At 47.9% G+C, this 492,723-nt stretch overlaps 4 protein-coding genes and 1 pseudogene across 26 annotated transcripts; 3 read left to right on the top strand and 2 right to left on the bottom strand.

Annotated features, from left to right (window-relative positions):
• Positions 1-32,322: 32,322 nt before the first annotated feature.
• KIAA1671 (KIAA1671 ortholog) lies at positions 32,323-209,949 on the bottom strand. Of its 16 annotated transcripts, none has more exons than XM_066370616.1 (14): positions 209,869-209,948; positions 160,123-160,278; positions 159,068-159,238; positions 156,745-158,355; positions 154,895-154,982; positions 149,475-152,285; positions 143,290-143,427; positions 49,261-49,379; positions 47,229-47,484; positions 45,701-45,875; positions 43,843-43,967; positions 41,959-42,092; positions 38,763-38,845; positions 32,323-37,501 (listed from the first exon to the last, which is right to left on the bottom strand). In XM_066370616.1, exons 4-13 carry the CDS (start codon positions 158,301-158,303, stop codon positions 38,767-38,769), a joined length of 5,484 nt encoding a protein of 1,827 aa, XP_066226713.1. In that variant the 5' UTR covers positions 158,304-158,355; positions 159,068-159,238; positions 160,123-160,278; positions 209,869-209,948; the 3' UTR covers positions 32,323-37,501; positions 38,763-38,766. The 16 variants fall into 16 exon arrangements, with proteins under 16 accessions (XP_066226713.1, XP_066226716.1, XP_066226715.1 ...); XM_066370619.1 differs by lacking the exon at positions 209,869-209,948 and adding an exon at positions 209,492-209,741; XM_066370618.1 differs by lacking the exon at positions 209,869-209,948 and adding an exon at positions 206,955-207,078 and having other exon boundaries at positions 159,068-159,153.
• Positions 209,950-215,224: 5,275 nt separating this feature from the next.
• Positions 215,225-227,408, top strand: LHFPL7 (LHFPL tetraspan subfamily member 7). Of its 3 annotated transcripts, none has more exons than XM_066365967.1 (4): positions 215,225-215,387; positions 223,175-223,424; positions 224,119-224,257; positions 226,430-227,408. In XM_066365967.1, the coding sequence occupies exons 2-4, from the start codon at positions 223,221-223,223 to the stop codon at positions 226,690-226,692; spliced, it is 606 nt and encodes a 201-aa protein (XP_066222064.1). In that variant the 5' UTR covers positions 215,225-215,387; positions 223,175-223,220; the 3' UTR covers positions 226,693-227,408. The 3 variants fall into 3 exon arrangements, with proteins under 3 accessions (XP_066222064.1, XP_066222065.1, XP_066222066.1); XM_066365968.1 differs by having other exon boundaries at positions 223,178-223,424; XM_066365969.1 differs by having other exon boundaries at positions 223,207-223,424.
• Positions 227,409-227,627: 219 nt separating this feature from the next.
• Positions 227,628-298,395, bottom strand: SGSM1 (small G protein signaling modulator 1). 6 transcript variants are annotated; one of them, XM_066370639.1, is made up of 26 exons: positions 298,270-298,395; positions 298,118-298,161; positions 276,624-276,699; positions 273,766-273,928; positions 271,262-271,414; positions 270,431-270,498; positions 270,020-270,165; positions 269,776-269,901; positions 268,149-268,273; positions 266,416-266,483; positions 265,108-265,271; positions 264,818-264,950; positions 263,921-264,085; positions 261,921-262,059; positions 258,975-259,039; positions 256,996-257,141; positions 252,745-252,873; positions 249,522-249,704; positions 248,212-248,280; positions 245,597-246,187; positions 242,546-242,670; positions 239,977-240,059; positions 236,299-236,408; positions 234,013-234,109; positions 232,876-233,043; positions 227,628-229,753 (listed from the first exon to the last, which is right to left on the bottom strand). In XM_066370639.1, exons 1-26 carry the CDS (start codon positions 298,286-298,288, stop codon positions 229,665-229,667), a joined length of 3,444 nt encoding a protein of 1,147 aa, XP_066226736.1. In that variant the 5' UTR covers positions 298,289-298,395; the 3' UTR covers positions 227,628-229,664. The 6 variants fall into 6 exon arrangements, with proteins under 6 accessions (XP_066226736.1, XP_066226735.1, XP_066226737.1 ...); XM_066370638.1 differs by having other exon boundaries at positions 269,776-269,907; XM_066370640.1 differs by having other exon boundaries at positions 263,921-264,043; positions 269,776-269,907; positions 270,011-270,165.
• Positions 253,663-253,814, top strand: LOC136396288 (U2 spliceosomal RNA; annotated as a pseudogene).
• On the top strand, positions 298,287-333,715 carry PIWIL3 (piwi like RNA-mediated gene silencing 3). The gene is given in 20 exon segments (XM_066363761.1): positions 298,287-298,518; positions 305,597-305,725; positions 307,293-307,384; positions 311,130-311,258; positions 313,387-313,550; positions 316,976-317,087; positions 320,789-320,918; positions 321,875-321,992; positions 322,579-322,693; positions 323,326-323,467; positions 323,470-323,512; positions 324,617-324,689; positions 326,300-326,500; positions 327,422-327,529; positions 329,792-329,861; positions 330,271-330,424; positions 331,560-331,605; positions 331,607-331,686; positions 333,296-333,444; positions 333,600-333,715. Coding segments are annotated over 20 exon segments (2,403 nt in total).
• The last annotated feature ends 159,008 nt before the right edge of the window (positions 333,716-492,723 follow it).

A 492,723-nucleotide genomic window follows, 5' to 3' on the forward strand; every position in this document is an offset into this window, starting at 1 on the left:
AAGTCAGTCCTTGGGTGATGTAATGCTGGAAGTGCCTCTTGGACAGTGTTTGAACAGTTTGCTCAGTGACCTATAAAACCTGCAAGTACTTAGGGAAAGGGTGTTACATTTCTACACTTTGCAGTTAAAGTTTAAGTCCTAGTGACCACTGCTTCTAGCTGGAATTACCAGCAGGTTCCAGCCTATAATAGGCATGGGGCATTGAGATAAGAGGAACAAAGGAGATACTAAACATTAAATAAAGCAATAAAATCAGACTGTCAATACCCACAGTAGAGATCTTTGAGGGATAAATAAAACTTAAATATTCAAGCAAGGCATAGTAGATGGCCCTTGTGTTTACAAGAAATGAGATTAACTTATCTGCTACTTGGAAGAAATACCTTAGGCTCATGAACGATGTCCTTGGGCCTTCAGTGGCAATTCCCAGCACACTGGGCAAGGTCAGGTCACAGGTAGCTGGAGCAGGGCTAGAAAAGACTGAACCCTCCCTCCATGGAGCAAGGGGGCAGCTTACCGTCTCGTGTCCCTCTTTCCACAGCACAGGTGTGTCACCGGTGGGGCCGGGAAGCCTGGCAGGCTTCAGTTCAATGACCTTTCTTTCCACTCTGGAGCAGGGCCTTGATGAAATGCTATGAAACCCCTTAGGGCACTGGAGCCAAAAGCTGGTATTTCCTGACTTCTTTTGGGCCTTATTTGCATTTTCTGTTACTTCCTTGGTCATTATAGACCTTAAAAGCCATGCTCAGAAGATCTTACTGAGGGGCTTGACTAAGAGCAAAATTGGGAATTCAGTGTTTAAAGAAGCCTATTAGACTGAGGAAAGAAAAGATTTGATCTGTTGTGGTAGGTGGTTGGAGACTGTGGAGGGTCTGAGTTTGAGCTAGGGTGAGACTTCAGGTGGTGGGGGTTAAAGTAATGCCTAGATAGACTAGGGACTGAGAATAAAGTTGAGCCTTAGCAGAGAAGACACGATATCACTTCTTAGCGAGGAAGTTAAGAAGGGTGGTGGTGAGTCTCCTTGAGGCAGGCAGGAAGGGGCTGCAGAGGAGAGTAGGTCATCTACATATTGTAAGAGAGTACTAGTTTTGAGATTGCCTGCTACTAAATCCTGAGCTAGTGCCTGCTGAAAACAGGTGTGGGCTGTTTTTGATCCCTTGGGGTAAGACAGTCCATGTAAGTGCTGGGCTGCATTAGTGTCTGGGTAAAGGCAAACAGAAAGTAAGAGAGGAATGGTAAAGAAGGCATTCTTGAGGTCTAGGACCATGAAGTGAGTGGTGTTTGAGGGAATGTGTGACAGTAACTTGTAGAGATTAGGGACAACTGGATGGAGAGAAGTTACTGCCTTATTGATTAGGTATAAGGCTTGTACGAGGTGATAAGCTCCTGAAGGTTTTCGAACAGGAAAGATGAGGGTATTGCAGGGAGACTCCATGGGGATGAGTAAACCTGGTTTATGGGGTGGGTAATTACTGGTTTAAGGCCTTAGAAACAGACACAGTTACACATTAAACAAAGACTTCACATATTATGAATAAAGGAATTTAAATGAGCGCACTTTACTTGTTTCAGTTCACTAGAAATATTTTCTGACAAACAATGAGACAAGACAGATTACTTACTCAGCTTAATATACAATTCTGTTTTTTAAGTTTTTTGAGATGGCAGGGAGTTGCCAGCAAAGAGGGGAGGAAGAGAGAAAGCAGACGGATGGACAGTGTGAGCAGCTGGATGGAAAAAAAGAGGGTCAGAATCTGCAGGAGGAGAGGAGAAGGAGGTTAAAGTATTGGTGTGGCGCCACATGGTCAGAGGAGTCAAAAGGATTTAGAGCTCTGAGGAGAGAGGAGAGGGTGAGGAGGAAAGAGGCACAGTCACAGTTTGTAAGGAAGGAGGAGGGGTTGGAGAGGAGACAGACAGAACTGCAGTTTGTAAGGAGGGAAGAGAGGTCAGAGATGAGACAGGCACCACAGCCAGAGCCACAGCTTCTGAGGAGGGGGAAGGGGACGAAGAACACAGTGGAGAAGGGAGAGGCCCCTGGCCAGCAGGGGAGGAGAAAGAGAGACTGGTGAATGAGAAAACAGGATTTAGTGAAGGGAAGAGGCTTTCTGGAGGGAAGAGACTCCAGCAAAAAGATTTGCTGAGAGACTAGAGAGAGGTCCTGAGAGAGGGGTGCCCCGGGGGTCAGGCAGGAGAAGGAGAGAGTTTGGGAGTCTGCGGAGAAGGAAAGATTAGGAGCAGAGGTTTTAGGTGAGGTTTCTTTGGCCAAAACCGGCCTGCGTGTAGAACAGAAAGTACAGAAATTAAGGACAGGAGAGAAAAGAGAAGAAAGCCTGCACGTAAGGAATTTCTGATGCCCTCCCCGTCCGGTGGCAGAAATTGTCAAGATGTCTTAGGATATTATAATCGAATGTCCTGTTTTCAGGCCAATGGGAGTCATTGTCTAGTCTGTACTGAGGCCATGCCGTGTTAGAGAAGAAGATTAATTTCTTTGGTTTAAGGTCTGAGAGACCGAATTTGGCGAGGATTTTTATGAGACATCCTAGAGGGGTCTGGTCGGAAGGCTTAGACTCTGAAGAGCCCATAGTGGAGACAGGTGAGCAAGAGGGGGCGTCCCCGCCTTTTGTCACTGTCCCAAGAGGAGAGAATCTCCGTGTGGGGGAGTCGTCCCTGATAGAGGTCGTCACCACCTGTCAGGGAGCTCCAAGGACGAGAAGTCCGAGAGAGTGGAGAGGTTTGGCTAGGCGCCTAGTCTTCCGTGCAGTCCACTGAGACTGAGTCAAAACCCCTCAAAACGTGAGGCGTGTCAGAGAAAACCGTCCGACCAGAAAGGGGTGTTTTTAGAGAAATTTAGAGGCCAACCGGGGAAGGAGAAGGGAGAAACTCCTTACCTTCTGGTCCAGCAGGGGTTCAGGACAGGGTTAGACTGCCGGCCAATCAACCCACAATGACACATCCAAACAGAATCAGGGAGTAAGCCCGGGACGAGCTGCCGCTGCCCATTGCTTCCCTGGTTGTAAGTTTGAACGGCAAAGAGGGATCGTCCAGGCAATTAGTACCCTGTCCCCGGTTTCGGCACCAAATGTTGAAATCCATGGGAGTCCGAAAGACCAGAGTAACAGGCTTTATTGAAAGGAAGAAAGGAACCCTGCCGGGCACTTCTCCTGGGGGAGAAGAGCGCCGGTTACAGACTAGGGGCGAGTTATGTAGTGTTTGAGAGAGCCTGAGGGGATACTGAGGCAAAAGTCCTGGTATGTCCGGAATGCTCCTCCTTGGGGCCGGTTGTCAGCTTTTTGGAATTCCTTTGTCTCAGGGGCGATAGTCCAGTAAGGGTGAGGTCTGACAGATAAGCGGAACAGCAAGAGGGCAGTTTGGAATTCACGTATCTATCACTCCTAAATATTAAAACTTACAAGGTAACATAATAGCGAAAAATGACATTTTACATATCAACACAGTAGCGATAAATGTCATTTTACATATCAAAAGACATTCCCAAATATTCTAGTGTCTACCCCTCATTCCTGTCTCCACAGCGAAATGGTTAGTTTAGGATAAGGAGAGAGGCCAAATGAAAATACCCTTGGAAACCTAAACCGCACTTGTTTAGTTTACAAGTTTTTATACATATAAAGGATTTCAAGAGGGATGATTATTAGAAAGCATATTAAATGTTACAGAATACAGGTTTTTTAAGCAAGGGGGAGTGGTCTTGTAATCCCTTTGTCTCTAGAAGTACATACATCAATCACAGGATTTCAGGATGGGAAGGAGTTTACATGTCAGAGTATAAGCATTTGTAAATCGCCCATTAAGGAGAAAGAAAGGGGAGAGGAAAGGGCTACTCAAATCTCTCTTCCCCTCCCAAATTCCTGGCTGTTTACCTTCTTCCTCACAGGTGTGGGGAAGGGAGGGGGTCCAAGTCTCCTTCCTCCTTCCATTCAAAACCTAGTACAAAAACCTCTCCATTTAAAATATAATAGCCCTTCCTAAGCAGAAATGAGATCGGCCATCTTGAACTTTTGGTGTAAATCACACAAAAGTATATAAAAATCATATTTACAAAATCTCTCTGAACACTTGGTGTAAAAGCCAGTAGCCACAGCCACCATCACAGCCACCTGGCCAGGGCAGGTTCACATTAGATTCAGACAGACAATAATGAAACAATGGAGCCAAGAACTGGTGGGTCATCAGCTTTAATCCTAGCTTGCACCCGGTGGGCAAGAAATACACACAGTGGGAAAACACTTGCCTTTCCACTCAGGGCTCCCAAAGCCACAGACTTATCCGAGTATTCCTAGAATCAAAGGTTTCTAACCTCACCAGTCTCATTCACCTCTGTTCCCTATCTCCTTCTCTCTGCACAAACTCTGCACAAACTGGCTTCTCCTTCAGCACTCCGCCATCTTGGCTGCCTCTCATCACCTCTCTAATGCTAATCTCAGGAACCGGGAGAGCAAGCTCCTGGACTGCCCCACTTTATAGTATAGAAATCAAAACCTTTAATCCAATATATAAACAAGGAAGTCTCTCATACAAAATCACTTATCTGAGGCATAATGGGATTGCTCATGAGAGTGCATCACCCGACATCATGCAATCAGTCAAGGGTGTGGGGAAAAGCTTAGTCTTAAAACCAAGCCTTAGGCTATAACCACCCTGCCTGCTTATAGCCTATCCCCCCACACCCAATGCAAACTATAAGCAAGCAAACATATGTCATATTTAAAAACTTATTTGACCAACATTTGGCCTAACTCATAAAATGCCTTTTAAGCCTCTTAGTAAAAGGGGGTTTCTTATCTCAGTATATAGTGTGTCCTTGTAGCCAGGAAGCTCCCACATTCTTCTCCCTCCATTCTCACAGAAAGGAGGGGGCAAGAAGCCTGACTTTTCCTCTTTAAAATGGCAATACTAACTTTTATAGTTCTTTGGCACCTTATCACAGAACAATCTGATACCCTGTTGGGCAGATAAAATATATTATGCTCACTTTGTTAAAGATGGCGCTGCCCACATGAAAGCCCGTTGCCCAGGTGATACTAATGTGTGTTGGGGGCGGGCTGTGGGCAGGCTGGGTCATTGTAGCCTGGGGCTTGGTTTTAAGACTAAGCTTTTCCCCACAACTTTGACTGATTGCATGATCTGGATGGTGCACTCCATTGAGGAATCCAGTTATGCCTCAGATAAGTGACTTTGTATTAGAGACTTCCCTATTTTGTATATTGGATTAAAGGTTTTGATTTCTACACTATAAAATGGGGGCAGAACAGGAGCTTGCTCTCTTAGTTCCTGAGATTAGCATTAGAGAGCAGAGAAAGGCCACGTGGAGGAGGCCAGGAGAAGCAGCCAAGATGGTGGAGTGCTGAGTGAGAAGCCAGTTTGTGCAGAGTTTGTGTGGGGAGAAGGAAGGAGATGGGGAACAGAGGTGACTAAGTCTGGTGAGCTAGAAACCTTTGATTCTAGGAAACTCGGATAAGTCAGTAGCTTTGTGAGCACTGAATGAGTGGGTTTTGGAGCCCAGTGTGTGTTTTTACTTGCCCTCCGGGTGCAAGCTAGGATTAAAGATGATGGCCCACCAACTTTTGGTTCTGCTGTTTCTTTACCGACTGTCTGAATCCAATGCGAACCTGCATGGGCCAGGCGGCTGTGATAGTGGCTGTGGATACTGGCTTTACATACCCCCACCCAGTTCTCAGGCTCCATCATTCAGGGCAAAGCTGCCCTAATTCTCCTGGGAGCTCAGCCCGAGGATGAGGCTGAGTCCCACTGCTGCCTATACTACAGTGGTGATTGGCACAGTGGGAGACCCAGAAGGGGAACCAGGACATTAACCTTAGCTTGACAGAGTATGGATATGATTAAGGTCCTGAGACATTGTTATCATGTAACCAGACACATGAGCTCTAAGGGCAGCCACATTGTTGATCATACATGAGGAGAGGTGAAGGGAAGGATCTGGATTGATTTCATCCCTGTCTGAGTCCTAAATTTATGAACAACCTTAGAAGAACTGGTCCACAAAAAGCAGAATTTAGCTATTTTATTTTGCTGCAGGAAAGCATCCCAATGGAGAATTGACACTCAGATAACTGTAAGAGGAAAAAAAAATTTATTAAAGCCTGTGGAGCACGTGGGGCCTGTGGCTCCCAAGACACGTGCTCCCCTAAATTAGATTCCTTACATCTTATATGCCCTTCACAGAACACAGGTGCACATACATGGGTCTCGTGATTCCTTTGTCTAGAGGTCCATACATCAATCACAAGATTTCAGGACGGGAGGGGCTCAACATGATGTCAGAGGATGAGCATTTGTAAGTCTCCCATTAAGGAGAAAGAAAGGGGAGAGGAAAGGGCTACTCAAATCTCCCTTAACCCCTCCTGCATTCCTTCTGTTTACCTTCTTCCTCACAGGTGCGGGGAAGGGAGGGATCTGAGTCTCCTTCCTCCTTCCTCTCAAAACCTTCCAGTAGGGAAGATGGCGCTGGAGTAGGTGGACGTACCAACATCTACCTCCCAGAACCAAAGTGGATTACAAACTAATTTTAAGAACTATCATCTGGAAAAACCAACATTGGACTAAACTAAGAGGACTCTTCAACCAAGGAACACTGAAGAAGCCACACCGACACTGGTAGGAAAAGCAGAAATGTGGAGAGGGCTGCCCAGCTCCCCGGAGCGACACGGCAGCAGGGAGGGACTCGCGTGGCAGGAAGTGAGTTTTGCAGAGAGGGGAAAGGGTCCTGAGACCCAGGAACAAAGCCCCAGCCTGCAGCCCCAGAGCCTAGAAGAGGCATAAGGACAGTATTTAGCTGGAAACAAGTCAGGATACTGTTTGTGAGAAAGAGTCTGATTTCTCAGACCCAGGATCCTTCTTAAAGGGACCGTGCAGAACATCTCTCTCACAACCACTCACCCGGGGCTCCTGGGGACGGGGGGAGAGAGGAGAGGACCAGAGTAACAGGAAGAGAGTGTAATCTAGGAGGCACGGGGAGAAACATTTTGGGAGACAGCCACCTTAACCCCCGGGATGAGTCACTCCCCAAAGCTGAAGTGAATATTTCCCCCGGAAACAGCAATACCAGCAAAGGGAAGCAGGAGAGCAGCCAATCAAACTCACTGCAGCACTCAGAGCAGAGTCGCATAGAAGGAGGGAGCTTTTGGGTCTACAGTAGTGAGTCTTAGGGTCCGAGCTGCAACACCCCCACCCACACGGCTGAGGGCATGCCGGAGGGTGGGTGGCAGCAGGAGACAAAAGCGCAGTTCTGCTGGCAGGGGCGGAAGCCAGCTGGCCATTACTGGGCTCAGGTGTGAGCTCAATCTTGCCCGGCTGGGGAGAAGGGGGCGTGCAAAAGCAGTCAAGCTCAGCTGCCGGCAGCCTGTAATCCAGCCTGCGAGAGAAGGGCGGGAACCCCGGAAAGGGTGGAGACCAGCCCCTGAGCAAGGGCAGAGGAGCACAGCCTTGCCCCACCCATGCAACCCAGGCTTGCGGTCTGACTTGGTAGCCGGCTCCTCCCGCGGGGGTGGAGCCAAAAGCCCAGAAGAGGCAGAGTTCCACTACTGAGCTGAGCTTGGGCACGCAGTCCTGCCCCGTGGTAGAGCCAAGGCTAGCAGCTGTTCCTCGAGTGGGCTCCTCCTGCAAGGGCAGGGCGAAAGCCTGGAAACAGGCAGAGACCCACAGCTGAGCAAAGGTGCTTGCCAGTGCCCTCAGGATCAAGCATAAAGTCACACACGGGGGTGGAGCAAAGGTCAAGGCCACTAATGCTTGTGCACCCAAGCGCATGATCACAGCCACTCCCGTGAAGAGAAAACGTGGAGGCAGAGAAATACAACACAAATAAACCAAGAGAAATCCCCAGAAAAGGACCTAGGTGAATCAGATATAACCAAATTACCAGATGCAGAGTTTAAAATAATGATTGTTAGGATGCTCAAAGATATTAGAACAACCATAGATGGCCATTACGAAAACCTAAATAAAGAGATAACAAATATAAAAAAGGACATTGAAATAATAAAAAAGAATCAGTCAGAAATGACAAATACAATATCTGTAATAAAGAATACAATGGAAGGAATTAAAAGCAGGATGGATGAAGCAGAGAATCGAATCAGCGAGTTAGAGGACACAATAAATAAAGGCATGGAAGAAGAGCAGAAAAAAGAAAAGAGACTCAAAAAGTCTGAGGAAACTCTAAGAGAGCTCTGTGACAACATGAAGAGAAATAACATCCGCATCATAGGGGTTCCTGAAGAAGAGGAGTAAGAACAAGGGATAGAGACTTTGTTCAAACATATCATAGCTGAATACTTCCCCCAATTTAGGCAGGAAAACATTTCACATGTTCAGGAAGCACAGAGAACTCCATTAAGGAGAAACCCAAAGAAACCAACACCAAGACACATCATAATTAAAATACCAAAGCTAAATGATAAAGAGAAAATATTAAAAGCTGCTAGAGAAAAAAAGACTATCACCTACAAAGGAGCCCCCATAAGGATGACTTCCGACTTCTCAACAGAAACACTTGAGGCCAGAAGGGAATGGCAAGAAATATTCAAAGTAATGCAGAACAAGAACCTACAACCAAGACTACTTTATCCAGCAAGGCTATCATTTAAAATTGAAGGAGAAATAAAAAGCTTTACAGACAAAAAAAAAAACTCAAGGAATTCACTGCAACCAAACCAAGGCTGCAAGAAATGCTAAGGGACCTGTTGTAAACAGATCAAAGGAAAAAAAGAATATAGCAAAAGAGGAATACAGTTTTAAAGAAAAAAAATGGCAATAAAAAATTACATATCAGTAATAACCTTAAATGTTAATGGATTAAATGATCCGATCAAGAGACATAGGGTAGCTGCGTGGATAAGAAAACAGGACCCATACATATGCTGTCTACAAGAGACACACCTTAAATCAAAAGATGCACACAGACTGAAGATAAAAGGATGGAAAAAAATATTTCATGCAAATGGAAATGAAAAAAAAGCTGGGGTAGCAATATTTATATCAGACAAAATGGACTTTAAAACAAAGACCATAGTTAGAGATAAAGAAGGTCACTACATAATGATAAAGGGAGCAATCCAAAAGGAAGATATAACCATTATAAATATCTATGCACCTAATATAGGGGCACCTAAATATATAAAGCAGACTTTGATGGACTTAAAGGGCAAGATCAACAGCAATACTATAATAGTAGGGGATTTCAATACCCCATTAACATCATTAGATAGATCCTCAAGAAAGAAAATTAACAAAGAAACAGCAGACTTAAAGGACATATTAGATCAACTCGATTTAATAGATATCTTCAGAACCTTTCACCCTAAAACAGCAGAATATACATTCTTTTCAAGTGCTCATGGTACATTCTCTAGAATAGACCACATGTTAGGGCACAAAAGCGGTCTCAACAAATTTAAGAAGATTGAAATCATATCGAGCACTTTCTCTGATCACAATGGCATTAAACTAGAAATCAACCACAATAGAAAAATTGAAAAACATTCAAACACTTGGAAACTAAATAGCATGTTATTAAATAATGAATGGGTTAACATTGAGATCAAAGAAGAAATTAAAAAATTCCTAGAAACAAACGATAATGAGCATACATCAACTCAAAATTTATGGGACACAGCAAAAGCAGTCCTGAGAGGAAAGTTTATATCATTACAGGCATACCTCAAGAAGCTAGAAAAAGCTCAAATAAACAACTTAACCCTGCATCTAAAAGAACTAGAAAAAGAACAGCAAGTAAAGCCCAGAGCTAGTAGAAGGAAGGAAATAATAAAGATCAGAGAAGAAATAAATGACATAGAGGCTAAAGAAACAATATAGAGGATCAGTGAAACTAGGAGCTGGTTCTTTGAAAAGGTAAACAAGATCAATGAACCTTTAACGAGACTCACCAAGAAAAAAAGAAAGAGGACTCAAATAAATAAAATTAGAAACGAGAGTGGAGAAATAACAACTGACACAACAGAAATACAAAATACTGTAAGAAAATACTATGAAGAACTGTACGCCAAAAAACTAGACAACCTAGATGAAATGGACAAATTCCTTGAATCATATAATCTTCCAAAAATCAATCTGGAAGAATCAGAAAACCTAAACAGACCAATTACAACAAATGAGATTGAAACAGCTATCAAAAAACTCCCAAAAAAGAAAAGTCCTGGGCCTGATGGCTTCACAAGTGAATTCTATCCTTCTCAAGCTATTTCAAAAAATTCAAGAGGAAGGAAGACTTCCAAACTCCTTTCATGAGGCGAGCATAATTCTGATTCCAAAACCAGGCAAAGACAACACAAAAAAAGAAAATTATAGACCAATATCCCTGATGAACTTAGATGCAAAAATCCTCAACAAAATACTAGCAAACCAGATCCAGCAATATATGAAAAAATCATACACCATGATCAAGTGGGATTTATTCTTGGTAGGCAAGGCTGGTACAATATTCGCAAATCAATCAATGTGATTCATCACATAAACAAAAGAAAGGAGAAAAACCACATGATAATTTCAATAGATGCAGAAAAAGCATTTGATAAAATCCAGCACCCATTCATGATCAAAACTCTCAGCAAAGTGGGAATACAGGAACATACCTCAACATGATAAAGGCCATCTATGACAAACCCACAGCCAACATCATACTCAATGGGCAAAAATTAAAAGCAATCCCCTTAAGATCAGGAACAAGGCAGGGGTGCCCCCTTTCACCACTCTTATTCAACATAGTTCTGGAAGTCCTAGCCACAGCAATCAGACAAGAAAAAGAAATAAAAGGCATGTGAATTGGAAAAGAAGAAGTAAAACCATCATTATTTGCAGATGATATGATATTGTATATAGAAAACCCTAAAGTCTCAGTCAAAAAACTACTGGACCTGATAAATGAATTCGGCAAGGTGGCAGGATATAAAATCAATACTCAGAAATCAGAGGCATTTTTATATACTAATAATGAACTGTCAGAAAGAGAAATCAAGGAATCAATCCCCTTTAGCATTGCAACCAAAAAAATAAAGTACCTAGGAATAAATCTAACCAAGGAGATTAAAGACTTGTACTCGGAAAATTATAAAACATTGATAAAAGAAATCAGGGAAGATACGAATAAGTGGAGGCATATACCGTGCTCATGGTTAGGAAGAATAAACATCATTAAAATGTCTATATTACTCAAAGCAATTTATAAATTCAATGCAATACCGATTAAAATACCAATGACTTACTTCAAAGATATAGAACACATATTCCAAAAATTTATATGGAACCAAAAGAGAACACGAATAGCCTCAGCAATCTTAAAAAGGAAGAATAAAGTGGGAGGTATCACACTTCCGGATATCAAGTTATATTATAAGGCCATTGTACTCAAAACAGCATGGTACTGGCATAAGAACAGGCACATAGATCAATGGAACAGAACAGAGAACCCAGAAATAAACCCACAGCTCTATGGACAACTGATATTTGACAAAGGAGGTAAGGGCATACAATGGAGTAAAGACAGCCTCTTCAACAAATGGTGTTGGGAAAATTGGACAACTACCTGCAAAAAAATGAAACTAGACCACCAACTTACACCACTCACAAAAATAAACTCAAAATGGATAAAAGACTTAAATGTAAGCCGTGAAACCATAAGCATCTTAGAAGAAAACATAGGCAGTAAGCTCTCTGACATCTCTCACAGCAATATATTTGCTGATTTGTCTCCACAGGCAAGTGAAATAAAAGACAGGAGAAACAAATGGGACTTTATCAAACTAAAAAGCTTCTGCACAGCTAAAGACAATAAGAACAGAATAAAAAGACAAACTACACAATGGGAGAATATATTTGACATTGCGTCTGATAAGGGGTTAATAACCAAAATTTATAAAGAACTTGTAAAAATACCAGGAAGACAAACAATCCAATCCAAAAATGGGCAAAAGAAATGAATAGACACTTCTCCAAAGAGGACACACAGATGGCCAATAGGCATATGAAAAAATGTTCAACATTACTAATGATTAGAGAAATGCAAATTAAAACCACAATGAGATATCACCTCACACCAGTCAGAATGGTGCTCATCAATAAAACAACACAGAATAAGTGCTGGCGAGGATGTGGAGAAAAGGGAACCCTCCTGCACTGCTGGTGGGAATGCAGACTGGTGCAGCCACTGTGGAAAACAGTATGGAGATTCCTCAAGAAATTAAAAATCGAACTGCCTTTTGACCCAGCTATACCACTGATAGGAATATACCCCAAGAACACCATAGCACTGTTTGAAAAGAAGAAATGCACCCCCATGTTTATGGCAGCATTGTTCACAATAGCAAAGATCTGAAAACAGGCCAAGTGTCCATCAGAGGACGAGTGGATTAAAAAGCTTTGGTATATATATACTATGGAATACTACTCAGCCATAAGAAATGATGACATAGGATCTTTTACAACAACATGGATGGGCCTTGATAACATTATACTGAGCAAAAGAAGTAAATCAGAAAAAACTAAGAACTATATGATTCCATACATAGGTGGGACATAAAGATGAGACTCAGAGACATGGACAACAGTGTTGGGGTTACAGGGTGGGGAGAGGAGAGGGAGGGGGTTGGGGGAGGGGAGGGGCACAAAGATCATGGCTTTTCAGCATTTGCCATATTCCCCCTTTAATCTATAGACAGACAGCAAATATTTACTTATGGTGTTTCCACTATAAAGACTGCTGTCTTAGGGACAAATGCTGATGAACTATTTCAGCAGTTCCTCCTTCTTCAAAGACTTATATGTCAACATAGAGCTCCATGTTTCATAGGACATACTCAAGCTCACTCCATGCTCCCTGGAGCTTTAGCACAAGGGAATGCCCTTTTTTTTCTCTCTCTCTTTTTTTTTTCTTTTTTTTTTTTTTGGTGTTGTATTTTTTCTTTTATTTATTTATTTATTTATTTATTGTATTTTTCTGAAGATGAAAATGGGGAGGCAGTCAGACAGACTCCTGCATGCACCTGACCGGATCCGCCTGGCATGCCTACGGGGGGGGGGGGATGCTCTGCCCATCTGGGGTGTTGCTCTGTTGCAACCAGAGCCATTCTAGCGCCTGAGGCAGAGGCCATGGGGCCATCTTTAGTGCCCGGGGTGGCTTTGCTCTGGTGGAGCCTTGGCTGCAGGAGGGGAAGAGAGAGACAGAGAGGAAGGAGAGGGGGAGGGGTGGAGAAGTAAATGGGCGCTTCTTCTGTGTGCTCTGACTGGGAATCAAACCCGGGAATCCTGCACACCAGGCCAATGCTCTACCACTGAGCCAACTGGCCAGGGCCTAGGAATGCCCTTGTTGATCAAGCTACCCAAAAGAAAATTATATGGAGCAACCATGACAGACCGAGCAAGTCAGTCTCATACTATTCATCACCAGAACGCTGCAGCCTGGTGTAAACAGTTTCAACTTTCCCGGGAAGCTGCACGGCCAATTGGGAAATCCTGTCCAAGGGGTCCTATACTGCCCCTTCATTTGGAGTTAACCCTCAAGGACCCCTACCAGGACAACTTTGGCAGATGGATGTTACTCATATACCTTCATTTGGCAAACAGTCGTATGTCCACATTACAGTAGATACATATTCTGGATATATAGTAACCTCTGTCAGAACAGGAGAGGCTGCTAAGCATGTTATAGCTCATTGTCTGTATGCATTGTTCTATTATTGGATTTCCTAAACTGGCTAAACTGAAAATGCTCCTGCATATGGAGCAAAAGCATTTACTGTATTTTGTCATACTTACAATCTTTAAAGTTAAGGTATTATTAAAGTGTACTCAGCAAACATTTTAAGGTCAATTAAAAAAAATTTAAAAGAGGGTAGTCATATCCTGGAACTCCTATGGGTCTACCATATCATGCTTTTTACTTTAAAAAAAATTTACATTTCTTTTGAATGCTGATGAACAGGAGATACCAAATCTTTTTTGCCTGCAAACTACTACCTTCTTTATTAGATCCAGCTAATAACACTGTTTTGTCTTTTTCCAAATAGCTCCAGATATATGGAAAAGATTTATATAGGCGGATGGGGATCCTCAAACCCCTCAGCGAGATCTTCTGAGCATGGCTTTTAAAATACCTAGAGGCAGAAAAAGCCCAATAGAGATCAGAGGAACTACCAGCTTTTAGGATACACCCTTAAAGACTCCAACGCCCCAAAGGGGTCTCTTGGATGCCATCTGGGTCCTGCTTCAATAGTGGAAAGGAAGGTCATTGAGCTAAAGCCTGCCATGCTTACATGCCTCTGCTGTGAGGAAACAGGGACACTGGAAGGTAGGCTTCCCCCTCGCTCCTCTAAGGGAGGGTTCAGTCTCTTCTAGCCCTGTTCCAGCCACCTATGACCTAACCTTGCCCAGAATGCTGAGGTTTGCCACTGAAGGCTGAAGGTGCCCAGGGTATTTCTTCCAAGAAGCAGGTAAACTGATCTCATTTGCACAAGGGCCACTTAACTATGTTTTGCCTGAATAGTCAGGTTTTTTATTCTTCCCTCAAAGATCTCTGTTGTGGGTGTTGATAGTCCTATTTTCTGCTGCTTTGCTTAATATATAGTGTTTCCTTTATCCCTCCTACCTCAATGCCCCACGCATATTTCAGGCGGGGACCTACTCCTAATTTAGAGCTCTCTTTCCCCCTTTTGCCAACTTCTATTATGAATCTACCTTTGCCACACAGCTTAGTGTATCCCAAGGTTCTCTTCCACACCACAGTCGCAGAGCTCCAGGAAAGAGCAACCTGGTCTCATCTCTCCAGGCAGAGGAGAACAGAAGCTCCATATCCACGCATGCTGCAAATGGCTTTTCCAGTCTACCTGAATCATTACTAGCTAGAAGCAGCAGTCATTGGGACTTGGATATGAGCTGCAAAGTATAGAATGGTGACAACAATTTCAGTGCCATGAGGACTTTTCCTGGATGTGGACTTTTCTGGACTCCTGCTCCCTGTGACAGCTCCTAACAGACTGAACTGTGGTTGGGTTGCATTTTTCAGGGAGTTGGCATGGTGATGGGGCCAACTTGGACTTGGTGAACATGTTAAGGACACTACTCTTTTATGGATTCTTGCTGTATTGGCCAAAAGTTTGCTTAAAGGCTTTTAATCACTGTAAAAAAAAATAGAAGACTGGATAAAGAAGATGGGGCACATATACACCATGGTATACTATTCAGCTAGAAGAAATGATGACATCGATCACTTACAGCAGAATGGTGGAATCTTGATAACAGTATGCGGAGTGAAATAAGTGAATCAGAAAAAAACAAGAACTGCAGGATTCCATACATTGGTGGGACATAAAAAATGAGACTAAGAGACATGGACAGGAGTGGGGTGGTTACGGGGGGTGGGGGGAGGGAAGGAGGGAGAGGGGGAGGGGGAGGGGGAGGGGTACAAAGAAAACTGGATAGAGGGTGATGGAGGACGATCTCTCTTTGGGTGATGGGTATGCAACAGAACTAAATGACAAGATAACCTGGAAATGTTTTCTTTGAATATATGTACCCTCTGGCATGCAGAAGTCTCAGGTTCGATTCCCGGCCAGGGCACACAGGAGAGGTGCCCATCTGCTTCTCCACCCCTCCCCCTCTCCTTCCTCTCTGTCTCTCTCTTCCCCTCCTGCAGCGAGGTTCCATTGGAGCAAAGATGGCCCGGCACTGGGGATGGCTCCTTGGCCTCTGCCCCAGGCGCTAGAGTGGCTCTGGTCGCAACAGAGCGACACCCCGGAGGGGCAGAGCATCGCCCTCTGGTGGGCAGAGCATCGCCCCCTGGTGGGCGTGCTGGGTGGATCCCTGTCGGGCGCATGCGGGAGTCTGTCTGACTGTCACTCCCCGTTTCCAGCTTCAGGAAAAAAAAAAAAAGAATATATGTACCCTGATTTATTGATGTCACCCCATTATAATAAAAATTTATTTATTAAAAAAAAAAAAACCTTCCAGTAGGAAAACCTCTCCATTTACAATATAATAACCCTTCCTAAGCAGGAATGGGATCAGCCAACTTGAGCTGATGTAAATCACACACAAGTGTAAAAGTCATATTTATAAAATCTCTCTGAATGCTTAACCTACATCATAAAATGCCTTTTAAGCCTCTTAGTAAAAGGGGGGTTTCTTATCTCAATTTTACTGAAGGAACAGTATTTGCTAGATCAGAACTAAAGCTTACACTCAAATACATTTTCTCCAGATAAAAGTATCTCCAAACTTCTTTTCCAGCTATGAGCAAAGGAGAAAACCCTTTTGTATGTTACTGAAGTTGATTTTTTTTTTTTTTACAGGGACAGAAAGAGAGTCAGATAGAGGGATAGATAAGGACAGACAGACAGGAATGGAGAGAGATGAGAAGTATCAATCATCAGTTTTTTGTTGCGACACCGTAGTTGTTCATTGATTGCTTTCTCATATGTGCCTTGACTGCGGGCCTTCAGCAGACTGAGTAACCCCCCGCTCGAGCCAGTGACCTTGGGTCCATGCTAGTGAGTTTTGCTCAAGCCAGATGAGCCCATACTCAAGCTGGCTATCCTGGGGTCTCAAACCTGGGTCCTTCCGCATCCCAGTCCGATGCTCTATCCACTGCGCCACTGCCTGGTCAGGCTACTAAAGTTGATTTATTAGGTTCTATTTAACATAAGGCATTATTTAATAAATACTGTATTTTTCACTCCATAAGACGCACCTGACCATAATATACACCTAAGGTTTAAGGAGGAAAATAAGAAAAAAAAATTCTGAACCAAGCTGTGTTAAAATATTTAATAAAATACCATATTTTTTGCTGCATAAGACACATGGGCATTTTCCCCTGCACTTTTAGGGGTTAAAGTGTGTCTTATGGAGCAAAAAATACAATATATTACGTATATTTAAAATACATTAAAAATTATAAATATGAAAGGATTATTTGTCCCTAATGATTTTGATTAATTTGTGTCCTCCATGACCCCAAAGACAGAATGCTAACAGTATAACCCTCGGTACCAAAGAATGTGACCGTATTTGAAAACAAAGTTGTTGCAGATGTAATTAGTTAAGATGAGGCCATACTGGACTAGGCTGGACTCTTAATCCATATGACTGGCATCCTTATAACAAGACAGACATGTGAAGAAAGGAGAGCATCATGGGAAGATGGAGGCAGAGAATAGGGTCCTGCAGCTGCCAGCCAAGTAATGCTAAAAATTGCCCTCAACCTACCACTAGTCATGGAGAAGCAAGGGAGGTTCCCTTTCAGGTTTCACAGTGGCCCTGCCCAATGGATTTTAGACTGTTAATCTCCAAAACTATGAGACAATAAATCATTACTGTTTAAGCCACTAGTTTGTTGGACTTCTAGGGAGGTGACAGGGAAATGCAATTTTCAGTGAAAAGCCTTGAGTACATTATTCTTGACATGTAATGCACAAAATAATGAAACAAAGAGTTAATTTGCTAGATATGTTGGTTGGAATGTTGTTATGTACCCGTACCTCAATTCCATGGGTCTATGTAGAGACATCAAGTCCAGATGAATTTTAAGGATTTTTATTAAAGGAGGAGATTTATTAAATATGCCAGCCACATATGACTAACATGGGCCATTCCCAGACCCAAATCGTGTGTGTCTGGCACAGCCCTTGAGGCTGCTAAGCCTAATCCGGAGGGACCCGAAACATTGAAGACATGAACAAGGTCCGTCGATTACACATCAAAGCTTTACTGTCTAGCTTGGCCAAGCAGCGGCAACTCTGACAGAAGTCTGCGGGAGAGCACGCCGGCCCTTTGTTCTACTTAGTTTTTATAGTTTTGTAAGTGGGAAGTACAGAAGCAAAAATTGTAATTAGGAACCCCTTACCACTATTGGTTATAGTCATATGTCCTTTAACATGATAGGACCATGTTCAATTTGCAAGCCATACATCATTTTGGAGAAAACAAAATTTACAAGTCAACACAATGGTAGAAAGATGTCTCTTTACATATTAAAAGGCATTCCTGCCTGACCTGTGGTGGCGCAGTGGATAAAGCATCGACCTGGAAATGCTGAGGTCGCCGGTTCAAAACCCAGGGCTTGCCTGGTCAAGGCACATATGGGAGTTGATGCTTCCTGCTCCTCCCTCCCCTTCTCTCTCTCTCACTCTCTCTCCTCTCTAAAAATTAATAATAAAAAAGGAAGAAAAGGCATTCCTATATTATCTAGTGTTTATTTGCCATCTCTCTGTCCAGAATCACACGTGTTAACCACACGCATTTGCATAGGAGAGGTAGTTTCTGTGGGGACAAATGCCCGCAAATGGCTCATTGCTATAAGAAAAGGTTTATTTTGGCTTTTCTCTCCCTGCACCTGGCTAGCCATTCACCCCTTTCCCCACAGGCGTGGTGGAATGTCTGGGAATCCATGTTTTCCTCCCCTTTGCATTTACAATACAATGCCAAGGGCCATCCTGGTTATGCCAATCACACAGTACAGAGACTATTTCTCACAATTTCTCTGCACACCTTAACCCAAAATAATAAAATGTTCTTCAAGCCTCCCAAACTATTAATATTAAGTCTGTAGCTTTTAGTACTTTACAACACCTGCGGGTGAGGTGGTGCAATGGCTCCTCAGAGGCAGGTTATATACCTTTGTTCACACACACACACACACACACACACACACACACACACATTGGTGGGAAAAGGAGGAGGGGGATGAGACACAATTCCTTAGCAAGCTTATGACGTTTGTCTATAGGATTCATAAAAACATTTCTATATATCAAAACTTATAAGGTAGCACAATAGCAAAAATGTTGTTCCACATATTAAAAGATATTCCTAAATTCTCTAGTGTTCATTTGCCATTGTGTAGAGAGATATATATACATTAATTATACGTCTTCAGGAGGGGAGGGTGGTTTCCATGGCACTAGGGGATGAATGCCTGCAAATGGCTCATCAAATAAGAAAAGGTTTTTTCAATCTCTCCCTTCCTGCACCTGGCTAGCTATTTACCTGCTTCCTAACTGGTGTGGGGGGAAGGACGGGAATCTAAATCTCCTTCCCCTCTTCATTCACAATACAATGCTATCGGCCATCCTGACTTGGTGCAAATCACACAAGCATAAAAGAAGCCATATCTACAAAATCTCTCTGCAGGCCTGCCCAATTTAATAAAATGCTCTTTAAGCTTCCTAGTAGAAGGGAGCATCCTACACAGTACATTTCTGCAAGCCAGGAAACTTTCTTTCTTTAAAATATTAATATTAATTTTGTAGCTTTTTGGTACCTTACTACAGGAAGAAGAATAGATTAAGACAGAAACAGTACAAAAATTAAAAAAAAAACACACACACACACACACAAAACACCTACCGCCTTCATGCATGTGTTAAACCATTGACTCATCACACCAGTGAGTCTACTATCCACTTGGGATTCGCCAGTCTGTGACACTTTTTGGATTACCTTCAAAAATTATAATAATTATATCACAAATTTTAATCCCATAAAAGAATAACAACACCCTGTTTCTAGAAGCGCATGTTCTACAATTGGGAAAACTGCTGAGACCCACTTTCAGGTGAGAAGAAAGACACGTGGGTTGATGCATCAGAGACAAACAAGGGTTCTGCTCACTCTGAACAAGGCAGCGCTCCTGCATTAGAGCCGGCCAGCCTGTTAGTGACCTACCGTCATGAGAAAGACGGAATAAGGAAAACGTCCTGTGAGATAATCTGCAAGCATTAATATTGTTATAATGTGGACCTCTAGGGTTCTGGAGCAGTAGGTAAGTATAAACCATTCAAAACTTCTGGAATGTTCCTGGTAGCACATTTAGGCTTCCTACTAGAAGGGAGCATCCCACAGTAGGGGGAGTCACCTTCCTAGAAGAAGGGAGTCACCTCCCACAGTAATTGCACCTTCAGACCTGCAACTGGGGAGAGGGAAAAGGAAAGGTCTTCAGGAGTGTGTCCCTCTGCCAGTGGAAGAGACCAAGCTTCTGACTATGGGATGGTTCACAGATCATTTGTCGGGATAGACACAACATTCGCAGGGTTTAAGGGGCAGCTAAGTTGGAGAACCGAAGGAGAACCTAAAATCCTGACACTTCACAAAGCATGAGTGGGCGCTGTGTGAACTGGACTTAAGGAGGGAGGAGCTGGCCGTGCATCTCAGCCTCCACGTTCCCTACTTCCAGCACCAGGTTCCCTGTGCAGAATCTCAGGCCCAGAGTCACCTCCCACAGTAACTGCACATTCAGACCTGAGACCAGGGAGAGAGAAACGGAAAGGTCTGCAGGAGTGCGTCCCTCTGCCAGTGCGGACACAGGGGCCCTTGGCAGACCCCGGAAGAGGAAGAGCAGTCGGGGTCCTCCAGGGCCTGGGGGCCACTCACACTTAGTCACTGACATGGAACAGCTGAATAGCTATGACCTGGCCCCCTTGCTGCGTGCCCCTCAGAAGGGAGCTCATTTGCATGGCAGCCCCTCCCCAGTGATAGGAGCTATAAGGAGAGCTGTGCTGGGGACCCTGTGGGGTTGCTGAGAGCACAGGACTGAGGAGTCTGCACCATGGCCTGGGCTCCCCTCCTGCTCACACTGCTGGCTCACTGCACAGGTCTGGGGACTCTCTGGGCTGGGGTTGAGGCAGGAGGTGAGAGAGGTCACACTGCATCCCTTTGGACATTCGCCTCTCCTGACCTTTGGTCTCTCACCTGTTTTCAGGAGCCACTTCCCAGGCTGTGGTGACTCAGGAAGCTTCACTGTCCACAACCCCTGGGGGGACAGTCACACTCACCTGTGGATCCAGTGCTGGGACCGTCACCACTAGTAACTATGCTGACTGGGTCCAACAGAAGCCCTACCAGGTTCCCCGGTGTCTAATAGGTGACAACAGCAATCTGGCCCCAAGAGTTCCTGCCCGATTTTCTAGCTCTGTGCTTGTGGGCAAAGCCACACTCACTATCACGGGGGCCCAGCCCGAGGATGAGGCTGAGTGTTACTGTGCTCTGGATTTCAGTGGCCATTTCCACAGTGACAGATGCAGGTGGGGAAGTGAGACCAAAACCCCTGTTGACTCAGTACATCCTCACTCCCAATGCCCCCCAACAGTCTCTTGTTCACAGAGGCTGTGTCTGACTGGTGTGGACTCAGGGGACCTGTTTGCCACAGTCTCAGAGGACATGGTCAAGTCCATTGGTTTCATCTTCAAAATGTTTTGTTTTTCATCCACTATTTTATGATAAAAAATATGTTCCTAAGAATGAATACAAATACTGATACACACACACACACACACACACACACACGTAATAACTGGTCAATTGATGATATATATCAATTATGACAAAATAAAAAGTATACAAACACCCAGACACAAACACACACAAGTACACTCATTATAGTCAAGGCCTGATTCAGGCCAACTGTCATTTCCACGTGATTTTCCTCCTTTTTTTTACCCAAAATTTCACTAAATTGCTGTGAAAATATTTAAAATTATAAAATACCAACATAAAGAATATTAGGAGAATGATCGTGATATCTTCTATCCAATTATTTTCAACAGTCAAAGCACACCAACGATACCTCACTCTCTATGACCTCAGCAGAGTGGAAATTCTGAAATCTTCATGTCTACCAGGCACGGGTCCATGAGTTTTCAGCCACTTTTCTCCCACATTATCCCTAAAAGCCTTAGACTTGAGTGTCCAAAGAAGAGAGTGACAATGATAACTCAAACAGGGTCCTGGTCAAGAGCCTGAATGATGAGCTACTGTACCTGGGCCACTGCCATAGCCAGTCTATTCTGTGATTGTGCCTCACACAACATGAGGTGGACGCAGTCAAGTGGTACCAGGTCTGCCTCTCAAGACTGAGTTCTGTCCCGGTTGTTGGGAGGGCTCCAGTTGTCAGCGATCCAGGGGCTACCTCGGCTACGAAGTGTCCTCAAACAAGGATGTCCATCCCAGGCCAGTGTGATCTCAAAACATATCCACCTGGAACTTCAGAATGTGATCTCACTTAGAAATAGGTTATTTGCAGATAAACTGGTTAAAATGAGTAAGTTGGTTGTAAGGCAGATAAAATATATTATGCTCACTTTGTTAAAGATGGCGCTGCCCACATGGAAGCCTGTTGCCCAGGTGATATTATGTGTGTTGGGGGCGGGCTGTGGGCAGACAGGATCCTCATAGCCTGGGGCTTGGTTTTAGGACTAAGCCTTTCCCACCCTTTTTGATGTGGGGTGGTACAATCCCATCATGCTTCAGATAAGTGACTTTGTATTAGAGACTTCCCTATTTTGTGTATTGGATTGAAGGTTTTGATTTCTGCACTATAAAGTGGGGCAGGCCAGGACCTTGTTCTCTCGGTTCCTGAGATTAGCATTAGAGAGCAGAGCAGAGAAAGGCCATGTGGAGGAGGCCAGGAGAAGCAGCCAAGATGGCAGAGTGTTGAGTGAGAAGCCAGTTTGTGCAGAGTTTGTGCAGGGAGAAGGAAGGAGATGGGGAACAGAGGTGAATAAGTCTGGTGAGCTAAAAACTTTTGATTCTAGGAAACTCGGATAAGTCAGTAGCTTTGTGAGCACTGAATGTGAGTGGGTTTTGGAGCCCAGTGTGTGTTTTTACTTGCCCGCCGGGTGCAAGCTAGGATTAAAGATGGTGGCCCATCAGTTTTTGGCTCTGTTGTTTCTTTACCTACTGTCCGAATCCAATGCGAACCTGCATGGGCCATGCAGCTGTGAAGATTGCCCTGGCCACTGGCTTTACATTGGTTCAAGGTTGCCATATATCAGTAATGAGCTCAACGGAAGGGCAAAAGCAAATTCAACAATCAGGTTATCTTTTAATATCTGGTAACAGAGTAGTTAGTATTTCATTTAGCTGTCTGGAGGTCATCAGTGATTTGGAAAAATTAATGGTTTAACCCCAAAACCACAGAGGGAACCTACTCATTCCACTGCCCTGTTTAGTGACATCAGCAACATCCAACTGCAAAACCAGAGCCCTTCCAGAAAGGATGGGTGGTGTGAAGAGCTGAGGGATGTGCGTTCTGATACCAGCAGGGGGTGCTGGTGGACTGTGCCTGAGAGCTCAGAAGTCTGAACCAGGCCCTCTAGAGCAGGGGTCCCCAAACTTTTTACACAGGGGGCCAGTTCACTGTCCCTGTGTGGATGCATCCTGTGCTCCTCTCACTGACCACCAATGAAAGAGGTGCCCCTTCCAGAAGTGCAGCGGGGGCCTGATAAATGGCCTCAGGGGGCTGCAAGCGGCCCATGGGCTGTAGTTTGGGGACCCCTGCTCTAGAAAAACACTCTACTGGCTCTTGAACGCTTGGGAAGGCATTGTCTTCACTGAAATGTAACATTTTGGCCCCTGGTCCCCAAAAAGCCACATGAGCGTTCAGCTCTGACACACATCCTTATCCCTTCTCATTGTCCAGGCCTGATTTATAGAAAACGATAGATGGACAATGACACAACAAAAATAAATCTCCTAGCCTGACCAGGCGGTGGTGCAGGGGATAGAATGTCAGACTGGGATGCAGAGGACCCAGGTTTGAGACCCAGGGGTTGCCAGCTTGAGCATGGGCTCATCTGGTTTGAGCAAAGCTCACCAGCTTGGACTCAAGGTCGCTGGCTTGAGCAAGGGGTTACTCGGTCTGCTGAAGGCCCGCGGTCAAGGCACATATGAGAAAGCAATTAATGAACAACTAAGGTGTCGCAAAGAAAAACTAATGATTGATGCTTCTCATCTCTCTCCGTTCCTGTCTGTCTGTCCCTATCTATCCCTCTCTCTGACTCTCTCTGTCCCTGTGAAAAAAAAAAAAAAAAAATCTCCTAGAATGAACTTGACCTACCGCACTCCCTGAGCATAGGATCGGCGACACCCGGGCAGGGAGTGTCTCAATGCCAACAGCTGTGCCTCAGCAAGTAGATCTCTGGGGCCCTCACCATGGCCCGGATTCCTCTCCTCACCTCCTCAGTCCCTGAACAGGGAGTTTCCTTTGGGGAAGTGTGAAAGGATGGGGGCAGGGGGAGTACTGGCACTGCTTTTTGCTCCTAAAGGGTCATTGTGCATAATTTCTGCCACCTTCTAAGTCTCTACCAGTCAGATGCTGCTGGCTCTGCAATCCACAGTGTCTAAGTTGCTGTTTTAAGCTGTGGGAAATTGATATATGAATATAGAGAGTATGTAGCCTAAGCTCATTGTCTTACTCTAGTAAATAATGGAACCCAACCCACTGGAAATAGGATCAGTTTTATAAATTACAAGCCAATCTTGCCCTGGCCAGCTGGCTCAGTTGGTTAGAGCACGGGACGAAAGAGCAGAGGTTGCTGGTTCGATCCTGGTCTGGACACTTATAGGAACAGATTGATATTCCAGTTTCTCTCTCTCTCCCCTTTATATATAATATAAAAATAAAAATTACAAACCAATCTCATTTATGATCTGATATTTGCACAACATAAGAGGAAGAAGAATTAATGTCATATTAAGAGAAATTTCCCTCTGCCCCAGGGATTGGACTGAGGCGGGATGTGTGCGCGGTCGCTGAGTGATGGCTGACCTGGAACCCGGGGGGGGGGGGGGGGGGGGGGGGGGGGAGCAGAGGTGAGGGGGCGTGGTCAGCCGCACAGCAAGGTCTCTCAGAGGAAGCTCCTGCCTGAGCAGGCCCTGACTCTCTGCACCCACAGGGGGCGCTGCTCTGTCTTTTTCCTGCATGTGAGGGGTTCTTGGGACCCAGGTGCTTCTCCCATATCCATCCCATCAAACCCTCTACTCAACACTGGCTCCTAACCCCCACCCAGAGCTGCCCCAGGGGAAGGATGATGGAACCTGTGCTGTTGGGGAATGTCTGAGACAGTTTGGATCACATGGCAAACACCAGACTTCCTTGATGCTAATTAGTACTTGCAAGAGTGTTAGTAACAAAATTTGTAATGAATGTATTCACCCCTTTTCTGTCATCATCTAAGGTGTGATTTCTTACTAGTTCCTCATTTCTCATTTATCTCAACACTAGCATTTCAGCCTCCACATCCCTTACGTCCAGCACCAGGTTCCCTGTGCAGACTCTCAGGCCCACAGTCACCTCCCACAGTAACTGCACCTTCAGACCCGAGACCAGGGAGGGAGAAACTGAAAGGTCTGCAGGAGTGCGGCCCTCCACCAGTGTGGACACAGGGGCCCTGGGCAGACCCCAGAGGAGGAGCAGCCGGGGTCCTCCAGGGCCTGGGGGCCACTGACACTTGGTCACTGGCATGGAACAGCTGAGTATCTGTGACCAAGACACACTGTTGAGTGTCCCTGGGAGGGGAGCTCATTTGCATGGCAGCCCCTCCCCCACAGTGATAGGAGCTATAAGGAGAGCTGTGCTGGGGACCCTGTGGGGTTGCTGAGAGCACAGGACTGAGGAGTCTGCACCATGGCCTGGGCTCCCCTCCTGCTCACACTGCTGGCTCACTGCACAGGTCTGGGGACTCTCTGGGCTGGGGTTGAGGCAGGAGGTGAGAGAGGTCACACTGCATCCCTTTGGACATTCGCCTCTCCTGACCTTTGGTCTCTCACCTGTTTTCAGGAGCCACTTCCCAGGCTGTGGTGACTCAGGAAGCTTCACTGTCCACAACCCCTGGGGGGACAGTCACACTCACCTGTGGATCTAGTGCTGGGGCCATCACCAGTAGTGACTATACTGACTGGGTCCAACAGAAGACCCCAGGTGCCCTGGGGTCTAATAGGTGATACCAACAACCGGGTACCAGGGGTTCTGGCCCGATTCTCCGGCTCCCTGCTTGGAAACAAGGCCGCCCTCACCATCACAGGGGTCCAGCCCGAGGACGAGGCTGAGTACTACTGTGCTCTGTGGTTCAGCAACCATTTCCACAGTGACAGATGCAGGTGGGGAAGTGAGACAAAAACCCCTGTTGGCTCAGTGCACCCTCACTCCTAATGTCCCCCCGTCTCCTGTTCACGGAGGCTGTGTGGAACTGGTGTGGACTCAGGGGGCTTCTTTTTCACGGTTCCAGAGGACATGGTCAAGTCTATTGTTCTCATCTTCAAAATATTTTATTATCCTTTTTATAAAAGATTTTATTTATTCATTTTTTAGAGATAGAGGAGAAAGAGAGAGAGAGAGAGAGAAGGAGGAGAAGAGAGCATCAACTCCCATATGTGCCTTGACCAGGCAAGCCCAGGGTTTCAAATTGGCAACCTCAGCCTTCCAGGTCGACGCTCTTATCCACTGTGCCACCACAGGTCAGAAAAATGTTTTATTTTTCATCCACTATTTATTGATAACAGTGTGTTCATAAAAGCTAATATAGTATATACATTATATATGTGTGTGTATATATATATATGTATATCAGTTGCCCTGTTATTGTCAGTAGTGACAATAAAAAGTTATACACACATGCACACACAAACACACAGGCACACTCACTATATTCAAGTTCAGATTCATGCCAGCAGCACTTAATTACCAGGAGAAAGTTTTGATATTGCACAGTTATGATTCTATGGGTAATAATAAAATACTAGCAAAATACATAAGGTAAAACCTAGAGACAACGTCACAAAAACCAAAAAAATTAAATCTGTCTCACTGGCTTATAGAAAATACTAAAATAAAATAAAATAAAAACAATCCAAAAAATAGTATTAACTTCAAAATACAATATTACAATAATATATGGAAATGTAAGATAGTTTATACTCTAGGGAACGCAACTTCTGTCCCTACATCTCAATCAGATTTACTGAAACTGAGGTTCCCATGTGTTGGACACCAAAAAAAAAAAAAAAAAAAAGCGGAAAAGAAATCAGATCAGAAAGGCAGAACTGCACTGGCCCTCTGCCCTCAGAGCAGGTGTCCTCCAGAGACTCCCCTGACTCCGCAGTGTTTCCTGCAGGGGAGGGGGAGGCAGGGAGCGTGGCCATTGGGTGGAGGGGAGTGGAACTGCATTGACACAGGGCAGGAGTCTGCAGGAAGCTGTGCTAGAGAGATGTGTCATTTCTCTCCAAATCAGGGGTGTTTCACATGATTTATCTTTATTTCTCCCCCCCCCCCAACAAATTCTTTATAAAGATCTGCAAGGTAATGTTTCAAATTATAAAATAACAACATATCAAAAAAATTTTGGACAGGAGAATAAGTGTGAAACGGAGATATCAAAACACTTTGAGGCCTGACCTGTGGTGGCGCAGTGGACAAAGTGTCGACCAGGAACGCTGAAGTTGCCGATTCAAAACCCTGAGTTTGCCCAGTGAAGGCACATACAGGAGTTGATGCTTCCTGCTCCTCCCCCTTTGTGTCTCCTCTCTCTCTCTCCTCTCTCAAATGAATAAATAAGATCTTAAAATAAAAACCACTTTGAATCACTGAAGAGATAAACATTTCACTCATTGCAAATTAACACAACAGAATGGAAATTCTGAAAACTTTTGCCGAGGATGAGTTATGAGCCAGTTTTTACCTATTGCATCCCAGAAAACACAGGGTTCAGGTTCCAAGGGGTTGTGTGCAAATCATAAAGGAACCAGGTGTCCTAGTCAAGAGTTTTAATAAGGAGCAATTAGACTGTCAAGTCCCATGCATCAGTGAAGTATTTCATTGATTGTGTCCCACTCATGTCTTGATGAACACAGATATGGGCTTCCCAGATCTCACTTGAAAGGAGCAATTTTTGCCCTGGCCGTGCAGCTCAGTGGGTTAGAGTGTTGTCCCGATACATCAAGGTTGCAGGTCCCATTCCCTGTCAAGGCTCATACAAGAATAAACCAACAAATTCATAAATAAGTGGAACTACAAATCAGTGTCTCTTCTTGCTCTCTTTCTTCCTCTCTCTCTCTCTTTTCCTTCTCTCAATATCAACAACAACAACAAAAAATACTGTCCACCTAAATTTCCACTTTGAGAAACTAGAGAAAGAAGAGCATAGCAAATCTAAAGTAATCAGAAAAAAGAAACACTGCATATAGCATTCAATGAAAACAAAAACAGAAAATACAAAGACAGTAGAGAAAAATCAATAAAATTAAAACTCATTTTTCAGAAAGATGAATAAACTGTTGGCCAGGCTGGTAAGAAAAATAGAGGGAAGGCATAAATAACACTGGGGAACAAAGTTTTTGTTGCATTCACAAATACACTTGTTCTTACCTAAATCGAGTGTGCTGATCTCAAATCTGACATTAGTTTTCTCGGTAAGCTACAGTTTTTTTGCAATTCAAGATTTTAGGTTTTCATCTTATTGTAAAATTTTCAACATTTAGTTTAGCATAATGAAGTAGATGTCTTCTTGGGCATCATCTTTGTGAAAATATAATAATTTATATATATAATGCAGTGAATACACTAATACATTAAAAGATATGACTGCATCAGAATTTGTCTACAATTTCGGAATAGAACATATTAAAACACTTATTTTAATCATAAAATTTGCGCAAATCTTATTTAAATTCTATTCAGGCAAAAATTTGCGTTTGTAGCTCTTGTGTTTGTGTACTTGTTGAGGACAATCTCGTTTGATGCTCCAGCAGTAGTCTGCTCATCACTAATAGCTCCAAGATTCTCAGGAAACTTATCAAGGTGACTGTTCAGGAAGTGAAGCTTAACGCTTATGTTACATCCAATGTCGCAGAAAGCCAACAGCATCCTTTGAACCAGAAGTTCATAGTTTTCTGCTTTTTTTGTTGCCAAGGAAGTTCTTTGTAACTGCCACAAAAGACTGCCATGCTGCTTTCTCATTCTTATTCATCTTCCTGCAAATTCTTTGTCACATGAGGGTTTGAATTTGAGATCCATCGAATACACCTGCTTTTATCTTCTCAAAAGACAAGGAAGAGCCTGACCAGGCGGGGGCTCAGTGGATAGAGCATCGGACCGGGATGCAGAAGACCCAGGTTCGAGACCCCAAGGTCACCAGCTTGAGCATGGGTTCATCTGGTTTGAGCAAAAAAAGCTTACCAGCTTGAACCCAAGGTCTCTGGCTTGAGCAAGGGGTTATTTGGTCTGCTGAAGGCCCACGGTCAAGGCACATATGAGAAAGCAATCAATGAACAACTAAGGTGTTGCAACGAAAAACTAATGATTGATGCTTCTCATCTCTCTTCGTTCCTGTCTGTCTGTCCCTATCTATCCTTCTCTCTGACTCTCTCTCTGTCTCTGTAAAAAGAACCCAAAAAAACAAAAAACAAAGACGAGGAAGAAAAAGCAGAAATAATATGTTGAAAGCATTCACTTTCTCTATTCAAAGCCTGAACAAACTGCTTCATTAAGTCAAGATTGATGTGAAGTGGGGGAAAAATGATCCTGTCTCGATTAACTACGGGTTCATTCCAATATTTTGAATTTCTACTTCCAGAGCTTCATGCTTCAGCAACTCCTTTAGTGTCCAGTGTTTCTCCCATGCTCAGCTGTCCCACAAACACAGAAAGCAAGGACACTTCGTGAAACCTGTTGTCCTAGCAGAAATTTACCATTTTAAGATCCACACAAATGATCCAGTTATGCACCTCATACTTCAGTAAGTCGAGGACAATTTTTATGTCATTATAATCTTCTCGCAGATGAGTTGAATAACCAATTGGAACCGCTGCATAAACATTACCGCTGTGTAGGAGAACACATTTCAGACTCCGTTTAGAGCTGTCAAGAAATAGCTGCCATTCGGTTGGACTGTAAGTGGTAACACCTAGCTGGCTGAGAAGACTACTGATATCATGACAGTAAACAAAGTGTTTGTCTTCGGAAAAAAAGTCCACAAAAATTTGTTCAAGCTTTCTGAAATGGGATACTTTTGCTGACTGGTGAAGTACATTCTTTTCTTGAAGCTCGGAGGCTAATAACTCAGCTGCTTTCTTTGATAGGCCCAAATCTCTTACCTTAGTAATTTGGTTTGGCTAAACTGCTGAGGGGTTAATGACTGCTTGGCATCAGAAGAAGACCCTTCAGATTCTACAACCATTTCCTCATGCATCTTATCAAAATACACTTGATCACCATGTTCACTTTCTTCGTCCTTAGAAGAAATAAAACCATTGAAAACTGGAACTGGGAGTGTCTCAGATTTTGGGATAGGTCGTATAGCTGAAGGAATATTAGGATATGCGATCATATGCTGTTTTTTCTTGCCGATGCCCTTTTTATGGATCAGACAGAAATAACAGTCACTGCTGTGGTCCTTAGGTTCACGCCAAACCATGGGAATACCAAAAGGCATTCCTTTGCATTTTCCTTTTGTTCAGTCACGAAGCATTTCCTCACAATTATGACACACAATATGAGGAGCCCAATTCTTGTCTTGATTGCCAAGGGGAACTTGAAAATAGGCAATATATGCACGTGTCACAAATGATGAAATATTGCCCCTTTGATGCTGAAGTGTGTAACAGCCACATACATAACAGAAGGTGTCAGGACTATTCTTACATTTACGCCTACTCGAAGAAACCATGATTCAATCTTAAAACAAAATAAGAGGGTGTTTTAATCAGATAATAATTTTTAACATTTAAAAACAACTACAATTATGTAAAAGTGATGTTTGTAAAACATTAATTGCCTTGTGGTTATGTTCAATCCAAGAGTCGTTGCCCTTTAACTCCAATTTAAAAACCAACGCATGCCATTAACTGCATCAAGAAGAAATTAAAATTGCATAAAAACTAGAGCATGCACCAAAAAACAGATTTCAGATTTGGAATCAGGGATGCAGATATATATAGAAACAGTTCTAAAACCTTATGCAACAGAAAATAAAAAAAAAAAGTTCCCTAGTGTAATCAACATACATGAAAGAGGTGGCATCATTACTCATCCCTCATATATTAAATGGGAAATAAGGAAATACTATATACAATCCTATGACCATAAATTGGATAATGAAGATGGAATGTATTAATCATTGAAAGGTCTAAGTATAAAAACAAAAAGAGAACCTGACTGGGATTTTGATTGAGATCTCACCGAACAAACAGATAATGGATGATATCTTATCAATACCGAGTCCTCAAATCCGTTAACACTGAACCTCCCGCCCATTCGTGTCTTTGACCAGTATTTTGTACACTGAAGTACAAGGTTTTTATACATATTTTTAGATTTATGTCTAAGTAATTCATGTCAGTGATATTAAAAATGGCATTTATTTACTTCAAAATTTGTTTCTTACCATTATATAGGCTTTGTAGTGATTGACAAAATAACAGCTGGCTTTTATATATTTACTTCGCACACTGTAAATGCACTAAACACACCAGTTATCGAAATCTTTTCCTCCAGATTGTTGGGATTTTGTTAGTTTGTCTGGAGTCTATATCCACTTCCAATTCAGGTACATTTTATTTCTTTTTAGTGCTTCAGTGCATTAGCCAAATTGCCCACACAATATTGAATAAGTGAGATGAGAGAAGACATCATTTATCTTACTCTCCATCTCAGGGTAGAACATGTATCTGTATTAACCAGGTAGTGTTCCCTAAAGGAAACTATCAAAAGGAATCCTTGCCCTATTCCAGGGGTCCCCAAACTGCGGCCCCCTGAGGTCATTTGTCCGGCCCCACCGCACTTCCAGAAGGGGCACCTCTTTCACTGGTCATCAGTGAGAGGAGCACTGACCTGGAGTATTGTATGTATGCAAAGCACGGCGTCGCTCACGTACAGTACTACTTCCGTTTTGTATTTTTACTTTAAAATAAGATATGTGCAGTGTGCATAGGGATTTGTTCATAGTTTTTTAATAGTCCGACCCTCCAACAGTCTGAGGGACAGTGAACTGACCCCCTGTGTAAAAAGTTTGGGGACCCCTGCCCTATTCTATTTTTCATTACCTGAAGCTTGGAATTTAAAATATCTACCTTCAGATTAAAATTAGTCAAAGGCAGAGAGGCACACGGGCAGGGTTCAGAAGAATTTCAAGTAGGATTTTCCCATTGTCTTCTCCCAGGGGAGTAACTCACAGACAATGCTAACTGCCCTGGCACCAACGTGTCACACTCTGCATGGATTACTGCCACCCAGGAAAGTTCACCCAGCTCAGTGTCCAAGGTCCAAGGTTACTGGAGGCAGGGGGGAGGGGTGGTTGAGGGTAGAGTCCATGTAGACTTTACTGGGCATTCATACGGCTGACTTTAGTCTCCACCAAATTGCCAATAAAATATTTAATTCTCAGTCTTTGGTCATTTTGTTTTTGAAAATTCTCTAAAGTAAATTATTAAAACACAAATTATTAAAATAATTATGACTTAAAACAGCCTGTGTTCAATGCAAAGCTCAAAATAAATAATTTTAATAGAGTCAGTTGGTCATGAAATAGTTCTTTTAATCATTCAAAACACTCAAATAAGAAACAAAGCCCAGGCCCTGGTCAGGCAGCTCAGTTGGTTAGAGCATCATCTTGATGTGCTGAGGTTTCAACTTCATCCTCTGTCAGGGCACATACAAGACACAAGCATTGGTGGCATGAATAACTGTAACAACACAACAAAGCTTCTCTCTCTCTGTCTCTTTCTCTATCTTTTTCTAGCCATCTCTATCTCTTGCTCATTTTCCCTCCCTCTAAAAATCAGTAAAAAATAACTAAGCCTGTGTAACATTAAAACTGACACAGGGGTGGGATTTCGCCAACAATTAGAAAATAAATACAAACAGAAATGATCAGGAAGAGACAGGCTATGAATGTGGAACACCCTGGGAAATACATGAGGGCTTGTGGATTCTAAGGCAATTGCAAGAATGCCAGCAGGCAGGGGGCTTAACTTTCCTACACATGGGACCCGGGTTCCTTCTCTGTCACAGCTCAACCATCTGCCGAAGGGACCGAGAAGAAAGGCTAGGAAAATATATAGTATGTGCATATATATTTCCACTGCCCCCCATCTTACAAAGCATTTTTCAGGCTCAGAATCATGTGGGAAGTGCATGACTTCTAGAATATTGGTATGGTTTAGGAAACAGCACAGTACAAAATATCTTCCATAACACAATATATTACTTTTGTGAGCCTCCTATTTACAGAATCTATAAGGCTATGTGGAATGAGATCATTAAAAAGCTCAAATTCTTCTTGAGACAAGATGCAATACTTTTGAGTGGGCGTGATGCCACTAGAGATTGTCAGAAAAGTGCTCATCCGATTTGTGGAAGATGTTACGGCACCAGCCATGAGGGTAGCTATTGAAGGAGATTCCAAGGGTGTGGGGGACAGGGGAGGCGAAGCTCAGAGGTTACCTTGCCAGGAACCCCAGGCTGACTTTCCAGAACTTGGCTTTCTGCCCTGCTTCCTGCAGGGACCAACCCAGGCAAAAGAAAGACATCTCTGGAGGGGCGGCGGGAGCAAAGGCAGCCGCAGACTGGCTAACACCATGCACACTCGTTCCTCCCGTCTTTCCACGTGGCTCTCCTCCTCCTGAGCGCAGCTTTCCCAGAACCCCAACTGGGAGACTCCTAGCAGCTTCTCGGCACACACCTCGGACACACCCTTCCCCAAGAGGACAGAGCCCAGCGAGGGTCCCTGTCCAACTGTCCAGTGGGTCCTGCCTGCTTCAGTGGCTTCCTTTACCTAATTACTGTTCCTCCAACCCCATGGCATCCCAATGACCTGGGACTCTTGCTTTATCCTGAACACGTGGTGGAGGAGGAAAGGCACAATCAGAAGGGACTTCAATTGGGTGGGGGGTGGTGGTGGTGGTGGTATGTCCCACTGGAGAGAGCTTTCCTCCCACCTCATGCCTACCCTCTGGCTCACCCTGAAATGCTAGTTTCATACGAAGGCAACAGTCATCTAGCTTCCCATATTCAGGGACAGGGCTTTGTGGGAGGGGCCACAGGGACTGAGGGGGAGACACAGAAACTGGTGAGGGAGAGGCAGGCTTGAGAGCCCGGTCCTTGGGTGGAGGCTGTCTTCCCTGTGAGCCCGAGTCACCTTTAATGTGACCTGACCTCACACCTGGGGATCTTCAGCTTCACGACGCCGCCCAGCTCCTGGGGCGCGCTGGGGCGCAGTGATGGGAAGTGTGAAAGCATAAATGGACACGGCACTGCCGGCACCAGCTGGGGACCGCTGAGGTCGCCTTTAGGAAGCCACAGCAAAGGTTGTTCTAACTCCCTTGCACAACCTCTAAGGTTTAGGATCTGAGGCTTATGCCTATTTCCATTCTCACTCCTTAGCAATACTTAGAGTTGGCCTTGCTTCCCAGGACGCACAAAAGAAAACACATTTGTCTCAAAGTGTATGACTTGGCTTGTCGCCCCTGGAAAACATCCCCATTGGACTGTATGTCCCCCGAGTCCTAGACAAGCAGTGTCAGCTCAGCGTGACTCAGAATTCCCAATGCCCTGAACACTGCGAGGCTTCTCCTATGCCAGTTTCCCTGGGGCTCTGGGTAATCCTCTGCAAATCGGACCTCTGAGGCCCTACCTGGGAATTTCACAGGTCAGGGGCCTCTGTTTCCTCAGGCAAGAGACCAGGAAGGAGGGGACCTATTGGAGGGGAAAAAGATACAGACTTAACAAAAGAGATCTGTCAAAATGCTGATGTGCAAAGGGTGTGTGAGTATGGGGGGGGGGGGGTAGAAACAGGACGTGGGAGGGAGGCGGGGGAGAGATGGGAAGGATTATACACCCATCGCAGTGGGCTTTCTGTAAGACTCATTTCAGGAGAACCAAAGGCCCGGAGCAGGAAGGTTGGAGGAGGAGGGAGAGACGTGACTGCGTCCAGATGATTAAGGCTATTAAGTTTGTTTACAAGGAGACACGTTTCCAAAGATGACGCCATGCTACCTGGAGAAATGAGCATTCGAACCCTTGCTGTGCCCCAGAGAGCTCACCCAATCCAGAAAGAGGAGCAGCACACAGCCCACTGGCCCTGCTCCCCGCAAAAGCTCCGAGCACCGGTCCCTTCTGACCTCCCCGCGCTGACCTCAGCGGGATCCAGGGGTCGAGGGAGGCCCGCATTAAGAGGGTTGCTCCTGAGCCACGTGATTGTCTGCTCTGTGCTGGAGGGACTAGAGCTGGGCAGGATGTGTAGGGTTTGCTCTCGTCAGTTCAAAGGCGTGGACTTTGCATGCCTTAATCACCACAGAATTAACTGGATTTTTATTTCCAATCATGGTGTGTATGTGTGTGTGTGTGTGGGGGGGTAAAGATCTACAGATCAATCTCATGTTCAAGTGTTTTTCTTTCCTGTCGGGTGTCCTCGGGCTGAAACACGACTAATTCAGAATTGAGGGCTGTGCGTGGTGAGTGCCGACACACTCACTGCACAGGGCAGGTCATTTCTGCGGCCCAAGATGGTACCCAGGGGCCCTCCCACTTTCAGAAAGACAAAGAGAGAAGCAGTCAAGAAAGGAAGTTAGGGTCAGAACACCCCGGTGTCCTAAAGGGGACCTAATGCCCTGGAAAGCCACTACACCAACACGACTGGGCCTTTAAAAAAAAGAAAAGAGAAACAACAGATGTCAACTGAAGCAGCTCCTGGACGAATTAAATCCCCAAATGGCCAGAGAACTGGTCACTCACTCACTCGAGGAATTAAGAAAGCACAACTATGATTACGCTGGGCCAAACCTCCAGACACAGGTGCAGGAGGCTGGGTGGGTGACAGGTTCCAACAACCAACCGCCCATCAGTAAGCCTCCAAAGCTCGCGACAGGAAGCGGAGCGCGGCCCCGGTCCCTGTCCACGGTGCTGAAGCGCGCCGCCCTCTGGGGTCTAGGCATTTGGCTCCACCTGGAGAAACACACGGCTCTCCGCACCCATCCCCCACCCCCAGGACAGGAGAGCGGTGTTCAGGGGAGACGAGAGGTCTGTTTTGACACCATTTTTGCAAATAATGGACTTATGAAGAAAGATTTCCAAACCCTTTGGGAAGCTGCAGGGGGGTGGGGCATGCGTTTGCCCCCCACTTTCATCTAGCCAGTGCATGCACCCATTAGGAAACGGAGCCTCAGGGACCCTCAACAACCCCAGGCTGCGCCATGAACTGTCCACGCATCTTCCTTACCCACCAGCACCTCCTAGGTAAGGTTGGCACAAAGTTTATGGCAACTCCAGGCATGACCTGTGGCCAGCCGGGTATTTCTGGGATGTTCGCTGGGGCCCTGGGCTTCATGGGTGAAGTAGGCTGGTGTTGAGGATTTCCACAGAGAAGGAGAGAGAGGCGAGAGCAAGGAAAAAAGAGGTGCTATCAACCTTCCGCTTCATCACCTAGCGTCCAGCACTTCTGTCCGGAGTCCCTGGCCCGGGGGGGGGGGGCTCCCCACCAGAGAAGGGCTTTCAGCAAGACCCTCCTTCCTTTGTTTGGACTGAAAAAGAGCACTTGGTCAGGTGGAGCTCAGGAGGAGAATGGGTCGAAGGAAGAGGTAAGAAGAAACGAAAGAAGCCCTCCGTGACGCGTCTGTTCTGAGGCCGCCCTGGGCCGGCTTGTCCGTGCTGCAGCTCGGGTGATGTTCAAACACAACTCCACAGACGAGGCTTCTCCGGGCAGGTCTGCTGTCGGAGCGGGAAAGGCACTGCCGTTGGGGCTGCAGTTCACGGACCCTTGAGGCCAAGGGGCAAAGGCCACTCACTCCACAGAAACCCGAGTTCAGAATGAAAAGAAACTGGGGAAATATACATAATGCAAGGGTGACAACCGTAACTTTTTAAAAGCTTGGGTAGGGATAAGATAACCTGAGATGATCAGATACTTCGAACAAAGCAGTCACACCTCGTTCCTCCCGTTCCTCAACGTAGAAACATATATACATGTCAAATTTCAAGGGAAGTTGGCTGAATTATTGCTTTATCACCTTCTAAAGCAAACAAAAATAACACACAATAAAAAAAAAGGTCAACTATGCACACAGCCCCACTGGAAGGATAAACAGAAGAACGGGGATGTTTCAAAATCAGAACTGCTGACCCTCCAAGAGGGAGATGGAACTGCCCAAAAAAGCAACCGAACCCCCAGCCCCGCGGCACTGCCTGGGACCCAGAGCAGGAAACACAGTTTCTTCCTCCTCGGAAACGTCTTCTTGAAAAAGACCTGCCCTGGAGTGGGGGGGAAGAGGTGCTTTCACAATTCAGGCTTTTTCCAGAATCTAGAGAGACGGTCCAGCTTGACATGTGTTTCCAGGGCTGCTGCTTATGTGAGCAGAAATACACATTTTTACGTTAAAAAAAAAACACCACCACAAAACCCCAAAACCTCCAGTATGGACATTTCTGGGCAGCCTGGCTTCTCTCCCAGCCGGAAGTGCTGTCCGGGGAGGCCTGCAAGTGCTTGAGGGGGGGCCTTTCCACCCGATCCTATCCGATCCGATCCAGGGAGGGCCTGTGGAGGGGCGGGGGGTGCTGGGCAGCGTTCTGCTCCCCCGCCGCACGGAAGGGCCCAGGCAGGTGACCATTGTGCAGGGAGGAACAGCAGCGGTGTGGCCTTGTCTTGGGGGTTCTGACAGTTAAGGCTTCTGTTCGTTAGACGTGGCGTGTCCCCATCTGGAGAGGAAGGGAGAGTCCCGTCAGTAGGGGTAACTGGTGGCCTAATTTCTCTCTAACATCAAGCCTTCTGACCTTTCCTGGTATTCCCTCCAGACAGCCACCCTGCGAGCCACAGGCTGGGAAAGACGACGTGATTTTGTTGTTGTTTGCCTTTTTATGGGGTGGGATGAGGCAAGTGGTGGGCGGCCTGGCACAGTGGAATGAATGTGAAATTTAGAGTCAAGTCGGGGGTTCCAGCCTCAGAGTCCTCCAAATGGATTAGAGGAGGCGTAACTGAGATATTCCATGTCCAGCACTGAACACAAAATAAACATAGGCCTCCTTATCCAAAACCCGTGAGCACATATTTACTGCGGCATTTAGAATTCTCTTTGGAGTTTATGATATACAAACACACACATGTATATGCATACGTAAATACATACAAATATATAATGCAACGCCCCCACAATCAAGCACATAATATGACTGCAGTGGAATGGATGGATGTTTACGTAAAGTGGGGAAAACAGAGTCAAGTCACATTCAATCCACGCAGGTCGGTTTTGTCACCGAGTTGAGCGATGAAAATTCTTCGTCATCAAGAGTGTTGTGGACTTGAGGTTTGCGGACAAGGGGCGGGTCTCCCCTGCTACTCACAGCAGAGCTGACTTGTACCAGGCACAGACTGGGTGCTCCCGTCCCGTCCCGAGGAATTACAGGGAGCCCTGGAGGTGCCTTCTCAGTGAGCGCTTGGGACTGCTCGGCCACATAGGTGCTGTTACCCCAGTTTTACAGATGGGAAGACTGAAGTCCAAGAGGTTCAGTTGTTTGGGATCTACACCAGGGTATATCTAATTGTTCAGGACCTTTTTTTAAAAATTAATTTTCAATTCTACGGGTATTATTATATCAGTGTAGAGATTGGGAACCTTCCACATTCAGCCGACCTTTGATGTCCCGTCCTCTCATTTCATAACATGGGCCTGAGACACAGTGAGAGGGCCGGCCAGAGCCCCGGCTGCCTGACTCCCGGCCCCTGCCACCCCCACCCCCGCCACCCCGGGAGGTCCGGCTGCGTGTCCATCCCTAGGCGGAAGCGTCACTGCCACACTCGTTACAGGGACCAGGGCCCCCAGGCCCACGCTTCCCTTCTCTCTGCTGGGGTACGCCATGCCAGATCTCTGAACCCTGCCTTCCCGCCCAGTTCCCTACCACCCAGTTCCCTACCACTGAAATTGCAGGCTCTGCCCAGGGCTCCCCACGGAGCCCCCCATACCTCATCAGGCTTGATTCTCATACAGGCTCTGCCTCTTCTTTGATTTCAGCTCCTTTAGCCACTGGGGTGAGGGCTCTTCTGATCTGAAACCACGAAGCCAGTGTGCGTCAAGTGCGAGCAGGACCAGGGAAACCTAGCGGGCAGGGCTGTGAGGCACCCAGCTCTCTGTCAGCCGTGTCAAGGTGGGTGCTGAGCGGGGCACTCACAGTTCGCAAACATGTCCGTGCTGACATGATCGACAAGCCAGAAACAGCAATTAGCCCAAGCACCCAACAATGGAAATATCAAATCAATCATGGCACACCCATTCTGTGAAATAATCTGCAGTTATCTATCAAGTCATGCTTAGATAAAATTCCTTCCATCCATCCATTCATTTTTCACCCAAATATCCATTCATCCTCCCATTTCTCTACCCATGTAAATGCCTGTGCCCTTGGCATGGTACCCAGACACGTGGGCAAACACTACTTTACATATTTCTTAGAAGTTATTTTTTTGGATGAGAATAGCATTTAAATCAGTAGACTTCAGAGTCAAGCAGATTACCCTCCACCTTATCCAATCAGCTGTAGGCCTTAACAGAAATAGACTGACCTCTCCCGAAAAAGAGGGGATTCTGCAACAGACTGACTTTGGATTTGAACTGCAATGTCAGATCTTCCCTGAGTCTCCAGCCTGCAGGCCTGCTCTGCACGTTTTGAACTTGTCAGCCTCCAAAATCGTGAAGGACAATTCTGTAATATAAATCTCCCCCTGAACTCCCCTCTCTATCCCCAAACCCCTTTGTGTGTGTGTGTGTGTGTGTATATATATCCTAAAGGTTCTGATTCTCTGGAGAACCCTAACTAATGCAAACCCTTAAGACTCAGTATATAATAATACACTGAATAACAGCAATGATTGTTTGGGGGAGGTGATATTTGTTCCGCTCTTTTTTAAATGGAAGAAAGCACATGCGTATAAGTATTCAGCCGCACATGCACGGCTCAGGGGACTTCCTCACTGTGACTACACTGAGCAACCACCATCTAAAGGGAAACATTTCTGAGCACTTTACTTTTTTACTTACTTCTTTGTGGACTTTTCTGTGTTCTCAGAATTGCTTGCAATAAGAACTCACCATTTTCACAAAAACAATAGCCATCATTCTTAAACTTTTGTTTAAGGAAAAATGACACTTGTGAAGACTTTAATGGCCATGGGAAAATGAGCACATGAAACATGTAACCGGAAAAGCAGCTACATACAAGTTATAGCCTCAACTGCATTAGGGAAAAAAAAAGAAAGGAGAGACACCCACACATTGATAATGGTGGTCTATGGGGGTCAGATCATGATTTTATTTTCTGCCTTATATTCCTTTTATATTTTCTAAAATTTCTACAGTGAGCATATATTCTTTTCATAATTAAACACATAGACCTGACTTATGCTGACAGAGAAAGCTCCAGATCCTATGGTCCTGGAGGGCTCAGGGCAGCTGCTTACCTGACAGAGGTGCAGTGGGGGTCTCCAAGGAAGGAGAAGCCCCTGGGCAGAGAGGGGTCGGGGCAAGTGGGGGTCTCCAAGGAAGGAGAAGCCCCTGGGCAGAGAGGGGTTGGGGCAGCCCAAGTAGGCCTTGCCTGATGGCGGAGGCAGAAGACCTAGACAAGAGGTACCTCTGAGACTCTGGTCTGGGGGCTCCTCCAGCTGCGATGCTGACCCTGGGGCCAGGCCTGCAATTCTGGGTCCCTAGAGCAGGGCGGGCACTATCTCAGCCATGGCCTTGTCCCTCTCAACCTTGTCCTCCTGTTTCCCACAGCCCACTCTGTGCTTTGATAATATGCACTCCTTGCAGCTCCCGGCAATGTCAGACCTTCGGACCTTTGCACATGCTGTGACTTCAGCCTGGGACCCCCTCACGCTGCTGCCTCTGTGTACATCATGACTCAGCTCAGAATTCTCCTCTTAGAAACCTTTTCCACACCTTACTTCGGTGAGTCTAGGTTACAAGTCCTTCCTCAATGACAGGGGTCAAATAAAGAAACAGGCTGCATTTTTGGTGGGTCACAGGGTGTCTGTTACAACCAGTCAGCTCTGCAGTTGTGTCAGGAAAGCAGCCGCAGACAACCCATACATGAGTGGGTGCAGCTGTGTGCCAATAAAACTTTATTAAAAAAAAAAAAGACAATGGGCTGAATTTGGCTTGTGGGTTGTAGTTTGACAACCTCTACCCTATCACAGCACTTACTACATGTACATAGTTTCTTTTCTGGTTACATATTTCATATAACCATTTCCCCATGGCCATTAAACAATCTCTGTAAGCATAGTTTTTCTTAGAAAAAGTTTAAAGATGATGACTTTATTGTTTTTGTGAAAACAGTGTTCTCATTGCACTTATTATATGAAAATGTCAGCATCAAGAAGAAAACCTCACTTTTACGTGTTAGAGGACTCATAAGAACTCCACTGTCCTCTATTGAACATGTCTGCAAGCCAGTGTGAGGGCTTTACTTCGTCGTCATGACCACCCCAGAACATTAGGATGATCAGTCAACCCATTTTACAGTTGAGGAAAGTGAGGCCCAGAAAGGAGAGTGACTTATCCTAAGCGATGCAGCTCCTGAGCAGCGCAGCTGGGATGAGGCTCCGGCTGTATGCCTTAGACCCCCAGCTGCTGCAGTGCCCCGGCCGGCCGGGGAGCCCCGGGGCCAGGTGCTGGGCCAGGCTCACGTCTGCGTGCAGCAGGTCTCGCCCAGGAATGGGACAGCAGCTCCATGCAGGGCGGCTGAATAAGTTAAGTTTGCTTTGCTCAAAACGACTGTGCCCTTTGGTCTGTTTTTCTGGGTCTCCCCTATTCTGCTGAGAAAAAGGCATATCCCTGGAGGGTAAATGCCTCAGTTTCCCCATCCATCTAAAGAGGGCTGCTCTAGATCAGTAGTTTTGCCACAAGGGAGCCCTGGATGTCCGTGCAGGACGTGTACGGAGGAGGGGAGTGAGGCCAGCTGGCCTGACTCCTGGACCCTTCCCCACCTGTTTTTCAGATAGCCGAGAATTCACGTGAACAAAGTTCTGCTGGAGTAATGGAGTAAAAACAAACCAACAGTTGAAATTCTACTTCCATTCTGCTCTAAAACCCAATGGGCAAGGCGCCCCAGATGTGCACCCTGACTCTGGGAGCGGAGGGCCCCTCACCCCCGAGATCCCTCACCTCTCGTCCTTCTCAACGCCGGTGGGCAGCACACGACTGCCCAGCTGGAAGGGGGACTTGGGAGTCTTGGGCTGGGGGGCCCAGCCGGGGGTCTCGCTGGGGCTCTCCACCTCTGGCCTCTTGTGCAGCTGAGCCTGGGGAGAGGAGAGCGCCGAATCTGTAACCACTGTGGTCTGAGAAAAGGTCCCAACCCATAGCACTGTCACTGCAGGGTGACAGCAGGGACCTCACAAGTGGAACATGCAGGAATGGGGGAGACGCTGCCTGACCCGGGAGGGTACGAAAGATCCGAGGGCAGGTCTGCTGTCCAAGTGGCCAGCCTTGACCTCTGCGCTGCTGGGAACAGAATGACTTAGAATGGTGTGCTCAGAATTCCCTCAGGAGACCGGGTATGTGTGATGCTGGCAGGTGGCCTTTGTCTCCGACTCAGAGGTGGGACGGCCATCACCGTCGTCCCCCTGACAGCTCTGTGCTCCAAGCCAGCATTTGGATTCTCTCAGGGGCAAGTAATATGACGGAGGTTTCCCCAGTCTACAGGGAGAAGCCTGAAGGTCAAAGGTTGAGCAGTTTGCCTAAAGTCCCCTAGTTCTCAAGAACTGGGACTGCTCCCAAGCCCACCCAACTCCAACTTCAGCCAGAAGGAGCCCGGCAGCTCCTCTGACTGTTAACAAGTGCGGAGCGCGGCCCGCTGCCCAGAGCGACCAGAGCAGACATGGCTGCCACCAGGCCCGTGGAGCTGATCAGTATTGACGGCGAGGGCCTCACCGTCACAGAGTGCAGTGGGCCCACGCTCGGGACCCCTCCTGTAAGCAGGGCCTTTCGCTGCCTCCTACGTTTGGCTGCCTTATAAGATGTCATTTGTTCTGATGCTTAAAAAATAAATAAAGCCAGAACAGCCCAGCCAACTATAGTGGGTGCAAGATGTCCCCATTTTAAGGCCTGTAAAATCAATGACAGAGACAAGGGTCCATACCTGCTGTGTGATGAATTTCTGGTCTTGTCAGAAATGACATGAAATCAAAACTCTCGTCCACTAAAAAAGGGGGCAAACCCATGGCCTCCGAGGAGGCTTTGTGGCCTGCAGGGGGTACTGAGATGAGAAATCCCACAAACACCCCGCCTTCCTAGCCTTCATTTCTTCCTCAGTGAAATGGGAGGCAAGAGCTACCTTCTGCCACATTGCTGGGGCCCAGAGAGAGCTTGCACGTGCATGGTGCCTGGCCCAGAACAGGGAGCAAGAGGGTCCCTCTCTCTCCCCCTAAGTAAGAACCGCAGCTCCCAGGGCTGGGAGAGACCTGTGCTGGGCCACAGGAGTGGGGGGAGGTGGCCCTGCCCTGCCCTGCCCTGGGGGTTCCACAATCCAGTCTGGATTCCCGATTCACGAGAGCACAGTGTGTTCCAGGGCAGGCCCCCGTGTCCTCCAGTACGGTCGCAGTCATCCCTGCGGCAGCATCCCTGGCAGACCGGACTCCCCGAGGACAAGGCCTGCGTGTGCTCACTCCTGGTTCCCTGACGTCCAGCCCGGGGCCTGGTGCTTAAGGTGCATCACCAGCCGCTTTACAGATGAGTATGTGGAGGCTGAGCCAGGAGGCCAACTGAGCAGCAGGTGTGGGGGATGAGGAGACACAGGCTCGCTGGTGGAATCCGTGAACGTGAGTTCACAGCCCTGCTGCCCTGGGTGTGGTAGTGCACTGCGGTCATGTGCGGCACTGGCAGTGGGGAAGCGGGGCGAGAGGTACCGGGGACAACCTACTTTTTTTTAACAGTCTCTTGTGAGTTCAACTATTTCAAAAATGAGAGAAAGAGGGAGGGAAAGCAAGAATCATGGGGCCTATTCTTTTCGCCACCAGGGTGGAGAGCAGCTCTGGACCAGAGGTGTGGCACCTTTAGCATGGCTGGATCAACGCCTGGAAACACGGGCATCCTCTGGGGGTGGCTGACAGGGGTCCTCTCGGTCCTGGGTGGCTTCTCCTCCTCATCCGACTCTTCTCTCCTGGGGGATTTCTCTTCTGTTGCAAAGAAAAGGGCACTGATGTCATTGGCAACTCCTATTTATTGAGGCCTGTGTCTCAGGTCCTTGGCATACAGACCCTCGTGCAATCCTCACAACAGCCCTGACAGAAGGTATTGCTGGACCATCATAGAGATGAGGACAAATTCAGGTTCTGGCTTTCCCGATCTTTCATCTTCATAACTCTTGCTGAAAGATACTGACAATAAGGCAGGACGGGTTTTCTCCTGGGACTGGGCACAGACAGCCCAGGCTCCTGGCTCATTACAAGTCAGGGGAAGAGAAGGAACAGTTTGGTAGAGGCAGGAAAGGAGACAGAAGTGCTGGCAGCCGACGACCCGGGGGTCCCGCTCTCAGAAGAGAGTGGGGAGGGATCCCTGTGTCCTGTGGAAGGGATGCCCAGAGCTGGCCAGGAAGTCACCTGCCTTCGCCCCAAGCCCCCGTTTCTGGGCCATGTCCCCATTGTCATGCTCCCACCTCACAGGTGAGACTTCTGGGAGATGACTGCTTGTCCCCACTCTTCCAGGAGTGAGGGTGAGGAGGTGTGGACACAGGCTGGGGCACAGTAAGGAGCGGGGGCAGAAAGGGTGCTGAGGCGTGTTCATAAAGTGTACCCTCAGGCCTTCCCCAGTGCCTGGCCGGCTCCCTAGGGCTGCTGGGAACCAGGAGGCTGCTGCCATATTCTGCAGGGTCAGGGGTAAATTAGATGCTTTTGGGGGTAATTGTGTGTTTTTGCCACCATTTTGGTCTTTACTTGCTCCATGAAATTTGGCTCAGAAAACCAAGAAAGTGTGCAGAGAAAAGTCTTACTCAAAGCATTTAAACATTTCCTTGAATAACAGACATGAGAAGGGAGAGGAAGAGATAATTCTCCAAGCATTTAAGGAATCCCCTTACTCAGCACCGAGCCTAGTCTGACATCCTATTGTTGGCCACGAGCAAATCCCAAGTGAACAAAAGTCCCTCTGGTAGTTTTTGGGAGACTGAAGGCTGCTATGTGTAGAGTGGGAAGGTCACCTGCTATGGTTTCCATTACAAGAAAAGATTTTGCTTCTTAAAACTCTTCCATGGCTCTCCACTTACAGATACAGTTTAACTCCATGGCAAGGAATCATGACTTTCCACAGCTAGCCCCGGCCTACTTTCCCAGAACAATTCCTGCTGCTCTTGGCTTGAACCGCCTTGAGAGGCCCTGCCATAGACACAGAAGGATCTTCCCACACCTCTGGCCCTTTGATCCTGTTAATCTTCTGTCTGAAATACCTTTCCCTGGCTAATTCCTTCCCTGCCCTTTAAAATTCAGCTCAGGATTCAATACAAAATGCAGCCAAAGAAATCCTCAGAGGAAAATGTGTAGCCTTAAGTGATTTATTAGAAACCAAACAAGATTGATAATAAACTTATTTTTCAACTTGAGAATTTACAAAAAAAATTAGAAAACAAACTTGAAGAGGGTATAGGGTGAATTTAATAAGAACAAAAGCAGAAACTGTGAAATCCTATTCAGTTGTGGCTCTGTCCCTTGCAACCTGCAGAATTCCAATTAATATTATCATCCCTCAAAAATATTTTTTTAGTTTTTAACTGGCTGTGTAGAATAAGAAATCACTGTTTCCTGTGTAATTATGTTCTAATATCATACAACCTTCGAATCAGAAAGTTCTTTCCAGTGTTTAACCTCCATCCTTGCTGCTGTTCAATGTGGTGTCTGAGGAGGCGAAGGGGGGGTACCTGTTGAGTCCTTGAACATCCACGTGCTGTCGGCCTCCTCCTCCAGGGGAGACCTGCTCTCGGACTCGCTGACTCGGCTGCGCCGGAGGGAGTGGGAGATGGGAGCCCGGCGGCGGCTTCTCTTGCTGAGCTGCACCCGGGTCTTGAGGGCACTTGAGTCAAGGACTGAGGTTTGCTTTGGGAACGGCAGGGAGGAAGTGGAAAAAAGCAAAGAACCATTCACCGAGGACACCGAGAGAGGTGTGCATAGCTTTGTTGACTCAGGAGATCATATTTACAGGGCACACGGGCCAGCATTTCTGCATTTTAAATAGTTACCTAACACCTGAAGCTGAAATTTCTCCATGAAACATAAATCAAATGACACCTGAGTGCCCTGGCACTGAGCCTGGCACACAGTGGGCACACAATGGAAATGCCTTTCTCCTCTTGGGGACATCATACGAGCATATAAGCTAGCAGTGCTCAGTATATAGCAGGAGCTCAATAAATGTTTGTTGAATGAATAACTAAAAACACCACCTGATTAAATCCTTCTAATCCATACCATGTCCATTTTTATACAGTGGGGTGCCCTAATGGAGATTGAACTTGTGCCTTTCCCCATCTCTGTCCCTTTCCAGAGGTGCCAGTGAGATACCCCGACTATCCTTAAGAAGGGGAGACCTCCGTGAGGACCTAGAGGAGGTCACCCTCCCAAAACAGCGGTGCTCTTTCTTTGGGGGCAATCTGGACAGCTGTCCCTAAGAGTGTGGGCATGAGGCTCTACTGCTAGGAGAGTGGGTCCCTTTTAGACTCTGCACCATTTAGACGTTGCATCCTCCGGATGGTGGAAGGGCAGCCCTATTGTCAGAGACAGAATAATGAGACGTCTGTGTCTCAAGGACTGACAAGGGAAATCTGCGTGACTCCTGCAGTGGGGACTCCTCAAGTGGGAGATGAAGAAGACAGGAGCTGGTCTGGAAGGAGCTGGAACAGAAGGCAGCGGGACCCAGGCAGCTGGCATCCTGGAGGGAGCCTCTGCGTTCAACCTGGGAAAACTGACTTCTGAGGGCTGTGTCCGGGGACCCACACAAGGGCTGCCCATGCCTGAGGGGCTCCTTCTCCTAGAACCACGACTGTCCATTTAGAGAGAGAGCTGGATGCACTGGCACTAGGCATGCCTCCCACTAAAGCAAGACCTTAGTGAGAACACCCAGCAGGGGTGAGTCAGACTTCCTGCTCGGGCGTAGGCTAGGATCAGTTTTAATTTGGACACATGTAATTGTATTTGAGGGTGGAGAGCTCATTACACTGGTTACAAGTGGAGAAGGAAACTGACACTCAGGGATGTGAAGGCATTTGCCCAAGACACACAGCTAGTATATGGCAGATCTAGGCCACATGCAGACACTGGTCCCATCTCAGACTGCACCTCTGTACCCACCAGAGGGTACCTGGCACATAGATTCTACCCCTGAAAGGGGCACTTCATCAGGAGATGCTAGAAATAACCGCTTCCAACACATGCTTCCGGTTACCAACTTACATCGATGAAGGAGAAGTCGTCTGCTTTCTTTGCAGAGCAGGTGTCTGGTGGGGGCAGCCCCTCCGTGCCATCCGTGGATTCTAGGTCAGTGCTGGAGCGGTCCACGCTGGTGCTCTGCTGGTCCCTGGAGCAGTCCTGCTGGTCCCCGGCCGAGGTGGCCTCCGTCTGGGAGGACAGCGAGGACAAGCGGCTGCTGGAGGGCTGTTTCCGTGCCGACGCGGCACTGCTGTCCGGGGACGGGGACTCAGGGGCCAAGCTGAGAAAGGAAGGAAGACACAGTTGTGCAGCTTGTTGCAGAGAACCGAACATCAAGGCAGGGGGGCAGGCAGAAAGTAGGCCAGGCTGCCGGCTGTGCTCTATACCCCAGGACAGTGGTCAGCAAACTGTGGCTCGCGAGCTACATGTGGCTCTTCAGCCCCTTGAGTGAGGCTCTTGGCCAGTTTAGGGGTACCCTAATTAAGTTAATAACAATGTACCTACCTAAATTTTTTAAGTTTAAAAAATTTGGCTCTCAAAATAGATTTCAAATCATTGTTCTGTTGATATTTGGCTCTGTTGACTCATGAGTTTGCCGACCACTGCCCCAGGAAATAAGAGACAGACCATCCCGGTGGGAGCCCGTTTTGGGCTCACAGCCAGGTGCTGTTCACGGTGCCTCTAGAACACCTGGGCAGGTCTGGAACTGGAGGATTAACCTTGCTAAAGATGAAACTGAGGCACAGAGATGTGTGGTAGCTTGCCCGGAGGGGCAGAACCGACTCTGGAATCAATCCATGCCCTTGACCCTCTAGCTACTCTGGAATCACATAAAATAGAGGACTTATAAATAAAATTGTTAAATTAAAAAGGCTCTCCCTGCCCATAAAAAAAAGATACCAAAGTCAAGAGCACGGGAAAGCCTTCCCCTGAGGAAGTGTGTGTTGGCACGCGCAGACACCACCTCCCCGACAGGAGGGTCTATCCTGGAAGAGGCCCCCCAGCTCCGCCCTCACGCTGAACCTTCCACCCAGGTGTACTGGCACTTTACTTCGGGGGCACAGCCATGCTTCTTGTCAGCCCTGGGATGACTTCATTACTTGAAATAGGCAGGATTGTGAAGTGGGATTGAGCCAAATCCACAAAAAAGAAGGAGAAATGCTATCGAGAAGGCAGCAGATGGCGCTGCTCCCTAGGGCTGGAAGCACAGAGGCTGCTGGGACCGTGTGGGAGAGGGCACTGCAGTGCCTCTGGGAGACAGGAGGGGGCACCCACCTTCCCGGGAGATCCCAGGTCCCTGTAAGGGCTGGGGGATTGGAAACCCTGAAGAGAACAGGCCAGGTCCCACAGCCAGCTAGGGAGGAGCTGGGGTTCAGACCTGCCTGCCTCCTGCATCCAGGCCCCACTCCCTAACCGTCAGGCTTCTGCCATAGTCATAATATTCCCTCCTAGCCAGGGAGAGCCCTACAAACTGTTAACAGCGATGTTAAACGCAGATATAGCTTATAAACCAATATGCATAATATGTTACTATATTTGGAATCACACACAGATATATTGAAAAAAGGTCTAAAAAGACAAAAAACATTAATGAAGGTTATATCTGTGTGCTGAGATTACTGGTTTTCATTTTCTTTATAACATTTTTTTTTTATTGTGGTAAAATACACATAACATAAAATTCACCCTTAGTGAGACAGAGTACCCTTACAGTGTTGTGCAACCATCAGCACTATGTACTTCTAGAACATCTCGTCACCCCAAAAAGGAATCCTGGTACCTGTTTAGCTGTCATTCCCAAATTGCGCCTCCCCAAGTCTCTGGCAACCACTAAGCTCCTTTCCATCTCTAAGGATCTGCCTATTCTGGATAGTTCATATATCATTTATTTTAAAAATAGTTTCTAAATTTCTTCTTTACAGCAAGAATGGTTTACTCTTACAATTACAGGCAAAACAAGTTCCAGTGATCTAGGACACTGACCTCGGCCCAGAAGCCCCGCCCCTCAGCCAGGAGCCCCGCCCACACATCCCGGAGCCCAGCACGCCTTGCCTACCTCTCCCCACTCTGATGCTGGTCAGTCCATGTCCCATACTGGCTGTCGGCTTCCTGTACAAGGGTGTCAGTGTCCTTGGCTTCTGGGGGCCGCCTGGAGAAACACTGTTTCAGCTGATCCTACAAGAGCAAGCCAGACAAGAGGTTCCCATCAGGGAAAAATGCTCAGAACCTGGTCCCAGCTGACACAAATCGCATCGGCATTACCCCCAGCTCAACCCGCCCCAGCTCCCTACTACGCTCAGGGCTGGGTCCAGATGTCTCAGCTGGGCGCTAGCGTGACGAACCTTATGGGTTTGCCCAAAACATCGCAGGATGCAGGACTGTTGGTGCTAAAATAAAGCCTAGCAAACTGGAATGAAGGGGTCATGCTTGCCAACATGAAGGGACGTGCTAGGCGCCCCCTGACCCTCCTCAGTGCCCATCTCCACCTTGCACTGCGGCCAGGCCGAACTTTTCTCCACCTTCAATGCTCCCAGAACTTGCCAACCTGGTGAGGACATGCCCCACATGCACCCCACACTGGGTTCCCACGGGTGCTATGCTCCCTATATAGGTCACCCAGCAGGGTATCCATGGAGCATTTAACCTGTGCTTGGTATCCACCAGCTGTTTACATATCATCTAGCTGGACGACAGTCGCCACACTGCTTATTACAATCCCCATTTTACAGATGAGAACATTGAGGCTTAGGAGATGAAGTGACACAGCCAAATTCAAATAGCCAGTAGGTGATGAAGCAGAATTCAAACACACTATGTACTTCTAGAACATCTCATCACCCCAAAAAGGAATCCTGGTACCTGTTTAGCTGTCATTCCCAAATCGCGCCTCCCCAAGTCCCGGGCAGGGGACTTGGACTCGCAAGTCCAAACTGGTAACCAGTGAGCCCCGCATGGCCTGGATCCCTTGGTTCTGTCACTACCTACACTCAGTTACTGGTCTCTGCCCTCAGCCTGGGCCCTTGGAGCAAGTGCTGGTTACCACAGAACTGGCTGCAGGGCCCAGCCCTGTGCCTGGCAAACGGCAGGGAGCCCACTGATCTCCATTAAATGAACTGCTGGCTTCTCAAATTGTTCACTTGGGAGGAGATGGAACACTCAAGGCGAAACCAAACTGCAACCCCTTGGGACGCCATTGCACAGTAACAATTCAAATGGCCTTGGCTTCTGAGCTTCGAAGGATGCTCCCAGGGACCATCTTTTGAAGACTTGAGGCCAGCAGATGAGGAATACGGAGGGAGATGGGGGTGAGGGAATGGCAGCAAACTTGCTCCCAATTCCAGAAAGACCAGCAGGCAGTACATCATGTCTACATTCCATTGGAGGTCCAGAGGCATATTCTGTGTATTCAGAATAGTCATCTCTTACTCAGAAACCTTTGGATGGCTCCCTGCTGTCCTCCTACTGAAATCGAACACCCCTTGTAATTGAGCCCAAAATTTCCTGTCCAGTCCCAACTCCCACCCCTGCTCCAAACAAACCCTCCAGCCCACTCTCTTGACCTACTCACCATATCACACCCTAACGTCACACATTCCTGGCCTCTGGCTTTACCTGTGCTGTTCCTTCTTGCTATCCACTCTCCCCACCCAAAACCACTCCAACCCACAGCTATCTCTTCTCATCCCGAACTCTTCCTGCCTGCCCTAGACTCATCTCTGTGCCAGGAAAAGTTTGACATGTAAGTTATTAACTCAACCGATATTTACTGAGCACCTACTATGTGCCAGGCACTAAGGATCTGGGGATGGGATCACAACACAAACTGAGTCTCAGAGATTCTGTAACCCAGCTGATGCACCTTTCCAGGTTGGGGCACTACACCATCTTTGTTCCTCTGCTTGGCACCCAGTAGGCACTTAGTGAGGGTGGCATGACTCTCTTCACAGCAGTGTATCTTTCCCCCAGAAGTGGGGAGCATGCCTCTTCCAGCTTCTGTGGAACCATCCATAACAGAGCAAGCAAACGTGGTCCAGCAGAACAAGCGTGCACCTGGGGCAAAGCTCCGCGGTGTGACCATCACCTCCCTTTCTGACCCACAGAGAAGTTATAAGGATTCAGTAAGAAAACAGTGGTCACCTCAAGGGCACATAGGACCTGATCCAATAAACACCCCTCGCCTTCCCATTCTCTTCCTGTCACCTTTTAGGAACACTGTGTCCCCAATGATGCTTGAGGGGATGCTGCAGACGAGATATATGCAAGGATGGGAATTCAGAACAACCCCATCAGCCACTTCTTGTAAATGGCCACACTCGCAGACCCTAATAACAGCCACTGTCCAAGCAACCCTAATGTCACTGCCTATAGAAACCCTTTCCTGTTCTAGTTGTCAGAATAATATATGTTTGTTGTAAAACATTGAAAACTATAGAAAAACACAGGAATGCCATTTCAAAATAACCCATCACGCAGAGGCAATACTCTGGCCAATCCTGTCCGGAATTTCCCGCGGGTCAGTTTACCTACACCATCACCTTTCATGGCTGAAGAATATTCCACTGGATGCGTGGACGCAACACCGTTTGCTTAACAACCCCCAAGTGTCCTGGGCATTTAGGTGACTGATATTTGCCACTGTTATAATCAACAATATGACAAATATCCTTGAGGTTAAAGCGACACGTCTCTGCGATCATTCCTGCAGGAGAAATCCTTAGGCTTAGAATTGCCAGGTCAAGGGGAGCCTATTTTTAAGGCTTTGGCTCCTGATGAGTGAACCAGCATAGGACCCGTCTGCCCAATCTCCACGCCCGGGGGCAGCATGTGGGGTGGCACACTTTAGAGATGAAGTCAGTCCCACTTGGGGAAACTAGGATGTTTTTGTTTCAAAAGGTCACCTGACATTCTCAGAAGCCTAGCACCCTTGAAGAATTCTCCCTGGGACCCAGGAATGGAAGTGGTCATCTGAGTGGGCTCCCAGCTGCTTACTGTTTTCAAAGATATGACAGAATCAGCCTAACTTAGTCCCTAACATGGGTCAGATTCAGAAACCAGAGGCTGGAGCCTCAGGGGTTGCTTCTGGTAGAACTGACATCATTGTCTTGAGCACTTTGCTGACAATTACACATTAGATGCTGGGCCTGTGCCCTGTGTGTGCTAAACTCATCTGAAGGCAAGAAGGATTACCATTTGCTTCCTGACCTCCTTTGGATGGTCCTAGGGACAGCTGGGCCAATGGGGTCCAGGAAAAATACATGGTCTCCCATCCATTGGCTCTGTGGGACCTCCCACGGAGGGAGCTGGCGTCCCAGGAGTAAGGATGGAGTCCTCTCCCTCTACTGCCTATCGCTAGACTCAGGGTTGCAGGGAGCATCCCTGGCTCCTCTGTCACTCTCACGCACATGTCCTATCAGTCCCCAAACTCTCCTTCCAGAACAACCCATCCAGCCTCAGCTAGCTCCGTGGTCTCCCTGCTTCCCTCATCTCTGGCCCCCTCCCGTATGTTTTCTGCACATTACACTTCCTAAAACCAAAACCTGAGCCTGCAGGGTCCCTCGGGGTAAAGCTCCAAACACCTTAAAGATGGTTTGTGGGACCATCACTAGTGGGGTTTTTCAATGCCCCTTCCCCAGGGTCCCCTGCCCCTCCTCCACCCCTAGTCCCTCCTAGACCCTCCCACTAGCTGCTCCCAGCCTTTTCTCCCCTGATAGTCCTCATTCCAATCCCCTCTTACCTCCAGACCTGCTGAGCAGCCCCACCTCCTGGCTGTGGTTCAGTCTTCCTCCAGGAAGCCTTCCCTGAACTCTCCCTCAACTAAGGCTGGCTCAACCCCTCTCTCATTCTTGCCCTGTCCAGTAGGCCTCAAGTCTATATCTGTGCTGTCTAATATGGTGGCTGCTAGCTATTTAAGTTTAATATAAATTAATTAAAATAAATTAATTTTAAAACTAACAATTAAGGCTCTTAGTGGCAGGCAGTAGTTTCATTTCAAAGGCCCTACAGCCACATGTGGCTGCCATATTGAACAGCATATATACAGAACATTTTCATAGTGGCAGAAAGTTCTAGTGGACAGATCTGCTGTAGAACTTCCCACAATGTAATAATTACAATTGACCTGTTTCTTTTTCATCTCCCCTGGGGTGCGCACTGCCTCTGGGGCCATAATGCCTGCATTTGAATGAACCCAGGCTCTATCACAGCCGCTGTGTGACCTTGAGAAAGTTACTTAACTTCTCTGTGCCTCCAGACAAACCAGATGTGAAGTATTTGGTGGAATGCCATCTATCACGACTCTTTCCCATAGACTGCCCCTCCTTCAATTTGAAGGAATTCAGAGGTTAGGATTATTTTATAAATGAGGCTTAAGAGAGCAAGCTGTGTATCAGTACTTTCTCCAGTCTGTATCCCGGTAACCTGTGTGGACTGCAAATTATTCATGTCTCTGGCGGACCGTGGCAGAACTTCAAGTCAGCTTCGCTCCCGGGGCTACAACGCCTTGAGAGCAACTACACACACACAGAGGCAAAAACTCTTCTAAAGATTTCCTAAAAGTCAGACTTTTTTACTAGCTTTAAGTCAGTATGTTCTTCCAACTCAGTTTTGTCTCATAAGCTATAAAAATCCTCCCTGCCGGCAAGTGAATAGCTACAAGGGAGTTTGTAATTACACAATGAACTAAAGAGCCATAGCAGGAACCCACGTGTCCAAGTTAGTCAGTCTCCCATTTTGGCCGAGCGCTGGACTTTTTGACATGTACTTCTGATGGCTACCAACCATCCCCAACCTATATTTCAGTTGTCACTGTCAAGTGAGGACCATTAAATCGTACCATTTCTATCTAAAAGGACCCCGGAGTCTTCTCTTTTCAGATGAGAATCTGAGGCACAGTGACAGGAAGTGCTGTGCGGCTCTTACATCTCAGGTGAGTGAGAGGCCAGTGCTGGTGGGGGGCTGGGACCCAGGTTTCTGGGCTCCTCTCCCACCCCTGCTCCCAGACTCCCAACATGCACCTGCCCCCACCTTACCCAGGAAGCTTCAGGAGGCCCTGATGAGGAAATGCATATGAAAATGTTCTGAAAAGCCTCCAGTACTTGGCAGGTTTAAAAACCACTGTGCTGGGACCAGTTCACCAAGCCCCGAGTCACGGGTGCGGGGAAACCCTGGGTCCTTGTCTTACGGGCAGACACGCCTGCCTTAGCTCAGGACCTCGAATGGACAGTTTTGTAACTCTCCCAGCCCAGGAGTCCAGGCTAAGAGACACTTTTAAGGGCTGTGTTGCAACAAGCTATAACACGTCCTAAAATTTAAAACGTGCATACCCTCAACTCAGCAATTTTAGTTCCAGAAATTTATCTCAAGAAAAAATCATTAGACATGCTTGCCAAGGTCTACAAACATGGCCGCTCCCTGCAGGATTGGTTCTCATTGCAAAATCCTGGAAATGACCTAAATGTCCAACGAGGTGGGAAGTGGTGAGAGCAACGTGATACGTATATCCACACAATGGGATAAGTATGGTCCATGGAATGACCTTCAGAAAGAAAGGACACGTACCGTCCCAGATATCTGCCTTATACTAGCAAACAACAACAAAAAAACCCCAACAATACCAAAACAGCATGTGTGTTATGATACCAATTTGTAAAAATAACCACTTATACGTCCATGAGTGAAAGCAAAGGAAAACCTCTGGAAGGTTCCACAACAAACCGTTACAGGGCCCTGTCTGTGGTGAGGTAACAGTCTGTCTTCTGATTATTGATGCTGGGTTTATTTAGTATCCACACTTGTAATTTTATATCTCAATGCAATCTGATGATAAAATTAAACAGAATTCATTAAGTCACACCTCTGATGCTATCGTATTGTGCACATCATGAATGCAGAACAAACCAGAAAGGGTTCTTTATTTGCTAAACGGTATTAAAGTCCGGCAAGCATTTTCTATAAAGGACCCAACTGTGAATATTTGGGGCTTTGTGAGCCATCTTGTCTCTGTCCCAACTACACCAATCTGCCCTTGTTACCAAGAGAAAGCAGCACAAAACAGTATGGCGGTGTGCATGGCTGTGTTCTAATAAAACTTTATTTACAAGCAAGTAGCTGGCTGAATGCGGCCACGGGGGTTTGCAGATCCTTGACCTACGGCCTTGAGGCTGGTTCAGTGACTGCTGTATCCCAACACATCGAACAATGCCTGGCTAACAGTAATTGTTGAATAATATTGGTTGGAAGAATATGTTTCTGAAAATAACACTTTTGCAGTGAGTAGGTGTGAGCTTCTTAACCAGAAAAGAGAACGCAGTTAGAGAGGAGGCAGGGAAAGGAGAGACTATTACGCCTGCATGTATTTTGGGGTGTTTGACACATGGGCCTAAGAAAGAACCCTGAGTCAGGGCAGTGCCTGGTGGCCCACAGCTGACAGGGCAATACTAAGCAATTCAAGATGTGTGTCCCATCCCCCCTCTGCAACTCTACACCCCCAGCTGTGGTGATGGGGCCCGGGCTGGCGTGGTGACACTTGCTCTGTCTCAGTGCCCCTGAGGGCCTCTGACCTTCCTGTCCTGTGTCCTGGTCAGACCTGCACGAAGACTGAGCAGTAACAGCAAAGATAGAAGACCAACACTGAGGGCCGATGATGTGCTATTCACTTTGCCTTTGAATGTTCTCGACAACCCTCTGTGGAGGAATGGTCATGGAACCCATCTTACAGGGGAGGAGACTGAGGCCCTGGGAGGCAACCTGATATGCCCAGGTCCCATAGTTAGGAAGTGGGGGAGCTGGGATTTGAACCTGGTTTGCCTAATGTCCAGGCCTGAGCTTCCCCAAAGCCATGGCATTCTCTTGGCTTTGGTTTGATATGGATCCTCAATGACCATTTTACAGAAAGAAAAACAGAGGGCCAGGGAGGAGAACAGGTGTCTGGCTAGGCCTAGAATTCAGGTGTCCTGACTCCTTGGCCTGTGCAATGGTCCATCCCTAGGCACATCCACTGATGGGGTCTCAGACCTAGAAAGGGGAAAAGGCGAAGGCTGCAGGCCAAGGGTGGGCTGAGCCCCCCAGCTTCTTACATCCTCCCTGTACCCCCTAACCCAGGCTCTTGTCTTCAGATAAGATACTGCAACCTGCAGAGCCCCAGGTCCACACCCACCCTCCTCGCCACCTCGTCTGTTTGCTCTGCCTAGGATGCCCCCCTGCCTGGCTAAGGGCCACATCCTTCAGAGCCGAGAGCAAGCATTAGCCCCTCTGAGAGGCTTCCCTACCCCGAGTCTAGGTCAGAGTCCTGCAGAGCCCTGACCTCAGGTGGTGGTTCTAAGTCACGTGTATGATTCACTGGGTGCCGGGTCCCACCCAGTACACAACACGTCCAAGGGGGGGAAAGCTGAGCTCTGTCACCATTGGAGTCTCAGTGCTCAGTTACAGTGCCTGATGCTTAGTAAGTGCTTAGTAAATAGGAAAGAAGGAAAGGGGAGGGAAGGAGGGAGGGGATAAAAAGAAAAAGAGGATTGGAGGCAGTCAGGCCAGCGGCAATGGACATGGGTGGGGAATGGCGCTTGGTAGAGCCCTGAGAACCCTCTCCCAAAGCTGCCAGCAAACACTCGTGTAGCATCCCTTCCCATGAACTCGGGTCCCAGCTAGTCAGGGTCGGGGCAGTTGATGGACTTCTGGGCAGCCCAAAATGCCACCTCAGGCTATCATAGCACAAGGCAGGCCATGCCCTCTGCCCTGCACAATGGCAGGGGCAAGGGGGAGGTGTTTCCCAGGGAAAGTCAGCGGGACGGCAGTCGCTGAACCCTTTCAACAGGATCTAAGAACAACAGCGCAGGTATGACCAGGTGTGGCTAAGGTGTGGCCAGGTGTAGTCAAGCATGGCCAAGTGTGGCTGACTGTGACTGTGTGTGTTGGCTTGGAGAGGGGCATTGCTCAGGATCTATCTAGGCTGGTCACCTGGCTGGAGTGGCTGCTCATGGACTCAGAACACGCCATGGCCATCACTCAGTGGGGCAGGACGGTCTTGGGGTCATCCCTGAGGTTGCTGGCAAACTGGGGGTGGAGGAAGGAGGGTAGAGAGGCGAAGGAGAGACAGAGACAAACAGAGGCAGAGAGAAGCGGCGAGAACAAAGACAGCGAGACAGGAACCGAGAGAACACGACCACGACTGGGAAACACAGAGACGGCACCAGCACCGAGGAGACGCGCAGGTCAGTGACGCGTGTCTGGGTCCCAGAACCAGGGGGCGGGACAGACCCACCTGGACCACGGTGCTGGGGCTCCACCCACAGGAACACATCTGGACTCCACCCCCTGACCCACTGCGGTAAATCCAGCTCTGCTTTTTGTTAACTGTGACCGAACCCTGCTAACCTTCGATTTTCCCATCTGTAAAATGGGAGGAGAAGGACACACAGGAGTGGTGGGAGAATTCTGTAAAATGTCTGGTGAGAGCTGCACATGCAAGGTGCGTGGTACATACCCAACAGATGCCAGCGACCTGAGGATGATGATGTCTACAGTTTAGTCCCCAAAACACCTGGTTTTAACAAACACTCTAACAATGGGCTAACAGGCCCGAAAGAGGCCTAAGAGTTGCACCATTCAGCTGAGTACAAAAGGGCTGCCTAAACCAGATGCCCAAGTATCTCCCTCGACCTGGATATTAGTCAGCTGCTTCCTCCAAGGGGCACCCAGGGGAAGGTCACGTCACAAAATGAACAGGACCCCAGCTCTGCCCCGCAGACTTGTCACTGTCCAGGGCTGGGCCATTCGCTGGCGTACACAGACTGTGAAGTGACGGCTCTGGCAGTGAGTGACACACTGTCTCCGTGGGACAAGTGCGTCACCCAAAGTGAAAGGGACACACGTTTGCAGCTGGTCTTCAGGAGGTACGTATGGTTTCGGCAGGGAGTGCCCGACAAGGCTCCAGGGCAAGGGCCTCCTTGCTGCCCCGATGGCCTCAGAGGCTATAAACAGAAATGACAGCTGCGCTGGGGGCCCGGGCTCCCCTCAGCCTCAGAGGCGGAGTCCCCCAGACTCCGGAAGGCCAGCGGGCAGCTTGGGCCTGTGCTCTGGGTGTCAGAGTTGAGCGGGGAGGTGACAAGAATAGTAATAACCTTGGACACTTAAGGAGCACTGACTGTGCCTGGAACCACATCAAATTCCTTACGTGGACAATCTAGTTTAATTCTCATAGTAGACACTATTAATAACCCATTTCACAGATGTGGTAGCTGAGGCTTGGAGAAATTAAATAGAACAACAGCAGCAGACACTTACATGGCGCTTACTGTGTGCCAAGTTGCCGCATCTAGTCCTCCCAACAAGTAGCAGCTACTGTTATTACCCCCACTTTCCAGAGAGGAAGACTGAGGCACAGAGAGGTGAAGCGACTTGCCAAGGATCTCATGAGGGAAAGAGCCTGAATCAAACCTAGGCGCCAGGCTCTGAGTCTCTGGTCTGTTATCTATCCCGCCCACTCTACCAACGCCTGTTAGCAATCTCACCCAGGAAATGCCCCTCTGGGAGACTCCTCGGTACAGTCTGTTAGCCACTGTCTGCTTGTGTCCCTAAAACATGGCTCAGGCATCAACCTCTCCAGGAAGCCTCTCCTGACTGCCTTCCTCTGCAGCTGAACCAGGCATCTCCTTGGGGCCCCACAGAGGCCCTGTGCTCTGCCCAGCACAGAACTTACTGTGCTGGGCTGGGCTTGCTGCTTGTTTGACTGTCTCCTTCAGACTGTGAGCTCCCTGAGGTCAGGCACTGGGGTCTGTTCACCCTCAAACCCCAGCACCAAGTTAAGAGACAGCCACAGTGGGTAGGGAGCAACTGATCATGAATGAAAGAATGAATGAGTTAAATGAATGATCAAACCCATATATGATCCCCTCTCTCATGTCTTTGAATAAAACTGCTGTTTATTCAAACTCTCTTGATATATCACAGGACTGTCTCTCTACATGCCTTTAATTTTTGTTACTTTTAAAATAAACTTTCTTTCCTAAAACACCATCCATGTTCAGCATGCCGACAAACAATGAAAGTGGACTGGCTACTGTGATTTTTTTTCTTTATGGTGTAAAATAGGAAAGATTGGTTCAGGAGAGAAGGACAATTCCCTAAATAATCAACAACCTTCGTGCAGGGGAAGCGAAGGGGTGTAGAATATTCCAGAAGTACTGAGGTCCTTCTGCATGAAAACAGACAAGTTCAATGTCCCTTTTAAGTCTGAAGTCCTGTTAATACATAAGGTCTACAGTTCTGAGGTGAGGATAAGCCAAGGGAAAAGAGAAGTGGGGGTTTAAAAACAATGTATTTAACCTAAATGACAGGACTGCCATAACACAGAACACTATTCATTTATTAAGAAGAACTGTTCAGAGGAATGGCCTCCCAGACACACCGTCAAGTGTCCAAAGAAAGACAAGGAACGACAGGTGACGTGTGCCACTGTCCGTCTGTGAGGAAGCAAAACCCACATCAGTATGCGGTAATGGACACCCACAAGACGCAGGGAAGCCGTGCGGACACTTGTTTCTGGGAGGGGAGCTGAGCGAGGGCGGAAGGGGACAGAGGCAGACACGTACTATTCTGCATAACTATGTAAGTCCTTTGTCTCTCCGCTTCTCTTCATGGGATCTGCCCCCACCCAGCCCAACTCAGCTCTTCTTAAAGAGACTCTTAAAACAGTCGAAGCCAAATTTGGCTTCCTCTTTGAAACATCACACGTCAAAACATCTCCCCTGTTTATTTCAGGCAAGGGCTCAACTTGTCAGGAGACAGAATTACAGCCTTGAACGCGTTAAGTGGGAACCCGGTGGGAAGGCAGGGAGCTGGGTGTGTCCCTGCACTGCCCGGGGATCCCAACACCTCCAGCAGCGGGCCCTGGCAGGACACGGCTGCCATCGTCACCATGGTCTGTGGCAGCGGCACCTCCAGTGTCACAACATCGCCCCACAGCTCTGCTGCTGGGGATTCATCCAGCCGAGATAGGCACACAAACAGAGACACGGGCATGCAAATCGACACACAAAAATATACAAACACACACATACACACACAGAGATTCACACCCTCAGGGGTGCTCACAGCAGCGCCGTTTTTGGTAACGGCACCTTTCCGTGAGGGCATCTGATGCAGGACCCCTGATTTATCCTTCCAGGGAATATGTGCTGCTGCCGTCACAAACAATGAAGGAGCATTCTAAGTGCTGATGTGGAAAGACGTCAAAGCCATTATAGATAAGTTCACAAAAAGCAAAGGGCAGAAAACGCTGCCTTAAACTACCCTCTCAGCCACCCTGGGCCCCGAGTAATAGAGGTTTCCAATCCCGGGTACCCAAGGTGCCCCTGAGCCTCGGAGGGGGAGGGAAGAAGCAGAGAGCATGATGAGGAGTAGGTGACAGGTGGCTCGGTGGAGGGCCTGTGACATGGCCCAGGCCTTGAAAAGTGGGTCAGACTGGGACAGGTGTGGGAGAGCAGGGAAGGCAGTGCAGTGAGGGTGGAGGCTGGGGAAAGGTGAGGCGGGGAAGTGACACACTGCCTTTATGCGACATCGCTCTGTGTGGACCGGAGAGCCTGTCCCACCTCCCCTGCGGAGCAGCCCGCAGGGGGGACGCACAACCGCCTGACAGGTCAGGGGCTGCAGCGCAGAGCTGGGGCCTCCAGGTTGCCCTGCCAGCCGAGAGGAGAGCTCAGGGCACCTAGTGTGAACGGGGTGCCTCTCCCCTTGGAGTGGGGGCCGCGCAGAGACAGGAGCTGAGCCCTCGAAGGGCATGGCGGTCCCCCTGTTAAGGAACACCCAACCCCGGCAAAGGAGCAAAACCAGTTGGGCTGACATTCCATCACCTGGGACAATGCCAAGGGCTCCGTTTCCTTCTGGTGCTCAGCCCAGATTGTGGCTTTGTTCGAAGACCCTGCCCAGGGCCCAAGGCGCCGCCCGTTGTAACTCACAACCCAGCCCCTGGTAAGCCAGAGGCCCTGGAAAATGTCTGCACGGATGCAATCTTTTTGGCCCAAGCTGAGGCGGACCTGTCTCCTACAGTATTTCTGCCTGCTCATCACAAGGCCTGGGTCCCACGTTGGTGAGAGTGCTTGGAAGCCTCAGTGAGCTCCGGGTGCAGGGCCCAGGCCCCAGCACCACTCGGAGCCAGCTAGCTTATCAACTGGCTGCAAAGACTGGCGCACGGGCAGAGCCCAGAGACCTGTTCAGGCAGAATCGGTGCCTTGGTAAAGCCCACAAACAAAACACAAAACAAAACAATGGGCCCGTTTGGAAGGAGCTGGGGCCCGTGCAGGCTTTCGGGCAGGCTGCAGAAGTCTGGGCATCCTTGGGGGCAGAATTCACTCGGCAGGACTTGGAAGTCAGACCTAGTGATTGTGACAGGCTCCCAAAGGCTGCCAAAATGTGCAGTGACATGCCCTGCTGCTGTAGGACCCCTTTCTCAATTTAAGGGCAATATCCAGGCACTGGGACCTTGAGGAACATGGCACCGGGCATTTTGGTTTATCTTGGGGGAGCGTGCACCATGGCCAAGTACCCAGCAGCACACTTTACTGTGTCAGCCCCAAAGGGTCCCCCCACTAACCTGTGAAGGGGGTTCTAGTGTCACAGCTCTGCTGGTCCTGCTCCCAAACCCAGGGGCAAGATGCACTGCAAACTTGGGACTTCTCAGATTTTAGAAAGGCAACATTGCATGTTGGGAGACACCCTCAGTGTGGTCTAGAGCAGGCTTCCCACACTTGGCACTACAGCACGTGGTGGGGACTGTCCTGGGCACTCCTGGGCAGCATTCCTGTCTGTACCCACTAATGCCAACACCAATACCCCCCCAAGTCCTGACAACCAACAATGTCTCTATACGCAATTGTCCCCTGAAAGGCAAAGTCACCTGTGCTTGAGAACTGCTGGTCTAGGTCATACATTCTTGATAGGAATGATACTGTCCCCCAGGGAGTGAAAACTGGCTCTTGGGAGGGAGAGGCGTGTGAAAAAAAATCTTATTTTTTAATATAGTACATATACAGATATACAATATAGTCATATTAAAATTTCATGAGAAGGCAATAAAAAATGTTTAAAAAGGCCCTTTAGGGGACAATAATGAAAATTAAAACCACAAGTGTATAAATACTGGTACAGGGCAACACCCCATAGGCAAATGTGTTAATATTTCTGTAGCAACATGTGTGAATAGTCACACCATGTAGGATAAATAAGTACTATTAATTAGTTCACATCAGCAAAATTGGAACGGGGCAGCTTTGCCTCAAAAGACAGCTCTGTGGATTTTGGAATGTTGGATAAGGGATTGCAAAATGGTGTTCCATTTTATACAGGAGGAAACGGAGGCTCAGAGGAATTATGCAACTTGCTCGTGTGTGTGTGTGTGTGTGTGTGTGTGTGTGTGTGTGCATGCATGTGTGTGCATGTGCGCACGTGCCCGCTCACCCCGAGCTCTGACTGACAACAGAGGGAAGGATTTAAACACACACACAAGGCCGCCAAGGCAACATAAACGACTCTGGCAATGAACTTGAACTCTCTTAGCAACAAGCACTGCCTTAAAACTGCATTGGCTCTTTGTCTCTGTCCCAGTTACTCTACTTCTAAAAGCTATCCCGACTATGCAGGTGTGTGAAAACGAATGTCAAATGATCTTTACTGCAGCATTATCCTTGCAATTTTTTTAAAATTTTTTTTATTTTTTATTTTTTTTAGCAAGAGAGAGAGACACACACAGGAAGGGAGAGAGATGAGAAGTATCAGCTTGTAGTTACATCTCTTTAGTGGTTTATTGATTGCTTCTCATATGTATCTTGAGCAGGGGGCTCAAGCCGAGCCAGCGATCCCTTGCTCAAGCCAGCAGCCATGGGGTCATGTTGATGATCCCACGCTCAAGCCAGTGACCCTGTGCTCAAGCTGGTGAGTCCACACTCAAACTAGTGACCTCAGGGTTTTGAACCTGGGACTTCAGCATCCCAGGTCAATGCTCTATCCACTGTGCTACCACTGGTCAGGCTAAAGTATTTATTTATTCATTGATTTTAGAGAGAGAGAGAAGAAGGAAGGGACAGAGAGAAGAGAGAGAGAGAGAGAGAGAGAGAGAGTAAAGCATCAATTTGTTGTTCCACTTATTTACACACTCATTGGTTGATTCTTTTATGTGCCCTAACTAGGGATCAAACCTGCAACCATGGCGTATCGGGATAATGCTCTAACCAACTGAGCTACCCGGCCAGGGCCTGTAGCATTTTTTTAAGGTAAAAATTTGACTGAAAACAACCTAAGTGTTCAAAATTCATTGGGGTATGACTATATAAAGTAGGATTAACCTGAGAAATGGAATACGGTGTAGCCATTAAAAATAAGGCTGCGGGTCCATTTCACTGACGGGAATTTAGTCATAGTAGAGAAAAATGAAAGAAAACTGGGTACAAAAGAGTTTAGGTAGTATAATTCTATTTTATTTATCTATTTCCACATACGCAAAAACACGTGTGTGTGTGCGTGTGTGCATGTGTATTGCATATATATATAGCATTATATTGTGTATAATGTATATTAAAATTATATGCAAAAATGCATATATTATATATGTGTATATATTTGTTATATATATTTTGGCACATGTATGCAAAATAAGGGATATAGACATGTTACAAGGACTATCTTTAGGGGGTGGGACAGAATACTTATTTTATCCCTACTCAGCTATGATCTTATTTCTCTACAATGAGCATGTTTGGTTTTTGTAGTTTTTTTTAAAAGAGAAAAGGACCCAGAACACGCCCAACCAGGCAAGCACTGCAGCTGTGTGGCCTGGGTGGGTAGCAGCTCCCTTTCCTGGTCCCCGGGATTGGTTCCCACCGGGTGGTGAGCTGCCTCAGGGCTGCACTGCTCCCCAGGCCTGTTGTTATGTGACACCAAGAGGCCAGGAGGCTCCAGTCCAGGAGAGGAGGCCTCAGGGCAGGGGCAGGGGCAGGGGGAGCAGCCCAGTGTGGAGCAGGCCGTGCTTCCCTGAGACGGTCCACCCCCAGCCCTGCTGGGCCTGCCCTGGACTCCCAGCCACCTCCTCCACTCCGCACAGAGAAGGGGCCGGGGCTCAGACAGCCCTCAGGGGCCCCCGGCCATGCTTCTTCAACACAGTGTGACTCAGGTGAGTCCGTTTCTCAGATGAGTTGTGTGTGAGTTGGTTCTCGGAGCCTTGGTTTCCCCCTCTGTAAAATGGGGATCAACACTGGGGCTACATCACTGGGTCAGGACAACACTGAGGGGTCCAGGGATTCTGCTGCCAGGCAGGAGCAGCCAGACTCTTGGGATAACTGGTATTACTCCCCATAGGGTCCCTTCCTCTACAAGGCCGATGGATCGGGGCGCTGACCGGGGCACAGCAAAGGGATGGACAAGCACGTGCACCTGAGGAAAACGTGAGAGGCTAAAACCGGCAGGACTCAGCGGGTGAGGGACACCACCAGGATGAGCCCTGACCTCCGGTTTCAGCAGCAGGGCAGCAGCTGCCACCACCACCTCTGACAGCGAATGTGGGAAGGGTCCCCGAGGGCCTGGTCTCAGACAGAGGTGAGGATGAAGGCTTCCAGGGGGAGGCAAGATGCTAAGGAAGGCAGGGCAGGGGCGGGGCAGGACGGGGAACTCAGGGAAGAAGAACGACAGGGTTTTTAGGTGGAGATGATAATCAGCACCCCACAACATCAACGTACAACTTGCCGCCTTCCTTGATGCCTCTCTGCACCTCCAGGGAATTCCTACGGGAGAGAAGAAGCGGATGGTTTGGTGCCTCCCTTTTAGGGGCTGGGATGTTAGCAGCAGGCCACACATGTCACAGGAAAAGAGATGTCAGGTTGTCAGGCACCTTGGGGTCAGACAGTCCCCAGCTCCAATCCGGGCTCCCTGTCACGTAGAAGCTGTGTGGCCTTGACTAAGTCACTCTACCTCTCTGAGCCTCAGTGATAGCAGAGGCCCCTCCAACATGCAGCGCTGATGCCAGCACTGCGTGGGCTAGTGAACTATGTAAAGTGCTGAGCGCCGTGCCTGGCATACAGTGGGTACTCGAGGAATGAGTGCAATCGTCATGACGCTCAGGGGGCACAGTCACCTCCCTGTGGCTCCGAAACCATCAGGAGACACAAGAGTCAAAGAAGCAGCATGAGAGTAGGAGTTTTTAGAAATTAGGTGTTTTCCAGATTCTGAGTATAGATCACTGCAGCGCCGCCACCCTAGTCAACGCTCCCTTAGTGGATCGGGCAGGTTTGTAGGAATTGTAGGAATGCTTGCAGCAGTGACCGACTACCCTCGGCTTCCGGAAAAGAGCACCTTAGCTACACACGCTGTTCTCTGGAGGGTGAACAAGAGCAGCTGCGGGAGTGAGATGTAACTGAGAGACACAGGGCAGGACAAGCATCCTGGGTGGGACAGAAACCTCAGCTGAGCCCCCCCCCCCCCACCATCGCAAGCCTCTGCAAGGCTCCAGGGGGCCAGAGCCCAGGCGAGCGGCGGGCTCCTGGGCTGACCCCTCTCCCAGGGCCTGCGCCGACTGGACCGAGTCCAAGCTCGTTGGCCAGGCCCTCGCAGCCCTCAGGGCGCTTCTCAGCTGGCTGCTCCTCTTGCTCCGGTGACATTGGACTGCATGTGGTTCTATGACAAGCAAGGCCGCTGCCCGCTGCTGCCACCTTCTCCCTGGACGGCCGGTCTCTGCCTGGTCTGCTGGCGCACTCCTACTCTATCTTCAAGACCCAGGTCTCCACAGCACTGGGGAGGATGCAGGTCTCACTCATAACTCTCCTAAAGTTCTGACCATCCCTAGCCCATGACTGAGTGCCTCCGAGGGCTGAGACCATACTGGGTTTGCTTCCTCCCCTCTTCCCATAGCCAGACCCAAGGCTCAGCACAATACAGGTGACCAGCGAATGTTTGAGAAAGGAGGAAGGAAAGAAGGCAGAGAAGAAGGGTGGGCAAGAAGGAGGAAGGGAAGGAGACATGGAAGAAAGGGAGGAAGAAAAGGAGGAAGAAAAGGAGGCAGAGGGAGGAAGGGAAGACCAAGCCACAGACTGAGGATAATATAAAGGTACCCAAGTACTAAATTACTAAGGTACCAAGTTCCAATGTCCTCTTCTGTAGAAACAGGGACAAGAGAACCCACCTCTGCAGTCTGTTACAAATTATTTGCAGTAAGTACAAAGGCTCAGCACACAGGAAGCCCCTGCTCCTTTCAGTCATTCATTCATTTAAGCATCTGTCATGACCCACAGGTTGAGAACCGCTGATCTACTATGTGCAGACACTGGGAAGTCCTTGCCCTGGAGGAGCTGACGTTCTAGTGGGGGAGAGACAAAACTCAGAACAGCGTTGACTGCAAGCCACGCTGCAAGGGGATCCACGCCACGGAGAAAAAGAAAGCGAGGCAGGGGCTGAGCGGTTCAGGGCGTGGGCTGAGGGCTCCAATTTTAAACAGGGTCAGGGTCAGGGGGAGTCTTTCTTCTGAGACACTTGAGTGAAGATCTGAAGGAGGTGAGGGTGATACCCGTGCAGATACCTGGGAAGAGGGCATCCCGGGAGGAGGGACAGGCCAGGGCAGAGGACTGGAGGCGGGTGATTGCTATAAATTCTGCCATTACTACAGACGCATTTTTGGCATCTGGCGTGCCAATTTAGCAGTCTAGGCTGAAGCAAACCCCACCCTCCCTGTCCCATTAAATCATATTCTAAGTCTAGCATTCCCTCTGCTCTCTCTTAAACCTCGAACTTTCCAAATAAAAACATGAGTTAAGAACACAAAGCGTGAGGTGCTTACTTCTTCCCCGCGGATGAAGGGGCGAGAGGCCAGAGCCAAGGCCTGCCCTGCGCGCCCAGTCCCTTGGTTCCCAAACAGTCCCCGTTGCATTTGGCTCTCTCTTGTTTGTAAACACTGACTGGGCACCAGCTGTCTCCATGCAGGACCCTTCCTTCGCCGGGTGCATTCACAGATCTCATCTCCAGGTATGAGAACTAAGTATGAGTGAGGTCTTCCAATATTCTGCTCCCACTGGGGGAGGGGAGCACCGTGGCCACATTCTCCAGATGGGGAACGGGGTTCAAGAGGAAGTGGCCTGCCCAGGGGTACACACCCAGGTACCAGGTGTGAAACCCAGGCAGCCCAGACTCACCTCTGCTTCCTACGTTACCTTCCTCGCTTCCACTTACTCTAAACAGGGTTAGAACCGACATAAGCTGGGCCCTGGGAACTGCTCTTGTCCCCAGATGTTTTCAATATAAAAAACCATTTCAGCAATCTGTTGGCGAGGCCTCGCGGCAAGGCTGGGAAAAGGAAGTGGTTCTTTAGTGCGGACAAGGGATTTGTTTGAGCAACACATCTTGGAATGGCTCTGTGATGTGGAAACCCAAGTGACTCTGAGGTCACACAGACCTGGGTGGGCTGGAGTCCTGGCTCTGCCCCACGCTAGCTGTGGGACCTCAGGCAGCTCGCTTCCCCTCTCTGAGCCCATGCCTGGTTGCAGCTACCAGAACTCTTATCATTATTGTTTATACTATTAGTAGACTCTATTAAACACTGTTGAGATGATCCTACCCACAAAGGACCTCCACCCAATGGAAAGTGGACTTCCTGCAGAAGTAACCTTCTCGGTGTCACGAGGTTTTTTAACATATGGTTTGTACAGAGAAGTGCCCTCTTGCGAACAGCACTTGCAAAAGACGGCTCCACTCTCCAGCCCCGAGTTGAGAACATCAGAGCTCATTTTAGGGACATGGAATCTGAGGCCTGGAGAGGGGGAGGACTAGGCAGGTGACTCGGCTAGCAGCGGCAGTCCTCACAGGGGACTCTGGAGGCTGCTTCTCGTGCCTCCCCCTCTGGAGGAAGCACAGGTCCCTCCCATCCCAACGGGTCCTAGGCCATTGCCTCGGCATGTATCAGCAGAGACTCAAGTCACACTGTGGCCTTGGAGAAACCACGGTCTCTGTCACTACCCAAGGGGCAGGTCGCTGTGGGACTCTCATCTTTCTAAGCCACTCCTGCAGCCTGCAGAGGATGGGAACGAGAGCGGAAGCGCACTGCCGCTGGGGCCAGGGCTGCCTCCACCCCCCACACCCTCGGGCTTTTCAGGACTGTAATGCCCCTAGTCCAGTGGGTGTTCCCATCCGTCCTGGGGAAAGAACCAGAGGCATTCCTTAATTCTTCCTCCAGCTCCCTGGCGTATAGCATGTTGGTTTCTAGCAATAATCTGGGAACCCGCACTGGGCCTCAGGCTTTAGGGGGGCCCTGTGGCTGTCAGGTGGCTCTGGGGACCATCGGAATCCCCTCACTGTCCTAAAGGGAAGGGAGTCCCAGAGGACCTGGACCCAGAGCTCACACCAAGGGGGAGTAAAAGCAGGTCAATCAAGCACTGGGAGAGTGAAAGGGCATTTTCTCGAGTTCAGAGGTCACAGAACCCCCCACCCCTGCCCCAATGATGGCCACACCATTGCTCCTTTTTACCACTTCTGCAAATAAATATCACAGGTACTAATATTAGCTGCATGGGGACCCTGGTACAGTCACAGTTAACTAACAGAGAAAGAGGCTTGCACGGACTTCCCAGGGAAAGAAGGAGGTTCAGAGTGTGAATGCAGGTGTAGACGGGCCTGGATTCCAAGCCCCCCCCCCCCCCCGCCTGGTTGTGGGGCCCTGGGCAAGTCCCTTGGTCTCACTGGGCCTCTGTTTCCTCATCTGTAGAATGGGAATAGTAATCATACTCACTTCCCTTGGCTGCTGTGAAGACCATGCAAATACTTGTTTTAGGTCTGGCAAGTTTGGTTCTCCTCATATGGGAGGCCATGTGACTCTGATAAATGTCCCAGGCCAAAGTCCATGCTCTGTTTTGTCAAACCCTAGAACTGCTTATCCAGTGGCCTGGGACAGGGAGGGGTGGAATTTATTGAACTTGTCCTATGAACAGTCAGGGGCCAGGAATCAATATAATGTGTCCAAGGGAGGATACAAACCCTTTCAAAGGAGCATCAGGGGTGCTGAATGTGTGCAATCCACTAGGGTCTGAGTAACATGTAGTGAGTGAACAGTGTTAAGTGGGAGACAAAGCAGGGAAGGCCACCTGGAGGAGGAGGAGGCATGGGAACTGGACTTTGGAGGATGGGAACATGGCCAAGAAGTAAAGCTGAGGGTGACGGAAGCAAAGGCATTCCATGGAGAAGAATCATTCAGCAAAATGGTAAATGTAGGAAAACTTGGGGCATTTAAAAAGCATGAGTTGGGTTTCTTACATGCCAGGCAGACACTTTCACAATGAATCCCCTCAGAAACCCTATGAAGTAGGTACCATTATCATCATTCTCATTTTACAGGTGAGGAAATGGAGGTTCAGAGAAGTTAATTCACTTCGCCAAGGTCACACAGTATGTAAGTGGCAGAACCAGGATAAACTTGGTCCAGCCTAACCCCAAACCGAAGTTTCTAGACCACCAGGTTATCCTATTTTCTCGAGGCGGGGCAGTGGGAGGAAGCACTTGTATCTGGCTCAGCTGAGGTGCACAGAAAATGGGGCTGACAGCTGTCAGAGGTGTGAGAGGTAGCTAAGGCCCGGCCCATCCCTGCGCTGGGGGGGGGGGGGGTGTCACACCTGTGAGGTGAGAGGCCAACATCCCACTCGCCTCAACCCAAAACTCCATTTCAAAGCCAGACCCACAGGCCAAGATGGCAGCTGGCGCCAGGTTCAGTGGGGAGAGAGCCGAAAATTCATGGGGAAATCACGAGCTCCCTGTGGTGAAAGAACCAGTTTTGCGACTCTTTTGTGGTCTCTAAAATCTTGCTGATGGCGTGAGAAGACTCTGGGAAGGGATCGGATTCTGCAACTTGTGGACAGGGCTGTGCACGAGGCTGATTCTTTTTCCTTCTCGAGTAACTGGATATCGGCGCCATCTCAGTGGGTAAAACATTCTGACAAATTAGAATATCTACCTCTCTGGGTTTCCCGTTGCTAGGCAACCACAGAGGCTGCTGCTATAGAGCGCATCCCACCCGCTGTCCTCCGGGACTGGAGTGGGGAATTACGGGGTACTGCAGATGTTAAGGGTCTGCCCACAGAAAAGCTTGATAGGGACTGGGTGGCTCATTAATTCTTAATCTTGAACAAATAACCACTTTTGTGGTGTTTCATAGATGGTGAGGTGCTTCCATGTGATTCACCCCATTGTGTTTTCCTTTCATTCGTTCCTATGAAGCAAGGACTATGGTTATCCCCACTTAAAGCTATGGGGACTGAGGCTTGGAGGGAGAGAGAGAGAAGGGGGCTTGCCCAGAGTCTCAGAGCCAGTACCTACTAGAGCCAGGGTCAGACTCACAGCTACTGAACTCTAGACTGCGGAAGATGCCTAACAGCCCCATGAACTCATGGTGTAAGTTGAAACCCCTGGAACTCCACTTCAGGAAGTTGCAAAATAAAAATTCACTTTGACAAACCATCTTTTTCAATAAAATAAATATGGGGAGATACGTGGGCCCCTGATCGGCTGTACCGGAGCATGGTGGGGAGGGAGTGGGGAGTTAAAAAAGGGATAGGCCAACCTCAAAGTCCTGGCAGTCAGGATCTGTTTCCTGATTAAAGAACTTACACATTTTCCTTATAAACGGTAAAGACATATCTAGACATTAAGATATATATATTAACAATAAAACATTGTAAGAAAATAAAAACCACCCACAATCCCACCATTGAAGAGAATCACTGTTACAATCAGGTAAATTAAATTTCACTCCCTGTTAGATTTCTGATCAGTATTTATAAAGCTGGGATGACTTTGGCAGCAATTTGCTGGTACAATGATTTGGTTAATATCTGATTCTCCCATGAAAGCTGAGGAGCTCCATGTCTCATCTGTTTTATAGTCTCATGAGGGAAGGGGGCTCAGAGAGGGGAGGGTCTTAAAGATGGTCACACAGCAAGTCCCAGGAAAAGCATGAGAGAGTTCTGTTTTTGCAACTCCCCCTCACATGGTTGACCAATGTCCTGGCCAGGAGCTGCAGTGATGGTTAATTACAACAATGACTCTTTACAGAATGCTTACTTTGAAGCAGGCATGATTTCTCATAACGATGACCTACCTGCTCAAGAGCCTCCCATGGCCGCCCATCAAATACAGAATAAATCCCAAAGACTTCAACATGTCCTACCAGACCCTCACTCACTTCCCTCCACTCCCGGCCCCTCTAGCATTGAACCACCCATCTTGGCTCACTGCCTATGTCAGACAGACCCCAAGATGTCATCCCAAAATTCCCGCCTTGTGTGACCTCCTCCCTTGAATGTGGCCAGGACCTGTGACTTGCTTCTGACCAACAGAGTATGGCAACAGTAATGGGATGTCACTCCCATAGTTACAGAACATTATATAAGACTCCGTCTTGCTAGCCAACTCGCTCTAGAGAATCTCCCTGCTAGCTTGATAAAGTCAGGGGCCATGCTGAGAAAGCCCACATGGCAAGGAACTGTGGGTAGCCTGCAGTGGACAGCCAAGGGCCTCAGTCCTTAGCCTGCAAGAAACTGAATTCTGCCAAATGGAATGGAGCTGGAAGTGGACTGTTCCCCAGTCATGCTACCAGATGAGAATGCAGCCCAATGGACAGACACCCCTGACTGCAGCCATAGGCACGGATTCCTGATCTATAAAGACCATGAGATAATAAACTGGTATTGCTTAAAGCCACTGGGTTAGTGGTGGTTTGTAACGTCGCAGTAGTCACTAATACAGTGCCCTCAGTCCACTTCTCAGTCGCCACAGCTTCCTGTCCCTCGCTGCCCCCACCCACAGAGGCCTGTGTACGCTTCCCAGAGCAAGCCCAGCACGGCACACTCCCACCTTAGGCCGTCCAGGTGCTGCTCCCAGTTCTGGAAGGCTCCTCCCCCAGACAGCTGCATGGCTCTGTCCTTCGTTCAGGTCTCTGCTGGTACTACACACGAGCCCCTCCTGGAGGAGGGCTCCCTGGCACCTGTTTGAAGTGCACACGTGCCTCCATGCCTCGCTAACCCCCACTTCACTTTATTTTTCAGCATCTACAACCACCTGATACTAGATACTTTTTGTTGCTCTTGTTTATTGTCTCCCTTCCCCACCATCACTGGAAAGTGGTTTGCAGGAGGGCAGGGACCATGGCTGACTTGTATTCAAACAGACCCCAGCACACAGCAGGCCCACAAAAAGCATTGGCTGAATAGAAGAATGGTCTCAGTGAGTCCATATAACAACTTTGACAACTGGACAGTTGTTAATGTCACTTTTTTAAGGAGAAGAGGAAATGAAGGCTCAGAGAGGCAATATGATTTACTCAAGGTCACACAGCAAGGAGATGGCAGAGTCAGGAACCAAGGCCTATTCTGTCAGACCCTAATCTGTACACCATACAGCCTCTCCTCCCATCTCCTAGGGCCTCCCCTGTAACCAGGGAGGCCTGCTTCTCATCACACTCCTCGTCTTGGGGGCAATGCTGGAGGCCAGAGCCCACCTAGCCTCCAGCTTCCCACGGCCCTCCAATGTGAGTCCTACCACGGGAGCCGGCCCCCACTTCTTACTATGTAATTGCCTCTCTGAGCATCCTAGGCAATAAGCTTTTGTTCCATAAATGTTTTCAGAGCAGCGTACCCAGAATTTCCAACCAAGAAGAAATGAGCACAAATGCTCAGGAGACCCCTTAAGATGATACCTAGACCCCTTATCAATTGTCTTTCTACTGTGTCTCTGGCAGGGGCTCATGGGGGAGGGGGCGGGGGCTGGTTGAGGCTGCTCTCTGTTTAAGCACTGAAGGTGGGCATTCCTTTCCTCGGAGGGGAGAACAGGCGGGGCTGGGATTCCCAAGCCCCACAGGCAGGACATCTCCCGAGCTCTCTGGGACCCTCCTGGGAAGCCTGTAACCACAGGCCGTCCTCTGATTCCAGCAGATGGGCACCTGGCTCACAGCAGCTGCTTGATAAATGGCTGCCCACCTGCTGTAACCCAGACCCAGGGTCGGCTCGGCAGCATGTCAGTGGGCTGGAGAGACACAGGCCTGCATTTCTTTAAAGAACTTTGAATTCCTTTGAAGAACTATGATGTTTGAAGGCTTCTTTTTACCACTGCAGGTTGGTAGTCCACCTCGCGAATGAAATAACAGATAAATATATAAATGGAAACGTAAGGGTCAGAAGTTGTGTTGTACTTGACAATGGGTATATACTTGATTTGGGGCTCCCTGATAAATCTCAAAAACCAAGACCAGAGTTCCTCCAAACGGTGGCTCCTGCTATAGGGAAGGGAAGAATGGACCTGTGCAAACTTATTTCTACAAATGAATCTAAAAAGCTCATGCTGAGACTATAGCAGGCCAACTGTGTTATAAGGCGTATATATTATATTTATTGCCCCTTCCTGTAGAAGGATTATACACCCCTCTTAAGCTCAGCTATAGTCATGTGACTTGCCCAGCCAATGAAATGTGAGTAGAAGTGACATCATTTATTTCCAGGCAGAAACTTTAAGAGCCAGTGTATGGCTGCCCATGTTCACTTTCCCTCAGCCACGAGATTGGCCGTGTCCCAGGCAAGCTGCTCCATCAACCTCAGCTCCAGACTGACAACGACATGAACCATAGATATAGCCAGTGCCAGTGGACAGGTACAACCCTCAAGAAAGAAACCTATTTTTCTGTTTTAACCACTGAAGTTTTGGGGTTGTTACTGCAGCATAACCAAGCCTTCCCTGACAGATACAAAGGCAAGCAATTTCTGAGACAAGTACAAAAAAATGAGCCACCATGTATTGAAGATCTACTGCAGGACAGCCATTCGCCTGACGTATTTAAGAGCAGGAACGTTTGAGGCAGACAGGCTCAAATCTCTGCTTTTTGGCTGTGTGACCCTTAGGCATCAGTGGCTTAATTTCTCTGGGTCTCAGCCTCCCACTGTAAACTTGCTGGAAACCTTCCCAGCTACGTGTAGGTCCTGGCATGAGGACAGACTATCCCAGGAAGGAATGAGTAACTCTTTTTCTTTTCTGCTTTGAAAGAAAATCACTTGATGACAACATGATGGCTAGTGACTGTCACTAAGCAGAAGGAGAAAAAGACTTCCGGTGACTTTGAGAAGTCTCGAAGTCTACACTCATATTGTTTTCCCCAGCACATGTCCAATTCACCTATTAATCAGTAGTAAGCTTTGAAAATCAGGCAGATAGACAGTGTGGCCCCAAAAGAAACTGAAGAGATTTATCTAAAATGCTTATTACCTGCTTTTGTTAACCTCAATTACTGGCTATCGCTACATTCTCCCAGATTGAACACAACCAAAGTGACTGACCATTCCAAGATCCCATAACACTTTCCTAAAGCCCCTGGCCTTTACGGACAGATCACATGGGCCTGGTAACGTGAGAATGAGGACTCTGGGTGTGAGAGCTGGCGGCTGCTGTTACAATGGCTGCTGACATCCATGCCCTCCTGTCCCCAGATCTTAAAAAATATAGTAATAATTTCATGTTGGAAACACAAAGCTTCACTCTTTAGAAAACAGCAAAATGTAGAAAGTCAGTAACAACACCCATTGCTTGCCCATGGCAAACATCAATATTCAATTACAGAATGAGCTCAGAAAACCCCAGGCAGCTACTGCCAGTCACTTAGAGTTAGCAGGTGGCTGGAGACCTATTTGGTACCCTGCTGTTGGCTCACCAGCTCGTTATCTTTTATCAGAACCCTGGGATTATAGAGCTGAGAGGTATCTGAGAGGTCATTCTTTCTCTGCCTCGCATCTAGAGCATCCAGCCACTGCTTGCTTTCCACTCATGACAGGAGACTCCCCACATCACATACCCTGATGTCTGCAGTGGCCCTATAACCCCAAATATCTACAGCCTCAAAAATGTACCTCACTGATGGAACCTGTCTATTCCGCTGCTAGGGAAAACCTTCTCATTTGTTGTTAAGGAAAAATTCCATTTTTGGTCTAAGTTTGCCTTGGAGACACACGGAACAGAAGCGCTTCATCCAGTCCCCCAGGGACACTCCATTTGAGGTCTGTAGGTCCGCCCTGAGCTTCATCTTCTCCAGGACAGTCAGCCATCTTTTGCTCTAATCGTAATACTCATGAGATGGCGACATGTGAAGGAGGCTCAGAAACCAGGGAGACGGACCCTCATGGTACTGATGGGATAGTGAAGGCAAGAGCAGGGCCAGGATTTTCTCTGGTCCCACAGCGGGGTCCTGCCAGGACCAAGACTAAGTTTCCGGCCCCTGACTCTGGGTCTTGGGCTGTTTCTATGATACTAAACTCCAGAGTCACACCATCCTTCTCATATGTGGGCACAGGACGAGAGACACCACAGTCTGGCTCAGTGTGAAAAAAAAATCGGTTCAGAATCATCTAGACCTGGGTCCGAATTCTGATGTTTACTGGCTGTGTGGTTGGGGTAAACCCCTTGATGTCTCTGAGGCTTGGTTTGTTCATCCAAAAAGCAGGAATCACAATGCTGATGGTGTGTGTGTGTGAGCGTGTGTGTGTGAGCGTGTGTGTGTGTGTGTGTGTGTGTGTGTGAGAGAGAGAGAGAGAGAGAGAGAGAAGAGGGCGAATATAAAAAAAGAGAATGAAATGGGAGATATATGTAACAGGCTCCTACCATCTGGCTCATAAAGCCCAGAGTAGCTACATAAGGAGTATCAGCTCCCTCCCTTCTTCCTCCTCTAAATAGGGTCAGGGAAGCCTCAAACTCAGAGCTCCAGTTAGCCGTAGTCTATAGCTCTGGGCTGGCATTATGGTTATGCTCACAAGCTCAAGTCCAAAGCTCAATGTCCAATTCCAATTCTGAAGCCTTCCAGGCATGTGACCTTGAACAGGTCATTTCACCTCCCAGAGCCTCAGTTCCCAAAACTGTAAAGGGGGATAATAACACCTACATCACAAAGAGGTTTGTAAGGATTAAAATCATCAAAGCATGAGAAGCACTTGGAACAGCCTGGCACATAGCAAGCGCTCAATAAATGTCACCTACCATAACTGTCGTACAGCTACTGTGTAGCGCTCCCCAGGGACCTGTAAGATGCAGGCAGCACCCAAAGGACAGCTGAGAAGGAAATACTCTCATCCTCCACTTCTGGAGCTGACACCACCAGACAGCCAGCACCTGAGGGGCAGAATCACCTTCCTTTGGTGACTGCCATTTTAATGACATCTAAAGGTCGTATTTCCCCACCTAAGAGGTGTTAATTAGTCACACTGTCTGACTCTGTCTGACTTAGATTCTTGAGACTTCAAGAGTGGGAAGGAACTTGCAGAAGCGTGAATGCAGACAGAGAACCGAATGGCCACTGCTAAGAGAGGCAGCACACAGAATCCGTGCAGTGACATTTGAATGAACAGCTCAGAGGGCCCGGGACCCCCCAAGTCTGTGTCACTGCAGAGGAAACCGTGGGGGCTGGGGGGGGGTGGTCCCAAACAAACATCTAATTATAATGTTATGCCAACCCTTCGGCAAGGCAGTGAACCTCGCGGGGACTCGGCTGCCACACCTATAAAATGGAATGTATATAATGATTATGATCATCACTAACGTTTATAGTGTTTGCTATGAGACATTTTGCTAATGCTCCACCTGCATCAGCTCTTTTAATCTTTAAGTCTGTGAATGTATATATAATTATTATCCCCAACTTACCTAAGAAGAAACCGAGATTCAGAGACGTGAGGCATGTGCCCCAGTATACAGAGCAGGCGCGTGCCAGGATATGGGATTTGAACTTGGGCCTGTCTGACACTGAGCCTTGTAACCACTGCAAGGCCGTGTCCAGCAAAGCTGCAAAGCACTGGCCTGGCTCGGCCGCCTCCCCTCTCTGAGGTCAGCAACCAAGGAGATCTTGGCTTTACTGTTTGCCTGGGGGCCCCGACCTGGTTACTGTGCGGATGACAGAACTGACGACCAAACATCTACTTAGGTCTGCCTGCTTCAGGGACACTTCTATTTCCAGGGTCTCCCAGGGATGAGTTCATATCAACAAATTGGTAAAGAATGCTAAAAACAAAATGCTAGCACTTTTCAAAAACAATTTAGAAAGTCTTATGTAGTCACAGGGCTGTGAAGGGAGTGGGGGAGGTTTTCAGGTTCACATACACACACACACACACACACACACACACACACACACACACACACACACTACCAGGAGGGCAGGGGGTGGTGGGGAGATGGGGCCCCACCCTCCACACAGTTCCTGAACTGCATGCCAGCCAAGCCTCTGGTAAACACAGGAATCCAGCTGCCAAGCCCTCTGGGGCATTCATTAATTAAACTCTATGGATTTGCTCTGTTCCCGGAAACCTCCACTCATTTCAATAATAACTGGAAGCCAACCAGGCTCAGGCTGTAAAAACAGCATGCAAGCTGCTCAGCCAAGGTGGACAACAGCAAAAAAGCCAGGGGTGGGTGGAGGCTTGGATTCCAGGCCTGCTCCAAAGGGGCTGCACGACCTTGGCCATGTCTCTTCTTTCTCTGAGTCTCAGTCCTTTTCTCTGAACAAAGAGGAGGGGGCGCCTAGACCAGATGGGGAGCCCTTCTTCTGGATCTCGGGGCCCTGGTGGGCCTGTCCCCTCAATGCCTGGATGGGATGATTTATATATCTATACACATACCTTCCTCTCCGCCCAATAAAAATAGAGGAAAGAATAAACTATTGTTGACGTTATAAAGAAGGCTTGGAGAACTGAGGCTTTTCATGGAAGCCAATATATCTAATTCTAAAGGGGAAAAAAATGACTGGGCCCAATTAGAAGTGTATGATGCATGATACCAATTCTGTAGTAAAAGAGTGCGACTGAATTCCTCCATTTGGAGGCACACACCCCAGCCCCAGATTTAGCATTTCTGAAAGCACATTCCCTGCGGTGAGGCGACCCGTTCAGGTCAGCCAGCGAATCTATAGCACCTCTCAGGATTGAGATGTCAGACAACCTGGAGGCCAATCTCTGGAGGTTCCTCCTAGACTTAGAGTATATTTGCATAATAAAAAGCTCTGAAACGTCCTGCATTAAAAACATTGTTTAACCAAGTGATTTTTCAATGCACTGTCTCTGGCATTCTTTATTCATGGAACACCTATCCACATGTCAAGTGTAGCAAAAAGGAATCCTGGGAAACTCCCAGACCAGAACAGTGAGGGGGTGGAGGGACACCAGTAACCTTGATCCTCACTGGAGATAGGGTGGGGCTGGCTCACTGGACAAAAGTCTTAAGGTCCCCACCCCGCTGTGGTGTCCAGGGAACACATCTGTAAAATGTCCACTTGACTCATCAGCTCACTCACATCCCTCCAGTCCCTCTCAGCAGCCTCTTGGAACATCCCACAAACAAGGAGGCCGAGGGTCTGAGAGGCATAGGAAGCTGCCCCCTCTTGAGATTCGGTCCTGGGTCTGTCCCACTCTGAACCTGTATACTTTCTGCTGTGTTGCCTGACCCAGTAGTGTTCAGCCCTGGTGGCACCTTGGAATCATCTGGGGACCTTTGAAAACTCCAGTGAAAACGCTGGTTTCCTGGACAGCAGCCCAGACCAATTATGTCAGTCTCTTGAGAGGTGCGGCCTGGGCACCTGCATTGTGGGCGAAGCCCCGTTCCCGATCAATGGTTCGTGAACTGAAAGGCAGAGAGCTCTGCCAGCGCAAAGGCTTTGGAAATGACCCAAATGCCGCTTACGGATTCTATGCGTCTCGTTAAATCACATTGATTTAAAGCAAATGGGGACCCAAGAGGTAGCAAGTGTGTCACTTTTTAATAAAACTTGACTTACATTGATTCTGGGAATAATGAAAAAATAATAACAATAATTAGTAACCCTCTCTCACACAAGGATGGTAACGGCCACCACCACCACAGTCACAGGTGGCCACGGGCATTTCTGAGGGCGTCTCCTTGGTCATCCTCGGAGCAACCCTAGGAGGTGATGCCCCTCACCCCTTTCTGGAGAGGAAGAACCCCAGGCACAGAGGGGCACAGCCACCCAGCAGGGAGGTGGCAGAGGTGGGAACTGAACCTGAAACCAGGCTGCCCCACATCCTGAGGGGCCTCTATGAGAAAAGGAACAGTGTCTCCGTCACCCTGTCCTCAGAGGGCAGAGAGGAGACCCGTCTTCACGAACCCTGAGGCCCTCCCCAGCACGCCCCACATAACAAACAAAACAAAATGAGACAAGGCGACAGGCGGGCAGGCAGCCAGGGCTGAAGGCGGCCCCCAGAGCTAAACGGTTTCCCGGGATGACATCAGCCTGAGCCAGTGCCAACGGCCCCTTCACCCGACCAGCCCCAAGGCCCAGTGGCTTGGAGGGTGACTGCATCACTGCCTCCCCAGAGGGAAAGCTGAACCGAAGACCTTTGCAGGCCCCCTGAGAGGCTGCAGGGACCTGCTCAGGCCCAGGAATCGGGCACCACCTGTGGGCTGACAAGGTACCATGTGCACACCGGGTACCCTGGGCATCCAAGATCCCCAGATGGGTATCACATGGGCTGGGCTGCAGGCGGACCCCCTGGACACACTCTCCAGATTTGGACAACACTGGGCTGGGACCATGGAAAATACTAGAACAGCCCCTGTCACTGTGTTGCGATGTCGCTGGCAGGGTACCCGCCCAGTTTGAACAGCCTCATCTCTGATGGAGGGCAGTGGATGGCATCCCAGCACCTGTTTCCCACATTCCTTCTCCTTTGTTAGCTTTAGAAAACTCTTTTAAGTAAAATCACAAGAGTCCAATATATTATAAAGGTCAAGGAATGACCCTGGTTTGGGGTGTGGTGGGGCTGGGGCCCTGGAACCCACCTCTCCCTCCTGGTCCCCGGCCCCATGAAAACCACAGCAGGGTGAAGCTGCCCCACCCCCCAGGCTGCAGGTGGAGACTCTACGTGGCACATCCCTTCCCAGGGAGGAACACATCTGGAGAGCAGCAGTGAGGGGGCTCTCGGCCCGAGGGATGGGGTCCCTGAGCTGCGGCTGCCAGGGAGGGCGTGCGGGACTGGGAAACCGGTCCAGACGTGGGTCATCTCCCGGTCTCCCCCGCCCCAACAGAGTGCTTACTCTTTAGCCATGCACCTTTATGGAATCTTTTCAATGTGTTTCAGTTTTTATAGTATCAGCTCTCTCTCTCTCTCTCTCTCTCTCTCTCTCTCTCTCTCTCGCCTATTTCACACATTTATATCATAGCTAATTGTTATGTAACGATAATTGCAAGCACCAACTGGCCTAAAGAGTTCTGGGATCAAACACAGTGGATCTCATTTGCTCATTCACTCACCCATTCATTCATTTAAGAAGTGTTTACTAAGTGCCAGGTAAGGAGGACTTACTGAAAGGAGGCTGAAGGAATTTTCTGGGGTAATGAGAATGTTCTAGATCAGCGGTTTGTCACCACCGGTCCGCCGGAAATTTCATGCCAGTGCCCAGAAGAGAGTTAACCATCCTGATGGTGTACAAAGTTGACAGACTGAATGATTACAGACTCAGCTTGGTGATGAGGATAAAGGAACACCAGGTATGTGAATGCACCCAGACCCGTGCCTGGCACACAGTAGACCCTTAACCCAAGTCAGCTGAATGAATGAGCAGAGGATGGAATCCCAATCACCTAAGGAGAAGCTTCGGGAACCTCCCTCTGGCGACACCTCGTATTAGTTCAGAAAGGATTCCAGATGAGTCGGGGAAGGCTGCCTGACTCCAACCCCACACAGCCACATACACAAACACCTGTGAGCCCAGCATGGCTGTGAGGATCGTGGGGTCCAGAAAGATGGCTGATGGGGGGCACCCACAGGAAACCGAAGTGGCCTGGAGAGTGGAAACAAAGCTGGATTTCTGTTGGTCAGGACAAGGAGTGACCATCAAGCTCGCGATACTTGACCACAATAGGTCATGAGTCTCCTGTGGTCCTCAGAGAGCAAAGCCACGGCCCCACGGGGACATTTGGCTGTTGAACAGAGAACTCCGTGTTTATAAGTAAGAGCCTCTCCGAACCAAGTTCCCAGCAAGAAAGCACAGCACCACTGAGCCCTAGCCACCAACCTAACAAACATGGCTGGCGGCCACCTAGGGGCTTAGAGTCCGCTCATGCTACCATCTATTCATTCATTCATTCATTCATTCATTCATTCATTCATCATTGACTGAGTGTCACGAATGTGTGAGGTGTAGGGCTGGACTCTGCAGACATGTAAGTGCAAATACTTCTCAGTACTGCTTTGTGTTCTAGCAAGAATTGCTAGAAAGAATTTGGAAGAAGGTGCAGAGACACCTTGATGAGCAGAACAGGATTATTAATTCGTGCCGCCATCATCTGCTCATTCATTTACTCATTCAAGCGCACAATGTTCGTAAGAGCAAATCTGCAGCGAGCCATCCGTAAGGTCATACTGTCCATGGAGACTGGGACCATCTCAGCCTTGTTCCCGGTGCCTGGCACACAGACGGTACTCAGTGAAAGTGCGCTGATTCAGGGACTTGCTTTCAGGAATTGTTTCTCAAAGGGCTGTGCCCATAGGATAATCTCCACCTGGGGCTCACGTGGGGCTCTTGATCCACAGCAGATTCGGAGGCCCACCACAGACCCCTAAGACTTCCCCAATCTGGGATTCTACTCACCGAACCAGTATACAAGGTGCCCACCGAAGTGGGAATTCCATCTTCACAATTTAAGTCCCCTTTTGTACCCAAGGACACGACAGCTTCAACGCAGTTAGGATGTCTTGGCCAAGGTCCCAGACACAGCACATAGCAGTGCCAGGATTCAAACCCAGGACACCCTGCCCGCCCCAGACTCTACAACTCCTGCTGTTTCCTCCGCCCCCCACCTCAGCAGTCAGGAAACACCACAGCAGCACGCACGCTTGCCCACAATTCAGCTCAGAAACCTTGGAAGGATTACACTTCCCACCCATGCCACTGAACTGTTGAAAACCCTCAGGGCTCCACATTATAGGAGAAGATTAGCAAACTCATTAAGCGAGCCCTGACAGCTTCCATGCTTTTTTTATCCGTCCCCTAAAAGGGCTCTATGCATGTGAAAAGAGAAACCCACCTCAGGTAGGCTATGGAAAATCTCCGACTGCTTTGCCCTCATCATGTGTCAGAATGCCTCTTCCTGACTGCCCTCTCGCCTCCTCCCTAATTAGCCGCAGCTGTTCATGATCCCGATATGCTTTCAAAGCAAGTAAGCATTCGGGGGGCAGGAGGGAACATCCTGCAAGGAGGGTGGGGAAGCCCAGGGGAGGGAAGCACGGAGGCAGGAAGCCACTGGCTCTGTCGCTGTAGGCCAGGCCCACTTGACAACTGACATCACGCAGGTGAGGGCACGGATGGTCCTTCTGGTGACAAAACAGCAGTTTTAAGTAGAGGCTTAACTTTCTTAAGACTCCAATGGAGCCTGCGTCGCTTTCCGGCATTCGTGGCAGAAGGCTTGGCTGTGCAAAGGTGGCGGGGAGGGGTTGTTGTCCCTGTCCCTCCACAAGTGACGACAGCTACTGAGCACTCACCACGCGCCAGGTGCTCTGCGGAGTGTCTTGCTCAGTGGTAGTCAACCTGGTCCCTACCGCCCACTAGTGGGCATTACAGCTTTCATGGTGGGCGGTAGTGAAGCAACCAAAGTATAAATAAAAAAGATAGATTTAACTATAGTAAGTTGTTTTATGAAGATTTATTCTGCCAAACTTAGCGAAAATCTGACATAAAGTACTTGGTAAGTAATTATTATTATATGATTTAATTTGCTGTAACTCTGCTTTATAAATTTTATAAAGTAAAGTTACTTTCATACTTTATAAATCACCATGACTGTGGAACCGGTGGGCAGTTAGAAAATTTTACTACTAACAGAGATTCAAAAGTGGGCGGTAGGTATAAAAAGGTTGACTACCCCTGGTCTTGCTCATTACCACGTGAGATTCACATCACCATCAGCTAAGTCTGATTCCCTCTTTACAGATGGGGAAACTGAGGCTTAACGTCTCACTGAAAGTCACACAGCTGGTAGACAGAGAGGAGAGGGATTTGAACTCAGGCTGATTCCACTGGGAAGGCCATAAGAGGTCACACCGAAGGAGCCGCCATCTACAGACGGGGAAACTGAGGCCCACTGCCAGGGCTATAGAGAAGAGGTTGGCTCAAGGGTGCACAGCTGGGATCATTTTTCTGAAAACTTCCCAAAGGCGGGAGAACTTTTTATCATTATTTTTAATGCCTCACACAGCTGATTGCAGAGTTTTGCAAATAGTAGGAGCTCAATAAATGTCTGCAGCTCAATTCTGAAGGATACGAAAGTTAAGAATCTCATGGCCTCTGAATGCCCCAACTGTGAATTTAGAAACGTGAGCTCTGGCCCTGGGTCTGTGTGACTTTGTGCAGGTCTCGCTCCCTCTCTGGGCCTTGGCTGCCCCAGACGTAACATGAAAGGCCCCCGTGGACAGGAGCTGATCCAGACGTGCTGCCAATCAAGGCCCTGGAGCAGCTTCCGGAAGAGGTACTCCACGCCAACATCCTGCCCCTCACGACCTGTTTACACTTGCTTCCAGGGCTCATGTAACAACTTTCATGGGTAATGGAGCTCTGTTTACCCATCAACCACCAGGGCCGCTACCTTCATACCCAGCACCAGAGGTTCCAGAATCTTCCATGCACTTTCTGCCAAGATGACTGCAGAGGAGGGAGAGGCAGCTCAACACCCCTTCCATCCCTCACCCTAACCCAGAACCAAGGCAAGGACCAAGAACAAAAGAACAGACTGCTAGCTACTCACTGAGGAATTACAGATGCTAAATTATAGGTACGCCTCGGGAAAGGGCCATTTCTAGAAATAAAGTTGGTGAGTGACAGGAAGGAGGGCTGTGGGCTTCATTTCTGGCTTTGGCAGAAAGCAAATATTTGGATGCAAAACCTGAGGACACAGAACTGGGAATTCAACAGACTGGGAGTATGCCCCACCCCTCCCGCCAGCAGGTCCTAACTAGAATGACAATAAAGCACCACCCATGTGCCGCCCCTGACAGGCAGCTCATAGCTCAGGAGACATTATTTGCATCACGTTGTAGTTGGAAAAAAAAAAAAAAAGCTCGATCAGAGTGGAAAGACTTGCCTAAAATTACAGCAGGAGCCGACAGTTATTTAGCTATCTGCGAGGGTATTCCAAATCCCCATTCAGTACTACTGTTTTGACTTCGCTCCGAGTCTGTTGGCTGAGGCCATATGGTTACCCAGGGCCTGGCCGGACCGCAGCTCACACCATCCACATCAGTGGTTCTCAGCTAAGGGTGATTTCAGCCCCAGAAACGTGGCAAAGCCTGGACACAAACTGCTCAGCATCCTATAGTGCACAGGACGGTCTCCACAGCAACAACAAACCTGACGATGTTGCTGTGTGGGAAACCCCCACCTACACACCAGGGAGCCTCTCAGGAAAAGCACCCCTTGTCCCTCAGTCTGTTGCCCCGATTGGAAGGGACAAGAAATTAGGCATCAGCTGGTCTGGCCTGGAGTCCAGGTTGTGAAGGAGGTGACTTTGAGCACATCATGCCTTTAATCATTTGTAAAACAGGAATAACAAAACTAATACTTATACCTCAGAGGGTTCCTGCAGGGATGGAATAAGATGATGTACTTTGCTCAGGGATGGGCATGTGGTAAGTGCTCAAGACGTGTTACTCTTCAAGCCTCAATTTCCCCACCTGTGAAATGGGACAACAGCCTCTGCCTTGGTGCAGCCTTCAAGTGTATTCCCCTCTGACACTGTCACACAAAAGCCTTGTTTTCCCAGATGTTCGTGCTAGAAGATGCAAACAGCCCAGAGAGGAAGAGGCTGTAAGAGAACTAGGAGGAAAGCGGACTTTTCGTGAGTGAGAAACAAACACTGTGGCCTGACCTGTGGTGGCGCAGTGGATAAAGTGTCGACCTGGAACTCTGAGGTCGCCGGTTCAAAACCTTGCACTTGTCTGGTCAGAGCACATGTGGGAGTTGATGCTTCATGCTCCTTCCCCCTTCTCTCTCTCTCTCTCTCTCTCTCACTCTCTCTCTCTCCTCTCTAAAATGAATAAATAAAAATAAAAAAGATATAGATGATGATCATTAAAAAAAAAAAAAAAGAAACAAATGCTGTGGTGGGTGGGCAGCGGGGGAAATGGGCAAAGTGGTGAAAAGGTGCGAACTTCCAGTCACAAAACAGTTGAGTCCTGGGATGTCATGTGCAGGATGGGGACTATAGTTAGCCACACTGTAATTATATTTGGAAGTCATTAGGAGAGTAGGTCCTGAAAGGTCCCAGCACAAGAAAAAAGATGTGTGTAACTACGTGAGGTGATGGACATTAACTAGACTTACTGTGGTGGTTATTTCCCAACTTATACGTAAGTTAAATCATTATACTGTACACTTGAAACTAGTACAATGTTGGATGTAGATGACATCTCAATAAAACCGGAGGGGGGGATCCAATATCTCAAAAAATACAGATTGGAAAGAAAAAAACCCCAAGTATTTTGTGTTAGGCAGCTGAGAGTGGGCAGTTCGCTACTGAAACATAACATCCTCTCACCTGACTAACCTCTCAAGGTATGGGGAGACTGACAGCAGCTACTGTTTATTCTGAACTTTCGAGGCTCCAGACACTATGCTAAGTACCCCACAGGGAAACTGAGGCTCACAGAAGTCAAATCACTTGTCCAAGGTCTCACAGCTAGTTAGTGGCAAAGCTGGGATTCAAACACAGATGTGTCTTAAAGGGAAAGCCAAGCTTGTAACTGGACTGACCTAATTCTACCTGCGTGCCTTTTATTTTGACACAATCAATAAAGGACAGCCAGGGAGACCAAATCTGTTCAAAAAACAATAGTACAAACTGTTGGCCAACTTTGCAGTTTTTAACTCTTGGTTATAACTTAGGTCTGAGGATCCTCCTGTTAATAGAGTGGGGACAATCCAAGAGGGCTCCTCTGACCTAGAAATTGACATGGGGGAAGTCACTCTTCAGAGGCCATGCTCTGCACTCCACGCAGAGTTCATTGCTATTTATGGCTCAGCCCTCACGATGAATGTTTGATGAACTGAATGGGGTGATGCACACTTAGGATCCAAGAAATGGATTCCATCTCATGCCAGGAGGTTCATGCCAACTCCTAAAAGGGTGAGTTGCTCAAAGGCCCCCAGGACCCTGACCCCAGGCTGGCCCCTGGGTAACAGCAAGAACCCCTGAGACGAGAAAAGCACCCACTGGGACCACCAAGGGTAACCCCATTGCAGACCTTGGGCAGGTCACCTGAGTTCTTCCCACCTCAATTTGCTCATCTGTGAGATGAGGGGTTAAGTAATACTGCTGGCCATCTTCAGACTGTTGTGGTAGGTGAAAATGAGAAGGAATTGTATCATTCATCTGTTGCTACATAACAAATAGCCCCCAAACTCAGTGGCCCAAAACAACATACGTTATCTCTCCTAGCTTCTGTAAGTCAGGGATCCAGTAGGGGCTTAGCTGAGTGGTTCAGGCTCCCTCACATGGTTGCTGGCAGGTTTCACTTCCTGGCTGGCAGCTGGCCAGACACTTCAGTTCCGTGCCATGTGGGCCTCTCTACAGGGCTGGCCGAGTGTCCTCAAGACATGGCAGCTGGCTTCCCCCACTGTAAATGCTCCAGAAAGGGGGAAAGAATGGCCAGGAGGGAAATTGGGGAGGGAAATTGGGGTGTCTCTGTAACGTGAGCTCAGAAGTGACACCATCACTTCTGCTGTATTCTACTGGCCACACAGACCAGCCTGGTACAGAGGGAGACTTCATAATGGTGTGAATATCAAAAGGTGAGAATCCCTGGGGGCCAACCTGGAGGCTGCCTACCCATGTCTGACTGTGTCTCATCGACTATTAAGCACTAGACAAATAGTGATGACGATGATGACGATGATGATGATGATGATATAAACCATTTATTGAGACCCTACTGTACGCCAAGCACTGTAGAGTACAGGTAGTCCCGTGTGCACTACCTCAGCATACCCGCTGCCACAGCCATGGGGTAGTGGAATATTACTGGCCCCACTGCCCAGAAGAAGAAATGGAGGCATAAAGAGACCTCAAAGTCACGTAGCAGGTGAGAGACAGAACCACGACTCCAACCCAGCCTACAGTCCTTGGACTCCACCGCTTGCTTTCTTAAACAACAGCGGAGTGCTGGAGCTCACCGGGCCTGGCTCTCCAGGGGCGATGACGAAGTTTTCAGAACTCAGTTTGTGAGCCACTTGTTATAAGCCATTACTAAGATTTAAATTATATACATATACTTATAATAAAACAAATCGTATTAAAAGCAAAGGGAAAACATACCCACACTGTATTACTTACTAATTACTACATTTTACTACTCTCTACAGCCTTGAGGTCATCTACGTATACTGAATCTGTATAGTGCAAATACTATATAGTAATGTCAGACTATGCATCTTTTCCCAGCTCTATGTGCTAATTAGTAACTTAAAACTGGCCCTAGTGGGCCCCAGCTGGGTGGCTGAGGTGGTTAGAACATCATCCCAATATGCCAAGGTTACATGTTCAATTCCCAGTCAGGGCACATATAAGAATCAACCAATGAATGCATAAATAAGTGGAAGAAATGGATCTGTTTCTTTCTCTTTCTCTCTCTCTCTAAAATCTTTTTTTTTAATGGCCCTGGTGGGAGTATTTACACCATAGGAATAGGTAAATGCTAAAAATCAGGGCTTCCTCCCAAAAACCCAGTTGTTAAGCATTTACTAGCAGACCACTATAATTAACCCAGTATACCATTTTGTCTAATAAGGAATGATCTTAATGACTCATGGCTAAAGAGCTCATTCTTCATGATATCCAAAAATATAACATTCCCTATGATACTGATCAATCCAGATTTCCTTCCTGAAGTTTCTGACTTCCTGGTGAGGAAGCAAAAGGCATTTGTCTGAACAAAACATCTGAGATTGAAAAACACTGAAAGAGGGAGAGAAAGTGAGAGCAACAGAGGGGCCTTTGGGCCTCGAGGGCGGAAAGGAGCCTCAGAGCCCTCTCAGAAACCCAGACCAAGAAGTGCGCCCTGGCCGCCCCTGCAGGCACCCCTGGAAGCCCCAAATGGACCAACCCAAACACCCAGCCAGAGGGGTTAATAAATTATGGAGCACAAACACAACATGCTATACAGACAATAAAAATGGTCTCTACCAAAGACCTATAAAATGTACATTTTTTTTTTGAAAGGTTGGAAAAAGACAGAAGGTTGGCAATTTTGTTTGAAAGAGGAAGGAAAAAAAGACAGGAAGAAAATGCTTTGAAGGCCAAGGACGGTGTCCATGGATGTCAGAATAATGGGAGGAGTTTGTTTTTGTTCAGTTTTTCTATTCTTTCCAAATATGAAATGAGCACACCCCCTTTTCTCAGTCGGAGGGAGGGGAGCAGGGACGGCATTACTTGACGCAAGCAGGGCCCGTGGAGCAGCTGGGCCCTTGTCCTGCCCTGCGTGTCACTCCAGGTCTCTCCCAGAGGCACCAAGTCTGGGCCCAGCCTTTGGCCCCGCTGGACTCATGAAGGGGCCATTGTTCTCTGGGTGACATCATTTTGCTTGGAGGGTGAAAAGGAGACCTGAAATTGGGTGCGGCCAGCCCAGGAGAAAGCACCCATTCCGCCTACCTATCCACACCGTGGCAGAGGGGGCTGCCACTTCACACTGGCCTATGGGGCTGCAGTTCAGTCCAACGCTCCAGTTCCACACTCAGCTGGAGGCCAGTGCAATGGCTGACAGCATTGGGCACAGACAACAAGAGACGGAGGAAGGGGTCATGGCAGCTGAACCCCACTCCCCTGAAGCCCAGGTCTCCAGGAGAAATGTGACAACCTGTGCCTAGCACACACAAGGTGCTCAGTAAGTAGGAGCTGCAGTTGTTAATACCACTCTTGGTATCACTCCCTTGCTTAAAACTGTATAGTAGTAAAATCTAACATCCTTACCAGAGCCCCCAGGCCCCAGGCAGCCATGACCCTGCCCACCTCCCCAAACTCTCTTCTTCCCTCTCCCACTTAGTCACTTTGCTGTAGCCACTCTGCCCTCCCTGCTATTCCTCAAACGTGCCAGGCAAAGTCTGCCTCAGGACCTTTGCACATGCTTTCCCTACCACCAGGATGGTCTTCCAACATTCTCAAGGTTCATTCCCTCACTTGCTTCAGGTGTTGTAGCTCCCACCATACCCCAGGCCGTGTGACATTTTTCTTCAGAGCACTAACAATTATCTGAGACTATCTTGTTCATTCATTTAACTGACTTATTTGTTTACTACGTGTCCCTGCTCTGTGAGTCCTGTGAGGGCAGAGACCTTGCCCATCTCATCCTCCACCTAGCACAAAAGAGGCACTCGATACAAAAATAGTCCTAAGGAATAAATAAACAGTTCTTATTACCATTATATTTCAGATGTTTCCATCTGGCACCCTATGAGTGAAGAACCCCAGATCACCCTGGGCTGGAATATTGGTGTCAACTCTTAGAAGGTGTGTAGCAGCGCCAAGGCACGGATCTTCTCTGGGCCTCGGTTCATCCATACAGGGAGACAGTGGGCTCAAGAATAAAGGAGAGTGAGTGTCAGGAAGGCAGATACAACGAGAGCTCTTAGATGTGCTGAACACTATTCCAAGCACTAGAGATACCTCAGTGAGCTAAGCCGACCAAATGACTGGCCTCGCAAGTCTTCCGTGCTAGTGGAGGAGACAGAGAATAAACGAGTGATGTGAAGTCCGTGTAGACTGGGATGGGGGCCCGGAAGAGATTAACCTGGGTAAGGTGGAGAGAAAGCTGGCAGGGATCCGTCTCCGCCTGGGCTCTCAGGCAGCCGCTCTGGACAGGTGAGGAGAAAGAGAAGAGCCTCCCAGGCAGAGGGAACTGAGGGCAAAGGCCACTGATCTGTAATGAGCGTGCATTGATTGATGAAGAGCAAGAGGTCAGAGTGGCAGGAACAGAGTGAGCACGGAGGGCAGCAGGAAGAGCTGAGGTCAAGAGGGAGGCTGGGTCAGATCCCTCAGGGCCCTGCAGGCCCCGGTAAGAAGATGGGGCTAAGTCTGGGGTGAGTCAGGGGATGACCTGACTCCTTGGGTCGCTGAGCGGAGAATGGACTGGAGGGGAGGGAGGACGAGTGGAAGCAGTGAGGAAGGTGGGATAGATTGAATAATGGCTCCCCAAAAGGTATGTCCACCTCCTAACCCCTGGCACCTATAAATGTATCTTAACTTGGGAATAAAGTCTTTGCAGATGTGATTAAGTTAAGGGTCTCAAGATGAGATCATGCTGGATTATTTGTTGGGCCCTACATCCACTGACAAGTGTCCTTATGAGAGACAGAGGAGAAGCCTTGTGAAGATGAAGGCCGAGATTGGACGGATGCTGTCACAAGCCAAGGGAGGCATGGCGCCATCGGAAGCCAAAGAGGCCGGGAAGGATCCTGAAGGTAGCATTGCCCGACAACACCTTGATTTTGGACTTCTGGCCTCCAAGACCTTGAGAGATAAATTTCTGTTGTTTCCAGCCCCCAAGTTTGTGGCAATTTATTACAGCGGACTTAAGAAATCAGTGTAGAGGAGGTACTAACTAAAAATGGGGCTTCTGAAGACGGGAGTCACAAACATCCCTCTACTTTCAAAATCCCTCCCACTTGCTAAAATAAAGAGGGGGCTGTATATATCTGGGGGGGGGGGAGGGGAAGACGCAGAGCCCTGCTGAATATTTTAGGCATCCGTTTCACTCTATAATTGACGCAGAACCAAACACTCCCACTCAGCCTTTGGTGGAGGGCTGACTGCTCAGCATGGGTGTTGATGCTTAGACTGTGAACCTCCAGTGCAGGGTGGGTTGTGGGCCCAGTGAAGCCGATACATGCTGCCGTACTGGGGTCCCAGCCTCACCAAGCTCAGATGTGCGCCCCCAGGCCTGTGACTTCAACTCTCTGTGCTTCAGATTTCTCATCCACAAAATATGGGACTATCTAGACCCCATTTCCCTCAGGGGCAGCCGTGCAGATGGATGAGACCAGCTCCCGGCAAGTGGGAGGTACTTGATGTGTCGGACCCTGTCCTTTTTCTCCCAACTCAGGTCAGCAGGAAGCAGACTCTGGCTACCATGATAACCCCCCTACCCAAATTATATACAACAGTGGCTTTCAACTAGGGCAGGCAGGAGGCTCTTTTGCCCCAGGAGATACTTGGCAATGTCTGGAGACATTGTTGGCGGTCACTTGGGGGTGCTAATGGCATCTAGTGGGACGGGGCCAAGGCTAACCCTACAATCCATGATGGGACAGCACCGCCACCCTCAAAGAATGATCTGACCCAAGATACCAATAGTGCTGAAGTTGAGAAACTCTGACATATGGCAATAGTTTAATGTTATAAACAAATCCTTGATGTTTTATTTTTATATTTGTATTTATATTACATATTTGTATGCTGACATGTTTTATGATCTGCCCCTTAAAAGGCAGCTCTACAAAGGCAGGGGCTGTGCCTGTCTTGGGCACAGCCATTTCCCCAGCGCCAGCGCCCTGGTAGGTGCTCAAGAAATCCCACTGGGCTGACAAGGTGAGTGAATGAGTAGATACACAAGTAATATACGCCTCCTGCTTGGTGCAGAGTCTGGGACACAGTAAATACCCATGAAAGTTCAGCCAGGTGCTTACCCTCTTTCCTAAGGCACAGACCAGTGACCGCCCAGGCAGGTGGGACTCATCCAGAGCCTGCACCCCATCCCCCAACCTCGAAAGTGATGTGAAATGCGCACTTGTTAAGCACTTCCTGTATGTCAGGTGTTTAACAGTTGCCCAGGCTGTGCTGGTTCTCACTTATTCCAACCCATCCCACTACCCACCAGACAAGTCCCCGAAGAACCCTCATTTTACAGGATGAGGACACTGAAAAATCCTGAAACGGGTGATTTAACTTGCCCAGGGGTCACTTAGCCAGCACATGGTGGAGGGGAGACTTAAGTCCACGTCTGTACATTTCCAAAGCCCTCTTTGTAGAGAACAACCCTGGACCCTGGAAACCACTTCCCACTTTTATTCCAGCCTCAGCCCTCTGTGGCCTTGCTATTGTTTGTGGGTTCTGGAACGTTCTGTCTGGCTTCTACGTGGAGTCCACCTAGTCTGCTTGGCTTCACACAACGTGCCTCTTCCTGCCTTTGTGGCTCAGAGACAATGCGTTTGATTTCCTTCACTCCCCCTTGCCTTTCTTGGAGGCGGAGGCAGGCCATTAGCAAATTACTTCGAGCCTGGCTCTGGAAAACATTTCAGGGCACGCCTCTGAGGGCTCCATTCCGCCTGCCATGGATTCTTCTGCCCTGCTCTGAGTAAACACCAGCCTCGGGCAGGACTTGGAACCAAACGGATTACTTAGATAAATCATGTGAGTCCAAGTCGTAAAAACTGAAATCCTGCCCCCCCTTTATGACCAGCTACAGCTATTGCTGCTGACCCTAAACTCACTTTTAAGTAATTGTCTGTGGCTTTAACAATCGCTTCCCATAAAGAAAATATTTAAGTGAAATCTGCAGGTAAAAGAGATGTGTGTGGGTCTTCCAGTCCACTGGGTATCTTTGAAAACAATGGTTTGGGAGAAAAGGTTCAGTTGTCACAGTCGCTGACTCTTAAGGCAGATGGACCACATGGCACCATGCGCCACTGCCCCCAAATAAGAATAGTAGCAAATGTAAATGCACAATGATGATAATCCCCATTCCACAGATGAGGAAACTGAGGCATGGAGAGGGGAGGAGTCCACCTGAGGTCTCACAGATAGGGGGTGGCAAACTTGGTCCCTCTGCAGCCATCCCTACTCTGCCCTTGTCCTGCTGAGTCAGCATCCTGTGCTACCCAACAGAGAAGGCACTTACATGTGCACTATGTGCTCATCACCACGACAGGTACTCGTTCAACCTCACAACGACCCTGAGTTCTCCCCCATTTGAAAGAGGAGGAAACTGAGGTTTGAGAATGGGTCAAGTTCCCTCAGCAAGGACAGGGAAGAGGTTGATTCAAGCTCTCAACCCAGTGCCAGCTGGTGCCCACCAGTCAGTAGATGCCATATGCTAAGTAGCCAGCAACCCAAAGCCCAGGTTTATTTTGCATTTACATATTTAGTAGTCACTTCATTGGAAGCACTGTAAGAACAGTGACTAGAGGAGGCAGCGGCCTGCACAACCCAACTTCATTCATTAACAGAGCAGTACCCACACGTTACATCAGGCAATAAGGCCCAGGGGTTGTGGGTCACACAATGCCCAGGGTCACACAGCTCCCAGGGTGGGAGAGCTGAATGTTACAAACTCCCACACCATTAACCACATTGCCAGAAAGGGACCAAGAGTGAAAGGGAGAGGAGGAGAGACACGCACATAGAGACAGGCAGGACGAGAGAGACAGACCAAGACAGAAAGAACGAACAAGAGGCCCACTCAGGTTGGGTTGGGGGTTTTGTCTCATAAATGCAGGCCCCACTGATTTGTCCAGGGCCAAAAAGCAGCACAGACCTACAAGAGAAGATGTCATATTCATGAGACACCTGTTTGCACCTTACTTCTCTAGTTGCTGTGTGGCCTCAAAAAAGTCACTGCACCTCTCTGGGCCAGCCAAGGGAAAGCTGGGTCAGTTCCTGCACCTTGAGGACGGGTGTGAATGCTTGTGATCTCAATTGTACAGATGATCGGCTTGAAACCTGGTGCATTCCAGGGCTCCATCCCTTATTTATGCATTTGTGGGGTCCTGTAATGACCATGGAGCCTCACTCCAAGGCTGGGCCCAGGGAAGGAGGCCAGTTTAGCCCTTTACCTGGCCTTAGCCTCCTGTGAACTGGAAAATACACTCAGGTGTAAAAATGCCAGGCTCCCTCTGAGTCCAGTCCTGGTCACTGATGTATGCTGCCCTGAAGTTTTCAGGAAGTCCTGGAGAAATTCTATGCCATGAGCTTGGCTAGAGAGAGCCCTGAGGTGGGCGTTGGAGCCTGGGATTCTAGCCCTAGCTTTGCCACTCACTTGCTGTGCTACCAGGCAGGTGCCTTTCCCTCTCTGGGCCCACCTCTCCAAATCATCAAGAAAGTCCTTGAAATTGATTATGCACCATCCCCTAGCATGATGCAGGCCAAGTTTTTAAAGTTTTTTTTTTTTAATTGATTTGAGAGAGAGAGAGAAACTTTGATTTGTTGTTCCACTTATTTATGCATTTGTGGGTTGATTCTTGTATGTGTCCTGACAGAGGATCAAACCAACAACCTTGGTATAGCAGGATGACACTCTAACCAACTGAGCTACCAGACCAGGGCTGGCCAAGGTTTTAATCATTAGCTGTCATTCCAACCTGTCTCCCAAACCCCATCAAGCTTTCCTGAGTGAGATATGGTGCAGCCCTGGGATCCAGGGTGAGCCCCAGTCCTGGCCCACCCTCACCAAGCCCCAGGTTCATGGGCCAGTGGGCAAACCCACCCACAACCTGAGGTCCCCTTAGGTAATCAGAGAGCAACCATGAGACTTTGCTCACTGACAACAAAAGCCACAACTCAACATGCACACGACATGGACAGTCAGTCATCCTGGGAGGCTGAGAGGAGACGAAGCAGGTGTCAACTAATCTTCCCTAAAAATAGCGGAGGACAAGCGTTTGTGTCAGGGGCTGGAGTGTCGGTGTTATGGATAAATCAATTGGCAAAGTTGGTCTGACTCCTGGGCTGGTCCGTCAGTACGGACGTGGGATCCAGTATCAATTTCCCGACCACTTCTGGACAGAGGAACTCCAGCGTCAGGGGAATCACCACCGCATGCCTCTTCCCCAGACACGGGGAACAGGAAACGGTGGGGCTTGATGGACAATTACCCTGGAAGAGGCAACTTCCCTGGTTGGATCTATGGGACCCCCCCCCCCTCCCCACAGGGGGAGCGTGCGAGGGGAGGAGTTTTGGCTGCTGTTTTAATTAAAAAAAAAAAAAAAAAGAACACAAACATAATAAGCTTACAAAATCTGGTGGCTCCGAATCCGGGTGCCTTTTTCTTAGGGAAGAAAACCTCTGCTGGCTGCGAGCGGAAAAGCGGCGGAGGGATTCCCGACTCCGGGAAGCCAGGTGTCGGAAGGATGAGGTGCGCTTGAAGGGGGTCCGGCTGGTGGGCTCCCCGCTGGCCCGCTCATGGTTCACCGTGGTGGTCACTAAGTTGAGGGCATCCTGAAAGGACCTCCTCACGGTGCCCATCCACTGGGTCATGTGGGTTTGGGCCACGGTGAGTTTATCTCCCAGGTAATCCATGGGGCCGGGAAGTGAGGGGGAGAAAAGCAATCAAAATGCCACGGTCCTCTCCCCTCTCTTCCTACTTGCCGCTCCTGGAAGTTCGGAGCGTGCTTGGAGAGCAAAAAAAAAGGCAGCAGCCCTCTTCAGCTAAACCGAGAGTGAATTAACATCGCCAAGCCAGCAGCCGGCTGCATCCGTGGATCTCACGCAGAATTAGGAGAGAGTTCAGGGTCAGGCTGAGAGTCCACCCACCGGCAGTGGAAAGTCAACACGCTGGGAGGTCCAATATCCAGTCCCTGGCGATCACCCCACTGAATCCACTGTGACCAGGAGCTTGAAGGAACCAGCAGCACGGGCTCCAGGGTGTGTCAGTCCCTTGAGGTGGGGGGAGGAAGAGGCGGTGGCCCTGGGCACCCTCGTTCTCACTTTCCCCCAGGTAGGCGGCCCCTCCCAGGCGCACACTGGAAGGACCCCATGGGCAGGCTGCCGCCCATTGCTGCCCCCTGACCAGCTGCCCACGGCTGGGCCCCGCTCACCTGACCCATGCAGGTTTTCTGTCCGCTGGCCAGAGATTTCAAACCTGTCGGCCGGCAGGCAGCTAGCTCATTTCCAGAGGCAGCCAAAAGGGCCCCCGGGTCATCTGGCTGAGCAGCCCGGGATGACATCAGTCCCTGTCTTAGCGAGGGGCTTCGCTGCCCAGGAATGCAGGAGGGGCCTCAGGAAAGCAGACGCCCAGGGAGTTGACGTCCGCCCCCATTTTTTTTTCCCCCAAGTCTCAACTCGCTCACCGTCCCACGGGGTTGATGATGACTTCACGTGCCAGGCTGCCTACCCACCCTGTGCCCTCGCGGCGGGCGCAGGGGGAGACGCAGCTGCACGCGGTGCACGCGGGAGCATATGTGCACGTACGGCAGAGATCTGGCAGCCCTGGGAGGTTGGAACAGTTGAGAAACTGCCTCTAGGGTGGCAGGCCAGCTTCCCCGGACCTCTGGCCGCTGTCAGTCTGTCTCCCTCTGGCGGTCTGTTTCTCTATCAGGCTCTCTCCTCCTTCTCCCTGTGTCTCAGTTTTCACTTCTCTCTCTCTCTCTCTCTCTCTCTCTCTCTCTTTTCCAGCAATCTCTCCCTGCCTCCCTGGAAGGAAACACCCAACCAGGTGAAACAGCCCTGGAGGTCCCCCAAGGAACTGGCTGGGCTGTATTTCAGTACAGGCAGGGTTGCCATAGCAACGCTGGGGCACAGCATCTGCCCCATCCTGGGCGGGTGGGCAGGCTCTCAGCACAGGGAGCAATGGGAATGATTCATGGTTTGCACTGGGTCACATGAGCTCCTGGGTTTTTAACCCTTATGGAGCCAGAGTAGTTGGAATGTGGGGGGGGGGGGGGAGGGGTTGGGGGGAGGCAAGACAGCAGCATGTGAGACCAGAGAGGGGTGGTCAGAAAGGGTCAGTCCCAGAGGGGAAGCACACTTGTTGCTTTCTTCTGATAGTCCCATGATACAGATGAGGAAATGCAGACTCAGAGACATAGATTCACTTGCCCAAGGTCACACAGCAAGGGTACCACCAGGGCATGGACACAGGCTGTTCCCTCCCCACCATTTTCCAGGTCCAAGAGGGCACCTGGACCAGAACTGGAGCTCGGTAAATATTTTCTGCTTCAACATCGAGTCCGACACTGAAGCCTTGATCAGTCTGACTGCATCCTGAGTGTTTTCTCCCACCTGCGTCACCTTGGTTCTGAACAAATGTTTGCTCCCTAGACACTGATCAAAGGGCCACCCTTGAGAGAGATTTTCACGAAGGCATCAGATGACATAGGCCCCTTTCTTCTCTAGCCTCCTAGTCCTATGGCTGTTCATTCAGTTTTCCATTCTTCCATTCATTCACTTAAACACTCAGAGAATGCCAACTCTGTACCAGTACGAGACTAAAACTGGTCCCTGCTCTTGAGGGCTCACAGTCCGGCAGGACGCTACAGCGGTGGCTAGTATTTACTGGAGCATGAGTCCTGATGCCATTCCAAGTGCTCCCAGAAATTAATTCATGAATTCTCGAATGAACCCATTTGACAGAGGAAGAGACTGAGGCCCATACAGTTGAAGTCATCTGCCAAGGTCACACCAAGTGGTAGGCAGCCTCTTTGCCCCCTGTTCATTACACCCTGGGGTGTTCCCCTGCTACCACAGGGTGAGTCTGTGTGCCCAAAAGACGAAGGCAGAAGTGACAGTGTGTAATTTCCATAGCTACGTCATAAAAGACACCATAGCCTCCATTTTGCTCTCTGAGATCACACTGGCAGCAGCCCATGTTGCAAGGATGCAGAACAGTCCTATGGACAGACCTCCATGGAGAGAACCAGAGGCCCCCCCTATCAGACAGTGTGGATGTGCCAGCCATGTCCACTTTGGAAATGGATCCTGCATCCCAGGTCAAACCCTCAGATGACAGCTGCCCTAGAAGACACCTTGACTCCAACCTCATGAGAGACCCTGAGCCAAAGCCACCCAGCCAAGCTGTTTCCAAATTCCTGACCCATAGAAATCACAGGAGATGCAAACGCCCAGAGGCAGGACAATGGCCCATGGGGAAACGAAGTGCTTAGAGCAGAATGGGGGACCAAGCGGCCCTCACGGCAGCCAGGGGGTCTTGTACGTTAGGGAGCATCACCCATCACGCAGATAAGGAAACATGCAACGGGCCCCACCCAACACCTATATAGCCTCCAGGGTCCCAGGCCTCCTGGACTCTCAGGTTTGTTCATTTTCCTCACCTGAGTGTACACAGCCAGCCCCTGGCAGCAGGCAGGCCACTTCAGTGCCCTGCTCCCTCACCCCGTAGGACAGGAACTTCCAGGTAGAAGCCAACATGAGAAAGAGTTGACTGAGGTCCTCCCACACTCAGAAATAACTAAAGACCTGGAAAGAAGCAAAGCTTTTGAACAGATCATCTGGACACAGAGGTAGGTAATCTACTGGGAACCTTCAGAAGGAAGGTTAAACTAAATCAAAGCAGTAAGTAAAATACCTTCAAAATGATAATATCCAGTGTTGGTCAGGCTGTGGTGAGAGAGACACATATGTCCACAGCAGATGGAAAGACAAATCAGAATATTTCCTGAAGGGAATTTAACACCCCAGATAAAAAGTCTTTAAAATAAAGATCTGCTAGTTAATGACATCAGGCTGAAGTGTACTGATGATGTCTGTAACTTACTTTGAAATGCAGAAAAAAATGACCAGCTGGCTAGATTTTTACAAAGCAAATATAGCAAATTTCAGCAATTACAGAATCTAGCCAGTGGGTATATGTGTGTACTCTGTACAATATTTCTGTAGTTTGAAATTTTTCATAATAAAAGGCTGGGAGTGGGAGGATGTATCTGCCTTTTGACTCTGAAGTTTATGATCTAATTCCACACCCCGTAATCTGCCTTTGGAAATGAGAATGATCTATACAAACATTTTGCTGCAAGAATATTTATTGTATGCATATATGTATATATGTTTGTGGAAAATTAGTCAGAACCTAATTGTCTGAGACTTGCTCAGCACAGCAATGAGCCATAATGACATCAGAGGCAAAGGGAGAAAAGATGAGTAATACTGATCCTGTCTTTATGTTATAATGTCTATAGTTTGTTCATCATGGATTTTTGCATTAACTTTGATTTTTTTAAATACTGCATTACAGTATTATTTACCTGGATTATGGACCTCTTTTTTTTTTTATGCCCCTTTATATTTGCATCCTTGGTGAATACCTCAATCACCTCATTTTAGTCCCAGACCTGGATTTTCTAAATCAACACAGTCTCATGATTCAGGGATTGGAGATATCTGCTTCTAGCTCTTCTTAGCTGTGTGACCCTGAGTAAGTTACTTAACCACTCTGATTTTCAAAGATGAAATCATCCAACTCATCACTGTCATTGATGCTGTCAGCAGCACTACTGTCTGCTAGGCATTGTTATTACATCAACATCACATCATCTGCTCCTCTCAACAATGAAATAAAGTTTGTACTATGATTATTACCCCCATTTTATAGATGGAAAACCTGAGGCAAAGGGAAGTTCAGTGACGAGTCCAAGGCACACAGCTATTAAGTGGTGGAGTTTGCCACTCCCAGCTTCATACCTTTAACAAGGCAGAGGATGTCCTGGTCCTTCCCAAATCATTCTGGATGGAAGGCAAGTGTGGGGAGAAGCAGAGGAGACCAGGTGGCGGGCAGGCTCACACAGCTCCGCCTCCTTCCACACGACGGGAGACGGGTGCAGAAGGGAGCTGAAAAGCCAGATTGCTTGCTTGCCCCCTCCTGCCTCCCTCTAGGTACAATGTGCTCTGAGAGCGTGACTATAAAAAGCGCCACTCTGAAAACTGGGGCAGTGCAAGCACTTTCCCCTCCAGAGGACTTTTTCTGCAAACTCTTCTGTTCTCTCCAGGAAACTCCAGGGATGTTGCTGGGCACCAAAAAGGAAAGAAAGCCATCTCCTTACATAATCAATCCAAAAAATTCTGGAGGAGCTGATGAGATCCAGGAAACAAATGGGAATTGGAGTCACAATGGGAGGCGGGGCCCAGAGAGCACCATTTCCAGACAAGCGTGTGCAGTTATAAAAATCAGAACATTGGTCACTCATTCATTCAACAAACATTTCCTGTGCATTACTGTATGAGCTCTGTGCTGGCCCTGAGGGGATCAATAGTCCCTGAACTGCTCAGAGTGGCTCTCTGATCCTCAACCATTAAGTTGGAAAGGTATCCCAATGGACCACCTCAAACCTGAGGCTACCATTTTCTCTAAGAAATCTGAAACAAACACACATACTCTATAGAGAATTCCTGGTCAAATGGAAGAAAGAGCCAGAAAAGAACAAACAATTGCAATACATGTGCCAAGGGCTATGATCGACAAGTGAATAACATGCTATGGGAACATAAGAGGGAGAGTTCAAACCCAAACAAGAAAGTGGGAAAAGAAGGAAAAAAGAGAAAAGAGAAGATGATCATTTATTGAGGATCTGCGACTGGAAAAGGAGTATCTGAGTGGGGTTTTGATAGATGATTAGGAGTACTCCAAGAAAGTTAAACAAGAACAGCATGTTCAAAGGCCAGGGGGCATAGTCATATTCAGTCTTGACCCCAGCTTTTGCACATGCTGTATCCCTGCCTAAAGTTGCCTTCATCTATTTTCTATCTTTACTAAACCACCTCCCACCCCAAGACTACATTCAGCAACTTTTCTAAATCTTTCCCATGAATTCTCACTTATATGACCCTCTTTACATCCTGCTTCCTCAAATATTCAAAATTCTAGGAGTGTGTATCCTGGACCTAGAAATATACTAATATTACTTTGTGAGGAAGATGGTGTGATAAAAATAATAACAACTATTAACTGAGGATTTACTATGTGCCAGGAACTGGTTGCCCACATGTCTCACCTCATTTAACCCTCTCAACAATCCTATGGGGAAGTCCTATGTTAATTATCCCAATTGCACAGGAGAGAAGTGAGGTTTAAGAAGCTGACAGGACTTGCTCAAGGTCACTGAGCTGGCAAGGGGGGCTCTGGGACTTGAACCCAGGCCTATTTGATTCCAAAGCCTTCCACCTTCCAGGGCAGAAGTCTGGCTCTACCAGCACCTCTAAGACCCCTTAGAATGGCCAATTCTGCCCACACCCATGCATGAGAGAAATGACTTTTCTACACGCTCCTCTGGGTGTCCCAGACCTCCTGGGGTAGGAAATGCCTGAAGAAGAGTTGTTTGGCTGTAAATCACATTTCCTTCCTTGCCAGCTGGCCTGAAGATCATTTCCTGGGACCATGTGTGGGAAGGGCCAACTTGGGGACCCAGCTTACACTGTTTTCTCTCCCCCTGGGATGGAGCATCACTTTTGGAGGGCCAGCTGATGGCTCAGGGTCAGCCTTTAGAGCCTGAGTCATGGTTTTCTTATTGTGAAGAGGAGAGATGAGAAAGCCCACCTACTTCAGAAGCTTGTGGTAAAGAAAAAACTAAGATCATTCTTGCCTAACATGTAGTAAACACTCCAGTGGCAGACACGAGGGATGACAGTTACTCTGCTCTAATTCCTACCATCTCACTGTTCAAATCCTAGGATCCTAGATGGTCAGAACTGAAATGGCCACCAGAGACTTGGCCGACCTTCCATTTCACTGAAGAAACAGGCCCATGTGGATGACCAGCTCAGGGCCCTCAGTAAATCTGTGGCAAGTGCCCTCTGATTTTCCACAGGTGACACTCATGATCTGGACTTTGCAGCATCTCTGGCCTCATGTCCCACCTATTCCCCTAGTTTCTCTCCACCCCAGCCACAGGGGACAAATGGCCATTCTGGGATGCACCATGGTGCCTCTTGTTCAGCCCTTTGCACAGGTTGTTCCCTCTGGCTAGGACATCATTCCACCCTTCCTCACCTAGTCGTTAATCTATTGTCCTCCATAGCTCAGCTTAGGTACCTCCTTCTCCAAGAAGCCTGCCATGATTCTTCACGCCCATGGCAGGTTGCCTCTGGGCCCCCACCCTGCCATGGCGCCCCCACTATGTCATCAGCACACTGGGCTGAGACATGGCTCACCCATCAGTCTTCCCATGGGGCTCTGAGCCCACGGGCGGCAGGAACAGGCCCTGTTGACCCTTGCTGTCAGCATGCAGCGTGCACAGCACTCGCCATGCCTACTGGGTAAAATGAAGGAACCACTGAGGCTTGAACCTGAGTCATACAACTCCCAACATTCCTCTCCCTAGGCTAGTTTCCAAGGCAACAGGGAAAAGAATTCTGAGGGGAAAAAATACCCTAAAAAAAGAAAAAGAAAAAAAAGAAGTGACTTGATCTTACATGTCAATCCCAGATTATTTATAAACCAACTCAAGACTATTTCCTTGTGTTTGTCACATTTTTATTCAAATAGTTATCTGAATGGTCTAAGATGCCCTTAATTAACCTTGGGAGGGGAGAAAAAAATCATTTGGAAAGGAAATCTTTCTAGAAACAGCCAGGAACTCATCTTCCTTCTTCATCAGGCTCTACCCTGAGTTCAAGTGTAGAGTGACATTTTCCACGCTGGGGAGACAGGCCCCTCCTGGCGCGGCGAGGCCAGTCTGTAATTACAGCCCCTCTTCCAAGAGCGGGCGCCTAAGGGAGCTGGGTGCCTGGGCCTCCCATAGAATGGAACCAGCTGGGCTGAGGGCACCTGATTCATCTGAGCAGGCTAGCCACCGGCTTTGGGGACACTGGACCCCAGCACACTGCTACACTCTCCTGGCACACCCAGGGAAGGAGAGGGGGACCCACTGAGATCTCTGTATGGTCCCCTTGATTGGGGTTGGTCAACGTGTTTCTTTCCATCACAGCGGCTGAATTTCCACGTTTGGATCATCGAGCAAAAGAGCAACACGTTCTTGGGGAGCAACAATTAGAACTGGGATGGGGGGTATGTGACGTCCCCTAAGAAACTTGTTTCTGAGCAGTGAACTAGCTATTCTTGGCTAAACTGCCTAAGCAGCACCCCAAGATTTTAAGGATCTCCGTGAGGATCACAGAAGATTGGAAGAATGAGTAGAAGGCCTTTCTTTCCTTGGTCCCTCCCTTCCTCCCTTCTGACTGCAACAAGCATCTAACTGAGCACTTACTATGTGCCAGGCGCTATGCCAGACACTGGAGAGACAATGAATAAGAGATCCAATCTCTGGCCCCCAGAGGATTTTATTTGGGCTTTGCAATAAATATAATAACAAACTGAAGTAGTTCTCACTTGCCGAGGGCCTCTTGTGTGCCCTGCCACCTCCTGGACCTGTATGACCCAAGAAGGTGTAACCATGATAGTTAAAGACCAGGAAATGGAAGCTCCAATGATGAAGCCACTAGCCCACGTCACACAGCTGCTACGCCCAGAGTCATGACTTGAACCTATATTTTTTGCTTCTTGGATTTTTAAAATAACTTTAAAAAATGTAAAACTCATTCTTAGCTCACAGGCCATAGGTAATGAACGTTGCACCGTATTCCTCTTACCACCAGGTGAATTAGGTGAAGTAATGAACAACTCATCGTCTGACATCTTTTGTTACTTTCAGCATCTTCACTGGTAAAACAACAGCAGTGTTTCAAGTGTTGGTGAAGATGTGGAGCAACTGGAACCCTCAGGGGATGAGACACAAAGTGGTACAGCCACTCTGGAAAACAGTTTGGCAGTTTAACTGATTGTATACCGATCCTATGTCCCAGCCATTTCACGCCTAGGTATTTACGCGGGAGAAACAAAAGCATGTGTCCACACAGACGACTGCACAGACATAAATGTTCACAGCAACTTTATTTCTAAGAGCCCCAAACTGGAGTCAACCTAACGTCTACTAAAAGATGAATGGCTGCACACACTGGTACATCCATGCAATGGAATAGTCCTCAGCCACAAAAAGGAACAAGCTATTAACATACACCGTACCACAGAGATGCATCTCAAAATAATTATGCGGAGTGGAAGAAACCAGACCAAGGAGAGCACAGAACGTACAATTCCACTTACATGGAAGTCCAGAAAACGCCAAGGAATCCAGTGCCAGACAGATCAGTGGTCACTTGAGGCAGGGATGGAGGGGGGACGGACTCCAGAGGGGCACAAGGAAACTTTTGGGGGTGAGGGTTATGGCCATTATTTTAACTGTGGTGATAGTTCCGGGGGAATATCCATATGTCAAACCCATCAAATTGTATACTTTAAATATGTACGATTTATTGTATATCATTTATATCTCAATAGAACTTATTTAAAATAACAGGGAGGCTTTTACACTAAGCAGAACTCTGAGGGTAAGGGGCATGAGGTGGGTACGCCTTGGTCAAATGGGACCAGCAGGAAAGCAGCAGGGAGGGGCAGGCGGGAGCCTGGGCAGCCAGAGGCCCCACCAGACCTCAGGTGTCCTGGCCGGACGCTAAAGCTGGCTCTGCGGCTCTATGTGCAGCTGAGGACAAATGTAACGGAGCTCCTGAAATGTCCTGACCTTGGTGAATGGGGCGCCGGAGGCAGCCCTTGCACATGGCTCATGGGCAAGCAGCATTCTAATGGCACTCCAGTGTCCAGGACCCAGGTAGGCTGTGCTGACCGCCCACAAGTTCCTTCTGAACTTCCCAGGTGCCGGAATTGGCGTGTGGGGTGCCAGGTTCACCAGGCACTCTACAGCTGGTCTCTTCTCATCTGATGAGACCCAGGGCACGCACCAGAATTCTCCGGAAGCTTCAGACTTTTTTTCACCCCTCCCAGAAAGAACAGGAAGAACTCCCAGCTTAGATCTACCATCTGCGACAGGCAGGGAACAGCTCTGGCTCTGCAGCTTCGAACCCTCCCCCTCTGTCTGATCCCAGGGACAGTCTGACTGCCAGCAGGCCCGGCAGAAACCTGGCCTTCCTCCCTCAGGTGCTGCCTCTTTAAAGACTTCTTTCCTGGCCAGAGAACGACAGGCCTGGGGCAGGGACAGGAAGTCGAGGGCTAACCAGAGGTGTAGGTCCAGCGAAATCATCACGGACCAGGGAAGACACAGACCACAAACAGGAAACAGACCTCCGTAAATGCTGCTGAACCGGGGAGTGGGTCTAGCAGAGGCCCAGGCATGGAGTTGGCTGGTGCTTGGTCAGGGTCTGCGCTCCACCAGTAACCTAAGACGTGGCTTAGGGCAGGTCCAGGCACTGCTGGCCTCTGTCCTCCCAGCCCAGGGGATGCCACTGACAATCAGTAAGAGCCCTCAGGTCAGTAAACTCATTCACGCCACAAAACCATCCCCAGGATCTGTAAGCTCCCAGCATGGGCAGAATCACCCGCCTGTGTTTCAACAGTAAACATTTCTGGTCCCACTGAACCAACTCCACCCTGGTCCCACTGGGGCAACACCCAACGTCCTCTTCATCCGTTCCGACAGAACCACTCCTCTCTCAAGGTCTGAGCTGACAGTTTGCATTCCCCCCAAAAGGGACCGAGGTTATACAAAGAGGAAGCTGCCACCACGTTCCCATGTACACGCCCACGTGGGGTCCTGGGGTGACCCAGTATGAAAACTAATCAGGATGGGGGTGGGGGCGAAGCGGGGTCAATGAGGTGCTGCAGGCCAGCGTCTGGCTGGGAAGCAGAAAGGAGTGGGGATGGCGAGGGTGTGCGGGGGAGGTGACAGTGTCAGGAAGGATCCCCGGGCCCCTCCCTTCTTACCCAGACAAGTCATTACCAAGCTAGGGGAGGAAACGGCCTTTCCTTTCCCTTCCCCTTGCCAAGTGTTCCGATTTTAAATGGACTTAATGAGATCCGTCGGAGGAAGGACTTGCCGAAGTGACTGAAAACGGTATGTGGTAATGAGATGCCAGCAAGTGTCACTTAATGGGAACCAAGTGAGCAGATACAGGTCAGCGAAGGGGTGGCCATCACTCACGACGCACCTGCTATGGGCCGAGCACAGGGCTAGACACACCGCGGGTGCCGCTCTATCTTCTACGTCACCGACGTTCCACCAGCAACCCCCCACACTGGGGTCCTGTCTCCTCTTGGAAGATGAGAAATCTGTGCCCCAGATCTGCATCCTCCACTCTCTTCTCTTCCAGCAAACAGCACTACCACCCGCCCCAATGTCCTGGCCAGAAGCCTAGAACCTGCCTTAATTCCTCTTCTCCCCTCACATCCCTCTCCCCCACACTCAGAACTACAGCCTGAACCAGATCCCTTCTTCCCCCATTTTAAAAAAGGTTAGTCTAATTCTGAGAGAAGGAACCAAACCATAACTACAATAAATACTCTCGTAAGCAAACAACAGTTCTGTTTGTGATGGAAGGGACCGGGACATTAACCCTCACTGGTTGACCTCGTCTCCACCTCAGCACTGGAATCAACCTCCCATCACCTCTGGCTTCCCCCCTTTACCTCCCACCCCTTAAGTCCCCTTCTCCCCAGTGCCCAACACAAAAGCCTGGATGAGCTTTACCATCCTCCATCCATCATGTTAGCCTCTATCAAAAGTGCTTCCTCAGTTCTCTGCCTTAACCAGAATAAACCCTAAATGTGTTGCCCTGGCGCTCAAGGCCCCTACCTTCTCCCCACCCCCCTCCTTGCTCATTACCGGGCCAGCCATATTAGCTTTAAGTTCCCCAAGCTGGTTCCCACCTCAGGGCCTTTGCACATGCTGTTCCTACTGCCGGAAACACTGTTCCCCTAGATCCTCACACGGTAGGCTCCTTTTTTCAGATCTCTGCTCAAATGCCACATCTCTCAGAGGCCTTTCAAGCCACACCCCCTCCCAGTCTCCCTCTGAAACACCATTCTGACTTATCGTCCTCACGCGTTTATCAGTGTTTATTGTCTGTATCTATTATCAGTCTCTCCCACCAGAACACACGCTCTGTGCGGGCAGCGATTTCTTATTCCACACTGATACTCAGTGTTAGACCAGTGTCTGGCACAGAGAGGGGACTCAATAAATACTCGTTGAGTGGAGAAACAAAGGAATAAGTGAACAAACCAAAAAAAAAACAAAACCCACACAGTTGCAATATCTCAAACTCTATAGGGCTTGGTCAGCTCATCTCTGAAATGGAGATGGCAAACTCAACACCCACAGGATGGTGATGAAGAGGAACCCCCTAAAGGAGGTGGGTCTAGGAGACACTGAACAAATATCTGCAACTTAAAGCACTTCAGACAGCAGAGAGCAGAAGGAATCTCTTCTCATCCCCCCCCCCCCACTGCCTGAAATGCACTGAGAAGCCAAAATCCTGTAACTGAGCCACGGCAGGCGAAGGTGTAGTGACCATATGTGAGAACACGATTCACTGTATTACCCGGTAGCCATGGCAACGGAAATTTTCAAGTACAGTTCCGTCTTGCTTTAACTTTTGATGCAGAAATCTCTAAAAACATATTCAGATTTCCTTCTCTGGTGATATTCTACAGAATAGATACCTTCATTTAATTCCGGGGGGGGGGGGGGGGACACCGCAAAATGTCAGATTCCTATGAAATAAACTGGTTTGCAAAAAGAGATGTTTCATTTTTAGAAATATATCAAATTCTAAGTAAAAAAAAAAATCATTATAGCAAATACTATTATAAGCAAGGAAAGGTTTTATTTGTAATGAAAGGAACCATTACTTGAACCTTCACTAGTTCGCTTAGTCATTCAACAAACATTCGTTGAATGCCTACTGTGTGCCAAGCCCTCTGCTGCACTATAAGGATACAGCAGTGGATGAGACAGATGAAGATTCCTGCCTTCATGGAGTTTGTGGTCCAATGGGATAAACACACAGTAGAAAGGCATTCCCAACAAGAACTAGCAGAGAGCAACATGGTAGAGGAGAAAGGACTGACCTATAGGATCACGTAGAATAGATCCATCGTTCATTGGCTCTTTGACCTTGAACAAAAGTCACTGCACCTCTCTGAGCCTACGGTAAAATGGTGTAACAATACTGTTTGATGAAGGTGCTATGTGAAGCCAGTGAGATAACACAAACCATGCCTTCCATGTACAGCGAGCTCTCAGTGACTATGGAGGGGGAGGAAGCCAGCTGCTGGCTGTCGCTCCCCAAGGGGCCCCGGAAGAGCTCTCTGAGTGTGAGATTTTTCCAGGGGAAGCCCGTGTTCTAAGGACTGAGGGAGTTAAGGGGACATTTGAGATTTTGACTTTTAAAACAAATGTGGGGGAAAGATGGCAGAAAGAGAAAACAGGGTGTAGCTAAACCATTAGCTAACGAGCCTCACAGCTACCTGGGAATGCAATTGGGGCTTGAGTCCCCGGAACACTTCAGGCTGGCAGTCAGGCTGAACTGGCCAAAAACTGAGAGCAGAGGCATGCTAAGCGAGACTGTCACTGGGGGCTCCTCACCAAACTAGCCATGTGTGAGGTGAGGCCAGGGCCTTAGAGACTGAAGAGAAAAATATCATGATTTCCTGATGGAGACAACGCTGGAGATGAGGGCTCCCGGAGCCTGCCCACCACGTTGCAAACCCCGAGGCCTGAGGGCAGGAGGAAGCACTGGCCAGACCCTTCTTAAGGACTGACCTGCACGCCCTGGACTCTCAGAGCTGGCGTAAAACCCTGGCAGATGCTGTAGTACCTGAGCATCAGGCTGGAGCCCAGGCATGAGGGCCCAGACCATGTTTGTGTTTGAGCACAGGCCTCCCTGTTCTCAGTTTCAGGCTCCTGTATCTATCCATGCAGTTCTTTATGCCTGAACAGCTGCCCATCCCCTCTCTCCCACCCCTGCCACCTCAGTCCACCTGGAAAACCCTAATCAACCTTCAAATGACCCGGCAAGTCTATACATGGCAAGGCATTTCTCCTACAGATGCAATAAGCAATGCTTCAGACAGCAAAACGCCTGCACGAAGATGTTCACTGCAGCGCTGTTTACAGCAGTGTGCAAAACTGGAAATGACCTGTGTGCCCATCTAGAGGGGACTGCTTCAGTGAAGTTCAGTGCAAGGTAAAATATAAAGCCATCAGGAAGAATGAGATAGGCCCCTTGTGCTGATAAGGAAAGATGTCATTATTATAAGAAAAAGGAAAATCAGGCCATAGAACACTATGTATAACGAGGTCAGATCTGTGTTAAGAATCTGTGTGTATCTGTGGGAGGATACACACACAAGCACAGACAGTCTCATGTGTGCGGAGAGTATGTCTGAAAGGAGAGCATGAAACTGTTGTCCGCCCCGGGGGAGGGCACTGCAGGTCGGAGGTGGCGGGAGCTTTATTTTTCTCTGGAATACTTGCGCACTGTTGGAAATGTTTGCCATGACTGTTGTGACTTTTTATCTTTCTTCCCCCTCTTTCCTTTTTATGGAGTTTATTGGGATGACAGTGGCTAACAAAATTATTCAGGTTTCAGGTGCACAATTCTACAACACATCACCTGTATACTGTATTGTGTTCACCACGCCAAGTCAGGTCTCTTTCCATCACCATTAACCCCCCTGTGCCCTCCCTCCATTTCTCCCACCCCCCACTTTATCAATTAAACAAAATAAATTACTATTTTTAAAGTTGAGACGTCACCTGGGTTACATTTCCTCCCCTAAAAACGGACCTAACTCCCCTCCCTTCAGGGTGCAGAGACATTCCAGGTGCTGTACCATCACATGTGTACCCATTTCTGTGGGTGTTGTCTCCTGGGGAAGCTAGGAATGTGGGGGCCCCACCTCTACATCCACTCTGAGAATGTGGCACCTCGTGGGCACTCAGTAACCACTAGGGAAAAAATGACACCATTACACCCAAATATCTATTTCTGCCTCCTTAAGAGCTTTCCATTTTCACCAAGTTACTATCTACTGTTCTGTGCCGGACAGCTTACGCCCAGCTTCCCACTGAACGAATCGACTCTGGCTGAGCATAGTAGATGCTATTGGTGCCCTGCCCAGGTCCCCTGTCCTGGCTGGGGCACCCATCCTCCAGGTTCTGGGGTGCTGGTTGCTACAGACCCTTGTCTCCAACAACAGATTGTGGCCAGTGGAGGTAAGGCTGCCCAGCTGCTCCAGGGTGGGCTTGATTTAGTGGCTTACCCTCCGAACTTGCCCAGGATCAGTCTGACTCGTGTCCTCTATCACTGAGCCACGTGCACATGAATTCCTATCTCAGGCTCTGCGTCTAGGGGACCCAGACAGAGACACTGCCTGTCTAATCACCTGGGACATACAGCTCTGTAAAACAGTGACTGAGAACCTCCTAAACTCACACCTCTGAGAGTGGGCAGCCCCAGCAGAGGTAGACACGTAGCCAAGATTGGGAAACAGGATCCCAGGAGAAAAAAACAACAACAACAAAGTTTATTACACTCATTTTACAGGTGAGAGAAACTGAGGCTCAACATAAAGTCACCGAGGGAGATTTGAACCCTAGTCTCTCCAACCCCACAGCCTTGACTTCTTGCCTGCCCAGCTCATAGGGGTTGACAGGCCTGGCCAGCATCAGCACGAGGTGGTTCGGGGAGCTGGCTCTGAATAGAGCATTCACCCAGGCTTTGCTTGCAGGCTGCTTAGCCGGTTCTAAAATAGAACTGCTAACACGGCCAGGAAGAGGGGCCCTGGGGGGTACCGTTTCCCGGCCAGACAGTGCTGTGGCTCAGCATGGCGCCTTGGCCCCCACTCCAGGCCAGCCCAGCACGATAAAAGTATGGGCAGCAGCTCTGGCAGGTCTTTGGGGGTTTCCTGTCCACCTGTGCAGACGAACAACAGGAAAAGTCTGCAGTGGGGCTGGTAGGCAGGGGGCAAATCAAGACGGGCGAGGTCCTCCCAGCCTGGCTTCCCTCCTCAATCCCTTCTCTGGCAGCGCGAGAAGTGTGTGCTAAGCACCTGCTGTATGCCTGGCCCTGTAAGCAGGACCTGAGTAAAGAAAAGAATGAGATACAGGCCCTATCTTTCAAAAGTTTCATTCATTCATTCATGTATTCAGTTCAATATACATTTACTGAGCACCTACTGAATGCCAAGCCCTGGTCTAGAAAATGCAGACACAAATAAGACATGCCCCTACCCTCAAACAATGTCACCTTTCATTCACCTGTTCATTTAATTTAACATTTAATGAGCACCCAACGCGTGCCAGACTTTATGCCAGGAACTGGAGGACAGAGGTGAACAGGGCCTGGTCCTTGATGGTAAGAAGCATCAGTACTCATTCATTCTTTCTGTCTCCTTTCACTCAGGTCTGTCTGCAACCACTGAGCAGTGCTGGGCCCCTGGACCCCTGCTAAGCACTGCGGACACAGACGTGGAGGGAGGCGCACCCGGTGAAGGGCTGCCTCTGGGGGCTCCTTCATCCATTCAGCCTCAGAGTCACCGACAGAACGAAGGGTGTCGGGCACTGTGTTCTGTGACAAGGATACAAACATATGGCTCAGTGGCCGCTCTCTGTCTCACTCGTCCATTCATTCAGTACAATAAACGCTGACTGAGCGCTGTCAACAGTGAGTATGTCAAGGACACGGACGTGCAGAAGCGAGACTCTCTGTCCTTGAACAGCCAGCCTCCATCACTCATGGGTGCAGTTCATCAAACATATCACAGGCCCCTGTTGTACATCAGCCCCCGGGGGAACCAGGTGAATGAACCCCAGACCTGGCCCTGGAGGAACAGAACGACCAGCACACCCCGGGATGGGGGCTGAGTGATGGCGTGGTCCCTCTGTCAGGGCCATGAGCCATGAGGCCTCACCGAGGGTTCCTCCAAAGCCCGGAGCGGGGCCGGCGGCTGGGAAATCTGCAGCGTGCCCCTCTAGAGGACTGCCGGGTTAACGGCACGGGAGGGACACCTGGCGCACGGGGAGAGAGAGGCTGCTCACAACACACACCAACGGGAGGAACTGTGAGTGAGGAGATGAATCAGACATCTAAGTGAGAAAGAACTCAAGGAATATTCTAAGTTTAGAGGAGGAAAGGGGGGAAAAATCAGCCTACAACTTCCGACTGTGGCATGTTCAACACCAAACTGCCAGCAGCCCTGTGGCTTTTGCTAGGTTCTTCGAGTCTTTAAGTCCAAAATGCTGGTAAAAAAAACAACCCATCATCAGCCTTGACAGGCTGGCTCAGTGGTAGAGCATCGGCCCAGCGTGTGGAAGTCCCGGTTTGATTCCCGGACAGGGCACACAGGAGAAGCGCCCATTTGCTTCTCCACCATTCCCCCTTCCCTCTCTCTCTATCTCTCTCTTCTCCTCCCACAACCAGGGCTCCAAAGGAGCAAAGATGGCTCCTGTGCTGAGGATGGCTCCAAGGCCTCCGCCTCAGGTGCTAGAACAGCTTTGGTTACAATGGAGCAACAGCCCAGATGGGCAGAGCATCGCCCCCTGGTGGGCGGGCCAGGTGGATCCCGGTAGGGTGCATGTGGGAGTCTGCTTCCCCGCTTCTCACTTTGGAAAAAATACAAAAACAAAACAAAATCCATCCTCTCATGGGGCTGTGAGGAGAACTGCATGGGCTCATCCACCTGAGACCCTTGGCACAGGGTCTGGCACATACTAGGTGCTCAGTAAATGTTACCTAGCATCATTTTCTTTTACTTTAGCTGTGGTGGTTTTCAAATATGGCTGCATATTCTTTGACCCTCCTCCCACTGAGAGGTGAGGCCCACACCCTTTGAATCTGGGTGGGGGGGCTGATGGATGCTTCGATCAACAAAGGACAGCAGAGGTGACACTATGTGGTCTCCAAGGCTGCGTCCACCATAAAGAGAGACGCAGCACCTGCATCTCAGCCACAACACTCACCCTGGGGGCACTGAGCTGCCATGACGTGGGGAAGCCCAGGCGACAGCAGCTGCCACATCGAGGTGCTATGTCAACAGTCCCAGAGAAGCCGGCCTCCGAGTCATCACAGGTACCAGATAGCTGAGTAAAAAAGCCTCTGTATGATTCCAGCCCCCCTGTTGTTCAGAGCTCCCAGCTGATACCCCAAATGTCATAGAGCAGTGTCCCTATAGAGCACTGCCCGCTCCCCTGAACCCCTGAATATTATGAGCATAAAAAACCAGTTGGTTTACACCTGTATGTTTTGGAGTGGTTCCTTGTGACAGTGACGCCTGTTGCCCTGAGCCCTGGGCCTGTACTCCCTGCACCACCGGGGAGGAACTGCCTAACTGGAAAACAGGGGACAACTGTGTAAACTGGAACGTCTGCGCACACGGCAGTCCCCGGCATCACCATCAGGACACACCTCCCTCTGCAGCCTGTAACCGAGGCTGCCCCTCCCCAGTCAGCCTGGGAGACTTCCGGCCACTGGGGCTGACCTGGACTCACGTGGCAGGTCGCCCCTTTGTTCCCAAGATGGGACTTAGGTCATCCCTCCGGAGGAATGAGCTGGAGGACAAAGGCTGCTTTCACTGGGCTGCTCCAGGCAAACACGGGCTGGCAGTCTGGTCCAGGGCAGAGCCGGCAGCCCCCGGCACGCCCCCCCCCCCCCCGGGAAGCTGGCCAGCAGGCACGGTGGGGCCCAGACAAGCTCGGGCAGAGAGGGGTCTGGTAAGGGCCTCCCCTCCCCCACTCCAGGTCTTTCCCAATCATACCTAAAACAAGGACAGGGCAGTCCTGAGAGACCAAGGGGAAATATTTTGCAAATTCAATTGAACATGAAAGGTTTTAAAAAAAAGGCATCCCCAGGATTAAAGTCAAATGATCAACATAAGTTAATACAGTGTGGGCTCCCAGGGGAGACAGCATGGGCGCAAACCCCAGCTCCACCACTGACCAGCTGCATGATCTTCTGTCAGTGACTCAACCACTCTCTGAGCCTCAGTTTCGTCATCTGTGAAGTGGGGATGGCCACAGCATCTCTTTCCAGGGACTGCTGTGAGGATAAAAGGAAGTAAAAAAAAAGTGCTCTGCCTCGTGCCTGGCCGCTATGGGCTGAGCTGTGTCTCCACAAAATGTCTATGTTGAAGTCCTATTCCCAGGCCTCAGAATGACACTATATGGAGAGAGGCCTTTGAAAGAGATGATTAAGATAAAATGAGGCCATTAGGGTGGGCCCTTATCCAACTGCCTGGTATCCTCACGAGAACGGGAAATCTGGACACGGAGAGACACCGGGGGGCGTGCACACTGAGGCAAGGCCATGTGAGGACACGGGCAGGAGGCAGCCCTCTGCCAGCCGAGGGGAGCAGCCTCGGGAGAAAGCAAACCTGCCGACGCCTTGATCTTGGCCTTCAACCTTCCAGGGCTGTGAGAAAATTATTTTCTATTGTTTAAGACACCCTATCTGTGTTATTTTGCTGTGGTAGTCCTAGCAAATACATATATCCACAAGCACATAGGGACAGGGAAATAATGATCTCCTAGCCCTAGCTAGGTTGTGGGTTCGATCCCTGGTCAGGGCACATACTGGAACAGATCGATGTTCCTGTCTCTCTCTTCCTCTCTCTCTAAAATCAATCAATAAAACTAACAAAAAACAGATCTCCTATTACTATATTATTCATTACATTTACAACTATGAAATTAACATTGGGTTAACATGAATATGCTTGTATTTTATTAGTATAATACAAAATATCAATATACACCTGCTAATTGTTCCTCTTTACCTAAGAATTTCTACATAAGACATCAGGTATTCTTAAAAAGAGAGGGTTTTAAAAAAAATACTGTAAAATTTATTTTTCAAATCCAGTGGACATGGTAAAGAGTTTTCTTAAAACAATTTAGATCAAATTCCTTGACAACCTTCTCATCCATGCACTGCTTCACACTTACTGAGGAAATATTTACATTGTGTCTTGGGCTGCAAACCAAGGCCCCTCAGTTCCGCCTCTCCGAGAACTGCAGGGCCTCCACAGTGCTGGTCCTGCCACCTGTCCGCCTGGCCCCTCTCCCCGCCCCCCCTCCCCCAGTCTTCCCCAGGCTCTGAGACCCGGCTCAGGGCTCAGCGCACAGCAGCCACTCAATATCCACGCACAGCAAGCCAACCTTAAGACAAGCCAACCGGTGCATTTCAAAAATGCAGATGCCCCGAGAGGGGCAGTGCCCGGCCAGGGTCGCGCGGCCAGGCCCAGCCGCCAGCGTCCTGGTTTCCCGTCCAGTGATGCTCTCCTGCTAGCCCGGGCGGCCTCCCTGCTCATCCGTTCTGCCTCAAACAGGAAAACCACATGCTCATTCGGCTCGAAACACCTGAACCCAAGTCCCTATCCGGTTCTGGAAAATCCCTGTGTCCACCCAGTCACAAAAGTAGGTGACAGAATGGGCATTGGCCTGAATCATACTTTTCATTCCTCCACAGCGAATGGCCTGAAGCCGGACTTGCTACCAAGAAAAAAAAAAAAGACAGACAAAAAGGAGAAGAAAACGGCGCAGCGTCTCTCCCACCCAAGAGCGAACATCCTGGGACTTAGTGGAACTTAGCAAAACTCCCTCCCCGAACTGCACACTCGATCATGCCCCACTCCTGATGTTGGGATTTCCAGCTGAGATGACCGAAGGCCAGGAGCTGAACTGCGTCATCCCATGACTAATCTCGGTGCCGACACGGCTTTCATGTCCCCTCAGCCTTCACTGGCCTCAGAGCTCAGGTGGCGGGACGCCCGAGCGACAGAGAGACCCGGCGCCCCAGCATCAAAAGCTCTGCGCCGTACACCCAGTTCCGCACAGCTCAGTGCTCCCATCTGTGGAACAGGGACCATCAGAGCGTCCACCTCGAGGGGGAGCCTCGAGCCTGCTTTAAAAAGGCAGCGCCTCTCTCTCTCCCCCCAAGTCAATAAAAATTAAAATTAAAAGGCAGCCTCTGATCAAGGCCATTTGTTGGAGCAGACGCGCCCTCTAGCGTCTGCATCTGGAATTCACTCTGCCGGTCAGGTAGCCGGCCAATGCCTCGTACCAAGCTAATCAACATCCTTGGGAAGAAATGTAAAAAGATAACAACAGCTCTCATTTACTTGGCGCCTGCTATGTGCCTTGTAATCTCCCTATCATTCTCTACAATGAGATGCTGACATAATCTCCATTTGAAATAAACGGGGACTTGTCATCCCTGGAGGAGAAAACTGAGGCCCATATAGGAAGCTACCTGCTCAAGGTCACACAGGGAAGGCTGGATTTAAGCCCATGTCTGTCTGACCAAAAAAAAAAAAAGTCTGTTTTCTACTGGAGTCTCAGAATTGGAAGAATGTGCACAGTAAAAATCCTTAAGGAGAATGTAGTCCAGGATCATGGTACCAACAGAGAAAGGGAGGCACAGAGAGGACAAGCGACCGCCTCAGGGTCACAGAGCAGCACAGCCCAGACTCCTGGCTCCCAGAGTGTGTTCCCTACACGGACACCCCTCTAGAGTGTCTACCCTGCATTTATCGTTCCTTCCTGCCGTCACAGGATTGGCATGTCCCTCCTAACTGCTCTAGGCCTGGAATGTCTGAGCCACAGCCACGGCTCCTTGGGGACAGCAAGGGTGCCAGCCTGAAAGGCCTCCCTCCAAGAGGAGGGTCCATTTCAGCCCGTCAGCACGAAGCTCTCCCCGGTACGGGAGGGCCGCTGGCCCACTGAGGACCAGGGCACGCGTGGCCTTTCAAGCATGGGGGGCCATCAGCATCACAGGGCACTCTGCCCGTGTATGTCAAGGATCCAGCGGACTCACAGGGGCAGTGGCCCTGCCAGGAGGGGCCGTGACAGGTGGGAAAAGAGTGGGACATTGTCACAGTGAAGGACATGCCCAGGGGAGCTGGCCTTGCTCCAGCTGAATTCTCATAAACCCTCCTGTGGAAGTTAGCAGGGCCTGCCCATGCTTAAAAGGCTCTGGGTGCCTCTTCCTGGGGGCTCAGAATGCCGGGAGATACCCACCTAAAGGGGTAAATAATCTCATGATACGGGCTGAGTATTTTAATCCTCAGGAAGGTCCTCTGAAATTCCTGCCCAAGCATCTAAACAACCTTAGATACGGGCAAGGCAGGAATTACCTTCCCATTATACAGATGGGAAAAGATAAGGAACGTATTTATACGGAATGTCTGTTTGGATACTCCAAACTCAAGAAACTGAATCCTGATCTGCCCCAAGACCCCCTCCCCCCACAGGCTCCCTAACAGAGTCAGTGTCAGGCCTGTCCTTCCCAGTGTCAGGCCCAGGACCCTCCGTGTCCTCGTGACTCTCCTCTTCCTCTCCCACCCCACATCAATCCATCAGGAAATCCTGTGGATCAACCTTCAAAATAGATCCAGAATCCACTCACTTCGCGCCACCTCCTCCACCACTCGTGGTCTGAGCCATCATCATTTCCCACCTGGACAACCTTAGTGGCTCCTCACCGAGCTCCCTGAATCTGTCTTTGTCCTGCTTTAGTCTGTTCCCTGCCCCTTCTGAGCACAAAGTAAAATCCTGTGAGAGGCGTCAAGGCCCTGTGAGGCCTTGCTGGCAGCCCCCACCCCCACCCCTCACTCACTCTGCTGCAGCCACCCTGGCCTCCTTCCAGTTCCACAGAAGTGCCCACGCACACTCAGACCTCAGGGCCTTTGCACTGGCTTTCACCTCTTCCCCTATCTCCCCCTGGCCTTCTCCCTCCCCTCTTCTAAAGTCTCTGTTCAAAAACTCAGAATAGGGCCTGGCCTGTGAATCAAATTGAGGGTTTTTTCCATGTCTGCACTGGCATCAGCTGCTAAGGCTTATTCAGGGCCTGCTGTGTGCCAGCTTTGTTGGCACTGCCTCACGGATTCCTCCGGATGTCCCACAGTGGAGATGCTACCTTTACTCCCATCCTACGGATAGGAGACTGACCTGAGTGGTTAGGAGGTTTGCTCTAGGCCCCATGCTCCATGGGTAAGTGGCTCGGTGGGATTAGAAGCCAGGGAGCCTGACGCCAGGACTCCATCCTCCACTCTGCAACCACATCTGAAAAGGCCCCCACAACTCAAGTCAGATGCAAACGTCTCATGACACAAGCTGTCCAGTGGCCCAAACCTCAGGCCCAACCAAACAGCACAACAGCCAGCTCTTCTATTGTAACCACACACGCTGTGAAGCCAGACCAGACCCCAGCACAAACCAAAGGCGCCAGGTCTGAGATGCAGGAGCTAGGGACAAAAACGAGCACAAGAGCAATGTGTCACGCTCACGCTCACGCTCACGGCCATTTTAATCCCCACAACACCTTTGACAGGGTGGGTGGTTTGGGTGATCCACTGGCCCATGTCTGTGGAGCACCTACTCTGTGCTAGGTCCTTTGGCACAGGGTGGGAACATGGCAATGAACAGGACAACCTTCCTGCCTGGGGGAAGCTGTGTCCTGTAACCAAGCACTTGAGCTTCGGTGCCAGACTTCCCAAGTTCAAATCCCAGCTCCGCCCCTTGCAGACTGTTTAATGTCAGGTGGGCACACACCCTCTTGGAGTTTCGGTTTTCTTGTCTGTAAAATGATACTAGTGCCCACCTCTCAGGATAGGTGAGGACCAAGCACGATGCCACGCATAGAGTTGCTTGGGGGGAAAGGCCCATATGTGCTGTTGTCTCAAGACTATTAGATTATTATCCCTGGAGGTGACGACAGCCTGGGTCAGGGAACAGAGCTAAGTAAACAAGTAGCAAAAAAGCCTGCGGGACAGAATAGCCAATGTGACCATATTTAGACATTTGGACCTTTTTCCATCAAAACAAAATCTGGCTGTGGAGTCGAGCATGGGGAGACAGAGCTTACCAACCACAGTGGAGAACGTGATTTTCCCATCATCCGGCAGAGGAGCCACCGAACCAGACCCTGGCAAGGAGGCATCTGAAAGGGGGCCGGCAGGGGACCCACGACTGACAGCACCGGAGACAGTCCTTGGTCTCGGTCTCTGGGGCACAGAGCATTGTCCTGAAGCAGCTGTCAGATGCGACACTCGGCAGACTCCTTAGCTGCGGGTGACACGGGGTGGAGAGAGGTGGCCAGCCCCGAGTTAGGCTCCCAGGTCACCACCTGGAAAGTCTGGAGTGGGGTGTCTCTACCATTATATTCCTACACACACACACACACACACACACACACACACACACACACACAAACACACACACACACACACACAAAGAGTATGTAGGTTCCGGCCCTGTGTCAGGTGCTCATGCCCCTGATCTAAACTGATCCTCAGCCCAGACCTGCAAGGTGGGGCTGACCACCCCTACTTACAGACGGGATACTGAGGTCAGAGCGGTGATGTGCCCTGCATTTGATGAAGCTGGGATTCTAAGCCAGGGCTCTCTCCCTCCAGAGTCCAGCTCGGCCCCGGGGCAGTGTCCTTCTCTAACCCTCCGTCTGGCAAAGCCTGCCTCCACCCTGTGGGCCTCGGTTTCCCCATCTGAGAAACCAGAAGATCAGATTCAATGAAGCAGTTAAAATGACACAGAGGGAGACCCGTGCTCAAATACAGGCTCTGACGCTTCCTGGCTGGGGGACCTTAGGTGAGCTGCTTAACCTCTCTGGTTTCCTAAATGCAAAATCGCGACGATTGTGAGTTCCATCCACTGGGTTCTCGTGAGGATATGAGGAGACGCCCATGAAAGGCGCCGAGCACGGGCTCAGGACGGTGGATGCTCAGAGGAGTGGTGGTGGTGATGGTGGCCGTCATTATTGTTGCTACTACTGCTGTTGTAATTGACAACCGCACGCAACCAGCTTGATGCCAGGGTCCCAACAAGGCCACCGGCCTTGGGACCGGCTGGCTGGGTTATCTCGCAACGACGGAGATTAAGTGACTCAAAACCACCGTGGCAGCGGTGGCCACCAGCTACAATTACTAATGATTTGAAAAAGAAACTTAATCTTCTTCCCCCACTTCCCAGCTGATGCCAGGCCAGTGACAGGGCCCGACAGCGGGGGTGGGTGGCTTCTCTCCTCAGAGCAGAGCTGCAGCTGCACAGTGGACTCGAGCCGCCCACAGGAAGCCGCTGACATCCCACCAACAAATGACAGCTTTGCAGAAACCTTCCGCAGCCCACGCCTGGCCACCTCTGAGAAGTGGACTTGGGAACCGACGTTGACAGGTGACAGGCCTGAGGCTGAGCAGAGCCATCACCAAGCTGTGCGTACAGTGCCCGCCTGAGAGCAGCCCCCACATGCCTGACCACCAGAGACAGCTCACACGTCAAGGCTGACGACGAGTGAGACTAGAGAGCGTCCACTGAACATTGTGCTTACAAAGCGTTTTTTAGTGACGTGGGCTAACGACCCTGTTATCTGTGGGCACGCATGGAGACGTGTGTACCCAGCACCATCCGTTCACACGTGCCGCGGCTGAGACTCAGAGAGGCTCAAGAGAACGCGGGATCCCAGAACAGCAGAAGGACATTGGTGGAAATCTGGTGGCATCTGAGTCAAACAGCGTTTCTCAGCCTTGGTGCTATTGACATTTCGGGCCAGGTCATTCTTTGTGGCGGTGTTGGTCGGGGGTGGCGCTGTCCCGTGCTCTCTGGGATATTTAGCGTCATCCTTAGCCTCTATCTACTAGATGCCAGTAGCATCCCCCCAGCCCAGCTATAACAATCAAATAATGTCACCAGATATTGCCAGATGTCCCCTGCAGGTGGCCCCTGGGTGAGAGCCCCCGGAATGAAGTCTGGAGCTTAGTTAACGCTATGGCCCCAATGGTAATAACTCGGTTACAACAAGATGCTAACAGAAAGGGAAGATGGGTGAAGGGTACACTGGAACTTCCTCTCCTATCTTTGTAACTGTTCTATAAATCTAAAGAATCCCAAAATAACGTCTTATTCCAACAATTAACATAGTGGGGGGCACTGTTTTAGACAGAGGTGTCAGGGAAGACCTGTGAAGAGGTGACACTGAGCAGAAAACCCGAGAGCCGTGAGGAAGGACCAGGACTGGATGAAGGACAGGTGAGTGCATGTCCCCCACCATGCGAAGCAACAGCCAGGGCGGGGAGAGCCACCCACCTCCCACCCTGGACGTGTGCGATAGTCCGTGCTTAGTTAGCTGGTCTCTCTCGATCTGACGGTGGCTTCCCGGGAAGAGGGTGAGCTCACATTTGCTGGGGAGCAACATCCGGGTTTCCCAGGAAGGGTCCCAACCAGAGAAGGAGGAAGGCAGCGCGCCCCCACTTTGCAGATAATGAAGCCGAGGCCGGGGGAGGTGAAGCGGCCTGCCCACGGCCACCTAGTATTGTTGCAATCTGAAGCCCGTGGATTGTCCACATTCCCAAGGTTCCTCGGGAGCTCAACAAGCAAAGAATTCCAGTTGAACATTCCAGACACTGGGCCATCTTCAGTGACATGGAGGGATGGGGAAATCGCAGACGCGTTGCAAAACCGGTGGCGAGCCCGTGTGCTCCTCCACATGCTGGGGCCTCGCCACCCACAGCGGCCAGGCGGCCGAGTGGAAATCTCTCCTGGCTTCACACCCGGGAAAGACCTTCTAAACTGCCTCACCCCATCTCTTCATAGTTCAGATGGGGAAACAGAGGCTCAGAGAAGCAAAGATGCGTCCGAGGCCGCATAGAGTTGGGCAAAGCCTGGTGAGAGGGGCTGTGTCTCTTTCCACCCCAAGGCTGCCCCTGTGAGGTGGAGAGCTTCCTCCAGCCTCCCACCTCCCACCGGCCAGGCTGAGTGCGTGCTGGTTCCTGGGACCCGTCGCAAGCATGCTGATTGGTCTTGCTCTTTCTCACACCGACCCAAGCCCTCTGCACATGCTGTTCCCTCTGCCCAACATACGCTTCCCCTGCCCTTCCTCAGCCTCACCTGCAGCTCCTATGTACCTTCCAGTGCTCAGCTGCCTAGGGAGGCTTTCCTGGAAGCCCACCCCAGATGAAACCATGAAACTGCTCTGTGCATGACACTATCCTAACACACACATGGTCTTTGTTCCAATGCCTTGTGCAGGGTCCATGTCAACACCAGACTGTCAGTCCCACAGGTCAGGGTCATGTCTGTCTTGCTCACCCCTGAGCTGAGTTATGAGTATCTGACCCCAGCTGTGAACTGCTGCTGCTGTGTGTTGAATGACTATATGATGGTGGTCATCTGTTGATGTGCCCAGTGCCCATACTGAGCCCCCCGATCCTGGGGATGGCAGACTGCAGCCCAGTCATCTCTGCAGCTCCGGATCTGACACCAAGTCTGACGTATATATTGTTTCCAACACCACCAAGCAGTTCCGCGACACCTGCAGGGTGTCCTACAATTTCACTCGACTTTGACACTAATCAATCTGAGGTCAGTGTCAGATCCCACAGGTGAAGGGTTCCGTCCTACGAGACTGCCCCCACCCTCAAGCACACACTTCAGATACCAGTGGCAACTCCAGGTTGTCACCTGCATTTCTGACCGACTGGTTGTAAATCAGAGGTTCCCGTGACCTCTCCCTCCTCAGGTTCAACTAATTTGCTAGAGTGGCTCACAGAACTCGGAAAAATGTGTTCCTTACTAGATGACCAGTTTATAACAATAAAAGGACAGGACTCAGGAACAGCCAGATGGAAGGGCGGCACAGGACAAGGGGTGTGGGAAGGGGCAGACCTTCCACACTCTGAGTGCGAGCCTTTCCCTGAATCTCTGTGTTCACCAACCCAGGAGGTCCCTGAACCCCATCCTTTTAGGATTCTAAGGAGGCTTCATCATATAGGCATGGTTGATTAAATCACAGGCAATTCGTAACTGCTTCAACCTCCAGCCCCTCACCCCCTCCCAGGATGTCAGGGGTGGGACTGAAAGTTCCCACTTTCTAATCATGAGGTTGGTTTCCCTGGCAACCAGGTCCCCTCCTTAGAAGCTCCCCTCCTTAACTCAGGTATGGTGAAAAGGGGTTTGTTATGTCTATCAAGACCTCTCTATTGCTCTGATCACTTAGGAAATGCCAAGGGTTTTAGTGGCTCTCTGGGTGTTCAGGCACAAACAGGTCTGTGCCTAAAAGGGGTCAAAGACCAAACATATATATATGACTTATGATAAATCACCATATCACACCCTCCCTAACACCGACCCCAGAGCCTGACACATAGCTGGACAATGGCGAGGTCATGAGGTCCCCATAGGTGGCAGAATGTAAAAACACAGATGATTGTGGGCGACTTCTCTTCTTTCTCATGCTCTTTGGGATCTCCCAAGTTTTCTACCATGTTCATGGGTTGTTCTTGTAATACAAACTCAGTCCATCTATGTCACCTCCCAGGTATACTATCTGACTCCAGCTCAGAACTGTCAGTAACCCACAGGTATGGACCAGGAGGGGCTCCCGTTTTTCAGCTGCTCCAGGGATTTCGGGAGTGGCTGAAGGGCCCTCTTGCCTAAAACTGTATTTTTAGGACCTCCGGAAAATGCCCTGGATGGGAAGGCATCTGAAGTATTTGCAAACATTCAGCAGGAGGAAAAATAATATTTTCCAGGTCTTTCCCTTTTGGGTGTTCTCAACCCAGTGGCAAATGTTCTAGAAAACTCTGAGACCCACTTTCGACAATTCCCAGTTAAGCCCCTCTGATCACGGAGCTCTGAGGAACGTCATCAAAACCACCATCACCCGCTGCCCACCCTGGAGTTCCACAGCTGAGGAAACAAAGGCCCAGAGAGGGGAAGCAACTTGCCCAGGGACACACAGCAGGTCAGTCTCAGAGTCAAAACAAGATTTGAAAAGCTCTTTGTACAAAAAAGCACTTCGGCACGGGTTCCCTGCCTTGGGCGTTTCGCCAGCAAAAGTTTCAGGGTTTTTTCCTGTTCCACGGAGGAGAGGACGCAAGGTAACACCCGGGTTCCCGCTTCTTACTTCTGCTAGGTCAGTTCATTGAAAGAAAAACAAAATCCATTCTTTTCATCTCATAAGAGACAGGGCATTTCCACAAGCACACAAAAGCCAGGGGGATATAATTTCCAGAATAAAGAATAGCCCTTTAAATCAAAGAAATGTCGCTCTCCGGAAAACTCACGAAAGCTGCCCTTGTTTTTCTTGTTTTGTTTTCTGAGGCCACTTGTGACCGAACGCTCTTGGATCACGGATCCCCGCGACAGCCAGGCCTCCTTGCTCTTCCACAAGCCCCCGTTGTCCCTTCCCCCAACGCCACTCCTCCTTGAAACCACCATTTCTTAAAAGAAAATAGAGACCGCGCTGGAGAGGCAGAGCCAGAAAGCAAACCTGGCGCGGGGCGCGGGGTGCGGGGAGAGGGAGAAGCCGCCGCGGCCTCGCCAGCCACACTCACCCAGAGATAGCGCAGGAACTTCAGTAAGCCGGGGCAGTAATAGTACTCCATCGCGGGCCCTGGGCTTATGCGGGCAGCGCTGAGCGCGCTCCCAGTTTTCCTCGGGAGGGGGCGGCTCTTCCCGCCGGGCTGGTCACGCAGGAATTAAGTTCGAGGCGGCATGAATCATTCAGAGGCTGCTGGCAGCCAGGGGAGCAGCCAGACGCCCTGCGTCCTGCTAGTGGCCAAGGCGGCCTCTGGGGCAGGGAGGCCACTGCTCAGGTCCCGTGAGCCCCGCCTGGAGCATCCCTGGTGGCCAGTCCGGCTGGGCAGGTCCAGGGTCGGCTCCTCCTAACGCCGGTAGAGCCCTCTGGACCTTCTTCAGCCCTCCTTCCTGGAGGTGCTCAGGGTTATGGCGGGGTTTTCAGCTGTGTGGCAGGAAGAGCAAGGTGTGTGTGTGTGTGTGTGTGTGTGTGTGTGTGTGTGCGCACTTTATTGCAAGGGTGTGTTTGTGCTTGTGTGTGTGTGTGCTAGTGGATGTGTGCAAGTCCGGGATGAGTGAATGAGTACCAGCGCGAGTGGCTCCTCCCCCAAACACGGAGCAGAGGGCCCCAACTCCTTACAGAAAGGAAATCAATGGGCTCAGGATCTTCCTGGTTCACACAGTCCCGTCTGCCTTCAGTCAGGCTCCTTCTGAGCTGCTGAGCAGCCCTGAAGGAGGACCTGCTTGTACCCATTACACAGAGTGAGAAACCCAGACCCAGAGAGGGCTGGGTTGGTGAGTTAGAAACTCACCAAGGCTGCAATGCAGGCCTCCCAACCATAAGTCCCAGGTTCTACCCACTCCTGTGGGAAAGGTGGGGGTGCTGAGGGAGAGACCGCTCTCAGCATCACCATCTGCCAGGGGCACGGTGTAGGGGAGGGGAGATCATTTCCAGGGATTATGAATGCAAATTACAGCACTGAGGCCACCCATGGCGGCCCTTCCTGCACATTTCCTTCTAAGAGCATGATTTTGCCCAGTCAGTCCATTCCAGGGCCTCAGTTACACCTTCTGTACAATGGGATGGCATACCCCTGTGCTGCAAGGTTTTGTGGACTGGATGAGGTAGAACCACACATCTAGTTTAGCCCCCACAGTGTCCACTGGGAGGCACTGTCAAGCTCACCAGCCAGACGATGTAGGAGCTCCGAGGGGCAGAGGGGTGTGTGGCTGCTAAGTGGTGGGGCAGCCCCAGAGCCCTGCCAGGAGCCCGTCTGAGGAGGAGGAAGGAGGGTGCAGGCACTTGGTAGAGGTGCAGCTCCCGCCCCACAGGCCCCTGGGTCCATCTGGGCCTCACGCTCTGGTCCCCCCAGCCCAGCACCCTGAGCAGCTGACAGGAAACCCACTGGAACGGCAGGGAGAGAGCTGAGCTCAGTGGCTAAGGAAACCGCAGGGGGACTTCAAAGCTCTTCAAAAGCAGCCTGTGGCTTCCCCGAGTCTCAGCGCCCACATCCGGCAGGCAATGGGGCTCAGGCAGTCCTGGCCGGTTGACAGTGCAGCGGAAACACCAGCCCCCCCCCCCGGCTGACAGTGCAGCAGAAACACCAGCCCCCCCCCCCCGGCTGACAGTGCAGTGGGAACACCAGCCCCCCCCCCGGCTGACAGTGCAGCAGAAACACCAGCCCCCCCCCCGGCTGACAGTGCAGCGGGAACACCAGCCCCCCCCCCGGCTGACAGTGCAGCAGAAACACCAGCCCCCCCCCCGGCTGACAGTGCAGCAGAAACACCAGCCCCCCCCCCCCGGCTGACAGTGCAGCGGGAACACCAGCCCCCCCCCCTCTGGTTGACAGTGCAGCGGGAACACCAGCCCCCCCCGGCTGACAGTGCAGCGGGAACACCAGCCCCCCCTCCTCTGGCTGACAGTGCAGTGGGAACACCAGGCCCCCCTCTGGCTGACAGTGCAGCGGGAACACCAGCCCCCCCCCTCTGGCTGACAGTGCAGCGGGAAGACCAGGGCCCCCTCTGGCTGACAGTGCAGCGGGAACACCAGCGCCCCTCTGGCTGACAGTGCAGCGGGAACACCAGCCCCCCTCTGGCTGACAGTGTAGCGGGAACACCAGCCCCCCTCTGGCTGACAGTGCAGCGGGAACACCAGCCCCCCTCTGGCTGACAGTGTAGCGGGAACACCAGCCCCCTTCTGGCTGACAGTGCTGTGGGAACACCAGCCCCCCTCTGGCTGACAGTGTAGCGGGAACACCAGCCCCCCTCTGGCTGACAGTGCAGCGGGAACACCAGCCCCCCTCTGGCTGACAGTGCAGCAGGAACACCAGCCCCCCTCTGGCTGACAGTGCAGCGGGAACACCAGGCCCCCCCCAGCTGACAGTGCAGTGGGAACACCAGGCCCCCCCCAGCTGACAGTGCAGTGGGAACACCAGCCCCCCCAGCTGACAGTGCAGTGGGAACACCAGGCCCCCCCAGCTGACAGTGCAGTGGGAACACCAGCCCCCCCAGCTGACAGTGCAGTGAGAACACCAGGCCCCCCCAGCTGACAGTGCAGTGGGAACACCAGGCCCCCCCCAGCTGACAGTGCAGTGGGAACACCAGCCCCCCCAGCTGACAGTGCAGTGGGAACACCAGGCCCCCCCAGCTGACAGTGCAGTGGGAACACCAGCCCCCCCAGCTGACAGTGCAGTGAGAACACCAGGCCCCCCCAGCTGACAGTGCAGTGGGAACACCAGGCCCCCTTTGCTGGCTGGCTGACCAGCTGACAGTGCAGTCAGCGGGCAGTCCTGGGTGGTACCCAGAGGGCTGAGTCTTGCCCTGAAAACACAACCAAAGGGCTGGGCCCGCTCCTTGGCTATGTAGCTGGAGTGTGTGTGGAGGCGGGGGGCTGGTGGTGGTTGTTGACTAAATACCAGTAAAGTCTAGGAGGTGGGCCCTGCTCCCCGAGGGGCTAATGGAACAGGGACAAAAAGTGGCCCTTGTTGGCTGACACACTGAATAACTGCCCACCGCCACACTGAGCAAGGGGGCTGCTGGGGACCAACTTTTCAGTTCCAACTCTTCCCAGAGGTCTGAGGAGGAGAAGGACTGAGAGAAGAGTGGGCTGGAGGGGGCAGAGACAGGGGACAGGCGGGGAGGGCAGCACGGCCCGAGAGAAACCCATCTGGTGAAAAGCCGAGACGGAGAGACCCAGGCAGGAAAACGGACGAACTCAAAGGAAGGAGGAGGAAGCAGGAGACAGATTGCCCAGGAAGCAGTCGGGGACAGAGAACAGAGCACAGCTGGGAGGGAGCTGGAGAGCAGGAAACAGTGGGTTGGGGTTGGGGAGGGGGTGCAGAGGAGACAGAGCCAACCCGGGGTGAGGCGGAGGGGAGGGCAGGCATCAAACCTCAAACCCCACTCTCCCATGCCCCCCCCCCCAGCGGAGGCCTCACGCCACTCCCCCCACCCGAGGCTGGGAGCGACCCCGACCTATTCTGGAGTCTCACTCTGGCCAGCCCAGCCCACCCTGCCCCAGGGGGCCCTCTCCACCTGGCCAGGGGAAACACCTATGTGCATCAGTGACAAAGGCACCCCTACACACGCTGGAAACCTTCCTTGTGTCCCACCACAAACCTCGCCCACCATTCACCGCCTGAGCCTACACCAGTCCAGCCCTGACCCTGTGAGCCGCACACCCAGCCTCAGGGCTTGTGCTCATGCCATTCCTCGAAATAGCTATTCCTCAGAAAGGCATTCTCCCCAGGTCCTGTAAAGATCACCTTCCTTGAGAAAAGGTCTTTGCAGATGTAACTAAGTTAAGGATCTTGAAATGAGGTCATCCAGGATTCGCTGCTGTGGGCCCTAAGTCCAGGAAGTTTCCTCCTGAGAGAGGAAAGGTACCACTCCAACCCAAAGAATGCCTCGGGCAGGGGCTGGAGCTGCTGGGACAAGCCTACCAGCCAAAGAACACGTGGGGCCACCAGGAGCTGGAAGAGGCAGAAAGGGTCCCCCCTAGCATCTGTGGAGGAAGCACAGCCCTTGGTGACTGACACCTAGATGTCAGACTTCTGGCCTCTAGAACTGGGAGACAATAAATATCTATTGTTCTAAGCTGTCAAACCTGCTGTTAACTTGCTATGGCCCCCAGCCACAGGATCCCACGGCACCTCTGCTGGGGAAGCGCTCTGCCTCTGTGATTCCTCCTTCAACCTCTCCTCACAGCTCAGCTCCCCACGGGCCACCCCTGGTCAGCCTGGTTCCCACCTGCCAGCACAACACCTGGCCAGCCGCAGCAGCTCCTCGGACAATTCTTATTAATGTCATTCATTCATTTCCAAAGAGACTGCATGCTCAAACAATCATTTAAATCTAGGTAGTGCTTAGCTTTGGGCTGAAACTCCCATCCGAAAAAAGATGGGAGGTTGTTAAAACTGGCATCAAAATTCACACACACACACACACACGCGCACACACACACGCACACGCACACACACACACACACACACACACACAGCCCAGAAACTGCACTTGCCCCAGGAGTGACCTTGTTCAGGTGTTAGTTTCCGGGGGAGGAGAGGGAAGGTAGGTGCACTGTTTTCTTTATTAACGAGTTGCCAACATCTCGGCATCAGAGGACCTGCGTGCAGCAGTGCAGATTCCTGGCTTCTCTAGAAGGTGGGCAGGACAGCCCTGCCCTGGGTCCGCATTCCTGTGGGGACAGGGCAGGAAGGGCACGTTGCTGCCTGGGGCTGGACGCACGGCATTCCTCCCACTCCCCACGGCCCTGGCCCACAGCACATGCTGCCCTCACAGGCATCTGATTGATGACCCTCCAGGAACGCAGGCAGTCCGCTCATCATGCATATGGACGGCACCAGGAGCTGGACAGAGAGGGCGCCCACACGGCCCCCACCCAGGAATGCTGAAGGGGTCTGCTCAACCCCTCGTGCCTACTGTCCATCACGGCGTACCGTGCCTCTTGGCTCGGCCTTCAGTGCCCTTTGCCATATGGCCTCCATGCACGGGCCCAGCCATACTCAGTCCTCAGCCATAGGTGGATCCCAGCTTCCCAGCCTTGGCTCAAGCAGGACCCTCGGCCGAGAATGTCCTCTCCGTCTGGAAACTCAACCACCTTCCAGGCCCAGCACAAACAGAAAGCCCTCTGTGCAAGCGTGAGTCACTGAGCCCTTCTTCGGGTGTACCAGGGTGCTTGGTGTGATGAGAGCCTGTCTCCCTCACAGGGCTGGGAGCTCCCCACGAACAAGGCTTGGGTCACATTGTAGGTCCCAGGGCCAGGCACATGGCCCCGCGCTTAGTAGATGCTCTGTGACCACCTCCTGAAAGGCAGGGAGTTCCCAGCTCTGCCGGCAGCCATCCTGCTGACCAGGAAACCACATGTGAATCTGGGCATCCAGAACACAGAGGGCAGACCTACTGTGTGCATGGCACAGTGTCAGCCACCAAAAGGGGCTCACAGAAGCCGTTCACATGCCCCTTTCCTCTAGCAGTTGACAGTCCCCTAAAGATTCAGAGCACAGACAGAGAAGAAGGCTGTCCAGGTGGGAAACAGGCCCCCAGAGAGGATGGCATGACTCGCAGAGGCAGCCCGGGGCACTAGTGAGGATGTGGGTGCCGGAGACAGACTGCCTGCGGGCAAATCCTTATCCCTGCACTAGCTAGCTGTGTGATATTAGGCTGGTTGTTTGACCTTTCTGTGCCCCAGTTCCCTCAAGAAAATTAGGGCTGATGACAAGGCCTGCCCCACAGGGTCACTGGGAGGGGACATGAGGTAATATGTTAAGTGGTCCAAGCCCGAATCTTGGTAAACACTCAAAACATCTTAGCCAAGATTTCTGGTTGTCATTTCCATTCAGCCATGCTGGCCGGTAGGGTATCAAGGAGGGGCCCAGGCTGGGGTCAGCCCATTGGACGGGGGTTATCTACCCCAAACATGCACTTCTGAGCTCTTCCCAGGAGGTCAGAGCCAACCAACAGGGCGTGATCAACTGCAGCACGTATGAAATCACTTAAAACATACAACTGAAACAAAAAAAGAGGCAAAATATTTTCATCCCCTCTTGCCCAGCCTGATTGGTTCCCTCAATCACGACCATGGGGAGGGGCACACAGGGAGGCCAAGGCAGGTAAGTGACCCAAGGACAAGAGGGAGCCAGCCCGACATAAAGGACCCAGCACTGACCCACTATCTTTTGCTCAGGGAAGATGTCAGACATGAACACCACGTGCTGTGTGACTCCAGCGACAGGAAACATGCAGAAAGGACAAGATGGAGACAGACAAAGAGTAGATTGAGGTTGATGGGGACGGGGGACAGGGGAGTGGGGAATTGCGGGGACAGGCGTGGGGAATGGGGGGACGGGGGTGGGAAATGGTGGGGACAAGGGGGCGGGGAATGGCGGGGACAGGGGGGCAGGGAATGGCGGGGACAGGAGAGCGGGGAATGGGGAGACAGGAGGGCAGGGATGGCGGGGACAGGGGGGTGGGGAATGGGGGGATGGGGGTGGGAAATGGTGGGGACAGGGGAGTGGGGAATGGGGGGATGGGGTGGGAAATGGTGGGGACAGGGGGGTGGGGAATGGCGGGGACAGGGGAGCGGGGAATGGCGGGGGCAGGTGGGTGGGGAATGGGGGGACAGGTGGGTGGGGAATGGTGGGGACAGGAGGGCGGGGAATGGCGGGGACAGGGGAGCGGGGAATGGCGGGGACAGGGGGGCGGGGAATGGCGGGGACAGGGGGGTGGGGAATGGGGAGACAGGGGGGTGGGGAATGGCGGGGACAGGGGGGCGGGGAATGGCGGGGACAGGGGGGCGGGGATGGCGGGGACAGGAGGGCGGGGATGGCGGGGACAGGGGGGTGGGGAATGGGGAGATGGGGGTGGGAAATGGTGGGGACAGGGGGGTGGGGAATGGGGGGATGGGGTGGGGAATGGCAGGGACAGGGGGGCGGGGAATGGCGGGGACAGGAGGGCGGGGAATGGCGGGGACAGGGGTGGGGAATGGGGGGACGGGGGTGGGGAATGGGGGGACGGGGGTGGGAAATGGTGGGGACAGGGGGGTGGGGAATGGGGGGACAGGGGGTGGGGAATGGGGGGACGGGGTGGGGAATGGGGGGACAGGGGGGTGGGGAATGGGGGGACGGGGGTGGGGAATGGGGGGACAGGGGGGTGGGGAATGGGGGGACGGGGGTGGGGAATGGGGGGACAGGGGGGTGGGGAATGGGGGGATGGGGTGGGAAATGGTGGGGGCAGGGGGGTGGGGAATGGGGGGACGGGGTGGGGAATGGGGGGACGGGGGTGGGAAATGGTGGGGACAGGGGGGCGGGGAATGGCGGGGACAGGGGTGGGGAATGGGGGGACAGGGGGGTGGGGAATGGGGGGACGGGGATGGGAAATAGTGGGGACAGGGGGGTGGGGAATGGGGGGATGGGGGTGGGGAATGTGGGGACAGGGGGTGGGGAATGGGGGGACGGGGGTGGGGAATGGCGGGAACAGGGGGTGTGTGGAATGGTGGCTAGTGGAGGCAGGGTTTCTTTCTGGGGTGATGGAAAGTTTCTGGAATTAGACAGAGATAATAGTTGTGCAACTTTGTAAAAGTTATTAAATTGCACACTTAAAAAGAGTGAATTCTATAGTATTTAAATTATATTTCTATAAGCTTTGGAGAGGAGGAGAAGAAACAGGGAGAGAGGAAGGAGAAGGGGCAGAGGGAAAGGTGGGATACGAGTGAAGATAAAAGGGGGAGGATGGCCAGGGCCGTGCAGGCTGCAGAAAAATGCCCCCACCTCAGCCCAGCAGCCCTGATGTCTGGCTTTTAAAATGAAAACTGACAAGAAACCTGATGGTTAACAGAGTTGAGTGGTATGTGTGCCTAAATCAGTGGCATGCATTAAAAAAAATAGCTAAAGGGTCATGAAAATCTTGGCTTTTTCAGGTTTAGAGTGAAGATCCTAGTGCAGGAGTTAAAAACAAGTAATAAAATGTAATGTTGAAAACTAGATCACATCCATCCTGCCCCCTGGTGGTCACTTTTGAACACTGCACAAGAAAACTGGTACTGTCTTCAATTTGGAAGGATGAGGCTGGGAGGATGGGGTGGGGGGAGAGAAGGACTGTAGCTAGACCACCCCCTGGAGGATGCTTGGGTCATTTCTGATGTCATCGGAATATTGAGGCTTCCAGGAGTACTGCCTGTGGCACTGCCCACTGTATGAGCCTAGGCCAGTCCTTCACTTCCCCAAGCCTCAGTTTCACCATAAGTTGTAGCAAGGATTCATGTGTGACATAAGACTGCCAATACCCTGTGTGTCAGTTGAAGGCAGCTGGGTGTGGTCAAGTTTAAATATATATACATATATATTTTTTTCTCCAACATATAAAACTGGTAAGATTTCACATTAACATCAAGATAATCAATTTTGCTTGAAACACTGGATGGTCCAACCACTCTGGGCAGGGACACGATGGAATGCACCGTGCTCCCTCCTTCCTCTCTGTTTGGCACAAAACCCCCAACCCTGCCTGGCCCAGCTTCTGCATTGTAGCTCCCGACACAGAATCTCAAGGGAAATCACCTGCAAATCTGGATTCAGAAGCCCTGAGGTGACCCAGGTGCATCTGTCCACGGCCGGGCATCTGGGAATCACCAGATCAGGAATGTCTCAGTCGGATGGAGTATGACTTGGTCCTTGGAACTCTGGCCCCCAACCCAGACTGATCTGCCCTCCCCATCGACTAATTTCTCCATTTTCCTCCAAAACATCCTCACTTCAGTAAAGAGGGGCCACCCTGAGAACATGAGGGTCCCCTCCTAGGAGCTGTGCAAGGACAACAGATCACTATTGCAACATAGCTATCAAGCTTGCCGCCCAGCTCAGGCTGAGCCTTCTGCCCCGGGGGGCCCTTCCTGCCTCCCTCTAACTCTCCTCCTCAACCTTTAAGACCCAGCTCCGATTGTCCCTCAGACCTTTCTGGCTGACCCACAACCAAGTCAGGGGAGACGAATCACTCTAGTGGCTGCTGACTCAGCCATTCACTCTCACTCACTCACTCACTCACTCATTCATTCAACAAACACTGACTGAGCATCAACTCTGTACTGACAACACAGAAGCTATAAAGGCAGTCAAGCAGACTGCTTGTGATAATGGTGTGCTGGGAGAGAAGAGTGGGGTCAGGGCTCCTTCTTTAGAGATGGCACCAGGAAGAACCCCCTGAGGGGTGTCATCTGAGCTGAGAGATGATTTGAAAAGAGGGAAGTGGAGAGGGAGGGAAGTGAGGAGAGAATCTGGAGGAGCACAAGCAGCATGTGCCAAGGCCCTGGGGTAAAAACGCACCTGACATGTTAGGCGAATATTTTGAAGGTCAGTGTGGCTTGAGTGGAGTAAGCATCAGACGTACGCTAGGAGAGGAGGTCCCTGGGTGGCCAGGGGTCAGTCCAGACACAGCCTTTTAGGTCCTTGTGTAGACACTGGATTGGATCCCGAGTTCAAACTGAATGTTATTCTCCAGGAACAGATGTGAGTCTGACTTCTCTCTAGTGCACAGTAGATGCTCAGCAAAGGTTTCTGTAATGAATGATAAAGCCTGCCTAGAACCTTCACTATTAACTCCTGCTCGGCAATTTACAGCTTCCCAGTGTCCTTCTCACCCAGTCACAGCAGCCTGTGAAGGGCACAGAGCAGGCTTCTCTAACCCATTCCGCAGACGAGGAAAGTGAGGCTCAGGGATGTGTCCAAAGCCACAGAACAGAGAGTGAAAGGGATTAGAATCTGGGTCCACTGAGCTTATCCCTGGTTCTTGGGTGTGTGCGAGTGTGCACATGTACAAAATGTACTGTACGGACCGACTGCAGTAACCTTGCCAGGGTGTGGGGGCCCTCTGGTGTGTTTCAATCAGTTGTGACAAGTGAAGCAAGTAACTGTGACTACTAGCAGTTAAAAGTGTGCCTATATGTTAATGATTTAGTGATTGAGTTTGTACAAAACAGAGAGACAGTCAAGGTTATCCCAGTTCTAGAATCATTCTCACACAACAGCATTTCCACATACTTTCCCAAGGAGGAAAAACAGAGAACTACATCACTGTCACCCCTCCGAGCCTCGGCTTCCTCACCTGTGAAACGGCAGCAATGTGTGGTGGGACTGCATGGGTTAACATGTGGAAAATGTTACTTTGTTCCAGAATCTCCTCCCAGTTGCCAGGGGACCACAGCGTCCACAATCCCACAGAGGTCCACTAGGGGGCGCGCGTGCCCGCCCCCTCCCTGTACCGATGCTTTGCAAGGGGAGCCTGTGTTCCCCCGTCATTCTCGGGGGACATCCGCAGCCTTGGTTCCCAGGGAGCTGGGACCCAGGATTTCCAGCGGCACAAATGAAACAAAATCTAGGGGTCAGGATGCCATCCTTCTCTCAAATCCTTCTCAAGGTATGAGTCCATGGGCCAGAATACAATCCCGGTGTTCCTGTTTCTTAGCTGTGCATCCTTAGGTCAGTCACTTCCCCTCTCTGAGCCTCGGGTAGTGAGGTCACTTAGGAGAGCCCTTGTGCATTACTGGTGAGAACAGAAAATGGTGAAGCCACTGTGGAAAAAGTTTGACAGTTCCTCAAAAAGTTAAACATAGAATACCATATGTTTTAGAACAATCCCACTCCCTGGTCTATACTCAAGATAACTGACAGCAGAGATTCAAACAGGTACTTGTATACCACTGTTCCTACTAGCATGACGCACAACTCCAGTGTCCACCAACAGAGGAACGGAGAAAAGTGTGGTCTCTACGTGCAATGGAGCACTGTCCAGCCTTAAAAAAGAATTAAGCACAGACACCAGCGACAAGGTGGATGAACTTGAAGATATAATGTTAAATTAAGTAAGCCAGACACAAAAGGACGAATAACGTACAATTCCACTTAAAGTATCCAGAATAGGCAAATTCATAAAGACAGAAAATAGAAGTTACCAGGGGCTTGTGAAAAGGGGAACAGGGAGTTGGTGTTTAATAGTAAGTAGTTTCTGTTTGGGATGATGAGAAAGTTCTGGAAACAGAGAGTGGTTGGGGCTGCAAGACATGAATGTACATGATGAATATTTTTTAAAACATAATGAAGAGTCTTCTTAAAATGGTAAATTTTATGTTATGTATATATAACTTCAATGATTTTTTAAATGATACTGCCCAATTACCGCAACAGCCTCCCAACTGGTCTGTGCTTCCAGCTTCTTCTCTTCAACCCCTCTCTACAATGACCACTAGAGGGTGCCGCGAGCCACACCTGATGGAGCCGCACCTCGGGTCATAACTTTTCCTGGCTCCTAGGCACCTCTGGCAGGCTAACACTAAAGCCTCTTATTATGACCACAACGGTCCTTCTCATGCTTCTCTACCTTCTCCTGCCTGATCCCCATCACTCCCCAGGCCACCCCCTTGCAGCTCCTGGAAAATCCACGTCCTGCCCTTTGTGCTTTACCCAAAACCAGCTTCTTTCCAGTGGCCAGCAATGCATGGTGTAATCTGATCCCTGCCAACTCTCTCATTCCTCATTCTCTCCGCTCCAGCCCCAGTGACATCATCATCATCATTATAATCATTATTACTCATACTACTAAATACAGCAAGCCCTAGGACATTTGCACTTGTTCCCTCTGCCTGATGCTCTCCCTCTGATTCTTCTACATGGCTAGACCCTCCTCCTCCAGTTTCCAGCTCAAATGTCACCTCCTCAGAGGAGCCCTCCCTGACCCCTAATATGAAATAGCCCCCTACCCTCTTCCTCAGTCGCTCAGTTCCCAACACCCTATTTGCTTTCTTCATAACCCTTGCTGAAAGTCCCTCGCTTTTGAGCCTGGCTCCTTGTTTAATGTCTGTCTCCCCACCCCAGAGTAGGAGCTCCAGGAGGGGAGGAATTGTACATACACTGCTGCCCTTACAGGGTCGAGAAGAGCATATGACACATAGTAGGTGCTTAGTAAATATCTGCTTAATAAATGCATGGGTAAATAAGTGAACGAATGACTACTGTTTATCATCCCAGATTATATAATGACTTGTTTATCATCTATGAATGTGAGCAATTTGAGGACAGAAATGAAGTTATTCATCTTTACAGCCTTAAGAGTTTTATATGTATTGATAACTGGGTAGAAGATGGATGGATGGATGGATGGATGGATGGATGGATGGATGGATGGATGGATGGATAGCTGGGTAACTGGACGAATACAAAATTCCCTCAATACAAAAATCACAGGCACAACTGGCCATTTGCATTTTAAGACCTAGAAAGCAAAAGCTTTCTAGTCGACTATTTTTTATTTTCTTACTGGGGTGATGGTTAATTGGATTCATATAAGTTTCAAGTATATCTTTATATGACACATGATCTGTATACTGTATTGTGTGCCCACCGCCCTGGTCCAGCTGGTTTTAACCCAGAAAAGGAGCTTTAATCAGCTGAGATGTAAGTTACTCAGTCTCCTTCAGCCCTTTCCACCCAGCAGGGAGAGACAAGAAGCAATTAACAAACAGAAACAGCCACTCCTAGGAGGATTCCTAAACTTCCTAAGAGCCCAGCACCCTGTCCAGTTTCTCACCACTCCGTTCCACACTCATGCCCCTAAAACCAAGGGCCGTCCTAACTCGCCCAGGTAGAGAGGGTGGCCCTGGCCCCTGGGCCAGCTTCCACCCAGCCTGTCTCTTCCCCGTCAGCTTTCCCTCCCTTCTCTGAGCCTTGCTCCCCAGCAGACTGGGGCCTTGGAGGGTAAAAACTGTCTTCTCATGCTAGCAGCCCAGTGCCCAGCACACATCTCCTGCCACAGCGGTCAGACACCGGGCAGATGGTCTCTCTTGTCCCAGATCTCAGTGGAGGGGCCGAGGTGTCCTTGCCAGGAACCCAACAATTCCCATTTTCTTTCTGACTGTGTAATAAACAATCCTGCTTGGGAAACAACCAATGGCCATTTCCAACTCGGCCAACTTCCATCACAGAGCAGGGAAGATTTGAACATGGACTTCCCCGGACTCTCCTCCTGCAAGGAGTGGCCGTTTGACACAGGTCTAGCCCGTGAAGTGTAAGGGAAAGCCTCCGGGGAATGTCTGCACTTTCTCGATCAAAAGGGCAGGCTCAACTGACATGGCCCATCTGGATTCCCACTTCTTCCTGCCTGAAAGTAGACCGAAGCCCTGGAAACGTGGCAGCCACCTTGGCACCATGAGGTGCAAAGCCCGAGAAAGGGCCCAAAGGCCTCTCAGAGATGCTGAGCTGAGCCAGCAACCTGCCACCTCCGGACGACTCGCCAAGTGAGGCAAAGGGACCCTTTGGATTAAGCCAGCAAGCGGCATTCCTGACATACATTCAATTCAACATAGCTTGAACACGGGTCTAACATCACATGTGGGAACGCCACACGGCACAGGGGAAGTGAAGTCCACATCCTAGACAAATCAGAGACCATAAAATCTTCATCCACAACTTGTCTTTTAAGTACAATCTTTGATGACTTCTTTGAGTCCATACGCAATCTTTCATTTTGGTTTCTTTCCGTCCCATTTGAACGCCGAGGCAACCATCTGGATTTCAAAGAGAATTCTCTAACCAGGACCAACAATGTGTCCACTGGGGGCGATCTCAAGAGTCCCCTCTTGCCTGACCTGTGGTGGCGCAGTGGATCAAACGTCGACCTGGAACGCTGAGGTCACCAGTTCAAAACCCTGGGCTTGCCTGGTCAAGGCACATATGGGAGTTGATGCTTCCAGCTCCTCCCCCATCCCCTCTTCTCTCTCTCTCTCTTTCTCTCTCTCTTCTCTAAAATGAATAAATAAAAATAAAAAATTTTAAAAAAGAGTCCCCTCTTGTCTCAGGTTGATTGCATTCACAAGAATTACTAGTCTGATCATTAGACTCCAAATGCTTTCAAACTTTCAAAGGCTGCCCTGGCAGATCCTTGCCCAAAGTTGGCACCATGACAAAAGACAGAGCTGCTGGGAGGCGGTGCCACCCCTAGAAACAAGGACCGCGGCTTCATCAACAAGAGATGTGGGAAGTCTGAGCTTGGCATTAAAATACACACCAGGAAGGATGCCTCGAAGTACAGTGTGAAAGAGACTCCGGGCTATCTCCTGGACTCTGGAGCACATTCCTCGTATAAGCAGCGCAGCTCCATGCTCCGGAACCTTTCTTTGCCCAGGGTGTTCCTTTCACCAGGAAGACCATTTCTTCCCAGACCGTACCCATCTGGCAAACATCTGTTCATCCTTCAAAGCCTACCAGTGTCCCTCCTCTGTGAGACGCCTCCACCCAGAAACACCCTCCCCTCCTCTGGGGAGGCTTCGAACCTCGAATGAATTAAACGAAGGCAGGCAGGTAGTAAGCACATGGCATGGCATGCGGTAAGGGCTCGGTGAACAGCAGTCGTCAGAACCCACTACAATTATTTATCTGCCATCTCATTTATCTGCGTCTTGTTCATAGCTTAGCCCAGTGGCCCTGCAGAGAACTATCTGTCAGAAGAAAGATTGAAACCCCAAACACTCCACCTCAGCCAAAGAGGTCTGTTCACTGTCCCCCAATCATACCTCTCATCACTCCCGCCCACACCTTTCCTATGCAGCCCCCTTCCTGAGTGCCCCTCCCCCTTCGGCCTCACTAGCCCCGCCCAGGCCGTCCCCAGGCCGCCCTGGACTGTGAGCCCCGGGGACAGAGGGGAGGCCCTCCAGACCCTCACTCAGGGCCTGGCACACAGTAGGCCCAGGCCGCCCTGGACTGTGAGCCCCGGGGACAGAGGGGAGGCCCTCCAGACCCTCACTCAGGGCCTGGCACACAGTAGGCCCAGGCCGCCCTGGACTGTGAGCCCCGGGGACAGAGGGGAGGCTCTCCAGACCCTCACGCAGGGCCTGGCACACAGTAGGCCCAGGCCGCCCTGGACTGTGAGCCCCGGGGACAGAGGGGAGGCCCTCCAGACCCTCACGCAGGGCCTGGCACACAGTAGGCCCCGGGGAATAAGCTCATTAATAAACGAGCCAGCAAATGCCAACTGAGGGGTTCGGGAATCTAGGAGAATATTCTTGAGGCTCCCAGAAACCCAACTGCCCACCCCTCCTCGGAACCCCCACAGCTGGTAAATCTGTGCCTTCACAGCCACCAGAAGGGCCCCTGGGGCAAACTGTGACCTAACCGAGTCACCGTGTTTTATGGTCCCTCTGTGTAAGTGCAGACCAAAGGCTCACTTTATGGGGGAAAGGGTGCGCCCACCCATGGATGGCGGTAGGGAGGAGGCTCAGCATGGGGCTCAAATTGGCCACGTGAAACCAAGGACCTAACACGGGAGGGGGGATATCAGGGGTAAAGGGAGGTGAAAGTCTAGTCCCAGCTCTGCCCCCTGATACTATAGGACCCGGGACAAGAGGCCCCACTCTTACAGAGCCTCAGTTTCCTCAACTCGACAAAACTTCTAAAACTGGGGATGATTTCCTGTCCCATCAGTAGCTTTTCAACAGAACACACACAAAAAAACACTGACAGCAAGTAATAATTATCAATACAATAGCAGGTGATAATTACCAGGCAAGGGGCTGTTCAGCTCCATCCTCCCACCTACAAAGTAGAGAAGTGAGAAGTGGGAGGAGGTGCAGCACGTGGTTAGGAGTACAGCCTCTACCCTGGGAAAGGTACTTCATGGCTCGGAGCCTCAGCTTTCCCATCTGTAAACTGGGAATAATACTAATACTAATACCTACACCACACATAAACAGTGTAAGTATTAGGCATTATGGTTACTATGACTCCCCTTTGTGCAGAGAAGGAAAAGAGAGGCCCTGAGTGGTAAACTCGCTCCTTCGCCTCTACAAAGTGACCAGGACAGACCACAGTACCTCTCACTCAGGGTCTGATGGGTCTGCGGGTCAGCTGGGTGGGTGTGGCTATGCGAACAAGCCCTGGTGGGTCCCAGGCAGCCCGCAGAGGGCAGCCATGGCAGAACAGCTGGCGGCCAACCCCGGGCTGGATAAATAGCACATTGTCAGCCACGGGGCCCAGGGTGTCTTGTTGCTCGTGGGCTAATGCCACCAAGAGCTGCAGACTCGTTGGTACCGGGCCAGAAGCACAGCCTCCAAGGCAGAGAGGATCCAAGTCCAAGGCTGGAAGTGCAACAGGCCCAGTTTCCATTCCAGCTCCCCACCCGCTAACTGGGTGGCCTGGGGCAAGCTGCTTAACCTCTCTAAAGCCTCAGTTCCCTCCTCTGCAAAATTGGATTTCTGTTCCCTAACATGGGGGCGGACTGGGGACTGACAAGGTCTGAGACACGGGCTCCAAAAGTGGGGATGAACCTGACCCCGAGTCGGGAACCCTCACACGGAACAGTTCAGCAAACAGCATGGGAGAACGAGCAGACCTGGATCGGCGAACCCCTCAAACGCCTCACAAAGGACGAAATGCAGGTCCCACCAACGCCCAGAGGAGTGGGGGCAACCAGCAGGGCCAAGGGCTCAGGCCCAGTCCCCACCTGGAGGATCACCCTGCACACGTCAGGCCCAGACTCAGGGCCTTAGTCTCCCCATTTATAGTGAGAGAGTTGAGCTAGGTGAGAAAAAGGGAGACGAGAGGAGAGGAGGAGGAAGCAGAGTAAGGGAAAGGGAAGTAGAAGAGAAGGAGAGAATAAGGAAAAAAGGAAGGAGATTGAGAGAAAGAAAGAAAAATGACCACTGACCACTCTGAGTGCTGAGTAATCTCATGCACTGCTCATAAAGATACTCTTGAAACCAGATAGGACCCTCCTCATTTTAGACGAGAAGAACCAAGATTCAAGGAGGCCCATCTAGTCACTTGCCCAAGGTCACAGGGTGGCAGAAACGAACTGTAAATCTACTGCCCTCAGCCTCCAGAGCCCAATGCTAAGGTCCAGGAGTCAGGCTTTGAAGCTAATAGGAAGTCAGCCAAACGTCACCACCTCCTGGTGGCCACTCCCCAGAACTGCAGGCGTGAGTCCTGAAAGCAGGGAAATGAGGCCTTCCACCCCAGCCCGGTGTGGTTCAGGCCCCACCGGTCCACCTCTGGAGGAGAGGAGAGGAAAGCAAGCAGGCAGCAATGGGGCAGGGGCCTCGGCCGGCCGCCTGAAGGAGGAGCCAAGGCAAGCCGCACGAGGACTCCGAGGACAAAGGCTCCTCAATGACAGCGAGTGGGAGAGGAGGAGCCGGGCGAGCAGGGAGCAGAGACTATAAAAGGACCTGTTTTAAATGCTTTCCTCTCTGTCACCTTTGTCTTCACACACACACACACAAAAGTTCAAGTACAATCAGATAAGCTGAGTCAGTGCCACCTGAGCATGAATGGAGGAAAGGGTAAGAAAGCAATCAGGGGAAGGGAGTGTTTAATGGAAAAAAAAAAAGAGACAAGTTTCAAATGTGTGCACGTCTGTGGTTGAGAGCTGAACGCTTAGGGAAACTTCCAGGGGCTGCTCAGCAGACGTCTCCCAGAGTCGGAGTACCTCTGGCTCCGACTCCATAGCCCCAGTCAGGCTGGTGTTTTGTTTTGTTTTTGTTTTTGTTTTTTAGATTTTATTCATCTTTAGAGAGAGAGAGAGAGAGAGAGAGAGAGAGAAAGAGAGAGAAGGGGGAAGGAGCAAGAAGCATCAACTGCCATATGTGCCTTGACCAGGCAATCTTGAGGTTTTAAACCGGCGACCTCAGCATTCCAGGTTGACACTTGATGAAGTGTCACCACAGGACAGGACAGGCTGTTTTTTTGTTTTTGTTTTTTAATTTACTGATTTGAGAGAGAGAGAGAGAGAGAGAGAGAGAGAGAGAGAGAAGGAGAGAGACATCAATTTGTTGTTTCATATATTTATGCAATGATTGGTTGATTCTTGTGTGTGCCCTGATCGGGAATCGAACCTGTGACCTTGGCGCATGGGGATGACGCTCTAACCAACTAAGCCACCCAGCCAGGGCAGTCAGGCTTCTTAACTCTGTTGTGGCCATAATCCCCTTCCACCCCATCATACAGAGGAGGAAACCAGGGTCCAGAAAAGTGAAGTTTCTGGCCCAAGGACATGAAGCTGGAAGGAATGCACTCAGGACTGATGGGCCGGAGGGTCCCGTCTCAGAGACAGGAGACGAGGCGCAGGTATCAGCAGGAACTGTGCAAGTGAAAAGGACCTGTGAGCAGAGCTAGTGTCGCCTGTTAGAGAAACGCCTATCTCGGCGCCCCCCCCCCCCCCCCCCCGCGGCCCAAGGCCCCGAAGGGACATCCTGAGCAAGTGTGGAACTCAGCTAATCTTCAAGGCTCACGGAACCAAAGGCCAAGAAGAGAAAAGGCAGCAAAGAAAATCACTGACAATCGCAAGCAGGGGACATGGGGCTCTGGAGGAGGGCGCTTCCCTGGGGTCCTGCTGCACCCCTTACCCCTTCCTTTCACAGTGAGGAAACAGGCTGACCGAGGGGGCGTGCTGGCCGAGGAGACTCAACAACAACAGCAGCAGCAGCAATAACAATAACAGTAACAAAACACTTATTAAACTGCTGGCTGTGAACTCAGGACTAGGCTAAACACTCCCCACATTATCCAGCCTATCTGACCCCCCCCCCACATCAGCCCTGTGAAGTAGAGACTATCCCCATTTTACAAATGAGGAAACTGAGGCCAGAGGCCCATCTGCACACAGAGCCAGGATTTGAACTCAGGTGATCTGGCTCGGGAACAAGCCTGGCGCGGCCTCCCACGGTGACCACAACTACCAGTGACTGTCCTACGTGCTGGGCCCTACACACAACCTTACCCCGTCCTTCCAACGGCGCAAAAGATTAAAGAATCGTGATCCCATTTTCCAGGCTGATAAATTAAGTAAATTACTCAAACAGGCTAAGAGGAGATAGATGGTGGTGGGATTCGAACTCAGGACCTTGGGACCCTGGCACATGTTCTCTTCAGGCTCCATGCCAGGTGGCTGGGGTTACCGCTCTGCCTTGGGCCGGAAACCTGAGAGGAAGGAAGGCTTTCTCTGCAGAGCCAGCGAACGCCCTCCGCACCAAACCGCCGCCAAGCCCGTCGGGCCACAGCAGCTGCCCAGGGAGGCGCCTGCCATCCTCGGCCCCTCAGGCCCCCGGGCCAGCCTTGACTGTCCACAGGGACACACTCCCCGCGGTGCGCGGCGACCACCGCCCCTGCGATTCCACTCCGGCCACGCCGGCATCACTCACCACAAAGGCCCCGCTGCTCCTCTTGTCCTTGCAGCAGCTGTGGCTCCTCCGGGGGCCCAGGGCCACAGGGGACCCCGGCTGGAGTGGCGGCTCACTGTCCTGGAGGGCGTCCCCCCTCCCCAGGTCTCGCGATGACACCTGAGACACAGAACACAAGGACAGGACTTTACTGGCGCTCTGCCATACACAGGAAGAGTATGTCACATCATAAAGAGTCCATTCTGTACCTAAAAGGACCAAAGTAGACAATTAAGGCTCCAGAACTGTCCCGGTGAACTCCCATCCCACAGCCTCAGTGATGACCCTGCAGGGTCAGCAAGCTCTGGGTTCCGCGCGGCCTCAGCCAATTAATAACTATGTGAACTCAGGTGAGGGCCTGAACCGCTCTGATCCTTGACCACGTGGGAAAAGACCGGTAACAACAGCACTCAGCTTCTAGGTTCAGGGGAGAACCCAGCCCCAGCAGGGAACAGCACACAGACAGCGGATGACACAGTGCAGCCACCAGAGGGCGGACGTGCACGGGTCCTGAGCACCTGGATCGCCTCGCACTAGTCTCCCCCACAGGCCTGTCAAGTGAGGAGCCCCCCATCAGTGTTATCCAGTCTTAGTACTGCCACCGATAACTTCTGGCAACCTCATTTTAGACACCTTCCCATGCATCCAAACACATATGCCCACGTGCACAGATGTAGAAATGGCACATAAATAGCACCGCACAGTACACCCTCGTCTGATTCCTGTCACTTTTTTCCCCCACTCAGTTATATATAGGAGATGCATTCATAGGCCAATAAATACAAGACTCCAGAATTCAGATTTCACATGTCTCACGCTCCCCACACGGAGGGAAGGCACCAGGGAAGAGGAAGGCCGGATTCCCCCTCCCTCGTCTCAGTCTCTTTCTCTGACGCCTATGAGGCCCTCTGACTGCTACAACACCCCCCTGGGGAGCAATCGTGTCCCCCACCAAGGTTTTCACTAAATCTCATGAGGCACAGACAATTCCAGATTCTGCCTCTCTTCGTTGGGACTCCAGATGTGCAGACCCTACTGCTCATTGAGCATCTCCACTCACTGCCCACGGTCATCTCAGACTCCACGTGTCCAAAAACAGGCCTCTCAATTCCTCTCTGCCAAAATTGTCCCTCTCCCCCCCTTGCCCATCACCCAGCCGGGCAGGCCAAAACCCGCAGGTGGCCTTCTGTCTGTCTCCGTCTGTCCACCCTATCGGCTAAGACTCTGCCTTCAAAACAGGCTCCAATCTCACATCGTGCACCAAAATCAACTCAAAATAGACCAAAGACCTAAATATCAGAGCTAAAACTAGGAAGCTCTTTGGAAGAAAATATAGGCATAAACCTTCCTGACTTGGGATTAGGCAAAGGTTTCTCAGATACGACACCAAAAACACAAGTCACAAAATAGAAGCAAATTGAACTTCCTTAAAATGAAAGACTTTTATGCCTCAAAGGGTGCCAATGAAAAGAGCCCCAGCCAGGTGCTTAGTGGGATTAGAGCATCATCCTGATACGCCAAGGTTGCAGGCTGATTCCTGGTCAGGGCACACACAGGAGTCAACCAATGAATGTATAAATAAATGGAACAACAAAGTGTATCTCTCTTTCTCTCTCTCTCTCCCCCTTCCTTTCTCCCTCTTAAAAAAAAAAATGAAGACTAGTATTTATAGAATGCTAGTTTAAAAAAAATAGAAACAAGAAAGAATGAGAATGAGCCTTCTCCCTGTGGGCTCAATCTGTAAATTTACCAAGATGCATTTACAAAAAGAAAGGCAAGTGGCAGATCTGTGGGTTCAGCAGAAATGCTCAACCCAAGAATCCCCTGGGGAGCTTTTAAAACTGACAAAGGCGGACCCCACCCCAGAGATCCCGATTGATCGGACTGGCCTGGGGTGAGGCCCCGCATGGCTTTCTTTTAGGGTTCCCGGGTCACTTCCACAGGCGACCGGAGTTGTAACCGCTGGTACAGAATGCTCTTTCTATGAAAAAAGGAGGCAAAACCAAGCATATGCATTCATCGTGGCTTGTATTTTCAGAAACGCTAAAGGAATTTGGACAAAAAAAAAAAAAAAAAAAAAAAAAGAGAATATAAATGATTACTGGATGGGGAGGGACGGGAAGATGAAGAACGAGAGGTAGGGGGAATTTTTACTCCCTGCCTTTCAATATTTTTAGAGCCACGGGAAAGTATTCTCTCTTTCAAAACAACGATAAGTGATTTAATTACATGAAACACATAACCGGGCCCGGGACAAAGTTTCGATAAATGTTTGTTAAGCGAAAACAAAAACAAAACAACTACAATAATAAACAGAAAACAGAGAGAAAGGGAAGGCGGGAATGAGGGAGGGATCACTTTAATGTCAATCACGCCCCACGCAGGGGACATGAGCAGAACTGGCTGTGAATCAAGACATCCTCACCCAAGGAAGCGGAGATGTGCAATGAAATGCTCACTGACATCCTGCCTCTAACCTAAAACTCAAACCAACAAAAGCCCAAATAAAAAATGCTGGGGCCCAACCACACAATAAAGTACTGTTAAGTAAAAAAAAAAAAAGCAAGATTTCCTGAAGAAGGCTGCCCCGTTTCATGAAACAGTATGACTTCACTGCCCCTGTCTGAGTCTGGGTGTCCGGGCGACCAGGCCAGGGTTCTGGGCCTCAGAGAGGCCCGCATCTGATGCTGCTGACCGTCTGTGGTGGGCGCCCTACACACTGGAGGCTGCTGGGCAGCGTCCCTGCTCTCCAGACACTACGGCCAGGGGCAAACTCTTCCCCACTTGTCACAATAAAAAACATCTCAAACTTTGCCAAACAGGCCCTGCGGGCAAACTGTACAAGACTGAAAACCAGTAATGGGCTTGGAGGGGTGTGCCCCAGTTCATGCACCGGACTCCTCCTGTTAGGGGAGATTTTCTTTCTAAACCATATGTTTCCATAACATTTTAGCCCTGGCTGGACAGCTCGGTCTAGTGGTCGGCAAACTCATTAGTCAACAGAGCCAAATAGCAACAGTACGACGATTGAAATTTCTTTTGAGAGCCAAATTTTTTAAACTTAAACTATATAGGTAGGTACATTGTTATTAACTTAATTAGCGACCTCCTAAGCTGGCCAAAGAGCTGCATGTGGCTCATGAGCCACGGTTTGCCGACTACTGGTAGAGTATCATCCAGATATGCCAAGGTTGCAGGTTCGATCCCTAATCAGGGCACTTACAGGAACAGAACTATGTTCTTGTCTTTTTTTCTCTCTCTCTCTCAAATCAATAAATAAATTTTTTAAAATAATTATACCATTTAAAAATAAATTTTACACAAGCGTTCACTACCTTTTTTGCAATAAGGAATGTATAATTATAGGTATAATACACGCTTACATACATATATACACATATATACCTATACATATATGACTGGTAAGCAACTGTGTAGTGCAGGTGAGTCCCAAAGGATATCAAACACTGCAGCTGCCTCTTGGGGAGGGAAATGGAAAGGATTCCGGGGGACACTTTTTTATGCACTCTTGTAAGGTTTGAATTCTCAACACCCAACATTGTGCACTTTGATATTGCTCTTACAGATGAAGAACGAAACCTCTCTGGGCAGGAGAGACAGAAACGGGGAGCCGTCCCACGGCCGCCCGAGCTTAGTGAGGGAACGGATCCCCTGACAACAGCGCTCTGGGCGCACACCCCAGGCGGGCGTCCAAGGCCAGGCTGGGCCCCTCCACCACACCAGCCAGGGCTCCCCCGCGGCCAGCAGGCCCCCGAGGAGGCGCTGGCAAGCAGCTCAAGTGTCACATTTCCATGGTCCCTTCCCTCTCCCAGCGTTCCCACAATGACAGCCTGGAGGTGGGGACAGGTGACTCCCTTCTCAAGAAGCTCACGGACAGAAGCCAGGGGAAGGCCCAGAGCTCGTGCCCACTGGGTGCCCAGCACATGCTAGGTGTGTTATCTCCATTCAGCCTAGGAGCGTTGCTTTGAGGCAGGGATCTCTGTTAACTCCGGTGGGGAAACTGAGGCTCAGGGAGGCCAAGTCACTGCTTTATACAAGGCTAGTGAGTGGCAGAGTACATACGCATACACATGTCTGAATGTAGTAACTGGAAAGGATGTGAGTTCAAAGCCAGACTCCACCACCTACCCACCACAACCTTGAGTGAACCTTCATTTCATGATCTCTACTGATACAATTCTATTACTTCATTTCCACAACATCCCTTTCTAGGCTGGACCCCTACTCTTTCTTTACAGATGAGGAGACTGAGGCTCAGGCCCTGAGGGAAAGGGTTTACCTTTAGACACTTGGTCTGTAAGTAGCAGAGAAGGGATTCAGGCCCTGGTCTGCTGATCCCACATCACATGGGCAGGTGGGTGGGTGGGTTGTGGGGCACTACATCAGTTCCCACACTGCCCAGAGCATGCCATGTGTTTTCCCACCTGCCAATCTTTGCACACACTGTGCTCCTGCCAAGAACACCCCCACCTCCCTTAACCAGCCTATCCACATCCCTATCTAGCCCGCGGGGGTGGGCTCAAGCCAGCACCTCCTCTGGGACGCCTTTCTGGGCCTCTTCTCCAGTGCCTTACTCTGCACCATATAATTTCCTGGCTGTGGATCACTGGGTCCCTTCCACACACCCGGATCAAAAGCTTCTAGAGGACAGGCTTCGTGCCTTAGATTTCTTCATCATCTTCAGGGTTCCTCCCTCCTTTACCACCAAACGGCCTACTTGAAAGCTTGTATATTGGGCCAGGCCTGCGTTCAAATACTAGCTTTGCCATGTGGTGCTGTGTGACCTGGGACAAGTTACTTAACCTCTCTGAATCTCAGTTAATTTTTTTCCCTCATCTATACAAGACGACCATACTCACAGCAGATGTGTGGGTGCCCTGCCCAACACTCAAGTATACCCCAATGGCCATGGTGTAGGGCAGGGGTCCCCAAACTACGGCCCGCGGGCCACATGCGGCCCCCTGAGGCCATTTATCCGGCCCCCACCGCACTTCCGGAAGGGGCACCTCTTTCATTGGTGGTCAGTGAGAGGAGCATAGTTCCCACTGAAATACTGGTCAGTTTGTTGATTTAAATTTACTTGTTCTTTATTTTAAATGTTATATTTGTTCCCATTTTGTTTTTTTATTTTAAAATAAGATATGTGCAGTGTGCATAGGGATTTGTTCATAGTTTTTTTTATAGTCCGGCCCTCCAATGGTCTGAGGGACAGTGAACTGGCCCCCTGTGTAAAAAGTTTGGGGACCCCTGGTGTAGGGGTTTTTCCTTCCACCACGGAGCACGGCACCAGGCAAGATGGAAGAGTCTGAAGGTTAACAGCCCCCAGAAACAGCCTCAGGCAAAGACAGAAGCGAACTGGAAAATCAACACTCCAGGCTCCTTGCCCCCTGGACAGGATAGCTCAGAAGTGACCTATGCTCCTCCCCCGAGGTCTCCAGTGAGAATGAGTGTCAGCTTCCCAGAGCGGTACCTTTACCATCTGCATTCCCTTCCCCGCTTCACTATTCCACCAGCCCCTCCAGGAATCACCTCCTGAACCAGCTACTCCCAAAGGTCTCCTTCAGTGGAAACCCAAACCACAGAAGAGGGGCTGTCATGAGGCTCACGTGAGATGCCTCCTTCACGTGTTCAACAACTATGTCTTGAATGTTCACAAAATGTCAAGCAGGATGCTGAATACTGGGACATAACGATGACCTTGATACAACACACTGGAACACAGCAGGTGCTCAATAAACGATATCTATTATCACCATTATTCTAGGCCAGAAGTTTTTGGGTTTTTGTTTTTTTGTTTTTTGGACTGAACAGCATTTTTAAATAAGTGGTCCTCATTTCACAATGGGGAAATTACATATAAAAACCTGTTGTTTTATGTTTTGAGTTCTCTTGATAAATCGTATCTGCCATCTCAGGACCATCATTCTCACTTGTCAAGAACCAACAGGAACTGAGTGGCAATGACCCCTTCAGAGTAGGCACAAACTCGTCATTTGCCACAATCCCCACCACTCCCTATAGTCTCACACCTAGCCTGACTCTACCCATTTATATACTCATGTGGCCCACATAAGTCCTGAGTTTGATATGTCTGGCCTACATGTTTAACCAACGTTTGACAACATGGAATCAGCCTTCATACTCACCTTTTGACTGTCTTGAGTCCCCGAGTCCCGCCGACAGGGCCCAATTTTGGTTTCCTTGGCCTCCGAACTCTCCCCAGAAAGGCTGGGCCTCCCTTTGAGCTGCTCTCGCCTCCTCTCTCGAGCTTCCTGCATGATGGACAGGCCCTCCCGGATTTTGGCAGGTGGGCCCTTCTCCGAATAGGCTCTTTTAACATCCAGTGGTGACCTTCCATAGTATTGCGGGTGGTCACCCCACTGGGACACATGGCCCTCATCTCCCCTTCCAACGGATCTCCTCGGGGTTCCTCTCTTCTGGTCACTTGGGGAGGATTTGGGCAACACACTGGCCCCGCTGCCCAGACCCTCCGAGATGGCTGGGTAATTCTGACACTTTGCACTGTGATGTTTACTAGCAAAAGCCTTCACTTCCTCACCAGCAATTCCTGAGTTCTTCCCGGAGCCCCCAGGGCCCGAAGAGGCCTCCGGGTGTTTTTCAGCAGGAGCTGAGTGCGGCAGAGCCCAGAGAGGAGAGCTCAGCTTGGTGTTCAGAGCGGCCCCCAGGGTCTTGTCTGGCTGTTTGCTAGAACCAGGACTAGAACTGCGGTTCATTTCAGCAGAACTGGCCTGTTTGCAGGGACCCTCGGCCCCAGGCCCTCCCCTCAGGCTCCTCCTCCTGTGCTCCAGCCCGCCCGGCTGCCCTGGCCTGTCCTGCGGCCAGCCGCTGGGCTCGGCGGGCGGGCCCTCCACCTGCTCCTGGGCCTCCTGCTTCTTGTACTCGGCCATCAGGGCGTCAATGTCAAGAACGCTGGATCTGTAGCCATCTTTGACTTTACCTGGGGACGTCTCACCGACCACCTCACTCTTCCTTCTGACCAGGAGGTCGCCGGCTTTCGGGCGACTTCTGAAAGCCGGGGTCATTTGGGGGGCACTACTGGGGGACGTCTTGTTCCCCCTGTCCCTCCAATCATTCTGAGAACCAGTGCTGTCTCTTGGTCGCCAAGGACTACCTCCGGTGTCGACATCGGTGACTCGTTCAGTAGAAAGATCCAGAATCCTGTCCCCAAGAGGTGACGATCCTTCTGTTGGCTTCAATGGTTTTGAGAAGCTTGCACTGTCACGCCCTCTACCCTGAACTCGGTTTTTACTGCCCACGGTCTCCAGTGGCTCTTCAGGGTTGAAAGAAACCAAGGTAGAAGTTAAAGGATGAGATGGAGGCGAAGCTATTTTTCTAGAATGTTCTGTCAAGTTTTGGGGCCCTGACTTAACAACACTCTTTGCTTTTTGAGTATCAGGTATCTGATATGTCACAGCATAAAATGTTGCCTTGGGTTCCACAGACGACCCCTGCTTCACTGCTGGAAGACCCGGGTCCCGTGGAACACCTGGGCCCCCCTCCTGGGCCTCCACCCTATTATGGGATGGTTGAGGTTTCCTTAAGGCACCTGCGGTGGGGCTCAGATCATCTACCCGTCTCTGCTCCACCTTTGAAGAGTGTTTAGGGGCCAGGAAGCTGAACTCATCAAACTTCACATCGTGGGGCAAAGTCCGCCGCCTCCATCTCTCGAATCTCTGGTCGGTGGGGCTTACCCTCCGCACGACCAGAACCTGGGCCGGCCTCGGTTCACCCTCGCCGGCAGCCACAGTGAAGGGCCCCTTCTGGACGAGCCCATCAGGACGTGGCTGTGCTCGGAAGTCGGAGGGCTCGTCCTTAGGCCTGGACGGAGGGTCCAGAGGGCAGCCCCGGAGAGAACCCTTGTCTCCTGCTGAAACACAGCCTCCTGGCTTGCTTCCGGCACCTTCAGGCCCCAGGTGCTGGGCCTCCCTGAGCGTGACATGGACAGACCTCACACCGGCGGCCTCAATGCCACAGGGCCTGGCCGAGCGCTCACTGGTGACCTCAGGACTCACTTCTGAGCCTTGCTCATCACTGACCACCACAGTGGCTTTGTGCCAGTTTCCGGTCACCCCACCTTTCCACTTGGGAGACAGGCAATTGCCCCCAAATGTGTCCTTTGGCTCTCGGGAGTCAGGGTTGGGTCCACTCACCTCCTGCGTTCCTCGAGCTTCCCAAATCAAACTGGCCCTTTGGACGGACCCCACCTGACTGTCCAGCTTGCACTCGGGGTCAGCAGGGGTGACCTCAGGGGACAACTGCCTCCCCTTCAGTGAGAGCCGGGACCTGCCACTTCGGAGCGTGACAGCTTTTTCCTCGGGCGCTGTGGGGACAGCCTCACTGTGCACCCGCTCCCCCACTGCGTGCAGGATGTCATACTTGGGTTCGACCTTCTGTGACCTGGGAGAGTTTTCCGAGCTCTTAAGGAAGGGGTTATTACTGCGTTTTTCACCCAGAGAGTACTTTTCTGGGAGAGGAGTGTGATAATGTTTGGAGTCACCATTCAGGAGGGGAGTCCGTCCCGGTTTCTCTGTGTCGGGGTTTTCAAGCCACCTGGAGTTCTCTTTCTTGAGAATCATCTTTTCTGGAGGGTCCTTCTCGAGCCACGAGACTCTCTCGGGCCTGGCTCGGGGCTCGGAGCCATGGGTCACAGCCCCGGGGGGTGTGGCTGAGGGACAGCGTCCTGACTGGTCAGCCACAGTGTGTCTCTCCACGTGGTGCTCGAACACGGTGGCCCTCACAGTCTGGAAGCTTCCATCGTCTTCTGGAGTGCTGCTGGAAGAGCTCGGGGCCCCCACCACGCTCACACTGACACTGCTGTTGGGGGCTTGGGTAGAGCTGTCCTTCCGCTGTGCCGGCCGCGACTTCTCCCGGAGTGCCCCAGCCTTCCAGGGGCTTCTAGGAGCAGATGTTCCATCCACGCCAGGCCCCTCCTTTTGCTGAAAAAAATAAAAAAGAAGAAATAATCCGACTTCAGTTAAAGAATTTAAAGTGAAAAGGAAGAGGCGAGGACATGGCAATGGCTGCTTTTAAAATCACAACAGTGAGATGGCATGACAGTTTAAAGACGGAACCCATCCCATGCGGGTGAAGACGTGGGGAAACGGGCTGTCTCGGGTATTGCTGGAGAGAATGTAAGGGGCTACGACTTTTGGACAATTTGGTATATCTTGTCATGATTTTTAAATCCTCATTTCCTTTAACCTGACCAATTTCCTCCCAGGATTCCTTCTTCGCTCATGAGCACAAATCCACGTGAGCAAGAAAGCTCAGACGGCACTGCTTGTGAAAGTGAAGGACAAACTATATAAGTACCCGTCTGAAGGGCAGTGGCTAGGTAAAATCTGATAGATCCAAACAACAGAATACCACACAGGCACCTGGATCCACAGGTGGGGGGTGACCTAATTCATGATATCTGAGAACACACAAAACGCTGTGTTGATGGGAGAAAAGCAGGCTGCAGAGCAGTATCTTCATTATATAAGACCATTTCTTAAAAAGTGTATACACATGTAGATAAACAGTATAGAAAAGATACAAATCGAACTCTGAGTAGGAGGAAAGAGGGTGAAAAAAATAATCTTTTAATCTGACACACTTTGGCCTGACCAGGTGGTGGTGCAGTGGATAGAGCATTGGACTGGGATGAGGAGGACCCAAGTTCAAGACCCTGAGGTCTCCTGCTTGAGCGCGGGCTCATCTGGTTTGAGCAAAGCTCACCAGCTTGGACCCAAGGTCACTGGCTCGAGCAAGGGGTTACTCGGTTTGCTGAAGGCCCCCGGTCAAAGCACATATGAGAAAGCAATCAATGAACAACTAAGGCGTTGCAACGAAAAACTAATATTGATGCTTCTCATCTCTCTCCATTCCTATCTGTCCCTATCTATCCCTCTCTCTGACTCTCTCTCTCTGTCTCTGTAAAAATAAATTTTAAAAAAAATTAATCTGACACACTTTGGTTCTGTTTGATTTTTATAATATGCATGACTTACTTAGTAATTTTTAAATCTTTTTTTTTCTGTTAGAAGTAAGTCTACTTCAACAAGTTAAACAAAGAATTAACCATAGGACATGCCCATTCCATTCCTGGGTACATACCTCAAAGAATTAAAAAGAGGCATTCAGACAAAAACTTGTACACTAATGTGTACAGCACATCAGTGCTGTCAAAAGGTGGAAACAACTCAAACATCCATCACCAGATGAATGGATAAACAAAACTGGGTCTATGCATGCCAGGGAATATTACTCAGCCATTAAAAGGAATGAAGCCCTGATATTAATCACAGCATGGATGGGCCTTGAAAACATTATGCAAAGTGAAAGAAGCCAGACACAAAAAAGCTGTTTGCTGTCTGATTCCATTTTTCTGGACTCTCTGGAACGGACAAGTTTATAGAGACAGAACGTAGGTTTGTGGTTGCCAGGGGCCGGAGGTACAGGGTGGGAAGAGACTGGGTGGATAAGAAGTCTCCATCTGAGGTGATGAAAAATTCTGGAACACCACCCAGCCATGAAAAGGAATGAATTATCAAGACATGCTACCATGTGATGGGTCTCAAAACAATTATTCTCAGCGAAAGAAGGAAGACCAGAAACAGAGCACTGCTTCCATTTATAGAAAAATCTAGAAAATGCATACTAATCTATTGTAACAGCAGATCAGTGGTGGCTCAGGAGAAGATGGGAGGAGTTACAAAGAGGAAACATGCACATGCTGGAGATGTTCATTATCTTTTTTATTTCCTTGAGAGACAGAGAGAGGAAAGAGATATCAATTTGTTGTTCTGCTTATTTATGCATTTATTGTTTGATTTTTCTATGTGCCCTGACTGGGGATCAAACCGCAACCTTGGTGTATCCAGACAATGCTAGAACCAACTGAGCGACCCGGCCAGGGCTGTGCTCATTATCTTGATTGTGATGACAGCTTCACAAGTGTGCCCATTGATGCCAGACTCAACAACTGGCATATTCCACATGTGTACCGTTTACTCTATGTCAACCATCCCTCTCAATAAAGCTGTTTTTTAAAAATTACAACTCTGCGGAAATCATCAACCACAAACCAGTTACACCCAGGAGTTATTTTATGAGCTTTTTCTTAGGAAATGAACTAAATACAGATAGTTTTTGAGCAATTTGATTGCTGGTGATTTCCTTCCTGCTGCTGCTCAGTGAAAGTCAGGGTTGGGACCGAAGCAGGGACCATAATTAGAGAAACGGAGGGGGTTTCTATGAACATTTCCCAACCTTCATTAATGTCTTAATAAAGCAGACACTCTTACCGAGGAAGGCCCAGGTTCCTTTTCCTCTCTGCACAGAAGAAATAAAGACCTGGTGACTGCATGTGTAAAAAACATTTAACACCAAGGAACAGGGACTCACACCCACCATGCTGTAAGGGACTTCAAAAGTCCCAGCATTAAAGGAATATCTGTGTTATTGTTTGTGAGAGGCTTCTGCTTCCTTCCAGGGTCTTGTAGATCATAAAAACCCTTCCAGTAAGAGTATCTACCCACTGCCAAACACCACGGCCCCTTACCTTTTCTCTCGGTTCCTTAGCAAGCTCGTCACTCGGCTCCGGGCACCTCTCATACTTGATTTCATTGCTTGAAGCCGAACATGAAAACCTGGTACAGAGATCCAAGTTACCTGGAAGGGCCAGCCGCTGGGACGCCCTCCATCCCACGCCCCGCCCTGTAACTAGCTCCGGGACCCAGGGATGAAATCAGCATTGAGATCACCAAAGCAACAATGCCTGACTTGCTTTGAGAAAAGACATTTCCTTTCTGGTCGCCAAACCAACAGAGCAGGGCCTGGTGGGTACAGCCTACCTTAAGCACAGCATCATCGGGGTAGCAGGAGCCCCAGGCTTGGGTGAGGAGACCCGGGTGCTAGTGCCAGCTTTACCAACTTCCCAGTGTGGGAGCCTGGGTCAGGCTTGTGACCTCACCTGAGCCTCTGTCTCTTCATCTATAAAACGGGGATAATTAACACCTCCCCATCGCCTTTTGTAGGGCGGATAAGAGGCTACCAATGTGGTAATAGCTACATGAAGGCGTTCAGGGAAGAGGGTGCCCCAGGAGGGATAATTAATGGTTGTTGTTAGCAACCTACAGACACAACAGCAGCCCCATCGCAGACCGGTCACGGGACTCGGGGCCAGGGGCTGTCACAGAACGTGTGGGGGCACGTGCCTGTCTCTGTCTCTCCGGGTGGCTTTGGCCAAGTCACTGTCCCTCTCCGGGCCTGTTTCCCCACTTGTGAAGGGGAGGAGAGAGAAAGGAGAGTTCTGAGATAGAATTTTTCCATCTCTGAAAAGTTCCCTGGAGTGGATGCCTGAAGATTAAGTTCAGGGCTGGGGGCCGAGGAGAGAGCAATCAAACCTCTTAAACTTGACCCACACTTGGAGCCTCAGTTTACCCATCTGTCTGAGGGGAATAATCAAAGGCACTGCAGGGAGAGGAGGCATGTGAGGGCCCTTGACATGGGAGCCCCTTTCACTGTTATCTGAACTCTGGGGTTCTCAGGACTCCACATGAGAGCCACCTGGGAAGCTTTTAAAAAACTAACTGAATCAGAACCTCGGGAGGTAGGACCCAGACATGAGTATTTTTTTCCAGGTGATTCTAAATGCTGAGAGCCACTGGTCTAATTCTGGCCCAGCTGGCTGCCCTAGTTCCCAGGCTGGGAGGGCAGTCTGCCCAGTGGTCCTGCCCCTGGAAGCTCCATCCCCGGCAAAGTATGTCAGTGGCATGCATGTCATTACTGAGCCTGTGGACACGCCCAGTGGTATCTCTCTGTTGTAACTAAGAAGCCACATGTGGAAAAACAAAGGAACAAGAGATGTCAGCTTAGAAAAATCAGTATTAACCAACAGGATTAATAACATCATTAAGAGCTACAGTGCATTGGAGGGCTTTGCATGGGCAGAGCATTACATCTCTGAGTCTGTAATCCTTTAAGAAAGGCATCATGAGATGGAAGAAATCGAGGCCCAAGAAGGGAGACACTTGTCCAGGTTACCATGAGTATGACTTTGCAGGTCACTCATGGAGGTTTCTGCCACATGGCAAGTGTCCACAGACTTTAGGAAAGGAAAGCTTAGCTGTAGAGACAGGCTCCCAACTTCCTCATGGTATCTCACTTTTCCTACCCCAATCTGTGAAATGGGCACAGTATCTCCCATGTGCGAAGATGAGAAGGGACAAGAAAACCGAGCTCCTGGCCCCACTGCTGGCACACATCTCATCTGAGAAATGGAGGCTAACGCCACTCCCTCTGAGGCTGCGGGTAAAGCCAGAGAGGAAGTGTCCAGCACGGAGCCTGGCACCCTGTGGCCCCTCACCCCGGGCGGGGACAGAGTGAACCCTGCGGGACGTTCCCACTTACAGTTTGGTCAAATCCGCCGACAGTGGCCGTGCCTGGAAGGCTCTCCTCCTGACCTCCGGCTTGACCTCGGAGCCCTCAGTGGGCCAGCCTTTGATCCGCTGCTGGACGCTCACCCCTCCTTTTTCGAGCTCTGGAGCAGCTGATGGGGACTCCGGGGTGGCCGGTGGGGGCTCAGACCCCACTGCCAAGGCCACGGCGCTCTCTTCCCCAAACAGGCTGAGGCGCTTCTGGACGCCGCCTCTGGGGGCCCACTGCCCCCTCGTCCGTATCTCCCCATCAGACGCTCTGCTCTTGCCCTCGGCAGCATCTGGGCCTTTTCCTGGCCTGGGCGAAGGGGACCCGGGAGCCGTCTCTGGCTCCCCGTCCAGCTTGGTCTTCCCTTCCCCAAGCCTCTGGTCATCGCTGGAGGTGACCCTGGCCGGGCCCGCCGCAGTTCTGAGGCTGACCGGCTCTACCCGCTTAGAAAGCACCTTCTCCTTCCGTTCTCGGATCTTCTTGGCCACCTCCAGGAAGTCTGAGTCCGGGTCACGGAGGGGACCCTCCGCGTTGGCCAGACACTCCTCGTCCACCTTGGGCTCCGGGCTGGGCCTCTCGGGTCCCCGGCGCTGGGCCGCGGGGCCTGCTGCCGCCTCGTTGGCCGCCTTCTTCAGCAAGGCCTCCCTGTTCTCGAACCGGGCCGTGAGGTCCATGGACAGAGGCCTGGGCCTTCTCCACGTCTTCTCAGGAGGGGCGGGGGGCACTTTCACCCCCGCAGCCCCTCCGCCTGGGCCCGGCTTCTGAGGCTGAATGGATTCCATGAAAATGGCTGATACGGGCCTTCTCAAGCGAGCAGGCCGGGGCTCCACAGCGGGGCCGCCCGTGTCGTCCACGCTGCTGGCTTTCGAGAGAGGCTCACTTGGGCCTGTCTCCTCCTGGGTGGCAGATGGCACTGTGTCCTGTGACAGGGAGGCCGGACGGGGAAGGGTCCCCCCAGGTTTCCGGGCGGGCAGGGCGGGCTTGGCGGCCACCTCGGGCCGCGAGCCGGCAGGGAGCTCCTGAGACACACTCGCCCTGGCCTCCTGAGCCCCTCCGCCGACCCCTTTCCCCAGGGCAGGGCCGGCTTTCGTGGTTTCAAAGAGGATCACGGCGGCGGGGCTGGGCCGCGCACACCCGGCCTTGGTGAACAGGGACGAGCTTCTCCGCAGGCCCTCCCCGCCCCCCGCCTCCTGCCCCACCAGGCTGGGCATCCCGTCGGCCGGACCCTGTGCCACCACGTCCTGGCGTGACCCAGAGGCGGGAGGAGGCCCGGTCGGGCCAGGCTGCACGGATGCCACGGGGGATTTCGTGTCCGGGGCTTTCTCCCTGAAGAAGGGCTTGGGGGCGAGTCTGGGCAGCGGGAACAAGCGTGAGGGGCTCCGGAGGGGACTTTTTCCTTCCCGGAGCCGCGCTGGGGGCGCCCCAGAGGGGCTGCCGGCCTGGCGGAAGTAGGTCCGCTTCAGGGTCTCCTCCTTGGCGATCTCACCGAGGCCCGGCACTCCTGTCAGGGAAGCTATGGAGCCGACCTCGACCCGCGTCGCCATGGTTATGGCTGTAGATCCATGGGGATTCAAAACATCCAAAATGGAATAGCTGCTGCTTAAAAAAAAAAAAAAAAAGTAAATTTAAAAGTCAGCCAGTGTCTTGGTCGAAGCAAACCAGAGCACGGAGTTCTGGACAAAAGCTCCCCACTGGCTAAGCCGGGCAAGCCAGGGTCAGTGTCTCCACCTCTCTGGACTCTGGGCAAGGGGAGGGGACTAAATGGCCGTTTCTGAAGTTCCCTCAAGATCAAAGGGTGAGGAAAAGGCGCCAACGTTCTCTAGGACTTTCCAACTCGGCTGATCTCAAGGCCAGCTCTGAGGGTAAAAAGTGATTATCTCTGCTGTGCAGATAAGGAAAGCGGCTCAGAGAGGCCAAGTGACTGGCCTAAAGTCACTCAGAAAGCAAGAAGCAGTCAGAACGCGAACCAGGTCAGACTGCACGCTCCCAGCGTGAGCCCCTGTGACAGCATCCTCGAGTTCCCTCGCTCCTGCCCTGTCCCCCTATTTCATTTCAGTGCCGCCCACCAGGCATCAGGCATCCCAGCAGATCCTCCTTACGACCCTGTGCTGAGTTCCAAGCACAGAGAGGGTAAGTGACCAACACCAACTCACAGTTACCCAAAGCAAGAGTCCCTGAGGTCACCGAGTTGGTAAATGGGCCACGAAACCCATGCCTCAGCCCCCAACCCCACCAGACTGGCCCTTACCTCCCCCTCCCCTCCCCTTCCAGATGCCTTAGAAAAAAGCCATTTCAGTTTTTCACTCACCTACAGTTGTTATTAGCCTTTGGGTTCTTTTCTGTTGAACACCTGTTTTATGCCGGCTGCCTTCATCGTCTCAGTAAGACTAACGGCTAATGGTGAGGGGATACCATGAATGAGGCCTCACAGTAAGCCAAGTGCTTCCTGTGTTTTATGAATCATCTCATCCTCACAACCCTATGAGGTGGGTACAATTGATCACCAGACCTCATTCGCAGCTCAGACACAGCCCCTTGTTCGTCCGGCTATGAACGACCAGCTATCCCAGGGCAGGAGACTTCCTCTCTCATTAATCCTCCAACAACCCCAAGAGGCAAGTATATATATTATCGGTATCTCCATTACGGAGATAAAGGGAAAGGGACCAGAGAGGTGGTCTGATTTGCCTACATCACACAGCTGAAGCTTGACCTCAAATCCTCAACACATTTCAGCACTGCCTCTTTTTTAAAACTGAGTTTTATTCCTTTCTGGTCTTAAAAAGTGCCAGACAGGTGGCTGTTCTTGATTCCTGCCCGCTCTTACCCCACCTTCACACCAGTGTTCCTTTTCCCCAGACACAGCCCCAGGGTACCCCCATCTACACGGACAAACAGTTGGAGGCATTTTAGTTCAACGCAAGCCTCCCGCTTCCCCTCCTGGGGCCCTGCACTGCCGCCTCCGGCTCTGACTCACTCAGCAGCCTGCAGGAAAGAGAAGCAGACAGATTTTGATATTTTCTCTTCCTTACACGCTCAGTGGTGCTAACAGATTTCCTTCTCCCCAGCCGGAGAACACTGTCTAGACACGTTAGAAGCAGGAGAGAGAGGTAGATATGGAGAACCGGGGACTCTGAGAAAGGGAGAATTCTACCTACAGTGACACCAGGTCCTGCCCCAAATCAGGACAGCTCTTCACCTTTAGGGCCAGCCCCCCATGACCTCTGGAAACCCTGCTCCAGGATGCAAACATAGCCCGGACATGAGACACAGGGGAATAATAGGACTCAAAGGACAGAATAAAAATTCCCTGACAGAAGCCACAGGTGTCCTCCACCTCTTGGGTGCTCCAGCCCCACTTACCAGAGCTGGCAGGCTCTGGCTGGGGACGTGTGACTGCAACAGAAAGCCAGCGGGGTCACATCTCATCTCATCGCGAACGGGGCTGTCCCCACACTCCCATGGCAGAAGCCAGCGGGGGAGGGAAGGCTTGTCCCTGCAGGCTGGCTTTCAGCAGGTCTGGGGAGACACAGGGCAGCAGCCTCAGTTCCAGGGTTCCGGTGGTATGTGCACAGACGGTGCAGAAGCTTTGGCGCTCCAGCCGCGTCCGCTGGCGTCTCCTCCAACCTGTCAGACTCATGCTCCTTTCGGCTTTTCAATATTGCAGCCTCATGGATACATGTGCATAAAGAGTGTGGAGTCCAGAGTAGGTGTTCAACCAAAATCCCCCACCCAGTTCCCCTGATATGTGTTTATTCAGCGCCTACTATGTGCACAGAGGCCAATAAGAAATATCCCTGCATTTGGGAAACCCAAAGTCTGTGTGAGAAACACACATATACGAATGCTTATAAAGGGATAGGTACATGGGAGCAGGGGACCAAGAGGATGAACTGCTAGAATCAGGAGCGGTGGTCCCGGAAGACTCCCTTGGCTTAGAGGAGGTGACTCACGAACATTCAAAGTGCTGGCTGATTTGGAAGCTGTTTCTTCTGGTTCTTCTGTTCAGTAGTGTTTGTATACTGAATCTTTTGGAGGTTCTCAAATGCTTCCTCAGGGCCTTTGCACATGCTGTGCCTGCTCCTGAGAGACCCCATTTGCTCAAACACAGGCCTACCCCTGAGATCACAGCTCAGGCATCCCTGTCTCTATCCAATCTAGTACAGTCTCCCTCATACATGTCCACAGAGCCCCACACATACTCGACAGGCCTCATCATGACTACACAGTCATGCTGAATAGAGCATGATACTCCACCTCAGTCTTTCCCGTTCCATGTCAAGTCCCCAGAGGGCACCCTGAGTCCCTAGTAGTCAGTACAGTGGTCTGCCATATAATGGCATCAACTACATAATTACAGTACTGAGTCAATAGATAAATGAACAAAGAAATACTCTTCTGGCCCTGCTCCCTACTCTTCTAAAATCTTTGTACAGATGTCACGTTTCATGACACTAAACACTCTAGGACAGTGTTATTCAACCACCGGTCCACGGACCAGTCTGCCAGAAATTTCGTGCTGGTCCACGAAAGAGTTAACCTCCCTGATGCTGTATGAAGATGACAAACTCAGCGATCTCAGTCGAATTTGCTTATGCTCGGGTGATTTCTGCCTTCGCTATCCCTGAAATAATTCTCCTATTTTCATGGGTCCCAAGTAGCCAAAGGTTGAAAACCACTGCTCTAGGACATATAATGAGTTTCTCTGGGGCTGGCAGTCTATGGAGGCCACAGGTCAACCGCTGCGGATGACAGAACTCGAGCTGTGCAGAGTCTGGCTGGACACCTGGCCTCACCAGGAGAGCCCACCAGTTTCCCTGGACCACAGGGAGGAGAACCGCTGTCTAGGACCGGCCACTGCCCGACACCTGCTGTGACCATATTAACCCCACACTGTCACACCAGTCCATCTCCCCAAATGCGGAATGAATGCTTCTCTGTATGGCTTTTCCTGGGAGGGGGAGTCACCCAGAGTGACCACTGCTGACCTAGGTACAAATGTCACCCCACTTGGAGACCGCTGAGCCATCTCAGTAGCCATACTGCAGAGAAGGAAAAAGGGAAGGACAAGAGAAAGACCCTCTCGGTCTGCACCCCTCTTAACCAGAGCAGCATCTCTGTTATCTGTAATCTGCTTAACATTTCTGGGCTTCCTCTCAAGTTTCCATTTAAAATTCCTGGCAAATGCCTCATATATAAAAATATGGTTGCATGGACAAATCCATGAATTAATTAATGCATCAATTAACAAAGGGAGAAAAAAAGTTTTTAAACCACCATAGTGAATGGTTAAATAACAAATTTTGAAGTCTTCCCCAAACCCAGAAAACCCCAGGGTTCTCAGGTTTTCATGTAACCCGTTATAAAATACAAAGAAACTTACTGAAATATATGCTTTAAAATCCTACTTTAAATGCATCCCATATGTTCTGCTTTATTTAAGAGATGGTGGTCTCTTCCGAAACATTTCGGAAGCCCCCTCACACAGTGGCTAAGGTGCTCTGCCTGCCTGGACTAGCCTCGCTTGTTTTTGGAATTATTCGTGCTATGGCCAAAGCCAGGGAAACAAGAGCTCCCCAAAGAAATGTGGGATGCCTAGTGTGAACCAGTTCTGTTTTATTTTTTTATTTTATTAATTAATTTATTTATGTTTGTATTTTTCTGAAGCTAGAAACGGGGAGAGACAGTCAGACAGACTCCCACATGCGCCCGACCAGGATCCACCAGGCACGCCCTTCAGGAGGCGACGCTCTGCTGTGACCAGAGCCACTCTAGCGCCTGGGGCAGAGGCCAAGGAGCCATCCCCAGCGCCCGGGCCATCTTTGCTCCAATGGAGCCTCGGCTGTGGGAGGGGAAGAGAGAGACAGAGAGGAAGGAGAGGGGGAGGGGTGGAGAAGCAGATGGGCACTTCTCCTGTGTGCCCTGGCCAGGAATCGAACCTGGGACTTCTGCACACCAGGCCGACACTCTACCACTGAGCCAACCGGCCAGGGCCTGAACCAGTTCTGTTTTAATCATCATGGAGGTCGCCCTGGGGGACAGGCGGGGAACAAAGCTGACCCAGGGTGTCAGGAGGAGGCATTAGACCAGGAGACAGAGGCTGTCAGCCACACCCTCAAGCACCTCAAGCAGAGAGGGTTGGTAATGGGCATGTCTCTGCTCTCGCTAAACCTGCCAAGTCCACAGGATTGATTCTCCTGAATTGATTTGCAAAATTTAAAATTCCATTTCCTGCAATTTGATGCAGAGAAAACCATTTCTTTCCTGGGAATTGAGTCACCAAGTCCAATAGCTGCTGAAATTAGACAGGCATCATTCAAAGAGCATTCATTCGTCCATCCCGCTGACCTTCCTTCCTCAAACCAGGCTCTGGGCTCGGTGCTGGGGCTGAGGGGGCAGCCACGGAGCTCACAGTCTCCTGGGAAATCCGAGTAAACCACACAGGGAGAAGGCCAGAGGAGCGCTTCCTTTCAAAACCAAACAGTTTGGCAGCTTTTTGCTCAGATTCAGAGTCGTTGATTCATTCTAACAGCTGTTGCCAACTCTTCATAATTTACACCCTTAAATCCGATCTGGGAGCTCACCAGTCATTCACTCAGCCATCATCTCTGTCTGGGCGCCCTTTCCCGGGAATGCCACCATCTGGTGAGGGGTGAGAGCCAGTCCTGACACCTTCCAGCGTCTTCCGGAATGTGACATGGGCTTCCCAAGTCTGCAAACCTAAGTGATGCACTGTGCAAAGGGCCACGTGCATGCCCGTGTCCTCCCAGGAGAGCTGGGTGGCAGGAAATGTGTGGTTCATCCACCCGCGGGCCCCAGATAGAAAGGGCTCAATGTCTTGTCACTGAAATACAGGCAATCTCTCTTCTGAATCCCCATGGCTGCATCCGTAGCTCATTCATTTATTCATTCATTCCAATACGCAATTATTTAAATTAACAAGCAGCAACTATGTACCAGAGTCTGGGCCAGGTGCTGGGGACAAGACATCCAGAAAGCCCTGATCCTAGGAGGCTGACACTCAAGAAGAGAGCAACAGACAACGGACATAAATAAGCAAGATATACAGAATGTTAGATAAATGACAATAAAGGAAAGAGTAGCCAGGGAAAACTTCAACAGGAAGGGACACTTAAAGCTGGTCTCCTCACCGGCATTCCTGTCTCTGCTGGGGCCTCCTCCCATCTATTCTCCGGGCAGCAGCCAGGGTGATTGACATGCAAGCACCATCGTGTTACTCCCCTGAGCAGAGCCCATGCAGTCTCCCCACTGACCTCGGGATAAAGATCAAACTCTTCGCCTGAGGACCAGCAGGATCTTGCTCCTCTTCATCTCACCAGCTTCAGTCTAATGAGCGACACCTCCCCATCTGTCTGTCTCTCTCTCACAAGCACTCACATACTTACTTCAGCATAATGAACCCCAGACAAGTCAAAAGACGCACTGTGCTTTTCTTCACCTTCAAGCCTTTACACCACCATTTCCTCCTACCTGGCCAATCACCCCTCAACTCAAAGCTCCAAGCTGCCACCTCCTCCAGGAAGCCCTCCCTGATGACCCAGCATGAGGTTAGGTGCTCTGGTATCTAACTCCCAGTGCTGGTACTTCTCCCTCACCCAGCAGTAATCACACACATGGTAAATGTATCTGTTTTCTCCACTAGACAGGAAGCTCCTGGCTAGGAGAGACGTGGGTCCAGTCCACAGCAATATTCCTAAGGTCTGACCACCATACTATACATAGTCAGTGTGCAAAAAACCACTTCAAGGGAGAGCATCCCTGAGAGAAGAAAATAAAAATATTCAATGCAGGCGTGGGTGTGGGGAAATTGAGATGCTCATCTGCTCCCAGGGCCAATGTAAGTTATAAAAGCAATTTGGCATATATTTGCTTTCAGCTAACATTTTTTTTGAAACTCCATCAAGAGTCAGGCACCATACCAGCGACTCTGTGCACTTTTTGCCTGCTCTATTGCATGCTCTCAACAACCTTGCACTTTTCAAATGATTACTGTTCTACAAATGAGGAAAACGCAGTTCAGAAAATGAACAAGTTCCCACGTTAGTGAAATGCACAGCTAGGGTCCAACGCTTCCGACTACAAACCAGTTCCGTCCCTCCGTGTCCCCCACCCCAACAAACATACATTTGTTTTTGACTCAGTAATTCCACTTCTAAAAACACATCCCATGGAAGGAATTCAAAGGAAGAGAAAGCCATCCACACAGGTGCCCACTGCAGTGGGATCTATCCAGGCGCATCAATAACGCAGCCTGGATTTAGGGTGATAACCCTTACCTGCAAAAGCTGGGACTCCTGAAATGTCACAGAAGTTGCAATGTAGCAGGCAGACAGACCTCCAGTCCCCAGTCTGCCCAGAACGCCACAGGTGACACAAAATCCCGTCACACCGTGCATCCTGAGTTTGTGATCAGAAAAGACGGTTGCCATGGGTATAAAAGCAAAAACCTAGAAATAATTCTCACCTACACAAAAGGTGACAGTATCTCAATGATGTGTATAGTGGTCTTATTCTGCAGGTATTTTTAAAAAATATTTCTTTTTTAATTGATTTGAGAGAAAGAGAAAGGATGGTTGAGAGAGAAAGAAAAATCTCCATTTGTTGTTCTACCCGTTCACGCATTCATTGGTTGATTTATCCAGTGACCCCGGGCTCTAGCCTGCAACCTTGGGTTTCAAAGGACTTCGGCACTCAACGCTCTATCCACTGCACCACCACCAGCCCGGCCACTGGTTGATTCTTGTACGTGTTCTCACTGGGGATTGAACCCACAACCTTGGCATATCCAGACAATGCTCTAACCAACTGAGCTACCCAGCCAGGGCTATTCTGCAGCTTTTCAAGGTGAGGGTTGGGAGGTCTGGGCAGTCAAGGGGAAAGCTCTTATGAAAATCCTGTTGGGGGAGGTCAACAGACAGGATATCTTTTGTACTCAAGGCTATGACAACAGCAGAGGTTGTTTATGGTTGAGGTCAGGAAGAGAAAAGGGACAGATGGGGGGAAAAAAGTGTCAGGGAACTGAGATGGAATTGTTGGTACACTTTTAAATTCCTTTTTACTTTATTTCCATGAGTGCTGTTCTTGCAGATAGATTTCTTTTTTCAGTCTCCCCATCCGAGCTTCTCCAGCTCTCTCCTGCCCATTTTCAGAACTTTCAAAAGCCAAGAATAAAAATAACTATTATTTATTAAGCATGGTATCAAGTGCTTTACAAGAATGACCTCATTTTGCCCCCTTGACAATCAAAGCGGGTCCTCTCATGACCCCGCCTTCCAGGTGAGGCCATCAAACTGGAGGAAGGAAGTGACCTGCCCATGACCAGGTGCGGCTGGAGTCGTGTATGCTGATGTCCCCCCCCTCCCCACTCACCCCGTCAGAGTCAGATTTCTTCCAAACTTCACACGGGCTTAACTGCAACAACTGCTTTTTATGATGTTCAAATGTAAGATACTTCACACACTTGCTCCAGGCCTCAGTTTCCCTACTGGTAACAAGGGATCACTGAATTCATTCCCTATGAGTTTAAAGATTCTGCAATTCTGAGCTGGCTTCAACCCCAGACTCACCAGGTCCGTATTACCCTCTTCTCTCTGCAGTGAGTTCATCCGCTCCCAGGGAGCAGTGAGCTCATCCCCACGAAGCCCAGCTTTCTGGATTCCGAGATACGTGCTCGAAAACCTTCTGGTCCCCCTCCCCACTCCCCAGATTCCTTCTGAACAACAGGTGCTCAATACAGGATTATGGAGGAACTACCTAAAATTCTTACTCCCCTGTCGACAAAAGTAGTGAGAGTTGTTTCTGACTGAGTGTGCCCGATTTCTGCAAGACTCCTCAGAGCCTTTCATGTACTAATTTGTGTTTTAGACACCGCAAAGCATCCTCCAAACTGCTTCACTCCTATCCCCCTTGTCCAGGTGCAACTGCCCATCTGGAGGAAGAATGTTACAGCTTATCTTTACGCCTCTACTTAAACATCCGCCTTTTCAGTTTTCCTGGGCCTGTCCCTTCCTGCTATTTGTGCTATTTCTGAACTGGCTGCAGCACTCACTGAAACCATTCATCAAGCAGCATTTGTTTGTTTGTCTTTACCTAGATCAGGGACAGGCAGACTGTGGTCTACAGGCCACATCTGGCTCACTGCCTGTTTTTATAAATAAAGTTTTATTGGAACACAGCCCATTTCTTTACATACACAATCTATGGCTTCTTCCAAGGTATTAAGACAGAGCGGATTAGCTGCCTCAGAAGCTATTTAGCCCAGAAAGCCTAAAACATTTACTATCTGGACTGTTGAAGAGTTTGGGGACACCTGCTCTAGACTGTGGAAGGCTTAGTCCCCTGCGGTGCTAGACTCAGCCGAGGATGTGGCATTACCCTCTTTATTTATTTATTTATATTGATTTTAGAAAAAGGAAGGGAGAGAGAGAATAAAACAATGATTTGTTGTTCCACTTATTTAAGTATTCCTTGGCTAATTCTTGCAGGTGCCCTGACCAGGGATTGAACCCACAACCTTGGCATATTGGGACAATGCTCTAAACAACTGAGCTACATGCCCAGGGCCACATTCCCCTCTTTAAAACATCCAAAGCTCTTATACTATTCTGGCTCCACTAGATCTCTCCAGGCACTCCACACGATAACTACAGAAAATTTACAAAATGCAGATGAGCAAAAATGTTTCTCACAATCCAAACCCTGGCATTCTGAGGTACATCAATGGGTACCTCTCCAATGTAAACGGGAACTTTTCTGTCAAAAGAAAAAGTAAATCAAACCATGACTGCTATTCAAGAACTTGCTTTTTTGTTAATTTCAAATTATGTCACGAACATCTCTCACATCCATAGCGGCACAACCTAGCCCAGTGGTCGGCAAACTCATTAGTCAACAGAGCCAAATATCAACAGTACAATGATTGAAATTTCTTTTGAGAGCCAAATTTTTTAAACTTAAACTATATAGGTAGGTACATTGTTGTTAACTTAATTAGAGTGGAGTACCCTTTGTGGAAGAGCCACACTCAAGGGGCCAAAGAGCCGCATGTGGCTCGGTTTGCCAACCACTGACCTATACTGCCGGTACTAACGCTTCTGTAGTATTCTGCTACACAGAGAGCTCATTATTAGAAAATCCAACCCCCACTGCTGGTTCATTAGGTTGACTCCAATCACTGACCACTAAAACCTGCAATGAACACCCACATGCAATTACTTTGCCGGGAGAAATTTTGCCTAGAAGTGGGCTGACTGGTTCAAAGGGTATACATCTTTTTTTTTTTTTTAAGAGCTTTTGCTAGATGCAGCAGGGACCATCACACCTCAGGGAAATACATCCCTGCTGACTTCAAAGCTTCAGAGGTCAGAGTTTGCAACCTCTCCCCTGGACAGACCCAATAAAGATGTCTAATGAGCCATAAACCAGGGCCCCTGGCCGGGCCTGCCCTCACTGGTTGTAGTTTACAGCACAATCATCACAAACTTGACTGTTAGGTTTGCAAAGGCCATTAGAACAGCTCGCAGAGGAGACTCGAGCCCAGAGGCCATGTCCGGCCTGGCCTTGGACACGAGGGGGCAGGAAGGAAGACTCGGCCCAAGAACTTATGTTCCCAGCAGAGGAAATTCAACTTCAAGGCTCCATTCAACACAACACACGGGAAAATGCTGGACTCAGAAAAATGGGAGCACAACATGTTCCCTCTTTAGGGAGGTTGAGGAGTGCATACTGCATTTCAGGGAAAAAAATTTCACTCCCTCCAAGTACAAGTAGATTTCTGAGGGAATTTCCTTATTTTGGCCCAAGAGCTGAAAAAAGCCCAGCCCCTGGGAAAGTCTCTCTGGCTCTAAAATAAATGGCTCCTACCCATCCACTGCTTTTGGACAAGGTCAAGAACTTTGCCAAAATTAAGTAACCTGGTCTACACTGCAGACCCTGCCTACAGTCCCAGATTCTTGAAAGGGTCCCATGACTTGAGTGTCTTTTTCATTTCTTCCTTCTCCATGGAGACCCCTTTACCCATAGCACAATTTTTATTTGCCCAAATCAAACCCCTCCTTTTAGAGCACTTTTAAGGGACACTTCTTCCAGGAAGCCTATCCTGATTTCCTAGCCATGGTGACTTCCAACCTCCCTTGGCAATTTACCTGATTATAATACCCTGTATCAGAGATAAGCCTGAAGTTCTCCCTCTTGCAAGATTTACAGCCCTCCTCCCTTGCCAACCCAGGGCATAGATGCCTGCATTCAGGGTTCCCCTTCCTAGAACCTATTTAACGCCTGGCGCATGGAAGGCGGAATAGGAGAGTACTGGGTTCACTGGAGGCCGGGAGGCAGCCCCTGTGAGACACAAGATGGTTTAGGTAACGCTTAGGAGGCTTTGATATTCAGGCACAGCATGAAGCTTCTGTGAATGACACTCTGTGAAAGCTGTTTCTTTTCTGACTCTCATGGGAGCCTTCTCTGCTTGGTCCCACTTGAACACCTACACCTCCATTACCTGCTAATCTCCCAATTTAATAATGAGCAAACAATCCCAAGCTCAGGCCATCAGCTATAGCCGTAGATTTTTTTTTTTTTTAAATATTTTATTTATTGATTTTTTTAGAGAGAGAGGAGTGAGAGAGAGAGAGAGAGAAGGGGGAGGAGCAGGAAGCATCAACTCCCATATGTGCCCTGACCAGGCAAGCCCAAGGCTTCGAACCGGCAACCTCAGTGTTCCAGGTCAACGCTTTATCGCACTGCGCCACCACAGGTCAGGCCTACAGCCGTAGATTTTAAAGCATAATTTTATTTTCATTGCGTGCAATTTTGCTGTTATTTCTTTTATTTAAGACAAGTGACACTTGACTTGCTATTTACAATAGAGATTTTCGTAAGGTTATTTAAATTTTTTATTTAACTTTTGAAAAAGTGAAAAGTTTAAAAATAAAATAATGGTGCAAGGGTTATGGAAATCAGCAGCAAAGTGGAGTAAAATGCTGCAGATGCAGTCTCTCGGGCAGCTTCCCTCCTGAAAGCTGACAAGCCTTCCTAGCCTCTGTTGCAGCTAGGAGGGACCATGTGATCCAGTTCTGACAAGAGACAGAAAGAGAAACGGCTAGAAGACTTCTAAGGAGGCTTTTGCTAGCTGATAAAACAGGCCGATGCAGCTTGTAGTGCTCCCTCTTGTTCTTCCTACCTGGAACAAAGATGTGATGCCTGGAGCCAAGGTAACCATCTTGGGACCATGAGGTAACAAGGGCTACTTTAAGGGTAGTGGCATGGAAAAGATATTAATGACATAGCTGAGCCACTGCACTAACTTTGAACCACTCTCCTCTGGATTTCTTTTTTTTTTTTTTTTTTTTTTTTTGCTTTTCTCCAAAGCTGGAAACAGAGAGAGACAGTCAGACAGACTCCCGCAAGCACCCTACCGGGATCCACCCGGCACGCCCACCAGGGGCGATGCTCTGCCCACCAGGGGGCGATGCTCTGCCCCTCCGGGGCATCGCTCTTCCGCGACCAGAGCCACTCTAGCGCCTGGGGCAGAGGCCAAGGAGCCATCCCCGGCGCCTGGGCCATCCCTGCTCCAATGGAGCCTCGGCTGCGGAAGGGGAAGAGAGAGACAGAGAGGAAGGAGGGGGTGGGGGTGGAGAAGCAAATGGGCACTTCTCCTGTGTGCCCTGGCCGGGAATCGAACCTGGGTCCCCCCCCATGCCAGGCCGACGCTCTACCGCTGAGCTAACCGGCCAGGGCCTCTCCTCTGGATTTTTGATGTTGTTATGTAAAAATAATAATAATAATGATGTACTATTTAAGCCATTGTTAGGTAGTTTTCTGTTACATGAAGGCAAAAGCATTCCCCTATAAAACACAGGGAGTTTGGTACAAATTGGTTAAATGGACAAATGTCTTCTAAGTAAACATAGTGAACATAGTGCCTTTGACAAGCCACTTCACCTCTGAAAGCTCGTTTTCTTCATGGATAAATTAAGTTCAATGTGACCTACCTCAAAGGACTCAAAGGATTAAAGGAGATGGTGCATATAAAACACCTATCAGTGGACTCGGCACATAGATGGTTTCTGCAAATGTGAGATAAATGAAAGAGTGAAGAAACAAAAAGAATACGAAGCCTAATGGAGGGAATAATTATGAGTTGGTCCAATGTTTTTTTGAGGGGTGGAGACAGGACCCAAATTCTTTAAGACTTAAAAGAAAAGCTCTCTGATCAAAGAACTCAGGATGCTGATTCAGGGAAGTCCACACATCCCCACTCTCAAACTGTACCCATTTCACAGCTGGGGAAAGGGGAAGGAAGGGCGGCTGCCTAAGTGGATACTGTTTGCAAGGCTGCCCAAGCTGCAATACCAGCCTCTCACCTACACAAGCCTTGATGAGAATCGGGGGGGAGGGGGGTGTAAGTGCCAAAGAGTGCAAACACCAAAGAACACCGCCCAACCAGGGTGCAAGAAAACCTGGAGGATGATCAGGACTGAACCCCTGTCCCAGACATGTAAACAGTCTCGGGTCCATCCCTGGCCGCTGCACAACACCCGCCCCAGCCATTGCTGCCATGGCAACGGACCTGCAGTGATAGTTGACATGTCCTCTCCTGGTTTTCCCAGGAGGATAACTGTGCCTCCCACGTCCTGCAGGCAACCTGTTCCTCCTGGATCAGCTCCTACCACCCTGTAAGCCTGTTAGGGCCTGGCACTGCCAGCCTCGGAGTTCGACAGACAGGCCCTGCTCCTCGCACATAGCCAGGGCCTTGGCTGAAGGTATATACCCAGCCTCACTACCAGAAAGAGACAGACCCCAGTGAGCTGTCCCAAGCTTATTCAATTACTTTGTCCTCCAACCTATTAAGTGCTGGGACCTGGAAACATCTGATATTAATAATTACCATCACCAAATCACTAATTGGGCACAGATTTTGTGCCAAATAGCACATTAAATGGATTTTCCATTTAATCCTCTCTCTGAGGTGGGTCGTAAGATTAGACCTACTTGATGGATGCAATAAGGTCTGGGGAGGTTTAGCAATTTGCTCAAGGGATGGAGCCAGGACTTGAACTCGGTCAGCCACACTCTCCATCCCACCCAATTAATCCAAGCAGGACCACCGCTGTTATTAGCTGCTACCCATGGGCGGGGCGCTGTGCCGACGGCTATACACTTAATTAAATAAAATCAATTTACTTTAATTCATTGAAGGGATCCATTCAATGAATGACCTTCTAGGGTTGATAATATTATCATCCCATTTTAGAGGTAGGTAAACTGAGGCTTCAAAAAGCAAAGATATTTGCCGAGGTCAATCGCTTAGTAAGTTAGAAGACCTGGGATTCCGCTCAAGCTGTCTCCGGAGTGTGGGGGCTTTGCCATTTTGTTGGTCACTCCCACCACCGGGCACAGGGCCAGCTGGGTTCAGGGCAGGTTTGCAGATAAGTTTTGAGGCAGAACCTGCTCTGGAGAAGCAGACAGAGCCACAGATGGTGACTACTGCAAAGAAGTAACACTGAGATCACCAGGAGGAAGAGCTTATGGCAGACGGAATAACGCTCCTCACAGATGCCCAGGTCCTAACCCCCAAAACCTGTGACTCTGTTACCTGATCGGCAAAAGGTCTTAACAGATGTGATTGAGTGAAAGCTCTTAACATGGGGAGATTATCCTGGATTATCCTCGTGGGCCCAGTGTCACCACAGGGTCCTGATAAGAGCAAGGCAAGAGAGTCAGAGAGAAAACAAGACGAAGGCTTCAGAGACCAGCGCGACGTGGGGCCACAGCCGTGGGACGCAGCAGCCTCTAGAACTGGAAAGGCCTGGAAACGAGCTCTCCCCTAGAGCCTGCAGGAGGAACGCACCCCTGACAGCCCACATTAGACTTCTGAGCTCCAGAACTGTACGGGAATAAACTTGTATTGTTGAACCACTAAATAGGAAACTCACACAGAGGTCAACCTGGCTGGGGAGAGAGAAAGGGGAGGGCTTCCTGGAGGCAGCAGCATAGAGCTGAATGGTTGCCTGAATAACTCCAAAGTTTAGGCCTCCATGAAGTTCTCTGGGATTGTCGCCCCAGGACCACCAAGAGCCTTCATCACCCATTCTCCCATTCCTACTTGTTAGGCCTTCCACAGCCTCAAATTCTGAAAGATACACACGGGCACTGTGCGGTCCAGGTAGCTACAAAAACTTTAACGTCAACTTAAAATGAAATAAAATTGCCCTGGCCGGTTGGCTCAGCGGTAGAGCGTCGGCCTAGTGTGCGGAGGACCCGGGTTCGATTCCCAGCCAGGGCACACAGGAGAAGCGCCCATTTGCTTCTCCACCCCTCCGCCGTGCTTTCCTCTCTGTCTCTCTCTTCCCCTCCTGCAGCCAAGGCTCCATTGGAGCAAAGATGGCCCGGGCGCTGGGGATGGCTCTGTGGCCTCTGCCTCAGGCGCTAGAGTGGCTCTGGTCGCAACATGGCGATGCCCAGGATGGGCAGAGCATCGCCCCCTGGTGGGCAGAGCGTTGCCCCTGGTGGGCGTGCCGGCTGGATCCCGGTTGGGCGCATGCGGGAGTCTGTCTGACTGTCTCTCCCTGTTTCCAGCTTCAGAAAAATGAAAGAAAAAAAAAATGAAATAAAATTTTAAATTCAGGCCCTCAGTCCCACGAGCTCCATTTTAAGGGGTCCATCCATAGCCTCATGAGGTGAGGTAATTACTAGACAGCGCAGAAAGTCCCACTGGACAGCACTGTGCAATCCTGACAGTCAGATGTGTAAACTGAAGCTCAGAGAGACAGAGTCACACGGGTGGGGAGGGGCGGGTGGCACTCAGTACCCGGATCTGCCAACCTCATTCTCAACTTTACCAACACAGTAAGGCATCGGCCACTGGGCTGGTTACCCCCACCCCCAGCCCAACCTGATTTGACTGAAACCACAAATTATTCACCCATTGTAAGGAGTCATGACCTATGGCATCACTGAGAACAGTTTATTCTGACCTTTTTGTCTCTCTGCCTTAAACACAGGTGGGTAGAGGAGAGGCTCTGCTTAATGAAGGGTTCTGCTTAACGGAGGCTCCAGGAAAAGCCGCTCATTCAGGGCACAGCGAGTCTATGGTTCAGACTGAGCAGTGCCACGTGCCCGAGGGGTCAACCCTTGCCCCCGTGGCCCCCAAGTCCATCAGCATCATCAACTGGAATACAGGGCCTGAATACTACAATACATACGAGAGGGCACTATGGTTCAAGTTCATGTGGAATTCTCTCGGGATTCGCTGAGAGCTATGATGAGCTATAATGAGTACAATCAATCTTTTACACTTTTAGCTAAAGGCAGTTACAAAGAGTTTCAGGGGGAAAATACAGTTAAAAATAAGTTTTGGCCCTGGCCGGTTGGCTCAGCGGTAGAGCATCAACCTAGCATGTGGAAGTCCCGGGTTCGATTACTGGTCAGAGCACACAGGAGATGCGCCCATCTGCTTCTCCACCCCTCCCCCTCTCCTTCCTCTCTGTCTCTCTCTTCCCCTCCCACAGCCAAGGCTCCATTGGAGCAAAGATGGCCCAGGCACTGGGGATGGCTCCTTGGCCTCCACCTCAGGTGCTAGAATGGCTCCAATTGCAATGGGGCAACGCCCCAGATGGGCAGAGCATCACCCCCTGGTGGGCATGCCAGGTAGATCCCAGTCGGGTGCATGCAGGAGTCTGTCTGCCTGCCTCCATTTCTAACTTTGGAAAAAATACAAAAAATAAAAAATAATAAGTTTTAAATTCATTCCCTGGGGGGTGGGGAAATGGGTGGGTGGGGAACAGAGACAGGAGGGAGATTTCCCACTGTCCACACTTCAGTAATTTTCCATCCTGAATCTTGTGAATGCGTTACCTAGCCAAATAGATAAGACAGACTTAAAATTTAAAACGTTTAGGTGCAATGTGGACTGTTAAGATCCCAATTCTCATTTTATACAGCTGCACACGGATGGGCATATAAATATGAATGCACGCATACTTCGAGAAAATGTATCAGGAGAATATATGGGAAATATTCAGAGAGGTTAACTCTTAAGAAGGGGAAGATGAGACTATAGATGATTTTAATCTTTTTGCTTAGTTATAATTTTTAATTTTTTACAATGATAATAATAATACAGTAGTTTCTATTTATTGAATGTGCAGCCGGTTTTGTGTGCAATACTTCACAATCAATGAAACTCATTTCTCCCAGCAACCTCTGAGGCAGGGAGCATTTTACTCCCATTCTACAGAGGAGGAAACTGAGGCTCAGAGACACTAAGATCACGAAGCCCACCCTCTCAGTTCCTCTGCTGTGCTGTCTTCTGATAACATGAATGTGTTTGTAATAAAGAAAAATTTTAGGCCCTGGTCAGGTGACTCAGTGGATAAAGCATCATCCTGGCACACGGTGGTCGTGGGTTTGATCTCTGGTCAGGGCACATTCGAGAAGCAATCAGTGAGTGCACAACTAAATGGAACAACTAAGTGGAACAAGGAGTTGATGCCTCTCTCTCTCTCTCAATGGGAAACAAATTTTTAAATGCTAAGTGAAAACACAAAAAGAAACAGACTGAATTTCTGAATAGTACACAAACATCAAAGAGCCCAGGCTTTCTGGAGGAGGGTGCTGCAGACACCCTGGTGCTCGGCCCTCTGCACTCACCCCAAATGCAGAGGCTGCTTCCTGAGGGCACCCTGGTTCACTGGTGGGGGTTGGGGTGGGGCTCCTGCCCTGGGAGGGAGCACGCTCAGCCAGCAGGCAGCTCAGGCCAGAGAGCCCGTGGGTCAGTGCCCCAAGGGCAGCTCTCGCCCAAAGACAGACTGAGGGGACCTGGTGTATCAGTGCCCCAGCTGCCCCGTCTCTGGGGGAATCTCTGAGGTGAGTGACCCACACTGTCCCGATAGCACACACCATTAGCTCCTGGCCTTCCGTGTCCCCCTGCGCACTTACCCAGCAGTGTTTCCTGGGGCCACCTCCCCAAAGAACCACTATGCTCCCATCCACTCCTCAAGGCGCGGTGCTGGGGAGCCTGACCGGAAGCACCTCTGGGTGCTCAGCATCGCTGCCTCTGCCGGTGGTTACCAATGGTAACCAGGAGCAGTCCTCCTCCCTCAGGTCACGGGGACAGCCAAATTACCAAGCACTTCCTAGCTGCTGGGGAAAAAACTGCAAGTGGTTTTTCTTCCTGTATCACTGAACTACAGCCCCTCCGTGACAAATGCTGACCAGAAATGAGCCGATCCTGCCTGGACTTTAGGGCAGGATGCTGGGAAGGGGCCGACCCCAGGAGCATGTATGTCAGAGAGAAGGATGCTTCCAGACTCAGAGGCAGGGCACAAGCTGGTCAGAATCACACCGAGGACATGGGGTCCCTGAGTCATGATGCAATTTTTAATATATAACATATATACACATTACTACACACATTCCATGTATTTATAGGTATTATTATTTTATATATGTACATGTATTGTATATCTTATATAACTAACATAGCATAGTGCTTACTATTATATATTTATTTATAATATGTACTTATAGCCTGACCTGTGGTGGCGCAGTGGATAAAGCATCAACCTGGAAATGCTGAGGTCGCCGGTTTGAAACCCTGGGCTTGCCTGGTCAAGGCACATATGGGAGTTGATGCTTCCAGCTTCTCTCCTCTCTCTCCCTCTCTCTCTCTCTCTGTCTCTCCCTCTCCTCTCTAAAATGAATAAATAAAAAATAAACTATACTTATTTATATGAAATAAAGATTGCTTTTGCCCAAGGGTTCTGTAAATACAGGTTCTCCCAGCTATAGGAATCCTGAGTTAGCTGCCAACAGGTCCACACAGCAGGCATCATCTGAAAACGAGCAGCCACTCCTGCCTGCCCAGCTCTGGAGAAAGGCCAGACCGGCCTGGCTAGTCGGTCCAGCCCGGGGCTCACGGGTTAGCACTGTTTAAAATAGAAAGTTCGCTAAAGGGTGCTAAGAGATCATGACTGCATCCAGTCCTACTCCATCTGCCTCTCACATCTGCCTCCATCTGCTACCCCCCAACAGCTCTTTGTCCGCTCCCTGGACCAACCCCCCCCTCCTGCTCTGTCCAGACCACTCCCTCTCTTGCCAAGAGGACCCCATCTCTCCGCCTCCTTCCTGGCACCTCCCCCGCACCGGAGTGGGCATGACCTTTCCGAAAGGCCAACCGGAACATCTCATCCCCTCCACAAAACCCTTTCAGCAGGTAAAACAATGAAGCTTCCAGAAGAAAATATCAGGTAAATGAATCTTAAATAAAATTAAGCAACACTTCCGTTCATCAGCAGACACCATGAAGGGAATGAAAAGGCAAGACCTGGGCTGGGAAAAAATATTACAAATAAATTATATCATATGCAGTCTAGATGGATATTATATATTTATGAATATAATTTATCCCATTCGGTCAATAAGCACGTGAAAAGATGCTTAATTTCACTGGTCACTAGGAAAGCACAAATTAAAGTTACAGTGAGAAACGACCCCATATCGGCCATATGGCCAAAACTACAGAGACCGACATTAGCGAGCGCTGGCAGGGGTGTGGAAAGGAAACTGGTTTTGAATCAGCACAAACATTCTGGAACACTGTTTGGCAGAACCTTCTAACGCGGACCTACACCTAAGCCGTGACCCAGCAATTCCACTCCTGAGTATTCAGCCGACAGAAATGAGTACTCGGGTCCACAAATACATGCACACGAGTGCTCATCACAGCTTCCTGTGTAACAGCCAGGACCTGGGAGCGCCTGACTGTCCATCACAGTAAACTGGGTAAATTGTGGCATAAGCACACGATGGAATGTAAGACAGCAATGGAAAAAATCAAACTACTCACACACACACACACACACACACACACACACACACACACACACACACACGGCTAAGTATCACAGATATCCTGGTGAGCAAAGCAAGGAGGGCCCAAAAGACTATGTATGTACTATAACATTTCACTTACAGGAAGTTCAGGAAATGGGCAAAACTACTCTATGGTAGACTAGGTCAACTGGGGGATTTTTAAAATTTTTATTTTTATTGATTTTTAAGGAGGGAAGGAGAGAGAAAGAGAGAGAAACATCAACTTGTTGTTCTGTTTATTTAGGTACTCACTGGTTAATTCCCGTATGCGCCCTGACCAGGGATTGAACTCACAACCTTGGTGACTCGGGACAACACTTGAACCAACTGAGCTAACCAGACAGAGCACTCTGGAGATTACTGAGTAACAGAGGTACAAGGAAGCTTCCTGGGGGACTAGAATGTTCTATGTCTTAATATGGGTGACGGTTACATGCTGTGTACACATGTAAACACGAATAAAGCTTACACTTAAGATCTGTATACTTTATTATGTGTATGTTATGTCCAAGAACACAAAACCTAAAATTTCCAGTGGCCTGCGGGTGCTTATGAAACAAAGCCACACCCCTCACCATAGCCCTGTGTAATCTGCTCCTACCAACCTCCAGGACTTCTTGCCAAATCCTCCACTCCCCCCACCTCCCAGTTCTGCTCTTCCTAGAGATCAGTTTGCTTTAACCTGGAGGGAGTCAGGATCGGTACAAATTCCACTCTTGATGGAAAAAAAGACCAGCAGGAAACTGCCAGTCACCTTCTCTTTTTCCTGAGTGATGTCAGTACCCACTCCTGGTAATGTAGCAACAGTGCCCTGATTAGATGCCTCTTCTTCCAGGAAGTCTTCCCAGACTGCCCATCCCCATCCCAGGTAGATTATGGTTCCCACAACTCTCAGCTTCTTTGTGACACTGACCTCACTGTTTTAAGCCTGTTTACTTCTCTGCCTCGTGCCATAAGGGCTGAGACCCCCTCTGTCCTGTTCCCTGCCTTACTGACAAGAGCCTAGCAAGGTGCTTGGCACACAGCAGGTATACAATAAACATTCACTAAAACCAGTGAATGTTTGAATGAGAAAATGAGTCATTTGATGGAGGATAAGAATGAGATGGGGCCAGTAGTGATTCTATGCAACCCCCCTGATATACAGAAGGTGAAATTTGGATCCAGAGAGGGCAAATGACTTGCCTAAGGTCACACAGTCAGGCATAAATGCAGCGTAGCACCTCCTGGACACACTGTTGGACACCCACCACCACCAGATCCCCTTTCCTGGTGCTGTACCCTTCCCCCAGCTGCTGTGAGGTTTGTCTGCTAACAGTTCACAGGTACACCCTCTTCCAGGACAACTGTCTTCCAACAGGCTGGCCCAACACCCCCATCCCTCTCTATCAACCCCCACAAACTAGGGCATCCGTCGCCCATGAGGCCACAGGTGGGACCTGCTCTGTGGTTCCAGAGAAACTAAACTCTGTGGAGAGGTGTCACCTCTCCTGTCCCCTCCTGCTTTCCTCCCCCCACTCCTGAGCATGTGCTCCAGTCAGTCACCTCTCCTGAATGCCCACCTCAAGCTCTGCTGGGGGACCCCACCTAAGACAGAGCCCGAGGCGCCCAACAACCCGCCTGGACATGGAGTGGGGGTGGGGGATGCCCCGCCTCTGGAAATAAGTCTAAAATAAAGGACAATGTCCACCTCCTGAAACCGATACAAACTAATACTAAATATAAACGGTAACTGAAAAATAAATTTAAAAAAATAAAGTAACTTAGTGAACACACACAAAAAGATAATTTCTACTAAAAAATAAATGACAATGACAGAGATGAACTCAGGACGTGCCAGGAGCCCAGCCCTGCAGGGAGGCGATGTCCGGGCGGTGTGTGCCGTGCTGGGGGAGAGTCTACCTTTCATTTCTAACAGATGCAGAAGGACCCCATCCAAACATCCTTGCTTTACAGCCATCAGCATCAAAGCTCTAAAAGGTCCCTCTGAGTCCAGAGAGAGGGCCCTGCATGAAGACATCCTGCCCAGTCACCAGCTCTCAGAAACACCACCTGAGCAGATAGGGGTCACTACCCCAGGAGTCACTGTGAGCCCCTCCCCTGAAGGCAATGTACCCAGCCAGGGTACAGAAACCACGACACAATCTCCGAAAATTTGATAAACACCACCTGCTCTCAGTTCTCCCAGACCCTAATTTTGTGCAGCATAATCACCAGTTATTAAGAGCTCAGAGGACACAGTGTTTAGGGACAGCATTCAGGACTGGCGGCCAGGAGCCCCTGGTCCCTTGCCCTGTCTGTGTCCATGTGTATGACCGTGCAGAGAGCATGGACTTCCAGCTCTCAACCAGCTGGGCGTCCAACCCCATCTACACCTCCACCAGCTGTGTGACCTTAGGCAAGTCACACCATGTCTCTGAGCCTTGGCTTCTTCATCTGTAAGCGTCTATAGTCACATACTTCTGCAAGGATTAAAGATTACATATGTGAAGTGCTTAGCACAATGCCTGTGGTCACCACATGCATCGATTACTGTCCTCCTTGACAGTATTATTATTAATCACTTAAAGAGACAAGGATGAGGTGGGAGCCTGTGAAATTAGATGCGGGTCAGCTTCTGCACATGTGCAGGAAAAAGGAATAAAACAGGAGGAGGGACAGGCTACACCTGGCATCCCAAAGAACACAAGGAACTCAAGAGGCCTGAAAAGTGTTAACAGCAGGCCCTCAGTGTATACAGCAGGCCCTCAGTGTGCAGCAGGCCCTCAGTGTATACAGCAGGCCCTCAGTGTGCAGCAGGCCCTCAGTGTATACAGCAGGCCCTCAGTGTGCAGCAGGCCCTCAGTGTGTGCAGCAGGCCCTCAGTGTATACAGCAGGCCCTCAGTGTGCAGCAGGCCCTCAGTGTATACAGCAGGCCCTCAGTGTATACAGCAGGCCCTCAGTGTGCAGCAGGCCCTCAGTGTGTGCAGCAGGCCCTCAGTGTATACAGCAGGCCTTCAGTGTGCAGCAGCTCCGCCCGTTATAAACTTCCTCCCTAGAAAGTGAACCCAACAGAACAACCTCTTTGGGCTCAGAGATCCTTTTATGTCCAATGTGGCAATTTTGTGCAAACAACCCCAGATCTTGAGCAAAAGCAGGAACAGGTCACCAGTCCCTGGTCAGAGCCTCTGAGCTGTTTCACCTGAGCCACAGTCGCCCTCTGCCTGCGGGAGGCAGCAAAGCTCATCACCTGTCACCACCAGGGGAAGAGGCTGCCCAGTCCCAGGTGCCGACGGAGCCCCACCCAAACCCTCCTGGCACAGGTGGACACCTTTCTCCTGCTGGTGGGACAATTTAGAGGCGTGTTCTACAGTTCCCCCAAGGTTCCCAGGCACTTCCCCTCCCAGAAGCGTCCGGGGTAACCTGCTCATCAGCACACCCTACTAGTATACCACCACCCAAATAAGCTGATCACCTTAGCACCCTTGGGCTTCTGGGGAGCCCAACCTAGGACTCTCCTTTTTCCTAGACTCACTGACTCATAAGAGATGGGCTTGCTCAAAACACCTGCTCTCCCCCCTAGGGTGTCATGACACAAGGATGAGACATGCCCCGTGTGAAATGAGTCCACAACACACTGACAACCAGGTCCGTGTGAGGTTGCAACGTTTGTGCTGGCTGAATTTTAAGTTGCTCTCCTACCAAGTTATTCAAAAGATTATTGACCCACTATGTGACAGCCGCCGTGTTTAGTGATGGGGAGATACTAGCCTCAAAAGTCAGGATCCCCCATGTTTTCAGAATTTAGTATTGGGGAGTGGAAAAGATAGAGAATGGACAAGGCAACATGCCAGGAAATGTGACAAGGCAAGTGAAAGGAACTGGTCTGTGATGTGAATCACAGTTGGGCCCCATGGATTGGGTGGTCAAGGAAGGCTTCCTGAAGGAGGTGACATTTCAGCTGCATGACCTAAAGAATGGGAAGGACCCAGCCAAGTGAAGACCATGAGGCCTAATTTAAAAAGAGCTCAGGGGGCTGATGGAATGGAAATTTCTGCTAGCCCAGCTGGAGTGGAGTGCAGGAAAGTGGCGTGGGCTGAGTGTGGAGAGCGGGCATTGAGCAGATCTCAGAGAGCCCTGAGGCCACTTATGAAAGTGCATCTGGGGCTCTCCCAGAATCACCTACCTCTCCCTGTCTCCCTTGCATTCTGATCTGCTTTTCTGAGTGGGAGAGGGTGGAGTTACCACCCGCCTGCCAGGAGCCTCACTGAGTCCCCAAGTCCCAGGGGAGGGCGTCTCACATGTCAGCATCCTCCATCCAGAGCATCCAGGTGAGAATCGCTGGCTCCAAGGCAGGTAGAAGGAGAGACAGAGGGAGTCACTTTGAGATCAGTGCCTGGCCAATGGGCGCTGAGTCGGAAGAGAGCTTTGGGTAGCAGTTCCTCACACTCACATGCAAATTTATCTCCTGTCTTTATGAGCTTAGGCAAGTTTCTGAACTTCCTTAGCCTCTGTTTTCTCACCTGTCAAGTGGGTTAACAATCCCTTCTACTTCTAAAAGCAGCCGAGGGATTTTTCTAAGAGCATATGGTACATGTAAAAGCAGTTGGCACTGTTTATTAATTGATTCCATTTTGACTGGTCTCCTGCTATGCACCAGGCACTGTCTGGGAGCCAGGACACAGCTGAGAATAAGACAGGGCCGGCACCGGGACAGCAGGGGACACACAATGCTTACACAAGTCAGCAGTCACAAGCACAAGACTCGACGAGCACACAGTCGGTGTGCTCCCTCAGTTTGAGACCCTGCCCCCCACTAAAGCCCAGAGCCTACAGCTACAACGTCAACCCTGCAGATTAAGACTTATCTCCCGGCAGAGACCCAAGCACGACACCAGTAAGGAACCCAGCTCTTCAGGGCCGACTCAGCTCTGATAGGAACCAAGTCTTGGCCCCTACCCTCACCCCCACCAGCAAGGTCCCTAAACCTGAGAGACAGCCTCTCGGGGGAGATTAGCTGCAGGCGTGGTCATTTATGCCAAGGGCGGTGGTGTTCGCCAGCCCAGGCATGAATCACGTCCTGTCCGCTCTGCAGAGGAGAGGGAGGGGTCCACTAGACCCACGTCCCAAAACGCTGAGGTGATGTGGCCATGCCAAGAAGGGGACAGGCGATGATGGGAGCGGACGAGAGTAGACAGGGCAAACCCAGGTGGTGACCCCGCTACACCGGCGGAAATAACCCCAAACACAAAGCTTCCAACTCATGTCACCGGCTCTAAAATAAACCCCGGGCAGAGATCTTCTCCGTGATTCTTCACAATCACCCTGTCACTACGGGTGTTGTTGTTTCCCCATTTGAGAAAGGAGGAAACTGAGGCTTAAGGAGATCAATCAACCGCCTCGTCCAAGGTCACACACCTTGTCAAATTCCAGAGGCCAACAGGCTGAACCACTCTGCGGGGACTGGCAGGAATGAAGAGAGGGGATGATCCTGAAACTACAAAGAGGTGGGTCCCCAGAGCAGACCTGAGTGACCGGTGTTGCCTGGCCAGTCCTGCTGCAAGGCCACATGGTGGAGCGAACAAGCGGAGGCCTGTGGCCCCGGCTGGTGCCTTCAGCTGTGCGTCCTGAGCCTCAGTTTCTCCAGCTGGGCAGCAGCCTGGATGCCTGGTCTTTCCTCCTCATCAGTGATTAGGCCTTCAAGGCCAGGGACCTCAGGGCCCCATGACTCCACCCTCAAGGAAGGGCAGGGCCAGGCCACAGGCTGGCACCTGCTGTGTCGTGCCTGTTGACAGCCAGAGGTGGCCTGCTCACACCGGGGCCGGGTTGGGGATAGAATATTCTACGGCCCAAACCCAATACCATTAATCCAGGGCTATTAGGTGCATACGTATGTGTGCGTGGTTTTACACACATATGCTCGGGTGACTGAGTGGGTACAAGATGTGTTTATCTGGAGGTACTGGTTGTGGGCGTGGGGTGCCTGGGGACAAGCACAGGTACGATGGTGACCGGTGTAAACATTCACTGGGCAGCACTGCCTGGGAAGGGTGGGAGCGGCGCACAGGTGGCTGCGGGTCTCCACCCACCTGGGGATCAGGTTGCTTTAACCTGGAGGGAGTCGGGACCTGTATGAATTCCCCCCTCAGACGGGAAAGAGACCTGCTGGGAACTGCCAGTCACCTTCTCTTTTTCCTGAGTGATGTCAGTACCCACGTGTGCTAATGCAGCAACAGTGCCCTGATTAGATGTCTTCCTCCAGGAAGTCCTCCCAGACTCCCCACCTCCACCTCATCAGGCAGGCAGGTGGTTGGGAATGGGGGGAGGGAGAGAGGTGGCCATGTAACCGTGAGGCACAGGGACTGGGTGGGAGGACATGGGGCAGTGTGGGGGCTTGTCAGCAGGTGTGCAGCTGTGGGTCTGAGTGGATGCTGTGTGCACAGAGGCATGCGTGCGTGCGTATGTGTGTGTTAGAGCAGGACTGTAGTTAAGAGCTCGGACTCTGCAACTATCCTGGCTGAGTTTATGTCCTGCCTCAGCTACTTAAAATCTGGGTGATCCTCTCCAAGCCTCAGTTTTCTCATCCATAAAATAGGGATACTAATAGCTTCTCTTGGGGCTGGCTGTGAGGATTAAATTCGTGAATGCATGGAAAGAACTGGCACAATGCCTGGCACATAGTAACTGCTCAATAAAGAGAAGCTCTCATTAGTATCATGGTGACAAAGATCTCTGTGGGTCACCATGGTAACTGCCATCATTATGTGGGTCCATATGTGTGCCATATGTCAGCGGAGAAACTGGATGTGATGTCGTGTCTCTGTGGGGATCATCTATCTGTGTCTCTGCCTTATGTTTTGGGGGACAAAATAAAAATTTATTTCCCACCCCATCATAAAATGTATTCACTCCCCATTCAACTAGTTAGAACACAGAGGAAACCATGGCCCCACATTCACAACACAAGAATGAACATCTAGGAGGCATGAAACTTTTTTTTTTTCTTTTTCTGAAGCTGAAAACGGGGAGAGACAGTCAGACAGACTCCCGCATGCGCCCGACTGGGATCCACCCGGCACGCCCACCAGGGGGCGACGCTCTGCCCACCAGGGGGCGATGCTCTGCCGTGACCAGAGCCACTCTAGCGCCTGGGGCAGAGGCCAAGGAGCCATCCCCAGCGCCTGGGCCATCTTTGCTCCAATGGAGCCTTGGCTGCGGGAGGGGAAGAGAGAGACAGAGAGGAAGGAGGGGGGGGTGGAGAAGCAAATGGGCACTTCTCCTATGTGCCTTGGGCAGGAATCAAACCTGGGTCCCCCGCACGCCAGGCCGACGCTCTACCGCTGAGCCAACCGGCCAGGGCCTAGGAGGCATGAAACTTAACAGTCTCCTGACACCCTCTAGACACCCTAAAATGGACCCTAGGTTACAGCAACGAATGGTAGTTAGGTGACACCCCTGTCCTCAGAGAGCTCACAGTCTAGACTAAGAGGAGATGGAACAGAATTCAAACCCAAGAAAGGTTTCAAAACAAACTGTGATGAGAGTAAAGGGGGCACTTCAAGAAAGTTCAAGAGAGAGAAGCAATAGAACAGCCTGTGCAAAGGTCCTGAGGCAGGAGGCCCTTGTGGGAAGTAAATGTGCACAGCTTCCCAGGGGCAGAGGACACAAGGGCCACAGGGCTGGAGCAGTGGGCCCAAAAACGCGGAACAGTGTAAATGCCCAATGACCGGGATTGAGCAAACAGGCCACAGCATTCTACTCTTGGGCAATTTTAGCACTTGCCCCAAATGAGTTTACAAACACCTCTAATGAGAGAAACTATTAATGGTATGATGTTAAGTGAAGAAAGGAAACTTCAGAGCTGCATACATCTGGGGTTTTGCTCCCCCCCCCCAAATAAAGAAAATACAATCAGCATAATCCATCTACGTGAAAAACAAATGCCTCCCCCAAATACAGAACTCCCCCTGCCAACATTTCAGAATTTCAAGTGCTTATCCAGTGGGACCGGGCTCCTGGATGCCATTTCTCCTTCCTGCTGTCAGACACTTATAATACTTGATTAAGACTTTTGTTTTAAAGTTTAAGAAAGAGTAAGAGGAGCTCCCTGTCATCCTGTCCAGATCACCACACCCTAATGAGCCTACCGGAGCTGTATTTTTAAGACTGGCCCTTTTTTTTTTTTTTTTTAATTCGAATCTCAAATAAACAAAAGCCCGTTTGGCAGAGGTCCCGGGTGGGGGGATGTTCACCCCACACACCCTCCGGGTACCAACACTGCAGCTAAGACAACAGTGAGTGTTTTCTCAGGGGGCCATGGGGAGGGGGCTCTGGAGCTCTTGCTAAGCCCGGGAACTCGTCCCAAATAATTTCCTCTCCACCCAGGGACCCTCCCTTTCCTGTGGCTCAGGGTCAGACCTCCTTCCACACTCTTGCTTTGAGCCAGCGTGTCCCCCCAGAGCCCTGACCAGCCCTGAATTCCTGGGGCCTGGAAGCCCAGAATCTTCCATCTTAAAGACCACGCGGCCCAAACTTCCCAGTCACACCAGTGAGAAGACTGAGCCCCGAGAGGGGATGTGAGTTGCCCAGGGACATCCAGGAAGTGTGTGGACCTTGCCCCCACTTGAACATGGACCTCCTCACCAGACCATTCACTTGACAAATATGTATTAATTAAGCATCTACTTGGTGCCAGGCACTGCTCTGGCACCAGCATTGGGGACACAGCCACAAAGCCAACTGACGGGGTCTCTGCTCTGCAAGGTAGAGGTCTCAGTCAACGAAAGGAGGAAACCATTTCTGAGCCAACCAGGTTCATGAAGGCAACAAAGCACGGTGCGTGCTTAGGAAGAGTTGGAACTGGGCAAAGCGGAGTATGCCCTCAGGAGGCGACATCGGAGCTGAGAACCAAATGAAGAGAAGGAGCCTGCCGTGCAGACAGCCAGGGAAAGAGTGTTCCAGAATGGAAGTCACTAGAGAGCTTTAGCAAAGCTGGGACCCATCTGGAAGCTCGCTCCAGGCACCCAGTGGAGATTGAACTATGGAGGGCAAGAGCAGAGGCCAGGCATGACCAGTGGTGGCACCGTGGATAGTGTCGACCCAGGGTCTTTCTTAGTTTGAAATCCGAGGCCACGGGCCTCGATCCCAGGGTCACCGGCTGGATTTCAGGGTCACCGGCTTGATCTTGGGGTCGCCAGTTCGATTCCCAGTCAAGGCATGCATGAGAAGCAATCAATGCACAAGTAAGTGGAACAACAGTTGATGCTTCTCCGGAGAGGCTCGAACTCAAGCCACTTGCACATGGCCTCCCAGCACGCATCCCTGAGCCGAAGACACCTGTCACTTGCCCATCTGCCCCTCCAGGACTGTGAGCACTCAGGGCAGGAGTCCCACTTGACTGCCTCATATCACCAGGTACTGCCCCAGCACCCACTACATGCCAAGTCCTGCAGATACAGACATGAACAAGTTGTGGTCCCCACCCAGACCCAGGAGGAATTAAAGCATGAAGCCCTAAAGCACTCAGACGGGGATCCACCTGGGGCTGCAAGAGCCCAGAGGAAGGAGGCCCGGAGGCTACAGGAGAGACATCAGAGCTAGGTCTAGCAGAAGGCACAAGATCCCAGTGCAACGCACAGTCAGAGCCCCATCCGCCACCCTTCACAGGCCCATAGTTTCCGAAACACCCCAGGTCTACGCCCTGCTCAGAGGCCCCCGTGGGGGTGAGCCCATTGCCCACAGAGGCAGCCTGGTTATGAACACCCAGCAATGGCCTCCTTCCCTCCCCTGGCCCGCTGTCCCACTCCCGGGGCAGTCTTTCCCGGACTGCCTCCCACACAAACTACTTGCACTTAAAACATGGCCTCTGGGTCTGCTGGGGAGCCCACACCCAAGCAGGTGACACCTTCCATGTAGAAACTACAAGGTGAGGAGAGGCCTGTGACACAAGAGCAAGGTATCAACCTGATCATCCACATCATTTACTGCCACCGCCCACATCATGTGTCACGTGCTGCCTCAAACATCTCCGTGCTATCTTGTTCTCCTATCAATGGAGGAAGGTGGGCTATTGTCATCCTTTTTTTTTTACAGATGGGGAAACTGAGGCTCAAAGAGGGGAAGTCATCATAAAAATCTAAAATGACTTGTGTTTTCATGTCTGAGATCTCATCGCCCCTCTCTATCTATGTCACTCATTAGGTTTCAGCCACACAAACTTTTCTATTCCTTGTACTTGCCCCCACAGCAATTTCCTACCTCAGGACCTTTGCTCATGCTGTTCTACTACCCAGGAAGAGGGGCCACCACCGCTTCTGCCTTTAGATCTCTGCTTAAGTGTCATTTCTTCAAAGAGGCTTTCTCTGCATACCAGACACGAGCACCTCATCTCAATGCCCTGCTGTCTTTATATTCCCTGCATGACCCTTTTCACAGACTGACATTATCTTCTTTATCGTTTCTTATTTTATTATCTGTCTGGGACACAGGCTGACAAACTGTGGGCCATGGGCCACATCTGGCCCACCGCCTATTTTTATAATGCCTGTGATCTAAGGACAGCTTTTGCATTTTTAAAAAAAATCATTGGGGAGAGGGTTGAAAGAATATTTCACAACACATGAAAATCAAACTTCAGGCCTATGAATAAAATTTGATGGGAGAACAGCTACACCCACTTGGTTACCTATTGTCTCTGGCTGCTTGTGCAGTAAAAGGAGGTCAGCAGTTGTGATGGGCATCATATGGTCAGAAAATCCAAAAATATTTAATACCAGGACCTTAATGGCTGACCCTACCCTAGGGCACCAGACCTTGTCTGTCACTTCCATAGGTGAATTCTGCCAAGGCAGGTGCTCAGCCAACAAAGGGGGTAGATAATCAACATAATGACACATTTCCCATAGAGGGCTGAGCAATACCTGGGCTTGCAATGTATGAGTGAGTGAGTGAGTGAGTGAGTGAATTATCTAGACCTCAAAGGGAAGCCACACGTATCATCCCTTAGGATCCCTCCAGGGTCCTCCACAGAGTAAGGGTCTGACATGCGTCTCAACAACAGCACCAGCCTAGCCTTGGCATTCATTCTGCGAGCCCAGAACTCCAAAGAGAGGACGTGATTCATTCCACAGGGGCTTTCTTTCACAGGAGCGGAAGGAAGCCAGCCCTCAGATCCAGAACCAAATTTAACTCCTCTCCTCCACACAGCTCCCAACACACACACACACACACACACACACACACACACACACACACACACACACACACACACGCATGCACGCGCGCGCAACATCTCACCACCATGCTGGGTGAGTGCAGCCCAGCAGCCAGGGCAGGGGAGGCCATTGGCAGTTAACTGGTTCAGCTTTTTCCTGAAGGAGCACTCACGATGCTCTCAAAACACAGAAAATCCTTAGTGGGAAAGGCGGCATTTCAGACACATTCCTTCCTCTCCCTCTCTCATCCCTTTCTCTCTCCCTCCCCCTCTTAGCACTGAGACAAAGAGGGAACTAACCAAATAAGAGACTGAGCAGGAAACAGGAACCTTGCACTAGGCTGGGAATTTCAGAACCAGGCAAATAAACCGGTCCCTTAGGGGGATATTCGCATCCTTAACACCTGGGAGACAGCACCTAATTTATGTTCTACTTCCCAGTGGCGGGAGGAAATTGTTATGTTCGCTTTGGTACTGTTCCATCTGAATTGACAGGTATTTTTCTTTTCCAGGATTGAAGTTCTTTTCCATGTGGATCTACCTCCCCCAAAGTCAAAGAAACATGGGCTCAAAGGTTCTAGAGCATTCGTAATTATCCTGCCATTTCCTCTTGGTCTCAGCCTAAGATTTTATCACAACCCCCCAAAATGCTCTTGGGGGGAGAAGTCAGTCTCTTGGCCTTTTTCCCCTCCGGAGCTCTGTTCTGGTGGGCAGGATCACAGCAGCTCACAGAGATATGGCCGTGAACTCCACACTCACCAGGCCGCAGCCACAGCGACCCTTCCCTTGGCAGGGCAGAAAACACAGCACAGGCAGGTGTCAAATCAATGCTCCCTGTTCAGCTACATTTGAAGATGGACCTTAAAGGTCCAAGGATCTTCACAAGACAGAAGACACTGGCAAGGGCCCTGGTGCTCTTCATCCTAGCTGTGTGATCCTAGGAACACTGCTTAACCTCTCTGGGCCCCCATTTCCTCAGGGGATGCTAGCACTGCCCTGCCTACCTGCCTGAGCTCTGCAGATCAAAACACCCCAGTGAAGAAAATGTGCTTGGGCGTAAACCTTAAATCGTGTGCACTGTTGGTCACTGTCATGCCCCTTCCCAGTCTACAGTCAGAATGACCTTTTTCCAATAAGGACTCCGGTCATATCATGGCCCTGCTTCAAGCCCCCAGAGGTGCTTAGAACAAAATCCATCACCTTTTCATGGCTCTGTGCTCCAGCCCCCACCCCCATTCTCTCTTCCCTCAGTCCTCATTACGCACCTTGCTGGGTCCCGTCACATTAGCCTCTGCTGCACTCCCACCAGAAAGCCTTCGCACGTGCTGCTCCCTCTGCCTGGAACGACCCTCCCTGCCCCATCCCCCACCACACACACACACACACACACACACACATCCTTTAGGTCTCAGCTTTAATGGCCCTCAGTGTGGCGGTTTGCATAACATCCCGCTAAAAGTCATGTCCACCTGGACTACTGGAATATGACCTAATTTGGTCTATGCAGATATAATCAATTAGGTCTTGGAGAGGTCATACAGGATTAGAGTAGGCCCTAATCCAATGACTGGCATCCTTATAAATCTAGGAGGAGATGCAGATACGTGTAAGATTCATGCCAAGAAACACCAAGGATTGCCAGAAGCTACCAAGAGCAGGCAGAGAGAAAGGAAGGGTTCTCCCCTCCAGCCTTCAAGGGAGTGTGTGGCCCTGCCGAAGCTTCGAGTTTGGACTTCCAGCCTCCTGACTGTGAGAGAATAAGTTTCTGTTGTTCTGAGCCGTCCAGAATCGGGTTGCTCACTCTAGTCCAATAAGAAAAGTCCAAGCCCACCTGTCTGCTGCAGTGCATCCTCTAGGGTTTTTTTTCTTTTTATTAATTTTTTGTGTTTACATAGATTCTAGTGTTGCCTCGAATGCATCCTCCCTCCCCTGTATTCCCCTCAACATCTCCCTTGCCCCCCTCCCCCCTTCCCTTCAGGTTTATCCCATCCTATCATCCCCTTTCCCTCTGTTCTCTTTTCCTCTGGTCCCTTTGATCCCTCCTCTGTCTCAATTCCGTTCCTCAGTTCACATTGTTCCTTGGATTCCTCAAATGAGTGAGGTCATATGATATTTTTCTTTCTCTGGCTTATTTCACTTAACATAATAGTTTCCATGTCCATCCATGTTGTCGCAAAAGGTAAGATTTCCTTCTTTTTTCATGGCCCCATAGTATTCCATTGTATATATGTACCACAGCTTTTAAATCCACTCGTCCACTGACGGATACTTGGGCTGCTTCCAGATCTTCGCTATTGTGAACAATGCTGCCATAAACATGGGAGTGCATTTCTCCTTTTGAAACAGTGCTATTCCTCTAGGCTTTCTTACAAGCCTCTGGCCCCTCTTCCCTCATAGAAATGTCCACAGCCTCTCCAGTCACAAGCTCCCAGAGTGAAGGGGTCTCCTGCCATGGGCTCCCTGAAGCACCCAGCTCAGAGCCTGGCTCACGGCAGGCATCCAGTAGAATCTTCCAAGTGAATTAATTTGACAGATGCACCAAGGGAAGCTCAGAGACGTTGCCAGACTCGTTGAAAGGCACACACCAGCAAAAGGAGCAGGTACCGGCCACCACTCTGCTTCCGCACAGGTGATCTGGCCAGCCGGGATGCTGATGCCCACCCTGCAGGCATTCGGCTTCTGCAGGTAAGCCTCCTTCTTCCTCCTGACTCCCAGCTGCCAGGCCCGTGCCCTCTGGGCTCTGTGCCCGACCAAGAGCCTGACCTTGGCAGGGACCCGTCACAGCTCAATGAACCCATAGATAAAGCCTCTTCACTCCGCTGAGGCTCCGGAGCCGCTGCAGGGCAACGGGTGCCCTGGACTTGGGTTACCCCACACCCGCAGGGCCGTTCCAGCCCTGGCCATGCAGAGAGTGGGCCTAGCCCACTGTGACGCCCCTCCCACCCCCAGCCCCGGCTCCTCCCTCACACGCCCTCATTGCCTAACTCTGCACTTATGAAGGCACACGGTCCAAGGGCTGGACCTTAAATAGCACTGACTCATGGAAGACAAGCAGTTCCAGGCAAGAGAAAGTCTCCACTGGGTGCGAGTCTGTCCTTAATGAGCCTGTCCTTAACACTTCGGCTATGCTTGCTAATCACCCCTTCTTAACATAATGAGGGCAAGGCCCCCCGCAAGACTCAGGCTCAAAACCCATAGGGAACCGCAGCATTTATTTAGTCAAAACCTGATGACAGTTTGGTGCCTTGGTTTGTATTTTTCAAGCAAATTTCTACTGTGGCCAGAGATGCTGGGTTTCTCTTTTTTCATTTCATAGTATCGATATATAGATTTGTATTAAAATATTAGGTGAATAGGCCTGGCAAAAATCAGAAATGGGATGTGTGAATGACAAAGCTTGGGGAACCCCAGCATTCATTTATTCATTCTCTCCACTACTCACTCATTCACTCACTAGCTAAGAGGCAGACAGACACCAGGTCCCGCAAGTAGCTCTGTGATCAGTTCCTTGGCTTCAGCCAGAATTGAGTAGTATGTTCTACGGCCAGGCCTCCTGGTCCAGGCGCTCCTCAAAATCACCTGGGGAGATTTTTTCTTTTTCTTTTTCTTTTTTATTCACTTATTTATTTATTTTTTTTTGCATTCCTCTGAAGCTGGAAACAGGGAGGCAGTCAGACAGACTCCCGTATGCGCCCGACCGGGATCCACCCGGCATGCCCACCAGGGGGTGATGCTCTGCCCATCTGGGGCGTTGCTCTGTTGCAACCAGGGCCATTCTAGCACCTGGGGCAGAGGCCATGGAGACATCCTCAGCGCCTGGGCCAACTTTGCTCCAATGGAGCCCTGGCTGTGGGAGGGGAAGAGAGAGACAGAGAGGAAGGAGAGGGGGAGGGGTGGAGAAGCAGATGGGCGCTTTTCCTGTGTGCCCTGGCTGGGAATTGAACCCGGGACTCCTGCACGCCAGGCCGACGCTCTACCACTGAGCAAACCGGCCAGGGCCGATATTTTTTTTCTTTAATACTGATGCTCAACCCCACCCCAGACCCAGTGGGTCTGAGCCTCCAGACAGTGGTCCTAGCACCTGTGTTTTCTTAAAGCTCCCAGGGCCGGCAGGGGGCAGGGTTCTTCTAAGCAGCCACCGCTTCCCTAGCGAGTGAAGCCGGTGTCCTGAGAGCATCCTGGAAGAATCAGATCCAGGCCTAAGTGTTTTCCCAAAAAGGACACATGCCGGGGCGTGCCTGGGTTGGGGAGAAGTGGTTCTTTAGCATTTGTTCAGCATCCAACCCAGGCCAGCCCTCTGCGGGGCCCAGGGATACGTCCTGAGAAAGTTCACAGCCGGGTGGGTGGGGGAGGCCGAAATAGGTCCAGAAAACACATCGTGATGCACCAGATGTTCCAGTAGGAACCGAGCCCAACAAATACAGACCCTAAAGCTCTCCTATAAAAATTAGGCACCAGCCACACCTAATGGATGGCTGGGATCAAAGGACAGAAACTAACCAGGGCTGGTGGCCCTGAGGAGAAACGGGGCCCTTGTGCACTGCTCGTGGGAGTGTAAAACGGTGCAGCTGCTGTGGAAAAAGGTCTGGTGGCTCCCCAAGTAATTACAAATAGCACGGTATCATCCAGCAATTCTAGGGTAATTACCCAGAAGAACTGAAATCAGAGATATTTGTACACCCATGCTCACAGCGGCAATATTCACAATAGCTAAAACGTGAAACAACCCATGTCCCCTACAGACAAACAGATAAACAAAATGTGCTATCTCCGCACTATGGAATACTATTCAGCCTTGAAAAGCAGGAAAATTCTGCCCTGGCCGGCTAACACAGTTGTTTAGAGTGTTGTCCCAATACATTGTACCAAGGTTGTGGGTTCAGTCCCCGGTCAGGACACCTACAAGAATCAACCAAGGAATGCATAAATAGGTGGAATAACAAATCGCTTTTTTTTCTTTCTCACTCTCTAAAATCAATTAATAAATTCTGAAAAAGAAGTTTAAAGCAAGAAAATTCTGACACATGCTACAACACGGATAATATTATGCGAAGTGAAATAAGCCAGTCACAAAAAGATAAATACTGTATGATTGCACTTATAAAAGCTAAATAAAGCAGTCAAATTCATAGAGAAGGGAAGTAGAAGGGAGGTTTCCAGGGACTGGGGCAGGGAGAATGGGGAGTCAGCATTTAATGTGGACAGAAGTTTCAGTTTTGCCAGATGAAGAAAATGTCTGGAGACGAATGGTGGTGATGGTAGCCCAACAATGTGAATGTACTCAATGCCACTTTCACACTTAAAAACAGTTAAGATGATCAGTATGTATTACGTATATTTCACCACAATTTAAAAATAAATAATTTAAAAGAAATAGGGCTTGGACCCAACTGCCTGGGTTCAAATTCCAATTCTACCATGCGTTAGCCATGTGGCCTTAGGCAAGTGAATTGTCAATCTGTACTTCAGTTTCCTCACCTGCAAAATGGATATAAAAATAGCAATAACCTGTCACACAAGGCCACTGGGAGGATGAAAGGAGTTAAAAGGAGGAAGTAACGTGCTTGTTCAGTGGAGGGCCTAGTTCACATGCCTGTTCCATATTTAACATCCATGTTACTGTGGTGGTGGTTGTTACCTATCTGCTTGGCTCTAGCCCCTCCGCCAAAACATGGCCATTTACTGAGCACCTACTCCATGCCCAATCCTAAATAGTCCTTTGAAATGGGCATCACTATCACACCTATTTTGCAGATGAGGAAACTGAAGTAAGAGGTGACGTGATTTGTCCAGGGGTAAGACTGGGACTGGGGTCTGTCTCTTTGTGGAGCCCTGGTCATCCTCACTGGGCTGAGACTTCACTTCTGCCAGCCCCACCTATGCAGTGTCCCCATAAGGCTTTGTCCACCTAGGGAGGGGAAGGCCGAGGTGGCATTTGTCCTGCAAAACTCAGCAGACTCAAGTGCCACCAGAGGCAGGTGGCCCAGGGGCCGAGCCCGGGGTGGGCTCCAGCATGCGGAATGAGCAGAAAAAGGGATCAAACCTGTTCCTCCACCCACCAGGGTGCTGGGTGCTGGGGCGTCTTCCTGTCATGGCCTGCCCTGCGGGCTCTGTGTCACCTGTGGGAGTGCCCAACCTGGAGGGTGGCCAGAGGGTATTCAAGCTCCACCCATACAGCTCGGGGGCTCCTGCACACCTCTCTCCTGAGCCAGTTCCCATGTGCAGGGGGCATGCAGCAAGAACAGGTCCCTCCAGCAGGGGTGTGGAGGGAAGGGGCAGGAGAAGGGGGCGGGGAGCGTGTCAGGTGGGATGGTGGAATCCTGACATCTTGCCGTGTCTCAGGCTCAGCTCCTGGCTGGCTGTTTCACTTGAACAAAACACTCCTCCTTGCCAAGCCTTTTGTTCCCTCTCCTGGAAAGGAAAGCTTCCAAAAGAAAGGCTCAAAAATCCAGACAGCCTTGTTAGGGCTCGGATCCAATGCCCGCCCCTGGGGATTCTGCCCCCACCCTCCACAGACAGGGAACTGCTGAATGCGAAGCCATCCTCTCCCCAGGGGCACGCACCCAGCTGCCGCAGCACCAAGAGCCAGAGTGGCTGGCTCGGGAAAGGGAGGACCAGGTTGCCAGGGACTCAGAGACCGGGGATTAGTGACCTTGCTCAGGCCCCAGCCAGCTGCCTCACCAATGCTGGCCACGCCCCACAGGGCAGGTGGTGCAGCAAGCCCACTCTGACTCCTGGGGAATGTGGATGCTGCAGTGAAACCATCCCTTCTGCTGAACAATAAGCCAGAGCTCCCAACCTCTGCAGTGAGTCAGCAGTGTTATTGCCAAGTGCCAAAGGACACCGGAGGCCAGATGAACTGAGCAGGGATTTGAGATCCCAGCTCTGCCCATGCTGGCTGCATTTCCTGACTCACTGCCCTCTCAGAGGCTCAGTTTTCTCATCTGGAAACAGGGATCAATGCTGCCTACTTGGTGGGGGGTCACCCGGAGATTGCACCGGATAGAAGTATAACCTTCCAGCATTGCTGGCCTACAAAGACGGCACTTTCCTATGTTTCAACCCAACAGGTGGGTGGGCGTGGCAGCTAGCGCGAGGGTAGTACATGCTGGTCAGAACTGGATGCAACAGCAAAAATCACTGCCCAGGAGAGGCAGTGGGGGCAGAACTGAGGAGGGACTGAAATCTCTCCTCTGTTCTAGCAGAAAAATGTGTTTCTCATTCACAGGACAAAATATAAAACATCTTGTTGCACACACACCCAAATATAACCACCACACAACAAAACAGTTCACTTGTGGGTGGTCCGTTAAGTTTACAAAGAGGTTAGCAGTGCACCAGAGCACAGGGTGTGGATGCATCATGGTGATACACTGATAAAAAAAACACAGGGCAGGGCAACAGATGGTTTGCAGTTGTTCATATGGAAAATAATATAATAATGAATAATTAATAAAACAAAAATAAATTGTTTTGCACACTCATAACTATAAACCTACTTTTGCCCACCCTATACGTTGTGTGTTAAGAGATGTATACGTGTGTTAGAGCATACAGAACTGGCCCATTGAACATCTTGTAAGATGTTTTTTAAGTTTTAAAAAATGAGCCAAATGCCGTCTATCTCTATAATGGAATATTAGTCAGCCGTGAAAAGGAATGAAGTCCTGATCCACATTATGACGGAGGTGAACCTTGAAAACATTATGCAAAGTAGAATAAGTCAGTCACAAAAGACCACCTATTGTATAATTTCACTTATTTAAATGCCCAGGAAAGTCCACAGAGAAAGTCGATCAGCATTTACCAAGGACTGGCATAATCAGAGGAAATGGAGAATAACTGCTAATGAGTACAGAATTATCTGTGGTCATAAAAATATTCTAAAATTGATTATGGTAAAGGCTGTGGAACTGTGAATATGTTAAAAACCCACACATAGGCCTTTTATGTAACACATTTTTATTGTACACTTCTGAAAGTGTACAAACTTCTTAGTGAAGTGTAACTGACATATAATATGCTAGTTTCAGGTGTACAACGTAATGATTCAGTATTTGTAAGCATTGCGAAATGATCACCACAATAAGTCCAATTAACGTTAGTCACCAACCATAGTTCCAAAAAATTGTTTTTTCTCGCAGTGAGAACTTTTAAGACACACTCTTGTTCTGGCTGGGTTTCTCAGTTGGTTAGAGTGTTGTCCTGATACGCCAAGGTTGCAGGTTCAACACCCAGCCAGGGTACATACAAGAATCAACAAATGAATGCACAAAAAAGTGGAATAGTAAATCAGTGTTTCTCTCTCTCTCTCTCTCTCTCTCTCTCTCTCTCTAAAACCAAGAAATAAAATTTTTAAAAAAACAATTCACTGCCTGACCTGTGGTGGTGCAGTGGATAAAGCATCAACCTGAAACACTGAGGTCACTGGTTCAAAACCCTGGGCCTGCCCGGTTAAGGCACATATGGGAGTTGATGCTTCCTGTTCCTCCCTCCTTTCTCTCTCTCTCTTCTCGAAAATGAATAAATAAAAAATTAAAAAAAAAAAACCAATTCACTGTCTTAGTATTTCTCTTAAATTTAAAGCTTAGCATGGTCTTCAGTTTCAGATAGAAGGGAAACCCAGTGGCCAGCTGAGATGTGGGCCTGCCCAGCTGCCTACCTGACCCCCACCACCTCACACCAGACACTCTGGAAGCAGAAATCCCCCAGGACCCCCTCCCTTTGGAAGCAGTATCAAAGAAGTCCCTCTAGCAACAGAGGCAAGTGAACAGTCAGAGAGGCACCCAGGCCACAGCCCACGCCAGCAGCACACGGGAAGCCCAGTCACCTCCGCAACTCTCTGCCAACAAGCCAAACTCTTTCCTCCATGATCCGCTCCCTAAAATACAGTCTCCGGGTGCCAACTCTGTACCTCCTCCCACAACGTCAGCCAGACTGATCATCCTCGAATTTGGGAGAGATATCTGGGATGTACCATGTTGTGGGTGCACCATTCAATCTGCAAGACCCCAGAGGTACCCCTAAGAGTTAGCAGCCGTCCTTTAGAACAAGACCGGCTTGTGAGTGCACAGAGTGCTTGGTATGGGCCAAACTACCTGACCAACCCTGGTCTGGGCAGCCCCCACCTCTGAAATAGAAGTGAGCACCTCTGGCCCTGGGCAGGTAGCTCAGCTGGTTGAAGCATAGTCCTGACGTACCAGGTTGCGGGTTCAGTGCGCGGTCAGAGCACACACAAGAATCAACCAATGTACGCATCAATTCTCTCTCTCTCTCAAATCAATCAATTAATCAATCATTCAATAAAAGCAAGCACCTCTGAAGATGGTCCAGGGTCCCCAAGCCTAATGTCCAACTCCACCAGTTGTAAATTACAGCACTCCCAGAAAGGGGTCATAGCTCAGAACAAAAGATACACATCGTATAAAACTCTTAAGCATCTGCTATGTGCCGGGCACCTCTCTGAGCACTTCACAGATATTAACTCATTCAACCCTCACAGCCACCCCATGTTACAGAGGAGAACTGAGGCTCAGAGAGGGGATGTGACCTGCCCAACGCCACACAGCTAGGTAGTTACAGAGTCAGGATCTAAATCCAAGCCACCTTAGAATAAAGCCCACCTTCCAAACCCCCAGAGGCAGTGCTGACATCTCTCAATCATATGCATGCTGTGACTGACAGGTCTAAAAACCATATTCCAAAACATTAACATAGGTTATCTTTCAATACTGGACCCGAAGAGTTTCACCTCCTTTTTGTTTACTCATATTTCTAAATGCTCGACGAGAAAAACGTATTATCACGTGACTGTACTGTAATAAGGACAAAAAGAGAACAGAATTATTAATCAGGAAAATGAAACGAGCCACCACGTGCCAGGCGAGGAGGTGACTGACAGTAGACTAAAGCAGAAAGGCCCACTCAGTGTACGAGACCCTCACTGTCTCCAGAGAGGTGCGTGCGCAGAGTGGGTGGGCACATCGCCACGCCCTTCACCCCAACATTCACCCAGGCGACCCTGCTGAGAGCTCCTGGCCAGGCTGACAGGCAGGCATCGGCACCCCCACTGCACAGGTGTGGACACCATGGCAGACGGGAAACCCTTGCCGGGGCTGGAGAGGAAACAGAGGCAGGATGCGACCCCAGGGCTGCTGCTCCGCTTCACACGCAGGCGGTGACTTCAGTGACGGGCAGCTGCTGCGGTCCACAGAAGAGCCACCTTCCCGGGTGTGGCTCAGGCCTCAGGACAGGAAGTGGGAGACACCCAGGGAGCCCTTGAGGACACCCAGCTGACCCCAACTGAAGCCAGGGAAGATGGCTCACACTTGCTCTGCAGGGTCAGCCAGCATGCTGGGCATTCCAGAAATTCCTCCGAAGCTTTTTGCTGCCTCCAAATCACCCCTCCCTTTTAAAGAACTAAAAGAAAGGAAGGCGAGGGGCTGTGATCGGGCATCTGGAGACAGGCCACTCTTGGAAGCATTACCACTTCCTTTCTGGAGTCCCGTCCCGACAGTCAGCAGGTCCAGCTCACCCCCTCCCACCCCAGGAAGACAGTGGACTGCTGGTGGCCAAGGCTTCCCAGCCTCAGCCAAGTCCTGAGTGTGGCAAGGGAAGCAGGTTTGCTTCTAGGCTGACAGAGGCGGGACCAGGAGAACATGGTCCCCCCAGCACCCCCTCATCACAGCCCTGGGCCCGCTGCTCTGTAACCCATCTCTCTCTCTGTGAGGGCAGGAGCTCTGTCCCAGGCAACTCTGACACCCAGGGCCTGGCTCAGGCCCTGCTACACAGCAGATGCTTAATAAGTAACAAAAATGAAAACGATCAACCCAGGAGAGTGGGCCCACTGCACTGGGAGTTCTGAGGGGAAACAGTATTTCAGGGCGAGCTGGGGAGAAGGGAACTGACTGCGTTGTTATTTCGGGGAAGTCTCGGTTTGCAGGAGGCAGACCTGAGTTCAAATCCAGCCTCTGCCACTTCTTAGCTCCAGCTGAGTGACATGAGGAGGGCTCCCTGTCTCTGAACCTCAGTTTGCTTGTCTGTAAAGGGGGGGGTTAGTAATACAAACTGTCTGAGTGATTCTGAGGATTGACAAGATGTCTATACCATCCTCCCTAGCAAAGGACTTGGCACACAGTAAGCCCTTGGAGAACAGTGGTTTCTAGGCCCTACCTTTTAAAGGGCTGACTTAGAATCTTCCCGAAAGGGGCAGTAAGAATAACCGGCTCTAGGATCTACTCATCCAGTTCTTCCTCCCCCTGTGAACAGGGCCCAGAGAGGGCCAGGGGCTTACCCAAGGACACACAGCAGAGAAGCCAGTACTAGCACCCAGGAGTGGGGACCTCCGTCCAGAACCAGTCTAATACTCTCTACGTTATCTCCTGTGGCCTAGGACCCTTCACGTGCCAAGCATAGTCGCTGGCATGCAGGTATCAGTTCTGGAATCAAAGACAAGAGGTTTCCAGTGCTAGGGCCTAACTTGAAAGGGAGAGACAAACTTGGCCCTCTTCCTAGGTCAAAGGACTCTGGGAGTTCCCCAATCAAGTCACTCCCTGGCCCAGCCCAGGGCACCGGGCAGGGCTCAGGGCTCAGGCAGGGCTCGGCCAAGGCCCAGCTTCATGCCTGGCAGGCGGGGCTGTGGAAGCTCAGAGTGACCCTGTTGTACCCAAAGCGCCTGCTGGGAGCCCCCCCACACACACACACACCCCGAGTTTCCTTCCCCCTGCAGGGCCTCAATGCACCAAGGGTAAACAGGACAGTCCCCAGAAAGAGCTTTCGTCACTGAGGAAGCCAAACAAAAAAGAAAAGAAATATCAATAGAGTCAGCTGGGAGCTGCAGCAGAGGCCTGGAGCCTTTGAAAATACAGCTGCAACTTCAGGAGGCAGGACTCGTCCAGGGACTCCGGGGCTCCCTGCCTGCCGCTAGCTGGTAAGTCGGCAATGCCTGTCACCTCTCGGGGCCTCAGTTTCCTCATCTGTAAAGTGGAAACAACACTAGCATCTTTCTTTATCAGATGAAGAGAGGATTTGATAAAACAAACCCATGGACGTGTCACAGGAACTAAAATACAAGTCTATCAATGCAAATTACTAAGTTTTTTATGACTGCCACTACTTCTGCTAGTGCTGAATACAAGATTTATACTGTGATTTGTAAAGCAATTCCTTGGTAAACACTAAGTTGATCTTTTCACATGCAGTTAACTCACCAAACCCCACAATGATCCCACAAGGAAAAAATCCTAGTATCTTCTTTTTCCAGATGAGGACTGAGGCTCAGAGAGGCAAAGTCACTTGCCCACAGTCACACAGCAACGATGTGGTGGAGATGGGATGGAACACTGGATAGTCCAGCTCTGTCCTGCTTCACTGCCAGGGAGAGAAAGTCAGGACACAGAGGCTGCAGGGGGGCTGCACGGACCCACATCCCCCTTCCTGGTAGTGGCCCAGGGCATGCAACTCCCCCTCTGAGCCTCAGTTTTCTCATCTGTAAAATGGGGATGTGAGAATCCCCATTTTATAAAACAATGATGAGCAGAGTACCTAGGACAGATGAATACTCTTCACTTTATTATTTTTATTCTACTGTGAAGGACATTTACTGTCTCAGCAGACGGATGGAAGGCTGCCTCAGTCATCTCCTGAAGGCACAGGGGCCAGGGCAGGAGCCACCAGCTACACAGAGGAATGCCACACCTGTAACCACTTCAACTCTCAACCTTCTGGGGCCCAGTTTCCTTCAGAAACCCACCCCTGACATCCAGCAGAGTCCCGTCTTCCCCATAACCAGCACAGGGTCTGCCACATAATTAATACAGGATAAACTGCTGTCGAATGAATGAGGGAGGGACTTTTAACCCTGCACCTAGGTCAGACGGCCTCTAGCACATCCTCATAATCATGGGCTCCCTGAAGCCTGCTGGATGCTTCTACCTTGGAACAGTGTGACAGTTCCCTAAAGGCAGAGCATCCAGGACTCCCGCCCCCCAGTGGCTCCAGGATCAGAGGCAACATCCCTGGGCCTTCACAGACTAATAATAGTACTAGTAATACCACAGGCATAGCTAACACACCCATTCATGAGCAGCACTATGTATTAACTCATTTAATGTGCATCGATCTCATGAGGCAGGCACTGTGATTACTCTCACTTGACAGAAGGAGAAACTAAGGCACAGCTGGATGTGCCCAGCTATCCCAGCCCAAGGTCACACAGCTGGAAAGTAGTGGAACTGGGATTTGAACCTAAGCAGTCTGGATCCAGATTCTCTGTAATAAGGGTTCTTGGGAATATCTAATTCTGCCACCAATTCTGCAGAATTCCTCATTCCACCCCAATCAGGACACACAGAGCTCCCTGATCACAGGCACCATTTATTTATTGTCTAGCGCAGGGTTAGTCAACCTTTTTATATCTACTGCCCTACTTTTGTATCTCTGTTAGTAGTAAAATTTTCTAACCGCCCACTGGTTCCACAGTAATGGTGATTTATAAAGTAGGGAAGTAACTTTACTTTATAAAATTTATAAAGCAGAGTTACAGTAAGTTAAAGCATATAATAATAATTACTTACCAAGTACTTTATGTCGGATTTTCGCTAAGTTTGGCAGAATAAATCTTTATAAAACAACTTACTATAGTTAAATCTATCTTTTTATTTATACTTTGGTTACTCCGCTACCGCCCACCATGAAAGCTGGAACGTCCACTAGTGGGTGGTAGGGACCAGGTTGACTACCTCTGGTCTAGCACATGCCAAGTGTTTCACAGTCCTTTTTGCTAACGGTCACAAGAACCCTGTGTCCATTTTACAAAGAGGCAAACTAACTGAGGCTGAGAGAGGTTATGACACTGGTTGAAGGTCACATGACTCATAGGGGCGGAGGTGGGATTTGAACCCAAGTCTGTCTCTTCCACAGCCTGCCTTTGGCCTCCCCATGTTCTCCCACTGCTACTGGCTACAGGTACCACAGCCTGAGGAATTGGAAACCATGCCCAGGCAAAAATCACCAACACAATCATCTCTCGCCTTCCCGTCTCACGACATGGGCACAAAGCACCTCTTTATCCAATAACAGCAGCTCTGCCAGAGAGGAGGCATTGTTCCCATTTTCCAGATGAGGGAACTGAGGCTAAGAGAGATGAACCAACTATTCCAGGCCATAATCTCAAACCAGGTCTTCCTACTCTGAGCCATGCTCTGATCTGCCGCACACCAATCATGAGTCACGATTCTCACCACCACCTCCAGATGGACCCTCCACCCCTGCATGGACCCACCCTGCCCCATCAGAAACATGATGTGGCGGGTTGTATTAGCTGCTCAGAAAATACATGCTCACTCCCTCTCTGCCTCTTTGGCATTGGGCTGGGTTATGTGACTTGCTTTGGCAGATAAAATGATGTCAGAAACGGCCCCTTTCCAGTTCCATGTGGAGGCAGGCGTTCAGTGGCACTGTGGGTTCCCACTGGGCTCCTAAGCATCGATGTCCACCACAGAAGGGCATGCCCTAGCCGGCTGCTGCCTGTCAGCCTGGCTATCAAGGTGAAGATAAACGGGCAGGCATGAACCCAACCCAGAACCTGGAGTCCCGCCTGCCGGCCAAGCCCAGCCACAATCAGCACAGCCATCTGCAGACCCACACCCACTGAATCAATGGTTGCTATTAAAGGCCACTGCAAATTGGGAGATGTTTGTTATACACTATTACCATGGAAAAACACGACTCATACAAGGACCACGTATTTCCAGAAGGGAGTATCGTGGACTTGTATATACATGGGCAAGTATCTTCCAAGGCACAGATCCCAGCAGGTTGGATTAAAAACCAAGGGCCACAAAATGGACTGCCTGGGGGAACTATCACCTTCCCTGCTTCCACGCCAGAGGCTATATCCCATGGCCACTGATAAGACACAGCCATCCACTGTTCTCTCTCTGAAATGTACAGTCTCCCTCCCTCCCTCTCCCTTTCTCTAAGCCTTGGTCAGAGTGTGAAAGGTACAACCACTCTGGAGGGAAACTGGGCAGGCTAAATCAACATTCTGAACAGGCTTTACCCCAACCTGGGATAGAGTTCCCCATCCTGAAATCTGTTCTCCCATCAACCTCAATAAGTGTGCAAAAACACAGACAGGGACGTTTCTTGCAGTACTGTGTCATAGCAAGAAAAGCAACTCAGTGGCAGCCAACAGCGGATCTGCTCAATAACTAGTAGCACCTTCATGCTTGGAATATTGTTCAGCTTTTTAAAAGAGTGGGGTAAGTCAACACATTCTGAAATGGGAAAGTGTCCAAATCTATTTTTAACTTACATGCCAAATTCATTGTTTTTTATTTGATTTGAGAGAGAGACACAAAGAGAGAGAGAGAGATCTGTTGTTCCACTTATTTATGCACTCATTGGTTGCTTCGTGTAAGTACCCTGACCGGGGATCAAACCCACAACCTTGGTGTATCAGAACAGTGCTCCAACCAACTGATCTACCTAGCCGGGGCTGAAATTTATTGTTTTATGATTGTTGTTTAAAAGACTATGTCTACTTTTTTTCCCCATGACTATTTACTGAGGAAACAGCAGTGAAGACAGATAGAGTCTCTGCCTTCTTGGAGTATAGAGTCTAGAGGGGAAGGAGGCAACACCATCACCACCACGAGGACCAAGGATAACAGCGCACACGCACTGAGCACTGCCCATGTACCCCGCCCATCTCATGTACTCCTCACAGCAACCCTCAGAGGCAGGATCCCGAATTACTCCCATTTACTGACAAGGAGACTGGGGCTCAGAAAGGTTAAGTCACCTGCACAAAGTCACACAGCCAATAAGTGGTGCATCCAAGATCCAATTTCTTCTGTCTGGCTCCCGAGTGGACGCAAAAAATAATTTCGATAATTAGCAGAGTGTGACAAGGGCTGGGGTGGGGAACTTGTTTTTCACTTAATACAACATCATTTGGCCATCTTTGAAGTGTTTGGCATGTTATGTGTTAATTTCACAGTGTGCATGTGTTATCACTTCCAACTCATGCAAACATCCAAAATTCACACTCTGGGGACATTTTACAAGTCATTTTCATAATACTAGATAGATAGATGATAGATAAGATATAGACAGATCGATCTTGTGTCTATGTATCACATCTGACTCAGTCATGTAAACACCCAAAGATCATACTTTGGAAATGTACTTCATATTCTTAATAACCATAGAATATTTCAAAGGTCATTTAACTGAGCAATTAACAGAGACAGCCTGATAATGACTTCCCAGAGGTCTGGTGTAATCATCTGCGTACTGTCTCACCTTGCCTCCCCCTCCCTTCTTCCCATCCAACTGACCAGGGTCCTGAGGAGTGCATTCCTGAGGACAGGGGCTCTGTGCAATTGCCCAGGTAAGATCAACCCAGCATTGATGACCCTGATGGAGAAAGAGTATGTGCGTGTGTCTGTCGCTTGGTGCCCCGTCTGTTAGCTTCCTTCTGCGTGGCAGGAGTTCGAGCAGTGGCAGTGGGCAGGCGGACCCCTGGTTGCCTCAGTTTCACAAGCTGCAAAATCAAGGGTCCCAAAACCGAGGCATCACCTGCGTTTGTTGTGAAGAATTTTAAAAAGAACCAAGGACAATAAATAAGTAAAATTTTAAAAAGAGTTAGACCAGGTCCTGGCCAGTTAACTGAGTTGAGAGCACCGTCCCGAGATACCACGGTTGTGGGTTTGATCCCTGGTCAGAGTACATATGGGAAGGGACCAATGGATACATAAATAAGTGAAAGCAATCAATGAATGCTTCTCTTTCTCTTTCTCTCTCTCTCTCTCCTCTTTTCTCTGTGTCTCTAAAATCAATCAATTAAAATAAAAATATATAAATAAATAAAGAGCTCCGGCCAGAGCCTGGCATGCGCAAAGCGTTTGATGAAAAGCGGCTTTGCGCTGCGTTACATGTGTCACCTACACGCTCTCCGATCTGCCCATTCTACAGAAGAAACTGAGGCTCCTAGATGGAAGCGCCTTGTCTGGGGTCACACTCCTATAATCTGGATGAATGAGTGTGGGAAGGTCTGTGACTTCCTGGACAAGGATCCTGCTGCCCTCCTCTCTATCCCAAACCAGCTAACGCCTTCCTGGCTGGGTATTTTGGGAAGGGCAGGATGTGTAAAGAAAATTTTCGATGCCAATGGTCTAACTTCTATTCATTCAATGCACCCTGCATTCCGGGTATACCAGTTATCACGTAATTTTCCTTTCTGCCTGGAGTGTTCACTCTCCCTTCCTTGCCCACCTTAAAGACTCAGCTGAAGTGATACTCCCCTTGAGTCACCTCCAACACACACACACACACACACACACACACACACACACACACACACACACACACACCATCTGCCTGAAATACATTCTGATGACAATCTATAATAATAATCACACCCACCACTTGGTGAGTACAGATCGGAGCGGACACTGTGCCTGGCATTTCCATGTACTGGCTCACTAAACTCAGAGAACAAGCCTTTGAGGGAAGGGGATAACCTATCATGAGCCCATTTTACAGATGAGCAAGCTGAGTCTCAAACCAAGTCCCATGCCCAAGACCACAGCCAGGAAGGGGCAAGGCCAGAGTTTGGCCCCAAATCTCCTTGGCTGGCTCCCCCCTGTCCAGCCCTGCTGTCTTCTGGAAGCCTCCCTGGGTTTATCCCTGCTGCTCCTAGACACAACCTCATTGCCTTTTGTGGCTTCTCTACTCAACCTCACTGACTCCAGATATTCACAAGTTGCAAATTGGGAGTGCAAACCCTTCTTAGTCACTGCTGGCTGGCAGAGACCTCCCACATCACTGAGCCCTGAATCTGTGAACTGGAGTGAGCCTCACCCCCTTACACAAGACTCAGGTGAGGGTTAAAATGTGAGGTCCCTGAGGACCTGGCTATGACCATCCCAGGGGAGGTTTGCTGAAGGAATAAAATACTGACACTCACAATAATTAAGCCATCTCCCCTGGGGAGTTTCTTTCTCCAGATAAAAGGCAACGCCTCCAAGAGCTGTTCAACTGAGTAGCTCTCTAAACTTAACAGGGACCCAGGTCTCCATCTGAGTCCAGCCCACCACCCCTCACCTGGATTTTTCTAGCAGTCTCCGTACTGGCCTCTCGGCTTCCTTGCAAACTATGTCCCATTCAGGCTCCCACAAGACCAGGGCAAGTTTCCCCAAACACAAATCTGACCCCAGCCTCCTCCTGCGGAGAAACTTCAACAATACCCATCCCATTGCCCTGGAACAAAGTCCAAACCCCTGCAAATGGCTGACCTGGCCCCCAGGCAGCACCGCCTGCCAACACCCCATGCTCCCTCCTACCACCAGGCTGTTCTGTTTCTCTTCCCTGACCTTAACTTCTTTCCACTGCTAGCTCTCCAAGAAACCAACCCCCCTGACCTCTTCCCTTCCGGTGCCAGAAGGCATAAGCCCCTCCTCCTATTATCACAACTCTCTTCTAGACAACTGGCTCTTTTCACAAAGGTTTCACCCCTCCCTGAAGGATGGGACTGTCTGTATCTTGAAATAGTTGTTGGATGTATGTATGTATGCATGCAATAATGAATGAATGAATGAATGAACGACCGAACGAACAAATGAACACTTAAAATATTGCTCAGGGGCTCTTTTTCTGAGTTGGCCAGAGATGTATTCAGGTGATGCCGACAGGGGAGAGATGCTCAGGGCAGCCAGAGGGCTGCTCCGCTCTCCAGCCAAGGTCAGCCCTGAGTAAAAGTCAGCTCCCAGGACCTCCAAGGGGAATGAGGCCCCTTCAGCCTCAGAATCTGGGGTGAGGGTTGTACCCCAACATCAAGAGCCAGCACAGCTGCCTCGCCGGACTGTAGGGCAAGCTGATTGCTCTATAGCTAGCATGTGAGGCCAGGAGGTCAAAGGCTATACTGCCCTGGGCCATAGTACCATTTTTATACTGCCTGCCACATAGTAGGTGCCACACACACACACACACACACACACACACACACACGTGTGCGCACTTACACGGGGTAACTAAATGAGCCAGCTCACGTGCCCAGATGAAACATGTTCCCAGACAGTGTACAGAAACCCAGTACTTCTCTCAGGTAATTGCACCCTTGTCAAGCATGTAAATCCTTTAACAAGGATTCCCCCTAAAACCACCAAGCCTAGGGCTAGTGTCTGCACGGCTCCCTGGGGAACTGTCCCAGGGCTGAGATGCCCCTGTCGGGGTGAATGCATGTTTGTCCAGGGGCCTCCATAGATTAGCAAGGGAAAAGCTGGGGCCAGGGAGAAGCCTTGTCCAAATGTCCTGGTTACTCATTAGCTAAACCCCAGAGCTTTGTCTGTAAGGCAGGGGGCGGTCAGAGGAGCAATTAACCCCTTGGAAGAAAGAACAAGTTAAACATCTCTCTAACCTACAGTTTTAAAAGGCAGCAAGTTGGGTTCCTAGAGCCCTCCTTCAGATACTGACTACAGAACTGCGATTTTCAACCACCGTGTTGCAAAAAAAATTTAAAACATGCAATACATGCCTGACTATTTAGTCAGGGGTATTGACCTCTTTTCCCCTAGACTGAAATTTTTAAAATGGCAACAGCCAGCACAATAGTTACCCGGTGTGAATGGATCAAAAGTATACACTTTTTTGGTCAGATCAGCAAAATATATTATTTTTTGGTGAGCCGCAGAATTTTGGTCATTAGTTTACGTGCGCTGTGAGATGGAAAAGGTTGAAAATCGCGGCTGTAGAGGAAGCCCAGGGGATGGGCTGTGGGAAAGGAGGGGCCACAAATGAGGGGCCCCTACAATTTGCAGAGCCCCTACCTGCTTCATACCTATCGTACCTACCAACCTTGCCGCCAAAGAAGAGGGAGAGTTGTGATCCTCACCCTTACCCCATTTTGCCAAGAGGGGAGACCTGGCTCAGAGAAGTTAAGTGTTTTGCCCAAGGTCACAAAGAAGCTGCAAAAAAAAAAAAAAAAGAAGCTTTTTCTTTGTGCAACAGGTACAGCCCTTTTCTTTCCAAAAGGTAATGGCTGCTCCCGGCTAGAGAAAGTTCAGTCCTGCGGCAGGAAGCCCTGGCCACCTGGGTGGCTCGCGGAGGTCACACGCTCTGCTACGGGACACAGAGCAGGGTTTTAGGGCGCGGCGACCCGGCTCCGAGGCTAGTCCGTGTCAGGAGGGTGTGGAAGGGTCAGGCTTGGGTGGGGGTCAATGCGCCGCTTCCCTTCCCACGCGCCCCGCCTGTAGCCCCTGGCGGCGCCACCAGCGGGGTGGGGACAACCAAGCCCGCCTGGGAGTCGGGGAGACTGAGCTCTAAAACCAACGGGGTGCGTCTGCCCTGGGAAGGCGTATGGAGCGGAGCGCAGGCCAGGCGCGGAGGGCGCGTCCGGGGCCCGGCGTTCCGGGGCCCGGCGCGCAGTTCTCTCCACCGCGCCCGCTGCCCGCAGAATCCCTTCGCCTCGGGCTCCGCTTCGCTTGGCACCCAGCTCCCCAGTGTCCACCTCTGGGGCCTCCAACTCGCACCGACTTCTAGATCCTAGCAGCTCCAGGTTGGGTACCCCGGATCTCCAGCGATTCCCCCAGCTTCCCACCCCCGATTTCCTCCTGGAAATCGTGGATGGATGAAAGGGATACTACCTTCCAGTCTCCAATCACCGTCCACCGTCACCCCCAGGCTGGAACCGAGTGGGACCCCAGGCCGCCGGCACCCGATCCCCTCCTTGGATCTTCAGCCGGGTGGCGGGGAGTTTTCCAGAGATATCCATTCCCAAATCCCGGGAGACATCCCCCGGCTCCCAAATCGGGATTTCCCCCCTCCCCGCAGACCCGGAGCCTGGAGAGATCCACTGGGTCCCCGCCTTTTCCCCGGCCAACTTTGCCAACTTTTCTCCCGGGGCCTCGGCCGAGCAGAAACTTAGTGGCCACCGCCGGCCACCGCCTCCCCAGCCTCCTCGAGGGCCGGGGACAGGGGGCATATGGCCGGCCCCCACCCCCGCGGCCACCGCGCAACCTACCCTGGAGCCGCCGTCACAGCCGGCCCGCGCCGCGCCGCCACCTGCCCGCAGCCCGCAGCACCTGCCCTCGCCTCGGCAGCCCCGCGCAGCCTAGCCTGCTGGGGGCGGGGCCTCCAACGGGGACGCGCCCCCGTCGCCGTGGGAACCGCGGTTGGCGGCGCCTGCGCGGAGGGCCTCGGGGCGGGGCGTGACTGGTCGGACCCTGCTCACCCGGGGCGCAGGGTCCAGAGAACCGGCCCTCGGATCAGAGGCCGCGAGTCTTCTCCGTATGCTCCTTCCGGAAAACTCTCCAGGCCCAAGAGCCTTGAACTTGCCGTGCCCGACTTGGAATATTGTTCAGTGTCCCCCCCGCGTTCCCCGAGCAACCCGCATACCCCGGCCCGGGTCCCCTGAAACAGGTCCGCCGCCGGGTCTGCGCCCCCAGAAAGCTAGTGCAGCCAGGGACCTCCAGAGGCGCTGGGTAAAGGCTCACCCATTGAACCACTGGGGCTGCGGGCGCCGGCTGGGGAGCGAGCGAGCAAGTGGGGTCTGCGCGGTGCGCTGGCGTCCCCTCGCGGCGAGCAGGGGGACTGCACGCAGAGCCGGGGGCTGAGGGGTGAGGCGTGTAGACTTTTGGCTTGTTGAGAGAATGCGAGGAAGTCCCTCTTGAACGGAAAATGCCTGTTTTGCTATCCTTTACTCATTTCATTCCGGAGATCTTTATGTTTGGGGACACAGCATGGTCACTGCCTGATCGTGGCTGTGGTGGAGTTTATAGACATTGTAAACAATAACGGCACAGATAAATTTAATTGCATTTGTGACATGTTCCTAGAGAAACATACTGGAGCATGAAAAAATTAAGGACCGAAAGTCATATGTGCATTTATTATAAATCAGACCTCAATGAAGTTGCGGGGGGGGGGGGAGAGATACACACCATATCCATAGTTTCATTTAATCTGCACAGCAATCCTTTTGAAGTTACAATCACCATGGCCCTGGCCAGGTAGCTCAGTTGGTTAGAACGTTGTCCTGATAGGCCAAGGTTACGGGTTCCATCCCCAGTCAGGACACATATAAAGACTCAACCAATGAATTCACAACTAAGTGGAACAACAGGCTGATGTTTGTCTCTCTCCCTTTCTCTTGCCCTTCCTCTCTAAAATCAATAATTTTTTTAATTATGAAGTTACAATCACCCTTTCAACAAGGAGCAGCCTGAGTCTCCCTAACAGACTGGCTGGAAACAGTGAGCTTGTGGATCATGATGTCTTATGTCAGGATATTGTCCTGTATCATCTGGATGTCCTGAGCACAGTGATCAATAGGACCCAACTCAGTGGCTTTTAAATACGACTTCCACTCCCAGAGAGAAGTCTTTATGGCAGGAGACAGAGAATGGCTGGGTTGAAAGTTAGAATCCCTCAACACCCCCACCCTTTAAGCCGGGCTCTCACACGACCTGAGTACTTGTTCAAGCAAAGGCAAGTCATTGTTTATTGTCTGCTGCCCTCTCTAGAGCTCCTGAATTCCCAGTGCCCCGCACAGAGCTTGACACATAGTAAATGCTCACTAATACTGACCTCAGAAAATATCAGGTTAAACACATGCATGAACAACAGCTGGTAGAGTACCATCTGCTACCTCTCCTTTCTAAACTTATGGGAACTTCCAGTCTTTCCTGGGCAAATATCTTTTGACCAGAATGTGTGGGCTGAGTGTTCTGTTTAACTGCATGTTCCATGTCTCTCAGCTCCTCATCCAAGTTAGTCTTTCACCTCGGCATCTCCTCTCTATCCCAGAATTTAAGCATAGGGGAGAAGGCAGCCTCTCTCCTGTCATGCCCTGCAGAAACCACAAACCCAGAAGTGTCCCCAGCCCTGACCAGCCCCTTCCCCGCAACCTTACTCCCCAAAAGATGCCCAGGCCATGTCAACTCTTCCACCCCTTTCAAGCTTTGAGGGATGCCAAACTACAACTCCCAGAGTCCTCCTGGCCACAGAAGAGATAGAGCTTCCTGGCTCATTCCCATCTTAGCTGATTGCTGCATTCCCATGTCCTCCCTCCCAGGTGTGAGGCTGCCAGCCAACACACACCCAGAGATTATACACTGACCAAAGAGGTGTCAGATTGTACGTTGTTGGAGAGCCAACACCCGCCCTTATTCCCAGCTCTGGCTTTATTCTTCCTAAAGATACAGGACAATGCCAACAGGGACTTTCCCAGAATCCCTTCTCTGCCATCTTTTACCCCCTCCTCCAGGAAGTCTGTTCTGACTTGGCTGCCTGTCCTCAGACTCTCTGGCAGCTCTGTCCAATAGCACTCTGTGCAATAATGGAGAGGTTTCATATCTGCACTCTGCATTAACCACAGAGGACAGCGTGCAATGCGGCCAATGCAACTGAGGAACTGAATTTTAAATTTCATTTCATTTTAATTAATTTAAATCTAAATAGCCCTATGTGGCTATGTTTACCATACAGAACAGTGCAGCTCTAGAACCCACACACTCCTTGGAAAGACCATATTCCTATATTTTGGTCAGTACATATCCATTTTGTTTCTCCCATCATTTACCTGCCTCTTGATAATGAGAGCCAGTAAAATTTTGGAAAAATTTTCCCTCAACACCGGACCTTTGCCCATGCCAGGCCCTGTGTCTGGAGCACTTCGCCCTCCACCTGCCCATCACCTGTCACAACCACATATCCTTCAGGACTTAGCTTTAATATCAGCTCCTCTGAGAAGCCATCCCTCCCATCGCTGACCACCATGCGCAGCCTCTGAATCTTCCAAAGCACAGACAACATTGTCATATAATTGCCCAATCACTTCTCTGTCTCCCTTTCTAGACTGTGAGCAACTTGGGAGTAGAGACTAGCACAGACCTGAAACCATTGACATTCAATAAATATTCATGGAATTCAACATTGAATAAATGTTTTCTTTTTCTTTTTTTTTTCTTTTTCTTTTTCTTTCTTTTTTTTTTTTTTGTCAGAGAGAGGGACAGACAGGCAGGAAGGGAGAGAGATGAGAAGCATCCATTTTTTGTTGCAGCACCTTAGTTGTTCATTAATTGCTTTCTCATATGTGCCTTGACCGGGGGCTACAGCAGACCAAGTGACCCCTTGCTCAAGCCAGCGACTTTGGGTCCAAGCTGGTGAGCCTTGCTCAAACCAAATAAGCCCACGTTCAAGCTGGCAACCTCGGGGTTTTGAACCTGGGTACTCTGCATCCCAGTCCGATGTTTCATCCACTGCACCACCGCCAGGTCAGGCTGACTAAATGTTTTCTCATAATACAACCCAGCGCCTGGTTCACAGGAATGATACTAATGAAAGCTGTCATTTATTGAGCCTAGTACCCTGCCTGTGATGTCTCATTAAATGCCACAACAATCCTGTTAATAGATGCTCTATTATTACCTCCCTTTTACAGATGAGGGATCTGAACTCAAAGAGGTTAAGTAAAATGCTCAGAGTCACACAGCTAGTATCTTTGTCTGGCTTCCCCCAGAAAACAGAGCCTGAGGTAAAACTTCTATGCTGATGCTTTTCTGGGGATGTAATTGGGTCCAACAAAAATGAAGGAAAAGGGACCACAAGGCAGGGAAGGAGGAAAAGCAAATACAAGATATGCCTTACTGAGTTGGACACATCTCAATGATATCCGGGAATCCTGTCACTCCGGGGGTCTCTGCAGAAGCCACAAGAAACACTGCAGGGATGAAGGGCAAGAACTTCATCTGCTAGCACTTCCCGTTCCCTAAGGGATATTCATCACAGTTGGGCCCAACTGCTCCTTGCTTCTGGGTTGTGTGACCGGAGCCTGGGGGCAGCCACAAGGTAGGCAGTTTCTTCACCGGAGTCTGCAAGTGGAGGCACCAGAGGTCCTCCCCTTCCTCACCCAGAGTCCCGTCAGGGCGGCCTGGACGACAGCTGGGGCTGTTGGGAGGCTGAGCCACAACACAGGCCGTGTCACCGCCGGCTGAGCTGGCCACGCGGCTGCCGCAGCCGACCCGGTCGGCTGCAGTGGGAGGCACGCGGGGGCTGCCTAGCACCCTGTGCAGCTCGGGTGTCCGGGAAGGATACACGTGCGAAGGTGCACCAGTCAAGCCTGATACAGCTAGTAAACATCAGAACTGGGATTCAGATCCGGTTCGGACTTAACTCTAAAGCCCCTGAACAAATACTGACTGAAGGGGGAAATGTATAAATGAATGACTGAACCAAGAAGGGAAACCCTGGCGTGTCCTCATTTTAGAGGTGAGAAACGAAGACCCAGAGAGGCACAGATGCCCTCGCCAAGGTCACACTGATTAGCTGGCAGCACTGGGACTTGAGCCTCCGACTCAGGCTTCTCTGGCCCCTCCTGATCCTGACAGCACCAACTGGTATGTGCTCACTGGTCACATCAGCGTTTATAGCTATAGTGGCACCTCTCATTCTCACCTGCCCAGCACCCATCCTCTGCTAACAGTACCTCAGTCCCCCCACCTTCACTCTATATAGTTCCAGGGAAGTGAATCTCCTGACACCCCTACCCTGTCACTCAATCTCCAGCCCTCAACCCCCAAACCTAGTGTGGAGGACCTCAGTCTGGCCAATCAGAACATCCCATTTCCCTGGCCACAATGATTGGCTCATGGGTGGACATGTGATCTAATTTTATCCAGTGAGAATTTATCACAATATTTCTGCAACTATGTGCAGAGGAGGGGTTTTCTTTCTCCCCTTCTGGGATTGCTAAGCCTCAGAAGTTCAGCCTGGAGCCACCAGAAGCCAACACTGTGGTAGAGGATGTGCCTGAGAATGCCACAAACCCAGAAGAAAACAGCTGAGAGAGAGAGAGAGGTCCTGAAGACATCACTTGTGCACCTGTGCCTAATGGGGTACCATGAAATTTTCAGTTATGTAACCCAACACATTTCTCATGTCACTTGAGCCAGTTGGAGTTGCACTTCCATCATGGATAGCAAAAGACAAGATGAGCACCCACTCTGTGCCAAGTCTTACGCTGGAGGCTGGGATAAAGATTTGGTTCAGATCCAGTGCCCATAACTTTCTGGTCATTCACAGCCTGCAGGGACAATCCTCGGGACCCGGGGAAATATGTAACTCTGTTCCTAGGAGGAGAATTACCAATGCAGGAAGGTAGAGAGCACAGCGACAAGGAGGTCAACACCTGGGGTTTAACTGTAGAGCGTAATCCCTATTCACGCCTTCTCCTACCCAGGAAACACTGCACCCTCACCCCACTGGGACCTGGGGACGGCTTCTCCCTCTTTGCCCAGCCCGCCCAGCAGCCCAGAGTGCAGGACTGTTGACTTAAGGAACTTGGAAGAAAAATACACACACACACACACACACACACACACACAGCTTATCACCCACATGGGCTTTGTTCACCAACCTGGGTGTTTCCTCAAAGGGAAGGAGACATCTTACAAGGTCACAGACTTATGTCTAACGCCGGAGCCTGAGCAGAAGAGGCTGCAACCTGAAGTCGGGTGAATCCGGAAGGAAGAGTGTTCTGAGGTGAGGAGGGGAGAGGGAGGAAAGTAGTAACCAGGGGCCATAATGGGCTTCAGGGGTCCATGAACCCCTGCAATTACAACACTCTTGTGTGTCTGTGTATGCGCACGCGTGTGCCCCTGCATAGGGAAGTGCATCTATAGTTTTAAATCGTATTTTCAAAGAAAGCCATCACCTCCAAAGGTGAAGTCCCATTCGGGGCAAGACACAGCCATCCTTTTGTAGATGGGTGTCTTCATCTGTTCAGGCTGCTCTTCACAAAGTACCACAGTCAGGGCGGCTTAGAAACAGCAGAAATTTATTTCTCATAGTTCTGGAGACCGGGCAGTAAGTCCAAGATCAGATGTAGGCAGATTTGGTGTCTGGAGAGAGTCCGCATCCTGGTATGTAACAGCTGTCGTCTTGCTGTGTCCTCACTTGGAGGAAGGGGCAGAGAGCTCTCTGAGGTCTTCTTTATAAGGTACTGATCCCATTAATAAGGGCTCCACTCTCAGGACCTCATCACCTCCCAAAGATCCCACCTCCTAACACCATTACCTTGCCCATCTTCAGAGCTCAGCCTGGACATCACCTGGCACCCCCTCCCCCCCACCCCAGCTGGATCAGGTGCCCAACTCTGCACTCGCCCCAAACATTGCCCTGGGCTTGCTCTTGGTGAAGAGCTGGGCCTTTACACACCTGTTTATCAATGGGTTGATGAAATGCACAGGCGAAGTTCACTTAGGCTACATCACACTCAGATACCAGCCCCTCTCCTAGCACCTGCTGCCCCCACAGCATCCCCATCTCAGTAATGGCAGCTCTCCTGTCTCAGGTGCTAAGGTCAAAAGCCCCGGAGGCATCATTGCCTCCTCATGGTCTCTCACACCCAAGCCCACTCCTTCAGCAATTCCAGTGGCTTGGCCTGTGACCTTCAGCAAAGACCCAGAACCCATCTACTCCTGCCCCCATGCTCCCTCTCTGCCCCTCCATCCCATCCAGCACTGTCACCTGCTTCTCCCTTGCCTTCACCTTCCTTCATCCAACAGCAAGAGTGATCTTCTTAAATCACAGGACAGGTCATGCCATACCCTGTCTCACTCAGACCATCCGCAGACTCACCATCTCACTCAGAAGTCGAAAGCCAAAGATCTTCGTTGCCTACCAAGCATCACAGCCTACAAAGTCCACCGTTCATCCCCTTCCTTATTCCTCTCAGTTACCTGGGCCTTTGCTTCTTCAAACACACCAAGCACACACTCACCGTAGGGCCTTTGCACCTGCTCCTCCCTCTGCCTGGAATATTCCTTCCCCATATACCCACAAGGCTGCCTCCCTCAGCTCTTGCTCAAAATTCACCTTCTTTAAGGCTTTCCACAACCATCCCCCAATCACTCCTCATCCCCAACCCCCGTTTCATATTCCTCTGGCACTTACTAACATCCAGCATCTTATTTATTGACTTCTTTTCTTATTGTCTTCCTCACAGAAGTGTAAGCTCCATGAGGACAGTAATTTTCTCTTTTCTTCTCAATGCTAAATCCCAGCACCTAGAACAGTTCCTGGAATGTAGTAGATACTCAATAAACATTTGTTGAATGGATGGATGGATGGATGGTTGAATGAATGAATGAATGGACGGATGGATGGTTGGATGGATGGATGGATGGATGGATGGATGGATGGATGGACTGTATTTGTTCTGTTGGTCTTTCTTGCCCACAAAACCCTAAGCTCCTTGAGGGGAGAGACTTATTATGTTCTGTTCACACTGTATCCGTCAGGGTCAGATATAAGAGCTGGGCACATATAAGTTGAATAAATAATGACCCCCTTCAGTTGACCAGTGAGGACATGGAAGCCAGGATGAGAAAGGGACTTGGCTGTGGGGACATGCCACGGCACTAGCAGCCATCTGGGAACTCCCAAGTACCAGTTCTCCTGCTCTGGCTGACAATAGCTCCCCGCAGCTGTCCATGCTCCCTGGCAGCAGCAGTGGGAGGGGTGACCCCCTGCGCAGCCCCAGGAAACCACTGGGATACTTGACTTTTAACCTAACCTTAATACTCCGGGGCTTAGGGCCCAGAGTCGGGAGCCCGATTTCCTGAGTTTAAGACCCTGGTCCACCACTCACTTTGGCAGGTGTATAATTATCCTTCCTTTTCTCATCTGTAAAATGGGAACAATGATAACAGGACTTCCCATCCAGCAGCCACGAGGCTTACAGGAAACAAGTTACTCCAAGTCTTTAGCAGAGGGTTGGGTGAGTATTCGCATATTGCTGACCGCCATTAATAGTTAATGCTGAGCTGCAGGAGAAATCATTCAGTCCCTTGCAAGCTTTTCTTAGCTGGATTCCAGCTAATTGGAGCCTGGCCGGATGTGGTTTTGGGTTATAATGCCTCATTTAGCTTTCTGGGCACCTAGACAGTCAGCGTGATTTTCCCAGGTGACATTGAGCACATTATCTGGAGAACAAAACTCCTTTCAAGGTCAGAAACGCCCGGAGAGCCACTGGGGCGGCCAGAGAGAGGCTAAATCACGGGCCTCGGTCGGCACTGGGCTCCCCAGCTTCCTGGCTGGAATTACACCCCTTGGGTTCCTGCCAAGCCCCGGAGAGGCTGATTTTGGTGGAGGAAGGACAAAAATCCATCTTCTCTCATTCAAAGGGCTACATCTCACTTGCTGGATAGCTGCCATGAGGTTATTCTAATCCTGGGAATGAAAAGTCTATGCAACGTCACCCCGACCTACCTGTGAGACTTATCTCTCCCTCCCCCAACACCACACATGCGGTTTCATCCCCTTTGACCTTCACAACAACCCCCACCGGCACTCTCCACAGAGGTGAGGTGGTGTGCCCAAGGTCACAGCCTGGGAAGGGAGGATACGGTCGGCCTCTTTCTACAACATCACCCTGCTCAGTGATTGAACCCAACGCCGCCTGCCCCTTGGGATTTCTAATCTGCTTTCACAGACAGAGAAACTGAGGCCCGGAGGACTGGGGTAACTTGCCCTGGTCACGCAGCTGGGAAATGGCAGAGTGACTGGCCGGCCACCAAGCCCAGGATTCCTTCCATGTTTAAAGCACTGGCCAGGCTAGTGTCCCAAAGTGAAACCAAGGTTGAGAAGGGCTGGCCCTGGGACGTCTGCGTCGGTGCCCTTGGCTTGGCTGGCAGCTCAGCTGCTTCTGACCTTGGGTGCCCTTGGGTAGGTGCCCTCTGGGCTTGCTTCTGGTCATCAATGACAGCATGGCCTTCCTGCCTCCTCTATTATTGTGTAGCTAAGACATTAAATTGACTCACTTTTTCTTTAAAAAATGATTTGTTTTAACTTACTGATTGATTTTAGAGAGAGATGAGGAGGAGGGAGAGAAAAAAACACTGATTTCCTGTTTCCCTAAATTCTGCATTCATTGGCTAACTCTTGTATGTGTCCTGACCAGGGATCAAACCGGCAACCTTGGCGTATGAGAACGACACCCTAATCAACTGAGCTACTGGGCCAGGGTGGCTTGCTTTCTCATTAAAATAAATTTTAATTGTAAACGAACAACCAGAATCACACCAAAAAATAAAACACAACCACCATAACAAACACAAGGAAAATCCAGCTGCACCCCAGGCTCTCACTTGGCTCTGGCGCCCGTTCAAGGCTCCCTGTCCTTTTAAGGGAGAGAAGGGCAATGGCCGGAGAGGTGTTGACCTATCTGCTTCAACAGACTTTGTCTTTGACGTGTAGAGAGGGACTGAAGGATAATTGAGAACTAAATAATTCTGGCATTTTATGATTGACATTTAAGGCTGGGTCCAGGTGCCCCCTGAGGGTCTCCCCCAAGGACCACCTGAGTCACCATGGCATCCACATTCTACATCCGGAACACTCAAGAGCTGTTATTCTGTGGAGGCCCTTGCAGGGCTAGGTTATGTCATACACTCTTTGTTGCTGTGTGTTGGAAGGGGCTCGGTGTGTGAGTGTGGAAGGAAGGGTGTTGTGCCCACCCCTCTGGGGAGGGCTTGAGGGGGCCCTGAGGGGGTAGTCATGGGTGTTTGTCAGTTAGTGGTTGCGGTGGGGTCTCGCCTTCCCTTTGGAGGAGCCCCACTCCACAGCCCCACTTCCGCCTGTCCTCACGGCTCATTCTCAGTCCTCCATCCATCGCTGGGGTGCTTCCCTTCCTTCTCTACCTTCTGCGGCACTCCCCGTCTTTCTAGGAGCAAGCCACAGGGATAGAAACTTGGGGAAGAGGAGATGATGGCATATGGCTAGGGGAGGAAGGAGTGTTTCTTTCTATAAACCTGGGGGGCAAGAGTATTGGCTTCTCTTTCATGTTTCCCCCTGATTTATCAGGGGGCTTTGGGCAAGTCACATAACTTCTCTGGGTCTCCATTTGATTTTCCTCTGTTAATCCCAATTAGTATGAGGAAGCAAAATAATAGGTATGTATAACTGTACTGCAAAGAATCACCATCACCATCATGACCACCACCATCACCATCATCACTACCATCACCATCATCACCATCACCACCACAATCATGACCATCACCACCACCATCACCACCACAATCATGACCATCACCACCACAATCATGACCACCACCATCATCACCATCATCACCACCACCACCACCACCATGACCACCACAATCATCACCATCCATCATTACCACCTCCATTACCACCACGACTACAATCACGACCACCACGATCATCATCACCATCCATCACCACCACCATCACTACCACCACCACCACCACCACCATCATGACCACCACGATCATCATCACCATCCATCATCACCACCACCACTACCATCATGACCACCACAATCATCACCATCCATCATTACCACCACCATTACCACCATGATTATAATCACGACCACCACAATAATCATCATCATCCATCATCACCACCACCATCACCACCACCACCATCATGACTACCACGATCATCATCATCCATCATCACCACCACCATCACCACCACCACCACCATCATGACCACCACGATCATCATCACCATCCATCACCACCATCACCACCACCACCACCATCATGACCACCACGATCATCATCACCATCCATCACCACCACCACCACCATCATGACCACCACGATCATCATCACCATCCATCATCACCACCACCATCACTACCACCACCATCATGACCACCACAATCATCATCACCATCCATCATCACCACCACCATCACTACCACCACCACCACCACAATCATGACCACCACCATCATCACCATCATCACCATCACCACCACCACCACCATCATGACCACCATGATCATCATCACCATCCATCACCACCACCACCATCACTACCACCACCATCATGACCACCACGATCATCATCACCGTCCATCATCATCACCATCCATCATCACCACCACCATCACTACCACCACCACCACCACAATCATGACCACCACCACCATCACCATCATCACCATCACCACCACCACCATCATGACCACCATGATCATCATCACCATCCATCATCACCACCACCACCACCACCACAATCATGACCACCACCATCATCACCATCACCACCATCACCACCACCACCACAATCATGACCATCACCATCACCACCACCACTATCGCCACCATCACCACCACCACCGTTACTGTCATTTATTGAGGACCTACTGTGTGCACAGCACTTCACAAAGCACCTTCTACATCTTCTCTCAATCCTTTCAACAACCAGGCCAAATACACAGTCTTGCCTTGGATGACAGCTAAGAGCTAGGGAGAGAAAAAGAGGGGAGACTGGAGACTAAGGCCCAGTGAAACTGAGGAAGGAGGTGGGAGAGTAGAACGGCTACGAGCATGGGTATAACTGTGGACAGAACTGGGTTCAAGTACTGGTGTCTTACATCTGAGCTGTAAGACTCTGGGCAAGTCCCATTGCTTCTCCAAGATCATCTAGAACAGTGCCCGTCCCACAGCAGGTGGATGGTGCATGGTAATGATTAGGGTCATCACCTCGGGACTCTCAAGAGGGACTGCCACTGAGTCAGCAGGCCTGGGTAGGGATTCCTACCCAGCCTGCCCCTTCTGTGTCCTTGGGTCGAGTCAACCACACCTCTCTGAGCCTCAGTGTCCTCCTTCATAAAAAAGGACACAGCACCCACCCTTGTGGGTGGCTGGGTAGCCCGGCAGACACACAGGCCAAGAGTGGGCTCTCTGGCCACCAACAAAGATGAGCTCACTCTAATCCTCTGGGCTTGTGGCCGAGGAGTCATTAAGCAAATGAGTTGTGTGTGATGTATGTTAATTACCTGGCATATGATGGTGTGTGGACCGCGGTGGCTGTTATTAATGGAAACCTCCACTCCCTCAACCACACTGGCTTCCTGGGTCAGTCTAGGTCAATCTGATGGCCGCTCTGGACCTCAACTTTCCCATCAGAAAAGTGGGAAGAGGTCGAGACTGAGAGTCTAGGTTTGAGCATGGGGGTCCACAGGAACCTTCGGCACTGAGGGAAAGCATGTGGCATGGTGTGGCCACCCCAGAAAGGGACTTGGATTCCTCACTCAGCAGACAGAGACATGCCATCTGAGATAGCAAGGACTCTCCAAAGTGTACCCCCCAAGGAAGTTCTTGCATAAGTCCTTCCACATGGATACTCCTGGCAGAGCTGCTTGGTAGAGGGAACAGAAGCCCCGAGTTGCAGTGGTCAATTGTGGAGGGTACCATGGAATGCCACGCGGCAGCTATTAGTGGCGGTGTGGCAGATGTGGTCAGGGTCATGGTCATTATGCCTCCCTGACCATGTCACTGCACATCAGGGACTTACACCCGCGAGCACTGCGCTTTGCTGCCTGTGGATTTTTTATTCCTGTTAAATTAAAGCCTATTTGCCCCACACATTGCTGTGGCCCACTGTGGGGGACAGCCCTCAACAGTGGTCAGCAGCCGTTGGTATGTAAAGACCGCAGCTCCCTCAGCTCTTGGGAAGGATAACTCCGAGGTGCTGGTTGTACTCCAGCTCTTAAAGCTCTAGGTACCCCAGTGACAGCCGGCTTCATAACACACTCTTACCTGGCTGCCTTCTCCTTCCTTCTCCCTTCCTCCTCCTCCCAAGTAAACTATGTGCACCCAAACCCTGTCTCAGCATCTCTCTCTGGGGAACTCAAATCAAGACAAAAGGAACAGGTGTGCACACAGCCACATGGGTCGACCCTAAACAACATTACACTTAGTGCTCAAAGTAGTACAAGGCAGAACGCAATGTAGGAAATAATCTCATTCACTTCAATGAAAAAATGCTGGCATAAATGATTAATGTCAATTTTGCAAAAATACCTCCAAACACAAAGATATACACATTAAATAACTAAGATAGTCACTGACTGGCAGGAGTTCATAGGCAGGGTGGTTGCTAGAAACACATCTCTGTGTGACTTAGAAAAGGAGCCCCCTCTGGGTAGAAGCAGCCCCTCTGGACAGTGCAAGGCTTGGCGGGCAGAGAGAATTAATGAATACATGAATGAACAAATGAATGAACTTCAGATGGAACTGAGAGGGGCCTTGCATGGAGCACTGGTGATGATGTGCAATGCAGGGCGGGATAATTCAAAGGTCTAAGCACTAACGTTTATTCCGAGATTTGGAGGTTCTACTTCCAGAACTTGTTAGGGCAAACCCCTTCTCCACACCAGTTGTTAGCATCTCCCATTGCACCGAGGCCGGAGGGGGCTGATGACCAGGGGTATGAACACAGGACGGATCCCCAGTTTAGGGAGGAAGCGCCTTTGAAGCTGCTATTTCTCTCCTTGCCCCAGCAGTCTCCAGCTCATTGTTCACCGACCCCCAGGCCATTGACACTTCATGATGGTGGGCAGCACGTGGGCAGCTCTGGGACTCTCCCTGACCTGTATCTCGGCCTTCAGCCTTATCTCCCCTGCCTGGTTCCAGACCCCCAGCTTCTCCTTTGGCGTTCTCACCTACTGCCCCTGGCCTCAGGGTGACAGCTGGAACCAGAGCTGCGGGACCTTCAGGTCCCTAGATGATATTCCTGACTTTGCCTGGAAGGTGAGTCCTCAGTTCATCAATTCACTGGACCATGCGAGCAAATGGAGGCACGTTCTGCACCACCACCCCACCCCCAACCCGAGCCTCCAATTCTGCAGGTGTGGGGTGGGGTCTGACTGTCTGCATTTTAGCAAACACCCGGGATGAGTCTAAAAGCAGCTGTCAACCCGTAGAGCACCTTTGTACAAATTAGGTGCGCCTTCTTCAGGACGCTATACTGCCATCTGCTGGAGAATTACTAAAATCAACATGCAAATCTAGGGTGGTCCCCGTGCGTCTCAGAGTTGTGCAGTGTACAATGTGCACACACCTACCTGGCCACCCCCTAAATCTGCCAGATTGGAAAACTGCAGCTAAGGTGTTGGGGTCTCTGTTACAATGGGGACGATTACACAGCCTTCCAAACTGATCATTATTAAGGTGCCTCCCTTGTGATCGCACCATTTTTCAGGTAGTCCGTATAGGTAGGGTATGGCGGTTGTAGATCTAAATCCTGGCTCTACTACTTAACTAGCCACGGGCCCTGAGGGAAATGACTCTACCTCCTTGGACCTCAGTTTGTTTCCATGTAAAACGGGGACAAGAATAGCACAGAACTCATGGGGTTTCCAGGACTCAGGAGCTGGTCAGTAAGCGAGGGAATGTCCTCCTGTTCCCACCCCAGTCAACACCTTCTCTCCTCTCTCCCTGGCAGGTCTCCGCTGTGCTTCTCCTTGGAGGCTGGCTCCTGTTGGCCTTTAATGCCATTCTCCTCCTGGCCTGGGCCCTGGCCCCCACAGCGCTGTGCCCGAGGAAGGGCAGTGGCCAAACAGTAGGGGCAGAGGTGGCTGCAGGTAACTCTCTTGTTCCACAAGGAGCACTCCAGACATGCTTGTGGAATGAATGGATGATGAATGAAAGAAAAAACGTGGGGGCAGAGTGGGTCAGGCCTCCTGGGTCAAATCTCAGAGATAAACCCTAGGACCGTAGACTATTCCTGGCTCTTCAGCAAGCCAGAAACGGGGGAAGGAATGATACCCTTACCACCACCCTTTCCGGCTCTTCGCTAAACCCAGTCCTAGGAGTCTGTTCCCCTTTACCTCTCTCATCTGTCCACTTCGCGTCATCCCTACCTGGACCAGCACACAGTGTCGGGCAGGCCGCCCGCCGAGGGCGAGGCTGACATCTAGCCTGTGCTCCCCTCACTAAGCTGTGGAGCTGCAGGGCTGCACCTGCCCTGAAGGGTTGCTTTTCTCTAATTCACACCTAGTCTTCTGATGATTTAGCCCAGGCCTTGATGGCAATCATCACCCAATTCATTCTCCATCTCTCACCTGGATGAGAACCACCACCACCTCACAGGCTTCCTACGGCCACCTTAGCCCCCTGGGGTCTGTTTGCCACACACTAGCCAAATGGGTCCAGTTAAAACTGAAATCAGCTCCTACCACCCAAACAGGTTTAACCACCCTCCGCTGACTTCCTGTCACACTCAGTATAATCCAAACTCCCTATGTTGGCCTGTGGGGCTCCACCTACCCACACCACCATGTCCTCCATTCTCTCAGCAACCTCGTCTCTTACCCTCTGCCCGGCTCCACGTGCTCCCCCACCCTGGTTTGCTTTCGGCGTTCACATACACCAAGCCCGTTCCCTCTGCCTGGAGTTCTGTTCTCAGGTCTCCTGTCTCTCAATTCCCCACTTCATTAAGGGCTCTGCTCGAGTACCACTGCCTCAGTGAGGTCCTCCATGGCCTCGAGGTGAGGGAGCTCCCCTCCCCTTACATCCTCCTTCTTCTGATCCTTTTTATTTTACACAGCACTCACTACCTGAAATCTGTTCCCTGCTTATTGTCCATCTCTCTCCACTAGACCATCAGCTTCATTAGGTCCTGATGTCACCAACACTTACCACAGTGCTTTGCACATAATAGATGCTCACTAAATATCTGCTGTTGACTCAATGGATGGAGGTACAATCCCTGTCCTTCCCTGTCCTAAGCTTGCACAATGGCTAGAGTGGGGACGGGGTACACGAGGCATTTACAACTCCATGGACATTTGGCACAATAGGGATAGGCACAGGATGCAAGGGAAAATTCCAGGAGGGTGGAGGATGTTAAGGGAGGCTTTCCAGAGGCACCACTGAGCTGAATCTAGAAGGACAAATGCGAGTTAGCCAAATGTAGACAGGCATTTCAGATAACGTGAACATTAGGGGCAAAGGCTAGAGATGAGAGCAAAGTGCGTGCAGGGAACAGCAACAGACCTGGGTGGCTGGAGTGCAGGAACGGGGGCTGAGGGTTCATCTGGTTCTCCTGCACGGGGGGTGGCTAAGGCGAGCAGGTGTCTGGTCCATTCCTTAGTACCATCAGTGCCCACCACAGCACCGCGAACAGCTTTAATGGATGAATGGGTGGGTGGGTGAGTGTGTGGCTGTACTGAGAGGTGGACGAGGGATATATTAGTGAAGGGATGAATAAGGAAAATGGGTAGACTGGAAAATAGTTGGATAAATGGAAGGTGGCGATGGGGGGATGAGGGGATGGAGGGGTGGAGGGATGGACGGGAGGAAAGAAGGAAGGATGGGTGGGGGGACAGGTGGCTAAGTGAGCAGATTTACGTCTAGATGGATGGAATGGCTAAGCAGAAGATGGATGGAGACAATGAGTGGATTAGAATATAGTTAAATGGAGGGATGAGTAGACGGATAAATGGGTGCAAGGGTAGTTGAGTGATGGGTGGATAAAAGGAAAGATGAGTCATTATGATATTAACCTTGCTTAGTTACAGTTATCAGACTTATTGTGATCACATGTAAGGTAGATACATGTCAAATCACCTTGTTGTACACCTGAAACGAATATAACATTGAATGCCAACTACACTTTAATAGAGAAAAAATTTAAGACTCGAGCTGGGAAGTGAATAAATGGATGGATGGAGGGATGAGTGAGCGAGCGAGTCCAGGATGGAAGGCCAGCCCAGAGCCCTGACCGGCACACTGGTTTTCCTTTCCGTCTCCAGCCGCCACCACCGCTGTGGGCCTGCTGGTCTTCCCTGTCTGCCTGGCCTCCCCATTCGCCAGGGAAGTCTGCGGAGCCTCCTCCGTGTACCGCAGTGGACAGTGCCAGCTGGGTTGGGGCTATGTGACTGCCATCCTCAACGCAGTCCTGGCCGGCCTCCTGCCCATGATCAGGTGGCCCCGCATGACCAAAGTGCAGGGCAAGACCGTCTTCTTCTCCAGTGACACTGACAAAATCATTCTTATGCCAGAAATGAGCAAATAAAGTTTTCCCAGGAGGAACAAAAACAGCTCCTGTTATAGCTATATGAAATCATCACATACCCAGGTTCAAATGCCACCTCTGCTGGTTCATTGTGACCTCAGGCAAGCCACTTCCCCTCTATGGACCTCAGTGTATTCTTCTGTAAAATGGGAGGGGGGGGTGAAATATTGCCTACCTTACCTGGTTGTTAAGACGGGAACACAGGAAAACTGAGGTCACAACCAGGATCATCCCCATCTGGGGACCCCTCCTGTGCATGGACCTTGGGGACATGGTACACTCTGCAAAATGGCCTCCGTGATTTCCCTACCTGTACACATACCCTTTTTCAATATCACTTTTTCAGTCTCCCATCAAGTAGTGGAGTCTATTTCCTCATCTTCTGAATCAGAGCTTAACCGGGTGACTTACTCTGACCAAGAGAACATGGTAGAAACAATTACGCCAATTCCAAGTCTATGTCTCAGGAGGTTTCCATGATGGAAGTGGCCATGCTGGCCCTGTAAACAAGACTGAGCCAGCCTGCTGGAGGACAAGAGACCCCTGGCCATCTCCCCGCTGCCTGGCCAACAGCCAGCCAAGTCTCAGAGGCCAAGTTGCCCAGCTGGCTATCAGCGGTCACCAACACATGAAGAAGTCCCGCCGAGACCAGAAGAACCTCCAGCTGAACCCAGCCTATATTGTTGACCCACAGAATCACAAGCTAAATAAACACCTATTTTAAGCCACTAGATTTTGGGTGGTTAGTTATGCGTCATCATCCTTGTTCCTTGAACGTTCTGGGGAAAGAGCAGGCAGCTGTTGTGAGATTCTGTCCCCACATGGGTGTATCACGGCAGTGGGACTGGAAGGACAGTCTTCAGAGAAAAAACATTTCTTTCTTTGAAATTAAAAAAATTCTCCCAAACGTCAGGAAAAAAATAACCCAAACCAGATTCACACATTTCTCTGTTTATATATATTTTCTCTATGTATAGACACAACTCTTCAGTAAACAGTTACAAGATGTGCTGGTAACACTGAGAAAAGGCGGGCACTCCCCAGACAGAACGGCTCCCACACACTCGACACCAGGACAAGGACGCACACAGCACGCGGAGACCCGGACACGCAGGAGACCCGGACACACACAGCGGGCGGAATAAATAGGAGTCACTCCATACCACAACCATGATGTCTCTCGGAACACCGCGAGAGAAGGCAGAGAAGAGTCTTGTGCTGTACTGTGTGACTAGGCTGTCAACATGGATAAGAATCAGAAGGTCTAGGGCCTGGGTCTCATGAACATGTCCCCTGTGATGAGCAGCTCTGCGGTAATCACACTTCTCTCTGGGGGGACCCTCTGCATGTTTTGTCCCATCTGGGGAGGTTGGGGGTCCAGGGTGAGAAGGTGTATGGTCTTCAGAAGCAAGGGCCATTGGGGCCTCGGCTGTCCTGCCCAAGGGACCCCCTGGGGGAAGGTGGGGATTCAGATCAGCTGAAGGGCTGTGACTGAAGGAAAAGCCCTCAGGAGCACACAGGGTGGGGACCTATCTGGTCCCAGTGCGCTCAGGGCACCCCCTCTGCAAATGCTTCAAGGTACTTTATGCAGTTCCTCCCGTCTCCAAAATCCTACCTGCCAACCTTGGGAAGAGCAGTCCTCCCTCATTTCTCCCAATCCCGCTGCCTTCTTGGAACAGAGCTGGCAGGACTGCTTTCCCGAAGGACAGGTGGGCAGGTGAACTACTAACTCAGGCCCTGCTTGTGGACTGGCAACCCTTTGTGAGAAGACGGCGGGGACCGCTGCCAGGCCTCGCTGCCGTGGAAAACACGCACATCTACCCTGGCTGACCTCCGTCTGCCTCTTCCTCCTGTCCTGAGTAAACAAGGGCACTTGGGGAAAAGCTGACCTCCCTGACCACGTGGCTTCACAGACACACTCTGAGCTCCTGGAGCACCAGACCCAACGTGTGGAAGGACAGGCGAGGTCTTTCCTGGGGGAGAGGGAGGGGATGAGGATTCTGCCCAGCCCAGAAGGCTCTGGGCTGGATTCAGAAGAGCCTCAGACTGACTCAGGCCCACAGACACTTCTCAGATTCTATGACCTGAAGGAAGATACCTCTCTTGGAAAGAAGAAATCTCTCCTGAAGTCCAGTGGAGGAGAACAATGAGAGAATACACCAAATGGAACCCCACACCTCAAGGGGAGGTGTGTAGGACTCCTGTGTGCCTTTTCTAAGTGGGAGGAGGCCTCAGGACACGGGGGACTAGGCAGAAAGAGAATGGGTGGGGAGATAGATCGGTAGGCCCTCCTTTGAGCCAGTGGGTCTCAAATGGGGACGTTTGGCAATATCTGGGGACGTTTGGCAATATCTGGGGACATTCTGGGTTGTCACACTGGGGTGGGGAGGTGGGTGCTATGGCATCTCGCAGGTAGAGGCCAAGGATGCTGCTCAACATCCTACACTGTACAGGACTCCCCCCTCCAAAAAAGAATGACCCAGCCCAAATGTCAACAGTGCCAAGGTACAGAAACCCTGCTCCAAGCCAATCTTCCAGGCATGTCTGGCACAGCTTCAAAGGCCCCTTTCAGAGTAGGGGAAGCCCCACACATCTCTCCTACAGCGACTTGCAAAAGAATTCCATCCCCAAGTCTCATGTGACAACACCGTTTGGAAGAATGGGGGAGAGAAGAGAGAGGAGACCACTCTCACTCTGGGGACCTCAAACATCCTCCATCCACTAACCGTTCCCGCAAAAGGGAAATCCCAGACATGGGCAATCTTTGGTCAAACAGGAAAACGTAAGGCTGAACTCAAGGGGCAACCCCTTGCCCCCACCTGCCTGGCGGCCAAAGTCGGGGCAGTTTCTCTCTGCACAGAAGTCCATGCTCAGGAACAGACACCAGGACCCTGCTCCCGGGTGGCCGGGAGGAGAGGTGGACAGGACAGGCAGGTGGCGGCTCGAATGACGCTGCCTGGGTCAGGAGGCCCTCACTTGTTCTCAATCAGAGTCTGCACCTTGTACACGAGGTCCCGGGCCAGCTTCAGGACCTGCTTGGTGTTGTGTCGCTCGGCCATTTCTGAAAGAGAAGAAAGCAACATCTCATAAGCCTCCTTCTGCATCCATCCTCGGGACACACTTCCAGCACCTGGAGGGGTCTCTGGGTGTCCCATCATTGTCATCTGGCATCCTCCCCAGAGGGGCTCTGGAAGCAGAGACCTTGGGGAAGGCCAACACCTCTGAACCTCAGTTTCCTTATCTGTAAAATGGGATTATAACAGTACCTACTTCACAAGGTTACAGTGAGTTAAATGAGATGATGTTGGTTCAGTGCATGCTTTTAAAACTGTTAGGTCTTCCCATTCCCTTCCTATATTACTGGGGACTTATTAATAAAGTCAATGCCAGGCACACACTAGATGCTCAGATGTACGAAAGGGAGGAAGCAACCGAAGGGGATGGGAGAATAGAAAACAAAAATGATTTTATCAAAAGCCACACAAAAGTACCAAATCTTTAAGGCCAAATAATAATCCTAAGCTTAGATATCTATCATAATTAAGTCATTTAGTGGAGGAAAAACACAGTAAGACCATAGTTCCCAAACTGGGTGACGAGGTACTCCACAGTGCCACTGTGAATTCAAAAAATTTTGAGGGGAACAGTGATAACTCCACATCTGTTGACACTAGTGTGGGTGAGTCCACAAACTAGATTATGTTCCTACCAATGACCTTCTAGCTCCGCACAGATCTAGGTTTTCAGCAAGTGGCTGCAATGATAAAGAGCTAGTATGGCCTGGCTGGGTGCCTCAGGGAGAGCATGTTGTCCTGGAGTGCCAAGGTCACGGGTGTGAGCCCGGTCAGGGCACATATGAGAAGCAACCAATGAGGGCACGACTAAAATGGAATGACTCGATGCTTCTCTCTTTCTTCCTCCCTTCCCCTTCCTCGCTCTCTTTTAAGTCAATGGAAAAACTGAAGAAAAAAAAAAAAAGATGGTACCATGTAATAATCACTGTGGCACAGGAAATGAGGGGGGTGGTGTCCAACCTAATTCCAAGGTTCTAGAAGCTGTGCAAAGCCCACCAGGTGCACAGATCCCATTAGTAACTGTACTTAAGAATGAATGAAAAACGTTATTTTCTTTTGAGTTATATGTATTATCTTTTGAAATGGCTAAGTTGTTTGAGTGTAAATACCTATTAAATGGTTTGGACCTAACTCCTTGCTAAGTGGAACTTTTGGCCTGAGGTGCCGTGAACTGAAATAGTTGGAGAACTTCTACACTAAGATAGAAGTTGCTTTGGATTCTCGATCACACCCCCAAACTGAAGACAGCTCAGATGCCCAACAACAGGGGATGGTTCAATAAGTTTTAGACTGCCACTTGAGGTACAGTCTGCAGTCTTAAAAAGAAGACAGTTTTAAAACTATTAAGTGGGAGCCCTGGCCAGTTGGCTCAGTGGTAGAGCGTCGGCCTGGCACACAGGAGTCCCGGGTTCGATTCCCGGCCAGGGCACACAGGAGAAGTGCCCATCTGCTTCTCCACCCCTCCCCCTCTCCTTCCTCTCTGTCTCTCTCCTCCCCTCCTGCAGCCAAGACTCCATTGGAGCAAGGTTGGCCCGGGCACTGAGGATGGCTCTGTGGCCTCTGCCTCAGGCGCTAGAATGGCTCTGGTTGCAACAGAGCAATGCCCCAGATGGGCAGAGCATTGCCCCCTGGTGGGCATGCCAGGTGGATCCCAGTTGGGCGCATGTAGGAGTCTGTCTGACTGCCTCTCCGTTTCCAACTTCAGAAAAATACAACCCCCCCCCCCAAAAAAAAAACCTATTAAGTGGGAAAAAAACTAAACACTACTGTATTCTGTGATGGTAATAACATAAAAATATACACGACAAGCCCTGGACGGTTGGCTCAGCGGTAGAGCGTCAGCCCGGTGTGTGGAAGTCCCAGGTTCGATTACCAGTCAGGGCACACAGGAGAAGCGCCCATCTGCTTCTCTACCCCTCCCCCTCTCCATCCTCTCTGTCTCTCTCTTCCCCTCCCGCAGCCAAGGCTCCATTGGAGCAAAGTTGGCCCAGGCGCTGAGGATGGTTCTATGGCCTCTGCCTCAGATGCTAGAATAGCTCCTGCTGCAATGGAGCAACGCCCCAGATGGGCAGAGCATCGCCCCCTGGTGGGCATGCCAGTGGATCCTGTTCAGGTGCATACGGGAGTCTGACTGCCTCCCCGCTTATAACTTCGGAAAAATAGAAAAACAAACAAACAAAAATATATATATGACTATGGAAAAGTTTGAATGAAAAAAAACTTTAATGAACCCACTAAATGCAATGTGGTTTTCTGGGTTGGATCCTGGAACAGAAAAAGAACATGGAATATAAACTAGGTAAACTCAAAGTCTGTAGTTTAGTGACTAGGAATGCATCAATGTTGGTTTCTTAGTTGTGACCAGTATACCAGGACCAGCTAACATTAGCATTAGAGGCAGCTGGGTGAAGGGGCGCACAGATGGCTTTGTCCTTCTTTTGCTTTTCCCAAAACCTTTTTTAGTTGGAAAAAAAACATTATAAGTAGTAATAACAGCTTCCAGCTATGGGGCCCCTCAGATGGGTGCGGTATCACGTGATGGGCTTTATTCAAGTCTCATTTAATTCTCCTGACATCTCTGTGATCGAGGTCTTAGCACCACGTTTGTCCCCCAGATCTGAAGCTGAGACCTGAAGGCACCCGCCCAAGGTCCCCAGCTCCTGAGCAGCAGGGCAGGGATCGGAATCCACATCTGGTCTATTTCCAAGGCTGGGCCCTTGTCACACCACTTCGACTGCCCCCCTTTGCTGGCTTTTCCTGTACACATCAACCCCCTGAAGCGGGCAGCTACCCCATTTCACAGCGAAAGCTGGTGTGTAGACAGAGGGGAAGCGACCTGTCCCTGGGTGCAGCTGGTTAGTAGCAGGGCCAGGGCTGGCCCCGAGCTTGATTTCAGCACCTATGCTCCTTCTGCCAGAGCCCTCAGAAAACACAGCCTCAGCATGACAAGATGGCAACTCATTATTTGGGAAGAGACACAAGTGGGCAGTACCTGTCCCATCTTCACTCTGTGTCAATCTCAATAAATCTCTATCCCTCCCAAGGCCCCAGGAAGGGGCCCTCTAGAAGCCCATGCCCCTCAGATGTGAGACTCTGCTCAGATGGGTACCATTAAAGAATTTGATGATGTCTGTGAAGTCCATGTTGTTCTCCAAGATGATGTCACGGTAGACCTCCACCAGAGCCAGCGCGATGAATAGGACATAGTGGGCGGACGAGACGTGTTTGGCTGCCCAGATGGTCTCCCAGACTGAGAAGACATCATCATAGACGAGTTCTGCCGAGACCAACGTGCACACACACACAGGGAGAGAGTCAACCACAGAGCTCACGGTGCTGCCCGCGCTCTGGGAAGATCCCATTCCAGCAGTGCTCTGAGCTGCAGTCCTGCTGCAGTGGACAGAGCCCAGGCCAGGAGCTAGAAGACCTGGACTCTGATATTTGACCATCACAAGCCTCAGTTTCCCCATCTAGAATAGGCTAAGTAAATAATATGAGTTGTATGTTTCCAGCTCTGATATTCTGCAAGTGGAGCAACTGAGCATGTGCAGGTTTGATTGACACTGACCTGTCCCCTCTATCTCCTTTCACACCCATGGGTGTAGCTCCTCTTCCCCCAGAAGGTTGGCTGTTGTCTCTGGGTCTAGTGAAGAGATAGACTAGAGCAATAGTTAAGAGCCAGGTTTTCTATGTCCAGTAAGCTCAGTCTGAATCCCAGCTCTACCACTTACCAGCAAGGTGACCCTGGGCTGGCTACTCTCCCTCCTCATCTCTAAGTGGGGCGAGGCTGACAGTAGTGAACGACCAATAGGATAACACACAGAAATGGCTCAGCATGGTGCCCTCATTTACTGGACCCCTCCGTATCTGCTAGACACAACAGCGATGTACGGTGTGGTCCAGCATTTCTAAGTCCCACGTAAAACATGCTCCACAGGCTTCAGAGTTCTTGGTTTCTGATACGCAGCTACCAGAATGGAAGGGAACTGGCCGTAAGGGGTAGACAGAGGGAGGGTGAGATCCTGGCTATAGTCCTCCTAGTCTGAATTAAAATTTTCTCAGCCTCAGTTCCTCATCTGTACGATGGGGACTGTGATGATACCTACTGCGATGCCACCGCGAGATAAAGCAGGTGAACTGATAATCAGAACTCAGTACATGGGTGCTACTCTCCTTCACTGGCCTTGAGCTGTGGTCTCTTTCCCGAGGTCCTGCTACAAACTGGGAACGGGGCTGAAGTCCATACCTCGCTTGAAATCCAGCAGGAACCAGCGGTAGCAGAAGTAGAAGTGAGTGTAGTCCCCATTCTGATGCATCAGCTCGAAGAGCTCGGAGTCCAGGATCTGCCAGAGGAAAGAAAGGTGGGCCCAGAGGGGACAGCTGAGTGAGTGAGGGTCCATCCGCATCTGACAGCCCGTAACAACCGGACAGCCCGTAACAACCAGATGGAGTTCAAGAACAAGCAAAGGATTTGAAGTGTAAATCAGCCTAACTCAACTGAACCCAGCCGTTTCTCCAAAACGAATAAGCGAAGGGTCCATAAGCTCATGAGAAATACTCAGTATCGTGAGCCAGCAGGAAAACGCAAATCAAAACCATAATGAGATGCCACTGCACAGCCACCAGGATGGCTGTAATAAAAATGACAGACAGCAAAGTGTTGGTGAGGATGTAGAGAAACTGGAACCCTCGTGTGTTGCTGGGAGGAATGGAACATGGTGTGGCTGCAGTTCCACTCCGATACATCCCCAAGAGAAATGAAAACATAATTCCACATAAAAACATGTACAAGAATGTACGTTATTCATAATAACCCCAAAGTGGAAACAACCCAAATTTCCATCAATAGATGATTGGATAAACAAAATATGCTATGTCCACTCAATGGAATATTACTCAGCCATGAAAACAAATAATGTACTGACATATACAGTGTGTCCGTAAAGTCATGGTGCACTTTTGACTGGTCACAGGAAAGCAACCAAAGACGACAAAAATGTGAAATCTGCACCAAATAAAAGGAAAACTCTCCTAGTTTCATACCTATTCAGTGCAGTTTGATATGGGCTCACGCACAGATTTTTTAGGGCTCCTTAGGTAGCTATCCCGTATAGCCTCTAAAGACTCATCACTGACTGATGGCCTACCAGAACGGGGTTTCTCCACCAAACTGCCGGTTTCCTTCAACGGCTTATCCCACCAAGTAATGTTATCCTATGTGGTGGCGCTTCATTATAAATGCGCCGATATTCACGTTGCACTTTGGTCACGGATTCAAATTTAGCGAGCCACAGAACACACTGAACTTTCCTCTGTACCGTCCACATCTTGACTGGCATGGCCGTGGGCTGCTCCGCTGTATACACGGTGTTACGTCATCATCTGCGTATGCGCACATGCTGCCACATCATCCTACAGAAACTGGGAGGGTTTTCCTTTTATTTGGTGCAGATTTCACATTTCTATCATCTTTTGTTGCTTTCCTGTGACCAGTCAAAAGTGCACCATGACTTTACAGACACACTGTATTACAGTGTGGATAAACTGTGAAAATATGCTGAGTGAAAGAACCCAGACACAAAAGCAGCATAGTGTACAATTGCATTTATATGAAATGTCTAGGAAGACAAATCTATATAGACAGGAAGGAGACTACTGGTTTCCAGGAGACCTCCTTTCAGGGGTGGAGGGAGGAACTGATGTTACTGAGTACAGAGTTTCTTTTGGGAGAATGAAAATATTCTAAAATTAAATAGTGACAGTGGTTTCACAACTATGAATATTCTAAAAACCACTGAATTGTACATTTTGAAAGGGTACATTTTATGGTATATGGATTACATCTCAGTAACGCTGTGTGTATGTGTGCGCACGTGCACACATGCGCTCACACAAAATACACCCAAACATTATTTTGAGGGAAAGAACCAATACAATCAAACATCCTTTTAAGGGCCAGGGCCACATCTTCATTGTGTGGTCACAGTGCCTGAATCAGTGGTAGTCAACCTGGTCCCTACCGCCCACTAGTGGGCGTTCCAGCTTTCATGGTGGGCAGTAGCGGAGCAACCAAAGTATAAATAAAAAGATAGATTTAACTATAGTAAGTTGTTTTATAAAGATTTATTCTGCCAAACTTAGCAAAAATCCGACATAAAGTACTTGGTAAGTAATTATTATTATATGCTTTAACTTGCTGTAACTGCTTTATAAATTTTATAAAGTAAAGTTATTTCCCTACTTTATAAATCACCATTACTGTGGAACCAGTGGGCGGTTAGAAAATTTTACTACTAACAGAGATACAAAGTGGGCGGTGGGTATAAAAAGGTTGACTACCCTGGCCTGGACTGAGCAAATGCTCAGCGAGAATGAATCTGGTAGAACTGATTCGAGTGGTAAGGTTGAACTGAGTCAGTCAGGTAGGACTGAGTTAGTGAGTTGAGTTAAACTAGGTGATGCTATTAAGTTGACCCAGGTCCACCGGGTTGAGTTGCAATAGGTTGTATTATTGAGCAGGACTGAATCATACCTGGATTAGTGACCTCATGTTGGCAAAGTGTGTGTCCATGGCGCCTCCGTGGGGGAAGTTCTGGTTCATCCTCTTCATGAGCTCCGTGAAGCAGCTGAAGGCAAGGGCCTCTGGGGAAAAAGCACAGGAGGAACCATCAACTCCGCATGCGCCACTCCCCAAGGAACTGGAGGTCCCAAAGGGACGGCCTACGGCTCTGAGCTGGGTCCCAGGTCCACAAATGAGGAACACAGACAATGCAGTGCAAGTGTACTCCAGTTCAAGGAACACACAGACAATGCAGTGCAAGTGTACTCCAGTTCAAGGAACACACAGACAATGCAGTGCAAGTGTACTCCAGTCCAAGGAACACACAGACAATGCAGTGCAAGTGCACTCCAGTTCAAGGAACACACAGACAATGCAGTGCAAGTGTACTCCAGTTCAAGGAACACACAGACAATGCAGTGCAAGTGCACTCCAGTTCAAGGAACACACAGACAATGCAGTGCAAGTGTACTCCAGTTCAAGGAACACACAGACAATGCAGTGCAAGTGTACTCCAGTTCAAGGAACACATAGACAATGCAGTGCAAGTGTACTCCAGTTCAAGGAACACATAGACAATGCAGTGCAAGTGTACTCCAGTTCAAGGCATGCTCTCCAGTCTTTTTTTTTTTTTTTTTTTTTTTTTGAGAAAAGTCTTTCTCAACCACAAGTCTATTTTTTGTCTCTATAGGCTTACCTACTCTGGGCATTTCATATAAACGGAATCATACCAGTCACGGTCTTCTGTGACTGGCTTCTTTCACTCAGCACAGTGTTTTCAAGGTTCACTCAAATGCAGCACACGTCAACTCATTTTCTTCCCCAAACAATACTCCTCCACGGGCCTACAGCACATCTCGTTTGCACGCATTATCCGTGGATGACCATTTGGGCTGCTTCTCCTTTTTGGCAATGATGAATAACGCTGCTGTGCACTTTCACATCCAAGTGTCTGTATGAATGAACATGTTTCTGGGGAATACCTGTGAATGGAGTTGCTAGGTCTCAGGGTGACTTGCTGTTTAACAATTGTGAGGAACTGCCCAACTTTTTCACAGTGGCTGAACCACTTACAGTCCCACTAGAAATGTGTGAGGGCTCCAATTTCTCCATATCCTCTCTAGCACTTGTTTTTCTTGTCTTTACTCTAGCCCAGGGGTAGTCAACCTTTTTATACCTACCGCCCACTTTTGTATCTCTGTTAGTAATAAAATTTTCTAACTGCCCACCGGTTTCACAGTAATGATGATTTATAAAGTAGGGAAGTAACTTTACTTTATAAAATTTATAAAGCAGAGTTACAGCAAGTTAAAGCATATAATAATTATTTACCAAGTACTTTATGTCATATTTTCACTAAGTTTGGCAGAATAAATCTTTATAAAACAACTTACTATAGTTAAATCTATCTTTTTATTTATACTTTGGTTGCTCCACTACTGCCCACCATGAAAGCTACAACGCCCATTAGTGGGCAGTAAGAACCAGGTTGACTACCACTGGTCTAGCCATTCACTGGGTGTGAAGTGGATCTCCTAGTGGTTTTGCTTTGCATTTATCCCATGACAAGATTTCGAGCATCTTTTCATATGCTTATTGTTCACTTGTACATTTCTACTCTAGAGAAATGTCTATTTAAATCCTTTGCCTATTTTAATTTCATTATCATTTTATTGTTGAGTTATAAGAATTCTTTATGTATCTTGGATGTAAGCCCCTTATTATATATGTGATTTGCAAATATTTTCTTCCATTTTGGGGAGTTCTCTCTACTTCCTGATGGTGTCCTTTGAAGCATAGAAGTTTTTAATTTTGATGAAGTTCAATTTATTGATTTCTTTGTTGCTTTATGCTTTTGGTGACATATCTTAGAAACTCCTATCTAACTGAGGGTCACAAAGATTTGCTCCTATGTTTTCTAATAGCTATATAGTTTTAGCTCTTATATTTAGGTTTATGGTCTATTTTGAGTTAGTATTTTTATACATAGTGTGGGATAGGAGTCCAACTTCAATCTTGTACATATGGATATCCCATTCTTTCAGCATCATACATTGAAAAGACAATCATTTCCTCAGAGTTGAAATGTCTTGGCAGGCTGTCAGAATCAATTGACCGTAAATGTGAGGGCTGATTTCTGGACTCTCAATTGATCTTCCATTGATCCACGTCTATCCCTATCGAAGTACCACACTGTCTTGATTACTGTAACATTGTAGTAAGTTTTGAAGCTGCAAAATGTGTACCCTCTAATCTGTTCTTTTTCAAAACTGATTTTATATTTTTGGTACCCTGAGATTTCCTATGAATTTTAGGGTCAGCTTGTCAATTTTTGCAAAAAAAAAAAAAAAAAAAAGGCAGCTGGGATTCTGGACAGACATTGCGCAGACTCTAGATCACCTTGGAGAGGATGCTCATCTTAACAATGGCAGATCTTCTGATCCACGAAGACAAGATCTTTCCATTTGTTTAGAGCTTTAATTTCTTTCAATAATGTTCTGTAGGTTCTGTAGTTTCGGTGTATAAATCTTCTGCTTCTTAAGTTATTCACATGTATTTTCTTCTATTAGATGCTATTGCAAATGGAATTGCTTTTCTAATTTTATTTTTGAATTGTTCAAGACATACAATTGACTTCTGTCCATTGATCTCGTATCCCACAACCCTCCTAAACTTGTTTATTAGTTCTAATGTACCGTATTTTTATGATTCTTTAGGATTTTCTATATGCGAGATTGGGTCATCTGCAAATAGATGGTTTACTTTTTAATTTCTTTTTCTTCCCTAATTGCCCTGGCCAGAACCTTTAGAGAAAAAAGTGGACATTCTTGTCTTATTCCTGATCTTAGGGGAAAAGTATTCAGTTTTTCATGGAGCATGAACTAGCTGTAGGTTTGTCATAGGTGCTTTCTATCATGTTAAAGAAGTTTCCTTCTATTCCTGATTTGTTGAGAGTTTCTGAAATGGGTGTTGAATTATGCCAAATGCTATTTCTTTGTCAACTGAGATAATTATGTGGCTTCTGTTCTTTATTCTATTAATGTGATGAATTACACTGATCGGTTTTCATAGACTGAGCCAGCCTTGCATTCCTGAAAATAAATCCCAATCGTTGTGGTATATAAAGCTTTTTATATGTTGCTGGATTCTGTTTGCTATTATTTTGTTGAGGACTTTTGCCTTTATATTCATAAAGGATATGGGTCTGTAGTTCTCTTTTCTTATGATGTCTTTGTCTGATATTGGTATCAGGGCACCAATGGGTCCTCAAATAAGAACTGGCTTCATAGAATGAGTTGGGAAGTGTTCCCTTCTATTTTATTTTTTGGAAGAGTTTGTGAAGAATTGTTATTAATTCTTCTTTAAGTGTTCAGTAGAAACGCCCAAGGAAGCCACCTGGGCCTGGGTCTGTCTTTGTTCTCATTCATGTCTGTATAATCAGCGGCTAGCAAAGGCCTAGCTGGGGGTTGGACACTCAACATTAAGTATGGGCCATCAAGGAATAAGAGGACCTTTATTTCACTAGTACCTTGTTGTGTTCATCAGACAGGTGTTCTGAGCACCTGCACTGACACAAAGTGAAGTTCACAGCCCTCCTCTGCAGTAGGAAGGAAACTGCACCCAGCCCCTGGGTGGGGAGAACACACTCACCGTCATCCAGAATGACCAGCAGGGGAGCCAGGAGGTCACACATACCCTGGACATAGCCGACTTCAATGTGCTGCCAGATGTAGCTATGAGAGAGACACAGGGGCTCAGTGCAGACACCCACAACCTGCTTCTCCAACCCCCTCTCTTCCTTTGCCTCCTCTGGTTCGGTCCCCCATCCCTCACCTGGACCACACCCCCAACCTCCTGCCTGCGTCCCCATCCCCGGTCACTCTCTCTTCAAACATCACATGCTCAGCCACCAGGACGACTTTCCTAAAGTCCAGCTCAAGATCACTGCATGCTCAAAGACCTTCACAGACTTCCAAAGTGAGACAGGACAATGTCCAAATTCCTTAACTGAGAGTCCAAGGCATTTATAGTCTCTCCCCAATCCATCTTCACAGTCTCAGCCATCACTTCCCAATTCTTCCTGCTCTCTAGCTGCAGCCGTATTTACCTTTGTACAAATCACCCTTGGGCTTTTGTGCTAGTAGTTCCTTTGGTCTGGAATTCCCATCTGCCCCTTAATAAGTATAGCTACTATTTACTGAGCATTTACTGTTTACTCAGCCTACTAAATATGTATTGTATAATTTAATTTTCAAAATAATCTCCAGGCCCTGGCCAGTTGGCTCAGCAGTAGAGTTGGCCTGGTGTGTGGAAGTCCTGGGTTCGATTCCCGGTCAGGGCACACAGGAGAAGTACCCATCTGCTTCTCCACCCCTCCTTCTCTCCTTCCTCTCTGTCTCTCTCTTCCCCTCCCGCAGCCAAGGCTCCATTGGAGCAAAGTTGGCCGGGCGCTGAGGATGGCTCTATGGCCTCTGCCTCAGGCGCTAGAATAGCTCCTGCTGCAATGGAGCAACGCCCCAAAGGGGCTGAGCATCTCCCCCTGGTGGACATGCCGGGTGCATCCCGGTTGGGCCATGCGGGAGTCTGTCTGATTGCCTCCCTGCTTCTAACTTTGGAAAAATAAAAAATAAAAATGAAAAATCATACAAAAAAAAGGATTATTATCCCATTTCATAAATAAAGATAGGCTCAGAGAGATAAGTGACATGCACAAAGTCATATACCCAATAATAAATGACAGAGGCAGGATTTGAACCTAGGTGACCTCACCCCAGGGTATGTGGGTATAGGCCAGATGTTTTCTTCAGCTTCTCGTCATGTTGCCAAACTCCATCTTGAATGTCACCTCTATGAGGCCTTCCATGATTTTCCCCAATGCCATAACCAAGCAAAAATCAGCCTATCCTTCCTTCTGCCCCAGCACTTTTCATTTTAATGTTACATTACTATGTTACATTAAAGCTAATTATATTTGTGTCTCCTAAATTTTGAGAGGCAGTGATGCTTGGGAGACTGTAACACAGAAGAGTTAAGGGGTGGCGCTTATTAATGAGAATGAGTTAAAGCAGAGGTTAGTAAACCTTTCTGAGAGGTCCAGAGAACAATTATTTTCAGCTTTGTAGGCTGTATCTTCTCTGGCTCAACTATTCAACTCTGCAGAAGCAATCAGAGATGACATACAAACAAATGGGCATGGCTGGGCTCTGACAACACTTTGTTTATCAAAGCAAGTGATGGGCTGGAACGGGCCATGCGATATAGCAATGGTTAGAGCAGCACGGACAGAAGTCCAGGACATACTATTGAGTGTAAAAGCAAGTTGTAAAAAAGTTGGTAGTATAATCCCATGAAGGTAAACATTTTTAAGAACTTTAAAACATGTATGCTATATTATATATCATATAATGCACTATATATTATATGTATAAATATGTTCTATATACAGATTTTGAGGAATAGTCCCTACTACGTTAGCAGTAGTTACTTCTCTGGGTGAGTGGTATTGACTGGATAAAGAAGGAGGTTCTATTTATAACTATGAACTTCTGATTTCCTTGGCTGATCTAGGTTTTTAATAAGCATGGGCGCCTGACCTGTGGTGGTGCAGTGGATAAAGCGTCAACCTGGAAATGCTGAGGTCGCCGGTTCAAAACCCTGGGCTTGCCTGGTCAAGGCACATGTGGGAGTTGATGCTTCCAGCTCCTCCCCCCACTCTGTCTCTCTCTCTCCTCTCTAAAAATGAATAAACTTAAAAAAAAAAAACTTAAAATAAGCATGGGTTACTTCCATATTTGTAGAAATAAAAGTGATCTTTTCTAATGAAAAGCAATAAGTAACCCAGACCTTGGCTTAATGAAATGAAGTGGAGATTCTAGAGCCTGAGAGATGTGGGCTCTAGAGAGAGCCCACCGGGGAACCCCCGAGCCTCTGTTTCCTCACTATGAAGGGGTTAATACTCATCTCGCAGGCTTGTCGAGGACTAAGTGAGATGGTGCTAGTAAAGGGCTCAGGAGAGAGCCTGGTATACAGTGAGTGCTCAGTAAATGTCCTCCTGTCTTATCATTATGACTGCTGTAGCTAGCTGTCCGAGTGGCTGGAGTAAGACCCCAGGCAGGCCTGGTGCCCGCTGCAGAGGCTGCAGTCTGGCTGGCCTCTGCACCCTGCACCCTGCTATCCCCACCCCAGCCCCCCAGGGCCCGCCCCACCCCGCGGCCGCCACCTGCACATAACGTTGCGCAGCTTCTCCAGGTTGCCAGGCGTGAAGTAGCAGTAGTTGCGGTCACAGCGCTGCACGTCCTTCTCGATGCGGTGCAGGTTCACCGTGTACAGGTCCAGCAGCTCTGGCTGTGGCCGCAGGAGGGGAGGAGAGAACGATTACTCCCCGCTCCTCACAGAGGCTAGTGATTGCAGAGAGCCGTCTCCCCCGCCTGTCCCTCCTGTCCTCACTGAGAACATCGCTCCCTGCACCGGTCAGGTGTTTGGTTTTCGTTGTTGTTGCCGTTTTCTAAGAAAACCTCTTCGACCCTGGCCGGTTGGCTCAGTGGTAGAGCGTCGGCCTGGTGTGCAGAGGTCCCGGGTTCGATTCCCGGCCAGGGCACACAGGAGAAGCACCCATCTGCTTCTTCACCCCTCCCCCTCTCCTTCCTCTCTGTCTCTCTCTTCCCCTCCCGCAGCCAAGGCTCCACTGGAGCAAAGATGGCCCGGGCGCTGGGGATGGCTCGTTGGCCTCTGCCTCAGGCGCTAGAATGGCTCTGGTCGCGGCAGAGTGGCGCCCCGGATGGGCAGAGCATCGCTCCCTGGTGGGCATGCTGGGTGGATCCCGGTTGGGCGCATGAGGGAGTCTGTCTGACTGCCTCCCCATTTCCAGCTTCGGAAAAATACAAAAAAAAGAAAAGAAAAAAAAAAGAAAACCTCTTTCACTTTGTAGGATGAATAATATTCATTTTAATTTCTTTGCTAAAACAAAATCCTAGGAGGTACACAGATATATTATCCCCATTTTATAGACGAAGAAACTAAGAGAGAGTTAGCTAGAACTATGTCCCTCTCTGCTGAAACTGGATAAGAGTGGAATTTTAAATAAACAGGAATACTCCTGCAGAGAATGGTTGTAAAAAAATTGTGAGATAATTAAATGTATGTACAAAGCCACAGAGCCGGGTAGCATGGACATAGCGTCATTGAGAAATGCACGTAGTAGGCACGCAATGATGGATACAGATGATGTATAATAGAATTGTATCCTTGAGACCTATATAATTTTATTAACCAATGTCAACCAATAAATCTAATTAAAAAATAAAACATTTTTAAGAAGGAGAATGAAGGAACTGAACATTAGTCCAAGTCTGGAAATATGCGGGACTTAATGCCTTGACCCAACAATCCTGACAAAATGGCTCAATGATGTGGGAAGAAAAAGAACATTTAAAGGCCAAAAATTAACCCAAAAAGGAAAGAAAATACCAAAAGCTGGCTTTCGCCTTGAGGGAAGAAGCTGCCAAAATGGCAAATTCAAGCTTGGATTTAATGGTGGTGTGGTTCCCACCCCCGAAAGCAAGGAACCTGAGACTTCTCTGCATCAGGGCAGGAGCCCAGAGGGCCACACCCCAGGAAGGGACAACCAGAGAAACTAGCATCCTGCGGTCTCAAGGACAATCGCCCATCTTGAACACAGGGGCCAAATTAAGTGCAAAAGATCCTTCCATGGATAATTAACAATCTCAAATCGGGTTTCCCACTTGCGCAGGTTGATAACCCAAACCCCCACTGCCTAGGCCAGGGGTCCCCCAAACTTTTTACACAGGGGGCCAGTTCACTGTCCCTCAGACCGCTGGAGGGCCGCCACATACAGTACTCCTCTCACTGACCACCAATGAAAGACTGAATTGGAGTTGAAGTGACCCCAGGTTGGCTATACCCCTGGGCATTAGGAAGGAGCTAAAGAAACCCCACTCGTGAGGAATCTACCTTCCACCTAGGCCTCAAATACTAACAGATAAAGTTCCAAGAATGGTTCAGAAGAGACTTAGGAAACTGCAAAGGATCTGTGTGCATGTGTGTGTGTGTGTGTGTGGGGGGGGACTGAATTAATTATATATATGTAGCAAATTAAGACAAAGAAGGCAGAGACTAGAAAATAAAAACGTGTAAGAAAATCATAGGCCCTGGCAGATTAGCTCAGTCAGTTAGAGCATCATTCCAAAACACCAAGGTTATAGGTTTGATCCCTGGTCAGGGCACATACGGGAAGCAACCAGTGAGTGCATAACTGAGTGGAACAACACATGGATGATCCTCTCTGTCTCTCTGTATCTAAAATCAACCAATTAAAAAAAAAATCACAATTTTTTGCAAGGAACAATAATACAGCTGACTAAGTGGTACGTACATTATATTATTATAATAAACTACTGATCAATCACTAATATATGATGTAACATGACATAGTATTTAACTACTATGTTGGATGGTTGGGGTGGAAAAAGTTTCACTTATGTGGCGAGGAAAAGTGGATGGGAAAGGAAGAGGACTAAATCCTCCTCTTCTATAGCTGGAGTCAACAGATGATATCTAAAACTAGAAAAAAAAAGATCAAGAAGTAGTAATATGAGCATGTTATTTACAGACACGGGGTAAACACCAAATAATCTGGGCAGAATAAGTCACTACCGCTGCATCTGGGGAGGACTCTGGGGCAGGTGGGACAGACAACTTCTGGTGTTTGTGTCCAGCCCTGAGTGGTTTAGACTCTTTCAACTACAGGCATGTATACCTCTGATAGAAATAACAAGCTCTTTAAAGAAAAATGGGCACACAGTGCCCAGAAAACCCTCCTTGCAGGTGACCTCCTCTAGCTTGGTTTTTGTTTCAAACAAAGTGAACTCGAATATTTAAAAGATATTGGACCTGAGTGTAAGTCAATATGCTCATTGTCGAGGCTACTTGACCGAGTGCTCACTGTGCACTAGGCACAGCGGACCTGACTCAGTAATTCTGAAAACTCAGGAAAGTAGGTAGGGAAACTGAGGCTCAGGAAGATAAAGTGACTTGTCTAAGCTGGTCACTTTGAACCCAGGATTGTTTGACTGCAAAGCCTGTGTTTTCTAACTATTATATCATCATCTCCCCCAGATGGGTTTCCAGAGTGAACCTCTGTGATGGGGGAAATGCAAAGAACCAGAGGGCATCTGGACACTGAGGTTTGGGGTCCACTCCCTCCCCACCGCAGCTGAAGAACACCGAGTGGAGGAGAAGTTCAGACACTTACGGAGTAGGTGACACCGCTGGATGACACGGGGGACGCCTCATTGTTGGCAGAAGTGCTCACGGCCAGAGAAGCCAAGGCCGGGAAGAGACTCTCCATCTCCGGCTCCTCTGACAGGTTGTCCTCACTGTCCCCCTGGCTCCGCTTCTCCACCTCGCTGGCCCCCCAGCCCTCCAGCGGGGCGCCCTCCTTCTCAGGCAGAGCCACGTCCATGCTGCCGGGGATGGACATGAACTCGTCCATGCTCTCATTGGCGAGGAGGTCACTCTCCAGGCTGTCCTGCACGGCCAGCTCCTGGCGGGGAGCCTCGTCCCGGGAAGTGGTGGCCTCGCTGCTCTGCCCGTCGTCCACGCTGCTGTCTCCGGGTCGCAGCGCCAGGCAGGCGTTCCGCTGGGCGTCCATGACACTGTCTTCCGTACTCAGGCTGGGCTCCGAGTGCTCCGAGAGGCCGGAGGAGAAATTGTGGGAGGAAGGATGGCCGGAGTCCGGGGAACAGGTGCCATTCACCAGGTTCCCGTTGGGGATCTTGGGCTGTTTCTCATCCAGCCTGCCTTCTGCCTCCACCTGCTCCACTTCGTCCACAGACTCAAACACCTGAGGACAAGATGCAGAGAGACAGATGGACTGGATGAACACTGGTGCTGCTTCCACCAGTGACCTAAATATGCAGCAAGAGACTGGTTATAGGACATAAACACAGCAGAATACCATATAGTCAGTAAAAAGAGTGAAGCAGAACAAGGTGTAATACAGGCTCCCATTTGTAAGAAATGAAAAAGTGACTGTAGCCTGACCAGGCGGTGGTGCAGTGGATAGAGCGTTGGACTGGGACACAAAGGACCTAGGCTCAAAACTCTGTCACCAGCTTGAGCGCAGAGTCGCTGGCTTGAGTTTGGGATTGTAGACATGAGCCCATGGTCACTGACTTCAGCCCAAAGTTGCTGGCTTGAGCCCAAGGTCACGGGCTTGAACAAGGGGTCACTTGCTCTGCTGTAGCCCTCCAGTCAAGGCACATATGAGAAAGCGATCAGTGAGCAACTAAGGAGCCGCAACGAAAAATTGATGCTTCTCATCTCTCTCCCTTCCTGTCTGTCCCTATCAGTTCCTCTCTCTGACTCTGTCTCTCTGCAAAAAAAAAGAAGTGACCTATATGCATGAAAATGCACAGAACAATCCAGAAAGAAACAAGGAAACTTCAGTTGGCTCTGAAGAAGGATTACTAAGGAATTTAAATGGGAGGAGAATACCTTTCATCATACAAACTAATGTGCACCTAATTTTTTTTATTAATTTTAATTTATTGTTTACATAGATTCTAGTATCCCACCAAATACATCCCCCTCCCCCCTGTTCCCTTCAACACCCCCATTGCCACCCTCACCCCATGTGCACATAATTTAAGTAAAATATTAGTTAACAACATAAGGAACAGGATAAACAAAACATATGATATCCATGTAGTTGGCTATTCAAAAGTAGTTAGATGCACAGATGACCCTTGAACAATGGGGTGGAGAAATCGACCACTACCCACACGAACATCTTCATAGAACCTGTGACTCCCCAAAAACCAAACTACTAAGAAATCGCTGTTGACCTGAAGCCTTACCGCTAACATAAACATTAACATTTTTTGTCATATGAATTATATACTGTATTCTCACAATAAAGTAAGCTAGAGAAAAGAAAATGTTCTTTAAATAATAATAATAAAAAATATTTACAGTACTGTACATATTTATTGAAAAAGTCCATGTATGAGTGGAGCTGCACAAGTCAAACTCATGTTGTTCGAAGGTCAACTATACATAAAAGACTATGGAAAAATCTGCAGAATACAACTCAAAGATTTACTTGTGGAGTTCTTTTTGTTTTAATTTATTTTAGAGAGAGAGGGGAAGGGGAAAAGAGAGAGAGGAAGGGGAAAAGAGGGATAGAAGCATTCATTTGTTGTTCCACTCAGTTGTGCATTCATTGGTTGCTTCCTGTATGTGTCCTGACCAGGGATCGAACCCACAAACTTGCTGTTTCAGGACAACGTTGTAACCAACCGAGCGAGCCAGCCAGAGCCCTTCCATTGTTTTTGAAAACAGATGCAAGTACATGCACATATTAATATTTTTTCTTTTTACACAAGAAGTGGCATAGCATGTGTACTTTTTGTATTTGGTTTTTTTATTTAATATTGAATAACACACTTCTTTTAGTTGAATAAAATGGAAAGTTGTTGAACAATAAATACATGTAATGATCTTTCTGTAGCAATGTCAAGACTACCAAACATTGCCATAAATTGCCTACCTACTGCTTACATGCTTCTGCGCGTGTAGTCTCACGGAGGCCTGGGGGGCACAGCAAACTGACAGCAGGGTTATTTCCAGGGAGGGCAAGTGGGGATTGAGGATGGTCAAGGCCAAACTTAGCTTTTTCTGTAATCAATCTTTTTTTAACAGGGAGAACAGATCCAGATGTTACTTGCATAATTAAAAACTCAATCTTCAATGCTAGTAGAAAAGCTAAAACAAATAACCCCTAAGTGACCCATAGATGATGGACATCCATTAGTGCGGGAGGGAGGGAGGGCACTGGCAGGGAGGGGTGGGCCCCGGGAAGGTCACCTGTGTGCTGCTGCTGGAGTCGCTCTGCAGGCGGATGTTCTGGCGGCCAGAACTGCAGCTCTGGGAGGACTGAGGGAGAGAGAGGCAGGAGGAGCCCGGGTGAGGCTGTGCCATCCTGGCCCAGGGCACCTGCACTGAGCTCAGGAGGGCTGCTGGGCTGGGAGTCAGGGAGCCTAGTTTTATCTCTATTCCTGACTTGAGTGAGTCCGCTCTCAAGGCCTCAGGTTTCTAGCTGTAAATTAAAAATCGGGGCTGGGGGGGGGGGTCTTACTCCCTGTTCCCTGTAGCCTCTGCAGAGGCCACCCAGCCTCTGGGCCTCCACCTCCCACCCCTGGAACCAGAAAACCCCACCTTTAACTGCTCTGGACTTGATACTTCTGGCCAACATTTTAGTTTGATGCAGAGTAACTGATTGTATGAACGGCCGGAGCTTTCACTCCCTTCTCTATATACCTGCTTTGTCCTGTAACTTCTAGCCCCTGACTACTCCGATGCTAGGCTTGGCCACATGACCTGCTTTGGCCAATCAGATGCTAGCAAAGTTGCCAAGGCAAAGGTTTAACAAGAGCTTGTGTATGTCTCTCTCTATGTTCTGCATTCACTATAACATACCCAGGTGAGTGGACTGGAGGATGAGACACAGAACAAAGCTGACTCACCCCAGACGCATGGCAAAGCCCCGTGAAGGTCAACAAAATTTTCAGTTGACCTTCAGAGTTCAGAACTACCCTGCTGACACACAAAAAAATGTGTTTTGTTGGAAATCCTGGACCTTTGGAGGCTGTTTGTTATACAGTCCTAGTGTGGCAACGGATGGCTGATACACCACTAGTGAACAGAATTAACTTTGTTCTTAGCTCCAGCTTTGAACCACTTAACTAGAGATTCCGTTGAGAACAGGTGTGTCTGACTTGGTCACTGAAGTGTTCCTGACATTCCCGACAGTACTTGGCACATGGGAGGCACTCCATAGCATTTGTTGAATAAATGAAAGTCTAGTACTCTAGGTGCTTTATATACACTAGCTCATTTAAGCTGCACACAACCTCCCCTATAAATGATTATTCCCATTTCACAGATGAGGAAACTGAGGCCCAGAAGTATGGGTGCTTGCCCGAGGCCCCAGAGCTAAGAAATGGTGGCAATGGACTTCAAACTCAGACTCCAAAGTCACCTTCTGCCCCCAAACCAGGGGTGCGGCTCTGTCCCAATGCCCCAGACACCCAGCCCTCACCATTCCCATCACAGCCTGACGGAGCAGATCCTGGACTTCACACCCACCCCGCTCCCGGCACAGACCCACCCATCACCTCGTTGCTGATGGTGGAGTCCCGGTGCATCATCCGGTGCAGGTGACCGTCCAGGCTGGCCCCTGATGAGCATTTGGCCAGGGCAGCTGCGTGGGACTCCCGCTCCCTCTGCCGCACGATTGCTTCACAGCCCAGCCATTCGGACATGGTTTGTGCATAGCAGGCGTGGATATGCTCATCCACCTGCAAGGGCAGATGCAAAGTCACTGGAAGTGCTGGGACCCCTGGGGAGAGCCAGGAAAACCGGGGGGGGGGGGTTCTGACCTGGGATCCTGAGATCTGGAAACACCCATTTAACAGTCATGGTGTAATATTCAACCAACATTAACTGAGTACCTACTATGTGCCAGATACTGGCTAGGCACTGGGGGTATACAACATTGAGCAAGGACCAACTTCCTTCCTCCTTCCCTCCCTCCCTCCCTCCCTCCCTTCCCCCTTCCCCTCCCCTCCCTTCCCCCCTCCCCTTCCTTCCTTCCTTCCTTGTTCCCTCTCTCCCTTCCTCCTTCTTTCCTTCCTTCCTTCCTTCCTTCCTTGTTCCCTCCCTCCCTCCCTCCCTCCTTCTTTCCTTCCTTCCTTCCTTCCTTCCTTCCTTCCTTCCTTCCTTCCTTCCTTCCTTCCTTCCTTCCTTCCTTCCTTCCTCGTTCCCTTTCTCCCTCCCTCCTTCTTTCCTCCCTCCCTCCCTCCCTCCCTCCCTCCCTTCCTTCTCTCCCTCCCTCCCTTCCTTACCTCCTTCCTGCCTCCCTCCCTCCCTCTCTTCCTTCCTCCCTCCTTCTTCATTCATTTTTTCATTTATGGACATATTGAAGTATCTGTTGAGCCCCTACTCTGTGAAAGGCAGTACTAAGCCTTGGGGATACTGAAGTGAGAAAATAAATTCTTTCCTTCTTTATAACCTTCCTTGTCTCTGTCCTCATTCACTCATTCATTCACTTGATCTCTAGCCACATGTGGGGCAGACAAGTTGATGAAAGGACGTGAAGGGGCAGAAAATTCTTTAGCTATTCAGGGCTTCCAGTAAAAGAGGCAAAAACTGGTGAAAATTCCAGTCAGACGTGTGACCTAGCTAGTGGTATGGTGCTGATGTTACTGCCCTGGTTGATAACAACAGCTCCAGTTTCCACTGGGGAAAGCCGGGTGGTGGGCACATGGGACCTCTGTATTATTTTTGTAGTGTCTTGTGAACTTACAATTATTTCAAAATAGTAAGTATAAAAGTATTAATTGCATGTTTCTTTTTACTTTTAAAAATGTAACTACTAAAACATTTAAAATTACAGTGTAGTATTAGCTGAAGATTACTAATTATAGTGCAGTATACATCAATGGAACAGAGCAGAGAATCCAGAAATAGACCCACACTCATCTGCCCCAGTGATTTTTGACAAAAATGCAAAAGCAGTTCGATGGAAGGATAGCCTTTCTAACAAATGGTGCTGGAGCAACTGGACATCCACAGGCAAAACATAAACCTCGACCTAAATAAAACATTGTGTACAAAAACGAACTCAAAATGAGTCATAGAAGTACAGGGGAAAAAAGTGAAATCATAAAATTTTTAGAGAAAAACATAGAAGAAGCTGTTCAGGATCTAGGGCAGGCAAAAAAATTTTCTTAGACTTGACACCAAATACACAATCCATCGAGGAAAATAAACCCCAATAAATTGAAGCGTATAAAAAATTTAAAATTTATTCTATAAAAGACCCTGTTAAGAATATGAAAAGCCAAGATACAGACTAGGAGAAAACATTTGCAAACCACAAATCTGACAAAGAATTAGTATCTAGAGTATATACAGAACTCTCAAAGTCAACAGTAAAAAACCAAACAATTCAATTAGAAAATAGGAGATATTAGCTGACATTTTGCCAAAGATACAGAGATGGCAAGTACGCATGTGCAAAGACAGTCAATGTCACCAGCCATTTGGGAAATGCAAATTGAAACCATAATGAAACACTACATATTTCCACACCTGTCTGAGTGGCTAACATAAAAGACAGTGACGGCACCAAACCCTGGTGAGGACGCAGGTGCGGGCCACTCACACATTGCTGGGGGGAATATAAAATGGTACAGCCACCGCAAAAGTTTGGCAGTTTCTTATAAAACTAACCACATGACCCAGCAACTGCACACTTGAGCATTTATCCCAGAGAAGTAATAATCTATGCTCAATACACAAATATTCATTGCTGCTTTATCTCTAACAGCCAGAAAACTGGGAACAACCCACCTACCCACCAGCAGGGGAGAGGGAAACGCACTGCGTGGCACCCACACCAGGGAACCTCAGCCGTAAAAAGTAATCAGCTATCGATACACACAACTTACACGGATCACCAGATAATTATGCCAAGTGAAAAAAGTCAACCCCAAATGTATGTATAATGTATGATTCCACTGATAGAACACTCTTGACGTGACAAAATTATAGAAATGGAGAATGTATTAGTGGTTTCCCGGGCTTTTTGACAGGAGTGAGTGGGAGGCACGAGGACCCTTATAGCACCAGAAATGTGCAGTCTGTTGACTGAGGTGGTGACATACAAACCTACATGTGCCATAAGATTGTAAAGAACTAAATACACGCGCGCGCGCACACACACACGCACACACATATGTGTAAATTGGGAAGTCTAAATAAGATTGGCATATTCATCAACATCAATACCCTGGTTTGTGATTCTGTACTATATAGTTTTGCAAGATGTTACCACTGGGGGAAGTTAGATAAAGGGTACCTGACACCTCTTTACATTATTGTTTACAACTGCAGGTAGATCTACAATTACCTCAAAATACTTTTATTTATTTTTTTATTTATTCATTTTAGAGTGGAGAGGGAGAGAGAGAGAGAGAGAGAGAGGAGAGACAGAGAGAGAGAAGTGGGGGAGGAGCTGGAAGCATCAACTCCCATATGTGCCTTGACCAGGCAAGCCCAGGGTTTCGAACCGGTGACCTCAGCATTTCCAGGTCAACGCTTTATCCACTGCGCCACCACAGGTCAGGCTAATTACCTCAAAATAAAAGGTTTATTTTGAACAATGACACCTCTGGCGCGTGCTGTATGTCCACTGGACAGCGCTACCCCGGAGCCTGCTGGCTCCACCCATTTCCCTGCCCCACCTGGGTGCCAGTGGAAGCAGAGCTCCTCAGCCCCACTGTGCCTGCCTCCTTCTGTCGCCAAAGACCCCACTGCCCACCAGGGTTGACCAACCTCCTTCCTTTCCGTTTCTGTCATCCCGAACTGGTAGTGGCCCAGGAGGAAGGGCCACACGGCCCTGCGGATCTCGGGCTGGATGCCTCCATAGTAGATGAGGCGCAGCAGCTCCTGCTCCGGGTAACTCTGTGGTGGGGTGGGGAGAGCAGAGGGTTTGGTCAACAGAAAACCAGGGCAGACTCTGTGACCTAGCAGTCCTGCTTTCAGACCAAGCCCGTGGAGACCATGGCATGACTGAGCAAAGCCATATGCTCCCAACATCCACCACAGTGTAGTATGAAAGAGCAAGGCCCTGGGAACCCCCCAACTGCCCACCAATGGGAACAGTGCACCCTGCATGGGAAGACCAGGGAGAGAGAGTAAAACGAGCGAGTGGTGCATCTGTGAGAACCCACACAAAAAGATGGTCAATAAGGAGTTACGTAGAGAAAAACAAGATGTAGTTCATGTCTAATGTGAACCTACTTTTGTTTAAAAAAAATAAAAAAGGACAGTATATATGAACTTACATTTCCACTTAATTTTCAGTTAATTTTGTATACTGTGCTTATTTGGGAATATTATCTTGGAGTTTTTAATCTCAACTAAACTCTAATACTGCAAATGAATCCACAATGAACACCTGCAACTAGTTCTGCGTTCAATAATCATTTTGGGGCACACGAGAGTGACTTTAATGATGGTTTGCTCAATTGCGGATATTTTTCTGTTGTTTTTTTTTTTATTTATTTTCAGGCAAAGGCTTCGGAGTTATAGTTAGTTTAGTTGGGGGGCCAGCAGGTCCTATTTGTACGTGTGTGTGTGTGTGTGTGTGTGTGTGTGTTGTGTATAAAGTGCAAATGATGCCTGAAGGCTAAGCTGAAGGGCACTGGGATCCTGTTTCCTCTCACCTCTTTATGTCACATTCCAAAATTAATCACTTCTTGGCCTTTTGGCTAAGATCAAGTGTAGTACATTCCAAAGTTAAAAGCATATTTGATATCATAATGCTAGTCTTAGATGTATCCAACCACAAGGGGAAAAACCAGCCACTCTTTTGCCCCTGTTGGGAATTCTGGTTCATATTATATAGACGGCCTCATCACAAAGCTGTTTAAAAATTAGAGAACTAATTTGTGGCTGAGGCTGTGAACTCTTTTATCAAAAATCTATGTCCTTTTTTTCTGGAGTCCATAGCTGGACTCCATTTCCCAGGCTCCTTCGCAGGTGTGGCCATGTGATTGGTTCTGACCAATGGGATGTGAAAGGCAGTGATGTAGGCCATTTCCAGATGATGGCTTTGAAGAAGGTGTATTCCCCTCACACTCTCCATTTCCCCTCTGTTGCCTGGAGGCAGATGACCATGAACCCCTGGAGGTGTGAGGCCACAAGACTGACTCTCTGGAGGGCAGAGAAATGCCCACTCAGCAGGAATGCTCACCCAGGACTATTAAGTATACAAGAAACATACCCAGTAGTGTCAACCAACGAAAATAGCAGGGACTATTCACTCTTGCAGTTCAGTTACCCTAATACAACAATGCAACCAAGGACAGTGAAAACATGGCCAAACAGGCTGTGAAAGGGTTGCAAAAACATTAGATGAAAAATACACATTTTTGACTAATTTGTTGTTTCAACCAATTTGTCCTCAGACTCTAAAGTTGGGAAGATCATCAGAAGCATTTGTGGAACTTTCAAAAATATAAATTCTTGGGCTCCACGCCCAGAGATGCTAAATCAGTAAAGCTGGAGTGGGGCCCAGAAGTCTATAAATCTTTTAAACTCGAGAAAGATGCACTGCCATAGACTGCCGGGGTATGAACACCACGGCCTTTGGAGAAAGTCAGGTGGCATAACCACTTACATTTTAAATGCACTTCAATTGTATTTCTAGGAATCTACTCTTGAAATAAAAGCACTAGTACGGAAAGGAATGTGCTTATAATGATGTCAGTTACAGCATTGGCTAAAATATTTTTTTTAGAAAAAGAGAGAAGCCAGATGTCTATCATCAGGGGAAGACTTAACTATGGTCCACCCATATATGAGGTGCTACAGTTCTAACATTTAATAAATCTCACTTAGAGTTTTCAAAGTACATCCTTAATATAAAAGCAAGTTGGTTACTTAAAATACAAACACAGTATCACCTCGTCTTTAAAAAATAAGAGTTACAGGTGTACCCATGTTGATGTATAAGTACAGAATATGTACAGTAGGGTCTACACCAAACTAATCCTCTTCAGTTAAGTCATGGGATCAGAACAAGGGGAGTATAGCAGAGAGATGATATTTTTTAAAACGTGTATTGTAAAAGACTCTCTTCTTCAGATTCAAACCTGGTTAGCCAGGCTTCTCTGGGCACTTTTTTTGACCAGGCTTTGCCCTTGGGCTCTGTCCTCCACTTGCCTAGCCCAGTTGTAGCAAGAATCCTGTTGTCAGTTTACTGAGAATCTCCACGTTGATATCTGATCAAGTTCCTCATCCCCCACCCTTGACATAAAAATTTTGGGGCTATCTTTAGCAAGAATCCCCTACCCGTGATGTCTCCTGTTAGTGATTTTCCATCACTGGCCCCCTCACTACGCTCACTCAAATCAACAGCTGTCTTTCCTGTATTTGGAACTGAGCTAAGTTCTATTCTGATGGCTCTGTCTCCTTTTGCAATAGTACTAAATAAAAACTGTCTGTACAGCCAAAAAGTAAAAAAGTATAAAAATTTAAAATAATTTGTATTCTATATATAAAATTTGCATTCTTCATTCTCTGAATTGTTACAGTAAATATGCATTCCTGTAACTTAGAGAAACAATTGGCGAAAATGTAAAACCACCACTCTGCTTGCCCAGAACTGGGAACCAGTTTGTTTTTCTCAATGAGTCCCCTGGAGATCCCAGATTAACAGACAGAACAGCACGTTCCCCCAACATGGGGCACTGAGCTTGAGCCAGGTGCTCACCAGGCTGGCCTCCCCGGGGCCGACTACAAAGCCAGCCAGCTGACGGGGCCACCAGGTTCATCCAGTGTGGAGGAAACGGGTTATCTCCTCCAGACGCTGCTCTTGGCAGCAGTAAAACTAGTGTTTCTCAGAGTGGATTCCACCTTCCACAAGCCATGGGAGGTACTTTCCCAGCAAAGGTTTCTGAGGCCACACACATCTGAGGGAGTGTTCCTATGCCCTCCCGCACCCCCCAATTTCCTGAGAGTGACAAACATATCAGCATAGTTGGGGTTCTAAGGATTCCTGCAGGACACAGAAGGATGTTTAATCCTGTTTCCCTAAATATATGACTGAATTTTTTTCAAACATAAACCTTTTCCTTTCAGGGACATGTGTATTGTAATAAAAAAATCTCAGAGGCCCTGGCAGGTTGGCTCAGCGGTAGAGCGTCGGCCTGGCGTGCAGGGGACCAGGGTTCGATTCCCGGCCAGGGCACATAGGAGAAGCGCCCATTTGCTTCTCCACCCCCCCCTTCCTCTCTGTCTCTCTCTTCCCCTCCCGCAGCCAAGGCTCCATTGGAGCAAAGATGGCCCGGGCGCTGGGGATGGCTCCTTGGCCTCTGCCCCAGGCACTAGAGTGGCTCTGGTCGCAACGAAGCGACGCCCCGGAGGGGCAGAGCATCGCCCCCTGGTGGGCAGAGCGTCGCCCCTGGTGGGCGTGCCGGGTGGATCCCGGTCGGGCGCATGCGGGAGTCTGTCTGACTGTCTCTCCCCGTTTCCAGCTTCAGAAAAATACAAAAAAAAAAAAGAAAAAGAAAAAAAAAATCTCAGAAATCGATCTCCATGTGCATATCCAAACGGCAGACTCTCAGGCCCTGCACAGAGGGAGGAGAAAGAGCTTCGACAGTGGCGGGGTTTTCTGGGTTCCGCTGTTTCCATCTAACTTAGCCACTCTCATCATTCTCGGTAGATTCAACGGGATTATAAATTCCTTCTCCCCGGGACTCACAGCACCTCTTCAGGACTGAGCATACAGCTGGTGCTGCATAAATGCTTAGTGACTGATTGACTTTATTCCTTCCAGGAGAGCATCTGTATTTTCCGTCCTCCTTGATCCTGACCCCTGGACAGAAGCAGGCCATGGGTCTTGGAACTCTCAAGAAGAGGAAGGGGCCTTCAATTTGGGTATGCAGAACACAAAGATTCCACAAAAACTCTTGTGTGTCCCCACAAGCAGATGAGCCTATTCCTTAGATGACAGGACGCCCCCCCCCCCCACCCCTGTGGTTTCTGTCCCACCGTAGGCCGAGCCAGGCCAAGCCTTACTGTGCTGTCCTGAAGGTACTGCTCCCAGATCCTGGCCGTCAGTCCGTGTCCAGCATCACAGGGTAAGTCTGGAGACACAATCATGTGATTGACCAGGGCTGACAGGTGAGTCCGCACAGTGGACAGGTGTCTGCAGTAGGCAAGCCCTGCCGGGGGACAGAGGGAAAGGGTCATTATTCACCATCCGATCCTTCTTGCCTTGTCTCATGGAGTCTCCCAAGTGCTGTTCAAAATCTTAGTGAATCCTTAAGACCCAACAAGTTCTCATTCTCCCACTGCCAAGTAAGGAAGTTTAGGCTCAGAGGGCTGAACTCACTGGCTGGCTTGACTGCTTAATAGCTCTGTGACCCTGGGGAGGTCCTATCACCTTTCTCAACCTTGGCCAAGGGGACAACACCTCCTCTGCTGGAATGCAAGGTATTTAATTTACAGGCTGGAGGTAGGGAAGGGGTGGGCAGGATGGGGCTAGTGACTGAGGGCTCCCTGTGCCTCTGGCTGCCTCTGGCCCACACGCAGAGAGACACTGGGAGAGGTGGAGCAGGATAAAGAAGGTCCTGGCTAGTCATAACAGAGAAGATGCTGTGGGCACCAGTTTGCTTCCAAAGATAGCCCTGCACTCTTAAAAGAATGACTGCCAACCTGCCAACCTCCAGCCAGTCTGTCCTAATTCTGGCCTGTGTTTGGTTTGACTGTGCACCTTTCTTCAGGCTCTCCCCCACCATCTCAGCCTTAACTCCCAGAGAGGACCCTGGGCCTTCCAGAGCCAGCACCAGCAATGGGGGTGACCATGACGACAATGATGATATAACGGCTGACACTTATACAGCACATACTATGTGCCATGGAGCTTACATAACTTAACTCATTTAATTCTCACTACAGCAGGTACCCTTATCATCCCCACCTTATGGATGGAGAAACTGAGATACAGGCTGGTTTCATCCACCACTTGCCCCAGTCACACTGCTAGGAAGTGCAGACTTGGGATATGAACCAGAACCTGGGCCCTCAACCACCATCAGGGATGAGCTACATCATGTGATGACATCCGTCAAGACCCCCTCTCCGTCCCACCCCTTCCTCCAGGAAGCTCTTCCCTTTGGGTTCCATAAATACTCACTCAATGCCTGCTCCATGCCAGGCCCGGCATTAGGCACTGGGGACGGGACGTAACAGGCAAAAGCCTTGACGTTGGAGAGCTCATGCTCTCCCTGCCTCTCCAGTCACTCAGGGATGTGACCTGCACTGACATCTCTCAGGCCCATGCAGGATATATTAACCCTGTTCTAGAATACTGAAAACACATACATTTTCTCTCCCCCATCTAGGCTGAGAGGCTGGGGAACTAAAACCTGCCAAGAACCAATATAGCAGCATGGGAAACACAGAGCCTTTGCAGTCAGGCAGGCCGGGTTGAAGCCCCAGCTCTGTTGCTTAGCTGTGTGACCTTGGGCGAGTCACTCTGCCTCTTTGTGCCTTAGTTTCCTCATCTGTTAAAACAAAATAATCAGAGTACTTATATTATGAATTTAATTTTTAAGTTCTTGGGAAGGGATCAGGTCACCTTTCTCGCCTGCTTCTGCCCTCAGGAGGAGGGAAGTGACAGTCACCGAGCTCTATGACGTGCAATGCCAGGTGCTAGGGGCTTATACACGCTTCTCACTCAAATCTTGTAAACGAACACTCTATGGTGGGCACTGGGATTAACGGTGATTAAACCAAGCTCTGCCACCAAGGAACCTCACTGTTCACTGCCCTCTCATAGGGCCGAAGGGTGATATTTATCCCCAAGCTGTGGATGAGGAAATTGAGGCTCAGAGAAGTTAATGTAATTTCACCAAAACTAGCAGACATCTAGGAAGAAATAGAGAGGCACAGTCCCAGGTCCAGAGCCAGGCTCCTCCCGACACTGCTGCATGCAGCAGGCACTCCAGGAACGCGCCCTGGAGACCACAATGGCAAATGAGGCCCATACGCACATCCATAGAAGGCCCTGGAAAGGATCTGGTACTTCATATTGTCACAGAGAAGCTTCAGCGGAGCCCTGCAGGCAGAGGAAGAGGGAGACAGTCAGAACAGGTCCACACGCAGCCCAGGTCGCCTGGCGAGGAGCACAGCTCGTTACCTCTAGGAGCAGATTGAGACGAACCGACCAAGGAGACTGTGAGGGTATTCTTTTACCCATGAAGCATCATTCCCCATCTGCTACTGGCTTGGGAAGCACTCCCCAAACCTGTCCCTGTAGTTTGGGTGGGGTCGATTCTTCCCAGTACATGACTCAGGTTAGTAGTCATGTGACCCAACCTGGGCCAATAAGAACCACCCCTGGGACTTTTGTTGGAATAACTGGGAAACAATCTTTTTCCCTGATTGAGTTCCAAACGCCAATGGAATATGGGGCAGTGGTAGCTGGGATCCATTTTTGCTACTACACAGGAGGGCCTGCCCGAGAATAAAACCATCAGAGTGACAAACAGAGGCAAGAGCTAAAGAAGCAGAGAGATTCCTGTTTTGAGTATCTGGATCCAGCCATACCTGAAGCCACTGTACCTGTGGACTTTCCATTACTGTCAGTAGATTTTCCTTTTTACTTGAACCAGTTTGAAGTGGGTTTCTGACACTTTTAGAAAGAGTTATGGCTTCTGAAGTGACCCAGCTGAGGTCCTAGCCAGTTAGCACAGTTGGTTAGAGCATCGTCTTGAAACACCAAGGTAGTGGGTTTGATCCCTGCTCAGGGCACATACGGGAAGTCACCAGTAGATAAATGCACAACTAAGTTGAACAACAAATGAATGCTTCCCCTGCCCCCTTCTCTGTTTCTCTAAAATCAGTTAATTAAAAAATTAATAAATAAAAAAGAAAGTGACCCAGCTGAACCAAATTGAGCCAAATTGGGATTCACAGTCTGGCTGACTGCAAAGTAGGTGATGCCCCAGAGATTCTGCTTGCATGGGAATTCCGGGGGGAGAGAGGAACAAGACCCCAGCACTGTTGTAATAAAACAACAAAAAGGACTGCTAAAGGGAGTGTCATAGGTCTTAACAAAGAACAGAACAGAGCAATATCTGCATGTTTATCCTCAAGATATCTAGGGGCACCTAGCAAAACCCAGGGAGACTAGCGAGAAGGCATGGCTAAAGTCCTCCAGTTAGACATGGAGGCATTAAACTTTAAAGCCACTTGCTTTGTACCCTCAGATTGGTGAGGATCAGGCTTGCTCAGAATACATGACAGCTGTCCCACAGTGTACTTGACTATCTGTGAGGTGGTGAGCTCCCTGTCACTAGAGGTGTGTAAGTGTATTAGATACAATGAGAAGGTAAGTTAGAACTGCATTTTTCAGTGGTCCATGGACCACCAGCCCACAATCACTTGCAATTCCTCTCCCATGTGGCTCCCTAGGCCCCACACAGACCTACTCAATTGCAGTCCAGGAACCAACAGCCTCGGCTACCTCCCCCAAGGAAGTCTGCTGCACATTGACATGTGAGACTCAGGTATATCTGTGCTTCTCAGACTTAAAGGTACACACATGACCTTGGGATCCTGTTAAATGCAGATTCTGCTTCACCAGGTCTGGGATGAGGGACTGAGAATCTGTTCCAGTGATAATGTTTCCATAGACCACACACTTGAAAGTCGGGGCATAGAAACTTACAAATTTCGAATCCAGGCCCTGGCCAGTTGGCTCAGTGGTAGAGCATCAGCCTGGCATGGGGATGTCCTGGGTTCAATTCCCAGTCAGAGCGCACAGGAAAAGTGCCCAATAGCTTATCCACCCCTCCCCCTCTCACCCCCCCTCTCTATCTCTTTTCCTCCTGCAGCCATGGCTCAATTGGAGCAAGTTGGCTCCAGGTGCTGAGGATGTTTCCCTGGCCTCTGACTCAGGTGCTAAGAAATGGCTCTGGTTGCAATGGAGCAAGGGCCCCAAATGGGCAGAACATTGCTCCCTCATGGATTTGCCAGGTGGATCCCAGTCGGGGTGCATGCAGGAGTCTGTCTCTGCCTCCTCTCCTCTCACTAAAAAAAAAAAAAAAAAAAAAAAATGAATCTAGCCCCCACCCTTGATGCTCTGACAGCTGAAGACTGACCACCCACTGGGACAAAGGCCCAGCAAGAAAAAAAAAGAATTCCATTCTCCCAGGCAAGGCCAGGCCAGGAGGCAGGGTCAGTGGGAAATAAGACATTCTCATGAGTGGGCTGAGTAGTTCCAGAGAGACGAAAGCTCTATGCGCAAGGAAAGAGCTGACTGGGGATTATTTAACTTTGTACAAAAATAGTGTGTTATTTACTGAACACTGACCATGTGCCAGGTACAGGTTGGCCACTTTAAGCTATTACTTGATTTGTTATTCCAGTAGCTATAAGAAGGAAGCATTAGTATTCTCATCTGGCGGAGGAGCAGACTGAGGCATGTATGGTGGTTATTAAGTAATATTTCTGGATTTTGCTTCTAGGAGCACGGGAGGACTGCACTTCCTGGCCCCTCGTGGGTAGGGACAATGAGGCATGAGTGGAAATGACAGTTGCTTCCCTTGGGCTGGAGCATTTAATCACTGGCTCAGGTCCCTCCAAGCTATCTTTCCCTCAGTCACTGTGATTGGCAATATTCTATCAGTGGGGCCCTTTAACGTGGAGAAAGCAAGGTCTCCAGCTGACCCCTAACAGACACACGGCATGCATGACAAATAAACCTTTGTTTTAATAGCCACTGAGACTTTAGGACTGTTACTGCAACATACCTTGTTTATACTGACTGATACATGTTAGGAAGCTCCAACAGCTAGGACTTCACCAGGATGGGATCTAACCTACACTTGGATGGTTCCATAGCCTCTGAAGTCCAGGCAGGGCAAGCAATGGGCATCTCCGAATCTTCGGCAAAGCCTTCCATTCCCTCCAACCACAGCTCAAGCCCCTCCTACCTCTCGTGGTTACAGCCATTGGTTGAGCCACCGTCAGCCGAGCCGCTCTGTGAACAGGATGAGCAAGAGGATTTGCGGGGACTGGGTTGCCACAGGGGCGGCAGGCTGCTCACAGAGACATCCATCAGGTCCTGGGGGACTGTGGGGGGTAGAAGGGGCAGAGGAAGAACACTGGTTGAGCCATAGAAACCTCAACCAAAAGCAAGCAGCTCATTCCTAGGCCAGCACAGAGATAGGAAAAGCCCCTGAATGTTACAGTAGAAAATGGCAACCTCAATCATTTGACCCAAGTCCTTGAGCCCACCCTATCCGATGAAAGCCACCACCAAGATTTGGAACCCCCAGCAAATAGGCAGAGCTATTGACAGTGAAGAGAGAAGTGAACAAAGAGAGACAGACCAGAGCCAAGAAAAGAGGCCCAATCCCAGAGCAGGAGGCCAAGCCTCAGCATGTTGTCACTCAGCTGTCCTCAGAGGAGGCTGACACAAAGGAAAGGGAGCCTGTTGGGGCCTCTGGGGAAAGCTGATGGTCTCCAGTGCCCAGAGAGACTCTGGGTGAGAGCGTCTCTGGTTGTGAGACAGAGGGAGCCTGCCTCCTCTGGCAAGTCGGGGCACACAAGGGCAAGAACCCAGGGGAGCCCCCTCTGACGAGGGCGCCTGCGCTGTCCACGGTCCTGAGCCACAGTCGCTCTCCCACCAGCGTCTCCAACAGGTTGGCGACCCCCAGAATCATGTGGGGGGATTGTTAAAAAGCATAAACCTGTATCCACTCCCTGACCTACCAAATGAAAACCTTCTGGTGATACAGCCCTTGAGTCTATTTCAAAAACGATTTTGACACAGCAGCCACGTTTGGGAACAAGAAGGCACAACTGATCTAACTCTGGACACTGGTGACTCCTGATCACCCGCTCCCGGGACCAGCACCTACAGCTTCCCTTACTGCTTTCTCTCCCAGCTCCAGGGAAACCACCACAGAACCCACTGCGGCACCTGTAAGCTGCAGAACACACACACACACAGGTGACATTCACGTCACAATTTCTATAGTCAATGTCCTGGCCTCCTGGCAGTTCAAGACAGGTGCAAAAAAAATTATTTTCTCTAGGGCAGTGCTCAGTAAATATTTCCTGTAAAGGGCCAGACAGAAATTACCTTTGGATTTGTGAGTCATTTGGTTGCTATGGTAACCACTAGACTCTGCTGTCCTAGTGCAAATGTAGCCATAACAAAATGTAAAAAAATGAGCATGGGTGTGTCCTAATAAAACTTTATTTATGGGCACGGAAATATAAGTTTTATATCATTTTCACTTGTCACAAAATATTCTGCTTTTGATTTTTTTTGTTATTAAAAAATGTAAAAATCATTTTCAGCTCATGGGCTATAGAGAATGAGGCTGGATTTGGCCTGCAGGCCACAGTTGACAAGCCCTGCTCTGGGAAACTACGAAGGGTGCATGTCTGCCCCAGGTGCCATGTGCCCTCAAGGATGATGGGTAATACCTGGCCTCTTCCCACGTGCTGCAAGGGGAGGGGTGTTGTGGACTCGCCCCACTTGTCATCAGAGCTCAGTGGCTGACAAAGCCAGCTCCTACCCAATGATAAAGTAGAAAACCGCTTCAGAATGAGATTTTGAGGGTCACCAAGAGCGGCCTGTTACACTACTCCTCCCCAAGCAGACTCATCAATGACCTGAAAAACTCATCAAGGAAAACCAGCGGCTCCTGTAAAATGTTCTAGAAAAATGGCCGTAGTTCGTCATCAATCTCAGGGAAGCGTCGATGAACTGTGCCCAGCCCCTCCCACCCTGCAGACATCACCAATGGATGCCTTCACTACTGAACCCACAACACTGCAAGCTGCATCCTGCAGGGTTCAGCCTGGACAGTATAAGGGCATCAATCTTTTGCCTCCATCTCCACTGGGATCAAGACTCAAATGACAACATGGCAGAGGTGGCTGGCACCCAGCCCCAGGTGGGGGGGGATTCAGACATTACTGGGGGGCTGCTGCTTCAAGCCTGGCGTGGGGAGGGTGGCATCCAATCTGGTCTGCGCCCACTGACTGCCCCTGGCCACCACCAGCATGGACCGGCCTGCAGGAACCACCATCCAGGCAGGGCCTACGGAGACGGGGGACGTGCTGCCCGAGGGGTCGACAAGAACTTGAGACACAAAACAAAAAGCACCAGTGAAATGGAAAGTCTGAGGTGGGCCAACACTGAAACGGCCAGAAGAAGCAATTCCTCGGACCTGAGCCTTTCCCCCGCCTCCCGCCTCCCCCACAGCCCCACGTATTGTGTGTGATTAGAAGAAGGAAGGAAGAATGCTGGTACGTATAAAGTGCCTCCTATGTGCTGGGGGCCACACTAGGCAGAGGCGGGCCTCATCAGCCTTAACGGCCCTGTAGGAATGCATTTCTTTTCCCATTTTGCAAAAGAGAAAACTGAGGCTCAGAATGATGACATAACTCAGTCACCCAGGGTCCCTTGGGCCGTAACTGGCATAGCTGGTCTATTCTATTGAAGTCCCCCTCTCTTTCTACTAACAAGAGCTACCACTTACTGAGCACAAGTACTACCATGATCTCCTTTTTACAGATGATGAAGCTGAGGCACAGAGGGTTAAAGTGACGTGCCCAAGTTCAACCAGGATTCCAGAGCCCATATCACTGCCACTACCACATGCCACCTACTGGCCAGTGGCAGCATTATTAGCTAAGCAGAGAGTGGTTATTTGGAGGGGGGGGACTAATGCCACCAAGATATGAACTTCTGATTCCAGGCCCCCCTGCAGGCCCCAGAATCCAGGCCTCTTATCCTCTACTTCCAAACAACTAGGTCATTTTCAGGATCAGTAACAGATGGCTGCCCAACCCCAGGAACAGGGCAGCTCACCGAACTCGGACTGCAGGCTGGGGTAGATGATCCTGAACACATAATCCGTGGCTTCGTCCTCCTCCTTGTCTGAAGACGTGGATTCGGCGGAACCCTGAGGGCTTCGCTTGCGCAGTTTAGGAAATACTTTGCCCTGAAAGAACACATCCCAGTGCACAGTCCCTGGGACATATCTGTCCCCAACTGCATGACATGAGAGCCTGGAATGGGTATGAATGAGCCCATAAAGCCCTGTAAGGGCCCAGGGGAGACCCCCACCCCCAGGCTCCCTGAGCCCCAGGACCGCTCACCTTCCCCCGCTGAGACCACAGTGGCGGGTCCAGCTGCCCATGAGGGAGCAGCCCGTTCTCCAGGCACGACAGGAACTGCAGGAGGTGCCCTCCCTTGGGGAAGTGGAAGGGTGGCCTCTGTATCCCGTCCTGGCTGACCAGCACCACTGTCCCGCCGCTGTCCACTGCCACCGTGACCCGGCCACAGAAGACCCAGCAGGAAGTCACTATGAGGCATGGTGACGGGGCCCTCCCAGCCAACACATCCCCCCGGGCATGCCGAGCCAGACACGTGGACCTGCTCTGAGCCTCTGGAAGAGGCCTGGACAGAAAGTCAGGGCCAGTTTTACCTCCTTAGTCCCTGTCACCCACCCACCACTGTCACTGACTGGGAACAGTAGGTCATGGTCACAAAGAGTGTGCTTAGCCTCCCTTCAGCCTCCCACCACAGGAAAAGGATGTCCCCCAAAGCCCCAAGTCCCTCAAACACCCTCTACAAATCTACTAGATCTGTTTTTATATGGAGGCATTGAGACCCACCCCTCCTCAGTGCAGTCATTAACTGTCGCTATCATGTATTGAGCACTTGCTGTATATAAGCATATCACCTTAAAGACACCATCTTATTGTAGTATTCAAAATATAAGACAAGCCTATTATTGCCTAGTTTACAAATGTTAAAACTGAAGAAGGCTCAGAGAGGTTACGTAACCTTCCCAGGGTCACGCAGCTAGTAAGCGGCAGGGCCTGAATTTGAACCCACATCTATCTTATTAAATAAACTTAAATGTTTGGTGCCTTCACAGGCCACAGATTGAGCCCTTGTTTTCCAAAGTAGGATGACTCTCTGCTTATTAAGAATATATCTACTTTGAGCTTTAAAAGAGAAGTCTAGTTATTAACCCAAGGTCTGCAGAGCACTGACTTAGCAGTGACTAGGATCTGGGTTCGAGTCCAGGCTCTGCAGCTTGCAGGTTGTGTGTCTGTGCGATGCTGCTTCCTCACCGAGGACCTGGGAATGACAGAGCCCCTATCACTGGGTAGTTGTGATGGTTAAACAGGCACGTAAATACTGAGAACCATGCCCGGCACATCATAAACACTCATATCAGCAACTCACACCATGAGTTTGATGCTGAGCCCTTAACATACATCACTTGATCCTCACAGTAACCTCATGGTAGATGCTGGTATAATCTCCACTGAGGGGAAATGAGGCTCAGAGGGGTGAAATCACTTGTCTGAGGTTGCACAGTCCATAAGAGGGAGGGGGCAGGCAGGTATCCAGATGGAATACCCCAGCCCTGTGCTCCCCACCCTGGTCCCTACCTTGCTGGTGGCAGTGTAGGTAGACAATCTCCTCCAGGCGGATGGTCATGGCGTAGTCCCAGTAGACACTGGAAGGGGAGAGAAGTTAGACCTGCAGGATGTCTACCCACCTCATCATGGGGAAGGGCTCAGGAGGCCAAAAGACTACACCATGGGTTCCTCCATCCTTCTCACCAGGACCCACCTGTCCCCAACATCTACATCCAGTCTGCAGCCTCTTTTTCCCCTTCTTTGGTCCCAATTTTCTAAGGATCCCTTCCTTCCTTGCACCAAGTCTATGTGGCCAAAGCTGACCTCACCCATCCTCCACTCCAGAACTCTAGGAATGGCCATCTGACTGAGGCCTAACCAATCAGCATATGCCACTGTTTCAGACACAGTGATTGGTTCAGGGATTCCCAATGATGCAAGCAGAACCAATGAGATTCAATTATTGGACTTATGTTAGAACTACTGGAAAAGAGATGCTCCTTTCTACTAGGAGAGTAGTGGTAAGGATGCTAGAAGTCTAGAAATGTGTATGTGTGTGTGGGGGTCATGACAAGAAAGAGCCTGCCTGAGAATGGAGTCAACCACCAGGGAAGCAGAGCCAAGAGGTGGAAAGTATTCAGGTCTTCCTCATTAGAGTCCCTGGATCCAGCCATGCCTAAAGCCACCATTCCAGGATTTTTCAGTTCATGTGCACAAATGCTTAAGACAGCTTGAGTGTGGGTTTTCTGTTGCTGGTATCTGAGCTTTGATTAATTCTGACCCTAACTTCAGGCCACCCTATGTTCACAGGCAGGCGTTAGAAAAGCCACTTAACAGCTTGGACGTCACAGGTCCCAGCAGTGTGACTTGAAGGCTTCTAAGAGCCTCTGCTTCCTCCTCTGAAAATGGGGATGACATTAATACCCACTGCACAGTGTGGCTGTGAGGCTGAAATGGAAGCACATATTTGAAAGGCTCAACACAGCTCTGGCACCTTAAAAAAGCACTGTTAATGCTCTCTGTGATTTACTTAAGGTGTGCCATTTTCAGCTCAAAGCTTACTGCTGTCCTGAGATAAATTGCTTTTCCCCTCAGAACACAATGAGACATGGGCCACAGGAACCTGGGCTTGGTGGCAGCCACAGGAATGTATGACTTGGGTCTCCTTCACGAGACCTTGCTGTGGGGAGCAGAGCTGACCAACGGCTTCAGAGGCCACCCCTCTGGATGTGTCACCATGTTTGTGCCAGGGCCACGCTTCCTCTCAGCCACGACAGCAAGCAGGGGTGCCAGCGTCAGCCCACGGTCAACTTTCACCTGGGACTCCCAACTGTCTGGCCAAACATTCTCAGAACGGCTCTGTGTCTGAGATGCTTCCTGTCCACCCTTCCCTCCTTTCCCCTCCCCCTGGCAGGGCCAGGCTGGTACTGTGGTCTGACCTCCTCCTGCTCATCACTTTCTTCCTGCATGTTGAATCCTGGCTTGGTGTCTGCTTCTCGGAAGACCCAAAAGGTATTTCTGTGTAGTGTTTCGCCCGGGGCTCTAATTCTTACACTCCAAACTTATTCTGGTCCGTTTCCGGAGCCTCCTAAGACCTATAGTTACCCAGGAGGGTACTGCCGCAGGCAGGCCGGGCCAAGGGGCCGTAACAGCCAGGTGGAACAGCAGGCAGGGTCCGGGGGCGGGGGGGAGCAACCTGGCACCTACCTCTTCTCATAGTCCAGGCAGGGTCCGGGGGCGGGGGGGAGCAACCTGGCACCTACCTCTTCTCATAGTCCAGGTCTCCCACGGAACCGTTCATCAACTGGTTGGGCGTCCACTTCAAGGTCATGATGTCAGCCGTCTGGTGCAGGGACAGGTACCCCGGGACAGCCTCCATGTCATCCCTCTGCAGAGACAGAAGAACTCAGGCCTGGTCGTAGTGCCAAAGTCAACAGTGAACTCGGTCCAATCGACTCAAAGACACATAACCAAAACCAAGAGGTTGGGTTATTCCCCCCAAGGTCACGGCCATTTGGAAGACTCGGAACTTCCTTCTAAGTGGCCATGCTAAGCAAAGCCATTTACAGCCAACCATCCAGGATGGGTTTTATAGATCCAGCTTGAGAGGTGCCCACCCCCAACACTTTCACACCCATGCTTCCCCTCTGAGGTTGAGGGGCCCTATTGCAGGGATGGGGTTGGGGGGGTTCTTTAGAACCAGGAAGGAGTTTGGCCCCTCTCAACATCACTCTATCCAAAGCAGAAGACATTAAAGGAAAAGAAAATGGCAGCTGAGCTCTATGTCCCATCCCCTGGACATTACTGAGAAGCCTCTCCCCAAATATCCCCTCATTAAATTAATATCCCCATATGCCCTGCCCAGCAGCCTGACCCTCTGTCTTCCCAATCTGCCTAGAGCTTCTCACCTCTCTATTTATCCCAAGTGAGGGTGCTGGGGAGGGCTGCCTGCAAGCCTCGCCTATAGAAGTGACAGCTCCTCCACCAAATTCACCTCAACATTCGGAGACCGACAACATTTACTGACATCTGCTATGGATTTATCGAGCATGGCTCAGGGCCACACCCACTATCTCAGTCTAACCACCAGGGAGCGCTGCTGCCGCCTTTCATCCATTGTAGAATGAACATCTGTGCTTCACATGTTAATGTATCTGAAATGAGGATGTATCTTATAATCAGTAGCATCTCATCACTGGGATGTCATTGTCATTGCTTTGATCTCATGCAAACTTGGTCACAGCTATTTATATTGTGACTTCCATTAAGTTTTTTTAAAAATTGATTGATTTTAAAGAGTGAGAGAGAAGGAAGAGAAAGAGAGAAGTGTTCAATTTGTTGTTCCACTTAATTGTGCATTCATTGGTAGCCTACCGTATGTGCCCTGACAGGGGGTCGAAGCCACAACTGACACATAGGAAGTGCTTAATAAATAGTAACTATGAAGATGTTTATCTTGACATCCTAAACATCTAACACTTTGCAGTTTCCATATAAATGTTTGCTGAATGAGTAATTAGAGAGAATGAATGGAGAGATGGCTGGGTGAACAGGTAGATGGACAGATGGACTGACTGGATGGATGGATGGATGAATACAGGCAGATGGATGAAGGAGTGATGGGAAACGCAGGGATAGAGGGATGGTGGACACAAAGACTGGAAGACAAGTGATTGGCTGCAGATATTGATGGATGGATGGATGAATGGATTCCACAGAAGGAATCATTGGCATGTGGATGAATGAATGGATTGAGGAAACCCTGGCAAATGAATGCACAGATGGGTGAGTAGGTGGATGGATGAATGAATGAGTGAGCAACTCGGAGCCAAAGGGAACTTCTCTATAACATGGAACCAGTGGAAATGTGGGCCCAGGATGAGCTCTCACCGGCTGAACGAGAACGTTGTTCTTGCCATACAGCAGGGTGGCCCGGGAGTTCTGGTGCAAGGACTCCACATAGTCGCGGGCGGAGAGGGATGGGCGGTCATCCATGCTGCCACTCGAATGCCTCTTCTGAATCTGACAATGTGAGGGGAGGTAGAGGATGAGGCCTAGACTCCATGCCAACCCCACACCAAGTCAGGAACTTAGCCTAACTGCTGCACAGGGTCCAGGCGCCCACCCCACTCACGCAGAGTGCTGGGCGCTTGGTGGGCGAGTCCTGCCGCAGGTGTGAGCTGTGGATGCGGTGCCTCTGGACGAGCTCGTCGGCGGAGGGGTCGGTCCAGAAGTGATCTGCTGTCTTCATCTTGGTGTACTCCAGCGCACAGGGCCCCACTGTAGAGCAGACGGCAGCTGGCCATGCTCGGGCCCGGAAAGTCCGCCCTTCCATCTACCACCAGATGCGCCACCCATTCACTGTCCCTCCCCTCCGGTCAGCCAAAATGCCCCAGGGTCCTGCTAAGGAGAGGCCAGCACAAGACCCTAGGAACAGGTAAGTTTTGATGAGGAAGACTGGAGGGAGGTGAGAGAGGCCCTTAGGAGGTGCCCTGTGAGCCAAGACCAGAAAGTCAGATGAAACTCAGAGCACTTGACCACTTACCCAACAAGGATGCAAGGATGGGGCCATCCACAGGGTCCATCAGGAGTGCTTCCTTTTCATAGTATTTACTAGCAAGAAGAAAGGAATGCAGGTTTGGATGGTGACCAGCAGAGGGCGCACAATCCAACAGCCTGGTCATTAACAGCAGACAGACTAGGTTTAATCCTCCACTTGTCACGTGGTTACCCTCGTAAACCTCAGCTGCCCCATCATTAAAATGAGGATAATATCTTAGGGTTGCTGGAAGGGTTTTGAGGGAGACAACAGGCGTAACGCGCTTAGTTTAGCATGGTGCTGGGCATGTAACCGCTTAATATGTGGCTGTAATAAAATTAGGAATTTTATCACATTAGGAATGAGGCAACAGGAATGATAATTAGCAGGCAGTTGAGGCCTGGTTGATTCAATCTGCTTCTACTGCAACTTCCATTTCAGACAGGAAGCCATTTAGAGGCACACATGATATCTACCCTTCTAATATTATTGAGGCAATAAAATGTTGTTGTCCCAAAAGCCTGTATTAACTAACAGGCCTTCCTGTCTAGACAACTAATGTGGACAATGCTGGTCTGACACACTCAAAAACGCCCCTGGCTTCTGACTCTTCAATGCAGAGAACCTGCATTGCTATTAAACACTTGAATGTTCCCAAGGTTCTAAGCTAGGTTAGTTCAGATTCACATATCCAGACAACCTGTATTTAATAACTTTAAAATCAAGTGTGTGTATTAAAGGGGAAAAAGAAACTGGCTTTGTGCAAGGGGTGCAATCCCTAAGACCGCCAGCAGATGAAGGCAGAGTGCACCCAGGTGTCTGGTCTTTCCAGCTCACCTGCTGTTTTCCACAAGGTAATGCACAATTTTGTCCAAGACCTTCTCAAACAAGGCCGTGCGGATCCACAGGTGTTTGATGGCGAGAGGGGACAGGTTGGGCAGCTTTGGAAGCTTCCGCACATTCTCCTGGAGGCCCTGGATCTGGTTTCGCCTTCGGGACCAGTAAAGAAGGAGAAGAGATATTCACAGAAAGGAAAATCCAACAGAACTAAAATGCAAATGGGAAAATGTTTGACCTCTGTACAAATAAACCATACTGCTGCTGGAAAATAAGTAGAGTTAAAAAAATAATGCCCAGTGAGTGTGAAGATGTGGTAACAGATAATTTCATACACTGTTGGTGGGTAAGCCAGAATCTCATACTGATACTTCTCTCTCTCTTCTGGAAAGGAGTGCTGGCCAAGAAGAGTCTTAGATCGTAGATCCTTCAGTGGCCCCTGATTGCCCATGAGAAGCAAGTTCAACCTGACAGGCGGGTGTTCCATGACCTTTCTCCTGTTCACCTCTCCATCATCCCCTTAGCACCCTCCTTTCTGACCCCATGATCTAGCCCAGGGGTCAGGAATCTTTTTGGCTGAGAAAGCCATGAACGCCACATATTTTAAAATGTAATTCCATGACAGCCATACAACGACCCATGTACATTACGCATTATCCAATAAAAATTTGGTGTTGTCCTGGAGGACAGCTGTGATTGGCTCCAGCCACCCACAACCATGAACATGAGCGGTAGGAAATGAATGGATTGTAATACATGAGAATGTTTTATATTTTTAACATTTTCTTTTTTATTAAAGATCTGTCTGCGAGCTAGATGCAGTCATCAAAAGAGCCACATCTGGCTCGCAAGCCATAGGTTCCCGACCTCTGATCTAGCCAGAAAGAGATACCTGCACATCCCCAAGGCCACCAGCCTCACCTGAGGTCTTTCCATGAGCTGCTGGTTCTCCTTGCTTTTGCTCCCTGCCCCATTCCCAGGTTAACCTCTTCTCACTCTGTAGGTCTCTTGTGAGGACAACCCCTCCTGCAGGAAGTCCTCTTAGACCAGCCAGATCTGGGGGAGGCCTCCTCTGTGCCCACCTCAGACTCTGAAGCATAACTTCCTGCTCACTTTTCTGTCTTCCCCTCCATACTGTGACCTTAAGGGCATGGACTAAGTGATTCAATTATTATTTTTAATTTACTACTTCCTAAGTGTCTACCACGGGGCGAGAATGGTTTCTCTTAAACTGTATCTCCAAGGCCTAACACAGTGCCTGGCCTATAGGAGGGGCTCAGAATATAAGCTCACAAACCAGCAACTGCATGAATGAATACCTCTCCTGTACCACCTGGCACGGGCATCTCTAATTCCCCCATTAACAAGTCTCTCCAAATATTGTAGAAGGCCCATAAAAATCCATCCCTTTAAAAAGTTATCAGCAACACCTGGGAATTTAGCAGATGGACTGGAAGGCACCTGAAGACCAGGAAGCTGGGGATGCAGATACCAAATGGGGGCTGGCAATGCCAAATCCAAAGGTCTGCCCATCACGCAGTTCTGGCTGGCAGCCCTGGGCAGGCAGGGCCTGAAGGGCAAGGGAAGGGCCATTTCTCATCCAGTGAAGTGGAGTGATCACCCATGGCAAAGACACTAAACACATGGCATGCATGTCTCTCTCCCTTTCCTTGCCCATAACAGACATGGCTAATCAATCCATGCATTCTTTCCCGAGAAGTCCAATCACTATTTAATATCTTTCATAACATGGTCCTCCTGGTGGCCACTAGCATCAACTGCTTGGGCTCCAGTCTGGGGCCTGGCTGTGTAGTTAGAACTCTAGAAGTGACTATGGGGGGAGGCATTTATATACAAACACTTAAGCCATGAGCCTCCCTCCATCATATACAATCTGCCACCGATTTGAGTGAAGTCACCTCTCCGCCTTTAGTGGTTGCCTCAATGTGAGTTTTAACCACAGGCCCATGTGAACAGAGACCACACTGGTTCCATTAAACTTTGGTGTTGCTGCATTTAGAACAGGGCTTGGCTCACAGGAAGCACTTAATTCATTCAACACTCATTTCTTGGGCATTTACCAGGTGCTAGGTTCTCCCAGACGCTGGGGACATAATGGGAAATAAAACACATATAGTCACCTGTCCTCATGGAGTTCAGTCAAAAAAAGGAGACCAACAAAAAACTAGTAAACAGTAAACAGATAAATGGATAATTACAGATGGTGATAACAATTGGGAAGAAAATAAACATAAGGGTTGGAATTTATACTTAGCTAGGGGAAGGCCTGAATGAGGAGCAGGAACCGCCATGGAAGATGAGGGATGTGAACCGGGTGGTTCACAGCATGAGCAAAGGCCCTGGGGTGGAAAACAGTCTGGCAGATCTGAAGAACAGCAAGGCGAGCAGAGAGGGCACTGGAAGGCATGTGCTCTCACGGAGCCCCAGCTGGAGCGCACACTGTCTGGGGGACCACCCCAGCCTGTGCTGTACACTCCACTCACGCAGTCTCGATCAGCTGCTCCAGGTCCTGGACCTTGCGGCTCAGCTCCTCCGCTGGCGGGAAGCTCTTGCCCACCTTCATGAAGAGAGCCGCGATCTTGTTGCTGCGCAGGAAGCCGGCCGCCCGCCGACGCAGCCCGTGCAGGACGCAGGCCTCCACAGCCGCTGCAGGGACACGGTGGTTAGCAGGCTCCACTCTGCTGGTGCTCCCCAGCACCCAGCGAGGCTAGAGTTTCAGACACACAGGCATCTTGGAGAGCTGGGGTCCCCAGAATCAGATTTGTGACAGCATCACAGGGTGAAGCATGTATGTCTCTCCACCTTCCACCCCCAAAAACAGGAGAAAGAGAGCTCAGTGGCTAACCCACACTCACAGCCTAAGGTCAGACCACCTCTCTTCACTTCCTCTCCCAGCCTCTACCCAGCTGTGTGACTTGGACCATGACTTCCCCTCCCTGAGCCCGTTTCCTCATCTGTAAAATGGGGACAGAATGAACATTAACCTCACAAGGGTGCAAGTAGGATGGGGTGGAAAAGAAAGCATTCGCACAGCTGCGAACATGGTGAGTGCTTTACGACTGTGATCTACTCCTCCTGTTAATGGGGTAGGGGAGCAGGACCACAGGACTGTTGAGCTTTAGCTGCGTTAAAGAGTCCTGTCATCACCATCACTACTGGTTCCAGGAACAGCTGACGTTATCAATCTCCTACGAGCTCCATCCCACCAGGGAAAACCATCCCCACTTTTCAAATATGAAAGCTGACGCTCAAGAGGTAAACCGAATTGCCCAGAGAACACAGCAAACAAGTGATGGAACCAAAATTCAAACCAAGGTCTGCATCCAAGGTGTGCTCACAACACTAGCGCCTCCATAAAGGATTCAGTCGTCATCCTCCGATACCTATGCTTCCTCTGCAGGCCCTGCCCAGCTCTGGGTGCAGCCTTGGCTCTGCCACTAGCTTGCTGTGTGACTTCAGGCAAATCAGCTTCCCTCTCTGGGCCTCGAAATTCCTTTCTGAAAACAGGCCCTGTGCAGGCCATTCTGAAAGCTTCCATTTTATTGCTGGTAACTGCAAGAGCTCACGACTAAGTATCTTCTTATCTTCTGTCTTACACAGCAGACTGGGAGCTCACTCTGGTATGTAATAGGAGCATCATCAATGTTTATGGAAAAAATGAGGACATAATAAGAGTTACTCCTTACTGGGCACCTGTGAGGCGTCAGACTGGTGTTAAGGTTTACCTTACCTGACCCTTGTGACAAAACCAAGGAGATAAGTGTTCTACTTATTGTCATCTGACAGAAGGGTAAGCCAGCATTCCTGGGCAAGTGCCCAGCCAAGGTAATGTTACGAGCAAGAAGGAATACTGAAAAGTTCTCATTTAATCGCTTGTCCTGGTTTTTTGTTAGCAATGACTTCGTTCTGAATGAATGCCCGATCTTACCATGGCCTTAAAGTATTCTAGGTGAGGATCTCTACAATATCTTCATTTTTGCTAACTTATACAGTTCTTTCCATTTGTTTCTGTTACAGTAAATTAATCATCTATCCAGGCTTGTAGACATTGACTGCTGATGGCTCACAGGAACAATGGATAAAACACACCTCAGGTAGGTCCTATAGGCTCCGTTTAGTGCCACTGAATCTCTCACCCAGAAGCTTTGATCAGAACTAGCACTTTCTTCTATTCGTGCAAGTCTTTAACTGACAGGTATGTTAACAAGTCCTGAAATGGAGATGCATACTATTTCAATGACAAATAGAAATATCTAGGAGAAAAAAAGTTGAGTATTATCTCCTCGTATTTATATTTATGTGTGTGTGTGTATATATATATATAAAGCACACCATCATTATGTATTTGTATAAATGTGTGTGTGTATACACACACACACACACACCTATATAGACACATACACCTATATATACACACCTATATATCTCACTTTAACAAAAAAGGATCTTGGCAAGTCCACCCAACAAACAGGTGGCGGTAGTGGGATTTGAACCCAGGTCGGCCTGGCTGCAAAGGGGCTGAAGTGACAACAGTGGGCTCCAGGTCAAGCTGTGTGCTCAGCATGTCACAGGCCAATGGGTGGTGTTTCTAGCCATCTGAACAAAAGCTGATGGGCATTTCCATGGGGCCAAGGTTATGAGATGGAAATTATAGCATGTCCTTCATTATGAGACACTCCAAACATGAAATAAGTAGCTTTTGGGGGAGAAAAGAAGAACCACACCCACTTATATGTCCACAATGATTATGAGCTGAATCCTGACCTCAGGGACACACAAAACACACATCTCTCTAGCCATCAGGCATGCACAGTAAGAACCTGATGGTGCGGGTATTTCTGGAACCCTGTGAGCATAGCTGATTCAAGGAGAGAAGTCTGACTCACACTCTGAGCCCCGCTCCCGACTCCTTTGCTGAGCCAGCTGGACATGGTCCCTCCGGATGTGTCGACGGCTCTTAATTCCCTATTTTTCTTTAAGTCCTCATCCAACCTCTTCTTTTACTTGGCAACAGACACAGGCAGAGTGAGGAAAGGACATGAAGTCCATTGCTCGTCCGCAAGACCTCGGTGGCTTGGGGCAGGGGCAGTGTAAACTGAGCTCGCTGGAGGGGCAGCCAGGCCTCCAATGTTAGCCATGTCCACCTTTTCTTGGGGCACAGAGGTCTCTAGGCTTTCTGTATCTCCCAATCCCCTAATGAAGTGCCCTTGGAATATGAAAATAACTTCAAAGTTACAAAGCAAAAAAAGTGATGGGAGAATCCTTGCTCAAACATGCCACTTCCCCGAGGCAGCCCACCAAGAAAGAAGTCACTTTTCAAGGCCACGGGCCATGGACTCACCACAGAAGGAGATGATGTGGCTACTGTCTTCATGGACAAACTTCCGTGTGACGGCCTCCTCCATGATCTGCTTCACCTGGAAGGCAGAGGCAGCTGGAGGGAGAGCCCCTCGCGACCTGGGGGCACACATCCTCCGGAGGCCTTCTCAGAGGTACGGGACATTTTGATAACTGCCTTCCTTCGGCACCCTATTCACCATGTCTTCTGTCGTCCCAAGGCCTACGGCCTGGGACAGCGCCACACTTCACGTTTTACGGCATTAGTGAGGGAGGAAGTTATAACACGTGCTACAACATGATAAACCTTGCTCTCTCAGGTCAGGAATTCCATGCATTCACTCCCTGCCCTATTCTCAGGACCTACAAGAGTGCCTGGCACGTAGTAGGCCCTCAGTAAGTATCTGGGATCAACGTATTCCTCCTATGATGAGGTTTAAATGAGGCAATACAGGTGAAGCGCTCAGTGTGTGCTCAATAAATAGTAGCATTTTAATGATGATGCAGCCCCTTCTGCCTACCCGGGAACAAGTCACGTCTGCTCCGTGCACCCCACTTCCCTGCCCATCAAACATGTTTATGCAGGTAAAACCAGTTAAAAAGAAACAACAAAATTCACCTTGACAGGAAGGGGCGTGGGGAGCCCTGATTTCTAGCTGTCACCTGGTGAGAAGTACGGGCGACAACCTGAAGGTGGCGGCAGTCTTTCTGGACTGAGCCCTTAACCTGTGGGATCTGACGCTGTCTTCAGGTGGACAGTGTCAGAACTGAGTTAAATGGAGAACAGCCAGCTGGTGCAGGGGGGACAGCTTGGTGTGTGGGAGGCAATCCACACAAGTGATGTCAGAAGTATCATGTGACAACAGTGTGAGAATAAAGCGGGGACACACAGGAAGAGTGTTCTTCCAACTCAATGACCCTGTGACGAGATTGTTCAGCACTAGCAAGCTGGTCTACCTCGCAGCTCCCACAAAAAGAACTGCCCCTCTTTCATCCTCGGTCACAGAGCGGGGCAGCTTCTGGGGCGAGTGCTAATGTGGCTGACCAGCCCACGCAGGTCAGCTCCTCCCAGTGGCCAGCCCTCTGTCAAGCGGGCTGTGGCCCTCCAGCCAACGTCCTCCTGTTCCGCGGAGGCAGCCATCTGCCTGTCTCCCTCCAGAGTGCCCATGTCTTCCCTGTGGTGAGTGCAGAGATCACCAGGCCCCATCTGTTCCCTCTACAAGAGGAAGCTGGGAGCTTCCTCAGGATGCATGAAATGTCCCTCAGCCTTTTCCCCACTGATGCTGTTAGGCAGCCAGCACTGAGAACACAGCAAGCCCTGTGTAACCCTCACAACGTGGCTTCCAGGCAGGCACTGTCACCCACTTTACAGACACAGAACTGTGAGCTTCAGTGCTGTCCCTTCCTACCTGCCCAAGGTCATCAGCAAGTCCAAGGTCACCCTGCTGCAGTTTATAACGAGGCCAGTCTAATTCCAAGGGGAGCCTCTTCCCACCACACTGCCCAGAAACAGGTCAAGCGCTCTGAGGCTCCTGGCCTCAGTGACAGAGAAGCAACAGTCCCTCTCCAAGAGGGCTTTCTGGCCTGGGGCTGGGAAGGGAGGAGTTTGGAGTGCAGGGGCCACAGGACTCAGGGATGGGGAGGGCTTCCCCCGGTGCTGGTCCCCAGGACATGTCCTAATAACCCTCCTGCATGCTGACCTCTGTTTCAGGGTTGGCCGACTGCCCAGCCGCAGCAAGCATGTGCGGGCAGCAGGCAACGAGGACAAGTTGTAAATGGTGCAGGTGCCAGTGACTTTAGCTGGACAGGACGCAAGAGGCCCCTGTAGCCGGCACTGAGACACTGAGCGCGGGTCCTGAGAGCTGCACGGGTACAGTCAGACAGCGTGCCCTGGAGGGGGTTCTGGCGCTGTGACCACAGGGCAGGCCAAGCCGAGAGCTGCAGGGACAGTGCGAGGTGCGGAGCCTAGCAGCTCCTGCACCAGCTGGGCAGGCTCGAATAAAAATGTTCAGGTCTGACCCAGAGCTCCTGAATCAAACTCAGGTGTTTGTCAAGCCTTCCAGTCGTAAACACACTCAAACTGCAGCAGAGGATTTGACGGGAAGGAAAAGGAGCGGGAGAGTGGGGAACAGGGCCAGGGAGGATCTAAATCAGGCATCCTCACACTACCAACCTGAGGGTTGCATGCAGCCCCCTGAGGCCATTTATCTGGCCCCCGCCGCACTTCCGGAAGGGGCACCTCTTTCATTGGTGGTCAGTGAGAGGAGCACTGTATGTAGCGGCCCTCCAACGGTCTGAGGGACAGTGAACTGGCCCCCTGTGTAAAAAGTTTTGGGGCCCCTGAAAATCAAGCCCCAACACCCTTAAGGAAGAGACTTAGCAGGCACGGTTCCTGTCTGGGGGCCTTCCTCACACAGCTAGCCCCTTCTCATAACTTGTCCCTTCCACCATCAGGCTAGAGGAGGCAACAGTGTCTGGTCCTCCCTGCCCCCATTAGTGGGCACAGTGTGCTGTACCCCTCCTGTGGTCTCCCAGCATCCCCCTGCACTAGTCAATAGTCCCTTTATTAAATTCTTAATGTACGCAGTATGGAGAACCATCTGTTTCCTAGTGGCACCTTGACTCTGCACACTCTGCAGAGCAGAGCAGAGCAGTCTGTCTGTTTCCAGTTGTGGATCCTGAAACTCAGAAAGGGTAACCCCTCTCTCAAGGTCACACAGCCTGTGCGCTGACTGCAGGGAGGTGCCTGTAGCTGTCAGTCCTGTGGGTGGATCTGGGGTGGGGTGGGGTGGGACTGCCACACCAAGGGTTCTCACAGTGAGGACCCCTCCCACCTCCGCTGGCTCCCCACTGTGGGCTGGAACCTCTCCCTGGAACTTAATAACAAGCTGACAGCCCAAGGCCAGGAGAGGAAATGAAAAAGGCAATGCTGATGGGAGCCTCCCCCGGCAGGTCACTGATGGCCTTCCAAAGACGGCACTGTCTCACTGCAGGACCTAAGAGGCTGCTACCCGCGCCTGCAACAGGGGGCCTATCCCAGGTGACAGACCGGGTCTATGGACAAGGGGAGAGGGCCAGGCAGCCACAGAAGGCCCCTGAAATTCACCTCAACCAGATCCCAAACATAGGTTTGAACTTGGTCCACTTTGGAGGCCTGCATTTTTGAGGGACCTCAGGCGCTCTGAAAACGACGGCAGTGGCCATATGGCAACCTGGCTCTTCGCAACCTGCGTGATTTTCTAGTTTTGGCTCAGAAATCACACCCCACTTAGGAAGCACAGAGACAGTGGTGTGATGGTGGACTTCAGAGTCACACAGACCTACATTTACATCCCAGCTTGGCCACTCCTGTCCTGTGTGAACTCGGCCAAGTTGCACACCCCTGCTGGTGCCTTAGTTTCCCCTCCAGGAAAGTGGACACGCTACAGGGTGAGCACACTGTAGTTTCACAACACTGAAGCTCACTGCCTTTATTTTTTCAGCACTCACTATGCTCCAAGGGCTGACTGTAAGCACACTTAATAAGGTAAATTCCCAAATTATTCCCACTTTACAGACAGGGAGTCTGAGGCACAAGCAGATGAGATAACTTGCACAAGGTCATGCAGAGGAGGCAGCATTCAGACCAGGGCCTTTGTTCTAGCCAATACTTTGTCTCTCAGCAGAAGCTGGAGGCCATTCCCAACCAAGGGCTTGTTATTCTCCAGCACAGAGGAAGAGAGAATGTTTACTGAGCATCTACTATGCACCAGGTGCTTTGTATAGAACATTTCATTTGATCCTTACAAAAACATTATTATCCCCATTTTAAAGATGGGCGCACTGAGGCTCAGAGAGTATATGTAGTTTGCCTGAAGGACAAAACGCCAGGAAGGGGCACATTTGGAATTTGAACCCAGGTCTGTCTGAGCCCCCCCCCCCCCCCAGTACTGGATCGGACCCTCTGAAATCCCACGGTGCTAAGAAACCTGTGAGAGGAGATTTCTCAGCCTCTCTCAACTTGGAGACAAAAGCAACACTGAACTGGGAGTGAGGAGACCTGGGTCACCTGGCTCTAACTCTGCCAACCACTTCCTGTCAGGGTGGGGGGACCTCAAAGGTCACAAAGAGGAAGCTTGTGTCCCTCTCTGGCACCCATTCTCAGGAGTCCTCCAACAACTGCCTGCACTCCTTCAATGATGGGGTTCCCATTCTTTATGGAACTAGATGAGCTCTAAGGACAGGATGTCAGGAGGCAGCTGAGAGGGGCTGAGAGCCATGAATGGGAGTCACAGACCTGGGTTCAAATCCTGAGCCATTCACTATCTGCATGATGCTGAACCAGTTCCCCATCTGTAAAATGGAGCGGATGACAACAACACCCCTATCTCTAACACGAGACTTGAATGAGACCAGGGAGACAGCACCTACACCTGGCACCTAGTAGGACTTCTATAAATGGTAACTATTCAGTTCACAGCCTGGTCCGCAGTGGATGGGGCTGGCTTGGTACCACCTCTCCACGTCAGACCCCTGAGCACCTGCCCACCCCAGCTCCAGCCCCACCCCGCACACCTTCGGGAACAGCCCCACCCTCCTGCCATCCCTCCCTCCACTGGCAAATATTTAAATAGCATAAAAGGAGGATTAATCTCAGGAGGGAGTCAGGCAGGGAAATCCTGTCCAGACTGCAAAGCGTGGGGGGGGGGGCACACACCCTGGGGCTCCAGGCCTGCTCTGTCTACTCCCTCCTCACAGCTGCCACACCCAGGAACCCTCAGGCTGCCCACCTTGAACCTGCCAGGTTCCAAGTCAACTTGCTACTCCTCCCTGCCTCCCTACATTGTGCTGTTTTCATGTCCTCTAAACTCCAAAAGCAAATAACGTGGTCCAGTGTTCAGGGCTAACATAAGGATTATGGAAAATGCAGGTAGAGGCCCTCAAACAGAGCCCAGTGCACAGGTGGCACCACATAAAGGGAGGCCCCAGGGCACCGAGTAAGAACATGAGCTTGAGAGCCACTAGGCCCAGGTCAAACTCCAGCTCTGCCAGTAGCTGGGTGACTTCGGGCCTCAGTTTCCTCATCTGTGAAATGGGATGATACCTGCCCCACCTCTCCGGGCTGCTGCTAAGGGAGCATTCCAAAAAACCATGGGCAGAGCTCAAAAAAGGGGCAAGGCTCAGACCAGCCCGCCTAAAACTGAGCATCCTGCTTTCTGCCTTTCCTTAGAACTTGTCACGGCCCAACTTTCACTAGACAGTTGTGGGTCTTCCCCACGTGGACCATGAGCCCTTAGGACTAGTACCCGGACCCACGGAGGTGCTCAGTATTTGTTTGGGGATCACTCTTATTAATAAGGAACAGCAACACCAGCAGCTAACGCTTACTGAGCTCGCTTTGGGCAGCGCCTGAAGCCCTCCTGACACCCGCTCTGGTTTGCTGTGTGTGGCTGGGGTCGGCTGATGTTCTCCATAAAGACAAAGGCAGCAACTATTTCAAACTTTGAGCTAGGGCTGCCAGATAGAACACAGGATGCCCAGTGATACCTACATTTTAGATAAATAGGGAGGATTTTTTTTTTAGTATAAGCATTACCAAATATTGCACAGAACACACACGAAAAGATTATTTTTTGTTTTTCTGAAATTCAAATTTAAACAGTATTCTCAAGTTTTATTTGCTAAATCTGGCAAACCTATTTTCAGGCCACACAGTCTACATCGTTGCCTAGTCTCTCTTGCTTTTACAACCCTTTAAGAATGTAAGAACCATCCTGGCTCAGGGGCAATGCAGGAGCAGGTTGGATTTGGGCCCTGGGCCGCCCGGCATAAAGCACCCAGCACAGTGCCCGTGACACACAGCAGCCCGGCATAAAGCACCCAGCACAGTGCCCGTGACACACAGCAGCCCGGCATAAAGCACCCAGCACAGTGCCCCTGACACACAGCAGCCCGGCATAAAGCACCCAGCACAGTGCCCCTGACACACAGCAGCCCGGCATAAAGCACCCAGCACAGTGCCCGTGACACACAGCAGCCCGGCATAAAGCACCCAGCACAGTGCCCGTGACACACAGCAGCCCGACATAAAGCACCCAGCACAGTGCCCGTGACACACAGCAGCCGGAAACACACATCCCAGAGCTCCCACCTGCTTCTCAGAGGCCTGCTGCCTCAGCCCTGACTCAGAACACCCCCAGCCCACCTGGAGTCTCAGGTGGCGGGGGCCTGGCAGTGCGGGCGAGTGAGGAACAGGAGCCAGCAGGGGCCTCCAAGACGAGGCCCCCAGGCTCCCTGACTCTGCCATTTGTTAAAAAGCTCGGCAGTGAAGAGAATGGAGGGCCTTGGGGTGGCTTTAAAAATAACTCTCAGCATGTAAGGAAAAAAAGGGGGGATGACTCAAAGGCCCCTGACAGCCGCTGGAGCAAGTGGGGTGAACTGAGGACGGCTGTGCCGCTCTGCAGGCCCCTGAGCTGCTGAGAACAAATGCACACGCCTTCCCATGCCAGCATCTCCAGCCTAGTCCAAACCACTGACCCCTGAACACAGGCCCCCAAAGGCAGTGCCATCAGCTCACCTCGTTACCTTTGCTCACATGGTGCCTCCTGCCAGGTGCCCCTCCATGTGTGCTCTAGCTGGCTAACTGCAACTCAGCCTTCAGCCCCGTTGTCACCGCTTCCTGGGAGCCTTCCTGAACTATCCATACCCCAAGTGTGAATAAGTGTGCCTCATCCACAATCCACTAACACCTGCCTTCCCCACATTTATCACATGAACTGCAATGTTGTTCATTCACTCAACATTCACCATCAGTGCTTCCTATGTATCTGGCACTAGGTGGCAATCAGATAGAGTCCCTGTCCTCATGGAAGGTCACAGTCCAGCAAAATGTAAAGACATTAAGTACATCACACAAATGGATAATATTTACAAAATGAGACCAGCTGTCTGCAACAAAAGAACTTGGTTCTATGAACACAAATGACAGTGAAACTGGGTGGGTAGGAAGGTCAAGGAGGGCTTCCCAGAGGAGGTGATGCTCCAGGTCTAAAGTACAAGTAGAAATGAACTCTGGGCCTCAGTGTTTCCAAAACTCTAAAGCAGAGGGAAAAAACTCTCCCCTGCGACTGCCCCCAAAGAGCCGCCTTGGAGCACAAAGGGAGGAACAGATGTAAGGACAATGTAGCAGGGAAAAGCGCTCTCTGGAAATAGCTGGTGGCTTTTTATTTTTTAATTTGTTATGGGCGAGGCGAGACACGCAGGAGATGAGAGTTGGGAGGGGCTGGGAAAGGACTGATGGGGAATGGGGGGAAACAGGAATATTTTAGGAAGCTCCAAAGCGCAGACACAGTGTGGGGGGCCGGGGAGGATGGTGCTACCCTGCAGGCTGTGACTGTTTCCATGGTGTGGCCGTCTTCCTTTCCTGCCAAATTCTGCCCCTTCCCCTTCCCACATGCCAGGCTCTGGTCACATGTGCCATTCTGTCTGTGTGACCCATGTGATCCCCTGCACCTGGCCTTTGCTGGTGCATCTCCTCCTCTTGATGTCCCTGCCCATTCCTACCTCTGTCCCCAGCTCTGGAAAAGCTACCCAACCCTCTAGCACCTGGTGCTCTTCTCTTCACTCCCCCCCTTAGGCCTCAAAACTTGATGTGATCCCCCGTTTTCTGAGCTCCCAAAGTAACGCCCTCTGCGCATCTATGAGCACTGGGTTCTAGAGTCAAACTTCCAGAATTCAAGTCCCAGCTCTTTGCACTCATGATCTTGGGTGAATCATGGTCCTTCAGTGAGCCTCAGCATTCCCATCAGTAAAATGGGTGATATTAGCATTTGGCTCACAGGCACAGGGGAATATATCAAAAGCATTAAACACACTTGCAACCACATAGTCAGTGCCTTATACATTTTTTTATGTAATGACAACAGCATTTATTTGGAAAGTGCTCATTCTACTGGCACTGCACTTAGGGGCATTATTTCACCTCCTCCTCAGGGTAATTAGGTGAGATGGATACAGTTACCCTCCCTATTTTACAGACAAGGAAACTGAATCTTGGTGCAGTTAAATGACTTGCCCAAGAGCACATGGCTTGCAGCCCTGGCTGGTTGGTTCAGTGGTAGAGCATCAGCCCAGTGTGTTGAAGTCCTGGGTTTGATTCCTGTCAGGGAACACAGGAGCAGACCATCTGCTTCTCTACTCCTCCCTCCTCCCTCTCTCTCTTCTCCTCCCACAGCCATGGCTTGAATGGTTTGGGCAAGTTGGCCTTGGGCACTGAGGATGGCTCCATGACCTCTGCCTCAGGTGCTAAAATACATAGCTTAGTTGCTGAGCAGTGGAGCAGGACCCCAGATGGGCAGAGCATCACCCCCTAGTAGGCTTGCCAGGTGGGTCCTGGTCAAGTCCAGGTACATGTGGGAGTCTGTCACTCTGCCTCCCTGCCTCCCACTTAATAAAAAATTAATTAATTAATTTAAAAAAAGAGCACATGGCTTACAAAAGGCAGGGTGGAGATTCAAATCCATGACTGTCTGCCCTGCATGAAGCCTAGCACATAATAGGTTCATTCATTCATTTAACAGACACCTACAAGTGCTTCCTACAATCCGAGTGGGAGCTTAACATACACGAGCCCACAAAATCAAAACAACCACGCAATACGGGTGTCACCGCTGTTACTCCATTTTCCAATCAGGTAGCTGATTTGGGAGGAACAAGGACCACTCACACTGGACCTGAATCAGGTCTCTGGCCCCACTGTCCCAGGTCGAGGTGGGGACCCAAGCAGCCAGGGGGCCAATGCACTTACTGCCTTTGCCCATGTCAGCCGAGTGTCGCAGCACGGCCACTCCCTGCTCCCGGAGCCAGGGTCAGGAGCGCTGCCAGCGCCACCTCTGCCCAGCCACCATCTTCCGTCATCTCTCCCAGGGCACCTGGCGCCTCCTAGCTCCCTCCTCCTGTCACACGTTGGTTCCCGAAGAAGAATCATGGCAACAAGAAGAAACGTCCAACTTAAAATGCTTATTACAAAGTGAAAGAAGCCAATGTGAAAAGGCTACATACTGTGTGGTTGGAAGTATGTGACATCCTGAAGAGGCAGCACCATGGAGACAGCGAAAAGCTCGGTGGCTGCCTGGGGCTGGGAGAAGGGGAGATGAAGTCAGAGCACAGAGCATAGAGGATTTCAGGGCAGTGAAACTATTCTGTAGGATGTCACAGTGGTGGGTACATGTCATGGTACATTTGTCACAACCCACAGAACAGACACCATCAAGAGTGAACCCAAATGTCACCGTGGACTTGAAGTTATAATGATGTGTCAGTGCAGGTTCATCCCTTGTAACAAACAAGTCACTCTGGTGCAGGATGTTGACTGGGGTGGGGGAGAGGGGGGGTGGGGGAGTGGGGTGGGGTGTAGGCTGTGTGTGTGGGGATGGGGGTATGTGAGAAATCTCTGGCCTGTCCAGGCGGTGGCGCAGTGGATAGAGTGCCGGACTGGGATGTGGAGGACCCAGGTTCGAGAACCCGAGGTCGCCAGCTTGAGCGCAGGCTCATCTGGTTTGAGCAAGGCTCACCAGCTTGGACCCAAGGTTGCTGGCTCGAGCAAGGGGTCACTAGGTCTGCTGAAGGCCCACAGTCAAGGCACATAAGAGAAAGCAACCAATGAAAAACTAAGGTGCCGCAACAAAATACTAATGATTGATGCTTCTCGTATCTCTCCGTTCCTGTCTGTCTGTCCCTATCTATTCCTCTCTCTGACTCTCTCTCTGTTTCTGTAAAAAAAAAGAAATCTCTGTACTTGCCACTCAATTTTTATTATGAACCTAAAACTGCTCTAAAAAAATAAGAGAAAAAAAAGTCCTTTCCTCACTCTGCACTAATGGAGGTGTCAGCAGGAATCTCAACCTTTTAGGAGACAGGCTACAGGCCTCCTTCCAAATGGGCACCCATGCATCCTCCGCTGGTTAAGGCCGCCCACCAGGACGCTGGGGCCTGAGCAGACCGGGGCCTGAAGGCATCTGGCACATGTAGGAGCTCAGCAAGCACAGGTGAATGGCTCACAGCTTCCTTTTCTGGCCTCTCAGTTCCAGGATAGCTCTGTCCCACCCTTCCTGCCCACACACTTCCATCCTGCCCTCCACACCCTCACAGACAATGAAAGCAAAGCCACACGAATGTCCTCCTGCAGTTCATCCCTGCGGTGGGAGTGCATGGGGAGGGGGACACCAACAGTAAAGCAGCGGCAGGTGGATCTCAGCGTTAGAAAACTCCCACCTCCCAACATGCCCTACACGTGGCTGTCGGGCTGGCAGGAGACAGGAATGCCTCTCACTCGGATGCTGCCAGCCTGGCCCCAGTTAATCATTTACTGGCGTGCCATAAACAGGCGCCAGGCACTGTGCCCTGACAGTGTGAGGACTGGCCAACCTGCCACAACCTGGATGGAGGGGTGTTCTGTGGCTGAGAACGGGTTTCCACAAACAGGCCTCCCACTGCCACCTGCACAGGTGCCCCAGACACCCCCGACAAGGGGGTTCCCCCATGCCTGATCCTGGAGTGTCCACCTGGGGGCACCTTGGCAAAGGTCCTCCCAGCCAACACTCCCAAGCACAGTCAGTCACCACTGGAGATGACGGGGCCAGCGTGTCTCACGTTCCCAGCCCACACGCTGGCGACCAGCCTGTGTTCTCCCGGGTACGGTGCCCACTGCGTGTGGCGGCTCCCGGGCAACGCGCCTCTCTTCCACCCACCCACGTGCCTCAGGCACGAGGAGCGCGCACACACTATCAGCTGCACCTAGATGCCGGCAGCTGCAGGAAAGTAAAAAATGAAATTCCCAGATGGTTGCTTAAAACACACACAGCGTGAACCAGAAAACAGACACCACCTCAACCCACGCTCAGGAGGAAAAGAAGTTGAATACTGTCCAAAGCCTGGATTAGAATCCTGGCTCTGCCTCCTACCTCTGCCTGTGCTTGGCTTTACTACCCTGTAAAATGAGACAATAAATAGGACCTACCCCTCTGAGGTTTCTCATGAGGATTAAATACATTAATGGGTGTACAGCACCTAGCACAATACCTAGAACACGACAGAACCTCTGGAAAAGCTCTAACCCTATGTTGTCCAACAGTATCACTAGCCGCATGTGGCTACTGAGTACCTGAAACATTGCCAGTGCAACTGGGGAAATATTTTTAATTTTATGTAATTGAAATATAGTAAGTAGGCACATATGACTGGCTCACATTGGACAGTGCAGATCTAGAACACAGCATGTGCCCAATAAATGCTAGTTATAATTATTATTAGGGACCGTCACCATCACAGAGCTCACTGGGTTAGCAATTAAGATGCACCATTTCATTTCTGACCTGTGAACCCTGACATCTTGCAGGGTGGTTCTGCACCGTATTTAGGTATTTGGGTTGCGGACCACCCAGAGGTATTGATGATAGCTGAGGATCCTCTCCACACAACAAGTACAAAGTGTTTGTACAATTTCAGGGCTTTGTACACCCCCAGAGTAGAAATCTCTCATCCGACAGACACCTGGCACACAGTGGGTACCCAGGCAGCACACCCGGGATCACAGCCAGGCACAGTGCACAGCAGTGGGCACTTCCGCTGCTAGAGGCTGAGCTCCAAAGGCAGGCACCCTCACTCCTTCGAGATGGACATCTGCGGCTTGTCTGCCTGTCTGGTCCTCTCACCTTGCCTCTCCTCTGGGACCCCTCCCTTGCTCTCAGAGAGCTGACTCCACACTTCACCCTTCAGGCTGGACCAATCAGAACACTCTGTACCATGGTGACTGGCACAAAAGAAGCACGTGACCCAGGTTGGTCCCATGAGACCTAATCCTAAGACTTTTGCTAGAACCATGGGAAAGGGGAAGCTCTCTTTCTGTTGTGATGCCAAGCTGGCAGATTGTGCCCTGAGAGCTGCAGGGCAACATTCTTCCTCCCCAAAGTGAGAGGCAGAGCATAAAGCCACTGTAGAGAAAGGTAGCACAAGAGATGGGCAGAGACGAGGTCCTACTGACACCACTGGAACCCCTGGATATAGCTGTACCTGATGCTGGGCCCACTCCAAACTCCCCAAACCCTTGAACCAATAAATCCTTTTTCTTTAGTAGATCTTTTCCTTTTCATTTTATGTTGATATATTTACTTACTGTTCTAGCTAGTTTTATGAGCAAGTTATTATTCAAGTTGAAATGGATGGACCTTGTGAAAATATCCTGTTCTGCTGCTTCTCAGCTATGTGACCTTGCTCCAGTTTCTTAACTTCTTTGAGGTTCAATTTCCTCATCAGTAAAAAGGAGTTGCTATTTGGACCTGCTCTACAGACAGACTGTTTTGTGGTTAAATGAGAAAAAGTAAAACACTACAGCAATGTTTAATTAATGGTACTTGCTACAATTTTAACTAATTTAGCATAACTTACTAAATAATAATGAAGAATTCAGGGCCCTAGTATCACCCAGTCTCTTGAACTCTTCGGATTTTAGTTATCTGATTTTTAAATGGGGCCTTACTGCAAAAGGACCTGTTTTATAAACACCCACGATCTGAGTTCCTTTCAAGATTTTGCAAAGAACAGGCACAAATATCTATTCATCTCCTATCTTCTTTTACTACCAAACAAAAAGAAAAAGAAAAAGAACACTGCTTCCCTCCGGAGTTCAGCACTCTTAGCTGCCTCACCCAGGGGCCCCTACAGCTAAGCGGCAGGGCCAGCGCGTTCCCGAGGGTTTCTGACTCCCTAGGCTGAGGGATTACGCATGCGGCCAGTCAGCACTGGAGCCCAGGGAAGACCCAGCTCCCACCCAGGATGGCCACAGGGCTAGTCAGGACTCAGCCCCTCCTCATCCCCACTCAAGGGCTCGTCCCTTTGGACCCTGTAAATACCGTTTCCCAATCGACAGCACTGCTCCTGAGGCCACAGCACTGCCCGCCCAGAGTTTATCCACGGAGAGAGACCCCACGCTGAGAGCACCTGCAACTTCAGATGAGACCAGAAAGGGCAGCAAAATGTCCTTACGGAGTTTTGTCCACTGGCTGCTAACTGGGTGAGCCAAGCCCGGTGCCTGGCTTGCCACAGACGCTGCCGATCGCCTGGCCGCCAGGGACGTACAGCGGCACCCCTGCATGGTGCGGGATGTCCTCGCCGTCAGATGCAGGAGGAAACTGAAGCCCGGGAGGTTTGTGCAGCTACTGAATGGCATGCTGCGACCTGAGCTCAGGACTTCCAGGTCCAAAGGCTGGCCCCTTCCCGACCCCACACTCTCAGCATAGTTCGTAACCACAAAGGGCCCCTGATCTGGGCCCCAGAGCAATGCAAAGCAGGGTTCTGGAGCCGGACCCCCAGCTGTGCCGCTGATAACTTCTGTGCCTCAGTGTCTTTATCTATAAGGGCAAGTGTGTATCCACCTCAAGCGCCATTGGGACAATTAAATGAAGTCATCCATATAAAATGCTTAGTAAATGCTGTTAAAAAAAATACCAAAAACTTTATCCTATGCTTTTGTTGAGCCCCTGGTTTCCTTAAGTGGAGTAGACTCCCAGAAAGTCTTATCACCTGTTGAGTTTTAATAAGTCTTAAATACGGACTTGGCAAATTCAGAAGACAGAAAATATCAGGGAGACTTGGCTCTCAGAGAGTGATGTCAGCCAAATTAGATGACTCGAGGTTCTCAGAATCCTGGAGCCTATCCAACCTCATTCCCTTAGAAAGCAGGACAGAGAGACAGGAAAAGGAGACTGGCTAGAAGGCCACAGGTTGTTAGGGGCAGAGCTAGGACAAGGCCTCAGGTGTCCTCGCCTCCCATGGTGATGACAGAAGTGCCCTTCCTACCTGCCAACCAACAATGAATGCTACCACAGCCTCCCGGAGCCCCTCGTGAGGTCACTACAGTGGAGCCCAGCCAGACTGCATGGGAGATGAAACTAAGCAGGAGAGCGGGGCCCCTGCTGTCACCTCGAGCCAGGGGGCTAAAGCCAAGCCATCACCACCAGGAGCTCCTGAAAGCATCAAAATGCACGGACAGCACGGCTGCATTATTCATGAGGAGTCCTGCCGTCCAAAAAGCGCAAGCATGACACACAGAAACTGTTTGAGTCAACCCTGCGAGCATCAGCGAGCCCCAAAATATCCCAGCCAGAATGTCTGGATTCATTCTGCAAGCATTTTTGGAACCCCTTCTTGGCCCAGCAGGGGAGTAAACGGGGGAGCTGTGACTTCCGGCCCAAGAATGGAAAGCTTGAAGAACAAGACAGAAGTTTCCTCTAATGACCTGTGCCCACCCCTCATCTGTCACCAACATTACTGTTCACCCTGCAGTCCGAGCAATCTGCAACATAGGTGAGCTCATGCTCCCCCTCGCTCAAAAGGCTCCCCTGTCACTCAGAGTAAAAGCCAGAGCTTCCAAGGGGTGATCAGCCTCCTGCTCCTTCTCTGACCTCATCTCCTCCCCCTTCACTCTTTTACTTCCCACCAGCCTCACTGGCCTCCTTGCTATTCACTGTTCCTCAAGGCCTTTGTACATGCTGTTCCCTCTGTCAGGAACACCCTTCCTGCAGTCGTCGGCATGGCTTCCTCCTTTCTTTCAGGTCTCTGCTCAAATGCCACCTTAGCAAAAAGGCCATCCCTCCGGAGAGAACCTTCCCACCATTCTCCAGCCCTTTCCAGCTTTATTTTCCTCAGAGCGCCTAATACATATTTATTGCTTATCTATCTATCCCCGACCTAGACTGTATGCTGTATGAGAGCATGCGTGCAGGCATGTTGCTTTGCTCATTTCTCATTCTGCAGTTCCTAGAACAGTGCTTGGCACATAGTAGATGCATAATAAATATTTGTGGAAGGAAAAAGAAAAGAGAGATGGAGAGGAGGGAAGGGAGGAAGAGAGGAAGGAGGGAAGAGAAGAGGGAGGAGAGGGAGAGAGGAGGGAGGGGAGGGAGAGAGGAGGGAGGGGAAGAGAGTCCATCCTGGCCCCTGCCATCAGCTGAAACTTCCCAAACTACAATTCCCAACAAGACCTTCCTTGGCCATAAATCCTCTACAGCTCCCCACTATCTGATGGAGCAAACACTGCAGCCTGGCACTCACAGCCCTGCACAAGCTAGAAGAAAACAGAATTTTCTGGTCTCATCTCCTTCCCCTACACACAACTGACCCCAAGCCGTGTTTCCAGGAACTCTGCCGAAACTCAGGGCTGCCCACCACTGCCCTGGGAGCCAGGGTCAGGAAGCCACCCTTCAGATCCTGACAAAGTGGAATCTGAGTCCTGGCTTCTCTGTGGACTACCTACCTGTGTGACCTTAAAGTGAGCTGCTCAATGTCCCCGTGCCTCTCCTTCCTCATTGATCAGGTGAAAGAAGAGACAATTACTCTCTCTCTTAAGGCTGTCCTGAAGAGTGCAGGAGGAGACGCTTGGGGAGCTCCAGGGACAGTGTCCATCCCCGAGGCTTCACAACCTCAACAGCAGTGCCATTATGGCCTGGAAGCTTCTTTGCTTCTTTGCTGCGGGGCCATCCTGTGCCCTGCAGGAAGCTGCGCAGGAACCCTGGCCTCTAGCTACTAGGTGCTGGTAGCAACCACACTTGTGACAACCAAAAATGTCTCTAGACATTGCCAAATGTCCCCTGAGGTAGGGCTGCCAGATTTAGTAATATATACTTACGCCAAAAATTATTCATTATCTAAAATTCAAATTGAATTGTGACATGAGTGTTATGAAAAGAACCACTGGGTTAAAGGAGAACCACCATGGGGTCCCAGTAGGAACATCAGTTGTTTCTCTCACCTTCCTCCAACCTTCTTTTTTATATATATATTTTATTGATTGATTTTTAGAGAGAAGGGAGAGAAAGAGAGAGAGAGAGAGAAGGGGGAGGAGCAGGAAGCATCAACTCCCATATGTGCCTTGACCAGGCAAGCGCAGGGTTTCGAACCGGCAACCTCAGTGTTCCAGGTTGACGCTTTATCCCACTGCGCCACCACTGGTCAGGCCCTCCAACCTTCTTAGCACGTGTCCAACCCGCCTCCTCCATCCCATCGCCTTCCACCCAGGTGGGAGGCTCAGCGCCGCAAACAAGCCCAGCTCAGCCCTTGTGAGGATGGCTCCCCCGGCCAAGGCCCTTCCACCAGCTCTAGACCGCAGAGCTCAAAGAGCTTCCTTGCCAGCGCCCACTTCATCCCCCTTGCCTCCTTCCTGGGTTCTGTCCTCCTGCCAGCAAGCCCCCCCACCCCAACCTCCTCCTTCTCTGCTTCAATTAAGAGGCCTCCCAGGCCCAGCCTGGAGGCAGGAAAACAAGGCAGTTAGTCACTTTGCTTCCGTTATCAATTCAGAGTCACATGGCTGGCTCCTTTAATGGCAGTCGTCATGGCAACGGGAAGCCAGTGCCTGCTCTCTCTGGGAACCAAAACAAAATTAGCTGGTGGAGGTAGGGAGAGAGAAGGAGGGGAGGGAGAATGGAGGGAGCCAGGAGGGAGAAGGAGGGGAGAATGGAGGGAGCCAGGAGGGAGCCAGGAAGGAGCCGGGGTAGAGCTGGCTGGATTGAACTGGATGAACTCATGTGGAGGACACCCTGTCTCTAGCTTTCCCTTGGTGGCACTGGGTAGGCAGGAGAAAATAAGATGCCTGCCCTGGTGAAGCTCAGGCTAACGTGGTTGGTGTTTTCACACTGTTGATCCTGACAGCTGAGTAATTTTCATCTCCATTATGAATAAACTGAAACCCAGACATTTGTGAAGGGAAAAGGATGCTCATCCAAGATCGTGCAATTTACAAGCAATCCATTTCAGCTCCCCCCTCTTCTTTCCCTATTCCTCAAGTGCTCCCCATTCCTCCCCCCTTCCTTTTATAACAGGACCAGGTGCTCTGTCCCCACTGCATCCAGCACTGTTCTTCTTTCTCTGGGAACGCCCCCTACTTCTGGGTCCTCCCATTCCTCAAGTCCACCGTGCTCCCTGCGGCCAAAGTTTTTACAGATGCAGTTCCCTCTGCCAGGAATGGTTTTCCTGTGTCTCTTCCCACCTCCTACCTTCACCTAAAAGGCCGACTCATCCATCCTTCACATATCTTCTTTAATGTGAGATACGTTTACGATACATTAACTGCATGCGGTTACTTCTCTCTCCTGTTCTTGTGCCGCAAAGTGCCTTTCCAACAGACCTTGGTGCACCGCCTTTAATTACCTTTTTAATTACAATCAGAATGTCTTCTGGGGTTGTCAGCCATACTGGAATGTCAGCCCCTAGAGCGCAGGGCCTATCTCGTTCACTGCTACATCTACAGAGGCCTGGCACACAGACGCCCCTCAGTAAGTAAATGCACCGGCATTTGAACCCAGCTCTGGCTGGTCCCAGAGCTCCTTTTTAAAAATTTTTTCCATTGATGAAAAAGAGAGAGAAGGGGTGGGAGAGAGAGAGGCATCAACTTGCTGTTCCACTCAGTTGCTCCATCCAGTTGTGTACTCAATGATTGCTTCTCACTCCTGCCCTGACCAGGGATCAAACCTGCGACCTCAGTAAACTGGAGTAACACTTCATCCACTGAACCACCCAGCCAGGGCCCCAAAGCTCCTTCTTGACCTGCTTCACGGTATACTGGGTCACAATGGCTTCCTGAGTCAGCACTGGACTGTGTCCAGCCCCACAGCCCCTGCTGGCCTTTGTGGTTTCAGTGGCTCAGGCAAAGCTGCCACCCTGCCTGGCTTATCTATAGCAACTGATTGTGAAGCCACCCCTTCCAGGAAGGATGTGAGGAGCCTCTGATGTGGCTCCTCTGAACCCAGACAGTGAGAACACCTGAGTTGACTCCCAGATTTTTACACATTCCACTGGAGACTGGCTCTCAGATATTAGGGAGAGATGCTCCCCAAGGGGAAGGAAAGAAAAGATGTCTGATTTGGGGGGAACAAACTTGTCACCATGCCTTTAGGGGGCACTCATGCTGAACAGGGGGGCTCACAGGCAGAAGACTTGAACCTGTTCCCATTCATTCGTCTGTACCCTTGAAACATCACTTACTCTCCCTGGGCCAGTTTTCTCGTCTGTACAGTGGAAGTTATGGCACCTACACATGCCGAGATTGTAGAACTGTGTAGATATGGATGGGCACATGTTGGGCAAATAAGTTTGTAAAATTTGTGTTATTTGAGTTTGCTCATTTTTAGTGTTAAAAATGGCGCTGGGCAGCGCCAGGTATGTGATCTGTGAAATTGCTAATTACCTTCCTGCTTGGGAAGGGCCATTGTTTTGTGTACTGGAGGAGAGGTTTTCGCACCAGAAAGTTTTAAAAAGAAAGGAGAGGAAGGAGGAGAAGGAGAGAAGAGAAGCCAAGATGGCAGGGAAAGAGAGAGAAGCCATGTTTGCAGAGTGGCAGAGTGCTGGAGGAGAAGCTGGGGAACCAGAGGTGAGGGGCTTTTGGACTGGTGGGGCCTTTGATTCTAGGAGAAACTGGAGAAGATTCTCCTGGTTGTGGAACCGGAGAATGTGTCAGTGGCTTTGGGAGCCCTGAGTGAAAGGGAAGTGTTTTTTCCTTGTGTGTTTGCTTGCCGGCTTGTGCGAGACTTGAATAAAGGAATGGCCCATCATTTTTTGGCTCCACTGCTTCTTTACTTCCTGCCCGAATTCAGTGAGAACCTGCATGTGAATGGCCACCATGACGGTGTCTACTGGCCCTATAGCATGTTAGTGACACAGGGGTAAGAATCTGGCTCTTGTGTCAGACAGACCTGGGGTAGGTCCCCAACTCTGTCCCTTCTTGGTGTGTGTTCTTGAGCCACTCTCCCTTCCTCTCCAAGCCTCTTTTCTTGTCTATAAAATGGAGACAACCTCGCTCACCTCAAAAAGTTACTGTGCACACAGGGTAGGGCACAGAGTAACCCCTAGTAAATGGGAGCTCTGATTACTAAAATGATGTGCCCCAAGGAATGCAGAATTTAGAAACAGCCACCAATTTGTAACTGTTAAGTCCTACCTTCTGATTATATATATCCAGGGTCAATGGGTACTTGAGGCCCTTTGTCCAAACTTGCAAGGTTCTGCCCGGCCGCCTGCAGGTACCAAGCAGGATGCCAGGCGGTCCCTGATCAGGATCTGACCTCAGCCTGATGCCTGGCAGAAAGCTCATTTTGTGCCCCAAACCCCGCCCCTCCTAGGAGAGAAGATGAGGCCCAGACCACTGGCCACCAGGGACAAAGTATCCCCCCAGCCTGGCCAATAGCCCAAACTAGACTGATATGATGGAGCCTCCAAGGGCACTGAATCAATGCTTCCTTCTCTAGATGTGGAAACTGAGTCCTTGAGAGGGAAAGGGAGGGAAGGGACTTGTCCAGGGCACCAAGAGAGCTGCTGGCAGAGCTGGGAGCCCTGCCCAGAGGCATACGCACTGCTTCCCCCAGATGCCCTGATGTTCTTCTGCCTGCAGCCCCCTCCCAGCGGAACCAGCCAACCATTTCCTTAAAAACACAGCTACTGCAGGTGAAAACATCTGGGGAGCACATATTAAATCTAGTTCTGGTTAAACAATAAACAAAAGACTGTAGATTTTTAACCCGAAGACTTGGGTGGGGGCTGTCTGTATATGCCCTGCCCCAAAATAGTCATGAGAATGTGTGGGCCTGTAGGTTTTGTTGGAAAGAGGGTTGAGACAGAGCTTTCTTCAGGTCCCCAGAGGGGTCTCTATGAGGGCTGAGCTGAAAAGTTCTGGGCCTTTCTGAGTGATTCCATGTATCCTGTATTCTTCCTTATTAATAAAGGCCGGAATGTGCAACCGGTCCTGGAGCTGATTCCTGCAACATGGAGCACACCAAGCACATACACACACATAGACACACCCACACTCCCCAAGGAGGGAGAGGCAGCAACAGGTTGCAGCCTGGGGGCTGTCCTTGATGGCTGTCCCCCACCAAGCGAGGAGGGGCTTCTTGGTGCTCAATGCTGACACCAGATGCTGACACCCAGACACACACAGAGGCACAGGGATCAAGCCAGCCCCCAAGGTCTATAGGCTGAGGACTCAAGATATAACAGTGATGTTAGCTCAGCAGCAATGGGGTCCCCGACTGAGGGATGTGAGTGATATGAAGAGTGCAATACACACACACTCACTGCCTCACTCATTTACACACAGATTCATACATCACACACACAAATATACACACACAGTCACTGCCTCACTCACACACAGACTCATACATCACACACACATGGATATACACACAGTCACAGCCTCACTCACACACAGACTCATACATCACACACACAAATATACACACACAGTCACAGCCTCACTCACACACAGACTCATATATCACATACACATGGATATACATACACAGTCACAGCCTCACTCACACACAGACTCATATATCACATACACATGGATATACATACACAGTCACAGCCTCACTCACACACAGACTCATACATCACACACACATGGATATACACACAGTCACAGCCTCACTCACACACAGACTCATGCATCACACACACACACGAATATATATACTCACCTCACTCATTCACACAGATTCTTGCACTACACAAACACACATTGTACTCAAAAATACAGATAAACACACACAGATACACGTACACACAACACATAGAGATAACACTGAGGTATCTCCAAACAGATACAAAGACAGTCTCAGCTACACACACTCATAGCCACATGTCCTTACCCACACAGGCGCGTACATACATATACATATACACACATGCGCGCGCACGCGCACACACACACACACACACACAGTCCAGACATCTGAAATGCTTCCCCAGACACCCATCACTATAGATTCTCCCCCCTCTGCAGGAAATCATGGGCTTTTAACTCTAAAGGCTAGTCTGGGCTCCCTGCTGGCCCCGGAGAGGAGAGAGGGACAGAAGGGTAACTGAACCCTGTCTGATTCTCAACCTCCTTTATGGATGAAGGGTAAGGGGTCCCTACCTGCCATGTGCGGGCACATGCCCACAAATGGAGTAACCCCCTGACCAGGGACTCTCAGGGAGGGTGTCCCCAGGCTCCTGGGGGTGGCTCCAAGAACAGAGAATTCAGAAGGGGCCTCACGGGTGTGTGTTGGGAGAGGCTTTATTTTCCCAAAGGGTTATCTTTCCCCTTTCCTAAAATCTGGTCCTCTTTCTGCAGCACCCCTCCACGCCCAATCAGCCCCAGGAGCTTGTCTCATTGTAGTGGCTCCTCCACGAGAGGGGTTCCAACCCAGACACATGCAGGAGTGCCCCAAAGCTGGAGATCCCTCGCGCTGCATCCACCCCGGCACACAGCAGAAAAACATCCAGAGGCCCCCATACCTGAAGCTCCCACCCCCAAACTCACCAGCCTTCAATCGTCTGGGAGCTTAAGTACCCACCCAGGTGAGCCCCACAACCAAGGTGGCCGCCCCCCTCCGCCTTTGAGATTCTTTCCTCGGGGCCGCTACGACTGTCCCCTCCCGCAGAGGTTGCACCCCCTCCTCTACCCCCCTCCCCCACCTCCCCACCTACCTCCTTCTTGGCGGTGCGCAGCAACCTCTGCCGGGTCTCCGCCCCTGTGGGACAAGACAGGAGGGCAGCGGGTCAGCCGAGGGCTAGGGCTGGGGCCGGGGCCGGGGCCCGGGGCTGCCTTCCCGCCGCCCCTGCGCCTCGCGCCCCCTCACCCCCGGGGCCCGAAGCCATGGCTGGGCGCGCGGCGTTCCGAATCCCAGGCGGCGGCTGTGGCGGCTGTGGCGGCTGCGGCGGCTCTTGGTCGCTGGGTTCCCGAGCTGCGGCCGCGGCGGGGCGGGGCCGGGCGCGACTGATGTCAGCATCCGTCAGGCGTGCGGCCCCGCCCCCCGGAAACATACTGCCGGGCCTTCCAGGTTCCGCGGCTCAAAGATCCTCCCCGCCAAACGCACACCCTCACTCCGGTACCCCCAGAGTCAGACATCCCAATGAACCCCCCTTCTTCCTGCCCTACTCCAGCGCCCCACACCCCCGTTTGTGGGGCAGGACAGCGTATTTCTACAATGTCTGCTATGTGCCAGGTTCGAGGAAGGGGCACCCTCTCTGAACCTGTTTTCTCGTCTTTAAAACGGGTATATGATTACCTGGGAATGATACACTTAAATGAGATAGTGAATGTAAAACGCTTAACTTATACCTAGGGAGAAACAACTGCAGCACCGAAAAAAGGTTGCTGCAGCTGCTATTTTCCCTATTATTAATATTATTATTGCTGAGTCTAATAGGATATACTGGCTCTCCATTAAGGAAAGGCCAAGCCTTAAGTGACCCCTTCCCCGCTACTTGCAGGTCATTGGGAGAGTGGAGTCCTCCCAGGAGCCTGTATCTATTCGGGCGATGCTGTTAGCCAGATATCCAGGACTGCGCAGGCAATGGGCTCTTTGGGACCAAGGCTTGTTCAACCAAGTTTCTGACTGCATCCACCTAGAATGCAACTCAGGTTTACAAATATTTATTGAGAAGCTACTATGTGCCAGAATACTGTGCTGGGGATACTGAAGTGAGCAAGACAGACAGGAAACCCTGCCCTGAGGTAGACAACAAAATAAATAAATGATATAGCATGTTGGAAGAATCTGGAGAAAAATAAACTAGACAAGAGAGACAGGGCGGGCCCAGATGGCTAGGGTTTGCATTATAAGGTTCCGTAGTAGAGAGAGACCCCACTGAAAAGGTGATATTTGAGCAAAGAGGAATAGAAGTTGGCAGTGGAGGTTTTTGAAGTAAGAGCATTCCAGGCAAAGGAAACAGCAAGTGTAAAAGCCCTGGTGGTGGGAGGTGCCCACTGAGTATGTCAATAGCAAGAGGCCAGTGTGGCTGGAATGGCATGAGCAAGTCCACTTTAAGAATTTACAATCCTGCCCCCAAAGTGCCCCCTTCCAGAAGAGCTGAGAGCAGCTCTGCGTGTACCCTCTCCCTGCAGCGGTGAATCCAGAGCCCCCTCTTTTCCATTTGCCAGTGTCTAGGGCAGGGGTAGTCAACCTTTTTATACCCACCGCCCACTTTTGTATCTCTGTTAGTAGTAAAAATTTTCTAACCACCCACCGGTTCCACAGTAATGGTAATTTTTAAAATTTTATTTATTTATTTATTTATTTATTTGTATTTTTCTGAAGCTGGAAACAGGGAGGCAGTCAGACTCCCACATGCGCCCGACCGGGATCCACCCAGCACGCCCACCAGGGGGCGATGCTCTGCCCATCCAGGGCATCGCAGTGTTGTGACCAGAGCCACTCTAGCGCCTGAGGCAGAGGCAGAAGCCATGGAACCATTCTCAGCACCCGGGCCATCTTTGCTCCAATGGAGCCTTGGCTGCAGGAGGGGAAAAGAGAGACAGGGAGGAAGGAGAGGGGGAGGGGTGGAGAAGCAGATGGGCGCTTCTCCTGTGTGCCCTGGCAGTGAATCGAACCCGGACTTCCACACGCCAGGCCGACACTCTACCACTGAGCCAACCGGCCAGGGCCAGTGATGGTGATTTATAAAGTAGGGAAATAACTTTACTTTATAAAATTTATAAAGCAGCCTGACCAGGCGGTGGCACAGCAGATAGAACGTTGGACTGGGATGCAGAGGACCCAGGTTTGAGACCCTGAGGTAGCCAGCTTGAGCACAGGCTCATCTGGCTTGAGCAAAAAGCTCACCAGGTTGAACCCAAGGTCACTGGCTTGAGCAAGGGGTTACTTGGTCTGCTGAAGGCCCATGGTCAAGGCACATATGAGAAAGCAATCAATGAACAGCTAAGGTGTCGCAACGAAAAACTGATAATTGATGCTTCTCATCTCTCTCTGTTCCTGTCTGTCTGTCCTTGTCTATCTCTCTTTCTATAAATAAAATAAATAAATAAATAAAATTTAAAAAAATTTATAAAGCAAAGTTACAGCAAGTTAAAGCATATAATAATAATTACTTAACAAGTACTTTATGTCGGATTTTCTCTAAGTTTGGCAGAATAAATCTTTATAAAACAACTTAATAGAGTTAAATCTATCTTTTTATTTATACTTTGGTTGCTCTGCTACCGCCCACCATGAAAGCTAGAATGTCCACTAGTGGGCAGTAGGGACTAGGTTGACTACCACTGGTCTAGGGTCTTTGCCCATGAGCCTCAGAGGCCAACTTTGGCTAATTTGGGCAAAGGGAGTAAACTGGAAGGCTACTGGGTCTATAGGAGCCTGGAGAACTGAGAAATGGGATGAAACCAATAGCATGCGTGTCTGAGAGGCTGCATCTAGCCCTGGAATAAGGGAGTGTTCTAGTCCAAAATCCCAGTGGTCATTGCTAAGTGGCTGCGTAGAATTGTATCAGAAACGCCAGCCTGTGTGTGTTTTAGTTGCAGACACATCTATTGAATTTGAATCAGGGCTGAGGTTTTCCCTCGTCCTCTCAGAATACTGAACTCTTTAATATTTGCTACAGAGTTCAGGAGATTCTATGATTCTAAGAGCTCCCATTTAGTGAGGACCACGGACAGGCTTGCCAAACATTTAGCTGTGGGCTGGTGATAACAAGTTCTCCATTTATGAATCAACTGCTTTTCATTTACACTTCTAGGCACAGGTAATGGCATCGGTGCATATATATATCCCTTTTCCTCACTTTTCTCCTTCAAGTTTTCCTCTGCCCTTGGTGCTTTTGAAATAAGCCCAAGCTTCACTTTTGGCCCTTAATATTATCATTGATATTTTATAACATATTATGCATTACTATCCAGTATTGCAAAAACCTTCACTCACTACTTCCAGGTCACTTAAAAATTTTAACTAATTTTAATTTTCATACAATTTGTTTTTTTAAAATTGATTTTAGAGAGGTGAGAGAACTGAGACAGTGGGGAAGAGTGGGAAGCATCAATTCATAGTTGCTTCTCATATGTGCCTCGACCTGGGCAAGCCCAGGGTTTACAAATTGGCCACCTCAGCATTCCAGGTTAATGCTTTATCTACTGCATCACCACAGGTTAGGCATTTTCATACAATTTCAGATGCAGAAAAGTTTTGAGCAGAGCACAAGGTATGTCAGTATAGCCTTCACTGAGAATCATCAACTCTACATTTGCTCTCTATAACTTAATTTGCTGTCTCTTACAAAAAGTTGCACACATATAATATATAACTCTTGATGAGTTTGGACAAAGGTACACACGTATGATACTATCACTACAACCAAGGTACTAAACATAATCATCACCTCCAAAATGTGCTTGAAGCAGAGATGGGAGTAGTGTGAGGAGGGGAATTTGAAGCAGAGAGGGAAGGAGTGATCAACGTGATTTTCAATAGCAGTGGTTCTCAACCGGTGCTGAGATCCTTACATATGCCGATGGCTTTAGGCGACCCCTGTGTTTTGGTCGTTGGACCCCCGCCGGGGTCGCGACCCACAGGTTGAGAACCGCTGTTCTATAGGGTGGTCGGGGCAGGCCTCTGTAGTCTGTCTCCATTAATTTACAGAGGCGTGCTAATCATTCTGTTAAAATTCTTTCCATCTCCCCTCTCTGGGATTACTTCTGCTTTCTCTTTTCAAGGATTCTTTGTGATGTCTCCTTTTTGTCTTAATCAGGCCACATGGTGGTTTTGCTATTATGTATATCGGTTTCTTAAAGAACCATCTCTTCATTTTATTTATAAGCTCTATGTATTTTTTTTTCACCTTCGATTACACCATTATTTCTCATTGGTTGGTTCAGTTTAGTTTGCTGTGTGACTCGGTTTTCTCACTGCAGGTGTAAATAATAAATATATAAATACATGTGTGGGCCCTGGCCGGTTGGCTCAGTGGTAGAGCGTCGGCCTGGCATGCAGGAGTCCCGGGTTCGATTCCCGGCCAGGGCACACAGGAGAAGCGCCTATTTGCTTCTCCACCCCCTCCCCTTCCTCTCTGTCTCTCTTCCCCTCCCGCAGCCAAGGCTCCATTGGAGCAAAGATGGCCCGGGTGCTGGGGATGGCTCCTTGGCCTCTGCCCCAGGCACTAGAGTGGCTCTGGTCGTGGCAGAGCGATGCCCGGGAGGGGCAGAGCATCGCCCCCTGGTGGGCAGAGCGTTGCCCCTGGTGGGCATGCCGGGTGGATCCTGGTCGGGCGCATGTGGGAGTCTGTTTGACTGTCTCTCCCCGTTTCCAGCTTCAGAAAAATACAAAAACAAAAACAAAAACATGTGTGAACATGTGTGTATATTTATGATTGCATTGTAAATATATGTATGTGAATTGTATTTAGTTATCTCCTACTTTTTGCCTGTGTATCCCATTTTCCAGTTTAAGTACCACTCTCTCTCCCACTGCCCCCCTCCCTTGTTCTTGCCAGAAAACCCAGCAATGTCATCCCTTCGGAACTAATGATAATCAGAACTCTGTGGCATTTGGGATTGTTTATCAGCATTATAAGGTAGTTAGAATTCCCACTGGATTCATTATTAACTCACTCATTCATACATCCAGTTTTCTCTGTCGACACATTCATCGGGCACCTGTTTGCCGGGCACTACCGCATCCCTTGGCAAAAACAGGAGAAGCACAGGTGCAGCCCCTGCCCTCAGGGTCCTTACGTTCTGTTTAACAAGTTACCGACAATAAACAGACACATAACTATAAGGATCCAAGCAATAACTCGAACACATGACCTGTAAAACCAGATGGCAGAAGAATTGTACAACTTTTCTGAAGGCATTAAGGACGACCCTGGAAAGAGTCCCATGTACCAGGAAGAGGTCGGTGCTCTCAGAGAGATGCAGCCCAGGTGGGACTAATGCAGACTTGGAAAATATGTCTGGGACTATGTTATTCAACCCAACACTCCCTAATTTTGTCCTCTGATTATCTTCTCTCCTCCCACACCTTCTCTCCTGGGTTACTGTGAATGCCGGCCGGCTGAGGCCAGGCAGGTCCACAGTGGATTCAGGCGGACAGATGGTAAGAAACTGCGGAGCCAGGAAGCGTTGGGCCATTCCTCTTTAATAGAGCCTCCCAATGGTGGAGGAGCAAACCGGCAGGGGGAAACTATTTTTCAGGCAAATGAACAGCAAAAACGGCCCCTCAGAGTGGCGGGCAGGCAATCTGCAGTCTGCTATCCGCCCTGAGGGCAAGCACCCATAGCCTTACATAGACTATACACACGTGGTGCTGCCGTGTGCTCACGCGCTAATCAGGCAAAGTACAAAGGAGCAAGCCTAACACACCTGTTTTCCCAACAGTTACCCTCCACCAGACAAACTGGAACACACAGTAGGCAAGGCCACCACCCAGAAGGCACCCAGGGCTGGTTTCTATTGCTACTTCTAAGCAGTAATCTAGACACTTACAAGCATTCCTTGGAATTACTTATGAGCACAGGGATTTTCCAGGAAAATCTTAGCGAGACTGCAATTCAGAGGAACTAAATTAATGTCTAAATTCAATACAATTCCAAATTAACGGACAATAGAAAGTTTATATTCTGGAACTCAATGCAATGATTCTTAAGTTCATTTGAAAGTATAGCCAGGAATTTTCCAGTGCTTCGCGGAAAGGTTTTCTAGTACTTAGAATTTTTCAAGTTCTAGCAAACTAAACATTGTGTTATTGCTGCACCATGGGCAGCGCAGAAATGAGTTTAGAATTACAGCTGAAGGTGCATGCAGGTTTCTATGAGATTATAGTGAAACTTCAAAGCAGTGGGTAAGGTTAGGATTACTCAAGAAAAAGTTTCATATAACTAGCTTTCAATTAAACTGGATATTCAGTGTGTGCATCAAAGATTTAAATGCAAAACAAGACTATTTTTTAAATATTAAAAGAAAAAAAAAACGGTGATTAAAAATTTTCTTTCAAGTGGCAAGGCCAAAGAAACCTGGAAGCAGCAGTCAACAAAGAGACTAATATGGCAAATACAGTTTTTAAAAATAATGACCCCCAATACTTGAAAGCTTATGAATCACCGTGAATCCATTTGCTGAAATTTGCCTACTATGACAGAAAACCTCGATTTGAATTTAAGGGATTTGGGTGAAGTATTAAGTGGTAAGGGTATAGTTTCTGGAGTCCCAAGTGCACCTCATTTAGCTTCACTTGGCAGGTTAATTTGGAGACATTTGATGGGCAAGAAAAGGTGTGGCTAGAGATAGAGCAGAGGGCCCCCCCATCCCAGGCAGACTCTGTGGGGGTCTACGCCTCGGCCTCAGCCGCGCCACGTGCAGCTCAACCATGTCCTCATTGGGCCACGATGGAGGTGGGGCCAGAAGAGGCTGGGCCAGCGGGGTTGAAGTTGGTGTGGACCGAACACTTGCCCTTCTGAGCGTGCAGAGCACCCCGCTGGACAGCCAAGCTGGTCTTCCCTCACCGTGCCCCACCCCTACCGGTGACCGGGAACGGGGCTGTGTCCCAGGAAGCACTAACCTCCTTGGAAAGGGGCTTTTCCCCTACAGCCCGCAGAGACATTAAGGGGCTGGGAGGAGAGGGAATCAAGGCCCCAGACAGCGGGTCAGCCTAATTCCAGAGATGGAAGGCAGGTAGGTGAGCTGTGTGAGCAGAGTGGTAGGACCAAGGCTGGAGACAGGTGGGTGGAGGACCCGTTCAGGTTGTAGTAGCTCAGGTGTGTGCGTGCGTGTGTGTGTATGTGCCCGTGTGGCGTAGTGTCCAGGGAACACCTGGACTTGTATGTGCTATGGAGACTCCTGGTCAGTGAGAAGAACACAGCACACACCTGGCTCATACAAGCAAGGCTCTGACCCATACATAGCGTGTCGTGTGCATCTATGTGGGGAAAAGAATCAAAATCAGCAACTTGCTTAAATTTCTATGAATATTTTACCAGGCCCCCTTTCGTTTGCAATAGGACAATGTTGACAGGTTAGGAGCAATCTTTCTTGTGGGTGTGATTGGAAAATGTGCATAGTCAGTAACCTGATGCCTTGTTTGAAGTCATGGTTTAAGAAAAGTGACTGGGCAACTACACGGAGGTGTCTAACATCACTGTGTTCTTTAAGGGCCTCTCTTCTGCTGTCACTGCCTTCAGGACAGCAGGTATGGCAGGGCCCGGACTCGAGGCCAGAGCAGAGGGTGTGTCCTGCTGCCCCACACACCTGCTACACCTGGACCTTCTTTGGCACCTGGATCATTGGCAGCACCTGCAACCGCTGTGGCAGTGAGCGCTGTACTTTTCATTGTTTCCTTTATGCAAAAGATTCTGCCTCTGCTGAAAAGTGAGAGAATCAGTTGTTGAGCAAGGATATAGCCCAGGTAGAGAGTTCTCTTCTGAGAACTGGTAAGTTTAATAAGAAAAGTCATTCTCCAGATGCCGGCATGGACAGGCGTTCTTTACCTGAGAGCCGCTCTCCTGCCTCCCTTCCACGTACACAAACAGGCTTCCTTTTAACTTCAAGTGGAGGAGAAAGCTAAATTTCTTGGCCTCAGCCAATGACTCCTATTGGAGTGACTTCAAAACAGACAACTTTGTTAAAGTACTTGAACCACAGTGTTGGATAAAGGTTTTAATATGGTTTACACTTGCTATCCCTGCTGTCTGTAGGCCTTTCCGTATTTTTCTGTATCCACTTGGTGTTCATGCAGCAGAACCCACAGAGGTGCTGAGGGTCTTGCTTTTATGACCTGCAGTGGGTCCCTGTGCTGACCCGGCACTCACACGACACCAGCCAGGTCCGTTGATTCTCTCCTGAATCTATCTCCCCTCTCCTTTTCTTCACTCAAGCCTCAACCTTCCACCATCCCGCTTCGTCCTAATTCTCACGGAGACAAATAGAACATCAGAGCAAAACTTCAACCCACCGCATCTCTGTCCCCTGGGCGTGGCCCTCACCTGAGACCCTGAAGTACTAGCTCTACGTCTACCAACCAATTCTCTGTCTGCAGGCATCTATCTCTCCTGCAAGTCTCTCCTCTGTCTCCCAGACTGAAGGTTTTTCCCCATTCCACCAGAAGCCTCACCTGGCTTCCACGCCCCTCACAGTCCCTTCTTTTTGCTTCCCATTGTAGAAATCTGGTCTGGACCCTGAACCCCAGTTCTCATTTCCCCCTCTCTCCTCTCCAATCCGGCCCTGTTCCCATTGCTCCACTGAAATGGCTTCTCCAGTACCCTCCACTTGGCCAAAGCCCCAGGCCTGTTCCTGGTCCTCCTTGTACTTGGAGAAGTCGAGCTCTCTTTTCTCCTCGAGAAGCTCCTGTTGTGTGGTGTCCAGGGCACCGCTCACCTTTGGTCTTCCCCCTGCTCACTGGCTGCCACTGCCGGCTTGTCTTTGCTGGGTCCTTCTCCCTGCCCAGTTGATATGCCCAGCGTCCAGTCCTTGGATCTCTTCTCTTTGCTACAACAACTCTCTCCCTTGGTCATCTTATTAGTGTTATGGCTTTCAGTGTTACAAACGTGGGGACCTGTCCACATGCCAGGTATCTCTGGCCAGCCCCTCTCCCGCACCACCTAACACCCCCTAGATGTCCCCAGATTTCTCACACACCTGATCTGCCGTCCTAGACATGTTGTATTTCGTTTGAAGAAGTCCTGTTCTTCCAGTTTCCCAGGCCAAAGTCTTTAGAATCATTCTAGATTAATTTTCATTATTATTATTATTATTATTATTTTTTACCTCAAATCCTTTACAGAAACAACCAGGAAATACTCTTGCCTAGCTTTCAAAAGGCTATCTGGTGTCTGATGATGTCTCATCACCTCTCTGACTACTTCTGGTCCTAACCACCAGCATCCCCTGCTGGACGCCACAAGCGGCTGCCTAACTGGTCTTTCTGCCTTTGCCCTGGTCTTACCCTCAGTCTGTTCTCAACACAGAACCAGGTACACTGGTTCATGTAGCTCCTCCGCCCACCACCCCATGAGAGTTTCCATTTCCTCAGAGCAAATCCCTTCAGCTGTCATCCCGCCCGCTACCTCTCTGATTTCTCCTGCTCCTCTCCCCCTTGTCTGCTTCCCTCCGGCTGCCTGGATCCCTGTTCTTCGTTCTTCCTTGTACGTTTCTACCTGAGGAGCTCTGCTCTCCATCGCCTCTACCTATGGCTCCGGTCACCTCGTTAACTTGCTTCCTTTAAGTCTTTGAATCTCACAGAGACTGCTTTGTCCCCCATTAATTAATGCAGCTACCCCCTTCACGCCCCGTCTTCCCCGTGACTCGCAATCTTCCTTCTCTTGCTGTTTTTCTGCTTTTCCCTAGCCACACTCTGGCTAGATACAGTATTTGCTATTTTTATTTTCTGTCACTGGATAGTGAGCTTTTCAAGGGAAGGTTCTTTGCTTTGTGCGCCGATAGTGTTCGGCATGTGGCAGGCAGGCATGTGCTAAAATGTGGATGATGGGTGAACGTAGAGATAACACTAGTCTTTATTTCTGTCTCTAAAACCATGCAGACCCAGCCACCTGGTCAAGTCCTGTCTCTGTTCCAGCCACTGCCAGTGGAAAGCCAAGTGGCTGAGTCTGAACAACCCAGAGGGGCAGCAGGACCATCTCAGTTTCTAGGTAACAGAGGGAAGAAGGATGTGGTGAGGGGCAGGGGATGCTTAATGCAGGAGGGGACGGCACAGCAATAAAATGCTAGACAACGAGGCACAGGCAGGAACGGATTGATGTTCCTGTCTCCTCCTCTCTCTCTCTCCTCCTCCTCTCTCTCTCTCTAAAATCAATTAAAAAAATTTTTTTAATGCTAGACAAATAACCTCAGTATTGGCAGGTTTGACAGGATAGGAAGAATGTATAGCTTGAAACTATTTCCTTTCCTGCAATAAATTTTCTGGCTATCATTGTTTTATCTCCCCTATAGTTAAGGCTCATGGAAAAAGAAAAAAAATCGTTATTCATTAGCCAATTCAACGTAGTTGCTTTTCAAATTTAGACAATGCATCTGTGTACGACAACTCATAACTGGACTCTCAATTCTAATTTATTGATGTGTCTTTAGACAAGTACCATACTGTTTGATTGCTTTAGCTTTGTAATATATATATTTAAAAATTTTTGTTTTATTGATTGGTTTTAGCAAGAGATGAAGGGAGAGAGAGATTTATTCCCATATGTGCCCTGACCAGGGATCAAACCAGCAACCTCTTAGCTTTGGGACAATACTCTAACCAACCAAGCTATCCAGCCAGTGCAATATATTTTGAAATAAGGAAATGTAATGCCTCCAGCTTTGTTCTTCTCAAGATTATTTTGGCTATTCAGGGCCCTTTGTGGTTCCATACAAATTTGCCCTGTCATTCAGTTATGGACCTTGTAAACTTTTTTTTTGACCTTGTAAACTATTTAAATCTATATAAATTTGTCATAAAATAGTGTACTTTCCCACTTGTTAATAAAAAGATCAGTGGTTCTGTATAAAAAGAAAGGCGAGTTTCACTGAATTTTTATGAATTCTTCATTTAGTCAGCACTTTGATGCCCCCTAGAGGGCAGTGAGTGTGGTGCCAGGTGATAAGCCTATAAAAATGTAGACACAGGGAACACGGTTTCTGCTTTGAAAACTCTTCTCCTCTCAACAGATAACTGATGAAACTGGATAAGTATTAGAACAGGGATGAGTGAGGGGCTGAGATGAGCATTAATACGGAGCAGGCACTTGTCCGGAAAGGCTTCTGGGTAACATTCCCCTTTTCTGGTGACCCATTACTGGAAAAATGTAGTTTGGATTCTTTCAACATCTTTTCTCCCTCAAACGACTTTGGCTGTTTTACTAGTTTTAATAACTAGGGTTTTTAATATTAACCTTCCTATTTACATTTCTCTTTTAGTGTATAGATTCATGGCTTTCACATTTATTTATACGTAGAGGAGGAACTTGAGCTCTCGACTGGATTGCAGACGACATCGCTAGAACAGCGGCAGGGTTGCGGTGGAGTTTTCCGAGACCTCATGGTAAACATGAGGCGGTACTTGGACCACGTTAGAGAGTCAATGGTGGGTATGCTGACCATTAACAAATCTAATTTTATGGAGTTATTCGTTTTAAACTTTACATAAAATGCACATTGGTGTTTAATAAGAGTCCATAAAGCTTTAATATTATCACTGTAAGTGGAAGTAACCTCTCACTTTTTTTTTTTTTGTAATAACATTCACTTTTGCAGAGAAGAAGACTTATTGTAGAGTCCAGGATGTACTTTCTATTTTTCTCTTTTCCTTTTATAGTCGCTCAGATAGAATGACCCAGTTCTTTGGTTGTGCTGAGAATTTAAAAAATCAAAATGATTACATATAGTGGCTCTTGCCTCCTCCCTCCTTTAGGAAGCCTTGTGCTACAGAATTTTGTTTTACTTTGACCTCTTTTTCTGACCAGGCGGTGGCGCAGTGGATAGAGCATCAGACTGGGACATGGAGGACCCAGATTCTAGACGCCGAGGTCGCCAGCTTGAGCGTGGGCTCATCTGGTTTGAGCAAAGCTCACCAGCTTGGACCCAGGGTCGCTGGTTTGAGCAAGGGGTTACTCGGTCTGCTGAAGGCCCACGGTCAAGGCACAAATGAGAAAGCAATCAATGAATGCAAAACTTTGACCTCTTTTTATTATTGTTATACATTTTAATCTTAAGGTTTCACCTAAATTAATATTAGGCATTCTGGCCAGCAGGTTTGCATGAATGTTTGTTATTTGTTGTTAATCTCCTCATTGGACCTAACTTTGTTGATATTGTGGTGTCCAGACTCTTTAGGGTCCAACCTACCCCTTTGTTGTCTTGTTATTGACACATGGCTCAATTTTTCAGGCTCGCAAGGTCAAGTGGTGAAGCTATTTGCGAACCATTTCCAAGTGACGTCTCATCCCCAGTGGGTCACCTACAAGTACAACGTTGACTACACGCCACACATAGAGTGGAAGTGTCCGTGCGAATTTACTTTTCCAACATCAGCCATTAATTGGAAAGTGTAATATATTTGATGGGAGCTCTCTATTACTACCTCACATGCTATCTAAACCAGTTAAGTAATGTTATTTGACATTTTCCTGACATTCTTTCCCTTGCATTTTTACTTTATTATAGCAGAACTCTTACTGTTTCTGTACAACAGTTTGTGGAGATGTCCTGAAAATCTCTTGCCTGGAAGACTTGGACAAAACTCACATGTTATGTTTGATTAGCATTGATATTCTCTAATGTCACTTATTTCAGCGCTTAAACCAAATATATACAGGTTAAAGATATTTTTTTGCCTTTCTAATGGCACAATGTGTCTCAAAAAATGCTGATAATAAAGTTTGAATAATTTATATTTCTTGTTCCCTCCAAAACTTTAGCATAAAAAACAAACAATCTACAGGGAAGACTTTTTATTTTTTCTATAAATCTCCATAATAATTAACCAAAGAAATCATTTACAGGAATTTGTTTAAGTGAAAAAATAGTTTTGTCTTAAATATAAATATTTAATTCTGACTCTTTACTTTTGTAAGTCACATTTTTCAACCTGAGGGTGTCTTTGTGGGAAAGACTGCTCTTGCCATGGTGTTATGTCGGCTAGCCAAGGGACATACTGATTTGTGACACAGTGGAGATTAGTGTCCTTGAAGGAACCCCCGATCCTTTTTGTTTTTACCTCAGAACATGGAACTGGTCAGCAAGTTCAAAGACGAGCTTGTGAAGGTGACCATCAAGTTCTCCAGCAAACTCGCACCCACCTACCAGACTGCCTACACTACTATTACAGCATCCTCTTTGGAAAGTGTGTTAGTGAGATCTGGTACCCTTGAGAATTGGTGGTAGCTTCCTGGGTGTCGGTGGTGTTGAACAAAGCCATTTGCATCTACCATTTTGTATTCTTGACAATACCCATGTACTGAGTGAGGGAAGGATCTGTTAGATGACGTGACATGACACTTGGATCCTACCCTGCCGTGTGCAGGTTCAGTGGCTGAGCCTCAGTATTGCTTTCCCTGCCCACCTCCCCTTCCCACGTCGGGTGCCGCTCTAGGAGGAGTAATAGACATCAGCAATGCACATCCTCACGTTTTTCTCTCGGGAGCAAGTACCCTTGGTTTCTGTTTTATATTCACTGTGATGAACAGATATTCATAATATGTTAGTCTGTAAATTTTAGTCTGCAAAAGATATTTTGTTTCATTTCTATAAACGAAGGACATTCTGATGGCCTTTCTAAGATAATTTGTTTTCTATTATGCAAAGGAGATAAAAACCAAGGTTAAATGAACCTGTAATATCTACCTCATCGTGTTATTTACTTATCATACATATCAGATACTTCATGTCCATTGTTAGTATAAATAGTCATTGATAGATTGTTTTCCCTTATATATCCTTCTGAGTATTACCAAATGCTTACTAATATTCAATACACTGTCCACAAAAACCTGTTCTTTCCATTTCTAGAATTTTGAAGGTGATGAATTTGAAAAAAATTGGTCGCAACTATTATGATGGCACTGGCACGGAGGCCTGAGACATCTTGCAACATAAGTTTGTATTAAGTGGAAAGTTTAATGTTCTACAGATAGAATTATAGAAGCTTTGACAAACTTACTCTCATTTGAAGTAGTATGATTTACAAGTGATGCCTTTAAATGGTACCCATTGGCTATGAACAATTAGGTTAGTGTTGAATGTAAATTTAAAATAAAAGATTCACTCTAAACATCTTAGTATAAGAAGAAACCTTAAGTCTGACATGGTGGCGCAGTGGATAAAGCATTGACCTGGAATGTTAAGGTTGCCAGTTCAAAACCCTGGGCTTGCCCAGTCAAGGCACATATAAGAAGCAATAACTATGAGTTGATGCTTCCCGCTCCCCCCCTTTCTCTCTTCTCTATTTCTCTCTCTCTCTCTCCCTTCCTCCCTCTTTCCCCTTTCTCTAACATCAATAAATAAAATCTTTAAAAAAAAGAAGAAACCTTAAGATATTTGGTTGTTGTGTAAACCTCATAGGAAACAAATGATCATCCAAAACTTGGGTAATTTCATGGCCCTGGCCGGGTAGCTCAATTGGTTAGAATGTTGTCCTGATACACCAAGGTTGTGGGCTTGATTCCTGATCAGGGCACATATAAGAATCAACCTATGAATGCATAAGTAAGTGGAACAACAGCTCTCTCTCTCCCTCTCTCTTTCTCATCAGTAAGTTAAAAATGTTTTAAAACACACAAAATATGGGTAATTTCTCTTTGAAAATATTTTCAATCATAACAATTATATGTACATGTTTTATATTATACAAAGGAAATAAAAATCAAGGTTAAATGAACCTGTAATATCTACCTCATCGTGTAATTTACTTATCATACATATCAGGTACTTCATGTCCATTGTTAGTATTCAATATAAATAGTCATTGATAGACTGTTTTCCCTTATACATCCTTCTGTGGGTTACCAAATGCTTACTAATATTCAATATACTGTCCACAAAAACCTGTTCTTTCCATTTCTAGAATTTTGAAGATGATGAATTAAAAAAAAATTGGTCAAAAAATATAGTATGTGTATATATTCCTTTCTGGTACATATATATATATATAATTTATATATTTATATATGTATATCTCATTCTCACATATATAAATATATGATACTTCAAGCTTGTGATGATAAAAATAGTTTAACATAGATAATATATTACTTATAATTAGCATATCTGGTAAATCTTTGTCCGGAGGTCTTTCAAAAGACCAGTCATTACTAAAAACAAGAAACTGAAACTGACTCCTCTGAGCATCCATTTTAGATCCTGAGTTCAGGCCCTGTAACACTTGGTTTTATGTTCAGCTCTGGGACTTGGACACTCACCTCTAAATTACTTCATTTGCAGACTGGAAATCTGGCCTGGTTATTTTACTTCTATTCTTCAGTATGAAAACAGTATGACCCTCTGTGCTGATGTGAAGCATAAACTGCTCCGGATGGAAATGGCTTATGATTTAATGATATGTATCCATGACAGTGCCAAAAGCAAAAATGTGAACGTTACAGAGCAAGTTTCTAAAGAATTAGTCGGATCAACTGTTATTACAAAGTAAGTGTGCTTTTTCAAAAACCTATCCTGTGACTTTGATAACTTTCTTTTCATATGTTCCTATAGTTTTCAAGTCATGAAATGTGCAAGTTCAGAAGTAGAAACAGCATGAAAATGGCAATAATTGTTAGACACTTTTCTCATCTGGTTATACAGCGTGGGAGAGGAGTATGTACCCATTGTAGACTGCTGTTCTTGTAGTTTCTAGTGCTAATTTAGTTATTTGCTCTGAGACCTCCCTTTCACATAATAGAGTATGGTTTCTTCTGAATTTCTTGCCTTTCTCTCTCTTTGTATCTAGTTTTTTAAAAACTGGTGCTTAATTATAATCCATTAGCAAATTTCTATCTGGAGAAAAAAATTTTTTTTAATTTCCATTGATTTGGAGAGGAAGAGAAGCATAAACTCGTCCCATTTAGACTGCTCACAAAAATTAGGGGATATTTCAAAATGAATATAAAGCTATTAGGAAAAGAAGCATTTGATTTTTTTTTTATTAAACAAGAACATCAGAAAAGCAAACAAGTCAAAGAAAGTTATTCAATTATGCAAATGAGATACAAAACCGACTTTTATTTCATTGGTGAAAATGCACTGTACAAAGGCTGAAAGTACTGGAGTATCTTCACATTCCCCGATCTCCTAATTTTTGTGAGCAGTGTAGTTGTGTACTCAATGACTGCTTCTCGTACATGCCCTGACCAGGGTTAGAACCTGCGACCTCGGTGCACTGGGACGATGCTTTATCCATTGAACCACCTGGCGAGGTCAGGAAGTTATTGTTTTTAATCTCCCTCTACCCAAGAAGTTTTTACATTAATGAGAAAATGGATGTAGAGTTACTTAGCCAAAATCATCTTTTTTTTTTTTTTATTTTTCTGAAGCTGGAAACGGGGAGAGACAGTCAGACAGACTCCCGCATGCGCCCGATCGGGATCTACCCGGCATGCCCACCAGGGGCGACTCTCTGCCCACCAGGGGGCGATGCTCTGCCCCTCCGGGGCGTCGCTCTGCCATGACCAGAGCCACTCTAGCGCCTGGGGCAGAGGTCAAGGAGCCATCCCCAGCGCCAGGGCCATCTTTGCTCCAATGGAGCCTTGGCTGCGGGAGGGGAAGAGAGAGACAGAGAGGAAGGGGGGGGTGGAGAAGCAAATGGGCGCTTCTCCCATGTGCCCTGGCTGGGAATCGAACCCGGGTCCCCCGCACGCCAGGCCGATGCTCTACCGCTGAGCCAACCGGCCAGGGCCAGCCAAAATCATCTTAAGAAGAGCCAAGTTGGAGGACTCACACATCCCCAATTCAAAACATACTGCAAAGCCACAGTAATTAAGACAGGGTGACAGTGGTGTGAGGATAGACACATAGATAAATGGAACAGAACTGAGAATCCAGAAGTAAACCATCCCATTTACAGTCAGTTGACTTCAATAGGGGTGTCAAGGCAGTTCAGCCAGGGAAAGAATGGTCTTTTCAACAAATAGTGCTGGGCAGCTGGATAGCCACTGGCCCTTCTTCACACAATACACAAAATTAAATCAAATTTAATTTAAAAATTACTCAAGAGGGAGATAACAATAGAGCTACAAGTATAAAATTCTTAAAAGAAAATGTGGGAGGAAATCTTCTTGACTTTGGGTTAGTTAAAACCGTATTAGATAAGACACCAAAAGCACAAGTGCTGACCAAAGAAAAATACAGAGAAGTTGGACTTCACCAAATTAAAAACTTTTACTCTGCAAGCATGCTGTCAAAAAAGTGAAGACAACTGATAGAATGGAAGAAAATATTACAAATCGCATATCTCAAAAGATTTCTAAAGAATACTAACAACTCAATAATTTAAAAGACAATCCAACTCTAAAAAACGGGCAAAGGGCCTGAATAGATGTTTCTCCAAAGCAAATATACACATGGCGAACAATCACTTGAAAATATGCTCAACCTCTTTAGCTATCAGGAAAACACAAGTTAAAACTACAATAAAATACCACTTCATAACCACTAGGATGGCTAAAATTAAAAAGGCAGATATTAAACAAGTGTTAGCAAGGGTGTAGAAAAATTGGAACTTACCCTCATACAGTGCTGGTATGAATGTAAAATGATATACAGTGTGTCCGTAAAGTCATGGTGCACTTTTGACCGGTCACAGGAAAGCAACAAAAGATGATAGAAATGTGAAATCTGCACCAAATAAAAGGAAAACCCTCCCAGTTTCTGTAGGATGATGTGGCAGCATGTGCGTATGCACAGATGATGACGTAACACTGTGTATACAGTGGAGCAGCCCACGGCCATGCCAGATGTGGACGGTACAGAGGAAAGTTCAGTGTGTTCTGTGGCTCGCTAAATTCAAATCCATGACCAAAGTGCAATGTGAATATCGGTGCATTTATAACGAAGCGCCACCACATAGGAATAACATTACTCGGTGGGATAAGCAATTGAAGGAAACCAGCAGTTTGGTGGAGAAACCCTGTTCTGGTAGGCCATCTGTCAGTGACGAGTCTGTAGAGGCTATACAGGATAGCTACCTAAGGAGCCCTAAAAAATCTGTGTGTGAGCCCACATCGAGCTGCACTGAATAGGTATGAAACTGGGAGAGTTTTCCTTTTATTTGGTGCAGATCTCACATTTCTATCGTCTTTTGTTGCTTTCCTGTGACTGGTCAAAAGTGCACCATGACTTTACGGACACACTGTAGTTTCTTTGGAAAGCAGTCTGGCATTTCCTCAACCTGCTAAATACTATCATGTTATCATATGACCCAGCAATTCCACTCCTAGTTATATACCTGAGAAATGAAAATACATGTTCACCAACATTGTTTTGTGAGTGTCAGTAACATTATAATGCATAACAGCTCAAAAATATAAACAACCCAGATGTTTGTCAGCTGATAAATGAATAAACAAAATGTAGTATACCTATATGATGTTATTTGTCAATAAAAAGGAATTAAGTACCAATACATGCTACAGCGTGAATAAACCTTGAAAAGATGCTAAGTAAAAGAAGCCAGTCAGGAAAGGTCACATATTGTATGGTTCAGTTTGTGTGGATGTGACGAACAGGCAAGAGTGTGGGGACAGAAAGGAAACCAGGAGTTGCCTAAGACCTGGGGAAGTTGGGTGGAAATAGGGAGTGACTCTTTATGATTGTGGGTTATTGTGATTTCTCCTTTCGGTGATAAAAATATTCTAAAATTGATTGTACTGATGGTTATACAATTCTGTGACTACACTAAAAACAATTGGATTATAACACTACTTAAATGAGTCAATTGCATGTGAATTACTCTTAAGAAAGCTGATACATCCTGCAATTACTTGTAGGATTTAAACTCCCTTCCTTCTTGCATGGTTCCATGTAATGAATAAGTCAGAGATAACACCATATATTGTGATTGATTGATTGCTCCACAGGTTCAACAACAGAACCTACAGGGTGGATGCTATTAATTGGAAGGAAAATCCCAAAACAACGTTTAAAAAATCAGATGGCACTATAATCAGTTTGGTCGATTACTATAAGGAAGTATGAAATTTTTATTTCTTTAAATATATTTCAATTTTACTTTCTTCATGCTTGTATTATGTAGTTAGATATATTTCTCTTGATAAAATAAATATGGTAAGGCCCTGGCTGGTTGGCTCAGTGGTAGAGCATTGGCCTGGCGTGTGGGGGACCCGGGTTCGATTCCCGGCCAGGGCACATAGGAGAAGCGCCCATTTGCTTCTCCACCCCCCCTCCTTCCTCTCTGTCTCTCTCTTCCCCTCCCACAGCCAAGGCTCCATTGGAGCAAAGATGGCCTGGGCGCTGGGGATGGCTCCTTGGCCTCTGCCCCAGGCGCTAGAGTGACTCTGGTTGCAGCAGAACAACGCCCCGGAGGGGCAGAGCATCGCCCCATGGTGGGCAGAGCGTCGCCCCCTGGTGGGCGTGCCGGGTGGATCCCGGTTGGGCGCATGCGGGAGTCTGTCTGACTGTCTCTCCCCGTTTTCAGCTTCAGAAAAATACAATATATATATTGTATTTTACCATATATATATGGTAAGCCTTCAGGTATTAAAACTTCACTTATGAAGAAGTTTCTGCCCTATGGAACTGTTCAAGAAGAAGAAAAAAGTGACCAATCACCATCTGACATTATGCCAATTCTATACTAAATCTCACAATTCACAGGTTCCTCAATCTCTGAGTGTTCACAAAGAAATAAGGAAACTTTGCTTAGTGTAAAGTAGTTGATGAGGTTGATTTTCTAGCTTTGGCAGATGAGAGAAAGATAATTAAAGGAATTGCAGATATTTGTAGCATTGCTGATATTTGTAGCAAATGGAAAGAACTTACAAATGAATGGTTTAATTTTTAAAAAAAGGTTATATTTTTATATCAGAACCCAAGACACAACTATTTGGTACCATTAAGGGTACACAGGTCTCTGACATCCCTTCAAAGGGATGGTTCTATTATGACATTATCCTCATTTGTCTCTATGCTTAGTGCCTGTTCATTCGATCCAAAAAGCAGCTAGTGAGTGCCTATTATACATCTGGTGAGACGACTGAATTCTCTGCTCAAGAAACTTGTGTTCCTGTGGCAGGAAGATAGATGGCGGACAAGAAGGAAACTACTCTGATCGTTATAAGGGATGTGCAGGTGATTAAAACCAGGGGGTGTTCTGGGGAACGTCTGTTGACTCCGTAGACTGGGTGGTGGTGGAAAGCTTCTCTGAGAGGCTGATGTGTGAGTGTCGGACAGGAGCAGGCTGTGTGCAGACCTGGGAGAAGAAGAGAACGAGATCATGCTAAGGCACCATTTTCAGGATGGGCATGGTGTGGCCAGATCCCAGACAAGGCTAGTGCATTCTCTAGAGAAGTAATTACTATAAGGACAGGGCAGGTTTGTACGATATGAAATCAGAGAATGAGGCTGGGGGCTGTGTTGTCTAAAGTTCAGTGCATTGGGACAACTAAACCACATTTTATTATCAAATGGTATTATACAGATGTGTGGAGTGACACACGGTTTTATTCTGAAGATTTTTATCTAACATACAGAGAATGAGCTGTATGGGGGGGGGGGGGATGGAGGCAGAAAAAGACCAGTGAAGAGGTTATTAAATCCATTTAGGTAAATAATGATGGTGGCCTGGATAGGGTGGGAGAAGTAAGTGACAACAGGCAGGACTTACTGATAGCTTTAGTGTAGTGAGTGTTGGGAGGAGGAGACTGAAGCGGAACCCTCTGATGCCCTTGTATTTTGTAACATTTATCCCAATGTGAATTATATATTGGGGGATTATTTAATCTCTCCCCTCACCTATAAACTATGAGTTTCACCAGGGCACAACAGTGTTAGTTTTGCGTTTTGTAATATCTTCTGTGTCTTATGCCATGACTGGCACATAGTCAGAGTTGAAACGTATAGATTGAAAATTTAATTCATGTATGTTGGCATCACAGAATAGTGGGTTTGAGAATAATTTGAAAGAGTATTTGACACACAAGGCAAACTACCTTCTTGGTATATGCTGATAGGTAGGAGTCTTGGATGTAAATAAAATATAAGAAAATGGTTTCAGTCAATTTACTCGAGTAAGACAGGCTGAGTATTTGAAATGACTGGAGTAGTCCTGGGATGTCCCGGTAGGAAGTCAGTATTATAAGAGATGACAGTTTAGTTTTAGTGTTCTGGTAAGATCTAGAAAAATCACTGAAGCCTGACCAGGTGGTGGTGCAGTAGATAGAGTGTCACCCTGGGATGCTGAGGACACACTCGCCAGCTTGAGTGTGGGATCATAGGCATAAACCCATGGTCGGTGGCTTAAACCTAGGGTCGCTGGCTTGAATCTAGGGTTACTGGCTTGAACCTAAGGTCGCTGGCTTGAACCCAAGGTTGCTGGCTTGAGCAAGGGGTCACTGGCTTGACTGGAGCCCCTAGTCAAGGCATGTATGAGAAAGCAGTTAATGAACAACTAAGGTATTGCAGCTATGAGCTGCTGCTTCTCATCTCTCTCCCTGTCTGTTGTAAGATATCCTTCTAGGACATTTTATGAAAGCTATGAGGAACAGGAAGTATGAGTTCCAAAGTTCTCTAAAGTTCTCTACAGGAGAAAAGCAGGTACAAAGGCTTTGATAAACCAGGTGGTAGGGTGGTAGATGAGGCCTGAACTGATGTCATGATTCTACACACAGAACTACCTTAAGGACAGGGGACTCAGTGAGTCCTAGCTACCTTTCAGATAACTACAGGTCACTTCAAGGAAAGAAAATATATAATCTACAAAAATAGCATGAGAATTGAAGGTACTTGCCCAGCTCAAGAAGAAAGGAACCATCAACACTGAATCTGAAGTCTTCTTGCCTAAGGTGGGAACTGCTTTCCAAGTTTCCAGAGGCTTAAAGACAGAATGATACCAGAATTCAAGTGGCCAAATTATTATTGTCAAGGACCTTGCGATAAGGCAGCATCTGTGAAGAACTGCCACTGTGTTTTGGAGAGTAAAGGCGCTTTGTTGTGTAAGAATTGTGTCACAGGGAGAGGAACTTGTGCATGTGATGTCTTTGAAAAGGACCTTTTCTACTGGAAGCGGGGACTAAGAGTTTGGGGAAAATAGAGCAGGAGGGATGTTAGGAATACAGGTTTTGTTATCCTTCATTAGTGTGGAATCCTTTTGAAAGTTCTTAGTTATGTTTTAGGAATTTTTAAGGCAGTGCTGTGGTGAGAAATATACTCCAAGAGGTATTCACCCATCTATACATATAAAGTTTAAAAAGGGTAGCACAGTGACTCAATGTGATGTTTGTGGGAATCCTACTCTCCTCGGCCATCTATGTTTTTTAAAATTTTTATTTATTGATTTTTAGAGAGAGAGAGAGAAAAAAAAATATTGATTTGTTGTTCCATTCATTCATGCTGTCATTGGTTGGTTCTTGTATGTATCCTGACCAGGGACTGAACCCACAACCTCAGCATGTTGGAACAATGCTCCAACCAACTGACCTACCGGACCAGGACCTTGGCCATCTTATATAGAAAAAAATAAAATGTGATCCCTGGGACATTTAAATTAAAAGGATATTAAGAGTTTTTTTAATGCATTATGAAATGGGGAAACAATATCGCCACCATACCTCTCAGCCTCCCTTTGTGATGCAAAAATGCACTTTGTATCAATCTGGATGACACTACTAAAGTTATGCTGACATTATGCCTGTGTTCTTCCTTCTGAACAGCAGTATAATGTCCAGGTCACTGACGTAACTCAGCCACTTTTGATCAGCATAGGTAAATGGAAAAAAAGCCAACAGAACATGTCACATGAACCTATACTGCTGGTTCCTGAGCTCTGCTGACAGGTACTGTGGAGTTACGCTGTGCTGTCCCCATTGAAGACAACCCCTCTTAAAAATCATAGATGTTGTGCCCTGGCCAGTTGCTCAGTGGTAGAGCATCATCCCAGGGTGTGGATGTCTCAGGTTCGATTCCTGGCCAGGGCACACAGGAGAAGCACCCATCTGCTTCTCTACCCCTCCCCCTCTCCTTCCTCTCTGTCTCTCTCTTCCCCTCCCGCAGCCAAGGCTCCACTGGAGCAAGCTGGCCTGGGTGCTGAGGACAAGTCCATGGCTTCTGCCTCAGGCGCCAAAATGGCTCCTGTTGCAACAGACTAATGGCCCCAGATGGTCAGAGCATCGCCCCCTGGTGGGCATGCTGGTGAATCCCAGTTAGGCATATGCAGGAGTCTGTCTCTCTGCCTCCCCGCTTCTCACTTAAGAAAAATACAGAGCCCTGGCCGGTTGGCTCAGTGGTAGAGCATCAACCTGGCATGCAGAAGTCCTGGGTTTAATTCCCGGCCAGGGCACACAGGAGAAGCGCCCATCTGCTTCTCCACCCCTCCCCCTCTCCTTCCTCTCTGACTCTCTCTTCCCCTCCTGCAGCCAAGGCTCCATTGGAGCAAAGTTGGCCTGGGCGCTGAGGATGGCTCTGTGGCCTCTGCCTCAGGTGCTGGAATGGCTCTGGTTGCAACAGAGTGACGCCCCGGATGGGCAGAGCATCGCCCCCTGGTGGGCATGCTGGGTGGATCCTGGTCGGGCGCATGCGGGAGTCTGACTGCCTCCTGTTTCTGGCTTTGGAAAAATACAAAAAAGAACAAAAAAAAAGTCATGGATGTTGTGATGCAGATGTGCAGGCTTTTCACAAGACTCCCTGACTCAGAACCATGTTTTCTCCATTGGTTCTTCCTCTACCAGGTCCACTAGTTAAGTCCTCTCTAATAAGAATCTATTCTTGCTTATTCAGCTATATCTTTTGGAACTTTTTTCAAGGCCTAACAGATAAAATGCATAAAGACTACAGGGTGATGAGAGAATTGGCTCTTCATACAAGGCTGAATCCAGGAAAGAGGCAGCAAGAATTGCAAAAATTCATGAATGCTGTGCAAAAGTAAGTTCTACTTTTTTATCTATCTTCTCTCTCTCTACTAAAGTAAAAAACTTTGCAGGTCCTTTGGCATCTATCTCAAATTCTTCAATTAAAAAATAACAATTGGGGCAATGCCCAGGTGACTCAGTGAATCAAGTGTCAACCCGGCGTGCCAGAGGTTGCAGGCATGACCCCTGGACGTGGCACATGTGAGGAGCAATCAATGAGAGCGCAACTAATGGAACAACTTAGTGGAACAAGAAGTTGATGCTTCTCTCTCTCTCCCTCTCCCCTGCCCCCATAAATCAATGGAAACAATTTTTAGATGACAGTTGGGAAGAAAATTATATTTTGGGGGCAATTCTATTGTTCTTGTCATTGCTATCTTAGAGGAGGCCTAGAAGAGGAAGGCTCTGAATGCCTGTCCAAGTGTGGGAACAAAGACAGGATTATTTCAGCATTCTATAGAGTACCTGTAGCATCTCAACATGGAGGATGAGCAGTCAGGGACCTTAGATTAGAGGAAAATTGCCCTTTGGTTACAAATGGTTAATTGCTTTTGCTTGTTTTCTTGGGTTGGATCATGTGGAAATATTTTAATTTTCAGAAATGAGAATGTGCAAAAAGAACTTCAACTCTGGGATTTCAGGTTTGATACCAAATTGCTGTCCTTCTCAGGAAGAATTTTGAAAGAAGTGAGAATTCCCCAAGGAGATAGAACCGTAAGACAGTGTCATGTTGAAGTGTCATAGTTGTGTCAAGTGATGATCCTCCAAAGAGAAGCTAACTCAGTCATGTCAAACACTAGGACTTCTCTCTCTTCTTGGGCTACCTGTTCTTTCTATCTGAGAGAACACGCAAAGGTCCAATAGGAATGCATGTAGGCCCTGGCTGGGTAGCTCAGGTGGTTAGAGTGTCATCCCACTATGCCAAGGTTGCGGGATCAATCCTCAACAGGGCACATACAAGAATCAATCAATGAATGCATAAATAAGTGAAAAAACAAATCAGTGTTTCTCTCTCTTTCTAAAATCAATTAAAAAAGAAGGCATGTAAAGTAAACTTGGCATTCTGTCTTTATTAGTATTGTGGACATTTTCTCAGTGGCAAGATGTTTTCCCAAATGTATCCATAAGAGTCAAATACCTAGAACCCAAGTCATCCAGAGTAATCCATGATAGAATCCCAGAGTTACTAACCTGTACCATAAGGGAAAATATCCAATCCAGTCATGACAGAAGTTTAAACTTGTAATATTTCAGTGGGAGATAGCACAGACTAACAGTGGGAAGGATCCTGGATGATTTATTTTTAAAACAGAGTTTTTATACGCTGATTTGGAATTCTTTTCCAGTATGACTGTCATCCGCAATCGGCAGAATGGGCAAGAGAAACAAGAAGTGGACAGTTAGTCAGTGTGAAGTCCCTAGATAACTGGGTGATCCTCTACACAAGCAGAAATTACCGAGCAGCCTTTTCCCTGACGCAGAGTCTGCGGCAGTCACACCTGCCATGGGCATAGCTATGAGAGATGCAGAAATGTAAGTAGAGCAGAAATCCCTTCTGGTTTAAAAGTCAGTCGTCAGCAATCAGAAGGTGGAATGACTGAACATATTAAATTGTAGGAATCAGTTGCTTTATCAAAATTCTGAGAGTCTGTACACAAAATAGTCAAATTTACTCCAGTTGACATATGACATGTGACACATATTACAACAGGCTTTTGTGACATACGGTTTGTGGCTATTGGGAGATACAAGTTGAGGAAGATGTGACAATTGGCAGCTTGATGTGAATGGATGGGGTGATATTAAGAACTGGTTCTTAAACGTCTTTCCAAAAATTAAACTTGTTTTAAAAAAACTGTCAACTGAAATGCCTGTCGTGGCATTTGAGCTTGTCTTGCTTTTGTGTCATGTTTCATTGGCTGTATATAGTGGGGGGATTTAAATTTAACAACCAGTTCTCTGCCCTAATGACTGTTTTAAGTATAAAAAAGATAAGACTGAAAGGTAGTTTATTATTTCATGCATTTAATACTTAAATAAGAACAATAAAAGAGGTACACAAAACTAGATTGTTATAGAAAGGTTTTAAAATATTAATAAAAATATTAAATAATACTTGACAAAAAACAATAAAACTGTTATTTAAGATATTTCCAATGACAGCTTGTCAACCCCTGGTTGTTTGGCCCTTTTTCTCTTTATGTTATGATTGTTTACTGAAGCAACAAACGTGAGGGAATTAAAATGTAGTATTTCATCAAAGGTATAATGAGTTTTATGAAATGAATAAATAAATATTTCAAGCATAGTTCCATGAAATTTTTTACCTGTGGATGGAATGAACATTACTACAGGTACTTAGAATACACTGTTGCGCAGATGAATGTTAAAAAAGAGTAAGGAATGTAAATCTGTGATTTCCACATTGGGCAGCTGCCCAGGCACCCCCCGTAGAGAGAACCCCTGATTACAAATGCCATTTTAACAGTCGGTTCACCGAATTCAACAAAAAATTAGGTATCAGTTGTGCCAAACCGGTAAGAACCAGTTGAATCCCTCCACTGGCTATATAAAATAGTTCTTATGTGGTTCACAGTCCATTGCCTTTTGACTATAGATGAGCTACTTATTTTCTAGGCTTGAAGTAAATGAGACAGTCCAATCTTATGTTACCATCTTAGAAAAACTGGATTTATCAAATATACAGATGGTAAGTATCTATTTAACATATGCACAGACCTTTGTGATTTATATTTGTATGTATTTTAGAATCTAGAAGATTTTCAAAGCTTGATCTACTAATATATACAAATATTTATAACTATCGAGCGATATACGTGTGTGTGTGTGTGTGTGTGTGTGTGTAGGCTGTACCTGAAGATTAGGTGCTTTTTAAAAGTATGAGTTTTTTCTTTAATTGATCACATTGGGCTTGGAGAAATCCTAGGCAAAGAATGAAGGACCAGTATTCTCGTGACTACACACAGTGACCCCAGTACATTACAATTAGAAATCATTAAATTATGTACATTAGGAACCAAAGAATTATTTTTAAGAGACAGCTAGAGCAGAGGACAATGTCAATTAAAAAAATTTTACATTTCTATTAAAGTCTTATAACTGGGAGACCACGTAAGCACTACACATCAAAACCTGTGCAGATAGCAAACAGGAAACAAGGGGCTTCCTAGAGCCCTTGACGGGTGCATGGGGAATGGAGCCGGAATTTTATGCACTGAGAACAGGGTGAAACAAACTAGAGTATGAAATAAGCAGTAAGAAAAAAGCAGAAACTAACTAGAAAATAACCAACACATCTAAAGCTGAAAATATTCCAGCTTGATACTTACATGACTGAAGAAAAAAGTCCCAGGAAGGCTTAACCACGTCCGGAACAAGTGGAGTTCGTGATTACGGGTTCACCAGGGGTGAATGAAATATTAGGAGAACCCCCAGGGTGCGCTAGAGTGGGCCAGTAAATTTGAAACGTTGAAATAGTTTTCAGGAAAATATAAACATATATAATTGGTTAGTATGGCGAATTATTGAGAAAATTAGTTCTCTTACTCAAAGAAGATAATGCATTTGATCCAATTCTATATCCTTCCACGTGAAAAGAAAAACTCAGTCTAGAATGAGGAAAGAATTTCCCTCATCTGGTAAAGGATGTCTTCCAGAAACTTCCCACAAGCATCATGTCAGAAATAATATATGGATGATTTTCCCCTTACAGTCAGAAACAAGTGGTGCGGTAACCTCTCTTCCGGACTGCTCTGTGTCCTACAGGAGGTCCTAGTGAATGTGTAGGACCTGAATCTCCTGCTTGTAAATTGGGTGGCTTCCGTTAACTGGCAAGCATTTATGCTCAGAGGTAAAAATGGGGATCCCAGCACTAGTCTCAGTAGGTTGTTGAAGGAATTAACTGGGTCAAGTAAAATGACTGGTACGTGCCCCACACATAGTGATCATCCCATAAACGTTCCTGATTATGGTCTCTTTCAGTCTATATTTTTAACCCAACTTGTCCACCTCATAATAAACTGAAAACTTAATAATTAGGACGCAAGGATTTTGTATGGTGAAGCGGCTGGTACATCTTGCCAAATGCCTGTCTTGCAGCCTGTTTCTTCCTCACACCAACCCTCACGATAGTTTAATGTCATGTGATGCTAGACCCTTCACCGTCATGGATTCAGATATTTAATTAAGAGATTCTACTGTGTCAGCATTCCATCTAAATAGCTTCCTCTTAGTGGTGTCTATGTCTTATCTCACTGTGTTATTGCATCTTGGGCAAGTTCATGTTTATATTCTTTTAAGGTTGTTTGTGTGCTGTCCAATGACAGGAAAGATAGATATGATGCAATAAAAAAATACCTGTGTGTCAACCACCCGATTCCAAGCCAGTGTGTGCTGGCATGGACATTAGACAAACCCCAGATGCTGATGACCATTGCTACAAGTATTGCCCAGCAAATGAATTGCAAGATGGGTGGAGCCCTGTGGAAGGTGCAAACAGGGGTATGTTGGATTTCATTGCCCTCTCTTTATTGCACTTTTGTTTTGTGAAATTGGTTAAGATTCTATGTAACTATTTTAATAATTTACCATAATTGAAAACTTTGATTGTATTTGAGGAACCACTGAGCCACTTCACCCGCAGGTGTTGTAAAGTACCAAAACTACAGAATTAATATTAATATTTTAAGAGGCTTGGAGAACATTTTATTAATTTGGGTTAAGGTGTGCAGAGAAATTGTGAGAATAGTCTCTGTACTGTGTGATTGGCATAGTCAGGATGGCCCTTGGCATTGTATTGTAAATGCAAAGGGGAGGAAAACATAGATCCCCAGACATTCCACCACACCTGTGGGGAAAGGGGTAAATGGCTAGCCAGGTACAGGGAGAGAAAAGCCAAAATAAACCGTTTCTTATAACTATGAGCCATTTGTGGGCATTTGTCCCCATGGAAACTACCTCTCCTATGTAAATGCATGTAGTTAACACATGTGACTCAGGACAGAGAGATAGCAGATGAACACTAGATAATACGGAATGCCTTTTAATATGTAAAAAGGTATCTTTCTGCCATTGTGTTGACTTGTAAATTTGTTTTCTCCAAAAGGATGTATGGCTTGTAAATTGAACATGGTCCTATCATGTTAAAGGACATATGACTATAACCAATAGTGGTAAGGGGCTCCTAATTACAATTTTTGCTTCTGTACTTCCCACTTACAAAACTATAAAAACTAAGTAGAACAAAGGGCCGGCGCACTCTCCTTCAGATTTCTGTCGGAGTTTGCCGCTGCTTGGCCAAGCTACACAATAAAGCTTTGGTGTATAATCGACGGACTTTGTTCATGTCTTCAATGTTTCCGGTCCCTCCGGATTAGGATTAACAGTATTCTGTTCTAATTGTTGTCTTTTTCAAAATTGAAGTTGCAGGATGCAATGTTCATTGGCATAGATTGTTTCCACGATATTGTAAATCGACAGACGTCAGTTGCAGGATTTGTGGCAAGCATCAATGAAGACTTACCAGAGTAAGTAAGCTTTGGCTGACATTGTACAGATAGTAGCCATCTGTAGACCAAATAGGAGAGATGAGCCTCACTAACATTTGTTGATTAGCTTCACGGGCATGTTGTTCTTGGCCATGTGCTCTCCTGATCTTTTGGCAAAGTTATATTTCCAAAACATTTTGCAGGGAGGGCTCTGTATTATTTCCTATTGCTGCCTAATAAATTATGACAAATATGGCAGCTGAGACAACACCCATGTGTGCATGCACAGTTTTGTGGGTCAACATCTGGCACCATATGGCTCTCAAGGCCTTAGCAGACAGACACTCATGTGTTGCTGAGCCATTTTCACAGGGAAGCTTGGGCTTCATTTTCTTGTGGTTGTAGGACAGAGGTCCCTGATTCCTTGCTGGCTGTCAGCTCCAGGCCAGACTCAGCTTCTAGGGTTTTGTCCACATTCTTTCTTGCATGCCTGCCCCTACCACCTTCTGACCAGCCAGGGCACAGTGAGTCCTTGTCCTGCTTCAAACCTCTCCAACTTCTTCTGCAATCAAGAGAAAACTCTCTGTTTTTAAAGGGTCTCATGAGAGTGGATATGGCCCATCAGGAAAATCTCCTTATCATAAAGTCAACTGTGCCATATAACATAATTGCAGGGGTGATAATCTCACTGTATCCACAGGTTCCAGGGATTAGGGTAGGTAGGATTCTGCCTACCACAGGCTCTGATCAGTGATGCTCTGTGTGGGGACCATTAACACACAGGGAAGCACTTGCCTTGGTAAAGACAGACATGGGAACATAACCAGTGGCCTGAAGGTATAGGATCTTGTCATCGTACATTTATATATAAGGTCCCCGTGCCTCCTTTCCTCCAGGGACTCTTATTTTCCATGCTTAGAGCGGAAACACAGTGCACCATCTAATGGGTCTGCAAGCAGTCGGGTTAGTAATTCCTTGAACATTAGGATACGCCTGATCACCACAGATCACCACTAGGTTTAATAATGTTTGTGGCCCAATAGGTATAATTCCAGAGGATTTTTTTAAACAAACTATAGAAATCATTCCTGAAAGTATAGTCTTCCAGAGGATATTTTAAGGAGGATCTATGTTCACAGGTGATATCACCTTTTCCAGACATACTCTATTTCAAAATACAGTAGCCTTGTTTTGCTCTGCTTTTATTCAGAGTTAGAAAAAAAAATGTCACGACAACCAATGGGGAGAAGTTAAGCGTTCACATTTTTGAATGCTGGCTCCATTCAAATGCGGAGAAGGCAGCCATGAAAACAGAGAGCTGAGGCCCTGGCTGGTTGGCTCAGCAGTAGAGCATTGGCCTGGCGTGCGGGAGACCCGGGTTCGATTCCCGGCCAGGGCACACAGGAGAAGCACCCATCTGCTTCTCCACCCCTCCCCCTCTCCTTCCTCTCTGACTCTCTCTTCCCCTCCTGCAGCCAAGGCTCCATTGGAGCAAAGATGGCCCGGGCGCTGGGGATGGCTCTGTGGCCTCTGCCTCAGGCGCTAGAATGGCTCTGGATGCAACAGAGCGATGCCCCAGAGGGGCAGAGCATCGCCCCCTGGTGGGCATGCCGGGTGGGTCCCGGTTGGGCGCATGGGAAGTCTGACTGACTGCCTCCTCGTTTCCAGCTTCGGAAAAATGAAAACAAAACAAAACAAAACAAAAAACAAACAAAAAAAAAACAGAGCCGAAATGCCTGGTCTCGTCCCATGGAGTGTAAATTCTAGTGAATAGGCAGAAGGATATATTACCTCCTGTCAGGGCGTCACAATAACCTCCAGTGATGTAGGGAATATAAACTCGAAACAGATCTGTAATATTACTTGCTGTGTTAAACAGTCACAATAGCTGTGAATGTTGCAAAGCAAACGGCTCCCTCAAAGCAGATCAATTATGGATGGGCCATTTTTTAAGAGACTGGCCTAGAATCAGGAGTCACCAGGAACACTGGGTTTTATTTTAACGGCTTTTTATAGTAGGTGAGGCTGACAGTGACCGTGGTTACAGAATGTACGTATGTAGGACATTGATGAAAGCTTCCATTCTACATTACTATCTGTGTGTGTCCAAACTGTTATTCAATGCCCAAGATACTCGAAAAGACCAGTCCTTGGATCTCCACAGGGGAATAAAAGAATGGATCATTAATTGGATCCTCAGCCACCAATAGTGATTTTTGGAGGGGTGGGACCATAGATTCAGAATCAAAGTGATGAAATTTTAAGACTCATTTTCCACACTGATGCTTATTTTTCTCCAAACAAGTGGTTCTCTCAGTCTATCTTCCAGGAATCGGGGCAGGAGCCTGTGAGCAGACTGAGGGCCTGCCTGCAAGGTCAGTGTCTGGTGGAGGTCAGAGCATCTGACTCTCCCAGTGGTAGAGCTCCGTCAGTGGAGATATTGTCCCCCCCAAGAGACACTTAGTAATGATGGAAGACACTTGGGTTATCACAACTGGGATGGAGGTGCTACTGGTATGTAGCCTAGTGGGTAGAGGCCAAGGATGCTGCTAAGCATCTCACCACGCGTGGGACGGCAACACCGCCACCATGACCACCGTGAATTCTCTGGCTTAGAATTTCTACTGTTCCTGAGAAACCCAGGACCAGATTGCAGGTTTAAGCAGGGAAATGGTCCTGGAAGCTACAATGTTGAAAAATGAACCTAACAGTTGGCAAAGAGGAGCAGTGGCCAGTTTGTTCTGAGTTATGGTTTATTTACATGTCGTTCTGGTTTCCTTTCAGAGACCCTGAAGCGCTGGTATGAACGTAATTCATGTCTGCCGCGTTCTATTTTCGTGTATTGGGATGGAGTGGGAGATGGTCATCTTCAAGCACTGATTGACTATGAAATACCACAGATTGTGTTCTCCTTAGAGAATATTTACAAATTGCCAGAGTAAGTCTATAAACTGTAAATGCAGATTTTGTGAGCTCTACATTTTAGTCTTTGAAAAAAAAGTGTGTAGCCATTGTGATGTGTGAATTGAAGGAGCTACCGGTGGTGGTGGACGAGTAAACAGGCCCTCACACCTTTAATGTTGTGCTCCATGCCCAGGTCACAGTAGGAAACAGAACTGACACATTGTAGTAGCAGGTTATTGTCCCCAGTGGAACCCCTATACATCTTTTTAATTTTTTAATCCCTCTGCAAGCTCTGATGGAGGACAGCTTGTTAACCTCAGATATTCATTAAAACCCATGAGCGCAGCCTGTCAGTGGTGTTAAACAAAAACCTTCCAGACTAAAACTTGTCCTGAAAGGAAGGGTTTGCTGAGCCATATGGCAGCCAGAACCAGGACCAGGTCCTGGGCACAGAGTCGAAGGCACCAGGCACAAGGCTAGATGGCGAAGACAACACGTGTGCCTTCCTGGGGTTGATGGGGACTCTTGTACACAATGGGTTTGGGGAAGATGTAAGTTGTTTTGAAAGAACGTACATTGGTATAAATGGGGGACATGGAAGGCTCTGGGGTGGCTATAGTCCTAGGAAGAAATCCATGGTAAAGGTCCTGCATAAGCAGGACGTGGTGGTTTCGGACGGTCAGCTATCCTTTTTCGGATAACTGCTGACACAGCTAACTGATTAGTTTCCCTTGTGTCTTCCTACCATCTTCCCTCTTGCTGTAAGTTAGGACACCTCAGAATTTCCTCTTTTGTCAATGGTTTGCACTTATCCAACTCCTTTACCCTGGAGTTGTATAGGTCCCAGCGCTGGGGATCCTTCTCAGCTGCCTCTGCTGGCCTCATCTGTCTATCAGGGAAGCCTGGTGCCTGATGCAGACAGTAGAAGTGACACTGACATTGTGAGGAAGGGACCCTTCCTCTCAGACATGGTGGCTATGAACAGAAACCTCCCCCTTCATTGCTTGAGTCAGCCACGGGGAGCTAAGACAGTAAAACGGGTGCAGAGAGCTGCCATGTGCAGGTTCTTTGCAATGGTCCCTATGTATGGTACGTGGTGTTTCAACACTCTGAATGTGTCTGCAGTGACACTGAGTAAGCATAGTGACACTGACCATAATTTTTTAAAGTTTCAAACTGACTTTCATTGTGGTGAAGAAACAAATAAACACCAGGTTTTTTTGTCGAGTCTCAAGAAAGGCTTCAGAATCCTCTGCCAGAAACAACTGTTGATGTCAAGTTGACCAGGAGGGAATGGTAAGCCACCTTTATTTTTTTTTTATTTTATTTTTTTACAGAGGCAGAGATAGACAGGGACAGACAGACAGGAACGGAGAGAGATGAGAAGCATCAATCATCAGTTTCTCGTTGCGCATTGCGACTTCTTAGTTGTTCATTGATTGCTTTCTCATATGTGCCTTGACCGCGGGCCTTCAGCAGACCGAGTAACCCCCTGCTGGAGCCAGCGACCTTGGGTCCAAGCTGGTGAGCTCTTTGCTCAAGCCAGATGAGCCCACGCTCAAGCTGGCGACCTCGGGGTCTCGAACCTGGGTCCTTCTGCATCCCAGTCCGACGCTCTATCCACTGCGCCACCACCTGGTCAGGCAAGCCACCTTTATTTTAAAGATTCCCTTTTTCTTCATGTAGTAACAGAAGTTTTAAAGGTTTGCATGATTTGGAGGAGAAAGGAAGAACTGACCTAAGGAATGTTAAAAATGATATGAATAGGTACATTGTATTATAGACTTTTTTGGTCTTCAATATTTTATTATCATAGAATTTAGAACCTCCAAATAAGCTATCATAGAATTTAAAATAGATACTGTAAATATCCTATCATCCTAAGGTTCTTTAGCTGTTAGGAAGGATGATAGAACATCTGGTTAATTTTAGACTTGTCAAATCTATTACACAAATGAGAAAATTACCCTAAACCACTGCGGATATAAAACATGACGTTCATACCAATACATAGGGAAATGAAGTAAAACTAAAGAGACAGAAACATACGTCAATCTGGCAGAACACAGGAAAGGAGTAAAGAAACAACGCAAATGAAAAGTATGATGAATGTAAAGCATAACAAAAGGTGATACACATACAAACTCAGTATCTGCAATAAATTGATGAACCTTACCAGCTAAATCATTTAGGAAGTTTGAATATATTCTGGTGATTCTTAGGGAGAGGCAGGAAATGTCCATCTCTGGATCCCTGAACTGAGTCATTTGTGACCATATCAAATGTGCCATTTTTATATTTCTGCCTCTAGACATCAGTGATTATGCTTTTATGGCTAAATGCCATGAGAGGGCCCTGGCTGGTTGGCTCAGTGGTAGAGGTTGGCCTATCGTGTGCATGTCCCAGGTTTGTTTCCTGATCAGGGCACACAGGAGAAGCACCCATCTGCTTCTTCACCTCCCCCTGCCCCTTGTTTCTCTCTCTCTCTCTCTCTCTCTCTCTCTCTCTTCCCTTCCTGCAGCCATGCTTTATTGGAGCAAGTTGGCCCTGGGCACTGAGGATGGCTCCATGGCCTCCACTTCAGGGGCTAAGAAGAACTCAGTTGCCCCAGATGGGCGAGCATTGTCCCCAACTGGGCTTGCCAGTTGGGGCACATGTGAGAGTCTGTCTCTGCCTCCCCTTCTCTCACTAAATAAAATAAGTAAATAAATAAATGCATGAGAGTTATTACTGGTGTCAGTGACTCCCCTTCCTTTGCAGATTTGCCCAATAGTTAGCCAATCTTTTAAATATATAAAGGAAACTGTGTAGAATAGGTTTCTATAAATTAATGTCACTTCAGACACTGGTTTGCTACAATCTTTTTCTTCTACAATAAGTTGATACGCACGTTTTATGACTACAGGTATGACTTTTTCATTGTGAGTCAGGCTGTGAAAGAAGGTACTGTCACCCCCACGCATTATAATGTCATCTATGACACAGTTCACTTGAGCCCAGATACGTTACGGCGTCTAATTTACCAACTATGTTACATGTATTATAATTTGCCAGTAAGTATTTTTTTTTGATACTGATTTTCCTTCAGGTATTTAAAATTGAATCATTACTTTCTGAGCCCCTGAATTGGTATCTATGATAATTTAAATTTAGGGAAAGTTAGATATAAAGTTAAAAAAAATTATTGTTGTCCTTCTTTCTACACTAAAGGCTGTCATGGGTTCCTGCTTCTTGTTACTATGCCCATAAACTAGCTGACCTTGCAGGCCAGTGTATTCACCAAGAACCACATCATTCCTTGTCAAACCGTCTCTTTTACCTTTGACCTACAGAAGAAGGCCTGCGGTGATGTTGAAACAATTGTTTTTTTTTTCCTTTTGAAGCTGTACATCTGAAATATATTCCTAGATACATAATTTTAAATACTAGTCATTGTTAGTGGGATGTGGAGGAGATTCAGAGTGATAAATGCCATTTTCAACACTACTTCACACGAGACTGCTATTTTCCAGGCAGGAGAACCAACAGCAAGGATTTTGTCTGGCAGTTTGCCTTACAAATGGGTTACAATGATTTTGATTAAATGTGCCCTAACACTGTGCTCCTAGCAATGCTACTCTGCTCATTGTAAAGGCCCTACATTAGTTACATGGTGAATACAGCTATGTAAGCTCTACTTGGAAAGTGATAGCTACTTTATTTTTTTGAAACATTTTAGTTTTAAAGTATAGCAGTGACAAAAAGTAACAAGATTAAGCGGTGATTTGTGTCTAGTAGTTTGTATGAAATAACCTGTGTACACGTTTCTCCTTGTACTGGGGTGGGGATTTGTATTTTTGGTGGAGCTGTAAAACGACAGCCTTATGATTTAAAAGTTAGCAGTCTGAGAACACTTCTTCCAGAGAGAAGAGAAATTAAGAGCTCTATTAGCATTTCTGTTCAGTTCATTCTCTTGTGCGTGTTCCAAGTATGAAGTTAATTGTGTTAGCTGTACTACAACCAGAAGAGAGTCTTGAATGAGTTGTGTAAATGAAGCTATTATGTTTTTCCTGAAGTTAGACACATATTTTCCCTCTTGTACTTAAATCTGTCTTTAAATAGACTAAGGAAATAGTATGTGGAACTTTGTTTTCTTAAACTCCTAAGTAGTAGTGGAGGCTGGGGCCGCAGGTGTGGGTGTGGGGGAAGGGAGTATATTCAAGTATACCAGAAAGGGGTATGTTTAAAAACCATGTAATTACTTTCATTGTAAGTTAAGCAATTTAAGTTTGCAATTTAAGCCAGTCTTAAATAAAATGAAAACAAAGTCATTAAAAAAATATATTATATATTGTAACCCAGGTACCATCCTACCCAGCAGCACTGTCAATAATGATAAATACAGCACAGGAGATGGGTCCATAATTAAAAACAAGTTACGGCAACATGTTCTTTTCTGAAGCTAGAATCTAATTCATGATAATACATTTCTAGGGATCTACAAAAATAATTGGGAAGGAACAAATTCAAAGTACAGTGGTACCTTGAGATATGAACAGACCAACGTACATTTTTTTTTAATTTTTAATTATTTTATTTTATTTTTTTTCAATTTTTTTAAAGATACAAGCTGATGGCCCTGGCCGGTTGGCTCAGCGGTAGAGCGTTGGCCTGGCGTGTAGGAGTCCTGGGTTCGATTCCCAGCCAGGGCACACAGGAGAAGCGCCCATCTGCTTCTCCACCCCTCCCCCTCTCCTTCCTCTCTGTCTCTCTCTTCCCCTCCTGCAGCCGAGGCTCCATTGGAGCAAAGATGGCCCAGGCGCTGAGGATGGCTCTGTGGCCTCTGCCTCAGGTGCTAGAATGGCTCTGGATGCAATAGAGTGACGTCCCAGAGGGGCAGAGAATTGCCCCCTGGTGGGCATGCCGGGTGGATCCCGGTCAGGCACATGCGGGAGTCTGTCTGACTGCCTCCCCCGTTTCCAGCTTCGGAAAAATGAAAAAAAAAAAAAAAAAAAAAAGATACAGGCTGCGACTCAGTCCATATTTTTGTTTGAGATCCGAGCGAAATTCCGAGATACGAGTTGTGATTCGGGAAGCTGCAGCTAGTTGGTGCGTCGGTGCATGGGTCCAGTATCGGCAGTTTGATAAACGAGTTGACTTGACTTATGAGCTTGGTTACAGAATGAATTAAATTTGTATCTCAAGGTACCACTGTAGTTATTAAAAACTTTCTGAATGTTTCCTATAGATGCAATACAAAATCATTTATTCATAATACTGTATGGCTTCTGGATTTGCCAATTTAAAATTCAATAAAGGTATGCATGTTAAAATCAGTTTGGGTCTTGTTATTTTTAAAATATATGCTGGTCTTAGGCTTTGTAATCTACTCATTAGAAAAAAAATTGCTATGCTAAGATAAATGGAATATTGTGAGTAGGGCACTATCTGATTTTATTAGCCTATCAGCACTTTATAAATCAGGTGTAGGAAGCTGGGTATTCAATATATCTAGGAAAATGCCTTATTGTCCCAAAGGCTAAAATTTCTATAATGTATCATAGTGCCTAAATTTCACATTACCGAGCAGGTGTTGGGATGGCTCAAGGTGTTTCAGGCGTAGATTTGGCTTACACAGCAATACAATATATAATCTAAGGAAAATGAGGTTCCTGATTCTTAATAAATAAGTAATATATGTCAAATATATATCAAACCTCTCACTGGTACAGCTCAGAGAGTTGAATAGGATATTAGAAAAGAATGTCTATAACATTGAAGAGATGGCAAGGTGCCGGGGTTCCAATGACGTGAGTAGAAAATAACTGGCCTCCCTCATTCCAAAAGGTTAAAAAAAAAAGGAAAATCAAATTGTGGCAAAGAATCAATCTGAAAATTCTAAAACTGTAAAATAGCATCTGAACTGATTCAGAGGATGGGTATAGGTCTCCTTTGACAAAACTTGAGAGACTCGATGAAATGGAAGACACGTTAGAAGAAAATATCTGCCATAAAGCAGTGAATGGGAAATAGAGACTGTAGACTAAGAGGCAGGGGCTCTCTTATATTGGTTAGTTTCTAGGAAGTTGCTGGAAACTCTTGCTCCCACTGTAACAAAGACTATACAGGTAGGCGACAAAACCATGTGCACAATCTTCAACATATGAGTAAACAAAGTTTTTATAACTATACCTATTTAGCCAGAAACTTCCACAAAATTGTTGCCAAATGCCTAATATTACAATATTTTCCCCATCCTCTGTCTGGGGTATAAAGCAGGAAGGAGATAGCTTCTGGAGACGTGGACCCAATAGACAAGTCAAGGTTGTAGAAGATGAACATGCAAATTCGTGCACAAAATACAAATATACCGCACTGGTCTTAACCACACAGCCACATCCAGATACCGGAGAGACTGGGAAATGTAGTCTTCAGACTTTGGCAGTGTGCCTAACTAAAAATTCTATTGCTGTAGAAGAAAAGGAGAAAGGGTACGAGGGTGTGGGAGGGGGGCCAGATAGCGATTGCTGCCACACGTTTACTCTATTACTGCCACTGTGGCCTGGGCATAGGGGTAGGAGGGAGGGAGCTGCCAGGACCAGAGAGGATGCAGCTCTTCAGAAACGCCCCTACCCCTGGCTTTGGCCAATTAGCTCAGGGGGTTGAAACCTTGTCTTGAAACACCAGGGTTGTGGGTTTGATCCCTGGTCAGGGCACATACAGGAATCAACCAATGAATGCACAACTAAGTGAAAAAAAAAAAATGAATGTTTCTCTCTCGCCCAAATCAATAAAAAAAGTGCCTCAACCCTAAGATATAAAATAAGAATTTAGAGGGGGCAGGGGAAGAAACTGATAACAGCTAGTAGCTGCTACATTTTTGAGTACTTATTGTGCGTCACGTACTGGGTGAACAGTTTCATTTCAGTCCTCATTCAAGACTTTTACTGAATCCCTACTAGAGCCATCTATTTATCACACATTTACTGAGCACCTACTACGGGTCAGCTCCTGTGCGAGGCACTGGGGACAGGGGAGAGCAGTGCATAAGACAGTGTCCTTCATTCTTGCAGAGATTAAAACATAACTAAGTGGCGTAAGCACAAGCTTGGAAGCCAGAGTGCCCGGGTTCAAATCCTAACTTATTAGCTGTGTGACTGTGCAAGGCACTGGAACTCTTCATGCTTCAGTCTCCTCACCTGTAAAATGGGGATTATAACAACACCAACATTCTAGGACTGCTGTGGTGCTCCAGTGAAACGATGGGTGAAAGACACTCCCCCTGGGGTCTGGCACATATAGTAGCTGGTGCTCAATACGGTGAGCTGTTACTATATGTGGGGAGTCCTATCTCCAATCAGAATTGCTATTAAGTGTGAACAGCAAGAAGTGCAGGGTACACCATCCACCAGAAGTGGCTAGAAATCTGAGCGCCATTCCTTTCCCTGGGTTATTCTAGTTAGATATAACTTACACACCACAAAGTACACATACCTGCACTTCAGCGGTCCCGTCAGCTGGGGCATGTGGTCATTCCTGGTCCAATGAGCTGTGGTTGGAGTTGACAATATTGTTGGAGGGACTGGAGAAGGCCAGTCGAATGATGAGGCTGGAGTTCAGGCAGTGTGCTCTGCTCCCAGGGGCCCTAGGGGCTGCCCAAACCCCCAGCCTGAAGTGGGCAGAGCTTGTGCTGCCCACCTTTGGTCCCGGCCTTGGTCACGGCGCTGGGCATGTGGGTGACAGCTACAAAGCCAGAAGCAGTGGCTGTGTCAGAGGCAGCTATAGTGGGTTGGAAGCTAAGGCTGGCCATGTGTGGGCATGGGTGCCCAAGCTGGGAGTTGTGGGTAATGAGCCCTCACGAGTCCCCTGTGTGGTGCTGCCCAAGGCTGGCTGGCCTGGCGCAGAGGCTGCGGCTGGAGCTGCCTGTTTGCCCTCCTCCGCCCACAGCTGTCAGCCTGGTGAGGGGTGGAGGGATTGAGCAACACAGGACAAAAGAAAAAGAGAGAGAACTCGTGGACACAGCTAACAGGGTAGTGACAGCCAGGAGGGGGAGTGGAGGAGGGTGCAGGGGGATATATGGTGATGGACAGACTTGACTTGGGGGTGTGTGAACACACAATACGGTGCACAGAGATGTGTTGTAGAATTGAGCAGCTGAAACCTGTATAATTTTATTAATCAGTGTCACCCCAATACATTCAATTTAAAAAAAGTGCTGGCTCCATGCTGCTGCCCATCGGGGCCCCGCTGACTGCCTGCGTGGCGGCCCCGGGTTCGCAGAAAGCTGAAGTGGGGCTGCAGAGACTCGCTGCAGGTGGGCCGGCCCTGTGCCCAGGCTGTGCTGTCCCTGGAGGGCACCTGCAGGGCCTGGTCAGACGGAAGACGCTCCCACGAGAGCCAGGGGAAGCCCCTGAGAGCAGGGACTGTGGGGGGTGCCCAGGGGTGACCTCAGCGTCAGAGGCACGTTGGGATCCAAGCCTGCAGATGTGCTGGTTGAGGCGCCGGCACTGACTGCACAGAGGACTTGCAGGCTGGCAGAGGTAGGGGGACTAGGGAATGTTGGCAGTGGGGTTTGGGAGGAGACATAGGCTGAGGACTCCATTCTGGAGGTGCTGGGAGCAGTGGGGAAAGTAGAACTGGCATCTGTGGCAGCTGAGATTGATGTCTTGGGTTGCAAAGGGCCTCCTTCCCCCATTCACTGGGGGCCCCCAGAAGGACTCCCACATGAAGGGGCAGTGGTGGAAGGGGCCCCAGCAGTTTCAGGAGCAGGCCAGGCAGCAGTTAGACCTTTGTCTGCACTGTGCAGGCCGGGTGTGGGGGAAGGAACCCTGGCGGAAGGCTTTGGGGACCAGAGCTCAGGTCTGCCCTGCCTACCTCTGTGGCACCCCGAGATGGCCGCAGTCTCACCCCGCAAAGCAGCGGTGGTAAGTTGGAACATTGCTTTCTTCTCTGCGTCTAGGTCTTTGTCCGTGACTCGGAAGCCCAGCTCAGGAGGAGGTGGCAGCCTCCGAGATTCCCCTCGCTTGTGTGGCAGCGGGGACCTTGCATTTTCTGGGCCTGAACTGTCAGAGGTAGGTGAGCGGTTCTGGAAATTGTTTCTGCCTGCTGGTTGCATCTTGGTCTTTTTCTTTCCTTTTTTATTTATTGATTTTAGAGAGAAGGAATGGGAGAGAGAGAGAAACAAAAACATCAATTTGTTGTTCCACCTATCTATGCATTCATTGGTTGATTCTTGTATGTGCCCTGATTGGGAATCAAACCCACAACGTTGGAAAACAGGCAGTGCTCTAACTGCGCTACCAGGCCAGGTGCATGTTGGTCCTTTTCATGCAGATTCTTCATCTGGGGAAACACAGAACCCAAGGAGAGTGCCTGAGGGCTGTCCCGGCTCACTATCTTTGGGGATCTGTGGGGCAGCCGGGTGGCGCGGGGTGGGGCAGCTGGGGTGGCGTGGGGTGGAGCCCCTCCCTCCGCACTAGGGAAACCTGACTGGAGCTGTGGGGGCTGGGGATGGTGTTTCTTTGTGTCCAAAGACATAAACAAATTGAAAGTGAAGGGATGGAAAGCTATTCCATATAGACAGTAACCAAAGGAAAGCAGGGGTGGCTATACTAGTGTCAGACAAAAGAGACTTTAAATAAATAATAAATCAGACTTCAATGTAAGAGCTAAACTATACAAATCTCTGAAGGAAAAGGGGATAAATCTTCATGATCTTCGATTTGCCTATGAATTCTTAAATATGATACCCAAAGCACAAGCAACAAAAGAAGAAATAAATACAACTATCAAAATTAAAATCTTTTGTGCTTCAAAAAACATCAAGAATGATAGAATACAACCTATAGAATAGAAGAAATACTTACCAATGATATTTCTGCTAGGTTCTAACATCCACAATATATAAAGAACACTGGTGACTCAACAATGAAATGTCAAATAAACATTTTTTTTGAGAGAGAGAGACAGACAGGAAGGGAGAGAGATGAGAAGCATCAACTCATAGTTACAGCACCTTAGTTGTTCATTGATTACTTTCCCATATGTGCCTTTACCTGGGGGACTCCAGCAGAGTCAGTGACCTCTTGCTCAAGCCAGTGACCTTGGGCTCAAGCCAACAACATTGGACTTCAAGCCAGTAACCTTAGGGCTCAAGCCAGTAACCATGGGGTCATGTCTATGATCCCATGCTCCAGCCGGTGGCCTTGGGGTTTTGAACCTGGGTCCTCAGTGTCCCAGGTCTATGCTCTATCTACTGCGCCGCCACCTGATCAGGCTCAAATAACCAAATTAAAAAAAATTGTATGTTGTTTAAAGAAGAGACAAAAGTTGCCAATAAGCACATGAAGACAAGTTCAAAATTATTAGAAAAATACAAATCAAAAGCAATGGAATGGATATATATATTTTTAAAAAGTAAACGAGTGTTGGCAATGGTGTGGAGAAACTGGAAACTTCATACATTGCTGGTACAAATATGAAAAATGATGTCTTTTGGCAGCACCTTAGAAACTTAAACACAGAGTGACCATATGGCCCAGAAATTCCACTGCTAGGTTGATGCCCAGGAGAAATAAAAAGATATAAATTCATACAAAAACTGGTACATAAGTGTGACAGTAGCAGTACTCACAATAGCCCCAAAGTGGAAACAACCCACTGTCCACCAGTCGATGAATGGAAAATCAAAGTGTGTTCTATCCATATAGCAGATATTATTCAGCCATGAAAAGTTTGAAGTACTCACAACTAAGTGGAACAACAAATGAATGCTTCTCTATCTCTCTCTAAATTTAAAAAGGTGTGCAGTACTGAAATGTGCTACACCTTCGATGAACTCTGAATACATTTTGCTTACTGAAAGAAGTCACACACAAAAGGCAACACAATGTGTGTGTGATTGTATTCACAGGAAATGTCCGGAATATGTAAAGTAGTAGAGACAGACAGGGCCAGGGCTGAGCCCTGGGGAGGAGCTGAGAGAATGCAGCTGACAATCAGTACGGGGGTGCTTTCTGGGAGGTCAGAGTGTATTGGCCTGAGACAGAGATTGTGAAACTTGAAAATATGAAAATCTACCAAACTGTACACTTTTTAAAAGGTGAATTTATGTAATGTGAATTATATCTCAATAAAAGGAATACAACTTAACCTTTGTATAGTCTGTCTCTCAGCATGGTGCACTGAACAAACCACAATCAACTCACTGATGGGTGCCCAGAGCTACTTCCCGCGTGGCCTGCACGGGATGTGAGTTTAACGGCCAGGGCCCACGTTGAGCTGCTGAGTGACTGCCCGACCAGCTGGTATGTTTTCTTCACTGAGGACCAGTCCCACATGTATCCTCCGTTTGAATCCATTCTCTCTTCCTTTTTGCATTTCTGAAGCATTCACCACAGGAAAAATATTAATAATTTACTCCTGGGCCTGACTTCTAGTTCAGATGGCAGAGAAGGTAAATGCTGTGCTTGCCTCCTCCCATGACCACGTCAAAATTACAGCTAAATTACAGAAAAATCACCCTGGAGAACCATCTGAAGAACAGCTGGATGGAAAGAAGCAGTCACCTTGACACTGGCGCGGGGGTGGGGGACACACAGATGCAGAATGGATGGCCCCATGCCCACACGTGGCAGTTGAGAATTGGGAGGGACAGCTTGACTATGGAGGTCACTCCTGAGGAACAAGCGATCACAGCCCAACACTGGGCTTCCCATCTAGGGGTACCACTGCAGGGAAAAGGAGTCCTCAGAACAACTTTGCTGTGAAAATTAGCAGGGATTGCATCCAGGTGAGACAGAGGGCTGCCGGGAACCCTGGTGTCCTCTTAAAGGGCTCCTACACGGACTCAATTGCTCACAAACACGCACCCTAAGCTCCGGCAAAAGGATAGCAGCTTGAACAGCACCAACGACATACAGGGAGGAACTGAACTATGAGGCTTCAGGATGAGGGCTGGAGGGGACAAAAGTCCCCACAGGTGTCACCATCCCTTTGTTGAGCCCTCTTCTGCCACAGTCTGTAGACCAAGGCTGGGCCAACTCTGAATCTGCATTAAAACCTGGCAAACACTGCCGCCCCGCCATGGTGACTCCCTGCCACCCTGCCACCCAGCTTGCTCACTGCCCAAGCCTCTTTCAGCAGCTGTTCCTCGTGGGCAGCTGGCCTCAATCCATGTTGAAGACTTTCCTAAAAATTCTCAAAGGTCCATCGGCCCCAGAAGGTGGCAGCTGGCCTGGGCATGCCCTGTGCCGCATGGTGAGCAGCCCCAGGCCCAGAACCGGTGGCAGCTGGCTTTGGTTTGAGGAAGGCCTCTCCCAGGTGCCTCTGGGCCCAGCATAGGCAGCTACCAGCTGTGGATTTCTTTGTAGCTCCAGGTTACCCTTGGCCAGGCACAGGGACAGCTGACCCTGGACTACACTAAAGCCTCTCCCAAAGGTCCCCAGAACCAATACACCTGGTGGCCTGCTTTATTCAACACCAGAGAACGCCATAATTAACTCCACAAGTGACTGGACAAAAGGGTCGTCTTGGCAGACACTAGAATGTTACTCTCACGAGTCCCGCTCCATAGGGTCAGCCCATGCATAGCAGCTCATCATCTCCTGTGGTCCAGGACAGTCCTCACAGCCAGAGAGCCTGAGGGTCAACCCCATCCATGGATGTGCCAATAGCAATCAAAGCTTGACTATAACAGAGAAGCAAATACAACCTACACATGGACACTCCTGTGCACGCAGCTCAGGTAACCAGGGAGACTGCATCACTGCGCCTGACAAGACACCTACTACATAGGGCCACACTACCAAGACTGGGAGACATAGCAGATCTACTTAATACTCAGAAACAAACACAAAGAGGCAGCAACAATGAGAAGATAAGAAACATGTCCTAATGAAAGAAAGGACAAAATTCCAGAAAAGAACTAAACAAAATGGAGGCAAACAATCTACCAGATACAGAGTTCAAAACACTCTTCTAAGGATATTTGCTCAATAACGTCAGGGGAAGAATAGACAAACTCAGTGAGAACTTCAAGATGGAAACAGTAGCCCTGCCCAGTTGGCTCAGTGGTAGAGCGTCGGCCTGGTGTGCAGAAGTCCCAGGTTTGATTCCCGGCCAGGGCACACAGAAGAAGCGCCCATCTGCTTCTCCACCCCTCCCCCTCTCCTTCCTCTCTGTCTCTCTCTTCCCCTCCCGCAGCCGAGGCTCCATTGGAGCAAAGATGGCCCGGGCGCTGGGGATGGCTCTGTGGCCTCTGCCCCAGGCGCTAGAGTGGCTCTGGTCGCAACAGAGCGACACCCCAGAGGGGCAGAGCATCGCCCCTGGTGGGCATGCCGGGTGGATCCCGGTCGGGCGCATGCGGGAGTCTGTCTGACTGTCTCTCCCTGTTTCCAGCTTCAGAAAAATACCAAAAAAAAAAAAAAAAAAAAAAAAAAAAAAAAAAAAAAGATGAAACAGTAAAACACAAAGAAGGACATGGGAAGCATAAAAAAGAACCAATCAGAAATGAAGAATACACTAGAAAAAACAACAGATTAGATGAAGCAGAGGATCGAATCAGTGGTTTAGATTACAAGGCAGCAGGAAAACACCCAATCAGAAAGGCAAAAAAGTTTTTTAAAAGATAGTTTACTGGACCTCTAGGACAACATCAAGTGTAGCAGGATTCGTATTATAGGGGTATCAGAAGGAGGAGAGAGAGGACAGGGATTACAAACTTATTTGAAAAAAATATGACTGAAACTTCCCTAACCTGTTGAAGGGAATAGACAAGTCCAGAAAGTGCAGAGGGTCCCAAACAAGATGAACCCAAAGGGGCTATAACAGACACAATATAATCAAAAGGCCAAAGGTTAAAGACAAAGAGAGAACATCTTAAAAACAGCAAGAGAAAAGCAGTTACCTACGCAGGAGCTCTCATAAGACTGTCAGCTGAGTTCTCAGCAAAAACTCAGCAATTCCACTTCTAGGGATTTATCTGAAGTGTTATATTGACAATCTTGTCTCATCTAAATGAATTTATTAGCCCTATATAACTAGTCTGGTGGGTCTTGGAAGTTCATTCCAACCTGCAAGATCCCAACTTAGTGGCAAACCACTAAGTTGAAAAATACATGCACCCCATGTTCACTGCAGCATTATTTACTATAGACAAGATATGGAAGCATCCTAGTGTCCATCGATAGACAAATGGATAAGGAAAATGTGGTGCAATAGATATGATAGACTATTTACTTGGCTATAAAAAAGAATGAAATCTTACCATATGTGACAACATGAACCTAGAGGATACTATGCTAAGTGAAATAAATCAGACAAAGACAAATACCATATGATTTCACTTCATAAGTGCAACCTATAACACAAAAGAGAAAGAGACTCATAGATAAAGAGAATAAACTGATGGTTGCCACATTGGAGAAGGTTTGGAAGGCTGGGTGAAAAAGGTGAAGGAATTAAAAAGTACAAATTGGCAGTTACAGAACAGTCACGGGGATGTAAAGTACAGCACAGGGAATATAGTCAAGATAACTATGTATAATGCCAGGTGTGTACTAGACTTATTGGGGGAGACCACTTTGTAAGTAATATAAATGTCTAACTACTATTCTGTACACCTGAAACTGATATAATACTGAATGTCAACTGTAATTGAAAAAATTATTTCTAGGTCAAACTTCAGATCTCCTTATCACTAGCTGCCTGGTAAGCCACCTGAATCAAAGTAGGGCTTAGGACGAGGGATCTTGCAGGTTGGCGTGAACTTCCAAGACCCACCAGACTAGTTACATAGGGCTAATAACTTCATTTAGATGAGACAAGAAAGTCAGTATTGGCCCTGGCTGGTTGGCTCAGTGGTAGAGCATCGGCCTGGCGTGCGGGAGTCCCAGGTTCAATTCCCGGCCAGGGCACACAGGAGAAGCGCCCATCTGCTTCTCCACCCCTCCCCCTCTCCTTCCTCTCTGTCTCTCTCTTCCCCTCCCGCAGCCAAGGCTCCATTGGAGCAAAGTTGGCCTGGGCGCTGAGGATGGCTCTGTAGCCTCTGCCTCAGGCGCTAGAATGGCTCTGGTTGCATCAGAGCAATGCCCCAGATGGGCAGAGCATCGCCCCCTGGTGGGCGTGCCGGGTGGATCCCGGTCGGGCGCATGTGGGAGTCTGTCTGCCTGCCTCCCCGTTTCCAACTTCAAAAAAATACAAAAAAAAAAAAAATAAGATCCAGCCTTCTGCTTTTTCTTGAGGCCACAAGATTTGATAACTCTTAGCCATATTCCTTCATGGCTATGAATATCCAGTGCTGAGTAGCTGCTTCCTTAGACAGGGCCAATAGATGTTGGTGTGCCCCTTGTACCCCCATCCTCCCTCACTACCTACCATTTCTGTGCATCCAGTGGCAGACTGGCTTCCAGCCACCCACTCATCTGATTCTTTGAAAAGAAAGTCAGTATAACACAGTGTCTGAGTGGGGGGTGTCTGATGGCCTGAATGCGAATCCCATTTGAAAGGCAGATGTATCTGAGAAAGGTTACTTAGCCCTTCTGATTCTCAGTTCCCTGGTGTGTGCTATGGAAATGTTAATAGGACCTGCATATTAATATTATAAGGCTCAAAATAAATACAAAGCCAGAAGAAAAATGTCTGGTGCTTCATAAGTGCTACGTATTCTTGAAGAACGATCAAGAAATGTGCTGGTTGCCTTCGTGGAAGGCTACAAGATGGGAGGATGAAACCTTACTTTTCCATGTTGGCGTGTTTTGAAAATCTGTTCTATCATGTGATGTTTATCAGCACTGTAGGGTGGGTAGAGTAAAGCCCTTCATACATAGTTTATGGTTCAGGGCATTGAAATGTTGAGAGATTAAGTGTCTTGTCCATGGTCACAACACTGATGAGTAGTAAATCTGAGGCAGGGATTACAGATCTGAGGACAGAGATCCGAGAACACGAGCCCCTTAGACATGCCCTAGACAATCCAACTAAGAGCTATCTTCACCAGCTTTCCCACATCCTCCTGCTCCCACGTTGCTGTGGAGAGAGCTTATGCCCAGAGCAGGTGCCTGGCCCATGAGAAAGGCTCAATACTGACCCAACTCCTGGCTCAGTGTTTCAATCCGTGACCTGAAATACCATGCCTTTTATCCAAACGAAGACCCACACACGCACCTTGATGGACTGGGGGATCCAAACGTGGACACGTCTCCCTCACTTCCCCCCAGCATTGATTCTATCAGCTGTCTTGCAGTGAGACTTCCTGGTGGTCAGGTGGCCATCCTGAATGACCAGTAGTCTGACTCCCAACTGGCTTAGAACCCAGGAATTCCAAACCAACTGCCTACATGACAGTTGCACAAAGAATTAGCTTTGTGTTCAACTGACCAAACCCAGACAACGAGCAGTTAACCGTAACTGCCTGGGAAAGGGGTCTGCTGGGCTGCTGCTCTGGTGGCTGGATGGATGAGGTCTAAGCCCACAGGGTCTGTCTCACTGGCTACTGAAGGGAGCAGCCCACGCGTAGGCCTGCCTGAGGGGCGAATGGTGGGGGTGGCCCTGGCTGCACTGGCGCTGAGTGTGCCCCGTTCCCTCCCCAATCCTTCCTCATCAAAACCTCGTCTCTGCTGTGCAAACTACAGTCTAATGACTAGACTCCACTGGCGTTATTTCCGCACACCTTCAGTGGAGTGGGGGCGGACCTTTGTGCCTCTACCTGTCATTTAGGCAGATGTTTATTTTCATGCCGCTGAACCCCAGCAGATGGGGGCACCAGCAGATTCTCTTGACCATAGATGATTTCCTAGTGAAACCTGTGTTTGAATCCCTTATGTTGATCCTTTTTGTAATCTAGAGCCAGGATCCTGAAAATACATTCAAAATAGAACTAGCGACATGTCACCGGCAGAAGATCACAGGAAGTATTCATTCATTCCCAGGTCACCCTTCCATTTTCCTTATTCACCTGCTGCCTAAGGGAGCCGACTGGCTCTGAGTTGGACTTAGACAAGGGATGCTGCAGTGCAGTGTGCACTTAAAACTCTCTGCACACTATCACAAATCCCACCGTCTGTGCTGGGGTGGCATCGAGATTCTCCTGATCCAGTGAAAGCAGGGTGGGTGTTCCCTCTGTGTCTGTTCTCTGGAAATGTGTGTTCAAGACTGACATTATTTCTATCTTAAGTATTTGGTAGAATTCAGAGGAAGGGGACGTTGTCTCACTCCCTGTTAGGGGCACCAGCACATGTGAGTCACCTTCCTGGCTTCTCTGACAACTTTGTTCCCAGCCTTTAAACCTTTCTCTTCCAAATGTCCTTATGACACTGTCACTTTTCCTTCTCCTCCACTAGATGCCGCTCTGCACCCACCTAAGACAACCACCATTCCTGATTCCCAGGTCCCAGTGTGGATGAGACACACAGGCGATGTGGACAGTACTCCTTGTATTCCAGAGGGTGAAGGGAGACCCAAGTGCCTATCCAAGGCTCACTGACGTCATGGCAACAGTATTAACTCCAATAGCCATAACCTGAGCACTCATCACGTGCCTGGCTCTTTTCATAGGTTAGCTCCTAGAACTCCCATAGGAGCCTGTGATGCGAGTTCCTGTCCTACACAAGAGGAAACTGAGTCTCAAAGAGATGATGTGATATGCTCACAGAGTCACACAGCACAGACGTGAATATGCTGTTATTTGACAATGTCCAAATGCCAGAGACATAATATTGTCTTGTTACCCACAGCAGTTGCTAATTAATGAGCTCCTACTATGTGCTGGGCACTGTGGGAGCCTTGGAGAACACACAGCTGAATAAGACCGACCCCTTCGGTGGGCATTTTGTCATGTGTCCACACCCCTGGGAACCTTGAGGGCAATGTCCGCGTGTTCCCAGCACCGATCGCAGAGCCCGGCGCAGAGACGAGCTCAGTTAATGCTGGCTGAGTAAATGAGCAGACTAGACTGCGGCAGGTCACACACCAGCACTTACTATGACTGCAGCTAAGACCTTATTCTTGAATAAGGAATAGAAGGAATTTCAGTGATCCTGTGGTGTTTTGGATATATGTGAGTGCTACTTTTTAGCCATCCCTTTCAGTACATAATGCTGGCCAATTTTCCACATGAATATCTTTACCCTGACTTCAAACTCATATCCAAAAATCAGTTCCAGAATGCTTGTGGATGCAATCATGCAAGGTAGAAGAATAAACTTTTAGAATAAAAGGAGAATGTTTTCATGATTTGAGGGTAGGCAAAGATTACATAACTAAATATATGGTGCTATCTAAGAAGGATAAAATGGACTACTTTAAAATGAAGATACAGTCGTCCCCTTATTCACAGGGGATACATTCCAAGACTTCCAGTGGATGCCTGAAACTGGATAGTATCAAACACTATATATACATCCTGTGTTTTACTGCACATACATACCTATGATAAAGTTTAAGGTTTCTCTGTGGCATGTCTGAATTTCCAGCATCATTACTCTTGAACTTTGGGGCTGTTATTAAGTAAAATAAGAGTTACTTGAACATAAGCACTGCAAACCATGGCCGTCCACCTGATAACCCAGATGGCTCCTAAGTGATGAATGGGGCATCACTTACATACAGTGTGGATATACTGGACAAAGGGGTGAGTCACATCTTGGGCAGGATGAAGAAGGACAGTGCAAGATTTCATCACATTACTCAGAATGGTGCACAATTGAAAACTTATGAATTAGTTCTGGAATTTTTCCATTTAATATTTTTGGATCATGATTGACTGTAGGTAACTGAAACTTTGAAAGGTGACACCATGTATGAGGGGGTGGGGGACTACGGTAACATAGTAAGTTACGCACATTATCTCATTCAGTTCACAAAACCCTGATTTGCTATCATTTTCCCATTTTACAAATGACAAGGCTGAGGCATTGGGTCTTTGGTCGACACTTGCATGTAGCAGACAACGCACTCAAGTGAATGTCAGTGGGACTCAGTGCCACTAAGATATGGAAAGAGTGCCCAGCCCCTCTTTCCTGAGATTCTCAGGGGCTGAAAGGCACCCCAAACTCTAGGGGTGCCCACTTGCCCCTCTCTAAAGAGGTCAGAGATTCCACCCGGCCAGGGTTCAGAGCATAATGGGATTATTTATGTGAGAGGGCACATTTGTTTTTGGCAAAAGAGCTGCATGTTTCTAACGACCAGGAGAGAAAATTCTGTTTGCTACGATGTCATTAATTCTGATTCCTCTTTGCTTTCTAGTATTCCAGAAATCAAAACTTGGACATGGAGTGATTTGATATCTGACAAAAGGCATCTTCTGGTCTATAATGGACAGATGTGGTCACAGTGTAGTTGCGGGACCGCAGTGGAATGTGGGTACTGAGAGCTGTGTGGTTTGAGGGGCACTTTGAGATGGTAGCGCGTGTCCCTTTCTTCCGTCACCTGCACTTGGCCCCCAGCCTCTAGTCCAACCCTGTTCCATAGACAAAGAGGGTGACCCACAAACAGAAAGCACATATATAACTCTAAACACTTGAGTACCATACTTAAAGAAAAGCCAAACTTAATTTTAATAATATATTCTTGTGCTTAATACATTCAAAATGTTATTATTTCAATATGCAATCAAGATCCAAATTAGCAAAGAGATATTTTACATTACTTTTTTCTTCCTAAATCCTCAAAGGATATTTTACAGTATAGAACATCTCATTCTGACTTTAAATGCTCACTAACCACAGGTGGCTAACGGCTGATGAACACTGCAGCTCTAGCACAGTCGGTTCCATTTTAATTCTTTAGTCAAGGTTCCTGGACGCCTACATAAAAGTATCATTCACCGAGTGCCTAGTGTGCGCCAGGCGTGGTACCCAGCACTTGACGTGCTTTCTCTCACCATATCCCTAAGGCGTAGATATTGTTTTCTCTGGTTTACATATGAGCAAACCGAGACAAAGAGAGGCTAAATTATAAGCCCAAGGTCACAGCACTTAGAAACGACACAGGCAGAATTTGAACCAAGGCTGCCTGGCATTCCAGTTCAAGCATGTAACCACAAGGCATTGCCAAGTACTTTTTTTTTTTTTTAAAAAGTGCATTTTTATGGTACTATCACACTTGGACATGTAGGATTTCTTTAAAACAGGGGTCAGGAACCTTTTTGGTTGAGAAAGCCATGAACGCCACATATTTTAAAATGTAATTCCGTGACAGCCATACAATAAGTTTAACACTAAATACAAGTGACTGTGTGCATTTTATGTAAGACCAACACTTTTAAAGTACAATAAGTCTCTGAATTCTTTTTAATAACGTTGTTATGCTGTTGCTAACCAATGATGAATAAAGTACTTCTTATCATTAATGCGACTTCTGGTGCTGCACTGTTTTGCTGATGGCTTTGTAGTCTGGTTGATAAGTGGTGAGGTTAAGCTTCATGCAGGTGTTGAGACTTCCATCCATTAAACGTGATCGTAGGTTGGTCTTAACATTCTTTAGATGTGAGAAAGACTGTTCACATGAATACGTAGAGCCAAACATTGTCAGTACAGCAATACTCACACGCTGCAGTGTGTGGTATGTGACGGGAAGCGCATTCCAAGTTTTGACAATCAGCTGGTCTGAGGGTTGAAGTTATTTCATTTCTCCCCACTTGTGTTTGCTCGCCAACTCTGCTTGCTGTCGTGCAAGACTTTCCAAATCTTCATTCAGTGACTTGAACTTATTCACCTACATGTCTGAGGCCTTCAGGTCAGCAGCTTATAGCTCAAAATCTCTGACGGAGACACCGGGGAAGTAACTCAGGTCAGCGCTGTCCACTGCACACTCGTGTGGATGGGTGATGAACTTAAAAAGATGAATGCGCTCATGAAATTCTCCAAAGCTCGCTTTGAATGACTGCAGGAGATTAGATGTGAAGCCCACTAGCTGCTGGAGATCAAGATGTTGAGCAGGGTCACTTGCTGTGCATGCATCTTTAAACTCTCTCAGTTTTTCAAAGTGTAGTAAACGACCTATTTCAATGTCAGCGATGAAGAGTTCCAGCTTGTTTTCGAATGCAAACACTGTTTGTTGAAGGGATAAGGCTGTATTTCCAACGCCTTGCATTTTCACATTGAGCTGGTTCAGATGTTCAGTCATGTCCACGAGATAGTAGAACTTCAGGAGCCACTCGGTGTTAGCTAACTCAGTATGCTTGACGTTTTTATTTCAAGAAAAGTTCGGATTTCACTCAGACAAGCCGCAAAACGGCTGAGCGCCTTCTCTCTTGACAACCAACGCACATTGCTGTGCAGAAGCAGACCAGGATAATTATTCCCAACTTTATCCAGCAGTGTTTTAAACTGGCGATCATTAAAGCTCAGGCAACAATAAAGTTGACCACCTGAATGACCAGCAACATCACCTCACCAAGCTGCTCACCACACATCTGAGCACAAAGCGCCTCCTGATGTAGGAAGCAGTGAAACCTTAGGATGGGTCTCTTCATGTTCACGAAGAAGCTCTACGAATCTTCTGTTTTTCCCCACCATGCACGGAGCACCATCAGTACACACCGAAATAAGTTTATACATCGGTAGATTTTTTTCTTTAGCAAACTCAGTGAAAGACTTGAATAAATCCTCCCCTCTTGTTGTCTCTTTCATAGGCAAAACAGCAAGACTTTCCTCACATAGTGTGTCACCGACAGCATACCTTGCAATCACGCTGAACTGGGATAAACGGCTTACATCTGTTGACTCATCCAAAGCGAGAGAAAAGAATGGTGCTGCATTTATGTTCTTCACTTGTGTTGTCTCAATTTGATTTGCCATCATGATGGTACGATTGTGAACAGTTCTTGCCAACAGAGGCATGTCTTTTATTCATTTAATTATCTTGTCTTTATCCGAAAAGTCGTCAAAAATTCATTGGGAACACCAAGCATGAATGTTTTGGCATACTCCCCATCTGTGAATGGCTTTCCGTTTCTCACAATTGCTAAAGCACCAGCAAAGCTAGCCGAATTCCAGTCACCTTGTTGGGTCCAAACACGGAGTTGCTGCTGACTAGCTTGCACTCTGCACAGTAGCTCTTGACATGCTTTCTTCCTGCTGTCCCCCGCTGGATATTTTGATGCAAGTGTAGTATGGCATGTGTCGAAGTGCCGCTTTATATTTGACCGTTTCATCGATGCAATTTTATCATTGCATATTAGACACATCGCAGAGCCTGCTCTCTCCACAAAGGTGAATTTCTCTGTCCATTCCTGCTGAAAAGTATGCTACCCCTCATCTTTTTTTCTTTTAGCCATCTTCTTCGTCAAATGGGTTTCTGCAATTAGCTAGCTGACTACTTGATTAAAAGGAGGGAAGTTTACTTCCTGACCTCACAATGACCCGTGTACATTATGCATTATCCAATAAAAATTTGGTGTTGTCCCAGAGGACAGCTGTGATTGGCTCCAGCCACCTGCAACCATGAACATGAGTGGTAGGAAATGAATGGATTGTAATACATGAGAATGTTTTATATTTTTAACGTTATTATTTTTTTATTAAAGATTTGTCTGCGAGCCAGATGCAGCCATCAAAAGAGCCACATCTGGCTCATGAGCCATAGGTTCCCGACCCCTGCTTTAAAAGCATGACATAAATATTAATAAAAATATTCGGCTAAACCAAACATCCTTTTTCCAGTTTTCAGAGAAACCTTCACTCAAGATACTGCTTACTTATCCTAGGTATTATACAGAGAATGGAGTTTAACAAAGGCAAAATCTCAAGTTCAGCTCATTAGGGTTGCATGACACATTCTAATAAAATGATAAGCAGGACAAGATAAAAGGGTCTCCCACTGATGTAACAGACCTGGTCCTGAAATTAGGATGACCAACATTCCAGTTTGTCTGCGATGGAGAAGTACCTGGACTTGAGACTTTCAGGGCTGAAGTCCTTGGCAAACTGCATCTGTTGATCTTCCACGAAAAATGTTAAAGTTTGAACAGACAGAGTCTGTCCCCCAGCCCACCTGACACTTCACATAAGCATTGATTCTTTTCCATTCCAGATAACCCTCCTCTTGTTAGGACCCTGAATCATTTGACCCTTGGTTCAAATGTTGGTCCTAGTTGATGCGGCTAATTGGTTGGCACCATCTAACGAGTGCTCCATCTGTCTCCCCTGACCCACTGAAGCCCCTCTGGCCTCTTACTCACACTGCAGCCCAGGCATCTTTCAAACAAACAGTGTCAGGCCCTCTCCTCCAGTGCCAGGGGCTGAGAATCCTCCAATTCCCTAGGGTTCCATTTACTAGTCCCTTGAGTGGTACCAACTATACAGTCACATCGACTAGGATCAATATTTGAATCAAGAGCCAAATTATTCAAGGCCCTGGCAAGAGGAAGATCAACTAGAAAGGGAAAGAATCTGTTCTTACATAAAGTATCAGAAACGAAGTTCTGAGATAAAGAGCCAATTCCTGGGAAGGCCCACAAGACAAGGCGTGGCCCCTGTCCTCTTCTTTCCTGAATCTTAAGCCATGTTCCCTCCACTCATCCTGCTCCAGCCTCACTAGCTGTCTTGCTGACCTCATGCCTATCATTCTCCCTTGGGCCACAGGGCTTTTGCTCATGCTCTTCCCTCTGCTTGGACTATTCTCCGGGCCTCTATCCTGACAAGTAAAACTTGTTCATCCTTTAGATATCAGCTCATGAGTGGTTTCTTTGGGGAAGCCTTCCCTGACCTCACCATCCACATAACAGCCCCCCCCCCCTCAGTACCCAAGTATCTCTCCTTCATAGTTCACAAATTCACATGTGCGTGTTTGTGTGTATCCGATTCATTCTCATCTCCTCCATCAGTTCCTTAAGGGAACGACTATGCCTCTTTCAATTGACATCGTATTTCCAGAACTACCACCAGCCCGCGTAGATGTTCAGTAAGTACTCGTTATTGGAATAATTGATGAATAGTAAATGTTCAATTTACATCTGAGATTTTTTTGGGGGGTGGGGATGGGGCAAAACATTTACCAGGGCTGGAAAGTTAGCAATACAATTCTTTTTTCTTTCTTTTTTTTTTTTATTTAAAATTTTTTTTGAAGCTGGAAACAGGGAAAGACAGTCAGACAGACTCCCGCATGCACCCGACCGGGATCCACCCGGCACGCCCACTAGGGGGCGACGCTCTGCCCACCAGGGGGCGATGCTCTGCCCCTCCAGGGCGTCGCTCTGCCGCGACCAGAGCCACTCCAGCGCCTGGGGCAGCGGCCAAGGAGCCATCCCCAGCGCCCGGGCCATCTTTGCTCCAATGGAGCCTCGGCTGCGGGAGGGGAAGAGAGAGACAGAGAGGAAGGAGGGGGGTGGAGAAGCAAATGGGCGCTTCTCCTATGTGCCCTGGTCGGGAATTGAACCCAGGTCCCCCACACGCCAGGCCGATGCTCTACCACTGAGCCAACCGGCCAGGGGCAACACGATTCTTGTTGAATCAATAGCAGCTCAAATTTCTTCCTGGCTCAGCACAACAGCTTAGTCTTCAGGAGATATGGTCCAGGATCTTGGATTTGAGGGGCCTGGAGAGTGGCGAGGGATGGAAGGAGGTGGGGTGGGGAAAAAGAGCATAAGATAGCAAATTTTTAAATTTTCATTAAGGGCAAACAAAAACAACATGCACACACCCACTGTCCTATAATTTTGTAAAAGAAAGATGATTTTAACATCTAAAAAATAGGAAGGACATTAACTTTAGAATATAATAATCACAGCCCCTCCCAGGCAGGGATAGTTGGTGTCTTTACAATGACATCTTGCTATAGAAAACTGCTACTGGTATATGGGTTTGAGTCCTGTCTCCAATACTTCCTAGCTGTGTGATCCTTGGTAAGCAACTCCACCTCTCTGCTCCTCACTGCCTCCTTCTTGGGGTCGTTGTGAAGATTAAATTATTTAACCTTCATAAAGCGCTGAGCACGCTCTATACACTACAGTAGGAGTCCCCAAATTTTTTACACAGGGGGCCAGTTCACTGTCCCTCAGACGGTTGGAGGGCCGGACTATAAAAAACTATGAACAAATCCCTATGCACACTGCACATATCTTATTTTAAAGTAAAAAAACAAAACGGGAACAAATACAATATTTAAAATAAAGAACAAGTAAATTTAAATCAACAAACTGATCAGTATTTCAATGGGAACTATGCTCCTCTCACTGACCACCAATGAAAGAGGTGCCCCTTCCGGAAGTGCGGCGGGTGCTGGATAAATGGCCTCAGGGGGCCGCATGTGGCCCGTGGGCGGTAGTTTGGGGACCCCTGCACTAGAGTCTAATGCAATTAGCATCTTCATCATTCACTAAACAACAGCGCCACCTGGTGGCTCTTCATCCCAGAGCACAGACAAGCTGTTTCTGCCCAGCAATACTGTAATGAGGCATCCCAAGCAGGGAGGCTGAGGAAGAAGCAGCAAGAAAAGCCATAAATATTCATGAAATCATTTAAAGCTCGGGCCTGTCTGTCTTCTGAGAATAAAGTTTGTTCCTTGTAAGCTACTGGACAAGCTGTCATCTCTAGAAGAGAGAAAATGAAATCTCTCTCCCTGGTGTCTCAACCATGGGCATTGCTTCATTTGGGGTGGGTGGGGGAGCTGTCTCTTCTCTGGGGCTGGCAGAAGAGCGGGGCCTTGGCACTGTCACCCACTGGGTGGGACTGGCTGGGGGTTGCTGTCAACCACAGCCCTCCCTACCTCTTGCTCTCTTGTGAGGTCTGAAGAACAAAAAAGAAACAGCAAACTGAATGAGGAAATCTTTTTATGATGGTCACAAAACGGACAAATGTTAAGTCTGTGCTCTCACTGATAAGGGTCTTGCACCATCGGCGCCATCAGCCTTTGGAAGCAGGCCTTTGTCCTCAGAAAGGTCATTGCAGGCGAACCTGTGGGATCTGAAAGCAGACCTGAGCACTCTGTTTTTGTATTTCTTCTCGGGTATGAGGGGTTGACATTAATTTTCATTTCTTGTCTCTGCCTACAGATTTTCATTTAGCCAGTGAGCCTGGGAAGGCTCCTTAGCAAAGGACAAAGAAGGCTGGCTCTGGGAATAGGTAGGCTTGTGTTTGAAACCTTGTTCTGATGCTTGCTGACCATGTGACCTTCGGCAAGTCACTGTCTCCTTGCACTTGCTTCTGCGTCTATAAACTGGAAATGATAATAATATACCCCTCAGGGATTTGATATGAGTCTGATTGTGCCAATCTACCCCACAATCTCAGACGCCTACAGGGGCCAGACAGACGTGGTAAATGAGAGAAATGGGTCAAATGCAGGGCAACAGGGAGTGGTGGGTATTGCAGTTAACCAGGAGCACAAATCCCAAGTAACAGGGCAGCTGCTAGTCAGCATCATCTGATCCAGGATATTACAGACAATCTGAAAATCCCAGAGTTTGGGGGCTTTTGCTCAAGACTCTGTGACTGGGCTTAGCTGGCCTGAGAGAAGAGATCTGGTTAGGAGTGTGGTAGAAAAAATGCAGACCCAGTGCTGTCAGTTTCTTCAAATGTTCAAGAGAAACAAGCAATCAGCTCCATTTTTTCAATGTGGGCAATTAAACATTTTAAAAACAATGCACCATGATCCGGACCAAACCCTGTTAGCTGTGTGACCTTGGGCAAGTCTTTTAATATCTCTGGGCTTCTGTTTCTTAATGACTCGAGGTTAAGAATATACCTAGCTCCTACTGTTTAAGTTAGCAATTTATATAAATTACTTCATTTAACCTTTACCTCCACATGATAATGGGGATATTACTACAGTATTATTCCTCATTTTTCAGCTGAGAAAACAGAGTACAGAGGAGCTAAGACCGATGCCCAGACCCCACAGCTAGGAAGTGGCAGGGCTATTGGGAGGCTTTAGAGTGAAATAATGCATGCAAAGTAGTCAGTGAAGATTAGTTATTGTTGTGTCAATGTTATTCCTATTATTAACACAAATGGTTCAAGGTCAGTTCTCATACTTAATTTGGTGGTCAAAGTAAGCTGCTAGACTTTGATCTGTCAAAGACCAGGGCCGGCCCTGGCTGCTTGGCTCAGTGGTAGAGCGTTGGCCTGGTGTGCAGGAGTCCCGGGTTCGATTCCCGGCCAGGGCACACAGGAGAAGCGCCCATCTGCTTCTCCACCCCTCCCCCTCTCCTTCCTCTCTGTCTCTCTCTTCCTCTCCTGCAGCCAAGGCTCCATTGGAGCAAAGTTTGCCCGGGTGCTGAGGATGGCACTGTGGCCTCTGCCTCAGGTGCTAGAATGGCTCTGATTGTGGCAGAGTTATGCCCCAAGATGGGCAGAGCATTGCCCCCTGATGGGCATGCCGGGTGGATCCCGGTCGGGTGCATGCGGGAGTCTGTCTGACTGCCTCCCGTTTCCAACTTCAGAAAAAAAAAAAAAGACCAGGGCCGGCTCTAAATTACGTGGCATGTATTTTTACAGGTAGTTCTTGGGCGAACTAATAGTTCCTTTTTACACAGGCATTGGGCCACCCTGCCTGTGGGCTTCCTGGGATGATAATTAGACTTAGGCACCTGGTACAGTCGATAGATTATCATCTCGGGGTGACCAAGCCAATCATAGCCTATAATTTACAGCTTGAGTTGTTCTGAAATCAATACAGATTTGCTCTTCATTGAGTGGGCTGTAAAGCTTGGTGACTGTTGGCCCCGAAAAGCAGTTGACATCGGAGTGGGAAAATTGCAGAGGCCGGGAGAGGGGCCAGGTTATTAGGGGAGACATGGAGTAGAAAGTGGAGGAGGCTGACCTCTGTTTAGTGATCTGGAGTCAGAGTTGGCCAGAGTTTCCACTGGGACTGGCTCAGGACAGTCTTGTTGAGAGTAGATTTGATTGGCAGTGAGGTGTGTCAGGAAGAGAACAAGTTTTGGAGATGGATAGAACTGGATTTGTATTTCGGCTGTGCAATTTCCTACCTATGGTACTACGGGAAACTGGACTCCCTTCCCTGATACTTGGTTTTAGCATCTGTAAAATGGGCAATAAATTGAATCTACTGCTCAGATGAAGATGAAATAAATCTATACTTGCAAAGCTCTTTTCTACAATGTGAAACTATCAATTCAGTCATTAAGAGGCTGCGTAGTCAGGTGGACCTGGGATGGAGTCCTGCCTCTTTCACTTCTGAGTATTTTGTATTAAGTTCCTTGACCACTTTGAGCCTTAGTTTCCTTATATTGAATTAATAATAGAAGCCCCTGCCCAAGATAGTTGTGATTATTATATTAGATAATGCACAAAAAGATAGATTAGCACCATGCACAGAGAGTGTGAGGCACATATTTTTGTCCATGTGATTTTCATCCATCCCAGGCTGGGCGCAGAGGAGGCTCTCAGTGAACACTGACTCAACTGCACAATGAGCTAAATGCATCTTTCAGTAAACAGATGACAGCCTCAAACTGTGTCATTTGAGGAGTTTAACAAAAAAACTAATGATACCAAAAACATATTTAAATAATAAAATAGCTGATAAAATTACATATACATGCACTATTTCCAAATGTGTGGATGAGGCATTGGAAAACCCACACGGGATAGTGCTCTAAGACAGAGGTGTGCCAGGGAGGAGCCATTACCAGCATGGAGTAGCCAAGACGGTTGCTTCAGCACTTCTCTTCCTAAGCCATGTGATAGTACAGTTTCTTCTCCCAGTAAAACAGAAAGAATGAACATCCCTACACCATTCATTCGGGTTTGACTATGTGACTTGCTTAGGTCCACAGAAAATGAAGCCGAGAGTGATGCGAGCTGAGGCTAGACATGTGCTTGCGTCTTGGCTCACCCTCTTATGTGTCCATCATTTGACACGAAAAGAAATGTGCTCCAGGAATCAGAAGGAGGCCACTCATGGAGCAGATCCGAACCCAACTGGGAGCTGGAGAGGACCCAGCTAAGTTCAGCCTGGACTTCTGAGCTCATGGAAACTGGGAGATACTGTGTGTCATTGTAAGCCACTAAATTTGAGGTAATTTGTGATGTGGTAATAGATAACTAAGACATTGAATAACTTGTCCAAGGCTACAAAGCTCCTCAGTGACAGAGCCGGAGTTCAGAATAAGAGAGAGCTTACTGAAAATATAACCAGCCAGAGGACTTAAGATGCAAATGATTTTCTGATTAGCACTCAATTGACTGGAAAATTCAATTAATCAGAATCTCTAATTCCTGGACCTCTGATTAGTGAGGGATTTTCTGGATTTGAAACCAAGTTGTCTGTGGCAATTGGGGCCTATCTGCGGGCGCCCTGATGCGGCCGGAGAAGTGCAGTGCCGCAGAGCGCAGAGTTGGCGGGAGAGTCCTACCCGTGTCACAGAAAGGTCTGACTCAGACAGCCGAGCGCGTCCACTCTGGAATGTGGTGGGACCCTTACTGAGCAGATGGCTATCTGACTTTATGCCTCTGCTCCATTTCTCCCCACTGGGCCCCATGGACAAAAAATTTTACACCTCTGGATAGATGATTTATTCCTTTTAAGAAAGAGACTGACTCTGGGGGTGGTGGTCCACCAATTAAATAGCTGCCACCTCTACCAAAATAACAAGAGCAGCTCAGCCATTCAGACCTTTAGGGATGACACAGTCTGAGACCTGTGGGTTCCCCTGGCAGACTTATCATCGGAACCCTTTATATCCTTGTTCTTTAATATTTATTCGTCTGTTTGTCAGGGGTCAGAAAAACTAGGTTTCTATTAATAAAATGATATGTTTTTTCTCAAACTCAGAATTAGATACTTCACCCAAACTCAGTAGGAATGGAGAGAGAGTCACATCTACTCATCCACACCCTGGGGCCTGCACAGAGTCAACAACCTGAGAACATTCTGCAAAAAATTTCTTCCTTCTCCCTCTGCCATTTCCTGATTTCGCTTTTAATTTAGTTTGCAGCTTCTTAGGAGACAGTCCACTGGGAAGAACATTTGAATCAAGAGATGTATCTCATTTCCAGGGAAGGGCTCTGTGCTGTGCATCAGTGAAGTGCAAAAATCTGCAACAGCCGAGTTGATGCTGGTAACCAGAGTTTTTCAAACTTGTGCATTCTGTCTGCTTTGCTAGTGCATTTTGCCAGCTGAGTGTGCGAACCTGAGGTACAGCCCTACATTTCCTATCTAGTCCAAGGGTGCTTTGTCACCCCCTGCCGGCCTGGCTTGGCTCTACCTTTGTCCATCTCTGCAGAAAACTTCAAATCATCACAGCTTTTCCTCCCTGTCCCTCTGTAAACAGGTACTGTTATTGGTCCCATTTTCTTTAAGAAAAAGCTGAGGCTTAGAGAGGTGAACAGATCTGCCCAAGCTCATACAGAGCTCGGATTTTAATCCAATGCAGGCTGCCCCCGGAGCCCGTGCTTTTATTCAGGATGCTCAACAGTAGGATGTAGCACTGTGTGTGTAGTTGCACATCTGTTGTTGCTGAGGGGTGATTGTATGCAGGCTGAGTCCCCAGTGTAGCCAGGATGAAAGCAGAAGTGAGCTGTTTATTGGGAGAAGCAAAACAGGGAAGAGGCACAAGAAGTGACACCTGAGCCTCTGCCACATGTGACACACTCACTGTGAGGCTAAAGAACCTCAGTGATGAATTAAAGTTCCTGTTCTCATTGAGCTTGAATTATAATATAACTATAAAAGAAATAAGCAAGAAAACTAAGGAAATGAGTAGCATGAAGGGAGCATAGGGCGACGTGGCACAGAACAACAATGGGATCTTCGTAGGAGGATGTGATGTGTGATTGGCCGGCGTTCCTACCTTCCTGGGGATGAGCATGTGGCAGAAGAGACGAGACCCGGAGAGGAGTGTCTGTGTAATGCCATAATGCAGGGATCCATATGGCTCAGTCTAGAGAGCTGTTGAGATGCAAAGAACAGTCTAACCTAGTTATAATTTCCAAATGACTCACATTCACTTATTGTAATTCTCCAACATGGAAGGGGACGCACTGTCCACACAAATATTTCTGAAACCTCCTTTTCTACCCCAGTCTCCCCCAAACTGCCTTGCCCACTTTGAGATGGCGTACCTCTTTCTCTCCTCCTCTTCCTTCTGCGTTACGATTTCCCATCACAAGCTCCAAACAGCCGACTAAACTTGAAGCAGGCCCTTGATGACCTAATGACAGCCATGGCCCTTCTCCCAGAGGAATGGTCAAGTGCAAGGGTCCCCAAACTATGGCCCGCGGGCCGCATGTGGCCCCGAGGCCATTTATCCGGCCCTCGCTGCACTTCCGGAAGGGGCACCTATTTCATTGGTGGTCAGTGAGAGAAGCATAGTTCCCATTGAAATACCAGTCAGTTTGTTGATTTAAATTTACTTGTTCTTTATTTTAAATATTGTATTTGTTCCCGTTTTGTTTTTTTTACTTTAAAATAAGATATGTGCAGTGTGCATAGGGATTTGTTCATAGTTTTTTTTATAGTCCAGCCCTCCAACAGTTGAGGGACAGTGAACAGGCCCCCTGTGTAAAAAGTTTGGGGACCCCTGGTCAAGTGCATGTGTGTGCACGCAGACATGCCCACACTGGTTTCACTGGTTTGCCTACTTCAGGGAGTCCACAGACCTCTTGAATCTTACCAAGAGTTTCCCAGGGAGAACCCCAGCCACTGGTGATCTGAGAAGCCTTCTGCTCCTCAGCATTTGCGAAAGGCAAAGAGCTTCTCCTCCTTCCATGTGAATGAGAAAACTTCAGAAATTTATGCAAAAATAGATGCATCCCAACCAACCACACCCCATGCTTGCTGCGTCACAAACTTGCTTCCTGCAGTTCCCAGCCTGAAATGGCTTTCTCTTCCAGGGAGCAGGGAACTCTGTAATTAAGATAGGAGAGCCCTGGCCGGTTGGCTCAGCGGTAGAGCATCGGCCTGGCGTGCGGGGGACCCGGGTTCGATTCCCGGCCAGGGCACATAGGAGAAGCGCCCATTTGCTTCTCCACCCCCTCCCTCCTTCCTCTCTGTCTCCCTCTTCCCCTCCCGCAGCCAAGGCTCCATTGGAGCAAAGATGGCCCGAGCGCTGGGGATGGCTCCTTGGCCTCTGCCCCAGGCGCTAGAGTGGCTCTGGTCGCGGCAGAGCGACGCCCCGGAGGGGCAGAGCATCGCCCCCTGGTGGGCAGAGCATCGCCCCTGGTGGGCATGCCGGGTGGATCCCGGTCGGGCGCATGCGGGAGTCTGTCTGACTGTCTCTCCCCGTTTCCAGCTTCAGAAAAATACAAAAAAAAAAAAAAAAAAAAAAAAAAAGATAGGAGACAAAACGGTCTTAGCAGCTTTCTAGCTGTCAGCATGCTGGTGGGAAGAGCTGGGACCAACTCTTTCTCTCTCTTTTAAACTCTGTCCAGGTTCTTGATACCCAGGGTACTTTTAATTCAACCGCATTCATGCTTCTGGAGATCCATAATGCGCTAGGCTGATGGCCATCGGTTAGGGAGGCTGGAAAAGAATTCGAACTACTGCTGAAACACTGAAGTTTGCAAATTATTTGCTTTAGAAATAAATTTGAGAACATTCACGTTTCTCTCTGTAATGGTGCTGTTTTCAATGCCTTGTTTACAGATCCATCTTCCTGCAGGTGAGGGCGGGCAGGAATGAGCTGTGGGGACCAGCAGAAAATTCTGAATAACCCTGGAATACCCACATGACTCAATCTTACCCTTCATGGTTCCTGAATGTTTTTAATGTTCTGAAAGGTCTTTGCTAACCTCAAGATTTTTTATGTCTCTATTCTTCTCTTTCTAGAACAATGCTTCCCAAACCCCAATTATTTTAATATCATTGAATAATATCAACTTATTCAATATTTTTACTCTGTCTTTAGTTATAACATAATTTTTAAAAAGATTTTTTTCCTAAGAGTCAGCCCTCTATAGCTATGGCCCAAGCAATACTACTATTCATGAAATCAGTAGCAATATTATTCATGAATCCATGATGTGTTTGTTATTTCCCCTCAAGACACATTAAAATAAGTGCCACTTTTAAAATAGAAGAACACTATCCATGTAGCATCAGAAATCATTCCCTACACCCCCTTAGTGGTATTGTTACCACATTTTCATGAGTTGAAAAAATTAACTTTCATCCATTATTCATTTGTAAATTCCGTTTCCTCTTTTAAAATTATTTGTTACATCCTTACTCTGTGCCAGGCACTGGCATGCGCACTGGCATGGGCACATGCTTGCTTATTATTTCATTTAATTCTTGCAGCAGACTTTTGAGATTGCTATTGCTGTTCCCATTTTCTAGATGGATAAAAAGAGGCTCAGAGAAGTCTGAGGGTCTTTCCCAAAGTCACACAACCTATGCCTTTGCAGAAGGACAGACCAGGTACTCATCTTAGGATCGTAAGGAACTACCAGCTATGATAAGGACACTGGTGTACCTCTTCAAATACTTGGGTATAGGGTGTCTGAGGCGGCTTCAGCTCTTCTAAACAGTCAAACCGAAGTGGGGACATTTGTTTGTGAAATATGTCACTGTGTTCCAGCAGTCTAGAATCATTCCAAGACTTTCTCAAAATCCAACAGAATAAATATCAGACTTTTTATTGCCTACCACATAATAGGAATACAACTTATTACCCTTGGCGCGCCAGACTTATGGCAGCCTCTATAAATCTAGTGCTCCAATTGACTCCATAGGCATTTAAGCAAAACTCAGCCCACGTAGGGGGGCAGTGAATGTAATTGAAATAAGGAGTGGGGCTCCTGGATTAATCACATTCTGGATATTAACTATGCATTATGCTGATTTCTTTGTAAATATATTCAGAAGTGCCAGCAAGTGTACCTGACTCAGGCTTATACAATCAGAATAGCAAATGTCCTGAATTCGGGGTTGGAAATGGTCTCAACTGCAGTGTATGAAGCTTAGATTCATTTCCCTTGAGAAAAAGATATTTCAGCCCTCTCCAGGATGCCTCAGAACACAATGCCTGGTCTTCCAACCCCAGAGGAAGAAACAGTGTTTGTTTTCAACTACCTGGTTCAGTATGGATTTTGCCTAAAGACCATTTTGCAGTGAATTCTTGGAGGATTTCATGGCCTGAAACTTCTTCAGGAATAAGCCACTCTGCGATTGTTTTTATGGTATCGGCAGTGGGGTCAGAAGATAGTGAGGAGAGAATAGGATGGAGAACAGTGTGGCCAAGGAGTCAGGTTTAGAAGGAAAAGGCTGAATGGCTCTTAGACCTGCCCTGGGCATTGCTGGGGTGACTTGCTGTGTGAGAAGGGACAGCGCCTCCACGAGTCACACAATTCGTCCTTCACAGAGCACAGCTTTAACCTGCAGAATCCCTTCTAACGCTCACTGCCACCCGGAGAGGTAGGTATCATGGAGAGGTAGGTATCATAATTTCCACTTCATAAACGTAAAAGAAGAGACTTGGACTGGTTTTTCCCTGAGGATATACGAATAAATAAATCATGGTAGAAGGGCCAACACTTGGGCACAAAGTGAAGGGGGCACCAAAAAACTCAGCAATCAAGAACAACTATATTTTAATGCCATATTTTTAAATTACTGCAAAAAAATTTATGGTGAACAAAATATCAAATTTTAAAATAAATACAGGATTTGCTATAGTGAACAGTACTTTGATGAGCCACATTGGAGTCTTAGGCATAAGGCAGTATCAGTAATACTGACCTCTCTTTATCTTGATTACTGAGTTTTTTCACATTCTTAAATTTTGTGCCTGAGCTGAGAAGGGTGCCTCACTTGCCTCAACCTTATTCTGGCCCTGCATGGGTGCAGAATTATCTCCCCAAATCACACATGTGACCATGTAGACCTCATCCCCATTACCTACAGGAAACAGTCTGGATGGTGAGGCTTCTGGAATCGAGTGGGCACAGATGGTGTGCCATGAACTGGCCTTTGTGATTTACATGCATCAGATAATTAACAATCTCTGAGCTAAGGACAGAGGCTCTGGACTTAGGCTGGGTCCTGGGTTTGGGTCCTGTTCTATCATTTACCAGCAGTATGACCTTGAATGATGAACTTCAAGTCCAGGGCTTCAGTCTTCTCTCCAAGAAACAAAACAAAACAAGCAAGCAAATAAAAACCAGTAAAGCAGTAATGGAATTGCTGAAAAGATTCAATATAAAAACAAAAAGTATCATAAAAATAGTATTTATTGAGCACCAATTTCCCCAGCCTCTAGCACATGGTAAGTGCTCAATTAATGCAACAAATATTTATTAAGCATCTATGTGCCAGATACAAAAGGCTGGAGATTTCAAGGCTTAAAATGCTAATATTGTTATTATGATGATAATGATGATGATGAAATTCTCACAATAGCCCATAAGGTAGAAGGTACCATTATTTTTATCCTCATTTTATAGGTGAGGAAACTGAGGCTCAGAGGGATTAAGTAACATCTGCAAGGTAAGCCAATAATTTAATTGAGGAACCAGATTTGGACCACAAGTCTGGCTCCAAAATCCACAGAGTCCTTAGTGAGGTATACTGGAGCCTTTATTTTTTTCTTTTCTTTCTTTTTTTTTTTTTCTTTAGTGAGAGGAGGGGAGGCAGAGACAGATTCCCTCATGTGCTCCCATCGGGAACCACATGACAAGCCAGAAGGCTCTGCCCATCAGGGCTGTTGCTCTGTTGCTTAGTAACTGAATCTTTTTTTTTTTTAACGCCTGAGGTGGAGGCCATGGAGCCACCCTCAGAGCCCGAGGCCAACTCTCTCAAGCCAATTGAGCCATGGCTGCTGGAGGGGAAGAAAGAGAAAGAATTAGAGAGAGAGAAGGGGAGGGTGAGGGGTGGAGAAGCAGATGGACACTTCTCCTGTGTGCCCTGACCAGGAATTGAACCCGGGACATCCACACGCTGGGCTGATGCTCTACCGCTGAGCCAACTGGCCAAGGCCTGGAGCCTTTTTTTTTTTTTTTTCAGGGACAGCGAGAGAGTCAGAGAGAGAGGGATAGACAGACAGGAATGGAGAGAGATGAGAAGCATCAATCATCAGTTTTTCGTTGCTGTTGTGACACCTTAGTTGTTCATTGATTGCTTTCTCATATGTGCCTTGACTGCGGGCCTTCAGCAGACCGAGTAACTCCTTGCTCGAACCAGTGACCTTGGGTCCAAGCTGGTGAGCTTTTTTTTTTTTTTTTTTTTTCTCAAGCCAGATAAGCCCGTGCTCAAGCTGGCAACCTCGGGGTCTCGAACCTGGGTCCTCCATGTCCCAGTCTAACGCTCTATCCACTGCGCCACCGCCTGGTCAGGCTGGAGCCTTTCTTGAGTGTGCTTGTCTCATCCTCAGCACTGTGAGCTTCACCATGGTGTTTTCATTCTTTGTCTGCCTCAGGACTAGCAAAGAGCTTTGTGTATGGTAATGATCAACAAGTGGCCAAGAAAATGAACAATCTTATCTTACAGCCTTCTTGAATATGCTTTGTGCTCTGATATTTACACCATGATGGAGAGTCTAATTTCTAGCTTCAGCCTAATCCAAGTGGGAGTTCTAGAGGGTGAACTGTACCACAGAGGGTTGACTTTTTCATACCTCTGTCAGCCACCTGACCCTATATGGGGATGAGGGGTGTCAACCTCCCAGTGAAGCAGCTCCCTTGGCCAAGGGCAATTCTTCAGTTAAGACAGCAGCTCTTCTATGAATGGACATACAACCTGGCAAGGGGAATGGAAACAGGCACTATATAGGCAGGAGTATGGGAAGCAAGTATTAGACTGTTTATTAATTTTTTTAATTTATTCATTTTAGATAGGAGAGAGAGTGAGAGAGAGAGACAGAGAGAGAGAAGGGGGGAGGAGCAGGAAGCATCAACTCCCATATGTGCCTTGACCAGACAAGTGCAGGGTTTCGAACTGGCGACCACAGTGTTCCAGGTCGACGCTTTATCCACTGCGCCACCACAGGTCAGGCTAGACTGTTTATTTATATCTGTTTTCCATTTATTCCTTTTATATTTTATGTATTTTTTCCATTTTTTATAACATATCACCATAATGCACATAATAATTTGTACAGGATTATGCATGTAATTTAACAATAAACAGATCAATGTCACAGGGGATTAGGATAAAAGTTCCTGTCCTTTTTGACTACCTTAGGAAGTATAGATGAACTGGAATCCACATCTGAGTCCCACACCCCACGGCTGGAACCAACTCATCCAGAGAAGCCAGGGCTGGGATGGGCGGTGATGCACTGCACTCAGGAGCTGGAATCTAGACATTAGAGAAGTCCACACCTGTTTATTTTGGAACCTTTGGAACCCAGCATTAGGATGCTTTGGCCCAGGCTCTTGTGGTCACCTCATCACTCACAGGGAGCATGGGAAGCAATGATTGTATCAAGGGGAACCCTTGCAGATGTTTTTTAGGAGAACTGATAATTCTGGCATCTTCCTACCTTTTCTTATGTCTCAACCTTAAATGGACCCTCCAGATTCTGTGAAATCCACAACCTATCTCATTCCTGCCCAAGAACAGCAGCCAGAGTGAAAAGCCCCACGGGACAGAGCAAGCAACAGAATGAAGATGATCAATCTGCTCTGAAACAAAAGGGGCTCTCACTCTATGCCTGGCTGGGCACTCCATGCAAAGTGCCCTGATCTGAGCTTCTGGGCTCAAATCTATTCAGAACTAAAAGTTCAAAATTCAGTTCACATATGAAACAGAGTACAGTGAAAAAAGAGGGACTTGAAAGACAGATACAGTTTGGGACCAGCCTCACCTTGAACCAAGTAAGTACCAAACCTTACTAGCTCTGTGACCTTTGACACCTTAGGTAATTTCTGTAAACTGAAGTCAAGGTCTTTACATCTAAATCAGTTTGCCAAGGCCAAATCTAGGACAGTGAGCTGGGAGCAGAATACTATTAACTGATAACAATAATTGGGCAAAATGATTATATATATAATATATATACACACACACATATTCTATTTTAATAATCTCAAAAATCCATTGTCTTTATTTTTTAGGTAAGAAAATTAAGGCTTAGAAAAGCTGAGTAACACCCTGACTGGTTGTTAGGTTAGTCAGAGCATTGTCCTTAAATGTCAAGGTTGAAGGTTCAATTCCTAGTCAGGGCATATGGGAAACAATGAATGCACAACTAAGTGGAAAAACAAATAAATGTTTCTCGCTCTGTGTCTAAAATCAACTAAGGAAGGAAGGAAGAAGGAAGGAAAGAAGGAAGGAAGGAAGGAAAGAAAAAGAAGGAAGGAAGGAAGGAGAAAGAGAGAGAGGGAGGGAGGGAAGAAGTAAGGAAGAAAGAAAGAAAGAAAAAGAAAGAAAAACTGAGTAACTTATCACAGCTAGTAAGTAGTGGTACCTGGGCAGCTTACTCCTTTACCATCCCCTTCACTGACTCATATATCCTCCCTATCTTGTGATTAATACCCCAACTGCAGACTCTGAACCCTTCTGAGGCAGTGAAGGCCTTGTTTGCAGGCATTTGAAAGTCATAATTAGAAAGAAGTCATCTTTATTAAATTCTGCATGGTAGCCAGTTGAGTGTAGAAACTGCACAATTTCAATGGTTTGAATGTCTTCTTTATCACGGTTGGTGCCTACCCCAAATTAAAATCCCCTGAAGGTATTGCTGTCTTAATTAACAGTTTGCCTTGTTAACACTGTAAACATTTCCCTTGCTGTGAAGCAGGCCATGCCAATTTAAAGGCACAGATGCTGAGCAGGAGGGCAGTGTGTGCATGTCTGGAGGAGCCCAGCCATCTCCTGCCAGCTGTGGCCCCCACATTTCTGCTGGGAGGTCACCAAGATAGAGGGTCCTAGAATAACAGCTGCTCCCACACAGCTTCCACCCGCTATGGGCTACCCATGGCGGCTGTGCGCATGGGTTTGGAGCCATTGAAACCTAGGTATGTGTTCTGGACCCTATCTGTGCCTCAGTTTCCTCAGCAGGACTTACCTCATGGGATGGTACAGCACTTAATTCATGTGCTTAGGTGAAGCTTGAAAGAAGAGATGTGTACAAAGGCACTCAACACAGAGCTTGGCACTTAAGAATGAAATCTTTTCACTCCTCCCCCTGCTCTAGTGGGTATTTTTTTTTTATGTATTTTGGCCAACCAGCACCATTAAATGTCCTACTGCATTGATTGTATTTTCTCTTGTTCTGACCCTCTTCCTCTGGAAAAAGCCAAAAAATTCACTTGTAAGCATGTGCCCCAATTCTGGGACCCAATCCTGAAAGATTTGGAAAATTTTTTGGAGAATTTTTTACTAAAGAATAACATGCACTTACAAAATCAGACAAGGCATAATTATACTACTTGTTACATATTTACAAACTGAACATATTCTTGTAACTGTGTCTAAAACAAGACATGGAACATTATCACTCCCCAGAAGGTCCCATCGAGTCCCCTTCCAGTCACTATTCCCAAGGTATCTCGACTTCTAAAGCACAGGCTAGGTTTGCTAAGTTTTAAAATTTATTTAAATATAATTATATATATATGGAAAAAAATATATGGAAATATATATGAAAATATAATATATATGAAATATAATATATGAAAATAATATATAAAAATATATATGGAAATAAAAAATATATAGAAATTAATGGAATAGAATTAGTGGAAATATAAATGGAACATAAATACAACAAACTAGAATTTCATAAAGAATACATAAAGTATGTGTTATATATTTTGCATCTGGCTTCTTTCATTCAACATTTTGTGTGACTCAGCTATGCTGCTGCATGTAGTTGTAATTCATTCATCCTCATTTTAGTGTAGTATTCCAATGTGTGACTATAGCGTAGTTACTTTACTCATTCAATTGTTGATGAACTTTTGAGTTGTTTCCAGGTTTTGGCTAATACAAACAGAGCTGCTATGAATATTCTTGTACATGTTTATTAGTAAATATACACACACCTTTGTTTTTTTAGTAGAATTGATGAACCAAAGGTGAAGGACATGGCTGGCTTTAGCAGATACTGTGAAACCATTTTATAAAGTGTTTATATCCATTTACACGGCCACCAATCACATGTGAGAATTCCAACTGCTCTAACACTTGATATTGTCTGTCTTTTTAATTTTAGCCTATAATGGTAATAGGGAGAGATAGTACACTGTAGATTTAATTTGCATTTCACTGATGTCTAAGGACCTTTTCAAATATTTATTGGTCAGCTGGACAATGTCTTTTGTGAACTTCCTGTTCATGTTTTTTGCCCATTTTTCTTTTGTGTTGTTTTCTTATTACTAATTTGTATTTCATTTTATATTTTGGATAAAAGCCCTTTTTGAGTTTGCAAGTATCTATTCCCACCCTGATTTATACTGTTCCCCCCCCCCCATTCTCTTCATGGTATCTTTTTATTACTACCAATGGTTTTAGTTATAGTCTAATTATCAGTATTTCCCTTTGGTTAGCACTGTTTTGACCTACTTAAGAAATCTTTGCTTACTCCAAGCTCATGAAGACATTATTCTCTATTCTGCCTAAATGTTTTATTGGTTTGTCTTTCACATTTAGCTGTACAAGCTATCTGGAATTGATTTTTGTTCATGGTGTGAGGTAGAGTTCAAGATGAATATTTTTTCCCATATGGATATCCAATTGACCCAACACCAGTATTTGAAAACAAATCCTTTCCCCTCTGCTTCCAATGAACCTTTGTTATAAGTCAGGTGATTATATATGTGTGAGTCTATTTCTAGACTCTTTATTTTGTTTGATTGGTCTATATGTCTAACCTTTAGGAAACTTTCATGTGAAAGAGAGATTTATAAAGAAGTTTTGGTAATGATTGTGGGAGAGGAAAGAAGAAATTCATCCAGTTTCTGGCAGCGGCTGTGGCTGGGTCCTGGAGCCTTGGTAATTTGAATTACAGTGTCTGCGATCTCAGTGCCATTGGCTGTAGGGTCTCTCCCAGGGCAGTCCAGGGGTATAATATGGGCATTGCCCTAGCCATGTAGACTCAAAACTTAATTGTCTTCCTTCCATTGGGCTGGATGCAAAGAGTTTGAATGTTCCGTGCTTGCCTTCCCTTGAAACCAATTTGCCCCTATGTGTTCCTTCCCCAGTAAGCTGTGAAATACAAGTCTCCTTGTAAGACTGTTGTTATACACTGTTTGCTGCAGTTTAATATATGAGACACTGCATCATAGTCTGGAGGTTCAAAATTACCTTGAAGTAATCATTTCCTAGAGGGTTGGTAGTAAACATTCTGTCACACAGCTATAAGTTGTTGCTTGTCGCTATCAATCAGCCCCCAGGGAGTTATTAGGGGGAATGAGACGGGACTGAACTGAGAACTGGTGCACTGGCAGCCAGGTCTCTGCAGAGGGAAACAGGCTTGGTGGCCTGTGGGCTGCCTTTGTTGGGGGGGGGGCTGTCTGCCCCCAAACCCGAGGTTGTGGGTTTAAGCCCTGGGTGGCCTGTTGCCATAATTCAGCTCCAGGGTAATGGGATTGATCATTCATCCCTAATCTTGGCTTTCTAATATCTACCCTACATGCTTTAGAACAAAGCCATCACCTGTGTTTGCAAAACTATAGTTGCCATTTATGGGCACTCATTCTGGGGCAGGGAGTTTGCTACTCTTTTTCATGCATCACCTAAGTAATCTCCAGAGTAACCAAAGGATGGAGTTATAATATTAGCCCATTTCACAGCTGGGAAAACCAAGGCTGGGAAATGTTGAGAAACTTGCAAGATCAGTCAGCTGGTCAGTGGCAGGGCTATTTTTTGAAACTGGGTGTTCTTTTTCCAGAGGCCAATGCTAAATCACGACATACCGCCTCTATTAAACATCCAGCTCTGTACTGAGCCCATTAGTTTGTACCTTCTATAAACTTTTAGGCAGCTGTTCTTGTTCCATTAAACAGATGAAGAAACCAAGGTTCTGAGAAGTACAAAAGCTCACTCAAAGTTAGCAAGTAGATGGTATTGCTGAGATTCCACTCCAGGGCTCTGGCCACACACCTAAGACTTCCCCCTGGGGAAGGCAGGTAGAGTACAGTAAAACATCACTGCCTGCAGAGTTGCAGGATATGTGCAGGTTCATCTGGCAGACATGGTTTGGTGAAATTTGGGCCCCAAGTTCCCAACAGGGTCAGATCAGGTTTTGGGAGACTGAAGCTTATGCTATTTGGATGACTTAAAAAAAATTATTAAGGCTTCTAGTCAAGAAGGATAGGTAAACACGGTACTCACATCCTCCCACAACTACATCAAAATTACAACTAAAACATAGAAAAACCATCACTGAGAACTGCCTGAAATCGAGCTGAAAAGAAGTGCTCTAGCTAAAGATGTAAAGCAGGAACCAAAGCAAGACTGGTAGGAGGGATGGACACCTGGAATGAGCTGGTCCCACACACATGTGTGGCAGTTAGAAATCTGGAGGCATATCTGGGATGTGGAGGTCTCCCCTAAGGAGCAGAGTCCCAGCCCCAGGGCTCCAGTGCTAGGAAGAGAAGTTCTTGTAACTTCTGGTTGTGGAAACCAGTGGAGACCAAGGCTGTGAGAGAAGGAGGGTTGTTGGAGTTGCAGATGTTGAGAAGTACAAAAGAACCTCTTATAGGGTTCATACAAACCTATTTGGACTCACTGGCTCTAAGCTCCAGCTCAAAAGGTGCTAAGGAATTACAAGGAGAAACTGAATTGTCTGGCTTTGAGGTGAACACTCAAGGGCCAGCTTTCTCCCAGAAAGAAATGCTTGCAGAGACTATTACAGTGGTACCTTGAGATATGAACAGAATATGAACAGACCAACATACGAATTTTTTAAGATATGAGCTGCGACTCAGTCTGTATTTTTGTTTAAGATCTGAGCGAAATTCCGAGATATGAGTCGTGATTTGGGAAGCTGCTGCTAGTTGGCACGTTGGCGCACGGGTCCAGTATCAGCAGTTTGATATACGAGTTGACTGACTTATGAGCTCGGTTGCAGAACGAATTAAATTCGTATCTCAAGGTACCACTGTATTCCTTTGCTAGCCTTTCTCCTACAGAGCCAGCAAGTGGGCACCATATGTGAATCTTCATTAACCTGGCTAACACTGTATGTCCCACCCTGGTGATTCCTTGAGATCATGCCCAACCCAACTTGCAGGCCCACACAAGCTGTTTCTAGTGGTTTTTCCATTCAAACAGCCTGTCTCAACCCATATTGCGGACTTTTCTAAAATCTCTCAAAGTTTCACAAACCCCAAACTAGTAGTATCTGGTCTCGGCATGCCCCATACCTCTTGCTAAGTGGCCCCAGGTCTGGCACTAGTGGTAGCCAGCCTCAGTTTGCAGCTTGGCCTCTTGTGGGCACTTCTCTCTCTCTCTCTTTTTGTTTTTAGCTGCTTTAGCAGTAAGTTTATTGTTTCTACCTAAAAATTTTTCATAGAGAATTGTGGTTTGGTTTATAACTCTCAGTAGCACGTTCCTGAGCTCTGAGGAAGCTTGCCTTCTTCTGAGCTACCCGATCTTTCTTCTGGGCAAGAGACATTTTGGGACAATTCCACCTCTTCTTTTTAACTTCTCTCTTAGGCTTCTTCTCATAGACTGGATTCTCTCGTATAGCAGAATGAGCTTTCTTATACATCTCCTCCATCCTGCAGGCCAGCAGCAGGCCAGTACAATATGCTGCAGCGTAATTTGTCAAGCCAACCTTCACACACTGTACTTTGGTAGTTCATGAACATAAGCTGCACAAACTATCATATCTCCTTCTATATGTGCATAAGCAATCATTCTGTGGAACAGAGGGCCATGTCCGTGGCTGACCACCTCTTGTGGGCACTTCTTAGTGCAGACAAGTAGCGGCCATCTGCAGATGGCATTGTAGCTCATGCCAGGTGGCCCCAAGCAGGGAACAAGTGGCGGCTGAACTTGGCCTGCACCTTCTGGGAGGCCCCAGAGCCAGTACACTGGTGGCCAGCTTCAGATCACACTGGACCACTACCACACAACTACCTCCACCAGAGACACATTCATTAGACACCAGGGCTCTCCATGGGGTTGCCTCATGCACAGCAGCTGCTCTGCTGTGGTTGTAGCCAACTCTTGCAGATGATTGGCCTGGGGGTAAATCCTTCCCATTGTTGTGCCAACAGTAATCAAGGCTCAACTACAACAGGATGGCGTATACAGCCTACATGGGGGGGGGGCACACTTGGAGCAGCCAGCTTGCGTGACTGGGGAGGCTGTGCCCCTAGGCCCTACAAGGACATCTACTATATAAGGCCATTCTACCAATACTGGGGGATGTAGCAGCTCTAGGTAACACACAGAAACAATCACAGGGAGGCAGCCAAAATATGGAGACAAAGAAACATGTCTCAAATGAAAGAACAAAACAAAACTCCTGAAAAAAAAACCAAACTAAACAAAATGAAGACAAGCAACCTATAGCACAATTCAAAACACTGGTTATGGCCCTGGCTGGTTGGCTCAGCGGTAGAGCGTCGGCTTGGCGTGTGGGGGACCCAGGTTCGATTCCCGGCCAGGGCACATAGGAGAAGCGCCCATTTGCTTCTCCACCCCTCCCCCTCCCTCCTCTCTGTCTCTCTCTTCCCCTCCCGCAGCCAAGACTCCATTGGAGCAAAGATGGCCCGGGCACTGGGGATGGCTCCTTGGCCTCTGCCCCAGGCACTAGAGTGGCTCTGGTCGCGGCAGAGCAACGCCCCCTGGTGGGCAGAGCATCGCCCCTGGTGGGCATGCCAAGTGGATCCTGGTCAGGCGCATGCGGGAGTCTGTCTGACTGTCTCTCCCCGTTTCCAGCTTCAGAAAAATACAAACAAAACAAAACACTGGTTATAAGAATACTCAATGATCTCAGTAAGAACCTCAACAAAGAGACAGGAAACATAGAAATGGAGATAGAAAACCAGTCAGAAATAAAAAATACAATAACTAAAATCAAGGATACATTACAGGGAGTCAATAGTAGAGTAGATGAAGCAGAAGATAAAATCAGCAATTTGGAAGCTAAGAAAGCAGAAAATAACCAATCAGAACAGAAGAAAAAAGAATTCAAAAAAATGAGGGTAGTTTGGGGAGCCTCTTAGACAACTTCAAGCATACCAACATTCACATCGTGGGGGTGCCTGTAAAGCCAGCAGCCGTGGCCAGGGCCACTATCACAGCAGCCCGGCCCATGCAGGTTCGCATTGGATTCGGACAGCCGGTAAAGAAACAGCGGAGCCAAAAACTGATGGGCCATAGCCTTTAATCCTACCTTGCACCCGGCGGGCAAGTAAAAATACACACTGGGCTCCAAAACCCAGTCACACTCAGTGCTCACAAAGCCACTGACTTATCTGAGTTTCCTAGAATCAAAGGTTTCTAGCTCACCAGCCTTCTTCTCCTCAGTTCCCCATCTCCTTCCTTATCCCAGATACAAACTCTACACAAACTGGCATCTCACTCAGCACTCCGCCATCTTGGCTGCTTCTCCTGGCCTCCTCCACGTGGCCTTTCTCTGTTCTCCTCTGCTCTCTCTTGCTAATCTCAGGAACCAAGAGCCAAGTCCCGTTTTGCCCCCATTTTATAGTGTAGCTTCACAACCTTTAATCCAATATACAAAGTAGGGAAGTCTCCAACCCAAAGTCACCTTCTGAGGCATGATTGGATTGCACCACCCCACATCAAAAAGGGTAGGAAAGGCTTAATCCCAAAACCAAGCCCCAGGGTACAAGGATTCCGCCTGCCTTTAGCCCACCCCAACACACATTAATATCACCTGGGCGACGGCTCCCTCGTGTTATCTTTAACAAAGTGAGCATAATACATTTTATCTGCCCAACAGTGCCAAAATGAGAAGAGAGAGCAAGGAATTGAAAACCTATTTTAAAAAATGACAGAAAACTTCCCTAACCTGGGGAAGCAAATAGACCTACAAGTCCAGGAGACACAGAGTCCCAAACAAGATGAACCAAAGAATTCCACACTCAAACCATAATTAAAATATAATAGGTCAAAGGCAAAAGAGAATCATAAATGGAGCAAGAGAGAAGCAGTTAGTTATCTGCAATGGAGCTCCCATATGACAGTCAGCTGATTTCTCAACAGAAACTTAGCAGGCCAGAAGGAGTTGGCATGAAATATTCAAAACGATGAAAAGCAAGGGCCTACCACCAAGACTACTCTACCCAGCAAAGCTATCATTTAGAATCTAAGGTCAGATAAAAAGCTTCCAGACAGGAAAACCTAAGAGTTCATCACCACCAAAACCAGCAATACAAGAAATGTTAAAGGGTCTTTAAGAAAAAAAACAAAAACAGATAAAAAAAATAGGAATAATAAAATAGTAATAAATACATATCAGCTTTGCCACTTACAGGATAGAAAACCTTCAGATAATTACTCCCTGTCTTTGACACTCAGATTCTTCATCTGTAAGGTGGGGTGGGTAAGCCCTATCTCACAGGATTGTAGAGAAGATTAAATGTGATAACACAGATTGGTGCTTTTTACTCTAACTTCACATTAGAATCATTGGAGAGGTACATTTGGTCACCTCAGATCAACTCAGTCAGAATCTCTAGGATGGAGCTTAGGCGTCAGCATTGTTTCAAAGTTCCCCAAATGCTTCTCATGCACATTTGATATATTGGTCAGCAACTGCTGCAATAACGCTGCGAAACAACTCCCAAATCTCAATGATTTACAATAACAAACATTTATTTTTCTTACTTCTAGGTCTGCAGATGGGCAAAGGTTTGGCCAATTTCAGTTGAGTATGAATTATATATCCAGACACTCTGGCTGTGTGTCTCATTCTAGGACCAGCAGCTCTTTGGGCATGCCCTTATTATGGTGATGGCAGGAGGGCAAGAGATCAGAAAAATGTGACACCTGCTGAAGCTGAACTGTGTCACTATCACTTCCTCTCACATTTCACTGGCCAAGGCAAGTCACATGACTAAGCTCAGCACCAGTGGGGCAAGGAAGTGGACAACACCCACGAGCTACATGGCAAAGAGCATGAAGAGATATATAATTCTGTTGAGGGTGGGAACAATAATCCAATTTACCACAGCTGATAACCACTGATCCAGAGAAAAGAACTTAGAAAATACCTGGTAAAAGTAGGTGCTCTATAAACATTGTGTATTCTCCTAGAGAGCTGACTCCCTCTCAGGCTGTTGCATGGAGCTATTCTCCCTCCATGACTAGTTCCAGGGATGAGTTGATACCCCACCTGGCATAAAGTCAGTCTCCAGGGAAAAAAGACTGTGCCATAACGCACCAAATTCTTTGAGTTACTAGGAAGAAAGATCCCAGTTGGAGGCTGCAAGAACTATTATCGGCTGCTTAAATATCCATTTGCCCATCCACCACTCACAAAGTGCTCTATTTATCTGCACTCTCTGTAATATAGCAGCGGAGGGAGAATTCATTAAGGCAAATTGTGAGGGTAGCTTTAAAAAAATTCATCTCTCTGTTTTATTCACATAGTGCATAGCTCCCTGTTTAATGAGAACTCTGCAAGTCCATTTTCTTTAAGGGTTTAATAAAAGTATAATTTTAAAAATTAAGACAGATGGGGAAAGTGCTGAGGGAAGCTATTTCTCCCACTAACTCAAAGAGAAGACCTTCTTGATACCGCAATATGGGTGGGGAGAAGAAAGACTCCAAAAGCTATCAACAGTTCTTTAAAGTTACATAAAACTCCAGCCGCGTTTATGTGGCTCAGGGATTCTTGCTGAAGAGATAGGAATTAGATTTATTTGGTTGAGTAATGGGACTGTTACTAGCTGACAGTTTAATTAATGCTGATATAGGAGCTTTGCTGTTTCTTAGAATTTGAACTACAGAGCACTGAGAGAGAAACATTTACATTTTAAAAACTTTTTGAGTAATCTTGGTGCTTTTGGAGCAGAGAGGAGAATGGATAGTTGAGGGAGGGAGAGTCTTGGGTGTTGGTGGCCAATGCCTAGGCTGTTTGGGGACCTCTGGCATAGGCTGTTCTCACCTTCCTCCACGCGGCAGATCGGGGTGAACTGTTCACCACAGTCTGGCTTCCTTCCACCCTGCTGCTGCCACTGGCTTCGTGAAGCGAGGTAAAATCTGAGACATAATTTTTAAAACTCCACTCAGAATTGTTATTCTAATTTAAAATATAAAATTATATGACATTATTACTATTTAAGAAGTTAAGAAGTAATATTGCTCACATTTTTGAGTGCTTATTTTGTTCATTTTCACTGGGAAGCTGGTGTTGTTATCATCATTCCCATTTTACAGACCAGGAAACCAAGGCTCAGTCACACAGAGAGAACAGGTAGGGCTGGGACTTGAAATGTGTGTCTATATCTTGGAACCTGTGCTACCCTGTCTATGTGACAAATGGGCCAACTGAGTCTCAGAGAAGTGTGGTAAAATTCCCAAGGCTGATAAGCAAGTGAGCAAAGACTGAGAACTAGATTTCTTATCTAGCAGCTTTCTCCACTACATCTCTCCAATTTAATATGGAAATTCTGACTCATTTTAATATCTGTCTGCATAACTCTCATTAAGAAATATAATTATGCTCTTCTTCATCATCTCAAAAAACAGTGATCATATCGATAGAGGGGTCACCGTGTTGCAGACACTCTGCTGGGTGCTTTGTGTTCTTTATTTCATTTTATCCTCACAATGCATGCTAGGGGGAAGTGATGTCCACTTTTGGGATAAGGAATCTGAGGCTCTGAGAAGTGAAATGACTTGCCCAAGGTCACGAAGCAGGAGGTGGCCCAAACTGAATTTGGACCCAGGTTTGTCTGAAACTCTCAAGCCTTTGCACCCAACCCCAAGGCTAAACAGAAATGACTGCTGGTTTCCTTTTACATCACTCTGCCAGTGTCCCAGCCTGCCTCCCCCCTGTGATAATTAAGAGGTGACTGATGTAATGCAACCTGTTACACCTGGGGATTATTTTTAGCAAGTTCCTGCATAAATCCCTCTTTACTATGTCAGGAAAGAGCTTGCATTTTCCTTAATGCATTTTCTGGTTGGCATATTGTTTTACGGTCTCTGTTGACATGCTGTGTTGTAAATCAGGATGCTCTTGGAACTTGTTGAGATGGACATGAGTTCTTCAATCAGTAGTTTGAAAAACACTCTCTTCTTTGCCTTTCTTGGGCTGCCATTCATTAGGTGATCCTAGAGAGAACCAGATTCCTTTCTGACCAAGAAAATGTCTTTGCTTTACCCTCTATGTTCAATTCAAAAGTAGTTGAAGGCAATTTTTTGGTTCTTTGTCATGTTGCCAAAAACATTTGAATTGATGGAAAGAGGTTGAGAGCTTGATGATGTCCTAAGTTCATGTTCACGGTATCAATGTTGGTAACTGGCTTCAAGTAAGTTAAGTTGCTCTCCACCTTGACCAAAAAAAATAAGTGGACAGGTTTTAATTTTGCAAGGATACTTGGATTTCCATTTAGGACCAAAAGAAGTGACTTTTGCATCACATAGACCATTGCTTTTTACTTCTTCGGCCATGCCACACATCATAGCACTGTGGCCTGCTCAGGCCAGTTGTGATCTTAAAATCTTCCCCAGTAGAGGGCGCCAGGCAGCCTCTGCCACAGATGAAAATGGATTAGAGGTGAAATCAATTTGTTGAGTGTATCAGGATGCTGTTTTATCCCTTTTTTCAGTTTAGGCAACTGTGTTTCCTATCAGACAGCCCAGATACAGGCCAAACTCGGTTGAATTAAGATGCTGATCAAGGTATCCACGGGAAAACAAATTCTTAAATGAGAAATAAAGGCTTAGGGAGGTGATTTGTGGAATGTCACACAGCCAGTAAGTGAGGAAGGAGATTTAGAAGATTTGGGAGTCAGATAGACCCAGGTTCATGTCCTGGCTATACCATTCCCTCATTTAATGATACTGGGCAAGTCACTTCAAATCCCTGTGCCTAAATTTCCTTATCTGTAATATGGAAATAGAATGCTACCTACTTCATTAAAGTATAGTGAGGATTAAAATGAGATATTGCATATGAAGTGCCTAGGAGAGGGGCCAGTAGGTAGAGGAAATGCTTAATAAATGTCAGCCATTATTTGTCCAGTTTTCTTTAACATATCATATACACAAAACAACTTAATATACAGTGTTATGAAATCTGACAACTTTGTGAGGTGGTGCCACTACTCCCATTTTACTCACAAAATGGAGACACAGAAATAAGATGGTTTTCCCAACATCATATAGAAAGTAAACAGAAGAGCTAGAATTCCAATGCCAGATATAAAAGGCACAAACACTCATGTCCTTAAAGTCTTATTCAGCTATATCTATCTCAATGAGAGGTAACACGGCCATCCGTTTAAAATGTCAACTTCTCCCTGCATCACAGAGCAGGGAATTTGATTTTGTTAATTGCTGTATTCACTGGTCTGAGCACAGTGCCTCACACATTGTAAATGCTCAGTAAATATCTGCTGAATAAATGCATGAAGTCTATGTTGCTCCAAAGCTTCTCTTTTGTACCATACCGTGTTCTAAATGTTTTATAATCAGAGTTATCATTTGTTAAATGACTACCATGTTTAGGCATCATAAATATAGTGATGCTTAATCTGACCATACCTATCATGGAAGGGATGATTGTCCAGGCTTTGCAAGTGAGGAAACTAACACTCAGCAAGGTTACATAACTCGATGCCCATCAGAGAGCTATGAAGGGGAGTCCTATCTAGGTCAGCTGCACTCCAAGACCTGCTCTCCTTCCCTAGCACATGTCAAATTACAAGATCTACCTCATTCTCAGCAGCTATTCATGGTTATCAGCCTAGGATCAGAGGCAGATTTAACAACGGGCACACCAGGCGCATGCCCTGGGACCTGACTTCTGAAGAGCCCCGCAAAACTCCAACTTTACACTTTTTTCTAATGTAAAGGGCCCAATATTTTCTTCTGTGCCTGGGGCCTCAACCAACCTTAATCTGATTCTGCCTAGGATCTAAATTTTTGTTTGAGAATCAGACCCTTAATTAGCTCAAAAAACTCATCAGACCTCATGAGTGGACTCTATTCTATAAAATTCCAGGGTTGTCCCAACAAAACCTCCTGGAAGAGAATCCTCGGGGTTAGAGGAAGTTGCAGGGAGTCCAGGTATCTAATTTTTAATAAGAATCTAGGTAATTTCTTTGATCAGGCTAATCTGGAAAACAGTAATAGAATTTATCTCATTCATTCATCCATCCATTTCCTCTTTAAAATGGGGATAATACCAGTACCCAGCTTACATGGTTCTTCTAAAGATTAAATGCGGATATATGCTTAAACCAGCACCTGCCACATTCTAAAAGCTCATTAAGACTTATACTTGAATACATCCTATGGGCTTGGCACTCTTCTGGTTATCAGGGATACAACAGAAACACAGACAAGGCTTCTGGCACTTCTGGAGCCAGCTGGATGTCATGAGCACAAATTTTGGGACCAGACAAAACTGGATTAAACTCCTGCCCTTGCCACTCACACTGAGGTGTGAATATAAACAAACTACTGAACTTCTTGGATCCATTTGCTCAAATGTGAAGTGGGGATAATAAAATTATTATTAAATAACAAAAACATTTTGGAAGAGACTGAGGCTCAGAGAGGCAAAACAACTTGTGTGAGGTCACACAGCTGGTAGGTGGGAGAGCAGGAATTTGAACCCACATTTATTAGACTCTGGGTTACCTGCCATGGTACATGGCTGCTCACAAAGAGAGGTGGCTATAAAACTTAAAGGGAGGCCCCTGGAGCCCTGGCTGGTTGGCTCAGCGGTAGAGCGTCGGCCTGGTGTGCAGGGGACCCGGGTTCGATTCCCGGCCAGGGCACATAGGAGAAGCGCCCATTTGCTTCTCCACCCCCCACCCCCTCCTTCCTCTCTGTCTCTCTCTTCCCCTCCCGCAGCCAAGGCTCCATTGGAGCAAGGATGGCCCAGGCACTGGGGATGGCTCCTTGGCCTCTGCCCCAGGCGCTAGAGTGGCTCTGGTCACGGCAGAGCGACGCCCTGGAGGGGCAGAGCATCGCCCCCTGGTGGGCAGAGCGTCGCCCCTGGTGGGCGTGCCGGGTGAATCCCGGTCGGGCGCATGCGGGAGTCTGTCTGACTGTCTCTCCCCGTTTCCAGCTTCAAAAAAAAAAAAAAAAAAGGAAGGCCCCTGGCAGGGTGACTCAGTAGATAAAGCATTGTCTCAGCACATGGAGGTCACAGGTTTGATCCCCGGTCAAGGCACGTATGAGAAGCAATCAATGGGTGCACAACTAAATGGAACAACTAATTGGAATGAGTTGATTCTTCTTTCTTTCTCTCAATTAATGGGAAAAAAACAATTCACAGAGGATAGGTAGAAAGGATCACAATCCCAGTGAAGGCTTCATTCAACTGGTGAACACCTGCAAACTGCAGCACACTACACTGAGGCCCTGTGGAAACTCCCCTGTGACAAAAAGATGTCCAGACTTACCTGATTTCCATTAGCTTCACACAGAGCCAAGCTTACCAAGTAAAACAGGAATCTGGAGAGCCCCTTGGAGAGATTAGGTTTCTCTAATCTCACCAGGCACAAGAAGAGTTTGGGAGACGTGAAAGGCAGCAGTTATTTATTTCATAAATAGATAACGGCAAGCCATTTAGAGGGAGCAGTGGCAGGAAGATGAAAAAGCTATTAATACAGTTGGAAGCTCATTTCTCTCAGAGTGGTCAACACTAACTGAAGAGGACAAAAATGAGAAAATATTGTAGTGGGTGCTCCTGACAACACAAATTATTCAGGAGATATTACAGTGCAGTGTTTATCACCATAAACATTTTTTTAATGTTTATGACATCTGTTCAAAGGCATCTTGACAGATGAAACCCAATAACATTTATAGGTGTGTGTGTATATGTACTTGCATTTCTTTTTGTTTTCCTTTCATTTTTCTTTCTTAGTTATTTATTTTTTATTTTTGTATTCTTCCAAAGTTGGAAATGGGGAGGCAGTCAGACAGACTCCCACATGCACCCGACTGGGATCCACCCGGCATGCCCACCAGGGGGCGATGCTCCGTCCATCTGGGGTGTTGCTCTGTTGCAACCAGAGCCATTCTAGCGCCTGAAGCAGAGGCCATATAGAGCAGGGGTCCCCAAACTTTTTTCACAGGGGGCCAGTTCACTGTGCCTCAGACCGTTGGAGGGCCAGACTATAAAAAAAACTATGAACAAATCCCTATGCACACTGCACATATCTTATTTTAAAGTAAAAAGACAAAACTGAAATAAATACTATATTTAAAATAAAGAACAAGTAAATTTAAATCAACAAACTGACCAGTATTTCAATGGGAACTATGCTCCTCTCACTGACCACCAATGAAAGAGGTGCCCCTTCCAGAAGTGTGGCGGGGGCCGGATAAATGGCCTCAGGGGGCCGCAAGTGGTCCGCGGGCCGTAGTTTGGGGACCCCTGATATAGAGCCATCCTCAGCTCCTGGGCCAACTTTGCTCCAATGGAGCCTTGGCTGAGGGAGGGGAAGAGAGAGACAGAGAGGAAGGAGAGGGGGAGGGGTGGAGAAGCAGATGGGCGCTTCTCCTGTGTGCCCTGGCCGGGAATCAAACCCGGGACTCCTGCACGCCAGGCCAACGCTCTACCACTGAGCCAACCGGCCAGAGCCTCTTTCTTAGTTTTGTGTACTTGCATTTCTTTTGCTCTAGAATCTTTGTAAGTCACTTTTTTTTAGCCACTCAGCAGTGGCTAGGCTGGGCCTACATAATGCAAAGTGAAGTCTGTGCTCCTGTCCCCTGGGTAATGGTACTATCGATGTCTGCTGTGCTGCAGATGGGGCTCTGGGAATCTGGGAGCCCATTTGAGGAAGACTAATGGGGGCAAAAAAAAAGAAGCTCCAAATCTGGGAAGAGAGAAACCAGCAGGACCGTGCAGATGAAAAAGATGTGACATTTCCCAGTGTGTGTTGGGGGGAACAGTGTGTTCCCACCCAAAGGGAGGCCCAAGGGAACAGGACCGGATTTGGGAAATCCTTGCACTTCTGACCCCTGTGGGAAACTCACAATGGATGGGATCCTGTTCAAGGTTATGTGATTCTTGAGATAAAGCAATCCCCTTGGCATAGTTTCACTTTTCTCAGTCTTTGAACACAGCACAACACCTGCAAAATTCTGGTGCTTTAGAGAAAGCTTTTAGAAACATAACTTTTAAGTGATAAGACTGAGAAAAGCTGTTAATCATTGTAACTAAGAATGATAACATAAATACACATAATGATTAGCTCAGTTCTTTTAAATGAAATGACTTGTCAACTCAGTTAAGTAACCGTCCAAATTAGACAATCTTCTGGTTTGAACAATGCTTTTTTTCTCACTCTAACTGTCTACTGTTGCATACAACCAATTTTACTGTAAGGGATGAATTCAATTTTGATTCCATTACCCAATCCTCTAGACTTACTAAGAACACCAGTTTGGGAGTCAGATGTATCAGGGTTAAATCCTGGCACCATCACTTTCTGGAGGTGTAACTTTGGGAAAGTTCTGAACCTCTCCATTTAAGCTTCCGTTTCCCCACCTATAGAGTAAGAACAATAATAATTGGATTTGTTTATTGGCTTTTGGAGATTAATTGATATAATGCAGATAAAAGTCTTAGCACAGGGCTGGCACATAGTGAGTTCTTAATAAGTCTTGGTTATCATCATCATCATCATCACCATCATCATCATCACCATCATCACCATCATCATCATCATCATCACCATCATCATCATCAGAAGGAAAGTGTTGAAGTTAACAGGTGAACTGTAAATCTTTCTTCCAGTCTCAGGGATGCTGAGAAATGTAATATATTCATTAGAGATGGTCTTGCTGGGTTGGCTTTTCACTGATCACTGAGCCAATGATGTCCCTGAGCTCACTGTGCTTGGTTACCAGGTTTATTTATTATATAATCTGTAGCTTACAGACTGCAGCTGCTGCAGGATAGGAATGTGACATGCACCCCTCCAAGTACTCTGTCACTAGCAAGGTATTTAAGCTAGAGGGGCCTGAGACCCTGAAGCCTCCCTATGCTGATATGACCCACAGATAGTTCAAAATGGGGACTCAAAACCTCCTGCTCCCTAGGATCTCTGCAGGGCAGGCCACAGAATGAGTCTGCATACCTTCAATGACGAAAATCCCTAGTGACGAAAGCATAGAAAAGTGCAACTTCCTATTTTCACCATTAAAACTTACCAGATGGGCCCTGGCCGGTTGGCTCAGTGGTAGAGCGTCGGCCTGGCGTGTAGAGGTCCCGGGTTCGATTCCCGGCCAGGGCACACAGGAGAAGCGCCCATCTGCTTCTCCACCCCTCCCCCTCTCCTTCCTCTCTGTCTCTCTCTTTCCCTCCCGCAGCCGAGGCTCCATTGGAGCAAGGATGGCCCGGGCGCTGGGGATGGCTCCTTGGCCTCTGCCCCAGGCGCTAGAGTGGCTCTGGTCGCGACAGAGCGACGCCCGGGAGGGGCAGAGCATCGCCCCCTGGTGGGCAGAGCGTCTCCCCTGGTGGGCGTGCCGGGTGGATCCCGGTCGGGCGCATGCGGGAGTCTGTCTGACTGTCTCTCCCCGTTTCCAGCTTCGGAAAAGTCCAAAAAAACCCCAAAACAAACAAACAAACAAACAAAAAAACTTACCAGATGATCATATGTACTTCGTCTGTTGCAGAAAGAAAAGCGTGCCAACCAAGAGCATAGTTAAAGCTATGAACTTTTCAAACAACTCTGGGGGACACACATATGCACAGGCTTTTAAGTCCTAGCATCAACAGCAAACTCAAGGCTTGTTTTACTCCGGGTAACACCTTTAGATTACAGAACTCGCAACAACTCCGGACCCAGAAAGAACCAACGCCTCACCAAGGAAGTGGACACCAAAATGACCGACCAATGGAATTCTCCAGAAACCCGCAGTGGCCAACGCCGACCTGTCTCCTAAGAATGTGAGACCAGCCTGACCCACACTGGCTCCCTTGGTTGGACTGGCTGGACCCCTCAAGCTCTCCCCAGACCCTGGGGAGTCTCAAAAACCAAGTGGCACCTCCAGGACAAACGCCTGGCAGCCCCGAGCAAGCCTTGGAGGAAAGGTTCGTTTTACTCCTTAGATAGAAGCATTATATCCTAAGATCCCCCCGGGTGGCCTCCCAAGGCAGGGCAGAGGACCGCACAGAACTGCGGGAGGAAGCTTGTCCGAGTCCCTGCCTCCTCGCTGGGCCTCCCTGGGACGCACCCGAAGGAGCCCGCAGGGAGGCTCCTCGCTGTGTCTGGGGGACCGGCCTCCCCGAAGAAGCCTCTGGCCCTGGGCACCCCAACCACCGTCCTCAGGAGGAAGAGGCCTCGGGCCACGTGGCCGACTCTTGGAGGAGCGGCCCAGAGGCTAGAAGTTGACTTCTCTGTGCTCGGCCAGCGAGAGGCGCCGCACCCCAGGAAGTGGGGGAGACACCAGCCTCAACCTCCCTCCACGTGACTGGAGACTGGAGGCGGGCAAGGAGCGGTTCCCCGCCCAGGACGTCTCACACTTGGCCTGGGACACGCTGGATGACCCAGACTCCAGTGGTCCCGGGTGGTGGGGAGGCCTGGCCCGCAGAGCAGCCCCTGGCAGCCCCTGGGCCTCGGGGCCCTGCCGGCGAGCACCCGTGCGCAGCGCTCACCTCCGAGCGGGCGGTGCGTCTGGCCTCCGCGGTGACACTCCTGAGGTGCAGATCCGCGGGGACCCAGGAAGGGACCGTGGCTTCTTTGGGTGCATGGCCCCCACTGACAGTCCGGGCCATGAGCGGCCCTCCTTGCCTCGCCATTTGAGTCAGCGGTGCCTCCCTCTCAGAGGAGCCAGGCCCGGAGCAGGCCTGCGGGAGGGTCACTCCTGACACCAGCCGAGGCTCTAGTGCCCGCCCAGGGGGGCATTTGGAGCAGTTGGGACTTCCTAGGTTGAGGAGCCTCCTTGAGGAAAGAGTCCTGATACTGGATTGGGGTTGGGTCTGCTGGACAGCTCCGCAGACAGGACGCGAGGGGGCGTAGGTCTGAGACCAGCAGTGCGCACGCCCACACGCCTTCTCACCGGAAGTCCACGGAGGAGCTGCTTGGTGGAACTCAACCTCTCAGGAGCTCCCGTATTCCGGTGTCGGGTCTGCCCCGGGTGTGCCCTCAGTCAGGGATCCCCTCGTGGACATGCTGTACTACAGCCAGATGGATCCGGGAGTGGCGGTGGAAGCAACTTGAAAGGAGAACTTGCTGCGGAAGAGCAGGTGTGAGGCCTCCATGTGAAGAACCTGGAGATGGGGAAGATCACCGACGGGTTTGAGGAGGCTCAAAAACAGAAGGAACTTGCTGAAGCCGGAATCCAGAAAGTGACATAAAAAGATCAACTGACTGCAGACCCGAGCTTTGCGGGAAAATCTTTCTCTAACCACGTCATGCAATTGAAAAGCAGAAGAAGGAGGTGGTTGAAAGCTATTGTACATGGAAAAGTCGGGGAAGAAGGTGACAGAATAAAAATTGAGAGGGAAGGCCAAGATACCCACGCTGAAGAGAAACATAAATGGGCAAACGGGTAGATGGCGCGGATCTGAGCAAGGCCCCAGAAGAGGCCTTGGCCTTCCAGGTGAGCCTGCGGGAGGGGCAGGTGCACATCCACGTGCTGGAGAAGACCACTGAGTAGAGGGCAAAAGAAAACAGGGAACTGACCAGGATCTGGTCATTTCCAAGCGGGAGAAGATCTATTCTAAGTCTCTAACCAGTGCTTGAACTCCCACCTGTCTGTCCCTCCCTCTGTCTGACTCTGTTAGGTTTTGTGTTGTTTCTTCTCTCTCTTGACCTCAATTGGTTTTGAAACTAAAGTGCTTTAAGAAGAAGACTGAATAAAGTTTCACTTTTAAAAGAAAAAAAAGATCAGAACAGTGGTTGGGATGTTGGACATTGGCTCTAGAAAAATGCAAGGCCTTTATGATATGATTAGCCTAATATACTGCTCCTGCTCCTTATTCTGTATCTGTTCTTAAAACGAAGTAAACTTCATGCCAGGTAAGCCTATCCTGTGTGTCATTGGTCTTGAAAGCATTTTGAAATTTGTCATTAAAAATATCTGAACTTGATTTGGCGTTGCAATTTATTTGCTGGATAACTTTAGGCAAGTTATTTCATTTCCCTGAACCTCGGGTTTCTCTTCTGTAACATAAGGACAAAAATACCTCATAGAGTTATGATTCATCAAATTAGATAATATATGTCAAATGCCTAGAACAGTGCCTAGCCCCCAAACTAAATGATGATTATGTAAAATGCCTAGTAGAATGCCCTGCCAGGCTCTAAGAAAGGAAAATTTTCTACAGACTTCTCTCCTGCTTATTGGTACCATCTGGGTCAGGAGTCAAATCCCTACTTAGTTATAAAGTTGTCCCTTGCCCAGCATTGAACTCTCTTTCGACTCACACTAGGGATGTCTTAATTTAAAAATAGAACATTCGTTTCACGAAGGCAGAGAATGTCTGATTCATGTATAATTTCCTTCCCTATTTTTTTGCAAAATGCTATAAATATCTGCTATTGTATGGTTAAAATATAGGACATATATTAGAGAGCTTATGCAATTAAACCTGCACGAGTATGAGGGTCAGTACTGATGGCCAGGCTGAGTATGGGCTCTCCTATGTGCAGCGGGGAGCCATGGAAGGCTTTTGAGCAGGGGAGTGGTTTGATCAGCCCTATACTATATTTATATAACACTGATCATATTACTGACATCAATGACATTGGTGTTGATAATAGGGAGATTTGAGCTCTTCTTTGGTACCCAAGACCATGCAAAATCCTTTATACTCATCATGGCCTTTAGTCCCCACAATGATCCTCTGAGCTTAGAATATTGGACAATTGGCTGTGTGCTGAATGGATTGAAGGGAAGAATGACTGGAGTCTTTTGAGACTCAATACAGGCCTCAATTAAGGGAGGACAATGAAAATGGAGTTGACAAGCCCCCAAGCACATAGCACATATCTGTCAATTGTACTGGTCAGCCAAATACCTCCTTAGTTCAGTAAAACGTTCAACCAAATCAATATAATCCCTTATGTCAGAAGAGTCTAAGAAATCATGGCTTGTATAGAAAGAACCCTATTAGGTTTTAAGGGAATGGTGTGACTCATTTGTAGCTGGGTCATAATGTCCCCAGAAAGGACATTCAAAGAAATGTCTGTGGCAGGGGCTATGCATAGTGTAACGCATGAAGTAGTTGATTTGGGGCAATTTTCTCCCAGTTACAGGCTGTGCCCTCTTGACTTGAGATTTTCTTTTTCTCTTCAGTGAAATTTGGGGGCTATTCTGAGTCTTCTGGTTGGCCACTGACTATGTTACTTCTCTCTCATAAGTCCAGTTTTATATTCTCTCACTTACTTAAGTCAGAAAGCAGTGTCATCCTAACAGCCCTTCCTGCCCAGTTCTATCAGGTCACCAAGCTTGACAAAACAAATCCCCCCAAGAGTACTTACATGCATTCTCTTCTCTTTGTCCCCACTGCCACCACCATCCAACATACCATTATTGCTCATACTGAAGTGTAGAAAAGAAAGGCTTTTAACATGAATAATTTTTTTTGGTAAAACTTACTTTCTCTAAAACAAAGAGATAAGCAGAACTTACTTTTGCTGAAAGTAAATTACTCCCTATTCCTAGCCTTGAGGCCGGTCTCTCAGACTGTGGCCTTGGGCTAGCTTTGCAAGCTTGTTTTGCTGTTTTCAGAATGTTTCTCCCTGAATTAACCCTATAGATAAGCAGAACTTACTTTTCTGAGGAGACTCCCCATTCCTGGCCTTGAGGCTGGTCTCTCAGACTGTGGCCTTGAGGCTGGTCTCTCAGACTGTGGCCTTGGGCTAGCTTTGCAAAGTTGCAGGTGTATAGATAAACATTGTAAGAAAGCTTGTTCCACTGCTTTGTTTTACTGCTATGCTTTCTCCCCTCCCCATTCCTCAGTCAGAGTGTAATTTTCCCTATGAAAGCCAGTCCCCAACTGTGTTCAGGGCCACATTGATTTGAATGACTTAAGGTTCCATGTGGTCTGTGTAGCTGGCTAATTCAAAACTCCTAATTTCTTAATTTGGCTAATTGATTGTGTGGCAAAACGTTTGTTTCTTGCTGTTCCGATATAACAATACCAAGATAGTAATGGTGTCCTGAACTGGTCTTCCTGCCCCAATCTGGCCTCTCCATCTTGTTCTCCACATTGCAGACCGAATGCTGTTTTGAAGATTCAGATCTGATATGCCATTCTCTTGCTTCCAAACCCAAACCCCATGTCCTTGCATTTAATGCTGGTCATAACCTCCCCCTCTCCAACTCCCTCTTCAAGCTGCCACTCCTTGCCTGCTCCAGCCATGCCACACCTTCACGCAGGCCCCCAAAGCACCAGGCTCTCTCAGATTCTCCTGGGGAATCCAGCTGTCAGACTGACACCTCCAAAGCCCCTCCCTCGAGGTTCCTCTAGGGCGGTATCTGCAGTTCCAGCTGAAATTGACCAACTTTCAAATGATGAGGTTTCTGAGGGCATTTATTGATACATAAATCAAATTCCAATTTATGTGAAGGAAAATCCCAGCTGGTTTCCATGGCAAAATTATGAGACAGTTTTTGCCTTGTGCACAGACTCTTGTATGCTATAAAACAAATTTATCTTTCACAAAGGCAGCTTGGCTTTTTAACTTCTGCTGGCAGTTGCCTGGTGTGACCCTGGCCCTGGGTTCAGTTGGAACGCTTCCCATGTATATGCCATTCTCAGGCTGCTGACTTTGCCAGTGGTCTGACTGAGGGAAGGGAAGAAAGTGAAATGTATTGAGTGCCTGCTGCGTTCCAGGCACATCCCTACAATATCTTATTTTAAGCCCCACAACGATCAGCAGAACACTTGACATCATTTTGAAGGCTTTACTTTCAACCACATGACTGTCTTTCTGTTCTGTTTCTGAGAAGGTATATTAGTTATCTATTGCTGCATACCAAGTTACCACACACTTAACAGCTTACAGAAACTCACATTCATTGTCTCACCATTTCCTTCAGTCAAGAGTCCAGACACAGCTTAACGTAGGCCTCTGCTCAGGGTTTTTTGCAATCAAAGTGTTGCCCAGGGCTGTGGTCTCATCTGAGGCTCTACTGGGGGATGATCCGGTTATGAGCTCAGAAGCCCTTTACTAGTGGGCTGTAGCACTGAGGATGGCTCACTCTTAGTTCCTTTGCATGTGAGTTTTCTCCAAGCTAGGGAGTGAGAGTCTTCAAGCAAGATATATGCTCTAGTCTCATGTACCATGATCACAAAAGTGACATCATTCCATCATCTTTGTCTTATTTATTGGCGAGAAGCCAGTTGCAGGTTCTGCCCACAGTCAAGGGGAGGAGGTTATACTAGTTGTGACTACCAGGAGGTGGGGATCATGGGGGCCACCTCAGAGTCTGTCCCAAAGGGTTAAGACACTGAGTGACACTCAAGGTCACTCAGCTAGTTATTAATATTTGTGGAGTTGAAGTTTCACTTTAGTGGCCACACTCTTACCATTATGATGTCCCTTCAGCTGATTTCAGTTGTGAAATACAAAGCAAAGTTGTTCCTGAGAGATTTATTTTGATGGACGAAGCCTGGGTCATGTGTTTATTCATGGAGCTGCTGTGGGTCATCAGCACCCAAATCATTAAAACTGAAGTGGAAGTGAGGCACTTTTTCAAAGGACTGCTGGAGGGCGGGTATTAGTACCCCACATGGTTAAGGGATCCTGAGTGTGTCTGCCCCTGATGGACACACACCTGCACAGGCTATTTTCTGATGGAGAACACATTATCAATGTTCTACTATGGCCTCGGGGAGAAACCCTGGCCGCTCAGGGGTAAATATTGTCTATTACAGGCCTCTCTCCCTGTGCTCACCATTCACAAAAGAGGCCTTCACAACCTGGCTTCACAAAGTATTGCTGCTTTGTTTCCATTTTTCTGCCAATGCTCACAGCCCCCAATTTGGTGTTTGGATCTCTTCAAACTCTTGGGTTCTGAGTAAGACTTGTGTTAGCTCCTGCATGGCTGACATGTGTCGATGTATGGGGTTGTGTACTACATAGAGGATGCCTGGCTGAAAGGGTCTGTGGATCACATACAAAGTCGGCACATTGAGACTTTGTTTCCAATGGCAGTGGACACACTCAGCATCCCTTCCTTTCTTTTACTAAGAACACCCCAGTAGTGTTTTTTGTTTAAGGAGGCTGCTCCCTTCACTATTCAGCCTTTATACCCCTCATTAAGGCAGGAAAAGCTGTTTCCGCCTGGGGGAAGAGGCACCTTTTCCAATTCACAGACAGAACCATCTAAGCTTTCAGCAGCCTAGATGACTATTTTCAGGATAGAGAACTTCTGCCAGGCTGGGGTCATGACATAACCTGCCCAAGGTGACTTTGAGAGCAAGCAGCTCACACTGTTTAAAACCAACCGACAGCTGCCCTATCACGGTGGAAATGCTCCTTTATCATGCTGCACCTAAACCCCTGAGTCTGTATGTAGACTTGTTTAAAGAAGAAACAGCTCTACCTGTCATGTGCCTTTAAATAAGCCTTAAAATCGATAGCTAACATTGGGCTCAATGCTGATTTTCACTCATAAAGGTTGAGCTAGGGGAGGGAGAATTGAAAAGCACATTAAATATATGCAATCAACACCAGCTGTGATCCAATTAAATTCAGCCGATCACAGGTGTTTATATAGATTACACACACACACACACACACACACACACACACACACACACACACACACTTTCCCCAACAAATCACTTCCTTTAAAATGTGGTGTTTGGAAAACATAGCAAGATGAGGTCCACGGATCAGTCACACCGAATCACCTGACATCTTTAATAAAAATGTAGATTCTCTGTCCCAACCTAGAGCTACGAATCCAAGTATTTTAGGAAAGAATCTGAATCCTAGAAAATACCCAAGGCACTTTTAATATCCAGTGTCATTGAAGATCACTCCTATGCAAAGCTTTGCCATATTCTAAAAATTCCTAAATTACTGAGATACATGCTCTAGTGGAGTGTTCATATTTTTTGACAAGGTCCAGGTGATTCTACTGTGCCACCATGTAAGATTCGTGATGAACATGGAGGTAGACTTCAGTTTGTTACTGTCACAGACGTTTCTACCAAATGAGCTTCTCCAGGGCAGATACAATGTCCGACACATATAGTCTCTCCAGTGTTCAATACATGTTGAATAAGACAATGAATAAATGATGTAAGTAATGAAATGGCAGCCAGTGCTTATTTGTTAAAATAGATGTGGTATTGGCCCTCGCCGATTGGCTCAGTGGTAAGAGCATCAGCCTGGCGTGAAGGAGTACTGGGTTCGATTCCTGGCCAGGGCACACAGGAGAAGCACCCATCTGCTTCTCCACCCCTCCCCCTCTCCTTCCTCTCTGTCTCTCTCTTCCCCTCCCGCAGCCAAGGCTTCATTGGAGCAAAGTTGGCCCGGGCGCTGGGGATGGCTCTATGGCTTCTGCCTCAGGCGCTAGAATGGCTCTGGTTGCAACAGAGCAACGCCCCAGATGGGCAGAGCATCGCCCCCTGGTGGGCATGCTGGGTGGATCCCGGTTGGGAGTCTGTCTGCCTCCCCATTTCCAACTTCAGAAAAATACAAAAAAAAAAAAATAGATGTGGTAGATTAAAGCTGGCTGCAAACCCTTCATCATGCCTCCCATGGAGAAGTAGAAGTCCAATCCTCTTTCCCCCTGAGTCTGGACTGGTTCTGTGACTTACCTGACCAATGGGACATGATGAAAGGGATGCTGTGTGGTTTCTGAGGCCAGGTTTAGGAAAAGCCTGTCGCCTCTTCCTGGTTCTCTTAGAAGGTTTACTCTTAGTCCTGTATAGCCCCAGCTGGGTTCCCTGTGAGCTTCTGGCTCTAAATCCCTGCTAATCCTAACTCTAGCCATCTTGGCCAGTCAAGCTTAAATGAACATGCACGTGAGTACAGTCACCCAGGGACTAGCTGATGCCATGTGAAAGCAAAAGAACCACCCAGGCAACCTAACCTATAGGACAGTGAAAAAGAATGCAATATTTTAAGCCACTGTATTTGGGGTGATTAGTATGCACCACTAGATAACAGACAGACAACCAGGATGTTAACACTTGCAAAATTTTAGATGATGAGGAAGACTCAGCAACTTCTCGCAGTCATTGGTTGAGAGCTGCTCCTGGGAGGAGGTGAGTAGATGTTTATTCCCTAGTGCTTTTGGTTCTGCAGTGAGACAGAGCGAGCTGGATAGGTAGAGGGGGTTTCACACAAAGAATCGGATGAGTGGGTGGCTGGAAGCCAGTCTGCCACTGGATGCACAGAAATGGTAGGTAGTGAGGGAGGATGGGGGTACAGTGGCCACATCAACATCTATTGGCCCTGTCTAAGGAAGCAGCAACTCAGCACTGGATATTCGTAGCCATGAAGGAATATGGCTAAGAGTTATCAAATCTTGTGGCCTCAAGAAAAAGCAGAAGGCTGGATCTTAACATGATATTTCATGATATTTGAAAGTTGGCAACTAATTCAAATGAAAAAAAACTATCTATGTATCCAAATCACGCAGGCCAAACAAAAATCGGTGTGGAACAGATGTTGTCTCAACAGTACAAGATGGAATGGAGAGAGCACTAATCCCCATGTAATATTTCTTAGAATGGGAAGATGTGGCAAACAGAAAGGAGGTGGGTCATGAACTTAATTAACCTCAAGTGGCTGATTTAGATGGGGTTGCTTTCAGGCAAGGGAAGCCACATGGATGAGAACCCAGGAAGTGGCAAAATTTATAGGATTGCAGGGCAGGTGGCTGGTTTATAGTGGTGACTAGTTAATATGAGGGAAATTAACAATCTTACATGTGAAAACAAACAGAGAAGGAGTGTGCTAATTGGCCACATTAAATACATATATAATTTTCACTTCTTTACTCTTAGCAGTCTAGGGACTGGAAACAGACTACTGATGTCTTGGCAAGAAATGTGCACTGAAGATTATAATCGCAGAAAGGAAAACAACTTTATTTATTGTTTGGGATCTTGTTTGCTCTTCTGTTGGCTAGGTTAATTATCTAAATGTGAAGCTTTATCTTTATCTGTATCCATAAGTAAGCAAAATAAGTTCATGTGGTATAATTGGATTAAATTTCCCATATCCTACATTTCATAGCTACATAGCCTACACTCAAGGAAAATTACTTTACTTAATCTAACCTACTGGCTGAGTGACCTTGGGCAAGTTGCTTAACCTCTCTGTGCTTCTGAACTCTCATTTGAAAAGGGGTGATGGTGGTAGAACCTACTTTACCCCATGGCTGAGATGAGTGAGATAAGACTTGAAAAGCCCTTCACACAGTGCCTGGTACAAGTTCTTGATAAACATCAACTTATTGATTCTTGGTACATCTCACTTTTGACAACTACAGTCTTAGGAGAACTGCCAATTCATGAATTTACCCCATGTTTGTGTCTGAGACAGACATGAGTCACTGCTCACCTTTACTTCAAATTCACTTCCCAGAAGACGTGTAACCTGGAAGTGGGAACTGGTTCTTCTGTTTCTCTCTATAACAATGGGTAGATGTCATGAGACTAGTTTAGAATGCTGGTATGGTCATTTAAGTCTAAACTAGGGTGATGGGAAAAAGTGAGTAGATGGAGATATGTTTAAGATGCATAAGCAGCAGGACATGGAAACTAAGGGGAGAGGAAGGGATGAGATGTCAGGAATGATTTTAGGGTATTGGCTTGGTAACTGGGAAGACAGAGCCATCTAGGCGTGTATGTAGTAGAGATGTTTACCAATTAGCTGTTCCTTTTTAACCAAGCCACATATGTTATAAATTAAGTTCAAGTAGCTCCATTGATCTTGCCAGTCATTCTTACTGAAGCTTGAACCAGGGTGATAATTACCCCAGGAGGCAAGTTGGGCAAATTCTCATGAGAACATCCCCTTGAAGATGCCTAGTTTTCTGCCCAAACTGGCAACTCAATACAACACGATTTGTTCATCATCTCTTCTGTTTCCCTTGTTGAGCCCATTGGGTTGAATCAAGAAAACATGGTGCCTGCCCTAATGGGACTTTAATTCTAGCTTAGAGTTCTCATATTTTCTCATCCTCCTGTCCTCTATGGGTACCTGAACAAGAAGAGTATATCAGTTAGCTATTGCTGTTTAGCACAATGCCCTACAAATTCAATGGCTTAACATAGCAACCACTTACTTAGCTTAAAATTCTGCCATTGGCAGTTTAGGCTGGGCTCAGCCAGGTGGTATTTCTGACCTTAGTCGGACATTCTTACATCTACAGGTTGGGTCAGTTACAGGTTGGGAAGGCAGCTTTACTGACCCCAGCTGGACTCTTCTATGTGTGAGGTGTCTGCTAGGACAACTGTTCAGGAATGACTCTGGTCTCCCATCCTCCCACAGGCTAGGCCAGGCTGTTCGTGTGGCAGCCAGGAGGGAAAGAATGCACGGAGCGTGTACAGTCTCTTGAGGTTTAGAACTGTCACAGTATCACTTCTGCTGTGTTCTATTGGCCAAAGCTAGTCACATGGTCAGTGCAGCCTCCTGGAGTGGGGGAAATTGCCTCATCCCCTTGATGGGAGCAGCAGTGGAGTCTGATTGCAAAGGACATGGGCACAGATCATGGCAATAGACCTATTATCTTTCCAAGCCAAACAGGAGACTTTCTGAGACCTGCCCTTTCCCATGAGGGAATTTGCTTTGTCCCTTTTGGTTGCTTGGGTCAGTCAATTTTTTTCCATTTTATTTTTCTGACTAAGGCCATCCTCCCCTTTCTACCCCCACCCCCCATCCCGCAGGACAACAGCCTGGGATTCTCTGCTCAGATGACAAAGAAATGAAATGTCAGCAGAGTTCGCTGTGTCCCTGGAGGCCAGTGTTCTCTGATTGCTTTCCCATCTCCCCCTCCCAGTTGCCTTTGGCAGGGCTGGTCTGCACTATGAATAAACCTTCCCCTCAGCATTTTCTCGAGGGAACGGCATCAGATTGGCCCTGTCTCCCTCCCAGCCTCGCTCCCACCGGGCTGGAGAGAAGGCCTCCTGATACGAAGATAAGAATCCCCAGACATCACTGCCATGTAGTGGAAGCTCGGGATTCCATAATTCCTTAGGAAACATCTGGTCACTTCTTTTGCAGTGTTTGGAAGTTAAAAAAGCCAACATAATGTGCTTTCTAAATGCCACTGGTCTTGACGTTTCTGAAAAGGAGGAGTCAGTGAAGGGAGAGAATGGCTCAGGAGGAGAGCTGACTTCTAAGGGCCGGCGGGAGGAAGAAAGCATTTGTAATAACTTGTGTTAAAGGCTGTGTTTAATTTGATCCTGCGTTAGGGTAATGCAATTATTGCTGCTTTAGAAAAATCCTGCCTCGTTGCATTGAATACAAGCCATAGTAATAGTTCCCCTTCAAGAGGCTTAGGAGGCAGGCCAGGCCAGTCACAAACTGGTCCTACCAGCCTTTTGTTCATTTATTCTTTCATCACCTATCAATTGAGTGGCTACTATGTGCCAGAATACAGGATGCAGGAGAGGTAAATAGCATAGCATTCAGCTTTTAAGGAACTCATGGTCTAGTCAGAGAGCTTGACACGTCAACATGTCTGGAGAGAGTGATGAGTGTTACTCCAGGAAGTGCAGGGTGTTACGAAAGCATCTCCACGAAGGATCTAGGGAGTGTCATCTCCTGAGTTCCTCCCTCAAGCAGTAGAGGCTCTAGGGAGTTCCGGGCCAGTATTTATTCCTACAACCTTGGGACCTGGTTCTTAGCAGGGATTCATTCCTCTTTGCTGGTTAACTTAGTGACATGAATCCTCATTCTTGTCCCATGGGCAAGACTACCAGTTCTTCTTCAAAAAGTCTCTGCATTCTTACACCTGTGTGCCTTGGCACATATCATTTGGAATCTTGTTCTCACCCTTTAGTACCTTGAAAACTCTTATGTACTCATCAAGACCCAAACCCAATTTTCTGCAGTCTTTTCTGATCTGCTGAGTAGAACCTATCTTCTCTCCATAATCCTCTAAGAGTCTTGTTTATATAACAAGTTTGATTCTTATCTCAAAGGACTATTTTATTGTAATTCTCTGTTTTGGGCATGTTTCTGTCTCCTTCACCAGATCACGGGTTTCTTTGTTGCAGAGTCCAGATGTTAGGAATCTTTGTATCATCTGTGCCTGCCCCACAATAGCAACTTAATAAATATTCATTGTGTGGATAAAAGACTGCTTGTTTTGATTGGAACTACAGATCAGGGACACCATCAAGGTGGTGCTTTGTTAGTCAGGAGGATATCGGGATGCCAGGAGTATAGAAAATGGTTCTTCCAGGCACTGAAGCAAACAGCTTAATTTCCAGGAGGTACTGCATATCTCATAGAGCCCAGGCCTCCAAAAGGACTGGGGAAAAGGAAATGGAAGGCTGTTAGGATCTGCAGGGCAGGCCTGTCACTAGGGTGTGTGGGTCCCAGGGAAAATGTTTTCTAGGGATTTCCTGTCTATATAAAGTATGTGAGTCAATCTAAATCAGCATGTCAATGCCATTCTGTGGACCAGTTGCAGGCAGTGTCATTAAAGAAATACCACATTGGCTAGCGGAAACCATCAGCTCACGGGGCCCCAGGGCCCAGAACCACCCAATCTTTGGGGCATCTAGTTGACCTGACACATGGGGTGAAGGATCTTGCAGGGGAGGAACTGAGACTGGAGATCATATGGGCCTTGGTCTGGGCTTAGGATGCCTTGCTTAGATGGCACTGCCAGACCCAGCATGTTCCAAGCTCTAGAGAGGGGACTTAGACAGTTTCCAGGAAAGCAAGAAGGCATTCTAGAATGCAAATTCTTCTGAGGTATGGAATCTGGGCAGGGGCCCTGATACCCAAGGTCTAAAGGGGAGGGGTTTTTCTGTTTTTTTGTCTCTATCTCTGCCACATATTTTCTGGGCTCCAACTTTGTTTTCTATTTCATTGTTGTCTCTCTCAACCTGTCTGCAGACTGGCTTTCCTGAGGAGGACACCGCTTTCCCCCACTGCAGCCGTGGCTGCCCAGCTTACACCATTGCCAACAGACAGCGCAGACTGACCAGCAGTTCTAAATCCTAACTTCAACCTTCTGGGAAGGACAGTCTTATTGGCTTATCTGATATTAGGTTTAAATGCCTGGTCCAATCACCAGTGGCAGAGGGAGGAGCATGGTGCAGAATAACAGAACAAACATGGCTACAGGCTGGTGATAGGTGGGGAAAATGCTCTCAAAGTATTCGCTCCAGTTTATCAGGAAAAGCAAGGCTTCACCCTGTATATTTCAACATCTGAAGCTTGTATTCTAGAATAGCAGTGGTGCAACTGGATACCACCTTTCTTAGACCCACATGAGGGATTGACCAGGACCACACGATCCTGGTGACAGGAGGGAGGTTGTGAAGTAAGATCCACACACTGGATTTCAAATATTGCCAGTTTCTTCTTTGTAAGTTGGGTTGCAGTCCCCAGAGAGAGTGGGAGCATTCTGCCTGCAGACAAGCTGACACGAACAGCAGGCTACCCTTTGAACACCCAGGTGCTGAGTGCATGCACATGCACGTTCATAAAAACTGGCAAATTACACTGGGATGAAAGCAGGTTAATTGGGTTATTGGATCCCTTGGGCCTATTCAGGGCACCTGCTTGCAGACTCTAAGTGGGCAGGACTTGGGACTGCTTGGAACTGAACATCCAGATGCTGTCATTAGCTTAGATTCCCATCTCAGCAGTTTCATTCGGTTTCTGTGGGCCACCTGGTGCTCTGTCAGAACGTACTGCTGCAGCACAGAAGGAGCCCCAGGGTCAAGTGTGGAGTGGCTGAGCGAAGGGATGACCCAGGGGGAGGTGAGAGTCGACTTCAATTGTCTGAAGGGCTGTCATGTGCAAGAGGCAGCAAAACTAGGAGCAGAGAGTGATGGTTGCAAGAGAGCAGATTGAGTCTGCCACAGGAAATGTTTTAAAAAAACCAAGATTCTTATACCAGTGGGATTAGATGATATTATAAAGTGGTGAGCTCCCCGACCCTTCTTAAGTGTGGCATCAGAATGAGCCAGGATTGGTGATTCTATTTGTCCTACAACTGGGAAAGAATGCCAAACTGTTCATCAATATAGAAGGTAAAACAACCATAATAACAAAACAACCCATAAGAACCTTGGTATAACCTATCCAACGGTCATGCTTAGTCCTTGTTACCTCCAGTGGTCTGTGGCCCTGCATGCCCACCTCTCCTGGTTACTATTTTTCTTTAATTCTTTCTTTTTTCATTCCCTACCCTCATACCTCTTTCAAAATCTGATTAAGGTGTCCTGGACCAGTTTCAGTGAAGTCACCAGGGTTTCCCACTGCTGGAGGGAGATGGAATTGTGCTCAATGGTTGTTTAGGACCATGGACAGCAACATATATTTACATTTCTCCCAGCAACTGAGGTTTGGCTCCATCCAGGTTGTCAGAGACAATATTAATGCAGAAGTTTTGGGGCCACCTGCCATAATTGATGTATTGTATATATCCTATATATATCCATTCACTCCATTCATTCATTTATTTATTCATTCTCTCATATGGCTCCAGAGAGAGAAAGAGAGGGAAGGATGGAAAACAATTATCTGGTGACTTATGATTCTCAAAAGGTGTAGTGATTTTCCCCACCATTGAGACCCATAAGATTCCCCTTTGGCCATTCAATCAACCTCCTTTTATATGAGTCAATCGAAGAAGATTTCAGTTCATTGTAACCAAATGATTCCCAATAAAGATAACACCATTGGATGGGGAGTCTCATCTGAAAAGCGACCAGTTTTGTTCTGTCCTCCATAACTTTGGGCACGGGGCTCTGAGATCTAAATGCTGACAGCATGAATGAAGACAGAGCTTGGGGCAGGCCCTCTTGAGATGTGTGTCTTGGCCACAGACAGAAATGGGTTCACTCTTTCTGAGTTATCAGATGGACTGTCGCAGAGGCAGCTCCCTTCACTTCGAGAAGGCAGATGCCAAGCAGCACCAATAAATTAGACCGCAGTGGAGCGTGCTTTACTGAAGCACTTGGTGTAATGAATCTTTCTTTGACACACAAGATTCTACTTGCTCCATCAGCAAGTGTGACCTGTTTGGTGTGAATAATTCAAAGTTTTGTAAGGGTTCTGACTCCCACTGAGAATGCAGTACTGTCAAAGATTGTTAACTAATTCTATGAAGCAGAACTGAGCTCTGCTTCACCTCTGAGTCAGAAAACCCTTGGAAAAAAAAACAGTAAAAAGAGAATAAAAAAGGAAAATACTTCCCCCCAACTAACAATAGAAACAGTCTTCCCGCATTCTCCCAACACACAGACATTAATGTGCAGCTTCTCTCTCCTCGGAGCCTTAAATCTAGTCAGGAAAGATTCTGGTCCACAAGACATTTCTGAAGGTGGATTTCCAAACAAAGAATTTTAAGTGCAAAAGTCCCAGGTCTGGATGAATGTGCTGGCTGTCCCTGCCCATAATTGGATGTTGTAGAAAAACAAGGTTATCCTCACCACCCACAGCTCAGAGAGGGATTTCTTTCCCCTTCTCTCTCTCCAGTTGTGTGATCTTGGGAAGGTCACTTCCTCTTCCGGAGCACATTTGTAAAACTAGAACCTTGGAGTAGAGATAAAAAAATTCTGACCAAGAACTCTGGGTGGTCTGTACGTGGTCAGTGAAGTCTCTGAAATACAGTCGTTTTCCTTTATCCATGGGGGTTCCAAGACCCCCAGTGAATGCCTAAAACTGTGAATAGTACCGAACCCTATATATCGTATTCTTCCATGTATAAGACACACCTTAATTTTGGGACCTGAAATTTGAAAAAAAAAAAAGTATCACATAAAGTTATTGAGCTCAAGTTTTATTCATCATAAAATTCATACAACTCCTCATCCGCATGAAAAAATTGAAAATGCAAGTAAAAAAAGTCTACAACCACTGTGAAATGCACCCAGTTTTTAGACCTCAAATTTTTCAAAAAAGAGTGCGTCGTATACATGGGGAAATACGGTACACTCTTGTTTGTTTGTTTGTTTGTTTTTCCTATCACACATACCTATGATAAAGTTTAACTTATAAATTAGGCACAGTAAGAGATTAACAACAAAAACTAATAATAAAATAGAAAATTATAACAATGTACAGGTACTGGAATCAAAGTTATGTGAATGACTTTGGGGCCATTATGAAATAATATAAGGGCTAATTGAACACAAGCACTGCCATACCAAGATAGTCCATCTAATAACCCAGAAAGCTACTAAGCAACTAACAGGCAGGGAGCGTCTACAGTGCAGAGAAGCTGGACAAAGGGATGATCCCCGTCCTGGGAGGGGTGGGCAGCATGGTGTGAGATTTCATCATGCTACTCAGTATGGCATGCAGTTTAAAACTTATAAATTGTCTATTTCTGGAATTTCCCATTTAAGATTTTTGGACTACGGTTGACTACAGGTAACTGAAATGTGGACAGTGAAACTGTGGATGGGGGCAGGGTGGACTAAGATACTAGGCAAATTTATGCTCGTAAGTGCATTTGGGGGAGAGGAGAGGCTTTATAGCTCCCATCAGATTCTCAAAAGTGTCCATGACCCTGAAGCTGCAAAATCCCTGGATGAGACAATCGCTAAGTCTCTGTGTGGTCCTAAGTCAGGTCACAATGTCTTCCGTGAGTCTGAAGAGTTGTGTTCCTGAGCCTGGACTGCTCATGACAGAGGCTGATGGGGGGCTGTGGGTGCTCCATCTCTCACACTTTAGAGCCGGGTCAGACTCTGGATGCAGCAAGTTTGTGTTCATGGGTAGCTTCTATCAGGGGGAAAAGACGTCCATTTATTCATTCCACTAATATTTATTGATTTCTCTTGTGTGTGAGGCCCTCTGCTACCCACTGCCCCCTTGGAGCTCACAGTCTATGATGTGAACAGTGGAAAAACAATCACAAATACTCTGATCACAAAGTATGACCAGAGCTGTGAAGGCTCACTAAGAGTTTCGGTGACAAATGATAAGACGTGACCTTTTTTTTTCCTTCACTGCCACATCCCATACATCCAATGAGCGATGGACTCCAAAACCGTTCACCTCTCCCGATCCTCACTGCCATCACGCCAGTCCAAGACCTCATCCTCTCACACCTGAGCCCCTGCAAGCCTCCTTTCTCAGTTTTTGTTCTTCCATCCGCTGAAAAGGGGAGACCCACGGAGGAGAGCATGAGTAGGATCTGATCATGTACTACATCAGATATAAAATCAAAGAGCACAGTCCCTGACCTGGGAGAACCCTGAGGCTGGGAGGAAGGATGTGGCAGGGTTCTCCAGGTAGGCAAGGCATGGTGGTCACAAAAGCATTTACCTTCAAAGGAGAGAAATTTGAAGGACAGTACTCACTTGGATGTGTCACTTGCAGCAGTGGGGGGAAAATGACATCATTCATTCAGCATCATACCCGGTGTTGCACAAAACATAATAGAACCAGTGCACTATGTTCATCTCAGCCCGCAACAGGATTCAAAACAGTCTAAATACAGCAAGCAGGCTAAATGCAAACCCACAAACCAAATTAGGGGTGATTACATTCATTTGTGTTTCAGAAACACTCTTTGATTTACAAAGGATGTCTTTAAATAGCATCCCTGGGGTGTTTACAGATCTGGAACCGCTTGCTGGGAGGGCTGCAGGTGGGGAGGGAAACCTAAAACAAAAGTTGTAGAATCCCAGGCCTGTTGAAGGCCATTCTCAGCTATGTGTGACGTGATTTAAAGCCACACATGTGGAGGACTCTACCCATGATGCCAAGAGAGGCACATCTGCAGCCGTCAATGCTGGGAACAGGGTGGGATCGGGGTTCTTATCTGAAAATAATGCACGTGAAGTATTTTGTTTGTACATGACACAGAATAAGAACTTCACAAATATCAGCCATACTCATCACTGTCTAAGTTCCAACAGTAATTCTGTGACTGCAGCTAGGCTCCTACAGTTCAATTCAATTCTGACACTAACTACCCAGCGTTAGTACAGACCCCGTAGGTTAAGGGACTTAGTCCCATAAGACTGTCCCTACTTCAGACACTAACCCCAAGTCCCAGGTGTCCCCTAGCCACCCATGCTTTTGCTACAAATTTGGGCATTCCTACACTCCCTTTCAGGTTCGGTATTTCACTAGAACACCTCATGGAACTCACTGAATGTGCTGTACTTGAAATTACAGTTTTATTACAAAGGGTTTAACTCAAGAACAGCAAAATGGAAGAGATGCATGGGGCAAGATGGGTGGGAGCAGGGAGAGCAGAGTCTCCATACTCTCTCCCTATGGGATCAGGGGGGTCACCTCCCCAACGCAGCGCAGTGTTCGCCAACCCAGTAGCTCCTCCAAGCCTTGGTGTCCAAGAGTCTTGATTCTGTGTGCATCATTGATACAATTATTGATTTAATGGAAACCAGGTGATTGAATTCAATCTTCAGTCCCCTTCAATCCCTAGAAGTGGGGTGTGGGGCTGAAGGGTCTAGCCCTTTAGTTACATTGCTCGTCTGGCAAGCAACCCCATCCTGAAGCTGTCTAGTCTTCTCCCTCCAGTACTTGCCACCCCATGCCAAAAGGAACTCATTAAGAATAAGAAAAGATACTCCTGTCACTCAGGAAATTCCAAGGGTGTTTGAAGGACTGCATCAGGAACCTGGGACAAAGCAGATATATTCTTTATTATATCCCATTCCCTCTGCCATGAGGTATCCTGCACTGTAAGGCTGATGGAAGGTTGTAAGAGATCAAACTGTCCATACCTTTGCCTCCAGGTGAGCCTGTATTTTAACCATTGAAGACAGTTGATTATCATTTTCAGGGGGGGAAAAAGACAACAAAATGCTGCAGGCCAGAAGAGCCCCCAGTCAGTTCACTGTGGACTTGCATGTCCAGATTCCCAGTGAGACACGCATCAGGGTTGCTCTCCAAGGGAACTGGCCATCTCCTCTACCCCATCTCATTTGCTTTTATTAAACCTCTCATGTCTCCCCCATAGCCAGAGAGAGGAATGGCCACCAAAGAGTTAACTGTTTGGAAAGACCCAAAACAGGAGGGAAGGTTCATAAGTTCCACCACATTAAGATGCAGTGCTCCTTTGTACCTGATTTTGACTCTTCCTAAGATACTTCATGCCCATAAAGGTCTGTGTTTGTACGGGGTTTCAGATTTATTACTTCTGTTGTAGGTGGCTCACTGTACTTGAATGTACTTCATTTTCTTTTCTTGCAATTACTTTGAAGTTACACAGTCAGTAGTGCATATAATAACAGGTCATACAACCCACAGACTCCTCTCGACATTCTCAAAGGCCTTATTGTTTAGGGCCTCACAAAGCTGACACTGCCTTCTCACCAGGCATGCTTTTTCTTAAAATATCTCCTCATGTTGTCTTTTTCATTCATTCATTCATTCATTCATTCATTCATTCAATTACTTATTCATTCAGTTCTGCCTTTCTCTGGACTACTTTCTCTGCGCGGTCTAATTGGTGAACTCCTCCTCAGCCTCAAGATCCAGCTTAAATGTCACCTCTTCTGAAAAGCCTTCCATGATTGCCCTCAAGACTTTTTTCCATGCTCTCTTTCCATATATAGCCTAGACATCAATTATACATCTATCACAATTGGCTATGATCATTTATTTCTGACCAGTTCTACTGGATTTAAAATTACTGAGAATAGGGGGTATGTCTAGTTCCTCTCTGATCCCATAGTGCCCATCATGACACTTGGCACTGTGTAGTCACTGAAGAAACATTTATTGAGTGAATGAATATAGAGATGAGCCCCCACCTACAACAGCATTGCCTGTTCCATTTGTAGAAGATTGTTGATTTCCCATTAAACAACCACTTCTTTCTTACTAACAGAACTCCAGTTTGGACTAGGTACTGGGTATTCATGTGCCTCAAGGCCCCTTCCCAACTCCAGGATGTTCCCCTTAGTTGTTGTACACTCATTGATTGCTTCTCTATGTGCCCTGACCAAGAATTAAACCTGTGACTCTGGTGTGCCATGACAACACGTTATCCACCCGGCCAGGGCCAAAAGTCTGCCTTTTTACTTACAATGTTAAGAACATCTTTCCATGCCATTAAACATCCCTCTACAGCATCCATTTTAATGCCTGCCTAGCATGCCAGCATCTGGATATATCCTCATTTATTTTACAAATCCCTTCGCTACTGGACATTTAGGATGTTTCCAATTTTTTAGCACTGAAAACAAAAATATCTTTGTAGCTAACCTTTGTGTGTATGCTTCATTATTTCTTTAGAATAAATCCCTAAAAGTGCATCTCTCCAAAATGTGTGCAAAAAAATTAAGGCTCTGGTCTATATTGGAAACTTGCCTTTTCTAGAAAAACGAAGAAGACTGCACTGATCTACACATGTGTAAAAGTGTCCTTTTCTCACTCCCCTGCATCGCATCCTTAAAACTAGCAGGCAGAAACTGAACAGGCGACAATCTAATGCTCAACACAAATCTTCTTCATGCAGGCTTTGTGTCTTATGATTAATGCCCTGGAGCTGTTGTCTCTATTTTCTTTCCTTTACTCAAATAACCTCAAAGAGACTTATAAACAGGTCTCATAGTTTCTGTGTTTGAATTTTTTGATTAGTTGCAACTTCTGACTCTCTGGGGGCTTGGTTTCTGTATGGGTTTTATAATTTTTAACTGTGAGCTAATCTTCAGTGAGATTTTTTTCCTTCGGGATTCCCAGGATGCCAAGACTGAAGGAGCTCAATGGCAAAGTGTTGATATTTAAATATCTCCCAGTGGATCTTTTAACACTTATGGTCTGAAGTGGTCAACTCACTTGCATGCCATGTGCTTATGCAAGTGAGGGGAGCTTTCTAGTGTCCATTTTGTGAAAGGAAAGCCCTTTACGACCCCTGCTTTGGGCTTTACCAGCTCTCGTTCTGTGGATGCACTTCCTCTCCAGGCACTGGTATTGTGACTCTCTAGGAATATGCAGTTATGATGGCACATGGACCATTGAGCTCATTTAGTTTGCTTGTCATTTCTGACACCTGGGATTCTCTTTTCCTTTATTTTTGTCTTTGATCCAAGCAATGCATTTGAAGTTTTTGATGTTAAATTATATCCAAAATTCTTATGTGTTCAGAGTGTTGAGAGGGCTCTGATGTTGGCTCAGCTACTATATTGGCTGGAAGCCTCTGAGCTTTTCCTACACCCTTAGGGTGTATTTGACACTCTTTGATGGTGGCCAGAGGCAGAGCAGTTGACACAACGATCACTGCAGTTGTTAAGAAGTCAACACAAGTAGAACACTTGAGACTACACAGATTCGTGTACATTTGGCTTATTTGCAGGAGTCACAGCTCTGTTATTGGGAGAAGAAAAGAAGCATTCTCAATACCAAAGTCCTTGGGTTGCTGACTCAGTGCCTTTCCTTTTATCCACAAGTTTATAACCAAAAACAACAATTAGTATAGTGACCTATTATTGAGTGCTAGGGACTGCTATAAGCACATTGCTTAGATTAACCCATTTAATCAGCATAAAACCCCTGTGATACAGACACTATTGTTATCCACCCCCCATTTTACAAATAAAGAGACTGGTCCAGAGAGGTTGAACAACATGGTTGAGGTCACACAGCTATGACATGGCACAGATGGGATTTGAACCTAAGTAGTCCAACTCCAGATCTAATAGTGCTGACAAGTGTGACACAGAAGTGACCTTTCCTTGTCTTCTGCATAATGTCTTCCCAAAGTCTGTTCTAAAACATTTTTCTTGAGATGTCATTGGTGTTTAGTTTCTTCTTGTCATTAGCCTTTTCATCTAATTCTACTGATCCAATACATTCTATTTCCCGCAATAAGAGATAACTTAAACCAGATAATTATCCCTCTACCTTTTTCTTTTTTTCTTTTTCTGTTTCTTCCTCTCCCTCCTTCCCTACTCCCCTCCTACTTATGAGGTACATTTACCATCCTCAATTAACTCAATGCATTTTCCCATTTGTAACATATTAATTCCCCCTTTTGAGCAGTACCATCATCAACCTCGCTTCAGTAGCTGGGTGAACCCCAGTAGACCACATTAGCAGGCAGAATATCCAGCAGTACTGGGTCTTTGCTACCCTTGCCACCCATTCTACAAAAAATCGCAGACATCATGCTTTTCAACCATGTCTGTACAGTGGAATTCTACAGGGAGGTTTTAAAAATTACAGACTGATTTTTCCCATTCTTAGTGATTCTGATGGAATTGCTCTGTGTGAGTCTTGGACATGAAGAGTTTGAAAAACTCTCCAGGTGATTCCTAGGTGCAACCAGGGGTGAGAACCACTAAGAAGACACAAGTTATTCTTCTAGAAGTCTGTCATGACTGCCCTCTAGCTGGATTTGGGCAGACATTGTGTCCTTCTTGCCTTACCCTTATAACCTTAGAACTTGAATGTGCATAGAATCATCTGGTGGGCTTGTTAAAACACAGATTTTGGTGGTAGAGCATTGGCTTGGCGTGCAGGAGTCTTGGGTTCGATTCCCGGCCAGGGCACATTTGCTTCTCCACCCCTCCCCCTCTCCTTCCTCTCTGTCTCTCTCTTCCCCTCCCGCAGCCGAGGCTTCATTGGAGCAAAGTTGGTCCAGGCTTGAGGATGGCTCCATGGCCTCTGCCTCAGGCGCTAGAATGGCTCTCATTTCAGCAGAGCAACACCCCAGATGGGCAGAGCATCGCCCCCTGGTGGGCATGCCAGGTGGATTCCGGTCGGGCGCATGCGGGAGTCTGTCTGACTGCCTCCCCATTTCCAGCTTCAGAAAATACAAAACAAAAACAAAAACAAAAAAACCCCCCACACAGATTTCTGGGTCCCTCTGCCCCAGAGTTTCAGATTTAGTAGGTCTGGGGTGGAGCCTGAGAATTTGCATTGCTAACAAGTTCTAGTCAATGCTGGTGCTGCTGACCTTCCTACAAGACCACTGTCTTAGAACTAGTCTTGTTCTTTTAATGCCCCTTGTCGGTGCTGTTCACTGCCTGCTCTTGTTTTCCTAACTTGTCCTTCCAGATCCTGATCAAGTCCTCCCTCCATCAGGTCTTCCTAGACTTGCCCAGCTGGGTGGCATTCTTCCCTACCTCACACGGCTAGGTGCTCCCCTCTACCACTCATTGTGCTCGTCAGTTACAGGTTGTAGACTTTAGAGTTGGAAAGTTGCTCACATTCTAAAAGTTTATTTTATTATTATTATTATTATTATTATTATTATTATTATTTGTGACAGAGAGAGAGGGACAGAGAGGGACAGACAGACAGGAAAGGAGAGAGATGAAAAGCATCAATTTTACGTTGCGACACCTTAGTTGTTCATTGATTGCTTTCTCATATGTGCCTTGACTGGGGTAGGGGGGCGGGCTACAGCAGACTGAGTGACCCCTTGCTTGCCAGCAACCTTGGGCTCAAGCCAGCAAACTTGGGCTTCAAGCCAGCGACCTTAGGGCTCAAGCCAGCGACCTTAGGGCTCAAACCAGTGACCTTTGGGCTCAAGCCAGCGACCTTGGGCTCAAGCTGGTGAGCCTTGCTCAAACCAAATGCAATGACACTCAAGCAGGTGACCTTGGGGTTTTGAACCTGGGTCCTACGCATCCCAGTTTGATGCTCTATCCACTGCTCAATTGCCTAGTCAGGCAGACTCCAACAGTTTAAAAATTTACCTTTAAACTAAATAATTCTTTTCCATTCAAATGCAATCCTATTTTAAACCACAATATTTAAAATGCATAGATGTGCTGGGGCTAGGAGAATAGCAACAGCCCTGTGTACCTCCTTTTCCCTACGGGGCCTTGAGGTCCTTTGAGGAGGCACTTGGGACTTAGCAAGTATAATTTGGAAACCACCCATAATCTAAGCCTTCACTTTAGAGATGAGGAAACTGAGACTCAGGGAAGGTAAGAGACATGCCCGTTCATCCATTCCATATTGTTGGTCACCAACTCTGTGCCAGGCAGTACCAGGTCTTAGGGATAGTGAAAAGGTGGACAAGCCCAGCCCTCACAAGCTTTTATTCTAGCTGGAGAGACAGTGAGTAAGTAAGCACACAGACTGTGATGAGAGCTAAGAGGGAGCCTGGCATACACTTGAATAACATGAGTTCAGTGAAGGTCTTAATGAAGTGACTGCCATTCTGAGCCCTGAAGAATGAGATGAAACCAGCTCTGTGAAGAACTGGGTGGGGTAGGGGGAGCTCTTGTTGAGTGAAAAGTCTGGATTTTATTCTCAATGGGATGGAAAACCAGTCATGGGGTTTAAGCAGGGAATTGACAAGATCTGATCTTATCTCCTTGAAGAAAGGGATGATTATCAATATTTGTATTTTTCATGCAGACAGAGCATTTGTATATGTCATGCAGACAGAGCATTTGTATCTGATTGCCTGATGTCAACAAGGATTTGTAAGATGTCTTCTGTGTAGCTTCCTGTTTTCTAGACCATATCACTTAATCTGTTTTGGTTTAGACTCTCCTCAAGTGTCTCTGATCAGAGCTATGAGGATTTCCTTAGAAAATATTCCCACACACAGTTTTTTTTTTTGCATAATAAGAATTTATGAATATCCTGAAGGTCATCTCAGGACCTTCCACCTGGACCACTGCTATAGAAGCTTCGTCACGATACCTTTCCTCTGAAGACCCTTGATTTGACTGGATATCATTACTGTCCTGGATTCAGAGTCAGATTATCTTAATTTCTTTAAACCCCAGCCTCCCTGCTTGTAACGCAATATCACAGGAGGACTTTAAAAATTAAATGAGGAGATACAGTGCACATATATGCCCCATAGGTATTAATTTCTTTTCCTTTCTCCTTGGCAAGAAAGGAAGAAGCTTCTTGTGACGCAGAATCCTACAGTTGTTAAGAACCTGGCTCTGCTGGTGGACAGATGAGAATTAAATCTTAGTTCTGTCTTGTATTCAGTTTTCTCATCTATAGAATGAGAATAGATAAGTGAAAACTTAGCATAGTGCCTGGCGCCTGCAAAAACTTTGGTAATTAGTTTTTGATACTTTTGATAACGATGATGCTAATATTGTCTGCTCTCTGCCACTCCTAGACTGCTTGGGTGAGGAATAGCAGGATTATAGGATGAACTGAAAACCCAGAGTTGATTCTAAGGAGGTCAGCATTCTGGGAGCTGTGCTAATCTATGGAAAACACTTCTAGAGCATCACCCCATGGGAGCCACCTTGGTTAAAGACAATGTGCTGCTCATGAAATCTGTGTTCCTTGGACAGTTCCGCCAGCTTCCTAAACCTAGGCAAATCAAAGCAGAGAACTGCTCTCCTCTGGGGACACTTGGTACCATGGAAAACCTGCAAGCCCAGGAGAGAGCATAAAGACCAGTGGCATGAAGCCAGTGCCAAATGAGAGCGCCTGCTTTCCTCCCAACATAATTCTATTTTGTTAAGTAATGATGGAATAAAAATTCAGGATGGTGGAAGATGAAATTTGTGGTTCTATTTGATCAAATGCCCATCGCTGTCACTTCAAGCCAAATGGGTCACTTCATAAATAGATAAATAAATCAGACGTCAGTGGGAAATGAAAAGTCACAGCCAAGAATGAAATGAGACAGAAAATCATTCCCAACAGTGATGTTCATTTTGGGGCATTACACCCACGCTGCAACCAGGGCCCTGAAGTAGCTGATGGAGGATTATTATAGGGTGGGGATTCAACTCCGGTAAGCAAGCTTTTTTTAGGGGGCACTATCTGCCTAAGTCAAGGTTATCCCAGGAAACTGTGAACAGCTAGCAATTGACTCTCCACCATTAATGCTCCATTTGTGGGATTAACTGGGCTGTGTGGGTAATAATTTATGGGGAATCATTAACCTAATGACATTGGATCTCTATAAACTGCTTAGTCTGTCTCAGGTAAAATGGATTTCATAAATCTAGGTAGAAAATTCTGGGTGACTCATGGAAGGCCCGTCAGCAGGGCGAGGATGGGTCACCAGAGAGAGAGAAACGGCACTCTTGGCTTGGTTGAAGGACCTTGAATGTCTCTCCTTCATTTTCTTTTATCTGCCAGCCCAGAAAGTTCCTCAAATTGAAGGAGGTACTCAGGGTTGAAAAGTATAGGCCAGAAAAAGGTCTGTTGATTCTCCTGGCCTTGAGTTTCAGATCCTACATGTGACCTGCTCTGAAAATTCTGGCAAAACAGAGAAGGCAGCTTTCCCAATGTGGGGAGTTCCTGGACCACAGAAATCATATCTGTTCTCACATAGAAAAGAATAGGTGTCCTTTTAAAACAAATTAGCTTCTACATCTGCTACATGTCCGTCTGAGAGGCTTACTACTTTGGACAAGGTATCAAGAAAGCCTCTGAGGTGACTTAAGAGACTGAATGATGGTAGAGAGCCAGCATGCCAGAGCTAGAGGGAAGAGCATTTAGGAGAAAGGATAGCAAGATACATGCAAAGGCACTGAGGTTGAACTCGCTTGACCTGTTTGGCATATAGTATAGACTTTATTACCATAATCATAGAGGGGTAGATGTATTTACTCCCACTTAAGAGATGAGAATACTGAGGCCCAAGGAGATTAGGTGGATAATTCCATCCACCTTAGAAGATTGGATTTGCAAGAAGTGTTGATGGATGCCAGTCCTTGCATAGAACCCTAGGCCAGGGGTTCACAAAGTATGGCCTGTGGGCCAATTAGGCCTTTACCTGTTTTCGTAAATAAAGTTTTATCAAAACACAGCCATTTGTTGACTTATTGTCTATGGCTTCATGCTACATTGGCAGAGGTGAGTAGTCCTAATAGAGAGCCTTATGGTCTGGGAAACCTGAAATATTTTCCATTGGACCCTTTGTAGGTAAAGTTTGCACCACCCTACACTAGTGCGGGGCATCCCTTTTCTCTCCTCGAATCCTTTGTGGGAACAAATGGCGATCATCTGGGCCCTGAGAATATATATCATTTAGTCCATTGCGTGGATCCCAAAAGAAGGAAAAATCTCTGAAAATTTCTTTCGCAAGTGAACAAACATGGTTGTTTGAGGGAAGGAGCATCCTTTTCAAGTGGGCAGATGGTATTGGTATCTAGGGAAAAGGATTCTATTCTTTGGACCCTGGGATTATCTCTATCACAGACGACACAGGGACAGCCACTTTAGATCATACCAGATGATAAACAGCACTTGGGTTGAGGAAGGCAGAGGGTGCCAGCTTATGTGTTGCACTAGTGTGTGGAACACACGTGGCATTGTGGCATTTCCCTAGTTACTGTCAGGGGTTGGTTCACATTACAGAGCCAGCCCACCTCTTCTATTCCCTGAGCCTGGGTGATAAAAAGGCTGCGATGTTTTTCCTCAAATGCATGGATTCAAAACTGAACGGAAGGCATCTCTCTCATGATGAAGCCTTGTCAAACAGAGGATTCTCCCTCCTGCCTTCTGCTGACATCACAGCATTGTGTGGGGAGGGGAAAATGGTAGAATTCAGGGTAAGCCCAAACTCTAACTCTGCTACCGAGTAATGAGCTCATCTGCGCAAGCTGCTTCAATCTTCCGAGTCTCTGTGTCTTCATCTGTAATGCAGAGATAATAACAGCAGCAGACTTCTGGCCTAGTGTTCACATCTCCTTAATATAATTAAGGGGAGGCGAAGATTTTCCCCTGGTGCCTCTAGCCGCAGAGTGCTCTGCTATTTATAATCACAGCTCTGTCTTACTGGGTGTTGGGAAGATTAAGATGAAAAATATAAAGCACTAGTCACTTGGTAGTCTAAATTCCTGCTCTCAATTTTGAAACTAGGTATAAGAACTATATCTCCCAATTCCCTTTGCAGCTGGACGTGGCCATGTCAGCAAGTGATGGCCAATGAGATGCAAAGGGAATGGTGTCTAAAAGTTCCAGGAAGCACCCTTTTCTTACTTCCTGGAAGCTAGAAGGTGGGTGTGATGATCGGAGCTGGAGCACCCATTTTGAACCATAAGGCGAAAGACTTGTGTTGAGGTGGCAAAGCAACAAGCTTGAAGGAGCCTGGGCCCCCTGACCTCCGTAACTGCAGTTTTGATTCTGTGAGAGAGAAACAAACTGCCCTCTTGTTTAAGCCACCTTTAAAATTTGAGCTTTCTTCTCAGTGTAGGATAAATCCTGATATACTAATTGTGTGGCCTTGCGCAAATTTTCTTAATCTCCCTGAGCCTCAGTAACCTCATTAATAAAATAGGTTTAAAAATTCCAACCCTTTGGGAATGGCATGAGGATTTAAGGACACAACGTAGTGCTCTGCTGCTGCCCCATCAAAACGCAGAACTTCAGATCCTGTGCTGAAATGTCTGGATCACCAGGTCTGAAGACAGGGTCAAACAAAGAATTTTGTCAAGTCCCCAGGTGATGTGATACCCAGACAGGTTCAGGAAGTGAGGTGCTGAGAAGTTCGCTCCTTCTTCCCTGCCTTCCAAGGCAGAGTGAACATGAAGAGATGCGGTGCACATATCTCAAAAGGGGCCTACCCGCTTGGAAATGGCTTTACAAGGTCTCCAGCCCACCCCAGCCACCCTGCTGCAGCCATTCCTCACAGGGAGGGAGGGATGATTTACTGGGTAACGTCAGGGTGTGTGCCAGCAGCAGCCACCAGCTGCTTGGTCCGGTCTGGACTGCTTGCTCTGAATTTCTGTTTAAAATGCAGCGGTGCCTGTGGATTACGGGTTGCTGGTTTACATGCTCATGATGGATCATTTAATCTAATTAAGGAGAGGCAAAGATTTTTCCCCTGGTGCTTTCAGCTGCAGAGAGCTCTAATTTTTAAGCACAGCTTACTGGTTGAGAGCACTTGTTTTAGGGACAGGAAAACCTGGGCCCTCATGCTGGCTGTGTGTCCCTGGACATATCACTTAACCTCTCTGAAGAGTCAGTTTCCAGCTCTATGAGCTAGGCTTTGGGCCAAGCCCTTTGCAGGCACAGAAAAATTCCCCAACAGCCCCCAAAAGAGACAGGTGTCTTCGTTATTCTCATTTTACAGATAAGAAAACTGAGACTCAGAGAGAGTAGTTAAATAGCCCAGTTCACCCAGTAAGTGCCATGACTTTGACAGAATAATATCTCTCTGGTGGACTGTTCAGAGGATGAACTAGTTGAGTGGCTCTAGAGAGTTTAGCATGGCTGTTACCCATTACCCAGGACATGTGCCACTTACTGTTGCAACAAGTAGCTACTGTTGTTATTGTCAGTATGATGTGATTATCGTCAATAGAGAGCATGGGGCCATGCATGAACAGCAGCTTTGCTGTCCAGGTGGAGGAGTGCAAGAGTCAGAACAAGACCAATGGTGGAGATTACAGACCCACAGCACTGTCTGTCCTGGTCCAGCCTTTGGGCTGATGTCCCAGGGGATGAACATCACCAGACACTGTCTCTTGACCCTGTAAAGGTTCTGGTGGTAGAGACCCTGGTTTTTGGTGACCACCTCAGTTACTCTGTTTGTTTTCATTCCAGCCACACTGGATCCCTCAATGTGTCTGGAGCCAGACATGTTCATTCATTCATTCATTCATTCATTCATTCATTCTCTCCTTAACTGTTACTCCGCTTCCAGTCAGAAGTCTAAGGACAGGAGAAGTCAATGAACAACTGACTGGAAATCCACCACTTAGAGTCTGCCATTAGCATTTTACTGCACTCGAATGATCACATCTCTTCACCTATGATGTATCTGAAAGTCAATTGCAGACTTTAGTACTAAACACTTCAGCATTTTTATAAAGTGTCAGAGTCATGTATGACATGGAACCCTGGCTGGCAGCCCCGGGAGTGTGGTTCAGATGGACGCAGAGCCCTAAGGTGGAATTGGGAGGTGGGGATCTAGCCCCTTGACCCCAGAACCACCTTCTCATCTGAGCAGATCCCCAAGAATTTGAGGCTCCAAAGGGTATAGTTTGAAAGTCATTAATGTTCATTTTATGGAAGAGGAAACTGATGTATGGTTGGGGGTGGGTCCACTTTTTCCAAGTCAATCATCAATTCATCAAGGATTTGTTAAGCTGATTGACTACGGAATTCGTACGCAGCCCCCTTGATCATTTAGTAGATGTAATAAACCTTTCCCTGGGAAAATGCACAAACATTAGCAGATGAGACTCACAGATCCCTGAATCCATTCGGGATTCTCCAAGGACACATGCCTGTACCCTTCAGCCATGTATCCTCCCTGCAATACTAGGGTGGGAGGTCCCTGATATGGAGGCCTCTCAGACTGTCAGGCCACACGGTACCATCTTGCTGAAGAGAATGTGCGATGAGAGAGAGATGGGGAGAGAAAAGGGAACAGGTGAGGGGAGAGAGCAGAGAAGCGAGAGATAAGAGATGGGAGAGGAGGAACAGAGTGGAGAGAGACCTCGGGGGAGAGCACGGGAAGCCCCTCCCTCAGGAGGCCCTGGCTGGTGGGAAGGAGCGGGGCTCACTTGGAAAGCAGCTGCCTGTTGGTCCTGTCTTCCGGCAGCCTTCTGAACTGTCACACGCCACCAGCTTCCTGCAGGCGCCGAAGCACATATTTCAACAAAGCGCTTGGGGCCTGAGAGGAGGGAAGAGAATAACACCTTCAGCTGCAGCCCAGCCAATGCTGAGGTCTCAGAAGCATCTTCAATGCCACTATCCCCCGCCCCCTTTCCTCCTGTTTTTGAATCTAGAGGTCCTCGTGGTGAGTGGGCTTTTCCGCAGGAGAGGCACTGACTTGACACTTGTGGGCTCTGTTCCACAGGGCAGGGGATGAACAGTAGAGGCTTCTGGGTAGCCCTGGGTGGACACCCAGAGTGAGGAGTCAGGGTATGGTCCGTGATCCCAGAAAGCCCGACTAGACCCAAAACCTAGACGAGCAAGTGAGGGCACGGGCAGAGAATGGGTTTCTGGTCTGAACTGTATGCCCACTCAATCTGCAGAGCACAGGGAAGGTGGGGGAAGAGGATAGAAAAGGAGAGACAACGAGAGAGCAAGAGGAAAGGAAATATGGAAGTTAGGGAGATGGTTAAGAATTTGATATGTGGGGGGTCCCTACCTCTCTTCAGCTATCCATTCATCCACCCACCCACCCATCCACCTACCCATCCATCTATCATCCATCCACTCCCATGTGCGTGTGTGTATGTGTGTGTGTACATGTGCGTGTGTGTGTACGTGTGTGTGTATGTGTGTACTTGTGTGTACGTGTGTATGTATGTGTGTATGTGTGTGTACGTGTGTGTATGTGTGTGTGTGTGTGTGTGTGTGTGTCTTTCTGTACATACATTCACCAAATATTTATGGAACATTTGTCATGTGCCAGGTGTGTGCGAGGCACTGGGGATATGGTAGAGAATATGACTAAACAGGTCCCTACTCTCAAAGACCTGATATTCTAGAACAAAAACACTCAATAATCAACTAAATAATGGAGAAAAAAATCAGGGAACAATAAGAACTCTGTTCAGAATAATAACGTGCACCAACTGGAAGGCCAGAGCTGTGCATGGGACTCTCAGGAGTCCTCTCCGGTTGGGAAGGTCCCTGGGATGGCTGTTTGTGACCGAGGGAAAGAATTCAGTTGCCCCAACATGGCCACTAGCTTCCAGAGAGGCAGAAAGCGCCATGCCCCTGGCTGCGGCTCCCGCCTCTGAAGAATTGGATCAGAAGCAGTTGCCTGGTTTGGCCTCTAGATGAATGAAAATAAATCATTTTCCTTTGGCACCTACCTCAGAATAGAGGGGCTCTATAATCCTGTCTCTATTCAGAGTCAATTTAACACTGTATTGACATTCCCAGATGGAGGGAAGTGGCCAAAGACAGATAGACATGGCAAGCTCTTGGAGAGGTGGAGTTTATATTTCAAGAGACTGCTGAAGAAGGGAGCTTCACTCACATCTGTCTGGGGAAGGTCTGAGTTGTGTTTCTACTGGAAACCCCCAGCTCTCTTCTCCTAGAGTCCAAACCCCTCTGATCATTTCACACGGTGTGGCGAGGCTGACCCCTACTTTGGCCCAGCTGAAACTAAGGACATGCAGCCTCATGTAGTTAGTACACGCTGTCTGGTCACAGCGACTGGTTTGATGGTGTGCTCATAGACCAAGTTGACGAACCAGAGCCGTTCCTGGGATTTTTCGGCTGGAGTTCTGGGGAAAGACATTTTTTTTTTTTTTTTTGCTGAGACAGCTTCACTGGACCCTGTGAGACCACAGCTGCTATGAAGATGAGCTCCATAGACAGAATGGGAAAAACGGAGGCAGTCAGGGCTTTGGCCTGAAGTCAGCAGCCCAGAGGAAGGGGCCTCAGCAAAGTTGCTGAGTTTCTGAAACCCCAGGCACTCTGCACTGTGATATTTTTTCTGCTGCACACAAACCAACTTCTGCCAGGCCCCTGGATGCTGACAGCCCAGGATGTGGGACGTACTTTGAAATGCTAATCACAAAAAAAGTGGTGTTGATGTCGCTGACTAATTAAGGGGCTGGCCTGCTTTAAACTTCAGAGGGCTCCTGCCTGTCTCCCGCCTTGGCGAGGGCCCCAGAGGAAGCTGTTTTTATTAAATCAGAGAGATGAATCAAATGGCCCAAGTAGACCGGGGACCTGGAGGGTAGAATCACAGCATGTGGAGACCCGTGCGTTCTTTACAACTCATTTACAGAGACAAAGACGGCGGGGACACGGGTCTCAGAACATTAGCCCTGGAGCCATCTTCCCTCCGGGTTTGCTGATCATAGCGAGGGGACGGAGGAATGGGTCAGGCAACAGGACTTGGCTTTATTGGAACTGAAAGTGGCACAAGGCGGCTGATTAGAGTGGTCAGCTGTGATTTACGGGAGGCCACACTTGCAGATTCTCTCTGTGGGGTCTGAGTTTCACTTGGAGACTGTCCAGAATTAGTAGCTGCCAAGACAGCTGGCGTTCATGGCCTCTGAAGGCCAGCGCCCTGGTAGGTAGGAAAATGGGCTCAGGGCTGTCTCCTCACCACCCCATGCAGAACTCTCTGGTCTCTGGATCCCTAATGACAGCTGATGCTTACTGTAGGCAGGCCTGATGGTGTCCTTGTGGTTACCATTTTACAGATGAGGACACTGAGACCTAGAGAGGGTCATGCAGCAAGTGAGCAGCATAGCCTGGATTCAGACCCAGACAGTCTGACTACAAGGTTCAACTCCGCAGCCCCTGGTCTCTCCCCAATGCCTGGCACATGGCAGATGCTGGCTATGTTCATTCATTCACTTGCTCACACATTCATACATTCACCAACTTGTATTAAATGCTTTCATATACCATCTTATTAGATCCCACAAGAACCCAGCCAAGAAGCGTCATTCTCCCTTTATAGATGGTGACACAGAGGTTGAGACATGGTCCCTGGCTTCTGCAGCTGACAGCATTGGGAGAGCCTCCGAGCTGTAGGCATTGGGAACAAGCTTCACAACTTCATCTCCTGACCCTGATTCGAGGGTTTTTACTGCTCTAGAACTTGGGACTAAGACGTAACTTCCTTGAAGGCAGGCAGAGAATGCCACACTAAATTTTCATTCCCCTGGATGCAAAGATGAGCATGTTCATTTTCTCATTCATTCATTCAACAGATGTGTAAAAGAAATGCCAATCTTGGCGATCAATGGGGCTAGAGCTATGAGTCCAGGGTACATGGTCCTGCCCCAAAGACCACAGCAAGGGATGGAGGTGGGAGAGGGGGCTTTCAAATTAGTGTGTGTGCCTCTCTCACACAATGCAGTGGCTAGTGAGAGGATTGAATCAGGCCAACTGGGACCTGGAATGGAGGAATGGGGTCTGAAGGTCAGAGAAATTCCCCTGGTGTATTACAGTATTTATAGCTATAGCCTTGGATCCAGACAGACTTGAGTTGGGATCCTGTCTTCTCAACTTAATAGCCCCGTGTTCTCAGGAAAGAAGCCACATCTCTCTGAGCTGGTTTCCATCTCTGTACAATAAGTTTCATTATACTTGTCTACCAGGACTAAACGAGAAAAGGCACATGACACACGGAGGACAGAACCTGGCATGTTGGAAGAACTATAGAACCATGGCTATTGCTATGTTGTCATTGCCATCATCGGTATAATTATCAATATGTCCTCAATCCACTCTGCAGGCCACCAGCACACATTTGCAGCTCTCGCCCCTCTTGCTTCCTTCTCCCAACCTCCTTGCTTCCGTTGCTGACACTGACGCTTGCTCTGTCTGCTCCCGATCCATCTAGCTGTGAGCTCTGCACTTTCGCAAGGGGCTCGCTTGTACACCACTGACTCCCAGGGCTCTGGAAAGGACACACGCTGCCCATCATCCGAGCTCTCCATCTAGACTTCCATGCATTCCCCAGGACTCCTGGTCAGGTGGTAGAGATTAGCATTTATGGCTCAGTGATCAGACGGAGCTGGAATGATCTATAGTGGAAAGTAGCGGTGATTGAAAAGTCAATGTGCTCAGACCAGAGTCAGTCAGGTGTGGTTGAATTGCAGTTTTTGCTCTTGTCCCAGAAGGGATATTTCAATTTTGTGCTAATCACCTCAGTTTCCTGTGAATGCACCTCCGGGCTCCTGTGGGCAGGAAGATGAGTGGTTACACTAGATGATTGGTATGCTCAGGCCACTTTCACACCAGGGGCGTGACTCAACCATCCTCAGCCACTGCCAAGGCTGTGGGCATTTTGGTTTGTGTGGCCCCTTCTTCCTCACCCCCAATTTCTGACCATTTTCTTTTGAAATGACATACAGGGTATTGATAATGGCGCTGATTACTCCCCTGTTTTCCTGCTGCTTGAGCCAGAGGTTTTTTGATATCTCAGCAGTTGGAAAGAGGTTAATACCACATGGAAATCTAGTCAAGAGGCATCAAAAGATTGACTTTTCAGAGCCTTTGGGGATGTGCTCGGGGCCTGGCTTGGGCAAAAGTGTTTCTCTTTCCAGGTCGAATTCCCCGACAACACCTTCCCTTGATCATGCTTCGGATCGATTTGTCATGTATTTTCTTATCAACGAAATGACTTCATGTAAAGATGGACTTTAATTTAATTGACAAGTATGGATTGGTCTTGAGCTTAGAGTGTGACCCCTGCTGTCACTCAGGGGACCCCCAGGGAAAGAACTTACCTTAAGGGAAGAGGTGACCTGGCACGATGACACTACTCTAACGGCCGAGCCTGAGTTTCTGTGGGCGTGAGGGTTCTGCATGGGAAGATGATGGTATTGTGATTCTTGTTCACATTCATCCCCAACCTGCTGGTCTAGATTCATGTGCTGTGGGGAGAAGCAAAGGAGCAGCTTCCTGAGAAGGAACTTGCTGCCCAGGCAGCAGCCCTGAGACCCCTCTGACATGGTGGGTATCACAATGAAGAGAAGGCCGTTCACACCCTGCTCTTCATTCTTGATTAATGGGCAATGTCAGCACAGGGGAAGTCCGGCTCCTTACAGCAGGTTTCCGCTGGGTCAGTGGGAGAGCTGATGGAAACCGGGAAATAGTGCCCACCCCCTGCTCTGCCCAGTGGGCAATGATGGAGAAGTGCCCTGCCCGAAGGAAAACTTTGGGCCATGCTAATATCTCATATAGACACTCTGGGTTGCGGAGAGGTCTCTGTGAAGGCCCAGTGACCTGGATATTTGAACTAAGCTGAGAGGCGAGGAAAAAAGAAAGTTAAAGAAGTTCTTTGAAAAGAAAGAACACATGCTTGCAGATCAGGGAATAGGGTAGGTCAAAGTCATGGGACCACAGGGGCTGCCGGGGGAAGCACATGAAAGAGCCTGAGAGAGGCCAAGGAGACAGCACTTACCTGCAGGTAACAGCCAATTATGGGGGACTGTTTAAGCCAGCCAGTTGAGGTCCAGTGAGCAATCGATGTCTCTCCTGGGGGATGTCCCATAGGTTAGTGAGAGACCGGCTCAAGGGGTCATTTGTTTGAGGTGCTATTCAGTTACATGTCGGAGATGATGACTGTTACCTGGCTTTTAGGTGACTACAGCTAGTGAGCTGCCTAGAGAGAGCATTGCTTGCCCAGGAATGAGGACTCCTTAAGGAAGAAGGCTTCCCATTCAGACGGGGCTGGGAGAGTAGAGGAATAGCATTCATAGGAGGAAGTCAGCCTATGGTTGGAGGTGACAGACCGAAGTTTATGAGTGAAAAACAAAACCATGAACCGACGATGTGGATGCCCTGACCTAGTCTGTTCCAGCAAAAAGGTTTCTGCTTTATAACTGGCCAGACGATCACAAGGTGGTCAGAAAGAGGAACTAACTCCCACAGCGAAGATGTGGAGTGTTGGATCACCGGTCAGCAAATATTCACCCCTCCACCCACATCCTGCCCCTGGGCTTGGGTGTGGCCATGCCACTTGCTTTGACCAATAAGACGTTAGAGGACATGGTGCGAACAGACTTGAAATATGTTTGTGTAGTTGGGTTTACCCTTCATTGATCCTGCCTTTGGCACGAGGAGAACATGTTTCTCGAGTCACTTCACTAGTCCAAGGAGGATAAGGGATACACGGAGCAGATGTGGATGCAGTCTGACCTGAGCCAGACCCCATGGAGCCCAGCCTAGATCAGCCAATCCCAGCTGACTGTGAGTGAGAAATAAAGGCTCAGGTGGTAGATGGAGAACGTTACCGTCTTCAAGCCACAAATGCTTGAAACCCTCCTGTTGCAAAACCCATTCCTGTTGCTAAACATAAAGAGTGTCCCCCAGACAGCCACACTGGACTCCAGGGGGCATCCCTCCGGCCCAGCTCACATTATTTCCCTCTCCCCAGAGGGTCTTGTTTAGGAATCAGTGCTGTCTGGCTTCAAATCTTCACTTCACCTCTTTTTAGCTTCATGACTTTGAGCCTCAGTTTTCTCATCTATAAAGCGGTACTTAAGATCACCTATCTATCTCAGGAGGGTGTGAGTTTTAAATGAGGTAACTTTTGGAAAAAGTATCCAGTTGCACATTACCTGGCACATAATAAGTTTTCAACAGGTAGTAGTTGATAATTATCCCTTTTTTGTGGTTGGAATTCATTAGCCCAGACCAATTACTTTTGGGTTTTACTCATAGTTCATTCAGACGTGGGGGCTAGGATGTCTCAATTCACGTCTCCTTGCCAGTGAGCCTGGCCTACATCTTCAACCTAAGTTTCTGGACAGCAGGAGGACACCATTCTCAAATGCCCACACACTTTCATTTCCCCTTGGAGAGGCCTCAGCAGATTTCTGGGAGGCTGATGTCAAGCATTGAGAAGGAGGGCACGAATCACGGCTTTCCAGGGAGGTTAGAATCCAGATCTTGGACGGTTGCCAAAGATCACAGAGAGTCGGGTCAGGTTCTGAGTGTCTTGTAAAGCTGGACTCTTTCTTTAATGTGACAAGTCTGAACCCCATAAGGATGAGTATCAAAAGCCCGGTGAGCCGGCCTGGTTGTAAACACACACAGAGGGTGGCTAAGGAATTACGTCAGTCTGGGCCAGAGGAGAAGGAGTGTCTACTCCACTTCTGGTTGAGGAAGGGGTTGCCCACTCACTGGGGCAGGTGACCTTGCTTTCTCTAAACTGAGAAGATTATGGAGGTTCTGTTGGAGATTATGGATGTTCTCTCCTCCCAGAGAAAGTAATTGAGAAAAAAATGAATTTTATCTTTATACTATAGTTCCTTGATTCTAAGATGTACGTTGCCTGCCACATGTTAACATCTCTGACATCAGGATGTCTCTTACCATTAACTGACATGAAAGCGTTGTGTTGTAAGGTAATTGGCACCATTTTCTCATTTCTAGTGGTCCATGAAATAATGTATGTCTTATAACCAACAGCATCTTAGATTTGGTGAAATATAATCCTTTTTTTAAAATTTATAAACAGCTCATATTTATATAGATTTACTCTGTGCTAAATTCTGTGATTAGGGCTTTACAGGGATGAAGTCATCAGAAAGACTCTATGAAGTGGCCCTCATTTTGCAGATGAGAAAACCGAGATCAGAAAGGTAAAGTCACCTGTCTGAGGACACACAGCAGTGGAAAGGCCCCCACCTTTCTGTTCTCATGCCTGAATTTATCTCTCTTTACTCTATTCTCTCTGAACATTACATTTGTTGATCAATTAGATCAGAGTTGAAGATCTGTCTATCTAGCTCTCTCTCTCTCTCCCTCTTCTTTCTCTTATTCTTCTTTCCCCGTCCCTCCTCCCATTCTCTCTCCTTCCACAAATGAATTTGCAACCTCAGGCATTCTTAAGTACCTGGTGTCCAAATCTTTATTTTAACCTATAACACTCCTGAGAAATTGCCTTCATTCACTCAATCAAAACATACTTATTGAGTATCTATTATTATTAAGGTGCTGAGAAGATAATTCCATGTGAATGAGAGATAAATAAATCTATCTCCTGATCTTATGGAGTTCATAATATCATATTAGCTAAACTTTTGCTTTGTGTAGGCCATTTAAAACCTTATTTTAAAGGCACTAGCAAAATCTATTGATCAAAAAATGGTGGATTGCACCACTGTTCTTTAATGGATATAACAGGTGCCCTGCCTGATACTTATAGAGGTATAAAAACCTCACTGGGGCTAACAGAGGCTGGAAAAACTCTCATTTCATAACTGGGAGAAGTCTTCAGCCTGGTAAGTGGTGGAGATTGAAATGCCCTTTGGAGCAAAGCTGTTCTTTTGTTTTGAAAAAACGACCTGAATTGGCCCCTTAGCAAAGCAAGAAGATGCCAGTTGTTTTGGGGAAACTGGGAACTAGCTTTACCCTGAGTGCAGATGGTCAGACCAAGCTCCTTTAATTTTCTGTAGACTTGATTTTGTCTGGGGTGGGAAAGGGGATTTTTTTTTTTCTTTCTCCCTTTTTCCTGTGGATTTAGCCAGCGCCGTGCAGAAGGCCTGGATCCCACTGCTTGTCTTCAGGGACTGCTGCATGTGCCTAATGAGGACTGCTGATGGGTACGAGGGGCGGAAGTCCTGGGGGCTGCAAGAAGGGAGAAAAATTCCAGCTTCAAAAAACAAAAACCGTGCAGTTGCAGTTGTATAGATTGTGAAGTAAAAAAACACAGTGGCCAGAATGCCAGGAGACAACAGGGCAGTGGCAGAGCCCCAGACCACCTCCCCTGGGAGCACGGCTCCGTCCTCACCAGTGCTAAAGGAGGAACCCCTTTCTCCTCTCTTGAGGAGGTGGCACCCTTGATACAAGAAGCCATGTTCCCTCTCCCATGACAGGCATCAGCGATAGCATGGTTATTCTTGAGAAATCTCAGAAATATTTGGGGGAAGAGAAAGCTCATGCAAAAACTACTATTCTTGCCAATAGTTCAATTTATAATAATAAAAGGGGGCAACTTAAATAGCCCCCAAGAGGAGATGGTTAAATCAAATAAGTTGTAGCTATTTGATGGGCCATTGGGCACTTGTTAAAAATAATGGAAGTCTCTTCTAAAGAAGGAAGATGACTCTCATGACACATCAAGTGGGAAGAAAGTGGGTCACAAAAGTTTGCACAATATGATGTCATTTTTTGTGATGAAAAATGACTACCTGGATAGAAAAAAAGACTATGATATTTATATTACTGACCCAAATATTAGGAAGGTAATCTCTATATGAGGGCCTGGGTGACTTTGACTTTCTTCTATTTGTTTATTGGTATTTTCTGAACTTGCCATAGTATAAATCAGGGGTCCCCAAACTTTTTACACAGGGGGCCAGTTCACTGTCCCTCAGACCATTGGAGGGCTGGACTATAAAAAAAACTATGAACAAATCCCTATGCACACTGCACATATCTTATTTTAAAGTAAAAAAACAAAATGGGAACAAATATAACATTTAAAATAAAGAACAAGTAAATTTAAATCAACAAACTGACCAGTATTTCAATGGGAACTATGCTCCTCTCACTGACTACCAATGAAAGAGGTGCCCCTTCCGGAAGTGCGGCGGGGGCTGGATAAATGGCCTCAGGGGGCCGCATGTGGCCCGCGGGCCGTAGTTTGGGGACCCCTGGTATAAATTATAGATTTACATGGAAAAAGCGCATGTTATTTTGCATGCTGCTTTGGCTCTGGGCATGGGACTTGACTCTCCTTCTGATGCCCCCCTGTGCTCCTCCCTGGGGTCTGCTGGGCTGGCAAGAATTCCAGCAAATAAACACAAACTGCTGCTTAAGGAGATCTGTTCAGGAACAGGCAGGGAGGAGAGCCAAATTCTCCATCCAATCCCTCAGCCAGTTGTGTCCTTGCAAGAATAAAGATGCTAAGCTTTGAGAAAAAGGAAGGCTTTGGGGCTCTGGGGAGAGGACATTTGGCAGAGAGGCAGGTGGAGCTTGCCGACACAGTCTGGGGTGGGGGTCCTCTTCCCAATCATCTCAAAGCCACACCCCAGATAAAAATACTATTCTTTGCTATGATCAATAGATATTTTCTCTATCTTTTGTAGGGTGTGGATAAAAGCCTCTTTAGATCTTAGATCTTAGAAAAATTGGCTATTTTACTTGATAAAGCATTTAAAATTGAAGTAAGAAGTGTATACCAAAAGAGCCCGAGCCCCCTACTGAAATCTTGGTACTGTCACTGTGGACTTCAGCAGAGCAGCTGACAATGGCCAGCCCAGTAATTTCAGAGACGTGAAATGACCCTCTACCAATAAGGGGCGGACGCTGGTGGAGAAATACCTCAGCTCCCTCGCCTCTTAGTGAACACAACTGAGAGATGTGGGCTGAGCCTCAGTTCCCACAGGGGTAACCTGCTCGTTCACACACACTTAGCTTCCCTCTCTTCTTTGTCTTTCTTCCCCACTCTTTCACCTGCTGCCTGGAGAATCGCCCAGATAAACTACCCGCACTCAGATATTTCCCTTAAGGTCTGTTTTGAGGAGACACAAACTAAGACTGTGTAAGTTGCTTGTATACGGATAGAACCAGTGGCAGCCTCTGGGGAGGGCTGGGTAGCTGAGGGCAGGAATGGCAAGCGGGATTTTCATCGTAGAACCTTTGGTATCTTTCGAAGTGTATACTGTGGGAAATATTACCTACTGGAAAATAATTTCTAAGTGAAATCAACTGATAAATGATACAGTTGGGGAAGCACAAGGGGCTCTGGGAGCACAGATGGGATATCTAGAAAAACCCAAATTCAGCCTGTGAACACCAGCAGGGAACCATAGGCTCTGGAACCTGGCTACATAGGTTTGAATCTTGGCTCTACTACTTGAAAGTTGTGTGACAGGCTGTGTCTCAAACACTGTGTGCCTCAGTTTCTTCATTTGTGCACAGGGAGATGATAATAAAGGTATCTATTTCATAAGGTTGTTGTGAGGGTTAAACCCATTAGAATACCTGTCTTAGTCCCTTTGGGCCACTATAACAAAATACCAGACACTGGGTGGCTTATCAACAGCAGAAATTTATTGTTCACAGTTCTGGAGGCTGGAAGTCCAAGATCAGGGTCTGGTACAAGTCAGGCAAGGGCCCTCTTCTGGGTTGAAGACTTCTTGAAGCATCTTTGTCTGGCAGAAGGGGCTAGGGATCTCTCTGGAGTTTCTTTTATAAGAGCACTAATAATAATCCTATTAGCGAAAGCTCCACCCATGTACTTAATCACCTCCCAAAGGTCCCACCTCCTAATACCATCACCTCTGAGGATTTAGAATTCAAAATAGGAAGTTTGGAGAGACACAAGCATTCAGACCCTAGCAATGTTTAAAGCCTGGGGTAACTCACTGGCAATGCTCTATATGTGTTAGCTGTTGCTGAGTTCAGCTACGCAGTTTGAGCTTGTCCAAATTCATATTCCTGCTAGGAACATTTTTGTATCAGGTATTCGAATCCCAGCAGCCTCCCAAATTTCTTCATTCGGTGCAATTGCTATTTCCAGGAGGAGAAAGCAAACATTCCTTTGGAACCTTTGGATGGGTTTGCAACATCCTCAGATCTGCAGGATAGTCAGGCAGAGCCTCACTGGCCCCTCAAGGACAGGTAAAGCCCCAGGGACCAGTCAGAAGATAAGGCAAGTTGAGAAGAAGCATCCATGTTTGGTCTGAAAATGTTTACCAGGCAGCAGTTTTGACAAGAAGAGAAGGATGCTCAGTGTAGACAGAAGCACACTGGGCTTTGGTTTCTGTTGTCTTACAATTCTTATGTCTGCATTGGAATTAGCTTCTTTTTCCCCTGTCTCTGATAATTAAACTCAAAGTGAGCCAGGCTGTGTCTACCATATTGCATAAGTACATGTCCAGTTCTTGGCTCTGCTATTTAAAGTGATGCAATCATTTATTGTACATGGTACTATATTTCTTTGTTCTGTATTTCCTCTTACGCCCTAAAGCAGAGAAAATGGCTTAATAAAAATTCTCCTATTGCTTTCTTGAAGCAGCGAGGCTGTATTATTATGGATTGTAGAATAGTTGAGGTTTGGATGTTTCAATGATTCATTGACTAATATTTCTTTTCTTGCGACACATATATGATTAGTAAATGTTGTCTTCTCACTGATTAACTTTGTTTATTTCCTAATTTGGTTTAGGATCAGCTGTCTTGCAGTTATAGAAATAATTGTTTGATTAATGTGTGGAAATTTACATTTTCATTACGCTCCTAAATAAGTTCTGTCCCAATTAGCTGCAACACCCCATGACAATCTAGGGCACTGGAATTGCAATTTTCACCCATTAAGTAATAACTGTTATATTGATTGGTGATAATTGAGTGCAGATAGTAAATACACATTAGTAGAATTTAAATTATATTCTAACTGGGTCTTTAATTTTGCTTTTGGAGTAGCGAAGTTCTAGAGATGGGCACCCATGGTTTGGACAGAGTAGATAGAGACTTATATAACTTGTTCTTTATGATCAATAAATACCATGAAGTTTCAAGAAATCAGCCATCTGCTGGTATTTGATATCTGAGCATCTCTTTACATTTCTCTCTATGCTCCTCCCCTGCCTCACCTTAGTCCCTCCCTGACTCTTTGTCAAGAACCCTCAGTGGCTCCCCAGTACCTGCTATTACAGGTTTAAATGTGCTGGCTAGTACCCCAAATCTTCAAAATACAATTTCTTTCTACCCATCCATTATGTTAGGCTGAACAGAGACCTACACAAGGTATCTTGTACAGGAAATAAGCAGGATTCACTGCAAGGATGTGTGTGGAGTGGAGGTAGACTAGGTGGTCCAGGGCGATAGGTCACTCAGGATATTTCTGTCCCACTTTCACTCTCTGTTTTGCTATCTTCCTCCTTTTGTCTCTCCATCTCTACCTTGGCCTATATTCTCTCTTGCTCCTTCATGCACATTTCTTCAAGTCTGATCTCACCACCCACCAGTTTCCCACCCTCTTTGCTTTTCCCTCTCCCTCACCCTGCAGCTTGCACATGGCTTTAGTTTGCTGTGCTTCTGACTCAGCCCCTCCCCAGCCCATCACGTCCAGCCCCCCATCAACTACCCCAGCCGTTCATTTCCCCCATTTCCAATTCCCGAGGGAGGAATGTGGCCTTGAGACTCACCAAGTGTCAGTCACTCACCTTCCATTCTTGTATTGTTTTAGACTTAGGCCATTAAAAAAATCAACTTGTAAATTTTAATATTAATTTATTACAATTTTTAAAAGGACATGTGTGCTAACAAAGGCCGTTTTCTGTGTGGCCAGTTGTGCACATCCTACCTGGCAGGAAGCACTGGACTCATTCATCCTTTTGAAGCCACATTTCGTTGTTTCCCAGCAGCTTTGGGATTGGTTGCTCTTAGATCATGTGCCTGTCCTTGTCCAATCAGCTGTGACAAGGAGGGCAGGGTCACGTGACACACCCGGTTTCCCTCAGGAAGCTAGTGGCTGCCTAAGTGATAACTGGCCACCAGGTAATTTTTATGGCCTAGTTTCAAGCCAGATGCTCTACACGGTTCATCTTCACAGCAACTCCATGGGGAGGGCATTTTAGTAGCTCCCATTTCTGTGTCCTTTAAAGCCAAACAGACCAGAAAACCCCTTAAGGTCCAAGGGAAGCTCATCTCGGGTCCCTGGGAAGGTGCCACTGCATTTGGAACCATTCACAAGACAGTTCTTTCAAGAGCTGTATCTCTTTGCCCCAGAGACCAAGGTCAGCCCCAGTGGCCTCTGAAAATGAAACTCCTCCCCTTAAAATTCCTGAAAGATGGAATCGCAGTTAGCCAGGCCATTAGCCTTCTGCCAGCCCATGGAGGAGGCCTTTTGCTGAGCCCAGAGGAGAAGCATTTGGGGAGCGCTGGGAACGCTGGGAGAACCACGCCGTGCAGAGAGGAGCCTCTGTTCCTGATGGCTGCTGACCATGCCGTCAGACTGCAGCGGACCGGCGCTGCCAAGAGCAGGGGTAGGAGGGCAACTCTGGCTGCAGGACTTGCTCTGTTCTGTATGTCTGCAGCTGGGCTGACCGCATTGCAGCTCCCTGTCCCCTGCACTTAGTCCACCCCCACTCTGTGGGTGACTTTCCACCCACCCTTTATTTCTTCTCCCTCAGCACAGTCCACAAGTTTTTGTTGTTGTTGTTTTTAGAGTGTGATGCTTTGTAAAGGGAGCTGAAAATACAGCAGCCACCTCTAGATTGTCAATTCCAGAAGGGAGAACTGTAGCTATGACGTTGGCTGTGGTTTTGCCAGTGCCTGATGGCGCCTGACACAGTGCCTGACTCGGGTGGGTCCTGAGCTGTGATTTGTGAATGGATGGATGAGACAGAACGGTCGGTATGGCGGAAATGCGTGCGGCCTCTGGAGTAGGAAGCCAAGGAGAGAGAGCAGACTCTGCATTTTTAGTAAGGATAGGACCAGAATAGAAGGAATCCAAAATAGAACAGAGAATCACACTGAGTATCTTTTCTGATGGGATCAAAAATACCGGCTTCCCCTGAAACCAGAATCATTTTTAGTTGCAGCAGAAGTTTCTCTCTTGGAGGCTCAACCAAGAAACATATGGCATAATGTAGTTTTCTGAGACAGAAGCTGCTGCCTTCCCCAGCTTAGCTCACAATGGTTCCCGGACCACAGTGGCCAAGGGGGGCAGTTGCTCGGCCCTGCCCAGTGTGGAGTGCAGGTGGACTAGACAGGTTCTGAAGCCAGACTCCCTGGGATTGAACCCTGGCTCTGACATTAGCTAGCTATGTGATCCTGGACCACGTACCTCCCCTTTATGATCCTCAGTTCCACCTAACTGTAACATGGGGATTGTAATCATAACCACCTTGGAATATTGTGAGGAATAAGAGACATAATCCGTGTGAGACATCGAGCCCAGTCTGTAGCCATGTAAGAGCTCAATAATTATTCATGATAAACTCCCACTTCTCCTTTGGGGTCAGTCTGAATTTCTGGATTCAACATACTGTTTTGTGCTGGTCTCAGCATTGTAAGAAGCCCTTCAGCAATAACCACTATTTTCTGGTTTAAAACACGAGAGTGGGAATTTAAGGCACAGGAAATAAAAAATAAAAAAAAAACCCACAAGTAACCCAAATGGTCAATGTTGAAATCACTGGGGGGAGGTAGTGTGGCTCTTTATCTAGTGGTGTGTCTGGCCATGTGTTTATTTCCAATAGAGATGGAAGTGGATGCCTCTTTGAAGTGGATGCCTTGGCAACCAAAGCTCAAATTATTACATTATAAAAAAGAAAAAAGAAAACAACAACGGTCAGGGCTGACACTACACATACTCAATCCTCAAATGGTGGGGAGGCGTTATTTTATAACTTTGTGTTGCAAGCTGACTGGTTTAAATGGTGGAGAGGGTCACACATAGAGTGATGGAGGAGTAGGAAAGAAAGAATGATCTATTCTTGTTGGAGATCGTAAACCTAGCCCTAGTCCAGTGCAGAAGATGCTGGAGAATGTGGGCCATGAGCGACGTTCAGTGTTGGGAAACACAGAGCTGGATAACTATCTCTAACCAGCCCCCTCACCCGCCGGAGCACACTGTCTCCTAGAAGAGATACATATATGTGTGTTACCTAGACAGCAGCCTTGGGTGGTCCCAGCATGTTGGGGCACCTTGTAATTTAAGGTAGAGTGTTGTATGAAACTAGTAGCCCATCCCTACTAACCCATTCATCCATTAAAAGGCATTAGAATCAGACTTTTGGATAATCCTTGGGTGGAGGGTGACCTTCCAGATGGAATAAAAATGCTTCTTCTGCCCTTCAGGGAAGGATTTTTGTGTTCCAGTCCCTGGGCCCTCCCTGGCATGTCACAGCTTGCTAAAGGCCTGGGTTCCTTTGCAACACTTTCTGATAGGCCATTAAATATTGTGGCATAAAGGAATTTTGAGTATGAGCTTAAAAATGGATCAAGCAGGACCCAGGGCCAGGGCAGGGGGAGGGGCTGAGGCCCAATACTTGAATTCTCATGCTGCATTACTGAGGTGGCCATGCTAGTGACTGTGGGAAGCAGGCTAGAGGCTGTGAGGGGCAGCATTTGAGCCCAGCCCTGTGTGACCAGCCCAATGACCCAGGGAAGGCTCACCCAGCCTGGATATCCATCATTTCCAGGGAACCAGCCTCTGCCTGGGTCTCTAGACCTTCCCTTATAACTGTCCTGCCACCAGATAAGTAGCATAAAGACTTTCCCTGTGCTTTGTTCCCCATTCCTCATAAAAAAGCTGCCCTGAGGACACTCCCTAGTCCTCAGAACACCCCTAGAGGACCCAGAAATATGGGAGTGTCGTCAGGGAGCTCCCGAAGGGGCTATTTGTGATTTGACTAAGCTGCTCAAGGTGGGATCAGTGCCCAGGTGATATACCCTGTGACAGATAAAAATTTACTTAAGAAAACCAGAGACATGCATGGCCTAATAAAACTAGGAAGTGTGGAAGTAGGTGTGGGTGGGGCAAAGCTGTATCCAGTAGCTCTGCCTGGTCACCAAGGATCTTACTGCCCCTTGGTGAGGGGAATAAGAGACGAGTTTCTCTTCTCTCTGCTTCCCCTTGTCCACTTAATCTGAATACTGCCTCCCCTTATGGTCAAAGGGATCTGTCAGAGCCTTTCCTGGGGACATAGGTTTCCTTATTCACACCCAGGGAAGATAGAGTAGATTTTGGAGGAATCCATGTGAATCTTGTGTGTGTCTCTCACTCTTTAGACTGCATTATGTGACTTGTCCATCTTTTAACCAATCCTTATGGCCGTGGAGAGGCAGAGAGATGTGATTGGTTCAATCACTCCTGGGAGCTGGGGTAGAGTGAGTCCCAACCACGTCATGGCGTTGCCACATAACGGAGAGGATCTCCCTCAGGGAAGAAATCAGGGGGAAAAGGGGGGAAGCTGTGTTTGGAGATGTCTTGGCTGGATTTCCCCCAAAGCCAATCTTGATTTCAGTGCAAGTGGTTTATTCAGGAGGTGATTCCAGGAAAAAGGGAGGAGGAGTTGGGAAGTGAGACAGGAAACAGAGGTCAGCCGATACAGGGAATGTAATCAAGATAGCCACAGCAGATGGTACCTGGAGCTCACTCCCAGGGGAGACCCTAGGAAATGGGTAAAACACCCACCACAGAATGACTCCCCTGAGAGACAAGAGAGAGGGTATCTGTACCTCTATCCCATCAGTTGGCCCAGGAATGGTCCAGTCCAAGGTGCTGACTCCCCAGCAAGCAGAGCAGCCTTCTGAAGATCCGGAAAGCCCTTGGGCAGGGAGATGCAGACTGGCAATCTTGAAGTATCTGAAGCACACTAGATTGGAAAGGTGTGCGGGCCGCTGTTGGGGACTGACAGTATCTGCCACAAGAAGCAATTCTGGGGTGTTAGTAGTGGTAGATGGCAGAGTCAGTTCAGAATTTCAGGACTGTAAATCTAGAGGACAAACTGAATCTCAAAGTGTCCGTCAACTTCAGTTTGTGCGGGAATCGTGCCCACTCCTAGCTGTGTGGTCTAGTCACAGAGAGAGTGTGAGTCACGAGGCAGAAGGTAAGGACGTGGTAGGCAGTTGCAAACAGGGAGTCGCTGTGGCTGGAGATGCAGCACCGGAGGGAGCCTTAGCTAATTGCAAAGTCGTTCGGGAGGCACCTGAAGCTCCCCGTCTGCCCTAGACTCCTGGAGTCAGAGAGAGGGGTCTGTGGAGGCTGCTGTCTCTGGGAACACATCTGCTGGGGGCTCGGCCTGGCTTCAGGTAGAGGCACAACCAGAACAGCCTTCCACATGGGGCAGCCTCATAGTTAAGCCCTGGGTCCCTGAGGGGCTCCAGGCCAAGGTAGTGAGGCTTCATGACCACCGCAGGGTTCAGCCTTCTTGTATTCCATCAGGCACTGGGTGGGGGAAATGTCTTGGTCTAAATTAGGTCTCCCCACCCCAGTGTTAAAGTATGTTTGAAAGGAAAAAATAAAGGTTTCCAGCCAGCTGCTCTTCCACTAAGGAAGAAAGGGCGTAGAATGTGGGGACAAGGAAAACAGGAGGTGGTTCTTTATTTGCTGCCACTAAAAGTGATGTGACTTTAGGCCAGTCAGTTCGGGTCTCTGGTGAGCAATTTTCCAACCTGTTAAAGTGATGGGATTAGAATAAATGGCCGGTCTCAAGCACAGTGCTGCCCAACAGAAACATTTCATAAGCTGCAAATGTGAGCCACACGTGTAATCCTAAATTTTCTCAGAATCACATTTTATTTTTTATGAATTTTGTTGGGGGTGATTGGTTAACATAATTCATACAGGTTTCAGCTGCTCAATTCTACAACACGTCTCTGTACACTGTATTGTGTGCTCACCCCCAAGTCAAGTCTGTCCATCGCCATTCGTGCCCCCACACCCCCCTCCACAACCCCAGCAATCCCCACACTGTTGTCCAAGTCCATGAATTATTTGTCCTTTTTTGCCGGATCCTCCCACTCTCTAACCCAACGCCCCCCGCCGACAGCTGCCAGCCTGCTCAGAGCTGCATTTTAAAAAGAGAGAAAAAGAAACAGATGAGATTAATTTTAATAATATATTTCATGCAACCTAATATATCAAAACTTATCATTTCAACATGTAATCAACATAAACTATGATTAGTGTTTTATTTTACATTCTTTTTCTACCAAGTCTTCAAAATCGGGTGTGCATTTTACGTTCACAGCACATCTCAATTCGGACTGGCCACCTTCAAGTTTCATTAACCACGTGGGGCCAGTGGCCATTGTACTGGGCAGCACAGGTCCAGTGTCTCTCAAACCTTGAATCTGAATGGTGAGATTCCACGATGGACTGTGTCTTTATTGCAACAAGAGGGGTAAAGGTCAAATATAGGAGAGGGCTTCTAGTGTGTGTGTGTGTGTGTGTGTGTGTGTGTGTATGTGTGTATGGGGAGGGGAGGAAATAAATGCAGATGCTGGGCCCTGAAGGAGACTGTGGAATCCTTGTGCCACTGGATCCTGATAGAGCTGGGTTCAAATCCTGGTCCTACCACTTACTGGCTGAGAGTCCTTGGGCAAGTCGCTTAACTTTCTAAGCCTGAGTTTCCTTATGTGTCAGATAATTATGATAGTCCATTACAGTAGAAATGCAGATTTAAAAGGAAAACACATAAATTACTTAGATTAGCATCTGGCATATTTTAAGTACTTAATTATGACAGATATTATTTTCTCATTGAGGCAAAATTCAAACCAAAATTACATGCATTAGAGAAACATGTTTTTGATTCTCCTACCCACCTTTCTCTCTGTGGGACAAGATATTTTAGGTTCTAGAACAGGGACAGAAACTTTGTGGTACCAGACCCGTATCCACCATCACATGTTCTGACGGACACCATCCATCAATCACAGCACTCTCCCTCTGAGCCCTGATCAAACCTCAGGAGCCTGCGCAACACAGGCTGTCACGGCTCATCAGTCTGAACTGGAGATGATGAGACACATGTGTCATCCCTGCCTTAGACCGTTAGCATCGTGTGATAGAAGCAGATGTCAGAGCCCCAGGAGGCAGTACTAGAACATGACAGAAAGGACAGACAGACAGAGGCAGAGAGAAAGAGAGAACACAAGAGCACACATAAAGCGGTTTTCACAGGCAGTCATCGTGGCAGGTCAGAGATGGGACTTTTCCTCTCTGGGTGTCTTTAGCCCTGGAATCCTGGTGACTGAGACTGCACCCCTGTCTCCTGCAGGGGCTGGAGCCTGGGTAGCAGCAGCCTCTCTGGAATGCCTCCCAGGGCTGTGCATCCGGGCTGGGGTTGAACCCTGCCTATTTCATCCAGGGAGGCAGGTCCATTTAGTCTTCCAGGGGTCTGATTTATCTTGTGCTGAGCTGCCAGCCGGTAATGAATGGCCGGCGATTTCACCAACCACCCTGTTTCTCCATCATCGCTCTCGCTCAGCCCCTCGGTCACAGAGGGTCTCGCTCAGGAGTGTTTGGGAGTCAGCTCATCCATCTCCCACCTATGAAGGGACGATCTTCCTGCACCAGCCCGGGGCCTTCTCTCGCAAAGATGAGAGAACGAGAGCCAAGTTGACACTACTTCCCCTAGGAGATGGTTAGCAGAACCAGAAGGAAATTTAAGACAAATGCTAAGAAAACAGGTACATCCATCTTTTCTTTGTTTCTTTGCTCATTCAACAAATATTTGCTGGGGCCCAGGGCGGTTTCCTAGGACCTGGAGGGAGCGGTTGTGAGGATGAATCGGGCATGGTTTCTCTCCTCTAGAGTTTACAGGACGCAGGGAAGGCTATGGGCAGTTGATCGATCCCAGGAGTACTTGATTCTGTGATGGAACCTAGCACGTCAAGCCCTGCTGGGAATCCTTTACAAAGGCTTCCTGAAACCTTTCAATAAAATTTCATCTCCTGACCTTGACTCAGGATGGATAGATAGATAGATAGATAGATAGATAGATAGATAGATAGATATATGACCTGATATATTGGGCCCCACCTACCTCTTGGACCTCACCTTAACCTACTTTTTCTGCTACCCATTCTCCTCCAGCTACAAAGGCCACATGGTCCCCAGGCCCTCCACAGTGTCCACCCTAGGGCCTTTGCATAGCCACTCCTCCTGCCTGGGGTGCTTTCCTGGATTTCCTCTTTGTTGGATCCTCCTTGGCCCTCCGGCCCTGAGGCTCCTCCTCAGCGCAGCCTTCTCTGACCCTCATGGACAGTTGCCACTTCTTGGCGTTTATCGCACAGTCCTCTATCATTCTTCTCAGAGCAGTTCTCCTGGCTGCTGTTCCTTGTTGATTGTCACTCGCTAGCTCTGTGATCTTAAGAAAATCATTACAGCTCTCTGAGCCTCAGTTTCATCACCTGTAAAATGGGGATAATGATGCTACCTGAGTTACAGACTTATCACAAGGATTAAATGAGATAGTACAGGCAAAGAGCACAATGCTCAGTACGTGGAAAGGACTCAGTAAATTTTAGCTACTCTTAGTCTGTCCATGGAACTTATCGGGAATGAACATGGCTCTTTTATTCACACAGTGGGAGTGCTCACCCAGCTCATCTCTATAGTCTCTTTGGCAAGCACCTTGCAATCGGGATTGCTCTCTTCTGCTCTTCAAATGCATCTAATCTGAGGAGTGGAGGGAGGGGAGGAGAAAGTCCCCAGGATTCCCTCCAGCCTGCAGCTGGCTGCAGAAATCCGACAAGAACCTGTTTCCGGCAGGGCGGGGCCTGGCTTCCCATCTGGCTGCAGTCACCCCGCCTGCCACCCAGAGCAGGAGCACCTCACAAATTAGGGACATCAGGGGCAGCCTCTTCAAACTCTGCAGAGGCAGCAGGAATGTGGAGTGGCACACAACCACTTGCCAAAGCTAAAATCAACAAGCTTCTTGGGTTGAAAGTTTTAATTAAAAAATGCTAGAGAATTATTTTCTTAATTCAGATCCTTTTTCTTCACAATCACTTTCCCTGATGCTGCCCCGAGACTTTATCTATAGCTCGTTTATTTATTTTTTTTATTTTTTATTTTTTCTTCTTTCTGAAGCTGGAAACGGGGAGAGACAGTCAGACAGACTCCCGCATGCGCCCGACCAGGATCCACCCGGCACGCCCACCAGGGGCAACGCTCTTCCCACCAGGGGGCGATGCTCTGCCCCTCCGGGGCGTCGCTCTGCCGCGACCAGAGCCACTCTAGCGCGTGGGGCAGAGGCCAAGGAGCCATCCCCAGCGCCCGGGCCATCTTTGCTCCAACGGAGCCTTGGCTGCGGGAGGGGAAGAGAGAGACAGAGAGGAAGGAGAGGGGGAGGGGTGGAGAAGCAGATGGGCGCTTCTCCTGTGTGCCCTGGCCGGGAATCGAACCCGGGTCCCCCGCATGCCAGGCTGATGCTCTACCGCTGAGCCAACCGGCCATGGTCTATAGTTCGTTTAAATGGACAGCCTTAGCGGCCGGAGCTGCGCAGGACCAGTGGCTGGCATTTTGGGACGTGGTTAGTAGACCTAGTTGGCAGAGTCCGTCCTGGAGTCATAGATCCCCTTATGCTGTGCATTCCTTCTGGGCCATGTCATCCTCTCCCATGGCTTTAAGTTCTGGTCGTGTTCTGTTGGCCCCTCCACTGGCTTCAGAGCCTGGATACTTATCCCATCATCTCCAGACCCATGTCCCAGTGGCCCACTGGGGACCACTGGAGACAGCAATAGGTCTAAAATAATCTCGTTTTCCTCTTCTGTTCCCCAGTTTAGCACACCAAGTACTGTATCTGGATCCCCAAGCCAGGATGCTAGGACACCTAGATCCTTACTGCCTAAGGACACACCAGGCAGACTGTCTGCTGGCTCCTGCCTGAGGGTTTCTCTTGTCCTTAGAGCCCCTCTATCACCTATGTGGTGGCTCAGGATGTGCTGGGGAACTATGGCCACCCCATTAGCCCTCAGTTAGTACTGACAAGAGCTGGCCCCCTTGCTGCCCGAGGGGGATTCCTCTGTGGTCATGCTCTGAGCTGTCCCCACAGCTCCCCACTGAGACCAAGCTCCATTTGCCCCTGGTGGCCACTGACTAGATCCTTTTCTGGCCGGTCTTCTCTCCCTCTCCCACCTCCCACCTCCCACCCTTCCACCTTCACTGCTAAATGAGATTCTCACCCCTGATCCTTGTCTCTGGGCCTGCTGCTGGGAAATTAAGGATTCTCTTCTCTCTCTCTGTGCCACCGCCTCCATTCATCTTCCACACTCATCTCCTTAAATATCTCTCCAATCTGATTTCTTCTCTTCCATCCTGCTGCTACGGCCTTAGTCTAAGCCACCAGCATCTCTGATGTGGACCCTGCTCAGCCTCTCAACCTGTTGCCCAGCCCCCTGTCTTGCCCCTGAAAGCCATCATATGGATACATTCAAGGAGAGCCTTGTAGAATGAAACCTGTCACGTCATGCTTCTGTTTAATGCCCCCCCCCCCCCAAGCATCTCCTCGTGGTCTCTGGAAACCAGAGCAGATCCTGTAATCTGACTCACAACATAAGGTCCTCGCATGGTGTTCCTTGTGTCTGGAATCCCTGATCTCCCCTGACTACCCCCTTTGTCAGGCTTTCTTTTACTCATGCTGCTCCTCAGTAATCACCTCTTCTGGGAAGCCTTCTTGGATTTGTTTGTCCTCCAACCCCAAACTGAATTAGGCAACTATGTCCGTCTGCATGGGCTGCCATGACGGAATTCGCTGACTGGGTAGCTTAACCAACAAAATCTTGTTTTTTCATAATTCTGGAGGCTCAAAGTCTAAGATCCAGGTGTCAGCACATCTGGTTTCTACCGAGGCCTCTCTCCTTGACTCTCAGAGGGCAGTTCCGTCTCTGTGTCCACCTGAGGTTGCACCCCTCAATCTGTGTTGTCCTAATCCCTTTTTATAAGGACTCTAATCATATTGGATTAAGGGGCCTTGGTGACCCATTTTACCTTAATGACCTCTCTAAAAGCCTGTCTCCAAATACAGTCACATTCTGAGGCAGCAGGGGTTAGGAATTCACCATCTGCATTTTGAGAGGGACACGATTGAGCCCATGCCAGTGACCTTCCTCTTTGCTCTCACAGCCCCCGTGCACTGCTTTTTCTGTCTCGGAGATGATCACACTCTCCTGTGCTGGCTTGCATCCTTCTCCTTCTCCCCGACTAGACTGTACATCCGTGAGGGCAGGAATCGGTGTTTCCTGCTGCAACCTCCCCATAGCGCCTAGGACAAATAAGGACTCGACAAATATCTGTTAAAATGCATGGATACCTTTGCCATCTTGGCCATCCTTAGGATTAAAAGAGGGGGAAAGAAGGAAGGCGGCTTTTATCAATATACTCAGCTTGAGGCTGACCTGCAGCTGGATATGGCGGGATGTTGTTGCATGCCCATGCCACCAAACTCAGTTTCTCTTTTGGTGCATCACGCACAGGTGTTCTCCTCTTTGGCCGGTCACCCCGTCCGCCTCAGCCTACTGTCTCAGTGCAGGGAATAGATCCAACCCTGCCTTCCAGCTCTGCGGCTGGGAGCCGCCTTGCTTTCTCCAGCCGTCATCCTCCTAGGCTGATCAATATGGCCCTTTCTAGCAGTCACCCTGCTTTAAAGGTTAGGGTGGAGGTAAAGACATCTTTATTGTTTTGTGTTCAACATTGGCAAAATCAAGTGATATTTTCCTAATGACTTTGTGTGAATGTTTCAGAGATGACTTCCTTTTTTTTCTCCCCATCGATCCTCTTGCCAGCTGCTGTCACCCTTTAACTATAAGTCTCCACTTCCCTCCCTGCTCCTAGCCTCTCTGACAAATAGATAATAATGATCTGCAAACAAATATGTACGTGCACCGGGGGGCAGCTCTTGAAAAGCACTCGGTACGGTGGGAGGCAGGCAGATGAGCAGAGCGTTGAAGTTGCTCCGTCCCTGGATAGAATCGCAGCTCTGCACTTTTTAGACCAGTGATTTTCAATCTTTCTCATCTCATGGCACACAGAGACTAATTACCAAAATTCTGCAGCGCACTGAAAAAAAAAAAAACAACAACACAGAATATTTGCTACCTATCTGACAAAGAAAAGAATAGATATGATTTTGATTCATTCACACTGGCTGGCAATTGTTATGTTAGCTGTTGTCTTTTTTTTTTTTATTTGACAGTCTAAGGGAAAAGAGGTCAGTGCCCCTGGCTAGTCAGGTAGTGTATGTTTTAAAAATTCTTGCAGCACACTGGTTGAAAATCACTGTTCTAGACCAATACCACCTGATAGAGTATCCTGTGATGATGGGATGTTCTCTCTGTGTTGTCCAACATGGTAGCCACTGGTCCAACATGAGTGCTTGAAATATGGTTAATGTAACTGAGGCACTAGATTTTTATTTAATTTTAATTTCAATTAATTTAAATCTAAATAGCAACACATGGCTTGTGGCTACTGTTTTGGATAGTACAATTTTAGAAGCTGGTCATGTCACCTCTCTGAGCCTCTACTTTATCCCCTGTAAAATAGGATAACAATCTCTATTGCATTGGGTCAACACTAGCTGCTATAACAAGCAGTCTCTACTGCACAATGACCCTAACAAGTCAGAAGTTTATTTCTTGCCCGTTTAACAATCTAGGAACATTCAGATTGAGGACTCTGTTACTCCAACACATAGTCATTCTAGTTATTCCAGCTTAGTCAGCGGGCAGGGAACACAGCCGAATTCCAAGGCTAGAGATTTTTGTTTTAAGCAATCTAGACAGAACTTGCAACATGATTTCCACTCTCCTAATTCTTGGCAAGAACTCACATTGCCATGCATAACTGCAAGAGGAACTGAACTAGCTGGCGATGTCTTAGTTAAACTCTTGCTTTGGGAAGAAGTAAAGAACACATTTTGGAAGACAGATAACTGTATCCATCACACCTACTTCGGAGGGTCCTTATAAGGATCAAATTATATTATGTACGTAACATAGTAGCTTGTGTTTTTTATCAGCTTTTGCTGTAAAAAAAATTGTAACTAAAACCCCCCCACCAATTGTAATGTCTAGTAGCATCATCATAACTTCACTTACCATTTGAGCTGGGGTCACTTGAAAGGTTCTAGTCTCAGGTGACCTCAGCTTCCTCATGCTGTGTCTGCCAATTCAGTCAATTGCTGGGTTGGGTCAGGTTGGTGGGGAGCTGGCTGGCTGATCTAGGATGACCCCAGCTGGATCATCTTGTCTCTGCTCTATGCAATATCTTGTCCTCCAGTGGGTCAGGGACAGGGTTCCAAGAGAACAAGGGAACATGCATGACATTTGGGAGACAAGACTAGAACTGGCACCAATCACTCTGCCCTATCCTGTTGACCAAAGCAAGTCACAAGGGTAATCAAGATTCAGGGGCAGGAAAATAGAGTCCATCTCTCAGTGGGGCGGAGAGGCAGTCACATTGCCAAGGGGCATAGACACAGGAAGAGGACTAATTAGAGCTATTTGCAAACAAGCTACCATAATTTGGTACACAATTTATTCAATAAATGATTCCCAATGTTATATGTTTAATCCACGAAGAAAAAATATTTTTCCATGTTGTCCGATCATTTACTCACTTATTCAAAATTTTATTGAATATTCATTACGAGTCAGGATTTTTGCTAAAGATAGTTTTGTGTGGGACATTGAACTGCTACCAAGAAGTCACGTTAATTTTTATATCATAAAAAGGGAACAGATAAACTCCAGGATAGTCACTGGTTCTCTACCCTTCAGCCCTTGACTGATGTCCGGCATCCTCTTGTCATTTCCTGGAAGGTCCCAGTGAAAAGGTACCTTGTTAACCATGACCCTTGTTGATCTGACAATACGGTGTGGTCACCTCTCCGGGCATGGGTGAATTACCAATGAGGTTTGTGGCTGCTTGTAGCTTTGCCTGCTGTTGGGAAGCACTTTAGTATAAACCTGGATGCATCTAGCACAAATTGATGGGAGCTTTTGGGGAGAGAGAATAAACAGCCCACTGATTCAGAGGGCTATAAAAGGAATCCTTCTTGCCTTCAGCATAAAACGACTTGTCTTGCCTGCAAGATGGATCAGAAACATAAAGGGTGATAGATGGGAGTGATTTCCAAAGCACTGGGAAACATCATGGGCCCCACGGTGAAGTCACATCTGGTGACTGCGAGGTACATCTTGCGCCCAATGGCATCTATCTCTGTCTCTCCCCAGGTTCCTGTAGCCCTGGCTCCTACTGTCTTGCTCAAGGCCAGCATTCCTTTGTGGCTAAGAACCTTGTTGGTTACCAGCTCTCTCAATCTGACAACTCCCAAACAAAAAGACAATGCAAATGGAAGACTGAAATGCCCCAGGGAGGGGATCCTGGAGAGATAAGCCAGCCTGGCCTTCCCTTGCCTTCTCCCGATTTCCCCTGTCTCTCGCTTTGGGCATCAGTGTGACTTCTAAAAAGAAGGAGACAGGGATTTTTTTGCATCAGAAAAGAATCACTCCTGGGGAAAATTTTTCTCCCCAACATTTTATTACAAAAAATTTCCAACCTAGAGAAAAGTTGGAAGAATTTCATTTATCGCAAAAATTTGACCTCTATCATTTTCTTGGTCTTGCGTTATCACTGATTTATCAATCAGCCCACCTGTTTTATTTTTCGGATACATTTCAAAGCAAATGGCAGTCGTCAGCAGACGTGGGCAGGGATTCTTTTAAGACTGCAGATGTCGGTAACCCACATCCAGGTCCCTGACTCATGAACCAGGGGATTGGCATTTTTCATAATTATTATTATGATTGTTATTATTTTATGAGAGAGACAGAGACGGGGTGGGGGGGGAGACAGATAGGGATAGACAGAGAGGGAGAGAGATGAGAAGTATCAATTCTTCGTTGCAGCACCTTAGTTGTTCATTGATTGCTTTCTCATATGTGCTTTGACTAGGGGGCTCCAGCTGATCCAGTGACCCCTTGCTCAAGCCAGTGACCTTGGGCTTCAAGCCAGCGACCTTTGGGCTCAAGCCAGCTACCATGGGGTCATGTCTATAATCCCATACTCAAACCAGCAACCCCATGCTCAAGCTGGTGAGCCCACGCTCAAGCCAGCAACTTTGGGGTTTTGAACCTGGGACCTCTGCATCCCCGGCTGATGCTCTATCCACTGTGCCAATGCCTAGTCAGGCTGTTTTTTCGTATTTATTATCCCTACTTTGCAAGTGAGAAAACTGAAGCTCAGAGGTGGGTGACAAGATCTATTGAAGGCCACATAGGAAGTAGGTGCTACAGCGGAGGTTTCAAGTTACTTAGGGCCTTTATATCCTGAGTGCTCTGCCCATTCTGCTACAAAGGCCACCTGGCCCAGAACTCCCCGTGTCGCCGGATCTCAGGGCCTCCCAGCTTCACAACTTTGTCTCTGACTTCCCTCTGTGCTTCTGCTCAGAACACGGGTCTTCAACCAGACCGAGGCATAGCTTCCATGGTTTGGGCGAGGCTCTGACCTTGCTTGTAGTCCTTGAACAGAGAGTAATTGAATCTCTTAAAATCTGTAAAAGGGGCATAACAGTGGTTTCTGACTCATGGGTGTGATGAGATCATTCATGGAAACGTGCAAGTGCTGGTAAGAAGTAGCTTTTGTGACGGTACTGATTAATAAGTGTAGTCTTACAAACTTCGGTCTGTAAACTGAGGCAGGCATACAAGTGTAACTTAATTTTCCTCCCATAGCTAAACTCAGTTTTATTTTGAGATCCTGTTTTAGATCGGATTCCTCAGACACAGACCCTAAAATGAGGATTCACGTAAAAGTGACATAAAAAAATGGTCCAAGGAAATTCTGATCAAGGAATAGGCAAGCAAGACCACCCCCCTCTACCCAGGAAAAGGGGTCAAGCAAAGTCCCACGGAGGTAACCATCAGCCAGTCCTGCAGGGCATGATGTACAGTGATGGCCACACATCAGTTTTCCGGATCAGGGACACAGAAGCTGAAGAATTTGTGTCTCCCTCTCCCTGCACCTGTCAGGCATTAGTTGAGGGCTGTCCTGGTGGGCACTTTGACTTCTTTTTTTTTCCCCCCTGGTGGGCAGGCCAAAGGGGGTCTGGAAGCCTGAGGGGCAGCTCTGTCACAGAGAGATGTAGGCGCTAGCCGTGGGGAGTCAATGCAAACAAAGATGATGTGCGTGACCATGACAAAGAGTCCGAGGGATGTAGGTAAGGCATTGCAGCTTCTGCTACAGACCCACGATGCCTCTGCGCGGAAATCCAGCCTAGGTCCAATTGGGGTTTCCCTGGGGTCACACCTAGTGCCCATGCATGGCAGTGAGATGGGGATCTGATCCTTCTCTTCCAGTTTATTCCATCTGGCAACAATTGCAACATCTTGACCTGTCTGCTCATTCTGCATCTGCCCATATAGGTCATTGCCAAATGACCAAAGGTCCTTTCAGGCCCCCAGCTTGTCCTGTCTGCTGCTTTCACACCACCCTGGGATTTAGGAGACTCTGTCTTCAGGACCCAACTGACACCTAGATTATCCTTCTGCTCCCACGCATGGTATGCCAGGAATCCCAGGAGGATGGGTCTGAGGTTCACACGGCAGACCCACGCTGTGTAGGGCACTAAGCACTCAGGTTTTACCACAGCCCTCCGAGGTGCCACTTGCTCTCAGATGCCCCACACTACCTGGGGGTCCTTCATTGTTCCCCCTTTGTCTTGGCCTTGGAGTCAGAAGCGTGAGGAGGAGAGTTCTTTTGGGGGTCCTAACACTATCTGGGCACTCTGGTTCTTGTATTCCCTGCTTCCTTGATTCTACAGGAGCCTTTCCAAGATTTAAGATATCTTGTTCTGACTAAACATTCTTCCAAATATTTTATCAGCAGCACAAGAGTGCTTGTCAAACTTTAGTGCTCATCAGAATCACCTGGGGAACTTAATAAAACTGCAGCTTTGTGCAGGTCAAATCCCCAGAGACACTAATTTAGGAGAAAGACTTCAAAACTCTCAAGCCAAGAGCCTGACTGCTCTATTATGTCTGCTTTTCTGTGTCAAGTCTTTCTTAGACAGAGATGCCTGGCCAGCCACTTGCTCCCCAAAGGGTGAGAGAAGATGAGCTGTAAGGAAAGACAGTGTGGAAAGCATTCCAGAACATTATGCTACCGCACAAGGCTTTGTCCCTTTAAAAAGAATTATTATAAACTCTTTGATTGTTTGGTCTACAAGTGCCTTCCATTTGCATGTCCTCGCTATACAGGTACCCCATTGTGATTTTTGTCATTTGGGGCTGTTTTTTCTTCCTCTTCTGCAGCATTATCTTTTGCCAAGTCCTCCCTATGGAATATTCCTCCCTCCCTCCCTCCCTCCCTCCCTCCCTCCCTCCCTCCCTCCCTCCCTCCCTCCCTCCCTCCATCCCTCCCTCCCTCCTTCTGTTCCTTCCTTTTTTCCTTCTTTCCTAACTTCCATTGATTTGAGAGAGAAAGAGAAGAAGGGAGGCGTGGGAAAGGAGAGAGAGATTGGGGGAGAGAGAGAGAGAGAGGGAAGCATCAACTCATTGTTCCACTTAGTTAGTTGTTCACTCATTGATTGCTTCTCGTACATGCCCTGATCAGGGATAGAACCTACCACTTCGGCATGCTGGGATGATGCTCCATCTACTGAGACATCAGCCAGGGCCCTTTGTTTATGATAAAGGGTTAGACAAAAATCCACTTGGCCGTGGGTTGTACCTAAATTTCATACTGGTTGGCTGCTGTGTATAAAACAGGCTGCTTGCTTTGGGGGAAGGAGGCAGCAGGCTATTGTGGTCAAGAATGTGGACTCTGGGGCTGACATTCTGCTTGGTACTTTTAAGCCATGTGATTTCAGGCAAGTTCATTTTTATAAGTCTTGTTTTCTTAAATGGGGAAATGAGGATAATAATATGATCTACCACAGAGGGGGGCTGTGAGGACTTACATAAACAAAAGTATGGAAAGTGTTTAGTGCAGGAAATGAGGGGCTGTTCCAGGTCTCCCTAACGGCAGGTGTTTAATGTCTGGATCTTAGCCTGAGGTTTATTCTGGAAGTTTTCCATGCTTTCCTCCCAAAGTATTCCATTTGGGAGTAACATCCCAACAGGCTCACTCACCCATTCATAGGGATTACACTGTCATGACTTTGGCCAAGCCATTTTACCTCACCAAGCCTCAGTTTCCTCATCTGTAAAATAAGATGGTAATAGTACCTATAACCAGGTGTGTTTTTTTTTAAGAGGTTTAATGAGATATATGGTATGTATAGTTCTTAGAAGAGAGCCTGGTGCAGCATAAGTTTTCCAATAAGTATTTGCTATAGTATTATCATTGTTAGCCCACAAACAGTAGCCCTGACTGCCTTCTAATAGTCATCACATTTTTCTTAAGTATGTACCTTGTGTCATCAACAGGGGATGAGCTCTGGAGGCAGCCAGGCTGCTTGAGATGAGGTCCCAAGCATATTTCTCCCTAGCATGTGCCCTTGGGAAAGTCCCTTTACCTTCTTGAGCCTCAGTTTTCTCTCCTGTAAAATAGAAATAATAGCAGCTACTTTGCGGTATTGTTTATATCTGTGCAACATGCTAGAACAGTACCTGGAACATAGTAAGGACTAAATAAATGTTCGCTACTATCGTTGTTATAGTTACTGGCATTATTGTCAATAACATGATTCCACTGAGAGCTGAGCTCACGGATGGAGCTCAATACATCCTGGTTGGTTGACAGGTGACCCTCCTTCCAGGTCACACAATCAGTTACACTCCAATCAGTGGGTTTCCTCTTCATGGGAAGGAGTCTGGGCCCTGCTGCAATACAGAAAGCAGCAGAACCAACATCCACCCTGGTTGATCTGGGACTGAGGATCCGGGGTGGAAACAGACACTGAAATATGATGCTTCCGGCCCAATAAAATTGTCAGATGGGCTGCTCTGAGCAAGTGCCTGATTAAGCGAATCTAACCGCAGTCATAGGTTATTCCTCGGCACCATTGATGAGCTGGGAATCGATCGATCGTCTGGGCTGGAAGCAGAGGCAGTGCAGGGAGGTGAGGGTGTCCAGGCAGCCTCCACTGGCAGAAACAAATTAATTATGTCTCCAGGACTGCCTGGCAGGAGGGCCATAAATCATGCTGGCAAATCGATAGCTTGGTGGGTAGACAGCCCTGAGACAGGCATGGGGGCTTCCAGAGGAGGTGGAGGGACCGGGCTTCCTGTGGGGCCTCTGGGAACAGACTAAATGGCCCCAAACATGGTTCCGCTCTTTCTAACTGTGTGACCTTGGGCACGTACAAACCTTGCAGGGACCATTTCCTCATCTACAAATTGGGGCTATTAATACTTCCCAGGACCACTGCCCTGTACCCTACGTCTGCCATGTGTGGCTACCCGGTTACTTTAAATGCAGCAGGTCCAACTTGAGATGTCCCACAGTGTGAAAGGACACACCAGGTGTTGAGGACTCAGCGTGCTTTAAAAGGAATGGAAAATATTTCATTCATGCTTTTCATACTGATCACATGTGGAAATAATCTTTGAGATATATATGCAATAATATTAGAATATGTATATTTGTATAATAAACAAAACATATTATTAAAATTAATCTCATTCATTTCTTTTCCTTTTTACTTTTAAAAAAATGTAGGCACAAGGGAATCTAAAGTTATATTGAAACAATATATGTGAACCTCGTTCTATTGCTATTTAATGACACTGGTCTAGTCCATCCTTTCTCCCACATGCTTTTGCTTCATGAAATTTGATAAACGGCTATGCCATCCTGGACAAATCTTTTCTCCCTTCCTGAATCTCAGTTTCCTCACTTGTCAGAGGGGGGATAGTTATAGTTAAACTTTATGGATCCTTTACTGTGTGTTGAGTACTGTTCTAAGTATGTTGTATTCGTTGGTTCACGTACTCCTCAGAAGAACACTGTGAAGCCGACATTAACCCATTTCACAGCTGAAGAAACTGAGGCTCCTACTGATACAGCCCTTACTGAAGTCGTGTAACCAGTAAGAAGCAAGGAGCCAGGATCTGAACCTGGTTCTACCTCACTCCAAAGCCTATATACTTGACTACTATGCTATACTTGTCTATAGTCACTTACTTAAGGCCTCAAGCATATTAGGCTATATGGGCAGATAGCAATTTGCGTGCTCAAGTAAAATTCCTCATTCATCCAGTGAGCTCCAAGTGTCCCAGAATGATGTTTTCCAAGACATTCTAGAGCTGGCATCTCCCTACGTGCTGAGAGGGTGGGCTGTTCTAATCTGGGAACAGATTTGCCCCCAACTGCCTGGCACTCACCCCACCTGACATTCTCACAGCTTTCTGAAATTGTTACTCCCATTCCTGAAAGTGATATTTTCAGAAAAATAGGCTGCTTTACTTGCTCTTTTCCCATCGAGGAGGGGTGGCCTGAGAAGTCCAGATCTCTTCTGAAAACACCTGCCATTTCTCAGGAGTCATGTTTCCGTGGTTCTTGCCATGAAGCCCCACACCACTCCAGACGTCAGACGCGAAGCTGAGCTTCCTGTTAGAGTTCCGTTAAAAAAAAAAAATAGAAAGAAATCCAACTGCATAAAGCATTTTTGAGAGTAGTAGAATTTTCTGCAGACTTAAGGAGGAGGGGTGCGAGACAGGAGGGATTAGCATGCTTTAATGTGACTAACCTTAAACGGATCATCAGACATCACATTTTTTTGTTTTCTTTGCTTGTGCACAATATTCCCTTTATATTCTAGGCCAATAACCTTATCAAAGAAAGGAAATTAGGTTACTCCTGCACGATTGTTTTTCTGTGAATATGTACTGACTTTTCTTCATACTCATTATTTTGCATTAGTTTTGGGTGTGCAGCATAGCAGTTAGACAATCATATACCTTACAGAGTGCTCTCCTTGTTGTTTCCAGTATCCATCCAGCAAGCACGGTGCATAGTTATCACAACATTATTGACTATATTTCCTAGGCTGTACTTTATATCCCCATGACCGTTTTAGAACTACCAATTTGTACGTCTTAATCCCTTCGCCTTTTTCACCCCGCTTTTAAAAATGTTCCTCACTCAACACGTTCCAGCTTTGGTGGCGGCGGCGAGAAGGGGCTGCAACACCCCGTTTCCTCACCCAGCTCTAGTGACTCTCCGTCTTGCTGGCTTTTCTCTTCCTTTCCTCTCTTCAAGCTTTTCTAATCTTCCTTTCTTGCCCTCCACCCTAGAAAAAAGAATTATTCTTGTTGTCTAACACAGAGCCGTTCAGACTTTTCTCTATAACCTTTAGGAGATCTGACACCCAGGCCCTTGTATTTTCCCTTCTGTTTCCTACCCTGAGATTTCAGTAGCCAGCTGTTAATATGATAATACCTTTCCCACTTCATTGCATTGACTATTTTTAGCTATGATCACAGGTCGTCCCAGGAACCCTTATCTTAGCCGCTTCTACCACTCTCTTCACTGCCTCCCAATGGTGCGATGCCCAGAGCCATGGATCTGTCTGCAATGCCAGGCATCTGCTGAGAATAGGAGAATTGGGGATGTTCAGTGTCACTATGGGGAGAGGGGAATAAAAGAGAACAGCTCCCGTTGAATCGAACGCTCACTCTGTCAGGCCCTGAGCCAAACACTTTTACCTGCATTGCCTCATTCATGCTCATGAGAACCTAGGAGGTGGGTACCAACACGACCCACCGTTCCCAGACATGGAAACTGAGGTTTGGAGGAACCAAGCATATTTAGGCCCCCAAGTCCCATGACCCCACCTGTTGTCTACCTGCGGGTGGAACAGAACTCATTCTGTTTGCCATCTGAAGCCCCACTTCCACTCCCATGTGGCCCGGCCTGCATTCGTTAATGCCACTTTTGGATTATTTTTCCCTTCCCCATGGCTTGGTAACAGCGAGAGCCCCGAGTCCTGCTCTTCATGCTGCAAATTGAATTACATCCATCAGCCTGGCGCCAGCACTATTGTTCCCAGGGCCTTCCCAGCTTTAATTAGAATATTTTTATTTTCCCTAGGAGAGGGAGGACAGCCTATCTCGGCTTCAATAACCTTGCCAGGGGCCAGAACCTGGAACTGCAGGGCTCTTGGGCCATCAGATGGAGCAGCCAGCAGGAGACTGAGTGGAAGGCTGTGATTCTGTGTTCGCATGGGTGCTCCCCTGCCTTTCCCTATCCTTAGTGAACCGGTGTGATGCTAAAAATGGTGGCAGGGGAGCCCAGAAGGAAATGTCTTTGAAAAGGACACATGCACGCATTTGTGTGCATGCATGCATGTTAGCACACACATGCACACTCATAAGGGGTGAGGGACAAGAGAGTCAATTCATCAGCATGTGAACTAAAGTTCAAGTGTAGCAACATCAGCAGGACATGTCGGGGAGACAAGAGTAACAGCATCATGGTTCGTGCAGCGCTGCCCACTAGAAATATAATGCACTCCTCATATATAATTTTAAAATTTCTAATAGCCATGTTAAATAAAAAGAGTAAAAATAAACTGGTGAAATTGATTTTAATAGTCTTGTCTATTCAACCTAGTCTATCCAAATATCAGCATGTCAACATGTAATCAATAAGAAAAATTATTTACGAGATTTTTTTCAAATGCAGTCTCCATCATCTGGTGTGTATTTTATACTCATAGCACATCTCAATTCAGACTTGATCATTTCAGGCTTCACTAAGCCACGTGTGGCTGCCCACTGGAGGGCGAGGGTTAGGATTTGCATCACAGAACCTGACGCTCTAAGTTGTTCAATAGCGTTTGTTAATGGCATTGTCTTGGACAGGCTGTGAATTTCTCCTCTTGCACTTCCTTTGGCTGTGGGCTAGGTGATGATGAAGGAATCTCACTCACAGGCCACCGTGAGCATTAAATAAGGCAATTTATGCAAAAACCTTAGCAGAGTGCCTGTACACAGTAGGTTATGGAGTGTTAGCTAGTCAATGATTGTTGCCATAGAATAATGCTAGCTGATATACAGGGCAGGCTTGCTGGTTGCTTTATATCCTTCAGCTACATTAAGCCCTATCACAATACTCAGATACAGTAATTATTAGCATCTCTATTTTACAGATGCAGAAGCTGCAGTTTAACTTAGTCACTTTCCAACTGTATAATAGAGCGAGCCACTTTAATCTTTTTTATAACTCCCTGCCCCATCCTGTACTTTAGAAGGCAGTACATTTCCATACAGTAAAATGCACAAATTTTAAATCTACAGCTCAATTAATTTTGCCATGTGAAAATTGTTTCACCTAGATCAATTTATGTAAGATCACTCCAGAAGCTTCCCTGCGCCCCTTCCCAGGGTGAGCACTATCCTGATTTCTGTCACCATAACTCTGCCTGCCTTTGAACTTCAGGTGCATGAAATCCGACAGTGCACACTCTTTTGTGTCCACCTTCCTTAATGCAGCAAAATTTCTGTGAGACTCACCCATGCCATTGCATACATCAGTGGTTCATTCTTTTTTATTGCTGAGTAGTATTCTGTTGGAGGGACACAATTATGATTTTTTCTATCCATCCTTCTATTTGTGGAGTTTTGTGTTGTTTCCTGTATAGGTCATTTTGTTTTCATTTCTCGTGGGTAAATGCACCTTAGAATTGCTTGGTACTATTATAAGACTATACAAGGGTGGTTAGGAATAATAATAAATAATATAATAATTAATAACTAATAAACTGTATTTTGCATACTCACAACTGTAAACCTACTTTTACCCAACCCTATAAATTACTTTATTAGAAATTGACAGACTTCCAAAGTGGCTGCACCATTTTGCATTATGTCATCCGTTTTCTTTGCTGCAAACTGGGGACAATGCGCATCCCTCTGTCATGGAGGCACTGTGAGGAGGCAGTCAGGTACTTGTATGCCAAGTGGCTTAGCTGTGATAGTTGTTAATTGCATTTCCTCTCCTGTGTGTGTGTGTGTGGGGGGATTTGCACTAGTGATGAGGGTGGCAGGGTGCAGAAAGAGGAGCAAGGACTCAGTTCCACAGCGAGAAAGTGTGGACACAGGGCATCGGCACTGAACAGGAGATGGTCACCTTGGAGATGTTATTCCTTGTCGGCTCCTCGGTGGGATCTCATTTCCTCCCTGATCTGTGAGGCAATTCAAATAACCACGACGATTTGCACATCCTCTGAGCCAAGGAGGGCAGAAGACAAACAGTCCCCACAGAACAGCCCTGCCACCACCTTGGAGAGGGACTCCAGGTACCGTTGGTCCCCTGGCTGACGTAAGCATCCTTCCTCCTTGATTTAACTCGGCCGGGGAGGGGCTTCTACAGGGAATGCGCAGCCTGTTTCCTGAGTCCTTGTAGATGTGGCATTCTTTAGGCTGCTGTGATTAAGGCTCTGTCACAGCTGCTACTAGAAACAACTGTTTCCTGGGGATTTGGTTTCAGTTGTTAAAATGGCTCTGGTTTGAAACTGCATATAAATTCCTAGCCCTGAAGCTGGTGATTTTGAAGGAGCCTCTCGGTGGGTTTGTCCTGTTTGTGGACGTTCCCATCGAAATCTTTCTATATAGATTTCAAAAGTCCCAGTGGCTGGTAGTGTGCCCATTTCACAGGCAGAACCAGAGGCTCAGCGAGGTCAAAGAACTTGACTAGCATGACACGCTGGTCTAGAGTCAGGCTCCAAGGCGCTGATGGTAACCATGACCCCTCCTTCCCACGGTCACCTTTCCCCTCTGCAAGCTCTCTCCCCTGAACAGTGCGGAGTGCACGCTGCAAATAGACTGCGCAGTCGTTGCCAGGGGAGACGCGAACCTCAAACAGAACTGGCCTCAAAATCCCTCCGCTCATTCTTGGTACACTAACATTTTCCTTCCAAGCAAAAAATGCTTGATTGTTCCTTTTTGATTATAAAGGCCATCTGTGACCTTCTAAAACATGCAGATGGTACACAAAGGTGTACAGAAAAGCCCGTGCTTCACCATCCAGAGATTCATGCATGCATGTGAATGTCACTGAGCCCCTTTGTGGGCCAGCCTCCCCGGGAGTGTGGTGAACAGAGCTGACCAGCACAGACTCGCCCTGGCTCCAGGAGTCCCTTGACAGCACCTGGACACAGATCCTTCCAGCCTGTTTTCTATGCAGTCACATGACACACTTTTTTTTTTTTTTTTTTAAGAATGAGGCCATTCTATAAAATTGTCACAATTTTTCTCTTACTATCCACTAAGGTGTCTTTCCACTCCCTCCTGGATAATAGGCCTTGAAGAGAGTATGGACTCCCTGGGACCATCTGGAAGCTTTGAGTGACAACCACAGCCCTCTAGCAGCCACTAGCCCTGCGGAGTTGCCTCACCTGTCTGCTCCACTTGACCCATCTATGAAACAAACAATACTTCTCTTCCACATTCATCGAAGAGCAAATGATCTAACATACCCGTAGCACAGTGCCTGGTAAACAGTAGGTGTTAAAAAAAATACTGGATTTCTTCTGCTCTGACTTTATTTTGCTTAAGAACCTAGCAGGGTAATTTTGGTTTTGGGTTGTGTTTATTCATTTGAATCTGGGGTGCTGAGGCTGTGGCTTATGGCACATTCACACTAAGGTCTGCAAGCATCTCCCATGTGCCATTCATTTATTCATTTATTCCTGTTGATCCTCATGCCCCCGCTCTGGTACCCACTCCACCCCCATACATACCACCCAGGCAGCCAGTCTAATGTGTTTGATGTTTTTTTTATTTGTATGTATTCCTGGAAAACGTGTTTGATGTGCATGTGTTTTTCATTGACCTGAGTAGCACTGCGCTGTGGGTTTCATTACTGTTTTCTTCCTGGCACTGTGATCTTCAAGTCCACTGGTGCTGTCATGCCTACCTTAGGGCTGCACCACGGTACTCCCTGGTGTGTCTATCCTATTTTACTCATCTTTTTATTTAGGGGGGGCTGACACTAGAGGGCCTCAGCTTGCTGCCACCACAGATGGCATGGTGCTGAGCATCCTCACTTGGGCCCAAGAGAAATTTCTCAGCAGTGACTGCCCCAGCTGCCCTCCCAGTTAGTCCTTCATGTGATGTAAATGTCAGCAAGTGTCTTCTGATGGACCCCACCTGAGTCCTGCTGCATCCGGACCCTTCCTATCTTCTGTTTAGGATCAAATATGAAAAACTAGAAATTCAACATTTAGGTAACACTGTGTAAAGGTCCTAAGAGCTATTTGGGGCCCTGGCCGGTTGGCTCAGCGGTAGAGCGTCGGCCTGGCTTGCGGGGGACCCGGGTTCGGGTTCGATTCCCGGCCAGGGCACATAGGAGAAGCGCCCATTTGCTTCTCCACCCCCCCTTCCTCTCTGTCTCTCTCTTCCCCTCCCGCAGCCAAGGCTCCATTGGAGCAAAGATGGCCCGGGCGCTGGGGATGGCTCCTTGGCCTCTGCCCCAGGCGCTAGAGTGGCTCTGGTCGCGGCAAAGCGACGCCCCAGAGGGGCAGAGCATCGCCCCCTGGTGGGCAGAGCGTCGCCCCTAGTGGGCGTGCCGGGTGGATCCCGGTCGGGTGCATGCGGGAGTCTGTCTGACTGTCTCTCCCCGTTTCCAGCTTCAGAAAAAGAAAATTAAAAAAAAAAAAAAAAAAAAAAAAAGCTATTTGGTTCTAAGAGCTTCTCTCACTTCAAAACTACGTTGTCTGAACCTCATTGTCCTCACTTACACAATGAGGGGGACTTGATTAGATCATCTAGAAAATCAATGGAGCAGAAAGAGTTATAAGTGTTCTAGTCCTTGATCTGCTACTTACCAGCTATGTGCTTTTGGGCAAGGGGCTTTACCACTATGAGCCTCAGCTTTCCTATCTGTAAAATGGATACCTCACAATATCTAGCTCATTGGGTGTTGTAAGAGATAATGAGATAATGTGTGGGAACTTCTTAGCACCTCGCTTGGCAGTACCCACCAACCATTCTTACTACTGTCAATGTGAATATTGATGATGATTATAATGACAGCAGTGGGAGAACCAACAACAAAACATACTTCCATGTTCTGATAATCAGTGAGTTTATGATAGTGATGGTGGCATAACTGACAGTTTCATCAACTGTCTTTTGTTTCTGCACCCCCCCTCCCATTTGCCTTTCCACCTTGAGGAAGCAGTAATGACTCACAGGCCTGTGGGCTAAGCTATGAGCACTCAGAAATTTCATAAAATACACCCTGCTGAACCTCTTTCTATGGGTTCCAAACCCTGAATCTTGCTGTTGAATTTCTTTTCTGCGCTCACTCCCACCCTACCTTCACGCCAACTTTTCTGAAAGGCTGATGAGTCGAACAACACATTTTTATTAGCAAGTGTCAGTGTTCTATCTAACCTGCCAGGTTTAGCTAGCTTCCCATTTATATTTTAATGTAGGTGCTTGGTTTTCATTGTTGGCTGTGCATCTTGGCCCTCCTCCATTGGGACCTCAGTCTCACTATTTTAGAGAGTGGCTTATGCCTAGCTGCAGGTTGATGTTTCCCTAGATCATTCTTTCACACTGGATTCTGCTTTTGAGTGTATGCACGTATTGATAGAGTCAACAAATATCCACTGAGCACCTACTATGCTCTTGACACTTTGTTTGGCTGGAGTAAAACATTATTCTCCTGAAATTTTCAATTCAAAGGAGAAGGCAGATATTAGACCACTAGTTACATAGATATGAACCTAAATTAAAATGTCACACATTTGTTATATTATATTATATTATTATTACACAAACATCTACACACAAAAATAAGTATAAGAGGAGACACAAAACCATGAATGTTGATTTTCTTTGGATAATGGGTGTATGGGCAGGACTTTTTCAGTTGCAAGTCAGAAACTTAATTTAAACTTATAAGTAGGAAAAAGAATTTGTTGTCTCATCTATTAAGTTGAATGATACAGAATTGTCATTTTTAGGTCAAAAATTGTCAAATACTTGCAACTGTATATGGTTTTATTTAATAATTGAAAAGTCTGTTTAAGAGCAAGCTTCAGGTGTAGTTGGGTCCAGGTGCTCAAACACTGTCAGAGATCTGTTTCCCCACATAACTCAGCTTTCCTTTTCTGTGTGGAATTGTCTTCACTTTCAGGCAAGCTCTCCACAGACTGGGGTAAGAATGGCCACTCTCTGCTCCAAGCTTCTTTTTGTAGCTTAAGTCAAGGAAAAGAAGGACTATTTATCAGTGATTCCAGAGAAAGTCTGGGCAGAGCTCTAACTGGCTGGGCTTGGTTGTGCTCCCTGTGACCAGGGTCAGATGCTCTGACTGGCCATTTCTGGGTCCCATGCTTCTTCTTTCCCACCCACCTGGGGGTAGAGTAAGCCCCCAGTTGGGTGGAGAGTGGGGCATGTATGATTTCCCAGAATGTTTGACTACAGTAGTCCTATCTCACCGTGGCTTTGCTTTCTGCGGTTTCAGTTACCCACAGTCAGCTGTGATCCAAAAACATTGATGGAAAGTTCCATAAATAAACAATTCATAAGTTTTAAATTGCGTGTTGTTCTGAGTAGCATGATGAAATCTGACACCTTTTTGCTCCATTCTGCCGAGACGGGAATCATCCTTTTGTCCTGTGTCTCCCTGCTGTATACACTATTCACCTGTTAGTCACTTAGTAACCATCATGGTTATCAGACTGACTGTCTTGGTATTTCAGTGCTTGTGTTCAAGTGACCTTTATTGTACTTCATAATGGACCCAAACCACAAGAGTAGTGATGCTGACAACTCAGATATAAGTTACGGCCAAAGAGAAGCCATAAACTTGATCATAGGCATGTATGTGTAGGAAGAACAATATGTAATATATGTAGTGGTCAGGAGCATCCACGGTTGCAGGCATCCACTGGGAGTCTTGGAACGTATGCTCTTGGGTCAGTGGGTACCATTACCTACTGTTACTAGATGTAATGGGAAGAAACGGCTGTCTCAGGGAGATTTGGGGCAATTGTTCTTACTTTTATTTTTTTCATCTGCATTTCTTAAATTTCTACAATGAACATGATTTACTTGCAAAACAAAACAAAACATTTTAAAGTTATTAAAAAGAAACCCAAAGGTATTGAGAATGGAATTTTGACACGGAGTATGGCCTGGCTTTATTCCAGGCTGATAATGGCTTTCTGTGTTATCCCTTCCAGGTACAATTTGCATTTTAACCAGCATCAAACGGCTGTGATCCAAGGAGAGTGTAATGAAGGAATTTAGGGCACTGAGCACGCCTACAGACCCCAAGTCCATTGTCTGCTTTCAATGGGGCCAGACTGCCATGAAACCCAGTTGACCTGGAAAAGCTTCCATGCGGATTACGTCGAGGACCTCAGAACTGGCATTCTCCTCTGAAACTCAGTTTCCTCACCTGCCAGGTGAGATTAACAACAGTTCCTTCCTTACAAAATTGCTGTGAGATCAGTGAGCTAACACAGGCAAGCACAGTCCTGCAGCAGTGGTTGCCCCGCACCTTCCCTTCCCTGCGCCTCTTCCCAGGCAGGTTGTGTGGGAAGCGGCGGCAGCACGGTTCGCGTCTGAGCAGGGCTGAATTCATGCTGGCTCTGCCATTTACTAGCCGAGTTGCCTCAGGCAGGACATGTAACTTCATTGCATCTGAGTTCTGTCACCTGAAAAACAGGCATGAAGTTATCCTCTGTGCAGAGTGGGAAGGACCTGACACAGAAACATTTTAATAAAACAACTTGACAGTTAGTGGACCCTCAATAAATGTTTGCCTGCATTCCCTTTCTGGGGACTTTGACCCGGTTCTTTCCCAGAAGTATCCATAGAAAACACATGCATATAGTTAGAGACGGTGTCTTTTACAAAACTATTTATATGTGTAATTGTGATCATTACATAATGCAACGTGAAGCTGGCAAATCACGCAGAGTCAGCAAGTTCCTATCTCCTTTGAGGTGGTTGACTTACTTTTTCAATTTAAAAAAGATAAATCTAGCTATTCTACAATGTGAATTATCATAGGTGTTCACTTACAAAAATGTTTTAACCATACTTCGGGCTATTTCACAGCACAATTTTACCTTCCTCCTTCTCTCTCCTCCTTTCCATCATCCTTCTTCCCTCCCTCCCTCCCTCCCTCCCTCCCTCCCTCCCTCCCTCCCTCCCTCTCTCCCTTCTTCCCTCCCTCCCTCCACCCTCTTTCCCTCTCTCCCTTCCTTCCTTTCTTTCTTCTTTCCTTCCAATAATTCTTCCACCCATACATCCATCCATCCTTCCATTGATCTATCAATCCATTGATCCATCAATTGATCGATCCATCCATCCATCCATCCATCCACCCATCATCCATCCATCCATCTTTGTATCCATGAATCCATTGATCCATCGATCCATCCATCAATCAATCGATCCATTCATCCATCCTTGTATCCATCAACCCATTGATCAATCAATCCATCGATCCATCGATCCATCGATCCATCCACCCATCCATTCAACATATAATGGCTACTATATGCCAGCCCTTATTCTGGATGCTGGACACAGAGTGACAAGACAGACGTAGTTCCTGACCTCAGAACACTTACTCCAGATTCCTGGGAAGTGGAATGTGACTGAAAAAGTTGAGGGTGGCACCCTCAGCACTGCCACCATGTCAGGACTGCCGTCACCGCAGCCGTGTGTCAGCAAAGCACCTGGGTGTTGCTGCCCTGTTGGGACTCCAGCCTTTGTTCTCTGCTGTGGAAGCCACTCCCTGTGGACACCCATCCTCAGGATCCATAAAACCACTTCAGAAGAGCCAACATGGGGTCAGCATGGGATGAGGGTGTGGTTGGGACTTTTAAGAGAAAGATGTTGGACTTTCCATGGAGAGGATTGGGTGTTTTGAGAAATCAATTGGAAATGTCAAAGTGATGTGACTGTTTTGCACCCTAAGTTTAAAATTGAGTTTATCTCCATTGTGAGTAAATCCTCGCCCTCCTTTGTTTTAGCTTTAGCTGATCTGAGTGGGTTTGTTATAGCTGAAGGTCTTCAACTTCAGCCTGGTAAGGATTATTTTGCTGAATCATTGGAACAACCCTGTGAGACAGAATTAGTTATTGGCACCATTTTAACGAAGAGGAAATAATAGGTCAGACAGGTGATGTGGTTTGTCCTGGGTCACAGAGTTGGAAAACCTCAGAAGTGAGATTTGCAGCCATAGTCCTCAGCTGCTCTTGATGCGGCAAGTAGAGGAGGGCAGTCCCAGCAGTGCGAACAGTGTGTGCAAGGGCCCAGAGGCGCTGGAGGGCACTGCCCGCAGTTCTGCCTGGGGAGGGGACAGAGATGACATGGGCACAGGGGTCTGATTCCTGCTCCCCTCAAATATGTCAGGTTTGTAGTGCTGGCAAGCACAGACCACAGTAGGTGACTGCATGGATTCATCACAAACACCCCTTACCCCAGCTGGGCCTACATGGAGGAATGACTGCTCTGTGACAGTCTGGACCAAGGGACTTCTTCCGCAAACAGATGACATCATTACTGCGAGAGAGGCTTGGGTTGTGAGGATGACAGTTTTATGACCCATAGGCCCCCACAACTGGAACCATCTGGACTTTTAAAGCTTGGTAATACAACATCATAAATAACCATCTGCATGAGACACACTGCGAGCTAAGATTTAGAAGCAGGAGTTTACTGAATGGAGGCGGCGAGGTCCCAGCAGGGACCCAGGGGCATAAGGCTTTTTAGGCAAGGTGGTTTGCCGTGTGACCCCAGACAGGTATCTTCCCTTCTCTGTGCTTCACTTTCACTCCTTAACGAGCATAGACGTAGAACTAGAAATCACACATGTTTTTTTTTTAAACAACACCCCAAGACCCTTCTACTAAGCTCCCAGGGCTTTCCACCATCCTGCTAACCCCAAACATGGAAGCGTTGGCTCACAAATGGCTGGATACGATGTGTGTGCCCAGAGTGATGAGGACGCTCCTGACAGAGATCTGTCTTGGAGGCCTTACGCGATCTGCGTGAGGGGCGGACCCAGACGTGGCCGCAGAAAAGCCGCCGCGCAGCAGGGGCATGGATACGGCACTCGTAGAGGTCGGGCTTTTCCTCCGCTCTGGCTTAGGCTTCCCCGCCTGCAGCCCGGGTTTTCAATACCTGACCTGAGACAGAAAAAGAGGTTGTTTTCAGGCAAAGCTGCTAAGCCATCTATTGCAATACTTTTCAGTTGTCTCCAGGAAAGACAGAAAGACTCCTGGGACATTTCCAGGCATGGTATGTGTGTGTGTGTGTGTGTGTGTGTGTGGGGGGGGGGTTGAAGGTTTTCATCTGAGTGAGCCCCAGAGCTCAGTGGTCGGGAGGAGATAAAGAAGAAGGGTGACAGTTATATCATTTGGCTCATGAGGTTCTATGGCATCGTCCCACAGAGCAAACAGATTAAAAAGAATGATAATATGTAAGTAGGCAGTTGTGGACACATGGCCACCCTCATGCCTTCCTGTATAAATTGGTCCCTGTGATTTGAAATTGTTCTATATGTATCAAAAACTTTGAAATATACATCCTCTTTGATCCAATTATTTCACTGCTAGGAATTCATCTTACGGCAAAAATTGGACAAATGCAAATACATCTGTATTTGCTGTAAGAGAAGTTATAATAGTGAAAGCTTGAAAATAGCACAAATGCCCCAACTAATGAGGCTGATTGAGTAAAATACACTTTAACCCCACACTGGGATACATGCATTTTTTTTAATGAGCATGGCATCCTATTTCTGGTCCTATAAGGCTATTTCTACTTTGAATAGTGGAATAAAATGATGTGAAAAAAATAGCCTCCCATTTATAGATTGCTTCTCATTTTTCTCCATCCCTGTCTTTTTGCCCTTAGAGTAGACTCTTCTTGTTCAGTTTCCTGTTCCTCATTTTGCACACAGTTCCCAGACCTTCCCTGGGGCTCCAAGCCCTGCTGGAAGCCAATGCTCTGTTTTGTGAGCAGCTCCTTTGTGCTGTGTCTTCTGGTCTGCCTGGTGTGAAGGTGAGCTGGGCCTGTGACTTACATCCCTTCCTGAACTTGCCTAGATCCATGTTTGATCCCCAGCGCGTGGGTGATGGCGGGGGAAGGAGTGAAGGGATGCCTAGCAGATTCTTTATATTAGACAGGAGTTTACGTGAGGCACTACAGCCCGTTTCTATATCAAACACATTGGCCTTACTTGATATTACACATAACGCTGTATTGTACTCACCCTGTGTCCTCATCAAGTTTGTTATCACCTCCTGCTCGCTCAGGGCAAATGCCCTTCTAATGCCAGGTCTTGAGCTGGAGGAAATTGTTGCCATTGTGGTCCTAAGTGCAGAGAGTAAAGGAGAGACTTAGAGATGTTGGAAGTTTCCTTCTCCATCTCCCTTGATGACATATTTTGAGCCTAGGTTGAGGAGTCACCTCCCACGTCCACTCTCACTCCCAAAGTTCCCCCTGAGCACTGGAGAAGCCACAAAAACTGTCAGAGAAGCAAGTGTGGCATCTCAGAATTGGAGAGGGCGTGTCTCTTGGTCCCCAGATCAAGATCAGATAGAGGTGCAAGCACCCTCTACATTGCTTTTGTTATTACAAAAAGCAATGCCCATTAACAATAGAAACTTCAGAAAATACAGATAAATAAAGAGAGAGGAAACTTTTATTTTTTTTTATTCTTTCTAAGTTAGAAGCAGGGAGGCAGTCAGACAGACTCTGCATGTGCCCAACTGGGATCCACCCGGCATGCCCACCAGGGGGCGATGCTCTGCCCATCTGGGGCATTGCACCGTTGCAGCCGATTCATTCTAGTACCTGAGGTGGAGGCCATGGAGCCATCCTCAGTGCCTGGGCCAACTTTGCTCCAGTGGAGCCTTGGCTACAGGAGGGGAAGAGAGAGAGAGAAAGGAGAGGGGGAGGGGTGGAGAAGCAGATGGGCACTTCTCCTGTGGCCGGGAATCGAACCCGGGACTTCCACATGCTGGGCTGATGCTCTACCGCTAAGAGAACTGGCCAGGGTGAAACTTTCTTTTTAAAGCATACACTGTCACCTGAAGACAACATCCCATTTCATTTTCTTGGTATGTTTATATACAGGGAAATATTTATGTTTTATCTAACCACAGTATCCCCAGATTGTATATACAGCCGTTCATTGCCTTTTAGTCACTAAAAATATGTTATTAACATCTTGTTATGTCATCAAGTATCTATTGACACATTGCTTTTAATACCTGGACGGGGATTTCCTGCAGCCCAGAGGAACCCCGAGAGCTGTGTGCTCCACATAAGGTGACCCTCCACCCCTTGCCCCAGTCACTCTTAGTAGGAGTGAAGAGGGGGCCTTAAGACTGGATGCTCCTGGTAAACGCCCCTATTCCTTACTCTTGCACCCCTCCCCAACAAATGCTTCCATTTATAAGTGCTAATATTCAGTATTGTTAAGCGTGAGAAATAGACCTTCTATATACTACATGCTGAAGTTTGCCCAACTGCCTTAAAAAAAAAGAGTGAACAATGTTGCCTATCTTTTATCTTTTGATCCAGCAAACTCTACTTCTGGAAGTTTAGCAGAAGGAAATTCTAAATGAGTGCAAAGATTTGCCACAAGGAGGTTTCTGGCAGAATTTTTTTTTAATCACATTGAAATAATCGATCGGTCCAATCCACATATACACTTAGCACTTGCTGTGAGCGAGGCACTGTTGTAGGCACTGAGGGTGCAGCATGAAGCAAAGCAGACCAAATCCCTGCCCTCAGGGAGCTTATATCCCAGTGTCCAGAGACAGATACACACTGACACCTCATGCATGCACGAATACAATATGCACACCTATACATACACACATACATATACACAAACCTATATTCCAATGGTGATAGGTGTACGAAGGAAAGAAGGTGGGGCATTGGCCAATGCCAGTATGGATGGTGGTTGACTTGCTTCTCTGTCCTATTGGGATTAGAGTAGGGCATGAGGGGTGACCAAGGAGTCCTGGATGGCTAACAAGAAAAGGGATAAAGGGCACAACAGAATGATTTCTGAGGGTTTCTATGTCCTTTCTCATGCTGTAGCAGTCCTCACTAAGTTCATTGAGCTTCCTTAGAACCATTGTTTTGAACTCTATATCTGGTAGTTTGCTTGCCTTCATTTTATTCATTTATTTTTCTGGAGATTTCTTCTGTTCTTTCATCTGGGACCGGTTTCTTTATCTCTGCGTGTTGGCTGCTTCCCTATGTTTGTGTCTCTGTATTAGGTAGAGCTGCTACATCCCCTAAACTTGGTAGAATGGCCTTATGGAGAGTGGGTGTCCTGTCCTGTAGGTCCCAGTGGCTCAGCCCAACTTGAGCTACGTAGGAAATCTCTGAGTGGCCGCTGTGATAAATGGCACTCAAGGGCACCAAACTTCCTGTCTCAAGCAGAGGGACGAGAGTCGGTTACTATAGACTCTGCTGAGAACAGCGAAACGAAGTCTGTGGAGCTATGCCTGGAAGTAATGTAATTGTCAGGGGCTAGCAGGCAGCTGCATAATCCCATGTCAAACGTGATCATAACTTAATATTGAGGCTCTGAAAACTGAAGCCAGGAAGGAGAGCCTCATCTCCTCAGAATGTTTAAATGGTGTCCAAGCTATTGGGGCCCCCACCCACAAGCACCTGCCTTCTGAGGCCTTGACCTCAAGAAGCTGGGCTGAAATCCAAAGGCTCTGGGCTCAAGGAACAGGGTTTGACCTCTGGTGTGGCTACTTGTGTTGTGCAACCCTGAACAAGTCAATTCCCCATTTTGGTCCTTGGTTTGTTCAGCTCAAAACAGGAATCAGTGCTTGCCTTAGTGACCTCACAGAATTTTCTGGCCAATAGGTAATAGAACTGATGGCTAACAGTTATGCACACGCTCTGCAGACCAGCATTTTTTAATGCTTCATTTCATTTAACAGAGCAAATGTAGTGGGCCTGTGTTCATATCATCCTCACTTTATAGACGAGAGAACAGGTCCAGAGGGGTGACATCACTTGTCTGAGCTCACCCAGCTTGCAAAGGTTAAGTTGAAATTTAGAGCCCAAAGAGTTACGTCACTCACCACGTTCCAGTGTGGTGCTAGTTGGAAAGAATGCTGAGAGAACTTCAGACTCCTGGGGAAGGAGTTAGATACAGCTTGGAGAAGCCCGACAGGGGTGGGCGTGGCTAATAGCTGGGGTTTGGTGTCTATCTCCAGGTGGGTGTGCAAGTTGAGGGGGTTTGGAGAACCCAGGTGTAGAGAAAAATAAGCTTGACTAGAGAAAGCTGGCAGGGAGTGAAAAAGGAGAGGTGTGGCAGCTGCCAAAAGCCATGGAAATCTGAAGAAGACAGACACTGAAGAGATTTTAGGGAAGCTTTGTTCTCAGATACACTCTCTGCAGTCTTCATCGTCGGGCCCCCCGGGGAAACCGTCAGAAACTTCCCACTTTTTGTCCATGCCACCCGAGGTGGATCCAGGTTTCCCTAGGGAGTCGATGGTCTGTGACTGGTCACAGATTGGGTGCTGACCGGGAGGGGCCGGCCCCAACCTGCCCTGGCTCATTTCATGAGCCTGCCTCTGCAGATTTTTGCTTCTAGCAGCTCTCTGGCTTTGGGTGCACTGAGGACAACAGCTCTCTAAGGGAGTTAGCTTTCCAAGCCGTAGGATCCTAGCTGGGTCCTGCGAGTTCTTCTTGGATGCGTGTAACTGAATGCAATTGAGGCAGAATCATCCATCTTTCTTCTTCTCTTCCTTTTCACCTTTCCTTTTCAGTCTCTTTCCTTCTTTCCCCCATTTTCTTTCTTTTCTTCTCTCTCACCTCCTATCTTTTCTTCTTGCTCTCCCAGCCCTCCTCTGTTTTCCAATGTTGATCTTTCAACCACTATGTGCAAGATATCCAGCACGCAGGGGTCAGGCATCTTTTATATTCTCATATTTATTATGTACTTGCTACCAGGCAGTGGCACTAAGAACTGGTCATAAACATATCCCTCTCTGTATTTCTATACATCACATCCCTGCTCCCCAGGTGTCCAGATCCACTGTGGGGCAGACATCTAAGCCAATCCCCAATATACTCCTCCTCCAGCTTCAGCTCTCGGGGACAGCCAGATCCTTGGGAGATTTCCTTTATCTTCTCATTTGGTGAAATATGTTTTTGGTTGTTTTTTTTTCCCCCACCTTCTACTCCCAGTGTTATTTTGTAAGCATTGTTCCATGTTGCTGCACAACCTTCATCCTATTACCTTAATAGCTGCATGCATAATATACCACTAAATAACCTAATTTACATAACTGGCCCCCTATATCTGTCATTAGGAAGTTTCTAGTTTTCTTTTACCTTTCTAGGTAAAATTATTAGCTTTTCCTGACCAGCTCTTTGGAGGGGGCTTGTGGGTCTAGTGAATGAAGGCACGGGGTAGAGGTTTTGGGTGTCACCCAGTGGTTTGTCCTGAAAGGCACGGGGTAGAGGGTTTGGGTGTCACCCAGTGGTTTGTCCTGAAAGGCACGGGGTAGAGGGTTTGGGTGTCACCCAGTGGTTTGTCCTGAAAGGCACGGGGTAGAGGGTTTGGGTGTCACACAGTGGTTTGTCCTGGAGCCTCTGCCTACCCTTTTCTTGTCCCCAGGTTGGCTGTGAGCATACAGCAGTTGATTCATGAGTGCTGACTGAAGATGCCACCCTGCCTTTATTCTAGCACCTGTCACATTGCCTTAGGACTCTCCAGCCTGACTGTGACCTTCTAGTGGCCTTTTCATCTGTCTCCAGTGCCTGGCGCCCGCCCGGTAGCTGCTCAGAAATGGAAACAAAGAGAAGAGGGGATGAAGCCGGCGAGATGTTTGCTCTCCCACTCTGGCCACCCTTCACTGACAGCCTGCGCTCGCCATGGGCGTTAGTGACTGAACATGTCGACATCGTGTAATTTATTAGCCTAAACTGTACAAATGATACCGTCCCCCTAGGACTCGCCCACAATGAAAAGCTGCTTTTCAGGTGTTTATCCTGAGGACCCAAATAAATAACCAGAGAAACAAAAACCTCATGAATTTTTTAAAGAGCTTATTGGAATCAGGGAACAGGGGATGGGGAACCTGGCATTCTGTGTACAAAAATAGCCAATAGATCAGACTTTGTTTCTTTTTGCCCTCTGAAACCGTTTTTAATCCTCTTGCTTACCAGTGTTAATCTGTACATTCCTCCCTGAATTTCATTTTATTTTGGATCATGAGCAAAACAATACCCATCATGGGGCTTCCAGCTGCAGCTCTGGACACACCCAGTGGATCCATGTGCCCAGTCCCCTGGCAAAGGTTGAGCCTTGGAACTCAGGGGTCTCGTGACCCCATTCTCTGCTTGCACATGTTTGGAGTGAGACCAAAGGTGTGGGGTTGCCATGCTGAGACCCTCAATGTCTACTTAAAAAAAATAAAGCTTTGGCCCTGGTTGGGTGGCTCAGTGTACAGAGCATCATCCTGGTGCACCAAGGCTGTATGTAGGTTTGATTCCTGGTCCAGGTATGTGTGAGAAGCAACCAATGAGTGTGCAGCTAAGTGGAACAATGAGTTGATACATCTCTCTCTCTATCTGTCTTTCACTCTCTCTCTCTTTCCCCCCCTCTCCATTCCTTCCCTCCTCTCTTTCTCTCTCTCTCTCTCTCTCAGATCAATAGAAAAATATTTAAAAAAAATTTTTTAAAGCTTCTTGGCTATGAGCACCAACAAGCTTATCATCGCCCAGATGTCAGCCTTGCTGAAAGTTAAGCACTTTACAAGGTCTTGCTGAGAAGTTCCATGTACTAGAAGTGAATAGAAGGTCAGCATTTTTCATTTCGATTCTTTTCCTTCCCATTGCCCAGGCTCTAGGTAATGCTCCCTTCAGCATTTTGAAGACATTCTTACAAGGTAACGAGTTATTTGGTGTGCTAGATCTTCTCGGAAGCCTGTGAAATGAGGGTTGTCATTGTTTCCGTTTTGTAAATGAAGAGATAGAGGCTTGAACAGAGAGGGTTCCCTTGCCCAAAGTCACACAGCAAGTGAGAGAGCTAGGCTCTGGTCCCACACCTATCTTAATCCAAAGCCTGTGCTTGGATACACTGTGATGAATTCCTCCACGTGGCAAGTCAAGGATGCTCCCTGCCCTGCCCCACATCTTCCTTTGTAGCGAACCCACCAATTTATATAACCAGCCTGAGATCCAGGCTGGAGAACTGCAGCCCTGGATAGGTACAGAAGACGTTCCAAGGTACAGACATCAGCAAGCCCATGGTCCACATCTGGGCCACTGCCCATTTATATAAATAAGGATTTTTTGTCACACATCTACGCTCATTCATTACACATCGACTATGGCTGCTTTCACACTACAAAAGACAGTTGATTTGTGTGACAGACACCATAGGGACCATAAAGCCTATAATATTTACTTTCTGACCCTTAGAGAAAGGTTTTCTGACCCTTAGTACAGAAAGTAATCATGGTCTATTATCCCAGAATCTAGAGTAATAGATGTCAGCGACAGCCCTATGAACAGATTGCGTTTCCTCAGTGCTGACTGTGAGCCAGGTGCTCTGCTAGTTACTTTCCATTGGATGGTCGTCCGGAATCCTCCAACAATGTAATCAGGAGGGTCTCAGAGTGTGAGCCACTTCCCACAGTCACAGGGCCGGGAAGTAGGGATCCAGGACCCTACCCTGGAGCTGACTGGCAAGCTTGTGATAAAATGAAAAGTGCTCTGCAGTGCTAAGGGCATACTTTCCAAATGGGTTGTCTACCCAGTACCTGACATCATGCTCCATGTTGGGCTGGAAAATGACATAAAATGAGCGAGGGACAGTTCCTGCGGGCTTGTCCAGGTGGCAAGGACGCATCCACCTGGGACCACTCCAGGCCTTCCAAAGAGTTTCCAGTTTGGAGTCAGATCCAGTGGGTCTCTGGAGAGAGGCATTCCAGAAAAGGCTCCCATCTTCCCACTTGTGCTCAGATGGAAGAACCATGTTCTTGTGCCCTGAAAGAACTCCTCTTTATTGTTGATCATTCGATTGGGTGGGCAAAGAAAAGAGGGAGAGCCCAGCCTTTGGGGCCATTCAAATCCCAGCTCTGCAGCTTTCTCGTTGTGTGACCTTGGGCAAGTCCTCTCATTTCTAGAGTCTGATTTTCCTCATCTATAAAATGGGGATGATGAGTCCTGTATCCTGGGGTCAATATGATGCAAGTATAGCCTGCAACATAGCAAATGCCCAATATACTTATTATTGGCTATTATTTTTATTATTATTAGTGATCAGATTTCTATATGATTCAGCTTTAGCTGCAATAATGTGCCAAACAATCTGTGTGACACAGATATACCAGAGTGCTGAGTTATTTATTTTTCTCATACTTCTGTAGATCAGTTGGGGATGGCTCTGCAGGTTGGGTTTAAGCCTGCTCCCCTTGTTTTTCATTTGGGGACCAGTGGGCCACTCAGGACATACCCTTCTAAAGGCAGAGAACAGTAATTACAAGATGAGTGAGTGAAAATACAAGTACCACTGAAGACTTGAGCTCAGAACTGGCCCACAGTTATTTTAACATATCCCATTGGCCAAAAAAAGTCATATGATTCCACCTAATAGCACTAGGGTGGGAGGGTACACTCCACCCATAGTGAACTACAGTGAGGCTGAAAAAAGGAAAAAGATTTGTGAGCAAATTGTACCACTGCTCCATATGTCGAAACTCACAGCATGACTGCTGTATGATTCCAACGCCTCCCCAGCATTCTATATTTCTCGAGGCTTAGCAGTTCATCCTAATTTCTTACCTCACTGATGGAGAAACTAAGGTCTCAGTCCCTTCCTATGGTTGTCTCCAGTCACAGAATGTCTTAGGGATTGGTAGATTGCCACAAGGATACGATATGGGGTTTTGATAGGTGGCCTCCAGCACGAATTCCCAGGGAAAGCCTAATTTACTGCTGGAATGTGAAGGCAGCCACCTTCCCACTCCTACTGTGGTCCAGTATGAGGCCAGACAAACAAAACAGCCCCATGTTGGACAGTGACCACTAAAATTTCAATTATCAAGGCTCAACACTGCCCATTTAATTTCCTCTGGCTGAAATTTTTGGTTGCTTCACTGCCAAAACCAGATTGGCTATTTATTCTGGACACCAATGGCTGTCATTACCATATTGATAAACAAGACTTCCAAACTCATCTCAATACCAGGAAGAGCTCATTTTAAACAATAGTAGCAACAACACCAACAACAAAATCGATGTCAGCCATGTGGTGTCCACCCTGACCCAAGGGAGCCTGGTGATGAGTTGATGAGTATTTTTGGATATAGACAGCTTGGGCCTGGCCCGGATCTATTTATTTCCTCAGTAGCTCTTTCCAGAGTCCAAATTATTCCCTAATTTGTTCCAGATACACCATCTTCTATGGCTTTACTTGGGCACTGAGGTCATCAAGGGATGATTGAGTTGGGAAATGGAGAACGTAGGGGAAGGAAAGAAATTCTTCATCTAGACATTCACTCCCTCTCTCATACACTAGTTACTGAGTGTCTGCAGTGTCCTAAGGGCTCGGATTCAAAGTTGAAAGAAACAGAAGTCCCACTGTGCTGGCCACAGCAGATCCTCACTTAAATACATCTTTTCAAGGTAGGGAGTTGGCTTTCCATCATTCACTGCACTATAGATGATTGGTTTAGCTAATAATCACAGCCATACTACTCTCTTGCCAACGGTTGGTTTAGAGTTAGCATGTAACTCAGTTCTGCCCAATGAGAAATGAAAAAAAGTCTTTTAGTGGCTTTTGAGAAACTTTTCCCCATTACTAAGAATAGACACTCTTCTCCATTGTTTGGAGCATGTGCAGATGTGACAACTGTGACTTTGACAACCATCTTGCTATGTGCTAGAAGACAGAAAATTAAGCTAACTCTCACAATGGTAGTGGAAAAATAAAAGGAACTACATCATTGTTGACGTTATTTTTAATTTTTTTATTTATTATTTTTAGAGAGAGAGGAAGGAAGAGAGAGAGACAGATAGAAACATTGATCTGTTTCTCTAGGTGCCCTTACTGGGTATCAAACTAATAACCTTTGCATATGAGAAGAATACTTTAGCCAACCAAGCTATCTGGCCAAGGTTTCATTGACATTACTGAGCTGCCATATCTCTAACTCTAAATGTCACTCAACCTTTGGACTTCCTGTTACATGGGAGAATAGATTTCCTCAGTGTTTTAACCAGTACAGGTTGGGATTTTTGTTATCTGTAAACCGAAGCATCTTAATCAATGCAGCACTATTTTTGTAGAATTTGATTTGTTTGTAAAGGAGCCAGTGCAGAAAAATGGGTTATCTTGTCTAGGGTCACACAGCTGGGAAATGAACCCAAGACTCTTTGCCCTCTGCCTCCTCTTCCCATAGGTGACTTAAAGGTGGTCTCTGAGAATGAGTAGTCAGCAAGTAACAGATGTTGAGCATCCTCTAGGGGCAGTGCTGGGTGCTGGGTGCAGAGTGGGTAGGGCACTGATACCCAAAGAAAGAGACAGTGGTGAAAATCCTGGCAGAAGAGCATAACATGACAGGTGTGGGGAGGGGCCATCTGTGCTGAGCTAAAGCTCCTCCCCGCCCCACCTCTCTCTTCACAGCCAGCAGCTGCTTTACCTGTGGAAAGCATCCTCAGTTTGAATTTAGATAGACCTGGGTTCAACCCCTGTCTCTTTTCTTCCTACTTATGTGGTATTGGGTATGTCGTGTCACCTCTCTAAGTTTCAGTTATCTCATGTGGCTGTTTTGAGGGGTGGACATGATGTATACACATTGCTGGACACTTAGAAGATTCCCAGTGAATGATGACCATGAGGAGGATTGTGACAATTAGAATTGTTAAGAACTTTGAGAGTCGTGTAGCAGAAAAAGTTCTGATGGCAAAAAGACCCAGGTTCTAGTCCCAGTTCTGATGTCATGAACTGTGTGACCTTAAGCAGTTCCTGCCCCCGTTTGTAAAATGATGGTATTGAGCTTGACCAATTGCTTTCCAACTCTGCTCCATGGAGCTCTAGATATTCACTGGCTCTATAATGAGAAAGGAACACAGGGGCAGGGGCTGGAAACCCCACCCCCAGCCTCAACCACAGCAAGCCTTTTGCCACTTCTTTCATCAGATTGGGGTTTTCTGTAAGATGGTCTTTGTCTTTTTTAAAAAAATTATTGAATTTATTGGGTTGACATTGATTAATAAAAGTATATAGGTTTCAAGTGTACAATTCTATAATATATCATCTGTGTACTGTATTGTGTATTCACCACAAGGCTTTGTTCTCGGCTGGTCAGAAATCTCTTTTCCAGCTGTTCATGCCTTCTCTCTTTTCCAAGAATATTTGCATGAAAAGATCCTCATTGCATTTTGTGATTACAAGGGAAGCCATGCTCAAAGCACGATGCTCAAGCAATACAGATGCCTGTGATCCGGTCCTGTAACCCTGCTCCGAGTGGGAACTTCCCACTGTTAACTAGTCCCCCAGACTTTTTTCTGGGCCCTTTTGAGATCTGTTCTCTTTGTCAATTATTGGCTCATACTTGACACAACAAATGTGGAGTACTTTTTTCACTTAGCAACAACCATGTGGGGATATTTTTCCACACAGGTGTAGTCCGTGGGTTGTTTAGCAAAATCGCCTGGAAGGGAGAATATCAACATGCAGATTCCTAGGCCTTTTCTAAAGAGTCCATTTTAAGAGGTTTGAAGGGAGGTTCAGAAACTCGTGTTTTTAACTACTTGTAGATCCACAGTATTTGTATTTTAACAGGGTCTCCTTGCCTGGTATTAATATTGGGTGATGGTAATGGGAAAAGAGATACCCACTGAAAAGGATGGCTAATGCAGAGGTTCCAGACACTATGACAGACAGCAGGAGAGACACTGTGGTCAAATCCTATCACCTGAGGAGGCCTGCCTTGTGCAGAGACAGGTTCCTGCATTGGCTCCAAGCCACAATTTCTTTGGCATCTGCCCAGGTATGGGTCCCCAGGGCACTGTTACCCTGGGTGTCGTTGGGCAATTGGCTATCACTCTGTACCTCAGTCAGCTCATCTGTAACATGGGACTCATTCTATCCACATGGCAGATCTGTTGAGGGAAGCAATGATTTCACACATATAAAACTCACTCTAGGGCTGGGCTCACAGTAGGTCTTCCATGAACACAGCCTCCCTTCCCCCAGGACGTGAGGAGGGCAGGGACTCACTGGGTGGTTTGGGGGAAAGCCAGAGAGTCCCTGAAAAGAGCAGCAGCCACACCAGGTGTCTTGATAAATTAATTATGGGAAATTAGGGCAAGTCAGGTTTCTGCCTTGGAGAATCTCATATTAAGGTCTGGACAGTGGTGTGGGATTTTAATCATTATCTAGGGGCTGGTGATAAGAAAGGCTCTTCCTGCTGGGACAGATGATAAACAGGGGAACCAATCAGAATATGCAAATCCAGCAGAAGGACCTGCTAGGAGCACCTTCAGAGAGAGCCAGGGCCTTTTCTGGCTGGGGACTGTTACCTAGGCAGCACCTGAAGTGACATTCCTAACTCCTGGCTTCAGAGTTAGAGGTAATAGAGTGATGCTAAAATGGCCACAATCTTCTACCCTTCTTTCTACCCATGCCTTTTCCAATGTGCCTTGCAGCTGCTGCCGTTAAGAAGTGGAGTCTGCCCTCACTCTGAGTTCTAGCACTGGGGCAGCAACGCAAAAGGCACCATGAACATATGAGGAGGAACTGAATTATCTGGCTTTAGAATGAGAGTTGGTAGGGCAGCTCTCTCCCAAACAGAGTGCTGGCAGAAGCCATTGTTCCTTTGCTAAGCCCTCCTCTCACCCAGCCTGCATATGCAGGCCATTTTGGAATCTCCATCAACATAGCTGACACCATTCACCCCACCCTGGTGATTCACTGAGATCCTCACCCCACTGAACTTGCAGCCCACCCAAGCTACTTCCAGTGGTTTTTCCATAAAAAATGACCTATCTTGGCTCATGCTACAGACATTCCTAAAATCTCTCAAAAGTTCACAAATCCCAAACAAGCAGCATTTGGCCTCAACATGCCCCATACCTCTTGTGAAGCAGCCCCGAGCCTGGCACTAGTGGCAGCCAGCCTCAGTCACTGGCAGGAAGAGGACTGTGTCACTATCGCTGGTTTTGCCACTTCCAAACACCCTGATAGAGTAGATGTGGGCGAGTCAAGCACCATGACCATAATCCACCTCCCCTAGGAAGTTGCCTCTGGCTTTCCAGCTGGATCAGGTGCCTCCACTGGGGTCTCACACATCCAGAGCTTGCACACGATAACAGCTCAGGCATTATAACTCTGCCTCCACAGCTCTGGTCATCATGTGTTATTAGTGGTCACTTCCTTGGGAAGACATCTCTATTTTAGCCCTATTGTTCTCATCCACTGTCCCCTGCACCATCCCAATAGTCCCCGCACTTAGAATGACACCCAAAGTTCCCCCCACAAAACATTAATTTCATGACAGCTGGTGTTATATCACCGTTGCCTTGCTTATTGCTGAATTCCCAACCCCTAGCAGAGTACTGGGCCATTGAGATGCCCAGGAAATGTTTGTTTTGCTGAAGACTCAATTGCTAGCATTGCAGCTCTGGATCAATGCAGGAGAAGGAACTATGAAAGAAATATTGCAATGTCACCTTTAAGGGCACCTTTATGCAGATTTCCATCAGGACTGGCCAGAGGCTCTGCCGGATGCCCACTGAGCTGAGAACACGCACCAGCCACTCAGCCTCACCCCATTAATAGCTCTGAATAATCAACAGCTGGGGGGTGGTCATGGCGCACAAGAGCCTGCCTATGTATCAGTCCTTGGATCCTTGTAGCAAGCCCTAAAGGTGTATGGGAGCCTTGTTTTATAGATGACTCTTGGAGGGATAAAAGGACGTGCCAAGGGGATTGAATCATGAGTCTGCTTTGATTTCAAACTCATGCTCTCTCTGCTTCATATAAATGCCAGTGAATTTCTGACCTTCAGCTCTGTCACTATCTAGGTGGCTATCTTTGGGGTGATGTATAACCGTTGACCACCACCTCTATTGGGTTTTATGGAAGAAGCATTTTTATCCCTCATAATAATAAATACCTTCTGTTAAATATATGGTGTCTTGGTACTATTACCCAGTAAATATTTGCTCTCCCCTCCGTGGTCAGTGAGAAGATTGTTTCCTCACCCCATGGATATTGAGCTTGACCATGTGGATTGATTTGGCCAATAGACAGTGGGCAGAAATGATGATGCGTCAGTTCTAGACCTTCAGGCACGGCTAATTTTTGCTGGTTCTCACTCTCTCCCAGATAGGCACTGGTCCTTTACCCTGGGGCCCAAATGAGAAGACACATGGAGCATCCCAATTCTGACCCAACTAACTTTCAGACATGTTAGTGAGATATAACTCTGCTGGAGCTCATGAAGCTTGGGGGATGTTTGTCACACAGCTTTATCATAGCGAAAGCTGACTAAAACAGGCACTCTGTTTCTGGTTGTGCAAAGCATTTTCCATGTACTAGCTCATTCAATCCACCAACCACCTTTAGGGGAAGTGCTATTAAACTCTCTGCTGATCTATAGGTCCTTTTGCCCATCCCAGTGTTAGCACTGCCTGGTACATAGTATATGCACAATACATATTTTAGGTGATTAAGAGAACTAAAGTAGGAACTCCGTGGCATTTATCTGCTTTGTGGCCAATATCTGAGCAGTAATAATGAACTACTTTGTGCCAGGCACTACTGTTAGCATTTATTTAATTAAATGACTTCAACAAATGTTTATTGAGCATCTTACTCATTCAAGGCATTGTTATAGGTGGTGGGAATACAGCAGTGAAAACCATTGACAAAACCCAGACCCTCTTGGAGCTGAAATTCTACTGGGAGAGAAGATAACAAACAAAATGTAAAAATCCATGATATAATATATTCTTAATAGACGTTATGACAAAAGAAACGAAAGCCAGGAGAGGAGATGGAGAGTGCCAAGGGACAGTCACAGTCTCTACAAAGGTGGGGAGGAAAGGTCTCTTGGAGGTGGTAGCATTTGAACAAACACTCGAGAGAGGTGACTGCGAGAGTCAAGTAAACATCTGGGAGAAGACTGTCCAAAGGGAAGAACAATTATTAATCCATCTTATGGTTGAAGAAAGGGGCTCAGGCAGATTAAATTGCTTTCCTGTTGTCAGAGAGCAGGTGGCAGAGGCTGAGATTTGGACACAGATAGCCCGACCCAGTACGTGTGCCCTTAATTACTTCATAGATGTTCTTAACAGGGCTGCTCTGACGTAGCAGGCAGTCTTGGAAATCTGTACACTGGCTCCAGGGCCAACCCCGTGGGCCCTGAGCTGCATTGTCATCCGAATGCGCCGATGACAGTGGGAAACCACTTTGCCTCTAATGGATTCAGCACTCTCCAAATGCTCCTCCGTATTAGCTGTGGAAATGCGCTTTATCTTGGGGCTTGATGAAACGATCAGGCAATCAACCTCCCTAAGCCAAAGGTGATTTAAAAATATTGCAAGAGCCAGCCTCGGATGAGGCTTATGGAGACAGTCTCTTTGATCTGATTGGCCCAAATCTGTGGCCCACCCTGAGGGTTTTAGGTCGGCAGCAGGTAGAGGACAGGCTCCCTAGGCTGGGCGGTAAGCGTCACCACCCCCAAGCCTCCCCCTGCTGGTGCCTGGGAGCAAGGTTAACATGGAGAGAAGAGACAGGGTCCAGATGCTGTCTCCTGGCTGCTGGTGGGCAGAGGCAGAGAACAGGGTTCCAGACCTTTTTTGGAGTTGTTAGTTCTGTTTCCTGCTTGTATGTTCTGAAAGATTTCTTTCCCATTATCCATTCTTCCTGTTTCTCATCTTTTCTTTCCCCTCCCCGCAGCTTGCCCTGTGCATCACCAAGCATCTGTAAGTGGAAAGGGCTCAGTCTAGCATTACTGTTGTCTTGTTCAGGAGCCACGAGCCGCATCTGTCTATGGAGCACCGGAAATGTGGTGAGTCCACATTGAGGTGGTCTGCAAAGTAGTGTATAGGCAGGCCCTGGCCGGGTAGTTTGGTTAGTTAGAGCATCGTCCCTACATGCCGAGGTTACGGGTTCAATTTCCAGTCAGGACACATAACAGCATGAATACATGGAATGACAGATTGATGTTCCTCTCTCTATCTCTGTTTCTCTCTCTCCATTTCTCTCTCTCTAAAATTTAGTTTTATAAGAAAGGTAACATATAGGTTGGGTTTTGCAGGCTTAAACACAAAGTGTCCATCAGTGGACGAGTGGATTAAAAAGCTGTGGTACATATATACAATGGAATACTATGGGGCCCATGAAAAAGAAGGAAATATTACCTTTTGCAACAACATGGATGGACCTGTAAACTATTATGGTAAGTGAAATAAGCCAGAGAAAGAAAAATATCATATGACCTCACTCATTTGAGGAATCCAAGGAACAATGTGAACTGAAGAACAGAATTGAACCTGAAGGGGAAGGGGGAGGGAGCTGTTGAGAGGCGGGCAAAGGAGATGTTGAGGGGAATACGGGGGAGGGGGGATGCATTAGGGGTGACACTAGAATCTATGTAAACACAATAAATTAAATAAAAAGAAAAAAAGAAAAAATTTCTTTAGTCACAATGAACAAAAATCTCAAAAATGTTTTATGTTGATTTTATCTTAAAATGATAATATCTTTGAGAGCTGGGGTTAAAGAAAATATTTAAACTATTGTAATATTTCACCTGTTTGCTTTTCCTCTCTTAATGTTCCTGGAGAAAGTTTAGAACTCCATGTGGCCTGCACTGCCACATGTTTTGTTGGAGAGCCTTGTACCTCTTTTTTGTCATCCCACACTTATTAATTAAGATTTTTTTTTTCTCACAGACACCATCCAGGATCACCGTACCAGGTTGACATCTTGGCAATAGATAAAATGGAAAGGAATTGATGTGCCAGGGCACCTACGCTGTGTCCAGCTCAGCGCCGTGCTATTGACTCAGATCAGGGTTTCTCAACAGCGGCACTGTGGACGTTTTGAACTAGATAATTCTCTGTTGCTGGGGGTGGGTGGCGGTGGGTGGAGGGGAAGGTTCCCTGTGCATTGTAGGATGCTGAAGCCTCAATCATCCCCTTCTTGTGACAACCAAGAATGTCTTCAGATATTGCCAGATGTTCCCTGGGGGGCAAAGTCGGTCTGCCAGGGCACCAACAGCTCCTATCACAGAGAATCTGAGGGTCTGCTCTTTGCAGCGTGAATGCAGCCCTGATGGACTGAGCTCCAGATATGCCCTGGGCATGGGTGGTTCCCCTCAACACAGCAAGTGGATATGCTCTGGAACCATCGAAACTGCATTAAAATCGTAGATCTTGGGGCTTGCCGTCTACTTTCCCTCCTGCCAAAAAGGGCTAAACTGATCAAAGGAAGGCCTCCAAAAAGGCTACGGCCTCTAAGGAGGGTGTGGAGGTGGCTTGGTTGTTTATTCTTAGCAGTGAGTTCAGGGAGGAAACTCACTTTGGGCTGCCAGGGCAGCTTAGCACCTTCCAAAGGGAGCAGCCAGACCACAGTCCTTCCTGGCCTGCCAAGTTTGGTCAGGAATTCTTCACGCCCCAGGCAGTGGAGAATTTGGAGAATGCAGGATGGGCCCGCTGAGGGCCTTTGGAGACTCTTAACTACAATTTCTCGGCATTGGTGTTGGAGCAGTGGTCAGGCATAAAGGGGGCTGTTTAGACAGACCTGGCAAGCAGGACCCCTGAGTCCGGGCTGCTGGCCTGTCTGTAGTTTTCCTTCCCCTGCCCTAATGCTTTGATTCATGTAGGGACTGGCCCAGGGAGGTCCAGGGGAGCTGAAGAGGTATGTGTCCCCCAAACCAAGGCGGAGGCAGGCAGGACATTTGCTAAAGCTCCATCTTTCAAAGGTTCGGGAAGAGTTGAATCCAGTTGAGATTTGGCCTTTTGGTCCAAGCTGTTGTCACCATTCACAATAGAACAAAGCTAGGGCAGCAGAGAGGGTAAGAACACAGGCTCTGGACTCAGAGTCCTGAGTTCAAATCCTGCCTCTGTGACTGAGAAGCTACATGGTACAAGACAGGTTATTTAACATTGTTGTGCCTTAGTTTCCCCAACTGATAATAATCCCTACATGAGGAGATTGCAGTAAGGGTTAAATGAATCAACACCATATTTAGAACAGAGCTTGCTATACAGAAAACACTCAATAGATAGGAACCCATGAGCCGGGCATAGAGAATATATTCTGCATAAATAAATAATTATACTGTCATGAAATGCTAGTTGTTTTTCTTTTCATCCATCCAGTCTTTTGCAGGGCGTTTTAGAATACCAGACCTGAAAGAAGACAGATCTGGCCTGGAACCTCTGAATCACGCATTAGCCATGTCACCCATGACTCAGGTTATAGCCAGTGGATCAACAAGCAACTCCTCTGTAAAATGGGATTCATCGTAATCACTGCTCCATAGGGTTGTAGTGAGGACTGAGTAAATGAACAGAAACTGCTTAACACTAACTCTCAGTAAGCACACAATCCTTCTTTATTTTTATTATTTGTTATTTATTTTTGCTAGAATTATGCATCAGTCTTCTCATTCCGTCAATCCAACACTTCTTGTGCTTCATCCAGCAGTCAGCTCTCAGATAGGAACCGAGCGCGCTGTTACCCTCACAGGCTAATTCTAAGCTTCCGTACTTCCCATGGGAAAGACGAGTTTGTTTCTAGAAGAAAGAGGAGAGGAGAGTGGGAAGGCAGGAATAATGATGTCCACTCCAACTCTTGGGTCTGGGGTACAGTTGGGGGGCGTGAGTTGGTCCTTAAAACGGATGCTTTAACGATGCCGGGAAACAGGGCTCACTCCGCTCTTTCTGACTCTGAGCCTTTGCGTGGCCGTTTGGGAACCCGTGGGGCTGGATGGTAGATCGAAGAGGGCATCCATCCTACAGGAGAGCGGAGGCTGTTTCTCCTCCTGTGACTCTGGGTGGGCCTCGGTGACTCGTTCAACCAACAGACTGTGGCAGAAGTGATATCTGGGATGCTCAAGGCTGCCATAGTCACTGAACAAGCAGCCTCTCCCAAGTGGGCTGCAGACCACTTTTTATGAGGCCAGCCAGGGACATGGATGCATTTTGATGAAATCAACTTGGGAAACACGCCTCCCCACCTCATGCAAGAGAGAGTTCCCCATGCGCTATAGCATTTGAAGACCCGGAGAAGTCTGGCATTACGGAATCTTTTCATCTCTGTTTAGCCCAGAGTTACCTTGTAACACCTACTAACGTCTCCCTAACATCTTCCATTGGAATTGACTAGCACATTAGGGAATACTAACCTAAATCCATGCATTAAAGATCTTTGGGGCAGAGGAGTTTACCAGCTTGGAGAAAAAGCTGTCTCTCTTCCTGCCCCCCAGTCCCCACACATCCCCAGTCTTAAAACCTCTCTTCCTCTGTCTATGAGGAGAGGGGGCCAAGCATTGCAGACCAGCTTCCACAGTTGGTCCCACTGAATAGAAAAAATGGCAACTTTAAACAGAAGTCCTGCTGCAGGCCTTTTCAAATTACCTATACACACTCTCAGGAGAAATGAACCAGGGCAGCAAGGCTCAGAAATTGGGGGAATGCAATGCATAATAACAACCATTCAAAAAAAAAAAACCAATGGAGAAAAATAATTTGCAGGATTATTGAGTGCCAGAACCCCAAAGCTATAAACAGGATGTTTGAAATGATTTCAAGCATAAAGGTCACAATCTGCAATTTAAATGGATAGTGTGTTGCCTTTTTTCTTGGTCATGGTTGGGTGCCACAAATTAGTTGAAGTGTGTGTGCATGCGTGTGTGTCTGCGTGCTCGCGCGTGTGGTTATTCAAAGAGTGCACTGGGCTTCTCTGTCAGGCTGAGTTGGTCTGCCAGCCTTCAAACCCACGCAGGGGCGGGCAAATCCTTTACAGCATGAGAACAGGCAGAACTCTATGCTACACAGGGAAGGCCTTCCTTCCTCTTTCTGGAGAAATAAAAATATAATGCAACACAAACCCTTGATCAGTCCAGCTCTCTGCAGTGGTTTTACCCTGAAGAAATAAATCATGGAAAAGTCATCCCTGGGGTGGGATTTGCTGCCAAGCCCCCAAAACTAGTCCTTATGCACACAAATCCTGTTGATCAACTCTGCGAGGGCAGTGGAAGGGAGTTTATGTGACTGAAGATTGGTGTGGTCCCCTCGAGCCTTTGCTCCATGGACAGACACCAGTTTGTTTTGTGGCTTGGAGAGAAGTCAGTGTATTAATGGCCTGGCTAGCCTGCATGCCCACCTCAACTTTGGAACCCTCCTTACTGCTCATGGGAGAGTGGTTGTGACAGAGACAGATAGGGCTAAACTGGGAGTGGCTGTCCTTGTTGGGAGTTTAACTACGTGATTCCATAGTACTGCTGCCTCGGGATCCGTTCTGTGAGTCCAACTGGCCTTCAGGGGCCTTGAACTGATGTTAGCTCCTTCCACTAACACCTGCCCTAGATAAGTCTGCAGAGCCGTAAGGAAAGGTGTAGTTCCTGATATGATTTCCCCAAAGGTCCTTGTGATACGCATTCTCCCCGCCTCCCAGGGTCTAGCTCTTTTTGGTTTGAATTGACCAATTAGCCTTTGTTAGCTTGGAAACCCCAAAGCACTCAACCCATGGACCCTAACAAAGGCATATGCCTCTTGTACTCTGCCTTGACCTCTCCTCATGGCTCCTTGAGTCAGCTGGTACCTCCTCTGGGACTTGTGAGTAATACAATTCTCTATTTCCCTGGCAGTTCTTTATTTAACTGTGTTTCAGCATTCACCCCCCTTCACCTGTCCCCTAATTTAAAACGTTAATTTAACAAAATCACAACAATCTTTCTGAATGCAAATTCTGGTTCAGTAGGTCTGTGATGGAACTTGAGATTATGCATTTCCAACAAGTTCATTCCCCCCCATGAGGCTGTTGCTGCTGGTCTTAAGACTGACCATTCCATCACTGTCCAACAGAATGTTCTGAGCTCATGGCAATGATCTGTATCTGTGCGGCCAATATGGTTGCCATCAGCCGTAAGTGGTTATAGAGTACTTGACATGTGGAAAGTGAAACTGAAGAACTGAATTATAGATTTTACTTAATTTTAATTGTTTTAAAATCAAAAAGCCACATGTGGCTAGAGGCTACAGCTTGGGACAGCACAGCTCCAGGCAGTGGGCTCTGTATGAGCAGGGACCTTATCTTTATCTACTCTTGACTCCCCATCACTTTTGAAAAGTGCCTGGTTTACACTGGGTCCTTAATAAATATTCATTGACCGCATTATCATAATACAATTGGAGAAGGAGTTTTAAACCATGTTTGTTAGAACCCTATGGTTGTAAGTGACCAAAGCTCACTTTGAACTTGAACCCACCAAAAACTCTATTGGCTCTTACGACCCAATTGCATAAAGATCAGGGGTGTAGCTGATCTTGGGAAGGATTGGAGCCAGAAACTAACTCAACAACAAACTTTCTCTAGCCTTTTGTCTGCATGTTGGTTCATCCCCTCAAGCTGGTCACACTCACTAGCCTCAAACCAATATCATTGTAACTCTGAGCCTCCAAACCTAGAACCACATGAAATAGGGCTGTTTCCCACCAACATCAGTCAGAAAATTCCCAGGGAAGTTCTCTGATTGGCCGACCTTGGGCCATGTGCTAATTCCTGGACCAATCACTGTGGCAGAAGCAAAAGATTCTACTGGCCCAGCTGGACTCAAGGATGCCTTCCTCCACACACACAGGTTGGAGTGAGGAGGAACAAGCAGTACTCACAAAGATGGGGTATCTTCTTCTGGGCAAATAGAATGATAAATCTGGGGAGAAGGGTAGAACGAGGGCTTCCAGCTCTGTAAATGATCATTGAAATTTATTTCTTTGAACTAGACTGTAGGTAGGGAATTGCCTTCTCTGATTATGTCAAAGGCATAATGAGAATAATAAGATGCCATTGACCAGACTGTTTTTTCCTCTGCTGTCCCAGACCCTGCTGTTTAAGTGAGGCCATGGGCTTCTAGAACCAAAGCATCCCAAGCGAAGGCACCATTTGATATTGAAAGCTGAGCAGGAGTTTGTTGGACTGAGAAGTGGAAGGACAGAAAGAACACTCCAAGGAAGAGACATAGCACAGGCAAAGGCAGGGTGTGGATGAAACACTGCCTGTCGGGGAGGAACTAAGAGTCTGCTTGGAACTGTGGACAGGAACCGTGGGCAAGGGAGCAGGAAGTGGACTTGAGACAAGACTGCAGGAACCCTTCAGTGCTGAGTGAAGGAGTTTGGGCTCTAGGCTGTGGGAAACAGGAAGCCATTTGGAGGTCTTAAGTGGAGGGGTGGTGTAGTCAGAGCTGTGTGTGCTCTCAGATTGCTGTGTCTGTATTTGGAGGATGGACAAGCTGGTGATGGGAGGCAGGGTGCCAAGGACGAGGCTGTCCCGATATGTCCTTAAGGAACTGCTGCCTCAGAGGTGGGAGGAGGGACACCAAGCTCTGTTCTGGCTGCTGGTGTCCTCTCTCTCCTTATCTCATGTTCAGGCTTTGATCACGCCAGATCCTGGTCTCAGCTGTGCCACTCACCAACTCTGTGAGATTGAGCAGGTTACCTTATTTCCCTGAATCTCAATTTCCCCATCTGGAAAATGGGGGCAGGAATACCTGCCATACGTGCAGTTGTGAGATTGCAAGGCTGAAATGGATGTGATCTCCCCAGACCAGTAAACCCCAGATCTGGGCATAGTAAGAGCCCAGTGATGCTACCTGTTGTTATCAATGGACTGTTGTTCCTGAGTGTATTTGAATACAAAAAGTTTGAGCAGTGAAGAGATAGGGGAAAAATGACATTCAAATTACTGAAGCTTCTTGGAGCAGCTCTGTAACCAGGTCAGGCTGACTTCTCCTTAATTCCAAGGTAAAAATCTTCCATTCCACAAACCCCTGGTTCTCACTTCTCCCAGTAGACTCGTGTCTAAATTGGAATGTGCCAGAGAGGCTGGTTTCCAAGAACATTTCCCTGAAGGCCAGGCTGGAGCCTCCAGGGAGAATTGAGGGCATCTACTGTATTTTAGACTACACCTTAGATTGACCTGTTTGGCAGTCCTGACAACCACGTGTCCCAGTGGAAAAACCCTGGTGTGGAGCCAGGACAAACCTGGCCTGAAACGGCAAGTTTGAAAATTCAGGCAAGTCACTTTGGTGGACCTCAGTTTCTCCATTTAGAGGATTGGGTACATTACTGTCCACATGGGGCTGTTGTGGGGAGTCAATCAATTAGTGCATGTAGCACGTGGTCACATGGCTATGTCTCCAGTTTGAGATCAGAAATGTGCATTTATTGGTCCCTGTGATGTGTAAGCCCCTTGCTAAGAGCTAATAAGGCACAGACAAGTAAGAAATGGGTCCCAGCTTCAAGGGCGGGCTTGGGGTACAGATAACTAAACACAACACAAATTCTATGAAGCAGTCTATGCTTAGTACTGTTCCTTTCTATAACATGTGTGTCAATGTATGTTGAATGTGACTTTTCCTTGGAAGCAATGATATACCTTAAGATAGTATTTATGTTTGGGGCATTGAGGCCCTACAGTTTATTTAAATTGTTACAAACACTGGAAGTAACTATCTATACATACGTATGCTGATATAATAATAATAATAATAATAATAATAATAATAATAATAAAGTACTGTGATAACAGTATCTCATTCAATCTTCAAAACAGACGAATAATATCTAATGGGTAGATATTGTCCCCATTCTACAGATGGGTTAACAAAAGCTGAAAGAGGTGATATGACTTGCCTAAGGTCGCACAGGTCAGAAGAGCTGGGTCTGAGACTTAAACCCAAACCCAAAAGCTAATCCCTTATCCTTATCACTAAAATATACTGCATGGAATATCCTCAGGAAATGAGGAGCTGGTCAGGTGAGTTTGTCAGTCTACAGATATTAATTGAGCATCTACTACATTCCAGATCTGTTGTCTGCATGGGTGGATTCCTGCCCCTCTGCAACTTACAATCCAGAGGAGAAGGTAGCTATGTAATAATAGTTACAATGGATGCCCTTAAGAGACACTGCTCCTCTGCTTACAGTCAATGTACCAAATAAACTGATGCTCACGCTGCCTTCTGTAAAACATACTGACTGATCCCACAACCTACTAAAGACCAGCAGCCTGGGCCATCCCTGCTTAACATGGAACTCCACCAATGGATGGTTCACTCCGGGGTCCTGTTGGGCTGGCCGAGCCTTTCTCAGAGGTGTGCTGTCATATGAGGTTGTTCCTGCCCAGTCTTCTTTGTTCCCCTTCTCCTTTCCCAGGTGTCAGACTGCATTCCAGTCTGCAGGCTCTGTCTACTCAACCCTGCTCCCTCCTTCAGCTTCCACAGATGTTTTCTCCAACAAATCCATGCCTTTCTAATTCCATCTCAGTGCCTGCTTTGCAGAGGACCCAACCTCACCGAGCATCCTGTGGAAATGAGGTCTGCTCTGAGGCCTGATGCATGGGTAGTTAGGGTAAGAGATGGGAACAGTGTTCCTGAAGGATGGAATGGTGGGTGAGGGCGTGACAGTGAGAGTGTAAGTTAAAAAATAAACGAGTCTGCTCCTTTCTGGTGTCCACTCTTGGGTGACTCATTTAACACCTCTGTACCTCAGTTTCATCCCTTGAAAAATGGGGAAAATGATAAGGATATTACCTTCTTCCTAGGGCTGTTGGATTAAAAGAGATCCACGCTCAATAACTCAGACTATGTCCTCAGGGTGGGGGGCATGGAAGAGCCTTGGTACACAGCTGGGAAGGGCCCACCTGGAACCCCACGGGGATCCAGAGCTGTCTTACCTTTCCGTGGTCTCTGCAGACTCTCAAAGAGCTCCCACAGCTCCTCTTGCAGAAATCAGACCCCGGGGTGGCACGGGCCTCTCTCCTCTCTGCCCACAAATATGGCCCCGGGGAAAGGGTCCACCTCATGGGTGTTTTGGCCAGGATGTGTGGTGTCACCATGGCAGACTGACCATTATCTGGGTCATTTGATCCCAGGAAGCTGCCAAATCAGATAATTTGGGTAGTTTGCCTGTCTCTCTGGATCAGATGTCCTGAGTAATGGCCCTTATCTCCATCTGGCCGGTCCCTGGGTAGACAATCCCCCTTTCAGGGAGCCTGAAATGAAAGCTGGTTTCAGTGGGTATGTTCAAGGTCAAGGCTTAGGGGAGGATGCTAATTTAGAGGTCTACATTTACCCTCTTTATTACATAGCTTGATTCATGATGGTGCATAGGCATCGGTAACTAATAAAGGTTAAAATTACAGGAACTGGCTAATTTTCACGTTAACAAACATTTTAATTGGAGTGTAATAAATGTCCATAAGAGTACAAATAATAAGTATACAGCTCATATATTTGCACAGAGAACACACATGAAACCAACACCCAGATCAACAAAAGGACCATCATGAGCCCCATGAAACACCCCCAAGCCCCTTCCAACAACAACCTCCCACCAAAGCATGACCATTGTTCTCACTTCCAGCGGCCTGGTTAGTTTTGCAATTATTGAACTTTATGTAAGTGGCAGCAGACAGCATCTTTGGGTCTGGCTTCTTTTGTTCACATTATGTTTGTGACATGCATCCATGTGGTTATGGAAGCAGTTCTTTTGTTCTTATTGCTGGACAGTATTCTGTTGAATGCAACACTATTTGTCCATTCTTCCATTGATAGACATTTGTATTGTCTCCAGTTTGGGGCTATTGCAAGTAGTGCATTCTCCCATGTGTATTTTTGTAATCATAGATGCATATTATTTGTTAGGCATCAGACTTTTTACAACTTAAAAATATAAATTAGCCTGACCAGGCGGTCGCAGAGTGGACAGAGTGTTGGACTGGGATGCGGAGGACCCAGGTTCGAGACCCCGAGGTCACCAGTTTGAGCATGCGCTCATCTGGTTTGAGCAAAGCTCACCAGCTTGAACCCAAGGTCGCTGGCTCGAGCAAGGGGTCACTCGGTCTGCTGTAGCCCCACGGTCAAGGCACATATGAGAAAGCAATCAATGAACAACTAAGGAGTCGCAATGAAAAACTGATGATTGATGCTTCTCATCTCTCTCCGTTCCTGTCTGTCTGTCCCTATCTATCCCTCTCTCTGACTCTCTGTCTCTCTCTGTCTCTGTTAAAAAAGAATATATATATTTATAACATTGTTCTCAGTCTCTTGCATTATGATATAAATATGCTGTGGGATTGGGATATAAAGAATGCAAACACATGAGAGGTGTCCTGTTGCCTGAGCTCTGTGGACTGATTTTAGCATGTTCCCCACATGACCATCATTGACCCCTAGAAGCAATGAGGGTTTCTGTAGAGTTTGTGCAGCCGAGGTCCCATATAGTGTCCTTTCTAGTGGGGTCTCTCCACATACCTCAGATCCTCAATTCTGCCTTTGTGCACCTCATGACCTCAAACCATTATTTCAACCTCTCCACCAGGAGTTTCATCTGGAAAGGTTTGAACTGGATGATCTTCAAAGCTTCCAGTTCTCAAATAATTAGAAATTAACTGCTGTAGATAATTAATTATGAGAAGAATAGCTATCGTTTTCTGAGTGCTTATATTGCTTTAAATAATTTGTACACGTTATCTCATTCCATTCTTCTTAGATTTATTAGCCCCATTGTAATGTTGAGAACACCGAAGCTCAGAGAGGTTAAATTTCTTACTGAAGACACACAGCAAATGTCAGAATTGGAGTAGGAATTAGGCCAGTTTCACTCTAGCCTTCACTCTCACCTGCTCCCTCAGTTGTTTCTTTCTTTTTCTTTTCTTTAATGAAATATTTCAAGCATACTAAAAAATATACAGAGAACAATAGAATTCACACATATCTACCAAATTGCCTTAGTGATAAAACATTAAAAACACAATTAAAACTCTCTGGACTCCTCCCTACCCTGCCCCCTCCCCCAGAAGTGGTAACCTCTCTCATAAATTTGATGTACATCATTCTTACATATGTTTCTATATTTTTACTATATGTAAATATGTATATGTGTATGTACTCAGAAAACTGTATTGAATTGGTTTTCATATTTTTAAATGTTATTCAGTGCTGTTATTTTTGTGTATGTCCTTTTGCATCTAGCCTTTTTCCCCAACTCAACATCATAATTTTGAGATTTATCCATAATGGTAGAGTTCTAGCTCATTAATTTTCACTGCTGCCTAGTGTTCCCCTTTAAGACTATATCTGAATCGATCCAGCTATTCTCTTGTGGATGGGCGTTTAGATTCTCTCACTGTTCCGCTGTTAAAATGCGCTGCAGTATACAATATACTATGTTTATGTACCATTGCTTCTTTGATCGGAACTGCAATGGGCAAACTCTCTTCATCGTACTAGGTTTTCTTTTAATGTGTATAACTGGGGTAATACTGGGCAGTTGTAGTCATTTGTCAGTTTGTTTTTCTTTCCCCTGAGCACCTATGTGATAGACTGAACATTTGTGTCCCTCCAGTACTCATATGTTGAACCCTAATCCCCCATGTGATGGTATTTGGAGGGCAGGCCTTTAGGAGGTGCCTAGGTCATAGAATAAAGCCCTGAGGAACGGGATCAGTGCCTTCTAAAAGAGACCCCAGAGAGCTCCCTTGCCCCTTCCACCATGTGAGGACAGAGCAAGAATATGGCCATCTGTGAGCCAGGAAGCGGATCCTCACCGGACACTGAACGTGCTGGGGCCTTAACTTGGACTTCCCAGCCTCTGGAATTGTGAGAAATAGATTTCTATTATTTATAAGCCACTCAGTGTATGCTATTTTCATTATAACAGCCCGAACAGACTAAGATAACCTACTGTGTGCCAAGGACTGCGTTGAGGGCTAGGCAGAGAGAGTGGTTAAAAGATATGGCTCTTGCTGCCCAGGACTTTGCACGGCAGACCAAGCCCCAACCATTATCAGATGGGACAAGGGGGATGCTGAGAACTCACAGTCAGACTCTGAATGAAGGGGCCAGGGAGCAGACAGAGTTGCCACAGAGGAAGCAAAAATGTAGGTGGGAGTGGCCAGCCCACCTGGGCATCATGCCCAAACTCCTTGCAATTAAAGGACCTCTTCCAACATGTATCTGCACCTAAGACAATGTCACAGTGACCTTTGCAATTCCCTCTTGTCAACCTCATTCTCTCTCCCATACATTAACAGCGATGTGTGAGTCAGTGTTTGGTGCCTGAAAAGAAATCTGACAGTGGGAAGCCCACATATGCTTGAATTCTGGATGGGCATAATACACTCCGTGTACAGCAAACACTGCGGTAGCCTGTCTATACATGCCTATCATCTAATTCGCTCAAAATCCTCACGAGGTTAGAACTACTATTCTCGAGGTTTTCATTTCTTTTTATTTTTTTACTGATTGAGTTTTGAAAGATGGAGAGAGGAAGGAAGAGAGATAAAAAAGCATTCATTTGTTGTTTCTCTTAGTTGTACATTCATTGGTTGTTTCCCCTATGTGCCCTGACCACGGATCGAACCTGCAAACTTGGTGTTTCGGGTGGACGCTCTAACTGACTGAGCTAACCGGCCCAGGGCTATTCTCTATGTTTTTAAAGATGAGACTCAGAGAGGTTAAGGCCACCCAGCTGGGAGGTGGCGGAGCCGGGGCTCCATCCCAGGTCTTGTTGACTTCACTGTCCTTCATCTTAACCCTCTGAGCTCTGCCAGGGTTTGCCTGACGTTTCTGGAGGTAAGTACCCATCTTTCCACTTCAGAAAAATACCATCAAAACGAAGTTACTTACCACCTGACACAGCCCACTCACTACTCTAACATCAGGTCCTCAGGAAATTAGAGCAAATCCTATTTTTAGACGCTGCGGTTCCAATGACATTGATATATTGGTTAGTGACTTGTCTTATGAATGTAGCTCGGAGGTGTTACTGGATCTTATGCTCAGAAACTCTCTTACATCACCCTGTTTTAATCTCTATAATTAATTTCAAGGACCGCTTTGTTTCTTCTTCCTCCGATGTGAGTCCTGCAATAGACTTCGGCTAGAAACAATAAAATGCAGAGCTGAACTAGAAGGCGTGGAGAGGGGATGGGGTTCCTCTCAGAAATCTGAGACACAGATGATGTCTGGGATTAGCACAGAGTGGAGCAAGCTCTTAAGCAAAAAGTAAGAGTTTGTCCAATGGTGGGGTCTAGAGGAAGTTGACTTCATTCCTTCCTGTCAAAATGGACTGTGTATGTGTTTTACGCAAAAATTTTATAGCTCCACTACTTGCTTTTAGAGCTAATGACATATCTTAGTTTCAAAGGCCAGTAATGAGGTGAAACAGAGTTTATGGGGAGGTGTGGCAGCCCCAAGACTAAGGCAAGGAAAGAAGAAGAACAGAACGGGAAGGAGGGAGATGATGGGAAGGAGAAGGGACAAACACACAGTGCTTGCTATGTGCTGGGAACACCTACCGCCTTCAATCATTTTCCTCCTCTTGTCAACACTGATTAGGCATCCAGGGTCAGAGATGTCATGCAACTGACCCCAGGACACACAGCTGGTAATTCTAACATTAGGATGGCAAGATTAAGCAAATAAAAATACAGGATACCCACTTAAATTTGAATTTCAGATAAACAGTGAGAAAAAAAATTAATATGAGCATATCACATGTAAAATTATAGACTTTTACTAAAAATTTAACTGGGCATCCACTATGTTACCTGGCAACCCTTGCTGAGGTTCAAACACAGTTCTTTTTTCCTGTTATTTCTAAGACACCCCTTTACTATGAGATAGATATGACTGTAGAAAATAGTTTGTGATTATCATCAGCCACTATTATTTGAGTGCAACAATTATTTGCATCTGTTATTTCATTTGAAGCCCTTTCATCCTCATATCACCCCATCAAGTAGGTACTATTATTGTTCCCATTTTATGAATGAGGAAACTGAGGCTCAGTGAGATGAAATAACCTTACCACCATCACAGAGACAGAGCTCATGTTTGAACCCAGTTCTATTTTGCTCAAGAATTTTCACTTAAAAAACAGCTTCTTCAAAAGTTATGACTTAACACATGCACAGAAAAGTGCTCAATATGTAAAAGCACAAATCAATGTCTTCTCACAAGCACCTGTGTAGTTAGCATTCAGGCCAAGAAAAAAAAGATGTCCAGCATGCCAGAAATTCCATGTGTTCCTTCCCAGTTCCAATGTTCATCTGCTTCAGATATACCACCATTCTGGCTTCTAACACTAAAGTTGAGTTTTGCCTGCCTTTGAATGTTACATAAATGAAAGCATGCAGTGAGTACTCTTTGGTATCTAGCTTCTATCACTCAACATTATGCTTCTCAGATTCACCCTTGTGGTTGTGTATGGCTAGAAGTTGGTCATTTTCATTGCTGTATAGTATTCTATCACATGAATACTGTATACAGTTAGCCTATTTTATTGCCGGCAAATGTTCCAGTTGTTTGGAACTAAAAAATTCCTATTATAAGCCACAAAATTTAAGCTATAAACATTCTTGCATGTCTTTTGATGGACTTAAGCATTCATTTCTGTTGGTTGTATACCTAGGAGTGGAAATGCTGGCCATAGGGAGGGTACTATTCGTCTCCAGTGGGTAATGTCACATAGTTTTTCAAAGCATTTGCACCATTTTACACTCCTACCAGCAGCACATTCGATTTCTAGTTGCTCCACATTTTTACCAGCACTTGGATTGTCAGTCTTCGTACTTTTTTTTTTGTATTTTTCTGAAGTTAGAATCAGGGACGCAGAGAGACAGACTCCTGCACACACCCAACCAGGATCCACCCGGCAATGCTCTAGGGGGTGATGCTTTGCTCATTTGGGGTGTTACAACCAGAGCCATTCTAATGCCTGAGTTAGAGGCCATGGAGCCACCTTCAGCACCCAAGCCAACTTTACTCCAATGGAGCCTTGGCTGTGGGAGGGGAAGAGAAAGACAGAGAGGAAGGAGAGGGGGAGGGGTGGAGAAGCAGATGGGCGCTTCTCCTATGTGCCCTGGCTGGGAATCGAACCCGAGACTTCCACACACTGGGCTGACACTCTACCACTGAGCCAACTGGTCAGGGCAGTCTTTGAAATTTTAACGTAGTATTATCTCCTTACAGTTTTAATAGGTATGTCTTCAATTTCCAATTAGATTGAGTACCTTTTAATGAATTTATTAGTTCTTTGAAAATCCTCTTTGGTGAAATGTCTGTCCCAGTTTCTTGACATCTGGTTGGGTTTTCTAAAGCCCTTTACTATTGATTTGTAGAAGTTCTCTGCAGATTCTGGATTGGAGTCCCTACTAAGTGATGCATGTTGCAAATATCTGTGTTCTATGGTTTGACTTTTCACTCCCTTTTTAATGGTGCCTTTAAATAAAGAGAAGTTCTTCTTATTTTAATGTAATGAAGTATATCAGTGTTTTTTGTCTTGT

Source organism: Saccopteryx leptura, chromosome 2 (genome assembly GCF_036850995.1).
Source record: "Saccopteryx leptura isolate mSacLep1 chromosome 2, mSacLep1_pri_phased_curated, whole genome shotgun sequence".
NCBI classification, from domain to species: domain Eukaryota; kingdom Metazoa; phylum Chordata; class Mammalia; order Chiroptera; family Emballonuridae; genus Saccopteryx; species Saccopteryx leptura.

What these genes read in the sequence shown, in the direction of transcription:
- KIAA1671 (XM_066370611.1), bottom strand. Translation starts at nt 176,339, where the DNA reads ATGCTTTATCCACTGCGCCACCACAG. An exon ending in GGACTCAAGACAGTCAAAAG is followed by an intron (nt 143,428 to 149,474) that starts GTGAGTATGAAG and finishes TCTGTGTCTCAG; the next exon opens with GTGTCATCGCGAGACCTGGG. An exon ending in TTGATCCAGCCATGCTAAAG is followed by an intron (nt 42,093 to 43,842) that starts GTGCCACACCTC and finishes TCCTCTCCCCAG; the next exon opens with GCTCAGCTGCACAAGAGGCC.
- LHFPL7 (XM_066365967.1), top strand. Translation starts at nt 223,221, where the DNA reads ATGATGGTGGGCAGCACGTGGGCAGCTCTGGGACTCTCCCTGACCTGT. An exon ending in TTCCTGACTTTGCCTGGAAG is followed by an intron (nt 223,425 to 224,118) that starts GTGAGTCCTCAG and finishes TCTCCCTGGCAG; the next exon opens with GTCTCCGCTGTGCTTCTCCT. An exon ending in AGGGGCAGAGGTGGCTGCAG is followed by an intron (nt 224,258 to 226,429) that starts GTAACTCTCTTG and finishes TTCCGTCTCCAG; the next exon opens with CCGCCACCACCGCTGTGGGC.
- SGSM1 (XM_066370638.1), bottom strand. An exon ending in ACAACGTTCTCGTTCAGCCG is followed by an intron (nt 268,274 to 269,775) that starts GTGAGAGCTCAT and finishes CTGTCTCTGCAG; the next exon opens with AGGGATGACATGGAGGCTGT. An exon ending in CAGAAACGGAAAGGAAGGAG is followed by an intron (nt 249,705 to 252,744) that starts GTTGGTCAACCC and finishes CTGCCCTTGCAG; the next exon opens with GTGGATGAGCATATCCACGC.